This window comes from Neltuma alba, unplaced genomic scaffold, assembly GCF_004799145.2.
Source record: "Neltuma alba isolate B1F8T4 unplaced genomic scaffold, ASM479914v2 tig00011277_pilon, whole genome shotgun sequence".
Lineage (NCBI taxonomy): Eukaryota > Viridiplantae > Streptophyta > Magnoliopsida > Fabales > Fabaceae > Neltuma > Neltuma alba.
This window is the reverse complement of record NW_021635987.1, coordinates 176,043-700,219: the sequence shown is the minus strand read 5'-3', so window position 1 is coordinate 700,219 and position 524,177 is coordinate 176,043. Positions and strand designations below refer to the sequence as shown.

Below are 524,177 nucleotides of genomic sequence, written 5' to 3'. Positions count from 1 at the left end.
TTTAAATTTTCTCATGTTTTCTCTTCCTATTTTTTCTTCCTACGTTTTCTTCTCACCTTCCAAAATTTCGGACTTTGTGAATGTGAATGGAGATATTTTTGCCAATTGATTTTTTTCAAAATGTCAATAAATGATCAAAATCCTCAATTAGTACTACCTCGTCCCAAATATAAAATTCACTAAAATTGTATTCTCCTCAATCATCATTATCTTCTTCAGTTCCGAGAGATCCTTTCTCCTCCGAAAATTTCCCAGAGCAACACGACGTATGGAAATGGGCCGTTGAAAGAAAAATGGAAAGTGGATTCAGCAGAAGACATAATGATTCTTGTGGGCTTATCAACTTATGTCGTTGCCTATTAAAAGGTCGGGCCGATTTATTCTCTTAACATTTTAAGCCCACTTGATTTATACATATGAAGCCGAAAAGGACCCTTGATCATGCTTCTTCCCAGCAAACATCAGAAAATGGATGTGACGATACAAATATAGATATTTATCAAGAAAATAATGAACAGATAATTAAATAATTTAATACAATGAAGTGGAGAACTTGTAAGTCGTAAGGTTCTGTTCATTACATAAAAAAGATATAAACTTGGAGTAGAATTTTTTTTTTTTTAAGCTAAACTGCTTTTACATGTTTAGGATGCTTGCGTATGGACTAATTGGATAAGAAAAATTAAGAAAAAGAAATCTTCTACTTGTTCAATCAATGGCGGGCATCAAAGCGAATTGATTCAGAATCGTGCCTGGGTTCAGAATTTGGCTGTCTCGTCAAAAGACTTTTATCTCCTATTTTTGAAAAAGATCTTAACTTGGACAATGAATTATTGCTCCTCACAGTTTGTCAAGAGGGACTTGGTAAAGGTTATAGGTTACAGAAAATTCCCTTGCTAGTTACTAGAACAAGTTCTAGTCAAATATCATTGCATAATACCTTCCTATCTTGGTTAGTATTAATGTAGATATTTATCCGGTCAAAGTTTGTCAAGAGTGACTTGGTGAATACTAGAGAGGAGGTCTCGGAGGGGGGAAAAAAAAGCTACATAGGTGTTAGTCCCATCTTTTTTATCTTGTTTTTTTTTTCCCCCAGTAGGTCTTAGTCCCATATGCGCCTTAAGAGGTTGCCATAGGTATATTTTGCATTATTAACGATCAAATGAAATACCGTTGGCACCAAAAGAAAAAAAAATGAAAATATCACTGAAAATTTTGAGAAACAAAAGATGTGAAATCAATTAGAAGAATAAGTAACCATACTTGCGTAATTGGTGCCTAAAATAAAAGAAAATAAACATACTTGCGTAGTTTTGTGAGAAATGGGAGGTGCAGTGTAGGAGATACCGACAACGAGAAATTTTATCTTACGAAGTGTCATCCTCTCACATGGTGTCATCATATTCTACTAACAACTAAATTTTTAGATAAATTATTAATATGAAGATTTACTCCACAAATTTATGAAGTATTTTTTTTAATTTTTTCCTAATCTTTTTTAAGGGATTCCATACTTCTTGATCTATTCTTTTTATCCGCGCAAATAGCCTTTTTTCATGCGTGTTGGAGACACCACCTAAGTGATTTTTTATCATTTTATTTTTAATAGATGACTCCAACTTTTCTTCTCATATGTTTATGGTGAATCTTATTTTTCTTCTACATGATGACACATCATCCATCATAATGTCATGACTCAGCTACCCCCACCTCAACACATGGAAGATCATTAAAATAAAAAATGTTGAAAAATTAGCGATACAAAACTGACAAAATAAGCAGCTCTTAGTGTGTGTGCACTGGTCTCACATTCAAATTAAGTAGATCAAGTCAAAATAATCTAGTGGTTGTTTGTAATCCTTCAAAAACATTTTTTTTCATCATAATTTATGGATTACAAAGTATGTGAGGAAAATTTAAACTTGACTTACATAAATAAATGCTTGTTTAGGATTAAGTTAGGATTCTCAAAATCACTTCTTCACACAATTCGAAACAAAACCTCTTTCATATACATATCTTATATCCCATAAATTATGATTGAAAAGTTACTTTTGAAGGATTCCACTATGATTCCAACACAAGTCATAAGTGTTTTGGGTATGAGAACGTAATCCAAGTAAGCACCTGGGCTTCTAATTATTTCAAATTACTTTCAAAAATTCTATTCAATGAAGATGGAATCTCTGAAAACTTTGTACGCAAATCAAACTGCTATAGCAAAAGTGTCATTTTCATTAGTGAGATTGAAAAACATTAAATATTTGTCTTTATGTGATTATGAAGGATCAACTCGTGATGTATTTCCGTCATTTGTTTTGTCTTGGATGTCACCAACACACTGTGTAAAGTCCTTGTCTCGAGCATTTCAGATCTTACCATCTTTAATTAGGGGCCTATCACATCCCTCATTTTCAAGAAGATGTGAAACATCGAAAGCAAGACCAAGTAGATCTCAAGCTTCATGTCAAAATACTCCATCGTTACTTGAATCCAATGAGAAAGTTCACATGGAAAGGTTAGAAATATTGACGAGTTTTCTGGCTATTCAAGTAGGATGGTGCAAGAAAATTATGGATGCCTTTCCAAAGAGTATTTCAAAGGTCTTTCTCTTTATCTTCATTCTCTACTACCACATATGCATAATATTTTCAAAATCGGCAAAACACCTTTCTATTTTACATGTTTAAATAATTAGAGTAAATATTGTTGAAGGTACAATAGGATAAAATGTGCTTTTATCAATGTCACATCTATGTTATGTGCCAGATCGTACTTTTTGCAATATTTGGTTTTTTTTGTGTAAACGTACACAGTATGAGAAACACTATTTACCATTCAATCCAATAACAAACTTGTTGGCCAAATATGAAACATTGAAATTTTCCATTTGTTTAGAGTATCAACTAGTGACTATTATTTTTTACATTTTCTCAATTGAATGGGGTGACTTTTTCCTTTTGTTCTTGGAATAGGGATAGAGGAATGAAGGGCTTCACTATTATCTACCTAAAGAAAATAATCCTGATTGGCTAGTTTTTGAACATGAGGGATTTTTGTCATTTAAAGTTCCTCAAGTCATTTAAAGTTTCTCAAGTTTTTGGTCATAGCTTAAAAGGAATGGTCCTCAACATTATCTATTCATCTCTTCAAGATAGCATGGCATCTATATAATTGTTGGCATTATGATGAAGAATTTCACAAAGGTTCTACAAGCAAGAAGTTGCAACAACCTTCTCTGATGAAGAATGGCGGAGCATAGTGTCTAATTTGGAGCTTGGAAATGAGGTGGAAGTTGAAATTAAGTTTGGTCATAAATATATTGTGGTGAATGACACTGCGTCTATCTTGTATATGCTAAAGAAATGTACAAGTTGATCACCTCTAAATGATAATAAGGCATAAAGATAAGGTACATTTGTTCTATTTTAGTTAACTAAGGTTGTTATGATATAGTTTTCGCTTTTACTTACTTCTAAGTATATCATGATTTTTTTTTTTGGGTATAAAGAGTAATACTTCAAGCTCATGGCTTCTTTTTTTGTTTTGACCTGGAGCTCATGGCTTCACTTAAATGAGAAGTAAGTGTTCTACCAAAAAAATGAAAGTGAAGAGTGATAGGTTGAAGGCACTTTGACTTGTCTTTTCCAATTTTTGTGTTTTTTTGTTGTGGATAACAAATAAACATGCATCCTGTCTACTTCCATCCCTTATATCATATATAATACTCTCTTATCACTCTCATCCCCTTTGTTATGAATATCTATTTATATAGTTTCTTAGTGATAATTATAATAGTGCAACTACAAATTGATTTTTCTTAATCACATGTTGTTGACTTGAAATTACAATAGTGATATTCTGGTGACCAATTTTGCTCCATCAAATCAAACTTTTTTGATTGAAAATGTTTGAAGATGATCATGTTTTGTAGGTAAATTGTCTTTTAAGAAATCACTACCATTAATGCGTCACTTCTCAATAGAAACTTGTTTCCCAGCTGGTTAAAGCACCAAGCAACTTCAACAATGGAAGCTAAAAGTACAACCTAAGCATCCCCTTCGGCGTGCTTGACACAGTACTCTTCCCACAATAGACAACAGGTGTAAACACAAATTTGGTCAATAGTGGCTCAGGTTTGGAAACTTTTGAACATTATTTTCTTTTATGTAACTTGGTGAATTATACTTGGTGTAGTAGCCAGCTGGGGATTATCATCTCCAAGTGCTGGTATACTTAGAAATTAATCACCTTGCTTAGTGCTCATTGATCATAATGCAATAGAACCCATGTGGACTTGATGTGCAGCAAGTGAGAATGTGAATGATTTATTGACAAGTCCCTATATTTAAGTGATTTGAGAGCTATTTTATGGTGAATTTAGAGAGTCATCTAAATTTTGGACCTTACTTTATCGTAAACAGTGGTTGTCTAAGCATTTTTCCAGTTGTTTATCTTGTGTTTGTGTGATTCTAGGTGACCCTTGAGCAATGTATAGATGGAACCAGATGACTTATGGATAGCTCAGTTTTGTGTTTTGTTCTAATAAAAGTACTGTAGACGCTAATTAGTTTCTTCTCTGGGCTGGTGGGCCCAAACTGAATATTGATGCAGTATTGGACTGTAGTTGCCTTTAACTGTGGAGCTTCTTTCTGCTCTACTTATCAGCTTTTGAAAGTGAGACACTTAGCTTTTAAGACTAAACCAAATAATTTAGAGTCTCTGTGACGAATAATATTAAGTGTTCTAACTGAGAAGTGTGATGTTATGTGAGATGACGCATCACACTATATGAAAGGTAGTTTTAAGTTTTGTCTCAGGTCCCAGGGGAGGGCCGATTCATGCTCTGAACATTTTAAGCCCATTTGATTCGATTATGCATGTGATGGTAAGAAAGCCCCTTGATTGTGCTTCTAAACAAGCATCGGGAGATGGATGTGATAATTAATATGGATATAACCATTTGAAAAGAAAATACTGAACAAATAAATAACTTAATAATAAAATGAAGAGGACAACTTATAATTCGTATGGTTCTTTTTATTAGAAATTTTTTAGGTGGTAAACTGATGGTTTTACGTACTACAAGTAGATCAATTCAAAGCAATTTAGCACTCTAGTTATTTGTAGTCTTAAAAATTCTATGAACTTTGTTATTTGGTTCTCAATTTAAAGTGATAATTTTAGAGAACATGATGAGGGTCTGGAATCTAAAAGTTAAAGTGATTTTTATCGAACAAAAGAATGACAACCTTTAATCTTTAACCTCAGAATAAAAAGTGGATGAGCCTTTTTTTAGGAAAGGTCATTCAATATATAATTCTCTCCTATTCTAAACATAAGACTTAATTAACTAATTTTAAGAAATTAAAAAATTGTTAAGTTGGCTATTTTTTATTATTTGGAAATTTTTTTGGAGGGGATAGAAGAAACTGAGTGAGTTTTTGTACGGTTGAAAAAATGGGAGGAAAAAGAAGACAAAGTTTTTCTTCCCATGCCCTCCTCCAAAATTGAGAATTTTTGCATAGAAGGGTATAATTATGGAATTTGCAAGTGGCCAAAAATGAACTATGATAGCCAGCTCATGATCCACTGAATAGGAAACACAACCATCTAATGGGTCTTATTCAACAAAATGTCTCTTTTTCTTGTCATGGTCCCCTGCGAAAAGACTTGTAAATATGAGATCGGGGGTTTGGCGAGATTTTTCAAACCTACTAGTGCCATACACAAGAAATACGTGTGGATCATCATTAGGACCACCATACTTGCAGGTTATCGATGATCAGATTAACCAGCTAGAGTTAGCTTCTTTCATCATATATTGAACAGAAATAAAAGCCTTAATAATAGCAAAAAGTCTTGTGTTGCTTGTAATATCAAGTGGTTAGTGTCTGTTATTCAAATTTCAAAAACGAAAGTGTGACATATATTTCAAAGACCTTGCACTTAGATGGAAAGTCAGATCAGATCGGAACATTCAACCAAATCCACAGAAGTACTTGTCAACCTTCTTTTTTTTTGGGTCAAACTTGTGAACACTTAAATAAACAATTGAACTTCGAGGAACCAGATGGCGCAATTTGCCCTATTCAGCAGCAGTCGTAACTGGCACAAAATTTTCATTTTGCACAATCCAATAACGTGGAAGGATGATGCCCCTAAATTTTAATCTAGCTGTATAACCCCCCTCCCTCCTCAAACTTCATCAAGTTTAAATTTTAAAATGTTAAGGGAGAGCTATGAAAATGGTCTTAGCTTTAGGGGTTTTAGATAAGACGAATCTTTAGAGCTGGAGTGTGCAGACAAGAGTACGGTAAATTTACTCTTTTCCATGTTGTTTTTTCTGCATTTCTATGACTGTGAATTTAATGAGCATCTTGGTTTTTGGCTCAACATAGGGGAATTCTGCTAGAAAAGTGCAGTCTTGGTTTCTAGGAGGTGTGGTTTTGGAGGAAGAATGAACAAGACTTCAGTAAGCCTCTATTCTTGTTACTTTCCTGGTCTTGAATGAATTCTTGCATGACGAATCGACAGTATAATCAATGTTTGATTTATTATATTCTGAAATCAGGAATTGAGATTGATTTGTTATATTCTAAAATTAGGAATCGAGATTCTTGATTATGGTGTTGGACCATTTGTGGCGATAGAGATCAAGTATATGTAACAGTAGGTAATTGTAGTAATGATACTTCTTGATTGTGTTAAGCGCAAATGTGATACTGTATGATCGGCATGTGTTCTTGCATCAGGGAGCAACAAATAACACAAGATCTCTTCTTCAAGCATTTACAAGGAAGCCTTTTAATTGCAACATCCTGTTCATAATTTATCAAACCAAGGTAGTGGAAAATTTGAAGCCGGACCAAGTACATTCTAAATCTCACAAAAACTTCAGCATTAACTTGTTCTCATGACCAAGTATGACGCGATCATCATCATAATCTCTAAATAAAACAAGGCAGTACCCTATCTTGGAAACTCAATTACTATTTTTAAGTATGAGTTATGATCAATATGCTAATAAAACAGGCAAACTCCACGTTGCCCAAAACACCCGAGGGGTGATATTCAGAGCAAAGAGTCATCCTTTTAAATCACAACTAACTGGAGGCACTTTGAAACATCCTTTCTTAACCTCCTTTAGTGCATATCTAGAAGCTTTATGGTTTAATCGGATAACAAAATAAACCCGTAGATTGAAAACTGAAAATTTGTTTCTTAGGTTACTATTCACTGGTTACTTCTAGATTTTTAGTCTAATTTTAAAAATTCATAACTAATTATAAAAAAAATTGTATTGACCTAGTTCAAAATTTTATTTGAAACTCTTTCAATTCTATACAGGAAAAAAATACTCTATAATTCATTTACTTGCTCAATTTGTATAATTAATTATGTGAAATTTACTGTTCATTTGGTAAAAACTGTATTTTTTTATTTTTCTACCCTAATTTTGAGCAGTCATAACTCTTAGCATACACATCTATTTTAAGTGATCTACTACTCTTTTTAAAGCTCCAGACTTGTACTTTACGTATGCTACAAATTTCATGGGCAGATTCAATTGTCGCTTTACTTTTACTCTATCTCAAATTCGTGGCTCATTTAAGGATAGCTTATCCCTCTTTCTTGTATTAATAATTCATAATTAATTCTTTTTATGCATATTACTATTCCATCAATGTATTAACCATTTCCATACATCATCATAGCTAATTATATATGCTATTATTATCATTTATCATCACATAACATTAATGGCAAATTTATATCATATATTGACATACAAATTTCACAATATAATACAATGCATTTCCTCAATTCTTTTTCTCTTTTCCTTACTTCCACTCATGCATCCTCTTGCTTGCTCATTAACACCTATTAGGGTTGATTAAGAGAGGATGAGATTCAGGAAAATCTCAATAGCAAACAATTACCCATATGCATGCAATATTGATGCTTAGTGGATGACATGTTTATAAAATGACATGCTTTAATATTCAATGTTTCATACACACATGACCATGAAATATACAAGAAATAGAGCAACATTCAACCTTTCATAATCTAAATCATCATCAAGCAATATCAAGACACAAGTATACATATCAAGCACAAAATAAGGGTAAGTTTGCTATCTTGTGTCTTTAAGTTTCCTCTTGTCCTCTTTGGCTCCTTTTGCCTCCAACTATCAAAGTTGCTTGATCAACCTTTTAATTTCTCTTCCTTAATGTCTCATGTCTCATCCAGTGTTAAGACTTTTCAAATGCCCATCTTCTCCTTCCCACACATCATTTCTCTCTCTCTCCCCCCCCTCTTCATGAATAATAAAGTCCTTGTTACTATTTTTATTTCATTTTTAGTAGCTATTATTTTGATAACTAAGAGTCTCTCCCCCCTCTTCATTTTTAGTCACTATTATAATTTTATGTTTGACTCATCAAAATAAAAAATTATTAAAATTAGCTTTTTAATTAAAATATGGCAAGTTATATTTTACAAATTTTCCAATAATACTTGGACTCCTATTAAGTCATTCTCACAATTAATTTTAATATTTCTCTTAAAATTATTACATTATATACATATAACATAAATATGTATTATTTAATATAATTTATATCCTTTTAAATCATTTTACATCTAAACTTACTTTTTCATTAATTATTCAAATAAGTTTTAACTTTTTCAACTGACTTTTTATAAACATCTATCCAAACGTAAATCGCATTACACTAACTGACTTTTATTCTAACTTCAGTTTACAAAAATCAGTTAGAATAGAAGTCAGTTTTGCTACTACCAATCCAAACATGCCCTAACTCCTTAGCGGTCAGTTAGTCTATTACCTTCCTACTTAGAGGAAGATGTTTTGCATGCATTATAGGAGATGGTTGGTTAGACTAGTAACATACCTCAGTTGAGAACTAGCTTTGGTGTCTATTACAGTGAAATGCTCATTGTTAAGTGAGATATGTATCATTTAAATACCGTTTTAATGATTTAAATTTAAAATTTTTAACTAATAATTTTTAAATAAAAAATTATTTTTTTGAAATATTGAAATTTTTGTCTTATATTTTGCACACATTAAAATATTTTTTTAAAAAAATAAAAAACTGAACTTCTCTTATTTGTATATCCATTATCTTTGCACAGAAACCACTTCCCTTAACTCATACATTTTCTCTCCGCTTTTCTTTAAATATCTATAAAGCGAAAAAAGCCTGTGTTTATTTGGACCTATTTATGTTAAAAACTTATGAGCATGTTCACGTAAACCAAAACTATTTATCTCATATTTTATAAATTATGATTAAAAAATTATTTTTAAAGTGTTCTACCCCGATTCCGAAAATAACTGTTTAGATTAAGTTTGTGAATTGTCTGCTGTTGAGGTGATCAGAGTACCTTTAAGAATATATAGTTTAATTTAACTATTTTCCGCACTACATCACCAAGAGTTTTATCATTATATCAAAGAGAGAAGATATGTATTAATTTTCGGCAGCTTCCAACTGTCGCCAAATTTAAATTATAAAAAAAATAGTTGTCTACAACTTGAACCCAATATATATTCAAATTCCTAACCCCTATATCTCATGAAGTTTGATGGCATCCAAAAGCCACATGTTGCTTCATCTTGCCGACCACCAAATTTACAAAAACGAATTGATATTTATTTAGTATAATCCACATCAAAATATCAAATTGACCCACAAAAGTCTCTCTCTCACACACAAATATGTAATGTTCTTTTTTTTAATATTCTCCACTATTATGGGATTGGAATAAGGATCAGGTTCTGTGTGGAATTTCACCACAAGAAAATGTGCCTAGAGATTTTTGGATAGATTTTGTACTGCCACCGCTGTACATTCTATTAACGGAAAATAGTCAAAAAGAATAAGAAGACGACATTCTGGTCAGCCTTATTATTCTTTGTTGATGCGCACCATCTGGCTACTTGCCTTGGCCTTTTGAAATTCCTCATATTGCATACAATCTTGTAATTATAAACTAGGATCATTTTTTTTTTTGATATAAATTCTTGTCATTTTCTGAACCATACTCAATTTTGCGGTTGATTAAGATGACTGATTCATAAATCGAGGAAAGAAAAATAATCTGACATGACCCCAAAAGGGACTCTCGTAGATTTGGCAAATTATTTGACAAGATGTCTGAGTTCGTACTCAAGCAATATGCAAGTGGAGATCGCCCACTAACAACGAAGAATTGAAGGGAATTATTGCTGCTTATTGACCATTCAGTTATAGTATTCTAAGAAAATGATCCAATTGTATTAAACCCTAAATTGTCTCCGTTTCCAAACGCAATCAAGAATATACCTTCTCAATACTCTAAAAATTTTCAGGTAATTTTAGCTCTCTCTTGTCATTAAAAAGAAACGCAAGATTTAGGGGATCATTTCTTACTCAATGGAAAGTGTTTCAGCTTCAACTGTTTAGACAGAAGGGGTCCTCTTTTTTTTTTGCCGGTTGTTGTCTAATTTATTCATAGCTGAATGTAACGTGGGCTAGAATTCCTATTAGGCCCCACTATTAGCGCCCATAAAATGAATCCAACATTGCATTCTAATCCCACAATTTCAACGTCCTGCTTTCATGGTGGACACTTCTTGGGGAACTAGGATGCACGGTGCAATTTATAGCTGAATTCAAAACAACGTCCGATGTTTTTTCTTTTTAAAAGGCTAATTGAATTGACGTGCAAAGATAATGGGAGTTCTAAAAAGGTTGGAAACAATAATTTATCGCCACATCACAAATCTATTTGTTACTGTTAACGTCCCCTCGGTTGTCTAAAGGTGGCGCTAAATTTCTTCCTATCTCAATCCATGCAAAACAAACTTGTCAAATACCATTAAAGAATCCCGCATTTCATATCATATTTTTACCAAAAATCTGGTAACACATAGGAACAACCAAAAACTAATCTCATTCACGAGTTGTATGAAATAGCAAGGCATCTGATAGCGCTATGCATAGGATTCAATTTTAACATAAGCCCAATCGATACCTGCAAATGGATTTTACCAATAACGTTCTTTCAGAATTCCTCTAGCAATCCATTCACCTTCTATAGGCTCAAAAAGTACTTCGGCTTCTCACTGCATAATATACTTGCAAGATAACTACTGGTCCCCCAACAAAAGCCCCTCAACAAAGGTCCCATCATTCATGACAAACCCCTTTACAAGACAGGTTAATTACATATCAGTTAATCTGTACTAACTCGTACTATCAATAGTTAGCGAGTAAAAAGAACACTAGAAACAGTAACATCAAGGTCTAGTACTAGGACTAAGGTTTAGCTTCTCTCCGTATTTAACGCTACTGCTACGATGCCAACAGGGTTAAGCAGAGTGAACTATGCAATGGATAATCATTACCAGACCGGCTCAGATAAGGATCAAAGTCGTTGACAAGATGTCAACAATTGATAATTGACTTGTAATGATCAGCTATAGCTTCATAAATGGCGCCTTCCCCAATAAGATTTTTTATGGATAACCTGCAAAACCAGAACCTGCGTCAACATAGTCCTGCTAAGCAACATGAGAAGGGGAAGGAGGGAGGATAAGTAGACAGACATGAGCCTATCCAGAGGAAGTCCAAGATGCTGTGCAATAAGATCCCGAGAGACACCCTCCTCTTTTGCCCTGAAGCAACAGAAAGATAAAGTTGAGTAATGGACCAAGTTTTGGGAGTGAAAATTTTAACAAAAACTATATGTGCATAATAGGATAACAACACAGGATATAATGATAAGGAAATTTTGAACACCACAAAATGTCACAACCGTATGCACCTTAGGAAGCACTGGTGGGCACACTTCAATTTTAAGCAAAGCTTATGCGCATCAAACTCGCAATATATAATCAAATGTATTGCCTCACAGCTTAATTCTAATTGCCTAACCCGATGTAAGTCTCGTGAGTTGATATTATATGCCATTGTCATTGTTCTTTTGTTTGCTTCGAAAGGAAGATTTAAATTATTTTTAAGCAGTCACGCGGAAAAGCCTACAATCTAGAGATTAGTCTTTTTGTTCCTCTCTTTTTGTTCCTTTTCTTTTTTACCATAATAAGAAACAAAATCAAGGATAAATCCATTCACCCAGGAGGGCACCAGAGTTGGCCACATGTTCCATAAGATTAACTACTAAACATACACAAATCACATTCTAGAATTACCTGTTCGAGGGAAGATGCAAGATATCCAAGACCATATCTTCAACACTCTTCTGACCATTGTTGTGCTGACCAGAGAACTAGGACGGACCAGGAAAAAAAAAAAAGATATTACACCAAATAAGATATTAATAAAGTGGTCAAAAATAAACTTATCATTTATAAACAGTCCTCTCACTTGAGTTGAAGGGGCAGCTTGATAACCTCTTGTGGGATTAATAGGTAAGGAATTGTTCACAGATTGCTGATTCGGCACACTATTCTGTAAATTTTATGGTGTACGATAAGATAATTTAAAAATAAAAATAGCAGACAGCACAATCTTGCAAGAATCATATATGCACATTTATGCCATGTCAAACCCAGATATAATTTGCAATATTCTAAACTAATACCCGTATCCTGGTATTATAGAGATGGACGTATATACAATCGATGAAGTGACTTGCAATCTCGTTAAAGTCGCTCAAAGGCCTGGAAACAACACCAGAGTAGATTTCAAAAGTGAGAAATATGGAACAAACAAATACAAGCAAATACGATAGGACTATGCTAATGTAAAAAAACTAGCTATCAACCCATTATAAAAGTATTCATGGAGAATCAATGCTAACCCAGGAAATTCATTCAAATAATCCTTTCCATATCAAATAAATGTCAATAACTGGAATTTCGAATGAACCGGGGTAAAAAAAAAGAACGCATAGAGAAATCTCGGGAAGTGATTCAAATGAAGATTAAACTATTAAAAAAAAATAACGACTTGGTCTCATCGTTTGCTTGATGACATGGGCCCCGTTTGGTAGAGTAGTGAAAGTTCCCTATAAACATGTTTCACGTAAGTTGAGACAAAATTCTTCTCATATATTTGCCTCATATTCCGCAAATCACTATTAAAAAGCAGCTTATAAGCTACTTATAAGCTGCTCCAAACAGGCCCATGATCATTAGCCCACTTACGCTTATAATAATAGGACTAGTCATCCAAGTCACATAATTTTGTAGACTTCAAGCAGAGGGCAAAGTGACATAAACAAGGTGTATTGATTGGACTATTCATCCTACCCAATTTATTACTGCCATAAAGAATTGTCTCGAAAAGAAAAAGGGTAGAAATAGGGAACTAGAGCTGAAACCAATAGACCGGCCAATTGTACAAGAGTCTAATGCATGAAGGGTCAGAGGGTGGTTGAGGAAGCGGCTGGAAGACACTATTTAAGAAGGAAACCTGCCATGGGAAAACGGGGAAGAGAACCTTTAAGATAAAAGTTAGGTAGTGAGCTAGGCTCTCGAAAGCTAGCACTGGCCTTGTGTCATTATCATCTTATTAACTTCTTCTCTTGTTCTGTCTGCTCTTATAGTGGCCAGATTGTTCTGCTATGTTACTAATTTCTTGTGCTAAATGAAGGAATCCTGCCAGCTCCTGTTTTAGTTTCTGGTTTGCATTTTTTATTGGTCTGGAGGTGTGTAACTGGAGTGTGTGCTTGGTCAGTTGCGTTTTACTGAATCTTGTTGGCACTGGCATGTGTCTGTGTGAGACAGTGAATTGGTTTCTGTAACCTGTCCAAGGAGTACTTCTGCTTCAATATCAAATATAAGTGTCTTGCAGTGTTCTTTGTGTTATTCTAGAAGGATTTAGCAAGGTTCCTATTGTATGCATTTCTCAAAACCCAACCATCTTCACTATAGGCTGGCACTCTGACGGTAATACATATAGAAGAAAATAAAAAAATATTGAACTGCTAAACTTGAATAACTAGACTTGATATTAATGACACACCTAAAAGAGAATACATTTAAGGTCCTTTTTCCCTGAAATCCTTTCAAGTGTCCATGTAAGCGCACATACATTCCATCCCTGAAACCAGAAAAAGAAAAGGAGTTACTATATTTCATGGAACGAAATAAACGATACATTCAAAAAGAGTTGGCAACTAGAAACATTAACTTTATAAACCATCTCACTGCAGAATGGCAAATAATGTTTGGACATGTAATGTTCTGAAATTCTGATTAGCAAGAAAATTACCAACTCATAAATCCATATTCATTGTGTCAAGTTACAACGCTAGAAAGTTTGATCGCAATGATCACATAACTGACAAAAGTTTTTGTTTAAAGAGAAGAGTAATGAAAGAAATTAAAAAGGTTATGAAACTAAGAAATCATTAAAAAATAAATCACTAAGCGAATACAGCACTAGACATAAGCAGCAAAATTACCTGAGACCCTCCGCTTCATTGGTGTCTACATCTTCCTGGAGCCTGCAGATGCAAAATTACCTGTCACTGTGAACATGTAAAAGACCAGAAAAAGTAAACTAAAAAAAAAAAAGGCAAAACACCAACAAATAAAAAAAAAGAAAAAGAAAAAAGAATTCACCATTTACTGCACTCAATTCTTCCAGTTCCATCATCCAGTACAAATGTAACATCAGTAATCCTTCCAGCTTTGTTGCACACCCTTCCTACAAGAGTGACCTGGATACGATTTTAACTCAAACTATCAGAACAAGAGAAAAGAAGACCACAGCCAATGCAATTCAAAAAAACTCACATTATTAACATCCACGCCGTCGATAATCATATTAGACTTATCATCACTTCACTGAAATGCATCATTGATCTGCTTGACCGTCAGAGGAAGCAATGACTGAGCATCACGATTCTGCAAAAGCGAAGCATTAAGTCGGTTCAGAAGTTAACTTTTCAACAGTAACAAAGATAACTTGGCCAATAACCTTCACCAATATTCCAAAATATAATCAAGCCAAAACGCAGCAGAATTACGTGATTGCTAATTGCTAGGAGGAATTTAAAATGAATAAAAATAAACAGAATAGATTGAATCAACTGTCGCAGTTCAGTTATTAGCCAACCAAAGCACTAATCGCACTTGCCAGAACATAAAATGAGGGGGGGGGGGGAGGGAGAAGAAGTATGCGAAATGTATGGACCTTGGAGTAGGAGAAGGAAGGTTCATGGCCTTGAGTTGCCTGAGACGGCATAAAACCACCGCCGGAGAAGGCTGCGGCGCCGTCGAACTCGCTCGAATGCATGCTTGTTCTGGCTCTGTGTGCAGTTCGGAAATCTTAACCCTAATAGCAGAGAGAAGCGAAACAGAACGCACTATTCTGGAGATTGGAAACTGAAATTCCTATAGAGCACCTATGACTGGCGTGGTTTTAAATTTTCCGGTACGAAAGTGAATTAGTTTCGCGCCATCCTTCTTCCACTATCCTCCAGCCTGAACTTACTCCGCGTGCTCTTATATTTTCGCCTCTTTCATTTGGGTTAAAAAAAATATTAAAAAATTAAAATTAGTTTTTTGTTTTGGTATTTTTATTGCAATGGTACAAGTAATATGCATATAGATATTTTGAATTCTCTTATTCTAAGCTCAGATTCTTTAAATTAACTTTTTTTCACTTATAGTATTTTATTTTAGCCTCAATTCTGAATCAATTAAACTCAATCTCTAATATAATTTATATATATTGTTATTACATTTTACTTTTTTCTTTTTATTTCAAATTTTATAACTTTCACCTTATTATTTTTTTAACTTACCTCTCACATCATTGTCATTGTTTCTATTATATTTATTTTCTTTTTATCGCAAATTCTCACTCAGTTAAAATATAGGCTACTTTAGAAAAAATATGAAAATATTTTAATGACAAAATGGTCATACTGAATAGTTGATACTAATATAACTGATTTATGAGGTGGAAATAAAACTAGTAAGTACAGCCTTAATTAAATATTTCTTTTTTTTTTTTTTTGTGAGAAAAGGAAAACTACAAACAACCAAGGACTCACAACAGTGTGATGGAGGCTCAGGCCATATCCCTCTGCAAATGGTGACAGGATGATGGAGGCTCAGACAATCGGTAGCTAGAATTTGAGCTTCGTTGGCGATGACATCAGCAAGTATGTTCGCCTCCCGGTCACAGCAAGCAAGCACCACATCCCACGACCAAGTTAGCATGCTCTGAATTGCAGTTAACAGGCTAAAATCTAGGTGATCCTGTGGAAAACTTACGCTAGCCTAAATATTTCTTTTCAACCCTTCAAAACTTGCTCCTGTGAACGTTTCTAAACAGTTTCACTTGAACTTTTTTTTTGGGTGAATTTTTTTTAATAAAGCTAAACAATTTAATCATAAAAGCATCTTACTTAGTGTAGTTCAAATGACCAATGGCCAATTAAGAACTATCAGTATTTGGTTATCTCAGCACAAATATGTGTCAGGGCTATCTATATACAACTTCCGGTTCTAATTATAAAAGCCAGTTGACTAATTTGAGAAGATTAAAGAAGTAAGTTGAGTTAGTTATTTGTCCTAAATATGTGTTGTTTTTTCCAAAATGTCATTGCTAATCAAGTGTATTGACTAGAACTCTTATTATTAGAAGGGTTACTTTAAAAAATATATATAAATATGAGAGATAAAGTGGATTAAGATCTTATATTAAAGACAAGAAGTAGTATATATATATATTCATTTTTCATTTTTTAACAAGTAATAACTTAATTTTCATGAATTAAAATCCCTGAATTTCAACACAATAAAGTGTGAAAAGACCCTAGTCTTGGGATTTGCATGATGATCTTTTTTTTTTTTTGGACTGAGCATGATGATCTGGATACTGAGAATATTTCAACACTAGAACCCATCTTTCAAATATGTGCGTGCGTGTGTACATTATAAACCAAAAAAGAGAGAAAAAGGTAATGATAAATAAAAAAGATAAGATAAGCATTCAATCATATCTTGTCTTTGCGCTGTGACATCACTATACTGGATTCTGGAACCCTGCTGCTTCTCCTTCCCGGAGCAAAAGCTTCTGAGAAGTTGTTCATGTTTTTTTTCCTCATTCTCAAAACAATTTTGTTGTTTTAAAATTGTTTTTTCAAAAACAAGTGTTGAGAATAAAAAAATATGTTTAGATAGTTATTCTGAAAAAAATCACATTTGAAATTAAAAAAACATAAAAAATCACATTTGACAAGTACTGGCCAACACCAGCGATGATACGTGGCAAGTGGAAAGTAAAAAGAAAATTTTTTTTTTCCAATTTTTCAAAACAAAAAAAAATATACCAAAAAAAATCTAAAAATTGTTTTGGGTCTTATTTTTTAAAAACATATTACTATTTTTTTTTTGTTTTAAAACAATCAACTAAAAACAAATTACTCAACAAGCATCTTTGTTTTTTCGTTTTTTAAAATAAAAAATTATATTTAAAACAAAATACCAAACAAGCCCTACATTTTCTGAGTCTTCTCTCTGCATTCCATTTCTGGCAGGAGCTCAAATTGCTTTTAGGAAAATAAATGAAAAGAAAATCTAATTGAAAAGGAGAATAAGTATTTCAACCATCTATTTCTTAATAGCCAGCCAGAGAGTCAGGAGAATCCCCCAGGGATAAAAATGAGCTATCATTACTTGAGTGGTGTGGCGGCTAATCTAATTACAAACTGAAATTACATTAAAATTACTAAATAATATCCAGAAATATTTCTTAAAATTTGGGGGCTGACTTCAACAACTAAATAGCAACACATTGGATGTTGGGATCCTAACGACCACATAGATACTTATTTGACTCTTAAAATCTCTCAAACAATAAAACAAATTATGCAATGGCAAAATAAGGAATTAAAAAAAAAAAGAACTACTAAAGAATTATTAATTAATCTTCTGTCGCTTCCTCCTTCTAACATAAGTCTGCATGGGCTTCTTATCAACTTCTCTACCTACACACACACACAAGCAAAACTGTTAACCTTGAAAACAATAATCTATTAACTCTTTTCCCTCCTTGAAACAAAAACTTTAATCGAATTTAACTCTTAGCAATTGTGCAAAATAAGATAGTTTCAAGAAGCTAACAATACTTGGTGATGGCGGATGCTCTATCTGTTCATCAAATGACTCGTCGTATTTTAAGTAGATTGTTGTCCTTTTCACAGTGAATCCATTACCAAAAACTACCATCACCTCCACTTGGTCATCTGAGTCTAGATTTGATATTATTTCCTTCCACTCAGCTTCTTCAAATGAAGTCAGTGAATCTTGCCTGTAGCACAGAGTGGTTGTCTTTGTATAATTTATGATCATTACACTAACACAAGATTCACATGCCTTGTTACTCAAATCAGTTGAAGGGAAATATGTACAAGAAATAATCATCCCTTTTAAATCACGATCGCTAACTCGAGGCACTTTAAACTTCACAGAAGCTCTTTCACCCTTAAAACTTTGCCAATAGGGGTAATTGTCGCTAGGAAGGACAAAAGCATCATTGTAATTCCTGGGAGTAAATTCCTGCTTAATAACATAAGCATCAGCTTAGTTCAACTATATAGCAAGGCAAGCAGAAAGGTCATTTCCAATTTTATTAAAGAATTGCATATAATAGGAATGAATATTCTTTTAAACCGAAAAAAAAGAAAGAAAGAAAGAAAAAAGACGAATCAAAAAGAGAACCTGTGAGATATTCTCTAGAAGAGTAGCAGTGACTTGGTCATTCTTTCCAATTTGAATTAGAAGATGCCTCAAAAAATTTTCTGATCTTGAGATGTGAACCTGACTATGATGACCAGTTAACACAGAAGATTCAATCTCAAAGATTTTTGAAGTATTTGGTATTGTTGCCATGTCTATGCAAATGCTGGCATGAAAGGATTCCCAAATTTTTGCAGCACCTCGAATCACTTCAGGGTCATTCTCTGATATGATTCCCAACAAAAAGCTTCGTAGCTGTGCGAGGTTATTACAGACAGATGAAGGACCAGGGACATTGCTATTCAATATATCCAAGGAATTTGGCATGCCCACATGTGATGAAATAAGAGATAAAGGATTATTTGCTGGGGACATCCGTGACCAAATGAGAGAAGGAAACACATCACGTGATAATCCCCTGTAGCCACAAAGAGATATATATCCGACACTTTTTAACCTCGGTAAAGATAAAGGCACTTCTGTTATTGCAGTGTTATCAGCAATCAGAGTTCTCAAGGAATCCATTTGCTCTATATCTTCTAATTTTTCAATCCTCGTACAACCAGACAAAATAAGAGTTTTTAGTGATTTTAAGTTATAAATACTTCTTGGGAGAGTGCAAAGGCTAGTGCAATCCTTCAAATTTATTAAAAGGAGTTTATCGGCATGCCCGATGGTAGGACGAACCTCAGACAAATTTGGACAATTTTTAAGAATCACCTTTTCAAGATTCGGTAGTTTTGAGAAGTCAGGAGTCTGCATCAAAAAAGGGGAGTGACTCAAATTGAGGATTTTTAGTCTCTCCAATAACTGCAAGAAAAGAAAATTCAAGGGAAAATCAGTGAATAAACCCATAAAATAAAGTAAATCAACAACCATCAATTTTGGTATACCTATTAAAGGCCAATTCTAAAGCCTAGCATTAGAGTAAAAATAAGTGTGCAGGCACTTAATGCTTGGCACGTCTCATGAGAATAGCATTTTACATCTTATAAAAGAATGAACCAATCAGAAAACGGTAAGTAAAACATTGAGTGCGACTGCTTTATTTTATGGGTTTATAGTACAATTTGGTAGAAAGTAGCATGATTTTGACATTCCAGTAACAGGTTTGATCAACTTCTATAAACTTTGATTACCTGCTTTGTAAAATTTTCCATATCAGAAAAAAGAATGATTTCCAAAACACTACACTTGAAATGATAGCTTTAATTAGCTAGACATGAAGTCCTGACAGCGAAATAAATAAGTAGTTATGATGGTGGAAAGGCTTCTATCTATAGCAACGAATATAAATAAGAAAGTAAATTGAAGAAAAATTCAGCAGCTATATTCAAGATTAGTGATGAAAGTAGCCTCATCCAAAGCTATTATAAGAAAAGTCTCAAATAAAGAACCATCTAGAAGTTATGCAGTGAAATAAAATCTAATGATTAACACTTTCTTGCTGATGCCAAAAAAGTATACATACCTGGGGTTCCCTCCAAACTTCTCTAAGGCTACTGTACTTCAACTCAATAGAAACTAAGTTTTTCTGATAAAAGTTGGCAGGGATGTATTTCAAAGGAAAGCCAAGCCAATAAAGCCATCTGAGATCTCTGCTCATGTGTTTAAAGTCTCCCTCAAGTTTCACATTACCAAGGCGGAGTAATCTAAGTCTCTTCATCTGCTCAAACGCTTTGGTAGAAAAATAATCTTTATCGGTTTGTGACAAATTCAAAGCTAGCCCCTCGACAAATTCTGTACCCTGCAAATAAAAAGCATATAAAATTTGAAGTGTGTACCTCTGTTATTCCTTTACTGAAAGGTAAAACGTAAACCTGTCACAAGCATGTTTCTAGAGGAAGTGACTAAACAATGAGTTTTAAAAATACATAATTTCTACCTAGGAGTGAAATTAACTATAAATACACCTACATGCTCAGTTCATTCACGTTCAATTAGCTTTCCATGCCATTTTACTTTTTTGACAGAATGATGAATATAGGATAGGAAAGTCCTTACAGTATGTTTTGATAATACATCAAGTACATCTTCATGGAACCATAACCTACTACGGTTTCCAAGGCTTTTTGGTGATTGTTCTCGGATTATCTCCCTCCCCATATCTCGCAGCAAATCATGCATGCCAAGCTTGTTCTTCTCATCAACAGTTACAAGGCTCCGCTCCACAAGGACACTTATTCCAATGTGCGGAAAAAGTCCACTACCATCCAATATCTGCGTGACATCACTCCTATCCATCCCAATAAAAAAGCAAGATATATCAAGGAAGATTTCTTTCATCATATCATCGCTTAAACCATCAAAGCTTATTTTTAGCTTCTTTTGTATCTCATTTTTAGGGATTCTTTTTAGTTTGTCTAGTACACTTCTCCACTCTTCCTCTTCCCTATCAAATAAATAGGAGCCAAGGACTTCAAGGGCTAGTGGCAGTCCTCCAGAATAAGCAACTATATTTCTAGAAAAGTCAATGAATTCCTTTTTGGGACTTGGTTGCTTAAATGCATGCCAACTGAAAAGCTCAATAGATTCTATTTCGTCCATGGTCTTTATTTCATATACATGATTCACTCCAAAGAATTTGAGAATATGCTTATCTCTAGTAGTGATAACTATTCTGCTTCCCCCACCAAAGGATTCACGACTTCCAAATAAAGCATTTAGTTGCTCAACTTCATTCACATCATCAAGTACAACAAGTGCTCTCTTATGGCAAAGAGATTCCTTTAATATGATTTTTCCTGAATCTATGCTAGGTATCACCATCATTGTTGTTTTACAGATTTCTGAAAGAAGCTGTTGCTGTAAGTTAACTGGACCAGAATCTTGCTCCCAAACTTCCCTAATGTTTGACAGAAAACATCTACTCTCAAATTTTCGACCAATTTCATTATAAATGGCTTTGGCAATGGTTGTTTTACCGATACCCCCCATCCCCCATATCCCTAGGAGGAGAACATTGTCAATTGAATAGCTTTCTGATATTTTAATCAAATCTGTCAAACGAGAGTCCACTCCAACAGGATGGTTAGCAATAAACAAGTCTTTCTTGTCCAATATTTTGCAAACATGCTTAACGATATTCTTGATATCCTCACTTTCATCCCTGAATTATAACCAAATATAACATAAAATGAGCACCAATAACATAAGCATGAGTAGAAAAAAATTTGTCAAGCTATTAAAGGAAACATGCATCAGAGTTAGAACAGACATTATGAATAATCTACATAGAAACCATATTGGAAACTACGACACCGCAATACCCTTGGAACTAGAAGTGTCATTATCAAACCTTAAGCAACAAAACTAAAAAGAAAATATCGAATGAAAGTTTACCATATAAAAACTTGACAGCTTTGAGACAATTAAAGACAAATATGTTTCAAAGACCACGCGTTTAGATGAAGTTGAAAATTTACACAATGAAACATTCAATCAGGCCCACATGGAAAAGAACTTCTGAAACACTTAAACGATTGAACTCAAAGGAAGAGGGGCCACCCACAAAAAAAAAAGAAGGAAATCATAAGAGAAAACTCCCTCCCTTGAACACACTAAGAACTTCCGAAACACTTAAACAAATGATTGAACTCAAAGGAACAGGGGCCACCCAAAAAAAAAAAAAAAAAGAAGGAAATCATAAGAGAAAACTCTCTCCTTGAACACACCAAGAGTTATTTTCAACAAAGCCATTTTCAGTCTACGAGATATGGTAAAAATACTTTCTCTCACCTTCTCCCTTTTTTAAACTAACTTTTCCATGGACCAATTACCAAATGCACCTTAAATTTTATAGGGAACAAATTGAATGGAGTAATTTGTCCCGAACTAAAAATATATTTTATCTCTTGCTTTTACAGGTGAGGGCATTTGCAACACCTTAACAATTAAAAGACATGTCAATTTGACCAACTTCAAAGCCATAATTTAAAAGAAAACACAACATCACTTGTGCTTGTTAAATCGCTATACTTGGGGAAAAAAAGAGTGAAACAATTTTTTGGCTAACTAATAATACACTCAATATTTGACTTCAAAACTTTCAGTCGCTTGTGAGAACTCCACCCTAGCATATTGTATGCATGTCTATACGTGCATGTATGCAATATTACTGGCAAAAAATTACAAGTGACTACTTGGTGCACGTTGCAGCAAGAATCTACTGTGTGTGTCTGTTTAGGCTCAGCAAAATTGAAAAGAAAGAAAAAATGAAATATTTGAAAATTACTTGGAGTTGAGCACAACAAACCCTGCAATGCCCCCAGCTTCACGGAGATCTGTCCTCCACCTTGACACTTCATCTTCTGTGGGTGAACTTCTTTGTATAAGATCACGAAACGCATCTCCAAAAGTGGAGCTTTGATTACGAACTTGGGACGGATCTACGCCATAGAACACAGGCAGAGCTACCCGACCTTGTGCTCTGTGAAGCTCCATGATTTTTGAGAGCTCGTTGAGGCACCATCTAGAACCAGCATAATCTTTGGAGAAGATAATGATCGAAATTGTAGAACATTCAATTCCAAGCGGCAATTCGACTGAGATACTATTACCCCTAGGAAGGTTCGTATCATCTTTGAAAACAACAATTCCAGCATTGCTCAAAAAGGAATAGAGATGAGCAATGAAAGACGCCCGAGTATCTTCGCCTCTGAAGCTCAAGAACACATCATACTGATCCCTATCAGGGACAACACAGGGTAATATTTCAAAAGAAAAATTAGGTAGATATTTTGAAATATTTTTCTAACACAATCTAATATTTTAAAATAATTTCAATATAATTTTATTTAAGTATTTTTTTTATTAGCAACTAACACCTTAAATTTAAAATATTAAATGAGGGATGTTCACATTTGCCGAACAGGACAAAAAACAAAAAACAGGCGGGTGGACAAGACTTGGAGCACTGGGGTTCAACCTGCCCTGGATATATTTTTTAAATTTTGTTATAATATTAATATATATTGTATAATATTAATACATATTACTGGGTACTAATAAATAAATATTTTAGAATGTTAGATGCATAAAAATTATTTTAAGATACTAATACTATTGGAAAAATACCTTAGATGATAGATGGGCTAAAAATTAGTTCAGGAACTACTGAAAAAAAATAATTTAGGGTATTTTTCCCCAATGAATTTAGGGTATTAAATGATATTGAACATTGAAATATTTGTTGACGAAGGACACATAACCTAACCACACTGAGTAACTCTGAAACACAAATGTAACAGCTGTTATTTTTTCAATTAACTCAAAATGGCGCCGGTCAGCAAGGTGAGGAAAATAAACATACAAGTTCAGGAGTAAATTTATATGTCGAACAACAAATATTTATACTAAAATAATGTAACTTGACAAGTGGAATAATATCTATCATTTTTGCCAACTATCATTTAAGCAGTACAAATTCATAATCATTACATGTTTTTAGCAACAATAAACCTCTGAATTTAAATCTTGGAATAAATTTTCATTAAAAAATATTTTTTAAAATAAAAATGAAAAAAAATTAATATTTATTTATTTGGCGAAAATAAAAGCACTAACCCCGGCGAACCCAGAAGCTCGTCCCACCAGCTGCTCACGTCGGTCGACGAGCTCATGTCGTTATCAATTGCTAATGCTTGAGGCGCCCTCTCGTAATTTTCTAACCCGTCTTCTAATGATTGAGGCGCCCTTTCGGAACGAGACGTCATATGGTCTTCACTCATCGGAGAGGATTCTTCCGCCAGCCACCAAGGCACAGGTGCCAGCCAATCCGGATAGTCCATTTTCTGTAGGGAGCCACAATGATCAGAAGAAGAAGAAGAAAAAGAAAGAGATATAAGAGGCTTTTGCTGCTTCTAAATCTCACCTCGTAAGAATTTTCTCAGGAAATGAAGGTGTGATGAAGGCCGGCTTAGTGAAAGTAGCTACCCCGCCTGCCGAGTGGGCTTTTTGCCTTCTCCAGAAGCCTTGAGAGTTTGGAAAAGGAGCCGGTGGAGAAGAACAAGGGGAAATGAATTACGTTACGAGCTCAAGCTTGGAACATAGCGTCAATGCATATAAAAATTAATCATAGAAAATTAGGGTTCATGTACTAATCAAGTTCACATTTTTAATATTCTCTTTATACTTAACATAAGACATAATTAATTAATTTATGTTGATTAAAGATGTTTGTTAAATTAATAAATATGATATATATATTTTTTAAAATACTCTAAATATTTTTTTAATTTTTTCTTTCTCTCTTACTTGATTATTGTTAGAAAAATATCAAAAAAAATTAATTTAAAATAATTAATAAATATATAAAATAAATTTTATATATAAAACTAACGTTGAATTTCCAAGTAAAAATTACGGAGCATTTAAAGGGAGAATGATTAAAAAAAAAGTTAAAAATTACTAAATCTCAAATTAGTTCGACAACAACACTTCATTTGGTGTTGACAATACTAAATTTACAAATGACAACAAATTTTTATTGACATTTTTTATTTGATATTTACAAATTTTTAGTTTTTTTAGGTCAATTTTTTCTTATTTAAAAGGGTTAAGGTGCAATTTTAACAAAAAAGTTTACCGTAAGGAGCACTGGGCACCATAAAGTTTATTTGGGTGCAAAAATATACATGAAGTTGTCAAAAGGGAGCATCTGGCACCATGCCGTTAATGTCCGTCAGTTTACCGTTAGAGGGGCCCAGAAAGTCAGTTTTAAGGTGCATTTTTAACAACAAAGTTTGCATCAAAGGGCATTAGGCACCATGAAATTTACTTGGGTGTAAAAATATAAATGAACTTTGTAAAAGGAAAAAAATAACAAAATTCTTCAACTTCCATAAACATTCATTAATTTTATTCTTTTCGGTCTCACAAAATGCTATATTTTCTCTCTATAAATTTCCACTTCCAAGCCGATCCATCTTTCTTTCATCATAGTCAACACATACCCACACACTCTCTGTCATGTCGTTTTCTGAGCTTCTAAGCCTTTTATATGTATTTAAGCAAAACACATATTTCCCTTCTACGATATGAGGTTTATTGCTTGCATCCAAGTACTACCTCCAGTCCTTAATATAGGAAGCAATGGACTAATTTGAGGAGATTAAAAATAAATAAATAAATTACTTTAAAATATTATATTTATTGTTTTTTCTCCAAATTAATTTTCTTGGCTTGTAAACTAATATATAATTTAATGATGCATATAAATATTTTAGAGAGATCATGTACTATATGCTATTGCGTCAAATAAATAAATAATATAATATTTAAAGTAATTTATTTATTTATTTATTTTAATCTCCTCAAATTAGTCCATTGCCTCCTATATTAAGGATTGGAGGTAGTACTTGGATGTAAGCAATAAACCTCATATCGTAGAAGGGAAATATGTGTTTTGCTTAAATACATATAAAAGGCTTGGAGGCTCAGAAAACGACATGACAGAGAGTGTGTGGGTGTGTGTTGACTATGATGAGAGAAAGATGGATCGGCTTGGAAGTGGAAATTTATAGAGAGAAAATATAGCATTTTGTGAGACCGAAAAGAATAAAATTAATGGATGTTTATGGAAGTTGAAGAATTTTGTTATTTTTTTCCTTTTACAAAGTTTATTTAGATTTTTACACCCAAGTAAATTTCATGGTACCTAATGCCCCTTGATGCAAACTTTGTTGTTAAAAATGCACCTTAAAACTGACTTTCTGGGCCCCTCTAACGGTAAACTGACGGACGTTAACGGCATGGTGCCAGATACTCCCTTTTGACAACTTCATGTATATTTTTGCACCCAAATAAATTTTATAGTGCCTAGTGCTCCTTACGGTAAATTTTTTTATTAAAATTGCACCTTAACCCTATTTAAAACCCAAAGTAAGTAATAGTAACAATACTTTAATAAAGTAATACTACTATTTGCTTTTTCCGTCTTTATCCTTGTCATGTGATGTAGACATCCACTATATCATCCGGGTCCAAAAAAAAAAAAAAACCAATGTATCGCACTCATTAAAAAATATTATGACGATGTTTGGATGATAGTTTGGAAAATAGATTTTATGAAAAAGTAATTTTGATAAAATAAGTGTTTGGATAGTTGTTATAGAAGTACTTTTTATATATATGAATTACTAAAAAAATACAAATTAATATAATAATTACATAAAAATAGATTTTATTTTTTGCTGCACGCCCCATCTCGTGGAAAAACTACTTCTTCAGGTTCAAAGCAATTGCGTGGAATCTTCTTCCCTCCTCACATGTCGATGCAAAAGTTTCTTTCTTATCTTCTCTTTTGTTCTTTTGTTTTCGGCCTTTTTAGTTTTTACGGCCATAGGCCAATTAATAATTAATAATAATTGTGCAATCAAGTCAACAAAGCTTAAAGTTTTGTCATTCATTCATTCACGCCCAGGTGAGAAAAGTAACCTCAATTTTTAGATTCTGAACTTTCATCGTGTCCTCTATTTTTTTTTTCCCTTGGCCATCAAAGAAAATACTATCATTAAAGACAAACAACTATACAAAAACTAGTTCCAGGTATGAAAAGAAAACCATTACAGTAATAAACCAACAGAGCAAACAAAGAAAATCATCCATTTTCTAAAGAAAAACCATAATAATAATCTCATATCAGCAGCCTCTGCAGATTCATACGTGGTCTTAATATCCATTCAGCAGGACTGCAGGACATGATCCCTTCAATAAAGTTTTATTAGTACTCAGTCGGCTACCAGATTTGCTTTCTTGAGAATCCGTAGAAAAGAGTGATTTCTAAAAAAAAATTTTAAGACAAGGATGTTTTCAAATAAGAAGATATTACCTTCGATCATAATTATAAGATATTGTTTATAGCCTACAAATAAAGTTATATAATTAGGACCGAAAGTAGAATTAGTACTCGAGGTAGCATCTTAAATGTCCTTTAAAATTATAAGACGTAAATCAAATAACAACATCCGTAGGAGTTTTGACCAGCTCAAAATAATTAGAGTCGTGATGGGTTTTCATTAATGGTATGATTATAGATTTAAATAATGAGTTATTTTCTTCTGCCACTTTTTTTTTGGGGTATAATTCTGCAACTTATTTATATAGTATGGTTATATTTCTGATATAAACAATATGGATATTGTTATGAATATTATAACATGTGATGTCCATCTCTTCCTCTTCCTCTTCCTCTTCCTCTCAACTTCATCATCAACTCCCACTACTTTCATTAGGCATTAATCTTCTACTACTTCATTACCTTTCCACTATGCCTTTAATCTTGTAACTCCCTCCACTCATATTCATATGGTTTATTATCCACTATCTATCATTTAAGTACAAATGTAACTTATGTGTGAGAGACTATGCCTATAAATAAGGCATGTCATTGTATTGTGATGTAAGTGAAGCAAGTGAAGGAATACAATATCATTCTCTCATTTTCTTGTCTACTTCTCTTCTCCAATCTACTTTCATTGTTGGTTAATTTCATAACACGTTATCAGCACGAGACTCTACCATCAGAATTCATGGCTCCTAGTTGATACACGTAGAGGTTTTGTTCGTTGAATGAAGACAGTTTGATCCGAACAGTTTGGTAAGATTTCTCTAATTTATTTAGAGAAAATGGTGGTTTTGCATATTAACCTTATTGATTCATTGGTAGCCGAATATTTTATTTATTGTATTGAGATATGAAAATTTTTATTTTTATTTCTTACTTTTCTTATATTTTCATGATTCTACTATCCTTATACTTCTTGATTTGCTATGAGGTTCATGTTCATCTATAAAATTATTATATATGATTATCATCTTAGGTATTAGTTAATTGATGTCTTAGAAAATAAAATGTTAAATATATAAAGGAATGGCTAATAGTCATTGTACTCTTGATTTTGTGATTAGATGGCCAGAAGCCACATCACGTTTTAATGATTCTTTGATAAAAGACCATCTTGTAGTCGTAACAGATGGCATGGCAAGATTGTCACAATTTGATAATCTATATCAAAGTCCTGAATATTGATGATTTAAAAATTAAACGATACACAAAAGCACTTCGTAGTTCTGAAAATTTTGTTATAGTCTGAAAGGCTAATATTTGAGAAAATTAATGGTGTGCTATTGAAAGCAAAGAATATATCCATAAGAGTGATAAAGAGTATGATCACATTGTATCAGTGGAACTGATAAATAAAAGGGCAATAATCTTGGAGCTTGACTATTGAATTATAACAGAAGAATTTGTAATAGCCCAATGATTAATATGATAAAATTATGATAAAATGTTATAATATGACCAGAAGTCATATAGAAAAATATGTATCAATTCATTGAAAAGCAAATATTAAAAAAAATGGTTGTAGAATCAAAAAGACCATGTAATATTATCATAATATCGAAGATAATTCTAATGTCTAAGGGTAGTAAGTTGTGAAGAAAGATAGATGCCCAAAGTATATATAAAAATAGAAAACACATAAGTATATGCCTAGAATGCTATGTGTATAATGTTTACTTTTTATCGGTCTTTAAATTTATTGTGATTTGTGAGAAACAAATGTCATAAGAATTTGATATTGTAATATTGATAAGTGTGTGATATAAAATTAAATAGATCAAATAGACCCAAAAGTTACTAGTTATATTTTGTTTATTTATATCTTATTTATATGATCTGATTCAATATTATTTTTGAATATTTTAAATGTCTATAGTACGTTGATTAATATCGAGAAGTTTTGAACGTTAAGTACTTTACTTTTAAAAGTTCATTTTAAATGTTTTTCATCATTTTTGCGTGTTCTCTATGTGTCTTGCAAGTTAAATCTATGATACTCATAATTATTTGTTATTATGTTAATGATATATTGAAATAGAGTTTTCTTTCATATTCTTCTTAAATTATATAGTTCTTGAAGAACTAGATGCAATAGTATTAATATAGTTCTAAAAGAACTAATGCTGTTTTTTTGTATGAGTAGACAAAGTATATATGAATTATGAAGTACTTGGGTTTCCAAGCAAAAAATATGTTATTGACCTTAATTCATCATATGCTCATAACTGTTTATGAAATATATGAATAAAGGAATTATGTTTGAATAACTCAATCTTGAAGGAGAAAACTGTTATAATACAAGTGTGAGTTAATATTGGATATATTTTTCATAAATGGATATCATCAATCATACATTAAAAAAAATTTATTATTGGTAATGAAACATGGTACAATAAACCAAAAGTTTATTTATAATTAGATTTATTGTTGGCATGACTTGTTTGATTATCTTGAATTATATGATGCAACAAATTATTGAAGATTATGTATTAATATCCATTGAAGAACCAGAAGATTCTTTTGAATAGCTAACATTTTTAAAAATTCGTATGTGCTGCATGTTCTCAAAGAAAATTGATTATAAAATATCACTAGTTATGTTTTGTTTTCGAATGGATTACTACATTTCTAGAAATATATATGGGCCCATTTAGAAGCACATAAGCCATACAAGTATTCAATATTTGATAGATGCATCTATATATAAAATGGTAAGATGTGTGATTGACATTAATTTGCAACCTGAAGTTTGCAAGATTATTTAGATAAATATTTTCAGACAATGTGATTCCCAAAACTTGACTTTAAATATGCTAGTGAATTTATATATCAAGCTTTTAATATTGAAAAGCCTGCTTAACAGATTGATCTAGCAAAATCATTTGTTAATGCCTCCGTGAATAGCTTGATCAATATTTATGAGAACAAATTTTTTTTCATTTTAGTGTTAGCGTATTTGATTTAATATGTTGCAGCACTTATAGACATCAAGGCAACAAAATTTTCCCAATAAAATTGGCTTTTGGTCAGGAGCCAGATATTTTTCATTTAAAAAAAATTGAAATGTGCGATATTTATTCCTACTAATCCACCACAATGCACATAGATGAATATTAAAAGAAAGTTGGGACATATGTTAGGTAAGAACTTCCTTCTTCTTGTTTGCTTCTCTAAATGGAACCAAACAGTGTTCCTCAAAGAAGCAAATGGATTTATGAGACTTATGCTACATAATTAGTTGATTGTCATTCGAAAAGTTTTCCTAATATGAGGGGGAGAAATTGAGTAGCTGGAAAAGAGAATGCATGGAACGCATTATTACTATCAAATACAGATCTTCATATATCAGTATGGACCAGAAGTTCATCAAAATTGCATTCATGAAATGCTACAAAATATTTTACTAACCTGAATGAAAATTTTTAAATCTCTTATTCCAACTGAAAATGCTCCAATTATTTTAAATGTTAAGACATGCCAGAAGCATGAGAGGTTAATCGGTTCCAATATAAATATCTTGAATAAAGAGGAGCATACAACTTAGAAATTGTATTGAGGAGGCATGTACTCTAGAAGAGTGTCAAGACATAACTAATTATAAAACCCCAAAAGAGGTTCAAGTACCTGAAAAGGAAGAAAGAGATCTCAACAAGTTATGTCACAAAAGAAAAAAATGGAACTGAAAAGATAAAGTTGTCGACAATGATTTTCATAAAAATATCACATGATAAAAAGAGGATCTTACGTATAGATTTATCATACAAAGTAGATATAAATTTGGCCAAGAAGAAAAGAAAAAGGAAAAATATGTGATGAAAATGTTATTTTAATATGTGAAAATGGGCCTGTAGTCCCAACACATATAAAGTTTCTATAGAATATATAGACATTTATGTGAAAATATAGATTTTCACAAATGATTATGATGAGACATATTACTTTGTGGTGGATATAATTTTACATATTTGAATAGTCTGGCATTATGAAATGTGCCTGCTAGATGACCCATGGATGAGGATAATTAAATAGTAAAATTTACATGATAATCCTTGAAGGATTAAAAAATATGCCAGGAGCATATATAAGAAAATTTTTTAGTATATGAAATATTATGAAGATTAAAATAATTTCAGTATGTATGATCTATTTTATAGTTTTGAATCAAAATATATGAAATTCCCTAAAGAATTTCACTTGCCAGAAGCATGCAATTTAAGTTCTTGAGAACAATGATTAAGTTAAATAAGTTGCTAGAAGCAATCAGGGCATATGTGGTATGACCGACTAAGTCAATATCGGTTGAAGAAATGATATAAAAATGATCCAATTTGTCCATGCATTTTTATGAAAAGATCTAAAAGTGAGTTTGCTATAATTGTTTATGTTGATGACATAAATATTATTAGAACTCCTGAAGAGCTTACAAAAGCTATGGATTGCTTAAAGAAAGAATTTGAAATGAAGGGTTTGGAAAGAACAAAGTTTTGCCTCGAATTGCAAATTGAATACTTGAGAAATGAAGATTTTTGTGTATCAAATAATTGATACAAGAAAGGCCTTAAAGTGTTTTTATATGGATAAATCACATCTATTATATACTTTGATGGTTATGAGATTTGTGGAGGTGAACAAAGAACCTTATAATTTGAGAAGGTGATGAAGAACTACTTGGTCCAGAAGTACCATATCATATCTTATCAGTCATACATGATGTCATATATCATTTGCTGTTAACTTACTGGTAAGATATAGTTTTTCACCAAAGACATTGGAATAGAATCTAGATTCTTTTCTGATTCACATGCTGGTAATTCCAAATGGAGTATTTATCTCACAATATCTAAAAGATGGTGAAATATATATCAAGCAAATTCATTCACATAAAAATCTAGCAGATTTGTTCACCAAGTCACTTCCTATTATAATATTTGAAAAGTTTGATCATGATATCAGATGTCACAGACTCAAGGATATCAATTGATGTTATCAAGAGGGGGAGTTAATACACGATATACTCTTTTTTCCTTGTCTATGGTTTTTTCCCACTGGGTTTTCCTAACAAGGTTTTTAATGAGGCAGCATCGAATAGTGTATCAGTAAATGTGTACTCTTTTTCTTCTACTAGGTTTTTATCTCACAGGGTTTTTCCTAGTTGAAGTTTTTTTAATGAGGCACATATATTATATAATGGACATCCAAGGGGGAGTGTTATGAATATTATAACATGTGGATGTCCATCTCCTCTTCTTCCTCTTCCTCTCAACTTCATCATCAACTCCCACTACTTTCACTAGGCATTAATCTTCCACTACTTCATTACCTTTCCACTATGCCTTTACTCTTGTAACTCCCCCCACTCATATTCATATGGTTTATTGTCCACTATCTATCATTTAAGTACAAATGTAACTTATGTGTGAGACTATACCTATAAATAAGGCATGTCATTGTATTGTGATATAAGTGAAGCAAGTGAAGGAATACAATATCATTCTCTCATTTCTTGTTTACTTCTCTTCTTCAATCTACTTTCATTGTTGGTTAATTTCATAACAAATATAAATATTAATAAAAAAGTTACTGAACAGATGGATAAATAGCTTAATAAAATGAAGTGGACAATTTATAATTCGTAACGTTCTTTTTATTAGAAATTTTTAGTAGGTAAACTGGTGGTTTTACATGCTTAAGTAGATCAAATCAAAGCAATTTAGAACTCTAGTTTTGTCAAGTTAGTCTTAAAAGTTCTATGAATTTTGTTATGTGGTTCTCATTTTAAAGTTATAATTTTAGAGAACATGATGATTGGAATCTAGCTAAAAGTTAAAGTAATTTTTATCTGATGAATGAATAGCAAGTAATTTTTATAAAATGACTGAATAACAAATAATTTTTATGGACTGAATGAATGACAACCTTTGATCATTAAGCTTAGAGTAAAAAGCGGATGAGTATTTCCTAAGAAAGATTATTCAATATATGATTCTTTCTGTTTCTAAATATATAACATAATTAGCTAATTTTGAAAAATTAAAAAAAATTGTTTAAGTTGGCTGTTTTTCATTATTTGGAATTTGGAGGGGATAAAGGAAAATGAGTGAGTTTTTGGATGGTTGGAAAAATTGGAAGGAAAAGAAAGAAGACAAAAAGCTTGTTTGGTTTCTTGAAAACAATTTTTTGTTTTTAAAAACAGAAAAACAAAAAAAAAAACTTGTTTGGCAATATGTTTTTTAGTTGATTGTTTTAAAAAAAAAAAAAAATATTTTTAAAAATTAAAAAAACCAAAACAACTTTTATATGTTTTCTGTTTTTGTTTTTGTGTTTTTTATTTTTTTGTTTAGAAAAATTAGAGAAACTTTCTTCTCTTCTTCTCTAATACCCACTACTTATCATTACCGGTGATAACCACCACTTGTCAAAATATAATTTTTTATATATTTTTTTCAAATGTGATTTTTTAAAAATATTTTCCAAACAAAGTTTTTTGTTTTCTGTTTTCAAACTTGTTTTTAAAAACAATTTTATAAAATTGTTTTGAGAATAAGAAAACAAAAACAAAACAGGCCCTAAGTTTTTCTTTCCATCCCCTCCTCTAAAATTGAGAATTTTTGCACAGAAGGGTACAATTTTTCGAATTAAGAGTGTGTTTGGCAAGCACCCCAAACCATGGTTTTGGGACCCAAACCATAGTTTGGGAAAAATGTTAGCCAAACACCCTTAAAAAAATCAAAACCATGGTTTTGACTCCAAAACCATGGTTTTGGGAAAGCAGAAATTTTTTACTTTTGGAGAAAAAAGGGAGAGTGTGAGAGCCTATAGGATATGTATCTTGTTGTTTTTTTTATAAACATATTTTTTATAAACATATTTAATCTTATATCTTATAAATATATATACATATTAATTATTTATTAATTATATTATCTTATAATTATTAATATATGTTAATAAAAAATATATTATTAACAATTTTATTCCTTCAAATTAAAATATATCATAAAATATATTTTTCTATAATTATCATATTAATTTATGCCAATTTGTATATAAAAAGTACTTCTAATAACAACTATCCAAACACTCACACTTCTCAAAATCACTTTTTCACAAAATCTATTCTTTCCAAAATCTATTTTTTTCAGAATCTATTCTTCAGAAGCTATTCTCCAAACCATGGTTTGGTTTCATCCAAACATACCCTAAATGGAAAAATATTAACCACCTGAAATTACAAATGAAATTTATAAGTGGAACTGAAGTCGCACCCTTCTACTAATAACGAAGTATTCATGTTGCTAGGCTTCAAGAATTAGACCTTTTGCAAGAGGGGTATGATTTTGACATAAATGGACCCAAAAAAAAAACCTTGCACTTTCTTTTCTTTTCTTTTTTTTGCCCTTAAATATTTCTGAAGTCCAGAACTGCAGCTCACTGAATTTAATCCCTCACGGCATCACCTCCTCTTATTGGCCCATGATTACGTTATGACATTATAATAATGAGTAGATGCATTTATAAAATTGAATGAAAGAATTATATTGGCCAGCTGAAGTTCCTAGGCAAGGGTTCAAGTTCAACGTTCAAAAGTAAGTGTCCCTCCTTTTCTTGCCATGGTCCCCTGCAAAAAGACTTGCGCATTGACGCGGAAAGAGGAAAGAAATTTCCCACATAATTTCTACCTCAGACATAAAGTTAGTTTCAATGGAATTCCAAGGAAATTACGCAGATACCAGAAAGTGTGATTTCCTCTACTTAAAATATGACACATTTTTTTACTAACCTAATAGCATGAAACCTCCCTTATAAATAAGAGGTTGCGAGTTCAATCTTATTTCAGCATGCTTGGATTACCATTTCAACATGAAAAAGTGGATTGGAAAGTGCAAAACGTGAGTTGGCTAGAGATAGAGCCTTGTTTGGATCAACTTTTTTTCCAACTGGCTTCTGAAAAAAAACCAAAAAAAAGGAAGAAGAAGCTCAGTACACCAAAGTCAATTTTTCTAGCTTTTGCAGTTTACCAATGTTACCAATATCGAGAGAGAAGATAAAATGAAGATGAGAAGAAATATATGGGTATTTAAATGGATCCTACCTTGACCCAATAATTTGATTCTTTTCTAAGAAAAAATTAACTAGTAAAATTTAATTAATTTACTTTATTATTTTTTAAATTTATCAAATTGTATACGTATAATATATTACATTCGCTCCTTAATATAATATTTAAATAAATTAAAAGAGCTAAATAAATTACTTAGTTATATATATTACATATTCTATAATCTCTCTAAAATACTTATGTATAATAGAAAATTCACATTTTTTTAGGTTTATAATGAAAGAGGCACTGGAGTTATTTATAAAATTTTAAAATATTTTTTTATGTCATGTGACTTGATTAGAGATTTGACAAATTCAATAATCCAAATAAAAATTTAAGTTATTTAATTGTCCTTTTAAGAGATTTTTTCATATGTTTATCCATAAATTACTCATTATGGGTAAAAATATATGTGTGCGCGCGCGCAGATGTTTGTGTATTGTATATTTCTTTTGTATTTGCAACAACACGCGATATTACTTGAAAATAATATATTTAGATGATCTCAAAATTAAGTTCAAAAAATTTAATTGATACTTTTATTTTAAAATATAATTTCTTAAATGAAAAAGAGAAAATAGCAAATAAAGACCCTAAATAGGTGAAATTGCGATTTGGGATTTTTGATTTGGAAAATAGCAAATAAAGACCCAATCACATGTTGTAAATATGAAATCTTGATAAAATATCTGAAATGCCCTTTAGCCAAATGACAAGTTGACTATAGGAAATGACAAATTCACTTTGACGAATGACAATTTCAATAGATCAAACCATAACTTGGCTGAGGGTATACCAAATGACAAGTTCATTTTAGCGAATGACAATTTCAGTAGACCAAATCACAACTTGACTGAAGGGCATTTTATAGATTTCACTAAAATTTCATATTTGCAATATGGGACCAAGTCTTTATGTGTCATTTTTCAAATTAAGGGTCTCAAATCACAATTTCACATATTAGGGGTCTTTATTTGCTATTTTTCTAATGAAAAATGTTAGAAAATATTTCGTATAAAAATGAAAAATTAAATATAAAGTTTGACGGTGTAATTCGGAAAGGTTAAATCATACCAGATTGGTGGGGTTAAAAAAGGAATTCCATAATCACTAGTATTTATCGAGCTTTATCTACAAATTGATGAACTGTCGAAATAAATAACAATATACATAATATCAGATTTTCTTTTCTGTTCATAGAAATTGTGGATTTGAAGGTTTCACTTAAAAAAGGGGGAAATTTTCAGAAAAAAATCCTGAAATTTTTTTTTTCAATTCAGACACCTAAGGGTTGAAAATAACAGATAAGGAAGTGGTGCATGATCTAATATTTTGTAAATGTAGTTAAATAACTAAAATACCCATGTATTAGATTTGAAAAAAAAAAACAGCTATCAAACTTATTATTGCCAGTATACTTTTTGTCATTATCAGTTCACAACTTGTTAATAAATAACTTGTCGTTACCAATATATTTCTCATCATTTACTGTTCAATACCCGTCATTGTTAGTTCAAGATTTGTTAATAAACTTTTGGATATAAAGATATTTTAGTCATTTAAATATATTTACAAAATATCAGATCATGTACCATTTTCTTCTCTGTTGTTTTTAATTCTTTGATGTCTAATTTGAAATATCACGTTTTCCAACTTCTCCATTTATCATTTTTCCCAAAGAAAAAAAAGTTATGCAATTATGGTAGCGCCACTTTTAGTGGCCATGTAAAAAAAAAGGAATATTAAATAAGCAACATAATGTTCAATAGCCCTCAAAATATTATGAAATTTTATTGCACCTCAAAGATTAAAAAAAATTAAAATTTGTGTGTCAAGAAATACTATTGCCCTTAATGCTTCAGTTGTAAACAAACTTTATTTCTTTTCAAACATTGTCTTATTTTAGTTGTAAATTTTCATATTCTGCTTGTACATCATAACTCTAGCAAGTGCTAGTTCTCCTTATAAAGGGCATTACTCTGGTTGTAAGTGATCTTATTTCTCTTATGAATCACCTTATTTTAATTGAAAATCCTTGTATTTAATCCACTTGTGAATTCTAACTTTCTGATTTAAAATGCTAACTCCATTTATAAATAGTCTTACTTCAAATGCAAACAACCCAATTCATTTGCGAATTGCCTCATCTTGATTGTAAATTTCATATTCTACTTGTGAATTGTAAATCCCCTGACTTCTTATGAATGCTTGCTTCACTTGTAAATGACCCTACTTCAGTTGTAAACAGCCTTATTTCTTGTGTGAATTTTCTTATCTTGATTGCAAATTCCTGTATTACATTTGTGAGTTCGTTTTTCTTGTTTTTCTCTCTGTAATGTTATTAGTATCTTTTCACTCTATGAATTAATTTCGCTTTATCCTTAGAAAGAGTGCAGTGAAATTTCAAAGTTATATTGTGTAATTGGAAATAAAATCCCTCCAATGAGCTAAGTGAAATTCTCCCCAAAATTAGGAATAATTGCTGAAAAATCTCTCTTTGATTGAAGAGTTTATTATCCGAAGGTAACTAAAATCTGCTTATAGAGCTATGTTCTTTACAAGAATAGTAAAGCGACCAAATTCCCTTTGCAACTTAAAGCGGGAAGAAAGATTTTTCAAGGAATTTTTCATGAAATCCCTTAGTGAAATGAAATGGAAAAAAATCTATTTCCCACAAAAATTTCAGCATATTTAAGAATAAAAATATAGGAGGTGACTCTCCTAGGCCAGCAGCTTGACACCCGCAATTCTTTAACCTCGCCCAGTGGTGCTCTGCTGGTTATTTTCTTCAACATATTTAAGACATATCGCAGGCTCGCAGCTCTTTTTCATGCTACTGGGTGTTTAGGTGAAAAGCAAACCATGATTTTAAAATTGATTTTATGGTATACTTAAGTAGGTATATAGGAAAAGTCTTGATTTGTGTAAAAACACTTTTTAAAAGTGCTTCTTAATTAAACCAAACACCCCCTTAATATAAAACCCAAATTTATAATTATATGTCAATGTTTCGTTCATTTTGTGGATTAATATGTTTTTATTTAAATATTATTCTTACTACTGCATAAAGAGCTTTTATGGCGATTAGGATTTAGTACCAAGAGCTTTTAATATGTTTTTTATTTAAATCGTGGTGAACCAATATTCGAATCCTTGTTGGGAGAGGTGTCCACATTTAGTACCTGATAGTGTCTCGAATAGGATTACTTCCAATAAGAGAATACCTATACTTTAGTAAAAAAAAAAAAAATTCAAAGCAATTGCCTGGAAGCTTCTTCCCTCCTCACACGTTGATGCAAAAGTTTCTTTCTTATCTTCTCTCTTGTCTTTTTGTTTTTGGCTTTTTTAGGGCCATAGGCCAATTAATAATTAATAATAATAGCGCAATCAAGTCAACAAAGCTTAAAGTTTTGTCATTCATTCGTTCGCGTCCATGTGAGAAAGGTTACCGTAATTTTTAGATGCTGAACTTTCATCATGTCCTCTAATTTTTTTTGGTCATCAAAGAAAATACTATCATTAAACACAAACAACCACACAAAAACTAGTTCCAGGCATGAAAAGAAAACAACCATTACAGTAATAAACCAACAGAGCAAACAAAGAAAATAATCCATTTTCTAAAGAGAAACCATAATAATAATCTTATATCGGCAGCCTCTCCAGATTCAGAGGTGGTCTTATATCCATTCAGCAGGACACGACCCCTTCAATAAAGTTAGTAATTCAATCAGCTACCAGATTTACTTTCCTGAGAATCCGTAGGATGGAGTGATTTCCAATAAAAAAATTTTTAAAACAAGGAAGTTTTCCCAAAAAAGAAAAAACTATTTTTGTTCTTAATATAAGACTTACTCCTCAGATCTTATTTATAGGGTAGAGAGAGAAGAAAGTTTTTTGTCATATTTATAGGGCAGAGAGATAAACTTTTCATATGATTATACAATTTTACTTTTAATTTATTATTATGTTAATTTTATTATCAAATGGTATAATATATATTAAATAGGGATAAAATTGAAAAGTTATTAAATTTTAAATAAGAGTTAATACAATTTGAGATTTTTTTTGGTATTTGTGAAACATATTAAAAGTTACTTATAAATAAGACTAAAGAAGTATTTAACTAATTTCATTAAATTAAAAAAGTTTAGATAAATTAGTTAATTATAAGAAATATGATATATTTTTTTCTAAAATATCATAATTATATTTCTTGATATTTCTCTCTTCCTCTCCTACTTGATTATAGTTGAGAGAGTATCAATATGGGTAATTTGAAAAAAAATTAACAAATATAAAAAATAAGTTTTATATTTAAAACTAAAATCAGTTCAGTAATTAGCTCATATATTAAGAATGGGAGGAGTATTTTTAATGCCCTCTAAAATATAAGACGTGAACCACATAACAACATTCGTGGCAGTTTTGGCTAGCTCAAAATAATTGGCGTCGTGGCAGGTTTTCATTAATGCTATGATTATAGATTTATATAGTGAGTTATTTTCTTCTGCCACTTATTTATATAGTGGGCTAAAGAAAGGAAAGAAATGAAAAATTATAAAGATAATGATAATGAGATCCGAATTATATATATAGTTATATTTTATACATAATATAAAAAATAAATCTTAAAAATAAATTTACACATATATGTATTTTCGACTTAAAGTTTATAATTATTACTTTTTTTATATTTTTGAATTCATCGTAACACTAATCTAATTAACATGCCAATTGCTGGTTCTAGCCAGATTATCGTCCATTATTATCAGTTAATTCACTAGTGCCGGCAAAGTTGTGAGCAAATAATTATCAAAGAAAAAGTGGGCATTCATTTTTTGAATGTTTCTATACTTCAAATTAATTGGTACAACAGATAATCAAATTAATTAGAATCTATGTTAAGTTTTTTTTTTTTTGGTTCTAACAATTCAAAAACAATGTAAAAAGGTTTAGCTGAGGCCTAAAACAGAAGAAATTCAATAAACATATTAACTCAGGCCCAAAAAAAAAAACACATGAAGGAAAATGTTGTTTTAAACTTCATCTTTTGTTATCCCCAGTAGCACGTCCCATGTAAAAAAATTGTTAAATTTGTCCAACAACTCTTTCAGACGATGAGACAAAAGTATGGGATTTAAAGAGATCATCAGCGTTAATCTCGGGCAATTAAGAAGTTAATTTAATCAAAGTTTTCAACATAATAATTTTTTTAATGAGCACGATGGTAGGTTGGATGTCTACATCACATGACGATGGTACTATGATAGCAGGCATAAAGACAAGCCATTAAAATAGTTAGGATTAAAATTATCATATATTTTATTTTTAGTTTTTAATAATATATATGTATATGTAATTTTTTGTGTAAAAGAATATTATATATATAATTTTGCATACTAAGTTAACAGGTTTATTGCAACTCAATTGGTAAAGCCGTACGTGCGTAAAGATGATGTTCAGGGTTCGAGCCATAAAGAAGTCACTTTGAGTAGAGATTTATGTGATGACTCACGTGACAATCATCGTCGAGGTGGTAGGGACACATAGAGATGGTCGCACGGTAATGACATGACGACTAGTAGAGGCGCCACTTGACATTTTATTATTTTTTGAAAAAAATCAGGTTACCATCACTAATTTTTTTTTAAAAAAATCAGGTTAGCAACAAAAGAAATTAGTAACAGAACAAATTCTGTCACTAAATAAAAAATTTTATTACTAAATTTTGTCACTAATACATTTTTTTTGTAGTGGTGCCCAGCTTTAACAACATATTTTCCATCTTTTGAGGCTGCCCAAATAAGTTTATCGGGTGAACTCAGACAAGGTAGGGGTATATTCAAAATAAGGTTCAGATGTTCACTCTCCACCTGTGTCCGAATAGGGTTCAGATTCCACTATATTTCACAGATCAGACTGGAAGCTAATAAATCCATATTGACAATAGCATCATCTTTCTTAGGAAGAAGGAATTTGTTCGCTCTAGGGACTCAAGGATCCTTCCAGACTTGAATATAGTGTCCATTGCTAATCCGCTAGTAAAGATTTTGTTTTAGGAAGCTACGCCTGGCAAGAATACTATCCCAAACCCAGGAAGGAAGAGTTAGGAAAGTAGATACTCTTCAATATACGAATCCAGAGGCTGTCCAGAGACTGTAGGATACGGCATGCTATTTTAGCAAGTAGAGTATCATTGAAACCCATAAAGTCCCTAAATCCTAATCCTTCGTCCTTCTTGGGTTTAGAGAGTGATCTACAAGCATTCCAATGAATTTTCCCACCACCGTCATGGTTACTCCAGAAAAAGTTTGGGACTAGTTGGTCAAGAGCCATGTAGGTTTGCTTTGGTAATTTGAAGCAACACATAGGGTAAATAGAAATTTTATTAACCACTACCTTTATCATGACCTCTCTACTAGCAAAAGAGAGACATTTCTTCTTCCGGCTTTGGACCTTTCTTCCCATTTTGTCTCTGACATAAGCAAGTGCTGCTTGCTTTGATTATCCCCACAACATAGGTAAACCCAAATATTTACCTGGATCAGACGTAGCTGGGATGTTTAGGCAAGAGACTACTTGATTTCTCACCTCATCCGGAGTGTTAGGTGAGAAGAACATAATGGATTTATCATAGCTGACTCTTGAAGGATTTCATAAACAGTCTATAATTCTGCAACTCAGCATTCATGAAAATGATAGTATCATCAACAAAAAGGCAGTGGGTAAGCATCGGACCACTTCTAGTAATGTTTATTCCTCTGAAGTTACCATAATCAGCGTAGAAGGTTAACACTGAAAAGAACAGTTCAAACACCAAAGTAAATAGATAGGGGGATAGGGGACTGCCCTGTCTCAAACTTCTTTGGGGTTTAATTTGAGCTATTTTTCTCCCTAACAGATGAACATTAAAGGAAACACTGCTAATATAGTGTATGATCCAGGTAATCCACTTATCACAGGAATGAAGCTTCCTTATCACCCCTTTAATGAACCCACCACTCTAAACAGTTATATACTTTATTCATATCCATTTTCACAGCTCCTTCATATTTGTCACCAGACTTCTTGTTCTTAAGGTAATGGAAGGCTCCTGTACAATGATGTTGTTATCTTGAATCAAATGATTAGGAATAAAACCCCTCTGATTTTCAGAAATACAACTGTCAAGAACACATCCCAATCTATTGGCTAGAATCTTAGCAACAATTTTATAAGCAAAGTTGCACAAACTTATCGGGCGGTAGTGAGATGCAGTTTCAGGAGTATCCATTTTTGGAATAAGAATCAGATTTGTTTCATTAAGAGCACATATCATTCCACCCTCCTCAAAGAAATCCCTAACTAGCCTCAAGAGCGAAGCCCTTACCTCAGCCCAAGAGAATTAGTAGAAGTGACCATTGAAACCATCAGGACTAGGGGCTTTGAAAAGCTTCAAGTTGAAAAGTAGCATCCTTAATTTCAGATTCTGTCACTAGGAGGGTAAGCCACATGTTCTGCTGTTCTATGATTTTAGGTTGCGTGTCGTATAAAACGGAATCCATACGCGTTACTGGGTTGCTTTTGAACAAAGAGTTGTAAAATTCGGCTACCAAGTTACCAACCCCTTCCTCATGTTCAATCCATTCCCGATGCTGGTTCTTAATTCTCACGATCAGGTTTCTCTGCCTACGAAGTAGTGTTGATCTATGGAAGTACTTGGTATGGAGATCTCCCGCTTTGAGCCAATTTACTGACCGAGTGGAGATCACTGCTATCTTTAGTCATCGATTCACAGTGAAAAGAACAGCAATCCACTTGAAAGATCACGTGTCATTTTTTTTTTGACCAGACAATATTACGTGTCATTTGATGAACAGAAGGAGGATCCACCATCATCGAATATTTTTTTTTGATTCTCCACTGCTATGGGATTGGACTAAGGATCAGGTTCTGTGTGGAATTTCACCACAAGAAAATGTGCTCAGAGATTTTTGGGTGCAATTTTACACTGCCACTGTACATCCTATTAATGGAAAATAGTAAAAAAGAATAAAAGACATTCTGGTCAGCCTTAATATTCTTTGCTGATGCGCAACATCTTACAACGAGAATCATTTTTTTTTGGGGTATAAATTTTTTTCATTTTCATTTTTTGTTGTCTTATTACATAATCCTGTCAAGAATTTTTTTTCTGAACCATACTCAATTTTGCTGGTGATTAAGATGATTGATTCATAAATCAACAGGGGAAAGAAAAATAATCTGACATGACCCCAAAAGGGACTCTCATAGATTTGGTAAATTATTTGACAAGATGTCTGAGTTTGTACTCAAGCAATATACGAATGGAGATCGCCTACTAACCATAAAGAATTAAAGGGAATTATTGCTGCTCATTGATCATTTAATTATAGTATTCTACCAAAATGATCCAATTGTATTAAACCCTAAATTGTCTCTTGTCATTAAAAAGAAAAATAGCATTTGGGGAAATCATTTCTTACTCATTGGCAAGTGTTTCAGCTTCAACTGTTTGGACAGAAGCGGTGGTCCCCCCCCCCCGCGGGCCGGGGGGGGGGTTGTTATCTGATTTATTCATAGCAGAATGTAACGTCGGCTGCAATTTCTATTAGGCCCCAGTGCTAGCCCGTAAAATGAATCCAATATTGTATTCTACGCCCACAATTTCAATGTTTTGTTTTCACGGTGGACGCTTCTTGGGGGACTAGGATGGATGGTGCAATTTACAGCTGAATTCAGCCAAAAACGTCCACTGTTTTCTCTTTTTAAAAGGCTGATTGAATTGACGTGCAGAGATATTGAGAATTCTAAAACGATTGGAGACATCAACTCATCGCCACATTACAAATCGATATTTATCACTCTTAACGTCCCCTTGGTTGTCTAAACATCTTCCTATCTCAATCCATGCAAACTAAACTTGTCAATATTATTAAAGAATCACGCATTTTATATCCTAGTTTTACCAAAAAATCTTGTAACACATAGGGCTTAAGGAACCAAAAACGAGACAAAACATTAAACCTATTAAAATAGTAGTTCAAATGTCAGTTGGTCAGATCAGAATCAACTCAGGATCCAATTGATCATATTAAAATAATTTAATTTAATTAAAAATAACAAAAAATAAAAATATTAATAATTACTAATAACAAAATATAAAAAAAATATAATTCGATTGTAACAATAACAAAATATATCGACATTGAAAATTTTAATCTTTATAATTCATCAACTAAAATTAATAACTATTAATGCCAAAATCATCATTAAAATTCATTTTAATCTATAAGGGCTAACATATTAGAAGCTAAATATAAAAAATAAAACCAATAACAATATAATCATCCGGTTCATTACCAATTCACACTGATTTTTACCAATTTTTACCAGTTCACTCTGATTTGACCAATTGGCTACCGATTCAACTCCCCCCTCTCAGATTTAACATCCAAGTAAAACCAGACTATTGGCCAATTCACCGATTTTCCTATTGAACTAACTGGTTCAATCTGATTTTTTGGTCTCTGCATAACCAAAAGCTAATCTTATTCATGAGTCGTGTAAAATAGCAAGGCATCTCATAGCGCTATGCGTAGGATTCAATTTTAACATAAGCCCAATCGATGCCTGCAAATGGATTTTACCAATAACGTTCTTTCAGAATTCCTCTGGCAACCAAATCATTCTTTCAGAATTCCTCCCGCAATCCATTCAGCTTCTATAGGCTCAAAAATAACTTTGGCTTCTCACTACATAATACACTTGCAAGATAACTACTGGTCCCCCAATAAAAGCCCCTCAACAAAGGTTCCACCATTCATGACAAACCCCTTGACAAGACAGGTTAATTACATATCATTTAATCTGTACTAACTCATACTATCATTAGTTAGCGAGTAAAAAGAACACAAGAAACAGTGACATCAAGGTCTGGTACTAAGACTAAGGTTTAGCTTCTCTCCCTAATTAAGGCAACTGCTATGATGCATAAAAGGTTAAGCAGAGTCAACCATGCAATGGATGATCATCACCAGACGGGCTCAAATAAGGATCAAAGTCATTGACAAGATGTCAACCATTGATAATTGACTTGTAATGATCAGCTATAGCTTCATAAATGGCGCCTTCCTCAACACCAGAACCTGCGTCACCATGGTCCTGCAAAGCAACATGAGAAGGGGAAGGAGAGAGGATAAGTAGACAGACATGAGCTTATCCAAAGGAAGTCCAAGATGCTGTGCAATAAGATCCCGAGAGACACCCTCCTCTTTTGCCCTGAAGCAACAGAAAGATAAAGTTGAGTAATGGACCAAGTTTTGCAAGTAAAATTTTTAACAAAACCTATATGTGCATAATAGGATAATAACACAGAATATAATGATAACGAAATTTTGAAGACTATAAAATGCCACAGCCGTATGCAACTTGGGAAGCACTGGAGGGCACACTTCAATTTTAAGCAAAGCTTATGCATATCAAACTTGCAATATATAATCAAACGTATCGCCTCACAGCTTAATTCTAATTCTTTCCTAACCCAATGTAATTCTCATGACTCGATATTATATGCCGTTATCAATTTTCTTTCGTTTGCTTCGAAAGGAAGATTTAAATTATTTTTAAGCAGTCATGTGGAAGAGCCTACAATCCAGAGATTAGTTTTTTGTTCTCCCTTATTTATTTTATTTTCTTTTTTCCCCCCCATAATAAGAAACAAAATCAAGGATAAATCCATCCACTCAGGAAGGCACCAGAGTCGGCCACATGTTCAATAAGATTAACTACTAAACATACACAAATCACATTCTAGAATTACCTGTTCGAGGGGAGATGCAAGATATCTTAGACCATATCTTCAACACCCTTCTGACCATTGTTGTGCTGACCAGAGAACTAGGAAGGACCCCCCCCCCCAAAAAAAAGGACTACATCAAATAAGATATTTATAAAATGGTCAAAAATAAATTTATCATTCATAAATAGTCCTCTCACTTGATTTGAAGGGGCAGCTTGATAACCTCTTGTGGGATTAATAGGTAAGGAATTGTGCATAGATTGCTGATTCAGCACACTATTCTTTAAATTTTATCGTGCAGGATAAGAAAAATTTAAAACTAAAGATAATGGACAGCACAACCTTGCAAGAATCATATATGCACATTTATGTCACGTCAAAGCCAGATATAATTTGCAATATTATAAACTAATACCCGTATCCTGGTATTATAGAGATGAACGTATATACAATCGATGAAGTGACTTGCAATCTCGTTAAAGTCGCTCAAACGCCTGGAAACAACACCAGAGTAGATTTCAAAAGTAAGAAATAAGGAACAAACAAATACTATAGGACTTTGCTGATGTGAAAAAAAAAAAGGAGCTAACAATCCGTTATAAAAGTATTCATGGAGAATCCATGATAACCCAGGAAATTCATTCAAATAAACCTTTCCATGTCAAATAATGTCAACAACTAGAATTTCAAATGAACAGGAAAAAAAGAATGCATAGAGAAATCTCGGGAAGTGATTCAAATGAAGATTAAACTAGTAACAAAATAACAGCTTGGTCTCATCGTTTGCTCGATGACATGATCATTAGCCCATTTACAGTTATCACAATAGGACTGGTCATCCAAGTCACATAATTTTGTAGACATGAAGCAGAGGGCAAAGTGACATAAACAAGGTGTATTGACTGGACTATTCATCCTACCCCATTTATTACTGCCGCAAAGAATTGTCTCAAAAAGAAAAAAGGGTAGAAACAGGGAACTAGAGCTGAAACCAATAGACTGGCCAATTGTACAAGGGTTTAATGTATGAAGGGTCAGAGGGTGGCTGAGGAAGCGGATGGAAGACACTATTTAAGAAGGAAACCTGCAATGGGAAAACGGGAAGAGAATCTTTAAGATAAAGGTTAGGTAGTGAGCTAGACTCTCGAAAGCTAGCACTGGTCTTGCGTCATTACCATCTTATTCATTTCTTCTCTTGGTCTGTCTCCTCTTATAATGCCCAGATTGTTCTGCTATGTCACTAATTTCTCGTGCTGAATGAAGGAGTCTTGCCAGCTCCTGTGTCAGTTTCTGGTTTGCATTTGTGATTGGTCTGGAGGTGTATAACTGAAGTGTGTGCTTGGTCAGTTGCGTTTTACTGAATCTTGTTGGCACTAGCATGTGTCTGTGTAAGACAGTGAATTGGTTTCTGTAAGCTGTCCAAGGAGCACTTCTGCTTCAATGTCAAATATAAGTGTCTAGCAGTGTTCTTTGTGTTATTCTAGCAGGATTTAGCAAGGTTCCTATCATATGCATTTCTCAAAACCCAATCATCTTCACTATAGGCTGGCACTCTGACGGTGTTACGTATAGAAGAAAATAAAAAACATTGAACTGCTAAACTGGAATAATTAGACTTGATATTAATGACACACCTAAAAGGGAATAACTTTAAGGTCCTTTTTCCTTGAAAACCTTTCAAGTGTCCATGTAAGCGCACATACATTCCATCCCTGAAACCAAAAAGAGAAAAGGAGTTACTATATTTCACGGAATGAAAGAAGCCATACGTTCAAAAAGAGGTGGCAACTAGAAACATTAACTTTATAAACCATCTCACTGCAGAATGGCAAATAATGTTTGGACATGTAATGTTCTGAAATTCTGATTAGCAAGAAAATTACCAACTCATAAATCCATATTCATTGTGTCAAGTTACAATGCTAAAAAGTTTGATCGCAATGATCACATAACCGAGAAAAGTTTTTGTTTGAAGAGGAGACTAATGAAAGAAATTAAAAAGGTTATGAAACTAAGAAATCATTAAAAGATAAATTACTAAGCGAATACTGCACTAGACATAAGTAGCAAAATTACCTGAGACCCTCCGCTTCATTGGTGTCTACATCTTCCTGGAGCCTGCACATGCAAAATTACCTGTCACTGAAAATTTAAAAGACCAGAAAAAGCAAACTAAAAAAGAAGAAGAAGAAGAACATCAACAAATAAAAAAATATCACCATTTACTTCACTCAATCCTCCCAGTCCTATCATCTAGTACAAATGTAACATCAGTAATCCTTCCAGCTTTGTTGCACAACCTTCCTACAAGAGTGACCTAGATACGATTTTAACTCAAACTATCAGAACAAGAGAAAAGAAGACCACTGCCAACAGTCAATTTGCAATTCAAAAAAACTCACATTATTAACAGCCACGCAGTCAATAATCATATTAGACTTATCATCACTTGACTGAAATGCATCATTTTTCTGCTTGACCGTCAGAGGAAGCAATGACTGAGCATCACGATTCTGCAAAAGCGAAGTATTAAGTGGGTTCAGAAGTTAACTTTCAACAGTAACAAAGATAACTCAGCCAATAATTTTCCCCAATATTCCAAAATATACGTGGTTGCTAATTGCTCGGAGAAATTTAAAATAAATAAAAATAAAAAGAATATATTGAATCAACTGTCGCAGTTCAGTTATTAGCAAACCAAAGCACTAATCGCGCTTGCTAGAACATAAAATATGAGAGAGAGAGAGAGGTATGCGAAAGATATGGACCTGGGAATAGGAGAAGGAAGGTTCATGGCCTTGAGTTGCCTGAAACGGCATAAAACCACCGCCGGAGAAGGCTGCGGCGCCGTCGAACTCGCTCGAATGCATGCTTGTTCTTGCTCTGTGTGCAGTTCGGAAATCTTAACCCTAATAGCAGAGAGCAGCGAAACAGAACGCATTATTCCCGATATTTGAAATTGAAATTTCTATAGAGCATCCATGACTGGCGTGGTTTTAAATTTTCTGGTACGAAAATGAATTAGTTTCGCGCCATTCCTCTTCGGTTCCTCCATTATCCTCTAGCCTGAAGTCCTGAACTTACTCCGCGTGGCCTTATATTTTCGCCTCTCTTATTTGGTTGGATTATTTTTTTCCCCCAAAAAAGGATTAAAAAATTAAAATTAGTTTTTCGTTTTGGTCTTCTTATTACAATGGTACAAGTAATATGCATATTGATATTTTGAATTCTCTTGTTCTAAGCTCAAATTCTTTAAATTAACTCTTTTTGCATTTATAGTATTTTATTTTAGCCTTAATTCTGAATCAGTTAAACTCAATCTCTAATATAATTTATATATATTGTTTCTATTATATTTATTTTCTTTTTATCGCAAATTCTAACTCAGTTAAAACTATAGGCCACTTTAGAAAAAAATATGGAAATATTTTAATGACAAAAATGGTCATGCTGAATCGTTGATACTAGTATTACTGATTTATGATGTGGAAATAAAACCAGTAAGTACAGCCTTAATGAAATATTTCCTTTCAACCCTTCAAAACTAACTCTTACGATCGTTTCTAAGTAATCTCACTTGAAGTTTTTGTTCTTTGGTCAATTTTTTTAATAAAGCTAAACAATTTAATCATAAAAAGTATCTTAATTAGCGTAGTTTAAATGACCAATGACCAGTTAAGAACTATCAATATGTGGTTATCTCAACACAAATAAGCGTCAATATATATATATATATATATATTAATTTTTCATTGTTTTAACAAGTAATAACTTAATTTTCATGAATCAAAATCCCCGAATTTCAACACAATAAAGTGTGAAATGATCTTAGTCTTGGGATTTGCACGATGATCATTTCAACACTAGAACGGGAGAACCCATCTTTCAAATATGTGTGTGTGTGTGGTGAGCCCCAATACACATTGCAAGAAATAAATTCAATTAGATTTGTAATCCAAGTCTGATGAGTTATACAATTAATTTTGATTAAAAAATAAAAATAATTAAAAAGTAGTAAATTTATCAAAACCAAATACAAATACAGTATGGATTTTTTTTTTCCAAGACCAGATAACCTAAGAAACATTATAAACCAAAAAAGATAAAAAAAATTAATGATAAATTAAAAAGATAAGATAAGCATTCAATCATTTCTTGTCTGCGCGCGGTGGCACCACTTTACTGGATTCTAGAGCTCTGCTGCTTCTCCTTCCCGGAGCAAAGGGGCAAAGGGGCAAAGGTTTCTGAGAGGTTGCTCATGTTTTCTGTTTTCTTATTCCCAAAGACAATTTTATCAAATTGTTTTTTAAAACAAATATTGAGAATAAACAAAATATGCTTAGATAGTTACTTTAAAAAAAATCATACTTGAAATTAAAAAAATATCAAAAATACATTTGACAAGCAGTGGCCACCACCACGTGGCGAGCGGTAGGTAAAAAGACAAAAAGATGTCTCTAATTTTTCCAAAAAAAACTATAAATACTAAAAAAAATATAAAAATTGTTTTGGGTCTTTTTTTTCAAAAACATATTACTGTTTTTTTTTGTTTTTTAAAACAATCAACTAAAAACATACTACCTCCGGACCTAATTATAAGACCCAATTGACTTATTTGAGGAGATTAAGGAAGTAAGTTAAGTTAGTTATTTGTAATAAATAAGTGTTGTTATTTCTAAAATATCCTTGCTAATTAAGTGTATTGGCTAGAACTATTATTATTAGAAGGACTATCTTGGAAAAAAATGCATAAATATGAGAGAAAAATGGATTGGAGTCTTATAATTAGGACCAAACAAAAAGTCAAATAAGGTCTTATATTAAGGACCGAAGGTAGTACTACCAAACAAGCATCTTTGTTTTTTAAAAATGAAAAATTGTTTTCAAAATAAGAAAACAAACGAGCCCTACCCTTTTTGGGTCTTCTCTCGGCATTCCATTTCTGGCAGGGGCTCAAATTGCTTTTAGGAAAATAAATGAAAAGAAAATCTAATTGAAAAAGAGAATAAATATTTCACCCATCTATTTTTTAATAGCCAGCCAAAGAGTAAAGAGAATCTCCCAGGGATAAAAATGAGCTGTCATTACTTGAGTGATGTGGGGGCTAATCTAGTTACAAACTGAAATTACATTAAAACAATTAAATAAGATCCAGCAATAATTCTTAAAATTTGGGAGCTGACTCCAGCAGCTAAATAGTAACACATTGGATGTAGGGATCCTAGTGACAATATAGATACTTATTTGACTCTTAAAATCTCTCAAACAATAACACAAATTATGCAATAGCAAAATAAGGAAAAAAAAAAAAGAACTACTAAAGAATTACTAATTGATCTTCTGTCGCTTCCTCCTTCTAACATAAGTCTGCATAGGCTTCTTATCAACTTCTCAACCTACAAACACAAAGAAGCAAAACCGTTAACCCTGAAATCTTTTTAAAGAACAAGATAACTAAAATTAACAATAATCTATTAACTCTTTTCCCTCCTTGAAACAAAAACTTTAATCGGATTTAACTCTTAAACATTGTGCAAAATAAGATGGTTTCAAGAAGCTAACAATACTTGGTGATGGTGGATGCTCTATCTGTTCATCAAATGACTCGTCGTATTTTAAGTAGATTGTTGTCCTTTTCACAATGAATCCATTGCCAAAAACTACGATCACTTCCACTCGGTCATCTGAGTCTAGATTGGATATTATTTGCTTCCACTCAGCTTCTTCAAATGAAGTCAGTGAATCTTGCCTGTAACACAGAGTGGTTGTCTTTGTATAGTTTATGATCACTACACTAACACAAGATTCACATGCCTTGTTACTCAAATCACTTGAAGGGGAATAGGCACAACATATAATCATCCCTTTTAAATCACGACCGCTAACCCGAGGTACTTTAAACTTCACAGAAGCTCTTTCACCCTTAAAACTTTGCCAACAGGGGTAATTGTCGCCAGGAAGGATGTAAGCATCACTGTAATTCCTGGGAGTCAATCCCTGCTTAATAACACAAGCAGTAGCCTAGTTCAACTATATAGCAAGGCAAGCAGAAAGGTCATTTCCAATTTTATTAAAGAATTCCATATAATAGGAATGAATATTCTTTTAAACCAAAAAGAAAAAAGAAAAAAGACGAATGAAAAAGAGAACCTGTGAGATATTCTCCAGAAGAATAGCAGTGACTTGATCATTCTTTCCGATTTGAATTAGAAGATGCCTCAAAAAATTTTCTGATCTTGAGATGTGAACCTGACTATGATGACTAGTTAACACAGAAGATTCAATCTCAAAGATTTTTGAAGTATTTGGAATTGTTGCCATGTCCGTGCAAATTCTGGCATGAAAGGATTCCCAAATTTTTGTAGCACCTCGAATTACTTCAGGGTCATTCTCTGATATGATTCCCAACAAAAGGATTCGTAGCTCTGAGAGGTTATTACAGACAGATGAAGGACCAGGGGCATTACCATTCAATACATCTAAGGAAACTTGCATGCCCACATGTGATGGAATAAGAGATGAAGGATTATTTGTTGGGGACATCCGTGACCAAATGAGGGAAGGAAACACATCACGTGATAATCCCCTATAGCCACAAAGAGATATATATCCAACACTTTTTAGCCTCACCAAAGATAAAGGCACTTCTGTTATTGCAGTGTCATCAGCAATCAGAGTTGTCAAGGAATCCATTTGCTCTATATCTTCTTCTAATTTTTCAATCCTCACACAACCAGACAGAATAAGAGTTTTTAGTGATTTTAAATTATAAATACTTCTTGGGAGAGTGCAAAGGCTAGTACAATCCTTCAAATTTATTAAAAGGAGTTTATTGGCATGCCCGATGGTAGGATGAACCTTGGACAAATTTGGACAATTTTTAAGAATCAACTTTTCAAGATTTGGTAGTTTTGAGAAGTCAGGAGTCTGCATCAAAAAAGAGGAGTGACTCAAATTGAGGATTTTTAGCCTCTCCAATAACTGCAAGGAAAGAACATTCAAGGGAAAATTAGTGAATAAACCCATAAAATAAAGTAAATCAACAACCATCAATTTTGGTATCACTATTAAAGGCTATCATTAGAGTAAAAATAAGTGTGCAGGCACTTGATGCTTGGCAGGTCTCATAAAAATAGCGTTTTACATCTTATAAAAGAATGAACCAATTAGAAAACGGTAAGTAAAATGTTGAGTGCTGCTGCTTTATTTTATGGGTTTATAATACAGTTTGGTAGAAAGTATACATGATTTTGATATTCCAGTAACAGGTTTGATCAACTTCTATAAACTTTGATTAACCGCTTTGTAAAATTTTCCATCTCAGCAAGAATGATTTCCAAAACACTATACTTGAAATGATAGCTTTAATTAGCTAGACATGAAGTCCTAACAGCGAAATAAATAAGTAGTCATGATGGTGGAAAGGCTTCTATCTATAGCAACGAATATAAATAAGAAAGTAAATTGAAGAAAAATTCAGCAGCTATATTCAAGAACAGTGATGAAAGTAGCTTCATCCAAAGCTATTATAAGAAAAGTCTCAACTAAAGACCCATCTAGAGGTTATGCAGTGAAATAAAATCTAATGATTAATACTTTCTTCCTGATGCCAAAAAAGTATACATACCTGGGGCTCCCTCCAAACTCGTTTAAGCCGACTATACTTTAACTCAATAGCAACTAAATTTTTCTGATAAAAGTTGGCAGGGATGTATTTCAAAGGAAAGCCAAGCCAATAAAGCCATCTGAGATCTCTGCTAATGTACTTGTAGTCTCCATCAAGTTCCACATTACCAAGGCGGAGTAATCTAAGTGTCTTCATCTGCTTAAACGCTTTGGTAGAAAAACAATCTTTATTGGTTTGTGACAAATTCAAAGCTAGCCCCTCGACAAATCCTGTACCCTACAAATAAATATCATATAAAATTTGAAGTTTGTATCTATGTTATTTATTTACTAAAAGGAAAAATGTAAACCTACTTCACAAACAAATTTTTAGAGTAAGTAACTAAAACGATGACTTTTAAAAATACACAATGTCTGCCCAGGAAAAATAAACTACAAGTATACCAAAACACCCAATTCATTCATGTTCAATTGGCTTCCCAAGCCATTTTACTTCTTAGAAGGAATGATAAAGATACCATAGGAAAGCACTTACAGTATGTTTTGATAATACATCATGCACATCTTCATGAAACCATAACCTACTACGCTTTCCAAGTTCTTTTGGTGATTGTTCTCGGATTATCTCCCTCCCCATATCTCGCAACAAATCATGCATGCCTAGCTTGTTCTTCTCATCAACAGTTACAAGGCTCCGCTCCACAAGGACACTAATTCCAATGTCTGGAAAAAGACCACTACCATCCAATATTCGTGTGACATCACTCCTATCCATCCCAATAAAGAAGCAAGATATATCAAGGAAGATTTCTTTCACAATATCATCACTTAAACCATCAAAGCTTATTCTTAGCTTCTTTTGTATCTCATTATTGGGGATTCTTTTTAGTTTGTTCAGTACACTTCTCCACTCTTTCTTTTCCCTCTCAAATAGATAGGAGCCTAGGATTTCAAGGGCTAGAGGTAGTCCTCCAGAATAAGCAACTATATTTCTAGAAAGGTCAACGAATACCTTTTTCGGACTTGGTTGCTTAAATGCATGCCAACTAAAAAGCTCAATAGATTCACTTTCGTCCATTTCCTTTATTTTATATACATGATCCGCGTCAAGGAGTTCGAGCAGATGCCTATCTCTAGTAGTGATTATTATTCTACTTCCTAGACCAAACCAGTCACGACTTCCCAATAAAGCATCTAGTTGCTTAACCTCATTCACATCATCAAGCACAACAAGTGCTTTCTTATGGCAAAGAGACTCCTGCAATGTGATTTTTCCTGAATCAATGCTACGTATTGCCACCATTGTTTTGCAGATTTCTGAATAAAGCTGTTGCTGTAGGCTAATTGGACCATTATCTTGCCCCCAAACTTCCCTAATGTTTGAAAGAAAGCTTCTGCTAGCAAATTCTCGACCAATTTTATTATAGATGGCTTTGGCGATAGTTGTTTTGCCGACACCCCCCATCCCCCATATTCCTAGGAGGAGAATACCATTCATTGAATGGCTTTTTGATCTTTTAATCAAATCTTCCAAACGAGAGTCCAGTCCTACAGGATGGTTAGCAATAAACAAGTCTTTCTTGTCCAATATTTTACAGACACACTCAACGATAGTCTTGATATCCTCACTTTCATTCCTGAATTATAAACAAATTATACCAAAAAATGAGCACCAATAACATAAGCAAGAGTATAAAAAAAAAATTATCAAGCTATTAACGGCAACACACATCAGAATTAGTACAGACATTATGAACAAACTAGATTAGAACTGGAAATGTCAATATCAAACTTTAGGTAGCAAACTAAAATGAAAATATCAAATGAAAGTTCATCATATAAAAACATGACAGCTTTGAGATCAATAACAAGACAAATACATTACAAAGACCAAGCGTTTAAGAGAACAGAGTTGAAAACTTAGACCACAAGAGAACATTCAATCAAGTCCACATGAAAAAGGCACTTGCAAAACACTTAAACAAATGATTGAACTCAAGGGAACATGGGTCACTTAAAAAAAAAAAATAGAGAGAGAGAACTAAGGAACAGTATGCTGCAGTTTCCTCTTATCAGCAAAAACAACATGCAGAAAATTTTCAATTAGCACAAGTCAATAATGTGAGAGGATCACCACAAATCATTGGTAGGGAGAGTGAGAGTAGAGAAAGAGAGATGATGAACCCACAATAAAATGTGAGCCCTGCATCTCTGTTTTTCCTAACTTTCACCTCTTGTCACTGCAAGGAATCTGAGTCTATCAATATAGACACTAAGGTTTGATCCGGTTTCAAAACAGATTCCTTAAGGGAAGTGACCGAAACAAAGGGTTATTTTGGTACAAAATCAGAAATTGATGGAACCCAAGCAGAATAATGGATATCAAACACTGGTTTGTATTAAATATCAAAGTATTCTTCCCTTTAACGGAATGGAGGGGAGTTGCAATAGAAGAAAGCTTAACACAACACTAATCCGGAGGGAGAGACACTAGAACAGAAACAGAATATGATGAAGCAAGATGACCTTACTCCACCCCCAACCTGGCATTTGAGAGGGCTAGAGCTCTCCTCACCGCACTCACAATACAAAATAAGTCCTGCCACCATTCAAGATGCCCTTTTGGTTAAAAAGAAGCCAAGAGTAACTAACGCAATCCCCAAAACACACTTTTAAATAAAAGACAGGTCTAAAACACGCTAGAGCACTCTAACTCGCTGCTTCTTTCTTCAGATTGGTGGCAGTCTTAAAGCAGCTTTCCTTTTGCTTTTATTTTCTTCTTTTTCATCTCATAGGTCTAGCCAGCAAAGATGACTGTATCAGAAATCAAAAGGGAAAACTCTCTTCTTAAACACGCAACACTTTATTTCCAACAAAGCCATTTGCCATTACCAAATATGGTAAAAATATTTTCGCTCACCCTCTTTCTTTATTAAATAACTTTTCCATGGACTAATTACTAAAACATACCTTAAATTTTATAGGGAACAAATTGAAGGGATTGGTCCTTCTTGTACTAAAAATAAATTTTATCTCTTGTTTTTATAGATCACTGCTTAAGTATTAGTCCTTACTTTAAGCTGCAACTTTTAATGCCGGAAAAGAAAATTGCAGTGGCAACAAAAATATCATACTTTGAATAATTTACAGAACCATGAGAATAAATGATATCAATTTGACAAAATCCAAACAATAATTTAAAACATAACATAACATCGTCTCTGCTAATGAAATCGCTATAATTAATTTTTTTTTTGGGAAAAAAAATAGTAAACCAAATTATTTTGCCACTAATAATGCACCCAATATTTGACTTCAAAACTTTCAGTTGCTTGTCAGAACTCCACCCCAGCACATTGATTATATAGAGGTATCAATATAACACTGACTCTTTCAATGTATTGCTATTATTTGTTACTTGCTAGACATAAAATCTTCTCATATACAATATAACAAGCGATTTACTGGCCAAAAAAATTACGTGACTAATGGTGCACATTGCAGCAAGAATCTTTTGTGTCTCTATTTAGGCTTAGCAAAATTAAAAGGAAATATATAAACGAAATATTTAAAAATTACTTGGAATTGAGCACAACAAACTCGGCAATGCCCCCGGCTTCACCTAGGTCTGTCCTCCACCTCGACACTTCATCTTCCGTGGGAGAACTTCTTTGCATAAGATTTCGAAACGCTGCTCCAAAACTCGACATTTGATTACGAACTTCGGACGGATCCACACCATAGAACACAGGCAGAATTACCCGACCTAGTAATCTGTGAAGCTCCATAATTTTTGAGAGCTCGTTGAGACACCATTTAGAACCAGCATAATTCTTGGAGAAGATAATAATTGAAATTGTAGATTGTTCAATTCCATGTGGCAACTCGATTGAGATATGGTTTCCCCGAGGAAGGTTTGAATCATCTTTGAAAACAAGAATTCCAGCATTGCTTAGAGCAGAGGAGAGATGAGAAGTAAAAGATGCCCGAGTGTCTTCACCTCTGAAGCTCAAGAAAACATCGTACCGGGCCCTATCAAATGATTTTTAGGCCAGAATCAAATGAATATTAATATCAGAAAATACAGATTGTAATTGCAATTTAATTTCAAGAAAAATACAACAAAATAAAATATGGACCTTGACAATCCTAATTTGAATATCGGATGATTTACTTTCAAATATATATTAAGATCCTATTGTTTAGGGTTTTGATTAAAAAATCAATTTTCCGAACATTTTATAATTTCAACTAATGACAGGGAGGCAGAGGTACAATCCTCATCTATCTAGTGCCCTAACTAAGGAGGTATTTGGCAACCTCCAAACTATGGTTTCAAAAGTACTTTTCCGCAAAACGAGGTAAATTCCTCTACATATTTACTTCGTAAAACGTAAAAATACTTCTGAAACAATGGTTTGGTTTCTATCTAAACACCCCCTAAATCATCTGGAGGTCATATAATGATGTGGAATCCATGCACGACATTCAGTCCCATGTAGTTAGCAGGTTTGTTGTTACTCCAGGGATGTAATTCAGTTGAACCTCTGTATTTCATCAATAATACTTCAGGGTATTGCACATAACTGGAAAAAAAAAAAAACTTTGAGGTGCTGGTTGCATATTAACCCTAATATTTCTCAATGATTCTTTTTGTATTTGAAAGTAGAGACTTAATCTTCCAATGAATCCTAATTTACAAATTTTGAAAATATATAAAATTAATTATGAATTTTTAAAGTTAGGCTAATTTGCTACCTATAAAATTTGGAGCAGTTTTAGTAAGTCACTTTGCTATCTAGATGTTTCATGGCACGGAACCTCTCCTATTCTTTCCCATCCTGGATCATGATTGTTAATTTCATCTAAGGGCTTAAAACCAACTCACTTATCATAGCATCGTCCTTTTGAGGAGTTTTTTTTTTCAGACTTCAAAGCGCTTGCGATTCAACCCTTCGATTATATTATGTATCAGCATTACAGCAAAACAGCCATGGCTTCCACCTTCATTTGACACCTTGGGCTTTCTAGCTTTGATTTTACAAGCTCACACAATCCTAGAGCAGTAGTGTCCATCTTTGATAAATTTTTCACAAGGATTAAATTGAACAAGTACGTGTATCATAGACAGATTGAGGAGCAACTTTCTTTGGTTTTAAAACTGAAACACCCAACTTGTATATGCTATTGAAGCAAAAAATAAATGAAAAAAATTAGGTTGAAAGAAAGAAAATTAGCTAAAATAGACCTTAGATGAAATTAACGGTCATGATTGGGGAAGAGGATGACAAGAGGATGGGAAAGAATAGAAGTTCTATGCTGGTCATTTTAATCTTTCCAAAGAGTCCTTATTTATAATTTTTGAAAGGGGTGGGAAATTAAGTATGAATTTTTAAAATTGGCTGCAGTGAACGACATCAAACCTGTACAAGAGTGGCAATTTTCAATTGAAGAACATAAGTTTTGAAGAGGAGGTCATGGTGGGTACCCTTGGCTCTACTAAGAGTTGGTATTTTTGACTTCTAGGAATGTTTTTGAGCATCCAAACATCAAAGTAAGTGTTGTTAACTTGATTTCTCTCATTTTCTCATAGATTTTTTTTTTTCCAGATTTTGAAATAGTTGAAATTTAGGGTTCTTGAATGATTTTGAAATGAGGGATGTTTTGACCAAATATTTTGGGTTTAAATGACTTACATGGGTTATATTAAGGGTTTAATCAGTTTAGTTTTGTTGGTTTGAAGTTATGTGAAGATTGAACGACATCAAACCTGTACAAGAGTGGCAATTTTCAATTGAAAAACATAAGTTTTGAAGAGGAGGTCATGGTGGGTACCCTTGGCTCTACTAAGACTTGGTATTTTTTACTTCTAGGAATGTTTTTGAGCATCCACACATTAAAGTAAGTTTTGTTAACTTGATTTCTCTCATTTTCTCATAGATTTTTTTTTTCCAGATTTTGAAATAGTTGAAAGTTAGGGTTCTTGAATGATTTTGAAATGAGGGATGTTTTGACCAAATATTTTGGGTTTAAGTGACTTACATGGGTTATATTAAGGGTTTAATCAGTTTAGTTTTGTTGGTTTGAAGTTATGTGAAGATTGAACCTAGGGTTTGTGAGATATGAGGGGCTTATGATAGTTGATGATAATGTGGTTGTTTGAATTAAGGTTTGATAATTGGATTATGCTTTTATGAGTTAGAATTTATGTTTAATTGATTTAGATTACTGTTAGAGTTTGAAATTTTCAAATGAGTATTTTGATGTTGGAGGCCTAAATGTGAAATTGGGAGTTTTATTTGAATTGAGTAATTTGAGATGAATGAATGATTTAGATTAGTTGATTGAGCTATTAGGACTCTAATTTTAGTATTGCAATGGGTCTTAGAGTAACTTTGATTTTCTATATTTATTGAGAACCACTCTAATAATTATGAATTAATATGTAATTACCTGTTACTGTTGTAGATTGGTTTTAAACTATTGGTTTGAGTAAAGGACTTGGTTTGAATATGGTATTGTATAGCTTTGACAAAAAGTAATCGCTTTCTATTTGTTATGTATGCTTGTATGATATTTATGAATATTTTAAATTACATGAGATTTATTTGAGTAGTGAGATATATTATTATTGAAATTGCCTTGAGATGCTTTGTATTATTGAAATATAGTCATGAAACTATGGGTTTATAAACTTGTTTTGTGAGACATGATTTTATTGAGAAATAATTTTAAGCATTGATATTGATGAATGAAAATAGAAATCTTGAGTTTAGCAAATGTGAAAAGTTATTATCTCATTGTTGAACAATTATTGTATAAATCTCATGAATATAATTATGAGAGTGAATAGTAAACGTTGATTGATAGGAGGCATATTAAAAAAAAACAAAAGGGTGAATTTTGTACATATTATATATAAAGGCAGTAAGATGGTGGGCCACCGAATGTATACTGGTTGGTCCTTTAGTCTACATGTGTATTGTTGGGCAATGACATCCCACTAGTTGACTAGAAGGGGAACTCATCGTCTGGTCTTGTGCTCTGTAGATTTTGACTGGTCCATATCACTTGATCGGTGGGCTTGTTGTATTAGACTACTAGTCACGTGGGTGAGTACGAACCCATGGGTTCAATTAGAGAAAATAAGGAAGGAAGTGCTAAGGGGGACGTGTTAATAAATAATTGTATTTGGATACATATGTAACCATGTGAGAACTATGAGTGTTATGCTTTGTATAACTATACTACTTGATACCTCACGAGTATTTACTTGTATGTGTGATTAGTAAGATCATTTGTTACTAAGGTTTTTATCTCATTTTGTGGTTCTTTATGGCATTAAAGGTTTAGTTATCAAGTTAATCTTATATAGCTTTCTTTTAGTTATGTGATGGGTATTTGTACATTATCACGTATGGCTCATTTTAGACTCTTATTTATTTAAAATTAGTTGTATTAGCTACATACTTTTAATAAATTGTTGCTGGCTTGCATGCTAGTAGAAGGTAGGAAACCTCTAGGTATTTGCTTGTGTTTGTGAGTTATGGATCTATAATGACTTTTGAAAATATTTGAATACTGTTGCTTTTGGAAAGTTATGACAGTATTACTTAGGAAATTTCTTGTTATTAGGCTTAGGTTCATAATACCCAAAGCCCAGTTATTATGGAACATTATTAATCTTTATTTGCATTTGACAATTGTACTAGAACTCTAATATCTATGATGGTTTTCAAATGTTTTAATTTAATTCTTTTCTATCAAAGATAAGTATTGAAAGATAAGTTTATCTCTTTTCATTATGATAGGTGATTTCAAGTAGAGCTAGTAATATGGGTTGAGCTCCCTGCCAACCACCATAAGGTGGCTGGGTTTGGGTTAAAAAAAAAAATGAATCATTCTGATACATGATCCTTTTCAGCCCACACCCACAACCCACAACCTACCATGGGTTGAGCCCGTCAATCTGCAAGGATGCTAAAGGCAAAGGCAGGGCTAGTGACTGGAGTAAATCGTAACAACATAGTCGTATTGGAGGTGTGCAATTGGATCACCTCCTTTTCAAGGAGAACTAATGCTTATTGGGTATTTGGGTCAACGCTGCTTCACACCCAAACCCGTTTTTTTTTTTTTTAAAAAAAGTTTTTTTACAATTTTTTTTTAATTTTAATAAGAAAAAGTTTTTTCGTTTTTACTTATTTACATATAACTTTCTATTTTGTTAGAGATTTTGATTTTAAATTTAATTTCTCTTTTCTTTTATTGTTTTATCATTTTTTTTACTAATAAATTAACTATTAACATGAATTATATTTTATATTTCAACTTTTGAGACTAATTTAATTATATAATTATATGAAAATATAAGAATAAGAAAATTCGATCTATAAAATTTATAATTTAATTTTAAAAAAGTTTTAAATATATATGTAAAAAAATTTTAAAAAAAGGATGGAGGTTGGCGAGCCAACCCACCCCTTAACAGGGCGAGCTGGCAGGCAACATGTGAGCCCACCAAAGGGCAATCCTTTAGGACTGGCCTGCATGATTTCAAAACTCGTAATAGGCTAGCTCGTAACTAACTAGCAGGCCAACCGATTTTTCACCTCTATTTTCAAGAATTAATTTAACAACTCTTTTCTATTATGGTTAATGTTTCTTGTGATTCAAGTTTTATATATAGTCATGGTAACACTTTCAAATGTTTTACTAAATTTCTTTTCTACTATGATTAGTATTATTAGAATTATTAAATTTTGATTAAAAATGTTAATAACTAGTTTAGGAGACCCGTTGTTACACTTTGCATAGTAATGCCAGCAAGACTGTCGAGTTTTCTACATGTTATAAGAAAGAGCTTTTGCGTTATAAATCACTATGTCATTTACAACATGTTGACCTTTGAAAATGAAAAGATTACTCCTCATCCATAACTATCAACAGATTATAGTGAAAATGCTTAAATGCTTAGCCAACCCTTACCATTATTCCCTTATGTCTCATATTCTACCATAGCCAGTCATAAAGAGTCATTCAGCAAAGTATCTCCATTAGGATGATTAAATTAACTTATGCCAAAGAGCCTTATGTAGTGTACTCTCGTAACACATGGATTATATCCTTCATTGCTCTACCACAGTCCAGATAAAGCTCATTATCATTGATTCTCTTTTGTATTGAGTAGTATTTGTGAGAAAGCTCTTGTAACGTTAGGGGACTAAAGTTTCTAAACTCTATACTAAAAGACATTTGGTTATATGCCTCCACTGGAGAGCATTGTGTATGCCAACTTTAACAAGAAGCCCCCCATGTCTATCCCATCTTAACCAAACACTTCTGCCATCAGCACTGCACTCTAAACCAATTGCACCTTTTCCAGGTTGTCTTAATGCCTTTCCATACATTTGATCCTTGCCCATTACAATTAATTCATGGGATAAAATCATCACCACATCTATATTTGTTACACACCACTTTAACCAAAAGTCATTTGGATTCTTTTCATTTTTCATCTTAGCTTCATTAACAAGAATGATTTTGGAGTTGGGTATGCTTCAACCTCAGCCTTCATCAGATTTTGTCTTTGCAGACTATGTCCCACCCAACACACACTACCTTTCACTGTGTTTCAGAGTCTCCCCATAAGAAGTTCTGTTGCATTTATCAAGCACATCACACGAGTTAAGAAGAAGAGAGGAGATTGGCATTACATACCTAGGGATAGCTAACATGACAGTCGATATTAAGATATCTTGGCCAGTAAGAGAAATAGAGCCAATCTTCCACCTTGAGAGTCTACTTTTGACTTTATCAATGACATCATGGAATCCTTACTGAAGACCGACGCTCAGATTTGAGTAATGTTGCATTAAAATCATCGCTAAGAATCCATGATTTATCAATATGCTCTCCCAACCTTGAAAGTTATGTCTACAGGTTTTGTCTAGTAAGGACATTCGGTGTAGCGTGAACAATGGTCATGCACCATGAGTCTCGCTTACTATTTTCTATTCTTAGATGAATAAATTGTATGTGTCTTTTTGGAACCTCTACCCTTCGAGCACTTGCGCCCTAAAGACACCAAATTCCTCTACTAAATTCTTTAGTGTTAATGAAGATAAAGTCTTGGAAGCCAAGATGAGATATTCATTTCTCAGCCTTACTTTTACCCGGATGAGTTTCAAGTAAAGCTAGAAAATCCAGATGATAATACTTTTGAAGCTCTTGTACCAAGCTAGGAGATGACTTCGACCTAGTACCCCTTCAATTCTATATCATGAAATTCATAAGGAAACAATCTCATAAGATGATATGGTTTTATTGTCCAGTGTTTGGACGTCATCCTTGTTATGAGCTTCCTTCTTGTCATCAAGTTCATTTGAGAAATGCAACATCAATGTTCCCTCATCTCCTTTGCAATTTGGCCCTATCCCAGGTCTACCTGTATTGATATTTTGCATGTGAAAATCATACACCAGACTAATATCCATCTCGTCCAGAGTGGGTCCACTATTTCCTATGAAAAAGGGGCATTTTCATACCCCATGGACCAGCTTGGAGAGCATTAAAAGAGTTGCGGACTTTAATAGGTCTATCTATTCTCAAGCTGTTTTTTTTTTCTTTTTTTTATATTTCAACTTGCCAATACCCACATTCTCTTTTCCTTGTGGGCTTTTCCTCACTTTTATGTTTAGCCACACTAATCCAACCTGTTTCATTTATTAATTTTCTTTCCAAACTTCCTACTTATAGCTCTTTGTGATCCTGACAATTTCTCTATTTTTCCTTTTCTGACTCCCCTAAGTTTATACCCAATTTACTATTAGCCCTTTTCATGATCCCATAATAATTTTTAGTCGCTTCATTCTTCCCTAATCCTTTCATATCCGTAGCCACAACTTCTCCATGAAAATCTCACCCAATCAACATGTAAGGCCCTAAGTGATTGGTGGTTTCTGGCAAAACACCACCGACCAACATGTTCAGACATTGGTCTTGTTTGTCAATCGCTCTTCTTGTCTACCTCCTTTTTATTATCCACTTTTCAAGTGATTACTATTCATCAACTTCTGTTTACTTTGTAATGTTGAGCAATTGTGTTTCTCATGCCCATATAGCCCACATTCAAAGCAAATCTGGTGTAAACCTTCATACACAATCTGTCTATCCTCTTCAAATGTCATGTATGCTGGTAACAAAGTTGTTGAAGATCAATCTCTATATATATTCGAGCAAAGCCAACCTTGTCATAGATAGAGGTGGATCTATCTACTTTTAAGGTCTTGCCTACCATTTTTCCAATAATCCATAGTGATTCCATATTATAACACTTTACCGACTAGTTTAGTACTCGTATCCAAGTGGCTATTTTCCTTTACGTGTCTAAAGATTAAAGTTAGGTCTCTAATATTGCACGAATAAGTAATGGTCATCAATTATTCAAGGTTCCTTTTGAAAAGCACAATCACGGTCCTCCTGACTTGTGTATCAGACAATATAATAATCATTACTAAGAAGCACAACCTTCATTTGTTCCTAGGGCCTCTACATCCTTTTCACTCAATCCAAGAGAATGTTCTTAGACAAATGAGCCCTTAGCACTTTGATAATCAAAGAATTCAACCAAGCTAACACTAGGTAGTATAACACTCCACCAGCAATTTTGGTATCCGTATCCAAGTGGCTATTTTCCTTTGTGTGTTTAAAGATTAAAGTTAGGTCTCTAATATTGCACTAATAAGTAATGGTCATCAATCATTCAAGTTTTCTTTTGAAAATCATAATCTCAGTCCTCCCGACTTGTGTATTAGACAGTATAATAATCATTACTAAAAGGCACAACCTTCATTGGTTCTTGGAGCCTCCACTAGAGCCAGGAAAATGGGCTGAAATCGAAGCAAGCTTGTTTATGCTCTGAAATTAGGAGGGTCAAACTTGAAATTTTTTCCCTCAAATGTAAAACATTATTATTAATTTTTTACATTGTTAATAATATTTCAAATATTTAGTTATTATTATCATTTTAAAATTAAATTTTATAGAATGATTTGATTTATTTAGTTTTATATAATAATTTATCCAATTAAATTTTTAAAAAATGGGTTAATTTGTACTTTAATAATAATTTGAATTATATTATCTGTGTTGATATTTTTAAACTATATATATTTGATAATAGAGTGTTTTTATACTTATATAACTTGTGATTTTATAATTTGAATTAGAAATTCATGAGTTTAAACAATAATGTTTCTCACATTAAAGTAAAATAATAATTAGATTGCAAAATTTAAAAGTAAAATTCCTATAAACAAAACCTGATATTTTTTGTTACGAAAAAAAAACATACTTATGAAGAAGAGTAATTGATTATAGTGATGATGAATTTTTAAAAGATTAATGATAATATTTATTTATTGCACAATTACACTATAGATAAAACTTTTGGATGTTATCTTGTTAATGAATGTTTTAGATGTTCTTAGATGTTGATGGACAATTATATATGATGACATTTTGTATTTGTGACTTAATTTTATTCATACTTATGTCTTTTATTAACAATTTCATTGGTTTATTTCCATTTTTTTGATAAAAAATATAAGAAATATATAAAAATAGCATTTTTTTTTCTTAAACCAGCCAAAAGCCCACGGGCTGACCCAAAGCCTGTTAGTTTAAAAACCAGGCCTAGTAAATTGAGCTATTTTTGAAATTTTGACCCTGGAGAGCCAACCATTTTAAGCTCGCGAGTCCTGATTCCCAGCTCTAGCCTCCACATCCTTTTCACCTAGTTCAAGAGAATGTTCTTTGAAAAATAAGCCCTAGCACTATGATAATTAAAGAATTCAACCAAGGCTAACACTGAGTAGTATGCTGCTTGGCAGTTACCACTAACATAGGATACTTACTTTTACTATTAGAGCTCCCTATTCCTTCTTCATCTGAATCATTCTTTCCCTATGTAGCCCCTATGCTTTTGTTCTTCTTAGCAAAGAATGCTTTTCATCCATTCACAATGTCTTCCTGTTCATCATGTTTCACAAGGAACCTAGAACATCACGGTGAAAGAAGCTTTTCTTTGTAAGAGAATGCACCCAGAGACTCATTATCAGTGTCTTCTCTCCTACCTTCCTAATGTCATCTTTTCCAAACACAACTCGTAGGAATTATGGTCCCGTTTGGTAGAAAGCATTGAAAATGAGGGATTGGGATTGGGATTACAATTGAAAAAATCATTAAAATAGTATTTAGTATGAATAATTGTTTGTTATATGGGATTAGGTATACCCATAAAGGTGGGATTGGGGAATACCACTTCCCCCCATGGTATTCTCTAATCCCACATACATGGCTTTGGCTAATCCCATATATCAAACAATCTCTTATACTAAACACTCTCTTAATAGATTTTTTCAATTGTAATCCCAATCCCAATCCCTCATTTTCAATGCTTTCTACCAAACGTAACCTAAAGGTCGATCCCAATCCTTATCTAGCTCTCCCCCTTCTCCTCTATCCCCATCTTCACTCTCTTTACCTTCATTCACCACCTTTTCGTCATCCTTCGTTCTCCGCTCTCGTCTCTCTTGCTAGTTCTTTCTGGTGCCGCATTTTGAAAAGGCGGCCTTACAGATGAGACAATTCCTCCACGACAGCAAGCCACCCAAGACAATTCCTCCATGACAGTTCGGTTAGGTTCACCAACCGAAATAATTAAATAACCGAAATGTGTATATTTTTAAACATCGATCTGAAACCGAACATTAGCTTATATGCGAACTGAATTAACTAAAATAATTTGGTTTGGCGGTTTTAGGACATTTTATATTGCAATAAGCTTTTCTAGTTATTCACTATATTAGGAGATTAAATTAAAAATATCACTGAATTAGATTTGAAGAAACAATAGCAATTCAACTAATATGGGGTTTCTCATATAGAAATTCAATGATCACATGCACATGTGCAGCTTCAATATTAAAAACCTAGAACAAAATCAAATATATATTTAAAGCTAGATGTCTCAAGGATTTAAGGAGAGATGAATCTTGAGACATGACAGCAAGCTTAACCAAGTGTCGAATACAAGGAGATGGAGAGGAGGGTGGAGACTGATGCGGTGAAGAATTTAATTAGACCAAAGAAGAAGACTATGATGGGAGCAGCTAAAATGTGACTAAATGAGAAGATTGAACTAGAGGAGGAGAATGTGATGGGAGCAAATAAGCTATGAAGCCTGATGCAATGTGGGGCGATAACTGATGAGGAAGAGGATGCGCCTCTAGGGATATCACTTACTTAGTTTCATGTTCTATGTAGAGACATAAAAGTATATATCTATAGACATTGACATATATATATGTACAGACATATATATTTATGTACGTATATATAACATTATATATTGACAAAAAATATTATATATACATATAAATTTTAGTTTTTGGTTTGAAACTAAAATTTTTTTCATTAACCAACCAATAACCAAACATCGAAATAATTGAAATGAAAAATCGAAAATGCATTCGGTTTTGTAATCAGTTACGGTTCGGTTTTACTTTTTCCTACCCAAGACATAAGTGCTAGTTTTTAATTTTATATAAAATTTTAATTTAGTTTAAGAACTAAGTTACAATCAAATATTGTTTTTTCAATTTAGTGTATTGTCATTAAACAAGCTTAAATTTAAATTCTTCAACTACATATTCATTTTAATTTATATGTTTATTACATTCATTTGAAATCATTAATTGATATTAAGAGAAGGAAAGGAAAATTATTTTCTAAATTAAATTCAAAAATTAATTATTTTCACTAATTCTCACATCACTAGTTGCATAAATTTATTTATCAAATTTATGTTAAGACTTAACATAACGTAAATTTATAGGTCGTTGGCAAAAAAGAAACGTAAACTAATAACATGAACAATATTTATCATTTAAACGGAATGAATTAAATAAGTGTAAGCATTTATCAGTAAGATTTTTTAAAAAAATAAACTTCTAAATTTGGATCTTGGAATAATTTTTTTTCTTTAAAAAAGTATCATTTCTGAAAATAAAAATTAAAAGAATAATAACAACATTTTAGGTGTAAATGTTTATTAATGGACTAAAATATATATTTGATCATCTATTTTTAAAAAATATAGTTTTAGTTTTTTAATCATAAAACTGTTAATTAAAAATTATGAGTTTTTGTAACTCATGATTACTTTAAAAATTAAATTTAATATGTTAATATTTAAGAATATTTTATTAATCTTCAAGATATTGAAAAACTAAAAATATACTTTTAAAAATTAAAAATAAAATGAAATTTTATTAAAAATTAAAAATATATTTTAATCTTATCAATTTATATATTGGAGGGAAAATAAAAGCACCATCTATGCAGCACTACCTATGCAGCTGCGTCAGCTGATGGAACAGCAGCAGCTCCAGCTTCATCTGATGGGCCGCACCACTGATGGGGTAATGGCCTTTGCTCTTCACAGATAGTCGATCCGTACGGTTCATTTTTTTATCTTTAGGCCTGCAAACATCAATTATTTTCAAAATACACATTTCAATAATTTCTTATTTTTTGATGTTCTTTTACTTAACTTTAAAAATTGAAAAGAGGACATCACTGTTTTTCCTTGTTAAAAAAAAATAGTTAAAATGTAAATTTGTCTCCAACATTTTGGTTCAGGACTGAAAATTTTCTGATATAAATTTGTTCTGAAAATTTAAAATCATAATAATATTTATTTTTATAATAAAAATATTAATAATCAGTATCATTGTTTTTACACTAAAAGTTAGCTCTAAAAAACTACCGCACTCAAATTTACATCTTACCCAAAAAAAAAAAAAACCTAATGCCATAGAGAAATCAGCAATTCCTCGATCATTTCTCAGAATAATTGGTTATATGTGTCTTCGTTTTCCCGAAAGAAATGCATGCGTTGAAATTAAAAACAGCATAATCTGAAAAAGACTGAAGAACAAATGATGCAAATCAAACAAAAAGATGAAAGCAAGAGATTAGAGCCGAAGTTACCTGTGTATCAAGCCGGAAAGGATGTGAGATTAACTGATTTACCAGAGTGATGGGAGGAAGAAGAAAGAGATATGAGAGGCTTTGGCTGCTTCTAAATCTCACCCTTTAAGAATTTTCCCCAGAAATGTCTGAAATGATGAAGGCTTAGAGAAAGGAGCTACGCAACCAGAAAAGTAAAGCTTTTTCTTTTTAATAAAGTCTTGCGAGGTGGAGTAAGGAGACAAGTGCGCTGGTAAAAAGGGACGGAAATAGAAAAAGAACAGGGGGCGGTGGAAGGACGAGGGGAAATGACGATTTGGGACGAAAGGGCGAGCGTGGCGAATCAGTGACGCGTAATGATAAAAATAGTTTTTAAAATACCATTCACACTAACAAAGTAATAAAGATTTTTAATCCTTAAAGTTAATTTGCTTAAGTATTTTTACCGAAATTTTTCAAAATTTTCTTAAAACTCATTTATATTTTAAGAGCTTAGCTTCAAACCGTTCTATAATCTATTATAAATTTAAGATTTTGCCAAAAAAGTTATAAATTAAGGAAAGAGTTAATATAATCTTTAGTCTCTTAATTTTGTCCTCATTTTAATTTTAGTATCTTAAGTTTCAGATCATAGGTTTTGGTCTCTCAAAAGAAAAAATGATTTAGACTTTTATTAAATTATAGAGACCAATATTTTAAAGGGAAAAAAATTTGACGAACCAAAACTTATATTTTGAAACTTGAAGGACTAAAATTTAAATGAAAACAAATTAGAAAGACCAAAAATTATACTACCTCCAGACTTAATTATAAAAGCTAGTTGACTAATTTGAGAAAATTAAAAAAAAAAGCTAAGTTAGTTATTTATTATAAATAGGTATTATCTTTTCTAAAATATCATTACCAATCAATTTTACCATTCCCCATGGAACTGGCTAGAGAGTAATATAAACGAATGTGCTAAGTTCATGCCCCTTCACTAGGAAATACAGACATGGATATATACATATGTGGTAAAAGCCTCTTAAGCCATATTTTTAAAATTTTTAAACAAACTAAACAACAAGAAAAAGGAAAACAAGGGTTGAGTGCTTCAATAACTCAGATTTAAGTTAACAACACGTTGTCTTGGTGACATGTTTGGATGAATTCTCAAACATAATATTAACATGTGCATGTATAAATGATTACGCCCGAGTTTTCCAAGATACACTGATACAGTGCCTTGTTTTCAAAATTAGAGTTTGATTAATTTTCTTGAAAAATTAAATTTAACAGAACACAGCTTTACAAGCTGAAGTTCACATATTTAAAGCCCAGATAAATAAATCAAGGAAAAAAAAATCGGACCGGACCGGCCAGTTCAACCGGAAAACCGGTGAACCAGTGTCTGGTCCGGTTTGGTTTGCTAGAAAAACTGCTGGGTGAACGGACCGGTCAAAACCGGGCAATCGTTGGGTTGATGGGTTGCCCGGTTTGAAGTTTTTTTTTTTTTAAACCTTCAACTGTGGAATGATGCCGTTTCAGGTTGAAGAAATTTTGGAAAAAAAAATTAACATACAGCTTATCGAAGGGTGAAGGCAACTCAGCTTTCGGCTTCGCCATTTTCATTCTTCCCCCCAAATCGAAATCCCTAGCCAAAATCCACCCTCATTGTAGTCACCGTTTTCTTCGCTGTCGGAGGTTGTCGGTCTTTGCGTGACGTCTCTTGGTCAAAGCAGCAGCTAGCAGGAGTTCTTCAATCAGGCCACAGCAGCAGCTCCTCGTCGCTTCCCGTCGTTATTTCTTCTTCACTGTGGCAGGTTCTTCATTCTCCTTCTACTCGTTTAGCTTTTGTGCTCTTGTTTTCTGGTTAGTTATTTTCCTTCAATTCGATGTGCTCTGCTTTTTCCTTCGTGCTTCTATTCTGTGTTCCAGCCATGACTTGTGAGTGAGATTGAGATATAAAATGTGCATAGCCTCCAATAATCAAAGTTTCTTGATCTGTAATGATAGCAAAGCTTCTTGATCTATAATGACAGCATTTTTACCTTTAATCTAGTGAGAGAGGAGACGCCCAAGAGCAAAAGAATTTGAGAAACGAAGAAGAAGCCATTTGTTAATTAAAAAGTAAAAACGCAAGTTCCCAAGGCTTCACATAGGGAGATGGAAAGTCAAAAAGTTCTACTGTGCATCTGCTTCAAGTCAGTACCAAGCCCGGTCATCAATGCATGGCCTTGGGAAATTTTACTTGAATTATTAGTTTTTAAATCAATTCAATTAATACGTTGTTTATTTAAATATTTTTTTTTATGATTAAATATAAACATGTTTGTAAATTTTTAATTAAATTATATTACTTTAATTGTAGCCGGTTTAATATCTAGTCTAGTTTTTTGAATCTTGCTATTTATTATTTATGAATTTTGTTCTATTTTAATACAATGAATTAAATTATATTATTTTAATATGACCGGTCTGACCCCTGGCCCAACCAGTGACCCTTGACCGGTTTAGTCTCCGATCCAGTTTTTTTAATAATTTCTTTTACTAAGGGAGTACTCCTTGGTTGTCTCGTCTTTATGCCCATTAGCCATTTACCCTTGTGGTGCAATGCAGACTGTTGTTCTCATTTAAAAACACAAAAAAAGTTGAAGACTGTGAATTAATTAATTTCTTAATTAAATATTATAATTAGGGTTTAAAAAACCAGACTAGTTATTAAACTGGTTGAGGTAGTGAATTAAAAATTAATGGATTTGACCGGGTTCAACTCGGAATTAAAACAGTTATGATTCATAAAATATAATTTAAATAAAAGTTTCAAAAATATTCGCATTTAAATATAAAAATAACTCAATATAAGTAATATTTAAAATATCTTATTTTAAAAAATAAAAATAAGATATGTATATACGGTGTATTGCAAAAGACCAGTACGTTTTTGCTTGCCTCGGCTTCTTCAAATGTATGACGGGGATGATAGTTACATCCAAAAATGTGCAGTGCAATACAAATACTACTTTAAATATTTGCATGATGACTCATAAAGCCTTGGAAAACGAAGAGAGAGGGAACCTCCCAAGCTACCAGGCGCCTACTGCACGTTTTGTCAGCTATCCCCAATGCACAAGGCCGCTTTTATTCATCCTTCTTTAAGAGAGAGAGAGAGAACCGCCGAAGACCGAGGCCACCGGCCACCGGCCACCTGCCCCACTTTATGCATAAGGCAACCTCCAAAGCTACCTGCTTTTATTCATCCTCAAATATAAAAAATAAGATACGGGAGCCGTATACGATGTAGCATTAAAATATCTGTTGTTAACCGTTATACTGAAATTGTTAATAGGGTTATAAAAGTTGTTAACCATTATATTGAAATTGTAAAAATTTTCAAAAAAATTGTTTCCGGTCGCCGGAGTTTATTGAATTTCCCAGAAAACTTGTTGTTAATTGTTATATTGAAGTTGTTAATGGTGTTACAAAAGTTGTTAACGGTTATATTAAAGTTGTAAAAATTTTCAAAAAAATTGTTTCCGGTCGCCGGAGTTTGTTGAATTTCCTAGAAAAGCTGTTGTTAATTACTATACTGAAGTTGTTAATAGCATTACAAAAGTTGTTAACCGTTATATTGAAGTTGTAAAAATTTTCAAAAAAATTGTTTCCGGTCGCCGGAGTTTGTTGAATTTCCCAGAAAACCTGTTGTTAATTGCTATATTGATGTTGTTAATGGCGTTACAAAATTTGTTAACGGTTATATTGAAGTTGTAAAAATTTTCAAAAAAATTGTTTCCGGTCGCCGGAGTTTGTTGAATTTCCCAAAAAAGCTGTTGTTAATTGCCATACTGAAGTTGTTAATAGCATTACAAAAGTCGTTAACCGTTATATTGAAGTTATAAAAATTTTCAAAAAAATTGTTTCCGGTCGCCGGAGTTTGTTGAATTTCCCAGAAAACCTGTTGTTAATTGCTATATTGAAGTTGTTAATGGCGTTACAAAAGTTGTTAACGGTTATATTAAAGTTGTAAAAATTTTCAAAAAAATTGTTTCCGGTCGCCGGAGTTTGTTGAATTTCGCAGAAAAGCTGTTGTTAATTGCTATACTGAAGTTGTTAATAGCATTACAAAAATTTGTTAACCGTTATATTGAAGTAAAAATTTTCTAAAAAAAATTTTCGATTGACGGAGCTCCGGTGACCAATTGTCGGCTGGTCGCCAGAGCTCCGGTGACAGCCGCCGCCAGAGGTCCAGCGACCGGCCGGCCAGTAAGGACTGTGATATTTTAAAAATAATATTTAAAATGAAGGGCAATTTGATCTTTTCTTTTCACATAATAATCCCAATCATAGTATCAAAATGGGATTTCTTGAATTGGGCAGACGTTCTGGGGAATCTGAAATTAAAGTTACATTTTTCTGTCTTTTTTCCTTTATTTTAATATGTCACCCACGTGACCAAGCCGCGCCATTCGAGTAAAAAGGCCTCGTGCCCCGTTGTTTAGGTTTTTTTTTTTTTTTAATTGTTTTGTCTTTTATTTAGGGAATCACGAGGGGCATCATCATCCCCCGCATTCATTCAGATTAGTAGAGGGACACGCGGCCGTATGAAATTTTTTATATTATTATTGTTATTATCATGTACATTCAAAAATTCAAACAGACGAGAGAGTAATTTCTTTTATTGAGAAGTAAAAAAATTCTTATTTAAAAATTTAATTAGCTAAAAAAATTTAAATTTGAATGAATGCAATTATAACATATGAGTGTAATTTTTGTTCTGTTATGTGTAAATAAGAAAATTATTACATATTATTAATAATATGTTACACCTAATTAAAAAAAAAAGTTACACTCATTTAAATAAAGATTTGTTTTAGTCAGTTCAACTTTTAAAAAATTCCCTTTTACTAAATTAGCACTTCTTGATTTTTCATAACTCATGAACATAGATCACCTTCTATAAGGATTTTGGCTTCTCTCCATTTTTCTTTCCATCTGCTTCCTCTTCACTTCTCATTTTATTTGTTAGATTGAAATTTGAGCTGTCCAAATTTAATACTTTACAAAATAATTAATAAGGTTTTAAATTACTAAGGAAATAAATTTAAACTAGTAAACCTTTGGTTTGGGCAACATGAAACTGTAATAAAAATAGGGTTATGATGCATTCAGTATTTTGAAATTCTTTTTCCGATACGTTTAGCATTCTAATATACTTTGCGATGCATTCAGTACCTTGAAGTGGTGGATATACTAAAAAAATATTTCAGGATGCTGGATGCATTATAAATACTTTAGCATATGGAAGCACCGAAAAATTATTTTGGAATGTTGAATACATCTTAATCTATAAAAATATTTAAAATTTTTTATACAAACTCATAAGTCACAACCGCATATTTTTAAAAATATTAAAATAGGTGCTTAATGTCATATGTGTTGTAAGATCGCGAGGCACCGTGTCCTTTGATGGTTTCGTCTTTATGCCTAGGCTCTACAATCCTTATCATGCGACGTGGGCGTCCTACCTCGTCGTGCTCATTGAAAAAATATTATGTTGAAGATTACCATTAAATTAACTTCTTAATTGCCCTTGATTGACGCTGATGATCTCCTTAATTTATGGTCATACTTAATTAAAGTTATTTTGAGAAAATAGTTTCTGGAGAAAAAATTATTTGGAGAATAAATTTTGTTAAAAAAAGTTTGATAAAATGAGAATATTTAGATAGTTGTTACTAGAATCACTTTTTTATGTACAAATTACTAAAAAATACATAAATTAATATGATAATTACATAAAGTATATACTTAATTTATATTCTTGTGTTAAATAATAAATTTGTAAATAGCTATCACTTACATATCTTCTCGTTTATTAAAATATTCTATTTCACAAATGTTAATTAATTTAAATTTATTTGGTTAACCCCCAAATAGCTTAGGTTATCACGCAATTCATTGTTCATGTTCTGAATATTTGCAGATTAGGAACCTTTAATGTGTTTTTTTTTCCTAGGTGTGTTATAATATTTTTAGAAAATTGAATGACCATATGTAAGACCAATTTTTTGTCACATGAGAACTAGATAACTAATTTGTATATATTGAGAAAATTATTTAAGATAGTTATGTATAATAAATAGATGTTATCTTTTTCCAAATATTCTTGTTAATCATATATACTGAAACTTATCATATGCAATTATTGTGAAGACTACTTAAAGAAAGAATAAATAAATATAGAATGCAAAATGAATTACAGTCTTATATTTAAGACAAAATTAAATTTTCAATTATTTTTATATTAAGAATCAGAAGTGATATTTATATGATTACTTAACAATTTGTATGTATATATATCCTGAAAATCTCAACCCATGGTTTTATGCCTTCACAAGTTTTTTTTTCTGAAAAAATATCACTTACGGAAAACCATGGCGTTCCAAATAATTTTACAAAAAGTAATGATTTTTGGATGGTTTGTTTTCAAAAGCATGGTTTGGTTTTCAAAAGCATGGTTTCAAGGACTCATAACTTTCTTCATCGTCTGAGAAAGCACCAACTGATCCAATTACTCTCAAGTCTTCAAGGCTTTCATAGCTATCGACGACGACGCCATGGCGCCAACCTCCAAATTCACTGCTGTGAGTCATCTGTCAGAGCAATAGAGTGATAAGTGAAGCTACTTCATAAATCGGGCCCTCTTTGTAAAGGGTAGGTTTGAGATTGTATAATAAATAACTAATTTTAACTTGGTTTTCTTCACTGGCATGAATTTTTTTTTCGTAAATCAATTAAAACTTATAAAAAGAATCGGATGGAATATATTTTAAATTTTGCACCTTAGATTTTAACTTAATTTCACATACATAAGCCGTTCGCAACAACATAGACATATGAGGAATCAGTTTCAATTTTCATCATATTAATGAGTATCATAAACTCATCAATTCAAGACTCTCTATATACGATTGATTTGAATGGTTTAGATTTAAAATCTTTAATTAATTATTTTTAAATAAAAACTATTTTTTGAAATAATAGTAGTTAAGATATCATCTCTATTTTAGATTATATACATATCAAAACAATTATTTTGAATGAATAAAATTAAAAAAGAAATCAAATCCAGATCATTAAAATGAAATGTGAATGATCCAAATCTGATGAGTTTATAGTACTCATCAAAGTAACGAGTATTAAAACTGGTTCCGACATATCATGATTAAGCCTCAAAATAATGGCATGTACCATTATACGGATGTGATGACAACCATATACTTAAAGCTTTCGTAGTTGGGTAAATTTTCCACCATGGGATACAGAGGCTTGGGGATGAGATATGAACCTTGTATACCTTGTAAGATTTTTACCCCGAGAAATGACGGTGTGGGATGAAGGCTTAGGGAAAGTAACCAAAAAATAAAAAACGGCATTGTTATTTAATCTGTTCAAGTTAACAGAGCGTTCATTTACAAGCTCAAGTTTGGCAAAACAGTATCTCAAATCCATGTGTCGGTTCATTGCATGTATACGTGAAAAATTGAGGATCACGCGGACATAGTTCACACATTTTAATGTTTAAAGTCCCGATAAATGGTTCAGGTAAAAAAAGAAATCCCGATAAATGGTAATAAACTAATAATAATACTTTAATAATTCCTCATACTAGAGGGTACTACTTGGTTCTGTCTTGTCTTTATGCCTACGATCTTATCATGTGATGTAGACCTCTAGTATTCTGTCGAGCTCGTATGTGTGTGCGCAGAGAGAGAGAGAGAGAGACGCGAGACACTATACACATGTGGTTAAGAAAAGAATTTGTTCCGAAATTTTTACTTAAAAACACTAAATATTCAAAAGTGTTTTTGGGTTTAATAGTGACTAAAACTATAATAATTTTGTTTCTTATCGGTAAAAAAATTAACATTAACTTTTAAGATAATAATATTAACTGTTAAAATTTTTAGTGGTAGAGAAAAAATTGTTACAATTTAAACTTCTAGGGCAATATTAATCTAAAAAAGACTTTCGCTTGCCCAGCATTTTTCAATGGAAACTTCCATAATAAATTTACGTTTTAACCTTATATATAATGTAGAAGGCTCTGAATAAGTTGATAAACAAAGTTAACAATTAACAATTTTCATCGCTTAAAAAAATAAGTTAAGATGTGAATTTGTTCTATGAGTTTTCACTCAAAAATATTGGGTATTTAGATTTTTTTTTTTGGATTTAATGTCACCTAAACGTTTTAAAATCATAACAATGATACCTTAACCATAATTCACTTGACCGTCAGTCACAAATATGTTGACCTAGCAAGTCCATATGCCACCCACTTCATTATTTTGGGTTTAAGATGTAAATTTGTTTAAAAAGATTTTACTTGGGAGCCCTAAATATCTAAATTTTTTTTAACTCAAAATTATTAAATAATTTTCAAATTATAGGAACGTCATCCCCACAGTTATTCACATTAAGTATGTCTATAAATTGATCCCATTAATATAGATGCACGTCTTTTTCCAAGGCGAAGATTAGCATCAATCCGGAGAAGATGAAATCATGGTTTTTGTGCTTTCTAACACGCTGCCCGTGGTTATCCCCAAAATCAAGCTTTCTTTAATCAATCTTCTTGTTCATGCCTTTCAGGAATTTTTTATGAGATTATCCTTCGCATGTGTCATCTACCCCGTTTTTCCTCTGTACTTTTATGTTCATGAAAAGTACCAAATTGAGAGTGGATGACAAGTGGACCTAGATAATAATTGAGCCATGTTGTTATAATTTGAAAACTTTTGGATATCCAGCAGTCCTAATACCAACAGCATACTTAGTTAACTAATGATCAAATACTTGAATAACAGCTGGGACATTGGTATGATTTAGAAACTTTTGGGTTAATATTGAATACAAAAAACTTTTAGGGACCAGTGCTTTTGAGAAAAATCTTCCAAAAAAAATCTGCACCTTAAATAACATTCCACATGTTTAAGCAATTACACATGGGACGTGCATGTGGGGAGTGTGTAAAGAAAACAAAGCAGGTGCTTATCTGACTCAGATTCCAAGCGCGCGCGCACATACATATGCATAGACACACGGTTGAGTTCAAAGAGGCAAATAAACAATAGCACATAAAATACAACATCCGATACTTAATATTTAAAAATACTATTTCCAGTCTTAATTATAAAATCTTATTTGCATACCACAAACGAAGTTTTATAATTAGGACTGGAAGTAGTATAAAAATTAATTAGCGGTTAAGTTTAATCCTAAATTTAATACTTCAATCTTTTTTGTCCATCTTTATTTATCACTTTTTTTCAATCTATTCTCATTGATTGCACATATTAAGGGAGTTTGCATCAATGACTAGTTTCAATATAAATGATTTAAGAGAATATTTTGGAAAAAACTAATACATATTTTTAATAAATAACTAATTTAACTAATTTTTTTAATCTATCTAAATATATCTTGTATACTGGAGGCAGTACAAGTTAGTATGGGCTGATGGATTTTTTGGGACTTAGGGTTAAAGGCTACAATGGGTCGTCATTGCACTAAATTTGAAAGATTGTGCCATTTAAATAAGCCTTTATTTGATTAGTGAAACGCATTGAATCTGTACTCAAAATATGATTTGTATAGGTTGCCTAGCAGCTAATCCAACTAGTAGTTCCCAATGACTCTCAATTCTTCAAGGCTTTCATAGGTCCCCCCCCCCCTCTTTGACTTTATGAACCTCCAAATTCATTATTGTGACTGATCAGCGCAAGACATTGAAGCTATTTCATGCATCGGCCCTCTTCGTTATTCTAAGTTGCAACTTATAATAACACTTTCTTTGTGAAGGTTCTCTTTGGGGGGGGGGGGACAATTTTAAAGTTGGCAATATTTGGCCACAACTTCTGTTTACATAGTCAAGGAGGCAAAGACGTTCCTCTGTTTCTCATTCAGAAAATAATACTCCTCCCGATCCTTCTTATAAAGAGTTCTTGCATATTTTATAATTTAACGTGTTTTGCATATAACGTTCATTTTTTTTTCAATCTAATGTTAATAAATTATAAAAATTTCACTACTACAAAAAGATCCATTTTTGTCTGTTCTAGAAGTTTTTTTATCTGTTTAAAGGGGGACGTAGACAAAGAAAATATAAATAGAAGTTAGATATTCATATGTTGCTAATAGACGAATATGTAAGGTACATATTCGTCTGTTCAAGAAAAAAGACGAATATGCAAGCACATATTCATCTGTTCTGGCCAGAAGAGACGAATATAATGATTTTTTTATTAAAAAAATAAAATTATTTGTATTGTCAGTTTTTACCATAACTTGTGACTCTAGAGAGTATGGAGCAAAACCAAATAGAGCAACAATGATAGTAATTTAGCAGAACCAAATCATGTTACACTTTTCATGCAAATCATAATTTTAAGAGTCAAAGTAAATGACAACAATAACATCTAAACTAGTTTAGGTAAGAAAAAAAAATATACACCTTAACTCAGTCATATAACACAAGGAAGTTTAAAACTAGAAAATCTAATGACATCCTAACTTATTTAGTTATATATTTTAACTTTTAGAATCACATACCTTTCTAAAATTTAACATGGAGATTAAACGTTGAGGACACTTAAGTAACTATCATATTTCAACAAATTCTCTCCTGGACATTTTCACAAACACTTGATGTGCATTAATATTTAAACAAGTTTAATATGCTTTTAATTTTAATATACTTTTCCAATCACTATCATTGCTTTCCAAAAGCTATTATTCACCAACAATCAATTTAAATAGAAAATTTTTAACACCAAAATACTCAAACAATCACTTTCAACACACATATAATAGTCTCATCCAACCAAAATATTCAACACCAAATCACATAACTTATCTTGTTTTTAACAAAGCTAAAGTGGTGGGAAAAAAGGAGAGAGTGTCATCAAGCATGTAAGAAAAGAAAGGAGGAGCTATGTGCCATCGAGAAGAGAGGCTGACTGTGGAGTTTTTTGTGTTGTTGAGCTGTAGCATCACTAAGAAAGAGAAGAGAGGAGGAGCTATCGTCGGCCAAGAAGGAGAAGATAGAAGAACGCTGGTTGTCGGATGAGAAGAGAGAAAGAGGGAGAAGAGGAAGCTTGTAGTGAAGGAGATGAGAAAAATAGAAACTACTGCTAGGATTCGCACTAATCTGATGAAAAAATGGCGCTGTGTTCTGAAAATTCAAAATTTAAAGTAAAAAGTTTCTCGTCTGTTACTTAACAGATGGGTATATATCTACATGCTCACGTAAAAAATAAGTATGAATTATTCATACTCATTTGTTATGCTCTAATAGACGAGTATGTGTGTACATACTCGTTTGTTCTATCATAACAGACGAATATATAGTGGTCTTTTTTTTCTTTTTTTAAAAAACAGATGAAAATGAGAGACAAAAATAACCTTTTTTGTAGTAATGTTTCTAGCTAATTAACTAACATCTTGTATCTAATAACCTTTTATTGAGAGTAATTTTGAGCTTCTATAAAAAAAAAAACTATTTTGCAAGTACCTATAAATTCTTTTTATTTGGTGCCTATACATTTTATTCTTCTTGATTAAATCCTTTAAGTTTATTCTGTTAGCGGTATTAGCTCTTATAACTTTATTCTATTAGCTCAATCCATCCCAATTCAGAGACTAATAGTATTAACAAAGCAAGATTAAAGGATTAGATTAAAAGAGAAAAAAGTGTAGGTAGCAAATTAAAATTTAGGGCAAAGTATAGGTTCTGCAAAATGTTTTTGCCTATGAAAGAATAACTCATTCTAACTGATTTTCTTAACCTACATAAAGTACTTACATAAATTACTCAAAGCTTATAAAAAAAGGGGATGGAACATATATGAAGTCTAGCAGCTTGAATTTTAGCTTGATCTTATCTTCATAAAAGCATCTCCGACACTTTAAAAAAGAAATGCATCTTGTTACACCTAAAATGCATTCAAGTAATTGATTTGAATAGTCCGCTGTCAGGTCAAAAGAATAAAAAAAACTAAATAAGGAATTTATTCTAACCGTATGTATAAAATCTTAATCATGTAAAACAGGAGGAGAAAAGGGAAAGGAAAGATATCAAAAAGAGTAGAGAAGGAAAAATAGAGAAGAGAAAACAAGCCAAGAGAAAGCAACGAATGTAATATCATTTAATAATCAAGTCTACCGTCTAATAAGAAACATAAAGTTACTTATACTAAAATAATAATAAAACTGAAAATAACAACAACAACAACTAATCCTAATAATAAAATAATAAAATACTGAGAAATCTAAATGAATCCTAAATAATCTAGATAATTCAAATATTCTAGAAATATAATAAAATCATAATTATTTCTTTTCATATCTCATTACTTAATCTACCTAGTCTCCCAAATTTATAATTTTTTCATAAAATATTTCTACAAATTGCACATAGTAAGACAGTTTCTATTAAGAACATTTACAATGCACATGAAGTGTCCCCCCTTGAAACTAAAATTTTAATCAAATATAGCTCTTAAATCTGGCGCAGAATAAAATACTTCTAGGCAAGCTCCATCACTCTTGAAACATTACCCACAGGGATGTTTGTGCACTCTCGGAGTCGATCCCTGCTTGATCCAATAATGTCATTCATAGGTACCCTATGAATGCGGATTCGCCCAAAAGAATCGGCAATCAAGAATAATGAATGGAAAGGAAGCAATCGTCTCACGTACCACTTCACCGGTCTTTAGAGCTCCCCCACTTATTCGGTTTTCTGATTCGTTTGGCAGGAGGGAAATGGAAAGAAGGGGAGGAGAGAAATTTTTTTGATGAGTTTGATTTAAAAGATTGGTGAAGTGAGGTTAAAAATTTTTAATTAATTTTTATTACTCTTTTGTTTTACATTTTTTTCTTATTAAAATTTTATGACCCTACTTTTTCAATATTTCAAATCAAATTCATGAAAATTTCCCCCATTCTCTTCAATTCTCTCATACTAAACATAGAGTTAGGTTCCGAGGGTTCAAAATCATGGTTTTTGTCATCCTTTGTGCAATTCTCTACCTACAAAAAGCAAAGAAAAATTAAGTGAAAAACTAAGCATCATGAATATGAAATAAGTAAAAATGTTAATCTTGCTTAAATCCACCTAAAGAATAAGGTAACACTACTACAAAAAAAAAAAAAATTTAACGGCAGTTAAAATGAGCTTTTTACGGCAGTTTTAAGACCGACATCTATGCCATCGACGTAAAATGTAGAGGATTTCACGGCGGTTTAAGAACTATAGTATGTGACTTTTCACGGTGGTTATATAAATAACTGCTATGAAATTTTTTTTTTAATCTACATTTCACCGTACTGATCAGGATGGAATGAGAGAACAAAGCCTCAAAGGAAGTCTTTCACCAGTTAAAAGCATTCTGATGGAGCAAACATAGATTCTTTCCTGCCGTAATAGCGTCACTTAGCTTCACTTTCAGCCACCAGATCGAAGCCACTAAGATTTAAAAAAGATAAAATCAAAGACTCAGATCTGATAAAATCAAAGACTCAGATCTGCTAAAAATCAGACCTCTTTAAACTCATTAAACATCATATTTTTAACCAAAGAAAATAATCATATCAAACCACAAAAACTATGAAATTCACGGAAAGAATGGAGGTGAAAAACTCACAAATAAGAATGAAGAGGATGAGGCGATGGCGACGGCAACGGCAACAGCGACGGTGATGGAAGAACATGGCGGAAATGATAGAAGCAATGGATAAACACCGACAAATGTAGGAGGAGGGAGAAAATTGAGTGAGGATGGTATGTGGGACTATGAGCTCTGACTTTGAAAAGTGAAAACTATCGCGCGATGGATTTTAAAATTCTGATAGACTTTTTACGGTGGTTATTTAAAAAACCGCCGTTAAAAGTACGCCTATAATTACAAAAATGCTACTGTCATATTTTTTACAATGTTTTTTCTAATAACCGTCATAAATTAGCGTCGTGAAAATTCTTTTTTGTAGTAGTGTAACTAAAATTAACAATAATCTACTAGGTTCTTTTTTTTTTTGCCCCAGAAACTAAAACTATAATCCAAACAGCAAAACAATTTTAAAGAGCTAACTATACTTGATGATGGTGGATGCTCCATCTGTCCATCAAATGACTCGTAATATTTCGGGCAGACTGTTGTTCTTTTCGCAGCAAACCCATTGTCAAAAACTGCAGTGATCTCCACATGGTCATTAGAGTCTAGATTTGATATTATTTCCTTCTATATATTTTGCTTCTTCAAAGGAAGCCATTGTGTCTTGCCTATAGTAGAGTGTGGTCATCTTTGTATAATTTATGATCAAATGAAAGAGTCAAACTCCACGTTGCCCAAATCACTCGAGGGGTTATATTCACAGCGAAGAGTCATCCCTTTCAATTCACAACTACTAACTAGAGGCACTTTAAATTTTACAGAAGCTCCTTAACCCTTGAAGCATTGCTAATAGGGATATTTGTCACCCGAGAGGACACAATTATCACCATCATCTGTAACAATCAGTCCCTGCTTGATAACACAAGCAGAAGCTCAAATTCAACTATATAATTGTACAAGCTGGATGGTCGTTTACAATTTTATCAAAACAATTACATAAAAAACGAATTATGTATAGAGGAGAGAACCTGTTAAATACTTTTAGGAAGAGAATTAGTGACTTGGTCATTGTTTCCTATGTGAATTATAAGATGTCTCAAACATTCATTTGGGCTTGAGATATCAACTTGACTATGATGATCAACCAACATAGAAGATTCAATCTCCTAGATTTTTGAAGTATTTGGTGTCTTTGCCACGTTCCTAGTATTAGTGGCATACAAGGAATCTAGGATTTTTACAGCACCTCGATTTACCTCAGCACCATTCTCTAATGCCCATTCCAATATAAAAGGCTTTGTGGCTTTGGTAGGTTTTCATAAATCGATGAAGGACCAGGGATACTGCAATTCTTTATATATGAAGAAAATGAAGATAGCATGCGAGCATATGTTGGAATAAGAGAGAGGATTATTTGTTGGAGATATCCTTGACCAAATGAGAGAAGGAAACACATGAAGTGCAAGTCCTTGATAACCACAAATAGATATATATCCAATGCTTTTTGATCTCACTAAAGAAATGGAAACTTGAGTTATTGTTGTGTATTCTGCTATTAGAGTTGACAAAGATTCCACCTGCTCTATGTCCTCCTTTAACTTTTCAATCATCAAACAACCAGAAAGAATGAGAGTTTTTAAGCACTTCAATTTATAAATGCTTTTTGGGAGACTATGAAGGCCAGTGCAATTAGGGGTGTTCAGGACGGGACGGGACGGGACAGGGACAACCCCGTCCTAGTCTCGTCCCGATAATCGGGACATCCCATCTCTATTTTTTTTAATTTTTAATTTAAAAACTAACTATACAGGAAATACAAAAACTTATAATAAAAATTATGTGAGAAAAATAGATAAGAATGAGGAAACAATGATAAAGAAAAATATTTTTTGTAATCATGAGAGACAAAAAATAAACAACCTAAAATATTCACTACAAAGAATATCATATAACCCATACAAAAACAACTTATAAACAAATAAAAAATAACAATTGATGAATATCATTACCAAAATACTATTATTGTGGTAAATAAAATAAATTTATAATAACTAAAAATAAAGATAATATATTGGGACGGGACACCCCCGTCACGTGTCTCGTCCCGTCCCGAAATAATTTTATCTCGTCCCATCCCAAAATGACTGGAACAGGGACGGGACACAATTGAACAACCCTAAGTGCGATCCTTCAAAGTTAGTAAATGAATTTTATCAAGATGCCCTACCGTATGATGTATCATGGACAAACTTAGACAATCTTTGAGGATCAACTTTTCAAGATTTGGTAGTTATGAAAAATCAGGAGTATGCACTAAGTAAGGAGACTGGCTGAGATTGAGGATTTTCAGATTCTCCAGTAACTACAAAAAATTAATATTCAAAGTGGTATTATAAAAACATCTTGAAAAAAGCAGAATAAATGAAAACAAAATGTAAAATATTCATTATATATCGTCCTAACGATTCAATTGAAATTTAAGCTTACACATAACTTGTCATGATGGTGGAATGTCTAGATCTACAACAAGGAGTTTAAAAGAAAGTGAATGTTGAAGAAAACTCTGCAGCTCTATCCAAGAATAGAGTCAAAGCAAGACTCATCTAGAGGCTACTGGAAAAAAAAAAATCAGAAATGAAGATCTATCTCGAAGTTATGAAGTATAAAAAAAATCTAATAATAAACTTTATACGTACTTGGGGTTCCCTACAAAGTCTCAAACTACTGTATTTTAGTTCAATAGCGACTAAATTATTTACAAAGAAGTCGGCCGGTATGTATTTCAATGGAAACTTGTGCCAACGAAGCCATTTGAGATCTCTACTAATGTATTTATAGTCTCCATCAAGTTTCACATTAGCAAGACAAAGCAGTCTGAGAGTCATCATCTTCTTAAATGCTTTGGTTAAAAAGCAAACTTTATCATCTTGCAACAGATTCAAAGCTAGCCCCTCCACAGATTCTGTATCCTGCAAATAAAGAGCATATAAAAATTTTGAGTCTGTACTTCTCATTTGTTTGCTGAAAAGCAAAATGTAAACCGATGTCACAAGCATGCTTCTAGAATAGGTAACTAAAACAGTTGGGTTTAAAAGTGAATAATTAGTGCATGGGAGGAAAATGAAGTACAAAAACGCCTACTAATAAATTTCTCATGAGAAGTTTTAGAACTATAAGGTTTATATGCGTAATTCATTATCTTCATTTGACTTCATGTTTCATTCTACTTTTTCTTACAGGATGATACATATAGCATGGAAAAGTTCTTACTATATGTTTTGATGATACATCAATCACGTCTTCATGAAACCATAACCTATTACGCTTTCCAAATTCTTTTGGTGACTTCTCATAGATTATCTCTCTTCTCATATCTTGCAACAAATCATGCATATTAAGCTTGTTCTTCTCATCAACAGTTACAAGGCTTCTTTGCATAAGAACACTAATTCCAATGTCCGCAAAAACTCCACTGGTATTCAATTCCGGTGTGACATCATTCCTATCCATTCCAACAAAGAAGCAAGATCTATCAAGGAAGATTTCTCTCTCCATATCATCATCTAAACTGTCAGCTTATTTTTGGCTTCTTTTGTATCTTATCGTTTGGATTCTTTTTAGCTTGTCTAGTACACTTCTCCACTCTTTCTTTTCCCTATCAAACAAATAAGAGCCCAAGACTACAAGGGCTAGAGGTAGTCCTCCAGAATAAGCAACTATGTTTCTAGAAAGGTCAATGAACTCCTTTTTAAGACTTGATTACTTAAATGCATGCCGACTGAAAAGCTCAATAAATTCATGTGCGTCCATGTTCTTCATTTTATATACATGATCTCCTTTATGGAGTCTGAGTAGATGGTTATCTATAGTAGTGATGATTATTCTGCTTCTGGGACCAAACCAGTCACAACTCCCAAATAAAGCATTTGGTTGCTCATCTTCATTCATATAATCAAGTACAACAAGTGCTCTCTTATGGCAAAGAGAGTCCTTTAGTATGATTTTTCCTAAATCAATGCTACGTATTATCATCATTGTTGTTTTCCAGATTTCTGAAAGAAGTTGTGGCTATAAGTTGACTAGACCATTATCTTGCTCCCAAACTTCCCTAACATTTGAAAGAAAACTTCTGCTCTCAAATATTTTGCCAATTTTATTATAGATGGCTTTGGCAATGGTTGTTTTGCCGATACCCCCATCCCCCGTATCCCTAGTAGAAGAACATGATTCATTGAACAACTTTTTGATATTTTAATCAAATCTTGCAAATGAGGGTCCACTCCAACAGGATGTTTAGCAATAAACAAGTCTTTTTTGTCCAATATTTTACAAACATGGTCAACGATATTCTTGATATCCTCACTTTCATTCCTGAATTATGAACAAATAAAACAGAAAATCAGTAGCAATAACATAAGCACGAGTAGAAATAAAATCTGTCAAGCTATTAAAAGAAATATGCATCAGACTTAGAGAAGACATTACGAACAAACTAAATAGAAGCCATATTGGAAACTGACACTGCAATACCCTTGGAACTGGTAATGTCGATATCAAACTTAAAAAGAAAATATCAAATGACAGTTCATAATATAAAAACTTGACAGCTTTGAGATGAACAAGAAAAATATATTTCACTACAAAAAATTTGACTTTCAGCGGCGACAAATGTCGCCACTGAAAGTTCAAAAGTCGCCGCTGAAAAGTTTTAGCGGCGACATTTTGTCACCACTAGGTCGTTGCCATAGCGACCGTGGCTGAAACTTATTAGCAGCGACACAAAAAGTCGCCGCTGAAACTCCACTTTCAGGGGCGACACTTTTGTCGCCGCTGATTATGCTTTCAGTGGTGATCCCATTGTCGTCGCTGATTACCTTTTTTTGTGATTTTAATTATTCTTATAATATATTAATTATGCAAAAAATTTTATTTATATTCTTGATAAATATTATCAAAAGGTTTAATAAAAATAAAGTAATTAACACACAAATATAATATATTAAATAATAAGATTTATAACCATCAAAGTGTTTTTATGTCTTTAACTAAAAAAAAAATTGTTCAATTAAAAGATACATTACATAATGCAAAAGAAAATTACGTAGAGGGACCAATACTAGGGACGCTAGAAGTAGGGGTATCTGCAGGAGCATTTAACTACATCTTTTGCATGAAAGCAGTGAATTAAGCTTGTATTCTCTGTTCCATCAATTGCTCCATTCTTTGTTCAAGTTGTGTACGCTCTGCTTCCATCTTTGCTTGCTCTGCTGCACGTTCTGCTTCTAAAAAGCTGATTCTCTAAGCTGTCTTTGAGCAGATATTCGTAGACCAAAAAGCCTGTGTTATTTTTCACAGCAATATCTAATCAGTTTAACGAGGTGTGAGAATAAGAAAAATGAGACTAGTCAAAAAATTGAAGAAAAATTCCTAGACCCGATTTATAGAGAATAAGAAAATGAAACTAACCAAAAGAAAAACATATCATGTCAGGCGTCTCTTAGCAAGAGCAACTTAAGTTTTGCAACTAGTCATCAATTTTTTATTTTGTATATTGCCTCTCCAAGTCCCCACGACCCACACACGAATTAAATACAAACAACAAAACACTCGACCCCTAAACTTCCCCAAAAAACCCGATAAAAGCGAAAATAAATATTCACAAGCCACAAAATACAATCCACGTGGTCCAACACCTGCACATCTACATGGACCAATCACAAAGCACTCACAACGTTTATAGAATATATAGATTATGACCGATATGCCTGTCAAACTTCTCATCAAATACCCAAAATGTGTGCAAAACATAGACATATATATTCTAGTTATGTGTCAGAAGAACAGAAAAGAGGTTGAGCCTGAAAAGAGGAAGAAACACAAGGAGAGTAAAAGCTCGGAGTAACAGTGAAGTAAAGATGAACACAAAGATAAAGCAACAGATAAGCATCATGTTTAATGATCATTAAAATTAAAATTGAACCGCACACATTGAAAAAATTAACTTCCTAAAGAAAAGAACTAATATAACCCAAGCCATCACACACTATTCAATTTGCATCACGTTCAAGGTAATTTAAAGTTAAACCAAATACAATTTAAACTAAATTTTAATCTAAATTTAAACTTAAATACAAAGATATTACCGAGAAATAATTAGAAGCAACCAATAGAATCACATATAACACACTATTTTTATTTTTTGGCCAGCAACGGATGGATGACCAAATAAAACATGAAATTTATTTTTTTTTAAAAACCAGATTGTTCTTGTGTTGTGAATAAGTGCTCATCCCATGCATTTAAAAAACTTGATAACAAGCACCGAAGAAAATTGCAGCTAGCAGATCTCGGGAAGGAATGAACCAATTTTCAAGCGTCCAGAGTACAAAAACAACGGCATTCGCATTACTTTGGTAAAGATGCTCTGGCAGCACTACATAGTTTGATTCAACATTGTTAACCAGAACAGGGGGTGAGAGAGGTTAAAAGACAGGAATCATACATGTCACGCAGCAATGGCTCCAAGGCAGCTTGCTTTATGGAAGCAACAAAGGCCTGTATGTAGGTGCATGCAGCTCCTTCCCTGACTTGCACGGCACCTCGTCAATAGGCAAACATCTAATGAGGGAACCAAATAATAATCACAAAGAGATCAAGTCCAGAATGTACGAGGAATATTACACTACTTTGTAATTGTAGATTCAGAAAGAGGGGCCACACCCACACTAGACCACTATTCAGTGCCTAAGTTTACAGAACCATCTTTCATCAACTTTAACCTCAAGCTGTTGAATCTCCCTCGTGAATAATGCCTCGAGGCTTTTTTTTTTCGAGGCTACTTTGAGGTCACTTTTAAGACTACGTACTGTGTTATAGTAAAAAGAGAAGCAATGAAAGTTCAAATTTATCCTTAGGATAGTGATAATGCACATGGGCTTTACCCACCAATTCAACAAAACCCACCACCATTTCCCTATCACACCACACGAGTTCTTTCCATAAAAGAGAATTGATCCCACACAATCCTTATCTCTTATAGCTTTACCATTTACTCGCTTTAATTTCTCATGAATGATGCTGGACGAAGGCTTCGGTTTACACAGGAACTTCCCACACAATCCCACACAATCCTTATCTCTTATAGCTTTACCATTTATCCCTACGATCCATTTCTGTATCCTGACCCACTCACCTTCAATCCGTGGAACTTCCTATGAACACTAATCCTACTGACTGCACGAAGGCTTCGGTTTGCACAGTGTGACATATATTTACTGATAGCAAGGTTCTTTTTGCATCGTAGTTTTGAGTCTAGTTAGAAAATATTTTCTTCTTCCAGTAAACAACACATACACATGACAGCCATTAAATCTAGGGGATTTCAAAAAAAAAAAAAACACACAATCAATCTAGCAAACCAGAGGAAAAACGGATCTGAAAATGCAGAACAAGAAAGGGGGAAAAAATACAGCATCACAAGACTTCAAGCGAAGAAGAAGATCGGCGCACTTACATGGATGAAGCAAGAAAGAACGCTGGAAGTGATCGATGGACTAAAAGATGGACGCTGGAATCAGTCGGATGCTCGAAGCTTCTTTGCGCGGCGCTAGGAGGGGAAAGCAAAAATTTTCAGTACATTGGAGCGGGTTAAATTGTTTTGGGTTTCAAAATGTGAAACTTTATATAGAATAACAATTCGCCAAGCTTGCAAATAACACGCGTGGCGTGCTTGGCGAGGGGAGTTTTAAATTTCACCAGGTCGGCCAGATAACACTTTCATTATTTTTAACCTTTTTGAGCCAAAATGAATGTGTGAAAAATGAGCATTTGTCAGATTCGAACAGGGGACCTCTTGATTAGAATAAGCAAGCGTGGCCAGCCAGGCTAATGAGTTTGATTGGAACCACTAGGCAACAGAAAATATATATACATATAATATGCAACCGTATGTGTTTCACAAAATTTAATTAATCACATTTTAAATTAAAAAAAATATAAATAGTAATAATATTTAATTAACTATATACATGATTTTATTATCTATATCTCTCACACATTTTTAATTAATTATATTATCTCCTTCAATAATTTTATTTCTCATTCCTCTCATACATATGTTCATCATCAAATATTATTATGTCAATTAAGTATGCTCACACTAATTTAATTATAATAATCTCTCTCATATATTTAATTATGTTGTCTCTTTCAATTATAATATCCTTCTCTCCCTCACACATACACACCATCTCTCTTCCAATAATATTTACATCTACCTCTCATGCACACTCTATCCTTCACTACTTTCCACATCACTCAAACTTGCATACTTTCTCATGCATGCCTCTATCTCATTTCTCTCCCATGCACAATGTTTTTCTATTCCATCTCTCAAACATTTGGATATGGCATATGTGTTTTATACACACTCCAAACTTTCTTCCTCTCCCTTTCTCTCTCAAACACCACATTATCTTTCTTTTAGTCTCTTTCTAACACAAAAATACATAAAAAAAATTAATTATCAAAGTTACTTAATTACACAAATAAAATATTATAATATAAACTTTTTACAAAAAATCAAAATAATAAAAAAAATGTGAAAAAACTTTCAGCGGCGACAATTTGTCGCCGCTGAAAGATGTTTTAGTGGTGACAAAAAATTGTCGCCACTGAAAGGAGATTCAACGGCGACTTGAAATGTCGCCGCTAAAAGTGTATACCTTCAGCGGCGACCATAAAAGTCGCCGCCGTAGTGTACACTTTTGGCGGCGACAACTTTTGTCGCCACTGAAAGTTGTAGCTACAGCGACGACAATAAAAAGTCACCGCTGTAACTATCACTTTTGGCGGCGACACTATTGTCGCTGCAAAAAGGCCTGACTTTCAGCGGCGACAAGAAGTGTCGCCGCTGAAAGTCATATTTTCAGCGGCGACTTCCTTTGTCGCCGCTGAAAGTCGTCACTGAAAGTCCAGTTTTTTGTAGTGTTTCAAAGACCGTGCGTTTAAGAGAATGAAGTTGAAAATTTAGACGACAGAACATTCAATCTGGCCTACATGAAAAAGCACTTGTGAAACACTTAAACAAAAGATTGAACTCAAGGGAACATGGGCCATTAAAAAAAAAAAAAGAACTTCGTAACAGTATGTTGCAATTTCCTCTGATCAGCAACAACAATAAGAAGAAAATTTCAATTTTGCATAAGTCAACAATTTGACAGGATCACCACAAATACTAAATGTGAGCCCAGCATCTCTATTTTTCCTCACTTTCAATTCTTGTGACCACAAGGAATCTGAGGCCATCAGCAATTGACACTGAGGTTTCATCCGGTTTAAAATTGGAAATTGAAGGGTAAGGGATGCAATTGAAACAAAGGTCCCTTGGGTACAAAATGGGAAATCAAAAGGAAAAACTCTTTTCCTTAAAATTGTAAAGCTTTATTTCCAACAAAGCCATTTGCCATCTACCAAATATGATAAAAACACTTTATCTCGTCTTCTCCCATTTTTTAAAAAACTTTTCCATGTGCCAATTACCAAATGCACCTTATTTTTATAGGGAACATGTTGAAGGGAGTAATCTTCCCTGAACTAAAAATATATAATATCTATCGCTTTCACAGAAGAAGGCATTGCAATACTTTAGCATTTTGTCGCTGCTTAAATATTAGTCCTTAGGTGCAACTTTTAACGCAAGGAGGGGAAAAAAAAGGAAGTGGCCATAAAACACAAAACATGTGACTTAACATCATTTGTGCTTGTGAAATCATTATACTTCAAGATAAAAAAAGTAAAATAAATTTTGGCTAACTAATAATATACTCAATATTGGTGTGTGTGTGTGTCAATATAACACTTAAGTATCTATATTATTTGTTAGACATAAAATATTCTCATATAAAATATTACTGGCAAAAAAATTACAAGTAACTAATGGTGCACATTGCAATAAGAGTATGTATCAGACCTGCATGCCCAATAAGCCCGCCCAAGCCTGCAAAAAAAAAAAATCCAGTCCAATCTAACAAAAAACTGCCCGAACAAAAATGGGCATCTTCGGGCCGGACTGATTCACGGGCAGGGTAGGGTAGGGTCGCAGGCAGGGTATGTTGCCCTGCCCAAAAAAATGTATAATTATATATATAATGTAATATTACTTCAAGCAATTATCCCTTTTATTTTGGCTAAAAAAATTAGGTAAAATTAGAAAAAAATAAAAGGAACATAAAAATTATAATTATATAAAAGAACCAAATATCAAAATATAAGATTAAATATGCTAAATTACTCCAAGTCAAATTTTCTTCTTTTTCTCTTACCTCCAATTTTTTAAAACAAAAAAAAAAACCATCTTTCAAATCTTGTGCTTTCACATGACTATAAAAATCTGCCAACTATATGAATGAACTACAAATTTAGCTTAATTATTAAATATTTTTGTCCTCCTGTAAGAAATCGAAGGCTGAAGAACAAGACTACATAAGCCTTTTATATATATATATATATATATATATGAGTGATTGAGTCATCTGTGATAATTTTTTTTTCTCTCACTTATCTCAAAACATGATAATTGAATTTTTTTTTATATATGATATAGACAAAGTGTCATTAAGTTGGGCAAAAAAGCCCGTCCTGCCCAGTCCATCCTTACCCAGTCCAAAATGGTTAGGGCTTCTACCGGATAGGATTGAGCAGCAGGTTTCAAAATACAGCTCGCTCATCTTTCAGACTGGGCATGGGACAGGGGGCTTGCCTTGCCCAACCCTGACCATGTGCAGCCCTACATTGTGGGAAGAATCTATTGTGTGTGTCTGTTTAGGCTTAGCAAAATTGAAAAGAAAGAAAAGATGATTTTTTGAAAATTACTTGGAGTTGAGCACAACAAACCCTGCAATGTCCCCAGCTTCATGAAGATCTGTCTTCCACCTCGACACTTCATGTTCTGCGGGTGAACTTCTGTGTATAAGAACTTCAAGCACTTCTCCAAAACTAGAGATTTGATTGCGAACTTTGGACAGATCCACGCCATAGAACACAGGCAGAACTACTTGACTCTATGCTTTGTGGAGCTCCATGATTTTTGAAAGCTCGTTGAGGCACCATCTAGAACCAGCATAATCTTTAGAGAAGATAATGATTGAAATTGTAGAATGTTCAATTCTAAGTGGCGATTACATTGAGATACTATTCCCTCTAGGAAGGTCCGAATCATCTTTCCAGCATTGCTCACAGAGGAGTAGAGATGAGAAGTGAAAGATGCCCGAGTGTCTTCACCTCTAAAGCTCAAAAACACATCGTATCATGCTCTAATATTAATGATTTTTTGAAGTGGAGGGCGTATGCATCCGCATTGGATTGTAGATGCCGCCATCTTTGGTATGTTTACTGTTGACTGTTGTTGGGTCCGTGAATTTGACCCAGTCAAGATAACAAAAACAAAAGATACCAAAAAAGAGTAAGGAAAAAAAAACAAACCACTTTTGCAGATATCAAATTAAAAGTTGGAGGCAAGTCTAAATCTAAATAGCTATAAAATGGTTTTCCCAAAGAGTAATTAGTATGGTGAAAATCAGAATCATAAAATATCAGTAATATTGTTTTCAATTTAGCCTATTGGTAGCCAGCATTGAAGCTTTTGAATCTCAACATCAAAGATGCCAGTAAACACTCTGCAACTTTCTCCCGTTCATACTCTAGCAACCAGCCAATCCTTCTTTTATTTAAATATTATAATAAAAATCTAGAAGGAGTTGAGGTGGAAGTAATTTCAAGGATGTTTTACCATGTCGGAGTGAGTTATAAATGATAAGGACAATAATATTAAAAAATTAAAAGCAGAAGGGACAAAGTCATAAGTTAGTCAAAAGTTGAAAGATTAAAAGATTCTCTTCTTTATAAGATGATTGATCATTTTATTAAAAAAAAAAAAAAAGAATTGGAGCAAAAAGGTGGAGGAAGGGTGAATGAGGCTAGGTGCAGGAGGTTTAACGAGTGGATTCAAGACTGTGGTCTTATTGATATAGAAGCTAAGGGTCCTTTCTTCACGTGGAGGGGGCCAAAATGGGATGGCTTGGAAAGAGTTCACAAGGGATTAGGTAGATGCTTGACAAATTTACAATGGCTGAACAGATTTAAAGATGCAGAGGTAAAGGTTTTACCAAGAATCTATTCAGACCATCACCTTCTTCTAGTAGATTTACATCCAGAAGCCTTTAGTGGTGGTTGTAAGGTTTTCAGGTATGAAGCAGCTTGGCAAATGCATGATCAGTTCTTATCTTTCTCAAAGAGAACTTGGGAAGGTAATGAATGTGCTCACGTTAAGTTGGGTAAGCTACAACAAGATCTGAAAGTGTGGAATTGTGAGATTTTTGGAAGAACTGAAGCTAGGAAAAGAAGGTTGTTCAATAGGCTATATGGGGTGCAAAAATGCATTGATAGAAGAGAAAATTTGTCTTTGGTTAATCTTCAAAAAGAACTAGGAAATGAATTAGTGGTAACTCTTAAGAAAGAAGAATTGCTATGGTACTAAAAATCAAGAGATAGATGGATTGATGATGGGGATAGAAATACAAAGTTTTATCATTCAAAGTGATTCGTAGAAGAAGAAATAGAATCAAGATGTTGAAAAATGATGTGAAGGAGTGGATTGACAATGAGGGGGAGATTGTAAAGCCTTTTTAGTCCTTTTATGAAAAGCTTTTCAAAGAAGAGTGTAAGAATAGAGGTTGGCTTTTGACTGGACAAAGATGGGGCAAGGTTGAGGATGTGGAGTTATCTCGGGTGGGTAAGAAGTCTATGCAGAAGAAGTTAGAAGGGCTTTTTTCAGATGAAAAGTTTCGAAGGTCTAGGAGAGGATGGTTTTCCATCCTTTTTCCATCAACAGAATCGGAATACAGTGCGAAACGATGTGATTAGATTTGTGATGGATATGTGGAAGGAACCAGAAAGAATCCAAGAGATTAATAGTAATTTGTTAGTGGTTATTCCTAAAGTGGAGCATCTAGAACTGGTCTCCCAGTTTAGGCCAATAGCCCTTTGTAATGTGTTATATAAAGGGGTTACCAAAATGATTGTGAATAGGTTGAAACCTCTAATGGACAAGCTAGTCTCGCCTCAACAAACTAGTTTTGTTGCAAAGAGACGTATCCATGATAATATAATAATTGCCAAGGAGATGTTTCATTCCATGAACAAAATGAAGGGAAAGAAGGGATACATGGCTGTGAAGATTGACATGGAAAAGGCATAGGACCGGATGTCTTGGAATTTTGTGATTAAGGTGCTGAAGGAAATTGGTTTAGATAGTCATCAAATCTTGTTAATAAAGATGTGCATTAGCACCCCTAACATGGCTATCATATGGAATGGAGAAAAAAAGGTGTTTAAGCACTCAACAGGTTTGAGACAAGGAGATCCTCTCTCTCCTTACCTTTTTGTTTTAGATATTGAGAAACTCTCACATATGATTGCCGATAGTGTGAATAGCAAGGAGCGGAAGCCTTTGAAGCTTGGAAGGAAAGGTATTCCTTTTTCCCACTTTCTGTTTGCTGATGATTTACTGTTATTTTGTGAAGCTTCTGTTGAGCATATGCGTAATATTTTAAAAGTTTTGGATGATTTTGGAAGAATCTTTAGCCAGAAATTAAATGCTCAAAAAACCAGTATTTTCTTCTCTAGTAATACGAGAAGACAGGTACAGAATGATATTTGTAGTATTTCGGGCTTTAAAAGGGTTGATGACATTGGTAGGTACCTGGTCCTTATATAATGAAAGGAAGAAGCAATAAAGAGAGGTTTCAGTGGTTGATAGATAAAATGCAGTGTAAACTGAGCAGCTGGAAAAAAATCTTTATCTCTTGCAGGAAGGTTGACTTTGGTTCTATTTGTCACAAACCAAACGGCAACCTTTCAAATGCAACATTCTCATATTCCTGCGGGTGTTCTGCAGTAGATGGAAAAAATAAAAAAATATTTTATTCGGAATAATGAAGAGGGGAAAAGAAAAATTCATGCAGTGAGCTGGAATTTACTGTGTACCTCTAAGGAGAAAGATGGCTATGGGCTAAAAGATGCTGAGATAATGAATGATGCTTTGTTAGGCCGGATAGCATGGAATGTTCTCGCTAAACCAGAGAGATTATGCTCTCGGGTTCTAATTGGAAAATATGGAAGGAATAAAGATTTATTGCAAGAATGCATTGTAAAGAATGGAGATTCAAAGGTTTGGAAGAATTTAACTAGGATTTGGAATAGTGCTGTGTGTGTTGGGAGATTGGGGATGGAAAGAAGGTGAATTTTTGGGAGGATAGATGGGTTGGAAGTGGTGAGAAATTGATTGATTTGTGTAGAATTCCTTTGGATAACGTAGATAGAAGCTGCACAGTTGCTGACATGGTAGCAGTGAATGGCGACTGGGATTTTAGAAGAATTTTTGGATCTGTTTCTAATGATGGAGTAATGTTGATTTCTGCTATTCTACCCCCCAAAAGTGGATTATGGCAGTGATAAAATAAAGTAGGGGTCAGATTTGGGTAGCCAATATGTTGTTCCTGATATGTACAAAATTCTGAAGAATGAGTCTCTACCTAATGATGCTTCTCAGAGGAAGATTTAGAGGTGGAAAGGGCTTAGAAGAATCCAAATTTTCTTATGGATGGGTTGCTCATGATAGACTACGTACAGCTGAGAAAAGATTTTGGTTCATAGGAGGTTCTTATTCATGTTATAGATGTATACAATCTGTTGAAACTATTATGCATGTTTTGAGAGATTGTGGAGTGGCTAAAAATTTATGGGAGAAGTTGGGAGAAGGTGACTTGAACTTGGATTTCTTTCAGAAGCAAGGAAAAGACTGGTTGATCTAGAATTTGACCTCTAAAAGTACGAAATGGGCTACTAGCTTTGTTGTTGCTTGCTGGTTTTTATAGCAATAGAGGAATAAGGGACTTTTTGAAGCTGGTTTTTTTATTCTTGCAGAACCAAGGATCGTGGTTGAGAGATATGTTGAAGAAATATTGAAAGCCAATAGGGAGTATGGTGGTTTGGGGAGAAGTTGGCTTATGAGTAATGTCAAATGGCAGGAACCAGAGGAGGATTGGGTTAAATTGAATGTCAAATTGTCAATGGAGCCTCTAAACGGCAACCAGGCCTCGCTGGTTGTGGGGGTCTTCTAAGAAGAAGTGATGGGAGGTGGATAAAGGGTTTTGCAAGAAAGCTGGGTGTTTGTTCTGCCATTAAGGCTGAGATTTGGGGTGTTGCTACAGGTTTGTAGCTTGCTAAAGACTTGAAGATTAGTCACTTAATTGTTGGTGTGACTCAGTCGCTATAGTAAACCTACTAAAGAAGATGCGGGATGATGAAAATGTTTCTTCAAGCTTATTGAAATTTCAAAGTCTGCTCTGCTTTCTTTTGTACATGTCAAAATTGCTCATGTGTATAGAGAAGGTAATTGTAGTGCTGATAGTTTAGCTAATCCGAGTTTAGGCTTGAATGAGGTGGTGAAGTTTTATGATAAGCCTCCTGATTAGGTGAGACCTCATTTGTACAATGATTTTGTAGGGATTAGTTTCCCTTGTGCAGTTTTGATGCAATAAATTGGGCTGGTTTAGCCCCATATTTTCACCCAAAAAGAAAAGAAAAAGAAATCTCAATTCTCCTTTTTTTTAAGTGAAAAATCAATTCTCCTGTTTCCACACCCCTGCAACTTTAAGATACTGAAAAATATCGAATCACATTAAATAATTATTGACATCAAATTAGCTGGGATAGTGAAAGTAAGGGATATTATATTGGTATTACCTCTGGTTTATAATATAAGATTAATGTTTCTAACTAATTTACACATATAAATAAAATTAGTTTAAAACATTAAATTTGTCGTAAAATTGAAATGATTTCTAATATTATTCTTATTAATTACGTTAAATTCTAATATCGTATTAATTGCTATCCTCTTTTACTCCTCTTATTCAATATGAGTATGTATGGCTGCCAAAAAACGAGTATGTATAAAAGAATATTTCGCACAAGAATACTGCTGCAGCAAGTGGAGGAGTTCTGCTGGATAAAAACAGAAATATTATTGAAGGCTTCTCTTCTCATTTGAACACGGGCGACGCCTTTCCGCCAAACTATGGGCTTGTCTTTTTGGTTTGAAACGTGCTTGGGATAATGGATTCAGAGATGTGGTTCTAAGATCTGATTCTTATGATGCCATCCAATTGTTGAAGGTTGCTACCCCTGATATGCATGAGGATTGGTCTCTTATAGAAGAGGTGAAGATGATGTTGTCATGGGACTGGAAAGTTGAATGTCAGTTGATAGCTAGAGATGACAATCTAGTGGCGGATGCTTCGGCCAGAAAAGCTCTTAGGTTTCTTGATCCTAGGCCCTGATAGTGTCCTTGCTTTTTTAGCCTCTTAAGGCATAAGGTAGTCTTTGGTTTTTCTTTCTTTTGTTGCTTTCCTTTGTATCAAAAAAAAAAAAAATTAAAAATACCTTCTGAAACACTTCTTATAATCCGCATTGGAGGGAAATATAGCAGTGTTTATATATAATCCAAAAAAGTATTAACATATCAAATATTTATTTATAAATCACACGTAACCCAACAAAATAAAATTATCCAAACGCATAGTAGGATTATTTTTTTTATATAATTTAAAACAATGTTATTGCAGACCTAGTGAGAGAAGGGAAAAAATCTAATGGATAAGACTCCCGACAAAAAATTAATTGATTCATTAATTATTGGTTTAGTTAGCCAGCCAAGTTAAATTTTAACGGGTTGAAGTCTACAACTACCGTCCTTGAGAAACACTCAAAGTTCCACCGACCCAGCAGAGGCCATACGTATCAGTCTTGAAATAGGAAGGAGATTATCTGTTGGCGTTCAATGAACTGAAGGCTTGTCCTAATTTCCTTGAGTGCCATTATATTTTCAAAATAAAAGAAGGGTCCATATAATGAAAGTAACATATAAGGGATGCTAGAATATTTCACTATATTTTTAAATGTCCTTTTACTTAAAAGAAAATGCCATTAAAATATAAAAATCCCAAATCAAAAAATTTAGATTTAAATTATTTTAAAATGTTGAGAAAATAGATATCCTCAACAGGGCTGTTTAGGAGACTTTCTTTTTTCTGGGGAAAAAAATAAGGGGCAACAAATTTTTTTTCCACAAGATTACAAAATTTCAAATCAGTCAATTTAGAATTATTAAAAGTTAATTCCCTGATTTCGAATTTTGATATTTTAATAGCATTTTTTCTGAGATTTTCCCTCTAAATTTTAAAACTTGAATAGAGGAACTTACATTTTCTCTTGTTTAAAAAAATCCTCGTCATATAGAAATCAGCGATTCCTCTATAAATTTTCAGAGGAATTGGTTATGCCTTGTCCTCTTTCCGAAAGAGCAAAAGAAGGAAAACAAATACATACATCGAAATTAAAACAGTGTAACCTCTAAGAATCAACAGACGATCCATCCAAGACTGGAGTAGCAGCAAATCAAACATAAAGATGAAAGCAAGAGATCAGAACGCAAGTTAATTACCTGTGCATCAACTTGGGGAGGATAAGAGATTGATGATCTTCTTTATCACAGTGATCAGAAGAAGAACAAAGATATATACATGTGTGTGTGTATAAAAGAGGCTTTTTCTGCTTCTAAATCTCAGACCTTGAGAATTTTCTCCGAAAAATGACGGTGTGATGAAGGCTCTGTAAAATGAGCTACCCGGCCAGGAAAGGAAGGAAGCTTCTTCTGTGTAAAAGTCTTGCAAGTCTGGAGCTGGAGACAATGATGCAGGCAAAAAAGAAAGGAAACAGAAGACAATGGAGAAGAACATGGGAAATAACATTTGCATTAATAGAAGTTTCTAATAGATAAAGTTAATTAATTTGCTTCAAGAATATAATAGGGTACCTCTCACAAAATTAAATTTAACAGAGCGCAACAAGCTTAAGTTTGGAAAAATATCTCAAGTCCATGTATAGCTTCAATGAATATAAAAATGATTCATTAAAAAATTAAGGATCATGCATTACTCAAGTTCATATATTTTATCATTTAAAGCTTAAATAATAATACTTTAATAGTATGTCTCATTCTTAATATAAAATATACTTAATTAATTTGAGTAGATGATAGAAACAAATCAATCAATTAATCATAATAAATATGATATGATCTCCATAACATATCCCTATATAACATTATATTATATATTAGTTGATCGATAAGTCAAATAAATTAGTTTGAGAAAAATGATAAATATAAAATGGGTTAACATCTTATATTTAGAAGTTGGAATCAAATCTAACATGCCAATTAAGTTTAAAATTAAGGATGAGAGAGTGTTGTTTCTTCACAACTCATGTACATCAGTATATGTAATGTGCCTATTACTTTTCATAGGGTTTGTCTTCTCTCTATTTCTCTTTTCATCCACTTCTCCTCCACTTCTTATCTCAGCTGTTAGATTAAAATTTGAGTAGTTTAACTTTAATATTTTATAAAATTATTAATAAGATGTTAAGCAATGAAATAAATAAATAAATAAATTTCTTCGACAGTTTGAGCTCAAATCGCACTCTTTAGAAATCTTTAAAAAGTTGCTTAGTGTGATTTCTTATACAACATTCCAATAAATAGTATTCTTTGAGGCATCCAATATCATCATGCTCATTAAAAAAAATATTACGTTGAAGACTACAATTAAATTTTTAATTGCTTGTGATTGACGCTGACGATCTCTTTAAATCTCATGACTTTCTTCATCATCAGAGAAAGTTGTTAGACAAATTTAATTTTTTTTGGGTAAAAAAAACATATTCATGAAATTATGAATAGGACGTGTGATTGGGGATTTAAAAATCGAAGCCAGTGCTTACCGGACTCGGATTCAGAGCACACGGAGTTAAATATAGGTTAAATTACACAAAATGCTCCTGAACTGTAAATTATATATGTATAAATAATTCTTTTAAAATTTAAAACTTAATAATGAACCCACCTAAACTTTCAACTTTATATGGAGAAAATCTAATCATCAGTTATATAACCCTTAAATATATTTTTATGTGTATATAAATACCTCAATTTTTGGAGTTATATGCATGTAAGTCCCATATAAATTTTAATATATGTGCAAATAAGTAATGAACAAGACTACTCGTATGTGAGTTTTCTGTATAATGGTAACAACAACAATAATAACAAAACCTTATCTTACTAGGTGGGGTCGGCTATATAGATCACACGACGCCATTAAACCTTATCCAAAGCCAAATCTTTGGATATATTGTTAATTGAAAGATCTCGCTCAATGACTTCATTAAGTGTTGTCTTCGGCTTTCCTCTACTCCTTTTTAAAGGATTCTATACTGTTTGATCAACTCTTCTCACCGGCATGTCCCAAGGCTTTCTTTGCATGTGCCCAAACCATCTCAATCAGTTTTCTACCATTTTCTCATCAATAGCAGCCACTCCAACTTTTCCTCATGTATGTTCATTACAGATCTTGTCTTTTCTTGTATGACTATACATCCATATCAGCATTCTCATCTCAACAACTACCACTTTATGTTCATGTTGTCCCTTTAAAGCCCAACATTCACTGCCATCTAGCATTGCTGGTCTTATAGTAGTATGGTAAAACTTTCTTTTGACCTTATTAGGTACTTTCCGATCATAGATAACTCCTGTCGCTTTTCTCCATTTAAACCACCCAGCTAGAATTCTATGACTAACATCTCCATCAATTTCGCCATCTTTTTGTATAATTGATCCCAGATATTTAAAATTTTCTACTTGTGGAATGACTTGATCTCCCAATTTGACCTCCAAATTTGTTCTAACTTGTCTCTTATAAAAAAAACAATGCATATATTCTGTCTTGCTTTTACTCAAATGGAAACCCTTCGATTTGAAGGTTCTTCTCCATATCTCAAGTTTAGTAGTAATCTCTTCTCTTGACTCAGCCAATAGAACAATATTATCCACAAAAAGCATGCACTTAAGGATTTCTTCTTTGATATGCTTAGTTAGAACATTGAGAACTAAGTTAAACAGATAAGGGCTCAAAGATGATCCCTGATGTAGGCCAATCCTTATATGAAAGTCCTTTGTCTCACCGCCTGGTGTTCTAACCCTAGTTGTGACTCCCTTATACATGTTTTGTATGATTTTAATATAAGCGACACGCACATCTTTCTTTTCCAAGGCTCTCCAAAGCACTTCTCTAGACACACGGTCATAAGCTTTTTCCAAATCAATAAAAATCATATGCAAGTCTCTTCTGTGGCTTCGATATTTTTTAATTAACCCCTTCAGTAAATAAATCGCTTTCTGCATAACGATGAGACTTAGGGGAATTTATTGTAAATTAAGTTTCAAAACTCAAAGATGTTATCTATACACAGTTATATCTAACTTCTTCACCTTAATTTCATAAAGGCGAATCAAATTTAACAGCAATATAGATACAAGTTGCAACGGTTAATATGGGCTGAGAGATTTTTTTTTTAATTTTTGGATTTTACATTAAATCCTACAAAGGGTCAGCATTGCAATGATTCAAAGCAAAAGAGAATTCAAGTTCACACGCAAACAAACCACAATTCAATACTTAAATCCCAAATAAAATAATAGTAATAATACTTTAATAATTTCTTTAACTAAAAAGTAACACTAACTGAATGCCTGTCTCCTCTTTATGCCTACTATCCTTATCATGCGATGCAGACATCCAAATATCCAATATACCGTCATGTTCATTAGAAAAATGTTATGTTAAAGACTGATTAAATAATCTTCTTAACTACCCGAGATTAACGCTGATGATTGTAACACCCCGAATTTTATGATTTAGGATGAGTAGAAAAGAGAAAAATTTATTAAAATTATTTATTTGCCAAATAAAGGGGGAAAATTATGGAATAATGATTTTTAGGGTTTAGAGACATTTTGGAAAAGGTATTTCCCCAAAAATGGCTTAAATAATTTTAATAGATAATTTTAAGAGAAGAATGGTTTATTTTCTCTGGAAATTATGGAAAAATACTTAGAGATTTATAATTAATCTGAGAATTTTAGGATAACCAGTTGTGATGGATAAGAAAAATCCATTCAGGATATTTTGGTTTAATTTCTGGATATATCTTATATTTCAGAAAAATAGGAAAGGGATAAGATTGGAGGAATAATTATTTTGGAGGGCAAAATGGTCCAGCAACTATGTAATACACGTGCTGCCTTCTCCATTAGCCACCTGATTCACTTCTTCATTACATAACTGATCACCGTGGCATTCTTTCATTTCCTTCCATCCGCGACAGTGAGAGAACTCGAGAGAGGGAGTAGTGCCGGAGGTGGTGATCGAAGGAGTTTTCCTTGCATGCAACCGGCGATCTTGATTAAGGTGAGCCTCCTGAACTTCCTTCCACTCTTGTTTTCTCCTGTCTGTGGCTTAATAAGGTGCAAAGGTAGACTGACAGAATTTGGTTAGTGAGAGGAAGTGAAGAAAAGAAGAAAAGGATCGGTGAAATGGTGTTTGTCGGTAAGATAGAAGTGGGTAGAAGTAGTTTTTGATCTTACATGTGCTTTTCCTTGTCTTTGCGCTGCTGTCCGAACAGGGGGTGTGTGTCTGGAAATGTTTAGTGATGATTTTCGAATTGTATGATTCATCTTCCCTCTGGTTATGGCTGTTCAAATCTGGGTAGTGAATTTTCAAGGTCAAGTTACGAAGCTAGTATGAGGTAATAAGTATATGTATGTATGTATGTATGTATATGTGTGTATGTGTGTACCGAATGGTTGCTCTGTTTTTGACTTGGCCGAACAGGGGTTAAAGGCTTGGGGGAGTCTGGTTCTGCTGATTCTAAACAGGGGAAAATCTTCTGTTTAAGGTTGGTTTTGGTTTGGAGGAAGAGATCGAGGAAGATGCAAAATATATATTCATGTGTGTTATTGACTTTGAGGGTAACGTGCAGGAGTAGTATATATATATGTTCTGTGTTGGCCGACTTCTGAATATATATATATATATATATGTATATCTAGCTAGGTGTGTTAAATGTGGGATGGTGATTTTGGATCGTTATGAAAGGGGAGAACCGAAACTTATGTGTGTGTGTATGATAGTCGCTGGTTTAGATGATGACTGGTTTTTGAGAGGAGACCGAACTGATATATATATATATAGTTTCGGTATATGTAGCTTCTGTTTCTGTAAGTTGGGAAGAGTATAATATTATATGTATACACACGGTTATTATTGCTGTTAGAACTTGGGAGATACATTTATATATATGTCGTCGTTGCTGGAAGATTTTGGGATTGCATTTTCTGATTTACAAACGTGTTCAAGTTGCTGTTTTTATGTTCCTTGATGTCAAGAAACTACTTTGGACTGCTAAATGATCGAGGAGTTGAGTAGAAACATTATTCGGATTTGACGTTAAAGTTGCTAAAGGAAATAAAAAGGGAGAAAAGTTGCTGTCCAAATTTTAAGAGAGTATTGATACATGAATATGAAATTGAAGCAGTAATGATGTTAGTCAAAATTTGGTGATAGGCTTGAATGGATGTGTTGAAATTAAAAAGGAATTAATTCTACTAAAAGTGATTTTCATGAATTTAGGAAATGAGAAAAATAAAGGAATTTTTCATATTATGGGTGAGAATGTTTAAAGCTTGACATTTGCTACTATAGAGGATCGAAAAGTGTTGAATAGAGAAGTAATAGAAGGATTATAAGCTAAAATAAAGATGAATGGCTGTTGAGGTTGATTTTGGAATGTTCAGGATGAGTGACAATTAGTTTATTTGGATTCCTTGTGTGGATAGGAGAATAAGAAAGTTTTATAGTAAAGTTAAAACTAGTAACTAAATTAATAAACATTTGGATATAGGCTTGAATTGAGATGTTGAAATTGGGACTTTGAGTTTGATCATGTTCCTAAATGAAAAATGTTAAAGAGTTAAGAGAAAATACTGTTCCGAGTTCTTTAGATTTTAAAAGTAAAGGTAACGGTTTAAAAGGAAAGAAGATCTTGTTGTTTTAAGTTTCTACATAGGATATTAATAATTAGGAAGTGAATTATCACAAGGACAAATTACAAGTTCAATAGACTTAAGATAAGATTACTTGATTGAAACCCAATGAGGAGAATATAAGTATGTTAATATGTGTGATTGAATGTGTATTATAAATGAGTACGTGTAAGTCAAAGTCATTCGGACTTTTTACTTGATTGAAACTCAAGTAAGTGGACTTGAAAGCAAATGCATGTGAGACACGACATTGTCCTTAAAATAAAATAAATAGAAATAGTATTTTTGACTAAGATGACTAGTTACTAAGTAAAGTAACTGTATGGGTTGAGATAAGGAAAGAAGCCTTTCAAAGAGAATAGTTTGAATAAGAAAATTGTCCAGGATGATCAACTATTAAGTAAGGGTAGAGATGGAAAGAGATTGGGAATTAAAGAGGGTTATTTAATTTATAAATTATGTTGGATCAAGCATTAACCTACCTTTACTAAAATAATAGGTTTTGATATCTGCAAAAGCCTACCGAAGAAGCTAAGAGAAAGGAAACAAGTAAGGTTTGATTTTGAAGCAGAAAATTCAGGTAGTAGTTCTTTCCTACCTTACACTTATGTATGATTACTGCATGTCTGTTTGTGTCATATTGCTTTTCTAAAGCATGAGAACATGTAATCCTTAATTCCTTGCATGGATTTTTAGTCGTGATCACGTGTAGCTGATAGATATGGGGCAGTGATTGCCAATTATTTGCGCATTATTTATTCAGCTTGTCTATCTGTCATTGCGCATAAATGCTTAATTGCATTAGCTTGCAAGGTTATGTTCCACTTTGGTTTGTTTTGCATGCTTTATGTAATCTGCACATTTGTTTGATGGAAATTACTATTACGGGGATTCGTTCGAATCTCACCCTCCAATTTATGATGAACAGTGAAAGCTAGTAGCCCGAAGGACAAGGAGGTTGTTTAAGAAGAAGGTGGGCTAGTTGAAGAGCAGAGATACCTGTTATAATTCTGTAAATTGTATAGCAAAATATATAGGCAAGTAACTTTACTTGCTCTATGGAAATATTATTTTGTATCCTCTAGAAGAAGGAAGTGAGCATTGCCAGGTGCACGTATATGCTGTCAACCAAGAGCGTTGCTTTATTTTTAATATAATATTATAAGATTATATAGTATGAAATTATTTTAGGTGATAATAGATTAAGTTGAAAACAGGGTTAATATTGGATCACTCATCAGTTATCTAAAGGTTTGAAATATTTGATCAACGGATTCCAATGTTAAAAAAAAAAAAAAATTCCCTGTCTTTTTCCCAAGTCGGAAACCTGGCATTAGTGATTTCACAGACGTTAAAATGATCCTATTAGTATATATAAAAGTAAGGTGTTGCAATGATCTCTTTAACAAATCTCCCATAATTTTCTCCATCGCCTGAAAAATTTGTTAGACAAATTTAACAACTTTTTTTGTGATAAAAAAAAAAAAAGAAACATCATTATGGCTTTATGAAATTATAAATGGGACGCGCTATGGGGATTGGAAAAAAAAAAGAAGAAGCAAAGGAAGTGCTTATCTGACTCATTCAAAGGACTTGTGCTTAAGTTCATAAAGGCAAATTAAATTTATCAGCAGTATGCAAAACACAACGGTTAGCATGGGTTGAGAGATTTTTCTTTGAACTCATCATTAAATGTTTATTTTTGTTTTGTCATACAATTAAAAAATATGCACATGTACACAAACATGTTAACATCATACTAAGTCTGAACTTATTCAAATGTGGTGAGACAACTTGCTGTTGACAATATAAGATGTTTTACAATATCAGCATTACAATATCAGTATCACTATTAACATTATGTTTATAAAGTTCGGTTTCAATTAATATTAATAAGTTAATTAACAAAAGCCTTTGCTGTTCTACCAAAAAAAAAAAGCCTTTGGTCAAATAAATAAATAAAAGCCACCGAGACGAAGATGCTACCTTACCTGATCGCTGTCCTTTTTTGAGGCCTGACCGCCTGAACTGAATCATTTTTATATTGTTTTTGGGTTGTTTGAGCTTTAAAAAAAACTTAATATAGATTCTAATTAATGCAATTATCAGTCGTCGTCCTAATTAACTTGATGCATCGGAACATTGATAAAAATGAATGCCTAGTTTTTCTTTGATAATTATTTGCCTAGCTCCTTGCACAAGCGAATTAACTGATAATCTGATAATACTGGGAGATAATAATCTGTCTAGAGCCAGCAATTGACAAGTTAATTAGATCAATGCTACGTTAAATTCAAAAATAAAAAAGTAATAATTATAAGCTTTTAGTCGAAAATACATGTGTAAAATAATTTCCAGATTTATTTTTTATATTTCTATATTTATGTATTTAGGGTTAAGGTTCAATTTTAACAAAGTTTATTCCAAGAGGCACAGGCATCATAAAATTTATTTGGATATAAAAATATACATAAAGTTGTTAAAAGGGGCATCTGACACCTAGTCGTTAACGTCCGTTACTTTATTATTAGTAAAGCACATGAAGTCAGTTTTCAGGTATATTTTTAGTGATGAAGTTTACATCAAGGGGCAATGCACATTATAAAGTTTACTTGAATACAAAAATATATATGAACTTTTTAAAATGGAAAAAATAAAAAAATTCATCAACTCCAATAAACAGCCATTAACTTTATTTTTTTGGGTCCTACCAAATGTCACATTTTTTCTCCATCTATTCCCACTGGAGATCTAAGAAGTTGACCTTTTTTTATTTAAATTTCTAATAGTTACACCAGTCGGTATCATAACTGTATCAAAAGTAATATTTTCTACACCAGTTATCCCGTTAGTGGAAAAAGTGGGGACTTTTAATACTAGCTGTTTTTACACTGCTCATATTGCCGAGCCAAAAGCCTATTTTAACTAGTGTAAAAGACATTTTTTTTAGTAAAATCCCACCCCTATCACTTTTTTTTTAAAAAAATCCCTCTCACCAAAAAAATCTCACCCGAAGCCACCTCGCTGGCAGCCAAAATGTCTTCGGCACGAGTAAAACTGGAAAAACGGGCCGAGCCTGTCGGATCTGCCTATTTAGGCCTGAAAATTGTGAGGACCAGGCTTGAAAATTTTCCCTTCAAATAAGAAACGGGTTTAACAGGGCTGGCTCTGTAGGGCTGAGGGCCTAAACAGGCCGACCCTGTAGGGCCGTGAGCCCACCTGTTTAGGCCCTTTTAATTTTTTAAAAAAGTTTTTGTATAATTATCATATTATTAATTTTTTCACATTATTAATGATATTTCAAATACTTAGTTATTATTATCATTTTGAAATTAAATTTCACATAATGGTTTAATTTATTTGGTTTTATACGATTATTTGTCCAATTAAATTTAAAAAAATAGGTTAATTTGGATTTTAATAATGATTTGATTTATATTATATGTGTTGATATTTTTAAAACTATATATATTTGATAAGAGAGTATTTTTATACTTATATAACTTGTGATGTGATTCTATATTTTAAATTATAAATTTATGAGTCTCAGTAATAATGCTTCTCAAACTAAAATAAAATAATAGTCAGATTGTGAAATTTAAAAGTGAAATTCCTATAAAGAAAAAAAAATTCATATTTTTGCTACGAAAAAAGAGAGCACTTGGTTATAATGATGATAAAGTTTCAAAAAATTAATTATAGTATTTTCCTATTACACATTTGTACTATTGATGAAATTTTTGGATGTTGTTGTTTTGTTGATGAATATTTTAGATGTTGATGGATATTTAGATATCATAATATTTTATATTTGTAACTTAATTTTATTTATAGTTATATCTTTTATTAATTATTTCATTGGTTTGTTTTTATTTTTTATAAAAAAATGAGAAATATAAAAAAATATATATTTTTAAACAGACCAAAAGCCCGCGGGCTGGCCTAAGCCTGTCAGCTAAGGGTCGGGCTTAGTAAATTAGGGTATTTCTAAATTTTGATCTTGTTGGGCTAGCCCTTTTAAGCCCGTCTGAAACATCCTTCCTTTAACCCCTCAAAGTATGCGTTTGGAAGCGTTATAGTTCAAGCAATTCGCGAAATAAGCCCATAGATTGAAAATTGCACTAGGTTCTCGGGTTACTGTTCACGGATTAAATTTCAGATTTTTGGTCCAACTTTGAAAAGTCATAACTAAATATAAAAAAATCGAAACGGAGTGATTCCAATTTTCACATAAAGCTCTTTCAATTATCTACAAGGAAAAAATAACAATCTAGACTTAAACCTTACCAATTCATACAGTTTATTCATCAAAGATTACTGTTCATTTGGTTGAAACAGTGTTTTCCAGAAATCCTGCCTCAACTTTGAACAGCCATAACTCTTAGCATACCCATCCATTTCACGTGATCTACTACTTGTTTTAAAGCTTAGGATGTGCTCTAAATACTCACCAAATTTCATGGCAAAATTCGTTCATTTGCTCTGTCTCATCATTGGCACCAATTCGCGGCTCATTTAGGGACTCTCTAACTCCCTAACTTAATTCAACATTTTCAAATAAATTCTTTCCTTATGATTTGCCATGCTATTTTTGCACATAACATTACCATTCATCTTCTCACTTTATATTACATGCCATAAGCATTTATAAATACCATACAGGATACATAGCATAATAGAACATCAATTAACATTATGGGTTACATCAATTTTGCCTCCTTACTTCTTGAATTCTTCTTCATTCTCTTTATACCTATTAGGGGTTGTTAAGGGAGGGTGAGATTCAGGAGAATCTCAGTAGTAAACACTACCCATAAGCATGCAAGACATAATGCACATGCATGACATGTTATAACATTAACACATGAATGTCATGAAAAGTAAGCTAAAGCATTTTATGCTTTCATAACATATTTCCAAGGCAAAATATAACATAAACTTGCAAATATAACTTTGCAAACATTTCATTATAGTTTAGTCACATCATGGCAACACCACCACATCATGCAAGCATACATATCAAGCACACATTATAGGTAAGTTCACTATCTTATAACATGGCTTTCCTCTTGCTTTTCCTTTAGCTCCTTTATTCTTTCAAGCGCATGAGCCTTCAGTTAGTGTCCCCAAACATCCTCTTGGATGTCTCAAGGTCCTGAACCAATCAATACATTACACAAAACATTCATTAGAACCAAGACACCAACCTACCCTTACTTGGTTCTTTCTTGGACATACTTTAAACTTAACTTTTGAGTTTCAATTTCAATCTTTTTACAATCATTTTCACATGCTATTCCCACATAATTTTGCATGTAGAATCTATTTCCAAGCTCAAAACAATCAAAATCCAACTCCATCCCCCTTAAACAGATTTGGCCGAACACTATGGGTTAGGAATCCAAAATTTCCATTTTCAATTCTAATGCTTCCAAACATGTTTTCTCCATATATCCCTACACAAAATCATCATTTAAACTCATTGGAAGCATCAAGATCATTAAAATCCAATCCTAACACCCAGAATCAGTCAGAACCAAAATATTACACAAGTTAAGGGGAAGTTGGATTTCTTGCAAAAACAACTCAAAACACTTGATTCTTGTTGTTTTCAAACCCTTAAACAATTCCCTAACATCAATATCATCATATCCTAACCCAATCAAATTCGTGCAGCACCTTGGCCTAGGTTTTCAACCATCCAAAACTCAACCAAACCAACATCCAATCTCAAAAATAGCAAGGGGGTTGAAAACTACATCAAAATCCATAAATATACCTTGCTTTGAACCTTGGATTGGCTTGGGATTACATGATCTTCCTCTCCTCCTTCTTTTCCCTTGCTGTTCGGTCTCCTCTCCCCTTTCTCTCCCTTGGCCGAAAATATTGCAAGTATGAGGGGAAGAGATATTTATTAAAAACTTGAATGAATCTTGACCATTGATTTCAATTTTGGGTGGCTTGATCTTGGCCCTTGATTTCTCTTCTTTCTTGCCAAGAAATTTGCCACATGTGCTGCCCTTCCTCTCTCCTCTTAGTCAGCATTTTTCTGCCCAAAATATCTTCAAAATTTCGGACCAAGTGGAAGGGAAACAATCAGCCACATATGCAAGCTTATTTCACAAGCTTACTTGAGATATTTTGCAAAGTCATGATTAAACCTTATCCAACCAACTTGACCATGTGCACGGGCTGAGGGAGCACGAAATTCTCTGATTCTTTGAGCTAACTAAGTTCCCCAAATCTGGTTAGCAAACAATGGGATTAATCTAGTTCAATTCCAACCACAATCCTTTACCTGATTTTCTCTTTTTAGGCCTTTATTAGGGAAAATAGCTCGGGGCCTCCAAAAATTCATTTCTTTTCATGAAAAATACACATTTAATATAAAAGTATGATCTGAAAAGTTTGGGGATTTTTCACAACCTCTAGCTATTTATTTCACGTTTTCTTCGAAATCGGGCTTTTACCGATAGAATTTCGGAAGTAAATTCCCCATAAATTATTTCCTTCACTTCCAGTGCTTGGGAACAATTTTATAAATCCACATATATTCCCAAGGAACTTATCCATATTTTTTATTGAATTATTGAGGCTCTTATATAATTAAAATAATTATATTTCCTCAATTTTCACTATTTTTTTCAAAAATAATTATTTCTGGGAAAATTTCACCATAATTTATTTTGGGCAATTTTTACTCCCAAAACATCATATGGGCCTTAAAAACTTCTTATTTGGCCTCTTTCCATTTTTGGAGAATTTTTGTAAATTTTGGGTATAATTTCCATTTTTGTCCTTACTGGCCTGAAACTTTGCAAAATTATGATTTTACCCCTGGGTTGGCTTGGCCTCATAATTCATCTCATTGGGGCCTCCAATATAATTGTTGGTCTATATTCATTTCTATTTGTCATTCTTGGGCCTTGAGACTTCACTAGAGTCTCTAACTTTCTCTTTTCTCAGTCCTAGAAAACTTTTACTTTGCGATTTAGTCCATAGGAATCCATCTGTCCTTCTAGGGAATCTCTAGGACCTTTGCCAAAAAGGAGTCTAGTAGCCTGCCTTTTTTAGACTAGTTTTGGTACTTCTAGGTCTAAAATTCAGGATGTGACATCGTCAGCCCTACAAGGCCAACCTGAATTCCTAGCTCTAGGCACAGGGTTGGGGTTTTATTTTTTATTTTAATAAAGGGCATTTTTATTATTTTATTAGGTTTTCCTCCGATGTTGATATTGTGAAGTGTTAGCTTTCCAAATTGAAATTTTATGTATTCACACTTCTTTATCTATCATTTTTTATTATTTTAAGTTGCAGCTTATAATAACACTTTCTCTGTGAAGGTTCTCTTGAGTCCAATTTTTCATCTTTTTTTTTTTTTTTATCTTGCGAAAACAATTTTAATTTTAAAGTTAGTGATGTGTATAGTGTATTTGGCGACAACTTCTATTTACATAGTGAAGGAGGGAGAGACGTTCCTCTGTTTTTCATTCAAAAAAACAATGCTCCTCCTAATCCTTTTCGGTTGAAAATACTCCTCCTAATCCTTATTATAAAGACCTCTGGCATATTTTATAATTTAGTTTAATATAATTTTTTGTTTCTCAAGTTTACCATCATTTTAGTTTTAGTCCCTCGAATTTCAAACAATAATTTTTGGTTCTTTAAGTTTCTTTCCGTCTAAAATATTAATCCCTATAATTTAATAAAAACTCGGACTATTTTGCTGGTTGAAGAACCAAAACTTAGCATTTGAAATTTGAGAGATAAAAACTCATTGTTAGAAACTTAAAAAACTAAAACCAAAATCTGGGTACATTTGAAAAACTAAAGATTATATTAATGCTTTATAATTTAACATGTTTTGCATATATTAACATTAATTTTCTCTTTGAAACCATTCCATTGACCTCAAATCTTAAAATCTTATCTCCTCTTATATCATTTTCACTCTCATATTCCCACCATTATATTTAACTTCACCTTCAACATTCTTAAAAAGTTTCCGGCAATACAAAAAATCAAAGCAAGTTCCTTTGAATATGTTAACCCAATATTATATGTCATTTTACATTTTACATTCTAGCTCGTAAGAAAAAAGGAAAAATTTATCACAATATCAGTTCTCTAATAAAGATACTTTCTCAATTTTCAAAATCAAACCAACATAGTCATTTCCTACATTAACAACTTCAATATAGTGTTTTACAATTACACTTTTGCTATTAACCACACACTTCATAAATTATTACTATTCATACTCAAACTTCCCATCTACATAATCATCACCGAGCTGCTTCAAATTTTCCCAAACTTGCCCAGAACCCAAATTCTTCTATCCAACACTAACTAAGCCATGTAACACCTAACTTTTATATACTAATAAGGTCATGTTAATGTCTGTGAATCACTAAGCCAGGTTTCTATCCTTGGAAAAATGGGGTAATTTTTTTTTTTTCGATTTAAAACGTAAACCATTTGAAAATAGAATTCCAATGCAAGAACCTATAAATAACATTGGAATTCCTTGTTAAAGGAATTCAAAACTTTCGAAAACCCCAACCAGTGACCTAAAATCAAATCTTATTCCACGCAACTTAATAAGAGACCTGAAGCCTTAATTAACTAATAGGTCACTATCCACAGGTAGAAACAGGGATCAGAGGTTAGTAATGAATATAAATATATAGCTATACCAAAACCAGCTCGGTCGATGGCAGTTTCCTGTGGTTGGTTTACACAGACCTCCCTATAGAGGGTACACGAAAATATTTACACAAAGCAAGTATTGGTTACTTGCTATGATTATATATATATAACAGTATAATTAACTTCGCTAATAAAATAAGCTACTATATAAGTACAAAATTCTACAGGCATTCCTTCTCTTCATAACTGCGTACCTTCTTCTCTTACAATCTTTTTTCCCTTAGAGCTGCTTGCCTTTGCTGTGTATCATAAAAAAAGAGGGTGAGAATTTGAAGAATTCCTGTAGTAATAATTTTTATCAAGCAAATGTGCAAATTACACAAAGCATGCAAAACAAGCCAAAGTGGAACATAACCTGCAAGCTAATACAATTAAGCATTTATGCGCAATGACAGATAGACAAGTTGAATTAACAATGCGCAAATAATTGGTAGATACCGTCACATGTGTATTAGCTACATGTGATCACGACTAAATAATTCATACAATGAATTAAGAATTACATGTTCTCATGCTTTAAAACAGGAATATGGCACAAACAGACATGCAGTAATCATACACAAGGGTAAGATAGAAAAGAACTACTACCTGGTCAGCTTCCCTCCAGACCAAACCTTACAAATTTCTTCTTCTTTCATTTCCTTGATGGGCTTGAATAGATACCAAAGCCTATCATATTCATAAGGGTAGATCAATGCTTGATCCAATATAATTCATAAATTAAATAACTCTCTTTAAATCCCAAATCTTCTTTAATATCTACTCTTACTTAATAGTTGGTCATCTTAAACAATTTTTCTTATGCAAACTATTCTCTTCGGAAGCCTTCCTTCTCTATCTCAACACATACAATCTACTTCTATTATGAAATCTTGTAATGCCCGATTAAGGCAATAGGGGTTGGGCGGGTCAGTAGGATTATTCACGCTATAATGGGCTTATATGGATTAACATACCTGTGGCTGTCCAGCTCCTGCCTACTCTCCTAACGGATCCACAGTCCCTCCTATCGTCTATGGCTCTAATCCTTCCAAGCGCAGTGGTCGTTCCTGCTCCTTCCACTACAAAGCGACTCTTCTAGCATCGTCTCTGGTCTTTACCCCACCAAGGGATTCTTCCGGGTACTACCGCCCTCTTCGTGATGCATGAATCTTCCGCCATCGTCCCTGGTCTGCCCCCCACGAAGCGATTCTTCTGGTACTACCCCTGTCTTCATGATGCATGTGGGTTTCCACCTCCATTCCAGTCTTGTCACCTAACATCATCTGCCTTTCCTGCGTTGTGAAAGATTTCATATAGAACTCCTATTTTCACCATGCTCGGAACCTTCAAGCTGCACCCTATCCCCAAATATGGTTAGATTCATGCATGCTCCTTGATTGACCGATTTTGATATTTTCAAATTCGCATTGTATATGATGAATATTCTCATTTTCGCCCCTTAAAATTTGGGATCCTTATATGAAAATTATTATCCCCAAATCTCTACCATACTTTTGGGTCGTTCCTTTAAGGTTTCTAAATCATATTTCGCAATTTCTTAAATTGAGTATTACATCGCCTGCTGCAATTTCTAGATAGATATTTCCCCATTTTCGGTTTTTTTTTTCATTGATTTTTCCCCAAGTTAATTAATCATTTTTTGTTTTATATACATTATACGTATATTTTTAAATATTATGCAAGATATTCATATATAATATATATACACACTTTGAATTATATGTAAACAATTTGGACAAACAAATTATATGTAAAATATAATTTACATATTTTATGTATTTTGCATTTATATGTATGTCCATGGTGGTTATTTGTGTCTTCGTTATGTATTCCATATATATATTTATTTGACCTGTATAAAATTTCACATGTATTTTATAAGAAACATAAACCATAATTTATATTTCTCCTCCGCGTTAAGTTCTTTAAACTTTAGCCTTTTTGTACCGCATGGACATGAATCTGTCAAAAACAACCCTCCCATTCAAAATGACCAGATGACAATTCCCGTTCATCATCTCTTTTGTGATGACCGTCAACAAGAGCTAGGGCCAGTCATTAAACAATGTCAGTTTGTACCTGCCCAAGTCGGTGTTCACACATGGACAGTTGTATGTCTCATTGTCAAGGGTAAAAAATATAGACGATCTCAAAATATTAATCCTCGATTTTGACAGCAAAGTAGCAAACCCACAAACTTTGCTCAAAATGTGGTCTACATGGAAGTCTATTAGAATGTGCATTCGAAATGACCTCATTCTTACCGTTATGGCCGGCTGCCGTCTTCACACTATCAATACGAGAACTTTCTTCATTAAAATTACATAGTATTGTCATATGATGCATTGTAATAAAATGAGAATTATTTACATTTAAGTAGCTCAGATGACAGTCCTCCCCTATTATGCTTGAATTAATCAAATAGAATAATACATACTTAACAAAGAGCCTCCACAAACAATAGTTGCATGGGGAGAAGATCCTATCAGACTGTCTTCCACCAACGTTACTCGTAGAGTGGTATATTGGGAGGTCTTCCAAACTGTCCATTTAGAGTGACCACATCATCCAATTCGCGAGATGCCTTTCAACTTCATATTATCAACATGACAGCTACCACAATTACGTTTCATTTAGAACTCTATGACTCTAGGATTAACTTACATTTATACACTTCAAGCAATTGGATAACCATCCTCACCTCTCATATAACTTACAACTAAACAAGCACAATAATATATAACCCGCAAAAAAAATTACATGCACTACAACCATCTGTGCAACGCACGGGGAGAAGATCCTAGTTACTTTACTTGATAACTGGTCAAAAATATTATTTTAGTGATTATATTTAAGGATGATGCGGCTTCCTTAATCCATGCCAGCTCCACTTCATCAAGTGGTTGGTTGTCATGGAAAAAAAAAATATATATATATATACACACACACACATTCAATCAATATCCAATTCCCAAATTAAACAAGTTTATCTTTCTAGTTTACTATTACCAACTAAATAACTTGATCAATTAACAACTCATCTAACTTTATCTCTTCCCTTCCAATTAAACCTATTCAATCCCAAATCTTTTCTTGACACTAATTTAATTTTAATTTTATCTTCATACTTCTTAAACTCTACTTTCCTCCTTCCACCAAATAATTTAATTTAACATTCCAAAATAAATCTAGAGACTTTTCTAGTTACTGTCAACAAGTCACATACCTTTAAAGTCCGCATTTAACTTCAATTAACACTTATATTCTAAAGAAACAAAACAGTTTCTTTTCTTCACCAATTGACTGCAAATATCTTTCTATTATCACATTCACATCTTATATCTATTGTGTAGCTATCATCCTATTCCTTACTTTCTCTTAATCCTTTCTTTCCTTTTAGCTTATAGTCTTTCTTCAATATCTCTTTACAATCTAAATACTACCTCTAGTCCTAATTATAAAAGCTAGTTGACTAATTTGAGGAGATTAAAAAAATAAGTTAAATTAGTAATAAATAAGTATTGTCTTTTCTAAAATATCCTTGCTAATCAAGTGTATTGGCTAGAGTTATCATTATTAGAAGGACTATTTTAGAAAAACATGTATAAATATGAGAGACAAAGTGGATTAGGGTCTTATATTTAGAACCAAAATAAAAGTAAAATAAGGTCTTATATTAAGGACCGGAGATAGTACCTAACATCATCATTTATTCACCAAAACAATTCATGCTTATCATCCTATTTGATTTCCCTTCTCCTTTTTCCCCAATAACTTCAAATCACAAGTCAAGTCTAATTTTCTAAATTTCAAACATAAATTTTTTCCTAAATCCTTCGGCCATCACCACCCAATTAATCAAACCATATACTCACTTATGTAACCTCCAAATCATATACATGTATGCTTATATATTAACGAATGATCACAGGTCAAAAATTATTTTCACTTTCCAAAACCACATTGGAAACTTTATTTTAAATCTGTAAGCATAGTTTAGTCACACGACCATTTAAACTCAAATCAAGCAAACCCAACTTCTTTCTTAATAAGCTTGACCGAGAGAAATGCATTGGCAAATATATATATTCTTACACTTCCAACTAAACCCCACTGCACACAACCTATTTCCAATGTACCTCACGGCCTTCGTTCCATAATAATCATTTCAAGCTTTGCATCATAATAATAATACTTCATCAAGCAGCAAACGACACTTATGAACTGGGTTACTAACATACATATAGGGATATATATATATATATATATATATATATATATAAAACCCAGACCCAACCCCATTCAGCAGCAAAATCGTCATCTTCCTTCATTTAATTTAGAACTCGAAACACACATATATAAATATATGCATTTATATTCGACGGTTTTCCTCCCGAAACAACAGAATCAAATACTCTATAATTAGGAAATTACAATCTCTGTTTTCAATTGACATAACCAGAGGAAAACGAACGAAATCAATACCCAAACAAAGTACCACTTCCGTAAACCTTTACCCTCTGCCTTGATAGTAGAAAACACAGACACCAAACAGCGACTCTATTTTCTTTCTTTTCCTCCTCCTTGTACCATAGCCGACGCCTTACACCAAGGAAAATATGGGCTCTGTTTCAGACAACCCAAAACAGAGTAGCAAACATACATGCAACGCCATCGATGTACACATATATGTTATATCAGTTCGGCCAACAAAACCGGAGGAAAGGAATAAATCTCCAGCCACAGAATCAACATGCAAGGAAATCTACACATATCTCGGACTTCCCACTCCCAAAGCTCCATAATTTGGAAACTCAAAAATCACAACACACACACACGCACAGAGTTCGGGAAGCAAGGCAGAGGCAAGAAAAGGGACATGCAAACTCAAAACCAGCATCATATACCTCATTGTTGCCATAGGACACGAGCCAACCGGTCCTCCTCTTCTTTCCTCCATTTTCTCTCACTACCCTATCTCTCTCGCCCCTCCATTACAGCCAAACCATGCAGATAACAGAAAGGAAAATGGTGGGAGATTGATCAGGGGCTCGCCTTGATAGTTTGATCGGTTTGCGTGCGGCAGAAATATCTCCGATCACCAACTCCGCCACTCCTCCGTCGCTCTCATTTCCTCTGGTCTCTCCCTCGGCTTTCTCTCCCTTTTCTTTCGAGTGGCAGAGTGAAAATGAGGAGGAAGATAGTGTTATCTGATGTTAAATGGCGAGGTAGCATGCGTGTGATGTGGGAGTAAAAACGAAATTTCCATTTTGCGCTTACACTCAATGCTTTCTTTCAATTTCATCCTTCCTCAATAATTATGAAATTATAAGATAAGCCCAAAAATTAATCCATAATATTTTATATAGATTTATATTGTCCATTAACTTCTTTGTCTCATAAAATAATTTTTCCAAAAATTTTGGGTCAAAAGTCAACTCCTAGCTATTTTTTTTAATTTTCTAAGAAAATAGTCCTTAATTCTTGAAATTAATCCTCATCTCACTTTAAGGATGTTATCCCTCAATTAGCTTCTTTGTCAGCTACAATGATTTCTCTAAAATTTTCAGATTAGTTAGAAACCTCTAAGTATTTTTCTTAGAATTTTCTAAGAAACCAACCCATTTTTCCTCTAAAAAAATAATTTTAAAATTATTTGAGCCACATTTTGGGAATAAACTATTCCAAAATATTTCTAAGTCTTCAAAATTCATATTCCATATTTTCCCCCAATTTATTTAGGTACTAAATAATTTTAAATAAATTTTCTCATTTCTTCTTTTCCTAAGTCAGAAAATTTAGAGTGTTACAAAACTATATGTTTAAATTTCTAACAATTCTCGCACCTGAAAAAGAAAGAACCAACAACAAACTTGAGGAACCTTCAACTTTTATAATGCCGCACTTCTCCTTCATCTGAATCTTCTATTACCCAAAATCCAAAACCATCAAATGAAAAATAGAATACCACAGTGATCGAGAAGGATGATAAGTCATATGATTTCAAAAAAATACTTACACTTTTAAACCAATTCCTTTTCCTCACTTTTGAACCAGCATTGCGCATGTTCTTTCTCCTTTTCTTCCTACCAAACTTCTTCTGATACTAGTGAATATGATGCCCACGTTTTATAATTAATAAGAGTAATTTGGTCATTCTATTTAACTTAAAAATCCCAATTTGGTTTGAAGGGATGAAAATGGGATTTGTCTTATTCAATTCAAGTATCCATCTTGGGCTATCCAAATTTAAGTATCATTTTTGTGTTATTTCCTCTTAAAGTTATGTAATGGTAGATGCGGATAAAATACTTAAAATTACATACTGAATGCCAAATATTATTTTTTGGATGATATGAAATATAAATAAAAAATATAAAAATTATGACATGACAAAAACAAGAAAAATCAGGGTCCTTAATTTAAATTTTTAAAAGTTAGGAAAATAATTTGCAACCGACCCAAAGTTTATGAGAATTTGTGTATTTTAGCCTAATTTTAAATACCCTTCCATGGGTCCGCAAGAAGACTTTTATTTTCTTCTGGGTAGAGTGGGAGAGAAATTTTTCAACACATCATCCTTCTTTGCTTTCAAACTCACTAAGCGAATAACAAATCGTTATTTTACGATTTTTTATTATTTGGTATGGACTTAAACATTGATTATTAATATTTTAAATCCTTTTTTAGAATACTTTTTTACATTTTAAAATAATTTTGTTAAATTATTTTTAGAATAAATCCATACACTTAGAAAAGGGAGAATCCTAATTAAATCCGTTTGAAATATCAAAATTCAAATTAAGGCTTATATTTTTAACAAATTTCTAATTAGGTCAAGAAGCTTTATTAGGGATTTTTGAATATTATTAAAAATACTAAAATGCCCTTTTATAATTTAAAATAATATTATTTTGAAAACAAAAAATTAAACCCTAAAAACTTGACATTATATGCTACCTCCGGTCCTAAATATAAGAACTAGTTAACTAATTTGAGTAGATTAAGAAAATAAGTTAAGTTAGTTATTTGTAATAAATAGGTATTGTCTTTCCTGAAATATCCTTGCTAATCAAGTGCATTGGCTAGAACTATTATTATTAGAAGAACTATCTTGAGAAAAAAATACATAAATATGAGAGACAAAATGGATTGGAGTCTTATATTTAGGATTAGAATAAAATTTAAACGATGTCTTAAATTAAAGACCAGAGGTAGTAGTATTTATTTATAAAAAATATTTTACATAAGAACATTTGGAAATACTAAGATAAAAAAATTGATATTGCATAATATAATATTATATATATTAACTCTAATATATTGATAAGAAATTTATGGGAACACGGGCTTTTTTGGTTGGATAATGAGAACAAGGACCTTTTAATTACCCGATTCTAACGCCGTTAAATTAATAGTTTTTTTTATAGAAACTTTTTTTCTTTTTATAGTTAAAAAATCAGAATCTTAACGTATTAGTAGATTTTTTCAATATCAAATTTGTCATTTCTTTCTTAAATGCTTTGCTATATCTGCCATGTAGATGTTCTCATTATGTTATATTTTATAATCTCATTACTAAAATTCATACTAATAATTAATATGAACTAGTATTAGAAATCTAAATAATTTTTCAACATTTGATGGGATGGAGGAAGTAATATGAACTGCTTAATATAAATTCATAAAAAAAAAATCATACATTTTAATATTTTAACAACATATGAAGCAAGAACGGATGAAGCTGATCGATCATCTGGCAGCACCTCAAGAAAAAAAAAGCTAGATTATAAATTGATTGGAGCAATTACTAATTTGCTAACTTAAAGGGCATTTTATTCTTTTAGCAACATTAAAAAATCTCTAATAAGGCCTCTTAGCCTAATTAAGAATTTTTTTAAAATGCAGGCCTTAATTTAGATTTTGATATTTTGACCAGATTTAATTAGGATTCTCCCTAGAAAAAATTAGAACAAAAAAAGAGATCTGAATAGCTCGGTCTCTCTCATTTTTCAAACTCGCTCATTCTCTCACTATTAATCTCATTCTTATTTCTTATTTTCCGCGATACATTATTCATCCGATTTTCACTTTATTATTTTGAAAAAATAAATGTTAGATTGAATGATATGATGTGATGGGAAGAGAAGTAGTAGATGAAGCAAATTGTTCTTACCAAGAATGAGTCGCTTATAATTTGGAAGTCGTTCACACCAAAAACGAGCATTTTGGTAAAATCTTTTCATCATATAGGATCTCGGTAATTTGTTCTAATGTTGGCAAATTTTTAAGTTACAGCATAAAACGCACAGCTGCGAGGGGTTAGGTGCCGCAGCAAATATAGTCGTGGCGGATATCACAGAATAGGCCTCTCTTGCAAAGTGATGAGCGTCACGGCGGGTGTTCTCAGGCGTCGCGGTGCCTTACACAAAATGGCAGCTCCTTGGGACAGATAGGGGCATCGCGGCAGATATGCTCAGACGCCGTAGCGGATTACACTGAATGCTTCCTTTTCCTTTTTGTCTGAGCCGCCGTGGCGGTTTTGCTTCATGCGCCGCGGCGGTTTGAACCTTTTTAAGCTCCTCTGCTTCTAGTCTCTCTTCCTTGCTCGCTTCGGGCCTTTTCCTGCACAAGTAACTTCCAAAACATATAAAAGGGTGCTAAAACAAGTTAAATAAGTAGGAATTTCAAGAGGTTACCACACCTCTAAACTTAAACTTTTACTCGTCCTCGAGCAAAACAATAAACCAGTAACTGCGCAACAAATTGGTCATCAAAAATTGCAGAAATGGCTATATCCTCATCAACTGCCCAAAGAAATATACAAGATAGGAAATTACTGAATCATCTAGAGAAGCAAGTTTCATGAGTTTAAAACAAACTTTCAATGATTTTGGGGTGTGAGTGTGTGTATAGAGTCAAAGAACACCTCTCATGACAATGTCCCAACAGAGTGTGAAACTTTAGCTAACATACTAACCTTCAACCATGTACTTTCATAAGCCTAACTCCTTCTCCCTCTGCGCCTACAAATCACCCCATATAAAGTTGAAATCAAAAGGACTTTTCGGCTTGTAACGTGGCCAAGAGGTCATGGTTTAGGAAAGAAAGGGAGAATAGGGTATACAAATACTTTGAGATAAATAGATGCTCGTAATCAGAACTCATTTCAACCACTTTCATTCCCCCAAACTTGTACCAACATTTATTCTCTTCTCACCAAGCTTTCATGGAATTGTACTAAACATTTATATACCATTCTCTTTTTCTTTTTCTTTTTTTTTTTGGTTTTTTTGTTAGAGCAAAACATTAAAGAGCAGTAAATCATAGCTTGGTTTCTAACACTTGGAATTTTCAAAACCATTACCCCTACCAACCTTTCAAAATTTCAGCATCTCATCACAGTCATTATCCTTCCTACTTCCATTTATCTCAAAGATAGGGACTTCATGGTTTTTCTCAATTGGTTTTGGGTTATGAAGAGGTTAGGGTTTGAAATAATAGGTGTGTGTGTAAATATTTTTTTTTTTAGGCTCAAAATATGGGTTCAAAGGACAAGATCTTTAAGGTCAGCTTGAAAGGCTCAAACACATTTAAGAATTGCCCTAATCATTTTTCAAATTCATATAGAATAAACCTAAACTTTGAGAAATTAGAAGAAGGTGCTGAAACTATTTAGTTGAAACAAAAGTATAAAGCTAAATTATCCACTCAACCTCAACATAATCACTTGAAATGTCTTGACCCTTTTTGTGCATTAGTTTCTCCAAAATTAAAGAAGCACAGGTTTTAACTCACAATTCAAGCATCAAAGAGCAATTCACAACTTCCTATCAAGCATAGTTACTAAGCAACTTATTCAATCATTGGACCATTCATACATTTTCAACAAACAACTTGCCACTTCAGCTCATCTTTCATAAAACCAAATGAGCAAACATTTAAAATCACAAAATTTCCACTATTTCAACTGTTTTCCCTTTTACTCAAAATTAACCATGTTATCTATAAAAATCAACCCCTACCCCTAAACTTAAAATTGACAACGTCCTCACTGCCAATCAAAGGTTAAGTGAAGATTAGGGCATGCAACCAGAACCCAAAAACAATATATCTGTTGCATGAAAGGTCAAAATTGGCTTTCTTCCTGTACAAGTATTCAATGAAATTAGCAATTACTATTATTATCCACGATTAATCAATAATAAAATCAACCAACTATCAAAATATCCAATCTTCTATCAGTAGTTAATGCAGTTATATACAACAATCACAGATACTGTTCAGTAATCACAATCAATACACAGGCCATCAGTAGCCTTTCCAGAAACAGAGAAAGGCAAAACAACACACTAAACAGAACAAGCCACAAGAAAAACAAAGAGCACAATCGAAAACAAAAGAAATAAAACAAGTAGTAACACAACAACAAATGGCCCAGGCTAGTCATCCTACTCTGACTGCTGACCCCCCTGATCCTCATCCCCCTCTGCAAATGGATCGACAACCATATCATCTCCCTCACCAAGACCAGAACCAGACGCTTCCTCTTTATGATCCTCTCTAGGTGACCCTTCCTCATATTTTGCCTCAGTGCTCGTATCTCTAACATTTGGCGCATCAATGTCCAGTTTTCGTGCAATCTGGACCAACATCTCCTCTATACACCTCTGTCTACGTCTCCTGTGACATATCTCTCTATCCAACTTCACATGAAGGAGGTCCAAGCTTTGAATGGTAGGGTCGGCGCTATCACTAGCTTGAGCTTCTTGTTCCCTCCTGTATTCCTCAGGGAACTGTTCAGCGTACATGGCTTTAGTGATCCGCTGCTGTTCTCGTTCCGGAACTAAATTGGAGTAGTTGAATTTTGAGGTTGGCTTAAACTTCGGGTCTTTTTCTTCCCATTCTACCCCAGCTTTAGTTAACAGATATGAGATTAGGTAAGGCATGATGAGATTAGTGTTGTGGGTTCTACTGGCGTCCCATATGGCATCAAAGATCAACTGCTCTATCTTCACCTTCTGTTTGGTCATGAACAGATATATCAGAAGGGCTAGATTTCTTAGGGCTTCACTCAGATGACTGGTTGGCATAATGTTTCTTGTGACAATATGCAACCAAATTCTGGCCTCAAGTATCATGTCCTTGCATAGAATATACGCCTGGCCTCTCTTGGGTCTTTCCCACTTATCCTCTTTAGAACCAGTGAGGGTTGAGGAGATTGCATCGAGAGGAATTTCCTTTTGATTGTTGAGATACCACTGATATTGGCATTGTTCAACGGTGGGAAGCTGATAGTAATCTCATATGCGCTCTGGAGTAATGAGGATATGTTGTTTCTGGATAAACATCTCATTACTCAAATTGGTAGCTACCCTAATGTAGAACTTCTTCACCAGCTTCTCATTCCCTATAATTTTATGTCTAATTAACTCCAACAGCTTTGCCTTCCTAGCTTTCTTGTAAAACCTAAACTTGTTTGTGCATGGAAATTCCCTTTTTTGATGTAGCCCTTTTCTGTTAATCAGCTCCTTGATAGGGGGATCAAGGGAGGTAGCACGAGCTTTCTTCTTGGGGGCCATTTAGTCGTTTCCTGCACAGAATGAACAAAACACACCACACACAAACTAAGCAAAAAAACACACCACAAACACAAAACAACAGAAAAACAAAGCTATCCTAAAAAGGTTCTCCCCTAAACGTAGATCAAAGACTCAGATCAAAAGTCAAAATTAAGCAATCCTCAAGCAATCCTAAAAGCACACTCTCACCCTTTCCTAAGTCCTTTCTAACCTCAATTCACAAGGGCCCTTAGACCAAATAAATTTCACAAAGGTTTTAGAAAAAAAGGCTTCAAACTAATTTCAAAACATGTTGCCCAAGGAGTCACATTGAGAAACAGGAATTTATCATCTTAAGCAATTCATTTTTGAAAGAAAAAGATCAATGCAAATTGAATCACAAAGACTGCATAAGCATCATTTGAAAATTTTCACTATGTGGGCAATGTGAAAGTATCATTCGAAAATTTTCTCAAGTACCTCATGGATTTCAAATGATGGACTATTTCACAAATGAATGTAGTATGTTTTCTCTTGTCAAACAAAGTCTATGATATGCTATAGAAATATGCTTGTAAAAACCTTTTGAACAATGGCCCTAATTCTAACCGTAGGGAACCTCACAGAATCAAACTGCCCCTTATCTACAGTTTTAACCTCGCTCCTAACCTCAATCAAAACCCTATCAGCACCCTTCCCCATTCTCAAAAGAAATAAACTAAACCAACCTAAGAGAAGAAAGAACATACCTTTACACAAGAATAGAGGTGTAGCACGAAAAGGGACACAGGAGAGGGAAGAGGATGAACACGCAGCAAAGGAGAAGAGGGATGGAAGAATGCAACTTTGAAGGAGAAATAGAGAACTCAACGCAAGCCCAAGTGGGGGGAAGTGGTCGACAGCAATGAGGGGGCGTGGGGGAGCTTGGGTCAATGGTGTTGAGGGCGCTTGGGGGAGCTTGGGTTGATAGTGGTGAGGGTGCTTGGGACTAATGGAATGAGTTCTAAAATAGGAAGGAGGTTTTGAATTTAAGAGGGAGAGTGAAAAGACCAAAGGGTTAGGGTTTTAAAATGAAAAACAACGAATCCAACCCCAAAACTGTCCAGATACACAGGAGCAAAGTGGGCATTAAGAAAAAGAAAGAGGGGTAACATAGGAATTCAAAAACTGGAAACTAGAGAGTACAAGCAGGCACCGCTGTACCTTAGACAGAACTGGAACTCTTAAAAAAAAAACAGGCACTGCGGCTTTTGCACACACAAGCCGCGACGCCTCAAATAGAATGGGAACCTTTGAATGAGAGAAGGGCATCGTGGCTCATGAACACATCCGTCATGGCAGGTTTTACAGAGACGCAACTTAAGAATAAAGACACAGGCCCCACAGCGGATAGTACAAGGTGCCGTGGCTCCTATTACAGACACAAGCACAACTGAGGAAGGATAGGCTGTCGCGGCGCATTAGCACATCCGCCGTGGTGATTATTACAGAACAAGCATAAACTGAACAACCACCAAACACTCATTGGTCCCACAACTTCCAAACACACAATGCACAATAAAACAAGATCATACACAAGTACAGTCATAAGAAACAACAAAACACAGACAACCACTCAAAAACAATACCCACAAGCCTTAAATTAAAACAAGCTCTAGAGTAATCAAAGTAACAAATCAAAGCCACAATATCAATGAATTTTAAGTCAGAGGCATTTGATATTCTAGATGTAACAACAAGGTCAAGGCTAATGCTTGAGATTAAGGTTAGGTGCACTTCCCTGATTGCGCTAGTTAGAATTCAGCCACTCTTTCTTGCTAGGATCCAAAGTTTGAGGAATAAACCTTCAGGCCTACAAAAACAAAGATCAAACATAAAACTACTAAAATAAAATCAAAGAGCAATAAACAACACAAGAGGAAAGTTCAGAGCTTAGGTTGGCTCCCAAGTAGTGCTTGGTTTATAGTCCTCAACCTGACTTTCCAGCTACTTAAGATTCCTCTGATAAGGGGAAGGTGATAGTTTGACGATCCACCGAGCCACCCCAATAGTGCTTTAGTCTTTGGCCATTAACTCGAAACTTCTCTCCGTCTTTTCCTTCCAGCTCCACCACTCCACGGCCATAAATCTTCACAACCATAAACGGACTAGACCACCTAGACTTTAGCTTCTCAGGAAAGAGTTTGAGCCTTAAATTGTATAATAGAACTTGTTGATTTGGCTAAAAAGTTCTAGTAAGGATTTTCTTGTCATGGAGTCTCTTGGTCTTCTCTTTGTATAGTCTTGAACTTTCATGGGCATTGAATCGGAATTCTTTAAGTTCATTTAATTGTAAAAGTCGCTTCTCACCCACAGCCTTTGCATCAAAGTTAAGCCTTTTGATAGCCCAATACGCACTATGTTCTAGTTCAACAAGGAGGTGGCATGCTTTACCAAATACCAGTCTATAGGGTGATATGCCAATAGGCATTTTGTATGCCATTCGATAGGCCCACAAGGCATCATCAAGTTTAAAGGACCAATCCTTTCTTGTATGTCCCACTGTCTTTTCCAATATCTTCTTGATTTCTCGGTTGGAGATCTCTCCTTAGCCATTGGTCTGAGGATGATAAGCCAAAGCAACCTTGTGTTTGACACCATACTTCTTCAAAAGAGCTTGAAATTGAGTATTACAGAAATGGCTTCCTCCATCACTAATTATTGCCCTTGGGGTTCCAAACCAGGTAAAGATGTTTTTCTTCAGGAATTTGATAACAACCTTGGCATCATTTGTTGGGGAGGCAATGGCTTCAACCCATTTTGATACATAATCCACCGCTACCAAGATGTATTGATTGTTAAAGGACTTAGGGAATGGTCCCACAAAGTCAATTCCCCACACATCAAATAATTCCACCTCAAGCATGTTATTCAGGGGCATTTCATTTCTTTTTGATATATTGCCCATCCGTTAGTAATGATCACAAGTCAACACAAATTCATAGGCATCTTTGAACAAGATGGGCTAGAAAAATCTCGATTGCAAGACCTTTGCAGCAGTCTTGTTACCCCCAAAATGACCTCCATATTCAGATGAATGACAACATCTCAGAAGTTCTTCTTATTCACATTCTGGTACACATCTTCCTAGTAGTTGGTCAACACAATGATGAAACAAGAATGGTTCCTCCCAATGGTAGAATTTGACATCATGTAGGAATTTTCTCCTCTGATGATGGTTCAACTCTTGGGAAATAATGTTGCACACAATGAAGTTAATAATATCAGCATACCATGGCCCCTCGGTGTGAGCTATAGTAAAAAGTTGTTCATCAGGAAAAGTTTTATTAATGGTCTTGTCCACTTCGAGTTGAGCATTAGTACTAAATTTGGATAAATGATGAACAACTTGATTTTCTGTGTCCTTTCTATCAACAATTTCTAAATCGAACTCTTGCAGTAGAAGGACCCATCTAATCAGTCTTGCTTTTGACTCTTTCTTGCTGAAGAGGTATTTGAGAGCTGAATAGTTTGTATACACCATGACTTTCGCTCTCACAAGGTATGATCGAAACTTCCCAAATGCAAACACCACAGTAAGCAACTCTTTCTCTGTGGTGGTATAGTTTCTTGAGCATCATCTAGTGTGCGACTTACATAGTAAATCAGGTGAAAAGTCTTATCCTTCTTTTGCCCAAGTACTGTCCCCATAATATAATCACTGGCATCACACATGACAATGAAGGGCAAATTCCAATTCGGGGCCATCATTATAGGAGCAGAAACAAGTCTCTTCAATTCTTCAAATGCTTTAAAGCATGCATCATCAAAATTGAACTCTACATCCTTTTCAAGTAAAGCACAGAGTGGCTTGGTGATTTTTGAAAAGTCCTTGATGAAATGGCGATAAAAACCGGTATGTCCTAGGAAACTTCTCACCCCCTTTATATTCGTTGGTGGGGGAAGTTATTCAATCACAGAGATCTTTGCTTTGTCAACCTCTAATCCATCCTTGGACACCATATGACCTAACACAATGCCCTCTTTAACCATAAAGTGGTTTCTTCACACCGTTATAGAACACTTGCTAGATTGATTAAACATTCTTCAAATGAATCACCAAAGACTGTTAAGTCATCCATGAATACTTCCATAGTGTGCTCAATCATGTCTGCAAAATAGCCATCATACACGGTTGAAACGTGGCCGGTGTATTGCACAACCCAAAAGGTATCTGTTTAAATGCAAAGGTTCTATAAGGATAGGTGAAAGTTGTTTTCTCTTGGTCTTCTGGAGCAATAGCAATATGATTGTAGCCAGAATATCCGTCAAGAAAACAAAAGAATTCCCTTCCGGTGAGCTTATCCAATATTTGATCAATAAACAGGAGAGGAAAGTGATCCTTCCTAGTTGCGGCATTCAACTTTTAGTAGTCCATGCATACTCTCCACCCCGTAACAGTGCGAGTAGAAATCAGCTCATTGTGAGTGTTAGCCGCTATAGTCATGCCGCCCTTTTTGGGGACGCATTAGACTGGGCTCACCCAAGAGCTATCAGAAATAGGATATATGATTCCTGCATCTAGCCACTTGAGAATCTCCTTCTTCATCACTTCTTTCATGATCGGGTTAAGCCTTCTTTGATGTTCAACAGAGGCTTTATGATTGAATCCAATTATTCTATGTTATTTCATATCATTTTAAGGGTTTTTATCATAGATTTTGGCTCCTTTTGATAATAATTGTGCTTAATTTAGATTAAGAGTCCTTGCTTTGAGTTAGTGTCTTTTTTAGGGTAAAATTGTCATAATTGGTTATTAATTGTATTCAATTGATTTATAGGACAATTAATGCTTCAAATTGTTACTTTTCATTGTAGGACATTTGAGAATTAAAGCAAAGATGGAAGACCAAAGCATTACACAACATGAGAAGTCAAAATATTGAATCTGGAATAGTTAGTTGCGGCCAAGAAAATGTTATGCTGTGGTAAAAAGTCTGAAAATGTGCATCAGTGACTATTCTGGAATAGTTCGCCGTGGCAAACTCTTAGAATTTCATTGAAGTTCCTTTCTGGAATAGTTCACCGTGGCAAACTTTTGAGTTCACCGCGGCCAACTCCTTCGTATTAGTAACTTTAGATTCAGATCCACAATGCAAAAATGGACCCTCTACTCATATGATCCGACCCAGATTGACCCCTAACACCCTTAGAAACCCTATTTTCGATGAATCACTGCATTCTCTCATCTCAAACACCTCTATTCTCTCATCTTCTTGCCTCTCCACTTCTATCTTCTTCCTCATCCATTTCCTTTACCTTTCCTTCACTCTATCTCATTTCCTTCCACTACTAGCTACCATGGCTGACATATTCACTCTAGTTGGAGCTTTTCTTGAAGCTATGGAGGGTTAGGGTTTATCAATTCTTGAAGATGGTGGAGTGGCATGAGTTTCCAGACTTTAAAGGGGAGTTTAGTTTCAGTCTTTAGTTTTCCCGACACTATATTTGGGATGCACCTCATCTGTGGAGAATGTGTAGTGATCAAGTTATTAGGAAGTGCGTGCTGAATGAAGATTTCGAGCCCATCATTTTAGCTTGCCATTTCATGGTTTGTGGGGGTCATTTTAGTGCAAGGAGAACATCTAGGAAAATCTTAGATTCTGGATTTTATTGGCTAACCCTTTTTAAAGACTCTTTTGCATTTTGCCAGTCCTGTGACAAGTGTCAACGTTTTGGAGGGTTAGGAAAAAAGCATGAGATGCCTCAATAGCCTTTATTGTTTTGCGAAATCTTTGATGTTTGGGGTATTGATTTTATGGGACCCTTTCCTTCATCCTTTGGTTTTGTATATATTTTGTTTTAGCTATTGATTATGTGTCCAAATGGATAGAAGCGATACCTTCTAGAAAAGATGATGCCCAAGCTGTTTCAAAATTTCTTAAATCAAACATTTTTTGTAGGTATGGGATCCCTAAGGCTATAGTGAGTGACAGGGATACACATTTCTGTAATATAATTGTAGATAATCTGTTTTCAAAATTTGGTGTCACTCATAAAGTTTCCACTGCCTACCACCCGCAAACCAATGGTCAAGCTAAAATTTCAAATAGAGAGGTGAAGCACATATTGGAAAAGATAGTAAAGCCTTCCAAGAAAGACTGGAGTTTACATTTGGAAGTAGCATTGTGGGCTTACTAGACGGCATACAAATCACCCCATTGGCATGTCCCCTTAACCGCTTGGTCTTTGGAAAGCTTGCCATTACCAGTGGAGCTCGAGCACAAGGCCTATTGGGTAGTCAAGCAGTGCAACTTGAATATAGAGTCTACCGGGAAGGAAAGAAAGTTGCAACTGCAAGAGTTAGAGGAGCTTAGACTTGAAGCCTATGAAAACTCCAGACTCTACAAGGAGAAACAAGTTCATGCATGACCAGGAAATCCTACGAAAGTACTTCAAAGAGGGCGACCGAGTACTATTGTAATAGGCCCGGTTCACTTTCAAGCAAGGAAATTCAACACCTGGTGGGACGGCCCTACACAGTCACAAGAGTGCACAACTTGGCATGGTTGAGCTTTTGCATGAGGAGACTGGAGCCAGACTCAAAGTCAATGGCCATCTATTGAAGCTCTACCACGAGAATCAAAAGCCTCCTTAATTCCCATTGGTTTTTTCTTTCCTTCACTCATTTACTTACTTTTGCCTTATGATTGCTCATGATACATTCTGTGCTTTGGTATGCTGATTGAGTGTTGGGAAGAAACCATCTCAGTAGTATAGTTTTAGTTTAGTGTAGCCATTATTTTTCCTGTTCAATAAGATTCCCTTCTTGGTTTGAGATCCCTGCTCTTTCTCGTTATGTGCTTAATTGTTTTAGTGGGCAAATTGTTAATTATTTGTTTTTGATTGATAGAGAAGTTTGCTACTCTATTTTGTGTTGTTGTACTGCCTAATCATGTGTTTATTGAGAGCCTGTTGATCTCATTTTGTACACCTTAAAGTTTCTAAAGTATCCAGTTGCCCCCTTTGTTTATGTGCTTTATTCCTTTGCTGTTGTGTGGTTTCTGTTAGTTTTTGGGTGTCTCTGGCTACTACTTTCGCCGTGGCAAACTTGATCCTTCGCTGAGGCGAAGTTGCCAGCTTCTGTTTGTTGCTCTCGGTGAACTTTCACCGCGGCGAACTACAACTTTTGCTGCAGCGAAGCTTACCCAGTTTTTGTGTCTTGCTCTCGGGATACTTCACCGCGGCAAGGCCCCTTTTCATTCCTTTCTCTTCGTCTCAGGAAGGTTTCATAGTGGCGAACCCATACCTTTGCCACGGTGAAACCTCAGATTCTGCGCAGAATGTTTTTCAGAAACCTACTTTTCAATGTAAATTACCATTCTACCCTTTGTAACTTATTACCCATTTAATTTCTTTAACTCTAGTTCTGTCTTTTCACTAATCCACCACCTTTAACCCCCCCAACATCCCCTTCAGTTACCACACTCTCAAAACCGTCGAGCCCCCCTCCTCTCCTCCCATTTTTTTTTCTTCCCCATCTTCTCCCGTATTCGGCCACCACTCCTCTCCAATTTGCCCCGCTGCCTACCTTTCTCTCATCGATTATCCTTTATCCCTGCATTGCTTATCATCTTCATTGCCTACTCACTTCTTCTCTACGCAAGTCTTCTTTTTTTTTTTCTGTAAGTTTTTCTGCTTTCTATCTTTTTCAGTTAATTCTTTCTTTCCTCTGTTTTCTATCTTTGTTTCGAGGTAGTTATTTGTTTAGTTCTTTTGGTTAGTTGTTTGATTGGGTTATTTTTGCTTTCAATTTTCAGTTATGTAGCTCGTAGGTTATCTAATGATTTATAGTGCATTTTGTTTTTTTGTGATTCTTTTACTCGATTTTGAAACTTTTTGGTAAATTAAAACCTATGAATCATTACATAGCCATTTGCTATTGCCTGGGTTGTTAATTTTGGTTTTTCTGGAGTAGTTTTAGTTATTGTCTATTTGGTCTTTGTTTAGTTTGTTCTATTTGTTGTGTTTAGAGAATGTCTCGTACTAAGAACCTTGCACCTGTGTCTGAATCTGATTCTGGGGATGAGTATACTTTTGAGGAGCTGTATGAAAAGATTGATCAGAGACCTCTTCTCAAGGAGTGCCCTTTTCCCTTAGACCCCCCAGATAACCCTTTTGTCTGCCAACTCCGAGCATCCCAATTGACTGGTTTGGTCCAGGAGCGTTCTATGGGCAATGACGCTTTTGTTCGCCATTTCTATACCTATGCCTGATTTTATGGCTCCATGATCATTGACTTTCGCAATGTTCGTGTCCACCATTCTTTTACCGCTGAAAACATCCGTTTCTATTACCGCCTTCCCCCTTATCGCCATTCGGGTTATTTTGCATATAAAGTTAACTATCCTTTTGACGATGTTGTCCAAACCCTGTGTCATGAAGGTGCCACTTGGCATCGCCCTCGCACTATAGAACAATACCTAAAGTGATCTGAGTTCTGACCTGAGACTCATCCTTGGCTGCACTTTGTCTGCACTAACTTAGTACCCACCACCCACCTGGCAAATGTTCCTAAGCATCAAGCCCTATACATCTACCTTCTCATGACTGGTCGATCCTTTGACATAGCTGACACCATTTACTCGACCCTCCATGATGCCATCAACACCCCCAAACTCACCAACAGCATCCTTTTTCCACACCTAGTCACTGACCTTTTCCGCACTGCCAATGTCCCCGAGTTCAATAATGACAGCTATTTCGAGCCAGCCCCCTTATTTTGTTATGACTGCTTTAAGCAGCCCATCATTAGACCACCCCCTCCTATCCAACCTGTCTATGATGTTGGCGTAGCCCCTACAGCTGGTGCACCAGCTCAAGAAGGCTAAAAAGTCCAGGAAGATCAGGAAGCCCCTGAACCTATCACCTTGGACACCCTGGCTGATGATATAAATGAGCTGACAGAGCATGTCCACCAGTTGCGTGTCACACTCCTCCGAGAGATGAAGAGGCAGAAGGACCGCGATGCTGTTTATGATCGAGACCAGCATTACTGCCGTCATGTGGATGCTTTAATTGTTGACCGATTGAACTTTCTCCTGCCCCTCGAGGAGGAAGACCCTCAGAGTGGAGTCAAAACTTCCGGGGCGGGCACTTCCGGTGCAGGACCATCTTAGTCTGGGGCGGATGATACTAAGACGCAGTAGTAATTCTTTCTTTGTTTGCTTTGTTTCTTGTTTTTTATTTCTATTTTGAGTTGGTGTTGCTCGATACTTTTTTAAGCTTTTTGGTGTTTTCATTACTTTGAACTTGCCTAGTTGGATTGGATGCTGCTTTAACTGTTTGGCTACTGATGGCCTTCTTACTTTGCTGTTATCTTTATAATTGCATTAATCCCCTACTCTATTTTCACTCATCTTTTCTGTTTTGCTTGCAACCTATCACCTTTCTTCCTCCTCTTTGTGAATTCGATGTGTTGTGCTTCAATTCAAATTGGACTTCACAACTTCCAGTTCACTCATTGATTGGTTTGCATATACTGGTTTAAACATTGAGGACAATGTTGTGTATAAGTGTGGGGGAGGGATCTCCATTTTTGATTTTAGCAAATGCTTCATTATGCATCCATTTTGACTCTTTAGGTGCTTTAGAACTGATCAATTGGGGCATTTTTGAAGTTTATTTCCAGGGAAGTTTGAAAATTGCATTGCATTCTGTCTTTCTGCCCATGTTCACCGCGGCCAACTCCTTCCTTCGCCACGGCGAAGTACTTCTTTCTCAACTATTTTCACTTCTCAGCCATACTTCGCCACTGCCAACTTATGGTTTCGCCTCGGTAAAGCAGGCCTGTTACCAGGTCTTCCTTCACTGTTAATGTTCATCGCGGCACACTCCTACCTTCGTCACGGCGAAGTCTAAAAAAAAACCCTAAATGCTTTGCAATTTCATTTTTCTTCCTTCGGAATTCCTCCTGGTTTAGATTCTTAATACTCCTACAATTTTTTTTATATATAAAAAAAATATTGTTGGAAAATTCAAACTATACTTGTGTTTTTAGAAAACTACCATGCTTTTAAATGATGGTTGGACTTAGACTAGTCATTCCCACTGTTTTTGACAAAGAGTAAATGAGGGTATGCTTTGAAAATAGGACAATGCGCTTTTAACCCTTGAGATTGATTAATTGAGATACTAGCCTTGTTGGAAGGATATTTGGGCCTGAATTTGTTAAATTGTGTGAATCTGTTTAGTTTTGTATTTCTCTAGAATTTGTTTTAATTCTTAATCGAAGCTTGATGAATCAACATTTTGTGAACATGACAGAGGCATTCGATTCTAAACCCTTATTACCCAAACACAAGCCTAAACACCTTACCATTGCCAACCCTTTTAGACCTTCACTTTGAGTAAATGCATACAGATAATTTGTAAATATTTTATTCTGTTTTGGCCTTGGATTCTTAGAAGAAGAAGAAGAAGAAGAAGAAGAAGAAGAAGGATAGTCAGTATTTCAAAAAAAAATTATTACTATTATTAGCTCCTTTCTTCAGGAACGTTTATGTTTATTTTGTGGATAGAATAATCGTTATGCTTGTACTCAATTCTACTTTCTCTTTTATTCCATCCCTTTCACTTAACCATCACTAAAATTTACAAACCCTAAAGTCCTTTTGATTTGCAATTTGTGGTTCTTATGGTAGAGAGGTAGAATTATCACAAGCCCATGGTAGAGATTGGACTGAACATACTTAGAGTGAAATAATCCCAAGACAAGTGAGTTGAGAGCTAAACACGTATTCTTGAGATAAATCTCTTTTGCTCAAACTTTTGGATTAAATGTCCATAGTGTTTACTTTCTTAGCATATCTTTACTTTACCATTGTCAATCTCCGTGAAAATTTCTTGCTAATCTTCTACTATCATCTTTAAGCATGTTAGTATTTCTCATTGCACTAGTATCTTTTTGAATCATTTTTGAGCTTTGTCCAGGAGAACAAAGGTCTAAATGTGGGGGAATTTGATTGAGCTCAAATTGTTTATACTATTTGATGGCTTTTTCCATGATTTTATTACACTTTTTTGGCTCATTTTAATGATATTTGTGCTTAACTGAGATTGAGGGTCTTTGTTCTGAGTTAGTGTTGTTTGAGGGTAAATTTGTTATATTTATTCATTAACTGCATTTAATTGATTTCTAGGACAATCGATACCTCAAACCATTTCTTTTTATTTCAGGACACTCAAGAAAAGAGCCAAGAGCGAAAAATCAAGTAAGTGCAGCACACAAGACGCAATGATGCCTCTGCTAGGTTTCGCTGTGGCCAACTTATGTTTGGCTGCGGCGAAGAAAGGATCCTCCACTTGAAGATCCCTCTCGGCCAAGTTTTGCCGCGGCCAACTTATGTCTTCATCGCGGCAAAGGCAGCACATCAAGCAGAAGTCTTCTCGGCTAATGTTCACCGCGACGAAACCCTTGAATTAGCAATCGAGACCAAAACTATTTTCAAAAATTTTACTTACCCATTCTCATAAACCGACCCAGTACACCCCAATACCAGTTTAGAAACCCTATTTTCGTGCAAGTGACATCATTCACTCATACCACAGCCTCCATTTCCGTTCTCTCTCATCTTTCTCTCATCTAACCTTAATTTCTTCCATTTTTCACCGTCAAACCTCCACGATGGGAAGCTCAGATTCATTCCTAGTTGAGATGCCTCAGACTTCTTTGTGTGGCTAGGCATTTTCCTTCCTCTTGAAGGTGTAGCAATGGTTGGAGTTCAATGAGCTAAAAAGGGGAGTAGTTTAATCCTAGTTCAGCTATGAGTTTATGAATTTCTAGGTTTAGGATTTGTATTTTGTAGTTGAACTACTTGATTATAGTTGTAATCAGCTTTGGATTTTCATTTGTGTAGTGGATTGGTTATTGTAGAACCTTGAGCTTAAATATATGAAGTTTCATATATGTCAGTTTTAATCTTTTGATTCTCTTTTCTATTACATGGTTGTGTTTTGTTATTGAGTTGATTTTGATTGCATTTGACTTGTTGCCTTAATCAATCTTTCTACACACACTAAGAGCACTTAACAGGATCTTGAGAAATGGAGTTCATTTATTAAGATTCTGGACTTAAAGAGTACTTTAAGGTTTATCATTTCAAAACTTAGTGATTTCTACTCCCATATCAATTGATTTTGAACTATGACAGCCTGAGCACACTTTCAAGAGGAACTGTATCATTATTTGGTTATTGTCTACCTGTATTCATTACTCATTTCCCTAAAATCCAAAAATATTTTGTTTATCATTCATTCAATTTACTTAATGATTTCGGAAAAAACCCAAAACCCCCTGTTTATGTTCAAGTTTGCATTGCATGACATTTAAGTTAACTTAGGTCCATTTAGCTAAGGCTTCATTTAAGTGAGACGACCCGAGGTTGTACCCTATAGTGCAATCCTTGGATAAAAATTTTGATTTAACCTCCAAGGTCTGGAATAGGTTGTGAGAATCAAATGGCGCTGTTGTCGGGGAGCCATTAAGTTGGTTCCTTAGGCTAGTTAATTGTCAGCTTTGGTTGATTGGGGTTTTGTAAGCCTCTTATGTTACATTTTTGCATTGTGCATAATAGGTTTTGCATTGCATAAAAATTGAGATATAAAAACAAAGATCTTGATTTTGATTTTGATTTTGATTTTGATTTTTCCATATAGTTTCATACATTTCATAGCATTCTTTACATTTTTGAGTTTTTGCTGCTTTGTGTTTTTGTTGCATTGTTTCGGTTTTCTTACTATCTGTGACGCTTCACCACGACCAACTCCTTGTTTCGCCGCGGCTAACTTATCAGATTTCAGTAAGAATCCCTCTCGGGACACTTTTACCGCGACCAACTTTGTGTTTCGCCGCGGCATAGCGTGTTGTACCAGATAGTATTCTCCCCTCCTAGACAGCTTTGTCGCGGCAAGCCCTTCCTTTAGCTGCGGTGAAGGGTCCCCTGTTTAAAAAAAAAAATTTAGCTTCTGACCCTTTTTTTTTTTAAGGCTAGGCTTAAGAACCTTTTTGGGATTTTATTGTTTTACTTTCTTATGGCTTGGTTTAATAATAACTTAGATCCATTTGATCACCCTTCCTCTTTTGTAGGCGACAACACTCTGATGGGTGATGATTTCTCTCAAGGATTTAATTATAGAACAAGAATTGGATCTTCTTCAGGCACACTTTGTTCATGAAGAACATGGTGGGACTTATCAAGGACATGATACTCTCTATCCTCACTATAACCATGGCCATGAGTGGATGAATGACCCTCCACATTCCCCTTACCATACCTCTTTATTCCATTCACACCTATATCAATATTCACTACCAGAACCACATTATGAGCTCCACCATACAATCTACACTCTAAACACGTTCCTTCACACCATCCATATCATAAGCCAAACATTCCATCACATGAACCCTACCACCAATACACTTCCTCATCTCACCAACCATTTCATGAACCATCACCATCATTTCATCCATGTTCCACTTCATACCTTGAACCAGTCTCACCACATAATACCTCATTTGAACCACCTTCTTTGCCATATGAACACTACCACCAATCTTCATCCCAATCCATGAACCAACCTCTTCCCCAATCTCATGAACATCAATTCAGTGAACCTAACCCCTTTCTTACTATTCCTAAGAAGGACCAGATACGATTTTTAAGAGAAGCTTATGGTCGCTTGAATTCATATTACCATGGGTTACTTGAGGAGGTAAAGATGTCTGGAATTTCTAAGGAATCAGAGGAAGAGTTAGGAGAATGTAAGAGTGCATTAGAGAAGCTCTTAAGTGATATAGCGCAAATTGAATATGAGATTAGGAAGGATGAATCAAAGTGTCCAGATTCACTCATATAAGAGGGCCAGATACAGCAAGAACAACAAACTCACAAGGACTTGTGCCCTACATCAGGTAGTATTGCTCCTCTTCTTGAAGAGATTGACCCTTGTGCTATAACTACTATTCTTGTTGAAGTTATTACCAATATGAGTGATAATGAGGTGGATGAGAAAATCATAGTTGCATCCCCCCATATGTTTCAAAATGAAAATTCTCACCTGAACACTTCTAATAGTAGTTTTTTAGTTGATGATGTTGCTTGCACTGTCACTGCTTCTTTATGTGAAGAACATGCTTCTCTTTCTAGTGCTAGATTGGATGGTGAAATTGATTCTGATTTGAATGAACCTTTATCTTGTTCTTACAATGCCCACACTATATGCATGGATTGTATTGATAACAAATATGATACATTTGTTGAGTGGCAAAAGCAGAACTTTGGTAAAGTGTGTGCATTGCCTTCTAGTACTGAAAGTGCTGCAAATATAAAGCATGATATTGATGTGAATTGCTCAGATGATGATCCTGTAGAAAAATGTGAACTTAACCATAGCCTTGAAAATTATCTTTCTAAAAATCCCATTGAGTTAGTAGTTTCTAATATTGTTGAGAAAGACTCTAAAGTTTCAATTGATAAAATCATGAATATCAATAAGTCTTTCCAACAAGTTTTATCTTGTGATTTGCCTCCTGATTTATCTTGCATTGTAAATAGTAGTTTGCTTAATTCTTTTTATTCTTTCTTTTCTCCCTCTTTAAACATTACCTCTTGTGAATGTGATAGTGATGTATTGTACTCCAACAACTGTCAGTTGGATTCTTCAGCTTCCGCTTCACATGAGCTTGAGTGTTTTAAAAATTTAAATAAAAATTTGACTCCTACTGATGGGAGTGTTATTGACTTTCTTAGCTGTGATAGTTACTTGGAGAGATTAACTTCTAAACTATCTTTATTTCATTTTTATTCTCTTCATGTTCCTATTTTTGGATTTGGTACTGCTATTGGTTCTACTTGCTTACAGGACTCCATACCACCACTACTAAGGAAGATCAATAATGGAGAAGTGAGTATATTGAAGAAATGCATGCTTCTCATCCGGGATAAGAACTTCTCCTACAAGAGTTTGAAGAGATTTCATTCTAAAGGTTGTCCCTTTCCTTCCTTAACTCTTATCTTTTGAATTATTTGCTTATTTTGTGAGATAAGTGTGGGGGAGGGACATAGCCAGTAGTAAAAGTAGTTTCTTTTCTTTTCCTCCTTTTTTGGTTTTGGTTTCTCTTATTTTGATCTTGGGTTGCACTTGAGTTTTGCATTGGGGACAATGCAAGGTTTAAGTATGGGGGAGGGATTGATATTCGGTAATTGTGTTGTGTTTTTTCAATGTTTATTGAAAAATCTTTTTTTCTAAAATTTTTTTCAAAATTTTGATTGATTTTTGAACTTAGTATGAAGATTTTGAGTCAAAGTTTTTGAAAATTTTTGCTTCAATTAACTTACACTTGAGTTTGTGTATTCTTGGACTTCGGTAAATGTTTTTGAACTTGTATTAATACTCATGAGAATTGCTATTTGTTCAAAGTTGATTGTTTTAGTTTCATTGGTCATAATTCTTCAAGCTTGCTTTTATATTGATTGGGTTAATGTATTGTGATTAATCTCAAGTACAACTAATCTTTCTGCATGAGCATTTGAGATTTAACCTTGTTGGAAGATTCTTTGAGCCTAATTTTCATTCATAGTGAGTTGCATCCACTTACGTCTTCTACTTTCTAGAACTTGTTCCAATTCTTAATCGAGACTTAGTTGCATTGATATGATGAGCATGATAGAGGCATTCTTTTCTAAACCCCTACATCCCAAACACAAACCCTTACAATTTCATCCATTGTTAGCCATTTGAGCCTTCATCTTTTCTTAAGTGCCAAGACATGCATTATACATTCAAGTTTCTAATATTTTTTCTATTACATTCATGATGTGTTAAACTTTGTCTTCTTGGGTTTAGAATTGCCATATAAAAAATATATATATAAAAAAAAAGAGAGAAAAGAGAAATAGAAAAAGGCAAAGAAATAGAAGAAAATGTTGAGAAAAGCCAAAGAAAGAAAGATCAAAATAAAATGGTACCAATAGAATAAAATCTTGAAATAAGGCAATTCATTGGTGGTTTGAAGAACAAAGTTGTGCTTTAAGAGATTAGAGTAAACGTTAGTTGGAAACCTTTTCTAAAATGCTTGGTGCTCAATTAGCCCTTTCGATCATCGTAACCTTAAAAGTCCTCTTGATCATTGCATTCATGCATTAAAAGTGGAGAGGTAGGATTTTAACAAGCTTATGGTAAAGTGTTGATTAAGTGGATTTGAGAGAGAATTACTCCAACTTGATGAGTAGAGTGAAATAGTTTATATCTTGAGTGTTTTCTCTTTTGTTCATTCCCATTGCATTGACTGTACTCTACTTTAATCCCTTCTCATTAAATTAGATCACTATGGTTGCTTATTTGAAGAGTTGGATTAATGGCACTACCACTTTCTTACTTTGAATTCATAAGGGTTCCTATTTGTATCAATGCTATTCTCTTGCTCTAGTTTTGTTTTGCCTTTGTCCAAGAGTATAAAGGTTTAAGTGTGGGGGATTTGATTGAACCCAATTATTCTATGTTATTTCATATCATTTTAAGGGTTTTTATCATAGATTTTGGCTCCTTTTGATAATAATTGTGCTTAATTTAGATTAAGAATGCTTGCTTTGAGTTAGTGTCTTTTTTAGGGTAAAATTGTCATAATTGGTTATTAATTGTATTCAATTGATTTCTAGGACAATTAATGCTTCAAATTGTTGCTTTTCATTGTAGGACATTTGAAAATTAGAGTGAAGATTGAAAACCAAAGCATTACATAACATGAGAAGTCAAAATATTGAATCTGGAATAGTTGGTTACGGCTAAGAAAATGTTGTGCTGTGGTAAAAAGTCTGAAAATATACATCAGTGACTATTTTGGAATAGTTCACCACGGCAAACTCTTAGAATTTCATTGAAAACCGAGAGTGGCATCAGATTCACACTAGCTCCCATATCGTATAAAGCTTGCCCTAAGAACTTGTTTCTAATGTGACAAGGAATAGAGAAACTCCCCGGATCTTTCTGCTTAGGCAGAATTTGCTTAATGACATCCGCGAAACTCTTAGTCACTGCTACAGTTTCATATTCAGTAAACCGCCTCTTCTTTGACAGAACATCCTTTATGAACTTAGCGTGCTTTAGCATTTGTTCTAGAGCTTCCACTAAAGGTATGTTAATATGCAACTGTTTGAACATCTCAAGAAATTTCTTGAATTGGCCATCCTCTTGCTGTTTCTTGAGTCTTTGAGGAAAAGGTAGCGGTGGCGCATATTTAGAAGGAGAGGTCAATGTTTTCCTCTTCTTTTCCTTAGCAAAATCAAAAGTTACATGCTTGCCTTTCACTACATCCGCTATGTCCTCTTCAGCTTGCTTCCTCTTCTTGTTGTCATCCTCAAAGATGGACTCTTCATGCCTTTCTTCTAGAGCCGGGAAAATGGGTCGAGCCCTTCGGGCCGGCCTGTTTAGGCCCTGAAAATATGAGGGCCGGGCTTGAAATTTTTCTCCTCAAATGAGAAATAAGCCCTGGAGGGCTAGCCTTGGAGGGCCGAGGACTTAAAAGGGCCGGCCGTTTAGGATTTTTTATATTTTGTTTTGTTTTTTTAAACTTTTTTATATAATTTTAATATTATTAATTTTTTACATTGTTAATAATATTTTAAATATTTAGTTATTATTATCATTTTAAAATTAAATTTTACAGAATGATTTGATTTATTTAGTTTTAGACAATAATTTATTCAATTAAATTTTTAAAAAATGGGTTAATTTAGACTTTAATAATGATTTAATTTATATTATATGCGTTGATATTTTTAAACTATATATATATATTTGATAATAGAGTATTTTTATACTTATGTAACTTTTGATTCTATAATTTGAATTAAAAATTCATGAGTTTCAACAACAATGTTTCTCACATTAAAGTAAAATAATAGCTAGATTGCAAAATTTAAAAGTAAAATTCTTATAAAGAAGAAAAACTTGATATTTTTGTTATGAAAGAAAAGCATACTTATAAAGAAGAGTAATTGATTATAGTAATGATGAAGTTTTAAAAGATTAATGATAGTGTTTATTTATTACACAATTACACTATAGATAAAACTTTTGGATGTTGTTATCTTGTTAATGAATATTTTAGATGTTCTTGGATGTTGATGGATATTTATATATGATGATATTTTGTATTTGTGACTTAATTTTTTTTCATATTTATGTCTTTTATTAACAATTTCATTGGTTTATTTTTATTTTTTGATAAAAAATATGAGAAATATAAAAAATAGTATTTTTTTCTTAAACGGGCCAAAAGCCCGCGGGCCGGCCCTGAGCCCGTTAGCTCAAGGGCCAGGCCTAACAAATTGGGGTATTTTTGAAATTTCAGCCTTGGAGGGCTAGCCCTTTTAAGCCCGCCAGCCCTAAAGGGCCGGTCCTGATTCCCACCTCTACTTTCTTCATCATTGTCAAGATCACTTGCCACATCATTTTGAGCTTCTTTGACAACTCTATTAGGACCAACACTTTCATGGAGGACCTTGCCACTCCTTAAGGTGACTGCTTTACATTCCTCTTTACCGTCCCTCTTTGGATTAGGAACAGTGTCACTGAGAAGGCTATTTCTTATGAGGACATTCATCTGAGAGGCTAATTGTCCCATCTGAACTTCAAGATTCTTGATAGTAGTTTCATGGAGAGAGAAGGTTGCCTTATTCTCAGCCCTTGTAGATTCTTGATTTGCTAATAACTGAGCAAACATCTTCTCGATTTTGGATTCTTCCTTCTGAGGATGCTGTTGCTGTGGTTGTTGTTGTGGTTGGCTATGAAAACCAGGAGGCACCATTTGTTTAGCACCAGAAGATAATATTTGCAGCGGGTTCAAACTTGGACCATTCCGCCATGAGAGATTTGGGTGATTTCTCAAGTTTGAATTGTAGGTTTAAGAATAAGGACTTCCTTTTGGCCTTCGCTGCATATTATTTATATAATTGACTGTCTCCAAGGTGTAAGGGCACTGATCAGAATGATGTTCCTCATTACAGTGGTCACAAGTGTATCCCGAAGCTTGAAGTGCATGAACTCCTGCAGCGTTGCCCTTCTTAATTTGCAGTTCCAAATTGTCGAATCTTTTGGAGATCGCTTCAAGTTGTGATGTAATATCTCTAGATGATGAGGAACTTGGCTCCTTATATCTCCTACACTCTTGCCTCCTCTTGTTATACTGTTGCATCATACTGGAGGCCACATCTTCATACAATTGATATAACTCATTGACTTTCATCTTTCCAATTCCGCCATTTGAAGCTGTGTTGAGCATAGTCACTGTCTGACCATTCAACCCATTCCAGAAAGCTTCCATTAGAACATATTTCTTTTGCTCATGATTCGGATAATTTCTCCTCATATCCTTGAATCTCTCCTAAGCCTCATAGAATAACTCATCCAAATGCTGCTTAAAGGAAAGCAATTCGTCCCTTAGTGTAGCTCATTTACCTCTTGGAATAAATCTAGCCTTGAACTTTGCCACCAGCTCATCCCAAGTCTTGATCGAGTGTTCCGGCAAGGAATTCAACCATGCTTTTACCTTATGAGATAAAGACATAGGGAACAATCTCAGCCTCAAAGCATCTTTAGAAACCCTATTTTGCTTGAAGTTCCCGCACACCTCTACAAACTTGGTCAAATGTTCATTAGGATCGTCATTGAAATTTCCTTCAAAAGCACTAATCATCCCCAGTAGTTGAATCATAACTGGCTTGATTTCAAAATTCCTGGCTTGAATGTCTGGCAATCGGATACTTGAGTGAAAAGTTTGCCCTTCCTTATCTAAATAGTCATCCAAGGTATACAAATCATTTTCATCTTGCTTTGCCATAATTTCTTGTGGTTCTGGTTCAAGTGGTGGTGGTAGAAGTAGCCGGGGTTGTTGCCGAATCTCCGGTATGTTCTCAGTTTCTCCTGAACTAGATCCTTCTTCAGTGACCTCTTCTAAGATAACTTCCAGATTTCCTTGCATGCGTTAGGAGATACCTGTGAAGTCAAATCAAACACAAGAGTATCAAACTTATCAAATGAAATGAATAAAATCAATACTACTATTCTATCTATAACTATCTCTACAAATGCTAAAAGAAAACTTAAGCGTAACCAATTACACAATCAGGACAATCAACCTCAAACAATCTTGCTGTTAGTCCCCGACAACGGCGCTAAAAAATTGTTCGCCGATTAGCTTAACTACAAGTGAACAGGTCACAAATAACATAAAAAGTATCGTTCCCTCAGAGACTAAGGCTAGATGGGTTAAAAATCATAATTGTGTTCTTGATTAGGTTAAGTGAATCAAAAGTTGTAAAAGAGTTTGAGATGAAATTAGGAAAGCAATGATTTAAATCAATATGAAATCAACTTGACTTTGAGGCAAATAAAGGACTAAGGTTATTTTTCACTAAAATACTTCATAAAACCTGATTAATCACTTCTCAAGTAGTAGTTAACAATAAGTTCAGTTAGCTAGGGTTTGCATAATTGATTAAGCTTTCTCAAGTCAAAACCAAATTGTTGCAATCTCAATAAAACAAGCAATCTCTTGTATTTGTTTGAAAAGGTTGCACCTTGAAAACCAAAACCCCTTTTTAGCTATGCTAGGTTAATAGATATATTTCTATTCTATCAACAAACCTTCCATTCACTAAGATAAATTTCTGGACTAGCACGTTTTTACCAAAGTTCATAGATTAATTTAACTTTCTCAAGCTTCAACCAGTCAACATAACAATCCAAATGATGGCCAGTCATAAGAAAGCATTAAGCTCAAGGTAAAAACAACTGAACATTATCATTAACACTAAAGAAAGAGTTGAACCAAGTCTTAATCCATACAATAGATAAAAATAACCCTAGGAAAACAATTTTAGCCATACGTGTTTAGCAAAAAGCCACAACTATGAAAATAGTTACTAGCCATTACAGAAACAAGGGGAAGAGAAGAAGAAAACCCAAAAAAATCGAGGAAAAAGCTTCAAATCTCTTCTAGCTTTGAGCCCAAAGATCCCAAGCCTCCAAACCTCTAAACCCTAGCAGAGCAAGCCTCCAAATAAGCCCCAAAGTCAAAGTGTATCCAGAAAACATGAGTTTTCCCACATATCAACCCTAATTTTTAAGTTACAGCATAAAATGCATAGCTGCGAGGGGTCAGGCGCTGCGACAGATATAGTCATCCGCCGCAGCAGATATCACAAAATAAGCCTCTCTTGTAAAGGGATGAGCGTCGCGGCAGGTGTGCTCAGGTGCCATGGTGCCTTACACAGAATGGCAGCTCCTTGGGACAGATGGGGGTGCCGCGGCAGATATGCTCAGACGCCGTTGTGGATTACACCGAATGCTTCCCTTTCCTTTCTGTCTGAGCCGCCGTGGCGGTTTGCTTCATGCGTCGTGACGATTGAACCTTTTTAAGCTCCTCTGCTTCTAGTCTCTCTTCCTTGCTTGCTTCGGGCCTTATCTTGCACAAGTGACTTCCAAAACATATAAAAGGGTGCTAAAACAAGCTGAATAAGTAGGAATTTTGAGAGGTTATCAGTAGATGGATCTAGGGTTGATAATATGGGCAAATCCACGGGTTGTGGATTGACCCGTGCTAAGTTAGGTTTAGGCGGTGTGAATTAAAAAGAACCATGATTAAAGGTAGTGCGAGTTAATAGGACCGCTTGCCATAATTAGGCTAACGGACTTCTAAATGGATGAATTGGTAGTGACTAGCAAGAATGTCAATGCCAACACCCTAAGACTAAAGAATCCATATCCCACTAGAGAAGCCAATAGCTTCCACCCTGTGTGACCTGGGATATCCGAGCTTATTTATAACTTGATCAGCCTATACACCAGAGATTTGTGGCTCTACAAGGACAATGGTTTGAGGGTGGAACCCTTGTAAAAATTACTTAAGAACTGCATGAAATTTGGGAGTGGCCGCTCCCTGGCAATTCCAAACAAAAATCGACCTGGAGGAGAGGAGGATAAAGAGGCGAGGCCTTGCCTCCTTATGATGCTATCATCATCTCCATAATCATTTAGCTTTAAAACTTGATAGTCATGTTGGGCCTGGTCTCATTCTTAGGCTAATTTCTATATCAACTCAGTCGAGGGACTAGCTATGGTCTCTTTGGGCCTCTATTGGATCCCCTTAATTTTAACATGGGGGCATAGTTTAAGGCCCGAGGTGCTTGTATTCTTGTTAGAACCCTTTGGATGGAAATTTTCGGATTGAGCTAAGTTTGGTTTGGATTTGGTAGGGGTCACAGTGGGTGGTCTAGTGGACTTCTTAGGGTTGTTTCGTGGGTTTGGAGTGGATACGACACTGTGTTTGGTGTTATCTAAGGTGGTCATTGATTGGGTGGTTTTGTAGGCTTGGATTGAAAAAAGCATTTAAGTGCTTGGTGTTTGTTTCTTTTTCTCTGACAGGTGGCTAAGTGTGGCATTTTTAGTCTGCCTCTTTAACTTAGCTTTGTCAAAATCCTTGTGTTGCTTCAATTTTTCTCCCTTGGTGCTTGGATTGGTGCTGACATTCTCATTGCTAGCTAAGAATGAGGCCTGTTGATGTTTTGGAGCAGAGTTTGCTAGTTCGTCTTCAAGATTTGCCAGCAAGTCAAATTGGTTGACCTTTCTTTTGTTTCTTCAGTGCTGGCATCAGAATGTTGCTTTGCAAACCTGTCAAATCTCCTCCCTCTAGAGGGTGCACGCATCCATGCTCCAAATTTGTCCCGTTTGCATTCAACGCTGGTGTTTCCTCCATGGGCACGATCGCTTCTGGGTTCTCAGGAACTTGTTTCTTTGGGCAAACTTCCTTCAAGTGTCCGTAAATGCCACAATGAAAGCAGAAGGTTGGAAGACCTTCATATTCTATGTATATGGTCTTGCCATCAACATTAATCTTAGAGATAAGAGGCTTAGAGAGGTCGATAACAATGGCAATGTGTGCAAATCGGCCTTTCTCCCTTGTTTCAGTGCTTTTGTCAATTCAAACTACTTGCCCGAGCATCTGGCTAATAGCTTAAACAACATGCTTGTGATAGTATCTCACTGGAAGTATCAGAAGTCGGACCCATTCGATGACTTGATTGATCGAGTGATCCAGGAGGGACAAATTGCTTGTCCAAGGTTGCACAGAGAGTAATGTCCAGAGACTACCCAAGGTGTATTGAGGAGAGTAATGTCATATGGGTTGTTGAATTTAACTATATAACAATCACCAGCGCAATCAATGAGTTGCTATGGATCGATAATGGTCCATGAGTACAGCAGCTTATCTCAGAGTTGGGTAGTGTATCCTTCTACCTAGAAGTCTAATGACTATAGCGTACCTCATGCTCCTGTCTAGGATTTCTTTCACTCTAGATGAGAAGGAGACTGAAGTGATACCTTCTTTCAAGGAGGAAGTAACATTCCCTTCTTCTAGTTCCAGATCATCTTCTTTTGGTTGCTGGTTCGCTCTGTTGTTCACCAACATGTCCTTAAACGAAGGTGCATGCTGGAATTTTGGGCTAGGAAGGCTTATCATCACATCGTCTTGGACTGCAGGGGTTTTTGCAATGATGTGGATTTCATCAGTCTCCATACCAGAAGCTGTGCTGATTTCTTCACCTCTGAGTTTCACCTTCTTCACCAATCAGTTGTCCTCTGATGGAGGGGGTTCTTCTTTCTCCTTTAAGTTACTGTGGAGGGAATGTTCATCCATGGCTTCTGAAGAAACATCAGAGCAAGACAAACTCACCACTTACTCCACCACGAGGTGTGGTGGGGTGGCACTCTTCTAACCTCCGCTGTAGTGGGCAGCAGCAAATTCTCACTACCAAGGACTCGGGGCAACAAGCAAGCGTGCATACTTCTCAAGAGGAAGTAACTCTCTAACTTTTTTCTTTTATTGGCTGTTATTTTGTTCCGAGAGTTTTTTTTTTTTTTAATACACAAATCTCATAACTTTCTTCCTACTCTGAAAAAGTTGTTATTTGTTGGATAAATTTAACAACTTTTTTTGGGTAAAAAATCAACGTCTTTATGCAATTATAAATGGGACGGTATTGGGGATTAGAAAAAACACCAGAATACAAAATATAACAGTTAGTATGGGATAAGAGATTTTTCGTTTTGGACTTAAGATTAAAGGTTACAAAGGATCGGGGTCGCATTAATTTTAAAAGATTATGCCGTTTTAATACGCCTTTATTTGATTTGAGAAATGCATTGAAGGAAGCTATACATAGTCAAGAAGAGAGAGACCTGTCTCTGTTTTCTATTTAGAAAATAATAATTCCTCATATTATCATTGTGAAAACCTCTTGCATATGTGATAATACTTACATATGTTGTCTATAATATTTTTTTTTGGACTTAATATCCTTATTAACCACAAAATTTTTTAACTACTTAACCAAATTTCTCTAGATGATAACTTTTATTGAGAGTAATTTTGAGATTTTATGAAAAATGACCAATTTTAATTATTTTTCTTAACTTACCTAAAGTATTTAAGTAAATTAATTAAAGCTTATAAAAAAGCTGGATGGAATACATCATTGTATTAAAACCCAACCAGGTTTAACTAGTGAACCACTCTCTTGACCAATCCCATTTAATGTTTTTAGACAGGTCGATCGGGTTGAATTTTATTTTATTCTTTTCTCGTCATTAAACCTAAAAATCGAAATAACGTTGTTTTGAATTTAAAAAAGAAATACTACCTCCGGTCTTTAATATAAGACCCTGTTTGACTTTTATTTTGGTTCAAATATAAGACCCCAATCCACTTTGTCTCTCATATTTACTTAATTTTTTCCAAGATAATCCTTCTAATAATTATAATTATAGTTAATACACTTGATTAGCAAGGATATTTTAAGAAAAACAACACCTATTTAGGACAAATAACTAACTCAACTTATTTCCTTAATCTCCTTAAATTAGTCAACTGGCTCTTATAATTAGGACCGGAGGTAGTAGCATTTCATCAAGTTTGTGCCTTAGTATATTGCAGGATTATATTAGTTTATACATGAATAATCGAATTACTTGTGAATTAATATGTTTTTATTTAAATATTATTCTTTAATAGTCATATTTATATATTTTATATATTTTAATTAGATTATTTTTATTTGAATCATGACCGATCTAATCCTGAATTGATTTCGATTTGAACCACTGACTTTTTAACTACTCTCTCAACCCACTCAATGATCGATCCAATTTTCAGTACTTGGAATACATTGAAGTCTTGCCGCTTGAATTTTAACTTGACTTCATTTTCCCCCATAAAAAGCATCTCCGACCCCTTTAAAACAGAAATGCAGCTATTGCAATTGAAAATGCATTCAAGCCATTGACTTGAAGTAGTCCACTGACGCTGCATCAACATTATTGGCAGAACACCGACTGGCTTGGACACAATTATGACTTAGTGAACTTCATTGAAGTTTCGAAAGGAAAATGCAAAGCAATCTTTTGACTCTGAAGAGTAATGAACGTGATCTCCATAATAGTAATATTCCTCCTCTTACCAATATATATATATATATATATATATAGTTGGCAATATATATATATATATTCCTCTACAGTGATGGAACTTGGTAATTGTCGAAAAGAGAGTGATTCATATATGAATACGCTTGGATATATGGTCTATATTTGTTTCCCAATTTTATAATTTTTTTTAAAGTATATCTATTGATTACACAAAATAGGGGGATTTTAATTAACAATAGTTAGAATGTACATGGTTAAAAAAGGTATTCTAAAAAAAAAAAAAAAGCAACCGGCATTTGATAAAAATAACTAACATAATTTCTTTTCTTAATATCCACAAATTAATTAGAAAAATTGGGGACAAATTACCATTTGAGATATTTATTGTGGAATGGTCCCTAAAAATTTATGAAGGATAAATGACCACGGCTCTTAATGAAGATAAATTGCAGATAAGGGAACTTAGTTGCCCTTAAAATGCTTTGTATGTATAGATGTTCAATTACACATAACATATTCTGAACAGAAGGGAAGATAAATTGCACGTAAGGAAACTTAGTTGCACTTAAAGAGAAAATGTTTGCCATGTATGGAAGTTCAATTGCGCATTATATAAGATATATATATATATATATAACTAATTTTGATTAAAAATACTAGTTATTTATATAAAAAAAAAGATAATTTATTAAAATAAAATAAAATATAAACTTTTTCGAGACCAGATAATCTGAGAAATATTATAAAACAAAAAGGACTAAAAAAAAGAGACAAAAATAAGAAAAAGTAAACATTTAATCCCTGTTAGTCCTGTACCCCTGCGCCACTTATACTTTCTGATGCTTAGGCTCCAAGAGCACAAAATCATGGCTCTTGTCTTCTGTATGCTTTTCTCTACCTACTAAAACAGAAGTTAAAAATGTTAACCTTAAAACTACAAAAAGAACAAGGTAATTTAAAATTAACAACAATAAACTCTTCTTCCCCCTTGAAACTAATGTTTTGATATATCAAATATGACTCTCAAAACTGGCGCATAATAAAATAGTTTTAAGAAAGCCCCATCACACTTGAAAGATCTGAATTACCATTTCCATAGGGCATAGAAAATGAACCAAAAGAGCTTTTATAGTTTCATTCATATAATCGGATGATGATGATTTGAATTTGGAGAATATTAGAACTCTAGTTGCCAACTATATATGAAGAAAGCCCAAGTATGAATTGCAAGAGAGGAATCTTTTGTTTAATCAATGGAAAGGAAGCAACCCTCTCACGTACCACTTCACCGGACTTTAGAGCTGCCCCACTTATTCTATTTTCTGATGCTTTAAGGTCCGAGAGCTTGAAACCGTGGTTTTTGTCATCCCTATGCAATTCTCTACCTACAAAAACAGATAAAAATTAGGTGAAAAACTAAACATCATGAACCATGAAATAAGTAAAAATGTTGACCTGGCTTAAACCCACCTAAAGAATAAGCTAATTACAATTAACAATAATCTACTAGATTTTTTTCTCAGACCTAAAACTATAATCCAAAAATTTAAAACAATACTTTTAGGGAGCTAACTCTACTTGATGATGGTGGAACTTGTATCTGTTCATCAAATGACTCCTGGTATTTCAAGTACGCTGCTGTTCTTTTCACAATGAATCTATTACCAAAAATTGCAGTGATCTCCACTTGGTTATCAGAGTCTAGATTTGATATTATTTCCTTCCATTTTGCTTCTTCATAGGAAGTCAATGTGCCTTGCCCATAGTGCACTGTGGTCGTCTTTGTGTAATTGATGATCAATATGCTAATGAAAGAGTCAAACTCCCCGTGGCCCAAGTCACCTGAGGGGTGATATTCACAACAAAAAGGGTAATTCCTTTTAACTCAACTATTAACTAGAGACACTTTAAATTTTACAGAAGCTCCTTCATCCTTGAAACATTGCCTATAGGTTTTTAATTAATAGATAAAGTTAATTAGCTTAAGTATATTTTCTGAATTTTTTCAAAAATTACTTAAAATTCTCAATTAAATTTTAGGAGCTTAGTTTCAAGCCCTTCTATAGTCAATTATAGTTTTAGGAATTGACCAAAAGGGTTATAAATTTAGGAAACTAAATATCAATTCTGTGCAACTTGATCAGTGACTTAAATTTAACAGAATGCCACTGACAAGGGTAAGATACAATGAAATGAGTTAGTTTCTTATAATGTGATGAACTAATATCCACATTTAGTATTTTAATAAATTGCCTGAGATTGACGGTTACGATCTCTTTAAATCTCATCATCTTCTTCATCCTCTACAAAAATTGATGCATAAATTTAACAACTTTTTATGTCCAAAGAAATCAACATCTTCACGCAATTATAAAGGGGATGTGTTAGTGGGAATTAAAAAACATAAAGCAAATGCTATAACCCCCCCCCCCCAAAAAAAAGCGATAAAGCAAACGGTTATTTGACTCAGATTAAAATTAAAGCACGTATAGTTAAACATAACGGCAAATTAAATTGGATAAATGACATAAGACTACCCCAAACTTAAAAAATCACCCACAATTCACTTTCTTAACATTTAAAACTTAATAATGAATCCCCCAAACTATTAATTTTAAATCCCCTTAGAGTTTATTTATGTATGTAATTCCCTCAAACTTTCAGTTATATGTACATAAATGCTTTAAACTGTACATCACTTGGAGAAAAACAATGTACAAACCTAATAATAATGAGATTTATCAGTATAAGTGTAAAATTTAAATGAGGTTTACTGTAAAGTTTCAAAAGTTAGAGAAATTATTTTCATATGACATAAAGTACAGGAAGATTTTGTATCATTTTAGCAATTAAATTTAACAGTATACAAAATAAAACAATTAGTATTTTTTTTACTGAACAATTAGTATGGGCTAAGAGAATCTTTTCTGGACTTAAGATTAAATGTTACAATTTATAAAGGGTCGGCATTGCACTAATTTTGAAAGATTATGCCATTTTTAATGAGGCTTTATTTGATTTGTGAAATGCATTGAAGCTATACTTTAGGTTGCATTTGGGAGGAAGCATTGAAAATGAGGGATTGGGATTGGAGTTACAATTAAGAAAATCTATTAAAAGAGTGTTTAGTATAAGAGATTACTTGATATATGGGATTAGCCTGACCCATGCATGTGGGATTGGAGAATACCGTAGGGAGAAGTGGTATTCCCCAATCCCACCTCTATGGGTTTGTCCAATCCCATATAACAAACAATTACTCATACTAAGTACTATTTTAATGATTTTTTTTAATTGCAATCACAATCTCAATCCTTCATTTTCAATACTTCATACCAAACAGGATCATAGTAGAATTAGTATCAGTTGCTTGGCAACTGATCCAAGTGGCAGCTCACAATTTACTCTCAATTCTTCACGGCTTTCATAGGGTCCCCCCCTCTCTTGTCGGCTTCGCGAACCTCCAAATTCACTACAGTGACTAGTGACTGATATATTAGAGGGGAAGAGAGGGGAGAAAAAATTTTAATAAGTTCGATTTAAAAAAATTGATGAAGTGAGATTAAGAATTTTTAATTAATTTTTCTTGCTCTTTTATCTTACATATTTTTTTATCAAAATTTTATAACCCCATTTTTTAAATTTTTTAAATCGAACTGATTAAAATTTTCTCTCTCTTCTCTTCCTTTTCAATTCCCTCATACCAAATATAGAAGCTACTTCATGCATCGGCCCTCTTCGTCAAGGAGGGAGAGATTTGCCTCTGTTTTCCATTCAGAAAATGATACTCCCCTCTCGTCCTTATCATAAGATGATGTTTTATATATTTTATGATATAATATCTCTTCTTTATAACATTAATTTTTTCACCTAATATTTTTAATTAACTTTAAAATATTTATGTAAATTAATTATAAAAAGAAATGGAGGAAGTATATTTTAATAAGTCTTGCAACTTGAATTTTAACTTGATTTCACCTCAGAAAGCGTCTGCAACAACACAGACATATCATCGTTAAGCCTCAGATTAGTAGAAATCGAGCACCATTATCTCTTATATCAACCGTATACTCAATGTTTTCTAAGTTGGGTTCATTTTCCACCGTAAGCATGACATATGCAAGGATAATCACATCTATAATTAAAATCCAAGCGAAATGTTGTGCCAAATATCAAGAATTTCTAAATGGTAAAAATAACTTGCACCAAATGGGAAAAACTAAAGAAATACTAAAAACTTAAGCGAGGTACAAAAATTAGCTTTTTTGTTTTAAAAAAATGCTTTCAATTAAATGTTTTCTTGGAAATGGGTCATATAATAATAATTTTCATCATTTGTTGTCATGGGTTGCCACCGCAACAATTTATTGCCTTTTGTTAAGGACCCTCTGGACATAATCTCTATTAAACGCCAACTTCAGTTGATTGGTGGCCAAGATACACTCATCATGGTGCAATCCTTCACAACCACAACAGTTAAGACTGTGCTTCAGCATCATCCTTCTATCTTTTTACTTTTGCATTTATCCTATTTACTTTGGTGTTATATAGTTTGAACTGTGTAATTCTTCAATTTTTTTATATTCTTTCTGTCCTAAATATAAGACTCTTTTGTAGTGTAATTTACACTATAAAAGAAATCTTATATTTAGGACCCGAGGATAAACGGTGAATGACAAAACTTGTAAGCTTTTTATTGACTTGACTGGTACTGCGCTGTTTCTATTCAGAAGAAAAGAAAAGAAAGAAACTTTTGCATCGACGTGTAAGGAGGGAAGAAAATTTCACGCAATTGTTTTGAGCCCGAAGAAGAGTAGTTTAGGTGGATTTCGAGGAAATTGCGTGTAGGTCCACAAAGCAGAAACACTAAACGTGGAGCCTTTTCTTATTGGCAAGTAGCAATTGATAGCATTGACTGGCCTCCACTTTAATTTTGCATACACATGTAGTAGTATAGTGAAAAAGAAAAGGAAAACAAAAAATTGGAAAGCAAAGCTCCATTTTAATTTAAACGGAAGTGCCCTGTGGAATTTGATCGATGATTCGCTAGAACGAATCTATCACTCCATGTCGTCGTCCTGGTTGGCTTCTCCTGCGTCCTCTTCCTCCTCCGAATCCGAATACGATGTGTTCATAACTTTGACAGATCCCGACGGTTGTGTAGAAGACTACATTGAAAACAAATTGAGAGATGCTGGAATCACAGCTCTCGTTTGCCGTGGAGAAGGGTGTTCCACCGTACATTGGCCCGTGCCAAGGTCAAGGATTGTTATGGCTTTGTTCACACCGGAGTTTCTCGAGTCTGAGAGGTGCCTTGAGGGACTGGTGTCCAGAATTATGTGGTGGCACAGCAACCTGTTATTATTGCCTGTATTCTGTGGAGTGAGCCGGTGGCAAGTACGTGAGAGGCTGCTGGGTTTGTCTCCACGATTCGACGTCTCTGGAGTTGCTTCCCTGCCTGGCTTCAAACTCTCCCTTGATTCCGGGTAATAAATCATCCTCTTTTGTCTTAGGGAGTTTACAGAAATCATGAACTTGAAGAGGTACATTAGGTTGATTCGAATAAAAAACTTGGTTTCATTTTGGGACTAGACAATCTCATCCCAAAATTTTTAGAACAGAATAAAAAAGGGGCTAGGATTGGACAGACAGTATTAGGACGGGATAGAATTTGGGATGAGGTGTCCGATATATTATCTTTTTAAAAAAAATTATAAATTTATTTTACATATCAATTATTAATTTTATTATGTTGTTTACAAGTTATTTTTTATAGGTTATATAATGTTTTTATAGTGGGATTTTGAGTTTATTTATTTTCTGTTTTTCAAGTTTCGATAGGAAGAAAAGGCCCTCCCATCTTGATTATCAGAATGGGTTATCCCGATTTCGCCCCGATCTATTAACACCTCTTTTTCATAGAAACACATCATCATACCACAATTCATCGAGACAGGGTCATCTCGATTCCATCCCGTCCTATAAACACTCTTACTTGTTATATCACCACATCATCATACTACTATTTATTGGGACAGGGTTGTTTGGGTCCAATCCCATGAACACTCTTATTTGCTGTAATAGCACATCATGATACCACTATTCATTTGCTACACTGTCAATTATTTATCTGCAACACACACCTATCACCCCCCCCACCCCTATTTTAATAACGTGGGATGTAAAACTCACAGCCTACTCTCATAGAGGAGGTGTGGGGTATGATATGAGACAGAATTTCTTGGACATTATTTGCTACACCACTTCTTGTGAAAATATCACTTCAAAAAAAATGTTTTTTTTAATGGAATGATTATTTTTGTCAGGAAAATAAATTTTAATTCTTAAATGCTTTTCTATAAGGGTAAAGCTATAAACACACTCTTTATTTATTTCATAAAGAGCACCAAGTACTATAATTAAATTTTGGGTATAAAGATACATGTGAACTTTTCCAAGCGGAGTGAAAATATCATTTTTATTAATTATCCTAAACGCCTGTTACACACTTTTTCTTGTATGGGTCCCGCTTTGTCCTCTCTGCTCTCTCACATCTGTGAATCCTCTCTTCCTCTCATCCTTCCTCTCTCCCCCCACCCCTTATCCTTTCGTTATTTATCTCTTCCTATTAATTTTTTATCAAAATTTTTTTTAAATATTTATTTAAAAAATATTTGAATAAAATAATGAATTTTATGATAAAATTTTTTAAAATTTGATTCGCAGGATAATAAAAATAAATTCCTTTTTATTTACAAAGTTTGAACTAATCAATTTTAAATAAAAATTAAATCTTTTTTACTTAATTTATCCACTACTAATTTATAAAATTTTGATTATACAATTTTAAATATCTTATTCAAAAAAATGAAAATTATTTAAAATGGTCAAAAATAGGAGACTTGGTAATCCCATCATAATTTATAATATAGTAAAGAGTTATCTTTATTAAAAGTATATGTCATTAATATCAGCAAGTCATAAAATAAGAAGAGCAATCATAAATCACAAAACAAGAAAGGGGATTTTGTTTGAAATTAAGAAAAATAATTAACATGGAAGAGTTATACACCCCATCAGATCTATTATAAGAGATTTAAAGTCGTATAATCAAAATTTTATAAATTAAGTAAAAAAGAATTAATTTTTTATTTAAATTGAGAGTTCAAACTTTGCAAATTAAAAAAAGTATTTTTATTACCTTTCATATTAAATTTGAAAAATTTAGTTATAAATTTTATTATTTTATTCAAATATTTTTTAAATACATATTTTTAAAAAAGTTTAACAAAAAATTAAAAGACAGAGAGAGATTAGAAGGGTTTTTTGTTTTTTTTGGGGGAGGGCGGAGGATAAGGGGGAGGGTGGGCACCGGAGATGAGAGAATAAAGTGAGGCCCACAAAAGGAAAAAAAGAAAAAAAGGAACAGAACTAGGATAACTTATAGAAAATTAGAAATGATATTTTTTTCTCCGTTTTAAGAAAATTTATATGTATTTTTGTACTTAAAATTTGTTTATGATGCATGGTTCTATTTTTGAAAAAGGGAAATGGTATTTTTATACTTCTACCCTTTTATAAATATTTTTAGCAAATTTTGAAATTTAATTTTTTCATATTCTAGATATTTTGCCAACAAGAATAAGTTAAGTTAGTAAAAAGTCAGCTCATAGCCCACAAAATCATGATTTCAAATCTCACTGTCAATGTTAGGATCTTGTTGATCGCCAACAAGTATCACTTTCTAAGTTTCAAGATATGCCCTAGCTCTGGTGATTTCCTGAGACTTAACTTGCATCAACTTTATTGTATACATAAAATCTTGTTCGTGACTTATTTCTGCAATTGATGACAAAAAATTTGAACTTGAAATATGAAATTTTGCAATATATTTTATTGAGCTGCATTTTTATTTATCCGAATTTCAATTTGTACTTTAGAGGATGTTATATTTTACGCTTGTATTTACCAATTTTACATTTAAGAAAAAAATTTTGTTGGCAAAAAAAAATTAAGAATTTTTTTTTTTAAAAAAAATGTGTATATAATGTATATAGGTATAACTTAGCCTGGTTATAATTATAAGTAACCATCCATCAAGCTTCTAATTGTATCATATTATAACACTATAATTTCTTTTGCCAGCATATTAAAATATTAACTTAATAACATCATCCTTGATAAAGTTGAGCTATGTCTAAAAAAATTATGAATCATACCAACACTACAAAAAAAATGCTTTTAGCGACGAATTTTTTTATTTAGCAACGGATTAGCGACGGAAATAGATTAGCTACAGAAATTTTCCGTCGCTAATCTGTCGTTAACCCAATTTTTTTAAAAATAAAATAAATGCCACGTGGCACCTCTACCAATTGCCATGTCATTACTGGGGACCGCCTCCACGTGTCATTGCCATCTCACCTCTACCTGCCACGTGTGCTGCCACCTCACCTCTGCCTACCACATCACATGTCACATTTGCCTTCCATGTGTCATCAACACATAATTCCCTCCTCAAAGTAACTTCTCTATGGCTCAAACCCAGGACCTCCTCCGTACACATGTGCAGCTTTACCAATTGAGCTGCAATGAACCTATTGACTTATTATGTAAAATTAAATATATATAATATTATTTTACACAAAAAATTATATATACATATATATTATTAAAAACTAAAATTATACTATATGATAATTTTAATCATAACTATTTTAATGAAAAAATAATTTTTAAATATTTGTTTTACTATTTGTTTTATAATGTTTTATTTTTTTAAGAAAATATTTTTAATATAATTTTAATTTCTAACAACACTAATTTTGAATTTTAAATCATAAATAATTTTTATAAATATTTTTTAAATTTATTTTTTAATTAATATTGATAAGATGTACAATTTAATTATATATGTATTACATTTCATCATATTATATTATCTATATGTGTTTTATATATTTGAAGAAAATCATTTACAATTAGTCAAAAAATCTTGTTATTTAAAAAATAACTACTATAATAAAATCTAATAAATTATTCTATATAAAAAATTAAATGATTTGAATAGATTATGATAAACAGTATTCTCCTACTTGTATATATATCCTATGTAATTTATTTTCTTAAAATTCTTTGTATATACCATTTATTTTTGTATTGAAGACCAAAATCAATCAATATCATGGGTATTAATTATATCGTGATTAAATTTGATTGTTTAATGATTGAAATTCAAAATTCACTTCAATATTAGTTTGCGTTCATATAAATTCATTTTTTTGGTTTTGAATTTCTATCATATATTATATATTTCAATATATTTTACATATGATAAAATTATTTCTTTCTTATATCAATTTGTATAAGAAAGTTATTAATATTCTTATTATATTTTTTAATTATTATTAATAATCAAGAGGAATCTATTTTAACAAAATATAAACAAGTTTTTTAAGAAATTGTCTTTCTATTTTCAGTATATACATAATGATGACATGAATGATAACGATATCTTCATTAACATCAACTCCACAAATATATCAATTTATTTTATAATAAAAATATTTTTAAATCATTATATTCTTAATTGTTATTATATAAATTTTTGTAAGATTATAATTTAAAATAATGAAATTTAAAATTAGTGACGGAATTGCGACGGAATAGAATTAGTGACGAAATTAGTGACAAAAACTTCTGTGACAAACAATTTAGTGACAAAATTAGCAATGGAAATTTCTGATGGAAAAAATTCCGTCACTTAATATTTATTGAAGGATTTTTCGATAGATTAGCGACGGAATTTAGCAACGGACAAAAATTCCATCACTAATCTGTCGCTAATCCGTCGAAAAAATTAGCAACGGAATTTGTTTCCGTCGCAAATCAGCTGTTTTTTTGTAGTGCAAACTGAGGTGAAATTTTCTCATTTATATTCTATCTGTATTTCTAAATATTTTTAAATCATTTTATTTTAAAATTTTAAAAATAGTTCGTAGAAGAATTATTTTTAATAATTTAAATGATAACTTTACAAAATTACAAACAAAGTATATTTTTAGTCCTTTAATTTTATACACGGTTTCATTTTGATTCTTTAACTTAAAAAAGAAGTATATTTTTTCTTTTAACCTTAAAACTATTAACTAAAAATGATGACATTTAAATCTTAAATATTAATAAAATATTTCAAATAGTAACATATTAAGTTTAATTTTTACTGTTACAAAAAATATCATATAATACTAACGATTTTGGAGTTAGAGGATTAAAAATATATTTTTAAAAGTTAAGGGACCAAATGAGACATCGTATAAAATTAAAAGACCAAATGTGTACTTGTGCCTAAAATTATATCATATAGAATTATATCTAATTTTTATACATTTTTTAAAAAAAACTTTTTTTGTGAAATTTGTCGTCATCAAAGTTTTTTCTCTTAGTACAGTCAGAGGTGTTCAACTTGTCTCATCCTGATCCTGATCAATTTGGGACGGGACGAGACAGGATGAGACAAAAAAATTTAGGAATTGGACAAAACAGTGACTGGGACTGGATGAGATGCCAACTAGGGTACTTTAGTTGCTTTTTTAAAAAAAATTACTTATTAATAATTATTATTAGATTATTCAATTCACTTATTAATAATAATTATTTTTATAGTGATTTCCAACTCTTTCGTTGCAATGTTATCTTATCAAAATTTTCTTCCTTAATAAAATAATTTATAAAGCCATCATATAGTATTTTTTTACCCTTTTTTTTACAATATTGTTTTTATACATTTTTTACATTATATAATTAGGTTGTCTACATAATGTCTTTTTAGTGTTTTTATTTTTAGAAGTCCAATAAAAAAACAAATATTACAACATAAAAAAGAATATTCATTCCCAGAATTACAATGGTTTGTAAAAAAAAATTAGAATAGAACAGCTTTAGGATGGAACGGGACATGGAACATAAATTTCATCCTGTCCCGTGACCAGCTCTAGGTATAGTCATCATCTAAGTTATTTTTGGTTGTGTTTGTTTTTCATTGTCACCAGTATTTAATGATTTACTTTTTCTTTTTGTCCTCAAAACACTGGCAGGGCCCAATCTACCTAGCCCGTCAGGCTCACACCATTGAGCTCACAGTTTGTGGTAGGCTAGCCCACTTTTCATTTTAAAAAAAAATTAATATTTATCATTTGTTAAAAAAAATGCCCAAACCTAAATGTCTTCCACCTCCAGTACCCTCGCTGTCTCGCCTGTGCTTTGTGTGTGTCCTCTCCTCTCACATCATGGTGGATGGCGCATCGATCTAGTCACTTACCCTGCGAGGGAAATGGACGGAAGGGGAGGATAGGAAAAATTTCACTTAACTCGATTTGAAAATTTTGATAACTACGATTTTAAAATTTTAATAAACAAAAGATGTAAGATAAAAGAGTAATAAAAATTAATTGAAAGCTTTTAAACCCACTCTTATAATTTTTCAAATCGAGCTTATTAAAATTTTTCTTTCTTTCTACTTTTCTCGTACCAAACGGACATTAGAGTGACAACCGAAAGAGCCTCCTTCTGCGGTCTGCCCTTAGTTGTTGACCCTTAGTTGTAGCACTTGACACCGCTACAATTCGCAAGCTCGCTAGAAGAAGAAAGAAGCAGTAATGGTGTCCTTGTGATTTTAGTTAGAACCTCTATCCAAACCGCTACAAAACCAACTTGATGCCCCGTTCTCTGTAACACACTTGTAGCGGTTTCCATCAATCACTACTACAACCATCACCACATTCCTATGCTGATTTTCAGCAGATTGATAGATAAAATTACTAAAAAGCACTGCTACTAATATTGGCTCCACTTAGTGCCAAAATAATGGTAGTGGTTACTTGAACCACTACTAAATAATAGGGGTCCAGATTGCTAGACTGCTAGTCTGCTACAAAACGCCACCACCAAGCCTCGCGCTACTTGGTGCTAGTTATCATGCTACAAACTAGTCATGCTTTGATCCATAATGGCTACTATTCCTAAATTTAGCCATTGGTTGTGACCGCCACAAAAAAAATGCCACTAAGATTCTTTTTTCCTAGTGAACAAGAAACAATAATAAACTTGTAATTTTGTTATCATTAAAAGCATATAATCAATTATGTGATCTAGAGGGACAAAGACTTTCCACTAGTGTTTAGCTTGCGAACTCTTCCTTCCCTTTAAATTCCAATGAACTGGTGGCCACATTTTAATAAGATTCTAACATATCAAGCAAGTCAACTTAATTCCCACTCATGGTTAGATCTCACTAGGGAGACAACCAAGTATACATAGTAGCTCTCACTAGAGGTAGAAAACTTCTTAAAAAGGGAAATTCAAATGTAGAAGGCTAATATTTCTTTCATATATGTATGTCTGTATTTGTGTATTGCTTCATAACATCCTTTTAATCTAATGTTACCTTGCCAATTGTAATAGGAATAAAAGCAGTAGCCACACGGCATACTTAGGTCTCTCCATGTTGCACGATGAGTCATTTCATGATCTTCCATGCCATCAAGTAGGGTTACCACTTCGAGTGAGAGAATTGCTTGAAAATTTGGGATGGAGATACATTTTGTCGGATGATACAATCATAGTCGGAATTTGGGGAGATGGAGGTATTGGCAAAACTACGATTGCCAAAGCTGTTTATGATAGAATTGGTGGCAATTTTGAGGGTAAAAGTTTCCTTTCAAATATTAAGGATGCATGGGACAAAGATAATGGTGAAGTTCTTCTCAAAAAGCAACTTATTTCAGATATTTTTGAAACTGACCTTGACGAGACAAATGTTGTTTTAACGCATGAAGAAGTGATGCAAGTACTATGTGGAAGAAAAGTCTTGCTAGTACTCGATAATATGACTAGTGAACTTCAACTCGAGAAATTGTTAAAAAATCTTGAGTGGTGTGGTAAAGGGAGTTTGATATTCATTACAGCAAGAAATAAGGATATCTTTGATGCCTTTATTGACATATCATATGAAATGAAAAGGCTAAACAGTGAGGAGTCTTTTGAGCTTTTTTGCCTGCATACATTTAAGAAATTTACCCCAACAAATGATTTTTGGGATTTTTCTGAGCGAGTCATTAGATGTTGTGAAGGACTACCATTGTCTCTTGAAGTCCTTGGCTCTCTTTTGCATAATAGGACAAAAAAAGAGTGGAAAAAAATAATGAATAACATGGCAGGAATTCCTCGTAGTCAAATACAAAAAAAGCTCAAAATAAGTACTGACTTATTAACTGATATGGAGAAAGATTTGTTTTTGAACGTAGCTTGTTTTTATGTGGGTCAGAGCAAACACTATGTCACACAATTGCTAAAAAGCTCAAGACTTCCGGTGGAAATGGGAATGTCGGTAATCAATGAGCGTAACCTCGTAAAGGTCATTAATGACAAGCTTTATGTTCATGATTTGCTGCAAGAGATAGGAAGGGAAATTAATCGTAGCAAGCCAAAGCTCAAATATAGCAATGATGTATTCTTAAGTTTTAGAGGTGATGATACACGTAAATCTTTTACCTCTCATCTTTTTGCTGCTTTAAAGCAAGCGGGTATTGATGTCTACATGGATGAAGAAAGAATTGAAAGGGGAGAAAATATTTCATCTTCCCTATTGGAAGCAATTGAAAGTTCGAGAATTTCAATCATCATATTCTCAAAGAATTATACAGACTCTAGTTGGTGCTTACAAGAATTAGAGAAAATCATGGAGTGTTACAAAACAATTCATCAAGAAGTTTTACCCATATTTTTTGATGTGAGACCTTCTGAAGTTCACAAGCAACAAAATGCCCTTGAAAAAGCATTGGAAAGGCTTACCAAGAGAACTTCAAGTAGCAAAACGAAAAAATTGACAATCAATTTAGAAAGAACCCTCTCAGAGGTTGCCAATTTATCTGGTTGGGATATGCATAATTACAGGTATTTTTAATTATTTTATTCATTATTGTTTGTAACAGTCCAACTCCTGAAGTTCCTTTTTTGTATTTTTCATAGCAAGTTTGAGTTCCTTTTGGTGATACAAGTTTCATTGGAAATAATCCCATATTGTGTATGTTAGGGGAGGGGGGAGCTATATGGTTTCAGCATGAGAATTATACACCACCAGGATGAATCTGCTTTTACTTATCTAAGTAACTAAAAACTACAGGAGCATTGCATGAAATAGCCAAGTAAAAATTAGCTGCCACCACAGCACAAGCTTTTGTGTTGTCATATAATTTCAAATAGGTAATTTATAGAAAATAAATGCCTTTAAAATAATTTCGATTTAATACTCATAAGTTAGGTGGAATTATCACTAGCATTTCTACTTAAGTAGTTTGTCAACAATGGTATATGAAAGCAAAATTGAGACAAAGCAAGAGTAATACAATATTTTCTTAATTGGTTGAGATTGTTATATGTTACTTGACATTGATAATTGGCCAACCACAAGGTCCTGCAAATATGTAGGTTTATCCTTTTATAATGAAATGCTTAATACTAAGTTAAATATAGCTTGTGCAATGAAATTTTATTTATTTATTGTTGAAATTGGTTTCATATAAGACTAGGAACATGTTCTGATTTAAACTATATAGAAATTTTGATCATGAAATTGTTTTGGCATAGTCCAGAAGACTATCATTTTTGTTGCTATTATAGTGTGTACCTTGTATTTTAAGGATTCTTGGCAGAGTATGTTCTTATCTAATTTCTTATTGTTTCTAGAACTGAAACTGAGCTGATTGATGAAGTCATTGAAACTATTACAAAGAAGTTAGGTGACAGAAAAAGCCTATTTGTTACTCACCATCCAGTGGGTTTGAAGTCTCGTATGCAAGATATCCTCCATTTGCTACAAAGTAAATCAAAATATGTTATCATCGTAGGCATTTGGGGGATGGGGGGGATTGGCAAGACATCGATTGCTAAAGCCATCTACAATCAAGTTGGTCAAAGTTTTGAAGGAAAGTGTTTCCTTGCAAATGTTAGAGAAGTTTGGAAGCAAGATAATGGTCAAGTTTATTTGCAAGAACAACTTCTTTCAGGCATTTTAGGATCAAGAAGGAGGGCACTACCAAATGTAGAAATGGGGAAAACTCTACTTGAGGAAATGCTTTGTAAGAAAAGAGTGCTTGTTGTACTTGATGATGTCAACAATGAGGACCAACTCAAAGTATTATGTGGAAGTCGAGAATGGTTTTGCCAAGGCAGTAGAATCATTATTACAACTAGAGATGAACATTTACTCAAGATTCTTAGAGTAATTCATGTATATACCATAAAAGAATTAGATAACAATGAATCTCTTGAACTTTTCAGTTGGCATGCATTTAAGCAAGCAACCCCAGAACAAGATTTCATTGAACTTTCTAAACAAGTAGTCTCTTACTCTGGAGGATTGCCACTAGCTCTTGAAATCCTTGGCTCCTATTTAATTGGTAGAGAAATACTTATTTGGAAAAGTGTTCTGGAGAAATTACAACAAATTCCACATGGTCAAATCCATGAAAAGCTTAAAATAAGCTATGATGGTTTGATTGAAGATACAGAGAAGGAAATATTTCTTGATATATGTTGCTTCTTTGTTGGGAAGGACAAAGGATATGTGACACAAATATTGAATGGTTGTGGACTTCATGTGGATATAGGAATTAATTGTCTGATAGAGCGAAGCCTTGTAAGAGTTGGCAACAAAAATAAGCTTGAAATGCATGACTTATTGCGTCATATGGGAAGACAAATCATTCGTGAGCAGTCAACAGAGCAGCTTGAGGAACGTACCAGATTATGGTTTTATGACGATGTGTTGGATGTATTGAGAAATGAGATTGTAAGAATATTTCTCAATGACTTAATTGCATTATTTTCCTATGTTTATTCATTATTCAATATGCTCTTTTCAACATTTTGTTGCTAATTATAGGCTTAAAGCATTCTCTTGATGACTTAACCACTATAAGATTTTGTTTTCATTTTTCTCTTTTTTTAATTGATAGGGAACAACATCTATTAAAGGACTGGCTTTTAACATGTCAAGGAACAATTCATTATACTTTAACGCTAAAACATTTAAGAAGATGAAGAAACTTCATTTGCTTCAACTTGATAATGTACAGCTTACTGGGAACTATGGTTATCTATCAACAAATTTAAGATGGCTTTGTCGGAATGGGTTTCCCTTAGAAAGCATGCCAATGAACTTTAATCTAGAAAAGACAATTGTCATTGACTTAAAGTGGAGTAATCTTGTGAAAGTATGGGAGCAAAGCCAGGTACTTATAATGAGTTCTTGGAATCAAACACTATTGACAATATTTGTATTTTGTTTCCATCTATTTATTCCTTTTTATAAATTATTTATTATATTTTAAACTACTTTGTTTGACAGTTGCTGGAAGGGTTGAAAAGTCTCAATCTCAGTCATTCTCATCACTTGACAGAAACACCTGACTTTTCAAAGGCACCGTACCTTGAAAAGTTAATACTCAAAGACTGTCCAAGTTTGTCCATAATTCACCCTTCCATTGGTGATCTTAAACATATTGTTTTGTTAAATTTAAAGGATTGCAAAAGCCTCAAACACCTCCCAGGCAGTGTATATAACTTGAAATCCTTGAAGACCCTTTATCTTTGTGGTTGTTCAAAGATTGAAAAGTTAGAAGAAGACATTGGGCAAATGGAATCTTTGACAATTCTAGATGCAAATCAAACTGCTATAGCACAAGTGCCATTCTCATTAGTAAGATTGAAAAGCATCAAATATGTGTCTTTGTGTGGTTATGAAGGAGTCTGTCGCGATGTATTTTCATCACTTGTCTTGTCTTGGATGTCACCAACACACTGTTCAAAGTCATTATCTCGAGCATTTCAGATTGTACCATCTTTAATTAGGGGCCTATCACATTCCTCATTTTCAAGAAGATGTGAAACATCAGAAGCAAGACCAAGCACATCTCAAGCTTCATGTCAAATTACTCCACCATTACTTGAATTTAATGAGCAAGTTCATATGGAAAAGTCAAAAACATTAATGAGTTCTTTGACTATTCAAGTAGGATGGTGCAAGAAAAATATGGATACCCTTTCCAACTGTATTTCAAAGGTGTTTCCCTCGATCTTAATTCTCTACTACCAATATGCATAATATGTTCAATACCAACAAAACACCTTTCTGCTCAACATGTTTAAATAATTATCGAGTTAATATTTCTGAGAGTTGAAGGCACAATAATATAAAATGTGCTTTTATCAATATCATATCTATGTAATATGCTAGGTTGTACTTTTTGCAATATCTAGTTTTGGTGCGTGTAAATGTATATGGTATGAGTAACACTATATTTACCATTCATCCCAATAACAAACTTGTTGGCCAAATATGAAATATTAAAGTTTTCCATTTGTTTATAGTGTCAACTCCAGTGACTATTATTTTTCACATTTTCTCAATTGATGATTTGTCCTTGTGTTCTTGGAATAGGGATGGAGAAATGAAGGGCTTCACTATTCTCTACCTCAAGAAAATAGTCCTGATTGGCTAGTTTTTGAAAATGAGGGATGTTCAATGTCATTTGAAGTTCCTCAAGTTTTTGGTCATAGGTTAAAAGGGATGGTCCTCAACATTATCTATTCATCTCTTTATGATAGCATGGCATCTATACACTCTATTGGTATTATGATAAAGAATTTCACAAAGGCTACCATGGATTTCTACAAGCAGGAAGTTGAAACAACCGCTTCTGATGAAGAATGGCAAAACATAGTATCTAATTTGGAGCCTGGAAATGAGGTGGAAGTTGAAATTAAGTTTAGTCATAAATATATTGTGGTGAAGAAGACAACAATCTATCTTGTATATGCTAAAGAAACAGAAAAGCTGATCACCTCTAAATGACAGTAAAGCATAAAGATAAGATATATTTGTTATATTTTAGTTAAATTAGATTGTCATGATATAGAATTCTCTTTTACTTATTTTTAAGTATATTATGATTTTTTTTGGTGTGAAGGATAATGCTTCAAGCTCAACACTTCATTTAAATAACAAGTAAGTGTTCTAACGGGGAAAAAAAGTGAGTAAAGAGTGATAGGTTGAAGGCTTTCTAACTTGTGTTGTCCACTTTTTTATGTTATTTGTTGGGGAAAGCAAAGAAACACACATTGTGTCCACTTCCATCCCTTATATAATATTCTCTTGATCACATTCATCCCTTTTGCTATGAATATGTAATTATATGTTTATCAATATGATAATTATAATGGTGCAATGCATAAACTAATTTTTCTTAATCACATGTTGCTGACCTGATATCATAATGTTGATATTTTGGTGACCAATTTTGCTACCTCAAATCAAGATTTTTGATTGAAAATGTTTGAAGATGATTATCTTCTGTAGGTGAATTATCTTTCAAGAAAATCACTACCATTAGTGTCTCACACCTCAACAGAAATTTGTTTCCTAGCTGGTCAAAGCACCAAGCAACTTCAACAATGGAAGTTGGCAGTACAACCTAAGCATTTTCTTAGGTTTGGAAACTTTTGAACATTATTTTATTTTATGTAACTTGGTGAATTATATTGATGGTATACTTAGAAATTAATCACCTTGCTTGGTGCTTATTAATCATAATGCTATAGACTCCATGTGGACTTTATGTACAGCTAGTGATAGTTTGAATGATTTATTGATAACTCCCTATATTTAAGTGATGTGAGAGCTATTTTATGGTGAATTTAGAGAGTTATCAAACTTTTGGATTTTACTTTGTTGTAAACAGAGGGTTTTTTAAGCATTTTTTTTCTAACTGTTTATTTTGTATTTGTGACTCTAGGTGATCCTGAGCACTGTACGAAGGGAACCAAATGACTTATGAATAGCATAATTATGTTTTTCCTTCTAACAAAGGTACTATAGACACTAAGCTATCTCTTCTCTAGGCTGGTGATCTCAAATCGAATATTGTTGCAGGCTTTAACTGTAATTGTCTTAAATTGTGAAACTTCTTTTTGCTGTGCTTCGTTAGCTTTTGAAAGTGAGGCATAGACCAAGTAATTTAGAGTCTCTATGACGAATCATATTAAGTGTCTTGACTCAAAAGTGTGATGTTGTGTGAGATGACGTATCACACCTTTTGAAAGGCAGTCTTGAGTTTTGTCTTAGTTAGGTCCCAAGGTTGGGCCAATTCATGCTCTAAACATTTTAAGCCCATTTGATTCAATTATACATATGATTGTAATAAAGCCCCTTGATTGAGCTTCTAAACAAATATCATGAAATGGATTGGATAATTGATATGGATATAACTATTTATCAAGAAAATGCTGAACAATTATATAAATAGCTTAATAAAATGAAGTGCACAATTTCTAATTCTTATGGTTCTTTTTATTAGAAAATTTTTTTAAGAAAAATGATCAAAAAAATACTTGAATTTGAAAATGACAAATAATTGATTCTAATATATCAAAGTCATTATAAGAATAGTCAACATAACTTACTTATCTTTTTGAAATTCAACAGATTTTTTTTTGGAAACATTAGAGATAAATCCCCATTTGAAAAATTTATTGGGGAATGGTCTCTTGAAATCTATGAAGGGTAAATGACCACAATACCCTTAATGAAGATAGATTACATACATGGACATTTCAGTTGCACTTGAAGGAAGATATTTTGCATGTATGGAAGTTCAATTGCACGTAACATTTTGAATAGGATAAGAGATACATTTCATACAAGGAAATTTAGTTGCACTTAAAGAAAAATACTTTGCATGTATAGAAGTTTAGTTGCACAAAAAAAGTTAAGATATATTGAACACAAGGAAACTTTAATAGCACTAAAGGGAAGATAATTTGCACGTATGGAAGTTCAGTTGCATGCAAAGAATCTTCTGTTAAGTGCAACTAAGTTTTTTTATGTGCAATTTATCTTTCCTTGTGCAACTGAATTTTTATACGTGCAAATCTTGTGTAATTGAACGTCCATACATGGAAAGCATTTTCCGTCCAGTGCAACTAAGTTTCTTTGTGTGTAATATATTTTTTCTTGTGTAACTAAATTTTTATACATGCAAAGCATTTTTTTACTTAGTGCAATTGAGTTCCATTCCATGCAAGCTATCTTCTATTCTATTGAAAATATGTTTTATGCAACTAAATTTCCATATATGCAAAGTATCTTCCTTTAAGTATAATTAAATTTCCTTACATGCAACCTATCTTTTATTCTGTTCAAAATATGTAATGTGCAAATAAACTTCCACCCATGCAAACAATCTTCCTTTAAGTACAACTAAGCTCCCTTATGTGCAATCTATCTTTGCCAAGGGCACTATGGTCATTTCTTGAGCATATTTAATTGTCTTGAAGGACCTGAATCTTTCACCAAATTCTAGGGGCCATTTCCCAATAAAATTTTTAAATGAGAATTTATCCCCAATTTATCCTATTTTTTTGTTATTTTTCTAATTTTTTAGTTGATAAACTAGGGGTTCTAGTTTTACTTACTATAAGTAGATCAAATCAAATCAATTTTGAAATTTAGTCATTTCAAATTAGTCTTAAAAATTCTATGAAATTTGTTACTAGAAATTTTGGAGGGTATAATAGAGGAAAATGAGTGAGTTTTTCTATGGTTAGAAAAGTCAAAGTAAAAAAAAAAGTTTTTCTTCCCATCCCCTCCTCCCTCTCTCTTCTAAAATTGAGAACTTTTACATTTGACGGGTATGGACAAGCATTAAACATCTGAAATTACAAATAAAACTAAATATGCTACTTCCCACTTACATGAAAGTATCCATGTCACTAAACTACAAGACTTTTGCAAAAAAAGAAAATCAATAAAAATTGACCAAAACAATCTTATCTCTTTTTAAAAAAAATATTTCTGAAGTTCAGAAATGTAGCTCACTGAAATTAACCCCTCATGGCCTCACCTCCCCTTATTGACTTGACCACATAACGACATTATAATGGTGAGTAAGTGCTTTTATGGAATTGAATGAAAGAATCACTACCAGAAAAAAGGTTTTTCACAGCGGTTAATAGTGGCTTTTCACGGCGATTTTGAAGGCGAAGTTGATAAAGGCGACGTTGAAAGGTAAAGAAAACACAGCAGTTGAAAACCTCCATGGAAAATCACGGTTATAAATAAACAACCGCCATGGAAAATGAAATTTCCACGGCGGTTGATTAAATTTCCACGACGGTTACAAAAAAAACCGCCATAGAAAGTTAACTTTCCACAGCGGTTTAATCTAAACCGCCGTTGAAATTTTACTTTCCACGGCGGTTTTTTGTATAACCACTGTGGAAAAGTTTTTTAAATGCGGTTATCTATATAACCGTCGTTAAATTTTTTTTTTTTTAAATTCTGCTCGATTTTCGTTTTTACCACTCGACAGTTTACAGTTCCAAATAAATGTAGGCAATGCAGAATACGCAGAACAAGATCAATTAGCTAGTTAATATATATAGCATTGAAATTTCTTTTACACAAAGCAAAAATAGAGAAACCAATAGAACTAAGGGGTTATGACCAAAGAACACGTATAGGCTAGGACTAGCAATTCTGAAAAAGAAGTAACTACTTCTATCTGTACAATAGAAATCATGAACATGTATAAGAGGGAACCAAGATAAAACATCTAACAATGAATTTTTTGGGAAATAACCTAACGATTTGAAATTTAAGTTTCAATATTTTGTATAAATATTGTTGATAAAGTGTCCCTCATCAAGTTGATGTCATCCATGAGATATGGCGCAGTATTTTGAAATACCTGTTAATCAAAAATAACATAGTAAACTTAGTCAAAAATGTGAAATGAATTGAAGAATGTCATGCAACGTAACTCATCTTTACCTCGTCTAATTTCTCAGTCGTTCCTGTCTCAATGATGTCATTCATGTAGCGGATGATATAATATCCACATTCAACATGTCCTTATTGACAACGGTACTAACAAAATGAAATATAAAATTGAATATTAGACATTATTGATTATAAACATTAACTTTAATTCATCTAAAAATGTTTTAAAGTTAGTTCAAAACAACATATACCTTTGGAAGAATCCATGTTGGTAGTTGTCTATTTTGTTTAATCGCCATAACATTAAAACCATGAAAAGCCCTATCAACAGTATAAAAGAAAATGACATTAGAGCATGTTTTTATAAACTTCACAAGTAATAAATATATAAACATAAACTAACGTGTCGATAACTTTGGTTTCTTCGAATGGACTTCCACAGAGTGAATCGAACCAGTAAACTTTGTTATCAAAAGGGGCACAAACAATTAGAGTCCAATGATAACTGCAAAAGAAAAACCATGTTAATTATAATCCGACACATACAACTTGTGTATCTCAAATACAATAATACACTTACCCTTCCACGTAAGGTACAAAATTAGCTTTCCGGTTTGAGCCATTATGGTCATCATGTAGATTGACCTCGCTTCCACAATATTAAACTCTTTCTGCACCCTTTGAGGACACATAAGACTGTATGTTCCTTCAAGTCCTCTGTTTCGACAGATTTGATTAAAGTACCTGTTGTTCAAATAAGAAACATTAGGACATGCATAAAGTATAACATGAAATAAGAAAATGATATTGTAACTTACAAAATAGCGAGCTGCATGAAGACTATATCAAGCTCCTTAAAGTTAAGGAACTGAACAAGGTCCCTCTTGTCAATGTTGAAGTCGTATGTTATATCTGAACCCACAATCCCCAGCGGCATCTTGAAAGTAACAGGTTTATCCATGTTTGGCACTATGGAATGAAGAAGCTCCAAACTGGAATACATAAGCGCAAAATCACTAGGAAGAGGCAAGAGTACAGGATCTGATGATGCGCTCGTTGTGGCCTTCTTCGCTGCTGCCTTCTTCACCATTGGCTTTGCAATAAGTCTCTTTGGCCACAAAATGAAATGTCCTTTAGCTTGGGCCAAGAGTCAAACCTCATCAGTAGGATTGGACACTGGTGTAGCCCCCTGACCACGAACAATTCTCTCCACTGTCACCCTTGCTTGATCGCTTGGAATTTTGTTGCCGTGACTCATTGTGCCCATGAATGCTCGACCACTAGCGACATGAACAGGTGAATTTTCATAATCCACATAGAGAGTACACGGCATCCCATTGTCTTCGACAGGGTCAGGGCTAGGGTCAGGGTCAGACACTATCAGTTGCTATGTCTGATAATTATTTCCCTTCCCACTTTTTATCATAAGTGAATCCTGAAACATAATATGAAATTAGTTAAGGCACATTAAATCAGTTTAAATGAATCAAATGAACCTTTAGAAGATTTGAAAAGATGTGTGATCATTACCTGGGAAGGTTCAGATACTCGGGGCATCTGGAATCCGCTCGTGCCCATCATCATCAGAGTCTGTTAAAACTTAGCATCGAATTCGTCACGTATCTTTTGCATCTCTGCCATATGTTGTTGACTGAGTTCAGCTCGAACTCTCTCTATTTCTTCCTATAGTCATTGGTCGAGCTCCTCTTTAGATACCATGTTTGCAGAGGATGATCTAATGCTTTTTCGTGAAGCAGAGCCAAAAAAATCTTTAATACCAATCCCTTTAGGGGTCCCTCTGACTCTGTCGGGATGGTCAACCTTTCCAATAGCAGTGGCCAAGATATCCATCCTTCCTTGAGGGATGAATGTACCTTGGGATAATTGCTCCTCAAGTGTATCCTGTAACATTAAAGCAACAAATTCAATTTAAGATAATTGAAAAAAGCAATTAATGAAGCATAATTCTTAAATATTACTTACAATCCTCTCAGCAACAGCAGCAAACTGTGGAGTAATGTATTGACCCTTTTTAATCCTCGCCACCTTCCATTTTTCTTGGCGAGAAGGACGATCAATGGGTGGAATGTAAACAGTAGGATCTGAAGCAGCAGCCATCTGTGCATTCTTTATCCGTTACTCCATCATACTTCTTTCTAACCCACCATACCCTGCACGAGACATGGTATGTGGGTACACATTCTGCTCAGATATTTGTTTGTTCTTCTGACTTAATGCCTATGACAATGAAACAAATTCAACAAAGTTAGTTTAGTTAAATAAAATATGACCTGATTAAAAACTAAGTTTGAAGAAACCAAACTTGAAATGCAGGGTCTTCACGTTGCTTCACAAAACTCTCCCATGCCTCATCACTAATAAACGAATATTGTTCCTTAAGATGCTCACCCTTTTTTTTCCACGAATATAATGTTTTGTAAGCGTGGCCTTAAAATCCCTCCACCATTCATCAAGTTGCTTAAACAGACGGTCTCTCATTTGCTCAGTGGCAGGAATATCAAATATCAGCTGCAATACAATAATAGCATAGAGTTATAAAGTAAATAAGCAATTATAATTGAAACAAGTAGAGAAAACAATTCATAATATACTAATATATCCTCTCAAATGTTTTGCTTCAAATCTTTGTCCACCTTCTTCCAGCTAAGAATGTCAATGCCAATCTTGCTGCGTGCGACATAACCCTTATAACTAGTAAATTGAGCCCCAGTCTTTCTTATAGGCTTCAAATCATCATCAAACTCCACTGTAATCCTCATAGGCTATGTGGTCTCATCAAGTAAAGCTAAATGCCTCATACGGATTGGCCCTCTACCCTTTCTCCGGCTAGTAAAAGAGTTGTCGTCACCAGAACCCTGTTGACTGGATCCGTCCATTTCCTGTTTAAAGAACAATGAATTAATAAATGTAAGAATAAGAAATATCAAGTTAATATAAAACATTATTAAGTATATTTAGCAAAAAAACATCAAATAATTCATTTAAGCCTTACAACGAATATCCTCCCAAATTCCTTCACAATGATCATCTCTAACAGCATAGTCATCATCTACCAAATCTAATTCAACTGTTTTAGGTCGAGTAGCTGTAAAAGGTGGGGTTTCATCAAGATTAAGCTCTAAGTCACCATCATCTCCACCAACTCCTTGCCTTTTACCTTGAAGCACGATAGACAATTTCTTTTTTGCTAGATCGGTAACGAAGAACACTTGTTTTGCTTGACTTGCCAAAATAAATGGCTCGTCTCCATATCCAAACCTCTCAAGATAGATCGAAACAAATCCAAATTCTTCATCCACTTGCACAGCATTACTGTTAACCCACTTACATTTGAAGACGGGAACTTTAAATTTAGTATAACTAACCTCCCATATCTCTTCTATTATTCCATAATAGGACATCGCCGCCAACGTTGGGTTTCTGTCTTTAGAACTAGCAAAATACATAGCTTCCGCTACTATCATCACCCCACTATTCTGCATGGTACTCTTATCGTCTTAGGTTTTTGTGTAAAAAGAATAACCATTTATATCATATCTACCCCAACACAAAACCTCAAAAGAAGGCCCTACAGCTAGCCTCTGTATTGTCTTAGAAGGATTGGCACCTTTTAACACTTCTCACTTGAACTACTCTGTAAATGACTTATTATGTTCATTAGCTAGTTGCATATCGTTCTTTCTTGGATTCAAGTTCTTTAGCATATTCTTGTGAGCATTCAAGTAAGGTAAAACTTCATCCGTGTTGTTTAAAATGTATAAATGTGCTTGCATTACAACTTATCTTGACATAGACCTCACTATGACACCTCGTGTTCCCTTGCTTCTTCTCCCCTGATCATGTTGAGATTGAGGAAGACCAACTATCTTTACCCTATCAAGATATGCGTTACAAAACTCAACTGCCTCCTCAGCTACATATCTCTCAACAATTGATGCCTCAGGCCAATAAGGATTCTTAGAGTACCCTTTTAGGATTTTCATGTATCTCTCAAAAGGGTACATCCATCTTAAACACACAGGGCCACAAAGTGTTATCTCTCACACAAGATGAGCTATCAAGTGGACCATAATATCAAAAAATGATGGAGGAAAATGCATTTCCAATTGAGAGAGGATCACATAACCTTCATATTCTAATTCATCCAACTCAGAAGGATCAATGACTTTGCTGCAAATGGCACTAAAAAAATACAAAGTCTTGTAATAGTATTTCTCACATCAGTTTTCATAATGCCTCGAATAGCAAGTGAAAGTAATTGTTGCATCAACGCATGACAATCATGAGACTTCATTCCCGTTATCTTCAAATCTTGTATTGAAACAAGTTTGCTTCAATTAGAAGAATAACCTTGTGGCACCTTAATACTATTGACAAAACCACAGAAACTTCTTTTCTCTTCTTTTGATAACGTGTACGCAGTTGGATGTAAATAAGCCCTCTTACCATCTCTTTCTTGTGGGTTGAGGAGATTTCTTATTCCAATTTCGACTAAGTCTCGTCTTGTATCGATTCCATCCTTAGTCTTTCCACTTATATGCAAAAGTGTACCAACAAGGCTCTCACACACATTCTTCTCCACATGCATCACATCTAGACTATGCCTCACATCAAGACTTTGCCAATATGGAAGATAAAAAAAGATAGATCTTTTTTTCCATATATTCCTCTCACCGGCAGTCTTCTTCTTCTTTTGACCGAAGACCACATTAATTCCCTCCACCCACTGATAAACTTCTTCTCCAGTTAATGGTCTTGGAGCCATTTCATATTCTTGTGAGCCATTAAATGCCTTTTTCAATCTACGGTAAGGGTGATAACGACTAAGAAACCTTCTGTGACCAAGGTATACCGTCTTCCTGTCATGTTTAAGTAGCATATAGTGGGTGCCTTCTTCGCATATTGGGCATGCTTTATGCCCCTTAACACTATATCCTGACAAATTTTCATATGCTGGAAAGTCATTTATCGTGGTGAAGATCATGGCACGTAAATTGAAGGTCTCTTGTTTATATGCATCAAACACATCAACACCTTCCTCCCATAATTTCTTCAGATCCTCAATCAAAGGTGCCAAATACACATCGATATCGTTTCCCGGAGGCAAGTTGTAAATTATGAGGAGCACTGGCCAAGCACTGTGTGTGCTACTAAGATTACCATATGGGTTAATTCCGTCCGTACAAAGCCCTAGCCGAAGGTTTCTTGGCTCGCCACCAAATTGAGAAAATTTTTGATCTATTGTTTTTCATTGAGGAGAATCTGCCGGGTGACGAAGCTTTCCATCACATATTTTCTCATCGAAATGCCATCTTAAGTTCTTTGCATTTGTGGCATTAGCAAATAGATGCTTAAATCGTGGTATTATTAGAAGATACCACAGAACCTTCAAAGGAGAACCTTTAGTCATCTCATTATAATCACCATCATCTTTCTTCATTTTGTATCTTGAAGTCCCACATTTAGGGCACTTATTCAACCCTTCATAATCATTTCTAAATAATATGCAGTCATTAGGACACGCATGTATCTTCTCATATTCCAAACCCATCGGACACAAAATCTTTTTTGCCTCATACATTCGTTTCGGAAGTGAATTCCCTTTGAAAAGAATATCACTCAGCAATTCAAGCAATTCTGTAAAACTAGCATCGGTCCAACAATTTCTTACCTTCAAGTTCATCAGTTTTAATACAGTTGTCAACCTTGTGTAATCATCTTTGCACCCTAGGTATAAAGGCGTCTCTGCATCACTACACAAAGTTTCAAAGGTGGGAGAGAACTGTGTAAAGGATTCAGACCTTATATCATGAAACATATCCGAAATTCTATCACCAAAGTCTTCATTCACAAACTTCTCATTTGCAGACAGTGTAGTCTTTCTAATTTCTCCATGCCATATTCAATTTGTATACCTCAAATTTATCCCATCACAGATAAGATGCTCTTTTATCTTAGAAATACTCCGTCGACTATTGTTTAAACATTTAACACAAGAACAATAGTACAATCCATCTCTTTTACTAGGGGCATTTCTCTGAGCAAATTCAAGAAACCTTTCAACCCCATCCTCATATTCCTTGCTAATTCTCTTAGCTTTCATCTAACTACGATCCATTGTTCTACAGAGTCAATGAATATAGTTGTCAAGCTCAATTCTAATTCCTTAATTCAAATATTGAAATAATCAAATCATTAAATGTTAGTCAATAAATTAAAATTGACTAACACTTAATTACAAATTAAAGAGAACGTCTCTTTTTTAAAAATAAAAAATTTGACAAAATTTCCCCTTAACAACTATGTACAAATTAAACACCAAATTAGAAAAAAAAAACTCAAAATTTTTAATCAACATGAATCCAAAAATATAACAAATAAAACAAAAGTAAAAATAATATATTTCAACAGTGAAATAGTTAAACAAAAATTATTTTAATAAACAAAAAAATATTGTTCATAACATATTTCAACATGATAAATTTGAAAAAATATAACAAATTTAAAGAAATATAACAAATAAAACAAAAAAAATTTCAATTTCAAACCAATTAAATTAATAAAGATTCTTAAAGCTAAAACTTCTAAATCCAAAACGAGAACACAAATGATATCCATTTGCAGTGAAATTTTAAACAACACTTTACTATCAATCAAAGTTCATAACGAAAAAAAAAACAAAATAACAAACAGATTATTTATTATTAAATTCTTATATTTATTACCAAAAAAACTACCAAAAATTCGAAATAAATATAAAAAAATTATAAAAAAAATAAAAACTTCACAACTAATCAACTTCAAACATTTAAACATGTTTCTAATACGGTATATATGAAGGAATTAAGGTTTTCTCACATCAAATGCCCACCAATCAACGGTTCAACCACATAAAAAACGCAAAATGAACAATACAAGCCAACCACAATGTAAAACTAACAAACCCATTTCAAATACAACATATTTTCATGGCCAAAACATTCAACAAACCAAGAAAAATTGAAAAGAATGAAAGAAGAGGATACTCACAGAGTAGAGACGATTCAAATGCGAAATGAGGGCGTTCGAACAGCGGCAGACGGCGGCAAGACACCACAAGCTCAATGGAGGAGTTTAAACGGTGGGGTAGTGGGGGGAATGGCCGGTAATGGAAGTTTTTTGGTGGTGGGACAGAGGGGGACCATGGCACACTACTGATGAACCGAGAAAGAAATGACAGAACACGAAGGCGTTTAGTGAACACACATTCCACGGCGGTTTTTAAGAAAACTACCGTGGAAAATCACCACACATTCAACTTATTTACAAAAATGCCACTGCCTTTTTTTTCACGTCGTTTTCTGCTTAATCGCCATTATTTTGTGACGTTAAAAGTCTTTTTTCTAGTAGTGATTATTGTAACTAGCTACACTAAAGTGAAGTGGGCTTTTTTACCCGAATACTATAAACAATACAAGATATTACCAAAATGCTACACTATGGGAAGTATTTCCTGAAATATGTCACTGGAAGTCGTTCATGGTGAGAACGACTTTAAATTTTTGAAGAAGTCGTTCACACCAAGAATAACTTTGGGGATGTGTGACATATTTTTTAATTACAAAAAAGTTTTGTCCTCATTCAAAAAGTGCTCCAGCATGCCTTCCCCTGATATTTCCATCACTTGTACTGTAGATTGGTCAAATCAATCTGTAAGATTCGCCATGTGTTGTTCGTTCAGTTCTCTCAGCTCGTGAAGGCATAGTGTAAAGCTGAAACTTGAAGTGATAGAAGAAGAAAAAGGTGGGAGTGATAAGTGCATAGTTCATATAATTGTTGCATGCTCCGATTTTTTTTCCTGTGGTTGCTTTCTTTCCTCTTCCTCAGTCCATTCTTCCTCTTTCATAGATATTGGCCATTTCTTCTTCTTTCTCAGTTGTTTCCTTCCTCTTCCAATTAGATATTAGTGGTGTGTGCTATATTGTAGTGTACTACATTTTATTCCAGCTTGAAGGTTGGTGCATTCTCTTACTTAATTTCTTTTTTAATTTCTGTAGCAAAGTTAGTATATTTAGTCATGAATTTTTTTACACGTTGAGTCTGTTATTAAAGATGAAGACATGTTGCTAATTTTCTTATAATAAAGAATAGAGTATTACTAGTTAAGCATATTATATTACGTAATTGTATTTACAGGAGACATAACAACCTAAAAAGAAACTTACTCTAATGTGTTCAATGGATCCGCAATAATTTTTATGAAAATGCAGAGAGGACATACCTTTAACCAGAATATATACACACACACACACACATCCATTAACATCATGGATGAAAGTATGAAAATTCAAATGTTGTAGACGTAATTTTTTTTGGCTAACTACCTAGTTAATATTTGGTTTTCCTAATAAAGGATTAAGAGGGGACGGGTATAAATGATTTGGAAGAAAAAAGTAACTAAAATATAAATCTTTTAAGACTCAATTCTTTTAGAGCAAATTCCCAAATTAAAAATTCATTAAACAAAAAAATTATGATATTAAAATTACATTTTATTTATGTTTTGACGATGTTGAAATCCAAAAGGGCAATAATATTAAATATGTAATAGTTATTAAAAAGAAATAAATATTCCCTCAGACTTTATGTATTTTAAAAAATACTGCTAATTTATATTAGTTAAATTTCTTTAGCTAAAAATATTAAATATTGATTTTTTTTTAATAAAAGAACGCATGTTTCATTTTCTTCTTGAAAGGCTTTGAATATATTTAATTATGTACATTTTTTTGACCTTATATTTATGTGGACTTGAGAACTTTGTTCAGTATTTTTTTCTTCTTGTTATTATATCATTAATTTTAGGATATTTAATATATTATACATGTAATTTCTTGTATTACATTTCATTTGGAGGCTATTAATTGTTTTATTAATAAAAATAAATTGATATGTAGTAGTATATGTAGCATATGTCTATATATATAGTATAATATTTAGAAAATAGGTATAGATTAAGATTTTAGAATATATATATGGTATAATATTTAGAATATAGGTGTGTGTAGATATTTTGAAAAGATCAATTTTAAAAATTATATATTTGTATTATTTTTAATAATTATTTTTATTATCTTATAAATAATAGAACATAGGTTGAAAAATGAAATATATTCATTGTAGGGAGTATCCTGTCACAAAAAATTTGTAAACAAAGATAAATAAATAATTAAATTTAATTAGGAATCATTTTTCTATGATATTAACATTGTGGTGAGACCATTTTGTGTATTTCTATTATGTGATTGTGGTGGAGTTAATTTATTTTCACAATTTAATTTTGATTGATTAATAATTATAATGTAATATTTAGGGAGTAGAATGGATCATAGGAAGGAGTTCATGTGTGTATTTGCAAATGGATAAATTTTAAACTGCTCAATCGGTGTTATACTTGAGTCTAATAGAGTGAAAGTAATCAAAGTCGACCCAAATATTACCTTGGATAGATTGAAGGAAGTTGTTGGACGAAAGCTACGACTTCCGTCCAATCAAATTGTGACAAATCTAGTATACAGATATCCTACATGCATAAATCCACCACAGTACCAAGTATGCAATTTGGAAGATGATTCAGATATAAAACAAATGTGGCAAGTGACCGAAAGATTTTCAACTCAATTGACATGTGCAGAATTGTATGCCAACATATGTGATGTAGAAGATTATGGTCATGTTGAATCACAACCAACGGATAATTAAGTTGGAAATATTCTACCATCAAGTTACAATGAGTTGAACATTGTCGAGCAAGGATCCATGTTTAGCAATCACATAGGAAATTTCCATCAATTACAACCACCCCAAGATGGCGGCAATAACAGACTATCGTGTTCTCTTTTTCCAATAGAAGACATCATGGATGAACTTGAAGATAAGAATGAATATGATTCTTGTGTAAATATTAGTAGTGGGAATGATGATGATGATGCAAATGATAATGATGTCAACAACAACGAGTATGACGAGCAGAACAATCACAATGATCTTGCAACTACTTTTTTTTTTCACATATTAATATTGAGTCTACTATGGCTCCTGAGTTTAGTGAAGTAGAAGAAATTCTACCTTTTAGTGATAATGAAGAGTTACATATTGTAAAGATGTTTACTAATGTCCATGTTCTAAGACGTGCAGTCAAGCTATACTCTGTTTGAGTTCATCACACATTTAAGGTCCATTATGCATGTAACAAATATGAAGAATATTGATGTATTAACTATAGAGAAAATTGCAATTGGAGAGTGAGGGCTTGCAAGAAGGAGAACAGAAACTTTTGGTAGATTACAAAATATGAGGAGGCCCACACATGCCTGAATACATCATTAACTCAAGACCATCCAAAGTTAGATGCTGATGTGATATCATCTTGTATTGTGGCAATGGTAACTGACAAGCCAAATGTGAAAGTGTCTCAAATTATTGAGAGGATACAATCCATGTTTAGTTATACTGTGTCATATAAGAAAGCATGGAAGGCAAAACAATTAGCACTTGTCATTGCTTTTGGGAATTGGGAGACCTCATATTCCTTATTCCCAAGGTGGTTAGCTGTAGTTCAACATTTTATGCCTAGGTCATGCGTACAATTTTCAAATAAATGGTGTTCTTAAGTCAATGCAAATGGTTAACTAGTTGAAATGTTTCGTCATGTATTTTGGGCATTCAAACCATATATAGATGCATTTCCGTACCTAAAGCCCATTATACAAGTTGATGGAACATTTTTGTATGGAAAATATAAAGGTACATTACTTATGGCCATATCACAAGATGGTAATCGAAATGTTGTACCACTTGTATTTGTCATAGTTGAAGGGGAGACAAGATCTGCGTGGGAGTGGTTCTTGTACCTTGTGCATCAGTGTGTAGTAAAAGATAGAGCAGAAATTTGCTTAATTTCATATAGGCATCGTTTAATTATAGTTGCTATTGCTAATCCCCAAGTTGGATGGCAGTCACCACATGCACATCATGTTTTTTTTCCTCTGGCACGTAGCTTCAAATCTTTACAAAGCATATAGAACAAATTGGTTGAAAGAAAAGTTTATAAATATCAGTGAGACTACTATGCTTTTTATGATATTATAACTATATGATTTTATAATCATTTCTAACAAGCTGATATTTATTCGTAGGGTATGCCTATGAAAGTCATGTTGTTGACCAACAATTAGCAGAGATAGCATTGCATCATACATCTACAGCTAGATGGATTGGAGCCATCCCAAAAGAAAAATGGTCACGTGCATATGACCTTGAAGGTCAATGATTCGAACACATGACGAGCAACCTTGCAGAGTTCATGAATAGTGTATTTAAAGGTGTTCGAAGTCTACCAATAATGGGTTTAGTCAAGGCGACTATGCATAAAGTGAATAACTATTTTGTAAAACGAAGCCAACAAGTTCATGCACAAATTGCAGCTGGTCAAGTGTTTTCTGAGACACTAACAAAGAAGTTGGACATAGTAACACAATTTGCATGTGTTGTTTGGGAGTTCAATAGAATATCAATATCATTTGATATTGTTGAGCCATTTAATGTTCAATGTCGTCAATTTTGTTGTTGTTGCAAGGTTAACTTGATTGACAGAAAATTCGACTGTGAAGAGTTTCAAGCAGAAAAATATCCATGCATGCATGCCATTGTTTCTTGTGCAAGAGTAGGCATTGACCATTTACAATATGTGAATCCTATTTTTAGGTTGGAAACCATTCAAATGGCATATAATAATGAGTTCAGACCAATAGGAGATGAAACTTACTAGCCACAAATTGATTGTCCTACACTAATACCTTACCCATTAATGATTTGAGAAAAATGTCGTCCTTGTTCAAGTTGCATACATAATGAGATGAATTGGACCACACCTGATGCACCTAACAGGTGTAGATTATGCAAACAAATTGGTCATAATCCCTCTATTTGTCCACAAAGATTGACATATAGACGATGACAATGAATTATGTATTTCACTTTTTTTAAAAAAAATATTATGATTCATAAATAAGATGAAATTACAATTAGTTTCTTTACTTTTATATTATTTGGATTTTTTTCCTTCAACTTATGCAGATACATTTGAAAATGGCACAATTTTCTAAAGAGGTCATCAACCCAGGTTCAGAGGATAACTCTCTTCTATACTTGCAACCTCGATATATTTCACAACAAGTGTGGAATGATAATGTAAGTAACATCTATTGACTATATATTATAAATTATATGCTTTGATACTGACTTTTTTACCTTTTCATTGTAGGTTTCTAGAATCCTACACACAAGACGAGTCATGCACGCTAATCAAATGATTGAGCTGCCCAACCAAATAATTAAATCTCTTAGATTAGCAGGATTCTATGGCGTTGCTCAAATAGGACAATTTGATTATAATCAAAGTTTAGTCTCAGCACTTGTTGAGAGGTGGCGTCCTGAGACTCACACCTTTCACGCTACCCGTGGAGAGTGCACGATAATGTTAGAGGATGTAGCTATATAATTGGGACTTCCATGTGTGGGACTTCCTATCATTGGGAGAACTGACTTTAATTGGCTAGATGTTTGTGAATGGCTTCTATGTATTAGACCACCGACAGATAGAATGAAGGGGCAGTGACTACTTATCAGCTGGTTGGAAGAGCACTTTAATCACTTACCTGATAATGCAGATGATGTACAAATTCAACAATTTACTCATGCATACATCTTTAGGTTGATTGGCGGATATTTCATGCCAGATAGATCGGGTACAAGAGTATATTTAATGTACCTTCCACTCCTTTATAATCTTGAAGAAGTTGGAAAATTTAGTTGGGGATCAATAGTTTTGGCTCACTTGTATAGAGAATTATGTAATGCTACTAATCCAATTGAGGATGGGATTGGAGGATGTTTATCATTATTACATTTATGGGCATGGGATCACTTCCTAATGCTAGCATCGTAACGACTTGTATCTCCAGATCCACATTCTGATATATACCCTGTCTTACCTCCCTTGGGTTTTAGGTATGCTAAATTCATCCAATAAATATTTGATATACACTTATTATCAAAATTATACAAAATTTTAACATTATTTTTTGTGATCATAATAGGTGAAAAATGTTGGACAAAGTCCTCGTCCAATTGCCATGCCTTTACTCCAATATAAGAGTCTTCTTAATAGAATGACTGATGACAAGATAATTTGGCGGCCATATGAATCCCCTGAAGTGCGCCAATTGATTCCAAAGTATTGCTTAGCAACACCCGAAATTTGGCTTGTTTCGGCTCCTCTAATATGTTTTCATATTATAGAATGGGATCACCCTGATAGTGTATTAAGGCAATTTGGTCATCAACAACCAATTCCTGCCCCACCTGTTCATTTGGGAAATTATCATACAATACAATTATGTGGTAGGACAACTACAAATTGGACTCAACAATACTCAAACTTCATTCAAGCATGGGATAGATGGCCACATGCTATTGTTCACACTCCTATTATGCTTGACGAATTTGATCAGAGATCTGAATACATGTAATGGTATTAGAGACATATAAGACAATAGATCCAACATATTAGTAGTGATACTGGCTATGTAGTAAGTTTTTCACCTTTTTTTCCACCAATACCATATTTTTCTTTTATACAACAAGTGTTACACAAAAATGTCTTATTTAATTATTTATTGTGTTACAAAAAAAATGTCTTATTTATTTCAAGCTAACATAGCAGAAAAGTTATATAGGCTAGTGATTGGTTTTCGTTCAACATGCTCTAACTGCACCAATTTTTGAGAAAGAGTTGCTTGGGACGAATGCAACATCTTACTTGCAATGAGAGAACGACGACTTAACATGAACCCTCAACGTGCTCACCAACAGTTGATTTGCCTCGCCCATAAATTCCTCGAGATAAACCTAGCCACCAATTTGAAATCAAAATGTTGAGAGATAAGAGCCTTAAGTTTTTAGTCAGTCGCATTATATGCCAGCTTCATCATCATCCCCTATCACCTCTCATAATCCTCCTCAAGTTGAGCCTTAGGAAGTATTTAATTATGATTTATGAAACATGATATAAACATTTAAAAAAGATTTTGTGTGTTTATTCTTTCAATTCTAGAAACAAAAACTCAAAAAGAGGAGCGCTAAAGGAAGAAAGTAAAGTGAAAGGAGATAAGTTTTCCTCAAAAAAAAAAAAGCGAAAGGAGATTAAAAAAACCTTAATAGTATAATATTCAGATGATTAATTTGAAAAGAATAAATCTGGCCAAAAATTTAAAAAGAATAAAAAAATTATTAAATTATTTAATCATAGCATATAATTTTTTAAAAATGTTTATATGTACCATTAAACTATATATCAATTTATAAATAATGCAAAATAATTTTAAAAAATAATATATATAAATGGTCTAAAATAATTTAATAATTTTTAAATTTTTTATTTATATTAAAGAGGCAGTGTTATCTACTATGCATAAAAGGGCGGGAAAAGAGGACAAGATCAGAAGGTTAAAAAATTGAGAAAAAAAAATTAAAAATTCGTAAACTTGAAAACGACATCAACACAGTCTCCGACATCATAATGAGGTTTTCACTTTCTGAGAAAGACAGGCCATTCACGTTCCCCCGTTATGGCCTATTTGGTTTGAGGGGAGAAAGAGTGAGGTAGGAGAGGGGAGAGGAGGTTTCATCCTCACTTTATTTGGTTTGATTGAAAAGGAGGGGAGGAAGGGATATTTAATGATTTCTTGTTTGGTTCAAAAAGGGAAGGAAAGGGATAGTAATAATCAGTTTATTATTTTACCCTTACATATTAGTTTATATATTTTATTGATATATTATATAAATTAATTTACATCTTAATATAAATCATATAATTTAATAAAAATTCAGTCTTATCATATTAATATGTGCATTAAAAAATTAGTACAGTATTTTTTTAATTCTAATTAATATAATAATATATTTGAAATAATTAAATTAACAAATTTTATATGCTCTAAAAAATTTGAAATTTTATTCTCTTTAGGCTATGTCTTTTTTCAGCTTTAAAATATATTTAATAAATAATATATTTATAAAAAATAATTAATTTTATAATATTATAATTTTTATTTAAATAAGTTTTTATTTTTATAATAATTTATATTAAAACATATTTTTTAATTATAATAATTTATATTTTTCATTTTTTAGTTAGGATAATATATTTTTTATTTAAAATAAATATTATAATAACTTATTTTATTGGTGGTTGTGGAATATCAAAAAAATCATAAAGGTATAATGGTCCAAAAATTTAACTCCCCTTCAAAAACCTCCAATTTGAAGGGGAGCTAAAATGGGGGAGGGGGGGAGGGGGGACATTTTGGCTTCCCTCCCCTCCAAAATTTTTAACCAAATGAGGGGAGGGGCTCATTTTCCCTCCCCTCCCCTCCCCTCCAACCAAACACATTAAGGACTATAATGCTTTTTACTTAAATAGTACTCTTCCGGTTCTTATTATAAGATTCCATTTGACTTTTTATTTGGTCCTGATTATAAGACCCCAATCCATTTTGTCTCTTATATTTATGCATTTTTTTCCAAGATAATCCTTCTAATAATGATAGTTTTAGCCAATATACTTAATTAGCAAGGATATTTTAGGAATGACAACACTTATTTATTATAAATAACCAACTTAACTTACTTCCTTAATCTTCTCAAATAAGTCAATTGAGTCTTATAATTAGGACCGGAGGAGTATTATCTTTGTAATTAAATATAAATATTTTTATACATTTTAATTATTTCATATAATTTTAATTACCAATTACCGCTCATCTTGATTCCATTCTAATTTAAAGTACGGACCCTTGAATTATTATTTCAACCCATTCGGTTTAATGAATTCATTCCAAACAAGCCTTAAATTATTAAAAGGATTTGATTATTTTATAAACTACACTTTGAATTTATCTAATTATTTAATACATTTTTTTTATTTTTTGCTCTTAATTATATGTCTTGCATATCTTTTTTTCACTTATACTCTTGTCTCTTATATTACTTATTCTCTCTTTCACCTCCTCTCTCCGTACATAAGTGTGTTTTAATAAAATAAGTTATATTTTTTTTACATATTTATAGTCTTTAACTAATTTTAACCAATTTTTGACATTCATAAAATAGGTTTGAAATCTAAAAAATCTAAAAATTAAAATTATTTTTGTCAAATGACAGGATGGCAAACTTTAATCTTTAAGCTTAGAATCAGAAGTGGATGAGTCTTTTTTAGGAAAATCAGTCAATATATGATTCTCTCCTACTCTAAATATAAAACCTAATTAACTAATTCATAAAAACTAAAAAAATTATTTAAATTAGTTATTTTCATTATTTGGATCTTTGGAGGGCATAGAGAAAAATGAGTGAGTTTTGTATGCTTGGAAAAATTGGAGGGAAAAGAACCCAGGATCTTCGCTTCCCCTCCTCCAAAATTGAGAATTTTTGCATTGAAGGGTAAATTTTTTTTTTTTCTGAATTAAATAGTTCTATTAACTGCATGAAATTACATTACAATTCTTTTTTTTTGGCCTGAAAAGAAACTATCATTCAACAAGACGAAAAGAAGCGGAAGCAATGTTCACAAAGGCCATAAGCCAAGAGGCAAAGGCATACAAAAAGGAACTAAGAAACATATTAGCCATTAACCTATCCCTTCTCGATCTTCCTCAATCTCAGCACCTAGACTATGAGCATGATCTTTATGAGAATCCTTCGCAAGAATAGGATGAAGAGAGGATGGGGGCTGTGAAACCAACCAAGTGAGTCCATCCCCTTTGAGGCTATGACAGCAAGCCAGTTGTAGCAGCATTTCCTGAACGCTTAGTGAAAGAGAAACTCACATTGCTGAGGGATTCTATTTTTGACAAAAGCTCATCAATAAGTCCGTGGTACATCCAGCTGCAACGACTAGAATTCTTCCTAGAGATAGAGTTAAAGAGTTCAAGGCAGTCAAGTTCAATAATGACCAAGTAATCCTTTAGTTCCAAGGCCAGAGAGAGAGCATGTTTACAAGCTAAAATTTCCACCATCAAGCCAGAAGAAGCAGATACTTTTTCACTACATCCTCTTATGAAATTACAATTGTGATCTCTACAGATAATTCCAATACCAGCATTACCAGAGGTTGGGATAAAGGATCCATCGCAGTTAATTTTTAAATATCCATGTGGTGGTGGGCTCCAACTATGAGGAAAAGACACTTAAGCATCCTCAACAGCATTTTCAGGATAATTTGCCTTCCAAAATTCACGAATAGAAGCAACATTGGTTTGAATAACAAAAAGAGGATTTATTTCTGCTGCAGTAAAAACAGAAGCTGATCTCATCTTCCAAATATTCCAGCAAAGCATAGCTATGTAAGCCTTTTCAAAATCATCAAAGGGGCTGTCTTTAAGAAAAGTATTCTCACACCACCTTTCAAAAGAAGAAACTGAAGTGTGATGGAATCTAAAGGAGAGTGGACAGCCGTACCGTACTCTTTGAACCCAATTACAAAGGAGAATCAAGTGCTCTATTGTTTCTGGTGCCTCTTGACAAATTGGGCATAAAGGAGAGGTAGAACATTTCCGTAGAAAGAGAGACTGCCTTGTAGCAAGAGATTGAGTTAGAGATCTCCATAAAAATTGCTTGACCTTTGGTGGGATTTTAAGACGCCATATATTACTCCATAAAGCTTGTGGGATTACATAACATGTGCTTGCAGTTTTATCACATGTAGGCTTGGGATTAGAAATCAATTTCTTATAGCCAAGTTTGGTGGAATAATGGCCATCATTTGCTATTGTCCAAATCAGCTTGTCTCTCTGTATGGTAGAGGGAATTGGAATTTGCATGATGCAAGAGGCCGTTTCAGCAGAGATACTATTAGCAATAGAGGATAGATCCCATGCTCCGTTGAGAATTAAATTTGAAACTTGCAACTCAGAGTTGACAGAAGCACCTTCCACTTTTTCAGCTTTAAAATCTTTAAGTCCTAGAATCCAAGAATCTTTCCACACCTGAACATTAGAGTCTAAGCCTACCCTCCAGCAAATGTCCTTAGCAAGGAAATCCCTTCCAGTGAGAAGGCTACTCCAAGCCCAAGAGGCGTGAGGGCCTTTGACAGCCTGCATAAAGGAGCAGTTTGGGAAGTAAACACATTTGAGAACCTTAACCCATAAGTCATCAGGATTGTTAAGAACACGCCAAGCATATTTAGCAAGTAAAGCATCATTGAAGTTCATAAAATCTTTAAATCCAAGGCCTCCTATATTTTTTGGGTTACACAGTTTACCCCAAGCTTTCCAGTGAATACTACTTCCTTCATCCTTTTGTCCCCAGTAAAAATTGGCTATCATACTATCAAGTTGCACACAAGTTCTTTTAGGGAATTTAAAGCAAGACATGGAATAGGTAGGAATAGCATTGACTATAGATTTAATCATCACTTCCCTTCCAGCAAAAGAGAGCATTTTGCTTTTCCAGCTTCCAATTTTTTTGCCAACCTTGTCCCTAACAAAAGCAAGGGTGGCTGACTTGGACCTACCCCAGATGATAGGAAGGCCAAGATACAAACCAGGATCATCCATGGCAGTAACATGTAAGAAGCTGAAAACGTCATCTTTAATTCTTTGGGGAGTATTAGCAGAAAAAAAGAGTGAGGATTTATCCATATTAATCTTTTGACCTGAAGCATTGCAATAAGATTGCAAGATCTCCTTAACAGCTGCACAATTACTTACTATTAGCATTAAGGAAGAGGATTGTATCATCTGCAAATAGGCAATTTGTAAGCACAGGACAGTCATCAGTTAACCGGATGCCTTGGATGTCACCATTAGTGGCATGATGATTTAACATCAAAGAGAGGACATCTGAAGCAATAATGAAGAGGTAAGGGGACAAAGGATCTCCTTGCCTTACTCCTCTACCAGGGTTAATAGAAGCAACAGTTTTGCCAGAGATCTGAATATTGAACTTTGGACATTTAACACATCCCATAATCCATTTAACCCAAATATCACAGAAACCAAGCCTTCTCAAAACCCCTTCGATAAAGCTCCATTCTAGTCTATCAAAAGCCTTATTCATATCAAGTTTGAAAGCAAGCTCATAACTATTTTCGGTCTTTTGCCTTTTCAAATAGTGAAAAACTTCGTGGACAAGAAAGATATTATCATGAATCAAACGTCCAGGAATGAAAGCACGCTGATTAGGAGTAATATAGCTATCAAGAACCACTTTCAGTCTGTTGGCTAGAAATTACATTACAAGTGGAATTGAATTCCCGCCCTTCTATTGTAGGAAAGTATTCATGCCAATAGACTTTGAGAGCAAGACTTTTTGCAAAAGGAGTATGATTTGTATATAAATTGGCAGTTGGACTTATCTTTCTTTTCTTAAATTGACAGGCAACTGCAGCTCACTGAAATGAACCCCTCACGACCTCACCTCCCCTTATTGACTTGACCACATAATGACATTATAATAGTGAGTAAATGCTTGTATGGAACTGAAGGGAAGAATTATTGTAACCAGCTACATTGAAGTGAAGTGCCTAGGCAAGGGTTCAACGTTCAAAAGCAAGTGGCCAAAAATGAACTATCATAGCCACCTCATGATCCACTGAATAGAGAGACAAATGTCTAATGGGTCTCTTTCACCAAAATTTGTGTCTTTTGATCTTGCTTGTCGTGGTCCCCTGCAAAAAGACTTTGCGCATTGACGCAGAAAGTGAAAAGCAACTCCAAGGAAATTGCATGGATAGCGAAAAAGTGTGTTTTCATACATTTGCTAATGGCCTTTTAACCTACCCTGTAATGTAAACATGAGTTGGGGTATTCTATCCCGTCTGTGATATTAAGTTGTTAGTGCCTGTTTTCAAATTTAAAAAGAAAAAAAAAATGACATATATTTCAGAGACCCTGCATTTGGGAGAACAGAGGTGAAATCACAGTGGAACATTCGAGCAAAAGTCCCTGTTTGAATTAGTGGTAAATAACCATAATTTTAAATAATCGTGATTTTTAAAATGATATTGGTTAAAAGTGACATTGGTTAATCATGATTTTTATTTGGATTTTTTTATGAGTGATTTTGTGAATATTGATTATGTTTGGATTTCATTTATTAAAATCACTCACGGGTATATAATTACCAAAAAAACAAAGGTATGTAAGAGAATTATAATTTAATATAATTCTTATAAGTATTTATTATTATTTAACTATAATTTTAATTTAATAATCATTATTAACAAGGGTAGATTAGAGAAATTTTTGCTGCTAAACTTCTATCAGAATTTTCCAATAACAAAAGCTGCTTCTGGTAACTTATACTCAAACGTATAATTGGGACTAAAATTAGGACATATTAGGATTTCAAAAAATTTAGCCAAACGGAATAAATAAACTACATAATCACTTAATTATTTAAATTCAAACAGATTTATTTAAACTATCACCGTTTAACACCACAGCTATCACCGTTTAACCAAACAAGCACCTAGTCTAGAGAAGTGCTTGTGAATATTTGAATAACTAATTGAACTAAAGGGAGCCAGATGGCGCAATTTGCCCTATTCAGCAACAATCATAGCTAGTAGAAAATTTTCATTTTTGCACAATTCAATAGGGTGAAAGAATGATGCCCCCAAATTTTAACCCAGCTGCATAACTCCCTCCTCTAACTTTTGGAGATCAAATTTAAATTTTAAAATGTTAAGGGAGTTATATGAAAATAGTTTTAAGTTTGGGGGTTTCAGAAAATTACGTTAAACAGGATGTCATATAAGGTGTCGATATTTGAACAGAAACTAAACCATAGTTTTAAAAGTAATTTTAAAGTATAAGAATATGAGAAGAATTTGGTTTCAATTTATGTGGAAGTACTTTCTTTAAGTGCTTTTACTTGATGCCAAACAGTATCTCTTTTATTAATTTGACATGGCAATTTTTCTTTAAAAAAAAAAGCCAGTAAGGGACGATCCATAATAAAATTTAGGGGGAGTTAAATTTAATTTTAAAATGTTAGAGATTACGTGCCAACTGACTCAAAATTTAAGGTTTTATATAATTTAGGTATGAAAATACGAAAATATGGGTTCATTTTAGTTGTATTGAAATAAGTTGTTTTTAAGCAGGAAAATAGTTAAGGACGTAACAGGGGATAATGGTGCGAGCTTTAAGAAAAGGAAAATGGACTTAATTAACAGAGTTCTAAAAGATTCTGAAACTTGAAATCAATCTGTCTATGCCATAATTTTGCTTAAAAAAATATCTCTATACCATCATGAAATTAAATCGAGAACTCTTTTTACAAAAAATCTGAATAGTTATAAATTGAGTTGTAAATTTTCATATACGAAATTATTATTTTCTATTTTTTATTGTTAAAATTTGTATTCCCACTTATAAGTTATAACTTACATTAGCACTTGTAAATTAAGTTGTAAATTTTTATACGTAGAGAGTTGATATTTTATTTGCTAGCAAAAAAACATTGTTATTTTATTATTCTTTATTGTAAATTTTCATAAGTTGAGTTATTATTTTTCTATTATTATTTGATGGAACTTTCTATACATATTTGTAAATTTTTTATAGGGTTAAGGTGCGCCTAGCACCCCGAACTATTTACTCAGGTGCGTCCAGTGACCTAAAGTAATTTTGGGTGCATCCAGTGTCCTAAACTAATTAAAATTGTGCATCCATATCCTAGGCTAACAGAAATATTATGTTCAACAGTTACTTTCCTGACTCAGCTTAAAGTTGACCCCAGATATTCTAAATGGTAGACATATGAACATTTGATGTGTATTATTCTTACTAAAAATTTAATTTATTTCCTTCCTCTTCTTCTAAGTAAATTGACTTTTGAGTAAGAATAATACACATCGGGTGTCCATGTGTCTACCATGTAGAATATCTGGAGTCAACTTTAAGCTGAGTAAGGAAAGTAACTGTTGAACATAACATTTCTGTTAGCCTAGGATATGAGGGCACCATTTTAATTAGTTTAGGACACTGAATGCACCTAAAATTACTTTAGGCCACTGGACGTACCTGGATAAATAGTTCGGGATGTTAGGTGCACCTTAACCCTTTTTTATATATAGTCTTTGTTATTAAAATTTGCATTCCCACCTGTAACTTGCCTAAACACTTATAAATTGAGTCGTAAATTTTTATCTATTGAGTTGTTATTTTTTATTTTTAAAATTTGTATCCCCACTTATAAGGACAATATTGTATTTTTATTTCTAATTTATTTTCATTTTAGGTTTAAAAAAACCCCATAATATTGTCTTTTTTCCGTGGTTGATGTTGATGATAAAAAAAAAATTTAAATGCATGTATATTTTTCTCTTTTAATTAAATGCTTTAATTTTGTTATATTAGCACCATTAGCCACCAGCTCTTGTATAGAGGCTAATAATGGTGCTAATAAGCAAAATTAAAGCATTTAATTAAGATAAGAATATGAAAAATCATATAACCACACAGTTTCTTCGGTTGACAATACGCGGTTGACCCACTCCCCATATGAAACAAGGCTCCATTTTAATTAAAATGGAAGTGGCTTACAGAATCGATCATTTGCTTTGTGAATCGATCACCTCCAATTGATTAGCCACATGTCGTCTTCTTCGTCTTCTACGTCCTCCAAATTCAAATACGACGTGTTCATAACTTTGAGAGATCCCAACGGTTGTGTAAAAGTCTATGTTGAAAACAAATTGAGAGATTCTGGACTCAGAGCTTTCGTTGAGGATGAAGAAGAAGGGTTTTCTGTACTTGAGACCACGCTAGTGTCAAGATTTGTTATGGTTTTGATCACTCCGGAGTTTCTCGAGTCTGAAAAGTGTCTTGAGAGACTGAAGCTCAGAATCAGTTGGTGGCCAAACAGCTTGTTGCCTGTGTACTGTGGAGTGAGCCGCGAGAAGGTACATGAAAAGATGGTGGCTTTGTTTCCGACGTCTGACTTCGCCGGAGTTGCTTCCCTCCCTGCTGGCTTCAAACTCTCCGGTGATTTCTGGTAATAAATCATCTCGTTTTTGCTTCTCCATCTCGGGCCTGCTTGTTTCCCAGATGGGGGTTTTGTCGAATACTTTTTCCCTTAATCTGTTTTTTTTCCTTTTTCACATACTCGTGAACCAAGATATTTTTACTTAGGGGTATTTTGATTCTAACAAAAACATTTTTAAAAGAGTGCTTTCATACAAAACTCTTCTCACATATTTATTTCGTATAAATCATTTTTAAAATTATGGTTTAACTTTTATCTAAATGCCCTTAGTGGTTATAATTAACTTTTTTTTAGGGAGAATTATAGTGAGGTTTTAAAAAGGAAAAATAATTATTAAAAAGTTCTAATATCAACCTAAGTAACCTGTAATGATATGTTTCAGAGTAGAAAATGACAACTTGTAGAACTTATTTTGTAATTATTTTTTTTAAAACCTCTTTGTAATTCTCCCAACTAAAAACTGTTGCATGGCAAAAGAAAATATCTGTTGGTTTAGTTTTTGCATTTCTCCTTACAAAATCGTAAACTTCAAGAGATATGTTATTATTTATCAAAAATTTTTAAGAGATATTCCCTTTATTTCATTTTACAAGAAACAATTGGTGAGATTATGTTCAAAAAAATAGTTAAAATTAGTTATATTTAATAAATATGTAAAAACCATATATTTTTTAAAATACTTTTATTTATAGAGTAGAGAGTATAAGGAAGAAAATAAGAAAATTATTAAAATGAAGAGAATTGTGAAAAAAAGACAATGTGTGGTGGAAAGAATGCTCCAAAACCATGTGATAACAAATATATTGTTATTAAAATGAATAATTAAATAGAGAGAAAAATAAAAAATTAACAAAGAAAATTTAATATATCCTCTAAATATTTTTATAAATAGAAATAAGCCAAAGATGGTATTTTTTTTTATAAAAAAGAGGGGGAAATATCTTATTATTTTATATATTTATTGTTCCTTGACACATAACACTGTCGTTTTAATCTAATGTTACCTGGCCAAATGTGACAGGAATAGAATCAGTAGCCACATGGCGAACTTAGGTCTTTTCATGTTGCATGATGAGTCACTTCGTGATATTCCACCCCATCAAGTGGGGTTACCACTTCGAGTGAGAAAACTGCTTAAAATTTTGGGGTGGAGATACATTTTATCGGATGATACAATCATAGTCGGAATCTGGGGAGATGGAGGCATTGGTAAAACTACGATTGCCAAAGCTATTTATGATAGAATTGGTGCCAATTTTGAAGGTAAGAGTTTCCTTTCAAATATCAAAGATGTATGGAAGGAAGATAATGGTGAAGTTCTTCTCAAAAAACAACTTATTTCAGATATTAATTCTGAAACTAAATTTGATGATGATACAAATAATGTTATTGCGATGCATGAACAAATAAAACAAGTACTTTGTGGAAGAAGAGTTTTAATAGTTCTTGATAATGTACATAGTGAATCTCAACTGGATGAATTGTTCGGAAATGTGAAGTGGTGTGGTAAAGGGAGCTTAATATTGATTACAGCGAGAAACAAAGCTATTTTTGATGCCTTTGTTGACATATCATATGAAATGAAAAGGTTAAACAGTGTGGAGTCTCTTGTTCTTTTCGCTTGCACGCATTTAAGAACTTTGGTCCAACAAAGATCTTAGGCCTTTTTTTGACCAAATCATTGAATTCTGTGAAGGACTACCATTGGCTCTTGAAGTTTTTGGCTCTTTTTTGCAAGATAGGCCAAAAGAAGAGTGGGAAAAAATAATGAACAACATAACAGGGATTCCTTATGATTCAATGCAAGAGAAGCTCAAAATTAGGTGTGACTTATTAACTGATATAGAAAAAGATTTATTTTTTAATATAGCTTGGTTTTATGTGGGACACAATAAAAGCTACGTTACACAATTGCTAAAATGTTCAAGACTTCCAGTAGAAAAGAGAATGTCAGTAATCATTGAGGGTAACCTTGTAAAGGTCATCAACGAAAAGCTTTATGTTCATGATTTGCTGCAAGACATTGGAAGGGAAATTAGTCCTAGTAAGCCAAAGCTTAGATACAGCTATGATGTATTCTTAAGTTTTAGAGGTGATGATACTCGTAAATCATTTACTTCTCATCTTTGTACTGCTTTAAAGCAAGCGAGTGTAGAGGTTTACATGGATGAAGAAAGAATTGAAAGGGGAGAAAATATTTCATCTTCACTATTGGAAGCAATTGAAAGTTCGAGAATCTCAATCATTATTTTCTCTAAGAATTATGCTGGCTCTAGTTGGTGCTTACAAGAATTAGAGAAAATCATGGAGTGTTCCAAAACAACTTATCAAGAGGTTCTACCTATATTTTTTTGATGTGCGGCCTTTTGAAGTTCGAAAACAACAAAATGCCTTTGGAAAAGCATGGGAAAGACTCATCAAGAGAACTTCAAGTAGCAAAATGAAGAAATTGACAATCAATTTAAAAAGAGCCCTCACAGAAGTTGCCAATTTATCTGGGTGGGACATACATAACTACAGGTATTTCAAGTTTTCTTTTACTCATTACTCTTGGTAATGGTTAAATTGCTCAAGTTCCTTTTCACTTTTATAGCAAGTTTGAGTTCCTTTTGGTGATCCAAGTTTCATTACAAAAAGTCTCGTATTATACGCATGAGCCTGCAGAGAGAACTATGTGATTTCAACACGGGAATTATAAGCCACCATGATAAAGTTGCTTTTACTCAGATCTCTAATTAGAAACCATAAGAGCATTTTATAGAACAATGCAGGGAAAATTAGTGATTAGCACATCACAAGCATTAGTATAATTTTCTCATAGATTCAAATGCCTTTATAAAAAGTTTAATTTTATACTCATACATCAGGTGGAATTGCAATCAACATTTATAGTTAGGTAATCTGACAACAATCGATTATGAAGAAAAATTGAAATAAAGTAGAAGTAACACAAGATTTACATAATCCGCTGAGTTTCTTATATGTTAATTGACATTGATAATTAGCCAATCATAGGGTCTTGCAAATATGCCGATTTATCCTTTTTATTCAAATGCTTGTTTTTAGTTTAAATATATTTTGAGCAATTAAATATTCTTTTAATTGTAGAGGTAAAATCAAATTTGCTGAAATTTGGTTCATATCAGACTAAGAATATTTTCTAATTGAAGTTATATAGAACATTTCACCATCGTCTTGTTTTGGCTGCTCTACAAGCCTATCATTTTGGTTGCTATTATAGTGTGTACCACCTACTCTAAGGATTCTTGGTATAATTTATTCTTATATCTCTTCTTAATGTTGCTAGAACTGAAACTGAGCTCATTGATGAAGTAATTGAAACTATTACAAAGAAGTTAGGTGATGACAAATGCCTATTTGTTGCTCACCATCCAGTGGGATTGAAGTCTCGTATGCAGGATATCCTCCAATTGCTACAAAGTAAATCAAATGATGTTATCATCATAGGGATTTGGGGCATGGGGGGATTGGTAAGACAACAATTGCTAAAGCCATCTAAAATCAAGTTGGTCAAAGTTTTGAAGCAAAATGTTTCTTGGCAAATGTTAGAGAAATTTGGAAGCAAGATAATGGTCAAGTTTATTTGCAAGAGCAGCTTCTTTCAGACATTTTAAAATTAAGAAGAAGGGCACTACCAAATGCGGAAATGGGAAAAACTCTACTTGAGAAAATGCTTTGCAAGAAAAGAGTATTTACTGTACTTGATGATGTCAATAATGAGGATCAACTCCAAACATTATATGGAAGTCGAGAATGGTTTGGTCAAGGTAGTAGAATCATCATTACAACTAGAGATGAACGTTTGCTCAAGATCCTTAGAGTAACTGATGTATACACTATGAAAGAATTGGATGGTAATGAATCTCTTGAACTTTTCAGTTGGCATGCATTTAAGCAAGCAATCCCTGAACAAGATTTCACTGAACTTTCAAGAAAGGTAGTTTCTTACTCTGGAGGATTACCACTAGCTCTTGAAATTCTTGGCTCCTATTTTTTTGATAGAGACATGTTGACTTGGAAAAGTGTTTTGGAGAAATTACAACAAATTATTCATGAAAAGCTTAGAATAAGCTATGATGGTTTGAGTGATGACACAGAGAAAGAAATATTTCTTGACATATGTTGTTTCTTTGTTGGGAGGGACAAAATCTGTGTGACACAAATATTAAATGGTTATGGACTTCATGCAAATATCGGAATTCATCGTTTGATAGAGTGAGGCCTTGTGAGAGTTGGCAACAAAAATAAGTTTGAAATGCATGATTTATTGCGTGACATGGGAAGAGAAATCATTCGTGAACAGTCACCAGAGAAGCCTGAGAAACGTAATAGATTATGGCTTTACAATGATGTGTTGGAAGTATTGAGCAATGAAACTATAAGAATATTTCTCAATAACTTAATTCAATTGCTTTCCTATTTTTCTTTATTATTCAGTCTAGTATACTCCTTATATCATTTTTTGTTGCCAAATATGGACTTAAACCTTTATCTAGATGACTTAATCACTATAAGATTTTGTTTTTGTTTTCCATTACTTCTTCTTTTTTTTTTTATAGGGAACAATATCTATCAAAGGACTAGCTTTAAATATATCAAGGAACAACTCATTATACTTGAATGCTAGAACGTTTAAGAAGATGAAGAGGCTTCGCTTGCTTCAACTTGATAATGTACAACTTACAGGAGACTATAGTCATTTATCAACAAATTTAAGATGGCTTTGTTGGCATGGGTTCCCCTTAGAAAGCTTGCCAGTGAACTTCAATCTAGAAAATATAATTGCCATTGACTTAAAGTGGAGTAATCTTGTGAAAGTATGGGAGAAAAGTCAGGTACTTACAATGAGTTCTTGGAATCAAATATTAATGATAATATTTGTATTTGTTTATGTTTATTTATTCCTTTTTGTTTATTATTTATTTAATTTAAACTTTTCTCTTTGCACAGTTGCTAGAGGGGTTGAAAAGTCTCAATCTTAGTCATTCTCATTACTTGACAAAAACACCTGACTTTTCAAAGACACCATATCTTGAAAAGTTAATACTTAAGGATTGTCTGCATTTGTCTGTAATTCACTCTTCTATTAGTGACCTTAACTATATTGTTCTATTAAATTTAAAAGACTGCAAAGGCCTCAACCACCTCCCAAGAAGTGTATATAACTTGAAATCTTTGAAGACTCTTAATCTCTGTGGTTGCTCAAAGATTGAAAAGATAGAAGAAGACATTGAGCAAATGAAATCTTTAACAACTTTGGTGGCAAATCAAACTGCTATAACTCAAGTTCCTTTCTCATTGCTAAGGTTGAAAAGCATTAAATATGTGTCCCTATGTGGTTATGAAGGTTTATCACGTGAAGTATTTTCATCTCTTGTATTGTCTTGGATTTCACCGACATATAATTCAAAGACATTGTTGCGACCATTTTGGACCATGTCATCTTTTATTGAGAGTCTATCAAATCTTTTATTTTCAAGAAGATATGAAACATTAGAAGCAAGGCCAAGCACATCTCAAGCTTCATGTCAAAATACTCCACAATTACTTGAATATCATGAGCAAATTCACATGGAAAGTTCATCAGAAACATTGATGAGTTCTCTGACTATTCAAGTAGGGTGGTGCAATAAAATTATGGATATCCTTCTAAAGAGTATTTCAAAGGTGTTTCTCTTTATCTTAATTCTTTAGTACCACATATGCATAATCTTTTCAATATGGGCAAAACAACTTTCTTTTTGCCATACATGTTTAAATAGCTATCAGAAGTAAATGTTTTTAAGAGTCAAAGGTAGAATAATGTAAAATGTGCTTTTATTAGCATCATATCCATGTAGTACTAATGCTAGATCATACTTTTGGCAATATCTTGTTTTTATGTGTGTAAATGTGCAACAGAATCATGGATATATATGTAAGGAGAATTTCAAAGGTGTTTTCCTTTGTTTTATTTCTTTGCCACCACATACAAAACAACTTTTTGTCATACATGTTTAAATATCTATCAAGTAAGTATTTATCAATATTTTATCAATATCATATCTATGTAATAAGGGTTGATCATACTTTAGATTGTATGTGGCATAACAAACACTATATATATATATTAACCATTTATGCCAATGACAAACATACTTCCTAAATATGGAACATTGAAGTTTTTTATTAGTTTAGATTGTCATTTTTCCTTTGTTCTCTCTCAAATGGGGTGACTCTTTTCTTGTTTTCATGGAATAGGGATGGAATGATGGTAGGCTTGACTTTTCTCTTCCAATAGACAATTATCCAGATTGGCTAGTTTTTGTAAATGAATTATCTTCAGTATCATTTAAAGTTCCTCACCTTGTTGGCCATCGCTTAAAAGGAGTGGTCCTCAATATTATCTATTCCTCTCTTCAAGATAGCATGGCATCTGTACCTTCTGTTGGTATTATGATAAAGAATTTCACAAAGGCTACCATGTATTTCTATGAACGAAAAGTTGCAACCACTTCTACTGATGATGAATGGCAAAACATAGTATCTAATTTGGAGCCTGGAAATGAGGTGGAAGTTGAAATTAAGTTTGCATATAAATATATTGTGATCAAGAAGACTACAATCTATCTACTATATGTTCAAGAAGCTAACAAGCTGATCACATCTGAATAACATTAAAGCATAAAGAAAAGGTGCATTTGTTTTCTTTTAGTTAATTGGAATTGTCATGACATGGGATTCTCTTTTACTCATGTTTAATTATATTGTTTTCTTTTTAGGTAGTATGAAGGATAATGCTTCAAGCTCAAGGCTTCACTTAAATAAAAAGTAAGTGTTCTACCAAAAACATAAAAGTGAAGATTGATAGGTTGAATGCTTCCTGATTTGTGCTTTTCACTATTTATTTGTTGTGAAAAGCAAAGAAACACACATCCTATCCACTTCTATCCCTTGTATCACATATAATAATCTCTTTATCACCTACATCATAATATGTTGCTGACCTAATATTGCAATGGTGATATTCTGGTGACCAATTTTGCTGCCTTAAATCAAGCTTTTTGTTTGAAAATGTTTGGAGATGATCATGTTCTATAGGTGAATTTTCTTTAAAGAGAATCACTACCATCAATCCGCCACGCTTTAACAGAAACTTGTTTTTTGGCTGGTTAAAAGACCAAGCAACTTGAATGATGGTAGTGGAAATTATAGCCTAAAGTGAAGCATTTCCTCTAGCATGCTTGTCACAGTATAGTCTTCCACCACGATAGACAACTAGTGTAGACGCAAATTCACTCAATGATGGCTGAGGTGTGGAAACTCTTGAACATTATTTTCTCTTATGTAACCTGATGACTTGGTGCGGTAATCATCTAGGGATTGTGATCTTCGACGTTTCGGTGTATTTAGAAATCACCATGTTCTACACTTAATGATCATAAAGCAATTGGCTTCATGTAGAATTTATGTGCAGACAATGATGGTTTGAATGATTTATTGATAACTTCCTATATCTAAGTGATTTGAGAGCTATTTTATGGTGAATTTAGAGAGTTATCTAACTTTTTAGGTCTATTTTATTGAAAACAGTGATGTTTAGAGCATTTTTCTAGCAGTTTATATTGTGTTTGTGTGACTTTAGGTGATCCTTGAGCAGGTACAAATGGAACAAGAAGACTTACGGATAGTTAAGTTCTGTGTTTCCTTTTAAGAGGAGTACTGTAGATGCTAAGTGGTCCCTTTTCCCAAGTTGTGAGTGACAAACTCAATTATTTTTATATATTTTGGTATCTTTTATATGAGTTTTGTCAGCTTAATTGGTCCCTTTTTTGCCTTAATTTATTTTGTTTTATTTTGAATTATTATTTTATAGGGGCAAAATTGTCATGTTTTGATTTAATTATGATTAATTGATTTTTAAAGACAATTAATGCTACCTTATCCTTGAATTTTGCTTGCAGGTTCTTGGAAGATTCAAAATAAAAAAAAAAAAAAAATAAAGAAAAAAAAGAAAAAAAATAAATTAAAGAAAAAAAATATAATAATAAGTTGGGGGCAAAACGCAACGTTTTGCCCCAACCTAATATTCCTAATATTAATCATCATCAGCACGCAGCGGGGGAGAGCGCGAACACACACGAAACAGAGGCCGAAGGAGACAGAACGAAAACAGAGCAGGCGGCCGAACGAAAACGGAGATAACGAACACGCCGGACGAAACAGAGCAAGCTGGCCGAGTGAGCTTGGCGGCGCGCGAGGAGACCATTCATCATCTTCTCCGTTGAATCTTTCTGTGGCGGAGAGAATCAACGTGGGGCGACGTGAGGCGAGACGAGCTGGACGAATTGACGGCGTGAGGACCTTGTAGTAAAACAGAGCTGGGACGGCGGCTGAGAGAAGAAAGAAGAACCAGTGACGGCAAGACCAGAAGCGTGAACAGGACCTTCATCACCACCGTCTTCTTCACTGCCATGGCCGACCGTATGAGGAAACTTATTGAAGTAGATTCTGAAATTATGCGTGGCTAGAGCTGAATAATCCTCCAATTCAACAATAATGGCAGGAGCTTGGATCATCAAAGGGGAGTTTTAGTTGCTTTAATTTCCTGTCTAATAATTGTTTAACAATTCCTAGGTCTTAGGATAGTTTTTTGATTATTAGAAAATTTTGTATTGTTAATCTGATTATTGTGGAGATTATTGTGACTGGATTATTGTTTAGCATTTGACATTGGGCTGTTTATAGCTTTGATTTCAATTATAATGTTGTGGTTATGACATTTGTATTGATTTTGGAGTTAATATATTGTGATTTTCTAAGGTGGCTTAGAATTTTGGATCATATAGTCTCTTGCTAGCTTTAATTCTGTTATTTTGGATTTAAGAGTTCTAATTAAGCATTGGTTTTTAGCATCCTTAATCCCATTTTACTATTCTGGTTGCAGTTAGTAAGTTGGGATTTTAGGAAAATATTTTGTGGCAACTCGAGGTGGCTCGGTTGTTGGATCAAAAGCTTAATTATAATTCTTAATTCATTGTTTTTAACTCCCACATCTTTTAGAGTGATGATTGCCTGCGTTGTTGAATTGGAGGATTGATTTTTATCAGTGTTAGTTGATTTTTTATCATGTATTTGTGTGTCTCATTTTCATTTCTTTAATCTTCATTCATTTTAATCACTTTTATATAAAAACAAAAAAAAAGTATTTTAATTTCAATTTGATTCAAGTATTTAATTAGCAATTTTTCAAATCAAATCAAAAATCCTTTTTATAGTTTAGGTTACTTGCATTTATTTACTAGGATTTAATTTCGTTTTCGGCTCCTCAAAGTGAAACGACCCGGATTGTGCACTATATTGCATTAATTCGGTTAATTTTTGGAGTAACCCCAAAGCGACAATTAAGGGCAGTTAAACTTCAAGTGGCGCCGTTGCCGGGGAGCCAAGAAATTGGTTCCCTAGTAATTAAGTGTCAAGTAGCCTTGATTGGGGTTCATTTGTTGAGCCTTTTTAGTTTTCATTTTTGTTAGTTTTTGCATTTTCTTTAGTAGTTTGCATTTGTTTCTTTTGATTTTTCATAGCATTTTTTTTTCTTCCTTTGCATAAAAAAAATTTTCAAAAATACAACTAAATATCTTCATTTTTCATTCATTGCATTGCATTCATCTGTTTTCTTTTGCTTAATTGCTTCTGGTTGATTGATTGTTTATGCCAAGAAAGGGTAGGTCTAAAACCCTAGTTCCTTCCAATCTTGAGCTTCAAAGTTCTTTAAGAGAAGTTAGACAAGACCAAGGGTAGAAAGGACTAGTGAGGTTGAACTAGACAATTTAACTGATCTAGATTTGGTGGTTGACTTAGGTGACATAATGGAAACAGTTAATAATCCTAATGGTAACAACAATGGTGGTAATGAGAGAGGGGGCAATGGACATAATGGGGAGCATGAGAGTAGGAGAGAATAATGGAGATAACCCTAGAAGAAGAACTATTAGGGAAGCCACTACTTCTGATGCAAATTATGATCCTTTTAATGTTGCATGCCCTAATGTTGATGTTAATTTTGAGATTAAAGGTCCACTGCTTAATAATTTGCCTAAATTTTATGGTTTGACAGGTGAGGACCCGTACAAACATCTGAAATCTCTCTCTATGGTATGTGCTAGCATGAAGCCGGTTGGGGCTAATCTGGATGAGGTTCTTTGGAAGGTATTCCACTTGTCTCTGGAGGGCAAAGCGCGAGAATGGTACATGAGCTTGCCTAGTTATATGGCAGATGCCTACCATAACTGGAACAACCTCAGAAAAGCATTCTTGGAGAAGTATTTCCCTGCTTCCCGGACTTCTACATTGAGAAAAGAGATCTACTCTGCAAAGCAAGATTATGATGAGTCACTTTATGACTACTGGAACCGTTTTCAGGACTTGCTTTCTAGATGTCCACACCATCAGATTCCAGATGAGCAGTTAGTCCAATACTTTTATGATGGACTTAAGACCCAAGATAAGGGGATGTTGGATGCTGCTTCTGGGGGTTCTCTTATTGATTTAACTGCTGAGGAGGCATGGGAACTTATCAAGAAAATGGCATTGAACCATCAACAGTATAGCATCAGGGAGTCTAAAAATGTCAATGCAATGCATGCTAATCCTTCTTCAGTCCACATTCCTCAATTGGACACATTCACTTCTCAAATTGCTGCTTTGACTACACAGTTGAATAAGCTTGCATCTCACACTCCCCCTGTTGACACTCGGACTCCTAATTCTATGGAGATGACTGCACCTAGTTGTGAGCATTGTAACTCTGTTATGCACATCTCTGCTGCTTGCCCTCATAGATATGAGGAAGTTTCTGCCATGTATCAAGGAAGGGCCAATCAATCTAAGCAATGGAACCCATACTCAAACACATATAATGAAGGATGGAAAGCTCATCCAAATTTCCGATGGGGAGGAGGTGACAATAGGCAGGTTCAAGAAGGGTTTCAAGGGAATATGGTTCCTCAAGGGCAATCTTACTATGGAGGGTTACAAGGAGAATCTTCTAGAGCCATGTCTACCCCACAGCAATCACAGTCTAAGGATGATGAGCGGTTCTCTCGAATACTCAAGGGCATTGAGGCAATGACTGAGCACATATCTAAGTCTGAAGCTAAATCTGAAGCTAGATTTGCAGCCCTAGAGAATAGGATGGAGCAATGGGAAACTAGAACCTCTAATTTGACTTCTTATGTCACTAAGTTGTCAAATGGTGTGAGTGAACAGCAAGCTAAGGCTAGTGGTTCAATGCCTTCCAACACGGTGATAAATCCTAAATCTTTGAATGCAATTACATTGAGAAGCGGTAAGGAAATTGGTGCTAAGAAGTGCAATTCAAAGATGATGAAGAGGTGAAGAACCGGTTGATGAAGAGATAGAAGTTGAGTCTCCTCCTTCTAAAACCACTCAAGACATTCCCAAGGCCACTCAAGAGACCTCCATTCAATCCAAAGAGCCAATAGAGAAAGGATCATCTTCCAAAGGTGATGAGGTAAATATTTCTGACTTGCCTTTTCCTCATTCATATCTCATGAGTAAGAAAGTTGTTGAAAAGAAAGATAATGATGAGCTTTTTGAAATGTTTAGCAAACTTGAGGTTAATGTGCCATTACTTGATTTGATTAAGAAGATGCCTAAGTGTGCTAAGTTTCTGAAAGATCTATGTACAAACAAGAGGAAGTATAGGCATAGTGAGAGAATCCAACTGGGGTCTAGTGTTAGTGCTATCTTCAAGCCACAGCTGCCTATTAAGTGTAAAGACCCGGGTTCCTACACTATTCCCTGTACCATAGGCAAAACAAACATTTCACATGCCTTACTAGACTTAGGTGCAGCCATAAATGTTATGCCTACCTCTATCTATGAGAGTTTGGGTATTCATGCCTTGAAAGACACCAGTGTTGTGCTAGGTCTAGCTGATAGGACTGTGAGACATCCTAAGGGCTTTCTTGAGGACGTTCTTGTGCAAGTGAAGGGTCTTGTGTTCCCAGCTGACTTTTATGTGCTAGATATGACTGATGAGATTAAAGCCGATAGCACTTTGATTCTAGGAAGACCTTTTCTTAGAACAGCCCAAACCATAATTAATGTGAAAGACGGGGTCATTACCATGGGCTTTGGGGACCAACAGATTACCTTCAACATTTCTGATGCTATGAGTCAAGGTTATGCAGATTGCTCTTACTTGGGTGTTAATTTGATTGATTGTGCTGTTAATGATGTTGATGATTTGCATGAATCTGAGATGCATGAACATGACTGGTATGGTGAGATTGTTGAGCATGATGATGCATTTACTTGTTTATCTACCCCTCATTCTTCTTCTTTTTGCTCATGTTATGGTGACGTGGTGTGTGTTAACTGTTTAGAAGTTGATCACCTCCTTTCCATCTCTCATGATTTTGATGCATCATCTTGTCTTAACTGTGATTCTGCCTTGAACATTACACTTGATGATAGCCTTGAGAAAGGCGAGTTTGTTGATTCTGCAGGTACTGATGATAAAGGAGCTGTTACACAAGCTACACCGGTAGCTTCTCCTTTGAGTGGTGCTGGAACATTAGAAGAGGCTAGCAACAAGCTTGCTACTGACTTAGTCACTTCTAATCCCACTCTTTCTTGTGATTTACTTGATGTTTCTGTTGATAAAATTGATACCGATCCTTCTTTTTGTAGGTCATCCAAGAATGGCACTGAGTTGGGAAGTGGAGGACATACACATCATGATGAGCTTATATCTCCTTCCCAAGCCATATGGACATGCCACTTGCATTGAATGCACTTGACATAAAAGAATTAGTTCCTTCTGTTGTGCAACCTCCTGATTTAGAACTGAAACCCCTCCCCTCTAATTTGAAATATGTCTTTCTTGCTGCTGATTCTAAATTGCCTGTTATTATTTCCAGTTCTTTGAGTAGTTCTGAAGAAGAAAGATTGATTTCTGTGTTGAAGAGTCATAAAGGGGCTATAGGATGGTCTTTAGGGGATATTCCAGGGATTAATCCCTCAGTTTGCACACACAGGATCCTTTTGAATGAAGGGTCCAAGCCAGTTAGGCAACCACAGAGGAGACTGAATCCTCTCATTCTGGATGTGGTTAAGAAGGAAGTCTCAAAGTTGTTGAGTGCTGGGATCATCTATCCCATATCAGACAGTGAGTGGGTAAGTCCGGTACAAGTAGTACCAAAGAAGAGCGGTATCACAGTAGTGAGAAATGAAAATGATGAACTGATTCCAACTAGGGTTCAAAATGCTTGGAGAGTGTGTATAGACTATAGGAAGTTGAATGATGCTACGAGAAAGGACCACTTTCCATTACCTTTTATAGATCAGATGTTGGAAAGAATTTCAGGAAAGTCTCACTATTGTTTTCTTGACGGTTTTTCTGGCTATTTTCAGGTGCCTATCGCTCCTGAAGATCAGGACAAGACTACCTTCACATGCCCTTTTGGTACCTTTGCTTATCGAAGGATGCCATTTGGGTTGTGTAACGCTCCAGGCACCTTTCAAAGGTGCATGATGGCGATATTTAGTGATCTTCTAGAGCAAAACATGGAAGTTTTTATGGATGACTTCACTGTTTATGGTGAGAGTTTTGATGAGTGCTTGAATAGCCTAGAGCAGGCTCTTGAGAGGTGTATTGATAAGAAATTGGTTTTAAACTTTGAAAAGTGTCATTTCATGGTTGATAGAGGGATAGTCTTAGGTCACCTCATCTCCAAAAGGGGATTGAGGTTGATAGGGCCAAAATTGAAGTTATTTCATCCCTTCCTTATCCTACTTGTTTAAAGGATTTGAGGTCTTTCTTAGGGCATGCAGGTTTCTATCGGCGCTTTATTAAGGATTTTAGTAAAGTTGCTCTGCCTCTTTCTACCTTATTGAAAAAGGATACTGAATTTAAATTTGATGATAAGTGTAGACATGCTTTTGACACTTTGAAATCTATGCTTGTTTCACCTCCTATTCTCACTGCACCTAACTGGAATTTACATTTTGAGTTGTCTTGTGATGCTTCTAACTTTGCAGTAGGTGCCATGCTTGGACAGAAGGAGGAGAAACAGTCTAGAGTCATCGCATATGCCTCCAAGACGCTTGATTCCGCTCAAGTGAATTATACCACTACGGAGAAGGAACTGTTTGCTATTATTTTTGCTTTGGATAAGTTTAGACAGTATCTTATAAACTCTCGAGTGGTTGTCTTTACAGATCATGCAGCGGTTCGATACCTATTTAAGAAGCCTCAGTCTAAACCTAGACTGCTGAGATGGGCTTTGCTGCTACAGGAGTTTGATATCGAGATTAGAGATCGAGCTGGAGCGGAGAATCATGTAGCTGACCACCTTAGTCGGTTACCTGAAGGCACACAGGGAGTTGACTCTTCTGATCTTGTTATTGACTCATTTCCTGATTCTGCACTTTTTGCCTTGGCTGTTCATGAGCCTTGGTACTCTAATATAGTTAATTATCTTGTCACTGACCTTATACCTCCTTCTATGTCTAAATTTCAGATTGATAAGCTGAAGAGGGAGGCAAGATACTATATCTGGGATGCTCCAATCCTGTGGAAGCAATGCAGTGACCAGATCATCAGACGCTGTGTTCCAAATAATGAGATCCACTCTATCCTTACCTTTGCACATTCTTTATCTTGTGGGGGGCATTTTAGTGCTAATAGGACTGCTAGGAGGGTTTTAGAGTGTGGTTTTTATTGGCCTTCTCTATTTAAGGATGCTTATTCTTTCTGCAAGTCTTGTGATAAGTGTCAGAGGTTTGGGAGTTTGGGTAGGAAGCATGAGATGCCTCTAAGACCTATGCATTTTTGTGAAATCTTTGATGTGTGGGGCATGGATTTTATGGGTCCCTTCCCTTCGTCTTTTGGGTTTTCATACATATTACTTGCAGTAGATTATGTGTCTCGATGGGTAGAGGCAGTGCCAACTAGGAAAGATGATGCTTCTACTGTTGCCAAGTTTTTACGTTCTCATATCTTTTGCAGGTATGGCATTCCAAGAGCAATCATCAGTGACCAAGGAACACACTTCTGCAACAGGACCATCAAGTCTCTATTGGCTAAACATGGAGTCAATCACAAGCTGGCCACTCCTTATCACCCTCAGACGAATGGGTTAGCTGAAGTCTCTAACCGGGAAGTGAAACGAATACTTGAGAAGATCGTGAAACCATCCCGTAAGGACTGGAGTGAAAGGCTTGAGGAAGCTCTTTGGGCTTACAGGACTGCCTACAAGACCCCTATAGGCATGTCCCCCTTCCGGTTGCTCTATGGCAAGGCTTGCCATCTACCTATGGAGATCGAGCACAAATCTTATTGGGCAATCAAGGCATGTGATGCAGATCTCGAATCTTCACTAGTCAATCGGAAGATGCAACTCCAAGAACTTGAAGAAATGAGACTTGAATCCTATGACAATGCCAGAATCTACAAAGACAAGCTGAAAATGATTCATGACAAACAGATTCTGAGGAAGCAGTTTTATGAAGGTGACAAGGTTCTAAAGTTTAAAGCCCGGTTGAAGCTGATGCCCGGGAAGTTTGTCACCAAGTGGGAAGGTCCGTTTAGAGTTACTAAAGTATATCCCTTTGGCACGGTAGAGCTCGTAGATGAGGAGACCGGTATAACTTCACAAGTCAACGGCCATCTACTGAAGCACTACCATGAGGATCAAAGACCCCCTGATCACCCGGTTGTTCCCTTCCACCCTACTCTTTTACTTTCTGTTGTATTGCTGGTGATATCTGTTTGCTGAGATAGTTAGGAGTAAGTGTGGGGGAGGGAACTTTTCCAGTAGTTGTAGTTGTAGCTGTTTATTTCTGTTTAGTAGTTGTTTGTTTTGTTTCCTCTTGATTCTGCCATCTCTTCTGATCACTTGATTTATACTTGTCTATTTTCATTTCACATTATCTTAACATTGAGGACAATGTATTGATCAAGTGTGGGGGAGGGATTGTTGTTGAGTTGTTGAGTTGCCTTTGGATTTGCTCCTGTTTCCTAAGTATTGCTGCTATAATTGCTCTCTTCTCTGCCTTATTGGTTGATTTCTGAATTGCATCGCATGATTTGAGAGTGATTCTTGCTTGGGAATTGTTGCTGGTTTCTATGTCCTCCTGTTTTCATTCGCCTCAGTGTTTTGCACTGCTGTATGGGCGAGTTGTTGTTCTCTCTGTTGCTGACTCTTGACTTTTGTAATCCTTGGGCATCTCTTTTAAAATCTTTTTGCACAATGCTTGTGAATGTTGCACGGCTGAGTTTGATTGCATTTGATTTAAGTGATTTCTGTTCTTAGTTGATTAGCATAGTAGAATGCTTTTAGTGCAGTGTTATTAACCTTGTTTCATAGCTTGATACTTAAGGAGGAAACATCTTGGAGAAAGCCTTGATGGAAGGATTGTTGAGCCATATATTTTCTCATCTTGTGTGATTTTCACCTAGTTTTGGTTAACCTCTAGAACTTGTCTAGATTCTTTTTCAAAGCTGCATTAATACCTAGGTTTGTGAAGATGATAGGGGCATTCATTTCTAAACCCTTTACCCAAACACAAACCACTTCATTTAACCTTTGTTCACCCCTTTGAGCCTTCACTTTCATTCCATTCACTACTTTTTAGCAAGTGTTTTGCATGAGTTACATTTGGTTTTTCATTTTGAAAAGTACATCATTAAAGTCTATATCTTTGCCTTCTTGGTTTGGATGCCAAAAAAAAAGAAATAGAAAAAAGGCAAGAAAGAGAAGAAAATGTTTAGAAAAAGCCAAAGAAAGAAAGTTATAAAAAAAAAAGGAGAGAGAAAATAAGTTGCAACAAAAGAATAAATTTGAAATAAGGCATTCCATAGTGGTTTGAAGAGCAATGATTTCTGTCTCAAAAGGTTAAAATTTGCACTTTGGTGTTCTTTTATGATTGTACTTAAGCTCACTTTGAGTTGATACATTATTACTCATGCATTTCATTTGCTAGTTCATTTCATTCATTTGACCTTGCTTTCCAACATTACAACCCTTCAAGTCCCCTTGATCATGAGTCTAAGGTATGTTAGTGGTGGAGATATTAGAATTTCTACAAGCTTATGGTAGGTGCTAATCTAGGTGGATTGAGTGAAATTTTTCCCATTTGAGAGATGAGTGAAACACTTGTACCATATGTGAGCTCTATTATGTTTCTTTCTTTTATCCTGCTATGTTTCTTGTGTTAATTTCTTTGCACTGAAGTATTCTATGATTGTTGATTAATTAAGAATAAAGGTTGCTTGAGTTAATTGCACATTCATGCTTAGTTAGTTTTATGTTTGCTTGCATTGAGTGTCTCTATTGGATTCTTCTTTAATGATGTTTTGCCCAGGAGTGCAAAAGGCTAAGTGTGGGGGAGTTGACAAACTCAATTATTTTTATATATTTTGGTATCTTTTATATGAGTTTTGTCAGCTTAATTGGTCCCTTTTTGCCTTAATTGATTTATTTTGTTTTATTTTGAATTATTATTTTATAGGGGCAAAATTGTCATGTTTTGATTTAATTATGATTAATTGATTTTTAAAGACAATTAATGCTACCTTATCCTTGAATTTTGCTTGCAGGTTCTTGGAAGATTCAAAAAAAAAAAAAAAAAAAAAAAAAAAGAAAAATAAAGAAAAAAAAATAAATTAAAAAAAAAAAAAATATAATAATAAGTTGGGGGCAAAACGCAACGTTTTGCCCCAACCTAATATTCCTAATATTAATCATCATCAGCACGTAGCGGGGGAGAGCGCCGAACACACACGAAACAGAAGCCGAAGGAGACAGAACGAAAACAGAGCAGGCGGCTGAACGAAACGGAGATACACGAACACGCCGGACGAAACAAAGCAAGCTGGCCGAGTGAGCTTGGCGGCGCGCGAGGAGGCCATTCATCATCTTCTCCGTTGAATCTTTCTGGTGGTGGAGAGAATCAACGCGGGGCGACGTGAGGCGAGACGAGCTGGACGACCATTGACGGCGTGAGGGACCTTGTAGTAAAACAGAGCTGGGACGGCGGCTGAGAGAAGAAAGAAGAACCAGTGACGGCAAGACCAGAAGCGTGAACAGGACCTTCATCACCACCGTCTTCTTCACTGCCATGGCCGACCGTATGAGGAAACTCATTGAAGTAGATTCTGAAATTATGCGTGGCTAGAGCTGAATAATCCTCCAATTCAACAATAATGGCAGGAGCTTGGATCATTAAAGGGGAGTTTTAGTTGCTTTAATTTCCTGTCTAATAATTGTTTAACAATTCCTAGGTTTTAGGATAGTTATTTTGATTATTAGAAAATTTTGTATTGTTAAATCTGATTATCTGTGGAGATTTTTGTGGCTGGATTATTGTTTAGCATTTGACATTGGGTTGTTTATAGCTTTGATTTCAATTATGATGTTGTGGTAATGACATTTGTATTGATTTTGGAGTTAATATATTGTGATTTTCTAAGGTGGCTTAGAATTTTGGATCATATAGTCTCTTGCTAGCTTTAATTCTGTTATTTTGGATTTAAGAGTTCTAATTAAGCATTGGTTTTTAGCATGCTTAATCCCATTTTACTATTCTGGTTGCAGTTAGTAAGTTGGGATTTTAGGAAAATATTCTGTGGCAACTCGAGGTGGCTCGGTTGTTGGATCAAAAACTTAATTATAATTCTTAATTCATTGTTTTTAACTCCCACATCTTTTAGAGTGATGATTGCCTGCGTTGTTGAATTGGAGGATTGATTTTTATCAGTGCTATTTGTATGTCTCATTTTCATTTCTTTAATCTTCATTCATTTTAATCACTTTTATATAAAAACAAAAAAAAAAGTATTTTAATTTCAATTTAATTCAAGGCATTTAGTTAGCAATTTTTCAAACTCAAATAAAAAATCCTTTTTATAGTTTAGGTTACTTGCATTTATTTACTAGGATTTAATTTCGTTTTCGGCTCCTCAAAGTGAATATGACCCGGATTGTGCACTATATTGCATTAATTTGGTTAATTTTTGGAGTAACCCCAAAGCGACAATTAAGGGCAGTTAAACTTCAGTGAGCTCAAACTGGACATTGATGCAGCCTTTGGCTATAATTGTATTAAATTATGAAGCTTCTTTTTGCTCCGTTTTGAGAGTTACTTGTTCTTAGGAACTATCATATTCAGTAATATGGTAATTAGGAATAAGGATGTTCCTAAATATTCAAGGGCCAAAAAGGATAAGGAGAAATAGAAGATTTATAGTGAAAAATAATTATTATGATTTTCCAAGTCAATTATGTAAAGTTTGACTAATTAAGGAAAATTGGTCAAAAATAATTATGAAAAAATATTTTCAAGTCTCATAAAATTAAGAAAAAATAAGGATAATATTCCTTGAGAATTATATGAGGTTATATAATTGGTTTTATGACAAAATTGCCCTTAGAGAAATTACAAAGTCATTAAGGTTGATTTAGCCTAATTTAAGGCCTTTTATTTGGAAAATTCCAAATAAATTTTTGGAAGGAGAATAAAATCCCAAGAAAATTTCTATGATATTCTAAGAAATTATAAGAGATTATGGGATTAAAAAGGAACCCTCAAATATCCAAGATTTTTCCTAATTATTTAAACAAGTGGGAAAATCAATAATAAGAAGGAAATTAGTTTTCCTTTTTATATAATTAATGGGAATTCGAGTTTGAGCTAAAGAGGGCATTTTAGAAAGAAAAAAATTAAGGAGAATAAATTATGGATCTGACAGAAAATAATTACAGAGGCCAAAGTACTGTAATTATGGAAAAGAAATTAAACCCGGAGTAAAAGTGTACCGATAAAGTGTAGATTAGAGCCTTGCATTTTACTTGGCTCACAAGTTACCATTTGTCAAGCCCTTATTAGAGAGTAATTAAAGTTTTCAAGCCCTTAAGAGAGGATCTTGACTTTGGAAACTAATTACATTTGGATTTACTTAATTAAGAAAGAAGTTTCAAGAAGGAATAGGGAAGTGGCATTTGGCATATCATTAAATGATGGTAGTTGAGATATTTTGGAGTATTAAGTGAACTCTTCCCCCCCCCCATTTTCAGATCCAATGGTTCGGCCAAGGAAAGAAGAGAGAGCTTGAAGTGGAAACAAAGAGAAAGCAACCATCTTGGATCAAGTAAGCTTGGAGTTAAGGTTGGCAGTTGATTCTATGTTGTTTCTTGCTTGATTCTCTTGAGTTTGATAGTAAAAAATTCTTCTTTTCCCTCTTACTGGCTGAAATGAGCAATGGTTAGGGGAGGGGAGTTTTGTTATCAAACATCGTTAGAATACTATGATTTAAGGTGGTTTCAAGTGGTTGATGTTGTTTTTGAAAAGATTTCATGGTTGAACTTTAAGGGGTATTTTTCAGCCACTTCAAGAACCCTAACCTAGGATGAGATTTTCAATGTTTTGATGCTTTCAATGTGTTCAAAATGGAAAATGGTGTAGGATAAACCTAAAGAACAAGTGTTAGAAACATTAGAATCAAAGTTGTAATTTTTGGATAATGAACCCTATAGGTTCGGTCACTTTGATTCTGCAAGAACGAAGTTTATTTTCTTAAATCCAAGTACATATTTGGAATTTAGATGAAAAATCATGTAGGAACGAGTCAAGAGAGAATTTTTAGAGTTAAGGAAATAAGCTCTAAAATTAGAGAACAAAGATTGAAGCTTTAAAGGCTAAGGAATTACTTGAGTTTTGTTATTGATTTTATATGGTTTGGTTGGTAACCTTGCTACCCTTTTTATGGATTGTCATGTTAGGGTTTGATATTTATGGAGGAGAAGAAGAAGATCAAAGAAGCAAAGAGCTTTTGGATTAAGGTAGTGGGATTTAATTAGCTATTAATGTTGACTTTGCATTGTTATTTATGGCATAAATGCTTGCTTTTATATGATTGAACTATGATGTTTGTGATATGACTGCTCCTTGAATTTTGTTGCCTTGGCTATTGCATGTTGAGGTTGCTTATTATAAAAAGATTAGTTCTACTATGATAGCTAATGTTAAAGTGCTTTATAATGATGCATGTTGATGCTTTGGTTGATTGATCTTGCTATTAGGATTTTATTGAAATCTCATGACCCATATGTAACCTAATATTTTAGGGGCTGAATAATCAAAAGAGAAGCTTCCAATTCAAGGGTAATTGTGGTAGTGAACCATGAGGAAACAATTATATTTTGGTTATGTATGAGTATGTGTGTTTGGTGCTATAACCCCAAGCACGACGCCACCTTGGAGCTACATTTTTATTAAGTTCCCAAACAATTTCTTTACAAAATTTGGTATGCTTAAATTTCACATCATAAGCTTCAAATCAATAGGTAGCATGTTAAAAATGGACAACCATATGATTTTTGGTGATTTTTCAAAGTTAAGGTCTAGAATCTGAAAAAAGGGTTTTTACAAAAATGACAGAGTTGACTTTCATAAAAATCTAGCACTTTCTCATAAGGAATTAATTTCTAAGATTATTTTTCATTGAAAGGGAATCAAAGAGCTTGCCACAAAATTTTGAACCACTTCATTTTGATTTTTCTAGATTAAGTTTTGATTTTTCAAAGTTGGACCAGAAAACTGAATTTTTACCAAATGAACAGTAAAAATTTGAAAATCAGCATTTTTTTTTTTGAAAAATTGAGCCCAAGACCATCCAATATGGTCTAAAATGGTTCTAATTGAACTCTAAATCGCTCTAGTAGTAAGGTGTAACAGGAACCAAATAGTTTAGTCTATGATAAGGTCTTAGTTGAATCTGAGATTGTAGTCTTTTAGTTGAGTTTGTGCAGGGCCATACTAAAGGTCCTAACTGCATATGTAATGCTGTATTAGATGACATATCACACTTTTTAAAGGCAGTCCCAATTTTTAACCCTTTTTATTCTCTTAACATTTTAAATCCATTTGATTCAATTATTGCATGTGATTGTGCTTCTCAACAAGAGCATAAAAAAAGGGGCATTTATATGTAATGATAAAATACTAATATTCTAGACATCAAGGTGAATGTTGTTGTTTTTTTTTATATGAAAGAGTTCAGATCAACTGGAATTGTTTTCATTCTTTTTTTTTTGGTGAAAACAAGTGTTTGATATGTAATATATGCATTTTAGTACGAATTATCCACAAATCAAGCCATTGTTGGGTTTGCCACTCATTCTTGTTCCACATCTCTTGCTACATTAGCTATATGTATATATTGAGATTAACAAATATGAGAATAAAGGGCAACTAAAATATCATTGAAAATTGAGGTGGAAAAAGGGCAAAATCAGCAAGAAGGCTTGCAAAACAATGAAAACACTATAATTTCTTGAGAAGTGCAAGTTGCAAGACATGGAAGATCGTTAGAATAAAAAAAGCAAAAACTAATAAGTGTGATAAATTAGTGGAAAAAACTTACAAAATAAACAATTCCTGTAGATTTTTTTACACATTCATTTAAATTAGGTAGACCAAGTCAAAGCAATTTAAAACCCTTATAATTTCAGGTTAGTCTTAAAAATTCATTATCTAGTTCACATTATAAGTTTATTAATAATTTTTGACAAAGGGGTTATCGCCAACGATAGGGTGTAAAGCTTGCCGGCCATGTGCGTGAAGCTTGCTGGTGGTGGGTGTAAAATATGAAGGGAGAGCAAAAATGAACTGTGTCACATGGAAATATTAATCTTGAGTTTGGAGGATGGAAGGCAATTCCATCATTTTAGCAACCATTCCATGGAAATGTGGTGTACCAAACATGCAATAAACCTGGATCTCATTTCCATTTTCTTCCCCTCTTTTCCAGCAACGTTAGGTGAGTTGAGTCCCTCTAGTGAATAAACGATAAACTTTTAAGATTTTATATAAAAAGTTGATGAATGATTCTTTTATTAAAAAAACATTATTCAATGCACGATATCCCCCTAATTCTAAATATGAATCTAATAAACTAATTCACATAAATTAATAAAAATATTTTAATTATTTAGTATTATGTAAAAAATACCTATTAACTTTTCTCCTTCAAAGTTCATAACTGTACCTCACTCAAATTAACCCCATTGACTTGATTGCTGATCGATGTCTGGGAAGAGTCATATTAAGGGTCCTGACTGCAAATGTGATGCTGTGTTAGATGACACATCACACTTTTTGATAGGCAGTCCCAAGTTTTGTCTCAGTTTAATTTGGCAACACAAGCATATTGACCGTAAAAGAAGGTAAAGGGGATGTGAATTTTTTGGATGAATAGATATGTTTATTTTTTGAACCATAAAAAATGTTTTTTTTTATAACAAGGAAACAAACAAACAAACAAACAAAAACCACTACTCTACGAAGCTAAGAAACTAAAGCTACTAGGCTCATTAACGTGCAGTCCACGAGGAAGCGTAAGTGCTCGTCTGGCCAGATCATCTGCTTCCACATTTTCTTCTCGATTGCAAAACTCCATGATAACTCGCCACTTACAAGCAAGTATATTATGAGCTTCTTGGATAAGGTTCCAATGTACATGCATATCATTGTTTCCGTCTCTGACAGCTTCTAGAGCTTCAACACAGTCACTCTTTAGATAAACACTTCGATGGCCTCTATCCCATGCTCTCTTCAGGCCCATAAGAATCCCCCAAATCTCTGCCATTAAGGAATCCCCGTCAGGCAAGTTCAGCATGAACGCTTCTAAGATAGAACCTTGGAAGTTCTTGATAATACCTCCACAAGCTGTTGATCCATTGGTATATGAGAAAGCTCCATCAACGTGGATGAGCACGCTCTCATAGTCTACTTGAGCCACTTCAGATCGCCTCGGGTTAGAAGTTCCTCTGATATTAGCATGATTCAGCTGAGCCCTTGCTCGGCTAAAGCTTTGCACCATAGCCTTAGCGCGACGTACTACATCGTACACACTGGTGTGAATATCCTCAAAAACTTTGGCATTTCGTCTTTGCCAAATGAGCCAACAGATACAAACAAATAGCTCTCTCCAACTACCATCTTGGACTCCTACCTTTTGGGTAAAGTTTAAACCACACCACTCCCATAAGTTGCAATGAAGGAACTGATGAACAAATTGGGATTTAATGACAGAGAGCCACATATGTTTCACCTCGTAGCAGTCCCGTAAGACATGGATCAAATCCTCATTTTCGTGATTACACCAGGTGCACAGTGCTTCTGCTGTCAATTTCTTACGTCTTCTCTCATCGTTCGTCAAGAGCTTGTTCTGAAGAGTGAGCCATATGAAGGTTTTGCATCTCTGGGGCAAGCCTAATTTCCACACTTTGGCCCATATACCGTGTCGAGCCGAATCATCATTATGAAGGAGGGTATATGCAGATTTAATAGAGAAGTTCCCATGCTTTTCCAATCTCCATCTAACGGTCTCCTCACCATTTCTGTTGACAACCTTCTCTGAAGCATGCAGAACCTTATCCCAATTATTCCTTATTCCAAGCCATAGACGAGATCCAGGTCGTTGGCTATTAACATTCGGGATTAAATCCTTGCCACAGCGATATTTGTTTCTGACCACACGGGCCCACAGGGAGTCTTTATTCTTCATCAACCCCCAGCCTACCTTTAGCATAAAGGCATTATTTTGCACTTGCATATGGCGAAGCCCAAGACCTCCTTTCTGCTTTTCTCTACAAACCTCGTTCCAAGATACCAAATGTACCTTTTTCTTGTCAGAAGAACTACCCCATAAGAAGCTTCTAGCGTTCTTTTCCACTTCATCACAAATGGTAATTGGGAGGGTACATGTTTGCATGGGATATACAGGGATTGCTTGTATTACGGAGGAGACCAAAGTATGCCGTCCCGCAAAAGAAATAGCATTCGCCTTCCAGTTACTTAATCTTTTCTTAACTTTTTCCACCACATACTGATAAGTTTCCTTTTTGACTCTTGCATGATGAAGAGGTATACCCAAGTATTTGCCAAGGTCAATAGTGCTAGCGAAACCCAGGAGGTTACTCAGTTGTGAGCACCGATTATGATTCACATTTTTGGAGAAAAAAACTCTCGTTTTGCTTTGACTCACCTTCTGCCCTGACATGTTACAAAATTTGTCCAAATAGTTTCTAATAACCTCCACCTGCTCCACTGAGGCTTCCGCAAACAAGATGAGATCATCCGCAAAGAAAAGATGCGATAAAGGGGGGCCATCCTTTGTCAACCGAATTGGTTTCCATTGATTCTCATGAATAGTCTCTTGGATTAAATGAGCAAGCCTCTCAATGCACATAGCAAATAGATAAGGAGAAATTGGATCCCCTTGACGTATTCCCCTGGAAGGAGAGAATTCCGGTGTCTTACTTCCTTCCCAAAGGACTTGCATTGTGGGAGAGGATATACATTGGTGTATAATATTGAGGATACTAGAAGGAAACTTGATCTCTCTTAAGCATTCCATAATGAAGTCCCAACTAAGTCTATCATAGGCTTTTTCAAGGTCAATTTTAATTGCCATGAACCCTTTCTTTCCTTTCATAGAATTCATGGAATGTATAACTTCTTGTGCAATAATAACATTATCAGAGCCCGACCTACCAGGAACAAAACCACATTGGTTAGGAGAGATAATGTGGGGCAACATACCTTTTATCTTGTTCACAAGCACTTTCGTGATAGTCTTATAAATAACATTACAAAGACTAATAGGTCGAAAATCACGAATAGTCTCTGGTTGCTCCTTCTTGGATATAAGGACAATAAGGGTCCCATTTATACTCTTAATAGAGATGGGATTATGAAAAGCATCCTGTACAAACCTCACAACCGACGGGCCCACAAGCTTCCACTAGCTTTGGTAGAAAGGTGCATTGAACCCATCTAGCCCAGGAGACTTAAGAGCTCCCATATCAAAAATAGCTTGCTTAATTTCTTCTTCAGAAAAGAGACTCCCCATCACATCTAGCGTGTTGTCATCTACTTGGGGGTAAGAAAAACATGTCTGATGCTCACCACTCCTATTGTTATCGTCACAGAAGAGATTTCTATAAAAGTTAAGAGTAATATTTTTAATCTCTTCTTGGTCAAAAATCCAAGCCCCTTCTTCATTCAAAATTGCTTCTATCTTATTACGCTTTCTCCTAAAATTGGCTTTGGCATGAAAGTACCGTGAATTTCGATCTCCCAACATAAACCAATCACTCTTAGCTTTCTGAGCCCACATTAGATCCTCTTGAAGCAAAATATCTTCGAAGTCCCTCCATAACTTCTGAAGGAGGTCGTTCATGGCAATCTCATTCACGCACGTATAAGAGATACTATTTAATCCTTCAATACGATTCAAAAGTTGTCTCTTCCTCCTTCCCAAATGCCCATAAACATCTCTACTCCAAGTGATGATGCGAGACGTAAATTATGCCATATTTTCAAGCCAATTTGTTTCCACGTTCCATGAGTCTCTAACAAAGGACTCGAAGTTTTCATGCAAGGTCCAGGATGCTACGAACCTGAAAGGGACTTCTCTATGATTAGGGCGAGCCTCTTCGCTGTTGAGCCTAAGCCATAACGGATGGTGATCTGATTTTAAGAAAGGAAGATGAACGACAGAAGCATTTAGATAGGTTAACATGAAATCAGAATTGACAAGAATCCTATCCAATCTACTCTCACATCCATTTCTTCTCCAAGTGAAAAAGGGGCCTTTACACCCCATATCAAGTAGATTCATATTAGAGACCCACTCACTAAAGTCACGATCCACACAACTTCCTGTCCGAGAAAAAGAATGTCTGTCATGCATGTGGAGAGTGGCATTGAAGTCTCCGCCAATACACCAAGGACCCGTCACTGTGTTGCTAATATCCAAGAGAGCACGCCAAACTACTCGCTGTTTAATAGGATTAGGATGGGCATAAACAGCTATAAAGAAAGTTCTCTGCGTTCTAATATCCAAACACACATGAACAAACTGATCGTGGGTTCCCAAAATCTCAAACTTCCAAGAATCATCATTCCATAGAACCCATATACCACCACTGTATCCTTGAGCATCAACAATCTCAAAATTAGTGAAACCGAGTCTTTTAGCAATCCTCCTGGCCTTTTCACCTCCTGTTCGAGTCTCTAAAATAGCCAGAAAATCTAACTTGTGTTTTTTACAGAGCTCACCAATTAGGCCTGGAAAGGACTTACTCCCAGTGCCCCTACTATTCCAGAATAATTCATAAAGATATGTTGGTGGCAGGTTAGCCTGTAGGGCCATGACTAAACTCAAAGGTATACCCCTCATTACTTTCTTCGACCGTGTTCATAGTGGTCAGCTTTGATTCCATATAGGTAGCCATGTTGCTACCTACGTACTGGTTCTCATCCACTAACAGCATATTAGACTGCAATCTATTGGGTTCTGTCGTGGCTGAACTTGGCCCACCCTGTTTATGTCCAATTTGCCCCATATCCTCTAAAAGAGCAAATGGGTTTTTGGTTAGGATATGAGTTGGGTTTTGCAGCAAATGGACCTATTTAATAGGTTCTCTAACATGGCTCGGCCCAGTCTTGTTCTCCTTACCTTTTTGACCTTTAATGGTAATCATATTCCTTCTAGTATTTGCTTGCATCACAGGGACCCACTTTTTACTATTGGTAACGTCTTTCCCGAATTTTCTAGGGTCGACATCGGTACCAGTGATAAAGCTTGCCTTTTCTATTTCCTTATTTAAGGACCCAATCTCCATTGACCTTGTCTCTTTCAGAATCTTCTCTTGATGATGCAATCTAGATGCTTTCGGTGCATGATTATCCTTCAATCCCGAAAAACCAGGAGTTCTGTTACGCCGTCGCACTGGTCGTTTGACCAGATTCCAAGTCCCAAGGACCTCCTTGCACGGTGGCTTCTCTTTTCCTGTGTCCTCTTTATTATTCAGTTCACGATTTCGTTTCAGAGCAACAGTCTGGACCTCATCATTATCTATCTTCCCCTCGCTAGTTTCCTCATGGTGGCTTGAAGTACTAGGATCCTTGGTCACTGGATTTGGCACCGAACTCTCTGTTTGTTGTTTTGGTGACAGAGTTTGCAGATCTGGACATGCACCACGATGATGCCCATACTTTCCATAGTGAAAACAGATACGATGGAGCCCCTCATATTCTACAAATCGTTCTTTACCAAAAATTCGGATAGCTAGTGTAAGCCGTTTTTTCAAGTCAAGCTCTACACAAATACGCGCATATCTTCCTCTGGCGGTGAGATAAGTGATGGAGTCCACTTTCAAAGTTTTCCCCACCAGTTGACCAATAATATCAAGACTCTCAGCGTTGAAAAATGCCAAAGGCAACACAGGAATCCTTATCCAAGCCGCAATCCTTTGTTGACATTTCGCTTGCCAAGGATCAAAATTTGGTCGCCACCTCTGAACCATCAAGTAATGATCTGCAACCATCCAAGGTCCTTCAAAATAAACGTAGTTCAAGTCATCATCATTATTAAAAGACACAACAAAATATCCATTATCAATGTCCCTTGTCTCGAAAGCCTCTTTTGTCTTCCATATCTTGTGGAGGCTTGTTTTCATAGCCCATAACGGGATGTTCTTGCCGAGAATTTTGACAATCAGAGACCTACGCCAAGGTGCACACCACCTCTCGTATTGTTCTTGAGTAATCAACAGGGTAGGAATCAAATCAGCGTCGTCGTCATCTGTATCGCCCCCAGTCCCCCCTTGCTTCACCTTCTTTTCGCTGCCCTCTTGCTCAAAGAAGTCCTTCAATCCATCGATGTACCCCCGCCAAGCCTCGTCAAACACGTTACTCCCCCTTGTGTCAAAAGAACAGCCTTTAGGATTAGCGTCCAAAAGTTTGTCCTTGTAGGAAAAACCTTGCGTCCTCTTCTCTGTGGAATCTTGTACAGCCATAGGATCCTCCAGGTCTTGCCGTACCTTCTTTTTATTCCGATCTCTATCGTCCCCATCCTCTGTAGGTCCGCCGCTCTCCACATGGTCACCGCTCATCTCTCTACCCCACAATCTCCGAACCATAAAAAATGTTTTAATCCTTAATTTAATCTTGAGCCATTCTGTTAGATTTCATGATTCAGGAGCTTGCACTATAATGGAGTTCGAATCAGATTGTTTGTGTTTGATTAGCGCTGGAGGCCAGAATTCATGTCCGTGCTGTTTGGACAAAGAAAAAAGTTACCCACAAGCCATTGAGTGAGAACATAATCAGTCTCACCCTCGTAAACTTCAAAATACAAGTTTGAATCTTGAAAAAAATATTTGTTAGGAAGACTTTAACCTTAATATTCCAAGATTGATGGAAATTAATCTCAAGTTTAAAGTAACTTAAGTGACTTGAGTTATATGTTGAGTTATACCAAAAAAAGAAAAAAGTTAGGAGAATAGAAAATGTAAGGATAGAAAATTGAGAGAAAAAATTGGAAACATATAATGTTATCTCTGCTTATAGTTTGATTGATAGGATAGAACATTAAAGGGAAACAATCATAATAATACCCTCACAACGGGATATATTATGTTTCATGTTATTATCTCTATCAAAATAAATTAAAGATAAATTTTATATTAAAATTAACCCCATAAAAAATTTTAAAATCAAATTATTTGAAAAATATATCTTTCTATTTAAAAATAGAAAGAATAAATTTTGAAGTAAAATATAGTAGCTTAGAAAAAAATCAAATTATATGTTATCCAACCCATCAATACACACGAGCTGGGGATGAAACCCCCCTCAAAAAAAAAAAAAAATCTCCCCATGGGTGGGGAGAAAATTTGGAGAATGAAAGTGGTGGGTCCCATCAGTAATTTTCTCTCCTATTTTTCTTTTTTTTTTTTCAGTTTTCTCTTGTCACCCACGAGAGAGAATACTTTTTTTTTTAATTATTGTTTTCTTTCTTCTCATCTAAACAATGGGTCTGGGGATAACTTCCTGAATTTCAGATTTGTGTATGTGGATAGAGGTATTTTTTTCAATTGATTATTTTAAATTTTCAATAAATGATTAAATTCATTAATTAATATTTTAAAATCTCAGAGTATTATTATCTTCTTTATTTGATCAAAAAGAGCCATTCCCCTGCAAAAATTTCCAATACAAGTAAAGGGAACGAGCCTTGCATCCAAAAATATGTAATGGGTCTTCACCCAAAAAAATATATGGGCTCTGTTAAAGTGGGTATCAAAGAAGACATAATGATACAGGCAAGCTTATCGACTCTATCTAAAACACCAAGTGTTGGTCTAAGTGGAAGGAATTTGGGTGCTTTAAACATCATGTCCTGGGTCTGATTCTTGGGACAGTGTGTATGGAGAAAAATATTGTTAGGAGAAGTCCCCGCTACGGGACTTGACAGTACCCCAAGAGATTAGTCTTTTATCATTTGGATGGGAGGATACTCTAAGCATAAGAAGAAAAAAAATCTCTAAAACAGTTATTTTGCACCAGCTTTAAAAGTTTGGATTGCAGTTTTAGTTCAGGAAAAAAGAATGTAGTAGATTATAGTTAAGTGTTATTCACTTTATTCCTTAGGTGGGTTTAAGGCTAACATTTGTACTTATCTCATGATTCGTGATGTTTACTTTTTTACTTAATTTTTCTGTTTTTGTAGGTACATAAATGCATAGAGATGACAAAAATCATGATTTTAAGCTCTTGGAGCTTAAGGGTCAGAAAATAGAATAAGTGGCTCTAGTACCAGAGGAGTACATATACAGAGAGGCAGAGAACTAGTAAAATAGACTCTGAAAGAGCACCAGTGACTTGGTCATTGTTTTCACTGTGAGTTAGAAGATTTCTCAAACATTCGATTGGCTGCGAGATACCAACTTGACTATGGTGATCAGCCAACAACACAGAAGATTCAATCTCCAAGTTTTTTGAGAATTTTGGTGTCTTTGCTATGTCCCTACTACATGTGGCATACAAGGAATCCCAGATATTTGCAGCACTTTGATTTACCTCATCGCCATTATATTCTGTGATGCGCATTCCAATAAAAGGCTTTGTGGCTTTGAAAGGTTGTCATGAATCGATGAAGGACCAGGGATACTGCAATTCTTTATATGTGAGGAAATTAAAAACATGGCATGCTAGCATATGTTGGAATAAGAGAAAGAGGATTTGTTCATGGGAGACATCCTTGACCGAATGAGAGAAGGAAACACATGACGTGCAAGTCCTTGATAACCACAAATAGATAAATATCCAATTTTGATGGGCACTTGATTATTAAAAATCATAGTATCTCTCTAGAATATTTATGTGTATAATTATATTGTATGCATGAGACAAATTAATTTGAAATAAAAATACATATAAATGTTTTTTAATTTTTTTCAAATTAGTCAACAGATTATTAGTTTAGATATCATATTTCTGCATAGTGAAGGGAGGAGGCCTGTCTGCCCCCCGTTTCTTTTTTTTGGTGAAAGGAGGCCTTTCTGCTTTGATTGTGGGCTTTAGCCGAAACACATAGCTCTGAAGGTTGAATCCAATTCCGCCCTGTTTCCGGGCATGGGAGTTTCGACGGACTTAGAGATTATGGAATTGTCTAATGGAGAATTTATTAGAAACAGATAATGTCTGGAAATGAATAGTTCGTGCGAAATGGATGAACGACTAATATTGCAATCTCACGGACGGCCAAGATGAGTTTTAGATGCAGGCTGCTCTGCCCATGAAAAATTTGAAGTACAGCGAATTCGAACGTTGCGTCAAGGTTGAGACTTTGACTTTTTGTAATGACTTGATTATTAAACAACGTGTAGTCTTCGGTTTGTTGGACCAGTACTTTCAATAATTGCAAATAAACAAATGATCCTGTGGCTCTCGTAAAAACCGTGTGCTACTACTCAACTCATTAATATCTAAAGGGTGGATCAGTTCAATTTTGGCTAAGTAGCAGCATAACCAAATTCTTCAGTCTCCCCTTTATCTGCAATCAATCCCCAGGAGAATTAATGATTCACGACGTGTTCTTGATTCTCCGAACCAGATATCCATCAATAACCTCTCTTCAACTTTCCTTAAGAGTTGCATCGATCAAAACATTCATTGAAGAGAATGAAGAGATCACCCCTACCCTAATGGAAGCCATCGATCAGTCAAAGATTTTCATAATTGTTTTCACTGATAAATGCTTCCTTTCCCGGGATTTTGTGTGCAAACTGCGAAAAATAAAGGAGTGTCATAAGAATAAGGGCAAAACGGTGTTGGGTGAGTACTGTGGTTTGAGTCCGTTGGAAGCCCGCGCCCAGAGCGACAGATTTGCAGACGGTTTGCCGACCCACAAAGCATTGGGGAGCACGGGAGGTTTTCTTTGGGGAGCACCCTTGTTCGGCTGGACGGTCTCAACTTTCGGTTAGGCACCTAATTCCTTGCTTTAAGTATTTTTCATTGCCTTGTGGGTTTTTTTTTTTCTGGGTTAATATAATATTTTGATTGCTTAAGTTTGTTTTTATCTTGATTTTAATCATTCAAGTTTCAAATTATCAGTTTTGGTATCTCCAGGGAAAAAATTGTTTAAGTTTTTATTGAATTATAGAAACCAATATTTTAAATGAAAAGAAATTTGAGAAAATAAAACCAAAATAAAGGCAAAGAGAATACAAATTTTATTAACACTTTGTTTTGTAAAAAAAGTATCTTCCATTTAAGTATTTTTGGAATTTTTTTTAGCTTCCTGTAATATGATTTGAGGCTTTGTATCCAAAAAAAAATGATTTGAGGCCAATGAAAAATGAAACTATCATAAAGAGCGATAAGCGGAGGGCGAGGCGATGGCAAGCGAAGGGAAGGCGATAGTGGAAGAGAGGGAGCGGAGGGAGACGGAGGGGGAGGAGGAGAGCGAGATAAAGGTGGGGGAATGCCAACGGTACCAACAACATTCGTGTTTGGGAAAGCTGATCTAGGGAAGGGAAGAGAGGAACTAAGAGGCAAGGAAACAACAAGAACGAATCGCAGAACGCAATTTCATACAAGGAAAAACTCCTAGCATCGGGATGCTCCGGTTATCTAGTGAGGCACGATGAACAAGAAGACATAGTGAATGGATGGAAAATGTTCTTTGCCAAAAAAAAAATGAAAGCTCGGAGGTGACACAGGGAACTGAGGCTATGGATGATGGAAGAACAGATAGCCCTAGGGAGGGAAGCAGGTATCCTGTACTTGTGCCAACTGCCGAACAATATACTGCCTAGTGCCAACCATGGCTTAATTCTATGATCATCAAAGTGCTGAGAACTCATGTGCCAAAGAACATTCTTTTCAATAGGATTAAAAGGATGCGGAAGCCACAACAGCCAATGAAGGTTGTACCCCTAAGTAACGACTTCTATATTGTCTCATTCACGAGTAGGGAGGACTGGGATTATGCTTTTTAGGAGGGTCCGTGGATGATTGACAACCATTGTCTTTTGGTACAACGATGGTGACCTAATTTTAATCCCTAGAGGGCTGACATGCAAAGGAAAATAGCTACTTGGATACGATTACCGGATCTACCTGTGGAATTTTATAATGTGGAGTCATTATGGATGATTGGGAATATGGTCGGCAGGACTTTGAAAGTAGATTGTTCAACTTCTATCTATGACAAGGCAGGTTTTGCTAGAATATGTGTTGAAATTGATCTTCAACAACCTTTGCTCCTTGCTTACACTGCTTTTGGAGAAGATAGACAAATTGTCTACGAAGGCTTACACTAGGTCTGTTTTGAATGTGGGTTACATGGTCATGAAAAACACAACTGCCCAATGTTGCAAAACATACTTGAAGTAGTGGTGACGGATATGCTGCAAAAGGATAATGGTGAGGAGCCAAATAAAAGAGATCATGAACGAGTAGTACATAGCAGGGAGCCAAAAGTGGGAGATCAGAATCAGAGAAAGGTGGCTGGCAGGGCACCAAGCACCTTGGACCGCAGATGTTGGAACGCGTGATTTTCACAGAGTTATTATGAAGGCGGATATGAAGGGATCAGGGAAGTTTGAATTGGAGAAAAATCAACACGGGATTAGGAAAAGATTGAATGAGAAAGAGGTGACGTCAACGGCGATAGATAAGGATGAAATAGAGAACGCTGAAAATCAGGCAGAATCACGTGGAAGTAGGAAATTTGGGAGTGAAGTGAATCCAAATGATAAGGGTTGGACTAGTGTGGGCTCTGAGAGAAAAAATGAAGATAAGCCCATGAGAAAAGGTAAAGAGAACTTGAGTACGGGTAAGTTGAAATACAAAAGAAAAGAGCCCAGTTTGAAACTCAAAGAACCTATTCAGACCCATAATCATTTTTACCCTCTCATGGTGGGCTCGACTAAGGGGTCATCGAGTACTTGTGGGAAAGAGGAGCATGGCCCCACAATGGACAAGATGGAGGTTACCCAAGAGCACAGGACTTGTGTGCGTAATACTGACTCACATGGCGTTGGGATGGATTTGGGAGTTATAATCAACAAACATGCTTCTTCGACCTCGAATGCACTTAAGTAGCTTGTGAATAATGAAGTACAAAATACAGATGATGTCCAGATAGGAGACAATAAATCCACATCAACTCTTGTAAATGTTTTCCCATGAATTACATGATATGGAATTCAAGGGGTACCGGGTCGAAGTCATTTCCAAGCCTGGTACAAGAGATCCAAAAACATTACCACCTTGATTTTCTAGCATTTCTGGAGACTCGCTTGAATAAGAATAAAACTGAGAAGAGGATCTCTAGTCTTGGTTTTCAAGACTTTACTTTTATTGAAGCTAAAGCTTTTAGTGGTGGTATTTGGTGTTTGTGGGGTGCAGGTATTCGAAGAGTGGAGGTACTATAAAGGCACAGGCAGTTTATCTATCTTAAGCTTCAAAATAGCCGACTAGATTCTTGGTGCATGATAGTTGTGTATGTGGCGCCAAATAACATGGCTCGAAGAGACTTGTGGATGTCGCTGGCAAGGTTGGGGGATCAGATGAATGAGCCATGGATCCTTGGAGGAGATTTTAATGCTACTTTACTTGTGTCCGAACGACAGTCTACAGCTACAAATCATCTCTCCTTAGACTGTGATTTTTGTTCATGGTTTGAAAATTATTCCTGTGATGATATAGGTTTTGTGGGACCATAGTTTACATGGAAAAGAGGAAACACAGAGGCTCAACTGGACCGTTTCTTAGCCAATGACCGGTGGTGCTCCCTTTTCCCTAATGCACGAGTCGCACACCTCCCTTTCTTTAAGTCTGACCCCCGTCCTCTTCTTTTGTGACTAGATGGGTATATACCTGTAGATAAAGCTCATCGTCCTTTCCGCTTTATTGCGTCACGGGTTCTTCGCGATGATTTTGGCAATATGGTCAAAGACAATTGGGATGGGATGCTGCCATGGAATGACAACTTGGAGCAATTTTCCCATGCCTGTAACCAATGGAATACATCTATCTTCGGTCACATTGAGGGACGAAAACGCAAGCTTCTCAGTCGATTAGATGGGATTACTAAAGCAATTGCTTACAACTGAAATGTCAAATGGTATGAGGATCTTCAAATTGCTTTATGGAAGGAGCTAGAGGTTGTACTCCTACAAGAGTCTTTACTCTGGGCTCAAAAAGCACGGATGGACTAGAGAATACAAGGGGATAGGAACACGAAACTTTTACACGCTCATGCAAATGGAAGAAGGAAAATCAACCGCATTGATGCTATTAAACTAGAAAATGGGGAGTGGTGCTATGACAGTGGAAAAATAAAACAGGAAGCGACAAATTTTTTCTCAAATTTATTTCATGAAGAAGATCATGTTCGTGCTAAGCTCCAATGTAATGTCTCTTTCCCCAAGATTGATGAGGACCAAATACGGTGGTGTGGCAGGGAGGTCTTTGACAGAGAAATTAAAGAAGTTATCTTTGGTATGGTTGCCCTCAAAGCACCAGAGACAGATGGTTTTAATGCTTTGTTTTATCAAAATCAATGGGAGACTGTAGGGAGAACTGTGGTTTCTATGGTCAAAAGTCTCTTTGCTCAGCCAGTGACTATTCGGGAAGTCAACAGCACTCTGATCGTACTCATCCCAAAGAAAAACCCTCTAGAAAGTCTCAGAGATCTCCAACCCATTAGTCTCTGTAATGTTATTTATAAAGCAATTACTAAAATTGTTGCGAACAGACTGAAAAGTTTCCTACCCCTTATCATTGCTCCTAACCAATGTGGCTTTGTCCCAGACAGACATAGCTCAGATAACATTATTGTTGCACAGGAAGTGGTTCATTCTATGCGAATAATGAAAGGGAAGAGAGGATAAATGGCAATCAAAATTGATCTGGAAAAAGCGTATGACAAAGTTAACTGGGACTTTCTAATGGAATGCCTAAGGGACCTCCAACTCCCGAAACAGCTCACGGCGGTCATCTCAAGTTGCATAAGCACAGCAAACTTATAGCTGCTTTGGAACGGGAGTAAGGCTGATTTCTTCAACTCATCAAGAGGAGTGCGCCAAGGAGACCCCATGTCACCATATCTCTTTGTAATCTGCATGGAGAAGTTAGCGCACCTGATACAAGAAAAGATAGAGACTGAAGAATGGCAGCCTATCCGTCTTACTAGAAACGGCCCCCCAATATCCCACTTGTTCTTTGCTGATGACATCATTCTTTTTGCGGAGGCCACCGTCCATCAGGCGGAACTTATTAAAATGTGTCTTGATCGTTTTGTCAAAGCTCTGGGTTGAAGATTAGTCCTGTGAAAACTTGGGTTCTTTATTTTGATAATATTAATCATACCCGATGTACACAGATCAGCTCTATACTGGGGTTCATGCAAACTTAGACCTAGGAAAATATTTAGGTGTCCCACTGCATACTAAGAGGGTTACGAAAGACACTTTTCAAGAAGTTGTTGATAAAGTGAAAACTAGACTCTCAACGTGGCAGACTAGATCCCTTTCGCTTGCGGGTCGCACCACCTTAATCTCATCTGTAACATCTGCTATTCCTGGGTATGTCATGCAAACGTCTTCTCTGCCACCCAACTCTTGTGACATGCTTGACAAAACCAACCGCAGCTTCTTGTGAGGGTCAACTGAAACATAGCGAAAAGTTCCGTTAGTGGCCTGGGAGGTAGTTTGTAGAGACAACAAGAGAGGGGGGCTTGGTCTAAAACACGCCCGTCTACAGAATCAGTCCCTATTAATGAAATTGGGTTGGAAAATGGTCAAAAATAGGAATGACTTCTGGGTTAAAGTAATACGAGATAAATATAGATGCGGGGAGGATCTCATTCCACAGATTGACTACAGGCAGCAGGGATCAAATGTCTGGAATGGCATCAAGAAGACTTGGGAGAAGGTGCAATCTGGTTTACAGCGTAATGAGGATGGCAGCAACATTAGATGGAAATGGGAGAGACACGGTGAATTTTCAGTCAAGTCGGCCTACGCGAGGCTCTCCGGTGGAGGTGAGGACCCACATGTATTGTGGGAGCGAATCTGGAAGCTCCAGATTCCACAACGCTGTAGGTCCTTCATGTGGCTGGTCCTATGGAAGAGTCTCCTTACAAATGCTGCGCGATTGAAGTTGAACTTCCCTTAATTGTCGCTTTGGGGTTACTCCAAAAATTAACCGAATTAATGCAATATAGTGCAAAACTCAGGTCGTTTCACTTTGAGGAGCCGAAAACGAAATTAAACCCTAGTAAATAAATGCAAGTAACCTAAATTATAAAAAGAGATTTTTGATTTTGAAAAGCTGTTAATTAAATACTACGAATCAAATTGAAATTAAAATACTTTTTTTTTGTTTTTATATAAAAGTGATTAAAATGAATGGAAATTAAAGAAATGAAAATGAGAGACACTGATAACACTGATAAAAATCAATCCTCCAATTCAACAACGCAGGCAATCATCACTCTAAAAGATGTGGGAGTTAAAAACAATGAATTAAGAATTATAATTAAGCTTTTGATCCAACAACCGAGCCACCTCGAGTTGCCACAAAATATTTTCCTAAAATCCCAACTTACTAACTGCAACCAGAATAGTAAAATGGGATTAAGGATGCTAAAAACCAATGCTTAATTAGAACTCTTAAATCCGAAATAACAGAATTAAAGCTAGCAAGAGACTATATGATCCAAAATTCTAAGCCACCTTAGAAAATCACAATATATTAATTCCAAAATCAATACAAATGTCATAACCACAACATTATAATTGAGATCAAAACTATAAACAGCCCAATGTTAAATACTAAGCAATAATCCAGTCACAATAATCCTCAAATATAATCAGATTAAGCAATACAAAATTTTCTAATAATTAGAATAACTATCCTAAGACCTAAGAATTGTTAAGCAATTATTAGACAGGAAATTAAAGTAACTAAACTCCCCTTTGATGATCCAAGCTCCTGCCATTATTGTTGAATTAAGAGAATTATGGGACCTTAGCCACGGATTGCCATAAGAGTTGCTGTAATCAAAGTTCTGCTGCAAATTTCCATGGAAGAACACTGTTCACGCCGCCTCCTCTGTTTTTTTCCGTCGCACCCAGCTCTGTTGCGTGTGTGTGCTCTGTTCGCTCGTGTCTCAGCCTCCAAGCTCTGTTCGTCTATCTTTTTCCCGCCGCGCCTCGCGTGTGCGTTGCTCTGGACGAAGGTGATGAATTATTGGATATATTAGGGGTTATTATTAGGTGGGTGGGGAGCAAAACGTTGTGTGGGGAGCAAAACGCAACGTTTTGCTCCCTTTTTTTTTAAAATTATTTTTTTATTATATTTTTTTCTTTTTTTTTTAATTTTCATTTTTATTTTTAAATCTTTTAAAAACCTGCAAACAAAATTCAGGGATAAGCTAGCATTAATTGTCCTCAAAAATCAATTAGTCACAATTAAACCAAAATATGACAATTTTGCCCCTAAAAAAATAATAATTCAAAATAAAACATATTAAATCAATTAATAATCAATTAAGGCTAAAAAGACTAATTAAGTTGACAAAACCCATATAAAAGATATCAAAATATATATAAATAATTGAGTTTTTCAGCGATATAGGAGAGGACTTAGTGATAGTGAGCTCTGTCAGATTTGCGGTAAGGCACCAGAAGATATAATACATGTACTGTGTGGATGCCCCTATACCAAGGCCCTTTGGCGCAAGCTCATTTCTCCACTGTAATGGAGACACTTTTGTTCGCTGAATCTTCAAGAGTGGGTATGGTGGAATACGAGACGGAGAGACAACAGTGGGGAAGATTGGGCGGGCATGTTTGCTATAATATGCTGGTGGATATGGAAGAGGAGAAATATGATTTTATTTGAAGGCCATTGGAAATAACTTCGACATTAACTGGTTCTCATGACCAAGTACGGACTCAAAACGTTATGAGTGCCCTTACTATTTAAGTTGAAGGATTGAGTGGCAAAATCTCCACACCGTCCTGAACATTTCTACTACCATTGCATAATCCATATTCATATTCCATGAACGCTTTTCTAGTATATATTTCAAGTAAAATAATATTCTATGACGCATTTTACGGAACTAAGTGCTATAGTGCGATTTTGTCACTTTATTTTAGTGTCCTGGTAGTCGTTTTTTTAAATGTCCTCGCAATAGTGTCTCGTGTGCTGTTAACTACCCGTTGTTGTCATTAATGGCTGGTTACCAATACTAGCTTCTCAAGGTGCTAGTAACAGCTGCCAGTAACTAAATATTACTTCTTCAATTCTTAATGTAAAACTGATTTAACTAATTTGATTAAATTAAGAAAGTTAGGTAAGTTAGTTAATTATAAAAAATATAACATGTTTTCCTAAAGTACTATGACCATCTTCCTTAATGTCCTACCTCCCTTTTCTATGTAATCATGATTGAGGGAGTATCAATAAGAATAATGTAGGAAAAACTGATAAATATGAGTACTATATCATATATTTAAAATCAAAATCAACTCAACAAATATGCCTTACATTAAATACCTGAAGAGTACTACTATTATAACAAGATAGTTAACAGTAAATTAGCGTTATGTTGCAAGCTCATTCGAACTTGACGATCTGAAACAAGTATCACAAGATGGAATTACTGAATTGTGCTAATACACTGATTTCCTTGGTGTGCACATGATAATTCACCTTATATCGAGTGACTTAATGGATGTTTTGGAATTTTAGATGTGCAATAATAAACATTATGTTTTGAATGACTCTAATATCCTGCCTAGTTTATATGGAGAATATTAGAACCCTAGTTACCGACTTTATATGAAAAAAGCCCAAGTCTATAGTCTATAGAATAGAAAGGAAGCAACAATGTCCCAAGCTTTGAGAAATATTCAATTGCATTCTTATTTCAAAGTCTGATTAATATTTGGAATTAGCTCATGATTTAACTAAATTCATGAAAACAAACTGAGAATTTAAGATAAAGTGCAGATGTTATTGAAAGTTTTAGGGGCTACAGTTTATCTACCACGTAAGTTATATGAACGAATAATTAAGATTTAGATGTATACACAAACCATACGATAAAAGGCATTGAAGGCAATTTATCAAAATGAACTACCAAGACAATACGAGTTTTCTTTGTCTAGATAATATAATAATAATTGCTAAAACGAAAATTTAAATTTAATCATTGCTTGTCCCACACGCACCACTTCACTGACTTTTAGAGCTGCACCACTTATTCTCTTTTCTGACACTTGGGCTTTTGAGAGCTCGAAATCACAGTTTTTGTCATCTCTATGCATTTCTTTACCTACAAAAACAGAGAAAAATTATGCAAAAAACTAAACATCATGAATCATGAAATAAGTAAAAATGTTAACCTTAAACCCACCTAAAGAATAAGGTAATTATGATTAATAATAATCTACTAGATTCTTTTTTCTTGAAACTAAACTATGATCCAAACTTTTAGAGCTAGTACAAAATAACAGTGTTAGAGAGAAAATAATACTTGATGATGGTGGATCCTCCATCTGTTCATCAAATGACTTGTGATATTTCAAGTACACTATTGTTCTTTTCACAGTGACTTACATGACCAAAACCAGCAATGATCTCTACTTGGTCATCAGAGTCTAGATTTGATATTATTTCCTTCCATTTTTCTTCTTCAAAGGAAGCCACTTTGTCTTACCTATAGTGCAGAGTGGTCATCTTTGTATAATTTATGATCAATATGCTAATGAAAGAGTCAACCTCCACGTTGCCCAAATCAGTTGAGGGGTGATATTCACACCAAAGAGTCATCCCTTTTAACTCACAGCTACTAACTAGAGGCACTTTAAATTTTACAGAAGCTCCTTCATCCTTGAAGCATTGCCAATAGAGATATTTGTCACCCGGAAGGACACATTCATCACCACAATCTCTGATAGTCAGTCCCTACTTAATAACACAAGCAGAAGCTCTAATTCAACTATATAATTGTACAAGCTGAATGGTCATTTTCAATTTTTTTAAAACAATTACACAATGAGTAAGGACTTGTTTAAAAATTAAAAAGAAGAATTATATATAGACAAGGAGAGAACCTGTAAAATACACTCTGAAAGAGCATTAGTGACTTGGTCATTGTGTCCAATGTAAATTAGAAGGTGTCTCAAATATTCGTGTGGCCTTAAAATGCCAACTTGACTATGATGATCAGCCAACATGGAAGATTCAATCTCCAAGATTTTTGTATTTGGTGTCTTTGCCATGTCACTACTACTTGTGGCATACAAGGAATCCAACATTTTTGCAGCACCTTGATTTACCTCATCGCCATTCTCTAATGCACATTCCAATAAAAGGCTTTGTGGCTTTGGTAGGTTTTCATAAATCGATGATGGACTAGGGGTATTGCAACTTTCTATAGACGAGGAAATTGAAGATGGCAAGCTAGAATATGTTGGAATAAGAGAAAGGGGATTATTTGTTGGAGATATCCTTGACCAAATCAAAGAAGGAAACACATGACGTGCAAGTCCTTAGTAACCACAAATAGATATATATCCAATGCTTTTTGATCTCACCAAAGAAATGGGCACTTGAGTTATTGCTGTGTTATCTGCAATTAAAGGTGACAAAGAATCCATCTTCTCTATGTCTTCCTCTACCTTTTCAATCATCAAACAACCAGAAAGAATTAGAGTTTTTAAGCTCTTCAATTTATAAATGCTTCTTGGGAGACTACGAAGGCCAGTACAATCCTTCAGATTTTGCAGATGAATTCTATCCAGATGCCTTATCGTATGATGTATCATGGACAAACTTGGACAATCTTTGAGGATCAACTTTACAGGACTTGGTAATTTTGAAAAATTAGGAGTACACACCAAGTAAGGAGAGTGGCTGAGATTGAGGATTTTCAGATTCTTCAATAACTACAAGAAAACAGCATTCAATAGGGCATTAGAGAAACATCCTGGGGGAAAAAAAAAGTAAAGTAGATGAAAACAATATGTAAAATCATTAACACAGTTACATATCTGCCAAACAATTCAATTGAAATTTGTGCCCGCACATAATTTATCATGATGGTGGAATGTTCAGATCTATAGCAAGGAAAGTAGAAGAGAGTAAATGTTGAAGAAAACTAAGAACTCTATCCAAGAATAGTGTCAAAGCAAGACTCATCTAGAAGCTGCTAGAAAAAATCAGAAATGAAGAGCATCTAGAAGTTATGAAGTAAAACAAAAACTAACAATAACTTCGGTAGATACCTGGGGTTCCCTCCAAAATCTCAAGCTACTAAATGTTAATTCAACAGCGACCAAATTATTCTGAAAGAAGTTGGCAGGGATGCATTTCAAAGGAAACTTGTGCCAAGAGAGCCATTTCAGATCTCTACTGATGTATCTATAGTCCCCATCAAGTTCCACATTACCAAGACGAAGCAGTCTAAGTGTCCTCATCTTCTTAAATGCTTTGGTTAAAAAATAAACTTTATCACCTCGAGATAGATTCAAAGCTAGCCCCTCAACTGATTTTGTACCCTACGAGCAAAGAGCATGTAAAAATTTAATTGTGTGCTTCTCTCTTTTTTTTTTTTTTTGGCTGAAAAGAAAAATGTAAACCTATGTCACAAGCATGTCTCTAGAATAAGTAACTAAAACAACTGGATTTTAAAATGAGTAATTAGTGCCCGGGAGAAAACAGACTACAAATATGCCTAATAATAAATTTCTCCTGATAAGTCTAGAACCTATGAGGTTTATATGCCCAATACATTATCTGCATTTGACTTCCTGTTTCATTCTACTTTTTCTTACAGGATGAACATATAGCATTGAAAAATTCTTACCGTATGTTTTGATAATACATTGATCACATCTTCTTGAAACCATAACCTACTGTGCTTTCCAAATTCTTTTGGTGACCTTTCACGGATTATTTCTCTTCCCATGTCTCGCAACAAATCATGCATACCGAGCTTGTTCTTCTCATCAATAGTCACGAGGCTTCTCTCCACAAGGACACTGATTCCAATGTCCACAAAAAATCCACTGGCATTCAATATCTGTGTGACATCATTCCTATCCATTCCAATAAAGAAGCAAGATATATCAAGGAAGATTTCCCTCTCTATATCATCATTTAAACCATCAAAGCTTATTTTTAGCTTCTTTTGTATCTGACCATTGGGGATTTTTTTTTCAGTTTTTCTAGTACACTATTCCACTCTGTCACTTCCCAGTCAAACAAATAGCAGCCAAGAATTTCAAGACCAAGTGGCAGTCCTCCAGAATAAGCAACTATATTTCTAGAAAGTTCAACAAACCCTTCTTTAGGGCTTGGTTGCCTAAACGCATGCCAGCTGAAAAGCTCAATAGATTCACTTCTGTCCATGTTCTTTACTCTATATACACAGTTCATATCCACGTTAAGGAATCTTAGTAGATGCTCATCTCTAGTCGTGATAATTACTCTACTTCCTGGACCAAACCATTTAACAATTCCAGATAAAGCATTTAGTTGCTCCACCTTATCCACATCATCTAGCACAACAACAGCCTGCTTTTGACAAAGTCTTTCTCTTAATATGTGTTTTCCTGATTCAATGCAAGGTATTATCATCTTTGTTGTTTTACAGATTTGTGATAGAAGTTGCTGTTGTAAGTAAACTGGACCACGATCTTGCTCCCAAGCTTCCCTAATATTTGAAAGAAAACTTCTGCTCTCAAAATTTCGACCAATTTCATTGTAAATGGCTTTGGCAATTACTGTTTTTCCTATACCACCCATCCCCCATATCCCTAGCAGGAGAGCATCATTTGGTGGATGGCCTTGTGGCATTTTAATCAAATTTTGCATTCGAGAATTCAATCCTACGAGATGGTTGGCAATAAATAAGTCTTTCTTGTCCAATATTTCACAAACATGCTCAACAATATTCTTGATATCCTCACTTTCATTACTGCATTACAAACAAATATAACAGAAAATGAGCACTGATTCATATAAATCCTTAATAGCTTTAGGGTGAATAATATGACATACCACCTCTGGTCCTTTTAATAGGATCCAATTAACCGAATTGCATGATTTAATAAATCTGTTAACATTAGTTAAAAATAATAAATATGTGAGAAACATGCTTTTCTTTTCTCCAAATATGACCTTATTTATAAAAGTTTAAGTGAGGGCGAGAAATGGTGAGAAAGAAGATGAAAGAGAATGTATGGGAAAAAACTAATGCAATTAATAAGGAATAAAACTGGTCAAAAACTGAAAAATACATTTAATGTCCAGGCAACCCCAAATTGGATCTTATAAAAAGGATCAGGCCAATTCAAAAATTTTGATATTATAAAAACGACTGAAGGGAGCATATTTGAAAGACCGAGCATTTAGCAGAACATACATGAAAAATTAGGCCACAACAGAAAATTCAATCAGGTCTGCGGAAGCACTTGTGAACATTCAAACAAAACTTAAGGAACCAGATGGTGCAATTTGCTTTATTCAGCAACAATCATAACTAGGAGAAAGTTTTCATTTTCCAATCACTGGAGACAAAGGTGAGAAGAGAGAGAGGATGACGAACCATACACTAACATGTGAGCCCCAACCACCTCTCCTATTTTGTCACTTTCACCTCTCGTCACTCAAAGGTGTCCGAATCTTGTTGACATGAAGTTTTTATCTGGTATAAAATTGGATTCCTTGTATCTTTGACGGATGCAATAGTCACATAACATTACAGAGAACAAATCAAAAGCGAATGATCATACAAGTATTAAAACATAATGAATTTATCACTCGCTTTTATAGACGAAGGGATTTGCAATACCTTAATCGCTGCTTAAATATTAGTCCTTACTCCAAGGTGCAAGTTTTAACCCAAAAGAGAAAAAAGTGGCCGCAAAACTGTATTGACTCTGTTTGATGTAAGAAGATCAAACTTACTCATTCGTAGGGTATTATTGTTATTTGTCAGACTTTTCTTCGAAAGGTGCACATGGCAGCAAGAACGGGTAGCGTATGCTTGTTTAGGCTTTTGCCAAATCGAAAAGAAATAAAAAAAAAAAAAAAAAGTACTTAAAAGTATTACCTGGACTTGAGCACAACAAACCCCGCAGTGCCCCCAGCTTCACGGAGATCTGTCCTCCACCTCAACACTTCATCTTCTGTGGGTGAACTTCTTTGTATAAGATCTCGAAACGCTTCTCCAAAACTAGAGATTTGCTTACGAACTTGGGAAGGATCCACGCCATAAAACACAGGCAGAACTCCCGACCCTGTGCTCGGTGAAGCTCCATGATTTTTGAGAGCTCACTGAGGCACCATCTAGAACCAGCATAATCTTTAGAGAAAATAATGATTGAAATTGTAGAAAGTTCAATTCCAAGGGACAATTCCGTTGAGATACTATTCGCCTTAGGAAGGTCTAAGTCATCTTTGAAAACAAGAATGCCAGCATTGCTTAAAGAGGAGTGGAGGTGAGAAGTGAAAGACGCCCGAGCGTCTTCCCCTGAGGTCCAAGAACACATCATACCGGCCCCTATCAATTGCTTTTTGGAGGGCCAAAATCGGATGAAGATTAGATAACAAGAAGTAAAGATTTGAATTTCAAGAAAAATACAACAACAAAAAATATTGTAAATGGTAGTTAGTATGGTGAAAGTCAAAATTATAAAATGTCAATAGTATTTTTTTTTAATTTATCCTATTGTTATTAAATAGTTATAAATTTTAAAACTCTATATTCATTGATCTGTTTATTACATTCATTTTAAATCATTAGTTGATATTAATAAATACTTTAATGCAAAATATAATGGACATGAGAATACCTACATCAAGTTCTTTACATCTATTTTATCATGTTCTCCAATCATACATGTCATGTGTATTATTTTTGAAATATTATTATTTAATTATAAATCTATAAAAAAAATAATAGGACACATAGTCATGTATGATTAAAAAAATATGATACAGCGGATAAAAAAAAATAGGCCTCGGTATTTTCCTAACTAATGGAAAAAGGTAATAAAATTACCTAGATCAAATTTAAGAATTATTTATTTTTAATAATACTAATTTCACTATTTACCGAATAAATTTATTTGCAGAAGTACGAATTTTTATATTAAAATAAATGCAGATTTAAAAATCAAACAATATTTCGCTATTTATCAATTAAACACCCCAATTTATAGATAAAAATATTTATTAAAGGTTCTTAGCAAGACTAAACTTCAAAATTTGGATCTTGAAATAATTTTTTCCTTAAAAAGATATTTTCTTCCAATAAAAATTAAAGGAAGAGGGACAACTTTAGATATTTATTTATCTTCGGGGAAAAAAAAATGACAGCAGGCACTACCTTCGCGTAGGCATAGAAGAAGCCGCACCACAGGGTTTCTGAACCTCTGGCCCTGAAGAAAGTCTGTTCACAATGCCCCTACCAATCTTCACTGGTGAATGAGCCAGTGGGCCTAATTCAGGCTCAAGTTTCGTCACTGCCTCATTAACATTTTCATGAAGTTCTGTATACTTTTCAGTCCCTTGTAACATTCTTTGGCACAAGGAAACACAATGGCAAAGCACATCGACGCGCCTAGTACCCTTTGCAATAATCAGCTGCTTTCTCCAGCACCTAAATGCATTTTATATACATAACCAACCTTAGATTGATCTTATACTAGACATTTGGAATATTTCATCCAAAAAAACATAACAGATATCCCATATGTTTTAAGAACAGTCTTACCATCAAGTGGACAATCACGATATATTTTAAAAACAAGCTCATATTGTTTGGGATGGCTTTTGAAACTGACTTGTTGAATCCAAAAAGCTAACTGATACCCAAAATGATGTTTGGCATAAAACAGCTTTTGAGCCTAAAGTTAAATTACATTACACTAATTTGGAAAAAGTTAGATTAAATTATAGCTAACTGAGGCGCAATCTGGTTTTTCTTGCTTCTGGCTTCTTTTTAATAACTTTTACTTTTTTATAAAAGCGTATTCAGATATAAATCACATTATTAATTAATTGATTTTTAGCTTAACTTCAGTTTGCAAAATAGATATGCCCCAAACCCTCCACAACCCCCCCCCCCCCGGGGGCGGGGGCCTCCAGAAGTTTCCATGGATTCAGACACCCTCAACTAATGCACAACAAATTTCACTGATCTGAGTAAAAAATTTAATGAGGATACCGAACCAGATTATCGAAGTTTATCTTAGATCACGTCTGTATATATATACAATCAGTAAGCGCGAGCAGGTTGGGAAATGAAAGCTTATCCATAATGTTGCATAGAAAGAGCATGGCATCTACCACATCACTCGATTAATGTGCTACTGATCAGACAGAGATCAGGCAAACATATAAAAGATGACAATCGGCAGAGATGAATTCAGTAGGGAGGAAAAACAATGTTCTGGAAAACATATACTACTTTACGTCCTTAATATAAAAGCTAGTTTGAAATTTAATTTGATTCTAAATATAAGATCCCATTATATTTATTGTTTTTTCAAAGTAGTTCTTATAATAGTTGCACAGATTAAAGGTTCCATTAAATGGTAGTACTAGCTAATTAATACACATGATTAGCAAAGATATTTAAAAAAGATAACAATATTTATTACAATAACTAATTTAACAAATTTTCTTAATTTACTTAAATTGGTTAACTAGTTTTTATAGTAAGAACTAAAGATAGTACCATCTAATCCCATCTGCTCAAAAATTAAGCATGGCTAGGAACATCCTGTAATGGTTTCTCACGCAGAATGAAGTAATAGGAAAGCGTATTGTGAACCAAATAATACCATAACTCTACCTGCAGTCATGCTTAAGAGTTTTTGAACTGAAGAAATAAAAAAACAAATAGATGGAAAATAGGAGTCCACTACTCAAGAATTGGTTGTTGATGAAGTATAATAATATTACGTGATTTATATAGCCAACCCCAACTAGTGAAATAAGACTTTATTGCAACATGTGTTTATTTACGCATATAGGTGCATATTGTATGATTTATGTACGCATAATCTATCAAGTCCATAAAATCATAACAGTCTCGGGGCAGATCTTGAAAACAGATTGCCAAAAAAAAAAAAGAATAAAATCATCATGCATATCAATTGACTTGCTCAGAACATTTAGGGTCTGTTTGGTTTGGCTCAACAAGAAGAAGAGGAGGGGAGGGATTTTAATAGAAGGAAGGGAAGGGAAAGAGAGTGGAAGGATTTTAATAGTACCCTTGTTTGGATTTATAAAAAAGGGGGAGGGAAGGAGTTTTAATATTACCTTGTTTGATTCATGAGGAGAGGAGAGGAAAAAATATTTTGACATCGATAATTTCGTTCTTATTTCATTTAAGATATGGATATAATAGTCATCACATGACAAAATGAGTATAATGATCATAACATGACAAAATATTGCCCTTTCCTTCTAAATCCTTCTAATTTTGGAGAGGAGGTTGAGGAGAGGGGAGGGAAAATTTTCCCTCCCCTCCTAAAATTTGTGTGTTGCCAAACAAAGATAAATGATTAAAATCCTTCTCTCCCTTCCCTCCCTAGCAAATCATTCACTTTCCCACATGAGATGCAGTAGAAGCTTCCATCAAGCTTGGGACGTCTCCCATCTTCGGCAATGCCAGAATTATCATGCTCTAAAGCACACTCAAGATGACATGACGAGCAACAAGAAACACCAACAAATGGAGGCTCAGAGCTACAGTTTAACCAAAGGCTAGGATCTTTGTGCTCATCATAGTTATGACAAATGCAGCATGAGCATCTTTTACAGAACACATCTGCTTCACTTAGGGCAGCTTTGCAAGCTGGGTTGTCGCAGTATGAAATACTACTTTCATCTCCAACTCCATTGTCGGCAGAAACATCATTTACCGGAAGAGGTAATCCAGACGGATTCTCGTCTTCTCTCAGCCTCCTAGCAGGTCTCTGTCCATGTGAAGTAGGAGAATGTGGTTCCAGGTCCGTCACATCCTGACATCCAGATTTCTTTTCAGAAACAAATAATCAATATTGTAATGTAACAAATATTTTATGAATACAAGATAATAGATATTTGTAAAACCTGTATCTATCTACTTTGTACTATTTTATAATTTTTAATATACTCCTCCGGTCCTTAATAAATAGTCCTTAATATAAGACCCATTTAATTAATTTGATTAGATTAAGAAAGTTAGGTAAGTTAGTTAATTATAAAAAATGTGACATGCTTTTCCTAAAAACACCATAATCATTTTTCTTAATACCTCCTCTCTCTCTTTTACTTGATTATGGGTGAGGGAATATCTATAGGGGTAATTGAGAGAAAATTGATAAATAAGAGAAATGAGTCTTATATTTAGAATCAAAACTAACTCAATAATTGGGTCCTATATTAAGGACTGGAGGAGTATCATATTAAATTTATAATATAATGTGCATGTATTTTTTATTAATCCTACCTCAATGCATAATATTCCCTCTGGCCCTTTTTATAAGATCCCATCAAATGGATTTGATCCTTTTAATAAGATCCTACTTATGAGTGTCTGAATATTAAATGTATTTTTACCAATTTTATCCCTAATCAATTTTTTATTTTCTCTCCTCATCTTTTTCTTATACCACATTGTCTTTTATCTTTGATCTCATTATTAGTATTTGTCTTTCTTATTTGCTGTCTTATTAAATAAGGACATAATTGGAAAGAAAATATTCAATTTTCACATATTTATTGTTTTTAACTGTTTTTTTTAACCTCGTAATTTAGTTAAAAAAATCTTATAAAAAGGATAGGAAGAAATACTCTTCTAAGTCACTAATATTAAATCTCTTTAGCTTTGTCTTAAAAATTAATGACTTCCCAACTTTATTCTTATTTAACATATACCATACTCAAAGAGAACAAAGTTTATTACCTAATCCTAAGTTAAAAGTAAAATTATATTTATATAAAAATTTAATAACGTGACTTATACACAAGATCCAAAAAAATTTTCTCCTCATCTTATAAACACCAAGAGATTACTGAGATAATTAAAGTTATAAAAGTTAAATATCAAATACTCACGTAGAAAATTTGTCCTACCATTGAAAAATGAAACCAACTCTTCCCAATGTTAAGGTCTTCAGGCTTCTGAATGTCTGCTAAACTGCTGCTTCTTGATTTGCTTTTCTTCCATAATTTCAAAGCAGCAGCTCTTTCGAACCAATACCCTTTCCTAGGCTCTCCTCTATACGCAAGGGTCTTCCTCTAAACAGATGCAGTGCAATCCCTCTTCTTCTAACCAACAGTTTTCGAATTCCAGCTTCAAGAAGTCCTAAAAGATCAAAGCAAAGCATTAAATCGTGTGGAGCCACAGGTCAGATGGTTTTTCTCTTTATGTCAGATGATTTTTCCTTTTGTTTAGCATTTTATCTCTGTTTCATTTCTGCTATTTTGCTCGTCGATTCTTCTCCAATCGCTGTCTAAACATGCCTTTCTTCTTTCATTTCTTTTTTTTTTTTTTTTACGGAAAAATCTAAGACCGTCCGGTTTACTAAAACCCCGTCCCGGGTTCCGCCTCAAGCGTCGCTTCTCACCGGTCTGATCCGGCTCAACCCAGAAACGATTCCTAGGAGCAGAACAAATCGCTGTTAAGTCCGGCTGACGGTCCAACCAGCCGGATCGGATCACTTTTAAGATATATAAAAATCTGAAACCCCGATTCCTTCATCAGATTTTCAGAATAAGTTGTTATATATCTTGCCTTTTGCCCGAAAGAATAAAAGGAGGAACAAAGATGCATCCATTGAAATTTAAACAGCGTCATGTCTAAGACTGAAAAAATGATGCATCAACGAGTGGATTAGGAGCAAATAAAACATAAAGCAAATTAAGCGTTCCGGGTTGGAGATTAGAGTGGAAGTTACCTGTGTGCGAAGCGGGGGTGGACGAGAGATTAATCTTATTTATCACAGTGATCAGAAGAGGAGGAAGAAGAAAGAGATATAAGAGGCTTTTGTTGCTTCTTAATCTCCCCTCTTAAGAATGTTCTCGAGTAATGACGGTGCGATGAAGGCTTCGTGAAGGTAGCTACCCGGCCAGGCAAGGGAAGCTTCTTCTTTTTAGAAGTTCTGGCAAGTTTGGAACAGGAGACAATGGAGAAGAACAAGGGGAAATGACAATTTGAGATAGAAAGCCAGAAAGCGAGGCGAATCAATGGCACGCGATGATTAAAAATATTCTAAAGTATCATCTGCACAACATTAATGTCTGATTTTCAGTCTCGAGTTTTGTAAAATAAATAAAGACATTATGGCTTAGTGACATGAATATTTCCTTTTGAGCAGGATGTCACAAGTTCTATCATGTTTGTGATCTCAGTTGTTATTACTTGCTTCTTTAATTAAAAATAGTTTGAAAAATTATCTCAAGCCCGTATATAGCTTCAATGCATACAAAAATTAATCATAAATTAAGGATCATGAAAAAACTAAGTTCAGATATTTTAATATTTAAAGTCTCAATAAATAATAACTTTAGTATGATTTCTCTTACTAAAGTAGTACTCCTTGATTGTCTCGATTTTATAGTATCCTTGTCTTGCGATGTAGATATCCAATGTACCGTCGTGCTCATTATAAAATTATCATGTTAAAGACTACGTTTAAGTTAAATTAAAAAAAAAAAGAGAAAAGGAAAAATGATATATTAAAATGAAGAAGGTTTATAAAAAAAAAAAACACTTATCTCTTAAAAATTTAGAAAGTACATAAAAAGGAATTAAATTAAATTAACTTTTAAATTGCCGTTGATTGAAAGAGTGGTTAGACGATGGCCCAAAAACAAAAAAGTTGCCAGACAACTTTAACTCTTAGTTTGGGTAAAAAGAAAAAAGCAACATCTTTATGCAATTGTATAAATGGGGCTTGTTAATGGGGATTACAAAACACAAAGTCCGATTTTCTTAACATTAAAGTCTGATTTTCTTAGAAAATTGACTTTTGTAAAATACCTAAAGACATTATGATCTAGTAACATGGATATTTCTCTTTAAGTAGGAGATTACAAGTTTGATTATGTTTGTAACCTCAGCCGTTAGAATTTTCTTCTTTAATTAAAAATAGTTTGAAAAATTATCTCAAGATCATGTATAGCTTCAATGCATGCAAAAATTAATCATAAATTAAGGATCACGAATTAATTAAGTTCACATATTTTAATATTTAAACTTTCACTAAATAATAATTTTAGTATAACTTCTTTTACTAAAATAGTACTCCTTGATTGTCTCGTTTTTATAGTATCCTTGTCCTGCGATGTCGACATCCAATACACCGTCGTGCTCATTAAAAAATTATGTTGTTGAAGACTATGTTTAAATTAACTTCTCAATTGCCCTTGACTGAAAATGTTGTCAGACAACTTCCAACTTTTTTGGGGTGAAAAAAAAAAAGCATCATCTTTATACAATTATATAAATGGGACGCGCTAATGGGGATTAAAAAACACAAAGCAAGTCTTATATGAGTCAGAACAAGGAGTAATCACTAATGAAGAAAAAAATGCAATTCTTAATACGGTTGTTGCTGATAATCATCGTAATGATAAATGGATCGGGACTAGTGGTTCTATAAGTTGCTATGCTGTAAAAGATGGGTACTAATTAGCAAAACAGAATGTTGTCCATAGATATGATTCATTTCCTCCTGCATCTAATCACACCCATAGGAAATTTTGGCAACAGGTCTGGCGAATTAAGGTTCCCTATAAAATTAAAAATTTATTGTGGAGATTAATTTCCAAGGCTTTACCAACTTTTGAAAATCTTGCTAAAAGGAATTTTAGTCCTATTGATGTTTGTCTAATCTGCAAAAGCAGTGTAGAAACTTTGAGTCATCTTTTTCTTAAATGCCGCTGTTTTAAGAAGACTTGGTTTGGAAGCTCCTTTACTTTCCATACCACTGAATGTGGCTCTACTCAAGTGGCCGGCTTCTTGTTTCTGTGAGATGGATTTATCCCCAAGGCAGAAGGCTTTACTAGTTGCTATCTCATGGCAGATTTGGAAAGGAAGGAATGCTTTCATTTATAACGATATTAATCCTGATCCCTTTTTTCGCTTTCGAACAAGGAGGTAAACTTCTTAGAGAGTTCTGAGAGACCAATGGTTCGATTCATTCAGAGGAAAATTCCCATAATCTCGACAGGCCCATTCTTAAGACAAATAATCTTCAGGGTGTGTAATTTGAGTCTCTGATAATTAGATCCTCATTAATTGCATTAATAATCAAAGAGAGCTACCTGATTGGAGATGTGTTGGTGTCCTTGATAATATCCAAGAATCAGGAAATTGGTTAGGAACCATGCCTGCACTTGGATTCCCAGACAGGCTAATGCGGCTGCTGATCTTGCAAAAGCTACATTGAAAGGGTCATGTCCATTTGATTGTGTTTGGAGACTGCCCCCTTTACTGAGAAAATTGCTTGACCGAGATGCTTGCTATGTGACTGCAGATCCGGGATAGTTTGCCCTGCTTATGTTTGTTCTTTTGATTGTTTCCTATGGTTTGTTTGATTTTGTTACCTGGCCTTTTGGACTTTAGTTTTTTTATCAATAAATTACTTTCCTGGAAAAAAAAAAAGATTCAAAGCAAATATAGTTAAAGAGGGAGGCATGTGTGTCTATTTCTTATTTAGAAAATGAGACTTTTTCCGATTCTAATTATAAGCACATTTGATATGTTTTATAATATAACATGTTTTATTTATAACATTAATTTTTTTAATACAATATCCCTATCAACTATTAAAAAAAAACTAATTTTAATTGATTTTCTTAATAGTCTGTCTTATAATTAAATACTAATTTTTACCCGAAATTAGTATTTTACCAATTCCTGAATTTTTCTTTTTTGGTCCTTGGAGACCTAGAAGCCACTTGCTTTTTAGTTTTTAGTTACCTAACCATAACCGCAGCCTCATTTTCCTGTAAAAAACGATTATTAATCCCCAGTAAATTAGATTTTTTTTAATAAAAAAAGATCAGTATTGCATGTCAAATATCTGAATAAATATTAAACAAGGAACAGCTTGAAATAATAAAAAAATTCTAGTAAATGCGCACCAATGAAATAGATTCAAGAAAAATAGACTAAGAATAAAAACAAATGGCACACAAAACGGACGGCTTGAATTTTATAGTTTTTCCATCATATAAGTCATATAACCAACTTTGATTAAAAATACCAGTTATTTATTAAAAAAATAATAAAGATAATTTATCAAAATCGAATACAAAGATAACATGAGCTTGTTCAAGAATAGATAATCTAAGAAACGTTATAAAACAAAAGATTAAAAAAGAGACAAAAATAAGAAAAGATAAACATATCAATACTAGTCCTATCCAGCTATCCTGCACTCCTTATTACACTTTCTGAAGCTTAGGCTCTTCAAAATCATGGTTTTTGTCTTTTGCACGCTTTTCTCAAAATACTAAAACAGAAGTTTCAACCGAGAAAAAAGGGATAACCTTGAAACTGCCTAAAGGACAAGGTAATTCTCTGGAGCTGCCCCACTTACCTCTGACGCTTAGGCTCCGACAGCTTGAAATCATGGTTTTTATCATCCCTATGCAATTCTCTACCTACAAAAACAGAGAAAAATAACATGAAAAACTAAACATCATGAATTATGAAATAAGTAAGAATGTTAACCTGGCTTAAATCCACCTAAAGAATCAGGTAATTACAATTAACAATAATGTACTATATTTTTTTTTCCTGAAACTAAATTATAATCCAAACATTTAAAGCTGGTGCAAAACAATAGTTTTAGAGAGCCAATCATACTTGATGATGGTGGATCCTCTATCAGTTCATCAAATGACTCGTCATATTTCAAGTAAACTGCTGTTCTTTTCACAATGAACCCATTACCAAAAAGTACAATGATATGCACTTGGTCATTAGAGTCCAGATTTGATATTATTTCCTTCCAATTTGCTTCTTCAAAGGAAGTCACTACGCCTCGCCCATAGAGTAGTGTCGTTGTCTTTGTATAGTTTGTGATCACCATGGTAATGAAAGAGTCAATATCCACATTTCCCAAATCACCTGAGGGGTGATATTCACAGCAAACAGTCATCCCTTTTAACTCATGGCTACTAACTAGAGGCACTCTAAATTTTACAGAAGCTCCTTCACCCTTGAAGCATTGCCAACAGGGATATTTGTCACCCGGGAGGACACAATCATCACCATCATCTCTGACAGTTAGTCCCTGCTTAATAACACAAGCAGAAGCTCTAATTCAACTAATAATTGTACAAGCTGGATGGTCATTTCCAATTTTACTAAAAAAATTACATAAAAAGCGAATTGTATATAGAGAAGGAGAGAACCTGTAAAATACTTTCTGAAAGAGCATTAGTGACTTGGTCATTGTTTCCAATATGAATTAGAAGATGTCTCGAACATTCGTTTGGCCTTGAGATGTCAACTTGACTATGATGATCAGCCAACACAGAAGATTCAATCTCCAAGATTTTTGAAGTATTTGGTGTCTTTGCCATGTCCCTGCTACTTATGGCACACAGGGAATCCAAGATTTTTGTAGCATCTCGATTTACCTTAGCTTCATTCTCTGATGTGCATTCTAATGAAAGGCTTTGGGGCTTTAGAAGGTTGTCATGAATCGATGAAGGACATGAGATACTGCAATTGTTTTCACATAAGAAAACTGAAGCTGGCGTGCTAGCATATCTCGGAATAAGAGAAAGAGGATTGTTCGTTGGAGACATCCTTGACCAAATGAGGGACGGAAACACATGACGTGCAAGCCCTTGGTAACCACAAACAGATATATAGCCAATGCTTTTTGATCTCGCCAAGGAAATGGGTACTTCAGTTATTCCTGTGTTATCCGCAATTAGAGTTGACAAAGAATCCATCTGCTCTATATCTTCCTCTAACTTTTCGATCATCAAACAACCAGAAAGAATGAGAGTTTTTAAGCACTTCAATTTATAAATGCTTCTTGGGAGACTACAAAGGCCAGTACAATCCTTCAAATTTATTAGATGAATTTTACCAAGATGCCCTATTGTATTATGTATCGTGGCCAAACTTGGACAATCTTTGAGGATCAACTTTTCAAGATTTGGTAGCTTTGAAAAATCAGGAGTAAACACCAGGTAAGGAGAGTGGCTAAGATTGAGGATTTTTAGATTCTCCAATAACTACAAGAAAACAACATTCAAAAGGCTATTAGAGAAACATCTTCGAAAAAGTAAAATAGATGAAAACAACATGTAAAATCATTTTTTTTAGAACAATTATCTATCTTCCAAACAATTCAATAGAAATTTACGCGCATACATAATTCATCATGATAGTGGAATGTCTAGCAAGGAGAATCGAAGAAAGTAAATGTTGAAGAAAACTCAACAGCTCTATCCAAGAATAGTCAAAGCAAGACTCATCTAGAAGCCACTAGAAAAATTCAGAAATGAAAATATATATAGAAGTTATTAAGTAGAACAAAATCTAGTAATAAATTTGGTACATACTTGGGGCTCCCTCCAGAGTCTCAGACTGCTGTATTTTAATTCAATAGCGACTAAATTATTTTGAAGGAAGTTCGCAGGGATGTATTTGAAAGGAAATTTGTGCCAACAGAGCCATTTGAGATCTCTACTAATGTGTCTATAGTCTCCATCAAGTTCCACATTAGCAAGACGAAGCAGTCTGAGTGTCTGCATCTTCTTAAATGCTTTGGTTAAAAAATAAACTTTACCATCTTGTGACAGATTCAAAGCTAGCCCCTCCACAGATTCTGTACCCTACAAATAAAGAGAATATAAGAATTTTAAGTGTCTGCTTCTAATTTGTTTGCTGAAAAGAAAAATGTACACCTATGTCACAAGCAAGTCTCTAGAACAAGTAACTAAAACAATTGGGTTTAAAAATGAGTAACTAGTGCCTTGGAGAAAATAAACGACAAATGCGCCTACTAACAAATTTCTTGTGAGAAGTTTCAAAACTACAAGGTTAATATGCCCAATGCATTATCTTCATCTGACTTCATGTTTCATTCTACGTTTTCTTACATGATGATACATGTAGCATGGAAAAGTTCTTACCATATGTTTTGATAACAGATCGATCACATCCTCCTGAAACCATAACCTACTACGCTTTCCAAATTCTTTTGGTGACTTTTCACGGATTATTTCTCTTCCCATATCTCGTAACAAATCATGCATACCAAGCTTGTTCTTCTCATCAATAGTCACGAGGCTTCTCTCCACAAGGACACTAATTCCAATGTCCGCAAAAAATCCACTGGCATTTAATATTTGTGTGACATCATTCCTATCCATTCCAATAAAGAAGCAAGAAATATCAAGGAAGATTTCCCTCTCTGTATCATCATTTAAACCATCAAAGCTTATTTTTAGCTTCTTTTGTATCTGACCATTTGGGATTTTTTTCAGTTTGTCTAGTACACTCTTCCACTTTGTCACTTCCCTATCAAACAAATAGCAGCCAAGAATTTCAAGAGCTAGTGGTAGTCCACCAGAATAAGCAACTATATTTCTAGAAAGTTCAACAAATCCTTCTCTAGGACTCGGCTGCCTAAACGCATGCCAACTGAAAAGCTCAATAGATTCATTTTCGTCCATGTTCTTTACTCTATATACATGGTCCAAATCCACGTTAAGAAATCTTAGTAAATGTACATCTCTGGTTGTGATAATTATTCTACTTCCTAGACCAAACCATTTAACACTTCCAGATAAAGCATTTAGTTGTTCCACCTTATCCACATCATCAAGCACTACAAGTGTTTGCTTTTGGCGAAGTCTTTCTTTTAGCATGTTTTTTCCTGATTCAATGCAAGGTATTGGCATCTTTGTTGTTTTACAGATTTGTGAAAGAAGTTGCTGTTGTAAGTAAACTGGACCATGATCTTGCTCCCAGACCTCCCTAATATTTGAAAGAAAACTTCTGCTCTCAAAATTTCCACCAATTTCATTGTAAATGGCCTTGGCAATTACTGTTTTGCCTAGACCACCCATCCCCCAGATCCCAAGGAGGAGAACATCATTTGGTGGATGGCTTTTTGACATTTTGATCAAATCTTGCACGCGAGAGTTTACTCCTACAGGATGGTTAGCAACGAACAAGTCTTTCTTGTCCAATATTTCACAAACATGCTCAACAATATTCATGATATCCTCACTTTCATTCCTGCATTACAAACAAATACAACGGAAAATGAGCACTGATGGTTCATATAAATCCTTGATTACGTTGAGGTGAATAACGTAATGTATATTTCATAAACCACGCATTTAGGAGAATAGAGATGACAAAACTGGAACGCAACAGAACATGCAATCAGATCCACAGAAGCACTTCTGAACATTTAAACAAATGATTGAACTTAAGGAACTAGATAGCGCAATTTGCTCCATTCAGCAATAATCATAACTCACAGAAAATTTTCATTTTGCACAATTCAACAATATTAAAGGATTCCCTCCAATCACTAGAGATAAAAATGAGAAGAGAGATGATGAGCCCCATACTAACATCCCCCCCTCTGGGGGCAAAAAAAAAAAACACATCTCTATTTTTTGTCACTTTCACCTCTTGTCATTGAAAGGGGTCCGAACCTTCGAACAATTGGCATGAAGTTTTTATTTGGCATATAATTGGATTCCTTATATTTTCTATGGATGCAGTTGAAACAACAGATTACATAGCATAAACAAAAAGCGAATGATCTTACAAGTATTAAAAACATAAAGTTTATCTCTAACTTTTATAGACGATAGGATTTGCAATACCTTAGTAATAAATCGCTACTTAAATATTAGTGCTTACTTCAAGGTGCAACTTTCAACACCAGAAAAAAGTAGCAGCGGCTATAAAAATATCATAATCGGAGAAATTTATAGTGTCATGAGAATAAAAGACATCTCAATTTGACCAAATTCAAAATAACAATTTAAAACAAAACGTAACAACATTTGTGCTTGTGAAATTGCTATACTTTTTTAAAAAATTAAAACATATTTTTGGCTAACGAATAATAATAATACACTTAATATTTGACTTCAAAAGTTTCAGTTAATCGTCAGAGCTTCACCCGAGCATATTGATTATACATATGTGAAAATATAACACCTAATCTTTGATAACGTATTGCTGTTATTTGTTAGATAAAATCTTCTCATGCACAATAATACAAGTGATTTGCTGGCCCAAAAAAAAAAGGAGTGATTAATGGTGCACCTTGGCAGCAAGAATGTCGTGTGTCTGTTTAGGCTTAGAAAAACTGAAAAGAAAAAAAAGGAAATATTTAAAAATCACCTGGAATTGAGCATGACAAACCCTGAAATGCTCCCAGCCTCACGGAGATCTGTCCTCCACCTCGGCACTTGATCTTTTGTGGGTGAACTTCTCTGTATAAGAACTTCAAGTGCTTCTCCAAAACTAGATCTTTGATTACGAACTTCGGATGGATCCACGCCATAAAACACAGGCAGAACTACCCGACCCTGTGTTCTGTGAAGCTCCATGATTTTGGAGAGCTCGTTGAGGCACCATCCAGAACCCGCATAATCTTTGGAGAAGATAATGATTGAAATTGTAGATTGTTCAATTGCCAGAGGCAATTCCATTGAGATATTATTTCCCCTAGGAAGGTCTGAATCATCTTTGAAGACAAGAATTCCCGCATTGCTCAAAGAAGAGTAGAGATGAGAAGTGAAAGATGGCCGAGTGTCTTCCCCTCTAAAACTTAAGAACACATCGTACCGGGCCCTATCAAATGATTTTTTTAGGCCAAAAACAAATGAATATTAATGTCAAAAAGTACAGATTGTAATAGCAATTTAATTTCAAGAAAAATACAACAAAATAAAATATGCACTATCGGATGATTTAGTTTCAAAAATATATACTGATTCAAAAAAAAAACACACACACACACACAAAGATCCCTACTGTTGAGGGTTTTGATTAAAAAATTAATTTTCCAAACATTTTATAATTTCAACTAACAGCAGGGAGGCAAGAGTACAATCCTTATCTATCTAGTGCTTTAACTAATCATCCAGAGGCCGTATAGTGACAGGGAATCCATGCACGACATTCAGTCCCGTGTAGTCAGCAGGTTTGTTGTTACTCCAGGGATGTAATTCAGTTAAACGTCTGTATTTCATAAATAATACTCCTCCGGTCCTAATTATAAGACCCAATTGACTTATTTGAGGAAATTAAGGAAGTAAGTTAAGTTGGTTATTTATAATAAATAAGTGTTGTCATTCCTAAAATATCCTTACTAATTAAGTATATTGGCTAAAACTATTATTATTAGAAGGATTATCTTGAAAAAAATGCATAAATATAAAAGACAAAATGGATTGGGGTCTTATAATTAGAACCAAATAAAAAGTCAAACGGGGTCTTATAATAAGGACCGGAGGAGTATTTCATATCCAAAAAAATACTTCAGGTACTAGTTGCATCATAACCTTAATAATTATCAATAATTCTTTTTGTATCTGAAAGTAGACACTTAATCTTCCAATGAATCCTAATTTATAAATTTGAAAATATATAAAATTAATTGTGAATTTTTAAAGTTAGATTACTTTGCTACCTATAAACTTTGGAACAGTTTTAGCAAGTCACTTTGCTGCCTAGATGTTCATGGCACGGAACCTCTCCTATTCTTTCCAATCCTGTTCCCCAATCGTGACCGTTAATTTTATCCAAGGGCTTAAACCAACTCACTTATCATAGCATCATCCTTCTGCATAGTTTTTTTCAGACTTGGAGGCGCTCGCGATTTAGCCCTTCGATTTTATTATGTATCAGCATTACAGCAATATATGCCTGGACATCTAAGGATCACTTTAGCTTCTAGGATTTAAGATATATTGGGTTAGGTTTAGATATATGCTTGGGCGTCTAAGGACCACTTACTTAGTTTCATGTTCTATGTAGAGACATATAAATATATATATATATATATATCTATAGACACACACACATATACACGTATACATAATATTAGATATTGACAAAAAAATATTATATATATTTATAAATTTTAGTTTTTCAGTTTGAAACTGTAATTTTTTTCATTAACGGAATCAATAACGGAACATCGAAATAATCGAAATGAAAAACTGAACATGCCTTCGGTATGGTTTCGTGATCAGATATGTTTCGGTTTTGCTTTCCCCTGCCCAAGACGTAAGCGCTAGTTCTTTAATTTTATATAAAATTTTAATTTAGTTTAAGAACTAAGTAACGATCGGGTATTGTTTTTTCAATTTAGTATATTGCTATTAAACAAGCTTAAATTTAAATTCTTAAACTACATATTCATTTTAATTTATATGTTTATTACATTCATTTGAAATTATTAATTGATATTAAGAGAAGAAAAGGAAAATTATTTCCTAAATTAAATTCAAGAATTAATTATTTTCACTAATTCCCACATCACTGTTTGCATAAATTTATTTATCAAATTCATGTTAAGACTTAAGATAACGTAAATTTATAGGTCGTTGGCAAACCAAAAAGAAGCGTAAATTAATAACTTGATCAATATTTATAATTTAAATAGAATGAATTAAATAAGTGTAAGTATTTATCATTAAGGTTTTTAAAAATAATAAACTACTAAAGTTGGATCTTGGAATAGTTTTTTCTTTAAAAAAGTATCGTTTTTGCAAATAAAAATTAAAAGAATAATGACAACATTTTAGGTGTAAATGTTTATTAATAGACTAAAGTATACATTTGATCATCCATCTTTAGAAAATATATTTTTAGTTTTTTTAATCATAAAACTGTTAATTTTAAATGATGAGTTTTTGTAACTTGTGATTACTTTGAAAATTAAACTTAATATGTTAGTGCTCGTTTGTATTAGTGCTCGTTTGTATTAACGGTGAACAATTATGATTTTACATAATTATAAATTTTATAAGTAACATTGGTTAATCGTGATTTCTGTTTGGATTCTTTTTTATAAGTGATTTTAAGAATTATGATTATATTTGGTTTTTATTTACTAAAATTGCTTATAGATGTATAGGGTATGAAGTTAATATTTCAGGAGAGATTTTTGGATGAGTGTGGGAGGATAGATTGGAGAAAATTTAGTTGCTGAAGATTGATCGGGATTTTTCAAATGTATAAGCTACTCTTTGTTACTTATCCTAAAAATACAGTAGAAGGGTAAAACCATGATTTATCGAGATTTTATAAAAATTACATAAATAAGACAAACATGCTTTATAATCACTTATTTGAATTTAAACGGACTTATTTAAGATCCTAATACTTAACTAAACAGACTCTTAGTATTTAAGAATGTTTTACCAATCTTCAAGATATCAATATCATCACTTTTTGTTAACAATTTTAAGTTTAAAAAATAAAAATATACTTTTTAAAATTAAGAAATCAAACTGAAATCTTATTTAAAATTAAAAAACTAAAAATATACTCCGATCTTATTAATTTATTTATTGGAGGGAAAATAAAAACATTACCCATAACGCAGCATCAGCTCCTGCGGCCGCATCCCCATTCGTGGCGACGGCAGCCGCGGTGGCCCCCCCTGCTCAAGACGACAGAAGTAATGGAATTCATTACCCTTCACAGCTGGTGGATCTGTACGGTCCATTTTTTATCTTTACGCCTGCAAGAATCAATTATTTTCAATTTTATTTTATGTTCTTTTGCTTAATTTTAAAAATGGAAAAGAGGACGTCACTGTTTTGCCTTGTTAAAAAAAAAAAAGTTAAAATGTAAATTTCTCTCCAACATTTTGGCTTAGGGCTGAAAATTTTTTATTATAATTTATTCTAAAAATTTAAAATCATAACAATATTAATTTCTATAATAAAAATATTAATAATCAATCTCACTGTTTTAATAATAAATATTAATTTTTAATAATAAAAGAAAATTGACACTATCTTAAATTTTATAAGTAAATTTATATTAAAAAAACTTTTGAATCTTGGCTTTAAAATAAAAACTAGGGCACTCAAATTCACATCTTACCGGAAAAGAAAAAACTAATGTCATAGAGAAATCAGCAATTCCTCGATCAATTCTCAGAATAATTGGTTATATGCATCTTTTCTCTTTTTCCTGAAAGAAATGCATGCGTTGGAATTAAAACAGCATAACCTAGAAAAGACAGAAGAACAAATGATGCAAATCAAACATAAAGATGAAAGCAAGAGATTAGAACGAAGAGCTGGGAAGGATGAGGGATTAACTTATTTACCAGAGTGATCGGAGGAAGAAGAAAGAGATATGAGAGGCTTTGGCTGCTTCTAAATCTCACCCCTTCAGAATTTTCCCCAGAAATGTCTGAAATGATGAAGGCTTAGAGAGAGTAGCGACGCGGCCAGGAAAGTAAAGCTTTTTCTTTTCAATAAAGTCTTGCGAGGTTGAAAAAGGAGACAAGTGCGCTAGCAATAAAGGAAGGAAATAGAGGAGGCGATGGAAGGACGAGGGGAAATGACGCTTTGGGACGAAAGGGCGCGCGTGGCGCATCAGAGACGGGTAATGATAAAAGTAGTTTTTAAAATGCCGTTCACACTGATAAAACAATAACGATTTTTAATCCAGAAAGCTAATTTGCTTAAATATTTTTACTGAAATTTTTCAAATTTTTCTTAAAATTCATTTATATTTTAGGAGCTTAGTTTCAAAGCCTTCTATAATCTATTATAAATTTAGGATTTTGCCAAAAAGGTTATAAATTAAGGAAAGGATTAATATAATATTTGATTTACCCTTATTTTGATTTTGGTTCTTCAAATTTTAAATCATAGTTTTTTGCCCCTAAAAGAAAAAAATGATTTAGATTTTTATTAAATTATAGAGACCAATATTTTAAATGGAAAGAAACTTAACAGACCAAAATCTATATTTTAAAACTTAAAGGATTAGAACCTAAATAAAAACAAATTTAAAGAACTAAAAATTATATTTACACAAAAGTAAACATCAAGTTTGTGCAGCTTCGTCGATAAATTAGTAATGCTGTGTTTGGTACATGGGAGTGGCAACTAGAAAAATGAAACTTGAATTAGAATCCATCTTTTGGGCCTATTTGCCTTTGGTGTCCCTGGATCTATTCCTTCGTATAATCTAATTCTTTCATATCACCTTGAAATCAATTCCACCATTCCCCAGGGAACTGGCCAGAGCGTATTATAAACGGATGTGCTAAGTTCATGCCTCTTCAGTAGGGAATACATACATGAATATATACATGTGTGGTAAAAGTCTCTTAAGCCATATTTTAAAAATTTTTAAACAAACTAAACCAAAAAAGAAAAACGGAAAAAAAGGGTTGAGTGCTTCAATAACTCAGATTTAAGTCAACAAGAAGTTGTATCTACTATATTTGGATGAATTCTCAAACATAATATTAACATGTACATGTATTTAATTTAATTGTATAAAATAAAACACGTATATAGCTCAAAGAGGGAAAGAAATGCTTGACCACAATGGAAGTAAAATATAAATGACTACGCCTGAGCTTCCAAGATACGGTGCCTTCTTTTCAATATTAAAGTCTGATTAATTTTCTTGAAAAATTAAATTTAACAGAGCACAACTTTACAACCTGAAGTTTCACATATTTTAAAATAATACTTTAATAATTTCTTTTAATAAAGTCGTACTCCTTGGTTGTCTCGTCTTTATGCCTGTTGTCCTTGTGGGGCAATGCACACATCCAATACACTATTCTGGCGGAATGAAAACAAAAAAAAAAGACATCCAATGCACTATCGTGCCCATTAAGAAAATATTAAGTTAAAGACTATGAATGAATTTAAGACTATGAATAAATTAATTTTTAAATTACTACCTCCGGTCCTAATTATAAAACCCAGTTGACTAATTTGAGGAGATCAAGGAAAGAAGTTAAATTAGTTATTTGTAATAGATAGATAGTGTCTTTCCTAAAATAACCTTGCTAATCAACTATATTGATTAGGACTACAATTATTAGAGGGACTATCTTAGAAAAAAATACATAAATATGAGAGACAAAGTGGATTGGGGTCTTATAATTAGGATCAAAATAAAAGTCAAACAGGGTCTTATATTAAGGACCGGAGGTAGTACATTTCATGATCAGGGTTCAAGAAACCAGACTGGTTATTAAACTGATTAAGGTAGCAAGTCGTGATTTATAAAATATAATTTAAATAAAAGTTTGAGATATACTCTCTCTGTTTCTTATTATAAGAGACGAATTACCGAATTACATTAATAAAAAAAGCAGTTAAAATTAGTTAAGAATAATCAATGTATAAAAAATATAATTTTTTTTCAAAAATATCCTCATTAATAAGGAGAGAGAGTATGAGAGAGAACAATTAAATTATTAAAAGAGAGAGAAGTGAGAGGGAGAGAGAGTGTGAGTTATGGATAATAAATATGAGTAAAATAGGAAATCAACACAAAAAAGTAAAAACAACTTTTAAATATCTCTTATATACAGAAACATATTATAAATATCAAATATCTCTATATTGAGGGAGTATTGTATTAAAAAATAGAAATAAGATACGCAAATATCGTGGGTTGTGATCAACCAGCACGCTTTTGCTCCTCCGGGCTCCGTGCGTGATAGTTACATAGAAAAATGTGCAGGGCATTGCCAACACTATTTTAATATTTGCATGGGGACTCATAAAGCTTTGGAAAACGTAGAGAAAGAGATCCTCCAAAGCCACCAGCCACCTAACACGCGTTTTGCCGGCTATCCTTAATGCATAAGGCAGCTTTTTGCCCTTTTTTTTTTTTTTAATCCTTCTTTGCGAATTGGAATTTTGAACTTCCGTGTCGGCTATTCTTTACTCCCGCGTTCAGTCGCCCGAAACTTCTCCCTTTTTTTTTTTTTTTTGAGCAAAGAAACTTCTCCGTCTGTTTCCTGGTTTTTTCCTCTCAGCTTGAAGAGCAAAAAACGAAGGTATAGTCGTCCCTCTTTTCAGGTTATCATTTTCCTCTTCTTCTTATTAAAAAAAAATTCCTGCACTTTTTTTTTTAGTTAAGATTTTACCGTCATTTTTACTATAATTTTTTTTTTAATAACATCTTCTTTACCATTCTTCTTGCCTTCTTCCCCTCTGTTCTTCTTTCTTCTCTCTTCAGATGAGCCTTTTGTTTTTTTTTCCCTCAGATTTTTGGCGTGATTTTCGGTCAAAATTTACTTCTGAAAAAGTTGCTAGACAAATTTAAAAACTTTCTTCGGTTAAAATAAAAAGCAACATCTTTATGATATGAAAATGAGAAAGATAAGCAATATTTGCAATGAAAGATATGAATAAGATAAGAGAGAAATTGAGAGAAAGTGGAGTGTATTTTTATTCATTTGGATCATCAAAATATACATTACATAGCCTTCTATTTATAGACTACAAAACTCAACCAAGAGTTACATAAAATAAATAACAATATTAATTCACGTAAGTGTGGTACATGTAACCTTTAAGTTATGGAATAAAAACTCCTAAAAACTATTCAATGGAGAGGTTATAGAGTGTAGAATATGAAAGGTCAAGAGTTGAGAGAATTTATAGATATCCACATATTCTAATATTTATAACAATTATACAATTATAAATGGGACGCGCTACTGGGGATTTAAAAGGGAAAAAAAAAAGCAGGTGCTTATCTGACCCAGATTGAAAGCACATAAAGCTAAGTTCATAAAGGCAAATTTTTTTTAAAATACAAATTTTATAGAGACAAATTAAATCTAACAGCAATATGCAAAATACAACGGTGAGTATGAGTTGAAATTAGGGTTATTCAACTTGTTTTATTCTGATCGTCCGTCAAGACTGAGATGAGACAAAAATAAAATTTCAAGATGGGACATAAGGCATTTTTTAGAATAATTACTTATTAATAATTATTATTAGATTATTTAATTCACTTATTAATTATTATTATTCTTTTGATGGTGATTTTTTAGTCTTAAACTTCAGTGTCATCTTAATAAAATCTTCTTAATATTTTTTACGATGTTACCTTTGCACTTTTTTTTAATCATATAATTGGACTTTTAATATAAGATTTTTTGATATTAACTCAATAAAAAAACCAACATTACAATTAAAAAAAAAACGAAAGCCCAGAATTTCATGACGTCCTTTGTTTATGAGATGGGCTTGTCCCTCGTGAGCGCTCCCAATTGAAAGATTTTGGGGTATTTGCCTAGTTCTAAAATTCTAAAAGTATTTTTTAAAAATATTTTTTCGTAAATCAAAATAAATTTTTTTACATATTTATTTTATATACCATAAGAATATATTTTTTTTTTTACCAGAGACCATAAGAATACTTTTAAAATATAGTTCTGTATCTACCCAAATATCCCATTTGTCTTTTGAGCTTTAAATTTTTGCAGAGGATCAACAGTACACTGATTCTGAAAGACTATGCCATTTTAAAAGCCAATATTTGTTTTGTGAAATTCATTGAAGTTACGTTATACTTTTAATAAAATATCGGGAGTTCACAATTGCTTGGGTACTTGAAATTGGATTTGTTAAAAAAAAAAAAGAAAATAAATCTATGAGTAATCTAACAACAAAATAGAGTTATTAAAGTATAAATGTGATGGACTCCTTTTTTCTTTTTTGTATTGAAAATAATGCCGTTTCAGGCTTAACAAAGAAACAGAAAAATATAAAAATACAACCTCGTCGTTTATTAGTCTAAACAACCAACCTAAATTGAATTTTAATGCCATGCAATTATTCTCGATTCCTCAGGACTTACATAGGTTTTTTCTCTTGTTGGTTTTGCGAAACCTCCAAAGTCACCATTGCGACTGATCAGAGCAAGAGATGGAAGCTACTTTATGCATTGAAGTTACGGCAGTCAAAATACCTTTACCAATCTTCATTGTTGAGCCAGTCAGAGGGCGTCTCCTTGGTGGTCGTACCAGGATTTTATACTTCAACTTATAAAAACAGTCTCTGTGAAAGTTCTCTTAAGTCCAATTTTTTCAACTTTTTTTTCTTTTCAAAACAATAATTTTAAAGCTGGCAATGTGTATTCTAGCCACAACTTCAATTCACATACTCCAGGGAAACACGTGCCTCTGTTTTTCTTTTCCCCCTTTCAGAAGATGATAGGTCCCCTTGTTTTTAACATAAAAATCTTTTACGAATGTTTCATAATGTAACACGTTTTGTTTATAAAATTAATCAATTGGCCTAACATTTCTATTAATTATAAAAATTCCTAGATGATTAATTAAATTACATTAACTAATAATTTTTTTGAGAGTAATTCTGAAGTTTTATTAAAAAAATAACTAATTTTCTTAACTTAGATAAAGTCTACTTTAGATAATTAAAGTTTACTATTAATGCCGTGTTCCCTTCTGAATATGAAATGTTAGGATTGATTTTTAAGTTTTGGTGTGTATAAGGTCATGCCATTATTGCTACAGAATTAAGAGCAGATCGATGTCTAAATAAACCAAACCTACTCATATTTCAATTAATCACCGCTTAAAAATTAGCCCTGCCTCAGGGTGCAACTTACTTTCAACACCAGAAAAATATTGCAGCGCTATAAAAAAAATAATTTGAACAATTTACAGTGTCATGAGAACAAAAGACATGTCAATTTGACGGAACCAGTTTCGGTGCTCATCCATTTGATGAGTACCATAAGCTCATCAAATCTGAATAGTCTATATCTCATTTGAATGGTTCAGATTTAAAGTCTTTAATTAATTATTTCTAAATAGAAAAAACTATTTTTTGAAAGAATGTCCATATCTCATTTGGGTAGTTTAGATTTGATTTCTTTTTTTATTTTTATTTATTCAAAATAATTATTTTAATATGTATAGAATCTACAATAGTGATGATCTCTTCACTATCATTCTTTCAACAAATAGTATTTTCTATTTAAAAATAATTAATTAAAGATTTTAAATCTGGACCATTCAAATAAGATATAGACCGTTCAGATTTGATGAGCTTATGGTACTCATCAAAGAGATGAGTACGGAAACTGGTTTCCAATTTGACCAAATTCAAAGCGATAATTTAAAAGAAAAACATGATATCATTTGTTCTTGCGAATTCGCTAAAACAAAGAAAAAGTGAAACAATTTTTGGCTAACTAATAGCAGACTCAATATTTGACTTCAAAACTTTCACTTACTTGTCAGAACTTCATCCCAGCTCATTGATTACGTGCTCGCGCGTGCGTGTACGGATATGTATGAACGTAAATCTCATATGCACTGTTACAAGTGATTTGCTAGCAAAAAAACAAAACAAAAAGGTACGTGAAGCTGGTGCACATTGCAGCAAGAATCTATTGTTGGTGTCTGTTTAGGTTTAGCAAAATTGAAAGGAGATTAAGAAAACAAGATATTTGAAAATTACCTGGAATTAAGCACAACAAACCCTGCAATACCCCCAGCTTCTCGGAGATCCGTCCTCCACCTCAACACTTCATCTTTCTGTGGGTGAACTTCATTTTATAAGACCTCGAAATGCTTCTCCAAAACCAGAGTGTCGATTACAAACTTTCGACAGATCATCTTTGAAAACAACAATTCTAGCATTGACTAAAAAGGAGTAGAGATGAGATGTGAAAGATGCCCGAGTGTCATTGCCTCTTAACCTTAGCAACACACTGTACCGACCCTTATCAAATGATTTGTTTTTTCCCAGAATCGAATGAATAAGTTCTCGTCCAGTTTTATATATAAGCTTCAAATAAACTAACAATTAAAATTAGTTAAAAATAATAAGTAGGTCAGAAGTATAATTTCTTTTCCAAATTTGCTCTTATTCATTAAGAGAGTAAATGAGAGAGACATTAAATAAAAAAGTAATAAAAGAGAATATATTGGAGTAATATTAATCTAAGAAAGGGGCACTAAATACAGTCAATTAAGGTAAAATAGAAAAAAAAAGTAATAAATGCTTAGACAAACTAAAAAATAAAGCTTATATTTTGGATCAAACCCCTCTCTAAAAGTGAAGCTTATATATAGGACCGGAGAGAGTATATAATTGCAATTTTATTTGAAGAAAATAAGAACAAAGTAAAATATTGTAAATATTAGTAATTAGTATGGTGAAAATAAAAAATCTAATGTTATAAAAAAATGTGTCAATAATATTGTGTTTTTTAATTTATCCTATTGTTATTAAATAAATTTAAATTTTAAAACTGCGTACTCATTGTGATGTTTATCACATTCGTATTAATTCATTAACTGATATTAATAAATACTTTAATATAAAATATAATAAGAAAAAATGGAGCTGGTAAAAAAAAAGAAATTATGGAAATTATTTCCTAGTTGAAGTTCAAAAATTATTTATTGCCAATAGCTCTGAATTTTTTTTTTTGGCCTGAGTCAATAACTCTGAATTTATTGTTTATAAAATAAAGTTATTTGTTAAATTACGAGTATTTATATTTGTTAAATCAGCTAATCCTTAATGCACAAGGCAGCTTTTGTTCAGCTTTCTTTTCGAATTGGAATCTCGAACCTCCGTGGCGGCTATTCTTTACTCCCCTGTTCAGACGCCCGAAACTTCTCCCTCTATTTCCTGCTTTTTTCCTCTCAGCTTGAAGAGCCCAAAACGAAGGTAAGGTCCTCCCTCTTTTGGGACTATCATTTTCCTCTTATTTAAAAAAAAAAAAACTCCTCCACTTTATTTTTTGTTAAGATTTTTCTGTCATTTTTACTATATATATATATATTTTACATCTTCTTTACTATTCTTCGTATCATCTTACTCTCTATTCTTCTTTCTTCTCTCTTCTCTCTTCAGATGACCGTCTTTTTTTTTTAAAAAAAAAAGAAGGATTTTTGGGGCGATTTTCCCTGTTAAAAAAAAAAAAGTAAACCAATTAACCATTCAACCCAACGGGTTATTTCGGTTGGCCTTAGACTGCACCGGTTCATAACAGCTCATTTTGGGCTAATTTTCTGCCGATTCAAAAGCTAAATCGGACAGAACAAATGGCCGATTCATTAGTGGCAGTTTTCAATCGCTCAGTTTTTTAACCTTGCTCATAATTTACTTCTTAAAAAATTGTTAGACAAATTAAACAACTTTTTTGGGTTAAAAAATAAAAAGCAACATCTTTATGCAATTATAAATGGCAAAAAAAGCAGGTGCTTATCTGACTCAGAATCAAAGCACATATAGCTAAGTTCATAGAGGCGATTTTTTTTCATTCAAATTTCATAGAGGCAAATTAAATTTAACAGCAATATAATAAACACAACGGTTAGTATGGGTTGAAAGTAGGGTTAACAAAAATAAAACTTCAAGATGGGACAAAATAGTTTCTGAGACGGATCCTAAGATATTTTCTTTTTTAAAAAAATAATTATTTATTAATAATTATTATTAGATTATTCAATTCACTTATTAATAATTATTATTTTTTTATGGTGATTTTTTTGTCTTAAGCTGCAGTGTCATGTCAACAAAATCTTCTTAACATTTTTTACTGTATTGCTTTTATACCGTTTTTTAATCATATAATTGAGTTTTAATATAATATTTTTTGATATTTTTATCTTTAAAAACCTAATAAAAAGCAAACATTACAACATAAAAACAAAAGAAAAACCAAAGCCCAAAATTGCAATGGTTTATTTGAAAAGAAAATGAGACGGGACTGGAAACGGAATTGGCTTGTCCCATTTTTATCTCGTGATGAACGGCCCCAATTGAAAGTTTTTGTCTTTTGGACTTTAAATTTTGCAGAGGAACAACACTGATTCTGAAAGATTATGCCATTTTAAGCAATTTTTGTTTTGTGAAATTCATTGAAGTTACAATATACTACCTCCGGTTCTATTTATAATATTTTGTTTGCACTTTATAAACAAAGTTTTATAAACAGAATCGGAGGTAATACTTGTCATTCAACATTGGGAGTTCACAATTGTTTGAGATACTTGAAATTGGATTTGTTTAAAAAAAATCTATAAGTATATAAATTATTCATGTATAAGCCATATATAATCTAACAAAATAGATTTATTAAAGTATAAATATGACGGACCACTATTTTTTTTTTTCAACATTCAAAATGATGTCGTTTCAGACTTAACAAAGAAACAAAAAAATATAAAATACTACCTTCGATCCTTAATATAAGACCATGTTTGACTTTTATTTGGGTCTAAATATAAGACCCCAATTCACTTTGTCTCTCATATTTATACCTTTTTTCCAAAGTAGCCCTTTTAACAATGATAGTTCTAGTCAATACACTTGATTAGTAAAGATATTTTAGGAAAGACAACACCTATTTAAAACAAATAACTAACTCAACTTACTTCTTTAATCTCTTCAAATTAGTCAACTGGCTCTTATAATTAGGACCAGAGGTAGTACAACCCCATCAGTTTATTAGTCTAAACAACCAACCTAAATTGAATTTTAATGCCATGCAATTATTCTCAGTTCGTCAGGATTTTCATAGGTTTTTTCTCTTGTTGGCCTCGCGAAACCTCCAAAGTCACTACTGAAACTGATCAGAGCAAGAGATCGAAGCTACTCTATGCATTAAAGTTACGGTAATCAAAACACCTTTACCAATCTTCAGTGCTGAGCCAGTCAGAGGGCCTAATATTCAAGTGTCTACTTGGTGCTCATGCCAGGATTTTATACTTCAACTTATAAAAACAGTCTGTGTGAAAAGTCTCTCAAGTCCAATTTTTTCAGCTTTTTTTTTCCAGTTTAATTAAAGTTTACTATTAATGCCGTGTTCCCTTCTGAGTATGAAATGTTAGGGTTGGTTTTGCAGTTTTGGTGTGTATAAGGCCATGCCACTATTGCTCCAGAATTGAGAGCAGATCGATGTGGAAGTAAACCAAACCTAGTCATATTTCAATTTGAATGTCGCTGAGTTACAAAGCTAGTTTTGATTTTCCCGAAAAACCATTCTTTCTTGAGATAAACTTTATTTCAATTTTAAATTTGGTATGTTTTTTTTTCCCATTCTTAAATCTTTTAATACCATCAATCTCCGTAACTTCTAGCATTATTAGATCATGTACAAAATCCCCCTGTGCTAACGAGGTAAAATTAAATGATTTAATATGGATAAAAAAAACTTGTATCAAATTAAAAATTGGAAAAAAATTATAGGTACCTCAAGAATAGTTATTCCTTCCCATGAAGTAACCAGCGGATATCGGCCAAGGAAATCAATTTTCAAACTGTGATTTAAAAACCTATAATTACTTCGCCAGTTATACCATTAGTATTTACGCTATTTGCCTCAGAAAAGAACTTACTAATATTAATTAATCAAATCCCTCATTTATTGCATGGAATGTGGAGACAAGGAGACATATACACACAGCAAGCTAATTACATGAATATTTTATGAGGTCCTTATAGTTTTATAATTTTTTATCAGTTTCCTGTATTTTTAATTTTATTTATTAATTTAATTTAAATTAATTAAATAAATAATATTAAAACATAAAAAATTAGCAAAAAACTTGAGGGATATGACCAGCAAAAATATTAAAATATAATTACTATAAGAAATACTATTAGAACAGGTTAAGGTATAAATTTGTTTTAAAAGCTTTCATTCAAGAGTGTTGAGTACTCAGATTTTTTTTCTTTTGGGTGCAAATTTGCTCAGAATATTTTGAAATATAGAAATTTTACTAATTACCGTTAAAAAATTAATATTGACCGTTAATATAATAATATTAACTGTTAATATTTTTAATAGTTGAAAATAAAATTGTTACGATTTTAAATTTTTAAGACAAATTTACGCCCAAAAAAATATTTATAGGTATCCAACAGTCCTGTATAAAATTTTCGAGCGAAGTTTTGAGACTTAGACCGGATCGAACAGTAACCGGTCCGACCAATGACTGGAGACGCAAGCAGGCTCTTCAGCATGTTTAAACCATTCTATTCGTTGGATTTGGACCCAGCTGAGCCGCCTTGAACCGGCTTTTCAGCCTGAAATCAGAGCGAGTTTGCAAGAACCGGGTGGGTCAAGCTCATCCTCAATGTAATGGTCTTTTTTCTTCCCTCTCTAACCTCTGCAAGCTCAACATTTTTCCTCTGCAACTACAACTCTATTGACCTTGATCATTTCTCTTTTTCTCTACCTTTGCGGGTCCTTTTGAGATGAAGTTTGGGAAGTTTGGGGAGATGAGAAGGTGTGAAGATGGAAGAAGAAAAAGGAAATCAAAATGGGATCTGAAAGCGAAAGACGTGGGAAGGAGAAGGAGACCAAGGAGGGAGGGAGAGAGAGAGAGAGAGAGAGAAGAGGACATAAAAAAGAAAGGGAGGTTGGAACTGCCAAGAAAGAAAAAAAAAAAAAGGTGAGGGTTTTCATCAGATTTGGGAAAATGGGATTAGACTTCAAAATGACATAATAAAGTGAGAGTTAGGATGCATGAGAGTTAAGATATATTATTGTGTTAATTGATTAAGTCATTATAAAGTGATTTCTTAAATGTATTTTTAAATTATTTAAAAATCTGATATTTTATTCTTTATATATATTATATGTATACATTATTATTTTTATCTAATTATTACATCATCAGTCCGATTCTTGCTGTTTGAATCATGACTAGTTCATCTTTTCGGTTTAATTTTTACTTTGGTTTTTAAAATATTTGAGGCAAATTTGTCCATTAACCTTATTAAAATTCATAGAACAAGAAATAAAAAATTTTAGGAATGTAATTAAAAATTAGGTAAAATTATAAGACCTGATAAAAAAATTTACAATGACCTAAATGAAAACAGGCAAAAGTATAATCACATTATAAAAAGAAAGAATTATAAGAACCAAATTAATAATTTATTAAAAATTATAAAGACTTACATATTAACGATCCTTTTTGAAAACTTTAAACAGAATAAACTGACAAAAAATGGTTAAGTGCTTCTCTGACTCACCTTTTTGTTCTTGAAAGAGACAAAATGATATGTATGTGTATATATACAAGAGACCAAATAGCTCACAAACCGCAAGAAGTCGTAGAGCACACAAAACAATCAAAAGTAGGGTGGGGCAAGGCACATATTCATAGGGGCAGAGAAAAGCATGATCACAATGCAGGAACGATCACGCCTGAGTTCGGAGATAGGGTTCCCGGTTGTTTTCATATGTATAAAAGTTAATCATAGAAAATTAGGGAATAGGTTCCACCGCAAAAAAAAAAAAAAAAAGGAATATGTACTGATCCAAGTTCACATATTTTAATATTTATGACTTGTGTTTATTTTCCTGATACTGAGTATAAGTATCCTTCTATTAAAAACAGTCATATTTAAGATACTATCGGGTATTAAATATGAATATCTTCTTAAGTGAGAATTCGATCCTTGATTCAGTGTCTTGAAAGAGATTCTAGACTTGGATGAAACCAAACCGTGGTTTGGAAAAGTGATTCTGGAGAATAAATTCTGGGGAGAATAGATTCTGTGAAGAATAGATTTTGTAAAAAAGTGATTCTGAGAAGTGAGAGTGTTTGGATAGTTGTTATCAGAAGCACTTTTTATATATACAAATTACTAAAAAAAAGATATAAGTTAATATGATAATTACAGAAAAAATAGATTTTATTATATATTTTAATTTGAAGGAATAAAATTGTTAATAATATATTCTTTACCAACATAATTAATAATACATAAGATAATATAATTAATAAATAATTAATATGTATATATATTTATAAAATATAAGATTAAATATGTTTATAAAAAAATATGTTTATAAAAAAAATAACAAGATACATATCATATAGACTCTCACACTCTCCCTTTCTTTTCCAAAAGCAAAAATTTTTTGCTTTTTCCAAAAAAAAAAATCTACTTTAATTTGAGGGACCCATCACTTGCTTTTATGCTATAGCTACAAGCTAAATCTTGTTCTTGGAATCAGCCATGTCTTCTTCCCCTTCTTCATGCTCCAGTACGGAATTCGCTTTTTAGATGCTTGGGGTTTGGCCTCAGGAGGATTTATCGTCGAAGCTGCTTCGCTTTTTGGCTTCAGCAACAGCCATCGCTGAAGCTGCTCTTTGTTTTCTGATTTCGGGTAATTTAACTCTTCTTTTTTTCTTTTTTTTCCCCCTCATAGAATCTACAGAATCTACTAGAACAGTGGTTCGAAACCTCTTCTCTTTCCTTCTATCATTTTCCCTCATCTTCTTTTATAATTATTAGATTAACATATTTGAACAGTTAAGATTTTAAAAAACTTTTAAAAATATTGAGAGTGCATCTGCAAATCATTGAAATTAAATTTTAATAGTTTTGTATTTTATTATTTATTTATTTTGATAATTTAATATTTTAATAATAGTTTTAGAAAGATTTAAATTTCAACCGATAAGATATTAATCTCAGAGTTAGCCGCAAAAAACAAAAAAAGGGAAAGAAAGACGAGCAGGGGAGAGGAAAGGTTCGAATGGAACCAGGTAGGCATCTTTTTGTTTTTTTGTTGATGTTTTTTTAACTAGACAAAATATATATTGAAAAAAAAGAGAGTTCACAGTCATATAACTTATATTATCACCCTTAATGGCAACCTTAAAAGAAAGAAAATTATTTCTAGAAATTTCATTAATACATAAAAAAAGAAATTATAAACTAAGAGAATTTTTTTTGTGTGTTTGTTATTATTATTATTTATTTGTATTAAGTTGTATTTAACCCCTAAATTATGTTTTCAATAGCACTTAATATATTAAATAAATTAATTTTTGTTTATTTAGTGCACAGAAGAATTTTTTCAGTGGTACTCAATATTTACAATTAATTAATTTTTCATACATTCAACGATTTAAATTATTTTTTAAGTAGCATTTAATATTTTAAACTAACTTTTTAAACATCTAGTATTCTGAAATATTTTTATAGTAGCATTTGGTATCCTAAATTAGTTTTTGGTGCATCCTACTTAGTTGTATTAGACACCTTAAACTTAGAATATTGAATGCTACTAGAAAAATAATTTAAGGGAAAATTTCAACTAAGGACCACAGTTGGCAATTAATTTCAGACAGTTCTAAAAAAATTCTGATATTTCACTCAAGGATTTTGAAATTTCACTGAAGGACCTAGGGAAAAAACTGAAATTAATTGCACAACCCATTTTACAGAAATACCCTGCAAACAGTTGTCTTGTCTTCTGAAAAGGAAGAAGAAAGAGGGAAAAAGGAGAACTTGGTGGCTGTTTTATGTTGTGCTCGAAAATGAACGCAAAATTCTCGTCTTTGCTTCAATGCGAAATAATTCAGCTTTGAGCATAGTTGGATTGTGATAGTTGAATAACGTAGAAATGAGTGTTTAAATGCATAGGTAAGTAGATAGTAAGGGAGAAAAAAAATTCTGATATAGCTTTTAATTTTAGAGAGAGATTGTTATCTTCTTCTTCTTCGAAGTTAACAAACATAAGGTGTTAGTGATTTTTAAAAATTGAGTGAGAATATGTGAACACTGATTGTAATATATTGTTGAAGGAACTTAGAAAGGGAAAACTGAAAGGAAAATTGGTGAATGTACTGAAATAGGTGATATGAAAACGAAATGTACAAAAAAATGGTAACTTGTAGTTGTGAAAATATATATTCGAATTGTAAATTTGCAAATTGGAGTTGTGCAGGAAAATGATAATTTAATGTTATGAAAACCGGTATTTTTGTTGTAAACCCACAAATTCCTGTTGTTAATGTATACTGTCTATTATTATTGAAAGTTGATTGAAACTGATAGTTGAATGATGTGCAGCAACAGATTATAAATGGCTACTGGTGGCAAAAAACAACTATTTTGCATAAGTATGGGTTTATTAAGTGCTTATCTATGAATGTATTATTTTTAGATATCAATCTTGTATTCCACTGTGTCCCTCATTTGATGGTTCTTAATGTTGTGCAATAAGAACTTAGTTTCCTGAGGTCAGACTTGCTGTGACGGCTCATTACTCATGCAAGAAATACACGGTTGGTAGATGTTATACAACTACTTGCAAAGATACAGATACAACCAAGAGAAAATTGAAGAGGGATCTGTCAACCTAAGATGTCTTTTATATTAGTAAAGGATGTGTCAATTTTTATGCATAAGGATTACCCATAATTTCATTTTCAGTGCAATGAACTATATATTATGTGTTTATTATATGTCTAGTAATGATAATATATTTCTCCCCACAAATTTCATACTTTGAGTGCAAATGTTGACTACTAGAATTAGGGAATTTGTAACAATAATAACTAAGTTTACAACAAGAGCTTGTTGTGACAACCGTTTTTTCAAAACCATTTTAGCTTAAATCCAACAATTTATTTGAATGATTAACCATAATAGAAAAGAAGAAACCTTAAAACTTTAAAAAAATCGCTATTATGGTTAAAAAAAATAAACTTATAATAAGAGTAACATTGATCGTTACCTTGGGCCTTGGACTTCCAAAGTCCAGAAATATCATTCAATTGTTAGCCCAAACCAAACTTATACTTTCAACCACACGAACTGATAAAACATTTTAATATAAGTCATGAGCCCATTAGTTAAAAGTCGACACTATCAAAAGAGCGTAATACGCAAAGTCTTAAATATCTCTGGGTTTCCAACGATCCCCATATCAGATAGTAGTACTTAAAAGTATTAGTTTACAGCATTAGAGTATATGGGTTCTATGTGGCAATATATATCAAATCATGGTGGACACTCCAATCTCCTCTTATACGGTTCCCTTGAGCCTGTCTCCTTTGCATAAAGCCTCCACGGGTTGAATTCTTCTAATTTTGGCTCTTGCCTCTGCTTGTGTAACATCCTGAGTTTTTATCGGGTTTTAATAGCCTCTTTTGGTTGATTTTGAGGATAGATTAGCGATTTAATCTTGATCTTGGTGTTTGGGTTGAATTTGAGGTATGTTGGAGGAATAGGTGAACGTACCCCTCTTAGGGTACGTTCGCCGCGGCGCACCGGGAGTTTCAGAGGGGAGTGTCTTCTCGGGAAGGTTTGGCCGCGGCGAAGTCTTGGGGACGCTGCGGCGAAGTTGTTCAGGTGAGCGAGGCTTCCCTTTCGGGAAGGTTTCGCCGCGGCGAAGGTAGGGGCATGCCGCGGCGAAGTTTTTCTGGGCGAGCGAGAGTTTCCTCTCGGGAAGCTTTCGCCGCGGCGAAGTCGGGTTTTCAGGCGAGTAATCTCTATCGGGATTAGTTCGCCGTGGCGAAGATTGGGGTTCGCCACGGCGAAAGGTCGCGATTCTATATAGTCGCTGGAGGGTTCAGTTGTGCGAAAATTAGAAAATCTGAAGGAGGAGAGAGGAGCTCAGCAAGGGTTTCGGTTTTGAGGCTTGGGAAAGACATTTCTAAGGATCCATTACCTCAAGTAAGTGATTTTAACCTCTAATCTTCTTTCTTTCTTGGAATTTCTTGGAATTTCTGAGGATTTTTGGTGGAACCCTAGGATTTTCTAAGTTGTGATGAAATTGAGGTTTTTGACCGATTGTTTTGAGTTTAATTGATTGCTTTGAGTTAGTTTAAGTATTTAATCGGTGTAGTTTCCTTGGATTTAAAGAATCTTGAATTTTTGGAGCTAGGGTTTATGGAAATGGGAGGTTTGTGATTGAGGATGACAATGTAGAGGTTGATTTTGAGTGTTGTGAATTGGGCTATGTTAAGGAGGGTTAAATTGGATGTTTAATCGGTTTAGATTTGTTGTTGGAACCTTAATTGCTCAAATGGGATATTTGGGTGTAGAATTCCTATAGTGGGTCCTTGAAGTTATGAATTTTAATTGATGTTTGGAAAGGAATTAAGGTTTTAATGGATTGGTATGACTTTGGAGTGTTGCCTTGATAGATTTACCCTTTGAGTTGGGTAGAGTTTTGATGAGAGATAGGAATTTTGTGTCCCCAAGTGTGGTTTTGGCCACATTATTAGTTGAAAGCTAATATATGATGGTTGTGTGTTTGTATGCTTGTGTAGACCGGTTGTGAGTCGTGGTGGTGCATGGGGCCACATTGTCGGTTTGTTATTCCTTGCTCAGGCGAGAGGTAACCACTTTCCAATCCTTAGTATTTGCTTCTATGGTATTGTGAGTAGATTTATGTTTTATGCTCTAAGTAGTAATTATGTTCAAACTGTATGTTGTGTATAAAAAGGAAAACTGTCTTGTGGGGTTTCGACTAATGATGAATGAATTTTTGGAATTGTGAAAGATATGCCACCGAATGGGGTTAATTGTGAAATGATTATTACTCTTTGATTATGATTTGAGCATGATGCATTAATTGGGAATTGGTGAGAGTTTTGTCTGTTACTACCACGTGGTAAGGCCTCCATTAATGCATGATGGTTGGCTTAGTATGTCCCCCATAGTGAGGGATAGACCTTTTGGCTCCCTACGTCCCCCAGAGTGAGGGATAGGCCTTTTATGGCTCCTTACGTCCCCCATAGTGAGGGATAGGCCGGCTTCTGTAAGACCCTCCTTGTAAAACCCTTTTGCTTAAACATCAATACTCTTCATAAGACCACTACTATGGTAGAAAAGGAAAGATGCACAACAACTACCATAGTAGAAAGAAATTGCGTAATTTTAGAAAATTAACATTTAAAACTTGGTTCCATCTCAAACGCAGTTGCATGCAACTATCATCATTCAATCACAATCACTGGGCCTCCGAGCCTCCGGCCCGGGTAACACACACATCAAAATCAGCCCATCCAAATCGTTTTCAACCATATAACAAAGTTCCATAAAACTATAGTAATGGCCTCCGGCCGACTAAAATGAGAAGATAACGCATCCTCCAATTTACAATAGATCAACAATCAAAATATCACAAAAGACCCTAACTGTGGCAATATACAACCGATCATACATAAATACAGGCTAGAGGCCTAGAGCTAACCAAGCTCAAGCCTCCGCGTCTCTTCCCGAAGGCACACGCCTAGAACCTTCACCTGAAAACATTGTAAACCACGGGGTGAGACAAAGTCCCAGTAACCAGCCTTTCCAATACTAGGTACTACTAAATAGGTGCTCGTGAGGTGTCAAGTGGGGCAGTTCACAAATAATATAATGATAGCCACAATAATTCATGCAAGTGCAATGATGCAATCCCATCAATCAAATCCCTCACTTTGGGGGATTTTCAGGAGCCGAACCCGGCCTATCCCTCACTATGGGGGACGTAAGGAGCCATATAGGCCTATCCCTCACTTTGGGGGACGTAATGAGCCCGAAGGCCTATCCCTCACTATGGGGGACGTAAAGAGCCAACCATCATGCATTAATGGAGGCCTTACCACGTGGTAGTAACTATCAAACTCTCACCAAATCCCCAATCAATGCATCATGCTCAAATCATGATCAAAGAGTAATAATCATTTCACAATTAATCTCATTCAGTGGCATATCTTTCATGATTCCAAAATTCATTCCTCATAAATCAAAACCCCACAAGACGGTTTTCCCTTTTATACACAACATACAGTTCGAACACAATTACTATTTGGAGCACAAAACACAAATATACTCACAATACCACAGAAGCAAGTACTAAGGATTGGAAAGTGGTTACCTCTCGCCTGAGCAAGGAATAACAAACCAACGATGTGGCCCCGTGCACCACCAAGACTCACAACCAGTCTACACAAGCACACAAACACACAACCATCATATGTTAGCTTTCAAACTAATAATGTGGCCAAAACAACACTTGGGGACACAAAATTCCTATCTCCCATCAAAACTCTACCCAACTCAAAGGGTATAACTATCAAAACAACACTCCAAAGTCCTCAAAGTCTATTAAAACATCAAGTCTCCTTCCAAGCATCAATTATAGTTCAAACCTCAAGGGCCCACTATAGGAATTCAACCTCCAACATCTCATTTGAGCAATTAAGGTTCCAACAACAAATCTAAACCGATTAAACATCCAATTTAACCCTCCTTAACATAACCCAATTCACAAAACCCAAAATCAAACTCTACATTATCATCCTCAATCCCAAATCATCCAATTCCATAAACCCTAACTCCAAACTTCAAGATTCTTTAAATCCAAGGAAACTACACCGATTAAATACTTAAACTAACCCAATGCAATCAATTAAACCCAAAACAATCGGTCAAAAACCTCAGTTCAATCACAACTTAGAAAATCTAGGGTTTCACCAAAAATCCTCAGAAATTTCCAAGAAATTCCAAGAAAGAAAGAAGATTAGAGGTTAAAATCACTTACTTGAGGTAATGGATCCTTAGAAATGCCTTTCTCAAGCCTCCTCCACGAAACCCTAGCAGAGCTTCTCTCTCCTCCTTCAGATTTTCCAATTTTCGCACATCTGAACCCTCCAGCGATTATATAAAATCGCGACCTTTCGCCGCGGCGAACTAATCCCGAGAGGGATTACTCGCCTGAAAAACCGACTTCGCCGCGGCGAAAGCTTCCCGAGAGGAAACTCTCGCTCGCCTAGAAGAACTTCGCCGCGGCGTGCCCTTACCTTCGCCGCGGCGAAACCTTCCCGAAAGGGAAGCCTTGCTCACCAGAACAACTTCGTCGCGGCGTCCCCAAGACTTCGCCGCGGCCAAACCTGCCCGAAAGACATAGCCTACTAGGAACTCCCGGTTCGCCGCGGCGAACATACCCTGAGAGGGGTACGTTCACCTATACCTCCAACATACCTCAAATCCAACCCAACACCCAAATCAAGATTAAATCACTAATCTATCCTCAAAATCGACCCAAAAGAGGCTATTAAACCCGATAAAAACTTAGGATGTTACAGCTTCGGCTCTTGAAAATCCCCCAAAGTGAGGGATTTGGTGGATGGGATTACATCATTGCACTTGCATAACTTGTTGTGGCTATCTTGTTATCATATTATTTGTGAACTCCCCCACTTGACACCTCACGAGCACCTTTTAGTAGTACCTAGTATTGGAAAGGATGGTTACTGGGACTTTGTCTCACCCCGTGGTTTAAAATGTTTTCAGGTGAAAGTTCCGAGCGTGAGCTATCGGGAAGAGACGCAGAGGCTTGAGCTTGGTTAGCTTTAGGCCTCTAGCATTTGTATATGTATGGCTAGTATATATTGCCACATTTAGGACTGCTTTTTTTAAAATATTTGATTACCCGGCCTTGTTGTAAACTGGAGAGAATGTATCTCCTTATTTTGGTTGGCTGGAGGCTATTGCTAGTGTTTTATGAACTCTGGGTTATTTTGTTGGGGTTCATTTAGATGGGCTGATGTGATGTCTGTTGTTACCCGGGCTGGAGGCTCGGAGGCCCAGTAGATGTAAATGAATGACTTCAGTTGCATACAACGGATTACGGGTTGACCCGAGTTTGAAAGTCAATTTCTAAAAATATGAAATTTTCCTTCTACTATGGTAGCTCATTTTAACAGCTTTCCTTTTCTACCATAGTAGAGGTTTTGTGATGAGTTATAATATTATGAGGTTAAGGTTTTTACAGCTTGAGTTACCTGAGTTCCCGTAACTGTAGTTATTCTTTTTATTGATTCCTCCCATTGGCCTCATAAAAGTAGAGAATCTACCTTGATTATCCTGACGTCGGCTCTCCTCTACCTCTCGGGTTCTACGAGCTGTCATTTTGAGTTTTGTGCAAGCATCGTCGAAACTCTTAAACTCATATGAGGTCATTTGCTGCTTCAACTCTGGCCTTGCCTTATATCAATTGTCGGGCCATCCACTCTGAATTATTGTTCTGCTGCAGGTAAGTAACATGCTTGGAGAGGTCAATATACTTGGTAATAAACTCATCCTCATGCATGTTCTCCTATCGAAGAGCATAAAAAGTGTTTCTTTTTCTTGTCTCATGGTTGGGGGAAAGTAGTGATCAAAAACATTTGCTTGAATTCATTCCAAGTAATCCTCGAGTCATCTATGCCACTTATGCTCCTCCACCACCTCTTAGCTCGGTCCCTCAATAAGACTACCGCTGCTTGTACCTTTGGTAGGTATTACAACCACAAGCCTTGAATATTGTCTCCACATCATCGATCCAAGCCTCAACTTTGTCAGGATCCATATCCCCATAAAAATTCTTTGGGTGATGCCGCTCTATATCCTTCCATACACTCTTCAGATTCACAGTCTCCTCTTTTCCCTGTCGCCTTCGCGAACTACTCTCTTCTCTGGTTCCTTCAATGGAATCCCTGTGGGTGACAGAATTTCCCATAGACAGCTCAAGAAGCCCACTCTCTTCGAACTCTTCCATAGCTTTCTTGACTCTCAAATCTTCCTCCATCTTCCTTACTCTCTCATCTACCACCGTAACTACCATTTCCCTTAGTTGTTGTAATAAGGTCTCTTGGTTAAACTGCAGAGGATTCGTTGGTTGATTAGGAGGGTTTGTGGATTCATTCCCACCCTAATCGGTTTGTCGGGATTGCGCTGTACCATCCTCCTCACCTAAGGATGGAACCCACCAAAAGAAACACAAAGTAAGGTCAAGCACAAACACGAAGTAACAGGGAAGGTTATGTGAGACTATTATATATTGCCACTAAATGTAATGTAATGCAACTCAATTCACAGAATCTTTAGCTTTGATACCAAATTGTGACAATCGTTCTTTCAAAACCATTTTAGCTTAAATCCAATAATTTATTTGAATGATTAACCATGATAGAAAAGAAGAAACCCTAAAACTTTAAAAAAATCGCTATCATGATTAAAAGAACTTATAATAAGAGTAACATCGATTGTTACCCTCGGCCTTGGACTTCCAAAGTCCAGAAATATCATTCAACCGTTAGCCCAAACCAAACTTATACTTTCAACCACACGAGCTGATAAAACATTTTAATATAAGTCATGAGCCCATTAGTTAAAAGTCGACACTATCAAAAGAGCGTAATACGCAAAGTCTTAAATATCTTTGGGCTTCCAACAATCCCCATATCAGATAGTAGTACTTAAAAGTATTAGTTTACAGCATTAGAGTATATGGGCCCTATGTGGCAATATATATCAAATCAGCACATAAAACAAAAGTCAGGAGGCTATACAAGCTATAACAGCACGCTATGCCTCCGGAGCCTTTCCTGATGGGCCACCACCTGAACTATCACCTGAAGATAGTAAAAACCACGGGGTGAGACAAACGCCTCAGTAACCACCTTTTCAACTCATTATACATACTAACACGTGCTCGTGAAGTGTCAAGTGGGACATTTATTAATTCTCGAAAACATAGATATATATAATTTCAATCATCCAAACCCTCACTATGGGGGCTAACACACAAGCCACATAAGTCTATCCCTCATTGTGGGGGATTACTTAGACATATAGGCCTATCCCTCACTCTGGGGGACGAATAAGAAGCCATAAAGGCCTATCCTCACTATGGGGGACAAAGGAAGAAGCCAACCAATGTGCACCCAATAGCGGTCTTACTACTTGGTAGGATAGGGCTCAAAATCCAAATAACAACCAATCATTCACAATATAACAAAAATATCTCAATCTTTTCTCAGTGTAATCCATAAAATATAAATAATATATCTTTCCAACTTCTCCATCACAGTTCTAAAAATCCAACAAGACAATTTTTCATAGCTCAAAAGGTATAATATATCTACTCAAGTTCCAAATAGAACATCATTATTCTAAAATAACAAAATACTCACAAACAACATATTAGCACATATAACAAGTGGAAAGTGGTTACCTCTCACCAAAGCAATACTAAGAATTACCACAAAATCAATCCTTTGCTCAACCAATAATTAATCTACACAATTAATATAACCACATATTAATATAAACTAATTAATTAATTAAACTTCTCTATATTAGTTAAATTTCTATTTTAATTAAATTTTTATTCTAAATTCACGCCACTCTCATAACCCAATAATTATTAAGTATTTTAGAAACAACTTAAAATTTCTAACAACCCAGTTTATTTATTTACCACATCGAAATTATTTACCTTAATAGAAAGAATTTTTCACAATTTCCAAATACAAAATTACTATGTTCTAAATTCTAAAAAATCTCGTTTTAAGTTTAAACCTCAAAATCAAACTCTCAAAAATTCAATAATACTTCAAATATTTATAAATAAATAATCTAATCAAAACTTTAATGGTATAACTACCATATACTTATATATATATATATTTCCATAAATAGTAAAATTTTTAGCTACAATAATTATTTTAAAACCTCCAGTCACCCAATAAATAAAACTAGACCGATTAAAATCTTAATAATATGTCAAACAACCCAAATAAATTACTTAACTTGAATTTAATCGGTAAAAATATAATATAAATCGTATATAACAGATTTTTCAACTAGAAAAATTAATTTAAATACTAAAAACCAATAAATAGACAAATCTAACCGATTAAAATTAACAACTCCTTTACCTTTAAATTTTCATGATCATCTTTTACCAAAACTCCATATTTATACCACATATAAGTCTCAAAATTTTTTCTAAACACTTTAGTAATACTATCATTAGGAAGGCTAAAATATATAGAACATATTCATGAAGAAAATTTGATAAAAAGAACTATATTTGTGTACCTAGATGATCTCCAAAGCTTGTATTACTCTTCAAAATGCCAGAACTTCTTTGCGCCTCTCTCGTTTTCTCTTTCTCTAATTCTCTCTCTTTCTCTCCTTCTCTCACACACTCTCGCCTTCTGCCTCCTACTCTCTTTTATTCTGTAATTCCAACCACTCGTCGCAAATTTTCCTCCTTGCATTAACTCTTCATCCCCTAAGTCTTCCTTCTCTCCCCCCTAAGTCTTCCTAATGCCATTTTTTTACACACATCTCCCAAATTTTCCACTTCAATTTCAACTTCCCACCGAAAGTTGGTGGAAAGTTGACTCTATTATTTTTTTTTATTTTTTTAATATTAGGATATTACACTTTTGTTTTTGCAAGTGGTTTTTTAAATATAACTGAACCATCACACTAGAGTCAGTCAAATGTGTTCACGACTGGGTTTAGACAATTTACAAAAGGCATTGGGAAATTTAGAACAAGAACTTGTGTATTCGCAAGTGGACTTGCGTCATTGGCAACGAGAGTAAGAGAATGTGCTAAAATGATATGTGCGTTACAACAAGAATTAGAGAATTTGCAAAAACAATACATTAATTAACAACAGAAATACATCTATTTACAAATGGACAATGTCTTTTATACATTTACAGTGTTACCAGCCAATTTTAGCACATAACTTGGAATAGCTTGTCGTCACATACAGTCATGAAATATTTCAACTATCAATTCATTATATGAAACAGATTACAACCTACCACCAAATATGCTCACTTACTCTCGTGCACTGTCCTACTGTGATGCTTTGTCTCAAGTCTTTCTCATTGTTGCAAACATAAACATGCCAACTATTATCATTGTACTCAATTAATTATCCTACTTCAATATCATCGATAATGTCCAAAAATGTTTTCCTATTCAAATTAACTGTATATTTCATTTTATATTGACCACTACCTGGCCAAACATCATTTGCTACCATACTTTGTAGTTTTTCATAGATCATCCTTTTTCTGATTAATCTTATACTTATAATACTCCCTTTATATACCAATTTTTCTTCTAAGGTCTTCACAAATTCTCCTCCCATATGGAAGATGCAAAATAGTTGTTTCTCGCCACCAGTAGCCATTTATAATCCATTGCTACACATCGTTCAACTATCAATTTCAATTAACTTTCAATAATAATAGACAGTATATGTTAACAACAAAAATTTGCGGGTTTATAACAGAAATACCGCTTTTCATAACATTAAATTGCCATTTTCCTGCACAACTCCAATTTGCAAATTTACAATCCGAATACATATTTTCACAATTGCAAGTTACCATTTGTTTGCACATTTCGTTTTCATATCACTTATTTCAGCACATTCACTAATTTTCCTTTCAGTTCTCCCTTCCTAAGTTCCTTCAACAATATATTACAATCAGTGTTCGCCCATTCTCACCCATTTTTCAAAAATCACTAACACCTCATGTTTATTAACTTCAAAGAAGAAGAAGATAACAATCTCTCTCTAAAATTAAAAGCTATATCAGATTTTTTTCTCCCTCACTACCTACTTACCCATGCATTTAAACACTCATTTCTACATTATTCAACTATCACAACCCAACTATGCTCAAACAACCTGAAATACAAAAGGAAAAATCAAACAACCTGAAAGACAACCTAACAAATGACAAATAACAACAAACAGAAAGCTTACCGAAAACAGCAAAGAAACAGAAGAAAGATTAACAAATCTGAGACCTTTCCTCAGTCGCAACAAAGCTGAATTATTTCGCATTGAAGCAAAGACGAGAATTTCACTAATTAATGTTTATTTTCGAGCACAACATAACACAGCCACCAAGTTCTCCTTTTTCCCTCTTTCTTCTTCCTTTTCAGAAGACAAGACAACTGTTTGCAGGGCATTTCTGTAAAATGGGTGGTGCAATTAATTTCAGTTTGTCCCCTGGATCCTTCAGTGAAATTTTAGAATCCTTAAGTGAAATATCAGAATTTTTTGAGAGCTGTCTGAAATTAATTGCCAACTGCAGTCCTTAATTAAAATTTTCCCATAATATAATGTGTTGGACTCATAAAAAATTAGTTTAGAATACTAAATAATATTAAAAAAAAAATCAATGTGTTGGATGTTAAAAAAAATAATTAAGATATTGAGTGGTGCTGGAAAAAATAGCAACGGTACGCTTTGGGGATGGGCATTCCTTGCTCTGCTCATGGTATGAAAAAAATTAACGTGGATTCGTTTCCCTTTATGCTTTCTAGTCTTTACAGACTTCATACTAATTGAGCTCTCACTTTTTTAATATTGCTTCGATTCTAAATATAAGATCCTTGTATTTAGGATCGGAGGAGTACTACATTTCTATTTGAACAAATGTGTTACAAGAATCCGGCAAAAAAAAAAAGATATTTGTTACAAGAAATCTTAATTTAATAAAAAAGATTTTGTTCGGAACTAAAATTATATTATAATCTTTAAAATACTACTTTTAGAATTCATAACACGTGTACATCTTACAAAAATTCATTACGTAAAAACATCAGCATTGCACCAAAACACAAGCAGCGCATTAGAACACAAACAAAACACAACGTGTACCTGCTGACGCTAATATGATGAATCAGGTTAATCTATTTGGGGAGACTAATGTTACGAAACCAAGCGGCGTCTTACGACGGAAGCCAAGTCGAGAACTTATAATATGAGTTGGGCTAGTGGTCCAACTCTCAACCCGCTAAAAATAACCTAAGTGGGATAGTATTGACATGTTAAAACTTGCACCTTCTTGTACCAAAAAAAAAAAAAAAAAGAAAGAAAAAAAACTTTCACCTTCTTAAAGGACAGAATTTTTTCTGTTCCGATGCATTTAGTTTAACTCTCACAAAATGTGGCTTTCCCGTGGTTTCGAACACCCAACCTTGTATGCGCATGCCTGAATTTTTGTCACATGAACTGTAATGAATCCATGAATTTGAATTTAAAAAAGTACTAGTATATATGTATAATATTTTTTTTTAACCCAACCAATTACATACACAAATACATATATGTTTATATATATAATATTATTAAAAACTCAACATAAACTATATGATATTTTTATGACTTAGATTAGATGGTAATTTTAATTATTAATTATTAATATGACAAAACTATTTATTTTAGTACAATATTAATTTTAAATTAAAAATTTTAAATCTTAAATCTTAAATATTTACTTATAAACACATTCTTTAGCCCATTTTTAAATATAATTTTCATTTTTGGGTAAATTGATTGGGTATAAATTTTAATTGTGTAGATGCATTATATTATATTATTTACTTGCTTTGTCTATATTTGAAGAAAACCATTAGTAAAAAAAAAATCTAATTATTCAAAAAAATTAAATCTAATTAATAAATTCAAGCAATTATTATAAAATTTAATTACCATGTGTCATGAGTTATTAATTATATCACGTTTAATTTTTGAATTCCCTCTAAAACTTGTTTAGTCAAGAATCATTTGGTATTCATGCAAATCTATTTGTCGATTTTGGATTTTTATCATTTATTACATCTTCTAATATCAGAAAATATGATTAAAAGTCCATGTTTAAAAATTTAATTGGCAAAAAGAACTTAAATTTGAGTGAGTAAAATTTATGATCTGTGAGTGCAACTTTTTTTCTGTTATATGCAATAATCATCGATATAGAAGTCATTTGTACACAGCAGAAGATATATTGCACATAACAAAAGAAAAGTTGCATTTACAAATCATAGTTGCATGAGCTCATATTTATGTCTTTTGAGCTAATTAAGTTTTCAAATAGGGATTTCTTAACCAAATTTCCCTTTGATATATATATATATATTATATTAGTATATTTTATAAAAAAATACTATATATTATACAAATTCATTTGACGAAATTGGCAAGCAAAAATTCTGTGACAAACAATTTAATACAGGATGAAATTCCGTGCCTAATCTGTCAGTAAATTTGGGAATAATTTTTTGTTGCTAGTTCTGCAATAAGCTATATTTTGGGCCGTGCAAGAATGAAAATGATGTATTCATAATCCATACTTTTACAAGCGTGAATGTAGCTTCAAAATTTAAAACAGAAAAAAAAAAGAGAACAAAATACAAGAGGACACCCAAAACACAGCAGCCACAGTGATGAAAGGAGGAGATTGAACACTAGAGACAACCAGAGGGAAGAATCAAAAGGGAAGAATAAATGAATCAGTAAGGCGATCAAGTAGCAACTCTACCTACAGGGAGATACCACTTCAAAAAATGAATTCAAATGTAGAGGGCCAATACTTCTTTTATATATATATATATATATATATATATATATATAGAACTTCTGGTCTTTAGTAAAAAAGCTAATTTGATATTTAATTTGACTATAAATATAAGACCTCAATTTACTTTGTTCTCATATTTATCTATTTTTTCTAAAGTAGTTCTTATAGTAGTTATACATGCATGTTAAATGTTTTATCAAATGACACTTAATTAGTAAGAATATTTTAGGAAAGACAATATCTATTTTTTATAAACAACTAACTTAATTAATTTTTTTATCTACTCAGATTAGTTACTCTTATATTAAGAACAACAAGTAGTATATTGTTTCACAACACATGCTTCTTTGTCCTTTTAATCTAATGTTACCCTGGATGCCAACCATGACAGGACTAAAATCAATATGCGCATGGAAAACTTTGGTCTTTCCATGTCGCTGCACGATGAGTCGTTTCATGATCTTCCATGCCATCAAGTAGGGTTACGATTTCGTGTGAGAGAATTACTTGAAACTTTGAGGCGGAGATACATTTGGTCGAATGATACCATAATAGTCAGAATCTGCGGAGATGGAGGTATTGGTAAAACTACGATTGCCAAAGCTATTTATGACAGAATTGGTGGCAATTTTGAGGGTAAAATTTTCATTTCAAATATTAGGAACGTATGGTGGGAAGAGAATGGTGATGTTCGTCTCACAAAGCAGCTTATTTCAGATATTTTTGAAACTGAACTTCATGAGACGGATGACGTTGTGATGCATAAACACATGAAGCAAGTGCCATGTGAAAGAAGACTCTTAGTGGTGTTTAGTGATGCAAATAGCGTACTTCAACTCAATCGATTGTACGGAAATGTGAAGTGGTGTGGTAAAGGAAGCTTGATATTCATTAGAGCAAGAAATAAAGCTATCATTGATGCCTTTGTTGACATATCATATGAAGCGAAAAGGTTAAGTAGTGAGGAATCTCTTGAGCTTTTTAGCTTGCATGCATTTAAGAAACTCCCACAAATCATTTTGAGGATTTGTCAGAGCAAGTCGTTAGGGTTGCTGCAAGAGATAGGAAGGGAGCTTAGTCCTTGTAAGCCAAAGCCCAAATATAACTATGATGTATTCCTAGGTTTTAGAGGTGATGATACACGTAAATCTTTTACTTCTTATCTCTGCAATGATTTAAAGCAAGCAGGTGTTGTGGTCTACATGGATGAAGAAAGGATTGAAAGGGGAGAAAAAAAATTAAGATTGCATTTTTCAAAAAATTTAATTGATATTTTTATTTTAAAATATAATTTCTTAAATGAAAAATGTTAGAAAATATTTTCACATAAAAATGAAAAAATAGATACAAAGTTTGATCTAATTTGGCAGTGTAATTCTGAAAGGTTAAAATCATACCAGAATAGTTGATTAAACAAGGAATTCCATAATCGCTATTTAATATTTATCGATTTTTATCTACAAACTAATGAACTGTCGAAATAAATAACAATATATATAATATCAAATGTTCTTTTCTATTCATATAAATTGTGGATTTGAAGCTTTTCACTTAAAAAAGGGCGAATATTCAGAAAAAAAATCCTGAAATTATTATTTTGCAATATAGGCATCTAAGGGTTGAAAATGACAGATAAGAAAGTGATGTCTAATCTAGTATTTTGTAAATGTAATTAAATAATTAAAATGACCATATATTATATTTGAAAAAAAAGCTATCAAACTTATCATTGTGAATACAATATTTTTTGTCATGACCAGCTGACAACTTATTAATAAACAATTTGCTGTTGCCAATACATTCTTTGTCATTTACTATTCCACACTTATCACTGCTAGTTCAGAACTTATTAATAAACTTTTTGATATAAAGGTATTTTAGTCATTTAATTATATTTTTAAAATATCATATCAACACTACTTTCTTCTCAGTCCTTTTTGACTCTTAGATAATAGAAATACCACATTTTTAGCTTCTTCATTTACCCCCCCCCCCCAAAAAAAGTTATGCAATTATGGTAGCGGCACTTTTAGTGGCCATGTGAAAAAAAAAGGAGAATATTAAATAGTGCCTACAAAAGCAACATATCATTCCACAGCGCTCAAAATATTATGAAATTTCACTGCACCCCAAAGATTAAAATAAAATTAAAATTTGTGTCTAAAAAAAATACTATTGCCCTTAATACTCCAGTTGTAAACAAATTTTGTTTCTCTTTGAGAATGTCTTATCTTAGTTGCAAATTTTCTATTCTGCTTGTAAATTCTAACTCTCTAATTTGATACTGGCTCTGTTTATAGAAGGCACTACTTTGGTTGTAAAGGATCTCATTTCTCTTATGAATCATCTGATCTTATTTTGATTGTAAATACTTGTATTCAATCTACTTGTGAATTCTAACTTTTTGACTTATTGTAAATGCCAATTCCACTTATAAACGGCCTTACTTCAATTGTAAGAAGCCTAATTCTTTTTGCAAATTGCCTCATCTTGATTGTAAATTATCTTGTAAATCCTAAATCCCTGACTTCTTGTGAATGCTTGCTTGACTTGTAAATGACCCTACTTCAGATGTAAACAGCCTTATACCTCATGTGAATTCGTTTGTCTTGGTTGCAAATTCTTGTACTCTTCCGGTCCTTAATATAAGACCCATTTAACTAATTTGATTAGATTAAGAAAATTAGGTAAGTTAGTTAATTATAAGAAATGTGACACATTTTTCCTAAAACAGTAGAATCATTTTTCTTAATACCTTCTTTCCTTTTTTTACTTGATTATGGTTGAAGGAGTATTTATATGAGTAATTTATAGAAAATTGATAAAAATGAGAAATGGGTTTTATATTTAGGACCAAAACCAACTTAACAATTGGGTCCTATATTAAGGACCGGAGGATTATTACATTTGTGAGTTCCTTTTTTTTTTTTTTTTATTGTTTCCCTCTCTGCAAGGTTATTATTGTCTTTTCATTCTGTGAATTAATTTCACTTTACCCTTAAACAGAGTGCAGTGAAATTTCGAAGCTATATATGTAATTGAAAATAAAATCCCTCCAATGAGCAAAGTGAAATTCTCCCAAAAATTAGGAATAATTACTGAAAAACCTCTCATTGATTGAAGAGTTTATTATCCGAAGGTCACTAAAATCTGTTTATAGAGCCTTGTTCTTTGCAAGAATAGTAAAACGACCGAATTCCCTTAGTAACTTAAAACGGGAAGAAAGATTTTTCAAGGAATTTTTCATGAAATCCCTTAGTGAAATGAAATGGAAAAATTATGAAACCTTTTTCATGAAAACCTGAACTTATATTCCGGGAAAAAAAGCACAGGGTAACCAAAGATTTTGCGGGATTTTTACCGAAATGCTAGGAACAGTGAAATAAAATACCAAAATGCTACAGCGCGGAAAGATATTACCGAAATGTTACACTTGAAATTCATCACCAGGAGATGAATTTATAAACTTCATCTTGCCCAGAACTAGTTCTTCAATAAAGTGGTAAAATTTGCAAATTCATCTGGTAGAGATGAATTTGTAAAGTTCATATTTGAGTGATAAACTTCAGAAAAAGTACTTTTGTCCTTTTCTCCCCATTTCCATGCGTATAAGCATCCTCTCCCCATACGAATCCCTCATAACCACTTTTTCTAAGTCAAAAAACCAACTGAACTCTTTGCATGCATTTGAAGCTGGGAAGAATATTAAGTCATCTCATCTCCCTTGCCCGTGAAGCTACAGTAGCGTCGTGGCTTGCTACATATTTTGCATCTCCTCTTACGCCCATGAATGCGTCTAAATTGTCCGAGCTTTACTTTGATATTTTGCATCTCCTCTTATGCTAGTAGCCCATAAATGCGTCTGAGTCCTCCGCATGTTGAGCCTGTGTTCCCACTTCATATATTCAGACTTCTCTCTTTTCTCTCATCATCCTACTCTCTCGTTTTATTAGTTGCTCCAGCCTCCTCCATTCTTTTGCTGTCTTGTTTCTCTACTCTTACTTCCAAACATTCGACACATACTTTTACTACTGCTGAGGGTATGTTATTTCTCTTATGTATTTTTTATTTTGTCATTATAATATTTAATTTGATTTTCTTCTTTATTTTTTTATTTGATAAACTATTATTTTAAATCTCCAGGTGCTAAGTGGTGGGTTGAACAATTTCAAAAATCTATACTCTTAGGTGCCTCTTATTTTGCCGGTAAGAATCCTCTATTGTATAGTTTTAAGATCTCAAGATTTTGTTTTGATCTCTATTACCCATTTAGTCCTATTTATAAGGCACTTCTAGTATATTTCACACAGATTAAAAAATCGTTAAAATAATTTCACATCCACTATCTCATAATTTGATTATAAAAGTAACACTAATCAAGCACAAAAATGTATATTTTCATCAATTATTTTTTTTCCAAGAGTCAGATCTATTAGGCATGAAAAGATTTAATGGCATAGGAAAAAAAGAGAGTAGAAAAGGTGAATAACAAAAGGAATGAGTAGAGGAGAGTGGAAAAGATGAATAGAGAGAGAGAGAGAGAGAGGAAGTGGAACATGTGGGAATAATAGCATAAGAAGAAGACAAAATTGAAGGACATTTAGCCCTGGATAAAGGAGTGAAGAAAATGTACCAACTGTGCAAATAACTTAATAAGGATAATTATGTATGTATTAAAAGTTATATCAAGTGCCTTATATATAGGATCAAAATTTACACTCTCTCTGTCTTATAAATAAAACTAGAGGAGTATCTTTTAAGTATATGATTTTTTTTAAATGAATATATAAGAAAAAAATTCATAGCTTTAACTTTTTTTCCCATATTATTCCTTATTTGCTATCAATTTTCATATTTTTTTTTTTCGTTTTACTCGATCTTGATAGGTGTGTATTAAAGTAACTAACAATTAAAAATTATTAAAATAAATGAAAAATTTTAGATATAAAAATAAATCTGAATAATTTTATTCATTTAATTATTTATTGTTTTTAAAAAACCGAGGTTAAGAAAAAATAATTATAAAAATTTAAATTGTATTTAATGAAATCAAGTAAAATATGTTTATTGACATTTAAACATATTTATACAATATAAATAGGGTAAAACGATTTATAAAATTAAAAGTAACGAAAGAGATGTTTGAAAAAAGAGAAAATTTCAAATAGGATAGAATAAAGACAGATAAAATTTAACTATTCGCTAAGGGTGTTCATGTAGATGAATAATTTCATTTCATTGTGTTTAAATATGTAAGATATTTTAGCTTAATAATAAATGATTTTGATTTGATTTCAATAAATTTTGTTATAAATATTGATAAGAAAAACATTATAAATATTGATAGGAAAAATTATAATTATTTATAAGGACCAAATACTAAAATATAAATTCAAAAATATTAAACTACCCTTAACTAAATCCCTACATTTTTTCTTATCATGCTTCCATTGAATAGATCTTTTTTATAATCTCTTTAACTTGTACTAAAAAAATTATAATCTTTTCTTATCAATATTTATAACAAAATTTATTGAAATCAAATCAAAATCATTTACTATTAAGCTCAAATATCTTACATATTTAAACACAATGAAATGAAATTATTCATCTACATGAACACCCTTAGCGAATAGTTAAATTTTATCTGTCTTTATTCTATCCTATTTGAAATTTTCTCTTTTTTTCAAACATCTCTTTCGTTACTTTTAATTTTATAAATCGTTTTACCCTATTTATATTGTATAAATATGTTTAAATGTCAATAAACATATTTTACTTGATTTCATTAAATACAATTTAAATTTTTATAATTATTTTTCTTAACCTCGGTTTTTAAAAACAATAAATAATTAAATGAATAAAATTATTCAGATTTATTTTTATATCTAAAATTTTTCATTTATTTTAATATTTTTTTAATTGTTAGTTACTTTAATACACACCTATCAATATCGAGTAAAACAAAAAAAATTATGAAAATTGATAGCAAATAAGGAATAATATGGGAAAAAAAGTTAAAGCTATGAATTTTTTTCTTATATATTCATTTAAAAAAAATCATATACTTAAAAGATACTCCTCTAGTTTTATTTATAAGACAGAGAGAGTGTAAATTTTGATCCTATATAAAGCACTTGATATAAATTTTAATACAAACATACATAATTATCCTTATTAAGTTATTTGCACAGTTGGTACATTTTCTTTCACTCCTTTATCCAGTGCTAAATGTACTTCAATTTTGTCTTCTTCTTATGTTATTATTCCCGCATGTTCTACTTCCTCTCTCTCTCTCTCTCTCTCTCTATTCATCTTTTCCACTCTCCTCTACTCATTCCTTTTGTTATTCACCTCTTTTACTCTCTTTTTTTCCTATGCCATTAAATCTTTTCATGCATAACAGATCTGACTCTTGGAAAAAAAATACTTGATGAAAATATACATTTTTGTGCTTGATTAGTGTTACTTTTATAATCAAATTATGAGATAGTGGATGTGAAATTATTTTAACGATTTTTTAATCTGTGTGAAATATACTAGAAGTGCCTTATAAATAGGACTAAATGGGTAATAGAGATCAAAACAAAATCTTGAGATCTTAAAACTATACAATAGAGGATTCTTACCGGCAAAATAAGAGGCACCTAAGAGTATAGATTTTTGAAATTGTTCAACCCACCACTTAGCACCTGGAGATTTAAAATAATAGTTTATCAAATAAAAAAATAAAGAAGAAAATCAAATTAAATATTATAATGACAAAATAAAAAATACATAAGAGAAATAACATACCCTCAGCAGTAGTAAAAGTATGTGTCGAATGTTTGGAAGTAAGAGTAGAGAAACAAGACAGCAAAAGAATGGAGGAGGCTGGAGCAACTAATAAAATGAGAGAGTAGGATGATGAGAGAAAAGAGAGAATTCTGAATATATGAAGTGGGAACACAGGCTCAACATGCGGAGGACTCAGACGCATTTATGGGCTACTAGCATAAGAGGAGATGCAAAATGTAAAAGTAAAGCTCGGACAATTCAGACGCATTCATGGGCGTAAGAGGAAATGCAAAATATGTAGCAAGCCACGATGCTACTGTAGCTTCACGGGCAAGAGAGATGAGATCACTTAATATTCTTCCCAGCTTCAAACGCATACAAAGAGTTCAGTTGCTTTTTTGACTTAGACAAAAGTGGTTTTGAAAGATTTGTACGGGAAGAGGATGCTCATACGTATGGAAATAGGGAGAAAAGGACAAAAGTACTTTTTCTGAAATTCATCACTCAAAGATGAACTTTACAAATTCATCTCCACCAGATGAATTTGCAAATTTTCCCACTTTATTGAAGAACTAGTTCTGGGCAAGATGAAGTTTATAAATTCATCTCTTGGTGATGAATTTCAAGTGTAACATTTCGGTAATATCTTTCCGCGTTGTAGCATTTTGATATTTTATTTCACTGTTCATAGCATTTTGGTAAAAATCCCAGATTTTGCCCCCAAAAATGCGAACAAGTATCCTGAAATTTTTGTGGGAAATAGAGTTTTTCCGGATAATGTTATAATTTTGGCCAAAGAAAATAATGTTACTCGTATAATTTACCCCGAACACTTGTTTAAGTAAAGCCTTGCGAAAACTACAACGACAATACACTTCTGTTTTTTTTTTTTTTTGTCAGACCCACGACAGTACACCTCGAATAAGTAATTAAGTACAAGCCAAACCTGTTTAAAAAAAGGGAAAATAAAATAAATTACATGTTGGATGCTACATATCGTGACGACCTCAATTCCTTTTTCGTGTGAGCACCCTGGTGTCCGACCCGGATGGCCGATTAATTCGTTTCGGATATTGTAGAGGCCTATATAGGGGGCGACTCTCCTGAGCCAGCAGTTTCACAACCTCAATACTTCAACCTCACACAGTGTTGCTCAGCTAGTTATTTTCTTCAACATATTTAACATATATTGCTTCTTTTTTTTTTCATCATGTTACTGGGTATTTGAGCGAAATCCAAACCATAATTTTAAAAGTGGTTTTACGATATACCAAGTAAGTACAAAAAAGTTTGTCTTGATTTGTGTAACGTATTTTTTAAAAGTGGTTCTTAATTAAACCAAACATCCCATTAATATAAAACCCAAAATTTTAATTATACGTCAATGTTTTGTTCATTTTGTGGATTGATATTTTTTTTTATTTAAATAGTATTCTTACTACTGCATAAAGAGCTTTTATGACGACTAAAATGAACTTTTAACTACAGAATCATATATTTATATATATTAAATTATATTATTTTGATTAAGATTAATTAAAGTACTGTTTTCACCAGCTCAGTCATAGCTCCGATTTACGCTACCTAGGTCTTCATTTTTTGGCAGCCCGCCCAACTTCCTGGAAATTCATCTAAGCTACTGCTTCAAGTTCGAAGCAATTGCCTGGAAGCTTCTTCTCTCCTCGCACGTCGATGTAAAAGTTTCCTTCTCATCTTCTCTTTTGTCTTGTCGGTGTTGGCCTTTTTACGGCCATAGGCCAACTAATAATAATAGTGCAATCGAGTCAACAAAGTTTAAAGTTTTGTCATTCACCCACGCCCACGTGAGAAAAGTTACCTTAATTTTTAGAATTTGAACTTTCATCATATCCTCCCTTTTTTTTTTTTCTTTTTTTGGATCAAAGAAAATACTATCATTAAATACAAACAACCATACAAAAACTAGCTCCAGACATAAAGAAAAGAAAACAACGATTACAGTAATAAACCAACAGAGCAAACAAAGAAAACCATCCATTTTCTAAAGAAAAACCATAATAATAATCTCATATCAGCAGTCTCTGCAGATTCAGAGGTGGTCTTAATATTCATTCAGCAGGACTGCAGGACAGGATCCCTTCAATAAAAGTTTTATTGGTACTCAATCGGCTACCAGATTTGCTTTCTTGAGAATTCATAGAAAAGAGTGATTTCTAAAAAAAATTTATAAGTAAAGAACGTTTTCCAGAAAGAAGATATTTCCTTCTACTCTAATTATAAAACATTATTTATAATCTACAAATAAAATCTTATAATTAAGACGGGAAATAGTATCTTAAATGTCCTCTAAAATTATAAGACCTAAATCAAATAACAACATTCGTAGTAGTTTTGACCAGTTCAAAATAATTAGAGACGTGACGGGTTTTCATTAATGGCTTGATTATAGATTTATATGATGAGTTATTTTCTTTTGCCACTTTTTTTTTTGGGTATAATTCTGCAACTTATTTATATAGTATAGTTATATTTCATATATAAATAATATGGATATAAATATTAATAAAAAGTTACTGAACAAATGGATAAATAACTTAATAAAATGAAGTGGACAATTTATAATTCGTGAGGTTTTTTTTATTGGAAATTTTTAGTAGGTAAACAGGTGGTTTTACATACTTAAGTAGATCAAATCAAAGCAATTTAGAAGTCTAGTTATTTCAAGTTAGTCTTAAAAATTTTTTTTTTATTTGGTCCTCATTTTAAAGTTATAATTTTAGAGAACATGATGATTGGAATCTAAAAGTTCAAGTAATTTTATAGAAAGAATGAATGGCAAGTAATTTTTATCAAATGGATGAATGACAAATAATCTTTATGCAACGAATGAATGACAACCTTTAATCATTAAGCTTAGAATAAAGAGTGGATGAGTATTTCCTAGGGAAGATCATTCAATATGTGATTTTTTCCTTTTTCTAAACATATGAACTAGTTAACTAATTTTGAAAAATTAAAAAAATAGTTTAAGTTGGCTGTTTTTCATTATTTGGAATTTTGGAGGGAATAGAGGAAAATGAGTGAGTTTTTGTATGGTTGGAAAAATTGGAGGGAAAAGAACGAAGACAAAGTTTTTCTTTCCATCCCCTTCTACTAATAAGGAAGTATTCATGTCGCTAGCTTCAAGAACTAGACTTTGGCAAGAGGGATATGATTTTGACATAAATGGACCCAAAAAAAAAATTTCATTTTCTTCGTTTTTTCCCCCTAAATAATATTTCTGAAGTCCAGAACTGCAGCTCACTGAAATTAATCCCTCACGGCCTCACCTCCCCCTATTAACCTAATTACGTTGTGACATTATAATAATGAGTATAAGCATTTATAGAATTGAACGAAAGAATTATAGTAGCCAGCTAAAGTTCCCAGGCAAGGTTTCAAGTTCAAAGTTCAAAAGTAAGTGGCCCTCTTTTTCTTGCTGTGGTCCCCTGCAAAAAGACTTGCGCGTTGACGGGGAAGGAGGAAAGAACTTTCACACATAATTTCTACCTCAGACATAAAGTTAGTTTCAATGGAATTCCAAGGAAATTACGCAGATATCAGAAAGTGTGATTTCCTCTACTTAAAATATGACACATTTTTTTTTTCACTAACCTAATAGCATGAAACCTGCCCAATCATAAATAAGAGGTTGCGAATCAATCTTATTTCAGCATGTTTGGATTACCGTTTCAACATGAAAAAACATGAGTGGAAAGTGCAAAAGGTGAGTTGGTGGTGTGGTTAGAGATTGAGCTTTGTTTGGAGCAACTTTTTTCTCAACTGGCTTCCCCCGGGGGGGGGGGGGGGGAAGCTCGGTAAAGCAAAAGTCAATTTTTCTAGCTTTTGCAGTTACCAACGTTTCCAACGTGGAGAGAGAAGATAAAATGAAGATGAAAAGAAAGATATGGGTATTTAAATGGGTCCTATCTTGACACAATAATTTGATTTTTTTTCTAAGAAAAAAATTAACTAATAAAATTTAATTAATTTACTTTATCATTTTTTTAAAATTTATCAAATTGTATATGTATGATATATTACTTTTGTTTCTTAATATAAGACTATAATAGTAAATTACTTAATTATATTACATGTTTCATGATCTCTCTAAAATATTTATGTATATTATTAAATTAGATATTAATTTATAAGTCAAGCCAAATAATTTAAAAAAAAATAAATATAAATACTTTATAGTAATTTATTTAACTATTTTAATCTTTTCAAATTAGTTAACTAAATCTCATATAAAAACTTATGCTTTTTTCAGTCATTTTACATCTGAATTTACTTTTCATTATTCATTCTAGGACTGTTCACTGGATGGATCGGGATTAGGACAGGCCTGTCCCGGTTCCATCTTGATGAACAGTAATAGGATAGATTTTTTGTCCTATGTCCTGTCTTGTCCCGGTATTGTCCCAGTCCCGGTCGGGAAGGGATGGGACGGAACTAGGACGAGACCGGAATGTCCCGATTTATTTTTAATTTTTTTAATAAAATCTGATTTTTTTTTTCTAATTGTAGTTTTTTGTACTTAGGCCTTGTAAAAACATTTCTTTGTTTTCTTTTTTATTTCTTTGAACACCCTTAAAAAAAAGCCCAAAATATTACATATCATAGTCATTAAAAACTCTAAATAAATGCTTTTAACATAATAAAAACTTGCTAGAAATTCTAATAATCAATAGTCTCAAATCATCAACAAATATAAAAGCTCTAAATAAATATATTCATAGTTCCATACAATAGTCTCAAATCTTAAAAAAATATAAAAAAATGATATTATATAAATATGATTAAAAAAAAACCGAGATGGGACAATCCCGTCCCGTCCCGGTTCCTTTTTTGGTCCCGTCCTAATAAGACAGGGATTGGAACAGGCCAATCGGGGATGGGCTGGCCTTGAACACCTCCAATACATTCAAATAAGTTTCAACTTTTTAAATTGACTTTTTAGAAACGTTAATTCAAACATAAATCATATTACATTAACTGATTTTTGTAAAAATTAGATGAAATAAAAACCAGTTTTGTAACTGCTAATCCAAACACATTTTTTATAATTTCAAACCTTCAAACTATCTGTGAACATTTAAACAAACGACTGAATTTCAAGGAACCAAATGGCGCAGTTTGCTGTGGTCAGCAACGATCATTGAAAAATTGGACATATATTTAAGTTGGACCGCATCGAGCCATTTGGAATTGGCTTTTGAGTTGGAGTTAGAGCGAGTTTACAACAATTGGCGAGTTTACAACAACGGGATAGGTCAAACTCATCCTCAAAATAATTTTCATTTTCTTCCCTTTATGGCCTCTGCCAATTCATCATTTAGTGAGTTCGATTATCAGTTCAGATATCATGTTTTCGCATGGCGAAGGGAGTAGGCCCTTCTGCCTTGGCCGTAGGCTTCAGCCGAAACACATTAGCTGAGGTTTTTGGAGAAATGGATGAACGGATAAAATTGCAATCTCACGGATGGCCAATTAGGTGTGTTTTTTTTTTAAAAAATAGTCTCACATAAATGAAGACAACTTATATTACATATTTATTTTATACATCATAAAATTACTTTTAAAATATACTTACATTGTATACTATAAAATTACGGTTATAATTATAGTTTAGTTTCATCCAAACATCTTATTAGTTATTAAACGATGTGTAGTCTTCGGTTTGTTGGATCAGTACTTTCAATAATTGCAAATAAACAAACGATACTGTGGCTTTCATAAAAACCGTGTGCGACTACTCAACTCCAATTAATATCTAAAGGTGGATCATTCCAATTTTGGCTAGCAGCATCACCAAATTCTTCGGTCTCAACTTCCAGGTAAGCACCTCCTTCTTTGCATTAAGTATTTTTTATTGCCTTGTGTTTTCTTTTTGGGTTGATATAATCTTTTCATCGCTCAAATTTGTTCTTATTTTAATGTTAATCCTTCAAATTTTAAAACATAAATTTTGATGCCTCAAGGGGTAAAATAATTTAAATTTTGGTTAAATTATAGGAACCGATATTTTAAATGAAAAAAAACTTAAAAGGTCAAAGTCAAAATAAGAGCAAAAAGAACAAAAATTGTATTAATCTTTTCTTTTTTAAAAAAATTATCTTCCATTTAAGTATTTTTGAAAAGATTGTATTGGTTCAAATAATGTATTGGTGCTAAATGTGTTGCTATAATTTAAATATTGTATTTCTGTTATGAAATTAACTAACAATGAAAGTAGATTGGAGAAGAAAAGTAGATAAGAAAATGAGAGAATGATATTATATTCCTTCACTTGCTTCACTTGCACTACAACACAAATGACATGCCTTATTTATAGGCATAGTCTTATACATAAGTTACAATTGTCCTTAAATGACAAGTAGTGGATAATCAATCCCATGAATGTGAATGGAGGTGAGTTACAAAAGTGAATGAATAGTGGAGGAGTAATGGATAGTGGAGAAGTAATGGATGGTAGAAGTAGTGGAAGTTACTTGGAGAAGATGAAGAGAAAAGGGTAAATGGACATCCACATAATATTCATAACATTCCCCCTTGGATGTCCATTATACAAATATGTGCCTCGTTAAAAAATTTCAACTAGGAAAAACCCTGTGGGACAAAAACCTAGTAGAAGGAAAAGAGTACACATTTATCAATATACTATCTAATGCTGCTTCATTAAAAACCTTACTAGGAAAAACCCAGTGGGATAAAAACCATAGTCAAGGAAAAAAGAGTACAGCATGTGTTAACTCCCCCTTTTAGTAACATTAGTCGATATCTCTGAATCTATGATATCCGATACCATGAATGAGTTTTTCAAATATCATACAAGGAAGTGACTTGGTGAACAAATCTGCTAGATTTTCATTAGAACGGATTTGCTAAATATATATTTCACCATCTTTTGAATATTATGAAATACTTCATCTGGAATTACCAACACGTGGATCAAAAAGAAATCTAGAACTCTATTCCAATATCTTTCGTGAAGAGCCATATCTTAGTAATAAGTTAACAACAAATGATATGTCAAGTCATGAGTGACTAATGAGATATGATGTGGTACTTCTGGACTTATGATTTGGTACTTCTAGACCAAATAGTTCTTCATCAAATCCTCAAAATCTAAAAAGTTCTTTATTCACCTCCGCAAATCTCACAACCATCAAAGTATATAATGGATATGATTTATCCATATAAAAACATTTTAAGGCCTTTTTTTGTATCAATTATTTGATACACAAAAATCTTCATTTCTCAAGTATTCAATTTGCAATCCGAAGCAAAACTTTGTTCTTCCCAAGTCCTTCATGTCAAATTCTTTCTTTAAGTAATCCATAGCTTTTGTAAGCTCTCCAGGAGTTCCAATAATATTTATGTCATCAGCATAAACAATTATAGCAAACTTACTTTCAGATTTTTTCATAAAAATGCATGGGCAAATTGGATCATTTTTATATCATTTCTTCAACTGATATTTACTTAGTCGGTTATACCACTTATGCTCTGATTGCTTCTGGCAACTTATTTAACTTAATCATTGTTCTCAAGAACTTAAATTGTATGCTTCTGGCAAGTGAAATTCTTTAGGGAATTTCATATATTTTGATTCAAAACTATAAAATGGATCATACATACTGAAATTATTTTAATCTTCATAATATTTTATATACTGAAAGATTTTCTTATATATGCTCTTGACATATTTTTAATCCTTCAAAGATTATCATGTAAATTTCAATATTAATGATCCTTATCCATGGATCATAATAATATCTAACAGGTACATTTTATAACTGTCAAACTATTCAAATATGTAAAATTATATCTACCACAAAGCAATATGTCTCATCATAATTATATGTGAAAATCTATATTTTCACATAAACGTCTATATATTCTATAGAAATTTTATATGTGTTGGGACTACGGGCCCATTTTCACATATCAAAATAATATTTTCATCACGTCTTTTCCCTTTTCCTTTTCTTTTTGGCCAAATTTATATTTACTTTGTATGATAGATCTATACGTAAGATCATCTTTTTATCATGTGATATTCTTATGAAAATCATTGTCGACAACTGTATCTTTTCGGTTCCATTTTTTCTTTTGTAACATAATTTGTTGGGATCTCTTTCTTTCTTTTCAGATATCTGAACCTCTTCTAGGGTTTTATAATTAGTTATGTCTTGACACTCTTCTAGAGTACATGCCTCCTCAATACAACTTCTAAGTTGTATGCTCCTCTTTATTCAAGATATTTATATTGGAACCGATTAACCTCTTATGCTTCTAGCATGTCTTAATATTTAAAATAATTAGAGCATTTTCAGTTGGAATAAGAGATTTAAAAATTTTCATTCAGGTCAATAAAATATTTTGTAGCATTTCATGAATGCAATTTTGATGAACTTCTGGTCCATACTGATATATATGAGGATCTGTATTTGATAGTAATAATGTGTTCCATGCATTCTCTTTTCCAGCTACTCAATTTCTCCCCCTCATGTTAGGAAACTAATTATGCAACATAAGTCTCCTAAATCCATTTGCTTCTTTTAGGAACACTGTTTGGTTCCATTTAAAGAAGCAAACAAGAAGAAGGAAGTTCTTACCCAACATATGTCCCAACTTTTTTTTAATATCCATCTATGTGCATTATGATGGATTGGTAGGAATAAATATTGGGCATTTCAATTTTTCAAATGAAAAATATCTAGCTTCTGACCAAAAGCTAATTTTATTGGGAGAATTATGTTGCCTTGATATCTATAAGTGCTGCAATATATTAAATCAAATATGCTAACACTAAAATGAAAGAAATTAGTTCTCATAAATATTGATCAAGCTATTCACGGAGGCATTAACAAATGATTTTGCTAGATCAATTTGTTAAGCAGGCTTTTCAACATTAAAAGCATGATATATAAATTCACTAGCATCTTTAAAATCAAGTTTTGGGAATCACATAGTCTGGAAATATTTATCTAAATAATCTTGCAAACTTCAGGTTGTAAATTAATGTCAATCATACTTCTTACCATTTTATATAGATGCATTTATCAAATATTGAATACTTGTATGGTTTATATGCTTCTAAATGGGCCCATGTATATTTCCAGAAATGTAGTGATCCATTCGAAAACAAAACATAACTAGTGATATTTTATAATCAATTTTCTTTGAGAACAAGCAGCACATATGAATTCTTAAAAATGTTGGTTGTTCGGAAGAATCTTCTGGTTCTTCAATGGATATCAATACGTAATCTTCAATAACTTGTCGCATCATATAATTTAAGATAATCAAACAAGTCATGCCAACAATAAATCTAATTATATCGGTAAACTTCTAGTTTACTGTACCATGTTTCGTTACAAATAATAAACTTTTCAATATAATATATGATTGATGATATCCATTTATGAAATTGATATGAAAAATATATCCAATATCAACTCATACTTGTATTCCAACAGTTTTTCCCCTCAAGATTGAGTCATTCAAATATGATTCCTTTATTCATATATTTCATAAACAGTTATGAGCATATGATGGGTCAAGGTCAACAACCTATCTTTTGCTTAGAAGCCCAAGTACTTCATAATTCATATATAGTTTGTCTACTCTTTAAAAAAAACAGCGTTAGTTCTTCTAGAACTATATTAATACTATTGCATCTAGTTCTTCAAGAACTATACAATTTAAGAGGAATATGGAAGATAACTCTATTTCAATATATCATTAACATAATAACAAATAATTATGAGTATCACAGATTTAACTTGCAATACACATAGAGGACACACAAAAATGATGAAGAATATTTAAAATGAACTTTTAAAAATAAAATACAAATAAGACTCAATGTTCAAAAATTCTCAATATTGATCAAGGTACTATAGACATTTAAAATATTCAAAACTAATATTGAATCAGATCATATAAATAAGATATAAATAAACAAAATATAACTAGTAACTTTTGGGTCTATTTGATCTATTTAGTTTTATATCACACCCTTATCAATATCACAATATCAAATTCTTATAACAATTTGTTTCTTACAAATCACAATAAATTTAAAGACCGATAAAAATTAAACATTATACGTATAACCTTCTAGGCATATACTTATATATCTTCTATTTTTATATATTTTTTGGGCATCTATCTTTCTTCACAACTTATTGCCTTCAGGCATTAGAATCACCTTTGATATTTTCATAATATCACATGGTCCTTTTATTTCACAACTATTTTTTTTTTAACATTTGCTTTTCAATGAATTGATACATATTTGTCTATATGACTCTGGTCATATTATAACAGTTATTCATAATTTTATCATATTGATCATAGGGCTATTACTAATTCTGTTGTTATGATTCAATAGTCAAGCCTCGAGATTATTGCCCTTTTAGTTATCAGTTCCATTGATATAATGTGATCATACTCTTTATCACTCTTATAGATATATTCTTTGTTTTTAATAGCACACCATCAATTTTCTCAAATATTAGTCTTCCAGACTATAACAAAATTTTCAGAACTATGAAGTTCTTTTGTATCGTTTCATTTTTAACCATCAATCTTCAGGACTTTGATATAGATCATCAAATTGTGACAATTTTGTCATGCCATCTGTTACTGCCACAAAATGGTCTTTTATCAAATAATCATCAAAACTTGATGTGGCTTCTGACCATCTAATCACAAAATCAAGAGTACAATGGCTATTAGCCATTCGTTTATATATTTAACATTTTACTTTCTAAGACAATAATTTTCATAATTTTGCTTTAACCAAACAAGCATCTGGTCTAGAGAAGTGCTTGTGAATATTTGAATAACCAATTGAACTCAAAAGAACCAGATGGCGCAATTTGCCCTATTCAGCAGCAATCATAGCTGGCAGAAAATTTTCATTTTTGCACAATTCAAGAGGGTGAAAGAATGATGCTCCCAAATTTTAACCCAGCTGCATAACTCCCTCCTCTTACTTTTGGAGATCAAATTTAAATTTTAAAATGTTAAAGGAGTTATATGAAAATAGTTTTAAGTTTGGGGGTTTCTGAAAATTAAGTTTAAACAGGATGCCATATGAGGTGTCGGTGTTTGGGTAAAAACCAAACCTTAATTTTAAAAGTAATTTTATAGTATAAGAATATGAGAAGAATTTGATCTCAATTTATGTGAAAATACTTTCTTTAAGTGCTTTTACTTGTTACAAACAGTATCTTTATTCATTTGACATGGCAATTTTTGTTTAAAAAAAAAAAAGCCAGTAAGGGATCCATAATAAAATTTAGGGGGATCGAGTTAAATTTAATTTTAAAATGTTAGAGATCACGTGCCAACTGACTCAAAATTTAAGGTTTTATATAAGTTAGGTATGAAAATACGAAAATATGGGTTCATTTTAGTTGTATTGAAATCAGTTGTTTTTGAACAGGAAAATAGTTAAGGACGTAACAGGGGATAATGGTGCGAGCTTTAAGAAAAGGAAAATGGACTTAATTAACAGAGAGTTTTAAAAGATTCTGAAACTTGAAATCAATCTCTCTATTCCATAATTTTGCTTTAAAAAAAATATCTCTATCCCATCATGAAACTAAATCGAGAACTCTTATTACAAGAAATCTGAGTAGTTATAAATTGATGAGTTGTAAATTTTCATATATGAAATTATTATTTTCTATTTTTTATTGTTAAAATTTGTATTCCCACTTATAAGTTATAACTTACATAGCACTTGTAAATTAAGTTGTAAATTTTTACACGTAGAGAGTTGTTATTTTATTTGCTAGCAAAAAAAACATTGTAATTTTATTATTCTTTATTGTATACTGTGGAGCGGGCCGCGAGAAGGTGCATGAGAAGATGGTGGCTTTGTTTCCGACGTTTGACTTCGCCGGAGTTGCTTCCCTCCCTGCTGGCTTCAAACTCTCCGGTGATTTCTGGTAATAAGTCATCCCGTTTTTGCTTGTCCATCTCGGGCCTGCTCGTTTCCCAGATGGGGGGTTTTGTGGGTTTTGTCGAATACCCTTTCCCTTAATCTTTTTTTGGTTTTCTTTTTCACATGCTCGTGAACCAAGATATTTTTACTTAGGGGTATTTGTATTCTGACAAAAACACTTCTAAAGAGTGCTTTCATCCAAAACTCCTCTCATATATTTATTTTACATAAATCATTTTTAAAATTATGGTTTGATTTTTATCTATACACTATTAGTGATTATAATTAACTTTTTTTTAGAGAAAATTACAGTGAGGTTCTAGGAAAGAAAAATAATTATTAAAAAGTTCTAATAAGAACCTAAACAGTTTGTAATGACAAGTTTCAAAATACAAAACGACAACTTGTAGGACTTATTTTGTAATTATTTTTTTAAAGACCTCTTGTAACTCTCCTAAGCAAAAACTGTTCCATGGCAAAAGAAAATATCTGTTGGTTTAGTTTTTGCATTTCTCCTTACAAAATCGTGAACTTCAAGAGATATGTTATTATTTAACAAAAATTTTTAAGAGATACTCCCTTTATTTCATTTTACAAGAAACAATTGGTGAGATTATGTTGAAAAAGTAGTTAAAATTAGTTATATTTAATAGATACGTAAAAAATGTAATTTTTTTTAAAATACTTTTATTTATAGAGTAGAGAGTATAAGGGAGAAAATAAGAAAATTATTAAAATGAAGAGAATTGTGAAAAAAAAAGAAGACAATGTGTGGTGGAAAGAATGCTCCGAAACCATGTGATAACAAATATATTGTTATTAAAATGAATAATTAAATAGAGAGAAAAATAAAAAATTAACAAAGAAAATTTAATATATCCTCTAAATATTTTTATAAATAGAAATAAGCCAGAGATGGTAATTTTTTATAAAAAAGAGGGGGAAATATATTATTATTTTATATATATTGTTCCTTGACACATAACACTGTCGTTTTAATCTAAGGTTACCTGGCCAAATGTGACAGGAATAAAATCAGTAGCCACATGGCGAACTTAGGTCTTTTCATGTTGCACAATGAGTCACGTCGTGATATTCCACCCCATCAAGTGGGGTTACCACTTCGAGTAAGAAAACTGCTTAAAATTTTGGGGTAGATATACATTTTATCAGATGATACAATCATAGTCGAGATCTGGGGAGATGGAGGCATTGGTAAAACTACAAATGCCAAAGCTATTAATGATAGAATTGGTGCCAATTTTAAAGATGTATGGAAGAAAGATAATGGTGAAGTTCTTCTCAAAAAAACAACTTATTTCAGATATTAATTCTGAAACTAAATTTGGTGATGATACAAATAATGTTATTGCGATGCATGAACAAATGAAGCAAGTACTTTGTGTAAGAAGAGTTTTAATAGTTCAAGACTTCTAGTAAAAAAGGGAATGTCGGTAATCATTGAGGGCAACCTTGTAAAGGTCATCAACGAAAAGCTTTATGTTCATGATTTGCTGCAAGACATTGGAAGGGAAATTAGTCCTAGTAAGCCAAAGCTTCGATATAGCTATGATGTATTCTTAAGTTTTAGAGGTGATGATACTCGTAAATCATTTACTTCTCATCTTTGTGCTGCTTTAAAGCAAGCGAGTATAGAGGTTTACATGGATGAAGAAAGAATTGAAAGGGGAGAAAATATTTCATCTTCACTATTGGAAACAATTGAAAGTTCAAGAATTTTAATCATTATTTTCTCTAAGAATTATGCTAGCTCTAATTGGTGCTTACAAGAATTAGAGAAAATCATGGAGTATTCCAAAACAACTTATCAAGAAGTTCTACCTATATTTTTTGATATGTGGCCTTTTGAAGTTCGAAAACAAGAAAATGCCTTTGGAAAAGCATGGGAAAAACTCGTCAAGAGAACTTCAAGTAGCAAAATGAAGAAATTGACAATCAATTTAAAAATAACCCTCACAGAAGCTGTCAATTTATTTGGGTGGGACATGCACAACTACAAGTATTTCAAGCTTTCTTTTACTCATTACTCTTGGTAATGGTCAAATTGCTCAAGTTCCTTTTCATTTTTATAGCAAGTTTGAGTTCTTTTTGGTGATCCAAGTTTCATTGCAAGAAGTCTCATATTATACGCATGCGCCCACAGAGAGAACTATGTGATTTCAACATGGGAATTATAAACCACCATGATGAAGTTGCTTTTACTCAGATCTCTAATTAGGAACCATAGGAGCATTTTATAGAATAGTCCAGGGAAAATTAGTGATTAGAACATCACAAGCATTGGTATAATTTTCTCATAGATTCAAATGCCTTTACAAAAAGTTTAATTTTATACTCATACATTAGGTGGAATTGCAATCAATATTTATAGTTAGGTAATTTAACAACAATCGATTATGAAGAAAAATTAAAACAAAGCATGAGTAACACAAGATTTACATAATTCGCTGAGTTTCTTCTATGTTAATTGACATTGATAATTAGCCAATCATAGAGTCCTGAAAATATACCGATTTATCCTTTTTAATCAAATCCTTGTTTTTAGTTTAAATATATTTTGAGCAATTAAATCTTCTTTAAACACTACAAAAAAATTGACTTTTAATGTCGCCGCTGAAAGTATAAAAGTCGCCGCTGAAAACAAGTCGCCGCTAAAAAGTCGTTGCCGTAGCAGCCGTGACTGAAAACTTTCAGTGGCGACTAAAAAGGTTGTCGCTGAAAGATACTTTCAACAGCGACATTTGTCACTGCCGAAAGGTATGTTTAGCGGTGACTTTTTTGTCGCCGCTGAAAGTAATGCTTAAGAAGAGTTGACTTTACCAACGCCACATCATCATCGCTAGTCGCCACATCATCACCGCCGGTCGCCACGTCATCGTCGCCGGCCGCCACGTCATCATCACCGGCGGCCACATTATCACTGCCGACTGCCACATCATCACTAGCCACCTCCACATCATTGCCATATCACTCCTCCCCGCCATGTCATCATCCAAATATTTTCACCTTAAATGTGTCTTCTTCAAGGTTCGAACTCGTGACCGCCTCTTTTCGTGTCCAATCTTCTTGCCGCTGAGCCAGATTGAATTTGTTTATTAATATTTTAAAATAAAATATATATTATTATATTACACTTTCAGTGGTGACAAAAAAAGTCACCACTGAAAGTCTTAGTTTCAGCAGCGAACTTTCAGCAGCGACAAAAAAGTCACTGCTGAAGGTCCACTTTCAGCGGCGACAAAAAAAGTTGCCACTAAAGGTCCACTTTCAGTGGCGACACTTTTGTCGCCGTCGAAAGAACTTTCGGCGGTGACAAAAAAGTAGCCATTGAAGGTCTACTTTCATCGGCGACACTTTTGTCGCCGCTGAAGGTCTTAGTTTCAGCAGCGAACTTTCAGCGGTGACAAAAAAAGTCGCTGCTAAAAGTTCAGTTTCAGTGGCGACAAAAAAAGTCGCCGCTGAAAGTCTTAGTTTCAGCGGTGACTTTTTGGTGTCGTTGCTGAAAGTTGACTTTCAGCGGCAACTTTTTTTGTCATCGCCGAAAGTCGTCGCCTAAAGTCTATTTTTTTGTAGTGAAACTATAGAGATAAAATCAAATTTGCTGAAATTTGGTTCATATCAGACTAAGAATATTTTCTAATTGAAGTTATATAGAATATTTCACCATCATTTTGTTTTGGCTACTCTACAAGCCCATCATTTTTGTTGCTATTACAGTGTGTACCTCCTGCTATAAGGATTCTCGGTATAATTTATTCTTATATCTCTTCTTATTGTTGCTATAACTGAAACTGAACTTATTGATGAAGTAATTGAAACTATTACAAAGAAGTAAGGTGATGACAAATGCCTATTTGTTGCTCACCATCCAATGGGATTGAAGTCTCATATGCAGGATATCCTCTAATTGCTACAAAGTAAATCAAATGATGTTATCATCATAGGAATTTGGGGCGGGGGAGGGGGATTGGTAAGACAACAATTGCTAAAGCCATCTACAATCAAGTTGATGAAAGTTTTGAAGCAAAATGTTTCTTGGCAAATGTTAGAGAAATTTGGAAGCAAAATAATGGTCAACTTTATTTGGAAGCGTAGCTTCTTTTAGACATTTTAAAATCAAGAAGAAGGGCACTAGCAAATGTGGAAACAGGGAAAACTCTACTTTGAGAAAATGCTTTGCAAGAAAAGAGTATTTGCTGTACTTGATGATGTCAATAATGAGGATCAACTCCAAACATTATGTGGAAGTAGGAATGGTTTGGTCAAGGTATTAGAATCATCATTACAAATAGAGATGAAAGTTTCCTCAAGATTCTTAGAGTGACTAATGTGTACATGATAAGTCCTGATTGTAATATATTATTTGATATCTTTTTGGAAATATTTATCAATTAAAGTGGGATAAATTACATTGATTATGGATATCTTGAATCAAATACTGAATACATTGAAATTAGAAATTTAAAAGAAAATCTTAGCATATTTTTATCTCGTTTTAAACAATTAATTTTGGGCTTTATAATAGTATCTCAATTTATCTTTTACAGGTCTTAAAAAAAAAGAAAATAAAGATAATAGGAAAGCTGAAAGGAAGAAGAAAAAAGAAAAAGGAAATTGGAGACACAACTTGAGCATCAAGGCATCAGCTTATTACATTACTTATATTTTTATTTATTCATGAAAGAAAAAAAGCAACCAAGAATCAGGCCGCCAATCATCCTTTAGATTTGATTCGCATATGTATCCCCTCCTTCACACATGAGAGAGACGATGCCGCCAGCGTGAATTGCCACACACACACCCACACGTGTATGACACCGCAGCATCAAATTCCAGGGGACGCACACCGCACTCACACACCTTCATGTATGCCGCCGATTCCATCTTCAATTCTCATATCTTCCCCTCAGCTAAAAACACACCTCACCAATAGCGGCGTGTTGTCCACTTCTTCCATAGGCTCCAACATCTTCCTTTTAATCCTCACAAGAAGCGGCGCGTCGTCCATCTCTTCCATAACCATCATCATCACCTTCGGCCTCCATTATTTCTTGTTTCTTTCTGCAGAAATTTTCCACACCCATTCTCTCATCATAGCCTCCATGGATTCTCACTGCTTCAAACTTATTGTGGATTCTTCTAGAGCTATGAGAGGCTAGAACCATTGTGCTTCTTGGAGATGGAAGAGTAGCTTGAGCTTGGAGCTTCATTTAGGGAAGTATTTAGTTTTCCAATTAATTTTCTCTTGAACTTCATTAGATTTTTTCTGTGTTAGGAATATTTTTTATTTGACTTTGAGACTAAGATTATGCGTTATAATTTCTGTTAATTGGATTTTTATAGTTTAATTTGAGTTGTATTACTTAAGATTTGAATTTATTATATTTCCTTTGCATTCATTGAAATTATTTAACTGACGTGTTGTTAGATTTTATGATTGAGATGTATAGCAATTGAGTGTCTCCCTGAGCATTCTTTAAGAGAGAAATAAGTTTTATTATCTCAATTTAAATTGCACATCAAGTGATTTTTAAAGGTGGCCTAATAATTTGATTACTATTTAGCGTTTAGGGTAGTTAAGTGTTAAGTTTATTTGACCCAAACCGTGTTTGGAGTTGTTTTTCTTAACTTGGTGCATTATTTTACTTCCATATTTTTGTTAAGCAAGGATAGCTACATTCCGTTTTCAAGAAGCATTCTCATCATTGATTTTCTAAAACCCAAGTTTGCATTTTTATTCTAAAATACCAAAAAAAAGTAGTTTAGATTTATTTCTTTATTTTCATAATCAATTTTATTAAAAAAAATCTTTTTCAAACCCCTCCTTTTTAATTCTTTTGTCACTTAGTTAACTTAGGAATTAATAAAAAACTCCTCAAGAGACACGACTGGAGTTGTACTTTACTACATAATTTGGTTTTGTTTTTGATTTAATCCAAGGCGACTAAAAAGGCTCAAATCAATACACTATGAAAGAATTGGATAATAATGAATCTCTTGAACTTTTCAGTTGGCATGCATTTAAGCAAGCAATCCTTGAACAAGATTTTATTGAACTTGTAAGAAAGGTAGTTTCTTACTCTAGAGGATTGACACTAGCCCTTGAAATTCTTGGCTCCTATTTATTTGATAGAGGCTTGTTGACTTGGAAAAGTGTTTTGGAGAAATTACAACAAATTGCCAATGATCAAATTCATGAAAAGCTTAGAATAAGTTGTGATGGTTTGAGTAATGACGCAAATAAAGAAATATTTCTTGACATATGTTGTTTCTTTGTTAGGAGGGACAAAATCTATGCGACACAAATATTAAATGGTTGTGGACTTCATGCAGATATTGGAATTCATCATTTGATAGAGTGACACCTTGTGAGAGTTGGAAACAAAAATAAGTTTGAAATGCATGATTTATTGCGTGATATGGGAAAAGAAATCATTCATGAACAGTCACCAGAGAAGCTTGAGAAACATAATAGACTATGGTTTTACAAGGATGTGTTGGAAATATTGAGCAATGAAATAGTAAGAATATTTCTCAATAACTTAATTCAATTACTTTCCTATTTTTCTTCATTATTTAGTTTAGTATACTCTTTATATCATTTTTTGTTGCCAATTATGGACTTAAACCTTTATCTCAATGACTTAATCACTGTAAGATCTTGTTTTTGTTTTCCATTACTTCTTATTTTTTGATAGGTAACAATATCTATCAAAGGACTAGCTTTAAATATATCAAGGAACAACTCATTATACTTGAATGCTAGAACATTTAAAAAGATGAAGAGGCTTCGCTTGCTTCAACTTGATAACGTGCTGCTTGTGGGAGACTATAGTCATTTATCAACAAATTTGAGATGGCTTTGTTGGCATGGGTTCCCCTTGGAAAGCTTGCCAGTGAACTTCAATCTAAAAAAATATAATTTCCATTGACTTAAAGTGGAGTAATCTTGCGAAACGATGGGAGAAAAGTTAGGTACTTACAATGAGTTCTTGGAATCAAACACTAATGATAATATTTGTATTTGTTTCTATTTATTTATTCCTTTTTGTTTATTATTTATTTAATTTAAACTTTTCTCTTTGTACAGTTGCTAGAGGGGCTAAAAGTTCTTAATCTCAGTCATTCTGATTACTTGACAAAAACACCTGACTTTTTAAAGACACCATATCTTGAAATGTCAATACTCAATGATCGTTCGCATTTGTCCGTAATTCACTCTTCTATTGGTGACTTTAAATATATTGTTCTATTAAATTTAAAGGACTGCAAAAGCCTCAATCACCTCTCAAGACGTGTATATAACTTGAAATCTTTGAAGACTCTTAATCTCTGTGGTTGCTCAAAAATTGAAAAGCTAGAAGAAGACATTGAGCAAATGAAATCTTTAACAACTTTGGTGGCAAATCAAACTGCTATAGCTCAAGTTCCTTTCTTATTGCTAAGGCTGAAAAGCATTCAATATGTGTCCCTATGTGGTTATGAAGGTTTATCACGTGAAATATTTCCATCTCTTATTTTGTCGTGGATTTCACCAACATATAATTCAAAGACAGTGTTGCAACCATTTTGGACCATGCCATCTTTTATTGGGGGTCTATCACATCTTTTATTTCAAGAAGATATGAAACATCAGAAACAAGGCCAAGCACATCTCAAGCTTCATGTCAAAATTCTCCACAGTTACTTGAATATCATGAGCAAATTCACATGGAAAGGTCATCAGAAACATTGATGAGTTCTTTGATTATTCAAGTTGGGTGGTGCAATAAAATTATAGATATCCTTCTAAAGAGTATTTCAAAGGTGTTTCTCTTTATCTTAATTCTTTACTACCACATATGCATAATCTTTCCAATATGGACAGAACAATTTTCTTTCTGCCATACATGTTTAAACAGCCATTAAAAGTAAATGTTTCTAAGAGTTAAAGGTAGAATAATGTAAAATGTGTTTTTATTAGTATCATATCTATGTAGCAATAATGCTAGATCATACGTTTGGCAATATCTTGTTTTTGTGTGCGTAAATATGCAACAGAATCATGGATATACATCTAAGGAGAATTTCAAAGGTGTTTGTCTTTGTTTTATTTCCTTACCACCACATACGAAACAACTTTTTGTCATACATGTTTAAGTATCTATCAAGTAAGTATTTATTAGAGTTGAAGGTAGAATAATATAAATTATGCCTTTATCAATATTTTGTCAATATCATATCTATGTAATAAGGATTGATCATACTTTAGCTTGTATGTGGCATAACAAACACTATATATATTTACCATTTGTCCTATTGACAAACATACTTGCTAAATATGGAACATCGAAGTTTTTTTATTAGTTTAGATTGTCATTTTTCCTTTGTTCTTGCCCAAATAGGGTGACTCTTTTCTTGTTTTCATGGAATAGGGATGGAATAATGGTGGGCTTGTCTTTTCTGTTGCAATAGACAATTATCCAAATTGGCTAGTTTTTGTAAATGAAGGATCTTCAGTATCATTTAAAGTTCCTCAACTTGTTGGCCATCATTTAAAAGGAGTGCTCCTCTATATTATCTATTCATCTCTTCAAGATAGCATGGCATTTGTACCTTTTGTTGGTATTATGATAAAGAATTTCACAAAGATTGCCACTTATTTCTATGAACAAGAAGTTGCAACCACTTCTACTGATGATGAATGGCGGAACATAGTATCTAATTTGGAGCCTGGAAGGGAAGTTGAAATTAAGTTTTCACATAAATATATTGTGTCAAAAAGACTACAATCTATCTAATATATATTCAAGAAGCTAACAAGCTGATCACATCTAAATAACATTAAAGCATAAAGAATAGGTGCATTTGTTTTCTTTTAGTTAATTGGGATTGTCATGACATGGGATTCTCTTTTACTTATGTTTAATTATATTGTTTTCTTGTTTGGTGGTATGAAGGATAACGCTTTAAGCTCAAGGCTTTCACTGAAATAAAAAGTAAGTGTTCTACCAAAAACACAAAAGTGAAGAGTGATAGGTTGAATGCTTCCTCATTTGTGCTTTTCACTTTTTATTTGTTATGGAAAGCAAAGAAACAGACATCCTGTCCACTTCCATCCCTTGTATCATATATAATAATCTCTTTATCACCTACATCCTAATATGTTGCTGACCTAATATTGCAATGGCGATATTCTGTGACTAATTTTGCTACCTTAAATCAAGCTTTTTGTTTGAAAATGTTTGGAGATGATCATGTTCTGTAGGTGAATTTTCTTTAAAGAGAATCACTACCATCAGTCCGTCACGCTTTAACATAACCTTATTTCTTGGCCAATTAAAAGACCAAGCAACTTGAATGATGGAAGCTGAAAGTATAGCCTGAAGTGAAGCGTTTCTTCTAGCGTGCTTGTTACAGTATAGTCTTCCACCACAATAGATGACTAGTGTAGATGCAAATTCACTCAATGGTGGCTCAGGTGTGGAAACTCTTGAACATTATTTTCTCTTATGTAACTTGATGACTTGGTGTGGTAATCAGCTAGGGATTCTCATCTTCAATGTTTTAGTGTATTTAGAAATCATCATGTTCTGTGCTTAATGATCATAAAGCAATTGGCCCTATGTAGAATGATGCCCAGACGATAATAGTTTGAATGATTTATTGATAAATCCATATATCTAAGTGATTTGAGAGCTATTTTATGTTGAATTTAGAGAGTTATCTAACTTTTTAGGTCTATTTTATTGAAAACAGTGATGTTTAAAGTATTTTTCTAGCTGTTTATATTGTGTTTGCGTGACTTTAGGTGACACTTGAGCAGTGTACAGATGGAACAAGATGACTTATAGATAGCTAAGTTCTATGTTTCCTTTTAGGAGGAGTATTGTAGATGCTAAGTGTTCCCTTCTCCAAGTTGTGAGCTCAAACTGAATATTAATGTAGCCTTTGGCTGTAGTTGTATTAAATTATGAAGCTTCCTTTTATTCTGTTTGAGAGTGAGGTACTTTTTCTTAGGAACCAAATAGTTTAGTCTGTGATAAGGTCTTAGTTTGAATATGAGATTGTAGTCTTCTAGTTGAGAGTGTGCAGGGCCTTACTAAGGGTCCTAACTGCAAATGTGATGTTGTGTTAGATGACATATCACACTTTTTAAAAGGTAGTCCCAAGTTTTAACCCTATTTATTCTCTTAACATTTTAAATCCATTTGAATCAATTGCATGTGATTGTACTTCTCAACAAGAGCATAAAAAAATGGGCATTTATATGTGATGATAAAATACTGATATTCTAGACATCAAGACAAATGTTGTTTCTTCTATATGAAAGAGTTTAGATCAACTAGAATTGTTTTCGTTCTTTTTTATGGTGAAAACAAGTGTTTAATATGTAATATATGCATTTTAGTATGAATTATCCACAAATCAAGCCATTGTTGGGTTTGCCACTCATTCTTGTTCCACATTTCTTGCTACATTAGCTACAAGTATATATCAAGATTAAACAAAAATGATAATGAAGGGCAAATAAAATATGATTGAAAATTAAGGTAGAAAAAGGGTAAAATCAGCAAGACATGGAAGATCGTTAGAATAAAGAAAGTAAAAATTAAAAGTGTGATAAATTAATGGAAAAAACTTACAAAATAAACAATTCCTGTAGATATTTATACACATTCATTTAGGTGGATCAAGTCAAAGCAATTTAAAACCCTTATAATTTCATGTTAATCTTAAAAATTCATTATCTAGTTCACATTATAAGTTTATTAATAATTTTTTATGAAGGGGTTATCGCTAACGATAGGGTGCAAAACTTGGCGGCCATGTGTGTGAAGCTTGCTAGTGGTGGGTGTAAAGTATGAAAGGAGAGCAAAAGGTTACATGGAAATATTAATCTTGAGTTTGGAGGATGGAAGACAATTCTATCATTTTAGCTTCCATTCCATGGAAATTTTGTGCACCAAACATGCAATAAAGCTGGATCTCATTTCCATTTTCTTCCCCTCATTTCCAGCAACGTTAGGTGAGTTGAGTCCCTCTAGTGAATAAATGGAAAACTTTTAAGATTTTATATAAAAAGTTGATAAATGATTCTTTTATTTAAAAAAAAAACATTATTCAATATAGAATATCCCCCTAATTCTAAATATTAAAATCTAATAAACTAATTCACATAAATTAACAAAATTTTTTTAATTATTTAGTAATATGTAAAAATATCTATTAACTTTTCTCCTTCAAAGTTCATAACTGGACCTCACTCAAATTAACCCCATTGACTTGATTGCTAATCGATGTCTGGGAAGAGTCATATAAAGGGTCTTGACTGCAAATGTGATGCTGTGTTAGATGACATATTAACATGAACTGCAAGAGAAAGAGAATGTAAACTGAATCTTATTTCTTAAATAATAATGGAATACATGAGTACTTTTATAAAGAAAGCTAACATAAATAAATTCACAGCTGTCATCTAACTAAAACAGTTATTTAACCCTAATACCCCCCTCAAGCTGGAGAATGGATATCTATTATTCCCAGCTTGGAAATGAGAGTACAAAATGGAGTAGAAGACAATGGTTTTGTAAAAGGATCTGCTAGGTGATCTTGTGACTTGATAGGAAGTAAATGGACCAAATCAGTTTGAATCTTCTCACGAATGATGTGACAATCTATTTCAATATGTTTGGTGCGCTTGTGGAATGTGGGATTGGATGTAATTGGCAGACTGACTATCACAATATAAAGCAGCTGGAGAAGGATGAGGAATGCAGAAGTCCTGAAGCAAATAACAAAGCCATTGTATTTCACAAGTTGTGGCTGCAAGGGCCATATATTCAGCCTCTGAAGAAGAGCGGGAGACTGTCTGCTGCTTCTTAGACCTCCATGTTACCAAAGCTTTATCTAGAAAACCACAAAAGCTAGTGATTGATCTCCTTGTGTCAGCACAACCTGCCCAATCAGAGTCACTAAAAGCCTTCATCTTCATATCTAATTGAGTAGGGAAAAACAGCCCACGACCTGGAGATCCTTTAATATAACGTAACACCCTATGAGCTGCTTGAACATGAACACTACTAGGATGATGAACAAATTGACTTAATTGTTGAACAGCAAAAGAAATATCTAGCATTGTGTTGGTGAGGTACAATAGTTTTCCAACTAAAGTTCTATAAGAAGTACTATCATCCAGAGGTTTACCAAAATCTTTAGACAACTTAAGATCCCCTGTCCATTGGTGTTTTTACTGGTTTGGAATCAAGAAAACCAGTATCAGATAAAATGTCCAAAGCAAATTTCCTTTGGCACAGAGAAATTCCTTTGGAGCTTCTAGCAATTTCTAGACCAAGGAAATATTTAAGATCCCCAAGGATCCTTGGTCTTAAATGATGAATCCAAAAAGATCTTAACACGATTGATTTCATCTAAATCATTCCCACTCACAATTATGTCATCCACATAGACCAATAAGGCAATAAAAGAAACACCAGTTTTATGAATGAATAAAGAATGATCTGCTTGTGAATGTTGATAACCACAAGAAAGAAGAGCTTCTGAAAGTTTAAAAAACCATTGATGACTGGCTTGCTTGAGGCCATAAAGTGACCTTTATAGCTTGCACACCTGAGTTAGAGAAGAAATAGGAAGACCAAGAGGTGGGAGCATGTAAACTTCCTCATTAAGGTCTCCATGCAGAAAAGCATTATTGACATCTAATTGTTTAAGATGCCAATTATGAGCAGCAACAAGAGCAAGCAATAATCAAACAGTGGTTAACTTTGCTACAAGAGAAAAGGTATCAGTATAATCAACACATTCAATCTGTGTATAACCCTGAGCTACTAAACACCCTTTATATCTGTTCAAACTACCATTTGAATTATATTTCTTAGCAAATACCCACTTACAACCTAGGTCATTTTCCAAGAGGTAAATCAGTTAACACCCATGTGTTGTTTTGTTGCAAAGCATCAAGTTCAACTTCTATTGCTTTTCGCCAACTCTCATGTTTCGCAGCTTGAGAATAGGTACGAGGGATATCATCAACAGAAATAGAAAAAACAAAATTTCTACATGTAGGAGAAAGCCTTTGATAAGAAAGAACAGAAGAAAGATGATGATAACTACCTACCTCCATAAAATCTGGTACAACCAATGTACATTGAAGAGCATGATGGTAATTTTATAGATAAGAAGGAAGTCTTTTTGGTCTAGTAGAACGTCTTCGAGACATAGCTGGTTGGGATAAAGAAGAAGATAAAGAGGTATTGGAAGGATCAAGTGGAGTAGAAATATTGGTAGTAGAATGGGAATCATCAGGAAAATCTAAAGGAGGAAACCCTTGTGGTAAAAGAATGGAATTTGGTAAAGTAGGAGTGTCAGAATTACAAAATGGGAAAATAGACTCATAGAAATGAACATTTCTAAAAATAGAAATCTGATGTGTGTGAAGATTTAAGATAACAAAACCTTTAGTACCCTATCTAAAACCAAGAAAAATACATTTAGAAGCACATTTATCATATTTAGTATGGTTTTATGTTAAAGTAGATGCAAAGCAGAGACGACCAAAAACTTTAAGATTGCTAAAATTAGGAGATTGTTGATATAAAATTTCAAATGGACTCTTATTATCCAAAATTGGTGTGGCAAGACGATTTATAAGATAAATGGCATGAGAAATACCATAGGACCAGTAAACTTTAGGAAGGTGAGACTGAAATAATAGAGCTCTCACCAAATTTAAAATATATTGGTGCTATCTTTCAACTTTGCTATTTTGTTCTGGTGTTTCTACACAAGTAGTGTGATGAATAATGCCTTTAGATCCATAAAAATCTGATAAATTGAATTCAGGACCATTGTCAGATCGTATGATTTGAACAAAGGTGCTAAACTGTGTTTCAACTAGGTTAACAAAATTTTTAACTTGTGTAGGAACCTCAGACTTTTACTTGAGAAGATAAATCCATGTGTAACGCAAGAAATCATCTACTATAGTTAAAAAATATTTGTGATCATGTGTGGAAGGTAAATGATAAGGACCCCATATATCAAAATGAAGTAAATTGAAAACTTTATTAGACCTTGTATTGCTTACAGGAAAAAGAAGTTTGCGTTGCTTAGCATAGTGACAAACATCACAACAAGAAAAAGAAGAATCACAAGTAATACAAGGAAATTGTTGATTCAAAGTATGTAGAGTATCCTTGGACAGATGTCCTAACTGAAAATGCCAAAGATCGAATAGTGTAGTTGAAGTAGAATAATGGAGATGATACTAATGAGGTGTGGTGATGAATCTGCAGTGTGCTTCATGATGTATAACCCTTCAATTGCATCAGTTGAACCAATCATCTTCCATAATGGTAGGAGTCTTATTAGGCAGAGTGACTTCTGAAAAGAAATATCACAAGAAAGAGAAGAAGTGAGTTTTGAAACTAAAATGAGATTAAAATGAAATTTTGGCACATACAGAACATCTGTAACATAAAAGGAATTAGAAAAGATAATTGTACCATGACAGGTAGCAGTAACTCAACATCCATTAAGGAGATTAACAAGAATAGGAGATATACGAGTATATGAAGAAAACAAAGATAAAGAGAAACACACATGATCTGTGGCTCCTGAATCAATAATCCAAGAGTTAGAAAAAGAATTAACAAAAGAATGAGAATTACCATGAGCAGAAACATGGTTAATAGAAGCTGAGGGTTGAGAAGTTAATTTGTTAGCTTTAACAAGAGCTAGCAATTTATGATATTGTTCTGGAGTGAAACTGTATGATTGATTAACAACCTTAGGAGGATCAATAGAATTTTTACTAGATAAAGATGTATCAGATGAAATAGCATTAACAGAAGAATTTCTGAACTTAAAACCAGGGGAAACCTATGCTTTCGGTAGCATGTAGCTTCAGTATGCTTAGCTTTTCCATAATAGGTACACAGCTTGAGTGCAGAAGATCTCGGTTTATTTGGACCAGCAAAATGAGATCAAGCAGCCTTACTTAATAAAGCTGTAGCCTCAGTAATCTGGAAGCCTAACTCCCTTTCTTGTTGAGTAACAAGAGAAAATATACGATTAAGACTAGGCAATGGTTCAATCAACATAATATGTGACTTGACAGTAGAAAATCTATCACTTAACCCTTTCAAGAAACATATAACACAATCTTGCTCCATGTGTTTCTTGAATGCATCAGTAGCACTAGATGCACTTTTGGGAGAACAAGAACACAGTATAATAGGACGCACAGTGAGAAATTCATCCCAAAGAATTTTGAGTTTGGTGAAATAATCACTAACAGACAAGTCACCTTGCTTTAAATTCTAAATTTCCTCTTGCAGATCAGCCATTCAAAATATATCATTCTGCAAAAATCTATCATGAAGATCTTTCCATACATTGTGGGCTTGGTCAATCCACAGAATGCTCTGTGTGATTATAGGTGAGAGTGAGCCAAGATAAAACCATCATATTGCATCTCTCCCAAGTTTGGAAAATCACATTAGTAGGAGCCGGCACAAGAATCAAACGATCGATGAATCGAACCTTGTTCTTTGACATGAGTGCCATTCTCATTGCCCTTGCCCACGAATGGTAATTAGGACTGAAACCAAAATGAGAGACGGATTTTCGTTTGGATGAAGATAATATGGACTTGCTACAGTTTGAGTAGCATCCAAGAGAGAAGAATATCCTCAAGAAGAAATTCCAGCAGATGAAGAAAGAAAGGCAGAGGAAGAATCGTTAGCCATGGAAACTAGAAAATCAAAGAGAAAAGGAGTAAATCGAAAGAAGGAAGGAAGAAAGATTTTAGAGACTAGAAAAGATGAGATCGAAGTCGAATATTTCGCACTCTGATACCATAACACAAATTGCAAGAGAAAGAGAACGTAAACTGAATCTTATTTCTTGAATAATAATGGAATACACAAGTGTTTTTATAAAGAAAGCTAACATAAATAAATGTACAGCTGTCATCTAACTAAACTCTAACTAAAATAGTATTTAACCCTAATACATATCACACTTTTTGAAAGGCAATCTCAAGTGTTGTCTTAGTTTAATTTGGCAGCACAAGCAGATTGACCATAAAAGAAGGTAAAAGGGATGTGAATTTTTTGGATGAATAGATATGTTTGTTTTTTGAACCATTAAAAAAAATGTTTTAATCCTTAATTTAATCTTGAGCCATTCTGTTAGATTTCATGATTCAAGCGGTTGCACTATAATGGAGTTCGAATTAGATTGTTTGTCTTTGATCAGTGTTGGAGACCAGAATTCATGTATGTGCTGTTTGGATAAAGAAAAAAGTTACCAACAAGCCACTGAGTGGAAAGGTAATCAGTATTAGAACACAAGTTCGAATATCAAAAAACACATTTGCTAGAAGAGCTTTAACCTTAACGCTCCAAGACCGATGAAAATTAATCTCAAGTTTAGAGTAACTTGAGTGACTTGAGTTATATGTTGAGTTATACCAAAAAAAGAAAAATGAGAGAAAAAATTGGAAACATATAATGTTATCACTACTTATAGTTTGATTGACGAGACAGAACATTAAAGGGAAAAGAAGCAAATAGCACAATCATAATAATACCCTCACAACAGGATATATTATGTTTCATATTATTATCTCTATCAAAATAAATTAAAGATAAATTTTATATTAAAATTAACCCCATAAAAAATTTTAAAATCCAATTATTTGAAAAATATATCTTTCTATTTAAAAATAGAAAGAGTAAATTTTGAAGTAAAATATAGTAGCTTAGACAAAAAAAATCAAATTATATGTTATCCAACCCCATCAACACACACGAGCTCGGGATGAACCCCCAAAAAAAAAACTCTCCTTGTGGGTGGGGAGAAAATTTGGAGAATGAAAATGGTGGGTCCCATCAGTAATTTTCTTTCTTATTTTTTTTTCAATTTTCGCTTGTCACCAACATAAGAGAGAATACATTTTTTTTTAATTATTGTTTTCATTCTTCTCATCTAAACAATGGGTAGGATAGCTTCCTGAATTTCAGATTTGTTTATGTGGATGGAGGTATTTTTGTCAATTGATTATTTTAAATTGTCAATAAATGATTAAATTCATTGATTAATATTTTAAAATTTTAGAGTCTTCAGGTATTATTATCTTCTTTATTTGATAAAAAAGAGCCATTCCATTGCAAAAATTTCCTAGAGAAGTACAAGTAAGGGGAACGAGCCTTACATCCAAAACAATGTAATGGGTCTTCACCCAAAGAAACATATAGGCGCTTTAATTGTGTGATTTAGAATATGAGCATGTAAAAAAAAGTTCTCTCTCGCGGGAATCATGCCACAACTCTGTGTGCTATGGAAGACACAGGTCAACGCAAAGCTCCGCCGGACAGGCGACCCGATACTCCAGAGAATGACCAGAAAAAGAAGAAGGTGGAGGAAATTCCAATAGCTATAATGGATGACCAAATGGAGGAAAACCCCACAGCAAAGGGGGGAGTAAGTGCGAGTGCTGAACAAGGAAAAGATGAGGCGACAGAAGAAAAGGTTGAGCTGTCGGGAATGAAGAATACTGCCCTCTCCTATAAGCAATCCCTATTGGGATTCAATGGAATGGCTAACGGAGGAACAAGTATGGAATTGGATATTTTTGAAGAAGATAGGGACTTTTCCTGGAAACTGCCAGAACCATTGGAGGAAGTAAGAAAGTTAATAGAGATTTATCCAGTAGTTCTAATATCACAAGAGGAGTTTAATCACCGGTGTGAACCCTGGAACCATTCATTGATCATTACAGTCCTTGGCAGAAGGCTCAATATGTACATGCTGAGAGCACATCTGATCAAAATATGGGGGATTGAGGAGTTTGAGCTCATTGATTTGCCTAACAATTATTTCATAGTGAGATTCCTAAACGAATCTCGTTGGAGGGAACACTACAGGAAAGTTTTGTTTGATGGACCGTGGATCATAGCGCAACATTGCATACTGGTCCAAAGATGGACGCCGTATTTCAACCCACACAGGAATCAACTCCGTCGAATAGTCACATGGTAAGGATCCCACAGATACCTATTTATTGTTACAATAGACAGTGCATTATGAGGATTGGGGAAAGGATCAGGAGACCACTTAGGGTTGATTTACACACGCTCGCTGAGAATGTAGCGAGAGGGGAGACAGTGGAGAGGGCGAGATACACGAGGATATGTGTCGAACTAGACCTACAGATGAGCCTTGTACCATATGTGATTGTAGTAGGATAAATCTTTAACATTGAATATGAGGGTTTAAGTCTAATTTGTTTCGAGTGCAGAAGGTACAGTCATTGAAAGAAGCTTGTCCATGGAAAGGATGTCCGTCAAACTAGAAGGAACCGCACACTGGGAAGAACTAGGAAACAGAGGTGCAACCGGGGAGGGAGCAGGCTGGAAATAGGACGACGGTAGTAGTAACATCAGAGGAGAAGGACCTTTCAGCCCGTGGATGTATGTATCGAGAGCAAACAAAACCCGATCTACTAGATAGACAGGTCAAATCAAGAATAGTACAAATTTGAAGAATATCGGGAAATCAAGGAAGAAAGGAAATAAAGTTAACCAAACCTCCAGATTTGCAACGATGGCAGACCATGAAGGCGAAGGAAAAGAAAGAGATCAGAGTGATGCCTACGGATCTAGGGTGTAGCCTAACCCTGAAGAGACCAGAAAGGAAAACCAAGTGAATAGCAGACAGGTACTGTGGGATACTCAACCATCTGAGCGGAAAATTCAAAAAATAGGAGGAAAGGAGGTTAAGTCACCCAAAATAAGCCTAATGGGCTTATATAAGGGAAAGAAAATTGGAAGCTCGAGCTGGAGTTTCAGGAAAAAAGGAATGGACCAAACCAACCACTACAATTGGGCTATTATCCAAAGGAACAGACGAAAGGGATAACGAAGAGTAAAATAGGGGCCCAAAGAAGACATCTAGTAGTTTGTAGGGATGTTAAGTCCAAGCCCGAAGAAAAAATAGTACTTGGGGGAAAAAAGGAGGAAATGATGATTAAAAAAGGAGAGACTAACGGAAAATGGGAGGGCAAAAGAAAAGTAGTAGATACAGGTCAGGTCCTCATGGTACTAGATGATGGAGACCCATTGGACAGTGCCTATAGAACTGAAGCAAAACCCCCAAACCCCAAGCTTTTATACGACGTGGTTGAAGATTTGACATGGGAAAAGGAGAAGATGTTGTTGTCGGAGGATTGTTCCTTTGAGTTAGAGTTTGTATGAGCAACCGGGGAGAGCAGATAAGCTTTCCTTTCCCGACTTATTTTTCTTCATTATGAATATGGCATGCTAGAACTGCAGGGGGGCCGAGGGTAGGTCTTTCCCTGCTTTGATTAAAGATGTTATAAGTAAGAATAAAATTGGGCTCCTATGTCTTATTGAACCCAGGATCAGTGGAGAGAGAGTGGATAAAATTGTAAGACGTCTGGGCTTCACCAATTAGATAAGGGTGGAAGCCACCGGTTTCGCAGGCAGAATATGGCTCCTCTGGAATGAAAAAGAGTTCACAGTGGACTACCAATGTTTGACCGAACAAGTCTTACTCTGCAAGATTACGAGCACCACGCCTAATTGCTCTTTCTTTGAGATGTTTGTGTATGGGGAAACGTGCTATTATAAACAAACTCAACTTTGGCGGGCGATTGAAAAAGTGGCAGAAACCATAGATAGCGAGTGGATTATAATGGGCGATTTCAATGCCTATAGGGACCCAAGCAACAAGAAGGGGGGCACCCCACCACAGATATTATCTATGGCTCATTTCAATGAATGTGTGAGCAAAGCAGGCCTATTGGAATTATTTGATCCTGAGAAAGCCTTCACCTGGGAAAGAGAGGGGCTACAAGAGAAGATAGATTGGGTTTTTTGTAATGTGGCGTGGGCAGCCACCTATCCTACAACCAATGTCAGAGTAGATTTAAAGTACAAGTTTGACCACAAGGTAATAGTGGTGGAATGGATGGGAACCAGGGTTAACTTGTGTCCTAAACAAAGATTCCACTTCCAATCAGCTTCGCTACTTGAAGAGAGCTTTCGAGAAGTTGTAGAAGAAGCCTGGAAAGATACGGATTGGATACAGGGAAGCCGTAAATTTCAGGAATCAGTGATGAAATGGAATATGGAAAAAGTGGGCAGTATTCCCAAGAAGGAAAAAAGAGATTCGCAGCAGACTAGAAGGTATAGAGAAAAGAAAGAGATAAGGGAATTTGAATGGACTTCTTTGGCTAGAAAGGAAATTATGGCCAGAGTATAACAAAATCCTTCTACAAGAGGAACTAATCTGGTACCAAAAATTGCAGTGTAAATGCTTACAGTGGGGGGGAGAGAAATACACGCTATTTCCATGCTACCTCGGTTGTGTGAAGAAGTAAGAAGAACATCTCGGTACTCAAGGATGGCAATGGGAATTGTGTTCAAGAGAGTGATCAGATTAAGAAAATAGCTTGTGATTTCTACAGGACTCTCTATACCAAGGATGCAGAAACTTGGGAAGATACTGAATGGCTGAATAAATTTCCAAGGCTAGAACCACACCATTTGGATACTCTGCACCGTGAAGTGTCGGACATAGAAGTGAAAAATGCAGCTTTTGCCATAGGTGCCTTCAAAGCCCCGGACCAGATGGGCTTCAGTCCCATTTCTTCCAAACACAATGGGAAGTTGTGGGGAGACGGATTTGTGACTTGGTGAAGAAAGCCTTCAGATGACCTCAGACTATTAGTGAGATTAATCGGACAAATCTTGTCCTCATTCCCAAAGTGGAAAACCCTTCCACCTTAAAAGAAATGAGACAGATCTCTCTTTGCAATGTGTGTTACAAAGTCATTACCAAAGTCCTAGCCAATCGATTTCGGGTCATCATGAATCACCTAGTGGGGCCACAATAGGACAGTTTCATTGCGGGCGACAATATTATTATTGCACAGGAGGCGATACACAAGATGAGAACAAAACCAGGGAGACGAGGCTATGTGGCTATTAAATTCGATATGGAGAAGGTCTACGACAGACTTGATTGGGGGTTCCTACGAAACACGTTAAGTGTCATTGGGCTTTATCCTGAACTCATCAGGGTAATCATGGCCTGTGTTAGTACAGCTTCTATGTCCATCTTGTTAAATGGTGAAATAGGCCCATCCTTTCAACCAACTAGGGGGATTCGGCAGGGTGATCCACTTAGCCCATACTTGTTCGTACTATGTATGGAGAGACTGAACCACATAATAATCCAGCAATGTGAACTGGGGAGATGGAGACCGTTGAGATTCAACAATAAGGCACCACCCATATCTCATCTTTTTTTTACAGATGATTTACTGTTATTTTCAGAAGCCTTAGTCAAGCAAATACAGAATATCAAGAAAGTAATGAAAAGGTTCTGTCTGTTCTCCAGCCACAGGATTAACTTGGAGAAATCTAAGGCTTTTTCCTCGAGGAATGTCAATATTAACAGGGCTTTGGCTTTAAGTCAGAATCTGGGGATTGGAATCATGTCGGACCTAGGCAAATATTTGGGCGCCCCTCTCATGCATACAAGAATTACAAAGACTACTTTCAATCACATCATACAGAAAGCTCACGATCGACTAGCAGGTTGGAAAAGTAAGTACCTTATGATGGTAGGAAGAGCTACTCTTATCCGGTCAGTGATCCAAGCACTGCCTTCCTATCAAATGCAATCATCTCTACTCCCGAAAGGGACATTACAGCAACTAGAGAAGCCGAGTCGAAAGTTCTTGTGGTGCCAGAATGTGGATGATCGGAAACTGCACCTGATTTCATGGGAGACGGCCATGAGAGACAAGAAGGAAGGAGGTCTCAGAATTAAAAATTTAGAGAAGCAGAACAAAGCTTTCATCATGAAGTTATGCTGGGGGCTGATAACAAAAATGGACTCTCTATAGGTGAAATGTCTGAGATCCATTTATGAATGTGGGGACTCCCAAATACCGGTAGTGACAAAAAAGAAAAACATGTCTAGTACTTGGAAAGCCATCACAGAAGTATAGGACAAGTTCATGATCGGAATTGGGAAAAAGATGAATAGCAGGACCAACACCAAGTTTTGGTGGGAACCGTGGACACAGCTTGATAAACCGCTCATTGAGATTGTCATCAATCGTCACGATGATATCAACCTGGAGGATAAAGTAGCAGACTTTATGCAAAGTCCTGGAAATTGGAACATGGATAAGCTGAGATACTATCTCCCTGAGTGGGTAGTTAGGAGGATCCTAAAAATTAGAATACAAATAACAGATCGGCCGGATATGGTATGTTGGAATTTCTCAAATGATAGAAGATTCTCAGTGAAAGCAGCTTATAGATGTCTATCTGGAGCAGACTCAGGGATGGGAAACCAGATCTGGAAGAGTCTTTGGCGTTGGCAAGTGCCGAAGAAAGTGAAACTCTTTATGTGGCAAATTTCCCACGAGAAAGTTATGACAAACTCCCTAAGAGCGAAAAGAGGACTGCGTGCTCGTAATACGTGCCCTTTGGGCTGCCCTAGTGAGGAGAGTGTGATCCATTTGTTGAGAGATTGTCCCAGAGCGAAACAAATATGGAAGGCTTTTATTCATCCTAACTCCTACTGTGTCTTTTTTTCTGGTAACTTGCAGGTTTGGCTCCACTGGAACATAACACGTTCACCAAAGAGGATTAAATTTCAAGATACACCATGGACTCGAGTTTTTGGCATTGTTTGCTGGCTAATACGGAAGTATAGGTGCCAGAGAGTATTCCAAGACCATGAGGCATCCGTGGCGGAGGTTGTGCATCACTGCAACTTCCTGCTTATGGAAATGGCCGAGAATGGAAAGTGGAAACATAAAATTTTTAACCAGCAGCACCTGACAGGTAGTCAATGGTTACCACCAGAGTCCGGGTCAGCCGGGGTAGATGTCGATGCATCTATTTCAGAGGATGGCCAAGCTGTATGCAGTAGAGTGGTGAGGGATAATACAGGAAGATGGATTATGGGTTTTAAAAGAAACCTTGGAGTTCTACCAGTGACAATTGCGGAGTTGGAGGCAATCTGCACAGGTCTGGAGGTGTGTAAGTCTCTAAATATAGCGACTTTTAATCTATACTTAGATTCTCTGGAGGCAATAAGCATGGTGACTAGAGACAGCGGCAGAAACCACCCATTCCAAAATGAAATAGAAAGAATAAGGAGTCTACTCTATGAAAGCCGAAGTGTGCAAGTAGGCTACAGTAGCCGAGAAAGCATGGAATGTGCAAATAGCATGGAAAGAGCAGGACACCAGGTGGGCCCAGAAACAGTCCTAGTGACAGAGGTTGACCCAGTATGTAGGAGGAGATATACGGAAGCTTTACGATGCATACGAGAGGCAACTGATGTATTAAACTAAAGCCCTCGTAAGCGGCTTTTGTTTACCAAGCCTTAGCTTGCCGTTGTTATCCAAAAAAAAAAAAAAAGAAACATATGGGCTTTATTAAAGCGGGTTTCAAAGAAGCCATAATGATGCACGCAGGCTTATCAACTCTCTCTATGCACCAGCTTTAAAAGTTTGGGCTGCAGTTTTAGTTTCAGGAAAAAAGAATGTAGTAGATTATAGTTAGGTGTTATTTACTTTATTCCTTAGGTGGGTTTAAGGCTAATATTTGTAGTTATCTCATAATTCGTGATGTTTACTTTTTACTTAATTTTTCTATTTTTGCAGGTACAGAAATGTATAGAGATGACAAAAACCATGATTTTAAGCTTTGAGAGCTTAAGGGTCAGAAAATAGAATAAATGGCTCTAGTACAGAGGAGTACATATACAGAGAGGCAGAGAACCAGTAAAAAAGACTCTGAAAGAGTACCAATGACTTGGTCATTGTTTCCCATCTGAGTTAAAAGATTTCTCAAACATTCGATTGGCAGATACCAACTTGGCTATAGTGATCAGCCAACAGCACAGAAGATACAATCTCCAAGATTTTTGAGAATTTTGGTGTCTTTGCTATGTCCCTACTACATGTGGCATACAAGGAATCCCAGATATTTGCGGCACTTTGATTTACCTCATCGCCATTATATTCTGTGATGCGCATTCCAATAAAAGGCTTTGTGGCTTTGGAAGGTTGTCATGAATCCATGAAGGACTAGGGATACTGCAATTCTTTATATATATATATACATATATATATATGAGGAAATTGAAGATTGCATGCTGGCATATGTTGGAATAAGAGAAAGAGGATTGTTCATTGGAGACATCCTTGACCAAACAAGAGAAGGAAACACATGACGTGCGAGTCCTTGATCACCACAAATAGATAAATATCCAATTTTGATGAGCACTTGATTATTAAAAATTATAGCATCTCTCTAGAATATTTGGTGTACTATTATATCGAATGAGTGAGATAAATTAATTTGGAGAAAAACAATACATATAAATATTTTTTAATCTCTCCAAATTAGTTGATTGAGGTAATACTAAGTAGGATTATCAGTTTAGCTATCATGTTTCCGCATGGTGAGGGGAGGAGGCTTTTCTGCCCTTTTTTTTTTTTTTTTGGTGAAAGGAGGCCTTTCTGCTTTGACAGTAGGCTTCAGCTGAAACAAATATCTCTGAGGGTTGAATCCAATTCCGAACTGTTTCCAGGAGTTGGAGTTTATTCGACAGACTTGGAGATTGTGGAATTGTCTAATGGAGAATTTATTGGGAATGGATAATGTCTGGAAATGAGTAGTTCGTCCAAAGGGTGCAGGGAGAAGACGACCTGAGCCATGAGGTTTTTGGCGAAATGGATGAACGGATAAGATTGCAATCTCACGGACGGCCAAGATGAGTTTTAGATGCAGGCTGCTTTGCTTATGAAAAATTTAAAATACAGCGAGTTCGAATGTTGGGCGGCGTTTGTCACGGGTCTTCGGTTTGCTGGAGTCAGTACTTCTAATAATTGCAAATAAACAATCATATTGGGGCTTGCATGAAAACCGTGCGCGACTACTCAACTATACCTGTTTGGATGAAACCAAATCATGATTTGAAGAATAGCTTTTGGAAAATAGATTCTAAGAAGAATAGATTTTGTAAAGAATAGATTTTGTGAACAAATGATTCTGAGAAGTAAAAGTGTTTGGATAGTTGTTATCAGAAGTACTTTTTATATATACAAATTACTAAAAAAAAAAGTTAATATGATAATTACATAAAAGATAGATTTTATGATATATTTTAATTTGAAAGAATCAAATTATTAATAATATATTTTTTACCAACATAATTAATAATACATAAGATAATGTAATTAATAAATAATTAATATGTGTGTATATGTTTATAAGATATAAGATTAAATATGTTTATTAAAAAAATAATTGAGGAATGTTAAAGTCATATTATTGTTGAGATCTATTTTAATTGGTACAATCATACACTCCAATTTGAGCCAGTAGTAGAATGGATTCACTTCTCCTGAAACCATGGTTTCGGGTTCCAAAACCATGATTTTGGTCCAAACCATGGTTTTAGATTATTGGTCCAAAATTGATGCTATTTAGGTGACATCCCACCCAAACCATGGTTTTGGAAACCACCCAAACCATGGTTTTGGAAACCACTCAAACAAGCCCTAGGATGATAATACGGGCCATCCTGCAAGCCGTGGCGGGTTACAGGTTATTTAGTGCGGGTCCAAAGGGTCCCTATATTGGCATGCTGGCTAAAGGTGGGTTGGCCAACCGGCCAAAATAACCTTTTTTTTTTTCCCCTAAAAATGTTACCAGTTATACATAATAAAAAATAAAAACACTAGAAATGATATAAAATATTGCAAACATCCAAATAAAAATTACAACACAATAAAATACAAATATTCTATGGTTGTCTGATTTCCAATATGATACACAAGTCCACACATTTTTTTTCCCAATGAAACCAACGAGCGACACTGGATAACCATTTTTATCTAGTTATTTCTAATGACAATGAAGTTTAAAGTGAAAGTCTGCTTTACTTTTACTTTCATTATTTTTTTGAAAAAAAATAGGTGGGTTGACCAACAAGTTGGCTTGCTGCTTGGTAGGCCGACTCGCTAATGGTTAAGGTTATAGTGGTGCGGGTTATATTTTTTGATGTAGTGGTAACCGGCCATTTTTGGCGAGTTGGACCTACAGGTTCAACACATATTATTAGCTTTATACTCAACTCAAATTAATATGTTTTTGTTTTCAAATATATCTTTATAATAAATAAAAAAAGAAAAAGAATGTGGGGGGGGAATGTGATAAAAGAGATTATGATAAAGAGAAAGAATGAATAATTAGGAAAAAAATTGAAAAAATGCATTAAATGTTAAGACAAACGCTAAATTAAACCTTATAAGGTGGATTATACATTTTTTCAAATTTAAAGCTTATAAATAAAACTAGAGATAATACATATAGAGAAAGGAAGAGAACCTGTAAAATAGGCCCTGAAAGATCACTAGTGACTTGGTCATTGTTTCCAATGTGAGTTAGAAGATGGATGTCTCAATAAGGAAACTGAAGATGGAATGCTAGCATATATATGTTGGAATAAGAGAAAAGGGATTATTTGGAGGCGACATCCTTAGGTTAAATGAGAGAAAGAAACACATGACGTACAGGTCCTTGGCAACCACAAGTAGATAAGTATCCGATTTTCATCTCACCAAAGACATGGGCAATTGATTATTAAAATACTTATATATATCTTTAGATTATACTCCTCAAATCTTATTTATAAATCATTTTCAACATGTTTCTAAAGATAAAAAACATATCAAATTTCATTAACTTACATTTAAAATTTAACAATTTTGTTAACTTTATCTTTATTTAGGGATAATTAATTCATAGCTCCTTATAGTTTTAACTAATTTTGAATCAGGTCTTTATAGTTTTTTTTCTTTTTATCAGGTCCTTATACTTTCACCTTTTTTTAATTAGATCCTTGTATTTATTTTTCTTTTTATTAAGTCCTTATAAGTTCACCTTATTTTTAATTAAGTTCCTGAATTTTTTATTTTTTATTTTATAAATTCTAATAGTACTATTATATAAACATAAAATAGTATACATTATTTAATATTAGTTTATAAACAATAATATTCTAAAGATATTGAATTATTATAATGATTTTAATTTTTTCAGCAAAAAAAATAATTGTTCTAAAAAAATTTCCTGAATTAATTAATTCTATTACTTTTTTATTACATAATTATTAATTTAATTTAATTATTAATATTTTATATTTCAGTATTAATCTATTTAATTAAGCTTATATTTAATTAATAAATAAAAATTAAAACTACATGGATATGATTAAAAATTTAGTGAAATTATAAGGACTTAATTAAAAGAAAAATAAATACAAGAACCTAATTAAAAAAAGGTAAAAGTATAAGGACCTAATAAAAAGAAAAAAAACTATAGGGACCTGATTCAAAATTCGTTGAAACTATAAAGATTTGTAGATTAATTAACCCCTTTATTTAATATACAATATATCACATGAGAACAATAAATAAAGGATAAAATTGTATATTTATATAAAATTTTTATCTCTCTACCATATAAATAAAACCAGATGAGTATATCAACACAGAAGTTAGGCAAATTAGTTTTAAAAAAATAATAAATATAAATACTTTAAAATAATTTAGGAAAAATTACAAAAAAAAAGTAGAAAAATTGCACATAGGACCCGTTCACAAAAATGGTTGCCAAAGCCCGTACTCATGTTCTCATGGGTCCCAATTTGCATTTTTTTTTTTTATTTAGGGAAGAGGCAGCGGTAAGCACGAGGATCAGTTTAGATATCATGTTCTCGCAAAGCGAAGGGAGTAGACCTTTCCGCTTTGACCGTATGCTTCAGCCGACACACATGGCTGAGGTTTTTGGGGAAACGGTGAACGGATAAGATTGCAATCTCACGGATGGCTAATACGAGTTTTATATGCAGGCCGCTCTTAGCGAATTCGAACGTTGCGACAAGGTTGAGACTGTGACTTTTTGTCATGACTTGATTATTAAGCTATGTGTAGTCTTCGGTTTGTTGGATCAGTACTTTCAATAATTGCAAATAAACAAATGATCCTGTCGCTGTCATAAAAACCGTGTGCCACTACTCAAGTCAAATTACTATGTAAACGGTGGATCAGTTCAATTTTGGCTTAGCAGCATAACCAAATTCCCCTTCATCTGCAATCGTTCCCAAGGAGAGCTAATGATTCACGACGTGTTCTTGATTCTCCGAACCAGATATCCATCAATAACCTCTCTTCAACTCTCCTTAAGAGTTGCATCGATCAAAACATTCATCGACGAGAATGAAGAGATCACCCCTACCCTGATGGAAACCATCGATCGGTCAAAGATTGTCATAATTGTTTTCACTGATAAATGCTTCCTTTCCCGAGATTTTGTGTGCAAACTGCGAAAGATAAAGGAGTGTCATAAGAATAAGGGCAAAACGGTGTTGGGTGTGTACTGTGGTTTGAGTCCGTTGGAAGCCCGCGCCCAGAGTGGCGGATTTGCAGACGGTTTGCCGACCCACAAAGCATTGGGGAGCATGGGAGGTTTTCTTTGGGGAGCGCCCTTGTTCGGCTGGAAGGTCTCAACTTCTGGGTAATTAAGCACCGTGTTCCTTGCATTCAGTATTTTTTATGGCTTTGTGATTCTTTTTAATATAATCTTTGATTTATTAAAATTGTTCTTATTTTGATTTTAATCTTTTAAGTTTTAAATATATCTTGAAGGGAAAAATAATCCAAAATTTTGTTAAATTATAGAAATAATATTTTAAATGAGAAAAAATTGAGAGGCTGAAACTAAAATAAAAATAAAAATAAGGAAAACAAAAATTGTATTAACTCTTTCCTTTTTAAAAAAAGTATCTTCCATTTAAGTATTTTTGGAAAGACTGTATTGCTCCAACTAACGGCTATTTTTTCTGTTTTTTTCCCCTTTCTTTTTTTTTTCTTTTGTTTTTTTTAAGCTTTCCGTAATATGATCTAAAGTCTAAACTCTTACGACAAATTGAGGCCAACGAGAAACGAAACCGTCATAATAAGTTCCACACAAGAACAAGTTATTTCGAGAAATTTTACAAATTTTTTCACTTCAAGGGATTCATTGTAACTGTGTTCCTGCTGTAGGAATTATATAATTTAAATTTTGTATTTTTAATTTTTTTATCAGCATCTTCTAGAGTCTACAGTTATATTTTTTTATTCACTAAGATAAAATAAATTTTCTTGGGCCCAGTTAAAAATAGAGTAATTTTTAAATATCACATAGAAATTAGTTTCTAAGCACTAAATCAATAATTTATTTGTAATTCTATACTACCTTCACTCTTAAACATAAAAGCTAGTTTGTAGTGCAAGTTGTACAACAAACTAACTCTTATACTATTTTATCTCTATTTATAAGTTATTTGTACCTTAAGTCGACCCATGTAACAAGCTACATCAAGTAAGAAGTGTAAAACAATTAGTTGTATAACTATTCATCAACGGATGCCGCTTCCCATATCAGGTAAAAGTGCATACCAATAGCCGCGGAAGTGGGAATAATGACACCAGAAATGCATTAAATTTATAATTTCTTTTCATATTTGCCTTTATTAAGGAAAATGTATTAACAGTTTTATATTTTCTTTCACCATTTTACGTTTTCTCTCTCGGCATATATTAAGTCAATAGGGGTAAAATTAGAAAAATATACATTAATTTCCTTAAGCGACTCATATTTAGAAATTTTTTTTACAAGTGACTTATAAATAAGAATAAAGTGATATTTAGGAGCAGAGGCAGTAATTTTTATCATATTGGATCTGATTAAAAGAATATAATCCGAATAATTAAAGAATTTTGATTGAAGTGATACTTTTGTAATTTCCTTCTTTTTCTACTCCCAAGGCTCTCCAAAGAAAACATTTATTAACAGAAAACATGATTTTGACATTTTTTGGTATGATGTTCATTTAATTTAAGCTACTTTTGGCCCCCTGATTATAAATTTATTTTGTTGAGCAGTGACATCACCATGATAAGAAAAATCACCCAACACATTAAGAAGGAGTTGGACAAGACCTGCTTAGATATCCCGCAAGGTCTACCGGGTATACAACTTCGTGTGAATGAAGTGCTTCAGTTGACCAACTACTATTCAAAAGATATTGTTCCTCTAGAAAACAAAGTGATCATAGTAGGCATATGGGGAATTGGGGGAATTGGTAAAACAACTCTTGCTAGAGCTATTTATGATACAGTTGGAGGTAGTTTTGAGAGTAGGAGTTTCCTTGAAAATATACAAAGTGTATCAGGAAAAGCCAATGGTCTTGTTTGTCTACAAGAACAACTTCTTTCAGATGTTTCTTATCCAGAAGATGAGAAGATAGTTGATATTGAAAGGGGAGTTAGTGAAATAAAGATAGCACTGCACAATAAAAGGGTGCTTATAATACTCGATGATATAAGCGAAACAGAGCAACTCATGGCCTTATGTGGAAACAGTGAATGGTTTGGTTATGGGAGTATGATCCTCATTACAACAAGAAATAAGCAGATACTCGATGAACTCAATGACAAATATTTCTTTGAAATGAAAAGAATTGACAATAGTGAATCTCTTGAGCTTTTCAGCTGGAACGCTTTTAAACATTCAAGTCCTAGAGATGGTTTCGTTAAGCTTGCAAAAACTATAATTACTTACTGTGAAGGGTTGCCGCTGGTTCTTGAAGTGCTTGGCTCTCTTTTGTTCAATAAGACAAAACCAGAGTGGAAAAGTGTATTGATGAAATTAAAGGGCATCCCCACTGGTCAAATACAAGAGAAACTCAAAATAAGCTGGGAGTATCTGGATGCTTCAGTGAAAGATTTATTCTTTAATATTGCTTGCTTTTATGTGGGTGAGGAAAAACAGGACGTCATGCAAAAATTAAACAGCTTCAAAATTCCTATAGAAAGTGGAATAAGAATGCTCATCGAGCAAAGCCTTGTAAAAGTTGACATGAATAATAAATTGGGCATGCATGAGTTGCTGCAAGAGATTGGAAAAGGAATCAATCCTAAGAAGCCAAAATCCAAATATGTCTATGATGTGTTCTTGAGTTTTAGGGGTGAAGATACACGCAAATCTTTTACGAGTCATCTTCACATCGCATTGAAAAATGTAGGCATTGAAACTTTCATGGATAATGGGATTAGAAGGGGAGAAAATATCTCATCCACACTAAGACAAGCAATTGAAAATTCCAGAATGTCAATCATTATTTTTTCAATTAATTATGCTGGCTCTAGATGGTGCTTGCAAGAATTAGAGAAAATCATGGAGTGTCACAGAACTGGTGGTCGAGAGGTCTTGCCTATATTCTATGGTGTCCAGCCATCAGATGTGCGTAAGCAAATTGGCTCTTTTGGAAAAGCATTGGAAGGACTCGTGAGGAAAACTTCAACTAGCAAAGACAAGGAATTCAATTGGAGGAGAGCGCTTAATGAAGCTGCCAATTTATCTGGTTGGTACTCTGGTCATCATAGGTAATACGTTATTCTTATACTCTCTCACTCCTTTTAGAAGTAATCTGATTTATGTTGATAAAGAGAACATAGTATTAAAGGTTAAACTATTTCATTTAGTGGCTACTTAAGCTAAGCTTAAAATTCAAGCCAGTATTTCTTGATGAAAAGTTTAAAATTTCTATACAATTTGGTTCTCTTCAAGAAACCCTTGTCAGTCTGCAATTACATTTTTCTTACTTGCTCGAGCGTGTGTCACCTTGATATACATGGACATCCGTATTTTGTTGACTATGAACTAATTTGTTTTGATAGTCACTGTGTGATCTAATCTTTTCATGCAGTATAGGGTGTGTTGTGAGCTAATTTCTTTTTCAAGATTGACATATAAAGCGAAATGAACTGAGACAATTATTGTAAGATCAACATTATTCAACTTTCTTACATTGGATAATTTATCTACATGTTGGAGAACATTTAAAATTAAGCTGAAATCATAAATTGAGTATTCATATATATATTGCTCCTTTCTAAGTTTATCTTCTATTTACTTGACTTTTGTATTCTTGTGGTTAGAACTGATGCTGAGTTGATTAACCACGTTATTGAAACTGTCACCACAAAGTTATATGACAACACATATTTATTTGTTGCTCATCATCCTGTGGGAGTAAACTCTCGCATGCAAGAAATCATCCAGTTCTTGGGCGATGAATCAAATGTGATTATGATAGTGGGGATTTCTGGCATGGGGGGAATCGGTAAAACAACCATTGCCAAAGCTATCTATAATGAAATTGGTCAAAGCTTTGAGGCAAAAAGTTTCCTCACAAACATTAGAAAAGCTTGGGAAGAAGAAAATGGCCAAGTTCTTTTGCAAGAACAACTTCTTTCTGACGTTTTACAGACAAAAAAGATCGCACTGCATTGTGTTGAATTGGGAAAAGTTGTAATAAAAGAAAGGCTTTGTCATAAAAAGGCACTTATTGTCCTAGATGATATCAATAATGTGGCCCAACTTAGGTGTTTTGTGTGGAAGTCGTGAATGGTTTGGTCCAGGCAGTAGAATAATCATCACTACCAGAGATGAGCATCTGCTTAGGATCCTTCAAGCTGATAATGTATATAGTATGAAAGAAATGAATGGTAATGAATCTCTTGAACTTTTTAGTTGGCATGCATTTAAGCAAGCAAACCCAATAGAAGATTTTAATGAACTTTCAAGGAGGGTTATTGCTTACTCTGAAGGTCTACCACTAGCGCTTGAAGTTCTAGGCTCTTATTTGTTTGATAGGCCAGTAAAAGCTTGGGAAAGTGTTTTAGATAGACTCAAAGCACTTCCAGATGATCAAATACATAAAAAGCTAAAAATAAGCTATGATGGTTTGAGTAATGATGAGGAGAAAGAAATATTCTTGGATATATGTTGTTTTTTCATTGGAAGGGATAGAAATTATACTGCACAAATATTGGATGGCTGTGGACTACATGCAGAAATTGGAATCACTCGACTCATAGAGTTGAACCTTGTAAAAGTAGACAAAAATAACAAGCTTGATACGCATGGTTTGCTACGTGACATGGGACGAGAGATCATTCGTGAAATGTCACCAAATGAGCCTGAGAATCGTACCAGATTGTGGTTTCATAAAGATGTGGTTGAAGTGTTAACAAATCATATGGTAATAACCTCCTTAATAATTTATTATTTCCTATTAGAACAATAAACTTTTTTTGTTCAATAACCTTATGCATTATTTATGGTTGTCAAATATTGATTTCAATCCATTATCACATTACTCAAACGCAATAATCTAATGAGCTATGTTTCATTTTCATCATTTCCTGATCTTGTATCATAGGGAACAAGGTCTATTAAGGGATTGGCTTTGAATTTGTCAAACACCAACATGCTGTCCTTTGATACAATTGCATTTAAGATGATGACGAGACTTAGATTGCTTCAGCTTGGCCGTGTAAAACTTGATGGGAACTACGAATATCTATCAAAAGAGCTGCGATGGCTCTGCTGGCATGGATTTCCTTTGAGTTGCATGCCTGAGAGTTTTCATCTAGAAAATGTTATTGCTATTGACTTAAAATATAGTCATCTCACCCGCTTGTGGGAGAAGTGCCAGGTATTTTCACATGATCTTTTAGAATTCAAAGTTATTGATAATAATTGTTTCTATTGCAACTTATTTCATTTTCCTGTTATATTTAAATTTATCTAATAACATTTCTTTCTTCTAGTTGTTCGAGGTGTTGAAAATTCTCAATTTAAGTCATTCCTATTACCTGAGGCAAACACCTGACTTTTCAAATTTTCCAAATCTTGAAAGCCTAATACTCAAGGATTGTCCACGATTGTCTTCCATTCATCAATCCATTGGAGATCTAAAATGCCTTATTTTGTTGAATTTGAAGAACTGTAAAGATCTCACTGATTTGCCAAGAAGTTTATATAATGTCAAATCATTGAAAACCCTTAATCTTTTTGGTTGTTCAAAAATTGACAAATTAGAAGGAGGTTTTGAGCACATGGAATCGTTGACAACTCTATTGGCAAATGAAACTGCTATAACAGAAGTGCCCCGTTCATTAGTGAGATCAAGAAGCATCAAATATGTATCATTATGTGGCTATGAAGGATTACCAGATGGTTTATTTTCACCTCTCATTTGGTCTTGGACATCTCCAACAAATAGTCGAAGGTTTCTTCATCAATCATTTGCAAGCATGCCATTTTTATTGCAGAATCTTGTCAACAGCTTATCTAAACAAAGTAGTAGAAATGCGGAGGCAAGACAAAGTACATTCAAAATCTCACGTGCAAAAAGTCCAGCACTAATTGGTTTCTTTGACCAAGTTCACAATGCTAGGACTGAAGGTTTCACAAGTTCCCTGACTATCCAAGTAGGAGGATTCATCAAAATTATGGATACACTTTTAAAGAGGATCTCAGAGGTTTTCTACTTATCTCAAAGTCATATTATGCATCATCATCATCATCATCATTATCATTACTGTAGTAGCAGTTGTTGCTGCTGCTGCCGCCGCTAATGCATCCTCAATATTTATAATTTAGAGAACACATTTCTCATATAAATTTCAAGAAAATACTATAGTGCATATTAAAGAATTTTGTATTGTAGTGCACAATTTGTTAAATTCCTTTCCATGTTAGCAACATTTTCTGGAAGATCTAGGTAATGATACTTAAAGTACTAACATTACCCATTGTCATCTTTTAGTACTTTAATTGCTAGTTAACAACAATGGTTGTTCAGAGTACTGGGACTTACAGTTTTAGTACTAGTAGCATGTACTTACCATTACAATAATAAATTACTAAATTATACTATCAAATACAGTTTATTTCTATAGCTATAAAGTGAAAATAACACGTTTTCAGAATTTTAGATGTGACAAAAAAAAAAGCATTGTATTTTGAATCATACAAATATTCTTTTGGTTTATCACCCTTTACCATACATCCTTTACAGTTTCTGTTTCATTCATATCATCAAATTGCTACAAATTGGGGGTGCACGGTGCTTGCTTAGCAAGTACTAGACAAATGTACTTAAACTTAGGGGGTGTTTGGCTTTTTTTCCAAACCATGGTTTGGGTTCCCAAACCATGGTCTGGAAAAAAATTTGCCAAACACCTCTTCTTTTTTGAAAACCATGGTTCTCAACAAAACCATGGTTTTAAGCTTCCAAACCTTGGTTTCGCTGAAGCAGCACGCGGGGAGCTTCTGAGGATTGAGTAGTAATAAATAATAATATTTTTTTATCGAAGAGTGCCTTTCGCAGGGGCTGTGGTTGGCAGCCTAATAAATAATAATTATGTGCAAAAAATTATGAGATTTTATGTTTAAAATCTTTAATAAATAATAATATTTTTTATTGGCAAAACAAATTATTTTTCTAAAAACATATGTAATTATTTTATATATATACAGATTAATTATTTATTATTTATATTATTTATGTCTTATTTATTATGTTACCAAAATATATATTATTAACAAATTTATTATTTCAAATAAACATATATTATGAAATATATGTTATATGTAATTATCATTTAAATCTATGTCCTTTTTAGTAATTTCAACATATAAAAAAACACTTCTGACAACAACTATCCAAACACTCCCACTTTATCATAATCACTTTTTCAGAAAATCTATTCTTTCAAAATCTATTCTCCCCAAAATCTATTCTCCAGAAGCTATTCTCCAAACCATGGTTTGAGGTTTTAATTAGCATGAGCATGACATAAAGGTTCAGAGATTTCAACAGAAGTGACTGTTAGGTTTCTTAATCTTAAGTAAATGGGGTGCTTCTTTTTCTATCATCATGGTATAGGGATGGACTAATGGAGGGCCTACATATTCTCTTCCTGGAGACAATTATCCTGATTGGCTAGTTTTTGAAAAAGAAGGATCCTTAGCATCATTTAAAGTTCCTCAAGTTGCTGGTCGTTGCTTAAATGGAATGGTCCTCTACATTATCTATACATCTCTTCAAGATTGCACAACATCTTTAAATCCTATTGGCATCATGATAAACAATTTTACTAAGGCTACTATGGAGTTCTATAAACGGGATACTACAACAACGTCTGCTGATAAAAGTTGGCAGAATATAATATCTAATTTGGAGCCTGGAAATGAGGTGGATGTTATGGTGCATTTTTTACACAAATATGTTGTAAAGAAGACTGCAATCTATCTGGTATATGGTACCAAAACTAATAAAGTATCCGGCTTGAGCATCACTGAATAATGAACAAGAAGGTTTGTAATTTTTTCAATTAGGGTTATCATAATATAGAATTCACTTCTACTTAATCAAGGTAGGCGTGATGTTTCTTTATCTGTAGGATAATGTTACAAGGCTTCACTTAATAAGTGATGACAAGCTGAAATAAAAAGATACATCCTCGATTTCTGTCAATGTATGCTAATCCACTTCCATGCTTGATATGGTAATTTTCCTTCTCACTCATTCTTTTTGTAAATGCAATAATTAATCTGTATTATACTGTTCATGATGATTATAATGGTGCCCACTTTTCTGTAAATAGTTGTTAAAGTTATTGGACCTTGTTTAAGTGACCCATAGCCTTGCCCCATTGATCTAAATCCCTGGCCCATCAACTTAAATGCTTATCCACACACCTAAATTAAACTAGATCGTCTTACTTTTCCCTCATATCCACTTTAATTCTCTTTGCAGAATGCCCATGGAAAAGACAGAGGGCAATTGTTGAATTTGAATCTCTACTTTAAGTATGGCTTTTGGACTTTTGGTTAAGGTATGTGAAGAAGAAGTTGCTATACTTGTAAAATTTCATCTGAACCTAAAAAAAAAAAAGAATTTGATTTGGTGATGTCCGAAAATGTTAGGTATAAAGAATCTTTAGAGCTGGAGTGTGTAGACAATTGTATGGTAAATTTACTGTTTTCCTTATCTTTTCTGCATTTCTATGACTATGAATTTAATGAGCCTTCTGGTTCTTGGCCCAACATAGGGGAATTTGCTAGAAAAGCCCAGTCTTCGTTTCTAGGAGGTGTGATTTTGGGAGGAAGAATGAACAAGACTTCAGTAAGCCTCTATTCTTGCTGCTTTCCTAGCCTTGAATGAATTCTCGCATGTTGAATTGACAGTATGTTTGATTTATTATGTTCTGAAATTAGGAATCGAGATTCTTGATTATGTTGTTGGACCATTTGTGATGATAGAGATCAAGTATTTGTAACAGTAGGTAAGTTGTAGTAATATTATACTTCTTGATTGTGATTATTGTGTTAAGCGCAAATGTGATCCTGTATGGTTGGCATGTCTTCTTGCATCAGGGAGCAACAAATAAGGCAAGGTCTCTTCTTCAAGCATTTACAAGGAGGCCTTTTGATTGCAACATCCTTTTCATAATTTATCAAACCAAGGTAGTGGAAAATTTGAAACTGGACCAAGCAGATTCTATTTCTCACATAAAATTCAGCATCAACTGGTTCTCATGAACAACTAGTAACTAAATATTACTACTATTATAGTAAGATAGTTACCAGTAAATTAGTGTGTACACATGAGATAGAGTTACTGAATCGTGCTATTACATTAATTTCCTCAGCGTGCACATGATAACTCACCTTATATCTCTATTAAGTGACTTAATGGATGCACGTTTTGGAATTTTATATGTGAAATAATAAACATTATGTTTTGAATGACTCTAGTATCCTGCCTAGTTTATTTTTTCTTCATCTCACTAACAAAAAATGGATCTTAACCCTTAATTTAAAATCAATGAACTCCCCCCTGAAGTTAAAACTTTAATCAAATATAACTCTTAAAACTGGTGCAAAATAAAATAGTTTTGGGGAAGCTCCATTATTCTTGAAACATTGCCCATAAGGATGTTTCTGCAATCAATATATCATTCATTAGTCCTCTATGAATGCTGATTCCACAAAAAATCAGCAATCAATGTTATTATGGTAATCCTCTTTACCAAGAAAAACAGAGAAATGCAAACCAAATACATACGCTAGCAATAGGATCTGAATTACCATTTCTATAGGGCGCAGAAGATGAACCAAACAAGCTTTTATTCATATAATCAAATGATGATTTGAACTCAGAGAATATTAGAACTCTAGTTACAAACTATACATGAAGAAAGCCCAAGTATGAATTGCCAGAGAGACATCCTTTGTTTAATGAATGGAAAGGAAGCAATCCTGTCACGTACCACTTCACCGGACTTTAGAGCTGCCCCACTTATTCTATTTTCTGACGCTTAGGCTCCAAGGCTTGTAATTATGGTTTTTGTCATCCCTGCGTAATTCTCTGCCTACAAAAACAAAGAAAAATTAAGTGAAAAACTAAACATAATGAATTAGGAGATAAGTCAATGTTAACTTGGCTTAAACCTACCTAAAGAATAAGGTAAATTACAATTAACAATAATATACTAGATTCTTTTTTCCTGAAACTAAAACTCCAATCCAAACTTTTAAAGCTGGTGCAAAACAACAGTTTTAGAGAGCTAACTATACTTGATGATGGTGGATCCTCCATCTGTTCATCAAATGACATGTGGTATTTTAAGTACATTGCTGTTCTTTTCACAGTGAATCTATTACCAAAAACTGTAGTGGTCTCTACTTGATCATCAAAGTCTAGATTTGATGTTATTTCCTTCCATTTTGCTCTTTCAAAGGAAGTCGTTGTATCTCTCCTATAGTGCAGAGTGATCTTGTTTGTATAATTTATAATCAACATGCCAATAAAAGAGTCAACCTCCAAATTGACCAAATCACCTGAGGGGTAATATTCACAGCAGAGACTAATCCCACTAATTAGAGGCACTTTAAATTCTACAGAAGCTCATTCACCCTTAAAGCATTGCCAATAGGGATATTTGTCACCTGGGAGGACACAATTATCACGATAATCTCTGAGGGTCAATCCCAGTTTAATAACACAAGCATTAGCTCTAATTCAAAGCCGAACTATCATTTCAATTTTATTAAAACAATTACAATAATGGGCAAGGACTAGTTTGGAAAAAAAGGGGATTATACATAGAGATGAAGAAGACCTGTAAAATACACTCTGAAAAAGCAAGTAACAGCTGCTAGTAACTAAATATTACTTCTTCAATTCTTAATTCTTAATGTAAGACTTATTTAACTAATCTGATTAAATTAAGAAAGTTAGGTAAGTTAGTTAATTATAAAAAATATAACATGTTTTCCTAAAGTACTATGACCATCTTCCTTAATGTCCTACCTCCCTTTTCTATTTAATCATGATTGAGGGAGTATCAATAAGAATAATTTTAAAAAAACTGATAAATATGAGTACTATATCATATATTTAAAATCAAAATCAACTCAATAAATATGTCTTACATTAAATACCTGAAGAGTACTACTATTATAACAAGATAGTTAACAGTAAATTAGCGTGATGTTGCAAGCTCATTCGAACTTGACGATCTGAAACAAGTATCACAAGATGGAATTACTGAATTGTGCTAATACACTGATTTCCTTGGTGTGCACATGATAATTCACCTTATATCGAGTGACTTAATGGATGTTTTGGAATTTTAGATGTGCAATAATAAACATTATGTTTTGAATGACTCTAATATCCTGCCTAGTTTATATGGAGAATATTAGAACCCTAGTTACCGACTTTATATGAAAAAAGCCCGAGTCTATAGTCTATAGAATAGAAAGGAAGCAACAATGTCCCAAGCTTTGAGAAATATTCAATTGCATTCTTATTTCAAAGTCTGATTAATATTTGGAATTAGCTCATGATTTAACTAAATTCATGAAAACAAACTGAGAATTTAAGATAAAGTGCAGATGTTATTGAAAGTTTGAGGGGCTACAGTTTATCTACCACGTAAGTTATATGAACGAATAATTAAGATTTAGATGTATACACAAACCATACGATAAAAGGCATTGAAGGCAATTTATCAAAATGAACTACCAAGACAATACGAGTTTTCTTTGTCTAGATAATATAATAATAATTGCTAAAACGAAAATTTAAATTTAATCATTGCTTGTCCCACACGCACCACTTCACTGACTTTTAGAGCTGCACCACTTATTCTCTTTTCTGACACTTGGGCTTTTGAGAGCTCGAAATCACAGTTTTTGTCATCTCTATGCATTTCTTTACCTACAAAAACAGAGAAAAATTATGCAAAAAATTAAACATCATGAATCATGAAATAAGTAAAAATGTTAACCTTAAACCCCCCTAAAGAATAAGGTAATTATGATTAACAATAATCTACTAGATTCTTTTTTCTTGAAACTAAACTATAATCCAAACTTTTAGAGCTAGTACAAAATAACAGTGTTAGAGAGAAAATAATACTTGATGATGGTGGATCCTCCATCTGTTCATCAAATGACTTGTGATATTTCAAGTACACTATTGTTCTTTTCACAGTGACTTCATGACCAAAACCAGCAATGATCTCTACTTGGTCATCAGAGTCTAGATTTGATATTATTTCCTTCCATTTTTCTTCTTCAAAGGAAGCCACTTTGTCTTACCTATAGTGCAGAGTGGTCATCTTTGTATAATTCATGATCAATATGCTAATGAAAGAGTCAACCTCCACGTTGCCCAAATCAGTTGAGGGGTGATATTCACACCAAAGAGTCATCCCTTTTAACTCACAGCTACTAACTAGAGGCACTTTAAATTTTACAGAAGCTCCTTCATCCTTGAAGCATTGCCAATAGAGATATTTGTCACCCGGAAGGACACATTCATCACCACAATCTCTGATAGTCAGTCCCTACTTAATAACACAAGCAGAAGCTCTAATTCAACTATATAATTGTACAAGCTGAGTGGTCATTTTCAATTTTTTTAAAACAATTACACAATGAGTAAGGACTTGTTTAAAAATTAAAAAGAAGAATTATATATAGACAAGGAGAGAACCTGTAAAATACACTCTGAAAGAACATTAGTGACTTGGTCATTGTTTCCAATGTAAATTAGAAGGTGTCTCAAATATTCGTGTGGCCTTAAAATGCCAACTTGACTATGATGATCAGCCAACATGGAAGATTCAATCTCCAAGATTTTTGTATTTGGTGTCTTTGCCATGTCACTACTACTTGTGGCATACAAGGAATCCAACATTTTTGCAGCACCTTGATTTACCTCATCGCCATTCTCTAATGCACATTCCAATAAAAGGCTTTGTGGCTTTGGTAGGTTTTCATAAATCGATGATGGACTAGGGGTACTGCAACTTTCTATAGACGAGGAAATTGAAGATGGCAAGCTAGAATATGTTGGAATAAGAGAAAGGGGATTATTTGTTGGAGATGTCCTTGACCAAATCAAAGAAGGAAACACATGACGTGCAAGTCCTTAGTAACCACAAATAGATATATATCCAATGCTTTTTGATCTCACCAAAGAAATGGGCACTTGAGTTATTGCTGTGTTATCTGCAATTAAAGGTGACAAAGAATCCATCTGCTCTATGTCTTCCTCTACCTTTTCAATCATCAAACAACCAGAAAGAATTAGAGTTTTTAAGCTCTTCAATTTATAAATGCTTCTTGGGAGACTACGAAGGCCAGTACAATCCTTCAAATTTCGCAGATGAATTCTATCCAGATGCCCTATCGTATGATGTATCATGGACAAACTTGGACAATCTTTGAGGATCAACTTTTCAGGACTTGGTAATTTTGAAAAATTAGGAGTACACACCAAGTAAGGAGAGTGGCTGAGATTGAGGATTTTCAGATTCTCCAATAACTACAAGAAAACAGCATTCAATAGGGTATTAGAGAAACATCCTGGGGGGGAAAAAAAAAAGTAAAGTAGATGAAAACAATATGTAAAATCATTAACACAGTTACATATCTTCCAAACAATTCAATTGAAATTTGTGCCCGCACATAATTTATCATGATGGTGGAATGTTCAGATCTATAGCAAGGAAAATTGGTAGAACCCGAATGGCTAGATAATTAAGTGAATAAAAAAAAACGAAATATAATCTAGTAGAGGGTTGAGGCAAGAATCTCACTCTCAACTCACTAATAGCCGGGATAAAATCTACTAAAATTTACTTAAGCAAGGATCTCACTTAACTAGATTTAGTAGCCAGAAGGAGAATCTCCAAATTACTGAACAAATATTTATTTCTCTCATATGTTAGCTTATAGGATGGCTAACATATTTATAATGCAGAAATTACAATTGAATAAATATAAGAATTAAGTAAATATCCCTAATATCTTGGAACTAACAGAAAGAGACGTTGGTGGACCTCTAACAACCTAAAGTCCCCTTATTCAATTAATAAATCATTAATAAAATCAATAAAACCTAAAAGACGCATTCAACTCTCCTAAAAAGATGCAAACAGACTCAACCACTACTCCAGTCTCCCTATTTCTTCTCTGGTGCGTTAATGTGCTGACTTGGAGTCCTATCAAAAATAGAAGAGAGTAAATGTTGAAGAAAACTAAGCAACTCCATCCAAGAATAGTGTCAAAGCAAGACTCATCTAGAAGCTGCTAGAAAAAAATCAGAAATGAAGAGCATCTAGAAGTTATGAAGTAAAACAAAAACTAACAATAACTTCGGTAGATACCTGGGGTTCCCTCCAAAATCTCAAGCTACTAAATGTTAATTCAACGGCGACCAAATTATTCTGAAAGAAGTTGGCAGGGTTGCATTTCAAAGGAAACTTGTGCCAAGAGAGCCATTTCAGATCTCTACTGATGTATCTATAGTCCCCATCAAGTTCCACATTACCAAGACGAAGCAGTCTAAGTGTCCTCATCTTCTTAAATGCTTTGGTTAAAAAATAAACTTTATCACCTCGAGATAGATTCAAAGCTAGCCCCTCAACTGATTTTGTACCCCACGAGCAAAGAGCATGTAAAAATTTATTTGTGTGCTTCTCTTTCTTTTTTTTTGGCTGAAAAGAAAAATGTAAACCTATGTCACAAGCATGTCTCTAGAATAAGTAACTAAAACAACTGGATTTTAAAATGAGTAATTAGTGCCCGGGAGAAAACAGACTACAAATATGCCTAATAATAAATTTCTCCTGATAAGTCTAGAACCTATGAGGTTTATATGCCCAATACATTATCTGCATTTGACTTCCTGTTTCATTCTACTTTTTCTTACAGGATGACACATATAGCATTGAAAAATTCTTACCGTATGTTTTGATAATACATTGATCACATCTTCTGGAAACCATAACCTACTGCGCTTTCCAAATTCTTTTGGTGACCTTTCACGGATTATTTCTCTTCCCATGTCTCGCAACAAATCATGCATACCGAGCTTGTTCTTCTCATCAATAGTCACGAGGCTTCTCTCCACAAGGACACTGATTCCAATGTCCACAAAAAATCCACTGGCATTCAATATCTGTGTGACATCATTCCTATCCATTCCAATAAAGAAGCAAGATATATCAAGGAAGATTTCCCTCTCTATATCATCATTTAAACCATCAAAGCTTATTTTTAGCTTCTTTTGTATCTGACCATTGGGGATTTTTTTTCAGTTTTTCCAGTATACTCTTCCACTCTGTCACTTCCCTGTCAAACAAATAGCAGCCAAGAATTTCAAGAGCAAGTGGCAGTCCTCCAGAATAAGCAACTATATTTCTAGAAAGTTCAACAAACCCTTCTTTAGGGCTTGGTTGCCTAAACGCATGCCAGCTGAAAAGCTCAATAGATTCACTTCTCTCCATGTTCTTTACTCTATATACACAGTTCATATCCACGTTAAGGAATCTTAGTATATGCTCATCTCTAGTCGTGATAATTACTCTACTTCCTGGACCAAACCATTTAACAATTCCAGATAAAGCATTTAGTTGCTCCACCTTATCCACATCATCTAGCACAACAACAGCCTGCTTTTGGCAAAGTCTTTCTCTTAATATGTGTTTTCCTGATTCAATGCAAGGTATTATCATCTTTGTTGTTTTACAGATTTGTGATAGAAGTTGCTGTTGTAAGTAAACTGGACCACGATCTTGCTCCCAAGCTTCCCTAATATTTGAAAGAAAACTTCTGCTCTCAAAATTTTGACCAATTTCATTGTAAATGGCTTTGGCAATTACTGTTTTTCCTATACCACCCATCCCCCATATCCCTAGCAGGAGAGCATCATTTGGTGGATGGCCTTGTGACATTTTAATCAAATTTTGCATTCGAGAATTCAATCCTACGAGATGGTTGGCAATAAATAAGTCTTTCTTGTCCAATATTTCACAAACATGATATTCTTGATATCCTCACTTTCATTCCTGCATTACAAACAAATATAACAGAAAATGAGCACTGATTCATATAAATCCTTAATAGCTTTAGGGTGAATAATATGACATACCACCTCCGGTCCTTTTAATAGGATCCAATTAACCGAATTGCATGATTTAATAAATCTGTTAACATTAGTTAAAAATAATAAATATGTGAGAAACATGCTTTTCTTTTCTCCAAATATGACCTTATTTATAAAAGGTTAAGTGAGGGCGAGAAATGGTGAGAAAGAAGATGAAAGAGAATGTATGGGAAAAAACTAATGCAATTAATAAGGAATAAAACTGGTCAAAAACTGAAAAATACATTTAATGTCCAGGCAACCCCAAATTGGATCTTATAAAAAGGATCAGGCCAATTCAAAAATTTTGATATTATAAAAACGACTGAAGGGAGCATATTTGAAGGACCGAGCATTTAGCAGAACATAGATGAAAAATTAGGCCACAACAGAACATTCAATCAGGTCTGCGGAAGCACTTGTGAACATTCAAACAAAACTTAAGGAACCAGATGGTGCAATTTGCTTTATTCAGCAACAATCATAACTAGGAGAAAGTTTTCATTTTCCAATCACTGGAGACAAAGGTGAGAAGAGAGAGAGGATGACGAACCATACACTAACATGTGAGCCCCAACCACCTCTCCTATTTTGTCACTTTCACCTCTCGTCACTCAAAGGTGTCCGAATCTTGTTGACATGAAGTTTTTATCTGGTATAAAATTGGATTCCTTGTATCTTTGACGGATGCAATAGTCACATAACATTACAGAGAACAAATCAAAAGCGAATGATCATACAAGTATTAAAACATAATGAATTTATCACTCGCTTTTATAGACGAAGGGATTTGCAATACCTTAATCGCTGCTTAAATATTAGTCCTTACTCCAAGGTGCAAGTTTTAACCCAAAAGAGAAAAAAGTGGCCGCAAAACTGTATTGACTCTGTTTGATGTAAGAAGATCAAACTTACTCATTCGTAGGGTATTATTGTTATTTGTCAGACTTTTCTTCGAAAGGTGCACATGGCAGCAAGAACGGGTAGCGTATGCTTGTTTAGGCTTTTGCCAAATCGAAAAGAAATAAAAAAAAAAAAAAAAGTACTTAAAAGTATTACCTGGACTTGAGCACAACAAACCCCGCAGTGCCCCCAGCTTCACGGAGATCTGTCCTCCACCTCAACACTTCATCTTCTGTGGGTGAACTTCTTTGTATAAGATCTCGAAACGCTTCTCCAAAACTAGAGATTTGCTTACGAACTTGGGAAGGATCCACGCCATAAAACACAGGCAGAACTCCCGACCCTGTGCTCGGTGAAGCTCCATGATTTTTGAGAGCTCACTGAGGCACCATCTAGAACCAGCATAATCTTTAGAGAAAATAATGATTGAAATTGTAGAAAGTTCAATTCCAAGGGACAATTCCGTTGAGATACTATTCGCCTTAGGAAGGTCTAAGTCATCTTTGAAAACAAGAATGCCAGCATTGCTTAAAGAGGAGTGGAGGTGAGAAGTGAAAGACGCCCGAGCGTCTTCCCCTGAGGTCCAAGAACACATCATACCGGCCCCTATCAATTGCTTTTTGGAGGGCCAAAATCGGATGAAGATTAGATAACAAGAAGTAAAGATTTGAATTTCAAGAAAAATACAACAACAAAAAATATTGTAAATGGTAGTTAGTATGGTGAAAGTCAAAATTATAAAATGTCAATAGTATTGTTTTTTTAATTTATCCTATTGTTATTAAATAGTTATAAATTTTAAAACTCTATATTCATTGATCTGTTTATTACATTCATTTTAAATCATTAGTTGATATTAATAAATACTTTAATGCAAAATATAATGGACATGAGAATACCTACATCAAGTTCTTTACATCTATTTTATCATGTTCTCCAATCATACATGTCATGTGTATTATTTTTGAAATATTATTATTTAATTATAAATCTATAAAAAAATAATAACATATAGTCATGTATGATTAAAAAATATGATATAGCGGATAAAAAAAATAGGCCTCGGTATTTTCCTAACTAATGGAAAAAGGTAATAAAATTACCTAGATCAAATTTAAGAATTATTTATTTTTAATAATCCTAATTTCACTATTTACCGAATAAATTTATTTGCAGAAGTACGAATTTTATATTAAAATAAATGCAGATTTAAAAATCAAACAATATTTCGCTATTTATCAATTAAACACCACAATTTATAGATAAAAGTATTATTATTAAAGGTTCTTAGCAAGAATAAACTTCAAAATTTGGATCTTGAAATAATTTTTTCCTTAAAAAGATATTTTCTTCAAATAAAAATTAAAGGAAGAGGGACAACTTTAGATATTTATTTACCCTGGGAAAAAAAAAAATGAAAGCAGGCACTACCTTCGCGCAGGCATAGAAGAAGCCGCACCACAGGGTTTCTGAACCTCTGGCCCTGAAGAAAGTCTGTGCACAATGCCCCTACCAATCTTCACTGGTGAATGAGCTAGTGGGCCTAATTCAGGCTCAAGTTTCGTCACTGCCTCATTAACATTTTCATGAAGTTCTGTATACTTTTCAGTCCCTTGTAACATTCTTTGGCACAAGGAAACACAATGGCAAAGCACGTCGACGCGCCTAGTACCCTTTGCAATAATCAGCTGCTTTCTCCAGCACCTAAATGCATTTTATAAACAAAACCAAGCTTAGATTGATCTTATACTAGACATTTAGGAATATTTCATCCAAAAAAACCATAACAGATATCCCATATGTTTTAAGAACAGTCTTACCATCAAGTGGACAATCACGATATATTTTAAAAACAAGCTCATATTGTTTGGGATGGCTTTTAAAACTGACTTGTTGTACCCAAAATGATGTTTGGCATAAAACAGCTTTTGAGCCTAAAGTTAAATTACATTACACTAATTTGGAAAAAGTTAGATTAAATTATAGCTAACTGAGGCGCAATCTGGTTTTTCTTGCTTCTGGCTTCTTTTTAATAACTTTTACTTTTTTATAAAAGCGTATTCAGATATAAATCACATTATTAATTAATTGATTTTTAGCTTAACTTCAGTTTGCAAAATAGATATGCCCCAAACCCTCCACAACACCCCCCCCCGGGGCGGGGGCCTCCAGAAGTTTCCATGGATTCAGACACCCTCAACTAATGCACGACAAATTTCACTGATCTGAGTAAAAAATTTAATGAGGATACCAAACCAGATTATCGAAGTTTATCTTAGATCACATCTGTATATATATACAATCAGTAAGCGCGAGCAGGTTGGGAAATGAAAGCTTATCCATAATGTTGCATAGAAAGAGCATGGTATCTACCACATCACTCAATTAATGTGCTATTGATCAGACAGAGATCAGGCAAACATATAAAAGATGACAACCGGCAGAGATGAATTCAGTAGGGAGCAAAAACAATGTCCTGGAAAACATATACTACCTTATGTCCTTAATATAAGAACTAGTTTGAAATTTAATTTGATTCTAAATATAAGATCCCGATATATTTATCTTTTTTTCGAAGTAGTTCTTATAGTAGTTACACAGATTAAAGGTTCTATTAAATGATAGTACTAATTAATTAATATATATGATTAGCAAAGATATTCTAAGAAAGATAACAGATATTTATTACAAGTAACTAATTTAACAAACTTTCTTAATTTACTCAAATTGATTAACTAGCTTTTATTTACTCAAATTGATTAACTAGCTTTTATAGTAAGATCTAAAGATAGTACCATCTAATCCCATCTGCTCAAAAATTAAGCATGGCTAGGAACATCCTGTGATGGCTTTCTCACGCAGAATGAAGTAATAGGAAAGCGTATTGTGAACCAAATAATACCATAACTCTACCTGCAGTCATGCTTAAGAATTTTTGAACTGAAGAAATAAAAAAAACAAATAGATGGAAAATAGGAATCCAGTGCTCAAGAATTGTTTGTTGCTGAAGTATAATAGTATTACGTGATTTGTATAGCCGACTCCACCTAATGAAATAAGACTTTGTTGCAACATGTGTTTATTTACGCATATAGGTGCATATTGTATAATTTATGTACGCATAATCTATCAAGTCCATAAAATCATAACAGTCTCGGGGCAGATCCTGAAAACATATTGCCAAAAAAAAAAAATCATCATACATATCAATTGAGTTGCTCAGGAACATTTAGTGAAGAAGTGTTGCCCACAAGGATTGAAAGAGAAACAGGAGAAGCAGCCGAATTTTCAAATGGTGACCAGATGGAATCTAAGAAACTGAAAAACATAAATGTAAAACATAAACTATTACCCGAGCAAATCATTCACTTTCCCACATGAGATGCAGTAGAAGCTTCCATCAAGCTTGGGACGTCTCCCATCTTCGGCAATGCCAGAATTATCATGCTCTAAAGCACACTCAAGATGACATGACGAGCCACACGAAACACCAACAAATGGAGGCTCAGAGCTACAGTTTAACCAAAGGCTAGGATCTCTGTTTTCATCATAGTTATGACAAATGCAGCATGAGCATCTTTTACAGAACACATCTGCTTCACTTAGGGCAGCTTTGCAAGCTGGGTTTTCGCAGTAGGAAATACTACTTTCATCTCCAACTCCATTGTTGGCAGAAACATCATTTACCGGAAGAGGTAATCCAGACGGATTCTCATCTTCTCTCAGCCTCCTAGCAGGTCTCTGTCCATGTGAAGTAGAAGAATGTGGCTCAAGGTCCGTCACATCCTGACATCCAGATTTCTTTTCAGAAACAAATAATCAATATTGTAATGTAACAACTATTTTATGAATATAAGATAATAGATATTTGTAAAACTTGTATCTATCTACTTTGTACTATTTTATAATTTTTAACCGATAATTATGTTATACTCCTCGGTCCTTAATATAAGACCCATTTAACTAATTTGATTAGATTAAAAAGTTAGGTAAGTTAGTTAATTATAAAAAAATATGACACATTTTTCCTAAAACACCATAATCATTTTTCTTAATACATCATCTCCTTTTTTTACTTGATTATAGGTGAGGGAGTATCTATAAGGGTAATTGAGAAAAAATTGATAAACAAGAGAAATGAGTCTTATATTTAAGACCAAACTAACTCAATAATTAGGTCCTATATTAAGGACAGGAGGAGTATCATATTAAATTTATAATATAATGTGCGTGTATTTTTTATTAATCCTACCTCAGTGCATAATATTCCTCCGGCCCTTTTTATAAAATCCCATCAAATGGATTTGATCCTTTTAATAAGATCCTACTTATGAGTGTCTGAATATTAAATGTATTTTTACCAATTTTATCCCTAATCAATTTTTTATTTCTCTCCTCATCTTTTTCTTATACCACATTCTCTTTTATCTTTGATCTCATTATTAGTATTTGTCTTTCTTATTTGCTGTCTTATTAAATAAGGAAATAATTAGAAAGAAAATATTCAATTTTTACATATTTATTGTTTTTAACTATTTTTTTAAACCTCGTAATTTAGTTAAAAAAGTCTTATAAAAAGGATCAGAAGGAATATTCTTCTAAGTCACTAATATTAAATCTCCTTAGCTTTGTCTTAAAAATTAATTACTTCTCAACTTTATTCTTATTTAACATATACCATACTCAAAGAGAACAAAGTTTATTACCTAATAATAAGTTAAAAGAAAAATATATTTATATAAAATTTAATAACGTGATTTATAAATAAGATTCAAAAAATTTTCTCCTCATCTTATAAACACCAAGAGAGTACTGAGATAATTAAAGTTATAAAAGTTAAATATCAAATACTCACGTAGAAAATTTGCCCTACCATTGAAAAATGAAACCACCTCTTCCCAATGTTAAGGTCTTCAGGCTTCTGAATGTCTGCTAAACTGCTGCTTCTTGATTTGCTTTTCTTCCATAATTTCAAAGCAGCAGCTCTTTCGAACCAATACCCTTTCCTAGGCTCTCCTCTATACGCAAGGGTCTTCCTCTAAACAGATGCAGTGCAATCCCTCTTCTTCTAACCAACAGTTTTCGAATTCCAGCTTCAAGAAGTCCTAAAAGATCAAAGCAAAGCATTAAATCGTGTGGAGCCACAGGTCAGATGGTTTTTCTCTTATGTCAGATGATTTTTCCTTTTGTTTAGCATTTTATCTCTGTTTCATTTCTGCTATTTTGCTCGTCGATTCTTCTCCAATCGCTGTCTAAACATGCCTTTCTTCTTTCATTTCTTTTTTTTTTTTTTACGGAAAAATCTAAGACCGTCCGGTTTACTAAAACCCCGTCCCGGGTTCCGCCTGAAGCGTCGCTTCTCACCGGTCTAATCCGGCTCAACCCAGAAACGATTCCTAGGAGCAGAACAAATCGCTGTTAAGTCCGGCTGACGGTCCAACCAGCCGGATCGGATCACTTTTAAGATATATAAAAATCTGAAACCCCGATTCCTTCATCAGATTTTCAGAATAAGTTGTTATATATCTTGCCTTTTGCCCGAAAGAATAAAAGGAGGAACAAAGATGCATCCATTGAAATTTAAACAGCGTCATGTCTACGAATGAAAAAATGATGCATCAACGAGTGGATTAGGAGCAAATAAAACATAAAGCGAATTAAGCGTTCCGGGTTGGAGATTAGAGCGGAAGTTACCTGTGTGCGAAGCGGGGGTGGACGAGAGATTAATCTTATTTATCACAGTGATCAGAAGAGGAGGAAGAAGAAAGAGATATAAGAGGCTTTTGTTGTTTCTTAATCTCCCCTCTTAAGAATGTTCTCGAGACTCGAGTAATGACGGTGTGATGAAGGCTTCGTAAAGGTAGCTACCCGGGCAGGCAAGGGAAGCTTCTTCTTTTTAAAAGTTCTGGCAAGTTGGGAACAGGAGACAATGGAGAAGAAGGACAAGGGTAAATGACAATTTGAGACAGAAAGCCAGAAAGCGAGGCGAAATGGCACGCGATGATTAAAAATATGCTAAAGTATCAGCTGCACACCATTAAAGTCTGATTTTCTTAGAGAGGAAGTTGACAGACTGACAGTCTCGAGTTTTGTAAAATAATTAAAGATATTATGGTTTGGTGACATGAATATCTCCTTTTGAGCAGGATCTCACAAGTTCTACTCCCTCACTTTATTATAAAAAACATTTGATACTTATAGTATGTTCCTATATATAAGAGACATTTAAAAGTTGTCTCTATTTTTTTGTATTGATTTCCTATTTTACCCCTATTTTTTGTCTCCAACTCATACTCTCTTTCCCTCTCATTTCTCTTTCTTTTAATAATTTAATTGTTCTCTCTCATACTCTCTCCTTATTAATGGGGGTATTGTTGGAAAAAATATTATACTTTTTATACATTAATTATCTTCAACTAATTTTAACTGTTTTTTTATCAATGTAATTTAATTATTTGTCTCTTATAATAAGGGACGGAGGGAGTATCATGTTTGTAACGTTAGTTGTTATTATTACTTACTTCTTTAATTAAAAATAGTTTGAAAAATTATCTCAAGCCCATATATAGCTTCAATGCATACAAAAATTAATCATAAATTAAGGATCATGAATTAACTAAGTTCACATATTTTAATATTTAAAGTATCAATAAATAATAACTTCAGTATGATTTCTTTTACTAAAGTAGTACTCCTTGATTGTCTCGTTTTTATAGTATCCTTGTCTTGCAATGTAGATATCCAATATACCATCGTGCTCATTATAAAATTATCATGTTGAAGACTACGTTTAAGTTAACTTTTTTTATAAAAGAAAAAGAGAAAAGGAAAAATGATATATTAAAATGAAGAAGGTTTATAAAGTGCTAAAACAAGAAGGGAAAAAAAACACTATCTCTTAAAAATTTAGAAAGTACATACAAAGGAATTAAATTAAATTAACTTTTAAATTGCCGTTGATTGAAAGAGATGTTAGACGATGGCCCAAAAACAAAAAAGTTGCCAATCAACTTTTTTTTTTTTGGACTCAGTTGCCAATCAACTTTAACTCTTAGTTTGGGTAAAAAGAAGGTTCTATGGTCGGTCGCTACCCCTGGATGCCGAAGGCGTCCTTGGGGTGATCTCGTAATTCCTACGGGGTGGAGACGATAAGCAACATCTTTATGCAATTGTATAATGGGGCTTGTTAATGGGGATTACAAAACACAAAGTCCGATTTTCTTAGAAAATTGACTTTTGTAAAATACCTAAAGACATTATGATCTAGTAACATGGATATTTCTCTTTAAGTAGGAGATTACAAGTTTGATTATGTTTGTAACCTCAGCCATTAGAATTTTCTTCTTTAATTAAAAATAGTTTGAAAAATTATCTCAAGATCATGTATAGCTTCAATGCATGCAAAAATTAATCATAAATTAAGGATCACGAGTTAATTAAGTTCACATATTTTAATATTTAAACTTTCAATAAATAATAATTTTAGTATAACTTCTTTTACTAAAATAGTACTCCTTGATTGTCTCGTTTTTATAGTATCCTTGTCCTGCGATGTCGACATCCAATACGCCGTCGCGCTCATTAAAAAATTATGTTGTTGAAGACTATGTTTAAATTAACTTCTCAACTGCCCTTGACTGAAAAAGTTGTCAGACAACTTCAACTTTTTTGGCGTGAAAAAAAACAAAAGCATCATCTTTATACAATTATATAAATGGGACGCGCTAATGGGGATTAAAAACACAAAGCAAGTCTTATATGAGTCAGAACAAGGAGTAATCACTAATGAAGAAAAAAATGCAATTCTTAATACGGTTGTTGCTGATAATCATCGTAATGATAAATGGATCGGGACTAGTGGTTCTATAAGTTGCTATGCAGTAAAAGATGGGTTCTAATTAGCAAAACAGAATGTTGTCCATAGATATGATTCATTTCCTTCTGCATCTAATCACAACCATAGGAAATTTTGCCAAGAGGTCTGGCGAATTAAGGTTCCCTATAAAATTAAAAATTTATTGTGGAGATTAATTTCCAAGGCTTTACCAACTTTTGAAAATCTTGCTAAAAGGAATTTTAGTCCTATTGATGTTTGTCTAATCTGCAAAAGCAGTGTAGAAACTTTGAGTCATCTTTTTCTTAAATGCCGCTGGGTTAAGAAGACTTGGTTTGGAAGCTCCTTTACTTTCCATACCACTGAATGTGGCTCTACTCAAGTGGCCGGCTTCTTGTTTCTGTGAGATGGATTTATCCCCAAGGCAGAAGGCTTTACTAGTTGCTATCTCATGGCAGATTTGGAAAGGAAGGAATGCTTTCATTTATAACGATATTAATCCTGATCCCCTTTTTCGCTTTCGAACAAGCAGGTAGACTTCTTAGAGAGTTCTGAGAGACCAATGGTTGGATTCATTCAGAGGAAAATTCCCATAATCTCGACAGGCCCATTCTTAAGACAAATAATCTTCAGGGTGTTCAATTTGAGTCTCTGATAATTAGATCCTCATTAATTGCATTAATAATCAAAGAGAGCTACCTGATTGGAGATGTGTTGGTGTCCTTGATAATATCCAAGGATCAAGGAAATTGGTTAGGAACCATGCCTGCACTTGGATTCCTAGAGAGGCTAATGCGGCTGCTGATCTTGCAAAAGCTACATTGAAAGGGTCATGTCCATTTGATTGTGTTTGGAGACTGCCCCCTTTACTGAGAAAATTGCTTGACCGAGATGCTTGCTACGTGACTGCAGATCCGGGATAGTTTGCCCTGCTTATGTTTGTTCTTTTGATTGTTTCCTATGGTTTGTTTGATTTTGTTACCTGGCCTTTTGGACTTTAGTTTTTTTATCAATAAATTACTTTCCTGGAAAAAAAAAGATTCAAAGCAAATATAGTTAAAGAGGGAGGCATGTGTGTCTGTTTCTTATTTAGAAAATTAGACTTTTTCCGATTCTAATTATAAGCACATTTGATATGTTTTATAATATAACATGTTTTATTTATAACATTAATTTTTTTAATACAATATCCCTATCAACTATTAAAAAAAACTAACTTGAATTGATTTTCTTAATAGTCTGTCTTATAATTAAATACTAATTTTTACCCGAAATTAGTATTTTACCAATTCCTGAATTTTTCTTTTTTGGTCCTTGGAGACCTAGAAGCCACTTGCTTTTTAGTTTTTAGTTACCTAACCATAACCGCAGCCTCATTTTCCTGTAAAAAACGATTATTAATCCCCAGTAAATTAGATTTTTTTTTAATAAAAAAAGATCACTATTTTCTTTGGCCTGAAAAAAAAGATCAGTATTGCATGTCAAATATCTGAATAAATATTAAACAAGGAACGGCTTGAAATAATAAAAAAATTCTAGTAAATGCGCACGAATGAAATAGATTCAAGAAAAATAGACTAAGAACAAAAACAAATGGCACACAAAATGGACGGCTTGAATTTTATAGTTTTTCCATTATATAAGTCATATAACTAACTTTGATTAAAAATACCAGTTATTTATTAAAAAAATAATAAAGATAATTTATCAAAATCGAATACAAAGATAACACGAGCTTGTTCAAGAATAGATAATCTAAGAAACGTTATAAAACAAAAGACTAAAAAAGAGACAAAAATAAGAAAAGATAAACATATCAATACTAGTCCTATCCAGCTATCCTGCACTCCTTATTACACTTTCTGAAGCTTAGGCTCTTCAAAATCATGGTTTTTGTCTTTTGCACGCTTTTCTCAAAATACTAAAACAGAAGTTTCAACCGAGAAAAAAGGGATAACCTTGGAACTGCCTAAAGGACAAGGTAATTCTCTAGAGCTGCCCCACTTACCTCTGACGCTTAGCCTCCGACAGCTTGAAATCATGGTTTTTATCATCCCTATGCAATTCTCTACCTAAAAAAACAGAGAAAAGTAACATGAAAAACTAAACATCATGAATTAGAAAATTGGTAAGAATGTTAACCTGGCTTAAATCCACCTAAAGAATCAGGTAATTACAATTAACAATAATGTACTATATTCTTTTTTCCTGAAACTAAATTATAATCCAAACATTTAAAGCTGGTGCAAAACAATAGTTTTAGAGAGCCAATCATACTTGATGATGGTGGATCCTCTATCAGTTCATCAAATGACTCGTCATATTTCAAGTAAATTGCTGTTCTTTTCACAATGAACCCATTACCAAAAAGTATAATGATATGCACTTGTTCATTAGAGTCCAGATTTGATATTATTTCCTTCCAATTTGCTTCTTCAAAGGAAGTCACTACGCCTCGCCCATAGAGTAGTGTCGTTGTCTTTGTATAGTTTGTGATCACCATGGTAATGAAAGAGTCAATATCCACATTTCCCAAATCACCTGAGGGGTGATATTCACAGCAAACAGTCATCCCTTTTAACTCATGGCTACTAACTAGAGGCACTTTAAATTTTACAGAAGCTCCTTCACCCTTGAAGCATTGCCAATAGGGATATTTGTCACCCGGGAGGACACAATCATCACCATCATCTCTGACAGTTAGTCCCTGCTTAATAACACAAGCAGAAGCTCTAATTCAACTATATAATTGTACAAGCTGGATGGTCATTTCCAATTTTACTAAAAAAATTACATAAAAAGCGAATTGTATATAGAGAAGGAGAGAACCTGTAAAATACTTTCTGAAAGAGCATTAGTGACTTGGTCATTGTTTCCAATATGAATTAGAAGATGTCTCAAACATTCGTTTGGCCTTGAGATGTCAACTTGACTATGATGATCAGCCAACACAGAAGATTCAATCTCCAAGATTTTTGAAGTATTTGGTGTCTTTGCCATGTCCCTGCTACTTATGGCACACAAGGAATCCAAGATTTTTGTAGCATCTCGATTTACCTTAGCTTCATTCTCTGATGTGCATTCCAATGAAAGGCTTTGGGGCTTTAGAAGGTTGTCATGAATCGATGAAGGACATGAGATACTGCAATTGTTTTCACATAAGAAAATTGAAGATGGCGTGCAAGCATATCTCGGAATAAGAGAAAGAGGATTGTTCGTTGGAGACATCCTTGACCAAATGAGGGACGGAAACACATGACGTGCAAGCCCTTGGTAACCACAAACAGATATATAGCCAATGCTTTTTGATCTCACCAAGGAAATGGGTACTTCAGTTATTGCTGTGTTATCTGCAATTAGAGTTGACAAAGAATCCATCTGCTCTATATCTTCCTCTAACTTTTTTATCATCAAACAACCAGAAAGAATGAGAGTTTTTAAGCACTTCAATTCATAAATGCTTCTTGGGAGACTACAAAGGCCAGTACAATCCTTCAAATTTATTAGATGAATTTTACCAAGATGCCCTATTGTATTATGTATCGTGGCCAAACTTGGACAATCTTTGAGGATCAACTTTTCAAGATTTGGTAGCTTTGAAAAATCAGGAGTAAACACCAGGTAAGGAGAGTGGCTAAGATTGAGGATTTTTAGATTCTCCAATAACTACAAGAAAACAACATTCAAAAGGCTATTAGAGAAACATCTTCGAAAAAGTAAAATAGATGAAAACAACATGTAAAATCATTCTTTTAGAACAATTATCTATCTTCCAAACAATTCAATAGAAATTTACGCGCATACATAATTCATCATGATAGTGGAATGTCTAGCAAGGAGAATAGAAGAAAGTAAATGTTGAAGAAAACTCAACAGCTCTATCCAAGAATAGTCAAAGCAAGACTCATCTAGAAGCCACTAGAAAAATTCAGAAATGAAAAATATATATAGAAGTTAGTAGAACAAAATCTAGTAATAAATTGGTACATACTTGGGGCTCCCTCCAGAGTCTCAGACTGCTGTATTTTAATTCAATAGCGACTAAATTATTTTGAAGGAAGTTGGCAGGGATGTATTTGAAAGGAAATTTGTGCCAACAGAGCCATTTGAGATCTCTACTAATGTGTCTATAGTCTCCATCAAGTTCCACATTAGCAAGACGAAGCAGTCTGAGTGTCTTCATCTTCTTAAATGCTTTGGTTAAAAAATAAACTTTACCATCTTGTGACAGATTCAAAGCTAGCCCCTCCACAGATTCTGTACCCTACAAATAAAGAGCATACAAAAACTCAAGTGTCTGCTTCTAATTTGTTTGCTGAAAAGCAAAATGTAAACCTATGTCACAAGCAAGTCTCTAGAACAAGTAACTAAAACAATTGGGTTTAAAGATGAGTAACTAGTGCCTTGGACAAAATAAACAATAAATGCGCCTACTAACAAATTTCTTATGAGAAGTTTCAAAACTTCAAGGTTAATATGCCCAATCCATTATCTTCATTTGACTTCATGTTTCATTCTACGTTTTCTTACATGATGGTACATATAGCATGGAAAAGTTCTTACTATATGTTTTGATAACACATCGATCACATCCTCATGAGACCATAACCTACTACGCTTTCCAAATTCTTTCGGTGACTTTTCACGGATTATTTCTCTTCCCATATCTCGTAACAAATCATGCATACCAAGCTTGTTCTTCTCATCAATGGTCACGAGGCTTTTCTCCACAAGGACACTAATTCCAATGTCTGCAAACAATCCACTGGCATTCAATATCTGTGTGACATCATTCCTATCCATTCCAATAAAGAAGCAAGATATGTCAAGGAAGATTTCCTTCTCTCTCTCATCATTTAAACCATCAAAGCTTATTTGTAGCTTCTTTTGTATCTGACGATTTGGGATTTTTTTTAGTTTGTCCAGTACACTCTTCCACTCTGTCACTTCCCTATCAAGCAAATAGCAGCCAAGAATTTCAAGAGCTAGTGGTAGTCCTCCAGAATAAGCAACTACATTTCTAGAAAGTTCAACAAATCCTTCTCTAGGACTCGGCTGCCTAAACGCATGCCAACTGAAAAGCTCAATAGATTCATTTTTGTCCATATTCTTTACTCTATATACATGGTCCACATCCACGTTAAGAAATCTTAGTAAATGTTCATCTCTGGTTGTGATAATTATTCTACTTCCTGGACCAAACCATTTACCATTTCCAGATAAAGCATTCAGTTGTTCCACCTCATCCACATCATCGAGCACTACAAGTGCTTGCTTTTGGCGAAGTCTTTCTCTTAGTATGTGTTTTCCTGATTCAATGCAAGGTATTATCATCTTTGTTGTTTTACAGATTTGTGAAAGAAGTTGCTGTTGTAAGTAAACTGGACCATGATCTTGCTCCCAGACCTCCCTAATATTTGAAAGAAAACTTCTGCTCTCAAAATTTCCACCAATTTCATTGTAAATGGCCTTGGCAATTATTGTTTTGCCTATACCACCCATCCCCCAGATCCCAAGGAGGAGAACATCATTTGGTGGATGGCTTTCTGACATTTTGATCAAATCTTGCACGCGAGAGTTTACTCCTACAGGATGGTTAGCAACGAACAAGTCTTTCTTGTCCAATATTTCACAAACATGCTCAACAATATTCTTGATATCCTCACTTTCATTCCTGCGTTACAAACAAATACAACGGAAAATGAGCACTGATGGTTCATATAAATCCTTGATTACGTTGAGGTGAATAACGTAATGTATATTTCATAAACCACGCATTTAGGAGAATAGAGATGACAAAATTGGACCGCAACAGTACATGCAATCAGATCCACAGAAGCACTTCTGAACATTTAAACAAATGATTGAACTTAAGGAACTAGATAGCGCAATTTGCTCCATTCAGCAATAATCATAACTCACAGAAAATTTTCATTTTGCACAAGTCAACAATATTAAAGGATTCCCTCCAATCACTAGAGATAAAAATGAGAAGAGAGATGATGAGCGCCATACTAACATCCCCCCCTCTGGGGGGGGGAACACATCTCTATTTTTTGTCACTTTGACCTCTTGTCATTGAAAGGGGTCCGAACCTTCGAACAATTGGCATGAAGTTTTTATTTGCCATATAATTGGATTCCTTATATTTTCTATGGATGCAGTTGAAACAACAGATTACATAGAATAAACAAAAAGCGAATGATCTTACAAGTATTAAAAACATAAAGTTTATCTCTAGCTTTTATAGACGATAGGATTTGCAATACCTTAGTAATAAATCGCTACTTAAATATTAGTGCTTACTTCAAGGTGCAACTTTCAACACCAGAAAAAAGTAGCAGCGGCTATAAAAATACTCCTCCGGTCCTTAATATAAGACCCATTTAACTAATTTGATTAGATTAAGGAAGTTAGGTAAGTTAGTTAATTATAAGAAATATGACAAGTTTTTCCTAAAATACCATAATCATATTTCTTAATACCTCATCTTTCTCTTCTACTTGATTATGGTTGAAAGGGTATCCATAGGAGTAATTTAGAGATAATTGATAAATATGAGAAATGGGTCTTATATTTAGGACCAAAACCAACTCACCAATTGGGTCCTATATTAAGGACCGGAAGAGTATCATAATCGGAGAAATTTATAGTGTCATAAGAATAAAAGACTTCTCAATTTGACCAAATTCAAAATAACAATTTAAAACAAAACGTAACAACATTTGTGCTTGTGAAATTGCTATACTTTTAAAAAAAAAAATTAAAACATATTTTTGGCTAACGAATAATAATAATACACTTAATATTTGAATTCAAAAGTTTCAGTTACTCGTCAGAGCTTCACCCGAGCATATTGATTATACATATGTGAAAATGTAACACCTAATCTTTGATAACGTATTGCTGTTATTTGTTAGATAAAATCTTCTCATGCACAATAATACAAGTGATTTGCTGGCCAAAAAAACAAAGAGCGATTAATGGTGCACCTTTGCAGCAAGAATGTCGTGTGTCTGTTTAGGGTTAGAAAAACTGGAAAGAAAAAAAAAGGAAATATTTAAAAATTACCTGGAATTGAGCATGACAAACCCTGAAATGCTCCCAGCCTCACGGAGATCTGTCCTCCACCTCGACACTTGATCTTCTGTGGGTGAACTTCCTTGTATAAGAACTTCAAGTGCTTCTCCAAAACTAGATCTTTGATTACGAACTTCGGATGGATCCACGCCATAAAACACAGGTAGAACTACCTGACCCTGTGCTCTGTGAAGCTCCATGATTTTGGAGAGCTCGTTGAGGCACCATCTAGAACCAGCATAATCTTTGGAGAAGATAATGATTGAAATTGTAGATTGTCCAATTGCCAGAGGCAATTCCATTGAGATATTTTTTCCCCTAGGAAGGTCCGAATCATCTTTGAAGACAAGAATTCCCGCATTGCTCAAAGAAGAGTAGAGATGAGAAGTGAAAGATGGCCGAGTTTCTTCCCCTCTAAAACTTAAGAATACATCGTATCGGGCCCTATCAAATGATTTTTTAGGCCAAAAACAAATGAATATTAATATCAAAAAGTACAGATTGTAATAGCAATTTAATTTCAAGAAAAATACAACAAAATAAAATATGCACTATCGGATGATTTAGTTTAAAAAATATATACTGATTCAAAAATACACACACACTAAGATCCCTACTGTTTAATGTTTTGATTAAAAAATTAATTTTCCAAACATTTTATAATTTCAACTAACAGCAGGGAGGCAAGGGTACAATCCTTATCTATCTAGTGCTTTAACTAATCATCCAGAGGCCGTATAATGACAGGGAATCCATGCACGACATTCAGTCCCATGTAGTCAGCAGGTTTGTTGTTACTCCAGGGATGTAATTTAGTTAAACGTCTGTATATCATAAATAATACTCCTCCGGTCCTTATTATAAGACCCAATTTGACTTTTTATTTGGTCCTAATTATAAGACCCAATCCATTTTGTCTCTTATATTTATGCATTTTTTTCCAAGATAATCTTTCTAATAATGATAGTTTTAGCCAATATACTTAATTAGCAAGGATATTTTAGGAATGACAAAACTTATTTATTATAAATAACTAATTTAACTTACTTCCTTAATCTCCTCAAATAAGTCAATTGGGTCTTATAATTAGGACCGGAGGAGTATTTCATATCCAAAAAAATACTTCAGGGTGCTAGTTACATCATAACCTTAATAATTCTCAATGATTCTTTTTGTATTTGAAAGTAGACACTTAATCTTCCAATGAATCCTAATTTATAAATTTGAAAATATATAAAATTAATTGCGAATTTTTAAAGTTAGATTACTTTGCTACCTATAAACTTTGGAACAATTTTAGCAAGTCACTTTGCTACCTAGATGTTCATGGCACGGAACCCCTCCTATTCTTTCCAATCCTGTTCCCCAATCGTGACCGTTAATTTTATCTAAGGGCTTAAACCAACTCACTTATCACAGCATCATCCTTCTGCATAGTTTTTTTCAGACTTGGAGGCGCTCGCGATTTAGCCCCTCGATTGTATAACGTATCAGCATTACAGCAATATATGCTTGGACATCTAAGGATCACCTTAGCTTCTAGGATTTAAGATATATTGGGCTAGGTTTAGATATATGCTTGGGCGTCTAAGGACCACTTACTTAGTTTCATGTTCTATGTAGAGACATATAACTATATATCTATAGACACACACATATACACGTATACATAATATTATATATTGACAAAAAATATTATATATATTTTTATAAATTTTAGTTTTTCAGTTTGAAACTGTAATTTTTTTCATTAACGGAATCAATAACGGAACATTGAAATAATCGAAATGAAAAACTGAAAATGCCTTCGGTTTGGTTTCGTGATCAGATATGTTTCGGTTTTGCTTTCCCCTGCCCAAGACGTAAGCGCTAGTTCTTTAATTTTATATAAAATTTTAATTTAGTTTAACGATCGAGTATTGTTTTTTCAATTTAGTATATTGCTATTAAACAAGCTTAAATTTAAATTCTTAAACTACATATTCATTTTAATTTATATGTTTATTACATTCATTTGAAATCATTAATTGGTATTAAGAGAAGAAAAGGAAAATTATTTTCTTGTTATGAAATGGATCCAAAATGAAACCACAAAAGTAGAATAGAGGAAGATGAAGATAAGAGAATAAGAGAACTTTTGTATTTCTTCACACTACAAAAAAACAACGGATTAGTGACGGAATTTGCGACAGAAACAAATTCCGTCGCTAATTTTTTTGACGGATTAGCAACGGAATTTCTGTCCGTCGCTAATCCGTATTTAGCGACGGAATTTTTTTTTTGTCAGACAATTCCGTCGCTAATCCATCAAAAAAATTAACGATGGAAATTCCGTCGCAATTCCGTCAAAAATTAGCAACGGAATTTGTTTCTGTTGCAAATTTTAAGAAAATAAATTACATATGATATATATACAAGTAGGAAAATACTGTTTATCATAATCTATTTAAATCATTTAATTTTTTATATAGAATAATTTATTAGATTTTATTATAGTAGTTATTTTTTGAATAACAAGATTTTTTGACTAATTGTAAATGATTTTCTTCAAATATATAAACCACATATACATAATATAATATAATGTAATATAATATATATAATTAAATTGTATATCTTATCAATGTTAATTAAAAGATAAATTTAAAAATTATTTATTAGTGTCGTTAGAAATTAAAATTATATTAAAAATATTTTTTAAAAAATAAAACATTATAAAAATAGTAAAAAAAATATTTAAAAATTATTTTTTCATTAAAATAGTTATGATTAAAATTATCATATAGTATATTTTTAGTTTTAATAATATATATGTATATATAATTGTTTGTGTAAAATAATATAATATATATTTAATTTTACATAATAAGTCAACAGGTTCATTGCAGGTCAACTGGTAAAGCCGCACGTGCGCACGGAGGAGGTCCTGAGTTCAAGCCATGGAGAAGTCACTTTGAGAAGGGAATTATGTGGTGACACGTGGTGCACACGTGGCAGTAGATGTGAGGTGGCAGCGACACGTGGAGGTGGTCCCAGTGATGACGTGGTAATTAGTAGAGGTGCCACGTGGTATTTTATTTTATTTTTAAAAAAATCGAGAGCATAGTGGAAAGGTAATGGAGTAGTGGAAGAATAATGCCTAGTGGAAGTAGTGGGAGTTGATGATGAAGTAGAGAGAAAGAGGAAGAGGAAGAAAGGGAAATGGACATCCACATGTTATAATATTCATAACATTCCTAAATTAAATTCAAAAATTAATTATTTTCACTAATTCCCACATCACTGTTTGCATAAATTTATTTATCAAATTCATGTTAAGACTTAAGATAACGTAAATTTATAGGTCGTTGGCAAACCAAAAAGAAGCGTAAATTAATAACTTGATCAATATTTATCATTTAAATAGAATGAATTAAATAAGTGTAATTATTTATCATTAAGGTTTTTAAAAATAATAAACTACTAAAGTTGAATCTTGGAATAGTTTTTTCTTTAAAAAAGTATCGTTTTTGCAAATAAAATTAAAAGAATAATGACAACATTTTAGGTGTAAATGTTTATTAATAAACTAAAGTATACATTTCATCATCCATCTTTAAAAAATATATTTTTAGTTTTTTTAATCATAAAACTGTTAATTTTAAATGATGAGTTTTTGTAACTCATGATTACTTTGAAAATTAAACTTAATATGTTAGTGCCTGTTTGTATTAGCGGTGAAAAACTATAATTTTAGATAACTGTAAATTTTATAAGTGATATTGGTTAATCTTGATTTCTGCTTGGATTCTTTTTAATAAGTGATTCTAAGAATTGTGATTATATTTAGTTTTTATTTATTAAAATTGTTTATGGATGTATAATTACTGAAAAGGGTATGAAGTTAAGATTTCAGGAGAGATTTTTGGATGAGTGTGGGAAGATAGATTAGAGAAAATTTAGTTGCTGAAGATTGATCAGAATTTTTCAAATGCATAAGTTACTCCTTGTTGCTTATCCTAAAAATACGGTAGAAGGATAAAATTACGATTTATTGAGATTTTAAATCGTGATTTTATAAAAATTACTCAATCAAGACAAACATATTTCATAATCACTTATTTGAATTTAAACGGACTTATTTAAGATCCTACCACTTAACTAGACAGGCTCTTAGTGTTTAAGAATGTTTTACCAATCTTCAAAATATCAATATCATCACTTTTTGTTAATAATTTTAAGTTTAAAAAATTAAAAATATACTTTTTAAAATTAAATAATCAAATTGAAATCTTATTTAAAATTAAAAAAACTAAAAATAGACTCTAATCTTATTAATTTATTTATTGGAGGGAAAATGAAAACATTACCTTTGCTGCTGCTGCCGCGGCCACTGCCACTGCTGTAGGTACTGTCGCTGCCACTGCTGCAGGTTGAGCAGCTGCGGCAGCTGCTCAAGCCGCTTCGCCAGCTGCTCAAGCGGCATGGAGGTTATGGCGTTTACCCTTCACAGCTAGTCGATCCGTACGGTCCATTTTTTATCTTTACGCCTGCAAGAATCAATTATTTTCAATTTTATTTTATGTTCTTTTACTTAATTTAAAAAATGGAAAAGAGGACGTCACTCTTTTGTCTTGTTAAAAAAAATAGTTAAAATGTAAATTTGTCTCCAACACTTTGGCCTAGGGCTGAAAATTTTTTATTATAAATTTATTCTAAAAATTTAAAATCTTAACAATATTAATTTTTATAATAAAAATATTAATAATCAATGCCACTATTTTAATAATAAATATTAATTTTTTAATAATAAAAACAAAATTGATACTCCTCCGGTCCTTATTATAAGACCCCATTTGACTTTTTATTTGGTCCTAATTATAAGACCCCAATCCATTTTGTCTCTTATATTTATGCATTTTTTTTCCAAGATAATCCTTCTAATAATGATAGTTTTAGCCAATATACTTAATTAGCAAAGATATTTTAAGAATGACAACACTTATTTGTTATAAATAACCAACTTAACTTACTTCCTTAATCTCTTCAAATAAGTCAATTGGGTCTTATAATTAGAACCGGAGGAGTACTATCTTAAATTTTATAAGTAAATTTATATTAAAAAAACTTTTGAATCTTGGCTTTAAAATAAAAACTAGGGCACTTAAATTCACATCTTACCGGAAAAGAAAAAACTAATGTCATAGAGAAATCAGCAATTCCTCGATCAATTCTCAGAATAATTGGTTATATGCATCTTTTCTCTTTTTCCCGAAAGAAATGCGTGCGTTGAAATTAAAACAGCATAACCTAAAAAAGACAGAAGAACAAATGATGCAAATCAAACATAAAGACGAAAGCAAGAGATTAGAGCGAAGAGGTGGGAAGGACGAGGGATTAACTTATTTACCAGAGTGATCGGAGGAAGAAGAAAGAGATATGAGAGGCTTTGGCTGCTTCTAAATCTCACCCCTTCAGAATTTTCTCCAGATATGTCTGAAATGATGAAGGCTTAGAGAAAGTAGCTACGCGGCCTGGAAAGTAAAGCCTCTTCTTTTTAATAAAGTCTTGCGAGGTTGAAAAAGGAGACAAGTGCACTGGCAATGAAGGGAAGGAAATAGCAAAAGGCCAGTAGGCGATGGAAGGACGAGGGGAAATGACGTTTTGGGACGAAAGGGTGCGCGTGGCGCATCAGAGACGCGTAATGATAAGAGTAGTTTTTAAAATGCCTATCACACTAATAAAACAATAACGATTTTTAATCCAGAAAGCCAATTTGCTTAAATATTTTTACTGAAATTTTTCAAATTTTTCTTAAAATTCATTTATATTTTAGGAGCTTAGTTTCAAACCCTTCTATAATCTATTATAAATTTAAAATTTTGCCAAAAAGGTTATAAATTAAGGAAAAAGTTAATATAATATTTGGTTTATTTTTATTTTTATTTTAGTCCTTCAAATTTTAAATCATACTTTTTTGTCCCTAAAAAGAAAAAATGATTTATCTTTTTATTAAATTATAGAGGCTAATATTTTAAATGGAAAGAAACTTAATAAACCAAAACCTATACTTTAAAACTTAAAGGATTAAAACCTATATAAAAACAAATTTAAAGGATTAAAAATTATATTTACACAAAAGTAAACATCAAGTTTGCGCAGCTTCGTCGATGAATTAGTAATGCTGTGTTTGGTACATGGGAGTGGCAACTAGAAAAATGAAAAATGAATTAGAATCCATCTTTTGGGGCCTATTTGCCTTTGGTGTCCCTGGATCTATTCCTTCATATAATCTAATTCTTTCATATCCCCTTGAAATCAATTCCACCATTTCCCATGGAACTGGCCAGAGCGTATTATAAACGGATGTGCTAAGTTCATGCCTCTTCAGTAGGGAATACAGACATGAATATATACATGTGTGGTAAAAGTCTCTTAAGCCATATTTTAAAATTTTTTAAACAAACTAAAAAAAAAGGAAAAATAGGGTTGGGTGCTTCAATAACTCAGGTTTAAGTCAACAAGAAGTTGTATCTACTGTGTTTGGATGAATTCTCAAACATAATGTTAACCTGTGCATGTATTAATTTAATTGTATAAAATAAAAAACATATATAGTTCAAAGAGGGAAAGAAATGCTTGACCACAATGGAAGTAAAATATAAATGACTACGCCTGAGTTTCCAAGACACGGTGCCTTGTTTTCAATATTAAAGTCTGATTAATTTTCTTGAAAAATTAAATTTAACAGAGCATAACTTTACAACCTGAAGTTCACATATTTTAAAATAATACTTTAATTTAATAATTTCTCTTAATAAAGTCGTACTCCTTGGTTGTCTCGTCTTTATGCCTATTGTCCTTGTGGTGCAATGCAGACATCCAATACACTATTCTGGTAAAAAAGGAAAAAGAAAAAGAAAAAAAAGGGACATCCAATACACTGTAGTGCCCATTAAAAAAAATATTAAGTTGAAGACTATGAATGCATTTAACACTATGAATTAATTAATTTTTTAATTAAATTTCATAACCAGGGTTCAAAAGACCAAACTGATCATTAAACTGGTTAAGATAATAAATTAAGGGTTAATAGATTAGATCGGGATCAACTCAAGATTAAATCAGTCATGATTTATAAAATATAATTTAAATAAAATTTTCAATAATATGCATATTTAAATATAAAAATAACTCAATATAAGTAATATTTAAAATATCTTATATTAAAAAATAAAAATAAGATATCTATATACGGTGTATTGTAAGAAACCAGTATGTTTTTGCGAAATTGGATTCTCTCCACTACCTTCCCATCCTCTTCACCTCTATTACCCTCCTTTTCTTTTCACAACCATTGGATCAAAACTCCAATGGTCCAGATTTAATGTTTTATAACATTTTATAAAAATAAATATTATGATAAAAAATAGATAAATAAATTTAAACTGTTAAAATCTAATCTGAACAATTCACAACTACAAACTGTTATTATAGAGCAATTTTTTTAATTTTTTTTATTACAATTGTAAATTGTTCAAACCAGATTTTAACAGTTTAAATTTATTTATCTATTTTTTTAATAACATTATTTTTATAAGATGTTAAATCTGGACCATTGGAATTTTGATCCAATAAAAAAAGAAGGGTAGTGGAGGGGAAGAGGATGGGAAGGTAGTGGAGAGAATCCAAGTCCTGTTTTTGCACCCCTGGGCTTCTTCAAATGCAAGTTGGGTGATAGTTGCATGGAAAAATGTGCAGGGCATTACAAATACTGTTTTAAATACTCTTCTGTTCTTTAATATAGGATCTAATTGTTGGATTAATTTTAGTCTTAAATATAAGACCTATTTCTCATATTTATTAATTTTTCTTGAATTATCTCGATGAATACTTCCTCAACCATAATCAAGTAGAAGAGAAAAAAGAAATATCAATAAAAATGATCAGAGGTTAACTTATTTACCACAGTGCTCGGAGGAAGAAGAAAGAGACATGAGAGGCTTTGGCTGCTTCTAAATCTCACCCCTTCAGAATTTTCTCCCGAAATGCCTGCACTGATGAAGGCTCAGAGAAAGTAGCTACGCGACCAGGAAAGTAAAGCTTTCTTTTTTAATAAAAGTCTTGCGAGGTTGAAAGGAAGGCAAAGGCGCTGGTCAAAAAAAAGGGCGGAAATAGGAAAAGAACAGGGAGCAATGGAAGAACGAGGGGAAATGACGTTTTGGGACGAAAGGGCGAGCGTGGCGAATCAGTGACGCGTAGTCATAAAAATATTATCCGACGCTTAATATAAAAACTTATTTAATTTTTATTTTAGTTTTAAATATAATATTTTAATTTATTTTATCCCTCATATTTATCTGTTTTTAAGACAGTTTTTCTAATAATGATAGTTATAGCCAATATATTTTATTAGTAAAAATATTTTAGAAAATACAATATTATTTATTACAAATAATTAACTTACCTGTTTTTTTTAATCTACTCAAATTAGTGGACTTGTTTTTATATTAAAGATCGAAGGTAGTAGTTTTTAAAATACCGTTCACGCTGATAAATTAATATGGATTTTTAATCCATAAAGTTAATTTGCTAAAGTATTTTTACTGAAAAATTTTTCAAAATTGTCTTGAAACTCATTTGCATCTGAGGAGCTTTGTTCAAACCATAATCTATTATAAATTTAGAATTTTGCCAAAAAGGTTATAAATTAAGAAAATGATTAATATAATTTTTGGTTTGTTCTCATTTTAGTTTTGGTCCCTCAAATTTTAAATCATAATTTTTTGCCCCTAAAAAGAAAAAACGATTTAGATTTTTATTAAATTGTAGGGACTAATGTTCTAAATGGAAAGAAACTTGAGAGACTAAAATCTATACTTTGAAACTTAAGGAATTAAAACATAAATAAATATAAATTTTAAAGATTAAAAATTATATCTACAGAAAAGTAAATATCAAGTTTGTGCAGCTTGATCGATGAATTAGTAATGCTATGTTTGTTACATGGAAGTGGAAACTAGAAAAATGAAAATTGAATGAGAATCTAGTCTTGTATAATTTGATTCTTTCATATCGCCTTGAAATCAATTCCACCATTCCCCATGGAACTGGCTAGGGCGTATTATAAACGGATGTGCTAAGTTCATGCCTCTTGACTAGGAAATACAGACATGTGTGGTGGAAGTCTCTTAGGCCATATTTAAAATTTTTAAACAAACTAAACAACAAGAACAGGGAAAAAAAGGTTGAGTGCTTCAATAACTCAGATTTAAGTCAACAATAAGTTGTCTTAGCGGCAGCGCTATACACTAAGTTTGTGTGAATTGTCAAACATAATATTAACATGTGCATGTATTTAATTTAATTGTATAAAATAAAAAACATATATAGTTCAAAGAGAGAAATAAATGCTTGACCACAATGTAAATAAAATATAAATGACTACGCCTGAGTTTCCAAGATACGCATATTTTAATATTTAAAGCCTAAATGTATAAATAAAGTCTTTTACTAAAGTAGTACACTAGTACTCGTTGGTTACCTCGTCCTTATGCCTGTAATCCTTGGGGTGCAATGATGACATCCAACACACTATCGTGCTCATTAAAAAAATATTAAGTTGAAGACTATGAATGAATTCATTTCTTAAATAAATCTCGTAACTTCTGAAAAAGTTGTTAGAAAAATTTAACAACTTTTTTGGGTTAAAAAATAAAAAGCAATATCTTTATGCAATTATATATGGGATGCGCTATTGGGGATTTAAAAGGAAAAAAGCAATTGCTTATCTAACTCAGCAGGTATTTGGGTAGAAACTAAATCATAATTTTAAAAATATTTTTACGGTATATGAAATAAATATATAGAGGAGATTGTCTCGTTTTGAGAAAAAATACTTTTAAGAAACATTTTTGGGTGCTTTCAAACGTCTCCTTAGATTCAAAGCACATACAGCTAAGTTCACAGAGGCAAATTTTTTCTTAATGCAAATTTCATAGAGGCAAATTAAATTGACAAAATGGCAAAAAAAAAGACTGTCAAAATAGAAAAATTACAAACTGGTACTTGTGATAACATTAGTGTATATTTTGACAATAATAATATGAGTTTTGTTAATAATTTTTGTGAACGGGTCCTATGTGTAATTTTTTCAATTCAACAGTCTTTTTTTTTATGATTTTTCCAATTACATTTAACAGTAATATATAAAATACAACGGTTAGTATGGGTTGAAAGTAGTGTTATTCAACTTGTTTCGTTCTGATCATTTCGTCCCGGACCGTGATGGAATAGAAATAAAATTTCAAGACGGGACAAAATAGTTTCCGAGACCAGGACACATATTTTAATTTTTTTAAAAAAATTATTTATTGATAATTATTATTAGATTACTCAATTCACTTATTAATAATTATTATTCTTTTTATGATATTTTTTGGTCTTAAACTGTAATGTCATTTCAACAAAATCTTCTTCTTTAATAAAATAAAAATTTTTATGGTATTGCTTTTGCACCGTTTTTTTATTATATAATTGGGTTTTCAACATAATATCTTTCGATACTTTTATCTTTAGAAATTCAATAAAAAAATATTATAACATAAAAAAAATAAAACTCAAAATTGCAATAGTTTATTTTTAAAAAAAATAGGATGAGATATAGGACGAAAATTCTATCCCGTGCCTATTCGCCAGATGCGCTTGTCCCAGGATCACCTCGTGAACGGCACCAGTTGAAAGATTTTGTCTTTCGGACTTCAAATTTTTGCAGAGGATCAACACTGAATCTGAAAGATTATGCTATTTTAAGCCAACATTTGATTTGTTAAATTAAATGAAGTTACGTTATACTTGCTATAGGATACCGGGAGTTCACAATTGCTTGAGGTACTTGAAATTGGATTTGTTTTTTCAAAAAATCTACAAGTATATAAATTATTCATGCATAAGCCATATATAATCTAACAAAATATATTTATTAAAGTATAAATATGACGGACCACCATTTTTTTTTACATTCAAAATGATGTCATTTCAGACTTAACAAAGAAACAAAAAAATATAAAATACAGCCCCATCAGTTTATTAGTCTAAACAACCAACCTAAATTGAATTTTAATGCCATGCAATTATTCTCGATTCTTCAATACTTTCATAGGTTTTTTCTCTTGTTGGCTTCGCGAAACCTCCAAAGTCACTACTGCGACTGATCAGAGCAAGGGATTGAAGCTACGTTATGCATTGAAGTTACGGTAGTCAAAATACCTCTTCCAATCTTCATTGCTGAGCCAGTCAGAGGGCCTAATATTCAAGTGTCCACTTAGTGCTCATGCCAGGGTTTTATACTTCAACTTATGAAAAACAGTGTCTGTGAAAGTTCTCTTAAGTCCAATTTTTTCAACTTTTTTTTTGCCAAAACAACAATTTTAAGGCTGGCAATGTGTATTCTAGCCAAACTTCAATTCAAATACTCCAGGCAAAGACGTGCCTCCGTTTTGTTTTGTTTTGTTTGGTTTTTTTCTCTTCAGAAGATGATAGTTCCCCTTGTTCTTATCATAAAAATCTTTTACAAATGTCTCATAATGTAACACGTTTTATTTATAAAATTAATTACTTTGGCCTAACATTTCTATTAATTATAAAGCTTCCTAAATGATTAATTAATTTACATTAACTAATAATTTTTAGGGTTAAGGTGCACCCAGCACCCCCAAGTATTTTGTCAGGTGCACCCAGTGGCCTAAAGTAATTTATGATGCAATTTTGCCTTCAAAGTAATTAAAATGGTGCACCGGTATCCCATGCTAACAGATCTGTTAGTTTGACCGTTAAATTGATGAGTTAGCACAAGTTTGACCAGAAAATCTGACGTGGCATGTCTAATAAGCAGGTGATGTGGAATTTTTTTTGGGGTTAAGGTGCATCTAGCACCCCCAAGTATTTTTCCAGGTGCACCCAGTGGCTTAAAGTAATTTATGGTGCAATTTTGCCCTCAAAGTAATTAAAATGGTGCACCGGTATCCTATGTTGACAGATCCCTTACTTTGACTGTAAAATTGATGAGTCAGCACAAGTTTGACCAAAATAATCTGACCTGGCATGTCTAATAAGCAGGTGATGTAGAATTTTTTTCGTCTGCCACTGCTTTGTTTTCTTTGTTCAGTAAATGCTCTCTTTGGCTCTTGGAATTTTTTTCAGAGTAAGAAATTTTTTCAGAGATACTCCTCCAGTCCTATTTATAGGGTAGAGAGAAATGATATTTTTTGGTCCTATTTATAAGGCATTGAGAGAAATTTTTTGTATGGATGTACAAATTTACGCCTAATTTATTATTGTATTGACTTTGTTTATATGAGGTATAATGTATATTAAATAGGGATAAAGTTGGAAAGTTATTAAAATTTAAATGAGAGTTAATGAAATTTAGGGTTTTCCTTGGTCTGTGTGAAACATGCTGGAAGTGTCTTATAAATAAGACCAGAGGAGTAATATTCAGACAAAACAATGGAATTAACAAGAAAAGCCATGTCACCTGCTTATTAGACATGCTAGGTCAGATTATTTTGGTCAAACTTGTGTTGACTCATCAATTTCATAGTCAAAGTAACAGATCTGTTAGCATGGGATAGTGGTGCACCATTTTAATTACTTTGAGGGCAAAATTGCACCATAAATTACTTTAGGCCACTGGGTGCACCTGGAAAAATACTTGGGGGTGCTGGATGCACCTTGACCCCGAAAAAATTCTACATCACCTGCTTATTAGACATGCCACGTCAGATTTTCTAGTCAAACTTGTGCTGACTCATCAATTTAACGGTCAAACTAACAGATCTGTTAGTATGGGATACCGGTGCACCATTTTAATTACTTTGAGGGCAAAATTGCACCATAAATTACTTTAGGCCACTGGGTGCACCTGGCAAAATACTTGGAAGTGCTGGGTGTACCTTAATCCTAATTTTTATTGAGTAATTCTGGAGTTTTATAAAAAAAAAAAACTAATTTTCTTAACTGAGATAAAGTTTACTTTAGGTAAATTAATTAAAGTTTACTATTAATGCCGTGTTCGCTTCTGAATATGAAATGTTAGGATTGGTTTTTCAGTTTTGGTGCGTATAAGGCCATGCCATAATTGCTGCAGAATTAAGAGCAGATCGATGTGTAACTAAACCAAACCTACTCATATTTCAATTTGAATATGGGTGAGTTACAAAGTTAGTTTTGATTTTCCCGAAAAACCATTCTTGAGATACACGTTCTTTCAATTTTAAATTCGGTATGCTTTGTTTCCTCCTTATTAAATCTTTTACTTGCATTCTTTTAATACCATTAATCTCTATAGCTTTTAGCATTGTTAGATCATGTACAAAATCTCACTGTGCTAACGAAGTAAAATTAAATGATTAACTATGGATAAAAAAAAAATCGTAGGTATCAAATTAAAAATTGAAAAAAAAAAAATTATAGATACCTCAAGAATAGTTATTCCTTCCCATGAATTAACCAGCGGATATCGGCCAACGAAATCAATTTTCAAACTGTGATTTAAAAACCTATAATTACTGCGGCAGTTATGCCATTAGCATTTATGCTATTTGCCTCAGAAAAGAACTTACTAATATTAATTCTTCAAATCCGTCACTTATTGCATGGAATGTGCAGACAAGAACTAGGCCTTTTGCAAGAGGGGTATGATTCTGATATAAATGGACCAAAAAAACTTCCATTTTCTTTGTTCTTTCCTTAAATATTTCTGAAGTCCAGAACTGCAGCTCACTGAAATTAATTCCTCACGGCATCACCTCCCCCTATTGACCTGATTACGATCTGACATTATAATAATGAGTATATGCATTTATAGCATTGAATAAAAGAATTATAGTAGCCAGCTAAAGTTCCTAGGCAAGGGTTCAAGTTCAGCGTTCAAAAGTAAGTGTCCCTCTTTTTCTTGCCATGGGCCCCTGCAAAAAGACTTGCGCATTGACGCGGAAAGAGGAAAGAAATTTCACACATAATTTCTACCTCAGACATAAAGTTAGTTTCAATGGAATTCCAAGGAAATTACGCAGATATCAGAAAGTGTGATTTCCTTTACTTAAAATATGACACATTTTTTTACTAACCTAATAGCATGAAGCCTCCCCTATAAATAAGGGGTTGCAAGTTCAATCGCATGTTTGGATCACCATTTCAACATGAAAAAGTGGATTGGAAAGTGCAAAACGTGAGTTGGTGATGTGGTTAGAGGTAAGAGTCTTGTTTGGATCATTTTTTTCCCAACTGGCTTCTTTTTTTTGGGGGGGGGGGGGCTTTCGGTACAGCAAAAGTCAATTTTTCTGGCTTTTGCAGTTGCCAATGTTACTAATGTGGAGAGAGAAGATAAAATGAAGAGGAGGAGAAAAATATGGGTATTTAAATGGGTCCTATCTTGAATTAATAATTTGATTTTTTCCCCAAAAAATTAACTAATAAAATTTAATTAATTTACTTTATTATTTTTTTAAATTTATCAAATTGTATACGTATGATATATTAAATTCTCTCCTTAATATAAGATCATAATAGATTAATTTGAATAGATTACAAAAGCTAAATAAATTACTTAATTATATTACAAGTTTCAGGATCTTTCTAAAATACTTATGCATATTATTGGATTGCATAATTTATAAGTCAAACCAAATTATTTTGAGAAAAAAGTAACAAATATAAATACTTTACAATAATTTATTTAACTCTTTTAATCTTTTCAATTGAATCTTATATAAAAACTCATATCTTTTTCAGTCATTTTTCATTTGAACTTACTTTTTTATTATCCATCTAAACAAGTTTTGACTTTTCAAACAATAGTTATTCCAAGGATCATTCAGGAGATCAATTCTCAACTAAATTTCATAGAAATGGCCTTCTGTTGCCTAGGCAGTTCTCCCCGGCCACAGAACATTAGGGCTGAAATTGGAGAAATCTCCACCTCTAGTTTCCAACAACGGAACATCATTCTACTTAAATTAAAAAAGAAGTGTGCAGGCGCTCACTGTTCGGGCATTCTCTCATATAACCAACAGGTGTGTTCCATAATACGATGGAGGGGAAAAAAGTACGAGACGATCACTCATTCTATCCAAAGTGCCTGCGGGAAATGATACTACGATTATTAGCTTGGTCCAAACAGCTTAATGGGCAACTTTCAGAGCTCAGAATCTGGTGCGCTGGAAAGCAATTCATCAATAGTCAGAACTTGAGCCCTTTGATCGCTGGAGTAGGGGTGCAAGACATTTTAAAGTTTGTCTCTCTTTTTAAATTGGTTAATTTAGAATGCATTTCTTTTAGGGAGAATCTTAATTAAATCCGCTTGAAATATCCAAATCCAAATTAAGGCTTACACTTTAAACAAATTCCTAATCAGGCCAAAAAGCCTTATTAGGAATTTAAGAATTTTTGAATGTTATTAAAAGACTAAAATATCCTTTTTATAATTTAAAATAATATTATTTTAAAAACGAAAAAAATTAAACCATCAAAACTTGACATTATATAATATTTATTTATAAGAATTGTTTTGCATAAGAAAATTTGAAAAAACTAAGAGCAAAAAATTGACAATGCATAATACACTATTCTTTGCTAACTCTAATATATTGACAAGAAATTTTTGAAAATAGGGACCTTTTAATTACTTGATTCCAACATCATTAAATTAATAATTTTTTGAAGGAGAATTTTTTTTCCTTATAATTAAAAAAATCAGAATCTTAATGTGTCGGTAGATTTTGGCATCAATTCTATCATTTCTTTCTAAATAGTTTGCTATATCTGATATATAGACATTCTCATTACCTTCTAATCTTGTTACTATGTATTAGTATTCTAAATAAAATTTTCAACATATGATGGAATTGATGGAGTAATATAAACTACTCAATATAAATTTATATGAAGAAATTCATACTAGTAATCAATAGAACTTGTATTACGTAAACAAAAATATTCAGTCATTTGTCAAACTGATCTCAACAAGGATTTGGATTTTTACAAGTCTTTATTGTGTGGCTTGCTTGATGACATTTTGAACAATGGTATGTTTTTGTATTTTGAAAATGTGATTCACGTCTTTTAGTTCTTAGCCTTTCAGGAGGTCGGTTGGTTTGAGGTGGTTGGAGGAAGACTTTTCCCAATATATTTGCCATCCTCAAGCTATTTGGGTTTGGCATGTCAATTGTTACAACAGGTATCATGCTTATGTTATAAATCTTCTCTTGCGATGTAATCTTATAGCAGTTTTCAACATAATCATACACATTACCATGTACAAGTTTAAAGGCTGTACAAGCATGTGGATATGGAATTCCAGACATCTGCCATACTACACAACTGCACTGATGTATGCGAAGATCAACCCGCAAGTCTCCATAAACTGTATGAACACAAATCATATCTTGATAATGTTCAGCTAACATTTGTTCAGCTTTGGCCACACTTTCTCTCACTTTCAACTCTATATGTGGACCAACAACATTTTTTCACTTTCTCATTGTCATACTTGATGCAAATATTTTCTTTGCTACCTTCTCTCGATGCTCATGGATCAATTGGGCAACATTAAGCCTCCTCTCCTTTACCATCCATGCATTGAATGACTCAGCAAGATTGGTTGTTATATTATCCCATTGTTTAAATGGAAACTTGCTTAAAACCCACCTATCAACATCCTCATGATTCTCAAGCCATTGAAATAACTCTGAAGAGAAATTTCTCATATTTTCCATAGCATCATTGAACTCATTCTCAAGCCTTACATATGCAATGTCATCAAGCAACTTTAATGCATTGTCTTTACTTTGGGCACTTGTCCTTTTCTTACCTCTATTTAATTTTATCAATTCCGTACTAAAGTTCTCCTTCACATGCTGATAGCAAAATACATGACGCTCACCACCGAATATTGCCTGCACAACTCCTATTATAGCATTATGACAGTCTGAGACTCAATTGACCATATTATCTATTTAATCATAACCAAAAACCATGTCCAATCCTTATATGTCTCCCCCTTCACAATACTAATTACAAAGGGTAACAATTCATTATTTGCATCGTATGTAGAGGCTGATAGCAAGTTACCTTTATATGGGCCACTTAAATGAGTTTCGTCAATATACAATGTATGTCTTGACCCAATTAAGAATCTATTTATACAACACGCATATGCTATGAAGACACACTGAAAAATGTTATTATGAGAAGCTACCCATTCAACTACTGTTTTTGGATCGGTTTCCTTCAGTCATTGACATATCCATGGTATAAGCATGTAAGACTGCTCTGGTCTACCCTGAATATCCTCAATTGCTTTTTTCTTAGCAACATATGCTTGTTTATATATGAGATTCACACCATAATCTTTTTTCAGTGTCTTCATAATTTTATTAGGACATTTGTCGATGTGAGACCTTACTTCCTCAATTATAATAGATGATGTTAGACTAGTACTTTGAGCATGTATCATTTGAAGACTGTCTTGGGCATGATGAATGTGTTCATCTTAAACTTGTGTCACACGTAAGAAAGGAGTTTTCTTTCCCACTGCATTTGTTGTTATCTTCCAAGAATATCCTTCAATTTTACATTTCACAGACATCCTATCCTTTGCTATTCTTCAAAAAATTGTACTCAAAGTTGTGAGCAAGACTATACTTGTAGAGTTTCTGCTTAAAATCATTGGCATTTACAAAGTTTTGCAATTCTCCTGACAACAATCCTTTTCATTTCTGAGAGTTCAATTCCGGCATAGGTGTGGCCGCACTTTGTACTCCACAATGTAGGCTACTCAGTCGTCCACAAGCTTCATTAGTTGGACATGCAACATTGCCAGTTTGATAAGACATGGATCCAAATTGATTATTCCAACAATTTCGAGAGAGACAGAGAGAGCTTTGTTCTGGGTGCCCCAACAATTCCTCAATGCTACGTAACCCAATCATAACTCATGTTATTAAATTAACAACAATACTATTAAATAATTACCATAAAAAAAACAAGTTGCTTACACTTGTGGCTCATCAATTGTTTCTTGTAAATTGTCATTTCCTTTGCATGCTATGTACACATGCCCACTTTTCTCATTATATTGAAATAGGTTTGCAACTTCCACATCATCAACAAGATCTATTAAGGTCCTCTCATCACAAGCCATAGTGTATTTCATCTCGCTATGATTACTAGCAATGCCAATCCATGATGATATCATTACTCTCATTTCTTCAAGTGTCATCTCTTCTCTTATGGTTTTCAATCTTACACTCCCCCCATGATATTGAATTTGACCTTCACTATTCTTCACAAATTGCCCACCTACATGAAAAAAACAAAATAGTTGTTTTTGCAGATGTTGATCCTGAAGTAGATGCCATTTTTTATGCCAACCTACAACAAACAAATTAATGTAATTAGTATTTTAGGTGTATTTAATTGGAATGTTTTAAATATAAAATTTATATATAATTATATTGTTCATAACTCTTAAATAGTACAATTCATACTAAATGGTGCCTAGTTGAAAGAATAAAAAAATTACAAAAAATTATTAAAATATGCGAATCAAAATTAAAAGAATAAAAAAAAAATCATATAAAGTCCAACAGAATCCCATTCTAAGCAAGATGTGTGCAAGTCCTCAGTTTCGACTACCCTAAATAACTTGTGAATAGGACAAATTAGCAACTAAAGATAATGGCTTTTGGTAAACATAACCAACGGCATAGGGCAAAGGAAGTGTCACTTGTTTCCTCTTCCATTAGAGAAGCACACATTTAGACAAACAAAGCAAGAGATAATTTCAATAATAGCTCTAGAAGATAAGAAGCGACATTCATCCGGATCACAATAGGCATTGAAAAATTGGAAAATAATTGTCATGAATATATGGAATTTTGGGGTTTCAAATAATGAAAAATTGTCGTGAATATATGGAAAATTTGGGGTTTCAAATAATGAAAAATTGTCGTGAATATATGGAAAATTTGGGGTTTCAAATAATGAAAAATTGTCGTGAATATATGGAAAATTTGGGGTTTCAAATAATGAAAAATTGTCGTGAATATATGGAAAATTTGGCATTTCAAATAATGAAAAATTATCAGTACATACCTCTTGATTTATTGGAAGTCCACCGGAAAATTGAGAACCCGCAGATGATTCAACACCCAAGCAAGGAAACTTGGAACTGATGGATCAATATTTGGCGGCAATGCATCTCAAGAAAAAAAAGCTAGGTCATAAATTGATTGGAGTAGTCACCAATTCGCTAACTTAAAGGGTATTTTAGTCTTTTAATAATATTTAAAAATTCCTAATAAGGCCTCTTAGAGTAATTAGGAATTTATTAAAAGTGCAGATCTTAATTTAGATTTTGCTATTTCAAGCGGATTTATTTGAGATTCTCCCTTTCTTTTACTTCTTTTCGAAAGTTAGATCTTAATTTATTTTCTTCTTTTTCTACCGGTTGTAATTAACAACGTAATTATTCATAATGGCGTTTCGTCCTTCTTCCTTCAAAAAAGGGGAAATTGAGGATGGCATGCTAGCGTATGTTGGAATAATTAAGAGAAAGGGGATTATTTGATAAATATCCGATTTTGATCTCACCAGAGACATGGGCACTTTGATTATTAAAAATTATAGCATCTCTCTAAAATAGTTAGATTATACTCTTAGATTCTATTTATAAGTCACTTCTAATATATTTTATATGAACTGATAAAAATCTTAAATTTTATTAACCCTCATGTAAATTCTAAAAACTTTTTAATTTTATTCCTATTTAATGTACAATACACCACATGACAGCAACAAAGTTAACACAATAATAAATAAAGAGTAAAATTGTGTATTCATATAAAAATTTTTTTTCTCTGCCCTATAAATGAGACCAAAATTTTATTTTCTCTTTGACATATAAACAGGACCAGAGGAATATATAAATAAGACAAATTAGTTTTAAAAAAATAATAAATATAAATACTTTAAAATAATTTAAGACTTTCTTAGTTTTAATAATCAATCGCGGCTGATACAAGAGGAAAGAGGCAGTAGTAAGTTCGATTCTCAGTTTAGATATCATGTTTTCGCACAGCGAAGGGAGTAGGCCCTTCTGCCTTGACCGTAGGCTTCAGCCGAAACACATTAGCTGAGGTTTGGAGAAATGGATGAACCGATAAAATTGCAATCTCACGGATGGCCAATTAGGTGTTTTTTTTAAAAAAAAAAATGCTCACATAAATGAAGACAAAACTTATGTCACATATTTATTTTATATGTTATAAAATTACTTTTAAAATATACTTATTTTGTATACCATAAAATTATAGCTAAAATTATGGTTCAGTTTCCTCCAAACACCCTCTTGGTTATTAAACTATGTGTAGTCTTCCGTTTGTTGGATCAGTACTTTCAATAATTGCAAATAAACAAACGATACTGTGGCTTTCATAAAAACCGTGTGCGACTACTCAACTCAAATTAATATCTAAAGGGTGGATCAATCCAATTTTGGCTGTGTAGCAGCATCAGCAAATTCTTCGGTCTCAACTTCCAGGTAAGCACCTAATTCTTTGCATTAAGTATTTTTTATTGCCTTGCGTTTTTTTTGGGGCTGATATAATCTTTTCATTGCTCAAATTTGTTCTTATTTTGACGTTAATCCTTTGAATTTCAAAATATAGATTTTGGTGTCTTAGGGGTAAAATGATTCGAGTTTTTGTTAAATTACAAGAACTAATATTTTAAATGAAAAAAAACTTAAAAGACCAAAATCAAAATAAAAGCAAAAAGAACAAAAATGATATTACCCTTTTCTTTTTTAAAAAAATTATCGTCCATTTAAGTATTTTTGGAAAGATTGTATTGCTCCAAATAATGTATATAGAAATAAGTTTCACACAACAAGAAGTTATTTCAGGAAATTTTACAAAATTTTTCACTTCAAGGGATTCACTGTAACTGTGTTGCTGCTGCAGGAATTATATATAATTTAAATATTGTATTCAACAATTTTCAATCTTAAATCAGCATCTTTTATTAGGGTTTAAAATTATATTTTTTTTAATTCTTTAAGATAAAAAATAGGGAAAATCCTAATTAAATCCTGCTGAAATACTTAAAATTAAATTGAGGCCTACACTTTTAACAAATTCTTTATTAGGACATAAGACCTAATTAGAAATTGCTGAATATTGTTAAATAACTATAATGCCCCTCTTTAGTTAAAAATGAAAATTGATTATTTTATCCCTCTAAAGTGGTTCATCATCTCTTATTATTAATATTTAGACAAAAAATATAATAATTTTTTAGTGTTTGAAATTTTGTAATATAACTAAAATCTTCAAAATATTTTCATAAAACATTTTAAATTATAATATATGTAATCTTTAAATAAATATTTTTAATATTTTTTCTTTTCAGGTTGTAAATATTTATTTTAAAATTTTAAAATATTTTAATTATAATAAAATTTTAATATTAAATCATAATCATTTACGTTTTCAGTTCAATCCAACATTGTTTAAATAAATAAAACTAACGTAAATTACAAGAACTGAAAATAAAAAATATTTATAATTTTACTTAGATTTGTAATTTAACATGTTTTATTAAAATATTTTTAATAGTACAAGTTGCATATACAAATTTCAAACATTGTAAAATTACTTATATGTTTTTTGGTCTAAAAAAATCATAAGAAATGAGGAATTACTTGGGAGAGGTATAATAATCAAGTTTTCTTTTTAATTGAAGAGGGGTATTTTGGTGATTTAACAATATTCAAAAATCCCTAATTAGATTTCATGGTCTAATTAGGAATTTGTTAAAAGTGTAGGCCTAAATCTAAATTTAGGTATTTCGGTTGGATTTAATTGGGATTCTCCCTAAAAAATATAAGCCAAAATGTGCGCGCTATTGGTTGTTGGGCCTTTTTCCAACCATTTGTATGCCTGATTGGTAGAGCTTTTGATGGGCTATGAGTAGCTTATTTTAAGAATAAGCCCGATCTACAAATTTGTCCTTGTTTGGCAGAGCTTGCATGCCACTGTGCCTGAGGGCTGCAAAGAGTAGAAACGCACGATTAAAAATAAGTTCAAGAGTTTTTGGCCCAAAAAAAAAAAAGCTCAAGAGAGGGAGTTTTTTTTTTGGAAGAAATAGCTTATGGACCATGTCAGGTAAAGGCTGCTAATGCCCACGTTTCTTCTGTTCTTGTCATTTTCCTCATATCTTCCATTATCTAATCTCGAGTCTTTTTTTTTTGGGCCAAAATCTTGAGTTTTAGTTTGAAACACCGGTGGTATTTTTATTTCCAATTTAAGATTTGAGTTAATTTTAATTTAATTGGTTTTTATCATATTTTTTTTAATTTTTATTTGTCAAATTTATTTATGAATGTGAATTATGTATGCTTCACTTTATATTTGTAATAATTTTTTATGATTTCTCTAAAGTTTTAAAATTTAATTCACTTATTAAATTTGACTCCTTGATATTAAATTATTTCAATTTCATTATATTATGTGAAATTATTTTTTTAATCATGTTTCATTATTTATTAAAACTCATACCCATTTTGGTCATTTTACAACCAAACTTACTTTTACTCAACCATAATCCAAACAACTCTTCTCATTTTTGCAAACTAATTTTTCTAAATTTCAATTCAAACATAATTCAGCTTATCCAACTTAGTCTTTACTCAACTTCATTTTTTCATAAAAAATTGTCAATAAGTTACTTTTTAATCACTGATCCAAACGGATTTCATATTGACACCAGCAATCAATTCAGTTTCTTGGGCTAGTTAAAAATGAATTCACATTTCCTACTCATTGCATCGATCAGCATTCGGGGATGAGGTATCACTTTTTCCTCCTTTTTTCATTATTTAATTTTTCCATTAATTTTATTTTTTAAATTCATTTGGGTTAATTTATATTTAGCACTCTAAAATATTTTTTTAGTGATACTTAGTATCTCAAATTAATTAATTTTTAATATATCTAGAGTATTAGTGAGTATTGCTAAAAAATACTTTAAAATGCTGAATACATTAAAAATTAATTTATAATACTGAGTATTATAGAAAATATTTCAAGATATTTAATATAGTAAAAATTAATTAATTCATGATACTGTGTGTTATTAAAAAATGGGGCCTCGTCTCCCAAACGACATGCCTTGCTGAGAGATACCTGAGCAGGGTATGTGGACCCATTTAGAAATAGGGTAATTTTTAAGAATCACACAGAAATTACTTTCCAAACACTAAATCAATAGTTTAGTTGTAATTTTATATTACTTTCGCTCTTAACTATAAAAGTCAGTTTGTAGTAAAAATTGTATTACAATCTAGCTTTTATGCTATTTCATTTTTATTTGTAAATCACTTGTGCCTTAAGCCCACAGACTAGGAAATGCATTAAGTTTATAATTTTTTTACACATTTGCCCTTATTAAGGAAAAGATATTAAAAATATGTTTTATAATTTCTTTCACATATTTACCTTTTCTCGTTTAGCATTTATTAAGTCAACAGGGGTAAAATTGAAAAAAGGCTCATTAATTTCCTCAAACGACTTATATTTAACAATAAACTTTTTCTCTGCAAGTAACTTATAAATAAGAATAGGGTGGTATTTAGGAGCAGAGGCAGTAATTTTTATTATATTGGATCTGATTAAAAGAATATAATCCGAATAATTAAAGAATCTTGACTGAAGCGACACTTTTGCAATTTCCTTCTTTTTCTACTCCCATAGCTATCCAAAGAAAACATTTATTAACAGGAAACATGATTTTGACATGTATTTAAAATTATTTTGTTGAGCAGTGACATCAACATGATAAGAAAAATCATCCAACACATTAAGAAGGAATTAGACAAGACCTAGTTAGATATCCCGCAAGGTCTACCGGGTATACAACTTTGTGTGAATGAAGTGCTTCATCTGACCAGCTACTATTCAAAAGATATTGTTCCTTTAGAAAACAAAGTGATCATAGTAGGCATATGGGGAATTGGTAAAACAAATCTTGCTAGAACTATTTATGATACAATTGGGGGCAGTTTTGAGAGTAGGTGTTTCCTTGAAAATATACAGTGTACAAGGGAAAGCTAATGGTCTTTTTTGTTTGCAAGAACAGCTTCTTTCAGATGTTTCACATGCAAAACATGAGAAGATAGTTGATATTGAAAGGGGAGTTAGTCAAATGAAAATAGCACTACACAATAAAAGGGCGCTTATAGTACTCGATGATATAAGCAAAACTGACCAACTGACGGCATTTTGCGGAAACAGTGAATGGTTTGGTTGTGGGAGTATGATACTCATTACAACAAGAAATAAGCACATACTCGATGAACTCAATGAGAAATATTTCTTTGAAATGAAAAGAATTGACAACAGTAAATCTCTTGAGCTTTTCAGCTGGAACGCTTTTAAGCATTTGAGTCATAGAGATGATTTTGTTAAGCTTGCAAAAAGTATAGTTACTTATTGTGAAGGATTGTCGCTGGTTCTTGAAGTGCTTGGCTCTCTTTTGTTCAATAAGACAAAACCAGAGTTAAGAAGTGTATCGACGAAATTGAAAGGCATTCCCACAGGTCAAATGCAGGAGAAGCTCAAAATAAGCTGCGAGTATCTGGATGGTTCAGTGAAAGATTACTTGTTCTTTAATATCGCTTGCTTTTATGTGGGTGTGGAAAAACAGGATGTCATGCACAAATTAAATGGCTTCAAAATTCCTACAGAAAATGGAATAAGAATGCTCATTGAGCATAGCCTTGTAAAAGTTGACATGAATAATAAATTGGGGATGCATGAGTTGCTGCAAGAGATTGGAAAAAGCATCAATCCTAAGAAGTCAAAATCCAAATATGTCTACGATGTGTTCTTGAGTTTTAGGGGTGAAGATACATGCAAATCTTTTACGAGTCATCTTCACATCACATTAAAAAATGCAGGCATTGAAACTTTCATGGATAATGGGATTAGAAGGGGAGAAAATATCTCATCCACGCTAAGACAAGCAATTGAAAATTCCAGAATGTCAATCATTATTTTTTCAATCAATTATGCTGGCTCTAGATGGTGCTTGCAAGAATTGGAGAAAATCATGAAGTGTCACAGAACTACTGGTCAAGAGGTCTTGCTTATATTCTACGGTGTCCAGCTATGATACGTATGTAAGCAAATTTGCTCTTTTGGAAAAGCATTGGAAGGACTTGTGAGGAAAACTTCAGCTAGCAGAGACAAGTCACTTAATTGGACAAGAGCGCTTAATGAAGCTGCCAATTTGTCTGGTTGGTCCGGTCATCATAGTTAAATACATTATTCTTGTACTCTTTCACTCCTTGAAAGCTTTCCTTTTTTATTTATACTTGCCTAGATAATCCAAAAAGTGATATCCTTTTACAAGTGCTTTGATTTATTCAGTGGACACTTAACTCAAAATTCAAGCCAGTATTTCTTGATGAAAAATATAAAATTTCTATACAATTTGGTTCTCTTCAAGAAACATTCATTAGTCTACAATTACATTTTTCTTGCTTGCTCAAGCGTGTCATCTTGATACCCATGGACGTGGATATTTCGTTGTCTATGAACTAATTGTTTTAACAGTTAATGTGTGATCTAATCTTTTTTATGCAGTATAGGGTCTGTTGTAAGCTAATTTCTTTTCGAGAGTAAAATATAAAGCGAAATGAACTGAGACAATTACAGCAAGATCAACATTATTTAACTTTCTTACATTGGATAATTTATCTACATGGTTGGAGAACATTTAAAATTAAACTGAAATTAAAAATCAGGTATTCATATATATTGATCCATTTTAAGTTTATCTTCTATTTACTTAACTTATGTATTCTTGTGGTTAGAACTGATGCTGAGTTGATTGACCATGTTATTGAAACCGTCACCATGAAGTTATATGATAACACATTTATTTGTTGCTCATCATCTTGTGGGAGTAAACTCTCACATGCAAGAAATCATCCAGTTGTTAGGCGATGAATCAAATGTGATTATGATAGTACGGATTTTTGGCATGGGCGGAATTGGTAAAACAACCATCGCCAAAGCTATTTATAATGAAATTGTTCAAAGCTTTGAGGCAAAAAGTTTCCTCACAAACATTAGAAAAGCTCGGGAAGAAGAAAATGGCCAGGTTCTTTTGCAAGAAAAACTTCTTTCTGACATTTTACAAACAAAAAAGATTGCACTGCAAAGTCTTGAATTGGGAAAAGCTGTAATAAAGAAGAGGCTTTGTCATAAAAAGGCACTTATTGTCCTACATGATATCAATAACGTGGCCCAACTCAATGTTTTGTGTGGAAGTCGTGAATGGTTTGGCCCAGGTGGTAGAATAATCATCACTACTAGAGATGAGCATCTGCTTAAGATCCTTCAAGTTGATATTGTATATAGTATGAAAGAAATGAATGATAATGAATCTCTTAAGCTTTTTAGTTATCATACATCTAAGCAAGCAAACCCAATAGAAGATTTCAATGAACTCTCAAGGAGGGTTATTGCTTACTCCGAAGGTCTACCACTAGCCCTTGAAATCCTCGATTCTTATTTGTTTGATAAGCCAATAAAAGCTTGGGCAAGTGTTTTAGATGGACTTAAAGCACTTCTAGATGATCAAATACATAAAAAGCTAAAAATAAGCTATGATGGTTTGAGTAATGATGAGGAGGAAGAAATATTCTTGGATATATGTTGTTTTTTTATTGGAAGGGATAGAAACTATACCACACAAATATTGGATGGTTGTGGATTGCATTTAGAAATTGGAGTCATAAGCTTGATATGTATGGTTTACTACGCGACATGGGACAAGAGATCATTCGTGAAATGTCACCAAATGAGCCTGAGAATCATACCAGATTGTGGTTTCATAAAGATGTGGTTGAAGTGTTAACAAATCATATGGTAAGAACCTCCTCAATAATTTATTGTTTCCTATTAGAACATTAAATTTTGTTTGTTCAATATGCATTATGCATTCATTATAGTTGTCAAATATTTATTTCAGTCCATTATCATATTGCTCAAATGCAATAATCTAATGAGCTGTGTTGTCTTTTCATTATTTCCTAATCTTGTACCATAGGGAAAAGGTCTATTAAGGGACTGGCTTTGAATTTGTCAAACACCAAAACGTTGTCCTTTGATATACTTGCATTTAAGATGATGATGAGACTTAGATTGCTTCAGCTTTTCCTTTGACATTTTTATTGTTTTTTTTTTTTTGTGGTTCTTTTGATGGCTCAGCTGGCATGAATTTCCTTTGAGTTGCATGCCTGAGAATTTTCATTTAGAAAATGTTATTGCTATTGACTTAAAATACAGTCATCTCACCCATATGTGAAAGAAGTGCCAGGTATTTTCCAATGTTCGTTCAGAATTCAAAGTTATTGATAATAATGGTTTCGGTTGCAACTTGCAACTTATTTCATTTTCCTGTTGTATTTAAATTTTATCTAATAACATTTCCTTCTTCCAGTTTTTGGAGGGGTTAAAAATTCTTAATTTAAGTCATTCCTATTACTTGGGGCAAACATCTGGCTTTTCAAATTTTCCAAATCTTGAAAGCCTCATACTCAAGGATTATCCACGATTGTCTTCCATTCATCAATCCATTGGAGATCTAAAATGCCTTATTTTGTTGAATTTGAAGAACTGCAAAGGTCTCATTGATTTGCCAAGAAGTTTATATAATGTGAAATCATTGAAAACCCTCAATTCTTTTTTCTTGTTCAAAGATTGACAAATTGGAAGAAGTTTTTAGCACATGGAATCTATGGCAACTCTATTGGCAAATAAAACTACTATAGCAGAAGTGCTGCGTCTATTAGTGAGATCAAGAAGCGTAGATTCCATGAAGAAACCATCGCCATACATCCCTTAGAGTTTCTCTTTCATTCATATCATCATATTGCTACAAGTTGGGGGTGCGCGGTGCATACGTAGCAAGTGCTAGAAAAATATACTTAAACTGAGGTATTTTTAGTTAGCATGAGCATGATATAAAGGTTCAGAGATTTCAACAGAAGTGACTATTGAATTTCTTTTAATCTTCAGTAGATGGGGTGCTTCTTTTCCTGTTATCATGGGACAGGTATGGACTAATAGAGGACTTACATATTCTATTTCCAGAGACAATAATCCTGATTGGCTAATTTTTGAAAATGAAGGATCCTCAGCATCATTTAAAAGTTCCTCAAGTTGCTGGTTGTTGCTTAAATGGAATGATCCTGTACATTATCTAATCCATCTCCTCAAGATTGCACAACGTCTTTAAATCCTATTGGCATCATGATAAACAATTTTACTAAGGCTACTATGGATTTCTATAAGCGGGATACTAGAACAACTTCTGCTGATAAAAGTTGGCAGAATATAATAACTAATTTGGAGCCTGGAAATGAAATGGATGTTATGGTGTATTTTTTACACAAATATATCGTAAAGAAGAATGCAATCTATTTGGTATATGGCAGCGAAACTAATAAAGTATCAGGGCTGAGCATCACTGAATAATGTATAAGAATGTTTGTAATTGTTCCAACTAGGGTTATCATAATATAGAATTCACTTCTATTTAATCAAGGTATGTGTGATGTTTCTTTATTTGTAGGATAATGTCACAATGCTTCACTTAATCATTGATGACAGGTTGAAATAAAAAGACATATCCTCCATTTCTGTCAGTGTAGGCTAATCCACCTCCATCCCTGGTATCATAACTTTCCTTCTCACTCATTCTTTTGGGAAGTGCAATAATCAATCTGTATTATATTGTTTATGATGATTATAATGCCGCCTACTTGTCGAGAAATAGGTGTTGAAGTCATTAGACCTTGTTTAAGTGACCCATAGCCTTGCCCCATTGATCCAAATCCCTGGCCCATCAACTCAAATCCTTGTCCACGCACCTAAATTAAACTAGATCGTCCCATTTTCCCCTTATATTCACTTTGCAGAATGCCCATGGAAAAGAGAGAGGGCAATTGCTGCATTTGAATATCTAGACTTTTGTCACTTTTTAATTAAGGTATGTGAAGAAGTTGCTATACTTGTAAAATTTCATTTGAACCTGAAAAAAGAAATTGATTTGATGATGTTTGACAATTTTAGGTATGAAGAATCTTTAGAGCTGGAGTGTGCAGACAATAGCTTGGTAAATTTACTATTTTCCATGTTGTTTTTTCTGCATTTTATCACTGTGAATTTAATGAGCATTCTGGTTTTTGGCCCAACATAGGGGAATTCTTCTAGAAAAGTGCAGTCTGGTTTCTAGGAGGTGTGATTTTGGAGGAAGAATGAACAACCTTCAGTAAGCCTTTATTCTTGCTACTTTCCTAGTCTCGAATGAATTCTCGCATGATGAATTTATGTTCTGAAGTGAAGAATTGAGATTCTTGATTTTGTTGTTGGACCATTTGTGATGATAGAGATCTAGTATTTGTAACAGTAGGTAAGTAAGTTGTAGTAATATGATACTCCTTGATCGTGATTATTGTGTTAAGCGCAAATGTGATCCTTTATCGTTGGCATGTCTTCTTGCATCAGGGAACAACAAATAACACAAGATCTCTTCTTCAAGCATTTGCAAGGAAGCCTTTTAATTGCAACATCTTTTTCATAATTTATCAAACTAAGGTAGTGGAAAATTTAAAATCGGACCAAGCACATTCTATTTCTCGCAAAAACTTCAGCATCAACTGGTTCTCATAACCAACTAGTAACTAAATATCACTACTATTATAGTAAGATAGTTACCAATAAATTAGCGTGAAGTTGCAAGCTCATTTGAAGATCTGAAACAAGCTTCACGAGATGAAGTTACGGAATCGTGCTATTACATTAATTTCCATGATAATTCACCTTATATCTCTATTAAGTGACTTAATGAAAGTTTTGGAAATTTAGATGTGAAATAATTAACATTATGTTTTGAATAACTCAACCTTTTTTCCCCCCTTGTCTCACTGACAAAAAAAAAAGGGTTCTTAACCCTTAATTTAAAATTAACAATAATGAACTCTTCTTCCCAGTCAAATATAACTCTTGGAACTGGTGCAGAATAAAATACTTTGGGGAAGCTCCATTATTTTTGAAACGTTGTCCATAAGGATGTTTCTGCAATCAATATATCATTCATAGGTCCCCTATGAATGCTGATTTCACAAAAATCAGCAACAAGCTTATTATGGTAATTCTCTTTACCAAGAAAAACAGAGAAAGGCAAACCATATACATACGCCAGTAAGAGGATCTGAATTACCACTTCCATAGGGCATAGAAGATGAACCAAACGAGCTTTTATTCATATGATCAGATGATGATTTGAATTCGGAGAATATTAGAACTCTACTTACAAACTATACATGAAGAAAGCCCAAGCATGAATTACAAGAGAGGAATCCTTTGTTTAATGAATGGAATGGAAGCAATCCTGTCACGTACCATTCACCGAACTCGAGCTACCCCCCCCCCCCCCATTCTATTTTTTGACGCTTAGGCTCTGAGAGCTTGAAATCATGGTTTTTGTCATCCCTGTGCAATTCTCTGCCTACAAAAACAGAGAAAAATTAAGTGAAAAACTAAACATCATGAATCGTGAGAAAAGTAAATGTTAAACTGGCTTAAACCCACCTAAAGAATAAGGTAATTACAATTAACAATAATATAATAGATTCATTTTTCCTGAAACTGAAAATACAATCCAAACTTTTAAAGCTGGTGCAAAACAACAGTTTTAGAGAGCTAACCATACTTGATGATGGTGGATCCTCCATCTGTTCATCAAAGGACTCGTGATATTTCAAGTACACTGCTGTTCTTTTCACAGTGAATCCATTACCAAAAACTGCAGTGATCTCTACTTGATCATCAGAGTCCAGGTTTGATATTATTTCCTTCCATTTTGCTTCCCCGAAGGAAGTTGTTGTGTCTCTCCTGTAGTACATAGTGGTCATCTTTGTATAATTTATGATCAACATGCTAATAAAAGAGTCAAACTCCATGCTGACCAAATCACCTGGGGGGTAATATTCACAGCAAAGAGTAATTCCTTTTAACTCACAACTAACTGCAGGCACTTTAAATTTTACAGAAGCTCGTTCACCCTTGAAGCATCGCCAATAGGGATACTTGTCACCTGGGAGGACACAATCATCACCATAATCTCTAAGAGTCAATCCCTGTTTAATAACACAAGCATTAGCTCTAATTCAAAGATGAACGGTCATTTCAATTTTAATAAAACAATTACAATAATAGGCAAGGACTAGTTTTTTTTTTTTTTTAAAAAAAAAGAGGAATTATACATAGAGATGAAGAAGACCTGTAAAATACACTCTGAAAGAGCACTAGTGACTTGGTCATTGTTTCCGATTTGAATTAGAAGATGTCTCAAACATTTGTTTGGCCTTGAGATACCAACTTGACTATGATGATCAGCCAACATAGAGGATTCAATCTCCAAGATTTTTGAAGTATTTGGTGTTGTTACCGTGTCTCTACTACTTGTGGCATACAAGTAATCCAAGATTTTTGCAGCATCCCTATTTACATCAACGCCATTCTCCGATGCGCCTTCCAATAAAAGGCTTTGTGGCTTTGGAAGGTTGTCATAAATTGATGAAGAACCAGGGATACTGCAATTCTTTATATATGAGGAAATTGAAGATGGCATGCTAGCATACGTTGGAATAAGAGAAAGGGGATTATTTGTTGGGGACATCCTTGACCAAATGAGAGAAGGAAACACATGACGTGCAAGTCCTTGATAACCACAAACAGATATATATCCAATGCTTTTTGATCTCACCAAAGAAATGGGAACTTGAGTTATTGCTGTGTTATCTGCAATTAGAGTTGACAAAGAATCCATCTGCTCTATGTCCTCCTCTAACTTTTCAATCGTCAAACAACCAGAAAGAATGAGAGTTTTTAAGCACTTCAATTTATAAATGCTCCTTGGGAGACAATGAGGACCAGTACAATCCTTCAAATTTATCAGATGAATTTTATCAAGATGCCCTATCGTATGATGTATCATTGACAAACTTGGACAATCTTTGAGGATCAACTTTTCAAGATTTGGGAGTTTTGAAAAATCAGGAGTATGCACCAAGTAATGAGAGTGACTAAGATTGAGGATTTTTAGATTCTCCAATAACTACAAGGAAACAACATTCAACAGGATATTAGAGAAACATCTTGAAAAAGGTAAAATGGATGAAAATAATGTCTAAAACCATTCATCTAGAACAATTATATATCTTCCAAACACTTCAATTGAAATTTATGCTTACACAAAATTTATCATGATGGTGGAATGTCTAGATCTACAGCAAGGAGTATAGAAGAAAGTAAATTTTGAAGAAAACTCAGCAGCTCTATCCAATAACAAAGTCAAAGCAAGACTCATCCAGAAGCTACTAGAAAAAATTGGAAATGAAGATCTATGTAGAAGTTGTCAAGTAAAATAAAATCTAATAATAAACTTTGTACATACCTGGAGTTCCCTCCAGAGTCTCAGGCTGCTGTATTTTAATTCAATAGCGACTAAATTATTTTGGAAAAAGTTGGCAGGTACGTCTTCCAAAGGAAATTTGTGCCAACAGAGCCATTTAAGATCTTTACTAATATATTTATAGTCTCCATCAAGTTCCACATTAGCAAGACACAGCAGTCTGAGTGTCTTCATCTTCTTAAATGCTTTGGTTAAAAAATAAACTTTATCACCTTGAGACAATTCAATGCTAGCCCCTCAACAGATTTTGTACCCTGCGAATAAAGAGCATATACAAATTTAAGTGTACTTCTCATTTGTTTGCTGAAAAGAAAAATGTAAACTTATGTCACAATCAAGTGTCTAGAGTAGGTAACTAAAACAACTGGGTTTAAAAATGAGTAATTAGTGCCTGTGAGGAAACAAACCACAAATACGGCTAATAATAATTTGTCAAAAGTTTGGAAACTACAAGGTTTATATGTCCAATTCATTATCTTCATTTGAATTCCTGTTTCATTCTACTTTTTCTTACAGAATGACACATATAGCATTGAAAAGTTCTTACCGTATGCTTTGATAATATACTAATCACATCTTCATGAAACCATAACCTGCTACGCTTTCCAAATTCTTTTGGTGACTTCTCACGGATTATTTCTCTTCCCATATCTCACAACAAATCATGCATACTAAGCTTGTTATTCTCATCAACGGTTACAAGGCTTCTCTCCACAAGGACACTAATTCCAATGTCCGCAAAAAATCCGCTCGCATTCAATATCTGTGTGACATCATGCCTATCCATTCCAATAAAGAAGCATGATATATCGAGGAAGATTTCTCTCTCTATATCATCGTTTAAACCATCAAAGCTTATTTTTAGCTTTTTTTGTATCTCATCAATGGGGATTCTTTTTAGTTTGTCCAATACACTTTTCCACTCTTTCTCTTCTCTATCAAATAAATAAGAGCCCATGACTTCAAGGGCTAGAGGTAGTCCTCCAGAATAAGTGACTATATTTCTAGAAAGGTCAATAAACCCTTTTTTAGGACTTGGTTGCTTAAATGCATGCCAACTAAAAAGCTCCATAGATTCACATCTGTCCATGTTCTTCATTATATATACATGATCCACTTTAAGGAGCATGAGCAGATGCTTATCTCTAGTAGTGATGATTATTCTGCTTCCTGGACCAAACCATTCACGACTTCCAAATAAAGCATTTAGTTGCTCATCTTTATTCACATCATCAAGGACAACAAGTGCTCTCTTATGGCAAAGGGATTCCTTTAATTTGTTTTTTCCTGAATCAATGCTACGTATTCCCATCATTTCACTTTTACAGGTTTCTGAAAGAAGCTGTTGCTGCAAGTTCACTGGACCATTATCTTGCCCCCAAACTTCCCTAATGTTTGAAAGAAAACTTCTGCTCTCAAATGTTCAACCAATTTCATTATAGATGGCTTTGGCAATGGTTGTCTTGCCGATGCCCCCCATCCCCCATATCCCTAGCAGGAACATTATTCATTGAATGGCTTTCTGATATTTTAATCAAATCTTGCAAACGAGAGTCCACTCCAACAGGATGCTCAGCAATAAACAAGTCTTTCTTGTCCAATATTTTACAAACGTGGTCAACTATATTCTTAATATCCTTACTTTCATTCCTGAATTATCAACAAATATAGCAGAAAATTAGCACCAATAACATAAGCACAAGTAGAAACAAAATTTGTCAAGCTATTAAAAGCAGCACGCATCAGAATTAGAGCAGAAATTGTGAAAAAACTAAATATAAACCATATTGGAAACTATGGGACTGCAATACCCTTGGAACTGAAAAGGTTGATGTCAAACTTTATGCATGAAACTAAAAGGAAAATATCAAATGAGTTCATCATATAAAAACTTGACAGCTTTGAGATTAATAAGAAGACAAATACAATTCGAAGACCATTTGCTTAAGAGAACAAGGTTGAAAATTTAGACTACAACAGAACATTCAATGAAGTCCACAGGAAAAAGCACTTGTGAAACACTTCAACAAACGACTGAACTCAAGGGAGCATGGGTCATTAATAAAACAAGAATTCAGGAACAGTAAGCCGCAATTTCCGCACTTTCACCTCTTGTCATTGCAAGGAATCTAAGTCTATCAACAATTGATACAAAGGTTTCATCCGATTTAAAATTGGATTCCTCAAGGGATGTAACTGAAGCAAAGGGTCCCTTCAATACAAAATGGGAAACCAAATATGGTAAAAATACTCTACACCTTCTCCCCTTTCAAAATAACTTTTCCATGTAACAATTACCAAATACATCTTAAATTTTATAGGGGAAAAAAAATTGAAGGGAGCGAGTGATCTTGCTTGTACTAAAAATATATTTTATCTCTTGCTTTTACAGATGATGGCATTTGCAATACCTTAACAATTAATCGCTGCCTCAATATTAGTCCTTGTTCAGGGTGCAACTTTTAATAGCAGGGGAAAAAAAAATTGCAGTGGCTATAGAAATATCATAATTTGAATAATTTACAGCATTATAAAAAGATGTCAATTTGACCAAATCCAAAGCAATAATTTAAAACAAAACATACATATGTGACTTCAAATTGTTGGCTAACTAATAATACACTCAATATTTGACTTCAAAACTTTCAGTTACTCGTCAGAAGTCCACCCTCGCACATTGATTATATATGTGTATCAATATAACACTTATTCTTTGGTAACGTATTAGTTATTTGTTAGAGATAAAATCTTCTCATATATTACATCCTCCGGACCCCTTTATTGTAAAAAAGTTGGTTAAAATTAGTTAAAGAAAACAAATATGTAGAAAATGCAATTTATTTTCCCAAAGCACTAGTACTTGTAAAGAGTGTGCGTGGTTATATAAAAATAAAATAAAAGAAGAGTGTGAGTGGAGGAGAGGCATATAATTAATTAGAAGTAAAAATGAAAAAATAAATTAAATGCTGAGACATATATGAAGGCAGGAAGGCATCTCTAAAGTTTAATTTATAAAAAAAAAAAATCTTTGGCAAAAAAAATTATTAAAAAAAAAATCAGACCCATTCATAACACTGAAGCTCATAAGGAGAGGAGTGCAAGTGATTTGCTGGCCAAAAAAAATTTTTTTACGTGACAAACGGTGCACATTTCAGCAAGAATCTATTGTGTGTGTTTTTGTTTAGGCTTAGCAAAATTGGAAAAAAAAAAAAGAAGAAGAAATGAATATTTAAAAATTACTTGGAATTGAGCACAACCACCCCTGCAATGCCCCCAGCTTCACGGAGATCTGTCCTCCACCTCGACACTTGATCTTCTGTGGGGGAATTTCTTTGTATAAGATCTCGAAACGCTTCTCCGAAACTAGAGAGTTGATTGCGAACTTCAGAAGGATCCACGTCATAGAACACAGGGAGAACCATGCGACCCTGTGCTCTGTGAAGCTCCATGATTTTGGAGAGCTCGTTGAGGCACCATCTAGAACCGGCATAATCTTTGGAGAAGATAATGATTGAAATCGTAGAACGTTCAATTCCAAGTGGCACTTCGATCGAGATACTATTCCCCCTAGGAAGGTCCGCATCATCTTTGAAAACAACTATTCCAGCATTGTTTAAAGAGGAGTAGAGATGAGAAGTGAAAGATGCCCGTGTGTCTTCGCCTCTGAAGCTCAAGAAGACATCGTACGGTAACCTGAATCAAATTAAATAAAAAAAAAAGGAGAAAAATTATTCCCAAAATCAAATTAAAATGGATCGGTGATGGCGGAACATTTCCTCTTGAGAGTGGAATGCCAGTGGTTTTTGATGGCGTTGTCGGTGCGATCTCTGAGTAGGCAGGCGATTGTGGCCCACTTGTTGCCGAACCTGGCATGTCCTCTGATGATGGTTTCGTCCTCCTTAGGCGTGAAAGGCCGGTGCGCGACTTGGGCACAGAGCTGGTTGCACCACCGCAAACGGCAGGATTTGCCGGATCGACCGGGCATGTACTTGCTGATTAGAGACCAGTTTCTAGGACCGTGTTTCTGAACGAGTCTCTGCAAGGCCTCATCCTCCTCAGGACTCCACGGGTCTTTAATACGATCGACGTAGTCCTTGAGGGAAGCCATAAAAATGAAAAGCAGTCTCGTAGGCAACACTACTAACTGGGCTGCCCTGTGGATCTCTGGCTGGCTTTGTGTTATCAGGAAAACCGAAAGGACGAGGGGAAGAAAACTAAAAAGAAAATAAATAATTTGATTATGAGGCATTAAAATGGGATTATAAATCATAAATAAGAAGATTAAGCAAGAAAGGGAGCCAAAATTACAAGAGAGAAAGGTGAGAACTAGGATGACTGGCTGAACCGGTGGGGGTGAGGAGTTACAAGGATTGTTCCAGGCACCCTTGGGAAACGAGAAATCAGAGAGGATTCTGTCGCCCTCGCCCGCCACCGAGGCATGGTCCCTTTTCCGTCACCAGCCACCGCGTCTGTATGAAAATTGATGCCGGCAAATGAGAGGCGTGAGTTATACAGTCGTCAATTAATGGTTCAATTTTTTTCAAAGTACACATTTCAATAATCTCTTACAGTTTCCCTTGTTTAAAGGGGGGGAAAGTACTGTTTTCATATAGAAATCAGAGATTGCCCTCTCAATTTTCGGAAGAATTGGTCATATATCTTCTTCTTTTCCAGAAAGAAATGCATGCAAGGAAATTAAAACAGCGCCATCTATAAGAGTAAACAAATGGCGCATCAAAGAGTGGATTAGGAGCAAATCAAACATAAGGATGAAAGAGGGAGTTACCTGTAGGTCAAGCTGGTGGTGGGATGGATGAGAAATTACTCTTATTTATCAGAGCGATCAGAAGAACAGAGACTAATCTACAAGAGGCTTTTGCTGCTTCTAAATCTCAGCCCTCGAGAATTTTCTCCAGAAATTAATGAGGGTGTGATAAAGGCTGGTCAAAGTAGCAACGAAAATATGCTTTTCTTTTCTCAAGTCTTGCAAGTTTGGAAGAGGAGCTAATGGAGAAAAACAAGGGGGTAGTGACGTTTTGAGGCAGAGGCAGAAGGGCGAGGCGAATCAACGACAACTAATGAGAAAAAAAAAATTATTTTTAAAATACCATTTAATTTGCACTAATCAAGGTTTTTAATCCATAAAGTTCATTTGCTTACACAGTGGGGTGCCGGCCTGTTTTGTCATGGAATACTAAGGTCCGATTTTCTTAGAAAAGTAAATTTAACGGAGTGCCAGTTTTCAAGCTCAAGTTCAGAATATAACTCTAATATATGTAAAAATTAATTATAAAAATAATGGGAATTAGATTTAACCAAAAAGGTTAGTCAACGAACCAAGATTTAAATTCTATTGAGAAAGGTAAATGTGCCTGACAATATCTTAAACGGGATTATCTTTAATAAAAAGATACTTCTAAACAAGAGATTAGTTAAAGGATTTTTTTTTTTTTTGGGAGTGAAGGTTAAAGTATACTCTTAATAATTCCTGGAGCCGCTGCAAGCTAAGCCCGTTCTGCGGGCCAAGCCTCTGTCGCTTCTGCCTCTGCCGCCGTCTCCTACGGACAAAAGTCATCCCGGGGGCCTGATCGCATCCTTGAAGTTCATGAGTTTCTTTCCTCCACCATGAAAGCCGTGAGTTTCTATTGATTGAGCAATGTGGAAGCTACAAATTTTGAATCTGGCATATCATACATGAACTTCATGTGCAACAAGCCCGTGGGATGCTGAATTGAGCTTGGAGACAAGAATTTCCATCACATATTTCGTTAAACCCCCAGACAATTAGTATTCAATAATCCCAATGCAAATAATTTAAAGAATATCTTTAAAAAAACTAATACGTATTTTTTATAAATAACTAATTTAGTTTATTTTTTAATATATTTAAATTAGTTGAGTGTGGATGATTTCATCTCATGCTAAGGTTCACAGGTAGTACAAGTTAGCATGAGCGTGCCAGGACGTGCCTGGACGTGCCAGCACGTCCCAGAACCTTGTCAAATCGTACCAGGACTTGTCCAAACCTTACCAAACCGTGCCCGGACCTTGTCCAAGCCTCCCAACACTTGCTCGGATCTTGCCCAGCTTGCCAAACCATACAAGCATAAGCGATATTTTGCTTTGGATTTAAGATTAAAGGTTACATACAAAGAGTTGACCTTGCACTAATTTTGAAAGATTATGCCATTTTAATAAATGTTTATTTGATTTGTGAAATGTACTGAAGCTATACTTATGACAGAGTTGGTATAGTTTGCCATAATACTTATACAACCGGTAAGTCACAATTACTCTCAATTATAATATTCAAGGCTTTTATAGGTTTTTCTCTTGTTGGCTTCGCGAACTTCCAAATTCATTGCTGTGGCTGATCAGACCTCGAAATTGAAGCTACTTAATGAAGAGAAGAGAATGCTTCTCCTCTCTTCAATTTCCATTCACTTCTTTAACTAAAAGAAAAGCATAATCATCACAATGCAAAGTAAAATACGAATGATTACGCCCGGCCTGAGATTCTAAGGCAGGGTACTGGCTTCTTTACATGTGTCTAAAAGTTAATAATAGAAAATCAAGGATCATGCACTAATCAAGTTTTGACACACAAACAAACACACATTTTAATATTTAAAGCCCAAATAAATAATACGAGTAATAATAATGCTTTAATAATTTCTTTAACTAAAGTAATAATTATCCCTCTTGTCTTTTTTTTTTTTTTTAAAATAAGAGTTTAGTAACTAAATTACATGATTTAAAAAAACAATATAAATTAGTTTAAAGTAATAAATATATAAGAAATAAAGTTTCTTCTTAAAACGTGTCCTTATTTATAAGAAATAAATAAGAGAGAGAAAGCAAATATAGTAAGAGAGAGAAAGCGAATGTAGTAAGCTTTTTAATTAATGCAATCTATAAAATTAATTATAGATAAAAGTAGTGAAAAAATATATTAAATGTTCAAAGCACTATAAACAGAATCTTATGAAAAGACCAAGACAATTAAACTTTTAAGTTCTTGTGAAAATAATTAGAAGAATATTATGTCTGTCTGGTATGGAGTATTGAAAAGGTGACTTTTGTGCTGATGAGCATGTTTGGAGGAGATGAGCATTGTTTGGATTAGCTTCTTACTTATCTAACTTATGGCAAAAATTGCTCATAATCATGCGATCAAGTGAAGTTATTTCTTACTGCTTTTCATTTTTTTCAATCGTGCTTTTGTGCCAGATTCCCTATCTTCTCCCTTTATTTTGTCGTGACAAGCTTTTCCCAACTGATCAGTTTCCTCTTATATGTGCATATATATGACCGTTTAACATATTTTTTTATATAATATTTGTAATTTTTAGAATTATTTTTTATTTTATATTTACATAAATTGTACACAAATATATTATTTAATTAATTATCTAATATTATTTGGTTTAAAATTTGTTACAGATTTCTTATATAAAATATTTTATTCATTAAATTTGACTTTTTCTATTAAATAATTATGAATTATTATATTGTGTAAATTATTTTTTATTTTTATTATTTAATAAAAGTCATACCCATTCTGATAATTTTATAAAGTAAACTTACTTATTCAATCATAATCTAAATAACTTCTACTTTTTCAACCTAACTTATTTAAAAATGTCAATACAAACATAAATCATACTATCTCAAATCCTAATTATAAGATTTTATTTGTAGTATTAATCAATTTACTTTTACTCAATCCAATTTTTTTAAAAAATCAAATTGTAAATAAATTATTTTTCCTAACACTAATTTAAACGGGCCCACTGATTGGTTGTCTCCTCCTCTTTATGCTGCCTACTATCCTTGTCATGCGACGTAGACATCCCATATAGCGTCACGTTCATTAAATTATCCTTATCACGCTAATTTTATTTAATCTCACTCACGTTGATGATCTCTTTAAATCTCCCATAATTTTTTTCCATCGCCTGAAAAAGTTGTTAGAACAATTTAACAACTCTTTTTTATTTTTTAGGTTGGTGAAAAAAGCAACATCTTTGTGCAATCGTAAATGGGACGAGCCATTGGGGATTGAAGAGGAGGGGGAAAAAAACAAAGCAATTGCTTATCTGACTCAGATTCAGAGCACATATACTTAAATTCATAAAGGCAAATTAAATTTATCAGCAGTATACAAAACACAATGGTTAGTATAGGTTGAGAGATTTTTTTGGACTTAACATTAAATATTTTTTTATTTTATACAATTAAATACATGCAGAGGTCTAAAACCTTATTCAAGTGCAGTGGGTGGTGCTGTTATCAGCATTACACTAATTTTGAAAGACTGCCATTTTAAGCCTTTGCTTGATTTGTGAAATGCAATGGATTGAGAAAAGGAATGAAATAAAACAAATCAATTTTTTAAAAGTGAAAAATCATATACTCTTTCCATATACAATTATAAGGAACTGAAGCTAAAAAAAGCTTGCTTCCTGAACTAATTGAAATAGAATTCAGTGTTCACCTCATCTAAACTTCTGCCGACAAAAGAAAAAAAAAGATAAATTTAATTTAAAGCAATCAATACCTTCGTTGATATGTTTATTTTGAATTAACATTAACAAGGTAATTAATAAGTAAAAGCCCTTGCTCAAAAAATAAATAAATAAAAGCCACCGAGACGAAGATGCTACCTTACGGAAATCCAATTCCTTTTTGTTTTTTCCCTTTAAGCAAGAACTGAACTTTTTTATATTGTTATTGAATTGTTTGAGCTTAAAAAAAAAACTTAATACGGATTCTAATTAATGCGATTATCAGTCGTCCTAATAAATTAACTTGAAGTATAGGAAACATTGATAAAAATGAAGGCCTAGTTTTCCTTTGTTAATTATTAGCTCACTCCTTGCGCAAGCGAATTAAGTAATAAAACTGGGCGATAATAATAATCTCGCTAGAACTAGCATTAATTGAGAAGTTAATTAGATTAATGCTACAATAAGTTCAAAAATAAAAAATAATAACTATAAATTAATAAGACTTCTTTTTTATATTTATATATTTATGTATATTTATAAATTATATTAAAAATATTTAATGAGTTATGTAACCATAGCATTATACTACCTCCAATTATAAATATAACATTATATTTAGTTTGTAATACAAATTGTATTACAAACTAGATCTTACATTTAATACTAGGGTGATATAAAATAACACAAGTGCCCACTTTTTATGTTATAAAATACCATTAAAGCCTGGTTTTCTTAGAAAAGTCAAAAATTAAATTAAACAGAGCGCCAATTTTTATTATAGCATATACTATATAATCTTTCTAAAATATATCTGTATGTTATATAATCTTTCGAAAATATTTATATATATTATTAGATTATATATATCAATTTATAAGTAAAACAAATTACTTTAAAATATGTTAAAGTAATTTAATAACTTTTTAATTTTCTCAAATTAATCTACTTAATCTATATATTTAAGTACCCTTTAAGTACTAGAGGTAGTATATGATAATAAGAACATTGGTAAGAGGAAATGAGGTTGACCCAGTACAACTTTGGAATCAACAATCCCCGGTTAAAGAAGTGCCACAGAAGTTTAAATCCTTCCCTGAATGCTCCCAGGATATTCCTTGGTAAACGATGATAATAAGGGCTATATACAGTAAATTAATCTTACCTTGACCCTTCATCCTAATTTTAACTTTTATGGTCCTTTTATAATAAATATTAGCAATAGCAATTTCAGATCCTTTTCCTTAATTTTTCCATGACTCTTTATGCCCGCAAATGAGAGGCATGAGTTATGCAATCACCCATTAATTGTTCAACTATTGTCAGAAATAGATATTTCAACAATTTCTTGCATTATATATATACATATATATATTATTTAGATGTTCTTATACTTAATTTTAAAACTTCAAAAGAGCGAATTACAGTTTCCTTTGTTAAAACAAGAAATCAGCTATTCCAGCTCCATCAATGTGCAGAAGAATTGGTTATATATCTTCTCCTTGTTCCCAAAGAATAAGAGAAGGGAAAACGAATTCCATCGATTAAATCAAAGCAGCATAATCTTAAAGACTAAACAAAATGATGCATCAAAGATTGGATTAGGAGCGAATCAAAGAGATTAGAGCGGAAGTTACCTGTGCCGGTGGGGAGGATGAGGGACTAATCTTGTTTATCAGAGTGACCGGAAGAGCAAAGATATATATATATATATATATATAATGAAAGAGGCTTTTTCTGCTTCTAAATCCCACCTCTTAAGAATTTTCTCCAGAAATTGATGACGCTGTGATGAAGGCTTCGTGAAAGTAGCTACCTCGCCAGGACAGTAAGCTTCGTTCTTTTTACAAGTCTTGCAAGTTTGGAACAGGAGACAGGGGAGAACAACAAGGGGAAATGACGTTTTGAGGCAGAAGGCGAGGCGAATCAATATAATGGCATGCGATGGTAAAAATATTTTTAAAATATCATTTGCACGAATGAAGCTTTTTAGGACCTATTTGAAATAACTTATAAACAACTTTTTAATAACAATTACAAAATACGAGATTAGTATATGTAAAGAGTTTTATCTCGACTTACATAAAATGTACTTACAAATATGATTCCAAATTGGCCATTAATGGATAAAGTTAATTTGCTTAAAGAATAGGGTAGTGGCCTATTTTCTTAAAAAATAATACTACCTTCGGTCCTAATTATAAAATCTTATTTGTAGTCTACAAACAAGGTCTTATAAACAGGACTAGAGGTAGTATTAAGGTCTGATTTTCTTAGAAAATTAAAGGGTTAAGGTATGCATTAATTAACGTCCACATATTTTAAGTCCCAATAAATAATAATAGCAGCAGTAGTAGTAATATTAACAATAACTAATGGCAAAAAAATACTCATAATAATACGTCAGTAATTTCTTTGACTAAAGTAGTACTCCTTGATTGTCTCGTTTTTATAGTATCCTTGTCCTGAGATGTAGACATCCAATACACACCGTTGTGCTCATTACAAAATTATCATGTTGGAGACTACGTTTAAATTAACTTCTTAATTGCCCTTGATTGAAAAAGTTGCTGGACAACTTTAATCCACCTTTGGTTAAAAAAGGGAGGGGAAAAAAAAAAGCAACATCTTTGAGTAATTACATAAATGGGACGCGGCAATGGGGACTAAAAAAACACAAAGCAAGCGCTTATATGACTCAGAACAAGGAGTAATCACTAATGAAGGAAAAAAATGCAATCCTTAATACGGTTGTTGTTGCTAATAATGATCGTACTGATAAATGGATCTGGACTGGTGGTTCTAGAAGTTGCTATGCAGTAAAAGATGAGTACAAATTAGCAAAACAGAATGTTGTCCATAGATATGATTCATTTTCTTCTGCATCTAATCACAGCCATAGGAAATTTTGGCAAGAGGTCTGGCGAATTAAGGTTCCCTATAAAATTAAAAATTTATTGTGGAGATTAATCTCCAAGGCTTTGCGTACTTTTGAAAATCTTGCTAAAAGGAACTGTAGTCCCATTGATGTTTGTCTAATTTGCAAAAGCAGTGTAGAAAACTAGAAACATTGGGTCATCTTTTTCTTAAATGCCACTGGGTTAAGAAGACTTCTTTTGGAAGCTCTTTTACTTTCCTTACCCCTGAACGTGGCTCTACTGAAGTGGCCGGCTATTGTTTCTGTGAGATGGATTTATCCCCAATGCAGAAGGCTTTACTAGTTGCTATCTCATGGCAGATTTGGAAAGGAAGGAATGCTTTCATTTATAACGATATTAATCCTGATCCCCTTTTTCGCTTTCGAACAAGCAGGTAAACTTCTTAGAGAGTTCTGAGAGACCAATGGTTGGATTCATTCAGAGGAAAATTCCCATAATCTCGACAGGCCCATTCTTAAAACAAATAATCTTCAGGATGTTCAATTTAAGTCTGATAATTAGGTCATCATTAATTGCATTAATAATCAAAGATAGCTATCTGATTGGAGATGTGTTGGTGTCCTTGATAGTAATATCCAAGAATCAAGGAAATTGGTTAGGAACCATGCCTGCACTTGGATTCCTAGAGAGGCTAATGCGGCTGCTGATCTTGCGAAAGCTACATTGAAAGGGTCATGTCCATTTGATTGGGTTTGGAGATTGCCCCCTTTACTGAGAAAATTGCTTGACAGAGATGCTTTTTATGTGACTGCGGATCCGGGATGGTTTGCTCTGCTTATGTTAGTTCTTTTGATTGTTTCCTGTGGTTTGTTTGATTCTGTTACCTGGCCTTTTGGACTTTAGTTTGTTATCAATAAATTACTTTCCTGCGGAAAAAAAGATTCAAAGCAAATATAGTTAAAGAGGGAGGCATGTGTCTCTGTTTTTTATTTAGAAAATGATACGTTTTCTGATTCTAATTATAAGGACATCTGACATGTTTTATAATATAACATGTTTTATCTATAATAATAATTTTTTTAATATAATATCCCTATCAACTATTAAAAAAACTAATTCTAATTGATTTTCTTAATGGTCAGTCTTATAATTAAATACTAATTTTTACCAGAAATTAGTATTTTACCAATTCCTGAATTTTTCTCTTTTGGTACTTGGGGACCTAGAAGCTACTTGCTTTTTAGTTACCTAACCATAACCGCAGCCTCATTTTCCTGTGAAAAATGATTATTAATCCCAAGTAAATTAGATTTTTTTTTTAATAAAAAAGATCAGTATTTTTTTTTGGCCTGAAAAAAAAGATCAGTATTGGATGTTAAATATCGGAATAAAAATTAAACATGGAACAGCTTGAAATAATAAAAAACATCTATTAAATGCGCACCAATGAAATAAATTCAAGAAAAATAGACTAAGAATACAAACAAATGGCACACGAAATGGACGGCTTGAATTTTGTAGTTTTCCCATTATATAAGTCATATAACTAACTTTGATTAAAAATACTAGTTATTTATTAAAAAAATAATAAAGATAATTTATCAAAATCAAATACAAAGATAACATGAGCTTGTTCAAGAATAGATAATCTAGGAAACGTTATAAAACAAAAGATTAAAAAAGAGACAAAAATAAGCAAAGATAAACATATCAATGCTAGTCCTATCCAGCTATCCTGCACTCCTTATTATACTTTCTGAAGCTTAGGCTCTTCAAAATCATGGTTTTTGTCTTTTGTACGCTTTTCTCAAACTACTAAAACAGAAGTTTTCAAAAAAAAAAAAAAACGGATAACCTTAAAAACTGCCTAAAGAACAAGGTGATTTAAAAAACTAACAGTACAGAACAAGACTAAAATTTTAATCAAATGTGATTCTTAAAGCTGGCGCAGAATAAAATAGTTTTAGGAAACCTCCATCACTCTGAAACATTGCCCACAGGGATGTTTGTTCAATCTTGGAGTGGCTCCCTGGTTAATACCAATATATTATTCATAAGTCCCCTATGAATACGGATTGCCCAAATGAATCAGCAATCAAGATTATCATGGTAATCCTCTTCACCAAGAAAAACAGAGAAAGGAAAACCAAATACATACACTAGTAATAGGATCTGAATAACCATTTCCATAGGGCATAGAAAATGAACCAGGCGAACTTTTATTCATATAATCAGATGATGATGTGAATTTGGAGAATGTTAGAACTCTAGTTAGGAATCCTTTGTTTAATGAATGGAAAGGAAGCCATCCTGTCACATACCACTTCACCGTACTTTAGAGCTGCCCCGCTTATTTCTGATGCTTAGGCTCCGGCATCTTGAAATCATGGTTTTTATCATCCCTATGCAATTCTCTACCTACAAAAACAGAGAAAAATTGCATGAAAAACTAAACATCATGAATTATGAAATAAGTAAGAATGTTAACCTGGCTTAAATCCGCCTAAAGAATCAGGTAATTACAATTAACAATAATGTACTTGATTCTTTTTTCCTGAAACTAAATTATAATATAAACATTTAAGGCTGGTGCAAAACAATAGTTTTAGAGAGCCAATCTTACATGATGATGGCGGATCCTCCATTAGTTCATCAAATGACTCGTCATACTTCAAGTAGACTGCTGTTCTTTTCACAATGAACCCATTACCAAAAACTACAATGATCTCCACTTGGTCATTAGAGTCTAGATTTGATATTATTTCCTTCCATTCTGCTTCTTCAAAGGAAGTCACTGTGTCTCGCCTATAGTGCAGTGTGGTCGTCTTTGTATAGTTTATGATCAACATGCTAATGAAAGAGTCAAACTCCACATTTCCCAAATCACCTGAGGGGTGATATTCACAGCAAAGAGTCATCCCTTTTAACTCACAGCTACCAACTAGAGGCACTTTAAATTTTACATAAGCTCCTTCACCCTTAAAGCATTGCCAATAGGGATATTTGTCACCCGGGAGGACACAATCATCACCATCATCTCTGACAGTCAGTCCCTGCTTAATAACACGAGCAAAAGCTCTGATTCAACTATATAATTGTACAAGCTGGATGGTCATTTCCAATTTTATTAACAAAACATTACATAAAAACCGCATTGTAGATAGAGAAGGAGAGAACCTGTAAAATACTTTCTGAAAGAGCATTAGTGACTTGGTCATTATTTCCAATGTGAATTAGAAGATGTCTCAAACATTCGTTTGGCCTTGAGATGTTAGCTTGACTATGACGATCAGCCAACACTGAAGATTCAATCTCCAAGAATTTTGAAGCATTTGGTGTCTTTGCTATGTCCCCGCTACCTGTGGCATGTGAGGAATTCAAGATTTTCACAGCATCTCGATTTACCTCAACATCATTCTTTGATGTGCATTCCAATAAAAGGCTTTGGAGCTTTGGAAGGTTGTCATGAATCGATGAAGGACACGAGATACTGCAATTCTTTTTACATAAGGAAATTGAAGATGACATGCTAGCATCTGTTGGAATAAGAGAAAGAGGATTGTTTGTTGGAGACATCCTTGACCAAATGAGGGATGGAAACACATGACGTGCAAGCCCTTGGTAACCACAAACAGATATGTAGCCAATGCTTTTTGATCTCACCAAAGAAATGGGCACTTCAGTTATTGCTGTGTTATCTGCAATTAGAGTTGACAAAGAATCCATCTGCTCTATGTCCTCCTCTAACTTTTCAATCATCAAACAACCAGAAAGAATGAGAGTTTTTAAGCACTTCAATTTATAAATGCTTCTTGGGAGCCTACGAAGGCCAGTACAATCCTTCAGATTTATTAGACGAATTTTATCAAGATGCCCTATTGTATTATGTATCGTGGCCAAACTTGGACAATCTTTGAGGATCAACTTTTCAAGATTTGGTAGCTTTGAAAAATCAGGAGTAGACACCAAGTAAGGAGAGTGGCTAAGATTGAGGATTTTTAGATTCTCCAATAACTACAAGAAAACAACATTCAAAGGGCTATTAGAGAAACATCTTGGAAAAAGTAAAGTAGATGAAAACAATATGTAAAATCATTCTTTTAGAACCATTGTCTATCTTCCAAACAATTCAATTGAAATTTATGCACACACATAATTTATCATGATGGTGGAATGTCTAGCAAGGAGAATAGAAGAAAGTAAATGTTGAAGAAAACTCAGCAGCTCTATCCAAGAATAGTATCACAGCAAGACTCATCTAGAAGCCACTAGAAAAATTCAGAAATGAAAAATATATATAGAAGTTATTAAGTAGAACAAAATCTAGTAATAAATTTGGTACATACTTGGGGCTCCCTCCAGAGTCTCAGACTGCTGTATTTTAATTCAATAGCGACTAAATTATTTTGAAGGAAGTTGGCAGGGATGTATTTCAAAGGAAATTTGTGCCAACAGAGCCATTTGAGATCTCTACTAATGTGTCTATAGTCTCCATCAAGTTCCACATTAGCAAGACGAAGCAGTCTGAGTGTCTTCATCTTCTTAAATGCTTTGGTTAAAAAATAAACTTTACCATCTTGTGACAGATTCAAAGCTAGCCCCTCCACAGATTCTGTACCCTACAAATAAAGAGCATACAAAAATTCAAGCGTCTGCTTCTAATTTGTTTGCTGAAAAGCAAAATGTAAACCTATGTCACAAGCAAGTCTCTAGAACAAGTAACTAAAACAATTGGGTTTAAAGATGAGTAACTAGTGCCTTGGAGAAAATAAACAACAAATGCGCCTACTAACAAATTTCTTATGACAAGTTTCAAGACTACAAGGTTAATATGCCCAATCCATTCTCTTCATCGGACTTCATGTTTCATTCTACGTTTTCTTACATGATGGTACATATAGCATGGAAAAGTTCTTACCATATGTTTTGATAACACATCAATCACATCCTCATGAGACCATAACCTACTACGCTTTCCGAATTCTTTCGGTGACTTTTCACGGATTATTTCTCTTCCCATATCTCGTAACAAATCATGCATACCAAGCTTGTTCTTCTCATCAATGGTCACGAGGCTTCTCTCCACAAGGACACTAATTCCAATGTCTGCAAACAATCCACTGGCATTCAATATCTGTGTGACATCATTCCTATCCATTCCAATAAAGAAGCAAGATATATCAAGGAAGATTTCCCTCTCTCTATCATCATTTAAACCATCAAAGCTTATTTGTAGCTTCTTTTGTATCTGACGATTTGGGATTTTTTTTAGTTTGTCCAGTACACTCTTCCACTCTGTCACTTCCCTATCAAGCAAATAGCAGCCAAGAATTTCAAGAGCTAGTGGTAGTCCTCCAGAATAAGCAACTACATTTCTAGAAAGTTCAACAAATCCTTCTCTAGGACTCGGCTGCCTAAACGCATGCCAACTGAAAAGCTCAATAGATTCATTTTTGTCCATATTCTTTACTCTATATACATGGTCCACATCCACGTTAAGAAATCTTAGTAAATGTTCATCTCTGGTTGTGATAATTATTCTACTTCCTGGACCAAACCATTTAACATTTCCAGATAGAGCATTCAGTTGTTCCACCTCATCCACATCATCGAGCACTACAAGTGCTTGCTTTTGGCGAAGTCTTTCTCTTAGTATGTGTTTTCCTGATTCAATGCAAGGTATTATCATCTTTGTTGTTTTACAGATTTGCGAAAGAAGTTGCTGTTGTAAGTAAACTGGACCATGATCTTGCTCCCAAACCTCCCTAATATTTGAGAGAAAACTTCTGCTCTCAAAATTTCTACCAATTTCATTGTAAATGGCCTTGGCAATTACTGTTTTGCCTATACCACCCATCCCCCATATTCCAAGGAGGAGAACATCATTTGGTGGATGGCTTTCTGACATTTTGATCAAATCTTGCATGCGAGAGTTTACTCCTACAGGATGGCTAGCGATGAACAACTCTTTCTTGTCCAATATTTCACAAACATGGTCAACAATATTCCTGATGTCCTCACTTTCATTCCTGTATTACAAACAAATATAACCGAAAAATAAGCACTGATGGTTCATATAAATCCTTGATTACTTTGAGGTGAATAACGTAATATATATTTCATAGACCATGCATTTAGGAGAACAGAGATGACAAATTGGACCTCAACAGAACATGCAATCAGATCCATAGAAGCACTTCTGAACATTTAAACAAATGATTGAACTTAAGGAACTAGATAGCGCAATTTGCTCCATTCAGCAACAATCATAACTCACAGAAAATTTTCATTTTGCACAAGTCAACAATATTAAAGGATTCCCTCCAATCACTAGAGATAAAAATGAGAAGAGAGATGACGAGCCCCATACTAACATCCCCCCCCCGGAGGGCAAAAAAAAAAATCTCTATTTTTTGTCGCTTTCACCTCTTGTCATTGAAAGGGGTCCGAACCTTCGAACAACTGGCATGAAGTTTTTATTTGGCATATAATTGGATTCCTTATATTTTCTATGGATGCAATTGAAACAAAAGATTACATAGAACAAATAAAAAGCGATTGATCATACAAGTATTAAAAACATAGAGTTTATCTCTGGCTTTTATAGATGATAGGATTTGCAATACCTTAGTAATAAATCGCTGCTTAAATATTGGTGCTTAATTTCAAGGTGCAACTTTCAACACCAGAAAAAAGTAGTAGCGGCTATAAAAATATCATAATCGGGGAAATTTATAGTGTCGTGAGAATAAAAGACATCTTAATTTGACCAAATTCAAAACAATGATTTAAAACAAAACGTAACAACATTTGTGCTTGTGAAATTGCTATACTTCAAAAAAAATTAAAACATATTTTTGGCTAACTAATAATAAAAATACACTTAATATTTGACTTCAAAAGTTTCAGTTACTCGTCAAAACTCCACCCGAGCGTATCGATTATACATATGTGAAAATATAACACTTAATCTTTGATAATGTATTGTTATTTGTTAGATTAAATCTTCTCATGCACAATAATACAAGTGATTTGCTGGCCAAAAAAAAAAAGAGTATTAATGGTGCATCTTTGCAGGAAGAATATCGTGCGTGTGTCTGTTTAGGCTTAGAAAAGTTGAAAAGAAAAAAAACAAGGAAATATTTAAAAATTACTTGGAATTGAGCATGACAAACCCTGCAATGCCCCCAGCTTCACGGAGATCTGTCCTCCACCTTGACACTTCATGTTCTGCAGGTGAACTTCTTTGTATAAGAACTTCAAGCGCTTCTCCAAAACTAGAGATTTGATTACGAACTTCGGACGAATCCACGCCATAAAACACAGGCAGAACTACCCGACCTTGTGCTCTATGAAGCTCCATGATTTTGGAGAGCTCGTTGAGGCACCATCTAGAACCAGCATAATCTTTGGAGAAGATAATGATTGAAATTGTAGAATGTTCAATTCCAAGGGGCAATTCCATTGAGATACTATTTCCCCTAGGAAGGTCCAAATCATCTTTGAAGACAAGAATTCCCACATTGTTCAAAGAGGAGTAGAGATGAGAAGTGAAAGATGCCCGAGTGTCTTCCCCTCTAAAACTTAAGAACACATCGTACCGGGCCCTATCAAACGATTTTTTAAGGCCAAAATCAAATGAATAATTAATATCAAAAAGTACAGATTACAATTGCAATTTAATTTCAAGAAAAATAAAACAAAATAAAATATGGACTTTGCCAATCCTAATTTTAGTACCGGAAGATTTAGTTTCAAAAATATATATTAAGATCCCTACTGTACAGGGTTTTGATTAAAAAATTAATTTTCCGAACATTTTATAATTTCAACTAATGGCAGGGAGGCAGGGGTACAATCCTTATCTATTTAGTGCTCTGACTAATCATCCTGAGGCCGTATAATGACGTGGAATCCATGCATGACATTCAGTCCCATATAGTCAGCAGGTTATGTAATTCAGCTGGACCTCTCTATTTCATAAATAATATTTCATATCCGAAAAAATATTTCGGCATGATGGTTACATCTTAACTTTAATATTTCTTAATGATTCTTTTTATATTTGAAAGTAGACACTTAATCTTCCAATGAATCCTAATTTATAAATTTTAAAAATATATAAAATTAATTATGAATTTTTAAATTAGGCTACTTTGCTACCTATAAACTTTGGAGCAATTTTAGCAAGTCCCTTTGCTACCTAGACGTTTCATGACACGAAACCTCTCTTATTCTTTCCCATCCTCTTCCCCAATTGTGACCGTTAATTTCATCTAAGGGCTTAAAACCAACTCACTTATCATAGCATCATCCTTTTGGAGTTTTTTTTAGACTTGGAAGCGCCCGCGATTTAGCCCTTCGATTGTATTATGTATCAGCATTACAGCAATATATGCTTGGGCCTCTAACGATCACTTTAGCTTCTAGGGTTTAAGATATATTGGGCTAGGTTTAGATATATGTTTGCGCCTCTAAGGATCACTTGCTAAGTTTCATGTCCTAACGTATATATAATGTTATATATTGACAAAAAAAATATTATATATACTTATAAATTTTAATTTTTTGGTTTGAAACTTAAATTTTTTCCATTAACCAAACTGATAACTGAACATCGAAATAATCGAAACAAAAAACCAAAAATGCCTTCGGTTCGGTTTTATAATCAGTTATATTTCGGTTTTGCTTTCTCCTATCCAAGACGTAAGCGCTAGTTCTTTAATTTTATATAAAATTTTAATTTAGTTTAAAAACTAAGTTACAATCAAGTATTGTTTTTTCAATTTAGTATATTGCTATTAAACAAGCTTAAATTTAAATTCTTAAACTACATATTCATGTTAATTTATATGTTTATTACATTCATTTGAAATCATTAATTGATATTAAGAGAAGAAAAGGAAAATTATTTCCTAAATTAAATTCAAAAATTAATTATTTTCACTAATTCCCACATCACCATTTGCATAAATTGATTTATCAAATTTATGTTAAGACTTAAAATAACGTAAATTTATAGGTCGTTGGCAATAAAGAAACGTAAATTAATAACTTGAACAATATTATCATTCAAACAGAATGAATTAAATAAGTGTAAGTATTTATCATTAAGTTTTTTAAAAATAATAAACTACTAAATTTGGATCTTAGAATAATTTTTCTTTATGAAAGTAGTATCGTTTTTGCAAATAAAAATTAAAAGAATAATGATAACATTATAGGTGTAAATGTTTATTAATGGACTAAAGTATACATTTAATCATCTATCTTTAAAAAATATACTTTAAATTATTTAATTATAAAACTGTTAATTTTAGTGCCTGCTTGGGTCAACGTTTGCTGGCCCTAACGTGGCTTAAAATTAAAAATAAGCTTGGTAGGAGTTTTGGGTCTGTTTAGCAGAGCTTTTTGTGTATTGGGCTTATTAATTTTTAAACCATTTGAACCCACGTTTGAACTAAGCTTGTAAGAGGGAGCTTATGATCACATCAAAAGAGCTTATAATCGTTTTGAAAATGTGTCAAGGAATTTATTCCCTTTAGTTTTCTCTCCCGTCTGCCTTATTCAAGCTTTACTTCCCTTTTTTTAACCCCGAACTCCCACCCTTGCTCCATCTTTGGTCGCCTCCCAGAAGCTTTGTCGCTGGTCACCTCCCAGAAGGTCCATCTTTGGTCACTGTGAGCGTCATCCCGTCATCGTCGGAGGTCAGTTGTTGGGTGTGAGGTGTGCGTGGCCTGCTAGAGGCTGCTTGTTCATCACAAGTCCGAGCTACTCTCGCCGTCTGCTTGTGCATTTGAGCTGTGCGTGGAGATCTTGGCTTCCCAGTGCAATACACCGTCAGATCTACCTCTAGCAGCCTTTGGTTGGTTTGATCTGTTATAGGTTGGACGGTTAAATTTTTATCTTGCTTTTCCGGTTTGATCCCCTGTGCTTGAATTTGCTGTCGTCCTTACTCGATGGTGGAAGCCTGAAAATTAAAACCATTTCTGGGTCAAGAGCGCTCCTCTGTGCTGCTCGCCGTTAGTTCTTTTTTTTCCCCTTCTGTTTTTTGTGGTCCTCTGTTTCTTCTGCAGTGGTCTGAATTTTTTCCCCCTTCGTGCTTTTAGTCATCTTGTCTGAGCTCTTGAGGTGGATTAATGCTATCTGTTGAGGCAATGGATCTGCTTAGTTGACATTTTGGTGAATATTTTTGTGGCTCTCGTCTCCTTCCCCTTCCTCTATATCTGTTAAGTTATTTACGGTGGTTTTTCATCGTATGTTCAAATGGTGGATTGAATATTATGAATACAGTATTGATCCCATTGTGCTGAGATATGTTCGATTTAGTTCATTGCCATGGCGCGTTAATTGAGCATATGAAGGGTGAAATATTGTGATGATCATTCTGGATATGTGATTGTGTATATGTGTATATGAGATTGTGTATACTGATCATTTGGTTGCAATGCGGCTAGAATTTTGAAAGAAAACTGTACAAAATTTATAGTTTCTGTTGGTGTAAATCCAATAACCTCAATTTGCAATTTCATATGAGAAAGACTTCCCCATTAGTAGCAAATGCTTATCCATTAAGCAGGGAAAATTCTATGTCAAAATTAAAAAGGCTTGTTCTTCCAAATATTTAATTTTTATGACTTCTGTGGCTTTATATGAACACCTTGTATAAACTAAAGAAACTAATTTTAAAACTATTTGTTTGTCCTGTTAATTAAGGTTTTGATAGCGCAATTAACTACTAAATTATCTTCCCTAATTAAGTTTATATTAAAATATGGCATCTCCAATTCAAAGATGAACAATTATTTTTCAAACAATAAGAAAAATAATTAATAAATTCAGTTTTGAAAAAAATTTCACAATCAATTACCACCAGAGAATAGTGAATATTGATATTGTGATTATATATTTATAATTTAAAAAAATTTTGAATGAGAAAACCAAACCGCTTATGCAATTAAAATGTCTTAATTAATATTTTATAACTTCATAATAATAATTGGAGTTTTGATAACAAAAACATATACAATAATATTAAGAAAATAATATACATGTCTGTTTGGTTAATACGTATGCATTACATAATATGGCTTTTATTATTACATATTTAGGGTTTTGGTTGATTCAGCTAGTCTTATCTCAACCAAAGGGCATAGAGAAATGGATAATGATAAGGGAAAAGCAACATGGGATCATTACATGACAAAAATTCTAATCGATGTTTGTGCCAAGCAAATAGTGCATAAGGAACGACAAGAAACATCGTATACAAGGCCCGGTTGGAGGAAAATTGAAAAGAATTTTCATGAAAGGAGCAAGAAAAAATATGATAGGAGGCAACTGAAAAATAGATCTGATATATTGAGAAAAGATTAGAAGTTGTGGGAAAAACTGATGTCTGGAGAGACTAGTATTGGTTATGATGCAGCCACAAATAGGTGTTAGCCTCTAATGAGTGGTGGCAACGAAAATTATCGGTAACTATTTGCATTGGTTGAGTTTTAATTTTGAATATCAATTTAGACATCGCTTAATTATGCCTAATTAAGTTCATGTAGGTAGACCCCAATTTTAAGAAATTTAGACATCAGGGGTTGAGGTTTGCATCAGATCTGATTAAAATATTCAAAGATGTTGTGACTTCAGGAGAGTATATGTATACACCATCAGCCTCGCAGCCTCAGTCAGCATTTGCTCCACAAGCTGACATAGAAAAGGAGGAGGATGTTTATAGAGTCGGGTTGGAACAGGAAGGGTCGGGGGACAGTGAGGATGAAAATTTTGGTGTTGACCCAACAGCCAGTGCAGGGGTCACAAATGACTTCACCGGTTGCAACTTAAACAACTCTGTGAGTACTGGATCAAGTGGCTCAAGAAGCTATAGAAAGAGGAAGAGGGGTGAGACGCCTGATGCAAATAAGAAGAAAAAAGTTGTTGCGTCTACTAAAATTTTTGATAGCCTTAGTGTTATAACAATTGCTTTTGACAAGTGAGCAGCAGTATTGGTTGAAGATCCCCAACTAGTTGACATGGTTTTGGCACACTTGGCTAGTCTTGAGGAGCTTAATGGTGACAATCAACTATATTATGCATATGCCAATATGCTTATATGATTGAGGTGGGCTAGGTGAGCCTATTTGGGGTTTATGTATGATAGAAGCAAGTTGTTGGCATGGTTGATACAGGCATCACAAGATCCAAACACATGGAAGGGACCTGTAGATTAGGATTTAGTTTAGGACTCAGTTGTTTCACTATTTTTATTGCACTTGTTAACTTGAACTGATTGCTATTTTAACTAGAACTGATATTGCCTGTTGTAGGAACTTTATTAATGACTATGTAATATATTTACACTAATTTCTGCTTGTCATCTATGTGTTTGGTTTTTTTGTTTGTAGTATGAAAACTATTTACACTTTGTTTAGTGTAGTCCTTATAATGCTTACACTTTGTTGTCATCATAGTTATAGGGTTAATTCTAGAAATGACTAATTGGAATGATAATTCACCGTGGAATGAAGATACTTTGCGAAATTGGAATAACAATTCATAGTCGAATGAAGATGACCATTCAACACAGTTATCCATGATTACTGATGAATTAACACAATATGAAGTAGTAGGTGTATTAGTTGGTCATTATTGTGAAATGTATATGTTTAAACAACCATGCAGAACTAGTGAGTAGACAAGAAATTTATGGGTAGAAGGCATTATAAAGGGGCATGATGATTGATGTCATGAAATGTTTAGAGTGGATAAACATGTTTTCCACCTCTTATGTACTAAATTGGAAGAACACGGTTTACGAAAGTCTAAGTACGTAGGAATTGAAGAAATGGTTGCAATGTTTTTAAACACGGTTGTACATGAACAATGCAATAGGATGATCCAAGAACGATTTTAACGTTTAGAGAAAACTGTAAGTAGCCACTTTCACAATATACTGTAAGCTTGCGTTAGCCTATAGAGCAAACTTATTCGACCCATAAATCCTACATTTTGTAGAACTCATAGAAAAATTGAGAATGATCCACGTTATTATCCATTTTTTAAAGACGCAACCAGAGCAATTGATGGCACTCATATAGCATGTGTTGTCCCCGCTACAAAACGAGACAAATTTATTGGCAGAAAGGGAGATCCATCACAAAATGTCATGGCTGTATGTAATTGGGATATGTGTTTCACTTTTGTCTTGGCAGGATGGGAGGGATCTACACATGATGCTCATATATTTGACAGTGCTATTACAAATTCATCTCTAAATTTCCCTCATCCACCTCCAGGTATATGTTTATATGTTCCAGTCACGCATGTTTTTAATTATTTCATATTTTTATTCATTTCACAATGTCTCAAATTGTTTCATGAATCATTAGGGAAATAATACTTGGTTGATGTGGAATATCCAACACCAAATGGATATCTAGGTCCATACAGATCTGAGCTCTACCACCTTCTGGACTTCCAATGACAAGTAGGATTCCGAAATAGTAATGAAGCTTTCAATTATTATCATTTTAGTTTAAGGTACACAATAGAAAGAACATTCAGTGTTTGGAAGAATAGATTTCAAATCTTATGAAATATGCGTAGTTACGACTTCCAAACACAAGTGTATATGGTTTGTGCAATAATGGCCATTCATAATCTTAAAAGGAGACATTCAAGCTCTGACTTCTTTTTTCAACAGGCTGAAAATGGTAATAATGTGAGCGAACATGATCGGGCTGAAGCTAGTCAACCATCGTCTTCAAATGTTACATCACAATCTTCATCGCATATGAATCGCATCTATGATGCAATCCGAGACCAAATTATCCATAGCTTATCGATTAATTAATTATGTAATATTATTTAGTTTCACTTTGTTGCAATACTGCAAATTGGAGTTCAAAACATTTTTATCCATTCAAATTATGTTTCGCTTTATGTCTGCATTTTATGTCTACAATATTTTTTTTCCATTTCTCTGATGTTTTCAAATTTAATTCACTCAATCAATTTCACTTTTTCATATTAAATTAACAATAATTCATTGTATTATGTTAATTTATTTTTTATCATGTTTCACTTTATATTTAAAATATTTCTTATGATTTCTCTAAAGTTTTTAATTTTAATTCACTCATTAAACTTTACTTCTTCATTATATTATCTCAATTCTTTTTATTTTCATGTTTCACGTTATATTTAAAATATTTTTTTTATGATTTCTCTAAAATTTTAAAATTTAATTCACTCATTAAATTTGACTTCTTCATAATAAATTATTTTAATTTCATTGTATTATGTGAAATTATTTTTTAATCATGTTTCATTATTTATTAAAACTCATGTCCATTTTGGTCATTTTACAACCAAACTTATTTTTACTCAACTATAATCTAAACAACCTTTTAACTAATCTCATTTTTATAAACTAGCTTTTCTGAATTCCAATTCAAACACAATTCAACTTATTCAGTTTAGCTTTTACCAACTTCACTTTTCCATAAGCTACTTTTTTAATAAGCTACGTTTCTAATCGCTGATCCAAATAGACCCTTAAATAATGAGCTTTTGTAACTCATGATTACTTTAAAAATTAAACTTAATATGTTAATGTTTAAGAATATTTTACCAATCTTCAAGATATCAATACTATCACTTTTTGTTAATGGTCTTAAGTTTAAAGAACTACTAATACACTTTTTAAAATTAAAAAATCAAACTGAAATCTTATTTAAAATTATATTTTAACTTTATTAATTTATTTATTGGAGGGAAAATTAAAGCACTACCTCCGCCGCGATAGGTGCAATTGCTCCGGCTGCTGCCACAGCAGTTGCCGTCGGAGGTCACCAGTGGAGATGCAACGGCGTCTACTCGTCACAGCTAGTGGATCCGTACGGTCCATTTTCGATCTTTATGCCTGCAAACATCAATTATTTTCAAAATAGATATTTCAATAATTTCTTATTTTTTGATGTTCTTTTACTTAATTTTAAAAATTGAAAAGAGCACATCACTGTTTTGCCTTGTTAAAAAAAAAAGTTAAAGCGTAAATTTGTCTCCAACGAATTGGCTCAGGGCTGAAAAATTTTTCAGTGTAAATTTGTTTTAAAAATTTAAAATCATAATAATATTAATTTTTATAATAAAAATATTAATAGTTAGTGTTGCTATATGATTTTAAATTTTATAAGTAAATTTATATAAAATGCAAAACTTTTGAATGTTTAGCGCTCTAAAATAAAAACTACCGCGCTCAAATTTGCATCTTACGCCAAAAAAAAAAAATTAATGTCACAGAGAAATCAGCAATTCCTCGACCTATTCTCAGAATAATTGGTTATATATGTGTCTTCTCCTTTTTCCAGAAAGAAATGGATGCGTTGAAATTAAAACAGCATAATCTAAAAAAGACTGAAGAACAAATTATGCAAATCAAACATAAAGATGAAAACAAGAGATTAAGGCGGAAGCTACCTGTGTATCAAGCTGGGAAGGATGAGAGATCACCAGAGTGATCGGAGGAAGAAGAAAGAGATATGAGAGGCTTTGGCTGCTTCTAAATCTCACCCCTTCAGAATTTTCTCCAGAAATGTCTGAAATGATGAAGGCTTAGAGAAAGTAGTGATAAGACCAGGAAAGTAAAGTCTTTTCTTTTTAATAGAGTCTTGCGAGGTTGAAAAAGGAGACAAGTGCGCTGGCAATGAAGGGAAGGAAATAGCAAAAGGCCAGTAGGCGATGGAAGGACAAGGGGAAATGACGTTTTGGGACGAAAGGGCGCGTGTGTCGAATCAGTGACGCGTAATGATAAAAATAGTTTTTAAAATCCCGTTCACACTAATGAAATACTACTTTTATTTCTAATTATAAGAGCTAGTTCACTAATTTAAAGAGATTAAATAAATAAATTAAATTAGTTATTTGTAATAAATAAGTATTGTCTTTCTTAAAATATCTTTACTAGTCAAATGTGTTGGCTAAAACTACTATTATTATAAGGACTACCTTAGAAAAAAATATATAAATATAAAAGACAAAATGGATTGAGGTTTTATATTTAACGCCAAAATAAAAATCAAATAAGGTCTTATATTAAGGACTAGAGATAGTAATAAAGATTTTTAATCCATAAAGTCAATTTGCTTAAGTATTTTTACTGAAATTTTTCAAATTTTTCTTAAAACTCATTTATATTTTAGGAGCTTAGTTTCAAACCCCTCTATAATCTATTATGAATTTAGGATTTTCCAAAAAGGTTATAAATTAAGAAAAAGGGTAAATATAATTTTTGATTTGTCCTTATTTTGGTTTTTGGTCTCTCAAATTTCAAATGATAAGTTTTGGTATCTAAAAAGGCAACATAATTTAGATTTTTATTAAATGATAAAGACCAATATGGAAAAAAATTTAAATGACCAAAACTTATGTTTTGAAACTTAAAAGACTAAAATCTAAAGAAAGACAAATTTGAGGACTAAAAATTATATTTAGAAAAAAGTGAACATCAAGTTTGTGCAACTTGGTACGTCGGTGAATTAGCAATGCTGCATGGGAGTGGAAACTAGAAAAATGAAAATTGAATTAGAATCCATAGTTTGGGCTGTTTGGCGTCCCTGAATCTAGTCCTTTGTATAATCTAATTCTTTCATATTGCCTTGAGATCAATTCTGCCATTCCCCACAGAACGGGCTAGAGCGTATTATAAACGGATGTGCTAAGTTCATGCCTCTTGGCTAGGGAATACGGACATGAATATATACGTGTGTGGTAAAAGTCTCTCAAGCCATATTTTTAGAGTTTTTAAATAAACTAAACAAAAAGGAAAAGGAAAAAAATGGTTGAGCGCTTCAATAACTCAGATTTCAGTTAACAACAAGCTGTCTTAGGCAGCGTCATCTGCTATGTTTGGATGGATTCTCAAACATAATATTAACAGTGCATGTATTTAATTTAATTGTATAAAATAAAAAACATATAGTAGTATAGTTCAAAGAGGGAAAGAAATGGTTGATCAGAATGGAAGTAAAATGTGAATGATTACGCCTGAGTTTCCAGGGCACGGGGCCTTGTTTTCACTACTAAAGTCTGATTAATTTTCTTAAAAAAAATAAATTTAACAGAGCATAACTTTACAAGCTGAAGTTCACATATTTAAAAATAATACGTTAATAATTTGTTTTAATAAAGTAGTACTCCTTGGTTGTCTCGTCTTTTATGCCTATTATCCTTGTGGTGCAATGCAGAAATCCAATACACTATTGTGCTCATTTAAAAAAATATTAAGTTGAAGACCATGAATTAATTAATTTCTTAATTAAATCTCAGGTTCAAAAAATCAGACCGGTCATTAAACCAGTTAAAGTAAGTTAACAGTTAATGGGTTATATTGAAATCAACTCGAGATTAAACCGGTCATGATTTATAAAATATGATTTATATAAGAGTTTCAAAATATTCACATTTAAATATAAAAATTACTTAATATAAGTAATATTTAAAATATCTTATATTAAAAAATTAAAAATAATATAGGTATATATGGTGTATTGTAATAAACCAGTACGCTTTTGCTCCCCTCGGCTTCTTCAAGTATGGTGAGGGGTACATGAAAATATGTGCAGTGCGTTACAAATACTCCTCTGGTTCTATTTATAGGACAGAAATAAAAGGTTTTTTAAGTCCTATTTATAAGTCATTTCATTAAATTTTTATCATGAATGTACCATATCATCCTTCATTTATAATAATGTAGATAATTATTTTTTTAAAAGGAGTATATATTAAATAGAGGTAAAATTAGAAAGTTATTATATTTTAATGAAGAGTTAATACAGTTTATAATTTTTTTTATCTATGTAAAATATGTTGAAAGTGTTTTATAAATAAAATTAGATGAATACTATTTTAATATTTGTATGATGACTCATAAAGCTTTAGAAAGCGAAGAGAGAGCTTCGGTCGAAAAAAAGAAAAGAAAGAAAGCGAGGAGAGAGAGAACAGCCACCTACGCATGACCCGTTTTGTCGGCTATCCTTAATGCACAAGGCAGCTTTTATTCATCCTTCTTTTCGAATTGGAATTTTGAACTTCCGTGTCAGCTATTCTTTACTCCCATGTTCAGTCGCCCGGCTCAATCAATTAGCAGTAATCAAATATATTAGTTTATAACATCGGAATATATGAGTCTTATGTGACAATATATAATAAATCAGCACAAAAAACAAAAGAAGGGAGGCTATACAAGCTATAACAGTACACTAAGCCTCCAAGGCCTTTCCGGATAAATCATCACCTGAACTATCATTTGTAGATAGTAGCAACCACGGGATGAGACAAACGCCTCAGTAACCAGCTTTCCAACTCATCATACATATTAAAATGTGCTCGTGAGGTGTCAAGTGGGACAATTATTAAATCTCAAGAAATATAGATATATCAATGAAAATATAAAATATGTGTATTCAGATAATCTCAATCATCTAAACCCTCATTACGGGAGCTAACACACAAGTCATATAAGTCTATTCCTTACTATAGGAGATCAATTAGACATATAAGTCTATCCCACACTTTGAGGGATGAATAAAAAGCTACAAAGGTCTATCCCTTACTCTAGGGACGAAGGAAGCCAACCAATGTGCACCAATGGTGGCCTTACCATGTGGTATGATAGGTCTCAATCCAAAATCCAAATAACAACTAATCATTCACAATATAAAGAAAAATGTCTCAATCTTTTCTCGATATAATCCATAAGATATAAATCATATATTTTTCCAAACTTCTCAATCACAATTGCAAAAATCCCACGAGACAATTTTCATAGCTCAAAAAGTGTAACATATTTACTCAAGTTCAAAATAACAAATCATTATTCTAAAATAGCAAAATACTCACAAACAACATATTAGCACATATAACAAGTGGAAAGTGGTTACCTCTCGTCAAAGCAATAGAAAGGATTACCACGAAGTCAATCCTTTGCTCAACCAATAATTAATCTACACAATTAATATAACCACATATTAATATAAGCTAATCAACTAATTAATTAAGCTTATATATTAGTTAAATTCCTAATTTAATTTAATTTTCATTCTAAATTTTCACAACTCTCATAACCCAAAATTAAGTACTTTAGAACTAACTTATAATTTTCTAACAAGCCAAATTATTTATTTACATCCTCCGGGTTATTCACTTTAATAAAAAGAATTTTTCTAAATTTCTAAATATGAAATTATTATATTTTAAATTCTAAAAATCTCATTTGAAATTTAAACCTCAAAATCAAACCATCAAAAATTCAAGAGTACCTCAAATATTTATAAATAACTAACCTAATCAAAATTTTAATGATATAACTAACATATATATATTTCCATAAATAATAAAATTTTCAGCTAAAATAATTATTTTAAAACCTCCAGTCACCCAACAAATAAAACTAAATCAATTAAAATCTTAATAATATGCCAAAAAATCCAAATAAATTATTTAAATTAATTTAAATTGATATAAACATGATATCTCTCATAAACAATAGATTTTTCAACTAAAAATTAATTTTTTAAATAATAAAACCAACAAATAGATAAATCTAAACCGATAGAAATGATCTACTATAGCATATTTACAATATTGTGGTTAACACTCATCAAAACTAAATATTTGCTCCAAACTTTATACCAAAAATTTTCTTTAAGCAACATAAAATTACTATCATTAGGTAGATTTGATTGAGAGAACAACTTTCAAGAAGGAAGTTTTGTAATCAGAAGTAATTTTACTTACCAAAATGACCTGTAATGATAAAGAAAAAAGGGATAGAGAGAGCGACGCTGCAGGCAAATGAATGAGAAGAGAAGGAAAAAGACAGATGGTAAAAAAAAACCACTCGGGATAAACTGAAGTTAAAAACCCTATTTGAAACGAAGAAAATAACAGTTTGAATAACCCCTTTTTTTCTTTCTAATTTTCAAATATTTAGACACTTGGAATAAAAAAATTAAGATGTTATACAAATGGATAAATAACTTAATAAAATGAAGTGGACAATTTATAATTCGTGAGGTTTTTTAATTAGAAATTTTTAGTAGGTAAACTCGTGGTTTTACATACTTAAGTAGATCAAATCAAAGCAATTTAGAACTCTAGTTACTTCAAGTTAGTCTTAAAAATTCTATGAATGTTGTTATTTGGTTCTCATTTTAATGTTATAATTTTAGAGAACATGATGATTGGAATCTAAAAGTTTCGTGAGGTTTTTTAATTAGAAATTTTTAGTAGGTAAACTCGTGGTTTTACATACTTAAGTAGATCAAATCAAAGCAATTTAGAACTCTAGCTATTTCAAGTTAGTCTTAAAAATTCTATGAATGTTGTTATTTGGTTCTCATTTTAAAGTTATAATTTTAGAGAACATGATGATTGGAATCTGATGATGCCTCTGTCGTTAAAGCACTCAATTAAACTAGGTCCCAACTAATTTGTAGTTTAGGGTCGACCTAGGTCATTACTTCCAAGGAGCAAATTATGGGTTTCTTTAGGTAAAAATTTAGGTGATAAAAAAATACAATAAATTGGACCTAAACTAAAATGCAAAATTCTAATTCTAAATGGAAAATGCAAATATCCTAAAATCTATATGAAAATTAAATTAAACTAAATAAATGCAATGCAATTTTTGGGGGGTTTTTTGAAGGAAAATAAAATAATGAATAAAGAAAATTAATCAGAAAGCAAAGGGAATCAGCAAGTACAAATTCAGAGATTTCTCTTCAGGTACGGTAGAGGGGACAACTTAGGATTTGCATGGATTTAACCTTCATAACCTTAATCAGTTAATTAAACCAAAGGAAAGTGATAAGAGAGTGGAATTAATAAACTTAATTACCTACTTGAAATAAAGGAAACCCTTAACTTTAAAAACCCTTAAACCAGTAGAGAACTCATAACAGTATAAGGTTGGTTAATTAAGCCTATTAAAACCAATGAAGATAATTCAATTTAATTTTGGAAATTATGTTTGAAATTATCCAATTAAACAATTAGATAATCAACCAACTTAATTAAACAATTAAGAGGTGAAAGAACCCAAATTTTGCAATTCAAACCACATTGATAATTAAACTCATAATGAAAACTCAATTATAAATTCAATTAACAATGCAAAGGTTCTAAACATAAATTCCAACAAGTATCTTGGCACAAATAAGATCCAAATATCAATTTAATCCAAGAATAAAATTGACAATCTAGAACTAAATTGTCTCAACAAAATTACAACTTGAACTCATTTAAAACTAAAGAATTTCAAGTCCTTGAATTAAAAAGATAAATGAAACATCACTCCCTTGTGGTCTTCAAGTGCTAGCCCAAGGCTCTAGTCTCCTCCATGCTCCTCCCAAGTTGCCTCCCTATAAGCTTAAGCTGCCATCAAAATGTCTCCTCCTCCAAGGTTATTAGATGCCATAGCCATGAATGATAAGATGTAGATGGGAGTTTGGCCGTGCAATGAGAAAGGAGAGGAATGATTGAAATTGGTGGGTGAATGACGTGAATGAGGGGGAGGAGATTTGGCGTTCAAAAATTGTTGTCCGTGCGTCAATCAATGGAGAATAAAAAGGTGTATCCTTAGGAGTGCATTGGAGGGGTTATTTTAATGGGAGAAAAGAAAATTCTCTTGGATCCAAAACTCAAGCCCATTAGTAATTAATTGACCCACTTGATATTAGTCATTGGATTGTGCTTAAATCCCAAGAAACAATCTTGCGCCATTAGATTTCCTATGTGGTCTTTCTTGACCTACAAGAATTTAAGTGCATCCATTAATGTAGATTATATCCAAATATAATCAAAAATTAAATATTAGATATGCACAAAAATTAGGTAAGAAAGTGCAAAACTTTCTAAAAATAGTCTTTCCAAAAATATGAGACTTGTTTTCAAAGAAATAGGAAAAATTAATTACAAGTTAAAAATAGGAAAGCACAAAATATCTATATTTTTAATCCAAAATCTCAACTTTTATGCAAAATCCAACAATCAACCAATTAATTCAATAATGCATAAAAAGTTCATTTAAGCTCAAAATTATTATTTAAATCCTAAATTAATGTGGGATAAAATATATAAAAATTGGGCTTTATCATAATCCAAAAGTTTAAAGTAATTTTTATAGAATGAATGAATGGCGAGTAATTTTTATCAAATGGATGAATGACAAATAATCTTCATGGTATGAATGAATGTCAACCTTTAATCATTAAGCTTAGAATAAAGAGCGGATGAGCGTTTCCTAGGAAAGATCATTCAATATATGATTCTTTCTTTTTCTAGACATATGATCTAGTTAACTAATTTTGAAAAATTAAAAAATTGTTTAAGTTGGCTGTTTTTCATTATTTGGAATTTTGGAGGGGACAGAGGAAAATGAGTGAGTTTTTGGATGGTTGGAAAAATTGGAAGAAAAAGAAAGAAGACAGTTTTTCTTTCCTTCCCCTCCTCTAAAATTGAGAAGTTTTGCACAGAAGGGTACAATTTTTTGAATTAAATGGACAGATATTAACCACCTGAGATTACAAATGAAATTTATAAGTGGAACGGAAGTCGGATCCTTCTACTGATAGGGAAATATTCATGTTGCTATGCTTCAAGAACTAGACCTTTTGTCAAGGTCAAAAAAAAAAAAAAAGAACCAGACCTTTCGCAAGAGGGGTATGATTTTGACATAAATGGAACCAAAAAAACTTCCATTTTCTTTGTTCTTTCCTTAAATATTTCTGAAGTCCAGAACTGCAGCTCACTGAAATTAATCCCTCACGGCATCACCTCCCCCTATTGACCTGATTACGTTATGATATTATAATAATGAGTATATGCATTTGTAGAATTGAATGAAAGAATTATAGTAGCCAGCAAAAGTTCCTAGGCAAGGGTTCAAGTTCAACGTTCAAAAGTAAGTGTCCCTCTTTTTCTTGCCATGGTCCCCTGCCAAAAGACTTGCGCATTGACGCGGAAAGAGGAAAGAAATTTCACACATAATTTCTACCTCAGACATAAAGTTAGTTTCAATGGAATTCCAAGGAAATTACGCAGATATCAGAAAGTGTGATTTCCTCTACTTAAAATATGACACATTTTTTTTTACTAACCTAATAGCATGAAACCTCCCCTATAAATAAGAGGTTGCAAGTTCAATCGCATGTTTGGATCACCATTTCAACATGAAAAAGTGGATTGGAAAGTGCAAAACGTGAGTTGGTATGTGGTTAGAGATAGAGCCTTGTTTGGATCAACTTTTTTCCCAACTGGCTTCTTAAAAAAAACAAAAATGCTTGGTACAGTAAAAGTCAATTTTTCCTAGCTTTTGCAGTTTACCAATGTTACCAACCATGGAGACAGAAGATAAAATGAAGATGAGAAGAAAGATATGGCGATAACAATGGGTCATATCTTGACCCAGTAATTTGATTTTTTTAAAGAAAAAAATTAACTAATAAAATTTAATTAATTTACTTTATTATCTTTTTAAATCTATCAAATTGTATACATATGATATATTACATTTGCTCCTTAATATAAGACCATAATAGATTAGTTTGAACAGGTTACAAAAACTAAATAAATTATTTAATTATATTACAAGTTCCATGATTTTTCTAAAATACTTATGCATATCATTAGATTACATATTAATTTATAAGTCAAGCCAAATAATTTGAGAAAAAAGTAATAAATATAAATACTTTACAGTAATTTATTTAACTTTTTTAATTTTTTCAAATTAGTTAATTGAATCTTATATAAAAACTCATGCCTTTTTCAGTCATTTTATATCTGAACTCGCTTTTTTATTATTCATCTAAACAAGTTTTAACTTTTTAAACTGATTTTTTTAGAAATGTCAATCCAAACACAAATCATATTACACTGACTTTTATCCTAACTGACTTTTGCAAAAGTCAGACAAGATAAAAGTCAGTTTTGTCATCGCTAATCCAAACACAAATCGTATTACGCCAACCGACTTTTATCCTAACTGACTTTTGTAAAAATTAGATGAGATAAAAGTCGGTTTTGTCACCGCTAATCAAAACACACCATTTATAGTTTCAAACCTTCAAATTATCTGTGAATATTTAAACAAACGACTGAATTTCAAGGAACCAAATGGCGCAGGTTGCTGTGTTCAGCAACGATCATTGAAAAATTGGAGATATATTTAAGTTGGACTGGATTGAGGCATTGAGCCATTCGGAATTGGCTTTTGAGTTGGAGTTAGGGCGAGTTTACGACAATTGGGAGAGTTCACAACAACGGGATAGGTCAGACTCATCCTCAAAACAATTTTCATTTTCTTCCCTTTATGGCCTCTGCGAATTCATCATTTTCCCTATGCAACTGTAACTTTGACCTCAATCTATAAGCAGTTTAGAAAAAAGTATCTTCATACAAATTGAGCCAAAATTTTTTTCAAATTTCTCTAGTACACTGTAAAATCACTTCTAAAAAACTAATCCAAACATTCCCCTAAGAGATGAAGAGGTGTAAAAATGGAAAAAGAGAAATGATGTTGCAATTAAAAAAAAGAGGGAAGGAGAAGGAGACTAAGAGAGTGTTTGGATTAAGTTTTTAGAAGTGATTTTATGGTATTTAAAATTAAATATGTAAAAAAAATTTTATCTCGACTTAACGTAAATTTTTTTTTTAAAGTGTTCTTTAGGTTTTCCAAACTCTCCCTAGGAAAGAAGAAAGAGAGGAAGGAGGGAATTTTGAATTGAAGAAAGATAAAAAGCGGGGTGTCGAGGGGAGCGTATTTAGTAAAATGTCATTAAACTTTAAAATGATATAAAAAGTGTGGGAAAAGTGGGAAATCAATAAAAATTTAGAATATATTAATATTGGTAATATAAAAAATATTACAGTTTTACATTTGATAAGATACTTTTAATAAATTTTGTTGTAATATTTTTATACGTTATTTTAATAATTGTTAGATCACGTTATAAAGTTATTTAGTAAATTATTTTCCTCAAGTTGGCTGTATGATGGATGAATTCTTGGAACACCTGTCCATATCTCGCCCATTGGCTAGAACAGTCTGGTTTGGTGCCATATCCCTTCAAATTGACTCATTCTCATTTCACAATTTCAGAGATTGGCTTAAGCATATTCTAGTGGAGCTCTATAATAATCAGAATCCTCTTGTAGCCAAGAGTATTATTGTTCTCCTAAACACTATCCGGTATAAAAGGAATCTCATCCTTCATCAGGGTGGTTTTGCTGAACCTTCCCAGGTCATTCAGGAGATCAATTCTCAACTAAATTTCGTAGACACGGCCTTCTTTTGCCTAGGCAATTCTCCTCGGCCAGCAGAGAACATTAGGGCTGAAATTAGAGAAATCTCCACCTCTAGTTTCCAACAATGGGACATCATTCTACTTAAATTGAAAAAGGAAGTCTGCAGGCGCTCACTGTTCGGGCATTCTCTTATATAACCAAAAGGTGTGTTCCATAATACGATGGAGGCAAAAAAAAAAGTACGAGACGATCACTCATTCTATCCAAAATTCCCCTGGCAAATGATACTACGATTATTATCTTGGTCCAAACAGCTTAATGGGCAGCTTTCAGAGCTCAGAATCTGGTGCGCTGGAAAGCAATTCATCAATAGTCAGAACTTGAGCCCTTTGATCGCTGGAGTAGTGGTGCAAGACATTACAAGGATTGGCTCTCTTTTAAAATTGGTTAATTTAGAATACATTTCTTTTTCTTCTTTTCGAAAGTTAGATCTTTATTTTCTTCTCTTTCTACTAGTTGTGATTAACAATGTAATTATTAGTAATGGCATTTTGTCCTTCTTCCAAAAAAAAAAAAAAGAAGGGAAATTGAGGATGCCATGCTAGCATGTGTTGGAATAAGAGAAAGGGGATTATTTTGTCCTTGAGCAAATGAGAGAAGAAAACACGACTTGCAAGTCCTCGCTAACCACAAATAGATAAATATCCGATTTTGGTCTCACCAGAGACAAGGGCGCTTTGATTATTAAAAATTATAGCATCTCTCTAAAATAGTTAGATTATACTATTTAGATCCTATTTATAAGTCACTTCTAATATATTTTACATAGATCAATACAAATTTTAAAATTTATTAACTCGCATATAAAATCTAACAACTTTTTAATTTTATTCCTATTTAATATATAATACACCACATGAGAGCAACAAAGTCAACACAATAATAAAAAAGGGGTAAAATTATACATTTATATAAAAATTTTCTCTCTTTGCCATATAAATAAGACCAACATTTTTATTTTCTCTTTGACCTATAAATAGGACCGGAGAAATATATACGTAAGACAAATTAGTTTTAAAAAAATAATAAATATAAATACTTTAAAATGATTTAGTGATTTTCTTAGAATTTTTAGATTAATCAATCGCGCCTCATACAAGAGGAAAGAACAAAGTAGTAGTAGTAAGTTCGATTATCAGTTTAGACACCATGTTTTCGCATAGCGAAGGGAGTAGGCCCTTCTGCCTTGACCATGGGCTTCAGCCGAAACACATTGGCTGATGTTTTTGGAGAAATGGATGAACGGATAAAATTGCAATCAACCGGATGGCCAATTTGGTGTGTGTGTTTTTTTTTTCAATAAATACTCTCACATAAATAAAAACAAAGCTCATTTTACATATTTATTTTATATATCATAAAATTATTTTTAAAATATACTTACTTTGTATACTATAAAATTATGATTAAAATAATAATTTTGTTTCGTCCAAACACTTCTTGGTTATTAAACTATGTGTAGTCTTCGGTCTGTTGGATCAGTACTTTCAATAATTGCAAATAAACAAATGATACTGTGGCTTTCATAAAAACCGTGTGCGACTACTCAACTCAAATTAATATCTAAATGGTGGATCAGTCCAATGTTAGCTGAGTAGCAGCATCACCAAATTCTTCGGTCTCAACTTCCAGGTAAGCACCTAATCCTTTGCATTAAGTATTTTTTATTGCCCTGTGTTTTTTTTTTTTGGGTTGATATAATCTTTTCATCACTCAAATTTGTTCTTATTTTGATGTTAATCCTTCAAATTTCAAAACATAAATTTTGGGGCCTCAAGGAGTAAAATAATTTAAATTTTGATTAAATTATAGAAACCAATATTTTAAATGAAAAGAAACTTAAAAGACCAAAGTCAAAATAAAGGCAAAAAGAACAAAAATTGTATTAATCTTTTCTTTTTTAAAAAAAGTATCTTCCATTTAAGTAATTTTGGAAAGATTGTATTGCTTCAAATAATGTATGCAGAAATAAGTTTCACACAAGAAGAAGTTATTTCAGGAAATTTTACAAAATTTTTCACTTCAAGGGATTCACTGTAACTGTGTTGCTACTGCAGGAATTATATATAATTTAAATATTGTATTTCAACAATTTTCAATCTTAAATCAGCATCTTTTATTGGGGTTCAAAATTATATATATTTTTTAATTCCTTGAGTAAAAAATAAAAGTCAAAATGTGCGCGCTGTTGGTTGTTGGGGCCTTTTTTCATCCATTTGTATTGACACCAGCAATCAATTCAGTTTTCTGGGGCCTAATTAAAAATGAATTCACATTTCCTACTCATTGCATCGGGTATCACTTTTTCCTCCTTTTTTTCATTATTTAATTTTTTCATTAATTTTATTTTTTTATTTATTTGGGTTAACTTATATTTAGAACTCTAAAATATTTTTTAGTAATAGTCAGTATCTCAAATTAATTAATTGTTAATATATCTAGAGTATTTTTCAGTTAGTTAGTATTGTTAAAAAATACTCTAAAATGCTGGATACACTAAAAATTAATTTTTAATACTGGGTATTATAGAAAAATAATTCAAGATACTTAATACAGTAAAAATTAATTAATTCGTGATACTGTATGTTATTAAAAAAATACTTCAGAATACTTAATGCACTAAAAAAATAATTGAAGATGTTGAATGCATTAAAAATTAATTAACTAGGATACTGAATGTCAATGAAAAATATTTTAGAATGTGCTATATACACTAAATATTAATATAAATAAAACCTTTTTTTTTTTAAAAAAAAAAAAGTGGCCTTGTCTACCAAGCGACATGCCTGCTGAGAGATGCTTGAGCAGGGCATGTGGACCCATTTGAAAATAGGGTAACTTATAAGAATCACATAGAAATTACTTTCCAAGCACTAAATCAATATTTTAATTGTCATTTTATATTACCTTCACTCTTAAATATAAGAACTAGTTTGTAGTAAAAATTGTGTTACAAACTAGCTTTTATGCTACTTCGTTTCTATTTATAAATCACTTGTATCCTAAACACACAGACCAAAAAACACATTAAAATTATAATTTTTTTTACACATTTGCCTTTATTAAAGAAAAGAAATTAAAAATATGTTTTATAGTTTCTCTCATCTATTTACCTGTTCTCTGGGTATTTATTAAGTCAATAAGGGTAACATTGAAAAAAGACTTATTAATTTCCTCAAACGACTTGTAATTAAGAATAATTTTTTTCCCTCTACAAGTGACCTATTGATAAGAATAGAGAGGTATTTAGGAGCAGAGGCAGTAATTTTTATTATATTGGATCTGATTAAAAGAATATAATCCGAATAATTAAAGAATCTTACTCCCATGGCTATCCAAAGAAAACATTTATTTACAGGAAACATGATTTTGACATGTATTTAAAATTATTTTGTTGAGCAGACATCAACATGATAAGAAAAATCATCCAACACATTTAAGAAGGAATTAGACAAGATCAACTTAGATATCCCGCAAGGTCTACCGGGTATACAACTTCGTATGAATGAAGTGCTTCATCCGACCAGCTACTATTCAAAAGATATTGTTCCTTTAGAAAACAAAGTGATCATAGTAGGCATATGGGGAATTGGTAAAACAAATCTTGCTAGAGCTATTTATGATACAATTGGGGGCAGTTTTGAGAGTAAGAGTTTCCTTGAAAATATACAAAGTGTATAAGGGAAAGCTAATGGTCTTTTTTGTTTGCAAGAACAGCTTCTTTCAGATGTTTCTTATACAAAACATGAGAAGATAGTAGGAGTTTCCTGCTCACCAGAGGTTCGTTGAGCAGAGCATGCAGATGCCTTATTTCGTATCCCGCAAAATCATTTTCAAAAAAGCCAAACACTTTTTTAATTCCCTCAAAACGAGATTTTCTCACAAATATACCCTGAGATATTTTATCAGTTTAGAACATTACCCTTCTAATTATGACTATTAACCATTCTCATCTCCCGCCCGCAGGCCCGCGACCTCCCTCTTGAAGCTTCTTTGATCAGAATCGGTGACTCATGTAATGGCGAAGAAGTGGGCATGGGGCATCTCCAGAGCCTTCAAGCTCCTTTGATCTTCCATTTCTTTTCAACTACCCAACCTCGACCTCCATGAGAGGATGTGATGGTGCTTCAACGGCGACAGTGCCCCACAGCCACAATGCGACAGTGCTTGGCCTGTGACTAATGTGCACGGATGGTGGAGTGCAGAATTTCTAAACTACTCTATCGAGTTCTACATACAACATCTAATCGATACACATTTCCTAAATATCTTTATTTTTGGTCACCATGCATGCAGGCCCCTGAGCAGAGCAGATGATAATGTGTAGTGGAAAACAGATGAGAGAAAATAAATAAAAAAGAATATATAATTGATTGAAAATATAATAAAAATGTATTAAATTTAGGAAAAAGCACAAAAAAGGACCTGAAAATTATGAAATTTCAATTGAGACACCTAATACTTCAAAATCTCACAGGAGAAAGCGGTGTGTAATCTGGTGTTTTACAAATATAGTTAAATGACTAAAATATGTTTCTTTCAAAAAGTTTATTAATAAGTTATGAACTGGTAATGACAAGTATTAAATAACAAATAATAAGAAATGTACTTACAATAACAAATTATTTATTAACAAGTTATGAACTAGTAATAACAAATGTTGAATAACAAATGACGAGAAATATACTGAAAATGACAAATTTGAAATAAAGATATTTTAGTCATTTAATTCTATTTATAAAATATCAGATTAGGTACCACTTTCTTAAATTTTAAAGGGTTAGGTGGCTGAACAGTAATTTCACAATTTCCACGTTCTTTTTTGTTGTTTTCCCAAAATTTTAATTGAAAAATTATAATTTATAAGAATGATTAAGGACAATGGGGAGGAAAAGTTAAAAGTAGCCAGCGTGTAGGTCCCAAGCAAGAAAGAAACACGACGCGGGGAACTTCTTTTCCTGGCAATTGATAACATCGACTCGGCTCCGCCTTAATTGCTATTATAATAAAAACGGAACTGCGTTGTGGGATCGATAATTTGCTTATGAAGTAATAAGCCATGGCGTCTTGTTTCGCTTCTGCGTCTTCCAAATTCAAATACGACGTCTTCTTAACTCTGAGAGATCCCAAGGGTTGTGTGAAAGGCTATGTTGAGAATAAATTGAGAGTTGCTGGAACCAGAGTTTTCGTTGACGATGAAGAAGAAGCGTTTTCTGTACAAGAGGCCGAAGCCGCATTAGGATCACGGATCGTTGTTGTTTTATTCACGCCGGAGTTTCTTGAGTCGGAGAAGTGTCTCAAGAGACTGGTGATCAGAACTATGTGGTGGAATAACAACGTGGTGCCTGCATTCTGTGGAGTGAGCCGGCAGCAAGTACATGAGAAGATGCTGTCTTTGTCTTCCATATTTGATTTCGCCGGAGTTGCTTCCGGACCTGGCTTCAAACTCTCCATTGACTTCAGGTAATAAATTATCCTGTTTTGCTCCTCCATTTTTATACAGTGTCACCCAAAGAGGAAGTTTTGTTCTTTTTTTTTGGGACCTGAAAATAGGAAGTTTTGTTAAAGACCATTCTTTTTCAAATTTTATGATATATAAAATAGATATGTGAGATGAATTTTATTTTGAGCTATGTGGTTGTTTATAATAAAAACGAATACCTGTTGGTCTAGTTCTCCCCTCAGAGAAATCATGATTTTCCCTCTGTTTTTGGCTGCTAAAGTGTCTTTCTTCGTTTTTTTGTTGTGAGGTGCAAATGTAATTATGCAGAGCAAATTGTTTTGTCACTTCACGATCCCCCTTACTGATAAAAGGCTTTCCAAATTTGACTGCTATCAGAAACACTAACTCTATTTTGGCTTGGATAGAAAGAAAATGAGAGGAAAAAAACCTAAAAAGAAAAGTAAAAAGAAAACTGAGTTTTCTGAGAAAAAAATGGGAGAAAAGAAAAACTGAAGAGAAAATAAAATGTGGGATCCATCTGAATTTTTTTCCAACTTTTTTCTCCGTCTGTGAAGTGAAAATGAGGAGAAAACTCATTTTTTTCTTCATGTCCTCCGTATCTTATTTTTATACTATATTTTTAATATTTGTTAAATATTTTGAATAATGTATAATATACTTATTTTCTTTAATTATATCTAATTCAAAAAATTATCCACTTTTTATTTTTTACTCTGAAAAATAACATTTTCTTTAAATTATCTTGTTTAAAATATGGTAACATGAAAATATATATTTATCAAATACTTTAATTTTAAATTATTTTTTGTAAAATAATTTTAAATTATTTGATAATTTGGTTTCTGCATTTAATTATTTAATTTGATTTTGAACATGATATAGTTCTTACATAAAAACATTTTTATTATTTAGATATTTGCTTATTTTCTTTCTTCTGATTTTTTTGGCTTATTTATCCAAATATGTAATAACATTTTCTCTCTGTTTTTTGTCCTCTCATTTTCTTTGCTAGTAACTTTTCTTCTCATCCAAACCAAGCATAAAGAGACGTTCTTAGATCTTCCTTTTTTTAGATTATCAAACCACTTATTTAATCCTAAGATATTTCAATTTTTTCATATAAAGTTATTCTAAGTAGGATATCTAGATTATTCTTTAAATACATTATGTTTCGATTAGTTACTAGATTTTTTAATTTTGAATGATTGTACTTACTACTGTATAAATATATGGCGAAGTTATACATAAATTCCTCAACTTTATGTGTTATGTGTAGATTGCTCTGTCAGCTTTTTGAAACTTTAGAATAAATCTCCTAAATTCTTACATATGTGCAGCTGTCTCTCTTTGCTCATTACTTATCTGCACATATATTAAATTTTAGGGGGCTTCTATAATTATAATTCAAAGCTTGGGGAGTTATTTACGCACAAAAATATAACTTAAGGGGTGTATAATTAACGGTTAGGTTCATCCATATAGAGTTAGAAGTTTAGGTGGGTTTGTTATTCAATTTTAAAGGCTAATTTACCTTCTAGTGTTCTATTGTGCTCCTCCTAGGTTCCAAACGAGAAGAAGAAAGCATTCTTCTCTGCCTCTACTATATCTACACTTTCCTGCCAATCCTAATCCTTCTTTATCAATATTTTCATTGCTCAGTTCAGTTTGCTAAAAACAATAAGCAACAGATCAATAGAGCAAGGGAGAGAAGTGTGACAAAAAAATTATCCTGATTTGGTCCACTGCCTCTCTGTCCAGTCCCCTCGATAACGTTAAAGAGTTTTTTTTCTTGCTATAATAGTAACATGTTTGCAACCAAAGTTACAACTGAAATTTTTCCCGTTCTAATAACCTGCGACGCAATGTTAGATCTCTAGTTAACATCAAAACGTAGGAATTTCATATATCGCTTAAAACCAGCTAACTCCAATCTCATAGGCAATCACAGCCTGACAATAACAGCAACAACAAGTTCTCTTGGTCTGGAGGGTTTAAACAAGCTAACCCATAACACAGAACACCATAAGAGTATTTTCAGTAAAGCTTAGATACAACTCTAACTTGGGTTGTGTTACCACGAAAGCTTAAATGCAGAACACTTTTGATCACTAAGTAAAGCCCATAAGAGTCTTCCATATCATTCTTCATATCTTCATCCCTTAAACACTTAACTCCCACTCATGATTAGATCCCACTAGGGCGATGATCAAGTTTTGGCCCTCACTAGAGAAACCTTCTCAAAAAAGGAATTCAAATGTAGAAGGCCAACATTTCTTTCACACACGCATAGTTTCATAACACGTGCCTCTTTGTCCTTTTAATTGAATGTTGCCCTGCCAACTGTGACAGGAATGAAATCAGTAGCCGCATCTCAAACTTAGGTTTTTCCATCTTGCACGATGAATCATTTCATGATCTTCCATGCCATCAAGTAGGGTTACCACTTCGTGTGAGAAAATTGCTTACTTTTTTGGGGTTGAAATTCATTTTGTCGGATGATACAACCATAGTTGGAATCTGGGGAGATGGAGGTATTGGTAAAACAACGATTGCCAAAGCTATTTATGATAGAATTGGTAGCAATTTTGAGGGTAAAAGTTTCCTTTCAAATATTAAGGATGTATGGAAGAAAGGTAACGGTGAAATTCTCCTCAAAAATCAACTTATTTCAGATATTTCTGAAACTAAACTTGATGAGACAAATGATGTTGCGATGCATGAACTAATGATGCAAGAACTCAGTGGAAGAAGAGTCTTAGTGGTACTTGATGATGTAAATTGTGAATTTCAGCTCAAGGAATTGTGCGGAAATATGAAGTGGTGTGGTAAAGGGAGCTTGATATTCATTACAGCAAGAAATAAGGCTATCTTAGATGCCTTTGCTGACATATCATATGAAATGAAAAGTTTAAACAGAAAGGAGTCTCTTAAACTTTTTTGCTTGCATGCATTTAAGAAATTTACTCCCACAAATGATTTTGAGGATTTTTCGGAGCGAGTCATTCGATACTGTGAAGGACTACCCTTGGCTCTCGAAGTCTTTGGCTCTCTTTTGCATAATAGGACGAAAAACGAGTGGGAAAAAATAATGAATAACATGGGAGGAATTTCTCATGTTCCAATACAAAAGAAGCTCAAAATCAGCTGTGACTTATTAACTGATACAGAGAAAGATATATTTTTCAATACAGCTTCTTTTTATGTGGGTCAGAGTAAACACCATGTTACACAATTGCTAAAAAGCTCAAGACTTCCTGTGGAAATGGGAATGTCGGTACTCATTGAGCGTAATCTTGTAAAGGTCATGAATGACAAGCTTTATGTTCATGATTTGCTGCAAGAGATGGGAAGGGAAATCAGTCCTAGTAAGCCAAAGCGCATATACACCTATGATGTATTCTTAAGTTTTAGAGGTGACGACACACGCAAATCTTTTACTTCTCATCTTTGCAATGCTTTAAAGCAAGCAGGTATTGAGGTCTACATGGACGAAGAAAGAATTGAAAAGGGAGAGAATATTTCATCTTCATTATTGGAAGCAATTGAAAATTCAAGAATTTCAATTATTATATTCTCAAAGAATTATGCTGGCTCTAGTTGGTGCTTACAAGAATTTGATAAAATCATGGAGTGTTACAAAATAACTCATCAAGAGGTTTTACCCATATTTTTTGATGTTCGACCTTTTGAAGTTCGTAAACAAAAAAATGCCTTTGGAAAAGCGTGGGAAAGACTTATTAAGAGAAGTTCAAGTGGCAAAATGAAGAAATTGACAATCAATTTGAAAAGAGCCCTTACAGAAGTTGCCAATTTATCAGGATGGGACATGCATAACTACAGGTATTTTTAATCTTTTTACTCATTATTGTTTAGAATGGTCAAATTCCTTAAGTTAAATTTTCTTTAATTTGTAAAGGTAAAATCAAATTCGTTGACGAAATTTGGTTCATGTCAGACTTGTAATATTTTCTAATTAAAATTATATAGAGCATTCAACACTCACTTACTTTGGCTTACTCTACAAGCCTATCATTTTTGTTGATATCATTGTGTGTACCATGCACTTTAAGGATTCTCGAGTAGGATTCATTGTCATCTAACTTCTTATTGTTTCCAGGACTGAAATCGAGTTGATTGGCGATGTTACTGAAGCTGTCAGAATGAAGATAGGTGACAAAAAATGCCTGTTTGTTGCTCACCATCCAGTGGGATTGAAGTCTCGTGTGCAAGATATCATCCAATTGCTAAGTAGTAAATCAAATGAGGTTATCATAGTAGGGATTTGGGGAATGGGTGGTATTGGCAAGACAACAATTGCTAAAGCCATCTATAATGAAGTTGGTCAAAGCTTTGAGGGAAAGTGCTTCCTTGCAAATGTTAGGGAAGTTTGGAAGCAAGATAATGGTCCAGCTTACTTGCAAGAACAACTTCTTTCAAGCATCTTAAAATCAAGAAGGATGACACTACGTGATGTAGAAGTGGGAAAAACTCAACTAAAGGAAAACCTTTGTAAGAAAAAAGTGATTGTTGTACTTGATGATGTGAACAATGAAGACCAACTAAAAGCTCTATGCGAAAGTCATGAATGGTTTGGCCAAGGTAGTAGAATCATCATCACTACTAGAGATCAACATTTACTTAATATCTTAAGAGCGATTCATGTATATAGTGTGAAAGAATTGGATGACAACGAATCTTTTGAACTTTTTAGTTGGCATGCATTTAAGCAAGCAATACCTAAACAAGAGTTCATTGAACTTTCAAGAAGGGTAGTGTCTTACTCTGGAGGGTTGCCCCTGGCTCTTGAAATCCTTGGGTCCTATTTATATGACAGAGAAATATTGATTTGGAGAAGTGTTTTGGATAGATTACAACGAATTCCAAATGATCAAATCCATGAGAAGCTTAAAATAAGTTATGATGGTTTGAGCGATGATATAGAGAAAGAACTATTTCTTGACATCTGTTGTTTCTTTATTGGGAAGAACAAAAGTGATGTGACACAAATATTGAATGGTTGTGGACTTCATGCAGATATTGGAATTAATCGTTTGATTGAGCGAAGCCTTGTAAGAGTTGGCAACAAAAATAAGCTTGAAATGCATGATTTATTGCGTGACATGGGACGAGAAATTATTCGTGAGCAGTCACTAGAGGAGCCTGAGAAACGTACTAGATTATGGTTTCATGACGATGTGTTGGATGTGTTAAGAAATAAAACTGTAAGTATATTTCTGAATGACTTAATTGAATTATTTCCCTATGTTTCTTATTATTCAATATGCTCTTATCCTTTTGTTGCCAATTGTAAACCTTTATCTTAATGACTTAATCACCGGAATATTTTGTTTTTGTTTTCTGTTTCTTTTTATTTGGCAGGGAACAAAATTTATCAAAGGATTGGCTTTAAACTTGTCAATGAACAATTCGTTATACTTGAGTGCCAAAACATTTAAGAATATGAGGAAGCTTCGCTTGCTTCAACTTGATAATGTACAACTTACTGGAGATTATAGTTATCTATCAACAGATTTGAGATGGCTTTGTTGGAATGGCTTTCCCTTAGAAAGCTTGCCAAAGGACTTCAATCTAGAGAATATAGTTGCCATTGATTTAAAGTGGAGTAATCTTGTGAAAGTTTGGGAGAAAAACCAGGTATTTATAGTGAGTATTTGTATTTGTTTTCATCTATTATTTCTCTTTTATTTGTTATTTATCTTATTTTAAACTATTCTCTTTTCACAGTTGCTCGAGGGGTTGAAAATTCTCAGTCTTAGTCATTCTCATTATTTGATAGAAACACCTGACTTTTCAAAGATACCATATCTTGAAAGTTAATACTGAAAGATTGTCCTCGTTTGTCTATAATTCACCCTTCCATTGGTGATCTTAAATATATTGTTCTGTTAAATTTAAAGGACTGTAAAAGCCTCAGCCATCTCCCAAGAAGTGTATATCAATTGAAATCCTTGAAGACCCTTAATCTCTCTGGTTGTTCAAAGTTTGAAAAGCTAGAAGAAGACATTGGGCAAATGGAATCTTTAACAACTTTGATGGCAGATCAAACTTCTCTGGCTCAAATTCCTTTCTCATTGTTGAGATTGAAAAGTATTAAATATGTGTCTCTGTGTGGCTATGAAGGATTATCACGTGATGTATTTCCATCTCTTTCTTTGTCTTGGATGTCATCACCAACATATCATTCAAAGTCATTATTGCGAGCGTTTTGGTCCATGCCAGATTTAATTGGAGGTCTATCACATCCTTTATTTTCAAGAAGATATGAAACATCAGAAGCAAGACCAAGCACATCTCAGGCCTCATGCAAAAATACTCCCGCATTACTCGAATTTCATGATCAAATTCAAAGGGAAAGGTCAGAAACATTGACGAGTTCTTTGATTATTCCAGTAGGGCAGTTCAACAAAATTACAGATACCCTTCTAAAGAGTATTTCAAAGGTGTTTCTTTTTATCTTAATTAATTCTCTACTATCTCGTATGCATAATCTTTTCAATATGGGGAGGGCACCTTTCTACCATACGTGTTTAACTATCTATGAGTAAATGTTCGAGAGTTGAAGGTACAACAATGTAAAATGTGCTTTTATGATTATTATATTTTTATAATAATGCTAGATCATACTTTTAGCAAATGTCTTGTTTTTGTGTGTAAATGTACATGGCACAGTGAACACTATACTTACTATTCATCCCCGTGACAAACATGCTTGCCATATATTAAATATTAAAGTTTTCCATTTGTTTAGAGTGTCAACTACTCTAGTGAATATTATATTCCATATCTTCTAGATCGATTTAATTGGATTACTCTTTCCTTGTGTTCTTGGAATAGGGATGGAACGAAGGGCTTCACTATTCTCTTCCTAAAGAAAATTATCCTGATTGGTTAGTTTTTGAACATGAGGGGTCTTCGGTGTCATTTGAAGTTCCTCAAGTTTTTGGTCATAGCTTAAAAGGAATGGTCCTCAGCGTTATCTATTCATCTCTTCAAGATAGCATGGCATCTGTACGCTCTGTTGGTCTAATGATAAAGAATTTCACAAAGGCTACCATGGATTTCTACAACCGAGAAGTTGCAATAATTACTTCTGTTGATGAAGAATGGCAGAATATGGTATCTAATTTGGAGCCTGGAAATGAGGTGGAAATTGAAGTCAAGTTTGCATACAAACATATTGTGATAAAGAAGACTGCAATCTATCTTTTACATGTTGAAGAAACTGACAAGCTGATCCCTCTAAATGGCATTAAATCATAAAGTTAAGGTGCATTTGTTATCTTTTAGTTAACTGGGATTGTTATAAGATTCTTTCACTTAATTTTCAAATGTAGTATGACCTTTTTTTTGTTTGAAGGGTACTGCTTCAAGCTCAAGGCGTCACTTAAATAAAACGCAAGTGTTCTCCTAAAAAGCAGAAAAGAAAAATGTAAGTGAAAAGTGATAGCTTTGAAGGTTTTCTTATTTATGTTTTTCATCATTTATGTTATTTGTTGCAGAAAGCAAAGAAACACACATATTGTCCTCTTCCATCTCTTATATCATACATGATATAGTCTCTTTATCACTTTCATCCTGTGTTATGAATATCTATTTATGTAGTATATGATAATTATCACGGTGCAATTACTGACTTTGCCTAGTCCCATGTTGCTGACCTGATATTAGAATGGCAATATTCTGGTGACCGATTTTGCTACCTCAAATGAAGCTCTTTGTTTGAAAATGTTTGAAGATGACCATGTCAGAATTTTACACTGGTTTCTACTAAACAAATCCAGCCTTGAGCTCCTATGTGTCTCCAACGAAATTTGTTGAAGGAGATGTATTCCAAGGTGAAAAACTATAGATCAGAAAAGACAATTAAGAAAATGACACAAAATTTTGATAATGAATTGCAAAAAAACACCATCATCTATATAATGTAGGTAGGATTCCAAATGGACAAAATGTCTGAGGTTTTTGAATATTTGTAATGGAAAAATATTGTTCAAATTTCTTTCTTTCTTTTTTTTTTTTAAAAATTTCTTCCTGTTTTGTTGGTGACTTTTATGGTTAATTTATTGAAGCACCTTTTCAACAGCAAGAGGAGATTGTAGTCTTCGAGCAAGTTATGGCAGAAAAGGGATATGAGACTGGAGATGAAATTCCATTCGACGGATTGGGAATTTCAAAGCTAGCTAGAGCTATAATATTTCTCTAGGATCAAAATATTTTGCCCTGGGCAGTTCTCAAAAATTTCCATTATTAGTGAATGCTTTAGTAAGGTGGTCTTTGAGAATGAAGATGTTAGAGATTGCTTTAGTAAGATATTCTTCGGTGAGTTTCCACTGCTAATTTTGGTTCTTAAAATTTAAAATTAAATTCAGGTGCTGATCTGAACTGGTCAAATAATTGTCTACTCAAATCCTAAAATCTTTACCTGCTGATTTTCCTCCTTTGTTTTCTTCCACTATTGTTTCTTCTCCTGCACATTGAGGTCCTCGATCTATTTTATTTGCTTAATTAAATACTGCTCTAGAGTACGCAAGAGGCTACGTTGTTCTCTCTCTTCTTTTCTGGGTTACCATAAGATTCTTATATGCTCATCCCTGTTACTGATCACAGAGAAGATAATTTGTTAAATTTTGGAGTACATCTTCTGTAGGTGAATGATCTTTAAAGGAAAATCACAACCATAAATAAGAACTTGTTTCCCTGCCAGTTAAAGGACCAAGCATTTCAACAATGGAAGCTGAAAGTACAGCCTAAAATGAAGCATTTCCTCTGGTTTGCCTGTCACAATAGAGAACTGATGCTTTACTAGAAGGCCTATACGTTCTCAATTGTGGCTCAGGTATGGAAAATTTTGAAATTATTTTCTTTTATGCTACTGGTTGAACTATACTTGGTGTAGTACTCAGCTAGGGTTGTCTTCTCCAATGTGCTGTTATATTTAGAAATTACCTTGTTCTGCGCTTAATGATCTAAAGCAATTGACCCCATGTGGACTTTATGTGCAGCGAGTGATAGTTTGAACGATTTATTGATTATTTAAGTCATTTGAAAACTATTTTATGATGAATTTGAGAGTTATCTTAACTTTTGGGGTTGACTTTGTTGTGAACAGTGATTTTTAAAGCATTTTCCTAGTTGTTCTTTTTGTGTTTGTATGATTTAGGTGACACTGAGCAGAGTGTACGGATGGAACCACATCGCTTATGGTAGCTCAAGTCTGTGTTTCCTTCTAACACAAGTACTGTAGACGTGAAGTGGTTTCTTCTCTTGGCCTGTGAGCTCAAACTGAATACTGATGGAGCCTTTGGCTATAGTTATCTTAAATTGTGAAGGTTCTTTCTGCCATATATGCTACGGCACTTGCTCTTAGGAGTAAACCAAATAATTTAGTCTGTGATAAAGCTTTAGTTGAAAATGATTGTAGTTTTCTAGTTGATTTTGTGAAGGGTCATATTACAGTTTTTGAAAGGGAGGCCCGGGTTTTATCTTAGTTCATTATGTCCCAATATAGTAATTCGGCAGCAGATTGATCAGAAGAGAAGGCAAAGGGGATGTGAATTTTTGGATGAATGAACATGTCTGTTTTATGAAACAGTTAATCATGGGCTATTCTATCTCAGTTCCTAAAGATCCATTCTCCTCCAAAAATTTCCCAGAGCAATACGAGGCATGGAAATGGGCCTTTGAAAAAACGAGGAAAGTGGACTCAGAAGAGGACATAATAATTCTTGTGGGCTCATCAACTTATGTCGTTGCCTATTAAAAGGTCGGGCCGATTCACTCTCTTAACATTTTAAGCCCATTTGATTTATACATATGCAGCTGAAAATAGGCCCCTGATCATGCTTCTCAACTAAGTGAACAAGCATCAGAAAATGGATGTGATAATATAAATATAGATATTTATCAAGAAAATAATGAACAGAAATGAAGTGGAGAACTTATAAGTCGTGAGGTTCTGTTCATTACATAAAAAGGATATAAACTTGGATTAGAATTTTTTTTTTTAAGCTAAACTGGTTTTACATGTTTAGGATGCTTGAGCATGGACTAATTGGATAAGAAAAATTAAGAGAAAGAAATGTTCTTATTGTTCAATCAAGGGAGGGCATCAAAGAGAATTGATTCAGAATCGTACTTGGGTTAAGAATTTGGCTCTCTCGTCGAAAGACTTTTATCTCCTATATTTGAAAAAGATCTTAACTCGGATAATGAATTATTGCTGCTCACAGTTTTTCAAGAGGGACTTGGTAAAAGTTATAGGTTACAGAAAATTCCCTTGCTAGTTACTAGAATGAGTTCTAGTCAAATATCATTGCATAATGCCTTTCTATCTTGGTTAGTATTAATATAGATATTTATCCAGTCAAATTTTTGTCAAGAGTGACTTCGTGAATACTAGAGAGGAGGCCTCGGAGGGGGAAAAAAATTCCATATAGGTGTTAGTCCCACCTTTTTTTTTTTTTTTTTCAGTAGGTCTTGGTCCCATATGCACCTTAGGAGATTGGCATAAAATGAAAAATAAATGGGATATTTTTTTTTCAAGACCAACTGAGGGGTATATTTTGCATTATTAAGGATCAAATGAAATATCGTTGGCACCAAAAGAAAAAATGAAAATATCACTGAAAATTTTGAGAAACAAAAGATGTGAAATCAATTAGAAGAATAAGTAACCATACTTGCGTAAATTGGTACCTTAAAAAAAAAAAAAACATGCGTGCATATTTTTGTGAGAAATAGGAGGTGTATTGTAGGAGATATCAACAACGAGAAATTCTATCTTACAAAGTGTCATCGTCTCACATGGTGTTATTATATTCTACCAACAACTAAATTTTTAGATAAATTGTTAATTAGAATATTTACGCCACAATTTTATGAAGTATTCCTTTTTTTTTTAGTACAATGAAGTATTCCTTTTAATTTTTCATACGTGTTGGAGACGCCTTAAGTGATCTTTTGATCATTTTATTTTTAATAGATGACTCCAACTTTTCTTCCCATATGTTTATGGTGAATCTTATTTTTCTTTTACATGATGACACATCATCCATCATAATGTCATGACTCAGCTACCCCCACCTCAACACATGGAAGATCATTAAAATAAAAAGTGTTGAAAAATTAGCGATAAAAAACTAACAAAATAAGCAGCTCTTAGTGTGTGTGTGTGTGTGTGTTAGTCTCACATTCAAATTAAGTAGATCAAGTCAAAGTAATCTAGTGGTTGTTTGTAATCCTTCAAAAACATTTTTTTTCCATCATAATTTATGGATTACAAAGTATGTGAGGAAAATTTAAACTCAACTTACATAAATAAATACTTGTTTAGGATTAAGATTAGGATTATCAAAATCACTTATTCACACAATTCGAAACAAAACCTCTTTTATATACATATCTTGTATACCGTAAATTATAATTGAAAAGTTACTTTTTGAAAGATTTCACTGTGACTCCAACACAAGTCATAAGTGTTCTGGGGTATGAAAACATAATCCAAATAAGCACTTGGGCTTCTAACCCTTTCAAATTACTTTCAAAAATTCTATTCAATGAAGATGGAATCTTTAACAACTTTGGATGCAAATCAAACTACTATAGCACAAGTGCCATTTTTGCTAGTGAGATTGAAAAACATTAAATATTTGTCTTCATGTGATTATGAAGGATCAATTTGGGGTGTATTTCCATCGCTTGTTTTGCATTTGATGTCACTAACGCACCATTTAAAGTCCTTGTCTCAAGCATTTCAGATCTTGCCATCTTTAATTAGGAGCCTATCAGATCCCTTATTCTCAAGAAGATGTGAAACATCAAAAGTACGACCAAGTACATCTCAAGCTTCATGTCAAAATACTCTATCATTACTTGAATCTAATGAGCAAGTTCACATGGAAAGGTCAGAAACGTTGATGAATTTTCTAACAATTCAAGTAGGATGGTGCAAGAAAATTATGGATACCTTTCCAAAGAGTATTTCAAAGGTATTTCTCTTTATCTTAATTCTCTACTACCACATGCATAATATTTTCAAAATCGGCAAAACACCTTTCTATTTTACATGTTTAAATAATTAGAGTAAATATTGTTGAAGGTACAATAGTATAAAATGTGCTTTTATCAATATCATATCTATATTATGTGCTAGATCGTACTTTTTGCAATATCTGGTTTTTCTGTGTAAATGTTCACAGTACGAGGAACATTATTTACCATTCAACCCAATGACAAACTCATTGGCCAAATATGAAACATTGAAGTTTTCCATTTGTTTAGAGTATCAACTCTAGTGACTATTATTTTCTACATTTTCTCAATCGAATGTGACTTTTTCCTTTTGTTCTAGGAATATAGGGATGGAGGAATGAAGGGCCTCACTATTCTCTACCTAAAGAAAATAATCCTGGTTGGCTGGTTTTTGAACATGAGTGATCTTCAGTGTCATCCTCAAGTTTTTGGTCATAGCTTAAAAGGAATGGTCCTCAACATTATTTATTCATCTCTTCAAGATAGCACGGCATCTATACAATCTGTTGGTATTATGATGAAGAATTTCACCTACCATAGATTTCTACAAGCAAGAAGTTGCAACAACTTTTTCTGATGAAGAATGGCAGAGCATAGGATTTAATTTAGAGCCTAAAAATGAGGTGGAAGTTGAAATTAAGTTTGATCATAAATATATTGTGGTGAAGGAGACTGCATCTATCTTGTATATGCTAAAGAAACAGACAAGCTGTCACCTCTAAATGACAATAAGACATAAAGATGAGGTACATTTTTTATATTTTAGTTAATTGAGATTGTTATGATATAGTTTTCTCCTTTACTTACTTCTAAGTATATCATAATTTTTTTTTTTTTGGTATGAAGAGTAATACTTCAAGATCATGGCTTCTTTTTTTAGTTTTGACCTGTTATGGTTTTTTTTTTTGACCTGGAGCTCATGGCTTCACCTAAATGAGAAGTAATAGTTCTACCCAAAAAATGAAAGTGAAGTGTGATAGGTTGAAGGCATTTTGACTTGTGTTTTCCAATTTTTGTGTTTTATGTTGTGGTAAAAAGAAAACACGCATCCTGTATTCTTCTATCCCTTATATCATATATAATACTCTTTTTATCACTCTCACCCCCTCTGTTATGAATATCTATTTATATAGTTTGTCAATGATAAAAATAATAATGCAACTATAGATTATTTTTCTTAATCCCATGTTGTTAACCTGATATTAGGGGTGTTCATACCTGGCCCGTCCCGGTCCCAATCTTATTGGAATGGGACGGGTCCGTCCCAAAATTTTTTAGAACGAGACAAAAATAGGACCGGGACGGGACAGGACACGAGACGGGGTCGTCCCGTCCCGATATGTTTTTTTTAAAAATATCTTATATTATATTTATATTATGAGTTATACATTATTAATATTATTATATGTTAAAAAGTTAAAACAAATAAAATATGAACTGGAAGCCCTAAGCCCCCTAACCATCTGAGTATCTGACCGTCTCTACCTCTCTCAGTCTCTCCAGTCTCCAGTTTGCAATTTTCACTTTCGTTCCCTTCAGATTTTAGACAGTGACGACCGACGGAGCAGTGAACCGTGTCCAGTGTCTCGCACTCCCACCAGTCGGTAGTCGCCTCTCAAAGTCTTAGTCTCCGCTCTCGGCTATTCTCTGATCTGCGAAGTGCGAAAGAGGCCGTCAGCTATACTCACTCTGCCTCTCTCGTCTCGGCTTCGACTCTTCATTCACAGAGTCATGGTCCCTAGTCCATTAAAGTTGCAACCTTCGCAGCTTCTCTCCAGCCCCTAGTCCATCGTCGGCGTCAGTCTTTGCTATAGAGTGTAGATTGCAGACTGGCCTCATCTCCTCTCCAACCGTTCGATTTCTACTTTCTTTGTTTCTCATACCCGTGAGTTTTCATCCATGCTTGTTGATTTCATCTTAATATCCAGCACGATATTTTGCCTCTTTGTATGAATATGGACTATGGATTGGCTGATTGGGATTTGTCTGATATTCTTCACAAACGAGATAGAGAAAAGAAAATCTTTTGTGAAATGAGTAAAACCTACCGAGTTAATTTGCCTCATTCGTTGGTTCTCTGAATTTTTCTGGTTGTTGAATTCTTTTATAATTTGTATGTATCATTCGGTTGATGGTTTGTGAAGTAGTAATATAATATATATATATATATAATTGTAGATTTAGTGTTTGATTTCTAGATGATGCTATTAAAACTGTACGAAAATTTTACTATAAATTCTTGAAAGCTAATTGAGCCTTTATGATCATTTTGAAGAACTTCTCTTTGTGAAGAAACTGTACGAAAATTTTACCATAAATTCTTAATAGATGATGCTATTAAAACTGTACCATTTTCTAGTCAATGGATTTGGTTCTGTTTGTTATTTTCTGGCTTGTTACTTGTTAGTTGGTTCTATTTTGATTAGCACGTTCAAGAGGATGACAGGGAAGGGATCGGTTTATTTGCTTTTGACCTGTTAGCTTGTCATTTGGTTTCTTTTCCCTTTATCTTTTGTAGTGAACTATTTCTCCTAGCTCGTTACAATTAATGAGATTCCTTTATTGGAAAAAAAAAAGAACAATATAAAGCTGTCTGTTATTATTTAGATTGTAAAATTGTTGATATATGAAAAGTATATCTCCTATTGAAGGCCTAGATCATTTAAAATCTCCTATTAAGAGGCTCACATCATTTTTAAGAGGCCCACAACATTTTTTTTTAAAAAGGCCCACAGTGTTTCTCAGAAGCCCACAGTGGTTTTTCAAAAAAAAAAAACAAGGTACTGGGACGTCCTGGTCCCGTTCCATCCTGATCAGGACTGGGACAATATCGGGATGGGACACGGGACAAATTTCTTGTCCCATTACTATTCATTGGGACGGGATCGGGACAGGTCCGTCCCGATCCCGTCCCGTCCCGTGAATAGCCTTAACTGATATTACAATAATGATATTCTGGTAACCAAGTTTGCCCCCTCAAATCAAACTTTTTGATTGAAAATATTTGAAGATGATCAATGTTCTGTAAGTGAATTGTCTTTTAAGAAATGTAACCTTAGGTACATAATCATGAAATCTTTCACAAATCAACTCAAAATCACTTGATTTTCATTCCTTTTAAGTCTTTAAACATTATTCTAATATTAGTTTTATCTTCTTTTGACTCTATCAATTTCGTGTAGCATGTCTCCTTATAATCTGTTCGGTAGCATGGAAGTGGAGGCTAAGAAGTGGAATCGGGGTGGGAAGTGAAAATTTGGGCCGTTTTGCCGTTTGGTATATAGGAATCCAATTCCATGTGGAACCCAGTTCCATAAAAAATGATGGAACCGGGTTCCATGCCTATGCCCGAGGAACCGGGTTCCAGTACCATGGAAGTGAGGATGGGACTATTTTGCCCCTACCCCTCCCTGAAACAGTCGAGCTCTCCTTGAAACAGTCCGAGGAGGACGGCGGCGAGGACGACGAACGACGGACGATGTCGGATGGCTATCCGCATTCTCCTTCATGCTTCGATCTGCGATTTCTTTCTTTATCAAAGAGGAGAAAGGTCAAAACGGTTGATTCCATGGATGATGAAGTAGCTAATGTCATTGATTTTCTTTCTTACTTTCTCCTCTAATAATTTTCTTCTTGATTTCACCTTCTTGCTTATGTTCACTCTTCGCGTCCTCTAGTCTTCACGAATTAGTCATCCTTCGTCCTTCATGGTGGACAGATCTTGGGTTCATGGTCCTCCAGTCGACGGTGGTACTTCGAGAGTGAAGGTCAAAAAAGAAGAATGAAGGAGAATGTTCGAAGGTGTGAAGCTTAGATTGCATTTAGTTGTGCTAGTCTGTTGGAGATGTGCATTTTTCTTTTTTTAATTTTGTCATAGTCTTCCCCATTTCCGGTGACAGTGGTGGTCAAATGGTGGTGGGGGAACGAACTGTTGGCAGTGGATGAGATAGACTAGAGTATTTTCGTTCAAGGAAGATTTTATTCACAGTTCAAGCTTGCTATTGATTTTTTTGCTGCGTTTTCCATTACTCTAATCTGGTTTTAGTTATTGTTTCTAGCTTTTTAGTCTTCTAGTTTTAGTTTATGGATAATGTTTCTAATTGAAAGACGTTGCATTTTTCCGGCGACAGTGGTGGTCAGATGAAGGTAGGGTACGACGGTTCACATCAGTGGGAGCGAAAGAGATTTTTTTTTTGAGCTGAGGATAGTTTGGTATTTTCATATTATAGACACATATTTTACTAAAAATTATATCTCACTTCCCCTGTCTTACCAAACATGTTTTAAAACTCACTTTCACCTCCACTTTCACTTCTATTTTCACTTCTAGTTTCACTTTCACTTCCATTAAAAACTCTTCCATCATACCAAACGAGGCATTAAAGTTTCAAGCTCCCAAAATAAAACAAAACTACAACTAAACTCAACAAGACAAATAACAAGATAAACTACGTCAAAAACCATAAGTATACTTTGTCTTAGAGCTTAACTTTATATGGCTTTTCTTACTCTTTCTCTTGTTTGTCTTCCTCTCCAAGTTTCGGTCTCCTCTCCCCCTCTTTCTCTCTTGGCCGAAAGATTATGCAAATGGGAGGGGAGGGGTATTTATAAGAATTTACTTAAATCTTAGCTCTTGATCTTGTATGTATGTAGCTTGACTTTCGCCATTCATTTAATTTCTTTGGCCATATGTCCTGTATCTTCTTGCTTTCCATCTTGATTTTGCCATGTGAGCCCATTAGATGTCCCTTTCATTTAATGACAATGCCACCCCAAGGGACACATAACATGCCACCTATTAACATGTGAGTTTTAATCACATTATTTTATTTCTCTTCGAACAACAATTCATATAATCCCGTTCATGTCCTCTTATCAATTTAGCAATAAGATAGAGAGGAAAAATAAGAAAAACTCGTGTAAAATGCAGGCCCTACATATTCCTCCACTAATTTCACAATTACACGTTGTATCGGGTACTTTTTGGGTCTTGACTTACTTGGTACTGTTGAGACATGTTCTGGTACTTTTTTTAATCACAAATAACCTCAAATGGCATTATATAATATGTCTAAAAAAGAAGTGATGCTTTTTCCTTTGTTTTTCTATTAAAACATTTAATAATATTTATTTTGAAATAAACTTAATCGAATTATTTCTATCAATCCATAACTTCAAAAATATATCTCTAGGTACCAATATTACCTTTTTATCATGAGAAAGTTTTCTAATTTTCTTTAAGTCAAAAGTCAACCCATAAACGGTTTATTTTGACTTTTCTCAAATATTATATAAATAGGTTTTAAATTCTGTTAAAGTCAGCCTCTTCACCTTTTGGAGACGAAATCATTTTTAAAACCTGCAATAATTCTTCGTGTAGTATTCCCCATTTTACTCCCCTTATTTGAGGCATTATCATATTTTAAATAATTCAATTTCAGTTAATATTCATAATTGGCCAAAACTTTGAGAATTTTACCAATTTACTGCATGTGTATTTTCATCATTTTTAACCCCATATAGGCCTCAAAATTTCATTTCCCATTTTTTTTGAAATTTTTCTAAAAATTTTATGCATACATTCAATCATTATCCTTTCCAACCCAAAACTTTTTAAATTTATGATTAGGTTGCTACTCGAGTTTAGCTTCAGGAATTATCTCACTAAGATTCCTTGCATAACCTTTGGTCTTTAATCATCTCCAATTCCTATACTCGAGCTCTCGAGATTTCATTGAAGTTCTAACTTACTTGTCTTTTGGTTTCAAAAAACTTTTACTTTGTCACTGAGTCCCTAGGAATCTTCTCATCTTTTTATGGGACTTTTGAAACTTTTACCAAAAGGAGTCTAGTAGCTTCCCCATCTCAGGCTAATTCTGGTATTTCTATGTCTAAAATTTGGGATGTCACACACTTTAAATTTTATAGAAGCCCCTTCACCCTTGAAGCATTGCCAATAGGGATATTTGTCACCCTAGATGACACAATTATCGCCATAATCCCTGACAGCCAATCCCCATTTAATACTATCCTCGGTTCTTAATATAAGAACTAGTCTGACGTTCAATTTGATCCTAAATATATGACCTCAATTCACTTTGTTTCTCATATTTATCTATTGTTTAAGATAATCCTTATAGTAGTTGCACATGTTAAATGTTTCATTAAATGATAGTTATAACTAATATACACGTGATTAGTAAGGGTATTTTAGGACAAATAACACCTATTTATTATAAATAACTAACTTAACTAATTTTCTTAACCTACTCAAATTAATCAAACTAGTTCCTATATTAAAGACCAGAAGTAGTAATGCAATCATTAGCCCTAATAATTCAAAGCCGAATGGTCATTTCCAATTTTATTAAAACAATAACTGTAATGGGTAAGGACTAGTTTTTAAAAAAATAATTATATATATAGAGTGGGAGAGGATCTGTAAAATACACCCTGAAAGAGCACTAATTACTTGGTCGTTGTTTCCAATATGAATTAGTCAATTAGATGACGTCTCAAGCATTTGTCTGGCCTTGATAACTTATTGGGAAATCTTATAAAATGAGTATAAAATGCTCGTCGTTGTGAGATGCGCTCAATGAGGACCTAAGCGTAATCTAATTCCAAAAGCAATTTAAGCCCATTAAACATATTAAATATAAGAGATGTGTTGAAAAAAGCTTATTTTGATAACTTATTTGGAATATATTATAATAAAAAGGTAAAAAAAATAGAATTTTTTTTCTCAACAAAACCTTCATGATTAACTTTTTTTCTCTTAATTCTAAACATACTGCCCTAAAATGATTTAGTTTCCTATTAAAAAAATTTTCTAGCAATCATTTTTTTTTTCATTCAAATTCTCAAGTGAAGTGTTTTTTTTTTTTGGGGTATATAAACGGTTGTACTAAATTCATGCCTCTTGAATAGAGGAAAGTCATATTTTGAAATTTTTTGAGCCAACTAAAAAAAAAGGGAAAAAAGGGTGAAGTGTTCTATGACTTGCATTCAAGTCAACGACAGGTTGTTCAAGTGGTAGTGCAAGCCATCATGCTTAAATGAGGTCTCAAACATTGCGTTGACCAGTTTATATATATGTGTGTGCGTCTAATTACTCAAAACTTTCACAAAAAAAAAAAAGAACATATAATTCAAAGAGGCAAAGAAATGCTGGACCACAATGCAAATAAAATATAAATAAGTACGCTTGAGTTGAGTTTCCAAGATGGGGTACCGCTTTGTTTGCTTTACAGAATATTAACCTACGTGAGATAAACAAACATTGAAGTTAGAATCCAATAAACATTTAAGGTTTATTCATCAAGTCATAACCTATTAATTAAAAATGTTACTTGCAATACATAGAAGGTAACACTTAATTTAAGGAGGCTTATCGTTATGATTCTAGTAACGTAGTCTTAATTAACATTGACACATCAACTAATATATAATGTACAAGCTAATTGGGAAAATGTAATATATTTTAATTATAGCATATTATGCTGTATTTTGTTTTCATTAAAATATCCCAAGTGTGGCTCATTAGTCTATTAGACCTAGTTCAAGCAAGGTTTTAGACTCAATTTTTTTTAGTTATTTTATGATCTTGATGGTGGATTGTGTTTTTTATGGTTGACTGAGTAAGCATTTGTGAATTGTCTGCTGTTGAGGCAATCAGAATGCTTTCAGCAATATCCAGATCCAAGGGGGAAAAAACAAAACAAGAGGAATACCTTCAAGCATATATAGTTTAATTTAACTATTTTCCGTACTACATTGCCGCCAAGGGTTTTTTCATTATATCAAAGAGAGAAGATACGTATTAATTTTCGGTAGCTTCCAACTGTCACCAAATTTAAATTATAAAAAAAAAAAAAAACGGTCTACAACTTGACCACAATATTATATTCAAATTCCTAAATCTCATGAAGTTTGATGACATCCAAAAGCCACACGTTGCTTCAACTTGCCGACCACCACATTTACAAGGCAATTGATATTTATTTAGTGTAGTCCACATCAAAATATCAACTTGACCCACAAAAGTCTCTCTCTCACACACAAATATGTATACATGTTCTGTTTTTTTTTTTTTTTTTTAATTCTCCACTACTATGGGATTGGAATAAGGATAAGGTTGTGTGTGGAATTTCACCACCAGAAAATGTACTTGGAGATTTTTGGGTAGATTTTGTACTGCCACCCCTGTACATTCTATTAACGGAAAATAGTCAAAAAGAATAAGAAGACACTTTGGTCAACCTTATTTTTTTCAGTGAAAAAGAATTTATTACTCCAATACTTCCAAAGGGTTCAGATTACAAACAAAGCTAAGAAGAGAGTAGCTAGTGTTTATCTTGCGAATAGATCGCTTTTCAACTCAAAAGTCTCAATAGTGTGTTTGGCAAGTGAAAGTGCTTCATTAGCCAGGCGGTGTGCTGAGGCCTGCTCTTGTGAGAAGAGGTAAGCATTCCTGCCATTCCAAAGCTTCTAGCATACTATCCCGAAGAGAGTAGGCCAGAAGAACTTGTTTTGGTCTTGTCGGAGGTTTCCTTTGAGCCAGGCGTTGAATGGTTGACTTAAGAATCAGTACCTATCTTGTGTGGGAATAATGATATTCCAGCACTCTTTTGTCGTATCGCAATCTCTAAGGACGTGGTTCATGTCTTTTGGGCCTCCTTGGCAAATCTCACATATCTCATTTTTGACCATGTGCCTTCTCACTCTTTTGCGGTTTGTGAGTAGTTTGTTGTTTAGTGCAAGCTATAGGAAGGTTCTAATCCTTTGTGGTCCTTTCCATTTCCATGCTAGATCCTAGACCTTGCTCTCGTCATTCCAATAATTCTGTTGTAGAAGACTATAAGCAGAGTTGACTGTGAAGTTTCCTTTTCCATGTAAGCACCAAGAGATCTTGCCCGGTGGATCAGATTGAGTAGGAGGGGGGATACTCAGGATCTGATTCACTATGGTTTTTGGCAGGAGATCCTTGAATTTGTGCACTTCCCATGTTCTGTGATTACTCATAAAATGCGAAACAATCATTTTCAAATCCTCTTGGCTAGTTGGTCAGAAGGAGCGCAAGTGAAGTGGTCCTAGGTCGCCCACCCAATTATCAGCCCAGAAGCTTACTTGCTATCCATTTCCAATGATCCATTTAGTCCTAAGAGCAAGGTCTCCCCATACCGTATTCAGGCTTCTCCAAAGATGTGAAACATTGGAGTTCTTGCATGAAGGTAACTCGTTCTCCTCCATTTTGTATTTAGCTCGAAGTACTTGTACCCAGAGAAGGTTCTTGCTCATGATTAAACCATAAGCTAACTTCATTAGGAACGCAAAGTTCTAGGCTTCTATGTCTTTGAGTCCACATCCTCCATTCCTTTTTGGTTGACATAGAGCATCCCATCTAATTAAGTGCACACTTCGGTGGTCATCCATGTAGGCCTAGATAAACCTCCGAATCGTGCTCTGGATTTTGTTGCATGTTGAAATGGGTAATCTTGTAGATTGCATAGCATAGAACGGTATTGTGGATAGTGCCGATTGCGTCAAAGTTATTCTTCCTGCTAGAGATAAGGCCTTTGCTTTCCAGCCAGTGAGTTTCTTGGAGACTCTATCTTCAATGTATTTGTAAGTTTCTCTTGTAATACAATTATGGAGTAGGGGGACACCTAGATAGTGACCAAGGTGTTCTGTTTTTTGGTACCCCAGCCTATCACAGATCAAAGTTGCCTCCTGTGGTTGGACGTTTTTCGAGAAATAAATTCTTGTTTTGGGTCTACTTACCTTATGCCCTAAAACTACACAGAATTCCTCTAATAATCTATGTATTAAGTTAACTTGCGCCCGCTTGACTGAGCTGAATAAGATTAGGTTGTCAGCAAAAAAGAGGTGTGAAAGCGGTGGGCCTTGCTTTCCCATTTTAATTGGGATCCAATTACCTTGCTGGACCTTTGCATTGATGGCTTGTGAGAGCCTTTCCATGCATAGAATAAAAATATAAGGCAAGAGTGGGTCTCCCTACCTGATGCCTCTCTGCGGAAAGAACTCCTTTGTGGGTTTCCCATTCCAAAGCACTTGCATGGAAGATTTAGTAATACCGTTCATGATTAGCTGGACTAATCGGTTTGGAATTTTGGCATCTTGCAGGGTCTGATGAATGAAATCCTACCTCAGCCGATCAAAAGCTTTTTCTAGGTCCACTTTTATCGCCATCCAACCAGTCTTTCCTGTTTTATGGTGCATAGAATGCATGACCTCCTGGGCAATAATGATGTTATCGGTGATGTTCCTCCCCTTAATGAAACTGGCCTGGTTCGGTAGAGATAAGTGAGGCATGACTGTTTTGAGTCTGTTGGTGATAATTTTTGTGATGATCTTGTATATTGTAATACATAGACTAATTGGCCGGAACTCCTTTGTTGTCTGTGGGCAATCACCTTTAGGGATTAAAGAGATGATGGTTCTGCTGTAACTCAGGTGAATAGGAGCTCCATCAAAAATGGCTTTGATTTCATTGAACACTGAGTCTCCCATAATGTCCCATTGCGATTGAAAGAAAAGTGCATGTAAACCATCTGCTCCTGGGGCTTTCAAAGGGTGCATCTCAAAGAGCGCTTGTTTCACTTCTTTTGTTACTAAGCTGTCGAGCACAGATTGCTGGAAAACACCGAGTTCAGGGTAGAGATCATGGTACCTATAAGTAGAGCTAGGACTACCATCCAAAGAGTAGAGCTTGGAGGAGTAATTTTTTGCGAGGTGACTTAGCTTGGTTTGGTCCGCCTCCCATTCACCCTCTTCATTTTTGTGGATCTTAATTCTATTCTTTCTGCGTCTGATCATGGCTTGGGTATGGTAATAATTGGTGTTGCGGTCTCCCTTGCTAAGCCAAGTGCTTCGTGACTTATGTACCCATAGCAGTTCCTCCTCAAGGCAGATATTCTCATATTCCCTGAGTAGGGATTGTTCTAGATCGAGGAATCGTTCAAAGTTGGGATTATTCTCCAAAGCCTTTTGCAGTCCTGGTATCCTTGCCCTGAGGATCTTTTTATTTCTGCCGATCATGCCATACACCTCTTTGTTCCAACATTGGGCTTGGTAAGTAAAGTTATATATTTTTTCAACCAGTGTATTCCCATTGGCCCAGGAAGTAGAGACAATGTTTTTAAAGTTAGAGTGCAAGAGCCATGATGCAAGAAATCAAAAGGGGCCCAGTCCATTCCTCTCTGTTTCACCATTTTTTATTAGGAGATGCCTGTGATCACTTCGGATCCTAGGAAGGTGTATGACTACGGTGTTTGGTTGCTCTCTGATCCACGATTCGTTGCATAGAGCTTGGTCCAGCTACCCTAGAAGGTTGCCTCGTTGCCATGTGAATTTTGAACCCACACTACCCATATCCAAAAGTCCAGAGTTTTGAATAAGGTTTTGGAATTTTACACATCCACCTTGCAATGTACATGCCCCTCCTCGTCTCTCATCACTTGAGGTAGTGGCGTTAAAATCTCCCGCCAGGAGCCAAGGTATACTGTTATCATTTGCAAGGCTGGCAAGGTCCTGCCAAAGTCGCTCGCATGTGGTTGGGTTAGGATTGCCATAAATTGCTGTGACCTTGCATGTCTTTCTTTTGTTGGCATCAATGATTTTTGCATGCACAAATTGTTTATGGTTAAGAAGAATTTTCATTTTGATCGTGTCCTTCCATAGGACCCAGATTCCTCCTGAGAAGCCTGATGCCTCAATTCTGTGCGATTTCAGATAATCAATCTTCCATATAGCTCGATCAACTTTGATCCCACAGATTTGAGGTTCAACTAAACCTACCATATCTGGCTTGTAGCCTTGGAGTAAAGACCTTAGCGTAGTGATAAAACGTGGGTTTGTTGCCCCTTGGCACTTCTAGAAAAATAGGGACTTATCCATAAGAGGAGGTTGGATTTATTGCTCCATATCAGAGTGATCAAGAACCAGGTCCTCCTCAAATGCCGTCTCAGCTGCTTTAGCAAACTGTAATTCCTCATCCGAGCCAATAAAAGTCCCTAGCGCTTCTACCAAGGCCTTTGTAATTTCCTCAAAAGGACTCCCTATGGCATCTTTAAATTTTGGTTTGAGGTTCCTTACTTTAACTGAAGGCTGTAGTTTGAATCCTCCTTTCGTTGGGCTCTTTTTAGGAGGTTTTGGCCGAATATTTTCCTTGCCCACTTTTGAATCAGATGTCACTCTATCTTTGTATGTCTAGTGCTCTTCCGTGTTGGGCCTACTGTATAATCTTGGGCTTAACTAGGGTTGTCCAGAGACATGACCATATGCTTTCCTTTGTCGAGGGATGTAGAGAGTCTATATACCTTGTAGGCTGCTGAGTCAAACAGAGTTTCAGAAAGGGGTGTTATCTTAGGGGGTTTTTGGCTGCAAGTCGCTTTCTCCGAATTTTTTGCTTTGATATATACTGGTTTCGACACCCATTCTTTCTTCTCTTTACCTTTTTGCGTATCTGTGTTTGTAGCAAAGTCCCTGGCAAGATTTGTCCTAGAGGTCTTCTTCCTTTCTTTGTGTTTCTCTGTGTCATCCGAGGTTGTCAAGGCTCCAAACCTGTTACTACCTTATTCATAGTTGGTGTAACTTCTCCCCGCCTCCTTTTTGCTGGTTCTGACAAACCTCCATGATCTCAAGGGCACTTTCATCCAGGCTCCATAGATTTGACCATCACGTGCTTGGTTCTCACGCTCCTGCGAGTTCTCCATCAAAGGTACCGTTTGGACTGTCGGAGATTCTACTCCCCGATGGTAGCAGTGACCGTGGCTGTTTTCTGCTGCATTTTTGATGGACAGGTTTCTTATAGGTGGCCATAGCGACCACAGTTAAAGCATATCGTTGGCAGTCCCTCATATTCGACTAGTTGTGTGACCCCATCCAGTTTGATCATTGAAACAAGGGGTTTTGTTAGGTCAAGCTTTACTGCAAGACAGGTGAATCTTGCCTTTTCTACTTCAGTTGTGTTGTAATCGATTCTCAATACTTCTCCGATTACTGCCCCAATTGCTCTTAACACGTTTTTGTGATAATAGTGATATGGTAGTCCCGGTAGCCTGACCCATCCGTAAACCTGCTTGATCTCTAAGCTTGAAGGAGACAATATAGGTGCCGATGGATGAACAGTGAGATAATGACCTTATACCACCCAAGGGCCACCTAGTAGCGCATAGTGGTAGTCCATTTCCTTTTCAAATTTAACCATATAGCAACCACCCTGTAATTCAGTGAGATTTATTCTACCCGTCGGCTGCCACATGGTCATGATCTTCGCATACAACATTTCCTGCCTTACAAATCGTCCCAGAATTTTGACAACCACTGCGAGTTGCATGCAGCTGGCTATAATGTCATGGACCCTCTTTGAGAAGGATATGGTGGGTATAAGACCGTCTGTTTTGATCACCACATCCTCTGTTTGAACAATCAACTCATCTTGTTGGGGCCCCAGTGGTCTCCCTTCCTCATTAGCATGACCCATTAGCTTGTCTTTGAAGGATGGCACATTCCTTGAATCCTTAGGTTGTTGCGTGGCTTGCTTAGAGTCTCCTTGTTGCATGTCTAGTTCTACAGTCTCTTCTATGGCTTCAAGACTATCATCTTGGAATAATTGTTTTTGGACGTTCTTTCAACCTTGATCAGAATCCATAGTTACGGCATGGTCCTCAGTGTCTATTTCCGCAGGGGCCTCATCGCGTGTGTGGGTACATACCTTCTTAGTGTTTCTAATGTTGGCTACATTTGGAGCATGCTCATTTTTTGGTACCAGGTTAATGCTGAGATTTTGTTCCATGGTTACCTTGAAAATTCCAGACTCTCACTGGCACCACACCGCCACTAGAGTGGGGTGTGGCTCTCTTGTCGCCTTCGCTGCAGTGGGCAATGGAGGTCTCTCGATTCACCAAAGACCACTACAATGTGTAGCAATCCCTTGGGCACACTAAACAAGACACAGGATCTCTCTCTAACTTCCTCTCTTTAAACTTGGAGCAGACTTATTCCTTGGTCAACCTTATTATTCTTTGTTGATGCGCACCATGAGAACTTGCCTTTGCCTTTTGAAATTCCTCATATTGCATATAATCTTGTAATCATAAATTAGGATCAATTTTTTTTTTGGGTATAAATTCTTGTCATTTTCTGAAGCATACTCAATTTTGCGGTTGATTAAGATGATTGACTCATAAATCGGGGAAAGAAAAATAATCTGACATGACCCCAAAGGGGACTCGTATATTTGGTGTAACACCACCACTTACTAACCAGAACTAACCATGATAGAAAGGACTAAAACTAGTAAACATACCCTATCATGGTTATTTAAGAGAAATCACATCATTAAGGGGCTAACCATAATAGAAAAGCATTCGACCTTAATTAAGGCTATCATGGTTAGAAAAAGAATAACCTATATTTATAATCATGGCAAACATGGTTATAAAACAACACGCTTTTGAATGATAAATTATAATAGCAGTTTAGACTTGACTATCTTAGTCAATACTAGCAACAACTAAACTTGCAAAAAATGCCATTTTCACATTGTGGATCCACAATAATTCAGTCACATGCAATCTAAGGTCCTCGGGCCCACTATCAGCACTCTAGTCTAATATTCAGACAAAATAAACCAAAGATAAAAGGTATAATGCGTTCACTAAGTCAATTGACATAAAAATATGAGAAGGTAAAATAAGTCCCAAATGAATGCAATCCTGATGTGTGGCAATATACGAAAAGATTGCATAAAATAAGGTCCAGAAGCTCTACACTGTCAGCTACAGCTATTGAGTCTCAGGAGTCTTCCCCGAAGGTCCCGCTAACGTATTGTTTTCTAAAAATGGTAAAGCAACAGGAGTGAGACAACGTCTTAGTAACTAAATCCCTACCTATCCCACACCCTAGCATGGGTTAGCGAGGTGTCAGGTGGAATACACAGAGTTAATAATAGTTGATAAACGTGTATTTAACATTTAAACTCACAATAATCATACAAGACAAATATTTCCACCAATCTCATGCAATTGATACATTTCAAAAAAGATAACATACTTGTCATTTATTTAAAAGATATAAATATCAATGAATATCCCATGTCATATGCAATTCCTAAACCCAAATCCATCCTTATATCCTTCTTATTTCCGCCGACTGGACCCATGGGCTAAGTTCTTTCTATTTGACTGGCAACTTTGACAAGCTCACCACACGAATGATGTGGACCGGCCAAAGACCACAGAGCACTCGATAGACCATGGGTCCCCCTCGAAGAACTAGTGGGGTGTCATAGTCCCTTGAAGAACTAGTGGGACAATAATAACAGCCAACCATAAAGCTCCGTATGGAGGCTAATACCACGTGGCAAGTATATGAATCTCAATAACTCCAATTATCTCCTTTCCCCACCCAAAATAGATGCACAGGGTTCAAAATGACACATTTATATGCATAATCAACAGAATTTCATAATAACACATCATAATCATGATCACCAATTTCTTGCAATACAAACTATGTCAATCCTTTTTAAAATAGCATCCCACAAGACAGTTCATACAAAACGTAGTATACTTTTATAGAATTAGTTATAAAACCACTCACCAACTTCATACTAGAGCATGCAACAGATAGAAATTTAGTTACCTGGTCTTCTAACTAACAGTCAACTACAACCAGAGTCCAACCTTGAAAATGCCACAATAGAGTTTATATCTACAAACAAATACAAACAAATACTATAGGACTTTGCTAATGCAACAAAAAAAAACTAGCAAACAATCCGTTATAAAAGTATTCACGGAGAATCAATGATAACCCAGGAAATTCATTCAAATAAACCTTTCCATGGCAAATAATGTCAACAACTTGAATTTCAAATGAACAGGGAAAAAAAAGAATTCATAGAGGAATCTCGAGAAGTGATTCAAATGAAGATTAAACTGTTAACAAAATAACAGCTTGGTCTCATTGTTTACTCGATGACATGATCATTAGCCCATTTACAGTTATCACAATAGGACTGGTCATCCAAGTCACATAATTTTGTAGACTTGAAGCAGAGGGTAAAGTGACATAAACAAGGTGTGTTGACTGGACTATTCATCCTACCCCATTATTACTGCCGTAAAGAATTGTCTCAAAAAGAAAAAAGGGTAGAAACAGGGAACTAGAGCTGAAACCAATAGACTGGCCAATTGTAGAAGCCTAGAAGGGTTTAATGTATGAAGGGTCAGAGCTGGTTGAGGAAGCGGATGGAAGACAGTATTTAAGAAGGAAACCTGCCATGGGAAAACGGGAAGAAAATCTTTAAGATAAAGGTTAGGTAGTGAGCTAGACTCTCGAAAGCTAGCACTGGTCTTGCATCATTATCATCTTAGTCATTTGTTCTCTTGTTATGTCTCCTCTTATAGTGCCCAGATTGTTCTGCTGTTACTAATTTCTCGTGCTGAATGAAGGAGTCTTGCCAGCTCCTGTCTTAGTTTCTGGTTTGCATTTGTGATTGGTCTGGAGGTGTATAACTGATGTGTGTGCTTGGTCAGTCGCATTTTACTGAATCTTGTCGGCACTAGCATGCGTCTGTACAAGACAGTGAATTGGTTTCTGTAAGCTGTCCAAGGAGTACTTCTGCTTCAATGTCAAATATAAGTGTCTTGCAGTGTTCTTTGTGTTATTCTAGCAGGATTTAGCAAGGTTCCTATCATATGCATTTCTCAAAACCCAACCATCTTCACTATAGGCTGGCACTCTGCCAGTATTACATATAGAAGAAAATAAAAAATATTGAACTGCTAAACTGGAATAATTAGACTTGATATTAATGACACACCTAAAAGAGAACACCTTTAAGGTCCTTTTTCCTTGAAAACCTTTCAAGTGTCCATGTAAGCGCATAAATTCCATCCCTGAAACCAAAAAAAGAAAAGGAGTTGCTATATTTCATGGAATGAAATAAGCGTACGTTCAAAAAGAGGTGGCAACTAGAAACATCAACTTTATAAGCCATCTCACAGCAGAATGGCAAATAATGTTTGGACATGTAATGTTCTGAAATTCTGATTAGCAAGAAAATTACCAACTCATAAATCCATATTCATTGTGTCAAGTTACAATGCTAAAAAGTTTGATCGCAATGATCACATAACCGAGAAAAGTTTTTGTTTGAAGAGGAGACTAATGAAAGAAATTAATAAGGTTATGAAACTAAGAAATCGTTAAAAGATAAATTACTAAGCGAATACTGCAGTAGACATAAGTAGCAAAATTACCCGAGACCCTCCGCTTCATTGGTGTCTACATCTTCCTGGAGTCTGCAGATGCAAAATTACCTGCCACTGTGAAAATTTAAAAGACCAGAAAAAGTAAACTTAAAAAAAAAAAAAAAAAAAGCAAAACACCAACAACAAAAACATCACCATTTACTGCACTCAATCCTTCTAGTCCCATCATCTAGTACAAATCTAACATCAGTAATCCTTCCAGCTTTGTTGCACACCCTTCCTACAAGATGACCTAGATACGATTTTAACCCAAACTATCAGAACAAGAGAAAAGAAGACCACAGCCAACGGTCAATTTGCAATTCAATAGAAACTCACATTATTGACATCCACGCCGTCGATAATCATATTAGACTCATCATCACTTGACTGAAATGCATCATTTATCTGCTTGACCGTCAGAGGAAGCAATGACTGAGCATCACGATTCTGCAAAAGTGAAGCATTAAGTCGGTTCAGAAGTTAACTTTCAACAGTAACAAAGATAATTCGGCCAATAATTTTCACCAATATTCCAAAATATAGTCAAGCCAAAAAGCAGCACAATTAAGTGATTGCTACTTGCTCGGAGGAATTTAAAATAAATAAAAATAAAAAGAATAGATTGAATCAACTGTTGCAGTTCAGTTATTAGCAAACCAAAGCACTAATCGCACTTGCCAGAACATAAAATGAGAGTTGTCTAAAAAAAAACATAAAATTGGGGGGGGGGGGGGGGAGTATGCGAAAGATATGGACCTTGGAGTAGGAGAAGGAAGGTTCATGGCCTTGAGTTGCCCGAGACGGCATAAAAACACCGCCGGAGAAGGCTGCGGCGCCGTCTAACTCGCTCGAATGCATGCTTGTTCTCCCTCTGTGTGCAGTTGGGAAATCTTAACCCTGATAGCAGAGAGCAACGAAACAGAACGCACTATTACAGATATTTGAAACTGAAATTTCTATGGAGCATCTATGACTGGCGTGGTTTTAAATTCTTCGGTACGAAAATGAATTAGTTTCGCGCCCTTCTTCTTCCACTATCCTCTAGCCTGATCTAACTCCGCTTGGCCTTATATTTTCGTCTCTTTCATTTGGGTTAAAAAAAAAGAGATTAAAAAATTAAAATTAGTTTTTTGTTTTGGTCTTTTTATTACAATGCTACAAGTAATATGCATATTGATATTTTGTATTCCCTTATTCCAAGCTCAAATTCTCTAAATTAACCCCTTTTTTCATTTATAGTATTTTATTTTAGCCTTAACTTTGAAATAATTAAACTCAATCTCTAATTTAATATATATATATGTATTGTTATCATATTTTACTTTTTTCTTTTTATTTCAAATTTTATAACTTTCACCTTATTATTTGTTCAATTATCTCTCACATCATTATCATTTTTTCTATTATATTTATTTTCTTTTTATATCAAATTCTAACTTGGTTAAAAGTTAAAACTATAGGTTACTTTAATAAAAGTATGAAAATATTTAAAGACAGTTGATACTCATATCACTGACTTATCAAGTGGAAATAAAATTTGTAAGTACAGCCTTAATTAAATATTTCCTTTCAACCGTTCAAAACTAGCTCTTGTAAACGTTTCTAAGCAATTTCGCTTTAAGGTTTTTTTTTGTGATTTTTTTTAATAAAGCTAAACAATTTAATCGTAAAAAACATCTTAATTAGTGTACTTTTAAATGACCAATGGCCAGTTAAGAACCATCAATATTTCGTTATCTCAGCACAAATAAGTGTCACGGCCATCTTTAAATATATTTTTGTCACGGCCACAAATAGTGTATAGATCATCGAAGTTGTCAGCATCATCAGTCGACTTACAAACAGAATCACAACTAGAAAACTCATATGCCTCCCCTGTCAGTATATAACACATATGATCATTGACCTGATTAACCATTTCAATTGTTGGAGCAAGTATGGCCCTGTCATTAAAGTACTCATTTGACGCTAAATTCTGAAATATCCCACCATATATTGATTTAACAATTGTATCCACTGGGTCACCGTTAGTAGGTAGCAATAATTGCTCTGGGATTTCAATCTCTGCAACTCCATCATGTGCTTCGCCAGTATTCCCATCACTCACATCTAGTAGCCATCTCGAGAACCACTCTAACTTTGCTTTATCAGCTTTAGAAGAAGATAAAGTTAATCTCATTTTTTTGGTCAAGTGGAAAATAACGTAGTGTTTCCATAGACGTGATGACCTAATACATGCATCAATAATACTACCTCTTGTATCTTTGGGAGTTACAGGAAGTATTTGACGGAAGTCACCACTCATCACAATACATTTTCCACCAAAAACTTGATTGCTCTACATTATGTCTTTAAGTGTTCTATCAAATGTGTCAATGCAAAATCATTGGACCATTGGCACTTCATCCCAAATAATGAGCTTCGTGCATTTTATCAAATTTGCTAACGCAAAGTTTTGCTTTATGGAACAGACAGAAGATTTAGAAATTTGTATTGGAATGGCAAATCTAGAATGAGCTATCATTCCGGATGGTAACAAAGTTGCTACAATTCTACTGGAAGCAACTGTAAGCACAATTTGACCTTTTGCACTCAAAGTTTATGTTAAAGCACTCTATAAGAATGTTTTCCCAGTGCCCCCACATCCATATACAAAGAAGAAACCACTACCAAGGACATTTAACGATGCCATAACATCATCACATATACGCTTTTGATCATAATTGAGAGCTTTGATGAGTTCATTAGCTTGGACTTGTAAAGCATCTCTGTCATAATTCAATTCTTATAGAATAAAGTGATTTGTCACATCTATGGGGAGACTTCCTGTTGGTAAAGCAAGGTTAGGAAAATCATGAAGGCTCCTACCATTTTGGCGTAACAAATTATCAATTTCTTGTAGTGCCACATTTTCCTTATCAGACAAAGATATATGGAGACCTGCATAATATAGTTATAACTACCAGTTAATTCAAGTACATAGGAATGGATAAATAAATAAAAATTTTCAATATAATAACTTACTTGAGAAGCTAGGATCATTATGAGGGATGTACAATAAGTCTTCTGATAGAAGTTGTGATGTCTCCTTCCACACATAATCAGAACGTTGAAGCGAAAAGCATAGAACCATACTGACAAACAGTTTGCGTAAAATACTAATCATTAAAAAGTATTAAATTTATAAAATCAAATACAAAAACAGTATGGACTTTTTTCAAGACCAAATAATTCTAAGAACCATTATAAACCAAAAAAGATGAAAAAAAAATACTGATTAAAAAAAACATAAGCATTTAATCATTTATTGTCTTACCCTGCGGCGCCCTTTTAGTGGATTTTGGGGCTCCACCTCTTCTCCTTTCAAAAGCTAAGCTGAGAGATTTTGTTTCTTGGTCTCCTCTCTGCATTTCGGGCAGGTTCACAAACTGTTTTAGGAAAATAAAAGAAAGGAAAATCTAATAGGAACAGAGAATAAGTATTTGACTCATCTATTTCTTAATAGCCAAAGAGACTACAAGGGATAAAAATGAATGGTGGCTAATCTACTTATACACTAAAATTACATAAAAATAATTAAATAAAATCCAGAAATAATTCTTAAAATCTGGGGACTGACTCCAATAGCTAAATAATAACAAATTTGATGGTGGGATCCTCTTAACAGCAATATAGATACTTATTTGACTCTTCAAATCCCTGAAACAATAATTCAAATTATTCAATAGCAAAATAAGGAATTTAAAGAAAACAACTACGGAAATGCTAATTAATCTTCTGTCGCTTTCTCCTTCTAACAAGTTTGCATGGGCTTCTTATCAATTTCTCTACCTATAAAAGCACAGAAGCAAAACTGTTGACCTTGAAATCTTTCTAAAGAATAAGGTAACTCAAATTAACAATAATCTATTAACTATTTTCCCTCCTTGAACTAAAACATTAATCGAATTTAACCCTTAAAAATGGTGCAAAATAAGATAGTTTCAAGAAGTCAACCATACTTGGTGATGGTGGATGCTCCATCTATTCATCAAATGAGTCGTAATATTTCAAGTAAACTACTGTCCTTTTCACAGTGAACCCACTACCAAAAGCTACAATCACCTCGACTTGGTCATCTGAGTCAAGATTCGATATTATTTCCTTCAACTCTGCTTCTTCAAATGAAGTTAGTGAATCTAGCCTGTGGTGCAAAATGGTTGTCTTCGTATAATTTATGATCATTACACAAACACAAGATTCACATGCCTTGTTACCCAAATCACCTGAAGGGAAATATGCACAACAAATAATCATCCCTTTTAAACCATGATCGCTAACTCGAGGCACTTTAAACTTTACAGAAGCTCTTTCACTCTTGAAACTTTGCCAATAGGGATACTTGTCACCAGGAAGGACACAACCATCACCATAATTCCTGGGAGTCAGTCCCTGCTTAATAGCATAAGCAGCAGCTTAGTTCAACTATATAGTTAGGCAAGCGTAAAGGTCATTTCGAATTTTATTGAAGACTTGTATATAGTAGGAATGAATTTCTCTTCTTTTCACATAAAAAAATAGATGAATTAAAAAGAGAACCTGTGAGATATTCTCCAGAAGAGTAGCAGTGACTTGGTCATTCTTTCCAATTTGAATTAGAAGATGCCTCAAACAATTTTCTGACCTTGAGTTGTGAACCTGACTATGATGACCAGTTAACACCAAAGATTCAATCTCAAAGATTTTTGAAGTATTTGGTATTGTTGCCATGTCCATGCAAACTCTGGCATTAAAGGACTCCCAAAATTTTGCAGCACCTCGAATTACTTCAGGGTCATTCTCCGACATGATTTCCAACAAAAGGCTTCGTAGCTTTGACAGGTTATTACGGGCAGGTGAAAGACCAGGGATATTGCTATTCAGTATATCTGAGGAAATTGGCATTTCCACAAGTGATGGAATAAGAGATAAAGGATTATTTGTTGGGGACATCCTTGACCAAATGAGAGAAGGAAACACATCACGCGGTAATCCCCTATAGCCACAAAGAGATATATATCCAACACTTTTTAACCTCACTAAAGATAAGGGCACTTGTGTTATTGCGGTGTCATCAGCAACCAAAGTTGTCAAGGAATCCATTTGCTCTATATCTTCTTCTAACTTTTCAATCCCTATACAACCTGATAGGATAAGAGTTTTTAGTGACTTTAAATTATAAATACTTCTTGGGAGAGTGAAAAGGCTAGTGCAATCCTTCAAGTTTATTAGAAGGAGTTGATTGGCATGCCCAATAGTAGGATGAACCATGGACAATTTTGGACAATTTTTAAGAATCAACTTTTCAAGATTCGGTAGTTTTGAGAAGTCAGGAGTCTGCATCAAGAAAGGGGAATGACTACAATTTAGGATTTTTAACCTCTCCAATAACTGCAAGAAAAGAACATTAGAGAGAAAATTAGTGAACAAACCCATAAAAAAACTAAATAATCAACCATGAATTCTGGTATTACTATCAAAGGCTAATTCAAAAGCCCAGCATTAGAGTTAAAATAAGCGTGCAGGCAATTAACAGCTTGTAAACCACTTCAATGTTTGGCACGTCTAATAGAAATATTGTTTTACATCTTGTTAAAAAAAAAACCAATTAGAAAACAACAAGACATTGAGTGCTAATGCTTTATTTTAAGGGTTTTATGAAAAAAAGAAAGTAAATTGGGGGAAAATTTAGCACCTATATTCAAGAATACTGATGAAGGAAGCTTCATCCAGAAGCTGTTATTAGAAAAGTCTTAATAAAGACCCATCTAGAAGTTACATGGTGAAACAAAATCTAATAATTAATAAAGTTTATTCTTGATGCCAACAACAAAGTATCCATACCTGAGGCTCCCTCCAAACTTGTTTGAGGCTATTGTACTTTAACTCAATAGCAACTAAATTTTTCTGGTAAAGGTTAGCAGGGATGTATTTCAAAGGAAAGCCACGCCAATAAAGCCATCTGAGATCCCTACTAATGTATTTATAGTCTCCATCAAGTTCCACATTACCAAGGCGAAGCAATCTGAGTGCTTTCATCTGCTTAAATGTGTTGGTACAAAAACAATCTTTATTGGTTTGTGACAAATTCAAAGCTAGCCCCTCGACAAATCCTGTACCCTGCAAATAAATAGCATATAAAATTTGAAGTTTCTATCTCTATTATTTATTTACTGAAAGGCAAAATGTAAACCTATGTCACAAGCAAATTTTTAGAGCAAGTAACCAAAGCGATGACTTTTAAAAATACACAATGTCTGCCCAGGAAAAATAAACCACAAGTATACCAAAATGCCCAATTCATTCATGTTCAATTGGCTTCCCAAGCCGTTTTACTTTTTAGAAGGAATGATAAAGATACCGTAGGAAAGTACTTACAGTATGTTTTGATAATACATCATGCACATCTTCATGAAACCATAACCTACTACGCTTTCCAAGCTCTTTAGGTGATTGTTCTCGGATTATCTCCCTCCCCATATCTCGTAACAAATCATGCATCCCTAGCTTATTCTTCTCATCAACAGTTACAAGGCTCCGCTCCACAAGGACACTAATTCCAATGTCTGGGAAAAGACCACAACCATCTAATATTTGTGTGACATCACTCCTATACATCCCAATAAAGAAGCAAGATACATCAAGGAAGATTTCTTTCACAATATCATCACCTAAACCATCAAAACTTATTCTTAGCTTCTTTTGTATCTCATCATTGGGGATTCTTTTTAGTTTGTCCAGTACACTTCTCCACTCTTTCTTCGTCCTCTCAAATAGATAGGAGCCTAGGATTTCAAGGGCTAGAGGTAGTCCTCCAGAATAAGCAACTATATTTCTAGAAAGGTCAATGAATGCCTCTTTAGGACTTAGTTGCTTAAATGCATGCCAACTAAAAAGTTCAATAGATTCACTTCTGTCCATTTCCTTTATTTTATATACATGATCCACTTCAAGGAGTTCGAGCAGATGCCTATCTCTAGAAGTGATTATTATTCTACTTCCTGGACCAAACCAGTCGCGACTTCCAAATAAAGTGTTTAGTTGCTCAACCTCATTCACATCATCAAGCACAACAAGTGCTTTCTTATGGCAAAGAGACTCCTTCAATGTGATTTTTCCTGAATCAATGCTACGTATTACCACCATTGTTGTTTTACTGATTTCTGAATAAAGTTGTTGCTGCAGGCTAATTGGACCATTATCTTGCCCCCATACTTCCCTAATGTTTGAAAGAAAGCTTCTGCTGTCAAATGTTCGACCAATTTTATTATAGATGGCTTTGGCGATAGTTGTTTTGCCGATGCCCCCCATCCCCCATATTCCTAGGAGGAGAACATCATTCATTGAATGGCTTTTTGATATTTTAATCAAATCTTGCAAACGAGAGTCCACTCCTACAGGATGGTTAGCAATAAACAAGTCTTTCTTGTCCAATATTTTACAGACATGCTCAACGATAGTCTTGATATCCTTACTTTCATTCCTAAAGTATAAACAAATTATAACAGAAAATGAGCACCAATAACATAAGCAAGAGTGTAAAAAAAAAAATTGTCAAGCTATTAATGCAACATGCATCAAAATTAGTGCAGACATTATGAACAAACTAGAAACCATAGTGGCAACTATGACACTGCAATCCCCTTGGGACTGGAAATGTCAATATCAAACTTTAAGTAGCAGACTAACATGCAAATATCAAATGAAAGTTCATCATATAAAAACATGATGGCTTTGAGATCAATAAGAAGACAAATACATTACAAAGACCATGCGTTTAAGATATTAGAGTTGAAAACTAAGATCACAAGAGAACATTCAATCAGGTCCACATGAAAAGGCACTTGCAAAACACACAAACAAGCGATTGAACTCAAGGGAACATGGGTGACTTAAAAAAAAAATAGAGAGAGAGAGAGAACGGGGAAACAGTATGCTACAGTTCCCTCTTATCAACAAAAACAACATGCAGAAAATTTTCAATTAGGACAAGTCAACAATGTGAGAGGATCACCACAGATCACTGGTGGGGAGAGTGAGAGTAGAGAAAGAGAGATGATGAACCCACAATAAAATGTGAGCCCTGCATCTCTATTTTCCTAACTTTCACCTCTTGTCACTGGAAGGAATCTGAGTTTATCAATTACAAACACTAAGGTTTCATCCGGTTTCAAAATGGATTCCTTAAGGGATGTGACCAAAACAAAGGGTCATTTTAGTACAAAATCAGAAATTGATGGAACGCAAGCAAAATAATGGATATCAAACACTGGTTTATATTAAATATCAAAGTGTTTTTCCCTTTAATGGAATGAAGGGGAGTTACAATAGAAGAAAGCTTAACACAACACTAATCCCAAGGGAGAGATACTAGAACAGAAATAGAAAGTGATGAAGCAAGATGACCGTACTCCCACCCCAACCTGGCATTTGACAGTGCTAGAGCTCTCCTCACCACATTCACAATACAAAATAGGTCCCACTACCATTCAAGATGCCTTTTTGGTTAAAAAGAAGCCAAGAGTAACTAACACAATCCCCAAAACACACTTTAAACAAAAGACAGGTCTAAAACACGCTAGAGCACTCTAACTTGCTGCTTCTTTCTTTAGATTTGTGGGAGTCTTAAAGCACCTTTCCTTTTGCTTTTATTGTCTGGCCAGCAGAGATGACTGTATCAGAAACCAAAAGGGAAAACTCTCTTCTTAAACACGCAACACTTTATTTCCAACAAAGCCACTTGCCATTACCAAATATGGTAAAAATATTTTTTCTGGGGACCAATTACTAAACATACCTTAAATTTTATAGGGAACAAATTGAAGTGAGTGGTCCTTCCTGTACTAAAAATAAATTTTATCTCTTGCTTTTATAGATCACTGCTTAAGTATTAGTCCTTACTTTAAGGCGCAACTTTTAATGCCAGAAAAGAAAATTACAGTGGCAACAAAAATATCAATTTGAATAATTTACAGCATCATGAGAATAAATGACGTCAATTTGACAAAATCCAAACAATAATTTAAAACATAACATAACATCATTTCTACTAATGAAATCGCTATAATTTATTTATTTTGGAAAAAAAACTAGTAAACCAAATTATTTTGCCAACTAATAATGCACTCAATATTTTTTTTTTGGGGTTAGAATAATGCACTCAATATTTGACTTGAAAACTTTCAGTTGCTTGTCAGAACTCCACCCCAGCACATTGATTATATAAAGGTATCAATATAACACTAACTCTTTTAATGTATTGCTGTTATTTTTACTTGTTAGACATAAAATCTTCTCATATACAATATAACAAGCGATTTGCTGGCAAAAAAAAATTACGTGACTAATGGTGCACATTGCAGCAAGAATCTATCGTGTCTCTGTTTAGGCTTAGCAAAACTGAAAGGAAATATATAAACGAAATATTTAAAAATTACTTGGAATTGAGCACAACAAACCCTGCAATGCCCCCAGCTTCACGTAGATCTATCCTCCACCTCGACACTTCATTTTCTGTGGGAGAACTTCTTTGTATAAGATCTCGAAACGCTGCTCCAAAACTTGACATTTGATTACGAACTTCAGACGGATCCACATCATAGAACACAGGCAGAATTACCCGACCTAGTACTCTATAAAATTCCATAACTTTTGAGAGCTCATTGAGACACCATTTAGAACCAGCATAATTCTTGGAGAAGATAATAATTGAAATTGTAGAACGTTCAATTCCACGTGGCAATTCGATTGAGATGTGGTTTCCCCGTGGAAGGTCCAAATCATCTTTGAAAACAAGAATTCCAGCATTGCTTAGAGCGGAGTAGAGATGAGAAGTAAAAGATGCCCGAGTGTCTTCACCTCTGAAGCTCAAGAAAACATCGTATTGGGCCCTATCAAATGATTTTTTTAGGCCAAGATCAAATGAATATTAATATCAAAAAGTACAGATTGCAATTGCAATTTAATTTCAAGAAAAATACAATAAAATAAAATATAGACTTTGACAATCCTAATTTTAATATCGGATGATTTAGTTTCAAGAATATATATTACCTCCGGCCTTTAATATAAGACCCTGTTTGACTTTTATCTTGATCCTAAATATAAGACCCCAATCCACTTTGTCTCTCATATTCATACATTTTTTTTTCCAAAATAGCTCTTCTAATAATGATAGTTCTAGTCAATACACTTGATTAGCAAGGATATTTTAGGAAAGACAACACCTATTTAGAACAAATAACTAACTCAACTTACTTCCTTAATCTCCTCAAATTAGTCAACTAGCTCTTATAATTAGGACCGGAGGTAGTATATTAAAATCCTTACTGTTTAGGGTTTTGATTAAAAAATTAATTTTCCAGACATTTTATAATTTCAACTAACGGCAGAGAGGCAGAGGTACAATCCTTATCTATCTAGTGCTCTAACTAAATCATCCAGTGGCCGTATAATGACGTGGAATCTATGCATGGCATTCAGGCCCATGTAGTCAACAGGTTTGTTGTTGCTCCAGGGGTGTAATTCAGTTGAACCTTTATACTCCCTTCGTTTCTTATTATAAGAGACATTTGATGCTTATAGCATGTTCCTATATATAAGAGACACTTAAAAGTTATATCTACTTTTTTATGTTAATTTCCTATTTTACCCATATTTATTATCTCCAACTCACACTCTCTCTCCCTCCCACTTCTCTTTCTTTCAATAATTTAATTATTCTCTCTCATGCTCTCTTTCCTTATTAATGAGGGCATTTTTGAAAAAAAAATTATACTTTTTACACATTAATTGTTCTTAACTAATTTTAACTATTTTTTTGATCAACGTACTTTAGTTGTTTGTCTCTTATAATAAGAAACGGAGGGAGTATTTCATAATTGCACACACCTGATAAAATATTTCGGGATGCTAGTTGCATCTTAACCCTAATATTTCTTAATGATTCTTTTTGTATTTGAAAGTAGACACTTAATCTTCCAATGAATCTCAATTTACAAATTTAAATATATAAAATTAATGTGGATTTTTAAAGGAAGGCTATTTTGCTATCTATAAACCTTGGAGCAGTCTTAGGAAGTCACTTTGCTACCTAGACGTTTCATGGCACGGAACCTCTCATATTCTTTCCCATCCTCTTCCCCAGTCGTGACCGTTAATTTCATCTAAGGGCTTAAAACCAGCTCACTTATCATAGCATCGTCATTTTACGGAGTTTTTTCAGACTTGGAAGTGCCCGCGATTCAGCCCTTCGATTGTATTATATATCAGCATTACAGCAAAACAGCCATGGCTTCCACCTTCATGAGACACTTTGGGCTTTCTAGCTTTGATCTTACAGGCTCGGACAATCCTAGAGCACTAGTGTCCATATTTGATAAATTTTTCATGAGGAATAAATTGAACAAGTACTGTATCATGGACAGATTGAGATGCAACTTTCTTTGGTTTTAAAACTGAAAAACCTAACTTTTATTTGCGATTGAAGCAAAAATAAATCAAAAAAATTAGTGTTGAAAGAAAGAAAATCAGCAGTCATGATTAGGGAAGAGGATGGGAAAGAATAGGAGAAGTTCTGTGCCGGACATTTCACCTTATTTATAATTTTTGAAGGTGCGGGAGATCAGGGAAGAGGATGGGAAAGAATAGGAGAACTAAGCTCTTCACAATGCACATGATTAATGTTGGTAGAGAAGATAACTTGCATTTCGGAGGCATTAACCTTTAGAGCTTTGGCAAAACATATCTAAACAAGCCTTAATAAGTTATGACCGTCCAATCGAAACCTTTACAATAAGAGTGATATTATCTATAAAGAACAAGTGGGATATTAGGGACCATTTTTTGTGAGACAGAGTAGCTGCCACTCCTCAATCTCCATTTTTTCTTGAATAAGATGGGCCAACATCTTAACTGCAAAAGATCAACACTCAGATTCGAGTAATGTTGTATTAAAATCATTGCTAAGAATCCATGATTTATCAATGTGCTCTCCCAACCTTGAAAGTTCTATCTACAAGTTTTGTCTAGTAAGGGCATCCAGTACAACATAAACAATGGTCACACACCATGAGTCTCGCTTACTATTTTCTATTCTTAGATGAAGAAATTGTATTTGTCTTTCTAGAACCTCTACCCTTCAAGCACTTGCACCCTAAAGACACCAAATTCCTTTACTAAATTCTTTAGTGTTAATGAAGATAAAGTCTTGGAAGCCAAGATGAGATATTCATTTCTCACCCTTACTTTTATCCAAACAAGTTTCAAGTAAAGCTAGAAAATCCAAATGATAATGCTTTTGAAGCTCTTGTGGAAACTAGGAGATGACTTCAACCTGTTATCCCTTGAATTCCATATCATGAAATTCATAGGGAAACAATCTCACAAGATGATATGGTTTTGTTGTCCAGCGTTTGGACGTCATCCTTGTTATAAGCTTCCTACTTGTCATCAAGTTCATTTGAGAAATGCATCGTCAATGTTCCCTCATCTCCTTTGCAATTCGGCCCTATCCCAGGTCCACCTGTATCGATATTTTGCATGTGAAAATCATACACCAGACTAGTATCCATCTCGTCTAGAGTGGGTCCATAGTCGGCATATTTCTTGCTAAAAAAGGGCTTTTTCACACCAGATGGACCCACTTGGAGAGCATTAAAAGAGTTGCGGACTTTCATGGGTCTATCTATTCTCAAGCTGGGTTCTTTCTTTTTATATATTTCAACTTGCTAGTACCCATATTCTCTTTACCTTGTGGGCTTTTCCTCACTTTTATGTTTAGAGCCATACTAATCCAACCTATTTCATTTATTAATTTTCTTTACAAACTTCTTACTTATAGCTCCTTATGATCCTGACAATTTCTCTGTTTTTCCTTTTCTGACTCCCCTAAGTTTATACCCAATTTACTATTAGCCCTTTTCATAATCCCATGATAATTTTTAGTCGCTTCATTCTTGCCTAATCCTTTCATATCTATAGCCACAACTTCTCCATGAAAATCTCACCCAATCAACATGTAAGGCCCTAGGTGATTGGTGGTTTCTGGCGAGACACCTCCGACGAACACATTCTGACTTTAGTCTTCTTTGCCAATCATTCTTCCTTTCTATGTCCTTTTTGTTATCCGCTTTTCAAGTGATTACTATTCATCAACTTCTATTTACTTTGCAATGTCGAGCAATTGTGTTTCTCATGCCCATATAGCCCACATTCAAAGCAAACTTGGTGAAAACCTTCATATGCAATCTGTCTATCCCCTTCGAATGTCATGTATACTGGGAGAAAAGTTGTTGAAGATCAATCTCTATACATATTCGAGAAAAGCCACCCTTGTCATAGATAAAGGTGGATCTATCTACTTTCAAGGTCTTACCCCCCATGTTTCTAATCATCCATAGTTATTCCACGTTATGACACTCTACCGACAAGTTTGGTACCCGTATCCAAGTGGGTATTTTCCTTTGCGTGTCTAAAGACTAAAGTTAGGTCTCTAATATTGCACCAATAAGTAATGGTCATCAATCATTTAAGGTTCCTTTTGAAAAGCATAATCACGCTCCTCCTGACTTGTTTATTAGACAATATAATAATCATTACTAAGAGGCATAACCTTCATTTGTTCCTAAGGCCTCCACATCCTTTTCACTCAGTCCAAAAGAATGTTCTTTGACAAATGAGCCTCTAGCACTTTGATAATCAAAGAATTCAACCAAAGCTAACACTAGGTAGCATAACACTCCACCAGCAAGTTTGATATCCGTATCCAAGTGGCTATTTTCCTTTGTATGTCTAAATATTAAAGTTAGGTCTCTAATATTGCACCAATAAGTAAAGGTCATCAATCATTCAAGTTTCCTTTTGAAAAGCATAATCTCAATCCTCCCAACTTGTGTATTAGACAGTTTAATAATCATTACTAAGAGACACAACCTACATTGGTTCTTGGGGCCTCCACATCCTTTTCGCTCAGTCCAAAAGAATGTTCTTCGACAAACGAGCCCCTAGCACTATGATAATCAAAGAATTCAACCAAGGCTAACACTAGGTAGTATGCTGCTTGGCAGTTACCACTAACATAAGATATTTACTTTTACTGTCAGAGCTCCTTATTCCTTCTTCATATGAATCATCCTTTCCCTATGTAGCCTCCATGCTTTCGTTCTTCTTTGCAAAGAATGCTTTCTATCCCTTCACAATGTCTTCCTGTTCAACATGTTTCACAAGGAACCTAGAACATCCTGATGAAAGAAGCTTTTCTTTATAAGAGAATGCACCCAAAGAATCAATACCGGTGTCTTCTCTCCTACCTTCCTAATGTCATCTTTTCCAAACACAAAACTCGTTGGCATTAAAGGTCGATCCCAATCGTTGTCTAGCTCTCCCCCTTCCCCTTTATTCCCATCTTCACTCTCTTTACTTTCATTCACCGCCTTTCCGTCACCCTTCGTTCTTTGCTCTCGTCTCTCTTGCTAGTTCTTTTTGGTGCTGCATTTTGAAAAGGCGGCCTTATAGCTGAGATGATTCCTCCATGGCAGCAAGCCACCCAAGACAGATCCTCCATGACAGTTCGGTTAGGTTCACTAACCGAAATGTATATATTTTAAATACCGATCCGAAACCGAACATTAGCTGATAGGCGAACTGAATTAACTGAAATAATATAGTTCAGTTATTCAATTTATTCGGTTTTAGGGCCTTCTGTATTGCAATAAAACTTTCTAGTTATTTACTATATTAGGAACTTAAATTAAAAATATCACTGGATTAGACCGAAGAAACAATAGCAATTCAACTAATATTGGGTTTCTCATATAAAAATTCAATGATTACATGTACATGTGCAGCTTCAATATTGAAATCCTAGAACAAAATCAAATATATATTTAAAGCCAGATGTCTCAAGGATTTAAGGAGAGATGAATCTTGAGACATGACCGCAAGCTTAACCAATTGTCGAGTACAAGGAGGTGGAGAGGAGAGTGGAGATTGTGATGCGGTGAAGAATTTAGTTAGACTGAAGAAGAAGACTACGATGGGAGCAACTAATCTGTAACTAAATGAGAAGATGGAACTGAAGGAGAAGAATGTGATGGGAGCAACTAAGCTATGAAGCCTGATGCGGTGTGGGGTGATGACTGATGAGGAAGAAGATGCGGCTGCCATATAAAAGATAATAAGTAATCTTACTTTAGCTTCTAGGATTTAAGATATATTAGGTTAGGTTTAGATATATGCTTGGGCCTCTAAGGATATCACTTACTTGTTTCATGTTCTATGTAGAGACATATAAATATATATCTATAGAGACACACACATATATACGTATATATAATATTATATATTGACAAAAAATATTATATATACTTATAAATTTTAGTTTTTCGGTTTGAAACTGAAATTTTTTTTCATTCACCAAACATCGAAATAATCAAAACGAAAAACTGAAAACAAATTCGATTCGGTTTTGTGATCAGTTACGATTCGGTTTTGTTTTCCCTTATCCAAAACGTAAGTGCTAGTTCTTTAATTTTATATAAAATTTTAATTTAGTTTAAGAACTAAGTTACAATCGAGTATTGTTTTTTCAATTTAGTATATTGCTATTAAACAAGCTTAAATTTAAATTCTTAAACAACATATTCATTTTAATTTATATCTATATTACATTCATTTGAAATCATTAATTGATATTAAGAGAAGAAAAGGAAAATTATTTTCTAAATTAAATTCAAAAATTAATTATTTTCACTAATTCCCACATCACTATTTGCATAAATTTATTTATCAAATTTATGTTAAGACTTAAGATAACGTAAATTTATAGGTTGGTGGCAAAAAAAAAACGTAAATTAATAACTTGATTAATATTTATCATTTAAACAGAACGGATTAAATAAGTATAAGTATTTATCATTAAGGTTTTTAAAAATAATAAACTTCTAAATTTGGATGTTGGAATAATTTTTGCTTTAAAAAAGTATTTTTTTTTTGCAAATAAAAATTAAAAGAATAATGATAACATTTTAGGTGTAAATGTTTATTAATGGACTAAAATATACATTTGATCATCTATCTTTAAAAAAAAATATTTTTAGTTTTTTAATCATAAAATTATTAATTTTAAATGATGAGAGTTTGCAATTCAAGATTACTTTGAAAATTAAACTCAATATGTTAGTATTTGAGAATATTTTATCAATCTTTAAGATATTAATATCATCACTTTTTGTTAATAAGTTTAAAAAACTAAATATATACTTTTTAAAATTAAAAAATCAAACTGAAATCTCATTTAAAATTAAAAAATTAAAAATATACTTTAATCTTATTAATTTATTTATTGGAGGGAAGATAAAAGCACTACCTATTCAGCAGCGGCTCCAGCTTCACTGGTGATGTCACTGGTGACGTCGGCGCCGACGCCACGCGCGTCGGTGTTGGCGTCGGCGGCAGCGGTGGCGTCGGCGGCTGCGTCGGCCTCACAACATGCCCCTTCCCCGGCCCTAACAGCTGGGGCGGTAGCGGTTGTGGTTGCGGCAGTAGTGGCTGTGGCTGTGGTGGTAGCGGCAACGGCCACGGCCTCGATACCGGTTGCGGCTGCAGCAGCTGCCTCAGCTGTAATCGTCCTTGCTGGAACTCAGGATTGAAGATGCGGCTGCCTTCGTCCGTACGGTCCATTCTTGATCTTTAAGCCTGTTTTCAAAATAGATATTTTAATAATTTCTTATTTTTTGATGTTCTTTTACTTAATTTTAAAAATTTGAAAAGACAACATTACTGTTTTGCCTTGTTAAAAAAATAGTTAAATTGCAAATTTGTTTCCAATATTTTGGCCTGAGGCTGAAAATTTTTTAGTATAAATTTGTTCTAAAAATTTAAAATCATAACAACATTAATTTTTATAATAAAAATATGAATAATTAGTCTCGCTACTTTAACAGTAAATGATAGTCTTTTAATAATAAACACAAAATTGATACGATTTTAAATTTCATAAGTAAATTTACATAAGAAAAAACTTTTAAATGATTAACACTCTAAAATAAAAACTACCGCACTCAAATTTACATCTTAATAAAAAAAACTAATGTCATAGAGAAATCAGCAATTCCTCGATCAATTCTCAGAATAATTGGTTATATGTGTCTTCTCTTTTTCCCGAGAGAAATGCATGCATTGAAATTAAAACATCATAATCTAAAAAAGACTGAAGAACAAATGATGCAAATCAAACATAAAGATGAAAGCAAGAGATTAGGGCGGAAGCTACCTGTGTAACAAGCTAGGAAGGATGAGAGATTACCACAGCTGTGACAACCGCTCTTTCAAAACCATTTTAGATTAAATCCAACAATTTATTTGAATGATTAACCATGATAGAAAAGAAGAAACCTTAAAATTTTAAAATCGCTATCATGGTTAAAAGAAATAAACTTATATTACGAGCCACATCAATCGTTCACTTGGGCCTTGGACTTTCAAAGTCCAGAAATATCATTCAACCGTTAGCCCAAACCAAACTTACACTTTCAAACACACGAACTGATAAAACATTTTAATATAAGTCATAGAGCCCATTAGTCAAAAATCAACACTATCAAATCAGTGTAATACGCAAAGTCTAAAATGTCTCGGACCTCCTCACGGCCCTATCATACCAGATAGTAGTAATTAAAAGTATTATTTTACATCATGATAGTAGATGAGCCCTATGTGGCAATATATAACAAGTCAACACATAGAACAAAAGCAGGGAGGCTATACAAGCTATAACAGCACACTATGCCTCTGGAGCCTTCCCTGATGGGCCACCACCTGAACTATCGCCTGAAAATGTTAAACCACGGGGTGAGACAAATGCCTCAGTAACCAACTTTCCAACTCATCATACATACTAACACGTGCTCGTGAGGTGTCAAGTGGGACAGTTATAAATTCTCGAGAACTATAGATATATCCATAGAAATATAATTTCAATCATCCAAACCCTCACTATGGGGGCCAACACACAAGCCACATAAGTCTATTCCTCACTCTGGGGGATCAATCAACCATATGGGCCTATCCCTCACTTTGGGGGACGAATAAGAAGCCACAAAGGCCTATCCCTCACTATGGGGGACGAAAGAAGAAGCCAACCAATGTGCACCAATGGCGGCCTTACCACGTGGTAGGATAGGACTCAATCCAAAATCCAAATAACAACCAACCATTCACAATATAATAAAAATGTCTTAATCTTTTCTCAGTCTAATCCATAAGATATAAATCATATATCTTTTTCAAACTTCTCAATCACAATTCCAAAAATCCCACAAGACAATTTTCATAGCTCAAAAGATATAACATATCTACTCAAGTTCCAAATATCAAATATTATTCTAAAAACAACAAAATACTCACAAACAACATATTAGCACATATAACAAGTGGAAAGTGGTTACCTCTCGCCAAAGCAATACTTAGGATTACCACAAGGTCAATCCTTTGCTCAACCAATAATTAATCTACACAGTCAATATAACCATATATTAATATAAACTAATTAATTAATTAATTAAACTTCTCTATATTATTTAAATTTTTACTCTAAATTCCCGCAACTCTCATAACTCAAAAATTACTAAGTATTTTAGCAACAATTTAAAATTTCTAACAACCCCAAATTATTTATTTACCACCTCCAAATTATTTATCTTAATAAAAAGGATTTTCAACAATCTCCAAATATAAAATTATTATGTTCTAAATCCGAAAAATCTTCATTTAAGTTTAAACCTCAAAATCACACTATCAAAAATTCAATAATACTTCAAATATTTATAAATAAATAATCTAATCAAAACTTTAATGGTATAACTACCATATATATATTTCCATAAATAATAAAATTTTTAGCTACAATAATTATTTTAAAACCTCCAGTCACCCAATAAATAAAAAATAAACCGATTAAAATCTTAATAATATGTTAAACACCTCAATTAAATTATTCAACTTAATTTTAATCGGTAAAATATGATATAAATCATATATCACATATTTTTCAACTAGAAAAATTTATTTAAATACTAAAAACCAACAAATAGAGAAATCTAAACCGATTAAAATTAACAACTCATTTATTTCTAAATTTCTATAGTCATCTTTTGTCAAAACTCAGTACTTAGATCATATATAAGTCTCAAAATTTTCTCTAATAACTACAGTAATAATGTAAATATGAAGTTTAAAATATACAGGAAATATTTATAAAGAAAGTTTGATAAAAAGAAGTAATTTTATGTACCTAAAATATCTGCAAAGCTTGCCCTCTCCTTCACCGGTATGCTCCTCTCTCTCAAGCACACTCCAACTCTCTTTCTCTCTTCTCCTCTTTCTCTCACGCATTCTCATCTGCCCCTTACTCGCTCTTTTATCTCCATCTTCCCAACTACCTTTTTCATTTTTTTCTTCTAGCATTAAATCCTTCTCCCCAAAGTCTTCATTCCTCCCATTTTTTCCACACGTCTCTCCCAAATTTTCCACCCTCAAGTTTCAACTTTCCACCGAAAGTTGGTGGAAAGTTGACTCTTATATTTTTTTTTCTTTTTAAAAATAATAGGATATTACAACAGCGATCGGAGGAAGAAGAAAGAGATATGAGAGGCTTTGGCTGCTTCTAAATCTCACCCCTTAAGAATTTTTTCCAGAAATGTCTGAACTGATGAAGGCTTAGAGAAAGTAAAGCCTTTTCTTTTTAATAAAGCCTTACGAGGTTGAAAAAGAAGACAAGTGCACCGGTAATAAAGGAAGGAAATAGAGGAGGCGATGGAAGGATGAGGGGAAATGACGTTTTGGGACGAAAGGACGCTCGTGGCGAATCAGTGAGGCGCAATGATAAAAATAGTTTTAAAATAGCGAAAATGACAAATGAAGACCCTTAAATTACTAAAATTACAAAGAGTCACCTAAATAAGTTAAATTATCAAGAAGGACCCAGTCTCAAATTGTAATTATGAAATCAGGCTAAAAAGACAAAAATGCCCTTCTTCTCTTTCTTTCATCACCCCATCTCTTTCTCTTTCCCTCTTCTCTTTCTCTTCGTCTCTGTCCTTCTCTCCCTCTTCATCTCCCTCTCTCTTCTTCTTCCTTCTATTCCTCTCCTTCTCAAAAATATTCATCTCATACCTATGCATTTATTCATATGATTAAGGTTGTGGCCATTCCCATCAATCTCTATTACAAAAAAGATGGTGACCCATCCTTAATACTAGTTGGCAGAGGTAATCAAATTCAAGTTGATAGCAATAGTATTCTGGAGATGGTATACAGGATCAATGTTAGAGAGGATGAGATTCAAGCTACCCAAGACACTACATGTATATATACTTCATGATTGGCATGGCATCATCTTGGTGGGTTGCAATGTGGTCATTAGGTTATAATGTGAAAGAGAATGAAACGTGAAGTTAATGATAGAAAATGTTAGTTGGAGGATGTTGCAGTTAGTTTGAGATACACTTGTCACTGAATCTTGCAGAAACTCGTTGCTGTCAAAACACCTCTGGTTTTTTGTTATTTGACTTACTATTGTTGTAATTTTACTTAGTAGTATTGTAATTACAGATTGGTTAGTTTGATCACAGCAACATGACATGACAATCTGAAAATATTAGTATTTTGTTTATGGGCAGAGCAATGTTCACATTTAGTATTTATAGTTGTCAATAGTATCAATATAGATCCATTTAATATTCTGAATTCATGACAAATCTCCTGACAGACTTATAATTTTACTTACCATAGTTGTTATTTGGCTTTCCACTCTTGTCAATGTATTTTCATAACTTGTCATTCGCCTTAATCAACTTGTCATAAATTACTTATCAGAAATGGTCATCTGCTAAAAAAATCTGAAAATTCTGTCATTTGAAAAGAGAAAATTAAATTTTTATGAATTGCTTATGAGAAGTTGTTATTCGCTTTACCAAAGTTGTCATTCGTCTTATTGAACTTGTCATTTGCCAATAATGTTTAGCAACGTGTATTATAACTTCTAATAAGCAACTTATAGGAATTTAAAATTCTGCGTTAAAATGACAATTTGCACAATTTCTTGGCGAATGACAATTTTAGTTTTATTTAGCAGATAACAAGTTTTGATAAACAATTTGTGACAAGTTTAGTTAGGCAAATAACAATTTTAGTAAAGCAAATGACAACTTCTGACAAGCATTTCTTACAAATTTAATTTTCTTTGTTCAAATGACAGAATTTTCAAATTTCTTTAGTAGATAACAAGTTTAGTAAGGTAAATGATAGAATTTTTGTGTCTCTGTCGTTGCATTTCTGTCTCCACATTTCTAATTAAGTGGACAACATTAAATAGCTCTACATCATTACAATATAAAACTGATCAGCAAAAAATGTTAACATTCCTCTGCATAATATAAAAAGACCATCATTATCAGATTGTCATGTGTTTCTATCACTGCATTGTTGTCATAATAGTTAAAAGTCTGCATTAACAACACTAGCAAGCGAAATTACAACACTAGTGATCATTACACTCCCTTCAATATATTTAACTCCCCCTTCATCACTTGCTTTAAAATGTCCACCAACGTGGACGTAACGTAACAAATTCTGTGTTTGTATCACTGCATTTCTATCATCACAAGATGATTGTTTTCTACTTTAGAAAATCACAACTTAAGTATAATATATGACAAGTTAAGTATATCAAATTATAACTTCTTTTATTTCCAGATTTTTTTGGCGAATAACAAGTTTAGTAAGGTAAATGAAAACTTCTGATAAGCAATTCATAAAAATTTAATTTTCTCTTTTCAAATGACAGAATTTTCAGATTTCTTTAGCAGATAACAAGTTCTGATAAGTAATTTATGACAAGTTGAGTAAGGCGAATGACAAATTATGAAAATCAATTGACAAGAGTGGAAAGCCAAATAACAGCTATGATAAGTGAAATTATAAGTCTGTGAGGGGGTTTGTCATGAATTCAGAATATTAAATGGATCTACATTGATACCATTGACAACTATAAATACTAAATGTTAACATTGCTTTGCCCATAAACAAAATACTAACATTTTCATATTGTCATGTCATGTTACTGTGATCAAACTAACCAATCTGTAGTTACAACACTACTAAGTAAAATTACAACAATAGTAAGTCAAATAACAAAAAATCAGAGATGTTTTGACAGCAACCAGTTTCTGCAAGATTCAGTGACAAGTGTATCTCAAACTAGCTATAACATCCTCCAACTAACATTTTTTATCATTAACTTCACATTTCATTCTCTTCCACAGTATAACCTAATGACCACACTGCAACCCACCAAGATGATGCCATGCCAATCATGAAGTATATATACATGTAGTGTCTTGGGTAGCTTGAATCTCATCCTCTCTAACATTGATCTTGTATACCATCTCCAGAACACTATTGCTATCAACTTGAATCTGATTACCTCTGCCAACTAGCATTAACGATGGGTCACCATCTTTTTTGTAATAGAGATTGATGGGAATGGCCACAACCTTAACCATATCAATAAATGCATAGGTGGGAGATGAATATTTTTGAGAGGGAGAGGAATAGAAGGGAGAAGAGAGAAGGACGAAGACGAAGAGAAAGAGATGGGGTGATGGAAGAAAAAGAAGAAGGGCATTTTTGTCTTTTTAGCCTGATTTCATAATTACAATTTGAGACCAGGTCCTTCTTCGTAATTTAGCTTATTTAGGTGACCTCTTTGTAATTTTAATAATTTAAGGGTCTTTATTTGTCATTTTCCCTGTAAAATACAGTTCACACTAATAAAGTAATAAAGATTTTTAATCCAAAAGGTTAATTTGCTTAAATATGTTTACTGAAATTTTTCAAAATTTTCTTATAACTCATTTATATTTTAGGAGCATGGTTTCAAACCCTTCTATAATCCATTATAAATTTAGGATTTTGCCAAAAAGGTTATAAATTGAGGAAAAAAATTAATATAATCTTTGATTTGTCTTCATTTTGATTTTGATCCTTCAAATTTTAAATTTTAGTTTTTTGTCCCTAAAAGGAAAAAATGATTTAGATGAAGGCTTCAAATGAGTGAACCCTTTTACACGGCACACAAGATAGCAAAGGACATTACTTATTTGTCATTATTATGCAGATGTTATGTGCCTTGCTTTCTCTAATATTTGAACTAGTTGATTAATTTAAAAATATTAACACAATTAGTTAAATTGGTTATTTATAATTTGTTACTTTTGTGTATTAGCTAGAACTAAAATTTGATGAAACCTTTAATATTTACAACTGATAGAAAGACTATCTTAAAAAAATAAATAAATGTAAAAAATAAAATAGATTGAGATCTTATATTTAAAATAAAATTAAATATCAAACTAGTTTTTATATTAAAGATTAGAGGTGTTTTTTATTTTAATGAAGGTATCAAACGTGGGAGATAAAGCAGAAAACATTATGAAATTAAGAAGAATAATTTTAACAAAAATATTAGACGAGGGAAATAATAAAGAATGTATTGAAATTACCATACATTTATTGAAAAGAGCAAGGTCTGCTTCTTATTTGTGAAGGGGGCTACATACTTTAGATGGTTGTAGCCAGCTACGACCTGACAGGTTCTTATAAAGTGGGCCCCATCTCTTATCAAGTAGGGCATACCAAAATATGTGCCTCTTTTTCTTCTCATTCACGCGGAAAGAGGAAAGAAATTTGACGCATCATTTTGGCCTCTCAAGTCTTTAGTTGAAATTTCAAGGAAATTGCCCAGATAGCCGAAACGGTACGCCTTCTATTCCGCTTTTATGCTATCCATCAGTGCACATATAATAAATGTTTCTCTTGGCTCCAATTGACCACAATGTCGTCTTCTACTTCTTCATTCTCTGATTTGGAATTCAATAATTCTGAGTATTACCATGTCTTCTCACCTAGCAGCAATCCCAAAGACTGTGAGAAAACCTTCAAAAAGATATGTTGGCATTTTTACGTAGCTCCATGGAATAGAGAAGATATGTCATTTTAGAATACTCCCTCTGACTTAATTTATATTACAAAATGGATCTTGTATTTAAAACTGGATGAATATAAATTATCCCACCTTCAAATCCATAACATGTTCACATAAATAACTAATTATAAAACAAAACAAGAGAAATCACAAATAAAGACCCGCCAATATGCAAAATAATAGATAGGTCACCTGAATAAGTACAATTACTCACAAGGACCCGGTTTCAAATTGTAATTATGAAATCATGGTCAAATTACCAAAATACCCCTCTTTAATTTTTTTTTTAAAAAAAAAGCCACTACCTCACCGGAATCCGGCCACCGGCGCTTGCTTCCGGAGGCCTTCCTTTGTTTTTTTTTTTGCAACTGTTTTTTTTAAATAGTGGGGGAAGTGAGGTTGGGAGGATTTGATCCCCCAACCTAATGCTTCCCAAAATAAGGAATGACCATTGAGCCAACAAATTTTTGTTAGCATTATGATGCAAAAAAAAATATAAATTAACTCATTTACTCTTATTCCAGGTGATAACAACAATACATTTGGAAATAACAAGTTCTGATTGTAAAATAACACGTCTAGAATAAAAATTTAACAATATGTTTTTTTTATAACAATAAATTTTGTTGCAGGTAATAACAACAATACATTTAAAAATAACAAGTTCTGATTATAAAATAATAAGTTTGGGATTAAAATTTAACAACACATTTTTTTAATAACAATACACTTTGTTTCAAGTGATAATAAAAATACATTTAAAAATAACAAGTTGTGATTATAAGATAACAAGTCTGGGATTAAAATTTAACAACACTTTTTTTTTATAACAACACACTTTGTTTCAGGTGATAATAACAATACATTTGGAAATAACAAGTTCTGATTGTAAAATAACAAGTCTGGAATTAAAATTTAACAGCACCTTTTTTTTATAACAATTAATTATTTTATACTTTTGGAAAATAAATTATTTATAAGTTATAAAAAGTACTTGTAATCTATTTAATTTGCTAAAAAAATAATTTTTATCTCCAATTTATAATCAGAACTTGAAGTATAATTTTTTATAGATTAAAAATACTTTTTTATTGTTCAAATTTATAAATAAAATTTAGGGAAAATGGCAGCACACTTTTTTAAATTTTTTAAAAATTTTTTTAATCTATATATCTATATAACTTATTATAAATCAAACTACTTCTTATAAATTATAAATAGTACAATTTATTGTGGATTAAAAATACTTTTTGACTGCTTAAATTTATAAATGAAATTTATCTCTAATTTATAATTAAAAATACTATTTTATTCTTTAAATATAAAAACTATTTTTAATATTTAAAGAATGAAATAATATAAAATTTATACTATGATTAATAGATTAAAAATGCCTAATTATAAATACTTTATAATTTATAAGAAGTAGTTTGATTTATAATGAGTTGTATAGATATACAGATTAAAAAGTATTTTTTAGAGAAATAAATATATTAAAAATATTTTTATAAGTTATAAATAATTTATTTTTTAAAACTATAAAATAATTAATTGTTATAAAAAAAATGTGTCGTTAAATTTTAATCCCAGACTTGTTATTTTATAATCACAACTTGTTATTTTTAAATGTATTGTTATTATCACTTGAAACAAAGTGTGTTGTTATAAAAAAAAACGTATTGTTAAATTTTAATCCCAAACTTGTTATTTTATAATCATAACTTGTTATTTTTAAATATATTGTTGTTATTACCTGCAACAAAATTTATTGTTATAAAAAAAACATATTGTTAAATTTTTATTCCAGACGTGTTATTTTACAATCAGAACTTGTTATTTACAAATGTATTGTTATTATCACCTGGAACAAGAGTAAATGAGTTAACTTATATTTTTTTTGCATTATAATGTTAACAAAAATTTGTTGGCTCAATGGTCATTCCTTATTTTGAGAAGCATTAGGTTTGGGGGATCAAATGCCCCCAACCTCACTTCCTCCACTATTTAAAAAAAACAGTTGCAAAAAAAAAAAAAAAGGAAGGCCGCCGGAAGCGGCAGCCGGCGTCGAAGCTCCCGCGGCCGGACCCCGGCGTCCGGCAGCCGGCAGTGGCCTGAAGCGGCCGCCGGTGGCCGAATTCCGGTGAGTCAATGGCTTTCTTTTTGGGAAAAAAAAAATTAAAGAGGAGTATTTTGGCAATTTAGCCATGATTTCATAATTACAATTTGAGACCGGGTCCTTATGAGTAATTTCACTTATTCAGGTGACCTATCTGTTATTTTGCATATTGGAGGGTCTTTATTTGTGATTCTCCCAACAAAATATATGATGATAAGGTTTTATTTTTCTTCATCTTTATTTAAACTGGATATTGATATTAATAAGGTATTCTGCTTATTCTTATTTAAATACACAAATACATACTGACGATTATTATTATAAATAAATTAATATATATAATATTTATTTAATTAACTACCACATTAAATTTTTATTAAAAAATAATGTATGATTATAATTAATTATTTAGAAAATAATTATTTTGATCTAACTCTATAAATATATAAGGTAACAGTTTTTAGATTGAATATATATATACATATATATATATATATATATAATCAATAACGCAAACATACGAAGTGGAAAAGCCAAAGAGAGAAGGCAGGGGGCCTGCGTGAAGTTGACTAGAGTGGAGGGGGTAGGGTGAGGAGGGGAACAAAGTTAAAAAAAATATCTTCAGTTAACTTTCAATAAATTATTAACTTTCTATAAATTAAAAAAATTAGTTAAATTAATTATTTATAATAAAAATGAGTTAATTTTTATAAAATATTTTTTTAATTATGACTATCATTGAATGAAAATTCTCTTGATATATGTTATTAATAAGAATATTATAGATAATAAATTACAAATTTAATAGACAAAGTAGACTAGGATCTTATAGTTATTATCACTATCCTGATAAAAATTTTCATGGTATAATATTTTGGTTTTTTTTTTACTGTTTACAAGTTTTTGCTCAAAAAGCGGATCTTCACTGGCTTGTTTCTTCGCTAGCTTGTTACTTCGCTAAGACGCTAATTGCTCTCTCTAGAAATGTTATTTGAAGTTTTTTATTGTTTTCTTTCTTAGTTTTTTCATATGAGAATTTATTTTTTATGACTAAAGTATACATTTGGTTTTTTTAACTTTATGTAAGGTTTCAGTTTAATCCTTTAACTTTAAAAAGTATACTTTTAGTCTTTTAACCTTAAAATTGTTAGTCTTAAATGATAATATTTTATGACAACCATGATTACTTTAAAAATTAAACTTAATATGTTAGTATTTGATAATATTTTATCAGCATTAAAAAACTCAATATCATCATTTTTTGTTAATAATTGTAGGATTAAAAAACTAAATTTTTTTTTTAAATTAAGAGAATAAAATAAAACCTTGTGTAAAGATAAAGTACTAAAAGTATAGCTTAGTTTTTTTATTAAGCGAACTCATTTGATTGGATAAAATGCAAAAAGAAACTTATGTTTTCCTAGTATGAAAAAACAGTGAGATTAAAGACTTGTTTGGTTTCTTGTTTTGAAAACAATTTTTTGTTTTTTAAAAAAAACAAAAAAACTTGTTTCACAATTTGTTTTTAGTTGATTGTTTAAAAAAAACAATAATATGTTTTTAAAAACTGAAAAATCAAAATAACTTTTATATGTTTTCTTGTTTTTGTTTTTTCTGTTTTTTATTTTTTTTTGTTTTGAAAAATTGGATAAATCTTTTTCTCTCCTTCTTTACTACCTACTACTTATCACTACGGGTGATAACTATCACTTGTCAAAGTGTAATTTTTTATATTTTTTTTCAAACGTGATTTTTTAAAAATTATTTTCCGAACAAATTTTTTTTTGTTTTCAAAACTTGTTCTTAAAACAATTTTATAAAATTATTTTGAAAATAAGAAAACAAAGAACAAAAACAAACAACACTCCTAAGATACCCTAGCCAGTGGGCTTTTTTTCTGTGGAAAAGTTCTTATCGCTTTGAATGGTACAAACGTGAAAACATTCTATTTTATTTTCTATTTTGAAAATAAACAACAGTAGAATTTCCCCTTGCGTACTATTGATAATGAATTTCTCTGCAATACGAAGCATTGGTTACTTTATAAAATATATGAGTGCATTTGAAGTATTGTTGCCTTTAATTATTGTTGAGGAAGTATGGATAAGAGCAGTTTGGGAAGAAAATTAATAAATATAAAAAATATTCAATCATGTAAGTAGCAAGAAGATAAACTTTTCCCAAAAAAAAAAAGAACTTAAATGTGTATGTAGGGCCAATATTTCTTTTTCGTGTTTTTTTGTTTTTGGGGACTGAACAACTCTTCGTCGTTTTAATCTAACATTACATCGCAAACTGACAGGAGCAAAATCAGTAGCCGCCTGGCAAACATGGATCTTTCCATGTTGCATAATAAGTCGTTTCATGATCTACCATGCCATCATCTAGGAGGTTTATCACTTCCTGTGAGGGAATACTTGAAATTGTGAAGTGGAGATACATTTGGTGGGATGATACGATCATTGGGGAGATGAAGGTATTGGTAAAACTACGATTGCCAAAGCTATTTATAATAAAATTGTTCTTTAAAAGATGAACAAATTTTTGAAGTACTCCACGGAAGAAAAGTCTTAGTAGCACTTGATGATGCATATAATGGGCGTAAACTTGAGAAATTGTTGGGACATGTGAAATGGTGTGGTAAAAGGAGCTTGATATCCGTTACAAGAGGGGCAAAGTATGTCAGTGGCATTATCTACAATTTTTCTGTTGACATAATAGCATATGAAATGAAAAGGTTAAAAAATGAGGAGTCTCTTAAGTATTTTTGCTTGCGCGCATTTAAGAAATCTACTCCAATAAATGAGTTTTGGGATTTTCAGAGCGAGTCATCAAATGCTATGAAGGACTACCATTGGCTCGGCACTCTTTTGCATAATAGGATAAAAAATGAGTAGAAAAATATGATGAATGACATGGCAGCAATTCCCCGTGGTCTAATATGCAAGAAACTCAAAAACAATTGTTTCGATTTTTTAGTTTTTAAAAGTAAATTTCTATTTGTTTGTTTTTTAAAAACACTTAACTAAAAGTAAATCGTCAAACAATTGTTTTTTGTTTTTTAAAAAAACCATTTTCAAAAAAAAAAAACAAACAAACAAGTCCTTGGTTTTTCTTCTCCTCCCCCTCTCTTCTAAAATTGAGAACTTTTGCCTTTGAAGGCTATGGGCATGCATTAAATTTCTAAAATTATAAATAAGATTGAATCTGCAGCTTCCCACTTACATGAAAGTATCCATGTTACTAAACTATGAGACTTTTTTTTCCCAAAAGGAAAAAAAGTATAATTTCAACAAAAATTGACAAAAAAAAGTTTTCAAAAAAATATTTCTGAAGTTCAGAAATGCAGCTCACTGAAATTAACCCCTCACGGCCTCACCTCCCCTTATTGACTTGACTACATTATGACATTATAATAATGGGTAAGTATTTTTATGGAATTGCAGGAAAGAATTATTGTAACGAGCCACGCTGAAGTGAAGTGCCTAGGCAGGGATTCAACGTTCAAAAGCAAGTGGCCAAAAATGAACTATCGTGGCCACCTCATGATCCACCGACTGGGAGAGATAAATGGCTAATGGGTCTTTTTCACACATGTCCCTTCTAATTTTTGCTGCCATGGTCCCCTGCAAAATGACTTGCCATTGACGCGGAAAGAGGGAAGAAATTTCGCACATCATCTTGGTCTGTAAGTCAGAAATGGAGTTTCAAGGAAATTGCATAGACATGACATATATTTGCTAGTGGCCTTTTAGCCTACACAGTAAATGCTACCTTCAATTTTTAATATAAAAACTTGATCTTAAATATAAGATTTTAAATATAAGATAATAATCTGGCTAGAGCCAGCAATTGACAAGCTAATTAGATTGATGCTACAATTATATATTCAAAAATAAAAAAGTTAATAATATGAAATTTAATTTTTGAGTCCTGGATTTCTCTCATCTATGGATTGGCACATCTTAGTTATAAACTTATACTTAATCATATATTTATCATTAGAATGTTTAATACATATTAATACATAAAAATTGTCGGAAAATCTAAAATTTTAAGACGGGGAGTAAAAATCAAAGCAGACTTAAAAAATTGAGAAACACAAATGAGTGAACCCTTTTACACGGCACACAAGATAGAAATGGACATTACTTATTTGTCATTATTGTGCGGATGTTATATGCCTTGCTTTCTCCAATACTTGAACTAATTGACTAACTTAAAAATATTAAAAAAAATTAGTTAAATTAGTTATTTATAATTTGTTATTTATATATATATATTAGGTAAAACTAAAATTTGATGAAATCTTTAATATTTATAACTGATACAAAGACTATTTTAAAAAATAGATAAATAGGATCTTATATCATCATTTTTTATTAATGATTGCAAGATTAAAAGACTAAAAGTTTATTTTTAAAAATTAAGAGACTAAAATGAAACCTTGTGTAAAAAATAAAGTACTAAAAGTATAGTTTAGCCTTTTTTTTAATTAAGCGAACTCATTTGATTGGATAAAATACAAAAAGAAGCTTACGTTTTCCTAGAATGAAAAATAGCGAGATTAAAGGCTTGTTTGGTTTCTTGTTTCGAAAACAATTTTTGTTTTTAAAAAAGAAAAAAACAAAAAAACTTATTTGCAATTTGTTTTTAGTTGATTGTTTTAAAAAACAAAAAGACAATAATATGTTTTTAAAAACTAAAAAACCAAAACAACTTTTACATGTTTTCTTGTTTTTGTTTTGAAAAATTAGAAAAATTTTCTTCTCTTCTCTTTTATTACTTACTACTTATTACTACTGGTGATAATTATCACTTGTCAAAGTGTAATATTTTATATTTTTTTTCTAAAACTTGTTCTTAAAAACAATTTTATAAAATTATTTTAAGAATAAGAAAACAAAGAACAAAAACAAACAACACTCCTAAGATACCCTAGCCATTGGGCTTTTTTTTCTGTGGAAAAGTTCTAATCACTTTGAATGGTACAAAAGTGAAAAAATTTTATTTTATTATTGTTTTTGGAAAATAAACAACAGTAGAATTTCCCCCTGCGTTACCAAGCATTGGGCTTTTTTTTCTGTGGAGTATTAATAATAAATTTCTCTGCAATACCAAGCATTGGTTACTTTATAATATATATGAGTGCATTTGAAGTATTGTTGCCTTTAATTATTGTTAAGGAAGTATTAATAAGAGCAGTTTGAAAAAAATTTAATAAATATAAGAAATATTAAATCATGTATTAGCGGTAGCAGAAATAGCAAGAAGACAACCTTCTCAACAAAAAAAAAAGAATTTAAATGTGTATGTAGGGCCAATATTTCTTTTACACAATTATACCTCTTTGTGTTTTTTTTTGGTTTTTGGGACTGAACAACTCTTCGTTGTTTTAATCTAACATTACATCGCAAACTGACAGGAGCAAAATCAGTAGCCGCCTGGCAAACATAGATCTTTCCATGCTGCATAATAAGTCGTTTCATGATCTGCCATGCCATCATCTAGTAGGGTTATCACTTCCTGTGAGTGAATTGCTTGAAATTCTGAAGTGGAGATACATTTGGTGGGATGATACGATCATATTCGAAATGTGGGGAGATAAAAGTATTGGCAAAACTACAATTGCCAAAACTATTTATGATAAAATTGTTGCCAATTTTGTGGGTAAAAGTTTCCTTTTAAATATTGGGAATTTACCCAATATATCTGAAACTGAACTTGATGAGATAGATGTTTCTTTAAATGATGAACAAATTTTTGAAGTACTTCGCGGAAGAAAAGTCTTAGTAGTACTTGATGATGCATATAATGGGCGTAAACTTGAGAAATTGTTGGGACATGTGAAATGGTGTGGTAAAGGGAGCTTGATATCCGTTACAAGAGGGGCAAAGTATGTCAGTGGCATTATCTACAAATTCTCTGTTGACATAATAACATATGAAATGAAAAGGTTAAATAATGAGTCTCTTAAGTATTTTTGCTTGCACGCATTTAAGAAATCTATTCCAATAAATGAGTTTTGGGATTTTCAGAGCGAGTCATCAAATACGGTGAAGGACTGCCATTGGCTCGGCTCTCTTTTGCATGATGGGACAAAAAATGAGGAGAAAAATATGATGAATGACATGGCAGCAATTCCCCGTGGTCTAATGCGCAAGAAACTCAAAATCAATTGTTTCGATTTTTTACTTTTTTAAAAATAAATTTCTATTTTTTCTTTTTAAAAACACTTAACTAGAAGTAAATCGTCAAACAATTGTTTTTTGTTTTTAAAAAAACCATTTCAAAAAAAAAAAGCAAACAAACAAGTCCTTGGTTTTTCTTCTCATCCCCTCCTCCCTCTCCTCTAAAATTGAGAACTTTTGCTTTTGAAGGCTATGGACATGCATTGAATGTCTGAAATTATAAATAAGATTGACTCTGCAGCTTCCCACTTACATGAAAGTATTCATGCCATTAAACTATGAGAGTTTTTTGCCAAAAAAAGTATAATTTCAATAAAAATTGACAAAAAAGTCTTATCTTTTTTTTTTAAACAAAATATTTCTGAAGTTCAGAAATGCAGCTCACTGAAATCAACCCCTCGCGGCCTCACCTCCCCTTATTGACTTGACTACATTATTGGCTCGTTTGAAATAGTTTATAAGTAGTTTATAAATAACTTTTTAATAGTGATTTATAAGATACGAGGTAAGTATATGAGAGGAGTTTTATTTCGGTTTATGTAAAACGTACTTATAAGGAATTTCTATGGTGATCTCAAATAGGCACTATGACGTTATGATAATGAGCAAGTGCTTTTATGGAATTGAAGGGAAGAATTATTGTAACGAGCCACGCTGTAGTCAAGTGCCTGGGCAGGATTCAAGGTTCAAAAGCAGCAAGTGGCCAAAAATGAACCATCATAGCCATCTGATGATCCACTAATAAGAGAGATAAATGTCTAATGGGTCTTTTTCACCAAAATATGTCTCTTTTAATTTTTCTTGTCATGGTCCCCTGCAAAAGGACTTGCGCATTGACGCGGAAAGAGGAAAGAAATTTCACACATCATTTTGGTCTGCAAGCCAGAAATGGAGTTTCAAGGAAATTGCATAGACATGACATATATTTGCCAGTGGCCTTTTAGCCTACAGTAAATACTAGCTTCAGATATTAATATAAAAATTTGTTTAATTTTTATTTTGATATTAAATATAAGATCTTAATTTATTTTGTACATCAAGAGCTGGGAAGGATGAGAGGTTAACTTATTTAGCACAGTGATCGGAGGAAGAAGAAAGAGATATGAGAGGCTTTTGGCTGCTTCTAAATCTCACCCCTTAAGAATTTTCTCCTGAAATGTCTGAAATGACGAAGGCTTAGAGAAAGTACCGATAAGACCAGGAAAGTAAAGCCCTTTCTTTTTAATAAAGTCCTGCAAGGTTGAAAAGGGCGACAAGCGGGCTGGTAATGAAGGAAGGAAATAGAGGAGGCGATGGAAGGACGAGGGGAAATGACGTTTTGGGACGAAAGGACGCGCGTGGCCAATCAGTGACGCGTAATGATAAAAGTAGCTTTAAAATACAGTTCACACTAATAAAGTAATAAAGATTTTTAATCCAAAAGGTTAATTTGCTTAAATATGTTTACTGAAATTTTTCAAAATTTTCTTATAACTCATTCATATTTTAGGGGCATAGTTTCAAACCCTTCTATAATCCATTATAAATTTAGGATTTTGCCAAAAAGGTTATAAATTAAAGAAAGAGTTGATATAATTTTTGATTTGCCTTCATTTTGATGTTGATCATTCAAATTTCAAATTATAGTTTTTTGTCCCTAAAAGGAAAAAATAATTTAGATTTTTATTAAAATATAGGAACTAATGTTTTAAATGAAAAGAAATTTGAGAAGCCAAAACCTATACTTTAAAACTTAAGGGATTAAAACCTAAATAAAGACAAATTTAAATGACTAAAGATTATATTTATAGAAAAGTAAACATCAAGTTTGTGCAGCTTGATCGATGAATTAGTAATGCTGTGTTTGGTACATGGGAGTGGAAACTAGAAAAATAAAAAATTGAATCAGAATCCATATTTTGAGCTATTTGGTGTCCCTGAATCTAGTCCTGTGTATGATCTAATTCTTTCATATCGCCTTGAAATCAATTCCACCATTCCCCACGGAACTGGCCAGAGCGTATTATAAACGGATGTGCCAAGTTCATGCCTCTTGACTAGGGAATACAGGCATGAATATGTACATGTGTGGTAAAAGTCTCTTAAACCATATTTTTAAAATTTTTAAACAAACTAAACAAAAAAGAAAAGGGAAAAAAAGGGTTGAGGGCTTCAATAACTCAGATTTAAGTCAACAACAAGTTATTTTAGTGGCAGCGCTATTCAGTATGTTTGGATGAATTCTCAAACGTAATATTAACATGTGCATGTAGTTACTTTAATCGTATAAAATAAAAAACATATATACTCTTCTAGTTCTAAATATAAGACCTTTTTATACATTATAAAAAAGATTTTATATTGGAGATCGGAGTTGTTCAAAGAGAGAAAGAAATGCTTGACCACAATGGAAGTAAAATATAAAGGGCTACGCTTGAGTTTCCAAGATAGGGTGCCTTGTTTTCAATGTTAAAGTCTGATTAATTTTCTTAAAAAAAAATAAATCTAACAGAGGATAACTTTACCAGCTGAAGTTTACATATTTTAAAATAGTACGTTAATAATTTGTTTTAATAAAGTAGTACTCCTTGGTTGTCTCGTCTTTTATGCTATTATCCTTGTGGTGCAATGCAGACATTCAATGCACTATTGTGCTCATTAAAAAAATATTAAGTTGAAGACTATGAATTAATCAATTTCTTCATTAAATCTTATAACTAAGGTTTGACAAATCAGACCGGTGATTAAATCAGTTGAAGTAGTAAGTTAAAAGCTAATGGATTAGGTTGGGGTCAACTCGAGATTAAACCGGTCATGATTTATAAAATATGATTTAAATAGAAGTTTCAAAAATATTCACATTTCAATATAAAAATAACTCAATATAAGTAATATTTAAAATATCTTATATTAAAAAATAAAAATAAGATACGTATATATGGTGTACTGTAATAAACCAGCACGTTTTTGCTCCCCTCGTCTTCCTTCATATATCAGGCGGGTGACAGGCGCATGACAAAATGTGCAGTTCATTACAAATACTATTTCAATATTTGTATGATGGCTCATAAAGCTTTGTAAAGCGAAGAGAAAGAGAACCTGCAAAGCCACCAGCCACCCATGACCCGTTTTGTCAGCTATCCTTAATGCACAAGGCAGCTTTCATTCATCCTTCTTTTCGAATTGGAATTTTGAACTTCCGTGTCGGCTATTCCTTACTCCCGCGTTCAGTCGCCCGAAACTTCTCCCTCCATTTCCTGGTTTTTTCCTCTCAGCTTGAAGACCAAAAAACGAAGGTCTTCCTCCCTCTTTTGAGATTATCATTTTCCTCTTTTTTCAAAGAAAAAAACCTCCTTCATTTTATTTTTTGTTAAGATTTTTCTGTCATATTTACTATATATATATATTTTACATCTTCTTTACTATTCTTCTTATCATCTTACTCTCTGTTCTTTTTTGATACAACCCTCGTTTCTTTCTATCTCTCCCTCTCTCGTGTCTTTATTCTCTCTTTTTCCCTGCCTCATCTGTACATCATATATGATTTGTACGTTATAATATGATATTATATGATATATATATATATATATTATAAAATTAATTTAACTATTTTTCTTTTGTGCTTTGCAAATTAGTTACCTGGGTTTTACATATGGTTTATTTAGGTAAAGAGCCTTATATAGTTTAATCCCTGATATATAATTCAGGGGAGGGACAATTTTTACTTTATTCTAGTTTAATCTTTTTTAATGATTTAAATAGAATCAGGTCAATAATGTCACGCAAAATGACAAAACTTGAAAGGAGATTGCATGAAAGTGATTAAAATTAAAATAAAAAAAATTACTTTTTTTGTGACAAAAAAAGGTTACTTTTAATTAAATAACTTATCTCCACTTTGCAAAGCACTCATCTGAGTGTAGCTTCCTTGTTTCTTCCTCCCATAAGCTAAGGGTATGTTTGGATCTCCGTTTTGAGGTCCAAACGTGCCTTGGAAAATGGAATAAGTCAGTTGGGAGCTTTCTGATGGTAAACTGGTTGTTTGGATACATAGCTTTTGCATCTGACTTTTACAGAAAAGCGGCTTATTCTTCAACGCTGTGGGAAGTAGCTTTTCACCGTTGCAAAATTATGACTCATTAATTTCTCTCATCTATATGCACCGAGCTCAAACCAAAACAGAGAACCCATGCGTAGCAGTCATCGGCTTCTCCGTCTCACTCTTCTTTTGCGTCGTCTACCACATTCTCTGCAGCTTCTTCTACCGGCTCATCGACACCAGGATTTACCATCATCGCAACGTCAACGTTGAAGAAGGAACGGACCTAATGCCCGTCGACGGCGATACGTCGCGGTCGCAGCATCAGGTGGCGCTGTTTCAGGCTCTGGTTCTGAGCAACATACAGGCTTGGGTGATGGTGGGAGCATTAATGGAGGATTCTTCGGAGGAGGTGGACGAGAGTAGAGGGGGAATCCTGAGGGCGATGCAGAAATTGCCGGCATTGGTGAAGTATGGAAGCGAGCATAATAATGAGAATAATGAAGTGCTCTTTTGTTGGACCAAAAAAAAAAAATGAAGTGCTCTTTTGACCGAAGCATATGGGTGTTTGGCTCTTTTGATATTTTTATTTTATTATCTCATAAATAAACTATTTTTATTTTATCATAATAATTTTAGATATTTTTTAACAATTATCACATTAAAAATATCAAACACTACTATTCAATAAAGTATATGTCATTTTCAGTCATTTTACAACTGAACTAACTTTTCTATTCATCCAAACAACTTTTAATTTTTCTAACTGACTTTTTAAAAGCACCTATCCAAACATACCATAACTGACTTTTACTCTAATTTTAGTTACAAAAGTCAGTTGGATTAGAAGTCAGTTTTGCCCAACGCCAATCCAAACATACCCAAGTCGCCTTCTGCTTCTGCATCCCTTTTTTTCGTTCACCTCAGTCTTTTTCCATTCACTCTTTCCGGCAGATCAGAAGCAACCAAAGCCTCTTAAATCTCTCTCTCTCTCTCTCTCTCTCTCTCTCTCTCTCTCTCTCTCTCTCTCTCTCTCTCTCTCTCTCACACACACACACACACACACACTTAACATACACTAGATTCATCGTCTCTCTTTTGCCAACCCAGCAATTCCCAAGTAACTTTCCGCTCCATCTACACCTTTTTTTTTTTTTTGGATTGATCATATGCTAGTTGCTCCAGTTTTAACGGATTCTTGTTCTTCTTCTACAGAAAAGAAAAGGAGGGAAGAAAAAAAGCGATTAAATCCAATATCTTCGAAGCCATACCCACGGAACATTCCATGGATCGGGTGAATAAGTCTCTGAGCCGGCAGGGTACGCAATTATCCATCCTTTCACTTTCTTTTTTTCTTACTTGGAAAAATTTAATCTGCACCTACCTATGATTTCATCTCATTTTCAGTTAGGTTTCTATCTACCTATGATTTCATCTCATTTTCAGTTAGGTTTCTTTTTCTTTTTTTTTCTTTTTAGAAGGGCCTTATAATTTTTACCTAATTTTAATTAGGTGTTTGTAATTTTTTTTAATTTTTATCAGGTCTTTTAATCAGGAACATGTATTTTTTTTTTATAAGTTTCCTTGAGTTTCGATGACATGCCTATTAAAAGCGAAAAACACTACCGAGACATAATTAAAGACCGAAATTATAAGAGTTGATAAAAAAGAAAAAAACTATGTGAATCTTTCTTTTTTTTTTGGGTCAGAAAACAACTACATGAATCTAATTAAAAATTAGGTAAAATTATACGCGCCTATAAATTATTTTCCCCTTTTTACTTTTGCCCACAAGAAATTCTTTCACTTTCAGTGGAAAGATATTTCATGTTCCATTCTGAGAGGGAAAAAGAAAAACAAGATGTGTATTGAAAAGAAATCAAAGTGGACATTTTGTTTCAACACAAGAAATTAATTTCTACCAAGAACCATTGTCTTTGTTTGAAACTTCTACAATTTATGGCCTTTAAATATAACTAATAGTACTGAAAGTTCATCAAGTCTCATTTTCACCTATTCTTATTGTAGTACTGAAAGTTCATCAAGTCTCATTTTCACCTATTCTTATTCCCACGTGGGATTCACAACCGGTTTTGAAGCCAAACTCAAAGCTTCCTGCTATCTCCAACTACAAAATCATACTCGTATTTGGTTATTAAATTGAAAAGCTTTGTAATTTTTTAAGTGATTAATAACATAAATAATTTATGGATTAAGGTACGAATTTATCCTGAAAGTTTTCACTTAGGCGTAGTAGGTGAGTCATTTTTTTAATCCAAATTTACCCCAAAAGTTTAAAATCATAGCAATTGGGTCTGGGAAAATCACAACAACAAAAAAAACCCTGGAAATTAAAACATTGCACACAGTGACCCGTTCACAAAAATTGTTGTCAAAACCCATACTAATGTTGTTATGAGTCCCTATTTGTAATTTTTCTATTTCAGCTGTCTCTTTTTTTCTGTGATTTTTCCTTTTGCCATTGCCATTAAAAATATTAACTGTCAATGTTAATTGTTAATAGTAAGGGCCAAAATTGCTGTGATCTTAGACTTTCGGGACAGATTTGCATTCAAAAAACTTTCGGATATCTAGTGGTGCTGCTGAGTAAGAACTTTCCTGACTAATTTGCACCTTAATCCATTATATATTATCTTATGATGTTTTTTTTACAAAATTAATTTTCAAACTTACAAAATATTAAAAACTAAAACTACTAATATGTGTGTGTGTGTATTTGTTTTTTTTTAAAATATACACCATGGCGCCCCCAACAAATAAAAAATTGCTGCTCGGTTATAGCCTTGTAGGACACGATATATATGTGTGTGCGTTTGGAGGGGGGGTCTTCTTTTCAGTCAACACACAAAGTACATTTGACTAGAAAGTTAAAAAACACAGAATTTGGCTAAAGGGGCTAAAAATTTAACTTTGCACTTGGACACAAGTTGCTATTTGAATGTGTCTTTCCATGAATTGCACAATTGCTTCTTCAGCAGAGTCCGTTGGGAGAAGAAAGAAAGAGAAAATAAAGAAAAATAAGAAAAGGAAAAGAAACTGACATGTATTATTTTTTAGGGTATGAGTGCCAATGAATTATCTTCTCGTTCTTGAATATATTTACAATTATTATGGTATGGTCGTTCATAACAAATATTAACCTTTACAGATCCTTTTATGTGCTTGTGTGAAATGTAGGCTACAAATATGAAGTGTTCTTGAGTTTTAGTAGAGGCGAAGGCAGCAGAAAATATTTCCCATCCCATCTCAATCCTTTTCAAAGGAAAGCAAGCGGTGAAGACACTCAAAAATCTTTCCCTTTCCTTCTCTATTCATCTCTAAGGGAAGCTGGAATTTCCGTTCTCAAAGATGATTTCTCAACTGAAGGCTCTAAAATTTCAATCATCATATTTTCTAAACACTATGCTAGTTCCAAAAGGTGCCTCGATGAACTTACCAAAATTATAGAGTTTCACGAATCACATTATCTCGTAGTTCTTCCCGTATTCTATGGTGTGGATCCGTTTGAAGTTCGTGATCAAATCTTTGATTTTGGAGAAGCATTTCTAGGTCTTATACAAAGAATCTCACCCACTAAAGATGAAGTTTCAAGATGGAGGAGAGCTCTCAATAAAGCTGGAGGCATTAATGAGTTTGTTGTGGCCAATTTGGAGTCCAAGTATTAATTTATTTTTCTTTTCGTTTTGCATTTTATTTATTTTCAGTTTTACTAAGAAGAATAGTTAGATCAATTTTTCTCAATCTATCATGTTAAGTTCTCTGATCATACATGGTTATATGTCTTAAATTTTAAGGTAGGTCTATAATTAAATGATAATATCTAAAAGTATGACCCAAGGCCATGTGTGATTGAAAAACTTAATAAAATGGATATAAAAAACTTGACCTAAGTATTGTCCTTTTACTATATTATTTATTTTCAAGTTTGCCATTATTGCGTGTGTGAAAGATAGTATGATTTCTTGTCGTGCTCTAAATTAGTTATTAAAAGATTAATGTGATATTAATTCATAAAATCGATGTCTTGGGTGGGCTATTTGCTCACAAGGAACTGAATGCTTTGTGATTGAATAATGATGATGATATACTCTTCCGGTCCTAAATATAAGACCCTTATACTAGTGTGTATAAGGGTATTACATTTAGGACTGGAGGAGTATAATAATAGTTGTCATATAAAGTGTGTTTATTTTAGGCTATAACAATCTATTCACCCAAGTCATACCAAAATGTTTTTCCCCTGTAAATGTTCTATAAGCCAAAAGCAACAAGTCTATGAAGTTGAACTGCCCTTAATTGTCGCTTTGGGGTTACTCCAAAAATTAACCAAATTAATGCAATATAGTGCACAATCCGGGTCGTATTCACTTTGAGGAGCCGAAAACGAAATTAAATCCTAGTAAATAAATGCAAGTAACCTAAACTATAAAAAGGATTTTTGATTTGAGTTTGAAAAATTGCTAACTAAATGCCTTGAATTAAATTGAAATTAAAATACTTTTTTTTTGTTTTTATATAAAAGTGATTAAAATGAATGAAGATTAAAGAAATGAAAATGAGACACACGAATAACACTGATGGTAATCAATCCTCTAATTCAACAATGTAGGCAATCATCACTTTAAAAGATGTGGGAGTTAAAAACAATGAATTAAGAATTATAATTAAGCTTTTAATCCAACAACCGAGCCACCTCGAGTTGTCACAAAATATTTTCCTAAAATCCCAACTTACTAACTGCAACCAGAATAGTAAAATGGGATTAAAGATGCTAAAAACCAATGCTTAATTAGAACTCTTAAATCCAAACTAACAGAATTAAAGCTAGCAAGAGACTATATGATCCAAAATTCTAAGCCACCTTAGAAAATCACAATATATTAATTCCAAAATCAATACAAATGTCATAACCACAACATTATAATTGAGATCAAAACTATAAACAGCCCAATGTCAAATACTAAGCAATAATTCAGTCACAATAATCCCCAAATATAATCAGATTAAGCAATACAATTATCCCAATAATCAGAAAAACTATCCTAAGACCTAGGAATTATTAAACAATTATTGAGTAGGAAATTAAAGCAACTGAAACTCCCCTTTGATGATCTAAGCTCCTGCCATTATTGTTGAATTAGAGAATTAGGAATTAGCCACGCTTTGCCATCAAATTCGCTGCAATCAGTATTTTGCTACAGGATCCCATGGAAGAACACTGTTCACGCTGAATGGTTCACGTCTCTGTTTCGCTTGCGTCTTTTTCCGCTTCAGCTTGTCTTCGGCGTCGTCCCAGGCTTGCTCGGCGTTCAGCTTGTGTGTGTGTTCAGTTCCAGCGTCCGCCTGTGTTCGTTCTCCCTCAGCGCCGTCAGCCAGCTCTGTTGCGTGTCGTGTGTGTTTCGTTCTGTGCGGCGTGCTCTGTTTTTTTTTCTCCAGCCGCCCCCAGCTCGCCTCTTTTTCGTTCGGCGTCGCGTGTGTGTGTTCCGTGTATATCTCCAGCGTTCGGCGTCTTCTCCTGCCTCCCGTGTTGAAGATCATATCAATAATAGGTTTGGTGGGGAGGGGGCAAAACGCAACGTTTTGCTCCCCCCTTTTATTATTTTAGTTTTTTTTCTTTTTCTTTTTTTTTGTTTTATTTTTTTCTTTTCTTTTTTTTTTTCTTTTTTTATTTTCAAAATCTTCCAAATACCTGCAAGCAAAAATTCAAAGATAAGGTAGCATTAATTGTCCTCAAAAATTAATTAGTCACAATTAAACTAAAATATGACAATTTTGCCCCTATAAAATAATAATTCAAAATAAAACATATCAAACCAATTAATAATCAATTAATGCCAAAAGGAACCAATTAAGTTGACAAAACTCATATAAAAGATATCAAAATATGTAAAAATAATTGAGTTTGTCAGTCTAGCATCACACTGCGACTTATTTACGAGGTGTTTGTCATCATTAAAACCTTTAACAGATAACAACTTTAGGATACAGGACACGCATAATTCCCTTTTATTCACGCTATAGCGGAAACTTAAATTTACGTAGCACGATTAACATGGAACTATGGCTTTGCATGTGAACTGATTTATATTATTTTAATTCTATGAAGGTGTGAAGATGATTAAGTTAATAAGGCTTTTGTGTTTAACATCTTGATGGAAGTATGATTGTTGCTCTTGATATTTACCAATATTCTGCTTTTAGCTGTAGTCCTGCTTAATTAATCGCTGCTTCCTTTTCTGCTATTCTTTCTTCATAATTCACAGGAATGAAATTGTGGTTATTCAGAATATTGTTGAGCATGTTCTATATATATTACACTCGCCAATGTTATTGGCCACAGATGGCCTAGTAGGAGTTCAATCTCAAGTGCAAGAAGTGATTTCAATGCTTGAAAACCATGAATCAAAAGATGTTATCTCCATAGGGATATGGGGAATGGGGGGTATAGGCAAGACAACCCTTGCTGCAGCCATTTATCATCTCATTCGTCAGGAATTCGACAGTACATGTTTTCTTTCAAATGTCAGGGACAAATGGAGAAACCATGATTCAGTAATACGTGAAGCAACAAAGATGAGAAGAGATAACCATAATAAGAAGTTACTTCTTGTGGTTGATGATGTGAATCACATGGAGCAGCTACATGCTTTATGTGCAAGTCATAAATTTGGTCGAGGGAGCAAAATAATCATTACAACCAGAGATTTACGTCTACTTGAAGCCTTTCCAGTGGACCATATATATAGAATGAAAATTTTGAACCATCATGATTCTCTTGAACTTTTATGTGGAGGACCATTATCTGAACATGTAAATCCCAAAGGAAAATTCATCCAACTTTGTAGAAGAATGGTTGCTTATACTGAGGGACTGCCACTAGCTCTTCTGCATATCCGCTCTTCTTTGAATTGGCAGTCAATGGTAGAATGGAAGTCGGAATTGACGAAACTAAGGGCAGATCTCCCTCATCAGATATACGAAAAACTAAAGCTTAGCTTTGACTCTTTAGATAGTATAGAAAAAGAAGTATTTCTAAGTATCGTCTTATTTTACATTGGGGAGGACATGCAGGTTGTGATGCGAAAGTTGGATTACCGTGGATGCGAGGGTGGCAGTAGGGTAAAAGCCCTAGTGGATCGAAGCCTATTAACCATTGATGACAACGACAAACTTAGAATGCATAATCTGTTGCAGCTCATGGGAAGAAAAATAATACATGAAACTTCACAAAAAGAGCTTCAAAATCGAGGTAGGTTATGGTTTTATGAGGACGCATGTGCTTCACATATTATCAAACATGCATTTAGCAGTGAATGTGATAATTAATATCAATATCCATGATATTTCTGACTTTAAATTATAGAATTGTTTATATCATAATAATATTTTAATCATATTAGTTTAAATTATTGATATTCTGTATTTTTAAAATACAACATTTAGGTCACAGATATGAAGTGTTCTTGAGTTTTAGAGGTGAAGACACTTGAGCAACTTTTACTGCACATCTCTATTCAGCTCTATGTAACGCTGGCATTGCTGTTTTCAAAGATGATGTTGAGCTTCCCAAAGGAAGTCGTATCAAAATGGAACTATTACAAGCAATTGGAAGTTCGAAAATTGCAACCATCATATTCTCTAGGGAATATGCTGGATCTAAATGGTGTTTGGAGGAATTGTCAATGATCATGGAGCACCATAAATCAAATGGTCTTGTGGTTCTACCTGTGTTTTATGATGTGGATCCATCAGAAGTTCGTAATCAAACTTGTAGTTTTGGAGAAGCATTTAAAAATCTTATACAAAGAATTTCACCACCAAAAGATCGAGTTTCCAACTGGAAGATAGCCCTTACTGAGGCTGGGGGCATTGCAGGGATCGTTGTTCTTGGTTCCAGGTAGGCTTTTATTCTTTATTTGCTTTTGATTAAGACACCTTATGGCCGGTTACATGTATACGCATATTATTTAGGATACTTAAAAAATTAGAAGCCACATTATTTGAAAAATGACTCACTTTTGCTTGTTCCTTACCATAGGAATATGTATTGTTCTGCTCTCAACTTTTGACTCATCACTTATAACTTAATTCCTCAATTATAATTTAGTGCTAATTAGTCCTTAAACTTTTGACTTGTTTATATATGACTCAGTCTGTTATCTTCTTAATTTTTTTTTTATAGTTATCCTTATCCTTCATAATTCAATTTTGACTCATCCTACATGCAAAAATAATAAATAAGACTCTTCCAACTAAGCTCCACCTATTTTTTTACATATAAAATTTAAGCAAAAGGAGGGAATAGAGTATTTAATCCAAACCCTACAGCCATCAAGCCAATTCACTTACTTTCATAGTCAAAAGGGTTAGGAGGAACTGCCCTATCTTTGTCCAAGTGGGGCGTCCTAAAGAACTCGAGTGCTCTATATTCTTGAGAGTGGTGATCAACTCTACTGGGGCACCACGGTCAACGAGCTTGAAGAAGCCAAACTCCTGGGAGGCCTTCACTACGAAGGACTTGGTGTCAGGGTCAAAGAGGTCGACCATAGGGATTGCCTCTTAAGGGTCGCGTGCTTACAAGGTTTGAAAAGAAAGATGTTGTTGTTTGAAGGAAGAAGGCGAGACACATTAACCATGGGTGCTAATTAAGAGAGAGAAAATGGGTCGAGAAAAAGGAGGAGGAGAGATAAGAGATTAGGGTTGCCACGATTTTTGTTTAACTATTGTAGAAAAATTTCGTGGAATTGAGTTGGAAAAGTCTTAGTAATTATTCTTGACATGCTGGATGAGTCAAAATTGAATTATGGATGATAAGGATAACAATAATTAAAAAAAAAGATAAGGGACTAAGTCATAAATGAGCTAACAGTTCAATGACTGAGTTGTACCAAGTCATATTGAGGGACTGGGTTATAAGTAAGTTAAAAATTGAAGGAGTGAAAAAAATTAATTTTCCCTAATATTTTTTCTTGTTACCGTTGTTTCGAGCTAGATCTTCTCACTTTGATCTATAGTTTATTCACAATATCCCTTCTTCTCCGGATAGATATATGTTTCCAAATATGGAATTTATTTGTGATCCTGCTTGTTTATATATATTTGTGCGTGTATGTCCAATGCTCTTTTCCTATTGTGCTTTTATGATTCGCAGGGATGAGAGTAAAAAAGTGACTACTATTGTTCAAAATGCTTGTGATATATTGGATAAGAAGGACTTGTTTATTGCTAACCACCCAGTAGGAGTAGATGATCGCGTGCGAGAACTGATCACAATACTTCAAAACCATCCATATGAAGGTGTTGTCATGGTAGGGATATGGGGAATGGGGGGTATAGGCAAAACAACCATTGCCAAAGCCATCTATAATGAAATTGGTCATGCTTTTGAGAGTAGAAGCTATCTTTCAAAGATAAGAAAAGTTTGGGATCAAAAGAAGGGCCAGGTACGCTTACAGAACCAACTTCTTTCTGAAATATGTAAAACAACAAAAATGAAGATAACTAGCATCGAATCAGGAAAAATCACATTGAGGGACAGACTTTGCCATAAAAAGGCGCTAGTTGTGCTTGATGATGTCGATAAGTTGGCCCAACTGAATGCTTTAGCTGGAAGTCATGATTGGTTTAAACCAGGAAGCATAATAATCATCACAACGAGAAATCAACGTCTACTTCTTCAGATGGACTCTCGTATTTATAGAATGAAGAATTTGGATGAAAGAGAATCTCTTGAGCTTTTTAGTTGGCATGCATTTAAACAGGAAAGTCCTAAAGAAGATTTTACCGAACTTTCAAAAGATATAGTTGCATACTGTGGGGGACTTCCATTAGCTCTTGAAGTCCTTGGCTCCTGTTTATTTGGTAGAGAAGTGGAGGAATGGAAGAGCGTACGAGAGAAACTTGAGAAAATTCCTGATAACAAGATACAGAAGAAGCTAAAAATAAGCTTTGATGGTTTAAGTGATCCTTTTGAGAAAGAAATATTCCTTGATATATGTTGCTTCTTTATTGGGATGGACAAAAATGAAGTGACACAGATATTAAATGGCTGTGAATTTTTTGCTGACATTGGAATCAAAAGCCTTGTGGAGCGGAGCCTAGTAACCATTGATGAGAAGAACAAGCTTGGTATGCATGATTTGCTACGGGATATGGGAAGGGAAGTAATTCGTGAACAATCTCCAAATGAGCTCGGGAAGAGAAGTAGATTATGGTTTCATGAGGATGCACTTGCTGTATTATTAAAACGCATGGTACGAACTTTTATATCTAACATTTAGGCTATGCTTGGATGGAGGGAAAAGTGAGAGGAAAATGATGGGAGGGAATAAAACTCCCAAAAATGATTTTAAAAAAAAGTTTATTTGTCTTGGGAGCTTTCCTCGTATTCTTTCCTCCCTAATTTCCTTCCCATCCAAACTAGCTAGGGGTTACTATTCCCTAGTAATTAACATGTATTGCAAGAAGTCAAATGAGCATCTATTAATTGGTCATATAAACCACTTGGTTTCGTCTTTTATTTTATGCATTTTAAAACTCATTCTATATGTAGTCTCTTATTTTGCTTTTTGGTAAACAAAATAATTTAAATACAAACTTTGATTTCAATATATTTTTACAGGGAACAGAGGCTATTGAAGGAATGTCTTTGAAGTCGTCACTAAGTGGAAAAATGCATATTCAGACAGAATCATTTAAGATGATGAAGAGATTGAGATTACTTCATCTCGAAGATATACAATTTAGAGGAGACTATGAATACATTAGTAGGGATCTCAGATGGCTTTGCTGGCACGGCTTTCCCATAAAATCCATTCCTCGCAATTTTTATCAAGAGGAATTAGTTGCTATTGACTTAAGATATAGCAGTCTCAGGCAAGTGTGGAAGGAACCCCGGGTATGTAAATTAATGCTACCTCCTATCCTTTATATAAGAGCTAGCTAACTAATTGAATAGATTAATAAATTAATTAAGTTAGTTATTTATAATAAATGGGTATTGTCTTTTTTAAAATATCTTTGCTGATCATGTGTATTAGCTAGAACTATTATTTGATAAAACATTTAACATGTGCAACTACTACAAGGATTACTTTTAAAAAAAATTAGATAAATATGATAGACAAAATTCATTAGGATCTTATATTTAGGAATAAATTGAATGTGAAACTAGTTTTTATATTAAGGACTAGAGGCAGTACTTTGTTATTAGCTTCAAAGTTTATGGATGTGGAATAAAAGTGGGATTAGGGACGCATAAATATATTACTCTATTTTTCATTGATTTTATATTTTAAAGCTTTCATTGAATTATGTGTTACCTTTTTCAGATCAAGCATATGATACTATGTTTTTACCTTCAAGCGTTGATTTTCAAATGATTGAAAACAATGTTTTCACTTGAGAGTTTCAGTTTAGATGAAGGATTTTACATATAATCGTTTCTCATATTTTACTGTTTATTTTTCAAGACGTTCATTTGAATTCCCCTTTGAAATTGTTTTCCTTGTAGCTACTGTGGAGGCTGAAAATTCTCAATCTTAGCCACTCTCCTAACTTGGTTGAAACTCCTGATTTTTCAAAACTACCAAATCTTGAAAAGCTGATACTTAAAGAGTGTCCAAGTTTGTCCAAGATACATGATTCTATTGGACTTCTGGATAAACTTCTTCTACTAGATTTGGAGGATTGTATTAGACTTCGTAGTCTCCCGAGAAGCATTTATAAATTAAAATGCTTGAAAACTCTCATTCTTTCTGGTTGTATGATGATTGAAAAGCTAGAGGAGGACATAGAGCAAATGGAATCCTTGACAACTCTAATTGCTCCTACAATAAAACAAGTGCCATTTTCTTTAGGGAGATTAAAAAGCATCTTACATCTATCTGTTTTTGGTTATGAAGGATTATCACATCATGTGATTCCTTCTATCTTCTGGTCTTGGATGCCCCCAATAAATAATCCACTATCTCTTTTTCCGACACATGCGGGCATGCCATCATCAATTTTATGGAAGATGATAAAGAGTATCCGTTGCCGTCCTTCAACAATCCCTAGTAATGAACCCAAGCAACAAAATCTTTTAATGGATGATGGATTAGAGATTTCTAATTCCTTCTGTGCAACCAATTGTACAGACATCTCAAGACTTGAATATTGCTTGGGACATCATTTAATTAAAATTGGAAAGAATGCTCAAGTCTTTCGTGTACTTTCAGAGAAAGTTTCACAGGTTCTCTCTTTTTCTCTAATTGGATTCTCTTTCTTCTGCAAGAAAAATTTCTGCATTCATATTATATAGTTAAATTAGAGGCTGTGGTTTTGTTATTATGCAGGGATTAAATCTTGTAAAGTATAGTGATGATTGTATTCTCCCTAGTGACAAGTATCCCTACTGGCTAACATTCAAGAGTGAAGGAGCTTCTGTAAAATTTGAGGTGCCTCCAGTTATTGGTGGTGATCATTTAAAAGGGATGACTATTTGTTGTGCACATTTCCCCTCAGGTGACTTGGGTAACAAGGCATGTGAATTTTGTATAATTAGCTTAATGATAATAAATTATACAAAGACAACCACTTTGCTCTATAATGAAGACAAACTAACTTCCTTGGAAGATGAAGCAGAGAGGAAGGAAATCATATCAAATCTAGGACCTAATGACCAAGTGGAGGTGATAATAGTTGCTGGGAATGGATTCACAATGAAGAAAACAGCTATCTACTTAATATATAACGAGTCATTTGATGAACAGATTGAGCCTTCAACTTCTAGAGCTACAAATTTAACTGGCACCAGACTCAATTATGAAGAGGAGTAGGAGGTACTTCAATCTATCAGAATTAGAAAGGCAATGAAGATTTGAAATTTAGAAACTTTCTTTCCCCTTTTTGCTCCAACACTTTCTATGGAGCTTTTTTCCTCTTTGCTACAACACTTTATGAAGTTAATATTCAATATATTTCATTTCAGAGTTGAAACCGGTCTATAAACTTAGGATATTTTTGTTCATTTACTTTTTTTTTAACAAAAAAAACTTTGATCTTTCTCTATCATTTTAAAATTCATGATCCTTAAATATAATTAACTTCTCATATAATCTTCTTCTATCGTTTCCCTTCTTTCTTTTTTGTTTGAGTGCTAATATGCTAATATATATTATACTTTTCCATTGAATCTCTTAGTAAATAAATTGTTTTTGTTGTAGAACTTCCCATCTTAAATATAAATTGGCTCTCAAAAATGCAAGTCTTCAACCTCCACTTTTGTTTAATAACTCTTTCTCACAATTTTATCACATGGCTAATAAGTGTTATCTCTTTGTAGTTTACACAATTTTGAATATCCCTTTAGTTCTAAATAAGAACTAAATTACTTTTCCTCTAGGCATTTTATTTTTTGTATTGTAGAATCGCACTGCATAACTTAGTCAGCCACAACTCACCCTCTTTGCCCAAATACTTTCATATATTTGGGATGTTTCATCTTGGAACCCTCACCTGTAATTTTCTTGCTTATAGATGTTAAATCGTCTAAAATGGTTTGGAGTTGGTCAATGGTTAATACATTCGGCGTAGTTTCGTGACTGAATGCATTACTACTTTTAATTAAAGTGAAGTGATCTTTTAAATCTAAAAAGCACATGAAATTTTATCATTTTAGTTTAGGCCTCTAAAGCAAATTTTGCATGTAATATTGTTGTCACTTTAAGCCCGTTAATTGATGATTAACAGAAATGATGATGCCACTTAATGTGAAGCTGATGTGATTTTACGTGCTTACTTGGCATCGAATTGCAAGGTGCACCAAGCACCATTTCAAATTCGTTGGCTTTGCCAAGTGTCAAGATGAAAAGCTAACTGCATATCAACTTCACTTTAGGCTACATGAACTATCTTTGCTTACTATCTGCTCAATGAGTTATTGTAAGGGTGAAAAAGAAGATACTTATCGGAAGACTGATATAAGATGTTAAAACTGTGGAAGATCAAATGAGACAAGGTGTAATTTTGGAGGACTAAAATTTATGCCCACACCTTTATTTACTAGAACATAAAGGAATCAGTTCTCTAACTTACTTTGGTTCATGATATTAAAATTCTGATCAATTTTTTTCTTTTTCTTTTTTTTTTCTATAAACATTCTTCTCAGCCCGCCTCCAAAGGGCGCACATTGGGTTATCTATCAAACACGGGGTCTCCTGAAGTATGTTGAACAAAACTGCTCAAAAGCCGTTTACACCCCTCAAATGAAGTATGTTTGTATTGCTGGAAGGTAAACTCATTCTTCGTGCTTTGCTAAATGGGTTATTTATTTGTTAGATACGTGTGAAATTAGTTTCTCTGCTTAGTTCCTCAAGTGCTATATGCTTTAACAGTTGTTGATGATTTGGATGTTTTCATTGAATTTCATGCTTGCCTAAAAAGTTGTTCAACCTTGTGATCCTTGAGACAGATGTGCCGTAATGGATTTTCAAATACATATCGATTCTGCAGTATTTGACTGTGGTAGTGAACCAGAAGTGGTTGAAACCTCACTGTGTTCTAGTTAGGGACTATACTTATGGTTTATCACCTCATATTGATGATCTAAAATCTTAAGGCTTCTATTTTGGTAACAACTTTAGGAGTTTATGGGATGAAAACTCTACCAAAAATATCAGTAAAGAGTTCTATATCTTTGTTATGGTCAATTCAACTTCAATAGTCCAAGCCAAAAGAGTGATTGATAATTGAGTACGGCTATATGCAGATATATTGAAGGGGCTCAGTTTTTTGGCCAGTCAAATGCAAAGATCGAGTCTGTGGTTCCCATAAATGGTTCTCAGCCAGTTCCTGAAGCTGCAGTTATGAGTGCTTCAAGCAATTCTTCACCTAGTACTACAACTTTTCGGACTCGCTTTGTTGGGCAAGGGTACAAGCCGGTGATTGAATTATTTTAAACCAAAATTTCATCTTGATTCTCCAATGATGATTCCAATGTAAATTGGCTTCCTCGAAGTTGCTTTGTCCTCCTTAGTCACTTTAATACTTCTCTAGTCCTTAATATAGAACCTAATTGTTGAGTTGATTTTAGTTTTAAATATAAGACTTATTTTTTATATTTATCAATTGTTTCTAAATTACCTTTATGGATACTCCCTCAACCATAATCAAGTAAAAGAGGGAGAGGGGATATTAAGAAAGATGATTATGGTGTTTTAGAAAAAACATGTCATATTTCTTATAAGTGAATTAACTGATAGTACCAGGAGATAATAATCTGGCTAGAACCAGCAATTGACAAGTTAATTAGATTAATGCTACAATAATATATTCATAAATAAAAAAGTAATAATTATGAACTTTAATTTTTGAGACCTGGATTTCTCTTATCTATGGATTGATACGTGTTAGTTATAAACTTATGCTTAATCATATACTTATTATTAGAATGTGTAATAAAATATTAATACATAAAAATTGTCGGAATCTAAAATTTTAATGTGGAGAGTAAAAATCAAAGGAGACTTAAAAATTGAGAAACAC

At 33.5% G+C, this 524,177-nt stretch overlaps 9 protein-coding genes, 3 long non-coding RNA genes and 6 pseudogenes across 12 annotated transcripts; 6 read left to right on the top strand and 12 right to left on the bottom strand.

Moving 5' to 3' along the window:
• Nucleotides 1-11,340: 11,340 nt before the first annotated feature.
• On the bottom strand, nt 11,341-15,401 carry LOC114711112 (replication protein A 32 kDa subunit B-like; annotated as a pseudogene).
• Nucleotides 15,402-17,917: 2,516 nt separating this feature from the next.
• LOC114711111 (TMV resistance protein N-like) lies at nt 17,918-24,525 on the bottom strand. Its single transcript, XM_028895461.1, has 9 exons — nt 24,302-24,525; nt 22,971-23,423; nt 21,594-21,845; nt 20,741-21,383; nt 20,226-20,465; nt 19,249-19,546; nt 19,070-19,158; nt 18,127-18,373; nt 17,918-17,985 (listed from the first exon to the last, which is right to left on the bottom strand). Exons 1-9 carry the CDS (start codon nt 24,523-24,525, stop codon nt 17,918-17,920), a joined length of 2,514 nt encoding a protein of 837 aa, XP_028751294.1.
• A 21,237-nt stretch (nt 24,526-45,762) lies between these two features.
• LOC114711110 (replication protein A 32 kDa subunit B-like) lies at nt 45,763-49,356 on the bottom strand (annotated as a pseudogene).
• Nucleotides 49,357-51,991: 2,635 nt separating this feature from the next.
• LOC114711109 (TMV resistance protein N-like) lies at nt 51,992-71,749 on the bottom strand. The gene is made up of 7 exons (XM_028895460.1): nt 71,706-71,749; nt 69,524-69,655; nt 57,692-58,144; nt 54,648-55,749; nt 54,114-54,389; nt 52,637-53,467; nt 51,992-52,483 (listed from the first exon to the last, which is right to left on the bottom strand). The coding sequence occupies exons 1-7, from the start codon at nt 71,747-71,749 to the stop codon at nt 51,992-51,994; spliced, it is 3,330 nt and encodes a 1,109-aa protein (XP_028751293.1).
• An 18,455-nt stretch (nt 71,750-90,204) lies between these two features.
• Nucleotides 90,205-90,586, bottom strand: LOC114711065 (uncharacterized). Its single transcript, XR_003737117.1, has 2 exons — nt 90,486-90,586; nt 90,205-90,382 (listed from the first exon to the last, which is right to left on the bottom strand). It is a non-coding gene; the product is annotated as an uncharacterized LOC114711065 (long non-coding RNA).
• Nucleotides 90,587-168,867: 78,281 nt separating this feature from the next.
• Nucleotides 168,868-169,611, top strand: LOC114711108 (protein SUPPRESSOR OF npr1-1, CONSTITUTIVE 1-like). The gene is made up of 3 exons (XM_028895459.1): nt 168,868-168,956; nt 169,073-169,483; nt 169,576-169,611. The coding sequence occupies exons 1-3, from the start codon at nt 168,873-168,875 to the stop codon at nt 169,609-169,611; spliced, it is 531 nt and encodes a 176-aa protein (XP_028751292.1). The 5' UTR covers nt 168,868-168,872.
• Nucleotides 169,612-197,225: 27,614 nt separating this feature from the next.
• Nucleotides 197,226-201,857, top strand: LOC114711107 (TMV resistance protein N-like; annotated as a pseudogene).
• A 57-nt stretch (nt 201,858-201,914) lies between these two features.
• Nucleotides 201,915-204,292, top strand: LOC114711106 (disease resistance protein TAO1-like). The gene is made up of 3 exons (XM_028895457.1): nt 201,915-201,998; nt 202,198-202,473; nt 203,879-204,292. Exons 1-3 carry the CDS (start codon nt 201,915-201,917, stop codon nt 204,290-204,292), a joined length of 774 nt encoding a protein of 257 aa, XP_028751290.1.
• A 19,726-nt stretch (nt 204,293-224,018) lies between these two features.
• On the bottom strand, nt 224,019-224,867 carry LOC114711105 (uncharacterized). Its single transcript, XM_028895456.1, has one exon. The coding sequence runs from the start codon at nt 224,865-224,867 to the stop codon at nt 224,019-224,021; it is 849 nt and encodes a 282-aa protein (XP_028751289.1).
• A 12,773-nt stretch (nt 224,868-237,640) lies between these two features.
• On the bottom strand, nt 237,641-243,585 carry LOC114711104 (TMV resistance protein N-like; annotated as a pseudogene).
• A 3,024-nt stretch (nt 243,586-246,609) lies between these two features.
• LOC114711103 (uncharacterized) lies at nt 246,610-353,786 on the bottom strand. The gene is given in 17 exon segments (XM_028895454.1): nt 246,610-247,068; nt 248,365-248,396; nt 248,605-248,771; nt 252,640-252,703; nt 252,909-253,338; nt 253,460-254,296; nt 254,627-254,899; nt 255,200-256,310; nt 257,439-257,891; nt 336,771-336,772; nt 349,334-349,684; nt 350,529-350,803; nt 351,109-351,457; nt 351,459-352,186; nt 352,189-352,211; nt 353,348-353,534; nt 353,666-353,786. Coding segments are annotated over 17 exon segments (5,862 nt in total).
• An 832-nt stretch (nt 353,787-354,618) lies between these two features.
• LOC114711102 (TMV resistance protein N-like) lies at nt 354,619-368,155 on the bottom strand. The gene is made up of 9 exons (XM_028895453.1): nt 368,097-368,155; nt 365,589-366,699; nt 365,017-365,289; nt 363,855-364,619; nt 363,303-363,732; nt 363,034-363,097; nt 358,065-358,209; nt 356,544-356,977; nt 354,619-354,895 (listed from the first exon to the last, which is right to left on the bottom strand). The coding sequence occupies exons 1-9, from the start codon at nt 368,108-368,110 to the stop codon at nt 354,619-354,621; spliced, it is 3,513 nt and encodes a 1,170-aa protein (XP_028751286.1). The 5' UTR covers nt 368,111-368,155.
• A 4,413-nt stretch (nt 368,156-372,568) lies between these two features.
• LOC114711067 (uncharacterized) lies at nt 372,569-373,570 on the bottom strand. Its single transcript, XR_003737119.1, has 3 exons — nt 373,495-373,570; nt 373,266-373,394; nt 372,569-372,634 (listed from the first exon to the last, which is right to left on the bottom strand). It is a non-coding gene; the product is annotated as an uncharacterized LOC114711067 (long non-coding RNA).
• Nucleotides 373,571-392,186: 18,616 nt separating this feature from the next.
• On the top strand, nt 392,187-393,317 carry LOC114711101 (TMV resistance protein N-like). Its single transcript, XM_028895452.1, has one exon. The coding sequence runs from the start codon at nt 392,187-392,189 to the stop codon at nt 393,315-393,317; it is 1,131 nt and encodes a 376-aa protein (XP_028751285.1).
• An 873-nt stretch (nt 393,318-394,190) lies between these two features.
• Nucleotides 394,191-395,069, top strand: LOC114711100 (TMV resistance protein N-like). Its single transcript, XM_028895451.1, has one exon. The coding sequence runs from the start codon at nt 394,191-394,193 to the stop codon at nt 395,067-395,069; it is 879 nt and encodes a 292-aa protein (XP_028751284.1).
• Nucleotides 395,070-398,764: 3,695 nt separating this feature from the next.
• Nucleotides 398,765-487,428, bottom strand: LOC114711099 (uncharacterized; annotated as a pseudogene).
• On the bottom strand, nt 433,421-454,849 carry LOC114711066 (uncharacterized). Its single transcript, XR_003737118.1, has 3 exons — nt 454,757-454,849; nt 438,989-438,995; nt 433,421-433,431 (listed from the first exon to the last, which is right to left on the bottom strand). It is a non-coding gene; the product is annotated as an uncharacterized LOC114711066 (long non-coding RNA).
• Nucleotides 487,429-514,976: 27,548 nt separating the features above from the next.
• Nucleotides 514,977-521,470, top strand: LOC114711098 (TMV resistance protein N-like; annotated as a pseudogene).
• Nucleotides 521,471-524,177: the final 2,707 nt, after the last annotated feature.

Excerpts from the sequence above, each read along its gene's own strand:
- LOC114711111 (XM_028895461.1), bottom strand. The coding sequence starts at position 24,525 with ATGGACTATCCGGATTGGCTGGCACCTGTGCCTTGGTGGCTGGCGGAA. Across the intron at positions 18,374-19,069 it reads TATCTCTTATTTCATCACAT|GCATGTGAATCTTGTGTTAG; the intron begins GTGGGCATGCCA and ends TTGAGTAACAAG. Across the intron at positions 17,986-18,126 it reads AGAGCATCCGCCATCACCAA|GTAGAGAAGTTGATAAGAAG; the intron begins GTATTGTTAGCT and ends GTGTGTGTGTAG.
- LOC114711108 (XM_028895459.1), top strand. The coding sequence starts at position 168,873 with ATGCCAATGAACTTTAATCTAGAAAAGACAATTGTCATTGACTTAAAG. Across the intron at positions 168,957-169,072 it reads AAGTATGGGAGCAAAGCCAG|TTGCTGGAAGGGTTGAAAAG; the intron begins GTACTTATAATG and ends TTTGTTTGACAG. Across the intron at positions 169,484-169,575 it reads ATGAAGGAGTCTGTCGCGAT|GGGCCTATCACATTCCTCAT; the intron begins GTATTTTCATCA and ends ATCTTTAATTAG.
- LOC114711106 (XM_028895457.1), top strand. The coding sequence starts at position 201,915 with ATGGGAAGAGAAATCATTCGTGAACAGTCACCAGAGAAGCCTGAGAAA. Across the intron at positions 201,999-202,197 it reads TTTACAATGATGTGTTGGAA|GGAACAATATCTATCAAAGG; the intron begins GTATTGAGCAAT and ends TTTTTTTTATAG. Across the intron at positions 202,474-203,878 it reads AAGTATGGGAGAAAAGTCAG|GGATGGAATGATGGTAGGCT; the intron begins GTACTTACAATG and ends TTCATGGAATAG.
- LOC114711101 (XM_028895452.1), top strand. The coding sequence starts at position 392,187 with ATGATACAATTGGGGGCAGTTTTGAGAGTAGGTGTTTCCTTGAAAATA.
- LOC114711105 (XM_028895456.1), bottom strand. The coding sequence starts at position 224,867 with ATGGCCCTACAGGCTAACCTGCCACCAACATATCTTTATGAATTATTC.
- LOC114711100 (XM_028895451.1), top strand. The coding sequence starts at position 394,191 with ATGGGCGGAATTGGTAAAACAACCATCGCCAAAGCTATTTATAATGAA.
- LOC114711102 (XM_028895453.1), bottom strand. Across the intron at positions 358,210-363,033 it reads TCGGAGGCTAAGCGTCAGAG|AGGAGAGCCTAGGAAAGGGT; the intron begins GTAAGTGGGGCA and ends CCTTGCGTATAG. Across the intron at positions 354,896-356,543 it reads AAAGTGAATGATTTGCTCGG|GTGCTGGAGAAAGCAGCTGA; the intron begins GTAATAGTTTAT and ends AAATGCATTTAG.
- LOC114711109 (XM_028895460.1), bottom strand. The coding sequence starts at position 71,749 with ATGGCGAAGCCGAAAGCTGAGTTGCCTTCACCCTTCGATAAGCT. Across the intron at positions 69,656-71,705 it reads CCTTCACCCTTCGATAAGCT|GCCTAAAGATAAAAAAATGA; the intron begins GTATGTTAATTT and ends TGATGTTTGCAG. Across the intron at positions 55,750-57,691 it reads TTTGTTGTGCTCAATTCCAA|GAATGAAAGTGAGGATATCA; the intron begins GTAATTTTTAAA and ends TTTATAATTCAG.